This window comes from Jaculus jaculus, chromosome 2 (genome assembly GCF_020740685.1).
Source record: "Jaculus jaculus isolate mJacJac1 chromosome 2, mJacJac1.mat.Y.cur, whole genome shotgun sequence".
NCBI lineage: Eukaryota > Metazoa > Chordata > Mammalia > Rodentia > Dipodidae > Jaculus > Jaculus jaculus.
In genome coordinates, this window is record NC_059103.1 from 124,161,406 (window position 1) to 124,738,121 (window position 576,716).

General features: G+C 38.4%; 2 protein-coding genes across 2 annotated transcripts; one reads left to right on the forward strand and one right to left on the reverse strand.

Moving 5' to 3' along the window:
* The first annotated feature begins 2,254 nt into the window (after window positions 1–2,254).
* Window positions 2,255–301,027, forward strand: Rp1 (RP1 axonemal microtubule associated). Its single transcript, XM_045144358.1, has 23 exons — window positions 2,255–2,317; window positions 30,981–31,619; window positions 32,927–33,092; window positions 84,835–84,998; window positions 94,180–94,266; window positions 100,924–101,056; window positions 128,590–128,741; window positions 156,906–156,984; window positions 160,759–160,834; window positions 161,829–161,905; window positions 162,008–162,039; window positions 162,193–162,322; window positions 216,378–216,469; window positions 219,049–219,225; window positions 221,461–221,673; window positions 244,641–244,818; window positions 252,065–252,196; window positions 265,814–266,013; window positions 269,295–269,381; window positions 287,104–287,236; window positions 287,864–288,015; window positions 291,924–292,078; window positions 300,531–301,027. The coding sequence occupies exons 1-23, from the start codon at window positions 2,315–2,317 to the stop codon at window positions 300,598–300,600; spliced, it is 3,327 nt and encodes a 1,108-aa protein (XP_045000293.1). The 5' UTR covers window positions 2,255–2,314; the 3' UTR covers window positions 300,601–301,027.
* An 89,009-nt stretch (window positions 301,028–390,036) lies between these two features.
* LOC123458818 (pantothenate kinase 3-like) lies at window positions 390,037–392,144 on the reverse strand. The gene has a single exon (XM_045144359.1). It carries the CDS (start codon window positions 392,124–392,126, stop codon window positions 391,014–391,016), a length of 1,113 nt encoding a protein of 370 aa, XP_045000294.1. The 5' UTR covers window positions 392,127–392,144; the 3' UTR covers window positions 390,037–391,013.
* Between the last annotated feature and the right edge of the window lie 184,572 nt (window positions 392,145–576,716).

Sequence of the window (576,716 nt, forward strand, 5' to 3'; positions counted from 1 at the left end):
TGTACATGCGAGACAGCTACTCTACCACTGAACTACACTCCCACCCCAGAAGAGCTAATTTTGGGTCTGATACCATGTTGAAGAATCAAGTCAATTGTTTCTGGGACAATAGAGCCTTCAGGGTGTAATACATACTCTATAGTAATGGCATTGAAAGCTCCTACTAATAACAGAATCTTGACTTTGAATAGATATTTTTAGATGCCATCCCTTTCTATTGTATTGCCTGCTATAGTGCTTATTGTATAATAATGTGTTTTGGTTTTCTGCCATGAAACCATGACTCTTGATTAGGGGAATGACATAAAATAGACCAGATGTCTTAACTAGTTTGTTAAATCAGCCATCACCTTCTTTTTTCTTTTCCCCAAGAATAATGAGGCAGAGAAGTTCCATGAGGCATAGACTTTACTTTCCATTTGGTCTCTCCAAAGCAAACAGAACTGACATATGCACATCTTCTAGATGCACTGGGTCCATGGCATGGGTGGGCATTCAGCTTTCAGGATGTGGCCATCCTTGCTGTGAAAAGAAAGGGAAGTCGAACTGTCAGCATTCTGTCTTTAAAGCTGAGACCAAAAATAGCAACCTTGGGAGAAAGAGAATGGGGGAATAACTTCATTCCAGTGTTCCAGTGCTCGAGTGGAGCAGACTTGTAGTGAAGCTGAGAGACAAGCTCTCAGTGCAGCAGTTTTGCCTTCAGATGGAAGAGTGTTTACAATCTTGGATCAGCAAGAAGTCATTTTAGAATTTAATTTTAGAAATTGATACAAGTCCTACTCTGCAGTGTCATTATAAGGGAAATCATAGATTTTTATAGCAACCTAACATTAGAGTCAGACATCACAATATGTGAGAACCAGGTGCACAGAGAGGTTGTATAGTAACACCGCGTGCATGGGCTTTGTTAGCAACACCGAGTGCACAGGCTTTGTTAGCATCAGCTGGGCAAGGACTGGAGGGGCAGGAGAAGCATTGGACCTAGGAAGGGTATCAGATGAAGAAATTGTTACCTGGGGCATTTTCAGTTGTCTATGTAGTTATTTATTTATTTTAAGAATATATTTAATTTAATTTATTTATTTGAGAGAGAGAGAGAGAGAGAGAGAGAGAGAGAGAGAGAGAGAGAGAGAGAGAGAGATTGAGAATGGGCATACCAGGGCCTTCAGCCACTGCAAAGAAACTCCAGATGCATGCACCCCCTTGTTCATTTGGCTTATGTGGGCCCTGGGGAACCTGGGTCCTTTGATTTCACAGGCAAGTGCCTTTAGCCACTAAGCCATCTCTCTAGCCCAGTTGTGTATGTAGTTTTATTTGAAATTTTGAATATGTGTTCATGTTTCAGTTATCTGTTGTTCCCTAAGAAAGGACTACAGAGATGAGTTAAAAATTAGCTTAAAATGACTCCTTCCCATTTCTTACAGTTCTGAACCTGGGATGGTTCAGCCAGGAATGAGAACTTTGTCCAGGCACCCCGATCTGGTGTTGTACCCCACCACTTATTGCAGGCTCCTTTTGTGTTTGTTGTCTACTCTCCTGCCAAGAGGTTATACTATCAGCTAGCCCCATTCAAGGGCTCCCAATCAAAGGCCCTCTTTGAGAACATTTCCTATTGAATTCAAGCACAGAACTTGCAAAAGAAAAAAAAAAATACTGACTGTCTCAGAAATCAGTTGTGCCTTGGCATGAGTAACAACCTTCCCAGATCTACGATTGTTGAATGTTGATTTTGATACCATGTTGGAATTAAATAGATGACTGAAACAAAGGATGCACAATTGTGTTACTAGAAACAAAAAGGCAAATTCTTCACTCTTAAGACTCTATTACATACATGAAAGAATGGTCTCGCGATGCCTTGGATAAAAAAGGGTCCTAACTTGTTACTTAACATAACTGAGCTATTGAAATGGGGGAACCCAGTGGCGTCCCAGGGAGTACAGAGCAGTTGAATGAAGCACACAGAATGTCCATTTACGTTAGTGAGAGTTCTTCCTACCAGAGCATTAGCAGAAAGGAGAGCCCAGTGTTCTCAAGTACTCTTTGACTGCTGTTTTAGCGAAGTTCCCAGACATGTGCTATTTACATATTCTATGGAGGAAAGGAAGAAACGGATAGTCAGCCTCACACTGATTGATGCCAGTAATCAGCCCAGCAACAGCTGCCGGCTTAACAGCTTCATTAGCAGCCCTGAATAAGTCCTCCTACTTCTCTGATTTACATAAGGTCTCTTCTCATGCTTAAAGACATTCATCAAATGTGTGCTAGATACCAGAAGAATCACTGCTAGCCATGTTTAAAAAAATGATAACATATGGTAAGTCTGAAGAGAATCTAACCTATTATTTCCCATTTTAATGTAGGATCCTAGCCGGTCAAAGCCACAACAGAGAAGATGTGGAAACAAAATGCTGGGAGGTGATTTACCTTTAGGAGAAGAGTTAATCTTTTCCTGCTGTGGGTCTGGAGATGGGAAGACTCCATAGTGTACCAGTCAGTGGGGCTATGGTGGTGAGGCAGTCCTTAGTGTGGATGACGGTATCAGTAGTACATGATAGCCGGTGGTGCGTGCCTTTAGTCCCAGCACTGGAGAGGCTGAGGCAGGAGGATCGAGTTCGAGGCCAGCCTGGGGTTACAAATTGAGTTTCAGGTTAGCCTACGTTAGAGGGAGACCCAAAATAAACAAAACAGTCCATGGTCAAATGCATACATGTCTGAAAACTTGTTTTGATTAAGTTGGTTGATCAAATTATATATGTTTAGTTTCTTTGTAATGCTGGCTTTTTTATAGTTGTTTTATCTATGCTTCTAAATGTAAATATGAGATGAAAAATTATGTGTAAGAAAATTACGTGTAAGAAAATTATGCAGAATGGAAGCAACTGCCCATTTTGGTGTGAAATGTCAATCATTTATATGGGGTTTATATGTAAGGGCACAAAATGTCACTAACATTGTAGAAAGTGAAAAATGTATGTTAAAAATAATGAACTTGCCCTGAAATATATTTATGTGGTTTTCTTTATAGGAATATATTCTTTATTGTTTTTGAAGTAAAAACTATTTATTTATTATTTATTTGTGTGTTCATGTGTGCTTGCCTGTTGATGTGTGTTGAGTGAGTGTGGGGGTGCATGTGCCAAAGCATGTGGGTAGGATTGGAGGAAGCTTTCTGGTCGGTCCTCTCCTGCTCACTCATTTGAGGCAGTTTCTTGCTCTGAATTCTTGCTATGCTATTATTTCTTGCACTCACCATGAGCTTCCTGGAAATTCTCCTATGTCCATTTCCTATATCACTGTCACTGGTAGGATTACAGAAGCCTGCTATGGTTTCTGACTTTTTTTATGAGGTCTAAGGATTGAACTTGTGCATTCCAACTTGACCTCTGAATACTTTGTCTACTGAGACATCTCCAGGCCCTTGCTTTTGAATTTTTTTTTTTTTAATTTGAGAGCAACAGACAGACAGAAGGAGAAAGAGGCAGAGAGAGAGAGAGAGAGAGAGAGAGAGAGAGAGAGAGAGAGAGAGAGAGAGCACACGAGGGCTTCCAGCCACTGCAAACAAACTCCAGATGCGTGCAACACCTTGCTCATCTGGCTTATGTGGGTCCTGAGGTCCTTAGGCTTCACAGCAAGCTCTTAATTGCTAAGCCATCTCTCCAGCCCTGCTTTTGAGTTTTTTTTTTTCTTTCTTTCTTTCTTTTTTTTTTTTTTTGGTTTTTCAAGATAGAGTCTCACTCTAGTCCCGGCTGACCTGGAATTCACTATGGAGTCTCAGGGTGGCCTTGAACTCACTATCCTCGTATCTTTGCCTCCCGAGTGCTGGGATTAAAGGAGTGTACCACCACGCCCAGCCTGCTTTTGAAATTTTGAGAAGAGTGAATTATCAAATTTCTGTTTTTTTTTTTTTTTTAATGAGGTGAGCCTGACAGACTGACTTTAAAAAAAATTGTTTATTTTTATTTATTTATTTGAGAGTGACAGACAGAGAGAGTGAGGGAGAGAATGGGTGTGCCAGGGTCTCCAGCCAATGCAAACGAACTCCAGATGCATGCATCACCTTGTACACCTGGCTAACATGGATCCTGGGGAATCGAGCCTCGAACCAGGGTCCTTAGGCTTCACAGTCAAGCGCTTAACCACTAAGCCATATCTCTAGCCCCTGACTTTTTTTTTTTTAAGAAAGAACGAGAGTAAGAGTGAGAATGAGCAAGAGCGAGAGAGAGGGCCTCCACCACTGTAATTGAACTCCAGATGCATGCACAACTTTGTGCACATGTATGAACTTGCTCATGTGAAACCTTGTGTGTCTGGCTTTATGTGGGATCTGGGGAGTTGAACAAGAAATTTAACCACAAACCATCTCTCCAACCCAAGTTCCTTTTTTTTTTTTTTTAAAGCTGTTTCATATGAATCAGTCTGTTACATAGTATTATAATTGCTTATTTATAATGATGGTCAACACAATTTCATGCTAGATGCTCTGCTTTATCTCATTTCATCATCACAATAAGACTGCATAACAGGTAGTTGCATTTGGAAGAGTAAGAAGTAGAGGCTTATTGTATAATCACCTGGGTCACACATTTGATAAGTGTACAGGGGAGATTTGTTAAAGAAAAATCTGAGATGGATTAAATTTGACAAAACTTACTTGAGCAACAACAATGTTCTAGAATAGGCAGTATTCCAGTGAATTTAGAATGCCCTGACTCACCATGCCTGCAGGCTATATTTATAGTCAGAACAAAGGAAGTGGCATGCAGAAGAAAATGACTGGCTGTAATCACAACACTTGTTTTATATGGCCATAGTGTGATATGACATTTTCCTTATGTAGAAATGGTCTGACCAGGTAGTCTGTGATTGTCCAAAGCACTACTGCTATAAGTGGCTGAGACTCAGCTCATACAAGAATGGACTCAGGTTAGTTTGAAGTTTGTTTACATACTATGTTATGTTGCAGTGTATGACATACAAAGGTAGTTTTGCATTGAATTTTATTATATAAGTGTGGAAGCAGATTTAGGCCAAACTAAATATAACAGGCTCAAATCCAGACATGCCCATTTCCAAACCATGCTTTAAGAATTTTTGGTGTGTATGTGGGTGCATATGTATGTGTGTGAACATATGTGTGCTTGTGTGTGGAGGCCAGAGGACAACCTCAAGTGTCACCCTCAGCAGCGCTGTCTACCTTCTTCGAGACAGGGTATTGTCTTGTTGACCTGGAGCTTCCAATTAGGCTAGACGGGTTGGCCAATGAGCTCCAGGGCCTCCCATTTCTTCTTCTCTGGTACTAGGATTAACAGTGCAGGCCACTACTTCTGGCATTTTTAACCACATATATATACAACTTCTGTACTTAAAGACAACAAAGCAAGGTATTTACCTCCCCTTCCCTCCCCTAGGCCATAGGCCTGAATTTTCTCTGTGAGATTTGTGGCATATATAATTCCACTAACATAATTACTATTCTCCTTACATAATTACTATTAAGCCATTAAGTTTGTAATTTCTTCTTGGTGAACTTTGGCTGCTGAATCTTTCAATGACTTTGTACATTTCAGTTCATTTTTAAAAATTTTTATTTAATATTTTCTCACTATCCAATGTCTTCATCTATTTTGCTATGACAAAATGTCAGATATTAGATCATTTATAAGTGATAGATATTAGTTTCTTATTGTTATGGAGTCTGATAAATTTAAAGTCAAGGCACGGACAGCTTTAGTTGTCAGTATCCTCAGATAGAATAGGAACAGTAAGGGAAAATTTACTCACTGAAGTCCTTACAGAAGACACTAAGATACTCATGAGAGCAAAGTCCTCATGGCATGGCTGTCACCTAGAAGCCCTTCCTTTTAGGACTGTCACTTTGAGGATTAAATTTCAACATGAATTTTGGATACAGACCTACAGACCATGGCATCCAGTGAGTATCTACAGCCTCGGTGGTGATACCCTCTTTTATTCTTGGCATTGTTGATTTGTGTTCACCCTTTCCTATTTATGCATATTTTTTTTATTGATGTCTATACTTAAAGACAACAAACCACGGTATTTCCCTCCCCTCCCCCACTTTCCCCTTCATAACTCTGTTCTCTGTCATATCCCCTCCCTCTCTCCATTAGTCTCTCTTTTAAATTGAAGTCATCATCTTTTTCTCCTATTATGAGGGTCTTGTGTGGGTATTGCTAGGCACTGTGAGGTCTTAGATATTGAGGCCAAGTTCTGTCCGGACAGTTGTATGTAAGGAGTGATACCCTTCCTTTGGCTCTTACAGTCTTCTGCCACCTCTTCCACAATGGACCCTGAGCCTTGAAGGGTGTGAGATGTGTCCGTGCTGGACACTCCTCCATCCCTTCTCAAGGACTGTGTTGACTTTTGGGTCATCCCAGTGGTCATTGCTATCTGAAAAGAGAAGCTTCTCTAACCAGAAGTGAGAGTAGCATTAATATATGAGTAGGAACATTAAGTGTAGTGCCTTCAGGGCAATTTGCTGAGAGTAATATATGCATTTATCCAGACAAGAGCAGGCTTTATACCCGTAAGGCACATGACCTTCCCTGCCATAGGTTTTGATTAGGTTTTCAGTACCAGGCATGTATTCCCTCCCATAGAGTGGGCCTTCAGTTCAATAAGAGAGCAGTTGGTTTCTCCCAGAGCAGACATGCCGCTATTGCACTCGTTCAGTCATTTGGTCTGTCTGGCCAAACTTGAGGTTTCCAGTGTCCACTGATTTCATTGCTGATGACTTCTGTCACCTATAAGGCTACATACATTGTAGTATTTTCCAGCTTTCCATTGGCTGGGCTATAGAGAGAAGGATTTTTGCTCAGCACCAGCTTGATTTATCAGTGACTTTTCTGCTCAGGCATGTGAAGTCTTCAGCAATAGGGTCTTTCCATCTCTTTCTCATGGGACACCAAGGGCCTTGGCAACAGCTTATAATGTTTTGAGGCAACAGGGACCTCCTTGGCCAGCAACTCACTGGAAGGTATGTCATCTCGTCCCTGGCACAGAAAATTTTCTAGTAACAATCTGTGGCTTCTGGGTGTGCCATTCATTATTCAAGAAAGTAGATTTTCATATGTCTTATTCGGAATATCTTGAATTTTAATTGACCCTTTTCCCCACCATTCTTTTAAACAATCTCCTCCCCTGACCTCACTTAGACTTTTCCCCTCCCTGTAATCTGTTCTTCTACTTAAATATATATAATACCATACCCTTAAGACTGCTTCTCCCTCCCTTATAGCCTTTTTCTAGCTTATGGGCCTCTGCTACTGATTTTTGGTTCCAGCTCACACACAAGAGGCTGTATTTTCTCCAATGAATATTTTTGTCAAAAATAAGATGGCTGTAGCTGCCTGGATTAACATCTGGGTCCTCTATTCTGTTCCATTGATCTACATGTCTGTGTTTGTGCTAATACCATGCTGTTTTAGTTACTATGGCTTTGTAATATAGTTTAAAATCAGGTATGGTATACCACCAGCCTTATTTTTGTTGCTCAAACTCATTTTGGCTATTTGAAGTTGATTATGGCATTTTTACATGGGTTCTAGGGATGAAACTTAGGTCCTCATGTTTGTGAACAACCAACTGATCAGTTTCTCCAGACCAAACCATATTTTCAAAAAATTTTTATTTATTTATTTGAGAGCAACAGACAGAGAGAAAAAGATGCAGAGAGAGCAAGAGAGCAAGAGAGCAAGAGCGAGAGTGAGAGAGATAGAGACAGAGAGAATGGGCATGCCAGGGTCTCTAGCCACTGCAAACGAACTCCAGATGCATGCGCTCCCTTGTGCATCTGGCTACCATTGGTCCTGGAGAATCAAGTCTTGAACTAGAGTCCTTAGGCTTCACAGGCAAGCACTTAATCACTAAGCCATCTCTCCATCCCCAAACCATGTTTTTTTAAAAAAAATTTTTGTTTATTTTATTTATTTATTTGAGAGCAACAAAGAGAAAGAGGCAGAGAGAGAGAGATAAAAAGAGAGAGAATGGGCACGCCAGGGCCTCCAGCTTCTGCAAACGAACTCCAGACGCGTGTGCCCACTTGTGCATCTGGCTAAGGTGGGTCCTGGGGAATCGAGCCTCGAACTGGGGTACTTAGGCTTCACAGGCAAGTGCTTAATTGCTAAGGCATCTCTACAGCCCCCAAACCATGTTTTTGGTTAACTCACTTCAATGGCCACATAGCATGCTTAGGTAACCTCAGACTCAGCTTTTGATGATGGGAAACTTAGGTGGACATTTTAAGAAAGGAAGAAATGGATCTACTGCAAATATGCTCTAAGTATAGCATGAGATCTGGGGATCAGAAGAATCAACTAATATTTAAAAAGTATTGTTTGACAAAAATCAGTTGAAATTTTATAAATGCAGCTCTATATCTTGTGTTTCTTTTCTTTTGCCTCTGATGTTTTGAAGGTGAAATATTTTTAAAATTTTTCTAACCATGAGGCACTTTTATAATAAAGGTACCTTATGCCATGACTTCATACATTGAACTGCTATGCTATGTTGCACATTAGTCATTTATTAAGGACAAGATGCAGAGCTACTCAAGTTAGTCACTTAACCACCACAAATGCTAAAGGAGCTGAGAATTAATGTTGACTCCTTTTTTTTTTATTTCAGCTAAGAAAATGGCCTTAGGCGTGTGAAATGCCCTAACAAAAGTCATACATATTCTAAGTGATATAGTTTCTGTCCCATGAGAAGTGAAGGAGATTGAACCATTTCCTAACAAGCAAATTCTTTTCGTAAATATTCCAACATTCTTTGTTCTAATGCTTCAGTCCTAAGATTTGGTTAGTTACAGTCTGTATAAGTCTTCATTCAGACTCTGCTGCACAGTTTGAAAAGCTGCCTGGCTGTGTTGTTTCAGGAACTTCCTTTGTGTAGGAAGACTCCAGTGGCCTGAAGCGTCCAGATTTGCATGTGGCGTTATCTCAGTAGACACACAGCTGCAGAGTAGTGACAGTGAGCCTCGCGTAATGACTCTTAACATCCCTTCCCAGGAGAAATCTCAGAAGCTGCTGATGAGATGGGTCAGCACATTTCATCTAGAAGTATTCACGAACGAGGAGGGATGTAGATGACTTCTGAGAGTTTAGCAGCTTAGAGGTACTAACGACTCACCTTTCTGGGTAGGTCTATTCCTTTTGTCACTTCAGCTAAGAAAAGTTTGTTTCCTTGTGGCATTCTCACCGTGAATGGCTAGTTTGGGCATTTCAGATTATTTGCAATGGATTATTGGCATAGAAATGAGAACTAAGGCCCTCTTAGGGCCTTTGTCCTGAGACACTGTGGGCCAGGTTGCTTATAACGCCTAATCTAGTAAAACTTTTTTGCAATGAAAATTTTCCTGCTAGTTCTGTGTCTGCTGTTGTAGGCATGACAAATCCAAGGAAACTTTTGGGACACATTTGGAATTTTAAAATTTAGGCTGAAGGCCTGGACGGTTGACAACTTGCAAAAGTCCAGTAGACATCAGCATAGCTTTGTAAAAGAAGAGCCTCAAGTCAAGACTCTTGGACACGTTTGAGAGGGCTGCACTGACACGGAAGTGCATGCAGGGCTCATGAGAATGAGCTGTGCTAGTGCAGTGCACTTCAGGATTCTTTTTATAATCCCTAGGGGCTGGCTGTGGTGGTGAAGGTCTATAATCCCAGGAGGAGGCTGAGGATAGCCTGGGCTGCCTACTGAAACCCCAGTCTTAAGAAACAAAACAAAACAAAACGAAACAAAACAAAACAAAACCAGAGAATGTCTCTTCAAGGTCTGGTATAGTAAATAGTAAAAATATAACAAACAACTGCTTTGCCTGATTTTAAATCTATTAATGGCTAGAGATTCTTTATTCAAAAATATCTTCTCTCTTGTATTAGTTACAGAACAGAGCTGCTATTTTGTTCCAGTCTACAGTACACTATTAAGGACCCATTTTCATTCTGTTTCTCTCCCTATCTTTCCCCCCTTCTGTTGCATTACTTTCTGCTGCTGGAGTGTCATCCTGGAGTTCATTTACATATTCTTTTTCAAAAAGCTGTTTTGCTTGTCATTCTGCAGCAGCATATTCCAGTCTGCTAGCCTGGTATTCAACTTCTAATATTAGCTCGCCCCTTACCTCCCCCACCCTAGCAATTTAACTGGTAATCACTCACAGCCCAGCTAATCTCAGGGCCATCTGCTATGTCCAGTAAAATTCAGGGGACAAGCTCATTTGGATTAAGCCAGCAGGGGAATAAAGAAACCTGGTATTGGGGAACCTTCAACCTAGGTAACAAGAAGCCAGGCTGCTCTGGCGAAAAGGGTGAAGAAGCCAAGCACTGCTCACTGGGAACTGGTGTTGAGTATGCAGCCTTGTTGGTAGAACTCAAATTGGTAAAGGTTTTGCTTCTAAAGCAGGATTTGATTCGACAAGTTCAGTCTCGTCTACAGTGTACTCCCAACAGACTTGGCACCCCAAGGAGAAATGGGCATAAACCAGCATCAAGCACTGAGTCTTTATACAGGCTGACCTACAGAACCAAAGATGCAGGGAAAGCCAAAGGTCAGAGGACAGATGTGTTCAGCTGAGAAGGAACCAAGCTTTTTCTAAGATCCCGGAGAGTCTAGGACTGTGGACAGGCAGACTTAGCTCTTGTTTATCTGGAAGCCTGAGTCCTCACCTTGTATGAACTCATTGTTGGCAGGCGATCTGCTGCCCCAAGCAGCAAATGTGTGTCTTCCCTTGCATCCATGTCCACTTTTGCAAGTGTTCTCCTTTTTGTTAGAAATGCATGGTTCGTGTGCTGGGAGGTATATTTTGAAAAGCTATAGGGCCAATTATGATATTTATCATTTTATTTGGTGAAAAATACTTGAGACTATTTTTCTAAACTTATTTTTTAATTTTTTTAAATTAATTATTTATTTATTTGAGAGCGACAGACACAGAAAGAAAGACAGATAGAGGGAGAGAAAGAGAATGGGTGCACCAGGGCTTCCACACCTCTGCAAATGAACTCCAGACGCGTGCGCCCTCTTGTGCATCTGGCTAACATGGGACCTGGGGAACCGAGCCTCGAACCGGGGTCCTTAGGCTTCACAGGCAAGCCATCTCTCCAGCCATAAACTTATTTTTTAATTATGTATCTTGAGAGAGAGAGAGAGAGAAGCAGAGAAAGCCCTTGTGTGCTTGTGTGACATCACATGCTATGTCCCTGTACACCTGGCTACATGGGAACAGAGATTTGAACATGAATTCTTAGGCTTAGCAGGAAAGCACCTTAACCACTAAGCCATTTCTCTAGCCCAAAACTATTTTTACATCAAAACAATATAGTCACAGCTACAATTGCTATGCTGTTTTTCAAACAAGATTAAGGATTAAATTTAAAGGCTTTGATGAAAACTTGAGTAGCTGGATGTCCTTATTCTCTTCCTTCATTAGGGATACTTGGATGGAAGACAAGACAGGATGCTAAAGCAAATAGAGGCCCACCACAGACACTTTCCTTACTATCAAAGGTAGTTATTAGAGGGCTGGAGAGATGGCTTAGTGGTTAAGCGCTTGCCTGTGAAGCCTAAAGACCCCAGTTTGAGGCTCAGTTCTCCAGGACCCATGTTAGCCAGATGCACAAGAGGGCACATGCATCTCAAGTTCATTTGCAGTGGCTGGAGGCCCTGGCATGACCATTCTCTCCCTTCCTCTCTCTCTCTTTTTCTCTCTCGGTTGCTCTCAAATAAATAAGTAAAAATAAACAAAATAAAAAATAAAAACGCGGGCTGGAGAGATGGCTTAGCAGTTAAGCGCTTGCCTGTGAAGCCTAAGGACCCTGGTTCGAGGCTCGGTTCCCCAGGTCCCACGTTAGCCAGATGCACAAGGGGGCGCACGCGTCTGGAGTTCGTTTGCAGAGACTGGAAGCCCTGGCGCGCCCATTCTCTCTCTCTCCCTCTATCTGTCTTTCTCTCTGTGTCTGTCGCTCTCAAATAAATAAATGAAAAATTTTAAAAAAATAAAAATAAAAATAAAGTAGTTATTAGAGATGAACAACTCCAGTGGGATTATTGGTATGTAGGAAAGTGGGATTATTACTATGTAGAAATTTAAACCAGAATTCACAAATTTCTATTTTAACAATCTATTTAAATGCTCATGTTTGAGCCAGGTGTACTTGCACATGCCTATGATCCCAGTATTCAGGAGGCTGAGGCAGAAGGATCCCAAATTCAAGACCCACCTCTGCTACATGGTAACTTCTATGGCAGTCTGGGACACATAACAAGACTCTTACGAAACGAAAAACAACCAATGAAAAGAAAAAAATGTGTTTGAGATTTTAAAAAACTATTAACTGTGCAGGAGGGATGGCTTAGTGGTTAAGGTGTTTGACTACAAAGCCAGAGGGCCCCTCCCCAGGACCCATGTTAGCCAGATGCACAAGGGGGCGCATGCGTATGGAGTTCATTGGCAGTGGCTGGAGGCCCTGGCGCGCCTATTCTCTCTCTCTCTCTCCCCATCCCTCTTTCTCTGTCAAATAAATAAATAAATAAAAATAAAATATTAAAAAAACTATTTACTTTTGCATGAGTGCGAGCATCTTTAGGTGTGTGAAAGGTTTCTTGATGCTGCATGCAAATGTCCATCCAATTTTACATTAGCCACCGGGGAACTGAGCCCAGGCTGGCAGGCTTTGCAAAAAAAAAAAAAAAAAAAAAAAAAAAAAGCCTTCAACTGCTGAATCACCTGTCTAGGTCTGAATTTGAGGCTTTAAAAAATATCCTAGCTTGGTGAATGTAGCTCAGTAGTAGAGCATCTACTTAGTAAATGAGGAGTGAGGGTGTGGGCTCCATTTTGAGATCTGCAAAACGGTAAAAAAACAAAAAAAAAGAACACTTTCAAACCCAAAACAAGTAAACAAGTTAGTTAGTTGTAATTGGAGGCAAATTTCAGAGCAGTTAAATTCAGTTGTTCATTATTGAAGTTATATTTAAATAACAGACACAATGAAGAAAAATTCTTTAACAGGAAAGGAAAGTTCTGGATAATAAAGCATTTTATGGTAAGGATTATCATTTTTGTTTACTTTGTTTTTGTTTTTGTTTATCGACATAGAGCCTCACTCTAGCCCAGCCAAACCTGGAATTCACTATGGAGTCTCACAGTAGCCTCAAACTCATGTAGATACCCCTATCTCTGCCTCCCAAATGCTGGATTAAAGGCATGCACCACCACATCTGGCTATTATTTTATTTCTTTATTTTTGAAGTAAGCACAAGACACCTGGCTTTTTAATGAGAGAGAGAAAGAGAGAGAGAGAGAATTGGCATGCCAGGGTCTCCAGCCTCTGCAATTGAATTCTGGACGTGTGTGCCATCTTGTGCACATGTATGAATTTGTACGCTTGTGTTACCTTGTGCGTCTGGCTTACATGGGACCTGGAGATCGAACATGGGTCCTTAGGCTTTGCAGGTATGTACCTTAACCGCTAAGCCATCTTTCCTACCCAGGATTCTCTTTTAAGGTAAAAATATCAAGTCAGCCTAAAATACTCCAAGAATAAATAAAATAAAATTCCTTAAAACAATTATTAATTAAATAATAAATAAATAAATAAATAAATAAAATAATAAATTAAATATTAATTAAACAAATAATTAAAATAAAAATTCCTTAAAATAATTCCTTTCCCCCATGGGAATGGGGGCAAAGAGGAGAGAAAAGAAATGCAAGTTTCTACTGTGTTTAAAAAGTAATTCTTGGGTGGCAGAGATGGCTTAGAGGTTTCAGGTGCTTGTCTGGGAAGCTTAAGAACCTAGGTTCAATTCCCTAGTGCACAAGTAAGCCAGATGCACAAGGGGGTGCATGCATCTCGAGTTTGTTTGCAGTGCCTGGAGGCTCTGGCATGACCATTCTCATTCTCTCTGTCTTTCTTCTCTCTATGTCTCTCTACTTGTAAATAAATAAATGAATAAATTTAAAGCAATAATAATTCCTTTCCATACTACATTTTTATTCTAGAATGTCTGTTTCCTCTAAATAAAAAGGATTGACAAACATTTTAAATGAAGAATTTAATCTAATTGGATGGAATGAGACTTTTTAATGTTGTCTCTTTGTAACAAATTGAAGCCTTCTATCATCTCAATGTTCTTCTATGGTAGTGTGCTAGGAACAATACAGGAGGATTTATCTAATAATAATTTAGTTGAATTCCCAAGGATTGTTTATTAATTCACAGAAAGATGTAAACCTAGCCTCTACTTACCTGAACACTCTAGATAGAAACTGCTTTACTGTTTTGCTAAGGTATTTAGGAGCTGATTTTTGGATTGACTTGTCTCTAGTGTAGTTTGATTATATACAACAAAATAGCTATATTTTGTTTTAATTTTCATTTCCCTGATGCTTAGGAGTGTTGATCATTTTCTTTTTAAAATTTTTAAAAATTTTATGTATTTATTTATTTGAGAGAGAGAAAGAGAGAATGGGCATGCCAGGGCCTCTAGCCACTGCAAATGAACTCCAGATGCATGCACCCCCCTTGTGCATCTGGGGAATTGAATGGGGATCCTTTGGTTTTGCAGGCAAACACTTTAACAACTAAACCATCTCTTCAGCCCTTGAACAGTTTCTTCAGTGTGTGTTTGCCATTTGTATTTCTTCCTCTGAGAACTCCCTGTTTAGTTCTCTGCCCCACTTTGTGGGAGGAATTTTTTTTTTTTATTATTTAGGTTTTTGAGTTATTTGTAGATTTTAGAAATTTGGCCTCTGTCAGCTGTCTATCCAGCAAACATTTTCTACCATTCTGTGTGTAGTCTATTTGCTTTGCTTATTGTATGCTTGTCTGTCAAAAAACTTTTTAGCATCATGAGATCTCAATGGTTGAGTGGTTGTTTAAGTGACTGAGCTACTGGGGTTTTGTTAAGGAAGTCTTTCCCACTCTTATATCATGGAAAGTTCCTCCTATTTTTTTCTTCCAGTAGTAGCAGAGTTTTCAGTCTTATATTGAGGTCTTTGATCCACTTGGACTTGATTTTTGTGCATGGTAAGATGTGTGGGTCTAGTTTCATTTTTCTGCTTATGGTTATCCAGTTTGTCCAGCACCATTTGTTGAAGATGCTTTGTTTTTCCCAGTCCTTATTATTAGGGCTTTTGAGGAAGATCAAGTGGTTATAGTTACTTGACCTAAAGTCCAGATCCTCAATTTTGTTCCGTTGGTCTATAATCCTGTTTTTATGCCAGTACCATGCTACTTTTGTTACTATGGCTTTGTAATATACCTTTAAATCAGGTATGGTGATGCCTCCAGAGGTGTTTCTTTTGCTGAGAACATGCTTGGATATCTGAGGCCTGCTGCCATTCCATATTAATTTTGAGATCATTTTTTTCCAGCTCTGTGAAGAATACTGCTGTGATTTTTATTGGTATTACATGAAATCTCTATATTGGTTTTGGTAGGATTGCTATTTTCACAATGTTAATTCTGCCTATGCAGGAACATGGGAGGTTTTTCCATCTTCTCAAGTCCCTCCTCAATTTCTTCCTTGAGTGTTTTCATTGTATAAGCCTTCCACATCCTTGATTAGTGTTGTTCCAAGGTATTGTTATTATTATTATTATTTGTTATGGAAAATGATGCTAATTTCCTTTCTGTATCATTGTCCTTCTGCATATAGAATGGTTACTAATTTTTTTGCATTGATTTTGTACCTGCTACTTTGCTGAAGAAATTAATCATCTTTAAGAGTGTTGAGATGGAGACTCTCAGATCACTTATGTGTAGGATCATGTAGTTTGCAAATATGGCTAACTTAACTTCTTCCTTTCCAATATGTATCCCTTTTATTTCTTTCTCCTGCCTTATTGCTTGGGCTAGGACTTCTAGTACTATGTTGAAGAGCAGAGGTGAGAGTGGCAATCTTGATCACAACGTTCCTAACTGTATTACAGCCATATGTCTTTATTCCAGTTCATTTGTTTAATGGCACAAATGATAAAATTCACCTTTTCCTCAGTCATCTCTTAGCTACCCCTTCTTTATTTTAGAGTGACAGACACAGAGAAATGAACTCCAGATGTGTGTGCCCCCTTGTGCATCTGGCTAATGTGGGTCCTGGAGAAAAGAGCCTCGAACTGGGGTCCTTAGGCTTCACAGGCAAGAACTTAACTGCTAAGCCATCTCTCCAGCCCAGCTATCCCTACTTAATTGTCTGTCAATTATTCTCTTATTTTCATTTATCTCCCAATCTTTAGCATCATATAATAATAATTGTCTTTTGGAATCACCACCTGTATGTTTTTCTGTTAGCTTAAACTACTTTAAAATGGAATGGATTCACCCAAGTTCTGACTTACCAATTTTTTTCCTCCAGTTTTGTCTAATTTTTTCAGTTGCACCACAGTTTTGACAAATTTGTGCAAGTTGAATTATCCATTTAATCAGGACACCACAAGTACTCATTAAAAACTACCTATTGTCATGTCTGACCCTTCTGCCTCCTGCAACCATTGCTAAACTGTGCTGCATTCTGTAGTCTTACTAATTAGACTACATTATTCATTTAAAGGACTAAATAAATTGCCTATATCCTTGCTTTTTAATGACCAATCTATTGTTATGTTATTTTAGGTTATCCTTGAAAAGTTTTGTGAATAAGTTCCTTCCTTTCTTTTCTTGTTCTCATTACTCTAATGTAAGCACTGTAAACTCTTGATTTTAATTTATTTTTTGGAGCCATCTCACTGGCTGGTTTCTGCCACTGCAGCTGTCTCTTCCCTCCAAATCATATGACTTAGCAATGCTCTGTTCTGAATGTGTCATTTCCCTGAACAAAAACCCTCAGGGCATTTCCTTTCTTTTAGAGTAGGATCAAAACTCTTTAATCTGCCATTTTCCATCCACCACACTGCAGCTTGAACACATACACACTTCAACATTTGGTAGAAAATGCTACTGAAGTGTAAGTAAGGTGATTCACTATTATTAATTATTTGACTTTTGATAAGTTTCTTCCTCAAATCCAATTTTTCTACTCAGAAAACAGAGATAATAATAGTTCACACCTTCAAAAATTGTTGTGAGGATTAGAGGAAATGCTTCATTTAAAGTATTAATCTTGGTGCCTGGCACAAAACCACCATTGCTGCTGTTTCTGCTTCCTCTTCCTCCTGCTCTTTCTCTTCCTTGCCCCCTCCTCCTCCTCAAATTCTCCTTTTCCTCTTCCTTCTCCTCTTCCTTCTCTTTTTTCTCCCCTCTCCTCCTCCTGCTTAGTACAGTACTGACAGGTAAGTTAATAAATTTTGTTTCTATCAGTTCAGCTCTACACTATGTTTTAGAATTATGATCTTGAGACTTCTATATCCTCTGGCCTACTTGCTACTCAGTCTCTATGCCCCCTTTGTGGTACTAGGAATCCAACACAGGCATGCTAGGCATGGGTGCTGTAGGACTGAGCTGCTGTTTTTCTTCTTTTGGAGATAGTGTCTCATTACTTATCCCAGGCTGGTCTCAGACTTGCAATCCTCCTGCCTCAGTCTCTTGAGTGCTGGGATAAATAAGAAACAGATGTCACCAAACACAACAGCCCCATGTAATTCTCATTAGCAGTTTTTTCTAGACAAAATTTATGCTGTGTGCTTGTGCTATATAGAACATATTGAAAATTGTCATGCCTTCTTTTTTTTCCCCTTTCTTTTTTGGTTGTGAGACGTACCTTATACCATAGAACACTTTATTAAGATCTTATTGCTTATACAGTTAGAGTCACTGATTGAGCTCTCTAAGTTTTCTGTACCTGTTTTCTGGTTACTTTGAGTTGAGTTTTCCTATGCTTTGGTTAGCTGGCACACTCCTAGGCAGGGGAAAGATCCCGAACAGGAAGGGTGGAACTTCCTAAGCGCCTTAGAGATGAAAGTAGGCATTACGAGAGTCTTTGGCATGAGCAGAGGCATCAGGAGTGTCAGCTTAAGCCAGGGCCCAGGGGAAATGTTCTCTGAAATGGGTCAAACCTCATTCCTCTATGCTATGGAGTTTCCAGAATAAAGGTTAGGTGTGAGGAGCAGCATGGTGGAGGGGACATGGGATACATCCAGGCACTGCTGGAGTTGGGGAGCTTTGTAGAGCTGTCTAGTTGATGGTTGTATAGTTTCTGACAACTAGGACTTCCTCCATGACTGTGGGGACTAAGTTTCCCTTAAGTGGAAGTCATGTTGGACTGAAACAGCGAGTTCCTGGTCTAGGGTAGAGGATCAATCACAGATGCTCTACAGGGCTCTTGCTGTCTCCTGCCGTCATTATTTGCTGACTTTACCTGTCTGGCCATCTTAACCTTTGCTTTTCCTTCTTCAGCGGGTAAACCGCTGCTTGTCACCTTGCATATGGGACTCCTTCCTCCCTATCTCCATGTGATTGTCCCCAAGATTGTGGGTAACCAGCCCTTTCTTCCAGTCCTCACTGTGGCATGCAATGTAGATTGCTGCTCAATATTCTCCCTGGTGATGTACCACAACTCCTTCCTATTGCCTGGGGAAAGTTTGGTCTTTATTTGACAATTCTTTTTGCTTTTATTCTCTACCAACAGTCCATATTATTATAGTTACCTTAACACTGTTGGGAAGAAACACCCAACCAAAAGCAGCTGAGGGGAGGAAAGTTTTTATCTTGGCTTACAGTCTTGAAACAAAGCTTCATAATGGCTAGGAAAAGCATAGTATGAGCAGAAGGTGGACATCACCTCTGCCACAGCAGTTGGAAAAGAGCAGCAGGAGAGTGAAACAAGTTCTAGCAATGGAGAGCTGGTTATAACACGCGTAAGGCAACCCCTAGGAATATACCTTCTCCAGCAAGACTCCATCTTCCAAACTGTTACCAGCTGGGGGCCTAGGATTCAGAACACATTTTATGGGAACATCTGATCCAAAGCACTACTATATTCAATCTCATTTAAGTTATGTGCTAATGCTGTGAGCTCTGTAATGAAAATGTTCAGAATCATATTGCTCCTACATCAGGTAATTTTGATTTGAGTCAGTCTAACCTCTTGCTTGGATTCTTTTTTATTTTATTTTTTAAAAATTTTAAGTGAACATGATATATCCCTTTAACCAAACATTGGTAATAGCTTCCCTTACTCTACGGCTTATGACCCATATGCTTTTTACTAGATTTTCAATATAGGTATGAATTCCCTCCCGTGGAGTGGACCTCAAATTCAGTCATAGAGCAGCTGGCTTATCCCATAACAGATATACTACTATTGCACTAGTGGGCACACCTTGGTTGTTGATGACATTTGTCACTATTGCACCACAATGACAGCTAGCCAGGAGGGAGGAGGTTTCTAGTTCAGTTCTAGCTTGGTTTCTCAGTGTCCTGCAACCAAAGCATGTGGAATCTTCAGCAATAGGGTCTTACCATCTAGTTCTGGTTAGCAAACAAGCGCCTTGGTAATAGTAGCTTGTATTGTTTTGGAGGCCTCAGAGGCCTCTCTGATCAATATCCCCACCCCTAGCACTGTGATTTTTCTGTAACAACCTATGGCTTCTGTGAATAGCTTTAACACATATTTTAAAATTATTGAGCTTGGATTATAACAACACTCTGTACATATATTGTTCTAACTGGGCTTGTTATTAGCAATTTATTCTGGAACCTTTTCATCTCAAAAAACTACTTTTTAGCTTACTAGGAGAGCTAGTTGGGAATGAACTTCTTGAGATTTTGTTTATTTGGAAATGTCTTAATCTCCCTCCCCTATGTTTTTGATCAACTCTTGATCCTCTGTCTCCACCTTTCCAGTGCTGAGGTTATAGGCATGACTGTGAGTGATTATCTTACTGAGGTTAATAGAGGTGGGGCAAAATCATTCCGTGGACTGAGCTTCTGGGCTATATAAAAAAGGAGGGAACTGGCTGTGCCTCAGCATGCTTACTTATTGAGGACTTGCTTCAAGCAGTTTCAATCTCCTGTCACGATGCCTTTGCCACCCTGATAGACTGTAACCAGTGGCTGTAATCTGAAATGCAATTTTCTTCCCTTAAACTGTCAGGCATTTTGTTCCATCAACAAGAAGGTGATTAAATACAGTGGCATGCTTGAATGATATAATGTCATAATTCTAAACATTAAATTCTTTTTCTTGGCATTTGCTCTTCTCATTTTTTTTTTTTTAATTCATAGGGCATCTCTTTCCTAGATTTTAATGAAAGCTTAAAGTCTCGGGTCTTTCCTGAGCCCATGTCTTTCTGAGAGCACACAAGGTAATTTTTGGTTTCCCTTGTATATGTGGTTTCTTTTCACTATTCTAATCTTAAGTGCTTGACTCCTTAAAGGGAAAAAGTTTTAAAAAGGAAGACTCCCTCCAGGTGTTGTTTTAAAAAGTCTCCTGGAAGACTGGCTATTCCAACTATAACTGACTACCTCTGCACGCACCACTATAGTCAGAAGTAGTAACCAGAAGTTAGCACACAGAATCTCAATAGTTTGAGAAGAAGGTCTTTGTTTACCAAATAAAAATCTACTTGAGGCTACCTTCCATGGAGCAGATGGACCAGGGCTAGGTAGCCACTAGAGTGTTACTAGCTTATATCAACAGAAATTAAGTAAAATGTAAGAGGTGAGGCTGAGGCTTTACCTGGAAAGCTACAATAATTCAGGGAAACTTCAGAAGTCCAAAATAGTAATTTCAGACTCATGTTTATGTGATGGTTTTCTAGGAAGAAAGATGGATTTCTGGCACTTCCTATTCAGATGTCTTCTCTCTGGGCTCCCTGAGCTTTTAGCTTCAGGTTTTTTAAAAAATTATTTATTTATTTATTTGAGAGCAACAGACACAGAGAGAAAGACAGATAGAGGGAGAGAGAGAGAATGGGCGCGCCAGGGCTTCCAGCCTCTGCAAACGAACTCCAGATGCGTGCGTCCCCTTGTGCATCTGGCTAACGTGGGACCTGGGGAACTGAGCCTCGAACCGGGGTCCTTAGGCTTCACAGGCAAGCCCTTAACCGCTAAGCCATCTCTCCAGCCCTTTTTTTTTTTTTTAATACAACTGCAGACATTCTTTAAAATGCCAATCAGCTTATTACGTCTTTTCTTACAACTCTCTTTTGGTTTCTCATCCCACTTAAAGCCAAACATTTTAACAAGGGCTACAAGGCCCATGAAGTTTAGTGCCCTGTCACAGCACTCTTACCTGATATGTGATTTCTCAAGTATGCTCTCAGTACTCTTTATTCTGGGCCTTTGTAGTTATTACTCCTGTCAGGAACAATATTTTCTCACGTATCTATTTTCATTGTTGTTGTTGTTATAGGTTCTTGCTATGAGTCCCATGTTGGTTTCAAACTTATGATTCTCTTTTCTCAGCCTCTTCAGTGTACAGGCATGTACTAACTAACATGCTCAGCTCTTTACCATGTTCAGTCCCTTGAAAAAATATCTCACTGTCATTTTTACTAATGACTTGTAAATATAAAAACATTTTTTTTGTTTTTATTTATTTAGTTGACAGTGGCAGAGAGAGATAGACACACACAGAGATGGAGGGAGGGGAGGAGGGAGGGAAGGAGGAAGGGAAGGAGGGAGAGGGAGAGAATGGGTGTGCCAGGGCCTCCAGCCACTGCAAACGAACTCCAGATGCATGTGCCCCCTTATGTATCTGGCTAACATGGGTCCTGGGAAATTGAGCCTCAAACTGGGGCCCATAGGATTCACAGGCAAGTGTTTAACCATTAAGCTATTTCTCCAGCCCTGACTTGTAGATATATTTTTTTTGACATGTTCCTTTCTTAGTGAGGTCTTCTCTGACCTTAACCACCACCCATATTGCTTCATTTTTCTCTATAGCACTTAGAATTACTTAACATACTAAAGACCAATTTAAAAAAAAATTCATGTATTTATTTGTGTGTGTGTGTGTGAGAGAGAGAGAGGCAGAGAGGGCCTCTAGCCACTGGAAAGAATGTACTTCAGACACATGCACCACCTTGTGAATATGGCTTTACACGGGTACTGGTGAATACATGGGTATGGCTTTACATGGGTACTGGTGAATCAAATCCTGGTCGTTGGGCTTTGTAGGCAAACTCCTTAACCATGGAGTAATCTCTCCAGTCCAAGACCAATTTTAAAAATAGTTTCTCTCTGCTGGATAATGAGATTCCATAAGTGCAAGAGTTTATTATTTTTTTTGTGTGTTTGTTGTTGTATGTCTCTGATACACTTGAATGTATATTAAATAGCTGTTGAATAAATGCATGAGCAAATGAGTGAATAAGGCAGGATATATGAAAAACACAAGCTTAAAGGGGATGCTAATTTCAGAACCAAGGAAATTTGTAACATGAGGAATGAATGCTTTTTAATGTACAGTTATCCATATTCATCACTGAGCAATTTCATTTCATCAGTTTGGGCTAGCTGCAGAATACTATATGACTGAGTGGATATGACAAGGGCTATATCCCACAATAACTTCTCAAAATAAATTGGCTTCTTGGCATCATCTGATAGATATTTGCCAGAGTTTCTTTGAAACTGTCTGGGCTGCTAAGTTCAGGTAGTTAACAATGAGGCATGGCTCTTCAAGCATATTTATCTCTGCCTGAAACACAGGCACAGAGTATTTCCTTTAATAGATATGTGCTGAATATGTACAAGGCTGTGAAGTGTTTCTGAAAATTTCAGTTGATAAGTTAAACAAACCTCTGGTACTTAATGAGGCTGTAGACTGAGATGCTACTAATGATGGTGTAACATGAGAGAATGTATTTATAGTGATAAATTGGAGTGTGTGTGGGACCTATGTTATGCAGCAGAAAATACCAATGGAGTGGAAAGAGAAGTGATAAAGAAAGGATCCTGAGATGAACCGAATTCTGATGAAAGGGAAAGAAAAATGTGCATTAAATATGTTTGGTGTTTGGGTTACAAGGAGGCATGCTTAAGTAAAATAGAGTCTATATAGGGACTGGGGATGCGCTTCACTGGTAGGGTGCTTGCCTAACATTCATGAGGCTCTATTTTCAATACTTTGCACAGGAAAAAGGAAGGAAGAAGGTAGGAAGAGAGCAAGTGAGCTTACATGAAAATTTAGAGGCACACTTAAATTGCAAAGTGATTCAAACTATAGAGTAAGATATATGGACTGAGATGAAATCTGAAGAGCAAATTTGGGTCAGTTAACAATTAATATGGAATACTAGGGTGTAGAACTAGTTTATGAGGACCAGGAAATCTTATGAAAGAAGATTAATGTGACAAGAATGATAATTTTATTTATTGACCATTTATTATGGCATTGAGACATGTTGCCTTTTCTATCATAGGCTCTACTGTCCATGGATTTTATCAGATTTTCATGGCCATAGGTTCTGCATCTGCAAATTTAACCTGTCTCAAATCAAAAATATTTGAAAAATGTTGGGTCTTTACTGAACAAGTACAAGTATTTTCTCATTATCATTATTCCATAAACAATGTAACACAGCCATGCACATGACAGTGAATTGTATTAGGCATTATGGACAATTTAGAGATAATTTAAATTAGATGACAGGCTTTGTGTTGATCATATGCAACATTACATCACTTCATGTAAGAGACTTGGTATCACAGGTTTTATCTGTACAGGGGATATAAAAGGATGACTATATATATTACTTATTGCATTCTTACAACAAGCTTATAAAGTAGGTAGTTTTCCACATTTGTAGCCCGTGAAGTAGACTGAGAGGAATTAAGTGATTAGCTTGTGGTTACACAGCTAAACTGAAGAAGTGTTTGAACTGAAGTTTGGCAAGCTTCAAAGAATGGTTAGCTTCTTTCTACTCATTCCCCATGATCTGACTATTCTGTCAGCAGTGACCAGAAAGGATTTTAGAAATAAGATGTGACAAACAGGAAGTCTCATGGCTATTGAACACATTAGCAGGGAAGAATCCCAAGCCCAATATGAACTCTGCAATGGAGGCTTCTGGCATTCCCTCGACCTAGTCATCAAATTGTGGTCCAGGGCCAGCACCATCAACATAGCATCAGATGATTGGAAATTAGAAACAGTGGCTTAGAAACAGGATGGTGTCTTCCAGTGTCAAGAAGCATCACGGAGACCACACAGTGGCATGGACAGAGCACCAGGTAAATAATGGTCTCCATTCCTGACATAGTGTGAGGTACAGGGGATATTTAGAAAAAGAGAGTCCCTTTTATTTTATTTAAAAATGAAATACTATATTTTATATTTTATTTATTTAGAGAGAGGGAGAGAGGGAGGGAGAGGAAAAGAGAGAGAGAGAGAGAGAGAGAGAGAGAGAGAGAGAGAGAGAGAGAGAGAATGGGCATGCCAGGTCCTCCAGCCACTGAAAATAAACTCTAGATGCTTGCGTCCCCTTGTGAATCTGGCTTACATGGGTCCTGGAGAGTCGGACGGAGGTCCTTTGGCTTTTCAGGCAAATGCTTTAACCGCTAAGCCATCCATTTCTCCAGCCTGAGAGTTCCTTTTCTGCTATCTGATATATAAGAATTTTCTCTTTTCCTAGGTGTCTTTCAGTGGTGATGGATACCAGGTCCTATTTTTTGGGAATGCATTATAGGATTCAAGATAAAAATCAGCAGAAATACTTCATTATTAATTCTTAGCCATGTAAAAGGAATCATATTTACCCTCAAACTCCTTACATTTGTACTCCAGTTTGGAAGTGGTAATGATGCCAGTTATGCCTTTTGCTCTCAGGTCAACACAACTTTTCTGATTGATTCATAAACTATGTTTGTGTGGACCATGACACCTGGGTGCTTATAAAGTCATTAAACACTGTCTTTCATTTTGTCTATATTTCTTTCTCATATGTTCCCTCCCTCCTTATTTTTCTCTCTTTTCCTTTTTAATTAGTGGCCTATGACAAAATCTACAGTGTCACAATCTTTTAGGAGACAACAAAACACTCTGAAGCACCAACCTAAACTTGACTCTTCTTCCTAAGGACCCTGACTTTGTTTTTGTTATTCAGAGTGGAGGCCGGAAGCCTAGTGGGAAACTCAGATGAAACATTTTAAAATCAGATTAGACCACAGGCAGTCCTTAGAGGGATGCATGCTACCATGGGGGCTACAAATGTGTTAAGTTCCTGACATGTTCAAGTCTTACTGGGACTAGGCAGCGGTTCCAGGAGAGTGCTGGGGTTGCAGAAGAGAGTGACTTCATTATCGTATGTTTTGCTGAGTGGCCACATTGAGTACATGTGCAGCCATGCACATCATCAATGGTCTCAAGCAGGAGTTTCTGATGCTAAAAAGGGCCCTTGGTCCTTTGTTTTTAAATGACTAACATGAGCATCTAGTAGCTCAGAATCAACTTGTCAAAGAAAGTTAAAATGCCAGCCTGTTTCATTTTTAGCAGCTTAAGAAACTTTTCTAACATAAATAAATGGAGTTATTAAGGAGAGAAATGTCTGGGAGTTGATGGTATCTTCTCCAGAGAAGATATCAGGCAAGAAAGAAGATATAAAGGAGACACTAGAAAAATATCAGGCCACCCAGCATGCTAGCAACTTCTGTGTTTTCAGGCTGTGGTCCCTTTAAGGTGAATCCCGTCTGGTGATTAACATCACCTTGGATTAAATTAATTGGCTTGTACTTAATCTCTGGATGGACACACTAATAGTAAATGCAAAGATATGAGTTTCTTCACATGAAATGAGCAGGTTGCATATCTAGTGACATTTATATGAAGCATTCAAACTATTTCAACATCATCTTTTCTTTATAAGGGAAGGTCTGGTAAGTAAAAAACTATTTTAAAATCTTTCTTTTAAAAATAATTTGTTTTGCTGGTTTTATTTAACTTCCCCTTTCATATAAAGATTACAATATGTGTCTTTAACCATTACAAAATAATGTTCCTACTAATAAAATGCCAGCAATCTTTGTAATGTGCTGATATTGAAATAGGAGAGAACTGCAGTGTTAGGACATAGTGATTCCAGGTAAGTAAAATACAAATAAAGTTTAATCTATGATTATAAAAGTACTATGTCCTCATTATAAAAATCTGTGCATTAAGAAGAAGGGAGCTGTTTAGCTTTCAAGGGATACGATGACAACAGTAAATAATTGATGCATATTTCCCTTTTCAGCCTCCTTCACCTCAGACAGCCTAGTAGATATGAAAATTTGTGAGAGATAACCTCATTTTCCTATAATATATCACCTGGGAACTGCCATTTGTTTTCTGCTTCATCCTCTCTCATCTGGACGAATTCCTACTATGTGGTAGAAATGAAATTTAAGCTATAGTTAGCAAAATGACACATGTATCTTGTAGATCTGAGTGGAGGACACAGGTTGAGCCCGTAGAGGCAACTGCTCAGCCCAGAGGACCACAGAGTCAAGTGCACTGTTGGCTGAGACTGATGAGAGACAAGTATAAGCACAGCTAAACCTAGTGAACCAAAGGATATTACATTTTCCCCCCAATCTTACAAAGCAGTGAAAATATTTATGGTATTTATATGGTCTAACTTTTGGCAATAAAGAAATTCTGCATAGAAGGAGGGAAGAGATTGGTAGCAACTGATGACACAGATTTTAATATCAATGGGACTGGAGGGAAAATGATTTTCTTAACTAGGTTTCTTGCTATTTGAAAGAGAAGTAGGTGGGAGGAAAGTAGATTTCAAACTTCCAAGTCCCACATTACCTCTTCCTATCTGCACATCTCTTTCAGTGGAAATTTCTAGAAGAATTAAGCCATATTAGACTACTTAGTTGGCTTGTCCCCAAATATATTGCCTGTCCAACTTCAGAGGGCACAGAATATACTTTATAATTAAAAATGAATGTAAGCTGGGTATGGTGGCTCACACCTTTAATCCCAGCACTTGGGAGGCAGGGGTAGGATCACTGTGAGTTCGAGGCCATCCTGAGAATACAGAGTGAATTCTAGGTTAGCCTGGGATAGAGTGAGACCCTACCTTGAAAAAACATCAAACAAACAAAAGAATGTAAAGAAACTTACATTTCCATCTAAAGTTTGATTTTTTCTAGAGAAAAGTTGCATTTATTGAGTTCACTAAAAACATGAAGGGCAAAGGTAGTAAATGAACCACTTGTCTGCTTGACTGGCTTTATAAACTAAGAGAAGAGCACCACTATCATAGGAAAACCTTGCTCATAGCTCAGTTTCATAAAATGGCATAGTTGATGGACAAGATTTATTGACCACTCAAGCATCTCACTAGAGTGCAGTGGCTGCATTATTTTTGTATTCTTCTTGAGTGCATTTCCATTGCTCTGCATTGCAGCTTTACATGGTGTTCCCCTGGAAGTTGCTCTGTTTTCACTTCTACCTTCAGTATAGGATAGAATCCCTTTCCTTGGTCCTATGATCACCCTCACTTGTGTTCTTGAATTACTCTGATTTTCATGGGCTCAAAGAAACGTTCACAATTATATTAGGGCAAATTCTGAGCCACTGTTTTTTTTTTTTTTTTGAGGTAAGGTCTCACTCTAGCTCAGGCTGACCTGGAATTCACTATGTAGTCCTCCTATCTCTGCCTCCCGAATGCTAGGATTAAAGGCATGTGCCACCATGGCCGGCTTCTAAGCCACTTTCTTAGGTATAAATTTGATTTGAAATCTCTTTTCCAATAACTGTATTAAGCATTGAATGAAGGTAGACTATTTTCTCATAATTTTGAATCTTCTTATGTTACACACAAAACTCCCTTAATGATAAGGCTCTTTTTTTCAGTTTTAAATTTATTCTTATTTTGGTTAAGGTATGTGTATGTAATATTCGTGTATATGGGGATATGGCTGCATGTGTGTGCGTGTGTGCCTGTGTGGAGACTGGAAGACAACCTCAGGTGTTGTCCCCAGGAATGTCATTCACCTCTTTTTGAGACAGGGTCTCTCACTGTCTTGGGATTCACCAGTTAGGCTAGATTGCTCGTCAGTGAGCTTCAGAAATCCAACTGTCTCCACCTTCTCTGCACTGAGATTACAAGTGTGTGCCTTTACCATTGTGGGCTCTTAAGACCTTAATCACATGCATGCAACATCTCAGCACTCCCAACTTCCCCTAGTGACTTGGAACTTCCACTGGTGTTTGCCATTTTCCAGGGTATGGTACCTTTAACTTGTGTCTTTCAGGTACTGGGCTGGCCGCAATGAAATAGACTGCATGGAGAAGAGGAGGTCATTTCTTCCTTCTTGTTTTCCTTATCTTCCATGTTCTCTCTGAGGTTGAAGTACAAAAAGCAAACAAATACACAACTTCTCAAACACTTAGTAATGCTTATGTGTTCCCAACATGATTATCAGGCTATAGAATTCCAAATGGAGAAAGCTAGTTATATGAAAAACCTCACAATGCAGCTACATAGATGAATATAATTTTTTAAAAATAAGGTGAAAAGTATGTCTTTAATATTATTCGTGCATTTTTAGATAAACATACAAATAAACCACACTAAAAATTGACTGGAAGTACAGAACTCTGAAGTCTTATTTATTTTATTTTGTTTTATCTTTATTTATTTACTTGAGAGTGAGAGCTAGAGAGAGGGAGAGACTGAGAGAGGAAGAGAGAGAGAATGGGTGCACCAGGGCTTCTAGCCACTGCAAATGAACTCCAGACATAAGCCCCCCCGTTGTGCACCTGGCTAACGTGGGTCCTGGGAATCGAGCCTTGAACTGGGGTCATTAGGCTTCACAGGCAAGCGCTTAACCGCTAAGCCATCTCTCCAGCCCTGAAGTCTTATTTAAATAGTGGATGAACTCATCTTTTTAAAAATGTCTTTTGTAATTGACATATAGTAATTGTATATATTTATGGGTTACAGTGCAGCATATCTATCAAGTTTACAAGACATAATGATCAAGCCAGATAATTTAGGCCTATCAGTTTAGGTATTTGTCACTTTTTGTGTAGGGAAGATTTAGCCTTCTCTCTTAGCTATTTCAATTATTTGTTGTCAGCCATAGTTATTGCAGTGTACTAAGGAGTAATAAGAGTTATTCTTCCTATCCAACTGTACCTGTGTAGTGGTGAGTCAGCCTCTTACTTTCTTATAGTTAGGGAAGAAAAGGAGATTATGCAGGCCACCCCAAGGGCAGACTACTGTTAATTCAAGGAGGATGAGACGAGGTTGCAGTTTTGCTGACGCCACGACAAAGCTGGATTCTCAAGCTCCTTATGCACACACCTGCTATGGCTGCTTTTATTGTCCTAAGAACTATAATCACTTTAAACTTCTGGGGAAGGGAGGAGAGATATCTAATTTCTAGGATGACCTTAGAATGCTTTTTCTTAAGTTACATATATGTAAGACTTGCAAGTCATTTTGGTGACTTAAATAACAATTTACAAATGTTTAAGTAGGTGATTTACACCAGATTTATTGTACAAACATGCCTTCTGTTTCATTAGTAGTAGTTACATCGATTTTTTCAACTTGCATACAAAGCTGCAGAACTTTCTTATTCTGCCAAAATAACAACAATTAAATTTATTTTTAACAGCAGAAAATAGCCATATAATGTTACAAATGATAAACAAGCCAACAGCCAGATAAAGCCTGGTTTGCTTGTGATTTGCCCAAAATGGATCCTTTTCAATTCTCTCTTGGTGTTTTTGCTGTAGTGTGAGAAGTACTCTGGTTACCCAATCTCACACAATTTTAGCAACTGACACCAGTGTCATCATTCGTTCAAATATTTGTTTAGTGCAGTATCTTTACAAGCAGAGTAAGTGGTATATCAGGTGATTTGTCTATAGTTTCTCCAATTTGCATTTGAAACATCTGATCCTATCTTAATATGGCCTTTATTCAACACATTCTTTCTAGAACTTAATGTTAGAGACTTTTTCCTCCAGTAACTCTCATCTGGTTCCATCTAACAGTCGATTTGAACTTGAACACTTTTACCTGTTTCTCCTTTGACTGCTAAGACATGCAAAGGACTTATATAACAAGTTGGAAAGCTCTCTTACTTTTCTAATTGGAGATGTTCCTAAGTCTCCTTTGTGCTGTTTAAACATTCTGCAATAATACTTGTTAACTTTAAAAAGATTCACAAATGCCAGGTGTGGCGGAGCACACCTTTAAGCCCAGCAATCTGGAGGCAGAGGTAGGAGGATTGCCATGAGTTCGAGGCTACCCTGAGATGAGATTACATAGTGAATTCTAGGTCAGCCTGAGCTACAGTGAGACCCTACCTTGAAGCAAAGCAAAACAAAACAATGAAAAAAAAAAAAAGATTCACAAGCTGGTGCACGCCTTTAATCCCAGCACTCAGTTGGCAGAGGTAGGAGAATCACCAGGAGAAAATTTAAAAAAGTAAAATAAAATAAAATAAATTCACAAAGTTTAACAACATGTATTACAAAGCAGAAGGCTGAGGGAGTAACTCAGTGTACAGCACTTGCCTAGAATGGAAGAGGCTCTGGGCTAGATCACCAGCACTGGGAAACAAAAACAAAAATGAATACTGTCTACGTTTGGTAAAGCATTCTGTGATAACTACATCTGCACTGGGTGTCACATACATACATATTTCTAAACTTTTCGTATATGCATGATAAATATAATAAATATATTCACATATAAATCAATATGAGCACATGTGACTTATAAACTGTCTTTTCATTTACTTTAAGTCACTTACTTCATTTACTTTAAGTTTTTGAAAAAAAATACTTAAAGCGTGGTTGTATAGGGTACTACTGCATTAGCATATACAACTTGCTTACATTGGCCTTTATTAGTGTCACTAGCTTGTTTTTAATATTAATATTCTTATTTGTTTCACTCATTTTTAGTCCTTTAAGAGTGCCTCGCAAAACCGGCAGTAGAATGAATAAAGTGCAAGGAAAATCCCGAATGTCTACAACTGTAGTAGCATGCACTAGCAACATCATGTATTCCCTGGTGCATCTCCCGAACAACATTGTGGAGATAAGCCATTTTCTTCTCTCTTTAGGTCTCAAAGTCCGAAATGAGTGACACTCCCAGTTTCTCGGTGATTCACCCGACTTCTTCTGAAGGCCACGCTCCTTCCCCTCGTCATTCAGGTGTCGCTCGTCCCGTGGTGGCCAAGCGGATCAGTTTCTACAAGAGCGGAGACCCGCAGTTCGGCGGCGTGCGGGTGGTGCTCAATCCTCGCTCCTTCAAGACCTTCGACGCTTTGCTGGATAACTTGTCCAGGAAGGTGCCCCTGCCTTTCGGAGTGAGGAACATCAGCACCCCTCGCGGAAGACACAGCATCACCAGGCTGGAGGAGCTGGAGGACGGCGAGTCGTACCTGTGCTCCCACGGTCGGAAGATGCAGCCAGTGGACCTCGACAAGGCCCGCCGGCGCCGGAGGCCCTGGCTGAGCAGCCGGGCCGTCAGCACGCATGCGCAGCCCCGCCCCGCCGCCGCCGCCCCCCTGGCCGCTGCTCCCGGCATGCCCCGCGGCGCCGCGCGGAGGCTCGTGGTCTTCCGGAACGGGGACCCCAAGACGAAGCGCGCGGTCCTTCTTAGCAGGAGAGTCACCCAGAGCTTCGAGGGCTTTCTGCGGCACCTGGCGCAGGTCATGCAGTGCCCGGTGACCAAGCTGTACGCCACGGATGGAAGGAAGGTGAGCGTGCTGGGGCTCCCGGGCTGCTTGCTTGAATAGTAGGCGCAGACGAAGACCTTGCTTTTCTTTTCTTTCCTTTTTTTTTTCCTGGTTAGAATCTGACATGACATTAGGTATGACGGTCTCCTTTTCTTTCCTTCTTTCACTGAGAACCAACTTAAAATATTTTGCAAAACAATCTAATTTTGAGACCATTTCTTTCTTAAAAAATATTTTAAAAAATACCTTATAAGGAGAGAGAGAGAGAGAGAGAGAGAGAGAGAGAGAGAGAGAGAGATATGGATGGAGAGAGGGAGGAAGGGAGGAAGGGAAAGAGAATGAAAATATGACCACACCAGGATCTCCAGCTATTGCCAAATGAACTCCAGACACATGCCCCACTTTGTGCATCAGGCTTTACGTGGGTACTAGGGAATTGTACCCAGGTCATTAGGCTTTGCATGCAAGTGCCTTCACCTCCGAACCATCTCTCCAGCATTGTTCCCCCCCCCGCCCCCCGAGGTAGGGTCTTACTCTAGACCAGGCTGACCTGGAATTCACTCTGTAGTCTCAGGGTGGCCTTGAACTCATGGTGACCCTCCTACCTCTGCCTCTCGAGGAGTGCTGGGATTAAAGGCGTGCAGCACCACACCCGGCTCTCCACCCTATTGTTTTTTTAAATTTAAAATATTTATTAGTTATTTTGAGAAAGAGAGAGAGAGAATGGGCACATTAGGAACTCCAGCCACCAGACACATGTGCCACGTTGTGCTTCTGGCTTTACGTGGGTACTGGGGAATCGAATCTGGGTACTTACACTTCAAAGGCAAGTAAGTACCTTAACCACTAGGCCATCTATTCAGCCCACTAATATTGACATTTCTTGGGAGTGGTCACCAGTAGTTACTGTTCTCTGAGTTAGAGAGCATTTTCCTTATCCCTGCGGGCAAGACTGCAGCCCCAGTGTGTTTGCAAGAGGTCACATTGTGGATCAGCCACGTACACCAGATCTTTTTCAGTTGACTCTGTATAGGCAATCATTTGCGTACAATTACATACTTTGGTAGGGAATACTACATACCTCTTAATATTTTTTTAAGTTATGCTCTATAGCTAGTATGTAGGCTCAATAAGGTTATTGGGTCTGTATTTCCCTCCCTGCCCCCATCCCAGTTATTTTGTGTAAAAATTGGTATGGTAAAAGCTATTTGGTGATTATTTCTTTCACACCTGGGAGGCTATTGGATTGATTAACTCAGAGTTTTAAGTGTACCTTATGGAAGAACAGTACCTGCTCATGTGACGATTATGACTCTGGTTTCTTCTAGGTTCCTAGTCTCCAGGCAGCAATACTGAGCTCTGGAGCTGTGGTGGTGGCAGCAGGAAGGGAGCCATTTAAACCAGGAAACTATGAGGTTCAGAAGCACTTGCTTCCTGCTAGATTACCAGGGATCTCTCAGCGTGTGAACCGAAAGGGAAAAGAAAGCAGAAAGAGTAAGTCACTTATAAGTATTTTATTTTTAGTTCTGAATACATTTTTCCTCAAAGAGACTAATTAATGCCTAAATGACCAAATTCTTGAATCACAGAACAGAAAATATAAGAGGGTTAGCTATTAAGGAGCTTGCCTGCAAAGTCTAAGGTTGTAGATTCAATTCCCCAGAACTCATTTAAGCCAGATGCACATGGTGGTGCATGCCTTTGGAGTTCGTTTTTGGTGCTTAGAGCCCCTGGGGTGCCCATTTTCTCTCCCTCCAACTTTCCCTCCTCCTCTGTAAAAGAAGAAGACATTCTAAAATAAATTGGTCAAATTTATCATCAGAAACAACCATAGAAATGATCACATAATTTCGAAAAAGAGTTTTCCAGAAGTAACTAATGATAAATAGATATGTGTATATGCATATTTAATTATATATACATAGATACATACACATATCTATGTATGTATACACATATGATACATACATAGATACATACATACACATACACACATATATAATTTTTTTTTTTAGAGGTAGAGTCTCACTCTATCCCAGGCTGACCTAGACATCACTACGTAGTCTCAGGGTGCCTTTGAATTTATGGCGATCCTCCTACCTCTGCCTCCCAAGTGCTGGGATTAAAGGCGTGCACCACCATGCCTGGCCAACTAATATTTTTATATTTATTTATTTATTTTTTGTTTTTTCAAGGTAGCATTTCACTCTAGCTCAGGCTGACTTGGAATTCACTATGTAGTCTTGGGGTGGCTTCAAACTCATGGTGATCCTCCCATCTCTGCCTCCCACATGCTAGGATTAAAGGCCTGGCAAAAGAAACTGGAACAGGGCTATTTTTATTTTATTTTATTTTTGCTTTGTTTTATGAGGTAGGGTCTCACTTTAGCCCAGGCTGACCTGGAATTCACTGTGTAGTTTCAGGGTGGCCTTGAACTCATAGTGATTCTTCTGCCTATACCTCTGCCTCTTGAGTCGTCTCCTGAGTGCAGAGATTAAAGGTGTGCACCAGCATGCCCGGCAGTTTTTTGTTGTTTTGAGTTAAGGTCTCGCTCTAGTCCGGGTTGACCTAGAATTCACTATGTAGTCTCAGGCTGGCCTGGAACTCATGGCATTCCTCTTACCTCTGTCTTTCAAGTGCTGGGATTAAAGGCATGAGCCACCACACCTGGTCATAATGATTTACATGTTTACATTGATGAGGTATGATTTTTTTTAGTTTTTATATAACGAAATGTCATTATTTAAAAATATTTTATTTATTCATTAGAGAGAGGAAGAGAGAGAGAGAGAGAGAGAGACAGAGGACGAGACAGATAGAGAGAGAATGGGTGTGGTGTCCCAGGGCCTTCTGCCATGAAAACAAACTCCAGACTCATGCACCATCTTGTGCATCTGGCTTACGTGGGTACTGGGGAATTGAACTTGGGTCCTTAGGCTTTGCAGGCAAATGCCTTAACTGTTAAGCCACTTCCCTAGCCCATCATTTTTTTATTTCTTTTGTGTTTGTGCATGTGTGCATGGTGTGTGCACATATGTCCAGAGGACAACCTTGGGTGTCTTGCTTCAGAAACACCATCCACTTTTTTCTTAATTAAGTGAGGTTGTCTTATTGGCTACATAGTCACTTCTCTCCAGGTAGGCTATATTATCAGTGAGCCCCAAAGATCTGCCTAGCTCTCTTTCTGGGTGCTGGGATTATAATCTCACCATCATACCTGGTTATTTATTTATTTATTTTTTAACCTTGGTTCTGTGGATTAAAATGAGGTCCTCTTTCAAGCACTTTACTGCCTGAACTGTCTTCCCAGCCCCCAGAATTTCATTATTTGGAGAAGAGTGTGACATTGTTGTGGACTTTTCTCTGGTTAGAACATGCAGCATTTGTAGCTGAACTCTGTAAATTAATGACAATATATAAAAGACAAATCTACTTGTATACTTTCCCTTGTGAAGTTATTCATCTAAAAATCATAAATCTTTAGAAGTACGTTTTGACAAAAATGGTTTATACGGCTAATTCATCCTGGTAACAATAAAGTAGGTTAATTGCTTAGGATTAACTGCATAGGTGGGATTATTTTGTGACAGGGGAGCAGAGGGATCTCTTCCAGACCCAAGGGTTGTGGGATTGGCTAATCTCATTATGTATTGTGTTTAGTGTTTCCAGACAAGCATCAACTCTGTGCTAATGTGCTGGTTGTCATTTATACTTGAATTTTAATTTTCATTCTCTTTAGACATGAAGGCATTTAAGAAGTAGTAATCCGTACACTTGCTGTTATATTCCTAAAGCAATTTCTACTTGTAATTTTATTATTTCTTAGGTATTCTTAGTAATTACTTGAATTTTAATTTTCATTCTCTTTAGACAGGAAGGCATTTTAAGAAGTAGTAATCCATACACTTATTGTTATATTCCTAAAGCAATTTCTAGTTGTAATTTTATTACTTCTTAGGTATTCTTAGTAATTACTACTGCTCCTATTTTGTAAGTATTAGCTACTAAATATAATGTTATGCAAATGATAGTACTATTTTATTTTGGCCATTTTATTAAGCTGGTTTTAATATGTCTCATTAGCTATTTATTTTTGTGTTTATTTATTTGTTTATTTGCAAGGAGCAAGAGAGAGAGAGAAGGCCTCCAGCCACTGCAGATGAGCTCCAGATACATGGGGCACTTTGTGTATCTGGCTCTATGTGGGTACTGGGTTATTGAACCTGGGTTGTTAGGCTTTGCAGGCAACCACCTTAACTACTGAGCCATCTTTCCAGCCCTTCAGCTGTTTGTTTTGATTTTTGATAACTTTGTGGAATATGAGGGCTCTGCTAAATTTATTTCAAAAAATTAGCAGTGAAACATTTTCATTTACCACAGATGATAAAGAATATTTTAAAGTTCATATTCTGAAAACTTTAAAGGTGATTACCTTCAGCAAGCATGTTCAACCAAGTTGGTACCAAGTATTAACAGAAATTTTATTGAATTTCAGAAGCAGAAATGCCAAGGTTAATAAAATTATGTAGGAAAATAATATCTGGAGGGTTCAATGGATTAAAGGCCTGCCACACAAGCATGAATATCTGAGTTCAGAATCCTAGCACCCATGTAAAAAGCCAAACACTATGGCAGGCATTTGTAATACTAGCCCATGTCTACAGGCAAGATGGAGAGCAGAGACAGGAGAATTCTACCAGAAGTTAAAGCTCCTGCTATCCTAGTGAAAAGAAGCAATAAAGAGTGAGATCTAGCCTCAAAGAAGGTAGAGGATGAGGACTGAAACCTAAAAGTTGTCCTCTATCTGATACATGCATGTAGTTGCATACATACACCCACACTAACACACATGAACATACATGAAAGCATATCATAACACATACACACAGTACACATAGACAAATACACTATCTGAACACACACACACACACACATATATATTCCTCTCTTTAAAAATATTCATTGGGCTGGAGAAATTGCTCAGTGGTTAAGGTGCTTGCCTATAATGCCTAATAACCCGAATTCAGTTTCCCAATACCATACATGCATATGGAGTTTGTTTGCAGTGGCTAGAGGCCCTAGCATGCCCATTCATTCATTCACTCATTCATTCATTCTCTCCTTTCAAATAATAAAATATTTAAAAAAACCTTTTATTTATTAGCATGTTGGTATATGCGTTTGCATGCCAGGGTCTCTTGCTCCTCCAAATAAATGTCCATCCAGGTTTACATGGGTGGCTAGGCCATTGAACTCAGACCAGCAAGCTTTGCAGGCAAGTTCTCTTAACTTCTGAGCCATCTCTCTAGCCCCTAACTTGTTCTCTTATGTACATTTATTAAATTAACTGCATTTACTACCAAAGGCAATATTAACTGGTATTTGATTAATCTAATACTGAAAACTTTTTTATTTCATGAAGTTCTGTGTGTCTGTCTTATGTATATTCGCATATGAATTGCTGTTACTTGAGTTGTTTAGTTTAAGTCAGCATAAGTTTGTTAGACTCCAGTTTTAGTATTGATAATGAAAACAAAACTCACAGAAAACCTTTCTCCCAATTGATTCATTAGCAATTTCTACTTTTATCTATCTGTTACTAATATTACCTTATTAAAGTTAAGATTAAAATTTGTGAATGTCTTTATTGAAATATAACTAGTTTTTTAAAATGCTTTGAAAATATACCAGGATGTACAATAAGATTTCTCAAATAACCATTGAGTACATAGACTTTAGAAACATCACTAATATTTTATTGTGAAATACAGAAAAAAGTGGAAATTTTGTACTAACATTTTCTTTTTTTTCCCCTTTCTCTGCTGCCTCTTCCATTGGATATGTATATATAACTTCTCTGACTTCCACATTATGTATCTGTATGGACATCTTTTATTCTTAAAATCTTGAAAGTGAGCATACATATGTCTTCAGTTCCAAGATCCCAGGTCTATTTTGTTTCTTCTGACAAAACACACGATTCCTACTCAGACTGTTCTTTTGCTCCTGAGAATTATTTGGCCTTAGAAAAGCATGGTTTTCAGAATTTATCAACATATCCTTCTGAAGATGATATTGAGAAATCAGTTATTTTTAATCAAGATGGTACTATGACAGTTGAGATGAAAGTTCGATTCAAGATAAAAGAGGAAGAAACTGTGAAGTGGACAACCACTGTTGATAGAGCTGGTCTTTCAAGTCACGACGAAAAGAGTGAGTTAAGTAGTTTCCCGGGAAAAAGAGATGATGGCTCATCTAGTTTGAAGCTTGCTGCATGTTCATTATCTGCAGATGTTGCAGGTGATAATCAAGAGTATAGTTTGGCAAAGGAAGGAAACACTCAAATGACAGGTCAACGTGCTGAAACTTTCAGGACTGCTAGTTGGGAAAATGCTGCTATAGATACGGACATCATTCATGAAAGTCAGAAACAAGTGAAGCATCATTTTTATAGGCCCCCAACCCCTGGACCAAGAAGAATGAGAAAAAAGAAATCTGTGATAGGCACTGTGACCTTAGTATCTGAGACAGAAGTTCAAGAGAAACAGTTTTCCTATAGAAAAGAAAGGGAAGGCAGAGAAAAATCTGAGTATCACATGTTCACACATTCTTGCAGCAAAATGTCATCAGTATCTAATAAACTTGTTCAGTTCAATAACAATGAACAGATGGAGTCATCTTTAGAAAGAAAAGAGGAAAATGGCCTCCTCAAGTCAAGTGCAGTAAATGCTGGTGTGATAGAAATTACAAGTCAGAAAATGTTAACAATGTCTCATAGCAATGACTTACCATCAGCTATAGTAGAGAACTCTGTTATGGAGGAAGATGCAGTTGATAGTGTAATCTCACACAAATCTGGTATCAAGAACTTCATATGTGGTAGCAGATTGAGCCCTGTTTCATCAGATACATCTCCCTTTGGGCTTGACAAAGGTATTTCTGAGATTCCTTCAGTAGACTCCTCTATTGTTACTGCAAGAATGGACAGACTAGTTAATGAATTTGCTCAGTGTGGTTTAACAGAACTTCCAGAAAATGAAAAGCAGGTTTTATCCTCTTTAGTCAGCAAAAAGAACTCTCAGCAGAAAATGATACATTCCAGATATCAATATGGGGAGATAGACGGCAAAGGAATCACTAATAAGAGTAGGAAAACAAACAGAGGATATGCAGTTACACAAGAAACCACATTGCATGATTCAGACAGTCCCCTTAGAGGAGGAATATATCACAAGAAAGACCTTCATGTAAATGATAAGGTAAACGGATCAAATTATTTTCACCCCCGAGGTAACCTCAATCCCACATCTTCCAAGAAATTTCATAGAAATAAATTAAACACTATGCACAACCATAAGACTCAAAGACTTCTAGTCAAACGAAAACCCAAACCACTACAGAAGGCAAGCTTAGGAGGACCTAGAAAAATAGAAATTGGACAAGGAGATAAAGTATTTCTTCATAATGAATCTGAGTTTTACAAGAGCACTTTGGAAAATCAAAGTTTATTTCATGTGTTTAATCTTGAGCAAAAACTGAAAGCTAATGGGCCAGAGTCACAAGTAGAAATAGTATCTAGAAATTTGAAAGAAATGGCAAAAAAGGGTTTAGTTTCAAAAGTTAGTGGTCTACATGTAACTTTAAAAAGCCAGAAAAAACAAAAAGGAGACAAATTGAAGTCAGGTGCTGTTTTAAGTAAACAGCATGCTCCAATCAGGGAAGATTCTTTAGCTTCTTTGAAAAAAGCTCAATTTCTTGAGGGTCTTCCTCATCATTCGGTTCAAAATTACGTGCAGAGATGGTTGCAGAACATAAATCCATATCGGGATTTAGACCATAGAAAGTCAGCTACCCTATGCAAAAATGAAAGAAATTTGGTAAATTATGACAGTAATGAGTTTCCAGAAGATGTTCCCTACAGAAGCCCAGCAAATAGTTTTGCTATGGAAAGCAATAATCACGTAGCTAAAAATGCCAATGGGGAAGGTGACAAGCTATGTAAGGAAGTAGGTAAGTCTTTTAATACTAACGATAATACTGGACAATTTGACCCAAATCTCTGTGAGAGCCAGAGTAGATCTCCAAATGATGCTTATATGGTTTCTCTGCATGAATATTGCACCTCATCAGCTGTTAATGATCCTGATACTGAAATCCATCTGTTGGCTGAAAAGTCAATACCAGAAGTGAGTCTTGTTTACCAAGAAATAAACCTAGCTAAAAAAGGGCCAAGTGTAGAGGCTGCAATCCAGGTAGACACGATGGAAGAGAATGCTCCAAAAGACTTCTTACCAGTCCTTTTGCTTCGCCACCTAGAAGCTTTAGTTCTTAGTAGCCACAAGAATCAGAATGGAACTGCTCAAATACCAGGTTCATTTGCAGATGCTCTCTTCCCTTCTGCAATAAACAATTCATCCAGTAATCTCCTTTTAGCTTGGCTTTTGGTGCTGAATCTAAAGGGAACTATGAATAGCTTCTGTCAAGGTGATTCCCACAAGATTACCAGCAGGTCTTCAGAAACATTGGCCCTGTTGGAGGTTCTAAAGCACATTGCCATCACAGAGGAAGCTGATGACTTGAAAGCAGCTGTTGCCAAGTTAGAGGAATCAGCCATAAATTGCAATGGACCCAGTAAGAGAGAACAAGATACAATACCAGGAGGTCTTTCTGAAAACTATACCACAGCCAGCACTGAGAGACTTCCTAACTGTAATGGAGATGAAAGAACACAGGAAATCCCTGTGAATGTAGGTGACTCTGTCAGTGAGGCTTGTAGCCCTGAGGTCTGTATTTCTGAGATGATTAACAAGTCACATGACTCTCCATGTGAGTTGTTCTCTGGGAACATGAGTTATCCTCTGCAAGAGATCAGTAGCTCACTTGATGAAGTTTTCACTGCTAATTATTGTCCTGTGGATCAGGCCTCCATGGATAATGCTTGTTTTCTAGGAGAGTTGGGTTTCCTTCCTGATTCCCACAAGCCTTGTAATCATAAAGAGAGCCATATCAATGAGTCACCCAGCTGGATTGACAAGACCCACATTCCCCTCAGTGACTGTAAAACCATGGACATTTTAAATACCGAAGAAACATACAGTGATAAACTGGAACCAACCGAAGAGTTCAAAATATCTGATGAAGTTCATAAAGTTACAAATATTTTGTCAGACTCTGGATATAAAAATGACTTTAATATATCAGCATCACATGAAAATGTCAGTAACTTAATACCTGGTGGTTTTTCCCTAGGGGAAACTGATCCAGAATCTGGTGAGAGTCATAGTTCTCTAGAGGAATTTACAAATTATACACTGAAAAAATTTCAGGATAAAAGTAAATATGCATCTTTTGATAAGGAAGAATCAAGGACTTCTGAAGAGCCAGGCTCAATAACCAACAGTGTGGCATCAAGTGAAAGAAATAACATTTCAGAGTTGGAATCTTTTGAAGAATTAGAAAACCATGACACTTACATCTGTAATACAAAGGTACATGCAGGAGAGCAAACCACTGAAGAATCAATGCAAAGAGAGTTAAAGGCTAGTACAAATTTAGAATTGATAGACATACCAGGTAGTTATAACATAGAAGAAGAAAATAATGCTGTGATTTCTGAGACAACTAGTATGAAACAGGTAACACCACCATCTTTAGTTTTTTGTTATGATTCCAAGCAGAATACTGAAAAGGATAACACTTCAGGAGAAATTAATAGGACAGTTAAAATGATGGTGAAAAACCTGGAAGATAGAAATTACACAGAGTCTTCTCTTGATTTTAAGAAACACTTCAAAAGTCCTGTGACTTCTGACTTGTCTGACTATAGACCAGACAGTGAGAGTGAGAATGAGCACTCATGTAAAACCTCCAGCAGTGACCAAAGTAATAATAATGAGGCTACCCAAGAGAAGGAGTACAACAGAGGATTTGTTAAAAGAACAATAGAAAAACTTTATGGGAAAACAGAAATTATGAAGCCATCATTTTTTCATGGGTCTGTGCACAGATCTCAAGTTTGTCCTTACAATTCTGTGGAATTTCATTGTGATAGGAAAGCAAATTTTTATGGTTCTGATGGTCGGTCATTTGGTTCTTCTGAACAGGTGTCTAGCTGTTCTCCTGTGTTGGCAGATATCCAGGGGGAAGGGCTAGGCAAATGTGATGTTAATGGAAGAAAGAGTGTTTGTCATGGAGGCAACATTGTAGAACATGGTGCAAAACAAAATGATCATGATAAGTTCCTTTTGGATAAAGAGAAAGGAGAGCTAATTGACAATGGCAAGTGGCTCCTGCGAGAAAATCATTTGCTAAGGGTGTCATCTGAAAATCCTGGTGAAAATCCTGGCATGTATGGCAATGCAGACACCACATCAGTGGACACCCTACTTGATAATAACAGCAGTGAGGTCCCATATTCACATTTTGGAAATTTGGCCCCAGGCCCAACAATGGCTGAACTATCCTCTTCAGAATTAGAGGAAATGACTCAACCCCTTGAACTGAAATGTAATTATTTTAACTTGCCTCATGGTAGTGACTCTGAACCGTTTGGTGAAGATTTTCTAGAGGTTCAGAATAAGACGTGTGCCAAAGAGAGAATACCAAATCACCACACGAAGGAGCAGGGTAACAATCTGTCTGAAAGAGTGTGCACATCTGTCACTCAAGCCTTTACACCTGCTGGTAATAAAGTCCATCCTGTTCCTGATAATACTATTAAAACTCAACCTTTGCCTGCCAGTAATATGACCCATGGTGTACTTCAGGAAGGTGATTCTTTGGACAAACTGTATGCTCTTTGTGGTCAACACTGCCCAATATTAACTGTGATTATCCAGTCTGTAAATGAGGAAGACCGAGGATTTGCTTATCGCAAAAATTCTGATATAGAAAATTCTTTGGGTTCACATTTGTGGAGGCAAATATACCCATTTCTGCTACAGTCAAACAAAACCATGGCCAGGGATAAGAATAATAAACTGAGTGGGAATAAAGAAATTGTTGATAATACCATTGATGATCCATTGGATCTGCTTTGCTTCAAGAACACATTTAATTTGGTGGATAATGGAATAAAACAAAAAAGAATCTATTTCTTGGACTTACAAGAAGAAAATAACTTAAAGAAATTTCAATCAAATTTAAAGAACAGGTTTTACTTAACTTTCTTGCACACTCCATTGTTAGTTGTTGGAGATCTGAATTCAAATACACAAAATTCCAGTAATTTGACCTATCTATTTCAAATAATTGATGAGAACAATAACTTAGTAACTACCAGATTCAAGGACCCAAGAAATAATCTCAATGAAGTAGTAAGGCAATACATCAACTGCCATTTCTCTTTTGAAATACATGGTCAAGGTTATTGGTTAGATATTTGCCAACTTGAGGCTTCTAACATTAGCAACAGATATATATTAGAAATGCATTATATTTTTGAGGGTGAAATTCTTATCATTTGGGAAGAGGAAAACCAAATAAATTTAACTGATCTTGAAAGCAATAATAAACAAGATGATTCATAATTTTAGTGTCAGTACAATATTATGTATAACATAATATTACCTGTTAATACATTTTTTTCCCATGGAGAAAGTACATAGGATGGACAAGAGGTTAGAGAATCTCTAAGACTTTTTTGCTCATTTAAATGAGTATACTCTGGAAAACATACTCTTGAATAAAACTGATTTGACTTTCATCATGTTTCCTAGTAATTACAGTTTTATTTTAAATTTAGCTGTTTACTTGTGTCTATGATTTTTTTTTTGTCCAGGACATAAAAATATGCTTAGGATAAGAATTATGACTTTTTCCTTTTTATATTGTCAACTAAGTATAAAATGTGTGGTGAATATATTGGTGAATAAATGGAATAAACATAGCCTTAACTTACTTTACATATTACCTGAACTACTAATTTGATAAAGAATATCTCCACCACAATCCTCTAGTTTTGTGTGCCAGAATGTTCACTCCAGAATATTCCAACAGAGTTGCAGGCATTTCCATAGGACAAAACTCACTATTTTTATCATATAAAGACAATTCATTACTAAGTTCTTTACTCTTTCTAGAAATTACGACCTTTAAAAATTTTTAAACTGTTGGGCTGGAGAGATTTCTCACTGGTTAAGGCCCTTGCTTTTAAATAAAAGCCTGATGCCCCAGGTTTGATTCCCTAGTATCCACATAAAGCCAGATGCACAAAGTGGTGCATGCATCTGTAATTTGTTTACAGCTTTAAGAGGCCCTGGCACTCCCATTCTCTCCCCCTGCCAGCTTGTAAATAAATAAATATTAAAACATTATAAGCTGTTAAGAGATCAGAACTCAGAATAAAGGGAGATTAGAAAGCATTCTCTGAAGAAGAATTACAGGATCTAAAATGACTTAATCTGGATTAGAAAAAAAAATGGTGACATTAAAATTCTCTCCAAACTGAGGAGAATTACTGGGAAGAACTTGAAATTAATTTTGTATATTTACTGCTTTAATTAAAACACTTTATTAGATATAAATAAAAACTATATGAGCCACAGTTTAAAATTATTATTTATTTCCTATATTTCAATATTTTCATTTATTTATTTGCAAGCAGAGAGAGAAGAGGGACAGAGAATTCGTGAGTCAGGGCCTCCAGCCACTTCAAATGAACTCCAGAAGCATATGTCATTTTGTGCATCTGGTTTTAAGTGGGTACTGGGTAATTGAACCTTGGCCTTCAGTCTTTGTAAGAAGTTCCTTTAACTGTGGAGCCATCTCCTCAGCCCCTGAATTTGTTTTTTGACATTCTAAAATGTGTGTGTGTGTGTGTGTGTGTGTGTGTGTGTGTGTGTGTATGTATATATATATATATATATATATATATATATATATATATATATACACACATATTTTTTTTTTGATCACATGTACTCCCACATTACTCTCCCTTATGCCTCCCAGTATCTCTCTACTCCTTATCTCTTATTCGTGGCTATGCCATGGAAGAGGATGTCTTCCCTACCCTAGCTTAGTAGGGATAGGAGTAGTCTACCAAGACTCCTTCCTGCCCCACAACAGAATGTTGACTGGCCCCATGTACAGGTCATCTGTGGTGTGAGTTCATGAATACAGTGTCCTTGCCGTGTTGTAATGCCAGAGTTCCTGCAAAAAAGGAAAGATATAAAAAGGAGAAACAAATCTTTTCTGACCAAGGCTAAAAGTAGAACTTAGCTGTGGATATAAAGATAAATATTTAGGAGGCAGTTTGTCAACACAGCTGTTTAAAATACAGCAATAGTAAGTTCTTCCCTGAGTGCTACATTCTCCCCAGCCATGTAATTTTGACCTGGTATTCTTTTTTGTGGAGCGTGTCTCAAATCCAACCATAGAGCTGTTGGTTATCCCTGTAACCTTCATGCTACTATTATGAAGGATGACACATCCTGCTTGGAGGGTTAGTATTGTACAATGCAGGATTCAATGCTAGGTGGTAATGTTGATACTTTTCTTTCTGCAGTCTGCAGACCTTCCAGCAGTATGAAAGTTAGGCAGTAGGAAGGACACACCTACTTGACTTCTAGCATAAATTTTTTTAATGTCCTGAACCCATCAGATGTGGTTTCTTCAGCAACAGGGTCTTACCTTTCAGTCCTGGTGAACCACACTTTTTTGAGTAATTGTAATATAGTGCCTGGGTATTCAATCATATTCCTTCTCCTTGATGACTAGATGGTTGTATAAAAACGTTTTTTTAAATTTAGAAACCTGTGTCTATAACTGACCCAAAAGCAAAACATGGAGCTTTTCAACACATATGTGGCATTTAATTAAAAGTAATTACATATGATACAATTTTAGTCCTTTAGATGAGTCCTAAATCCATAAGAAATTGGGGTTGTCTCCTTTAGCCAAGGAGTATCTCTACATAGCATAGGCTTTTTCTACATTAAATCATACCCTCTTCTAATTGAAGTATGGAAGTCATGATGTATAAGCTTCTGTTACAAATAATGAAAAATTGAAGTGAAAATCTGTAGAAATATTAGTGAAGAATTAATTTTTTGCCACTTGTATACCAGGGACTGTGGTAGAACTACAAGTTTATTATCTGTAATCCTTTTTTGTAATGCCAGTTTGGCTTTATTGCTTTTTGATTTTTTAATATATTGCAACTTGGAAGCAAGGAGATAAATTAATTTCATTATTAGTATACAGCAGATATCATGACAGAATTTGAACCTAGTCTTTCATCCTTGATAATCAATGCTTTTTAAAATTATATTTTTCTTCACATGAGGAAGCAAAGGTAAAATGCTTAAAAATATTAGCCTTTAATCATGGTAGTGAATAGTAAATATATGTGAATATTGTTAATTTTGGAGAGTATGATACTTTGGTATATTAAGGAGGTAGGGAGAATAGCATATTAACCAAGATGTTTAGAAATATAAGGCACATAGTATATGTGCTTCACAGTTATACTGTATTACAATGTCCCAACTGACACTGATAGTACTGGAATATGGAAACTGAAACTATAATTTTGAATTAGTAAGGAATGGCTTATAGTGTAGTTCTAATTTAAATGAATATATTCATATGCATTGAATGATGAGATCCAGTGCCACACTGTTTTCATGCTTCTGTCATAGAACTATCTTGTTATTAGGACATAGTCAGCATCTAGAATGTGCTGCATAGAAGAGAGGTGATTTTTTTAAAGACAAGTCTTTATTTCATTGATTTATTTTGAGAGAGGGAGGGGGAGAGAGAGAGAGAAAGAGAGAGAGGGAGAGAGAGAGAGGAGGAGGAGTATGGATGCAAACGAGCTCCAGATGCATGTGCCCCCTTGTGTAGCAGGCTTACATGGTGAAGGATTCTATAAAGCAAAATTTCAATAATCTTTAGAAATACCTGCTTTAAGAGGATATTTTATTTTCACAGTACTTGGATTAAAATGCTTTTTTGGCATGTGGCGGTGTTGTGTGGTATATGCATGTACGCGTGTGTGGGAGCAAGAAGAGAATGTCCTCTCTTGTTCTTCCACATTAGGTCCTTGAGATAGAGTCTTTCACTAACCTAGAGCTGCCATTGTTGACAAACTGGTTAGACAGCGAGCTCCAGTGATTCTCCAGTCTCTGTTCCTCATAGGACTGGGGTTACAGGTGTCTGTAGCAATGCCCAGTTGGGTGCTGGGTGTTGAACTCAAAACTGTTTCAGGCTCTCATGCTTGCATGACAAGTGCTCGCTCTTTGCTGCTTAGTCATCTCCCCAGTCCCTGAATTAAAAAATATTGTGCAGTAAATTCCAGTCTAGCTTGGGCTATGGTGTGAGACCTGTCTCAAAAATGACAACAAACCCTATAACACTGAAATTTTGAAGGTTAAGTGAAATTTTAGAGGAAACTTGGGTTATACAAACCTCATTTTTCTTTAGTGATAAAGGGCCAAGTCTAGTTTCTGTACCCGGTAGACTCCACATGCTTCTCAACCCTAATAAACTAATACCTTGTAAATATGGAAGAATGTATATCTGAATTCAGGGTCTATTATTTTCTCTACATGGACTGGTAACATTGTTTTCTTCCACTAGATGGCAGCTGTGCAATGCAGTGTCAGAAGCTTGGGACCCAAAAAGGCTAGAATGGATAAGGGTGCCTTACTTATTGGGATAGTATGGGTCCTTACTTTTCCTGCTCAGAAGAAGTCTAGTAATCAAGCTGTGCAGAAGCCAAGAAGATAAAGCATTTTTTGTAACTAAAGGAAATATACTATTAGTAGAAATATACTATTAGTTCAAAAATAGAGGATTACAAAGTTAAACTCCCAACAATTATTAGAGTTAATTCCAGGAGAGTGGGAGATACTAAAAATTGACACAGGTTGAAGATAAGTGAAGGAGTCATTGAATGGATAGGGGTAACTTTTGCGTGACACTTAAGATTGTTTCAGATCAGTGCTCCATTTTCAAGCTTTATACTTAAGTATTGAGGCCACATTTCATGTTTGTGGCTACTATGTTGTGGCACTCATTGATAACATGAAGAAAGTTCTTCAAAGACCTTCTGAAGGGCTATATATTTTTTTTTTTTCGGTTATGAGAAGCTCACCAGAGAGGTGCTTATACAACTCTTAGAATAAGACCTTGGAATAATATCACATTTTAATTTTAAAAAATTTATAAGTATAAATGCTTTGTTATGCTTTTTAACATTTGTAGTTCTAGTTGAGAAGTATTAAGCTCTGCTGGGTGCTAAGATATTCAGATATTTAAAAGCAGTATGATTAACATTTATGAATATGACCTTTAATAAGGTACATTGAGCTGTGCTTAGTGTCAAATTTTTGTTCTATGTGCCTTTTATGTATATGGTTTCAGTTCATCTTTAGAATAACTCTGTCCTGTGGGTAACAGCATCCTCAGTGTAGCTTTAGAGGGATTAAAGTTACAGAGGGAGGTCAGGAGAGAAGCACTTTTACTTTCATGCCTATATTTTGTCCTCATAAATAGTCCTGAGTTTTATGGTTTGATGTTAGGTATTCTGATTTACCCTGAAAACATATGTAGTCCATGTTCATTGAGGCTGAGAGGAAAGGATTTTATTTGACTTATAAATTAATTGAGGGAGCCACTAACATATTGGCATAGGCTCAATGGAGAGTTTAAAGAATCACCAAGAATAAGCCAATAAGGCATGGATATGAGTTTGTCTAGCATAATTATTAATTATATTGTACAGGATATAACTCATTTATATTCTCTATATAAAATAATTTGCATTATATTTATTTCATAATTTAAAGGATTATAAGATAAGTTAAAGAAACTCAAAAGCAGAGTTACCAACTAAGAATGTGCTTGACAAGTCATAAATTTTGTCCATATTAAGGGACTTCAGGTTTTTTCTATAGGTTTTTAAAAAGTTATTGTTATTAATTTTTAAATTTGTTTTGAGAGAGGTAGAGAGAAAGAGGCAGAAAAAAAGAATGAGCATGCCAGGAATCAACTCCAGATGCTTGTGCCCCCTTGTGTGCATATGTGGCATTGTTCACTTGCGTCACTGTGCATCTGACTGTATGGTAACTTGGAAATTTGAACATGGGTTCTTAGGCTTCATAGGCAAGTACCTTAACTGCTAAACCGTCTCTCCAGCCCATACATTTTTATCTCTTCATAGCTTCTTTGATAATTTATTTAAAGAATATCATCAACAAAGTGTGACTGAAAATTCTTTCTCAAATTAAGTAACAAATCTTTAAATAGGGACAAGTATATGTTTAATGTTTGAAGCTGATGTATTCATACTGTTGTTCTGGTTGACAAACAATATTCACCATTGAGTTTTGATAAAATACTTAGTCATTGACTTTTTTAAATTTATTTTTGTTCAATTTTTATTTATTTATTTGAGAGCAACAGATACAGCGAGAAAGGCAGATATATATATATAGAGAGAATGGGTGCGCTAGGGCCTCCAGCCACTGCAAACTAACTCCAGATGCGTGCACCCCCTTGTGCATCTGGCCAATGTGGGTCCTTGAGAATCAAGCCTCGAACTGGGGTCCTTAGGCTTCACAGGCAAACGCTTAACCACTAAGCCATCTCTCCAGCCCGTCATTGACTTTTAGCAGTCCTTTTTCTCTGTGCATGGATATTTCCATACCTTATCAGTATTTAGTTCTTGGTTCATGCACAGGAAGCTCAAAGACAGCAGCAGCACTACAAACAGAAAAAAAGTCAATGAAGTAAAAATCATTTAACTATTATTTTTTCCTCTTGAGAATAGTTCTGTTTTGTAACACTAATGTGGATGAATGACTGGAGTCTACAGATTGCTGCCTAAGTATGACTGCTTAAAGCTCAGGTAAATCAATAAAACAATGTAAATTAAAATGGAATGTTAGGTTCATGGAAGAACATGATTTGAAGGTTACTGAAATACACTGAATCAGTACTTAAAGTAATTAGTGAGAAATGGGTGACATTAAATATTGTGTGTGTGTGTGTATCATATATATGTATACATAACATATACACATAAGGTAATAAATTTGTTTAATACCATTGCTGCCTCAGCATTCACGTTTAGTTAAGTATGTCAGGTATTTTGAGACAGAATCCTATCTGAAAGCCTTTGACCTAGTTAACATCTTACTACTTCATGTTATGTTGTGGTGTATAGCCTGCCTATGCTTCATTTCAGTAATCTAAAACCTATCTATTGCTCATGAGAAAACTGATGGTCAACATGTAAATAAATCTATCCTTCAGGACTTCAGGGAAAAGCTTGTTTCTACAAGTAAATCTTAAGTATCCAAAGAAAGGCCTAGGGGAACATCTCCTAGTTTGTATGCACTCTTAAAATGTCCCAAGAGAAAAGAAACCACACAGGAACTGTTACACATTTCTATGCTGGCAGAGATGTACAGCCTTGGTGAAGAGATTAGTGATGAATGAATGACGGTCAAAATTTATCCCCAAGGAAAACAAAAAGGTGCTCATGATTTACCCAAGGCTCAGCACCTTTCTCACCCCCCCCACCCCTCAGGAGCTGGCTAACCTTTTCCAAAAAACAATGAGCAAGCCTATTGTTTAAGCTACTTAGAACTCTGAACGGCATTATGATCCTGACCTTTTGAAAATAGCAAAAATCAAACACCTTCACAGCATTCATCACAAAAAGTCTTCCATGGAAGTCATAGGGCTCACAGTAAATTACTGTAATCAAACAAGGAACCTTCTATAAGTATATATAACTTAAAAACTGATAGATGATTTCCTTTAAAAGGGTCTTATAAAAATCATAGTCTAATTCTTTAGATACAAATACCCAGATATGGGCTGGAGAAATGGCTTAGCGGTTAAGCGCTTGCCTGTGAAGCCTAAGGACCCCTGTTCGAAGCTTGGTTCCCCAGGTCCCACGTTAGCCAGATGCACAAGGGGGCGCACGTGTCTGGAGTTCGTTTGCAGAGGCTGGAAGCCCTGGCACGCCCATTCTCTCTCTCTCCCTCTATCTGTCTTTCTCCCTGTGTCTGTCGCTCTCAAATAAATAAATTAAAAAACAAAACAAAACAAAACAAAACAAAACACAAATACCCAGATACAAAGGTTCTTTATTTTTTTCCTGGTTCCCCATCTCTCACACACATCCATTTTGTTTAGCCACGGGGACAGGAGATGGACTATTATACTATGGCCCAAAGGCCCATTTCTACTTACAGTTCTTTGATTGAGACCTTTTTTAAAATATTTTTTTTTGTTCATTTTTTATTTATTTATTTGAGAGCGACAGACCCAGGGAGAAAGACAGATAGAGGGAGAGAGATAGAATGGGCGCGCCAGGGCTTCCAGCCACTGCAAATGAACTCCAGACGCGTGCGCCCCCTTGTGCATCTGGCTAACGTGGGACCTGGGGAACTGAGCCTTGAACCGGGGTCCTTAGGCTTCACAGGCAAGCGCTTAATCGCTAAGCCATCTCTCCAGCCCTGATTGAGACCTTTTAACCACTTCTTTCCTACTTGCTATAACTACTACTATTATCACATTATTTTAATCACCATCAGCATCAGAAAGCTTCATTTCTCTTCAGTTCCTTTTCTGCTTTCTGGTCTTTGTTCTTCTCTTCCCCTTTATTTTCATATCCTTCTTTCCCCACCCCTTTTCCTAGTCTTGCCCCTCTAGTAACTCTAATCTGTTCTACTTTTCAGGTTACAATGTTTTCATTTGCAACCTCTGTTACTTACTTCTTGTCATGATGTTCAAAATATGAGACAATGGCAAAGCCTCATACAGGATGCCAAGAATCCATTCTCGCATTCTCCTGTGCTCACAAGACTGTGTGGGTTGAATATCCACCACTCTTTCAAATCTGCTGTCGTTCATTCCTGATGTTCTTTCCTCTTTCTCACTTGATAAAACTTAATCCAAGAGGATGCAAAATCCACACAGCCAAATGTAACTGTATTAAAGGATGGTATGGGTTGAATCTACCTAGTTTGTATGCACTCTTAAAGCAGAAATCCCAACTGTGTCCACAATGTGGGACCAGTTACTATGTCTGTCTACATATAGGTTGTTTGAAATGAAGTAAGATTATTGGAGCTGTATAGATCATGGAATTTAAAACTGTATAATAGGGAGTGAGTGCTGTCAAGCTCCATCTATAACCTCTCTTAAAATGACTATTTTGCATGTTCCCAAGTTCACAAGGCTTTGCCTTATGCACGTTACTCTCTCCATCTGTCATATGATGAAGTTTGACAATGTGTGTCATGAGAAATAAATAAATTCTAATAGCTACCCCCCCCCCCAAAAAAAAGAAAGGGAATGTGGTCAGAACATACTAAACTCAGTTGGGGAAAACATGGTTATCACAATAAAAACCCTGATTTAATAAGAAGATTAAATACACTGGGAAGAGCAGAGGTAGGAATGTCAACAGACACTTGCACCATTTGCACAAGCAGCAGTTCATAGCTCCCAGATAATAACACCATAACCTGCCAGAGCACATTATCAGAATGGAAGCTCACAGCATCTACCTGATGTAAGCATGGATGGTCAGGGGAGCTGCGTACTTTCTGTCAAGCTTGGCTGCAGTGTGTCATCCCAGAAGAAATCTAAACTATGTAAGAAAGAGTCATCCCAGTGAAAGCAAGGAGCAACAACAAAAATCATGAATCCAGTGGCAATCTAGAGTACACTGAGCTGTATGGACAGGCCAGGTTTGATTTCCCTTACCCATGTAAAGCCACATGTACATAGTGGAGCATGCATGTTGAGTTTGTTTGCAGTGTCAAGAGGCTCTGGTGTGCCCATTCCCTCCCTGCCCCCACTTGCAAACAAGTAAAATTTTAAAAAATAGGGCTGGAGAGATGGCTTAGTGATTAAGCGCTTGCCTGTGAAGCCTAAGGACCCCGGTTCGAGGCTCGGTTCCCCAGGTCCCACGTTAGCCAGATGCACAAGGGGGCGCACGCGTCTGGAGTTCGTTTGCAGAGGCTGGAAGCCCTGGCGCGCCCATTCTCTCTCTCTCCCTCTGTCTTTCTCTCTGTGTCTGTCGCTCTCAAATAAATAAATTAATTAATTAAAAAAATTATCATAAAAAAATTTTTAAAAAATAAATTCTACTTTAAGAAATGAATAATTAAAGCAGGGAAATAAATATACAGGGCAAGATTCCTAAGAGAGAAAGCGATCTCAGAGCAGTCCATTGAAGCTAAAGAAATAGAGATAAGGATCTATATTCGAGGACAGCATACAGGGTATTAAAGACATTCATAATTACTGGTGAATCATCTGCTAAAGTGAAAGAAAGAAGAGAAAACAGGGGCTTTGTAAAGATTGGGAACAGCTTATTACAATTTGATCTCAACTACTGGTGAATGGGAGTGAGTAGAGGTAAGTATTCACCACTACCATCAACAATACTATCATCATGCCTGGACCACAACACGCTCCGTAACCATCATGAGGGGCTGTGATTGCTCAGTGTTTAAAAGTGCTTGGTTGTAAAGCCTTCTGGCCTAGGTCCAATTCCCAATACCTATGTACAGCCAGATGCACATGTGTCTGGGGTTCATTTGCAGTGGCAAGAGGCCCTGACATGCTCATTCCCTCTCTCTGTTGCAAATAAATAAATTAATGAATAATTTTTTGTTTTTGTTTTTTGTTTAAGGAGATAAAATCTTGTTTGAGCCCAGGCTGACCTGTAATTCACTATGTAGTCCCAGGCTGGTCTTGAACTCACAGCAATCCTCCTACCTCAGCCTTCTGTTACACTACCACACTTGGCTTAAAAAAATATACAATATGTATATATAATATATATATAATATATATATATAATATATATACATATATATGTGTGTGTGTATGTATGTATATACACACACATGTACATACATACATACACATACACATACGAAACTGCCAAAAATTTTAGATAATGCTCTTGCATTTATTGGTTATACCATGCAATGAAATCAGTTGTTAGAATTATAATTTGTAGCATAGCTTATGAGTATATTTCAGTTTTTAAGAACACTGTCAAAATACTCATTATATTCTAATTATCTAAAATAAGAAACATAATTTTTTAGAAGTACTTAGAAGTTTTCTGAAGATGTTAAACCAACTAAGTGGATTCTGTAATAAATTCCCCCCAACATATATTCTATACAACACTGAGGTGGTGATACAGCCAATGAGCTCTGCCTTGACTGAGTGGTTGTTGAAGAGTCTGATCAATCTAATGGTGCTGAGGAGAGGGGTTTGTGGAGTCATCAGTCATAATGCGAGTTTTCACAGGAGGTAAAGACTATCTGAGGTCACAAAGCAAGGAAATTTCAGTTGTGGAAAGAATGAGTGTGATTAATTTCAACAAGAAGTCATTGACATTTCATGTAGTTATTGAAATGACATTGATGACAATAATGAATAAGTTTTGTGAGTTTTGGAGGAAGATTCTAGAACTTCATTTACAGACCATGAAGATGAATCTTGTGTCTCACCTGCAACCATACCATGAAAGGCCTAGGCTTCATGACTGCTTCTGGGACTTTTCTGTAATATAAAGGTGTCTTGGAATCTTTTTTTTTTTTTTGGTTTTTTGAGGAAGGGTTTCACTCTGGTCCAGGCTGATCTGGAATTAACTCTGTCATCTCAGGGTGGCTTGAACTCATGGTGATCCTCCTACCTCTGCCTCCCGAGTACTGGGATTAAAGGCATGTGCTACCACGCCCGGCTTGGAATCTTCATCTAAGATGAACTTGGAATTGTCTAGCAAAATTCGCTATTACAACAGGAGTTTCTATGGGTGCCTTAACACATCTCTTTTATTTTTTTAATAATACTTCTATTCAATTGACAAACATTCACATTTTCTATACTGTGATGCTTGTGGAAAAATTTAGGATTTTTGTAATGGTAGATCCTTCTTTTCATTTTTAAAAATATTTACATGATTTGAAAAGATGGCTCTCTCCATAATTGGTAGGTTCAGGGAAGTTGAAATTCACAATTCACATGTAATTTGCCATGGCGAGAGAGAGAGAGGGGCAGGGCGGGGTTGGTTGGGTCACTCTTGGGAAACAGGGTTACAGTGAAATGACAGAGTCCAATGATGGTGTCATTTTGGTTCTAACATTCCTAACTCTATCATTGTATAGAAAAACAGAAATGATATAGGAGCTGGTTCTGGAAACATGGTTCTGATCCTGAGGGTTGAGGTAGATGTGTGGCCTGGTGGTACTACAGCATGGATTTGGTCTCATCCCAAGAGGTGGCTCTGGAAGTAAAATTATACTGGATGGCAGTGTCAGAATCCCAAGGAGCAGTAGGTACTTCTGAAACCATATGGAACTGGAGCCGTTGAAACAACCTGTATAAATAGGCGAATAGAAGATTGACTTATGACACTGGAAAGAGAAAAATATTAAATGTTAGAGAGGCCTGGAAAAGAAGAGGATGAGTTTTACTTTGGAGGAAATTAGCAAGGTCTGTATAGGTATAGTTTAATAGGAATATGTCTATAAGAACTATGACACAAAACAACAGGTGCCTCAGTTGGTCTCACAGATGTCAAGTCATATACAGAAAAATTAACAAATTGTCTATTTTATTTATTTATTTATTTATTTATTCATTCCTTCATTTGAGGTAGGATCTCACTCTAGCCCAGGCTGTCCTGGAATTCACTATGTAGTCTCAGGGTGGCCTTGAACTCACGGTGATCCTCCTACCTCTGCCTCCCAAGTGCTGGGATTAAAGGTGTGTGCCACCATGCCCGGCACAAATTGGCTATTTTAAAAGGCTAATACATCCCTCAGATATTTTGGATCTGGACTGGTAATATTTACTTCTTCACAGTTGCTGCAGTCCATCGATAAAGTTCTAGTCACACAGGTGTGGCCTCTGGGAGCCTCAGGTTTTGGTTCTTCATTTACCAAACATCACTTTTGCCTTTGTGCACATGGCAGGCTATTATTGTTCCACATAGCTAAGTGGCTTTCTTTTAGCATCTTACAGATGATGCTGAACAGGCAGGGAAGTGGCACTTCAGGAGAGTAATATTTATCAGAGTCATTATGAAAGAAACTCCTATATCATATAAAATCTATTAGCCATTATGGTCTTATCATTATATAACTATATATGAATTTTTGTATGTGACATGATATTTACAGGTGACACATGAGAATTGTATTTGAGGTTGGAACTAGCAACATATAAAGTAGTTAAAGAGACAAGGAATGCTTTCTGTAGGATAAGGAGGAAAAGTTAATTGAAATTTCTGGAAATAACATTTGATTTAGGTAAGGTGGAGGTGAGATGCTACTTTGAAGCACTTGAAATCAAACAGTTTTAAACATAAGTATAATAGAAATTAAGAAACTGACTAATTTTGAAGTTCACTTGGTCTAGAGATCAAAAGGTCTTAGTTTTAGAAGAACTAATAAAAGTATGTTAGGCTGAAAAAGCTAAAAGTTTCATTATTCTTGATAATTTATCAGTTCATTTTAAGGCACAATGCAATTTTATATAATTAGGCCCAGTTTGTAGATATTAGAATAAGATTATGGCAAACAAATAAAAGTTTTACTCAATGGGAAACCATGTTTTCATGGTCTACAAATAACTTATTTAAATTTAACAAATGATCCAACAGTTTTCCTATGCTGAAGCCACCTTCCCCAAGCCATTTCCCACACTCTAGAAGCACACAGCTTTCACATTAAGCAATTTTTAAAAAAAGTCCTCTCTAGAAATCAGACTTTGCCCAACACCATCATAGTTTAGACTATTTACGAGCCTTCACATTTTAAGTATTTCTTTTATGGTTTGCCCCTCCTTTCTGTCCCTAGGAAGGGGCTCCAGTCCTTTCCACTGACTGATCCTGAAAGGGAGAAGACACTGGGGTAAGAGCAGTGGGTTCCTCACAGACACTGGCACCAGCCCTACAGTGGCCGCTGCTTCTTACCACTGGGTGTGGATAGCCTTTCCCCAGCAGGGAAGAGGGGACTGGGGCAAGGACAAGGGGCATTCGACATAATAGGTGGCTTGCTTGGGGCAACTCCTCATGGGAACAGGAGCCCACAGCCTGTCTGACCCTGGCCTGCACTCTCAGCTGTGGGGAGGGCAACAACTAGTTGCACTGGGGATCCGCCCAGCCCTGGGTGAAAGGAAAAACCTATGCCAGTCCCCATTCCTATTTAATAGCCAATACGTTGTCCATCCTAGAGCAGGAACATATGGCAGGTCGATGGGGAGAATCAGGCTGGCACTGTCCCCAGCCTCTGTCCCACACAGGAGGAATCGAGGTAGCTCTGACTGGGGGTTAGGGGAGTGAGGGAAAGGAAGTTCCCACTTGTATACAGCTCCCACAGCCCAGGGGCTGGAAGAGGCCAGACCTTGCTTGTAAAGTGCTGTGGCTTCTAGCTGGGCCAGGCCCTAGGCAAGCTTGGGAGAAAGCAGGCCAGGCAAGGAAATAGGAGCCAGGCATTCCTGACCAGCATGAGTCCCGCCATGATTTCTGCAGGGGTGGCTTGGAAGGGTGGCCTGGTGCTTCTGTCATTAGCCCTCACCAGCCACCCATCACCTTTTGTCCACACACAAACCAATACAGGTTAACACCTATGGGACTGTCCCGCTCACGGCTGAAGGTTCTGGGCCAACGGAGTTTTATTCAGGGTTGTGGCCCAGCCTGGATTCCTCAGTGGAAGCCACACCTTTTACCTGGGAGGGAGTTTCTTGCTGGGCAGTGGGTGCTTGTGTCTGCCAACCGTTAGGCTCACACCTCATAGGGGGTCACGGGGAGGATCCAGCTTCACGATGCCCCGAGGAATCAGATTTTTATGCACTGCCTCAGCTTGGCGCGCTTCTGCCCGCTCTTGGTGATGATTGTCTCCTCGTAGCCAGACCCGCATCTTCATCATAGAACACGGAGCCGCGGCGTGTGAATACGAAGGGAGGCTCCGCTCGGGTTCGAGGCCGCACCAGAGCGTGCTCGGTGCCCGCCGAGCTTTGGAGCCGCTGGCGCCCATGTCAGGGCCGCCGCGGAGCCAGCAACCGCCCGGCTTTCAGTGCGCTGCAGCGGCTGCCCCGCGCCCCGCTGCCTTCCGCAGGCTCGCGTAAACAGACATTTTACCAAAGGCCTCACACATGAAAAACACATAACTTAGCATTTAGATATAACTCAATAATTATCTCATTTTGCACAATATTCTTGTTTATAACCCATTTTGTGAACATCCAATAGAGTAATATCTGTGAGACCTATTGTAACAGAATCAGACACTTTGTAAATATTTTAAGAGTAGAATTGTATTTAAGAAAACTTAAATTTAAACCTTAGAACTTTAACTTTAGTAATATACCTATGTTATCTTTTGGTTTAACTTTCAAATATACTTCATTCAGAAATTTGATAACTTTTTCCCCAACCTTTTAACTTTATTAGCACACATTATATATTCTATATCCCTATTTAGGACCAGACCTCTTATCAGAAGGCAGTGGCTTTCCTCCTTTTAATATTAGTGGGGACAAAGGAAATTAGGCCTGTATTTTAATGACCTCCAAGTCTAATGTCTAACTTTTTAAAGTAGATAGAGACCCCCAAGTTCTTTTGGCAAATGAACATCAGATTCAGATCTGACTTCTTCAAGCTGAAGTGGGACAAAGAGAAATTTTTTTTGTCTCTATTTTTGTTGACTAGGTCTTGGAAAGCAATCAAAAGGGACCCAGATAGATGGAGTTAGTCTTCTATAAGACCCTCTGAGGTGGACTGATGGAACTGTAGAGGTCCAGATGGTCATTTATATCAATTTTGCACTTTTGACTTTTATATCATACTTTAGATAAAGCAGACAAAACTAGTTAAGATATATCTTAATTTTGTTAATCACTGTTTTTCCAGTAGACTAAGCTTAAGATAGTAGGAAAACTATGTATGCCTGATTTTTAATCTTGATATGAGATATGGCAATATAAATAAATTTACCAATGTTTTATAATGAGTTAAGTTTTGATTATATAAGCAACTAAGTGTGGAGAAAATACAGAGAAGCAATTTTTTATGTTAACCCATTATATCACAGGCAACTTAATCTTTTTTCAGTTTAAGTCCCATAACATTTTTTTATCAACTCCCATCTTTTCACATTTTAAGCTAAAAACACACTTTATAGTTGTGACTTTGATGGTCCCTTTTTTATTATTATCATTGTTATTATAAAGTTTAGAAATCAACCTTAAAACTCAAGAGAGTAGTGACTCTCTGAACAGCTTGGTCAGCCCACATGCTTTTAATCCCAGAACTGTAGAGACACGTAGGGTTTCAAGGACATCCTGAGACTATATAGTGAATTCCAGATCAGCCTGAACTAGAGGGCAACCCAACCTTGAAAAGACAAAAAAAAAAAAAAAAAAAAAGGGGGGGGAGGGGTTCGAGGTATGGGATTTCCAAATACTTGTACCTATTCTGGAGAAATCTTTCAAGATCACACAAGGTCATGGGATCAAGTGTCCCAAATTCTGGCCATTGGTTCTGATTTTGACTGTTTAGAATATACTGAGGCCAGATCTGAGTGGAAGGTTGTATAAAGTGGGAAGTTTTGATATCTGACTTTAAGACCGCTTTTTAATTAATTAATTTATTTTTTTAATGAGGCAGGCCAATGAATTCTCTTTTGGAATGGAATAATTATTGTCCCTTCCCCCATCAGAATTTTAGATACAGGCTTGACTCCTAGACAAAGATTGTTGGAGTTGCTTTCTGAGAGTTTTTTCAAGTGTCCTGTTAAAACAAAACAAAAAATCAAAAAAAAAAAAAAAAAAAAAAAACTGCCCACAAGATATTTCTGTTGGCTTAAAACCATTTGTAAATGTGAGTGGACTTCCTAGGGTCAGGCCCAGGAGATGTGAACCTCTTGCATTTGGGAGATTAGATGAGGACCCTTGGAGTCAGCAAACTGGAAGTTCAAGTTGCATTCTGAGAAATTGGTGCCTTTCCTAAAACTCCTTGGATTAGGGAGACAATTGAATACTCTGACGGGATTTGGGCACTGTTCCAGAAGCAGCAGGTGGCTAGTCTCTCTTATGCTGGAGATAAAAAGTAAATGTGGGGGGTGAGTTTACCTTTCAAGCCTCCTCTCTGAAGGCAGAGCAGCTCTTGGAAACATGAAAGTAGTGATGGTGGGGAGGAGAGGCCAAGGCCCAGTAGATTACCTTGGGGTAATGGCTCTAAGGTGTGGCTAATACTAGTGCAGAATTTTGGGTGCTCACCAGCGAGTCGCCCTGGCCAGAACTCGGTCTTGTCGGCAGGGCAGCCAGCCTCATACAATCTGGTGGGCCAGGTATGAAGGGAGAGAGAGAGAGGGAGAGAGAGAGAGAGAGAGAGAAGGAGAGAGAGAAGAAAGAAAAATACAGTGGATGCCAGAAACTCATCAGGATTCAGGTTTTAGCCTGGAATGAGCTGCTGCCATCCACAGATCCCTTTAACTTCTTGAGCTGTGGTGAAGGATGGACAGCTAGTATTGAATGTTATTAAGAGGAAATAGGGGGATAAGTGAATACCTGGTAGGAGAACATAGCTGACAGGAGCTATTCCTGTTTGTGAAGTTGTCAAGATATTTAAAAATTTGGAAGACGAATGTACCATTTTTCAGGCCAGCAGAAATTATTTCAGGACAGATTGTATTGCAATAAAAAATATTGAGGCGTTTGGTCTTTATGTCTAAGCTCAAGAAATGAATCAGGAAAAGAGCAATGTGGTCCTGGACTCCTCCCTGAGGAACCTGGTCCCCGACACCTGATTTATCAGAGAATGGAGCTCATACTACTTGTAAGAAAAGCTCCTGAAAAAGTCAGGGAGAGAAGGGGGAGGAGTGGAACAGTCCGTTTTGGGGCACCTCCATGCCTGATTTTACAGTGGAGGATCAAAGCAGACAACTCTTTGGATCTCAAAGTTTATTAAGATTAGCTGGGAGTCAGTCTTGCAGGGAGCCAATTTTACAGTGGAGGACCAAAACAGACAGATTTTTAGATTTCAAGAGTTTAATTTATTAAGATCAGCTAGGAGACAGTCTAGCAGGAAATTTAGGAATCTATGGAAGGTGGGAAATGCCAGGGTGTCTGTCTGAGGACAAGACAAGGGAGTAGGGTTTGTCTCCCAGTTACCTTAGGAAGAGAGATACAGGCTGACTCACCATTTCCTTGAGCTAAAGAGCGTTAGATGATCCAATTGGTAGGCAAATGGTCTATGTCAGGATCCAGGGAACAGTGTGGAAGAGAAGATTTTAGGCAGATGACTTGCCTTACTGGGCTGTTGGAGATTTGTTCCAACCAACCTAGGAGTTTTAAGAGCCCCTCAAAGGCCTCACAGTCCTGTCCAAGGGAGTTGCAATTATCACATAATTTGCCATGGTCAGATAGAGACAGAGAAAGAGACAGAGGGACAGAACAAAGTGGAGATTACAGATACTTCAAGCTCCAGGGTTAGCTCAGAACGAGCTATGCTGCCCATTGCCCATTGTTTCTTCCTGGGTTGTAAGAGCATCCTTCCTCTGAGCACCTGTCCTGAGTCTTTTTGGCACCCACCATTTGTTAGCAAACAAGGGATATGAAACTAGAAGGCTTGGCTCAACAGCAGAAGCAGGCTTTATTTGGGGAAAGCCTCAGAAGGGCCCTGACTGGACATTGTCAGAAGCCAATTTACAGATGGTGGGATACTTATGATCCCTGGGGGTCATTGTAATTCTTTGGTTGCAGGACAGTCCATCTTGCCTCTGAACTTGGGCCACATCCAATAATTGGTAATTGGTGGCTTGAACCATTCCAGGAAGGTGATAATGGAGATGGGTGATCCTGGTCATTCTACAAATGTGATAATTGGAACGTGTGGTTGGGTCACTCTTGGCAAACAGAGCTACAATGAAATCACAGTCAGAGTCCAAAGATGGAGTCATTCTGGATATACCAGGATCTAGGAGGAAGGCTAGGGTAAAGTCATAAGGATGTGGAAGATAGGAAAATGTACTCATGTGGAAAGCACAGCATAATCTGTGAGATTCATCTAAGAGAAATTGAGATTTTTTTAGGGAAAGATTGGAGTGGAGCCATAAGAAAGTAGAAGATAGAGCCTAGGGAGTGTAGGGAGATTTAGAAGGAACACCCATAGAATACACCCTGAGTTACCCCATGAAAGAAAGAGGACAAATTGTGGCAGCTTAAAGAAAAATAGTAGAGAGAAAATACCAAAGCATAGACCAAGAAATTTAGAAGAGAAATGAGTAGCAAAAAGAGTTACACTCATGGTTACCACAAGTTTCGAGAAATTACCCAAATAGTAGGCCTAGAGATAAAGCACCCACGTGGTAGGTTTGGAGTGTTAGGAAATATATGTATGTGGTAGATTCAGAGACCAGAGGAAAAGATCATACATATAATTAAACCGAGAAGTTACCTAAGCTGTCAAGCAGTGGCCAAGCAGTAAAACCACCTCGATCAAGAAGAAGCAGTATTCTGCTCTCCCCACCTAGTCAGGCTGGGTGAGTGGGGGTGGGGCGGAAGCCAGACTCACATGTATCCCTGAGACCAGACTGAGGAAAGTCAGAGAATATCAAAGAAGACCAAAAGCAGCCTTATAGTCAATTGACAAATGTATTTTTTCATCAAATTGAGGTTTGCAAAGGGGAAGACACGATTGGTTTATAGATTAGAAGGGGCAGACTTCAGGGCCAGCCCACCTGGGCAGTGAAAGCCGCCTATCTCGGTAGCGTGCCAGACATCAGGCATCAGGGGGCACTATAGCTGTTGTGGATCGTACATGAGTTCCATTCCTTCCAACAGTTCCATCCATGCCAAGGTGACATGGCATCATTGGTTTTCTCTGGGTTTCATTTCCTAACTGAAACTGCCTAAAGGAACCTAGTTTTTCCCTATTTCTCCTTCAGTGAGGCTGTGAAATGCTGTTTTTATGGATATGACACATACACTGCATAATCCACTACAGCAGACCATGTTTCCTGTACATGACTGAGCACTTTGGTTTCCTATCATAGATGAGGGTAGGGATCCATGAAACCCCATGCCTTCCAGAGTTAATAGTGGAAATGGATGATTGCTGGCAGAAAGGAAGTCATGTTTGCTAGGGTTGTAGCCACTAGAGAATTACCCATTCTTCAGTAAATCATCTCCTACTCACAATTATACAAGCAAACCTAATTTAAATCAGTAGTCAGTAATTAAAAAAAAAAAAGAATAAGAAAACATGGAAGTAGGATGAGATCTAATGGGAAGAAGAAAAGTTTTAGTGGAAGGGGAAGAGAGGGTAAATTAGGGATCAACATGCATCATATATATGAATTATCTCATCAGAAAAGTAGCTATACCATTTTTTATCTCCTTGGTAACTACAATGTCTCTCTTTGTAGTTTTGCTTGTACTTGGTTCTTTTGGACTTTCAAGTAGAATGTATACATTCATAGTAGCTCTTTGTGGTTTTAATTTTCATTTCTCTAATGAATAATGGTGTTATACTTTGTTAAATGTCTTATTTGCCATTCTTATGTTCTTTTGCAATCTTATTTTCTATTAGATATTTGAAGGTTAGAGTTGAAAGGTTCTTTATACATTCTGGGCATTGTATATTCCAATAGCTAATAGCACCATATATTCCAATATCTAATAGCTTGACTTTTCATGTTTGTTGTGATCAGCTCACATTGGTGGGATGACCTTCCAAACATATATAGTTGATGGGAGGAAGGGATTTATTTGAAGCTTACAGATCCAGTGAAAGTTCCACAATGGTGAAAGAGGCTGGCCCCCTTCCACAGATTCAAGCAGAGAGAAGAACCACCACCAGCACCACAAGCAAACTTGCACAAAACCTGCAGCAAACAGTAGGGGACCAGGCAGAACTCAGGCTACTCTGCATACCTTTAGGCTAGGTACCTGATCTGCCCCCAGTGACACATCCTCCAGTCAGGTGGCTGGAAATCCAAGTTTTTACAAAACAACTGAGTCCATTAGGGGACATACATTCAAAGAGTCACAATGTTCTTATTGTTTGGAATTTTTGTTTACTTAAAAAAATTATTTTATTTATTTGAGGTGGTGAGGTGGGAGAGAAATAAAGAGGCAGATAGAGAGAATGGGCACGCCAGGGCCTCTATCCATTGTAAATGAACTCTGCATGCATGTGTCCCCTCATGCATATGGCTTTTATGTGGGTACTGGGGAATTGAACCTAGGTCCTTAGGCTTTGCAGGCAAGTGCCTTAATCACTGAGCCATCTCTCCAGCCCCCTTGTTTTGGATTTTTAATGAGCTGTTATGCTTTCTTTTGGTAAAATATTTTCTTTGTTGTTATTCATGGCTTTCCAGTCTTATGTAAGAAATAGCTACCTATTCTATCCTGATAACAGTACATATTTTTTATTTTATTTTATTTTTATTGTTGTTTGAATACTTAAAAATATATGGTAGGAGGTAAGGGTTGAAGGTTATTTTGTTTCATATGGCCATCTAGTTATTCTAGTACTTTTTGTTCAAAGACTATCTTTTCTTCTATTGAATATTTAGAATTAAACATATTAATCTTTCAATGCAGTCAGGTTATCACTGTGATTTTGTTCCCTTGTTTTTCTGTCTGTATGTCAAAGCATGCTGTCTTGATTACTATATTTAGCTAGTAAGCCTTGAAACTAAGTAGTATGAAAATGTCCAGCTTTGCCTTTCAAAACTGTTTTGGCTATTCAAGGCTGTTTGATTTCTGTCTAATTTAAATTTTCCCCAGCATCAGCTAGAGGCCAAATCTGAGTGACTAACTTGTAATTTCCCCCCCCCACTGTGGCTGAATTTTAACCCATAGCCAGAGGAGTAGCCTTGCCTCCGCATGCCTGAAGGAAACTAGAGGCCACAGAATGATGAACGGATTAAGTTGCTCAATGCTTAGTGGGCAGAAGTGAAACAGTGAGAACTACATACAATGACCCAGACACTCAATTATAATTTTGCTGTTTTAAGAGATAATGACTAGAAATGAAGATTTTATGGCATGAAAAGAGAAATAGAATTATCTTCAATTAGTTGTATATTTTGGAAAGCTACAATGTTACTTTATGGCTACTTCTGACTCATACCTCAAAGCACAATAGCTAAGATATGTATCCTATTTATTGCTTTGCTTGAAGTTTTATTTCTAATGGATGAACCCCAAGTATTTGTGATTTATATTTGGCTGATGCTTACCAATATAATTTTTTCTTTGTAATTCTGTGGATCCATAGGATATCTTGAAGGCTGAGTCCTTACTTTTCCTATTTTTTAAAATTGTTGTGCATATGAATAGCAATCATTCAGGTATGCTGACAGGTGCATTTAACTTTCATTTTTGGGATAATTTTGTTTGACATTTAACAAGAGAGCAGCCTGTTTGTTTAGATACTAGAGATTGAACTAGGGTCTTGCACTTGCTAAGTGGACACTCTGCCACTGAGCTATATCCACAGTACTTATTTTTTATATGTAATTTTTTATATGTAATTGTAAGTGGCTTAGTTAGTTTCTCAATTTTTGTCAGTATTGGTTCTTGCTTCGGAGAGGAATGAACTGCTAAGGAATGTTATTTTTTTCAGGTAGGTTGGAGATTTAGATGACCACAAACCTTATGATTTTTTTCTTTTCCCTGCAAGAACCAATTTGGGCCTGTCCTGCTGAGATTGCATGCTCTGATACAAACTAGATAATCCTGTAACAATTATACTGATAAAATCATTCTTTTGTTAAGTGGCAATTATGTACCAGATACTATACTATGTACTTAACAAATGTTTGCTTTAGCTCTCATGAAAAACACATGAAAAATGTAAAGCCAGGTATGGTGGCGCATACCTTTAATCGCAGCTCTCGGGGGGGAGGCAGAGGTAGGAGGATCACTGTGAGTTCGAGGCTACCCTGAGACTACATAGAGAATTCCAGGTCAGTCTGAGCTAAAGTGAGACACTACTTCAGGAAAACACAAAAACAAAACAAAAAAAAAAAAAAAAAAGGAAAAACACATGAAAACATGTATGTTTTTCATTTTCCAGATAAAGAAACCAAATAAAAAAGTTTTTCTTACCTAAAATCAAGTTTCAAAGTCTAGTTCTCAACATGGTTCTGCATAGCTTGAAAATCTATTTTCTTTCTCTTTCTCTTTCTTTCTTTCATTCTTCTTTCTTTCTTTTTTTTTTTAAGAAGCAACACTCCAGGGTGGTTTTCTCTTTTCTAATTTCATTTAATTTTTTATTTATTTGAGAGAGAGAGAATGAGAATGGGTACACCAGGGACTTTAGCCATTGTAAACAAACTACAGATGCATGCACTGCATCTGGCTTATGTGGGTCCTGGGGAGTGAAACCTGGGTCCTTTGGCTTTGCAGGCAAATGCCTTAACCACTAACATCACTCCAGCCCATTCACCACTTCACAATGAAAGTTTTCAAGCGAATAGAAAAGTCAAATCATTTTGTGAGCACTGATGAACCACCATCGATTGTTTTGATGAAAGTCCTGGCACACTGATTTCTAGTAATGGTTCTGTACTTTCTGTTTGGCATTGCTAATAGGCTGTCAAAAATTCTGTTCTGGGGCTGGAGAGATGGCTTAGCGGTTAAGCGCTTGCCTGTGAAGCCTAAGGACCCTGGTTCGAGGCTCGGTTCCCCAGGTCCCACGTTAGCCAGATGCACAAGGGGGCGTATGCGTCTGGAGTTCGTTTGCAGTGGCTGGAAGCCCTGGTGCGCCCATTCTCTCTCTCTCCCTCTATTTCTCTCTGTGTCTGTCGCTCTCAAATAAATAAATAAAAAATTTAAAAAAAAATTCTGTTCTGTCAATTGTTTTACAGTGTATTTGGATGAAAGTTGACATGTGATTATGAGTAATTCTGTAAATATGGGATAATTCAAGAGGTAATTTTTATAGTCACAAGATAAAACATTCTTTTGTTTTGGAAGAATTCAGACTCAGTTTTCCCATGTTCATGTCTTCCAAAGAGCCTTATATCTATAATATGCCATTTATTACTTAAGCATATATCTATTCAAAAATTAAAAGAAATATAACATAACACATTGTAAAAATTGAAGTGTATAGGCCAGAATAAAATGAACGGTTAGCTTCCCTTTGCTCTAATTTATGAACTCTATTTAAAAAGAGGTCTTCATTGTCCCCTTAAAACTTAAAAGTATATAGCACCTGTATATATATAAATATTCTTTTTATTCATAAAGCTGGGATAATACTGTCCAGATCATGTCATATTTTTCTCTATCATTCTTTTAAAATAGTTGTATGGTATTTGATTGTCAATTTTTTCACTTATTCACAATTAAAAGATATATGACTATATCCAAATTTTTCACTTATTATAAGACTTTTGAAAAATATTCTTAGTGCATGTGGTTTGATATTTTGTGAATAAATATACAGTAAATTATAGCTGTTAAGATTATTAAACCAAAGGGTCTATGCATTATAAATTTTTGCAAATACTACCAAATTTTTATTCAAAAATCATATATGAAATGACAGTGATGTCAACAGTATGTGGGAAAGCCTAAGGTTTTCAAAATCTCAGATCACTAAATATTTTAAAAGCTAGAGATTTTGCCATTTTCTTTGACTGGGAGAATATCTTCTTTTAAATATTTGTCTTTACTTGTGTGTATTTTATTGTTTTGGTCACATTTTTCTTTTTATTTATTTATTTTAAAGAGACTCCTGTAATTCTTTTAATTTTATTTATTTATTTATTTATTTATTTGAGAGCGACAGACACAGAGAGAGAGACAGATAGAGGGAGAGAGAGAGAATGGGCGCGCCAGGGCTTCCAGCCTCTGCAAACGAACTCCAGACGCGTGCACACCCTTATGCATCTGGCTAACGTGGGACCTGGGGAACCGAGCCTCGAACCGGGGTCCTTAGGCTTCACAGGCAAGTGCTTAACCACTAAGCCATCTCTCCAGCCCTTCTTTTTATTTTAGTGAATATCCTATTCATATTCTTACCTGTTTTTCTATTGTGATATCTATAGTTAATTTTATTTTATTGATTGTACGTATTACTTGCCAATGAGGAACATCAGTTTCATTTGCATGTTGACTTAAAAAATCAAATATTTAGCTTTTGGCTTATGAATTACAAATTTAGTTTATGATATTTGGAAAACAACTTTAGTAAGGTATAATTTACATAAAATGTACAGATTAAATGTGAAGTATGAGAAGTTTTAACAGGAGTTTTCACCTGTATAATGCCATCTCAATAGAGATATAAAATAGTTCAGGTATCCTAAGTAGTTTCTTCATGAATTTTCCATATAATTTACCAGTGTTGGCCCTAGAAAAGAATGTACTTTTAGTCCCTATAAATAAGCATGCTTATATATCGATTTTTTATAAGTTCTCATGTGTAATCATTAGTACATATTTTGACTAAGGGTTAGACTATTATAACTGATACTCATCCAGTATTGCACATAGTAGTGTTTTAGGCCTTATAATTTCTGGGTAATATTCATTTATGTAACTGCTCACATTTTACCTTTACTATCACTTGTTATGTTAGTTTTCTGTAATTTCTGTTGCAAATTGTTTGTAGATGATTTAAAACAACAGAAATTTATTCTCTTACATTTATGGAGACTTGAAAGTCTGAATGTTTTCTCTATGGGCTATAAGTGAAGATTCACTGGTTATAACTGAATAGCTTCATCCAGACTTTGCCTTTGCCTTTACATGACATTTACTCCTTCTACTTGAGTCTATGTGTCTCTTCTGTTCTTATAAGACACTTTTATTTAGATTTTATTCATCTAGCAACAGCTTGTTTTCTAGCTGCTTAAATTAATATCCTCCATGAAAGTAGAATGGGGTATAGTGAGAAGGAAAGGTTGAAGCAGTGGTAGAGGTATGGGGAATGAGTGAAAGAAGGGGGTAGTAGGAGGATGAATCAGAAATAAGGACATGTGAATAAGACATATGGTAAGCCAATTAAAATATAAATACAAAAGTGTTCGAATGAAGTTTCCCTATATGTCAATAAAGCTGTTCTATGAAGCCATTAAATTTTAGAATGTAAACGCAAGGAGATAGAGAAGAGTGCTGCACAGTGTTGTCTTTTGGATATAACATGGCCACTACTCCACTCATGAGTTCACTACAGCTGTTGTTACCTGCACAAAACTGAGCTGTCAAAACATCATCTTTGATGAGGGAAGGATACAAGATCCTACACTTCCCAAAGTAGCTAATGGTTGCAGGGAAACGGAAGGGTCAGGTTCATCTGGCAACTTGCCCATTCTGTAGTACATAATTTTCTACCAATGATGTAAGCAACCTTAATTTTACTTAATCAATGGAAAAAATCATGTACTTCTGTTGCAGTCAGCTTCTTGTTGCTGACAACAACAGTTTATGGGAGCAAAGGGATTATTTCAGGCTTACAAATTCCAGAGTAACACCATCAATGGCAGAAAAATCTGGCTTATGTCCATAGATCCAAGCAGAGACACCACCAATAGCCAGCACCACAAAACCACCAGAGCTCAAACTGCTCTTTTCACACTTTAGGGCTAAATGCAACATCCACCCTGAAACATAACTCAGGGCTGGATTTCAAGAACTATCCCCAGTGACACCTCCACCAGCCAGCCTGCTGGAGACTCATGCTACAAGCTCAATTCTTTTTTTTTTTTTTTAATAGGGTAGCTTTTTTATTTTTTATTTTAGAGACCGAGCAAGAGAGACACAGAGAGAGAATTGGTGTGCAGGACCTCAGCCACTAAAATCAAACTCCAGATGCTTACACTACCTAATGGGTATGTGTGACCTTGCACTTGCTTCACCTTTATATGTTTGGCTAATGTGGGATCTGGAGAGTTGAACATGGATCTTTAGGCTTTGCAGGCCATCACCTTAACTGCTAAGCCATCTCTCCAGCCCCAAGCTCAATTCTTTTTTTTTTTCCCCTTTTGGTTTTTCGAGGTAGGGTTTCACTCTAGTCCAGGCTGATGTGGAAATCAGTATGTAATCTCAGGGTAGCCTTGAACTCTTGGCGATCCTCCTACCTCTGCCTCCTTAGTGCTGCAATTAAAGGTGTGCGCCACCATGCCCGGTTCCAAGTTAAATTCTTGATAGAAAATACCAGAATCTGGGGCTGAAGAGATGGCTTACTGTTTAAGGCACTTGCCTGCAAAGCCATAGGACCCTGGTTCGATTCTCCAGTACCTGTGTAAGCCAGGTGGAGAAGGGTGCTCAAGCATCTGGAGTTTGTTTGCAGTAACTGGAGGCCCTGCCATACCCATAATCAAAAAATACCTGAATATATAGGTCCATACATTCAACTTACCTTATTCTGCCAGAGCCCCCAGTTGACTCATGACCATCTCACAATGCAAATTGCATTTAGTCCAACTTTAACATTGTTCCAAAAGTCCCAAGTCCCACTGAGATTTTAATGTCTTTTAACTGTGAGTCCTGTAAAATAAACAGTTACAAAGTTCCAACACATACTGGCACAGAGTAAACACTTAGATTGTATAAAAGCATAACAAGGAGAAACTGGATCCATGAAAATAATAACCATCAGGTAAACATCAAAAATCTGCAGTTTAAATCCAACATTTATAACCAGTGCAAAAGTATCTGGATTTCCAAGTATATTCCTCCAGCTGGGCTGGTCACAGGCCAATCAAACATTCCACTCCAAGCCATAAGAAAGTAGCTGTTACTTTGTCCTGGCATATCCCAAACAACTTTGGGTCTCTACTGCAAACCATGACCCATATATACAGCTTTGTATAGTGTCCTTATTTGGCCTCCATATAGGGATGTCTACCCTATTTCACCTTGTCACATCTCACCAGCGGCTCCTGAAACTGGTTTTCTTCATACAGTGACCTTACTGGATCTTTACGCAGGGACCTCATCCTGCTTCACATGGCTGCTCACAAGTTCCTGAACTTCATGACACATTTCCCTGTATCTTTCTTTCTTTCTTCCTTTTGAGAGAGAGAGAGAAAGAAAAAGGCAGAGACAAATAGAGAATTGGTGTGCCAGGACCTTCAGTCTCCTAGGAATGAACTCCAGACATGTGTGACCCCTTGTGGCACATGTGTGACGTTGTGCAATTGTGTCACTGTGTGTCTGGCTATGTGGGACCTGGAGATTTGAACATGAGTTCTTAGGCTTTGCAGGCAAACCCCTTAACAAGTAAGCCATCTCTCCAGCCCTTCTTCTATTGTTCATGCTTTCAATACCATTACCAGGTAAACAGCAGCACAATAAATTTTCTAAATCTGGGTTGAGGGGACCATGACATTGATGAACAGCATATACCTTCAGCAGTCTTCTTTCAAGCTACTATCTTTCAAAAGAATTTATATTTGTACACATTGAGCCTTTTTTGGGTAGATTTCACCCTCAGACATCTTTTCCATTGTCCCAAAGCAAAACAGTTGGTCTGCCCTTAATGGTGGCAATCTACCTAACAATTGAAGCTTCAATAATCTAAAACTAGTCTTTGTGCATGTAACTTTAATGGTGCTTGACTTTTTCCTGTGATAAACCATGCATCTTTCATATCTTTCTGTTCTATACCTTCCACCAAGCATACCAGTCCATTACTTTTAAATTCAACCTTGCTTAAATTCTTAGGCATGGGCAGAATACTACCAGTCTCTCCACCAGTATCCAAGTTTCAAAAGGGCTCGCAACTTCGCCTTTGAAAGTTCGTAAGTGAAGTCTTCACACTTTACAATTCTCTCTGCACTTAGCGTTTTCAAATTATCATTAGAGTACTCTATAACTTCTCCAGTTCAAAGTTCCAAGTCCTTCCACGTTCCTGCAGCACACAAATTCCAAAAGACCAAAATCTACATAGTCAGATTCATCACAGCAATGACTCCCCTCTTTCTGCTGTAGTCAGCTTCTTGTTGCTGGGACAAACACTTAACCAGAAACAGCTTACAGGAGGAAAGGGTTTATTTCAGACTTACACATTTCAGGGATATACCATCAGTGGCAGAAGAAGTTGGCTCACTTCCACAGATCCAAGCAGAGACACTACCAACAGACAGAACCCCTTCGGGGCAGTAAATCTACCCTTTCACCACACTATGCTACTGCCTCTGTGTTCTGTAGCCCTTGGAGTCCTTCTTACTTTCATTTTCCTATTTTTATTTCAGCTTATGGAATAAAATTCTTTTTGGATCTTTTGTGTATGGTTAAGTGTATCCACATTAGATATAAGAGTTCTCTTCAGTTTTTCCTGAATAATTCCATCTCTTTTCCTGGCTTCTGTTGAGATGGTTGATTGGATCAGTAAGCCATGTTCTTAATCATTTTAGCTTGATCTTGCCCAAATCTTTGCCCTAATTCTCATGCAAGATATCTGGCAAGGTTGAGAATTTTGTAACTCAGTTGCAGCTGGTTCTGTTTTACTTGACAATCCATTTCCCAGTAAATGGACCTCTCCTTAAATTTTACTTTAAATGTTAGGTTGGGACAGGCTTCCAAAATGGAGCCACTAAGGACAGAAGGATGGCAACAGAGATAAAAGGAAGTAGATTATCCACGTTCCTCAAGAAACCACCCAGCCATTATCCCTTCATTGCCTAACAATGCTCCCAGGTCATGGTTTCCTTCCCCCTTATCTCATAAGTTGCCTGGTCACTGTTTTTGTCTCACACCTTGGCTATTTTAGATCTGTCCTAAAGAAACCTTTTTTATTCAAGTTTTCCCTTCCTCACTGTCCCCCAACTCAGTAAGCCATATAAAGCTCACTACCTGAAAACTCAGGTTGGCTGTGCTCCTTTCTTGGTAGTTAGCCCTGGCAGCTTGTGGTTTTCCTGAGTAAAAGCTTTCATCTTTGCCTCAGAGTGATTTGCATGGTCTTGGTCATTCCCAAACCTTACAATAAGAAGCAAGGATAAAAACCCAGCCCACATCTCCACATATTACTTAGGAATATTTTCTGCTAAATACTCAAATTTATTATTGACAGTCACTAGCTAAACACAGTTTAGGCATGCTTTTTTGCCACTGTAGAATAAAAATTATTTTCCACCAATTTCCACTAATGTGTTGCTCATTTCATATGTGACTTCTCTGGAAAACTCTTAAAATTCATATTTATATTTGAGACCATTTAAGCTTTTATTAGCAAATATTTCAAGGTCTTTTTCACCTCTGAATATTATGCCAAAGCCTCTTTTCCATTCTTAGGTGGCATCCTGTTTCAGTAGCATTGTACTTCTATTGCCAATTTTTCTTACTTTCTTGTGTTAACTATAATACAACATGGTCTGTTGCCTTTTAATGACATATATATATATATATATATATATATATATATATATGTATATGACATATATATATATATATATATATATATATATATATATATATATATATATATTTGTAGTAAGATGTAGCAACTTCTGGCTGTTTCCAACAGTCCTTGACATTTCTTATATACAAGTCTCTGTCTCTGTCATACCATGATAGTTTTCCTGTGTGTCTCTTTCTTCTAAATTACATTAGATTAAAACTCAGCCTTTCTATTATAATTTCATCTTTAAATATTTTAATTAATGTTTTAAGTTATCATATAAAGATGGGCTTCATTATGGCATTTCCATACATACATGTCATTATATTTTGTTATTATTTATCTTCCTCCCCTACTGCCCTCCTCTACTCCCCTGTACCCTCTGGTTGGTTGCCTTTGTTTCCTCAAATAGTCTGCTATTCTGCTTTCATATCTCAGCTATTCTATCATCCTCTTTTCTACCCTTGAGATTCTTTTCCCATGTCTAATGCTTCCCTTTCTACTTCAATGACCTATGTATTCATGTGCACTTGCACATGTGTGCACATGCAAACGTACTGACACAATTGAAATCTAGACTCTGCATGACAGAAAATAAGCATTATTATTTCTTTCTGAGTCTAACACAGGGTTCGCCCTCCCATTTACTTCAAATGTCGTGATTTCATTTTTTCTTTGTGCCTGAAAAATTTTGTTGTGCATATGTATCACATTTCTTTCTTTATCTACTGATGGACATCTAGCCTAGTCACAGTACTTAGCTCTGTGAATAGTGCAGGAATAAACATAAATGTATCATGTACCTCTGCAGTATGTTAGTTTATAGTTCTTTGAGTATATCCTCACAAGTGATATAGTTGGGTCATATGGTAGTTATATTTCTAGTTTCTTATTTATTTATTTCTTTTGATTTTACGAAGTAGGGTCTCACTCTGGTCCAGGCTGACTTGAAATTCACTATGTAGTCTCACAGTGATCCTCCTACCTCTGCCTCCCAAGTGCTGGAATTAAAGGTGTGTGCCATACCTGGCCTGTATTTCTAGTTTTTTAAAGAACTTCAGTAGTGGTTGCACAAAAATATATTCCCACCATCAGGGTACAAGGGTTCCATTTGTCCACATCCTCACCAGAATTTATTGTGGTTTGTTTTCTTGATGATGACCATTCTGACTGAATTGAGATGGAGTCTCACAGTAGTTGTAATTCCCTGATGGCTAAGAAGTTGAACATTTAAAAAATACTGGCCATTCATATTAATTTTTTGAGAGATTTTTTAGTTTAGTAGTTATTAGCTGTTTTATTATATTTGCAATATTTTATATATTCTAGATCTAGATATTAACCTCCACTCTGATATGTAGTTGGCAAATATTTTATTTGTTGGACATTCTATAAGCTATCTCTTCACTCTGGTGATTGTTATTTTTGTGTGGAGGATTTTGAATTTTAAGTAATCCTATTTCTTGATTCTTGGGATTATTTCCTGTACTATTGGAGGGCTTTGCAAAAAAGAAAAATCTTTGCCTTTGTAATTCTTTTTAGATGTTTAACCTATGTTTTTCTCTAGCACTTTCAAAGTTTTAGGTCATACATTAAGGTCTGATCCATTTTTGAATTGGCTTTTGTGCAGGGTGAAAAATATTCTTTTTCATAAACATATTCAGTTTCCTTAGCACGTTTATTCCGTATTCTTTTTTGTAGTGCATGTTTTTTGATACTATTATTGAAAATTAGACAGCTATAACTGTGTGGGTTTATTTCTGGGTCATATATTTTAGGTCATTGATCCTGTTGTCTGTTCTGCTTGTCCTTTTGTGAGCACCATATTGTTTGTTGTTATGGCTCAGTATAATTTGCAAGCACTATTTGCGGCTGAGCTATTTTCCCAGTTGCTCTAATGTAATCTTATATATGGCATTGTAATACTTCCAGCATTGTTCTTTTTACTTTGCATTGCTTTAGCTCTTCATGTAATTCTGTCAACCCATGAGATTTGTAGTGCCTTCAATTTCATTCCTCCATGTTTTAAAGTTTTGTTTACAGAGGTCTTTCACCTCCTTGGTTAGTTTTTTTTTTTTCCCACTATGAATTTCATTTTATTTTGAAGCTCTTGTGCATGAAATCTCCCCCTCTGTACTAGTTTCCTTCTCTGCAAGTTTGTCAGTGCTGTATAGAAATACTGCAGATTTTGGCATATTGACTAGTATCCTGCTACATTACTGAGAATGTATTTTAGGTCTAAGAGTCCCTCTAGTGGAATATTCGTGGTTTTTTAAAAGAAAGGATCATGGTGTCTGCAAACAGAGGTAATTTGACTTCTTCACTCTGTTCATAGCCCCTTTATTTCTTTCTGTTTTCTTACTGCTTTAGCTAAGACTTCAAGTACTATATTAAATATTAAATTCAGAGACTGGGTATTCTTGTCTCTTTCCAGATTTTAAAGGAAATGTTCTCAATTTCCCCCTGTTTAGTGTATTGTTGGCTATAGTTCTGTTATCTCTAGCCTTATTATGATGCATATTCCTTCTATTATTAGTTTTTCAGGACTTTTACTATGAAGGCAAGTTGAACTTTGTTGGAGACCCTTTCTGCATCTATTGAGATGAACATATTATTTCTGCCTTTATGTGTATTTATGTGCTATTGATTAGTAAGTGTTGAACTGCCCTTCTATCCCTACCTGATAATGGTATTTGATGTTAATATGTTCTTAATTCAGTTTGCAAGCATTTTATCTGAATGTTTGAATCTGTATTTATTAGAAACATTGGTCCATAGTTATTTTTTATGTCCTTATTCAGTTTTGGTATCATTATTCACTGTATAAGCCATGGCATGCATGTAGAGGTCAGAGGACAACTTTGGGTCAGTCCTTGCCTGTCAGCCTAATTTGAGCCAGTATTTCTCAGTCTAGATGTTCCCTTTGCTATTGTTTGCTATGCTTGCCATGAGTTTCTGTGAAATTTTCCTATCCACATCCAATCTTGCCATTGGTGTCAGTATGCTAGAATTACAGAGGCCCCCTACAGCTTCTGGTATTTTATAAATATTCTGGGAATGGAACTCAGGTTGTACAGTTTGAGTGCCAAGCTCTTTATCCACTGAACCATCTCCCTAGCCCTATTTATATATACTTGATAGGTCATACAGATCTAGGAACCATTTTTCTACCTTTTAGTTCTTGAAGTGATCATAATGATCTTCTATGCACCATTGGAATCTGGTGTATCCGTTCCCTTTCTCATCTCTTAATTTTATTTGGATCTTCTCTTTCTTTTGGTTAGATTGGCTTGCTTGTCAATCTTTTCTATCATTTCATAGTGGTTCCTTGATTCTATGTATTGCTATTTTATTTTCCATTTTATTAATTTTGTCCTGATAGTATTTCTTTCCATCTCCTGCTTTTGGACTTAATTCACCTCCCCCCCCCCCAAAAAATTGTGTGGTACATCATTAGGATATTTATTTAAGATCTTTCTGAGTTTTCACTTTTGAGGTAGAGTCTCACTCTAGCTCATGTGATCTGGTACTCTGTATTTTCAGGTTGACCTTAAACTCACAGTGATCCTTCTACTTCTGCTTTCTGAGTGCTGTGATTAAAGGTATGGGCCATTATTACTGGCAACTTTGATTTTTAAAAATCATTTATTACTATTATTATTAACAACATATTTCATATGGATACATCATGTGTTGGTACCTTCTTTTTCCTTGTCCCTGTACCCAATCCATTGGGAACCCTCCTTAGTGAGGTTTCAGGTATTCCCTATGGGATTGTGAGTTATGCATTGTGGGAGCAGCAGTCAGTAATTTTTTGGGGAAGGTAATGCCTCTGGGCATGATGTCTCAACCTGTGGCTCTTATAATCTTACGACCACCTCTTCCACAAAATTCCCTGAGCTGTGGAGGGTCAGTTTTAAGTCTGCTTCAGTGATGAGCTCTTAGAAACCTTGGGAATCTCTGCTTTGGTAGGTGTTAAGTTTCTTCAAGGTCTGTCTCCTTCACCCTGGTGCTGATTATCAGGTTTATCATGGAAGTAACACTCATGCCCTTCTCTCTGAGTCTTCTGTAGTTTCAGCTGTGGCTCAGCTGAAGTGTGAGGGGTAGTTTATCTCCTCGGGTCTCATTACCTTCTGAAAAAGAAGAATAGATTCTCCACTAGAGAGTGAAGTCAGCATAGTTTAAATGCAATAAGCATTATTACCTAACTCCTCTTTTAGCCAAAGATTAGTGAGAGCTTGACACTGGAGAGAATAATCTTTGTCTCCATAGGATTCTGATCTGGTTCCCAATTTCAGATATGGGCTCCTTTATAGTGAGTGCATTGCTTAGCCAATCAGAAAGCTATAGATTACCCACCTAAGCTGTGTGCCACTATTGTACTGCCATGTACAGCCTGGCAGGGTGTTTAATTCTGAGTAGCTTAGACCTCTGGTTGCTCAGACCATTGATGGCCATTTTCCCCCAATAGCACATGTAGCTCTTTCTAGCACCAGACAGGCTATCTGGGGACTGGCTCTCTTCTGAATTCTAGCCAAGCCTCTCCATGCTCTGTGTCAGCAGCATATGGTGTTTTCAGCAGTAGGGTCTTAGATTTTACCTCAGGCAGGTAATCAAGTGCTTTAACAGAAAGCTATCTTGATTTGGGGAACTTGGTGGTCTTTCTGATCAGTGGTTCTTTATGGATAGCAATCAATCTCTGGTATTGGGAGTTACAGGTCAGAGACAGAAAAAAATATTCTTTTAAGCTTAGGCTTCATCCCACCCTCACCAGAGTCCTAATTTTCAGGTGTTCCCCCTTACCTCTGTTGAGGGTTATGTCTTTTACTCTGTCTCCAAGGATAAAGGTTTCTATGGTACCAGTTCATTTTGGATTTTGTTTTGTGTTTTCCCCCTTCCACTGTCCCTCCCCCAAACTCTTACATCCCTATTGTCTGGGCCTTGAATTTCTTATTAGGGATGTCAGCAACTTGAGCTGGTTCAGCTTAGGCATCACAGATAAGTGAGACCATGTAATGTTTGTCTTTCAGAGATTGTGTGAGTTCACTGAGTATGATCTGTTCCAAGTCTGTCCATTTTTCTACAAATTTCATTGTATTGTTTTTCCTTACTGCTGAATAGAATTCCATTGTGTGAATGTACCACATCTTTGTCATCCATTCATCCACTGATGGGCACCATCATTGTGAGGATTCCAGTTCTTGGCTATAATGAATGAGCAACCATAGACATGGTTGAGCAAATACCTCTGTAGTAAAGCACAGACCATTTAGGGTAAGTTCCCAGTAAGGGAATAACTGTTTCTGTTGGTTGCTGCATGTTCATCCTTTTTAGGAATCTCTATATTGATTTCCATAGTGGTTGTACATTTTATATTCCCATCAACAATGGATGATGGTTCCTCTTTCTTCACATCCTTGCCACTTGCCAACACCCTGGAGATGCCTAAGCTTAAAAAGGTGTTTTTTTTTTTTTTCTTCTTTTTGTCTCTGGCCTGTAACTCTCAGTACCATAAATCAGTTGCTACCTACAGTGAACTGTTGAGCATAGAGACCTACAAGTTCTGCAAAATAAGACAGGTTTCTGTCAAAGCACTTGATTACCCACCTGAGTCAAAAATGTAAGACCCTATTGCTGAAGATACCATATGCTGTTGACATAGAGCGTGGAGAGACCTGGCTTAAATCCAGAAGAAAGCCAGTCCCCAGTCAGTTAGCCTGTCTAGTGCTAGAAAGCCCTAGATGAGCTACTGGGAGAAAGAGGCCAACAATGGCCTGAGAGAACAGAGATCTAAACTGCTTATAAGCAAACACCCTGACAGGATGCACATGCCAGTGCAATAGTGGCACATTGCTTTGGTGAATAAACTATAGCTTTCTGATTGGCTAAGAGATCTGCTCAGTGTAAAGGAACCCATGTCTGGAATTGGGAACTAGATCAGAATCATATGGAGACAAAGATTATGTTCTCCAGTGTCAAGCTCTCACTAGTCTTTGGCTAAAAGAGGGGTTACAAAAATCAAATTCTCTCTAAATTAATAATGCTTATCCATTTAAACCATGCTGACTTCACTTTCCATTGGAGAATCTGTTCTTCTTGTTCAGAAGGTAGTGAGATCCAATGAGATAAACTACCCTTTGCACTTAAGTCAAGGTCCAGGTGAAACTACAGTGGAATGGGGGAGATGAGCATGAGTGCTGCTTCCATGGTGATTCTGACAATCAACACCAGGGTGAAGGAGACAGACCCTGAGGATACTCAACACTTACCAAAGCAGAGACCCTGAGGCTTCTAAGAGCTCATCACTGAAGTAGACTTAAAACTCACCCACCATAGCTCAGGGAATTTTGTGGAAGAGGAAACAGAAAGATTGTAAGAGCCACAGGTTGAAACATCATGCCCAGAGGCATTCCCTCTCCCGCAAATAACTGATTGCTGCTGCCACAATGCATAATCCACAACCCCATGAGGAATACTTGCAACTCCATTGAGAAGGGTCCTCAGTGGCATGGGGCCAGGGACAAGGGAAAAGAGGGTACTGACACATGATGCAAAAAAGTTGTTAATAATAATAATGAAAAAATAGGAAAGAAAATAAAGAAATGGAAAGAAAAAGTGTAAAAATATTACTAAGGCTGTCCAAGAGAGATAAAAGGGGAAATGTAGATTTAAGCAATTTAAAAAAATGGCTGGAGAGATGGTTTAGCAGTTGAGGCACATGCCTGTGAAGCTTAAGGACCCAACTTTGATTCCCTACTACCTACAATAGTTTGGACTTTGTAGTGGCTAGAGGCCTTGGCATGCCCATTCTCTTTCTCTGTTTTCCTCTTTATCTTAAATAAATGAGTAAATAAAATATTAAAAAAATAAAAGGGGAAATAATGAGGTTGCCCAATTATGAAAAATGTGTATGCAAAATTATGTGAAGGTGTCAAGCAGAATGAAAAACAAAAACAAAAATATGATAAAGTAGCAACCCTGCTAAAAGTGAAATGTAGTAAATGTAGCAAAAAATGATGAGGCACAGAGAAGAAGAAAGGTGAAGAAAGTCAGAATAAAATGAAATGTTGGCCAGCTTCTTTTGGGCACTCAAAATTTGGATACTGCATGGGGTAGGCAGTAGTTGGATTTGCCTACTCTTTCATATGGTTTATGCTGGTTTTGAGCCTGTATTGGATAAATATCTGATATCTCTAGAGGTACCTTGACTTACTAGCTTGGTGTGTGTACACATGCCTGTGCATACATGCACACCATGGGTCACTGGACAGAAATCCAATTTTAGTTTCTAACCCTCTTGAGACTCCCTGGATTTTATACTCTAGGATGGCTTATATTCTACTGGGCTTGTTCTCCCAAGTGTGGTGTGGGTGTACTATTCAGGAAGTGGACTTGTCTGCATTCTTCCAAGATCTCCTAAGTCCTAATCATTCTGCTGGAGGGATGCACTTCATGATTTTCTGACTTTATAGCCATGAGTGGATCATAGGCAGCTCCAGAGGCTGATCAACTCTGTGACTTTAGGTTCAGAACTTATCAAATGCTAGGGTTATTTTTGACTGATAAAATCGGCTAACACCTCCAAAGGTTGGGGTATGCACTTCACTGCCTGAGCTGAGACTCCTATAGCCTGCATCTTGGCCACATCTAGTTCTCCTGTTCTCCACAGCTGTCTTTCACACTCTGGCTGTGGCAGATTTAAGTCACTTTCCCTGCATTGTGGTTCTTTCCTGTTCTTGGTCTCCAAGGTCCCTCAGTTTTAAACAAGTTCTCTTGCAAGATTGTGCCACTGCTCTCTGAATAAGAGGGTTAGAAAATGGGATTCCTCTCCACTACTGATCTGTGCACTGGAAGAACCACTGTCTCATTGTAGTAGTTTGAATGTAGGATGTCCCCCAGAGCCTCATGTGTATTTGGTTAAGCCTCATAAGTTAATCCCCAACTGATGGAACCTTTGGCAAATGAAGCCTTGCTGGAGGAGGTTTGTTGCTGGTGGTTGGCTTTGGGATTTATTAGTCTAGTCCTACTGGGTGTTCATAGCTCACACTTTCTGCTTCTTCCATGCTGATGTGATAAGATGTGAGGCTCAGCTTTTCTGTTCACACCTTGCCTTCCCCACCATGATGAAGTTTCCATCTAAACCATCTAAGCCAAAATAGACCCTTTGCTTCCATCAGCTGCTTCTGGTCAGCTGTTTTATCTCAGCAATGAGAAAGTAGCTGCTATACTCACCAAAACCTTCAGCTGAATTTGAGGCTTGTGAAGGCTGTGGATCTATCCTGGGGCCTTGTAATTGCCAGTCTCTTTTCATTGGGGATTCCTGCCTCACTTTTTTAACAGCCTTACCATTCCCCCACTGGCAGCCCCAAGGCTATATACCTGAGTGTGGCTTGGTAAACTTTGGAGCTTTAACAAATATATATATTTTTCAGGTCCTCTGCCATTGGGTTTGTGAATTTTTGAAACTGTTTCTCTTTTTCACAGCTTCTAGTTTGCCATCTTGCCAGGAAGTTTGAGAATGAGCTCATCTTAATTTATATTTTAATTACATTTGCAATAACCCTGTTCTAAATAAGGTTACATTTACAGGTACCAGGGCTTAATAAGTGAACATATCTTTTTTGAAGATACAATTTAATCTATAACATCTGCTGATAGGCATTTATTTTATTCTCGATTTTGGCTATTTTGAAAAAAAAAAAAACTGTTAGTAAAACTTATGGAGAAGTCTTTCACATGGACATTTGTATTGCCTTAGGTAAATTTTTAGAATAACATTGAAGAGATGTGTTGTATGCTTAACTTTACAGAAAGTACCCATCTGTGTATAAAGTATTGTACCATTTTCTTCTTTTTCCTTTTGAAAGGTCTTGTTACTGTGCCTCCTTACAAGGCTGGTATTTTCACTCTTTCCAGTTTTATGTTTTCTATGGTTTAATTTGAAGTTTTGAAATGAATAATGATGCTGAGTATAACTTCATTTGTGTTCTCATTTATTCTATTTATGTGATGCATTACAATGATGGATTTCCCAACATCAAACAGCTTTGCATTCATGGGATAAACTTAAAGGTTGGTTAGACTTTCTCATGTATTTTTTTTTTTTGAAGGATTTTCTTTTTTTCCCTCATGTTGCTCAGTCATATTTCTATATATTTTAAAATTAATTTTTGCCAGGTATGGTGGCACATGCCTTTAATCCCAGTCCTTGGGATGCAGAGGTAGGAGGATTACCATGAGTTTGAGGCCACACTGAGAATACATAGTGAATTCCAGGTTAGTTTGGGCTACAGTGAGACCTTACCTCAAAAAACCAAAAGAAAAAAAATTTTAAGTTCAAAGTAATAGCTTTCATTATGGCATTTTCATACATATGCATTTTTATACTTTAACTTTTAAAAATATATTTTTATTTTTATGTATTTATTTGAGAAAGAAAGAGGGAGGGGAGGAGGGGGAGAGAGAGGGGAGAGAGAGAGAAAACGTGTGCACCAGGGCATCTAGCCACTGCAAACAAACTCCAGATGCATGTGCCACCTTGTGCCTATGTGGGCCCTGGCGAATCAAACAGGTTCTTTGGCTTTTCAGGCAAATATCTTAATCACTAAGCCATCTCTCCAGCTCTGCCTTGACTTTTTACTAATGTCTTTCTAGCTTTAGTATCAGAGCAATGCTCCTCCCATATGGGAAGTAGGAAACTATTCTAAACTGTGTAGAATTGTTATTACTTTTTGAAATATCTGAAAGGAAACATAGCAGTGAAACCACCTGGTCCTACAGTTCTTTGTGAAAAAATTCTACTATAAATTTATGGTTTTTAAAAGAAAAATATGGCACCACTTAGGTTTTCTACTTATTTTGTATATTAAATGATAATTTTCAGATTTCACAAAGGTATTTTTCTAAACCTGAATTTTTTTCTAGTCTACTTTACCACCCTTCCAACATAATTTTTTTTTTTTTCATCTTGGGATCTGAAGGGTATATAGACATTGAGAACATTCTTAGAAGGTTTTTTTTAATCTTTCTCTCCTATTTCTGAGAAAGGTGTTCTTGTACGTCTTTGAAACATTCTGTATTACTCATCTCTTAGTTTCTACTTTGTAAAGATTATGCATAGTTTTTGTACTTTCTTTGTTTAATTTTTTGTCTGTGATCTGATCTTATGTCAACAAAGTTAACATAAGAAAGCCTTATGTTAATTGTTCTGTGTTATTTTTTCCCCTTTTTGGTTTGTTGACCTATTACTTCATAAAGACATTGATTTAAGTTTTTAGCTACTCCTCCATAGGTATTGGGCTACTAGTAATGACTCAATAATGTGTTATCTTCCTATTAAAGTATACATTGTAAACTAAAATATGAGTCATGATTTCAAAACAGTAGGTTTCACTATAGCATTTTCATACATATGTGTCTTTATACTTTTATTTTCTAATATCTTTTCTAGTTTTGGCATCTATTTTCTCTCAGAGTAATAATTTTTAGATTCTATTTATTTTTATAGAACTCCCTTGCAAGGCTAAAAATTTTAATGATGTTAATGATTTAGGGAGGTGTGAAAACCTCTTGTAAAAAGACACAATGCAATTTTTATTCTATTTCTATTCCTATAGTTCTCATCTTTTTTTTTTTTTTTTTTTACCTTATTTGTTATAAATGCAGTTTCTCTATTGATTTGGTCCTTCCATGTTTAGCAAGATTGATTCTTTGCTGATCTCTTTTTTTGTATTTCTAAGGAAGCAGAAGTTAAAGAGCTTTATTTCCTTTTATTCCAACAAGCACTAGCATACCAGATCCTGGGAAAATAGCTAGTTTTTCCCCTTTTTTGGGTTTTAATTGAAGTTTGTTTCTGCTCTTGCTAAAGATGGGATGTAATCTTATAAATATTTTAAATTTAATTTACTTACAAAAGTATTGTTATTTACCAAGATTACTTGGGAGACTAACATGGCTTTTTATCATGTGTTGGACAAGCAAAATGCAATTTTATGTTTTAAAGTAGATTTTTATAAACTTGTATTAATTTGACATATAATTGTGCCATATAAATCAGCAGTAATCTAGATTGATTATTTATTTGAGTGGTCAAAATTAAAAATATACTTTGGTTCAAATTTAGCAGACAGAAATTATAGTCTAATGAATAAAATGTCATTAAATTCCTATTTCTGAGTTTTATAGCTTCTATTTTATTTTATAGAATCTTTTTCAGTTCTCTGATTTTTCAGTACTTCATGTGTAGGCTAACTTTCTAATATTTAACTTAAAGGAACATGGCAAAATTAAGTTAACATCAGCCATCTTGGTGATGTTCACAATCAGTCTTCTGTTTGCTACCACTGCTTTAAGTTGTTGCTGGGTGATGCAAAGTTTACTTAATGTCTATGGAATTCAGTTACTTTACCTGTTAGTTTGGGATAGTTAAAATAAGGAATGAAATTGTATCAGATAATTTCTCAAATTCATTCTAACTTCTAAATAAATGTATAAATAAAATTGTAAAAAACATATTGTTGAATGTACATATTACCTGCCAGAGCTGAGTATTAAGTGAAAATGTAAATATGCTGGGAGCTTCAGGGAAGTTCTATAAGTGAATCTTCTCTGAGTCAAGGCATGACCAGCTATAAGGGGATAATGGTTTCTCTCTGGCCTTATTTTTACAGATCTAGGAACCACTCTCAATCACAATGTAGTACTTAGTGATATTCTTAAGAGTTGTAAAGATCAAACGTGAGACTCTCAGCTCTGATAATTTTCTTCCAAAGGAGGTGTACCTATCTTGAATTCTTCTGTCTTCATAATGGCCTATCACTATGAACTTTTCCTTTTAATAATTTGCCATAATGTTGTATATTATTTGTGCTTCTATAGGTGGAAATTGGAAAGTTTGCATAGTGACCAGTGACTTTCCAAATGCAGGGACCAGCTCACAAGTTTATATTATATTATATGGACAGCAAAGAAGTTCAGCTCCTATATATCTTTATGGAAGAGATGGGGCTCCATTTCAGGATGGCCATGAAGACATCTTTACTGTAAGTAATAAAATTGAAATGGCACAGCTGTGATGTACTTTGTAATGAGTGCAATTAAATTGAGCTCATCCTATTAAAGCCGTGTATCTTGTAGAAGATCAATCCATAGAAATTCATGGCTGTTATTAATCAAGCATATTTAATTCAAGTAGATTCACCATATGGGAAGAAGAAACACTAGATGCTTAACATTTATTGTTTTTAAAATATTTTTGCTTATTCATTTTAAAGAGAGAAAGAAGAAAGAGAGAGTGTTATATATGGGTTTCCTAGGACCTACAATCATTACAAATGAATGCCTAACACATGTGCCACATGGTACATCTGTCTTTACGTGGGTACTGGGGGATTAAACCCAGGCCATCAGGATTTGCAAGCTAGCACCTTTAACTGCTGAGCCATCTCTCCACCTCCACTTATTTTTTAAAAAACATTTACTTATTTTTATTAGAGAAAAAGAGAGAGAAAGAGAATATGAGAATGAGAACGTGGGTATGCCGGGATCTTCTGCCACAGCAAATGAACTCCAGTTGCATGTACCCCTTCGTTTATCTGGGTTTACATAGGTATTGGGAAATCTAACCTGGGCCATCAGACTTTGCAGGCAAGCACTTTTCACTTCTGAGTTATCTTTCTAGCCCTTATTGTTTTTATATGGATCATTGTCATTAGTCAGTGTCTATGCCATTATGAATCTATAGGTAAAGGTCAACGTTAAGCCTATAAAAGGCAAAATAGAATTAAGGAAGAAAAAAGTTATCAAATTATTATTCTTTGTTATTACCTTTCTCAAGTTATTAAACATGGATTTTCACACTGAAATCAGGATGTGGAAAGAAATTGAGAGGCAAAGATGAAGCAGGGGAGTCCATTACCATGCTTTAAAAAATATTCTATTTATTTGAGATAGAGAGGAGAGAGGATAGAGAGAGAGAGAGAGAGAGAGAGAGAGAGAGAGGGAGGGAGAAAGAAAAAGAAGGAGGAGGAGGAGGAGAAGGAGAAGGAGAAGGAGAAGAAGAAAAAGAAGAAGAAGGGAGAGCACCAGGGTGTCCAGCCACTACAAAGAAACTCCAGATGCATGCGTCACCTTGTATATCTGGCTTTATGTGGGTACCAGGATCTCAAGCCTGGGTCCTTCGGCTTTTCAGGCAAGCATGGTAACTGCTAAGCCATCTCTCCAGCCTTACTATGTGTTTAAACTAATCTACATTCATATGTGTCAGCCACTGAAGCAAGACTTGAAATGGTTTGTGGTACATTCACTACAAACTGTTCGACAATTTTAGAGGTTTAATAATTTCTGTTGAATGAATATATACATACTCAGAAAGATTGTTTTGAGCCAGGTGGAAAGAATATTATCACAGTCACAAAAGGGTATCTCTGGGTAAATATTTGCCAGCATCTATGTCAGCGTAATCCTAGGTGTTTGGTTTATTATATTGCAGAAGAGACTGAACAATTTGGAACCATCATTCTTACCAGATTAGTGTGAAATATCATTGCCATACTTTATTATTATTTTTTAAAATATTTATTATTATTATTATAAATAAGATGTTTCATATTGATACATCATGTGTTGGTACCCTCTTTTCCCTCGTCCCTGACTGCATTCTGTTGGAGACACTCCTCAGTGGGGTTGCAGATATTCTGCTTGGGGTTGTAGTTTTTCATCTTGTGGGAGCAGCAATCAGTTAATTTTGGGGGCAGGGAGTGCCTCTGGGCATGATGTCTCAACCTGTGGCTTTTATAATCTTTCTGCTCCCTCTTCCACAAAATTCCCTGGGCATGGTGTGTGAGTTTTAAGTCTACTTCAGTGACGAGTTCTTAGGAGCCTTTGGATCACTGCTTTGGTAGGTGTTGAGTATCCTCAGGGTCTGTCTCCTATACCCTGGCACTGATTATCAGGAACATCATGGAAGCAGTACTTTTGATCATCTCCAAAATTTCTCTGTGGCTTCAGCTGTGACTTGGCTGAAGAGCAAGGGGTAGTTCATCACCTCTGGCCTTGCTACCTAATGAAAAAGAACAGATTCTCCAATGGAGAGTGAAGTCAGCATAGTTTAAATGGTATAAGCATTATTAATTTAGGGAGCATGTGATGTATGTAACCCCTCTTTTAGCCAAAGACTAGTGAGAGCTTGACACTGGAGAACATGATCTTTGTCTCCATAGGACAATGATCTTGTCTCCATTTCCAGATATGGGTTCCTTTTTACTCAGCAGATCTCTTAACCAACAAGAAAGCTATTGGTACCCACTGAGGCTGTGCACCACTTTTGCACTGGTGCATCATGTCATGGTGTTTGCTTCTGAGTATTTTAGACCTCTGGTTGCTCAGACTGTTTTTGGTCCTTTTCCCCAGTAGCTCATGTACCACTTTTCAGCACCAGACAGTCTGCCTGTGGATGGCTTTCTTCTGTATTCAAGGCAGGTCTTTCTGTGTTCTGTGTCAGCAGCATATTGTATCTTTAGCAATAGGGTCTTAGCTTTTGCCTCAAGCAGGTAATCAAGTGCTTTGACTGAAAGCTGTCTTGATTTGGGGACCTCGTAGGTCTCTCCAATCAACAGCTCAGTGTGGGTAGCAACCAATCACTGGAACTGGGGGTTACAGGTCAGAAATAGAAAAAAGAAATTCTTTTAAGCTTAGGCTTCATCTCACCCTCATCAGAGTTCTACTTCTCAAGGTGCTACCCCCTTAATCCTTTTGAGAGTTATATCTTTTAGTCTATCTTGAAGATAAAGGTTTCTATGGTATCAGTTCATTTTGGATTTAAATTTTTGTTTACTTACCCTTCCTCCCATCCCCTTCCCCCAAACTTACATCCCTATTGTCTGGGCCTTGAGTTGCCTATCAGGTATGATAGCAATTCAAGCAGGTCCAGGTTAGGAACCACAGTTAGCGACAAGATGCAGTGTGTATTTTTCTGTGATTGTGTGAGTTTGCTGAGTATGATCTGTTCCAATTCTGTAAATTTTTTTTACAAATTTCATGGTAGCATTTTTTCTTACTGCTGAGTAGAATTCAATTGTGTGAATGTACCAGTACTTCATTATCCATTCATCCAATGATGGGCATCCCGGTTGATTCTAGTTCGAAGCTATAATGAATTGAGCAGCTACAAACATGGTTGAACAAACAACTCTGTATGGCGTATTTAGGATAAATGTCTAGTAAGGGAATAACTGGGTCTGTTGGTAGATCTATGTTCATCCTTTTCCGGACTCTCCAAATTGATTTCTATAGCAGTTGTACAAGTTCACATTCCCAACTCACATATAAGTTTAAACATTTGTAGGTAGGATCCACATATGAGAGAATAAGTAGTGTTTGGCTTTCTAAGCCTGGGTTACCTCACTTAGTATAATCCTTTACAGATCCATCCATTTTCCTACAAATTTCATAATTTCATTTTTCTTTACTGCTGAATAGAACTCCATTGCACAAATGTACCACATCTTCATTATCCATGCATTAGTTGTGAGACATCTAGGCTGGTTCCAATTCCTAGCTATTGTGAATAGAGTGGCAATCAACCTGGTTCAGCAAGTATCACTAAGTTAGTGAGAAGAGGCCTTAGGATATATGATACTTAGGAATGGTATAGCTGGGTCAAATGATAAATCTGTTTTTATCTGTCTCAGGAACCTCCACACTTATAGCTGTACCAGAGTACATTCTCACTAACAGTGTCGAAGGGTTCCTCTTTTTTTCCATCCTCACCAGCATTTATTGTCGTTGGTTTCTTGATGATAGTCATTCTGTCAGGAGGGAAATGGAATCTGAAAGTAGTTATAATTTGCATTTCCATGATGGGTAAGGATATAGAACATTTTTTTTCTAAGTTTATGTGCCATCTGTATTTCTTCTTTTGAGAACTCTCTATTTACTTCCATAGCCCATTTTTAATTGGGTTATTTATTATTTATTTTTCTGAGTGCTTTGTATCTCCTGGATATTAATTAATCCTATTTCAGATGAATAGCTGGCAAAGATTTTCTTCCCATCTACAGGTTGCCTCTTTGCTCTATTGACAGTGTCCTTTGCTATACACAAGCTTTCTAATTTCATGAGGTCCCAATGGTTGATTAGTGGTTTTATTTCCTGAGTCACTGGGTTATATTCAGAAAGTCTTTGCCTATGCCAATATATTTAAGTGTCTCTCCTACTTTTTCCTCTATCAGTTTCAGAATTTCAGGTCTGATATTAAGGTCTTTGATCCATTAGCCTTGATTCTTGTGTATGGAGAAAGATAAGGATCACTTTTCATCCTTCTACATATAGATAAACAGTTTCCCCAGAACCATTTGTTATAGAGTCTTTCTTTTCTCCAGTGAATATTTTTGGCATTTTTTTTTTTTTGTATTGGTACTTTTGGTATTTTTGTATTGGCTATAGCTGCCTGGATTTACATCTGGGTCCTCTCTTTTGTTCCATTGATCTATGTGTCTGTCTTTGTGCCAGTACCATGTTGTTTTTTCTTTTTAAATTTTTTTTAAATTTATTTATTTGAGAGTGACAGACACAGAGAGAAAGACAGATAGAGGGAGAGAGAGAATGGGCACGCCAGGGCTTCCAGCCTCTGCAAACGAACTCCAGACGCGTGCGCCCCCTTGTGCATCTGGCTAACGTGGGACCTGAGGAACTGAGCCTCCAACCGGGGTCCTTAGGCTTCACAGGCAAGCGCTTAACCACTAAGCCATCTCTCCAGCCCTGTTTTTTCTAATATGGATCTGTAATATAGCTTAAAATCAAGTATTGTGATATTGCCAGCCTTATTTTTGTTGCTCAAAATTGTTTCAGCTATTTAAGTTTTTTTGTGCTTCCAAATGAGTTTTATGATAGATTTTCTATTTCCATGGGGAGTGCCATTGGAATTTTAATGGGGATTGCATTAAATGTAGATTGCTTTTGGTAAGATTGACATTTTCACAATATTGGTTCGTCCTATCGAAGAACATGGGTATCTTTCCATTTCCTAGTGTTGTCTGCATTTTCACTCTTGAGTGTTTTAAAGTTTTCATTATAGAAATACTTCACTTCCTTGGTTAGGTTTATTCCAAGATACTTTATTTATTTATTTATTTATTTATTTTTGGAGGCAATTGTGAATGGGAATGATTCCCTTCTTTCATCTTCAACATGTTTGTTGTTAGTATATAGGAAAGCTACTGATTTCTTTGTTTTTATTTTTTATCCTGCTATGCTGCTAAAAGTGTTTATCAGCTCTAAGCATTTGCAGGTATAGTCTTTAGGGTCCTTTATGTATAGAATCATATATTCTGCAAATAATGATAATTTGATCTCTTTCAATTTGCATCCCTTTTTTTGTTTATTTTTATTTGTTTATTTGAGAGTGGCAGACAGAGAGATAAATAGGCACATAGAGAGAGAGAATGGCTGCGCCAGGGCCTCCAGCCACTGCAAATGATCTCCAGACACATATGCCTTCTTGTGCATCTGGCTAACATGGGTCCTAGGGAATCGAGCCTTGAACTAGGGTCCTTAGGCTGCATAGGCAAGTGCTTAACTGCTAAGCCATCTCTACAGCCCAATTTCTATCCCTTTTATGTGTGTCTCTTTATTGCTATAGCTAAGTCTTTTGGTACTGAATTAAATGACAGTGAAGATAGTGGACACCCTTGTCCTATTTCTGATTTTAATGGAAAAGTTTCAAGTTTCCCCCCATTTAATATTATGTTGGCTGTACATTTGTCATAAATAGCCTTTATTGTGTTGAGATATATTCCTTCAATTCCCAGTTTCTATGGGACTTTTACCTTGATTTTGTCAAGTGCCTTTCCTGCATCTATTGAGATTATCATGTGGTTTTTGTCCTTCAGTCCATCTATAAAGTATATTATATTTATTGATTTGTATATGTTGAACAATTCCTGCATCTCTGAGATCTTAAAGCCTACTTGGTTGGGGTGGATGATCTTTTTGATATATTCTTGTATTCTGTTTTCCAATATTTTGTTGAGAAGTTTTGTGTCTGTATTCATGAGGAGATTGGTTTATAATTTCTTTTTATTCTGTCTTTGTCTGGTTTTGGTATCAGGGTAATGCTAGACTTCGTAGAAGGAGTTTGGTAGTATTCCTTCCTTTTCTGTTTCATGCAAAGGTTTAAGAAGCATTGGTGTTAGTTCTTCCATGAAGTTCTGGTAAAATTCACCAGTGAATCCATCTGGGCTTGGACTTTTTTAGTTGGGAGATTTAAAAAAAAATGCTTGGATCTCCATACTTGTTATAGGTTAATTTAAATGGTTTGTCCAATCGTGATTTAATTTTGGTAGGTCATATAAATCTATAAAATCATCTATTCTTTCAGATTTTGAAACTTAGTGGAGTATGTGTTTGTAAAATATATCCTCATTTTCTGTATTTCTTTGGTATCCATTGTAATGCTGCCTTTTTCATCTCTTTGTCTCTTTCTTTTGGCCAGATTTCCTAAGGGTTTATCAAAATTGTTTATCCTTTCAAAGAACCAACTCTTTGTATCATTTACTCTGTATTTTTTTGTTTCTATTTCATTAGTTTCTGCCCAAATCATTATTATTTCTTCCTGTCTACTAGTTTTTAGTTTACCTTATGTTCTTTTTCCAAGGCCTTAAGGTGAAGCATTAAGCTGTTTACTTATGACCTATGTAATTTATTAATATAGGTACTTATAGGATATGTGTTACCCCAATGTCATAATCCTGTCAACTAGGAGGCTGAGATTTTTGGTGTGTAAAGGGTTCTAGGTCAGCCTGGTGCCAAGTGAGACCTTGCCTCCATGAATGACAGAAGAAGATAAAGGCACTGTAAATTAGGAAGCAACAAAGGACAACCCCAAATATAGCTTATTTAAGAATGACAAAGCCAACTGTTAATCAAATCTAACTCATAACCTGCCCTGGCATGGAAAGTGTGATTAGCCCCTCCAATGCTAGGCTTTGTGGTGGATACTGACCTGGTGTAACTAGGCCCTGTTACCTTTTGAGATGGCTTTGGACTCAGCTATGCCGAGTGCTCTCTTGGGTCCCTCTTTACTGCACTATGGGTAGGCTGGCTGGGTCAGTGGGTCCTCTATTCTGATCAACTGTGCTCCTTTTCCCAGTTCTCAAGTAGTTGCTGGTGCTTACAGCTGAGGCTGTGAATGGTGCCTGAAGTTACTGGAGCTGTGTGGCTGGACCCCTGATTATCTTCCTCACAAACTGCTCAGCTGGTCACACCTGAATTCTCCTCCTTGACTTCATGAGCAGGCTGGTGTGAGTGGAAAATTCCTTTACCTGGCTTCTCCTGCAGATTAGGCAGAGCCTGGTGGCTGCACTGACCAGCACCACTGTGGGATCCAGTTCTCCCTTGTGCTACTGTTGCTAGAAGATCTGGGTGTCTCCTTTTCTGCTGAGGTTGATAATTCCTTATACACTTTCATTTTTCAGTAGAAGAGTATATTTTGCTCTTTTTTTTGTTTTGCATATTTCCCCCCAGACTGCTTTGTTGTGGCTACTATGCTGCCATTTTACCCGTAAGTCTGTCTTTTTTATTTACATTAGTAAATTCTTGTAAATTCTGTTAAATTTTTTCTTGAACAATTATTTTGGTTTCATAGATTCCTTTGTTATTTTGTATTTTATCATCACTTTAATTTTTAATATTTCCTTCTGTTTCCTAGTTTAGGGTTTCATTTAGTCTTTTTTTTTCCTAAGTTTTTGAGTTATAATGTTAAGATATTTGGGATTTTATTCCTTTTACAATGTATAGTTCCAATTGTAAGTTTCTCTTTGAGCTTTGCTTGTACCATTTTCCATATGTTATTGTATGTTGTATTTTTGTTTTTGATATGAAAATTTCATATATCTTTTGGAATGATAGAGCTTTTCTTAGCTCTTAGTTGGGCTGTAACTCAGGGATTAGGTTGACAGAATCACAGCTACCCAAAACTTCCCCTGACTCAGTGGCCTCTTCCAGGTTCTTATGAATTTTGCTGAATGAAATCCATAGATCATAGAAATTTAAGTTCAGAAAGATTTTATTATAGAGCTTATGTGAAGGAAAGAAGGCAGAGCTCCTGCAGAGCAGAAATGGGACACCAGAAATGGTAAAGCCAGACTGGTATTTCTGATTGGGATCTTTTATGGGAATTTATGAGATGAAGACTGAGCTGGTCTGTGTAGGCCCCAAGTTAGGTGTCTAGGTACCACCAGGTTTCTAGAAAATGGAGTAATCTCATTTATTCTTAGGGAGGGAATAATCCTTCTTAGTCTTCTAGGAAAGAGAGAATATGGAGAAATCAGGTTCCCCTTTATAAACTCAGGGGCATTCCTTGTTTTTATTTTGGGGCTGTGTTACCTCTAAACTGCCTCATTTTCATTCATCTCAAGCTATTTTCTAATTACTATGTATTTTTTTGTTTGGCCAATTCATTGCTAAGAAGTATGCTATAAAATTCATACACATTTTGTTTGCATTTATAATTTTCCTTACATTATTGATTTATAGTCAGTTCCTTGTGTTTAGAAATAATAATCTGTATTATTTTATTCTTTCTGCTCCATAGCCTTTAGATATAGTCTTATAATACATCTCAGGCTGGCCTCAAATGTGCAATCTTCCTGCCTCTACCTTCTTAGTACTAGGATAACAGCTATGCATCACTATGCCTAGTCATAATCATTTAAACATTTTCAAAACTGGTTTTATTATATAAAATATGTTTCATTCCAAAGAATGTTATATATATATATATATGTATGTATATATAATTGAGAAGACTATATATTTTGTTGTTGGATGAAGTTTTGTATAGATATTAGCTCATGCTGTTAGGTAATGTCCAAGACCTCTCTTTTGTTATGGTTTTGTCTGTTTTATCCATTATTCAGAGTGATGCTTTGAAGTGTTTATTATTATGTACAGTGTGTTTCATTATTAGTTTCTATTCAATTTTATTTCATTGGTCTGGAGATGATAGTTTAGTGGTACAACATATCTTCAGCATATGTGAGGCACTGGTTTTAATCCAAGTACCATTTTTTGTTTGATGTATTTTGGTACCTGTCATTAGGTACACATATTTGAAATTCCAGTATCTTCTTGATGACCCTTTATTACTATTTAGTATCCTAGTCTTAGCTATTTTCAGTGAATATTATAAAACTACAATGAGATGTTTCCTTGAATCCTTTGTAGATCACAGTTGGAGATATTGGAATGCTGTTTAAGATTCGTATTGGCCATACCAATTCTGGACACACCCCTTCTTGGCACTGTAAGAAGGTAAGGATATAACAGCACACTTCCACTTTTAAACAATATTTTATGCAAATTCCTTCCAGGACTCAATCCTTAGAGAAGAATTTCATATCTGTCATGAACTGATGGAGTCCAACCTATAACTTTTTAGTCAGTCCACATCTGAAGTTTTTTCTCAATATTCTTATAATTAATTACTCCCTCATTGATTGAGGGAATAACCTAAACTATGCAATTGTTGCAGTTACCTTCTTGTTGCTGGGACAAAGCACCTGACCAAATGCAGCTGATGGAAAGAATGTTTATTTTTGGCTTACAGTCTGCATGGGGAGGCTCATGATGGCGGGGGAAAGATGATAGAGCACAGGCTGTACATCACCTTGCCAACATCAAGTAGGAAACAGTAGCAGGAGAGTGGGTCAGATTCTAGCAAGGCAGAGCTAGCTATAATACCAGAAAGCCTGCCCCTAACAACACAGCTCCTCCAACAAGATTCCACTTCCCAAATTACCATCAGATGGGAACCAAGCATTCAAAACATATGAGTATATGGGGGCCATCTAATTCAAAACACCTTAAAAATACTTTTGCTTTCCTATAAATAAAAACAAACAGTTTGAGTGATAGATCAACTCTTAACAGTTGCATAATAAACCTGAATGGCTGATTAAAAATGCACACTTTTACATTCAGTTCAAAGATAGTGCAAAGATATGTCATTACAGTGATGACATCTATTAGGCAGTCTATGCCAATTTTGGAATGTAGGGTATTTATGCTAAGCAAGATAATGCCACTTATGTATTTTTCAAGATGCAAAAAAGCATATATCTCTACATTATTTAGAGTGAAAATTATGCTATTTTCATGATTGCCAGTAAGGGCAAATCTGGAAACCATGCAGCATATCATTTGTTTTTGTGTATAGTGTATTTCTCCTTTTTTAAATTATTAATTTAAAAATGATCTCTAAACTCAAGTTTTCAATAGGAAATGAACATCTCATCAAATTCTTTCTCCTCTGGCAAGTTCACTTTTCTGTAGTTTTAAATATATGAGAAAACTAATGAAAAATTCATGGAAAATGAATAAATGAATAATTGCTTAAAGTACATTTTTACTGTATTAGTAAGAATGAATAATTGTTAATAATGGCATCTACTTTACATTAAAGTCAAAAAGTTCTTGAAGCAAAATGATAAAAATAAATTTTACTTTGTGAAAATATAGAATGTAGTGGTTAGATTTCAAAATTTCTGTCTATCTTCTGTATGAAATAATGTTTTATTATTATTATTATTTATAACATAAGGAAATTTTAAAATGTGTTCAAATTGATTATGTAATATTCTCTCTTTCCATTTTCTCAATAAAACAGTTTATAAAATTTTTATTAATACCTCTCCCATGTCATTTGATTTACAACAAATAAGCGATATTAGATTAATTATGAAGTTGAAATACTGAGACTTGAAAGATTATAACATGATTGTAAAGGAATGTTATAAAAAATAAGCCTAAGTTTCCTATTGTCTTTCTATGGTAAATCCTGTAAATACTGTCTTATTGAACATCAATTTCTTTCAAGCCTGAAATTTTCTGTTTTTCTCTTTGAAGAAACAGACTTTTTTTTCCTGTCTGGGGAGGGTAGGTGCTTAGGGATTGAACTGTGCAGGCTAAATGTACACTCCACCATGGAGTTGCTCATCCTTGAAGGCATATTCTTTACTCATTCTCATTATGAGCATATGAAACTCTTGTACAGTTTATTGTTTTGACCAAATTAGATGCTAGGTAATGGGTTTGGAATCTTTTGTTTAGTTGTCATATAATATGTAAATTTAATTTGAAAATATAAGCAAGGCAACTTGTACCTATGACCCGAGGGAGGGGAGGGGAGGGGAGGGAAGAGAAGGGGAGTGATCATGGGCCCAACAGGGCATCCTGCTATTGAAAATGAACTCCAAGAGCTGGGCGTGGTGGCGCAGGCCTTTAATCCCAGCACTCTGGAGGCAGATGGAGGTAGGAGGATAACCATGAATTCGAGGCCACCCTGAGACTCCATACTGAATTCCAGGTCAGCCTGGGCTAGAGTGAGACCCTACCTCGAAAAAACCAAAGGAAAAAAAAAAAAAAGAAAATGAACTCCAGATGCCTGCCCCACTTTGTGAGTGTGGCTTTACATGGGTACTGGGGAGCCAAACCCAAGTTGTCAGGTTTTGCAAGCAAGCACCTTCAACTGCTAAGCCATCTTTATAGCCCGATTCTTTTAAATTTAAATAGGAAAGATTACAACATAAAAATAAGATGTTTCCTTAGTTTTTGTTTCTTAAGAATATTTTTGGGGGTTTAATTAAAAGAAACAAAATAGTCATGATCTTGGCAGCCTTGCAAACGAGTGTGTATACACTGTTGTTTGCAGCAACCTTTTTTTAAAAGTGACACTGTATCAGAATAATTCTTGATGAACATTTATAAATATGAAATTCTGACCTGTGGAAGAACACAGATCTTAAATAGTTTGGGCACTAAAAATCTGTCTTTTCAGTGTCATTTTTTTTTTTTTAACATTTTATCTTTCTTTATTTGAGAGAGAGAAATAGGCAAGGAGAGAAAGGGAGAATGGGAACCCCAGGGCTTCCAGCTGCTTCAAAGGAATTCCAGATGCATACACTCCTTTGTGCATCTGGCTTTCATGGGTACTGAGGAAATCAAACTGGGGCCCTTTGGATTTGCAGGCAAACACCATAACCACTAAGCCATTTCTCCAGTCTCGAGTGTCTTTATTAAGCACATTAAAGTTGAAACTTTAGCAGATCTATTTCAGTGAAACTTTTAAAAGAATGACAATACCCTCATTGGGAATAACTAGATATTATAGTCTGAAAACCTAATGTCAACTATTAGGTGGGTATTTTTTGAAATTTATTGATTTTCATTCCCATTTATTAAACCATACATGTTTAATTCCAAGATAAATTTTACATAACATGTTCACAAATAAATATTGTTAGTATCTTAATCATTGCTAAGGACCCAACAAGGGTATTATGTCAGTTTAATCCTGTATTTTATAAACTATAACTTTTTAAACATTTTATAAAAAAAGTCACTTTAAGCTAAAAAGTTGATCATTCATTTAAGGAGATGAAATAGGAAAAAAGGAGATTTTAAAATGCTGTATCTCTAAACATAAATTATTAATGACAGAAAGAAATTAGGAGGAGATGGGCATGATGGCTCATGGATACATATATACAAGAGGATCAGGAATTCAAAGTGAGCCTTCTTTTAATAGCAAGTTTGAGCACAGCATGAAGTCCATGAGACCATGTTGCTGCACAAAGAACCTGAGCAAGAACAGCTTGTGAGAGGAAAGGGTTTATTTTGGCTGGCAGAGTCAAGGGGAAGCTCCATGATGGCAGGGGAAAATGATGACATGAGCAGAGGGTAGCTATCACCTCCTGGCCAACTTTAGGTGGAAAACAGCACAGGAAAATATGCCAGTTACAAGGGGACGATGGCTACACACCCATACACTAGCCCTCAACAATGCATCACTTCCAGGAGGATCCAGTTCTCAAATTTTCACCATCTGGGGATCAAGCATTCAGAACACGTAAGTTTGTGGGGGAAACCTGAATCAAACCACCACATTCTGCCCCTGGCCCCCATAAACTAATAACCATACATGATGTAAAATGCAATGCATTCATCTACCTTTAAATGTCCCCATAGTTTTTGTCAATCCCATTGATATTCAAACATTCTCATAATCCAAGATCTTTTAACTGAGCTGTAGTTCAAAAAAATAAAAATAAAAAAACATAATAACACAGAATAAATATTCACACTGCAAAAGATGGCATTGTGCATAGCAAAGCAATATTGAGCAAGACTTAAAACAAATAGTGCAAACATCAAACTCTGTAGCTCCAAATCTGACAACTCTAGCCAATAAATAATCTCCAAGTCCAATAATTCTAACCTATGACCAGACTCTGGAGCTCAAATTCTGCTCCTCCAGCCTAGGCTACTCATCGTCCTGGGAACATTCATCCAGTGCCAGCAGTTCTCCTTGGCAGCCATCCTAAAGTCCTGGCATTTCATTCAGTCTCCACTGCAACCCATGGGTCATTGACATTGCAACACCAGGCTTCCATATACATAATCCAACAAGCTTGCTTCACACTACCAATGGCCATTTCCAAATGACAAAACCATGTTGCAAATTCAATGTCCCTCTCTTCCCTGCATTTGTAATATTCCATCTTACCAGGTGGGCTTCCAGTTTATTAATCTAAGGGGAAATAAAGCAGACATTGAAGAACAGGACCCTTCTTCAGCATTCAGATCTCTATAAAAGATGCACAATTCTTCCTGTTGTCCCAGTGCAGATGAGCTGGCCCAATCTCAGTGGTTGTAATTTCTCAAATAATTGCAGCTGGGCAACAGTTTTGGCCCAAAGATTTAATTTCTTTCTGTGCCACATCCCTCTGCTCACACTAGTCATTTCTATGCAATGCAAACTTGCACAAGTTCTCAGGACTTGGGCATAACAACAAACTTCTCACACAAACTGATTCTAGCCCAGTCTGGGTAAAACTAGTTCCTTACCCTCAAAAGCCAAAACTCATAGTCCATAGTTTTACTGCATTAAGGTCTTTAAACTATGATAAGAATAGTCCATCAAGCTGTATTTAAACCACTGCAAGTAATCTCTTAGGCCAAGATCTTAAATTCATCCACTTGCAAAGCAGTTGCAAAAGTCAAAAACCACAGAATCAGATTTCTAGCAGGATTGAACCCACCTCTTGGTACCAATTATACTGTCATAGTCAGTGTTGCATTGCTGCCAGTAAACATCAAATCAAGAGCAGATTGTGGAAAGAAAGGGCTTATTGTGGCTTATATACTCAAGGGGAAGCTCCATGATGGCTGGGGGAAATGATGGCATTAGCAGAGAATGGATATCACCGCCTGGGCAATGTCAGGTGGACAATAGCATGAGAATATACCAACACTGGCAAGGGGAAGGTAGCTACAATACCCATAAACTCTTCCCCAACAATACATCACTTCCAGGAGCATCCAGTTCTCAAATTGCCACTATCTGGGAACCTAGCATTCAGAAAATATAAGTTTATGTGGGACACCTGAAACAAACCACTGCAGGACTCAGTGAGGATACTGTGTCAGTCAGTTCAATCCATTACTCTATGAACTTCATGCTAATATTTTATAAAAAAATCACCTTGGGATAACAAGCTTAATTGTTCACTTAAGGAGATGAAATGGGAAAAAATGAGATTTTTAAATACTATAATTATCTTTAAAGAGAAAATATTAATGTCAGAGATAGAAATTGGGAAGAGATGGGCATGATGGCTCATAGATGCAATTCCAGCCTTCAGGAAGTATATACAAGAGGATCAGGAATTCAAGACCAGCCTCAATTTCATAGAAAGTTTGAGGACAACATGAAGTTCATGAGACCTATCTCATGTTATTTCTCTTCAATAAAAGCCCCAAAGAAAAGCAAACAAAAAATTTGGGAGTATGCTGACATGTTTATTTAAATATTTCAAATAGGAAAATTTTGGAATAGAGGAAGGAAATGACATTGTACTTGAAATAGAAATTGGAAACAAACTCTTTTTTGGTCAAGTAAACACTTTTTCACATTAAAAAATAAAATGGGCCTGGAAGGGAACAAACCAGTAGAAGATGACAGTGAAAACGTCAGAGAACCAAGATTTATCAAAAAGACAAGAAGATATCCAACTACCTACCATGAGATGTGCTTCTATCGCATCTGCTGGGAGCAATCGCAAAGGAAGTGGTGACATGAATGCTGCTTTCTTTTTCAACTTTGAGAAAATCTTTTTTTTTAAAATTTTATTTATTTTATGAGAGAGAGAGAGAGAGAGAGAGAGAGAGAGAGAGAGAATGATGAATGGGCCCACAAGCCCCCCTGGTCACTGCAGAGGGACTCCAGACATATGTGCCACCTTGTACATCTACTAGCTGACAATTCCAGAGTGATGGTGCCAGACATGGTGATCAATGAAAACCCATCAAAACAGAAATCCAGAGGCTACAGAGAACTTAACACTAAATCAGACTGCCAACAGATCTGCCATGGATCAGGGATCATTGTGGAAGAGGGGATAGAAAGATTGTAAGAGCCACAGAATGAATATGAATATCTTGAAGCATGGTTCTTCCCATTCCCCACTACAGCACAGGGACTAATCGTGGCCTTCATGGCCCACGGTGAATACTGTGACCCCACTGAGGAGGTACCCCAGGGTAATGGGAGGAGGGACAAGGGGGTAAAAGAGTATTAATCTGTTATATATAAAATAAAATTTAAAATGATTTATTTTTTAAGTTTATTTATTTGACAGAGGAAAAGGGGGGGAGAGAGAGAGTGGGTGCGCCAGGGCCTCCAGCCACTGGAAACAAACTCCAGATGGGTGTGCTCCTTTTTGCATCTGGCTTACCTGGGTCCTGGGGAACTGAACCTGGGTCCTTTGGCTTTGCAGGCAAATGCCTTAACCACTAAGCAATCCTTCCAGCCCTAAAATGTTTTCTTATCTAAATATCAGGCTTGGACAAAACATTTATTTGATTATTTTATAAAATACTTAAGAAAACAAATATTGTTGCTATTTACAGATAGAATTGCAAAACATGAGTTCCGGAGAAAAGTTTTACATTCCTGTTCAACGATGGTTGGCACGAGATCAAGAGGATGGGGAAATATGTCGAGAATTTCCTATTTTAAATAAAGGACAACCCATTCTTCCAGGTAGGAAAGAGTCAACTCCAGGCAGCACGAACAGAACTAGTTTTCCTACGTGCTGAAGGACAAAGAAACTCAGTAAATGCATGTTGAATAAGTTGGTAAATGAATGATTAATGACTGTTTTTCCTTTTTATTGATAATTTTACACGTGAACATAATCTAATTTGATCATAATCTTTTCCCATTACATTCATTTGTCCCTTCTCACTCCTGTTCCACTGAATCTCCTCCTCTTACCAATTATTCCCCTTTGTATTTTGACATCATTATTTTGTTCTCTTTCATCATCCTTGTGAAAATAAACTATTTCTGGCAGCTACAGAAAAATGTGTTTTAGATGTTTCACCTACTAGTGTTCAGGAGTATTCTGGTATCACAAGTTAGGTCTGTTGGAAGGTCAACTGAAATGCTATCAAAATAAGTAGATAAATTTGTAGAAGTCACTGAGTAAATTGTCAATGAAATAAAGGGCTCAAAAGTACAAGTCAATAAGGATGGCCTGCACCATTATATTTCCTTGAAATATAAAATGAAATGAACATATGATTGCTCAATGATGATTTTAAACATTTAATCAAAAACATAGGAGTATTTACATGTCCTGTTAATGCTGAGAATAGACTAGTGATTCATTTGATGGAAGGTAGTCACTGTTTTGTTTTGTTTTTCCCAAGGTAGGGTTTCACTCTAGCACAGGCTGACCTGGAATTCATTATGTAATCTCAGGGTGGCCTCAAACTCACGGTGATCCTCCTACCTCTGCCCCCTAAGTGCTGGGATTAAAGGCGTACACAACCATGTCTAGCTAATCACTGTTTTGTTTTTGTTTTTGTTTTATAATCCAGGGTGGCTTAATTTTTAAGAGCTGCTTACTCCTGTGTCTTTAGACTCTGTTTAGAAAATATGTGCAAATCATGTATGAGAGTCATTAAATGGAAAATTAGTAAAAAATAGTTCTTTAAAATGTTTTAAATTTTATTTTATCTGTAAGCAGAGAGTGATACAGAGAGAATGGTCACACCAGGCCTCTAGCCATTGCAAATGAACTCCAGATGCATGTGCCACTTTGTGTCTGGCTTTATGTGGGTACTGGGGAATCAAACTCAGGTAGTTAAGGTTTGAAGGCAAATGCCTTAACTGCTTAGCTATCTCTCCAGCCCTCTTTCTTTCTAATTTAGAACATATTATACTACAGTCTGTTGTCTTAGATGTTTTTTCCTTTTATATTGGTGTGTATCCTTTGTATAACATTGGTAGATAATGACATTTTTATACATTTATATCTTATGTGCCATCAAACTTACCTCCTCTATACATTTACATAGCTTCTTTTTCATCCCTTCTTCCACTGGTCTCTTTATTCTTCCAAACAGTCCTCTTTCTACTTTCAAGTGTAATGTTTTAAAAATATAGATTCCACAAATAAAAGAAGACACATGATTCTGTCTTTCTGAGTCTGGCTTATTTTACTTAACATAGTTCTAAGTTCCATTATTTTTCTTGCAAATGACATAATTTCATGTTTATTTATGGCTGAATAAATTTATGTTGTATTTATATATTATATTTTATTCACCCACTTATCTGTCAAAAGATATTAGTATCATTCTATAACTTGGTTATCATAAATAGTGCTACAATAAACATGAATATACAGGAATCTTGATTCTCTCTAACTTATAACCCTTTGGGTATATGCCCAGGAGTGGTCTAGCTGGATATGATAGTTTTATTTTTAATTTTTGGAGACACCACCATATCAATTTTCATAGTAGCTATACTAATACATATTCACACCAAAAATGTATAAGTTTTCCTTTTCTCTGTGTCCTCACTAGCATTTGTTGTTTATTTCTTGGTGATACCCATTCTGACTTAAGGAATTCAATGTAGTTGAATTTCAATGTAGTTTTGATTTGTATTTGCCTGATAATGAAAGCTATTAAACATTTTTCTTGTATTCATTAGGCAATTGTCCTTCTACTTTTTAAAACTGGGTCATCTACATACTTGTTCACTGATACACCTACATTTGACTCTTTTGGTATTTAGCTTTTGAATTTTTTACATACTCTGATTATTAGTACTGTGTCTGATGAGTAGCTAGCAATCATTTTCTCCCGTTTTGCAGGCTGTCCCTCACTGTTTTTCTGGAGTACTATTTAGAAAGTCTTGAAATATTTTCCTAAGTTTTCATGTTTTTTTTTTTTTCTTGGTTGTTTGAGGTAGGGTCTCTTTCTAGCCCAGGCTGACCTGGAATTCACTATATAGTCTCAGGGTGGCCTTGAACTCACATGATCTTCCTACCTGTGCCTCTTGAGTGCTAGGATTAAAGACATGGACCACCATACCTGGCAAACTTTCAGGTTTTATGTTAAGGTTATTGATTCATTTTGAAATTATTTTTGTACAAGGTGAGAGGTAGCAAGCTTTAATTATTCTACATGTATATATCCAGTTTTCTTGGCAGTAGTCATGAAATAGGCTATTTTGCCCCAAACATGTGTCTTTGATATCTCTGTCACAAATCAGATGACCATAGCTAGATGGCTTTATTCCTATGCCCTCTATGTATTCCATTGGTCTACATGTCTGTACCATGCTATGCCAATACCATTCTGTTTTTGTTGTAATGGTTCTATAGTATACATTTATCCACACACACATACTCACACACATGCTCCAGGACCTCTGCTGTTGCCAACAAATGCCAGACAATGGACCACTTTTGGTGTACAGCTTTATGTGGATAGCCTGGGAATTGAACCTGGGCTCTAGACTTTGCAAGCAAGAACCTATCCACACTTATCTGCTGAAACAACTCTTCAGTTTCTATATGCTATAATACTTTTTAGGTAGGGTCTTCTGTCCAGTAGTTTAATTTGTAATTAGGTATTTATTTAGGAGAGAGAGAGGAGAGAGAGAGAGAGAATGATAATGGGCACACTAGGGTCTTTGGCCACTGAAAGCAAACTCCAGACTCTTGTGTCACCTTGTGCATCTGGCTCATGTGGGTTCTCAGGAATCAAACTTGGGTTCTTTGGCTTTGCAGGTATATGCCTTAACTATTAAGCTATCTCTCTAACCCTACTTCTTATATTTGGATGAGATTCTCTTTTGAGAGGGTGGGAAAGTTTGCTTCAATAACTTTGTTGAATAAGCTATCTATACCTTTGGTCTGAATTTCTTCCCCTCCTCGTATACCCGTGATCTGGATGTTAAGTCTTTTTAGGGTATCTCACACTTCCTCCATGTTTTATTCATAAGCTGTTTTGAACTTACCAATTTTTTCTTTTTTAAATTTTTTTTTTAATATTTGGTTTTGTATTCAGCAAATACAGTCAGTTTCGTACCATTATTAGGCTCATCTGTGACCTACCCTCTCCCCATTGGCTCCCCCCCTTGTTGAGGTATATGGGTCGTGCATTGTGGAGTTAGCCCACAGTTATGGATAAGATAAATGTCTCTGCATATCATGAGCCAACATGTGGCTCTGACATTCTTTCTGACCCCTCTTCCACAAAATTTCCCTGAGCCATGTTGGGTTCATTTTTGGTCTGCTTCAGTGATGAGGTGTTGGGGACCTCTGAGGCTCTGGCTCTCTGATTTGGTAGGAGTTGATTTTTCTCTGTGTTGGTCTCCTTCCCCCTTGTGCTGGTATCCGGTTCATCAGGAAAACAGCACCCTTGCTTGTTTCACCAATTTTTCTTAGTTTCAGCCGGGGCCCTTTTGAGGTATGATAGGGTGGCTCTCTTCTTAGGATCTACATCTATCTGAAAAAGAGAAGCAGATTCTCCAATGGCGAGTAAGTTAGCACCAGGACAAATGAGATAAACCTTACTTTTTAATAGAGAATTTAATAGGTGTGGGCCCTCTTGTAGCCCATGATTGATGGTAGCTTGATATTGGAGAGTGGGCTAATGTTTGGATATGGTTCTGACTTGTTTCCCAGCTTCAGCTATGGGTCCCATACCACTGAGGGGATTAGTTAGCCAAATCAAGAGCAGTTGGTTCCCCATCATGGCTGTGTGCCACTATTACACTTATGTGGGCATCACAACAGGTTATTTGCTGCTAAGTAGGTTAGACCATGAATTGCTTGGACAGATATTGGTCATTTTCCCCCAGTCACCCATGTGGCACCTTCTGGCACTAGACACACTGACTGTCTGGGGACTGACTCTCTTCCAGATTCCAGCCATGCCATTCCATTTTACCTGTCAACTGAATATGGTGTCTTCAGCAGTAGGGTCTTACCACTAACCTTTGGTGCGTCATCAAGTACTCTGACAGAAATCTGTCTGTCTTTTAGGAAACCTTGTAGGTCTCTCTGATCAAAAGCTCATTGTGGATGGTAGCCCCATGCTGGTACTGGGAGTTACTGGTCAGTGCCTACTAAGAAAATGAGGAAAAAAATAACTAATATACAAGAGTTAGAGAAAAGAGAGAGAGGGAGGGAGGGAAGATATAGAAGATTAAGGTTAGCCTTGATCCTACCCTCGCCAGTGTCTTGTGGTTCAGGTGTTCCCTGTAAGGGCCTGGTGAAGGTTCAGCCATTTGTTCTGCCTTTTAGGAAGTAGAATTTTATGGTACCATTGCCATTTGGGTCTAGATTTGTGTTTCCCACCCCTTCGATGCCCTCCCCTCCCTCCCCATCCATCCTAGTGTGTAGTCCACGAGATGCTTGCTGGGTATGTAAGGTATCTTGGGTAGATTCAGGTTAGGTGCTATAGATGAGTGACACTATGTGGCGATTTTTTGTTTTTTTCTGTGATTGGGTAAGTTCACCGAGAATGATCTGTTCCAGGTTCAACCATTTTTCCTCAAATTTCATTGTGTCATTTTTTCTTACTGGTGTATGGAATTCCATTATGTAGTTATACCACATCTTAGTTATCCATTCTTCTAGTGATGGACATCTGCGTTTATTCCAGTTCTTAGCTATTACAAATTGAGCCACTACAAACATGGCTGAGCAAATCTCTCTGGCCTGTGGTTTGAAGGTTTTAGGGTAGATGACCAGTAAGGGAATAACTGGGTCTGTTGGCATCTCTATAGTCAGCTTTTTCAGGAGTCTCCCATATTGCTTTCCAAAGTGGTTGTACCATCCTACATTCCCACCAACAGTAGATGAGTGTTCCTACTTCTCCACATCCTTGCCAGCTTTTATTTTCATTTGATTTTTTTCATGTTTTTTTTCCTTATTGGGGTAAGGTGGAATCTCATAGTTGTTTTAATTTGCATTTCTCTGATGATTAGGGATGATGAACATTTTCTTAAGTGTGTGTTTGACATTTGTATTTCTTCCTCTGTGAACTGCCTGTCCAGCTCTTTGCCCCATTTTGTGAGTGGTGTGTTTGACTTCTTACTGTTTAGATTTTTGAGTTCTTTGTAGATTCTAGAGATTTGGCCTCTATCAGTTGGATAACCTGCAAATATTTTCTCCCATTCTGTGAGTAATCTCTTGGCTTTGCTTATTGTATGCTTGTCTGTAAAGAAACTCTTTAGCTTCATGTGATCCCATTGGTTGAGTGACTGTTTAAGATTGTGAGCTACTCGGGTTTTGTTCAGGAAGTCTTTTTCCATTCCTATGTCATAGAAAGTACTTCCTAAATTTTCTTCCAGTAATATTCGAGTTTCTGGTCTTATGTTGAGGTCTTTGATCCATTTGGATTTGAGTGTAGTGCATGGTGAAATGTGTGGATCAAGTTTCAGTTTCCTGCATATGGTTATCCAGTTTGTCCAGCACCATTTATTGAAGATGCTGTCTGTTTTCCAGCCTATATTGTTCAGGCCTTTGTCGAATATCAAGTAGCTATAGTTGCTTGGCCCAAATTCCGGGTCCTCAAGTCTATTCCATTTGTCTATACTCCTCTTTTTATGCCAGTACCATGCTGTTTTTATTACTATGGCTTTGTAATATAGCTTTAGATCAGGTATGGTGATGCCTCCAGATGTATTTCTTTTGCTGATGATGTTGTTGGATATGTGAGGCTTTCTGCCTTTCCATATGAAATTTGAGATCATTTTTTCTATCTCTGTGAAGAACACTGTAGGGATTTTAATTGGAATTGCATTAAATCTGTATATTGCCTTTGGTAGGATTGTCATATTCACAATGTTAATTCTGCCTATCCAGGAGCATGGGAGGTCTTTCCATTTTCTCAAGTCCTCCTCAATTTCTTTTTGAATGTGTTTATGTTTTCGTTGTATAGATCTTTCACTTCCTTGGTTAATGTTATTCCAAGGTATTTTTTTGTTGTTGTTGTTGCTATTGAAAATGGGCCTATGTCCCTTATTTCTTTCTCTGTATCTTTGTCATTTGCATATAGAAAGGCACAAGCTGGTCTTGAACTCACTGTGATCCTTCTACCTCAACCTCCCTAGTGCTGGCATTAAAGGCATGCACCACCATGACTGGCATATTTGTCAGTTTTAAACTCATACTACTACCCAGGTTACATCCTCTGTTGCATTAGGCAATCCTTAATCTGTTTTCAAAGGTATGACTATGCTTAGAAAATTTATATCTTAAAGATAGGGCAACTACTAGCAGTTTGAATTCAGAAATACCTTTTTTTTCCTTTGCCTCTGGGAAGACTCCACTGAGGGTGCAATGTGGGTAGGACTGAATGCCCCAGGGGAGAGTGCACATCATGGAGTTGATGGGTGAACTATATTAACTTCAACTGGTACCGTAAGGAACTGTTCACATGACCATAGTGACTAGCAAATGTAGGCTTTGCCTAGCAGCCACAGTCATGCCCAGTTTAGTTTCAGCTTGAGTTTCATTAGGGCAGGAGATGGGGCCAGTGTCCCTCTTCCTATTGACATGACAGTCAATCAAGTCCCTAAGAAACCTGATTTCTAAAAATAGTTAACCTGATTTAAAACCTCAGCAACCTGGCATGTTGCCTTTGCTTAACTAGAAAATCACATTCAAACCCAGTGGCTATTGATTTTGTGCTGCATGCCAAAGAGGAGTTAGGATGTAGATCAGGGGGTAAGCAGGCAGGCTAAAGTAGATTTAGTAAGACAGTTAGTACTTTCAAGTGCAGGGTTGGGGGGGGGATTTAAGAGAAAGCGAGAGATTGGTATTTTGCTATTGCATTGTACTAAAAGAGTGCTGTGACAAGAGATTCATTCTGGGTATATGATAAATTCAGTCTTTCCTATCAGATAAATCTCACTGGTACTTCTCCACCCTTTATTCTCTTAACTGGTCGCCATTGTATGTAGAGTGGTTGGATGTGATCTGCCTCTTAAAATGCGTAAAAGCTGTAGAGGTTAAAACTATATGTTGTAACTTGCTAACTATTAATTAAGTAAAAGTTTCTTTTGAGGCCACCCTGAAACTCCATAGTGAATTCGAGGTCAGCCTGGGCTAGAGTGAGACACTACTTCAAAGAACAACAAACAAACAAACAAAAGTTTCTGCTTGAGGCTAGAGAGGTTTAGTTAGAGTTGCTTGTTCACAAACCTGACATTGGCCCATATTGGATTCCCCAGTACCTTCATAAAGCCAGATGCACAAAGTGGTGCATATATCTGGAGTTCTTTTGCAGTGGCTGGAGGCCCTGAAGGCCCTATTCCAGGATCTCTCTTATTCTCATTCTCTCTTACAGCCTCTCCGTCCCTCTCTTCTTACAAATAAATTAATTAAAAAATAGTTTCCACTGACCCTGCCAATTGTGAAAAGATTGTAAAGCTAAGTCTTAGCCAACGAGGCAAAGCCCAGTGTTCCTTCACTTTAGGGATAAAAGACAGGCCAACCTTCCACCCAGTGTGTTCCCTACCAGTTTTTGGTGGCTATTCACCCTTCTGCTCAGAGGTAGTTTGCTTTGTGGAAACTCTCAATTGAGTGGTAGCCTCTTGATTTACGACCTGTTATTATCTCTAATAGCCGGGGCCCATCTGGTATTTTAGTCCACCCAAGGGACACCCAGACCACCTCCTAGGAGAGATGCCTCCCATGGCCTTGGGCTGACAAACCCAGGACCGAACTTTTCTGGCAATGTGGGGAAGGGGCCCACAAAAGCTCCGCAGTGACCGGCAACTGTGCATAGATCGCGGTAAGACAAGCCGTGGGAAGACAGAGTATTCTCTTGCTGAAAACGTCACTGTGGAGGTTGGATGAGTGAATGAGATGTGTCCCAGACACCAAGGGAGCGTGGAGTCCCGACCAGAAGTTCTGCAGATATCCTGGTTCTTCACACAGCTTCCCGGCACTCCACTGATTTGTCAGGGGCTTATACTGACTTGCCTATTGCTGAGAAGCGCTGGATGGGGGATGTAACCTGGCAAGGGAATCATTTGGAAACAGATGAAGTGTTCTGATTGAGAAACCTCCATAGCTTGGGGGTGGGAGGCTGAGATTATGATGCGATACACTTTCAAGGACCAGGGGAAGAAGTAATCAAGGTGAAAAGTTCTCTAAAGGAAATAAAACAAACTAAGATTCCCCCAGATAGTCCTCTTAGACTCATGCTTAACTACTGCGCAGACAAATGCCTGCACTGAAGGCATGGAAAAGTAACAAACGATAAAGATTTCTTCTCTATTTGAACTCAAGCACTGATGCTCAAACCCTCAGTGTTTTGAGTTTGACTGAGGTGAGGACTGAGTTCCCCAGCTGTTGATGGAATGTTAACCCAGTCCTGTTTCCAGAGATCGAGTTCGCCCTCTGCTGGAATATAGGTCCCATAACATGGCTCCCATTAAAGACAAAACATCCAGCAGATCACAAGGAGGAACCAATCCAGAAATGGCACCTACACCACGCTATACCACAAATCAATCTAGAAATGGGACTTTTCACCCACATATAACCACCCTAAGCCACGATCAAGCTCCTGATGCCTAGACTAAGCGACACAACTGCCATTGGAGCTCTCCAGTTTTAGGCGGAGAAATGCTCAAACTCCATTTTGTCACCAACACATGGCCTAACATTCTAAAGTAACTCTAAAAGACTGAAAACTGGAAAGATAAGCCAATAGAATTACTTAGAAAAGCAAAGAAGGTGTATTTGAGGAGGGATGATGAGAAACAGAAGCAGAAGGCTCCTATTATGCTCTCTATCCTAGAGTAGATGCTCCAGGAACAGGGTCCTGAACTCCAGTGTGCTCAGCCTTCATAAAAAAACTAAAACAAAAACAAAAACAAAAAAAACAAAAACAGGTTTCCAACAGGGCACATACCTGACCATATGACCAGAGAAATTGAGGGTGAGGAATGTAAAAAGATTGGACACTTTAAAAGGAAATGCCCAGAATGGAAAATAAAGGAAAGACAATCTGACTCACGAGTTTTGATGAGGAATATGTCAGGGTTAAGAGCTCTATTATACCACTAGTACCTACCAGGAGCCTTTAGTAAATTTAAAGGTAGGTCCTTTAAATTTACATGAAGAAGAAATCATGTTCCTCGTGGATTTGGTCACTGTCCATCCTTTCTCTTGTATATAGCTTTCAGGACAGCATCTTTCCTTGGAGTAACTCATTCTTTCTGGGTCTAAAAAGGGAGAGGTATTTTAAGCCCTTCTCTTTGAAAAGACCCTTTTCAGGTTTTATGATAAAGAAACAAGGGCACACTTTCTTTTCATCCCTAAAGCCAAGTCTAACTTATTCATGTTATGGGTTGGACATACTGATCCCCAGACTGAAAGATAAATTAACTCCAATGGCTGGGCTTGAGAAGGGAATGGAGGTGGCTTATGGATAGCTTCTAAGCAAACTGAATTAAAGCACCTTGAAGAAACAATCAGGAAGAGACATTATCCTAACACCCTAGAAGGAAGATTAACTAGATTCCTAACAGCAAACACCTTGTGGTCCCTAATCCATATAACTTCTTAGCACAGTTCCCCATAATCATCAGTAATTTACTGTTAGAGATCTCAAGGTTGCTCTTTGGGCCTATCCTTTAGCAACAGGGGTCATTTTATATTTGAATGGGAAGACCCCATTCAAGAAGAAAACAATAACATAGATGGACCATTTTGTCATAGGCTTTACTGGTTCATCTAACCTTTGTGGTTAAGTTCTTGAAAGAATTTTAGAGAAATTCAGTCCCCCTTCTATATGTGTTTGCTCCAATATGTAGAGGATTTACTTATTCCTATCGGGTATTGACCAAACTGAAGTAACTAACATGACCATTAACTTTCTCAGTTTTCATGGAAGTCACAGATTAAGAGTCTATATCTAGTGGGAAATTATAGTTCATAGGAAAAGAAGTTAAGTACTTGGGACATCTGCTAGTTGAGACGGGAGTGGATTGGAGCTAGAGATGGTAAAAGGCATAGGTGGCCTTCCCCAGCCCTATACTGAAAAGGGACTCAGGAGGTTTCTGGGCTTATAAGAATATTGTCCATTATGGACCAGTCCTATGCACTGAAAACCATCAATTTGTACTTTAACTTATTAGAAGAGAAACTAGACCTCTTTATATGGACACCAGGAGGAATCATATAATAAAGATTAAACAAACCCTAATTAGTGCTCCAGTGTTAATCCTGCTCTCCTTGGAAAAGCCAAGATTCCTTTACTAGTAATTAGACTATGTTCAACACAGATTTTTCCAAAAGTGTGCTATACCAAAGATATATTTAGAATCAGAATAAATAGTTCCTTCTTAAGGTTTGGCTTAGAGCAAATGGTTCACAGGTCTTAGCTGACCAATTATTTGGCAATCTTCCTGATTCAATGATATCAAGGCATTCTCTGTCCACTAAAGCATACCTACCCATGATGCCTCTTGCCTTCATTATTCTAGAGGATCCCTATATAGAGAGCCAGAGCCTACTCTTAAAGGGAATTTCTTTTAAGTAAAGCCATACCTTGGTTTGATATTCTGTGACATATATAGACAACAAACAGTATTTGAGTCCTTTTAAAGTTTCTTGACCTTCAGTTAGAAATTCAGCTGGATTCAGGGACTCGTTGTTGGTAAAAGTTAAATCACCTCTCTTTAGTAGGAGGGTGTTATGTTTTAAGATCCAAGAGTCAGTGATCCATGTTCTTCCCTTTGGGGAAGGATAGCCCATATCTGAGAGGGGTTCTGTGCTGACTCAGTTTTCCCCAAATGTTAATTTTCTTGTCCCTTCTGTCAAAAAAGCAGTGTCTACCACTGACTGGACACATTCAGGCCAGCCACAGTGACTTGGTCTAACAATCTGGATAAGAATGTCACTGCTTCCATTGTCCTCCATGTCTTGGATTAGGACTCCTAATGCCATCCCTCTATTAACATTGACACATAAGTGAAATGGCTGTCTATACAGGGATCCTCTAGAATAATGAAGGCAAGAGGCATCATGGGTAGAGATGCTTTAGTAGACAGAGAATGCCTTGATATCATGGAATCAGGGAGATTGCCAAATAATTGGTCAGCTAAGACCTGTGAACCATTTGCTCTAAGTCAAACCTTAAGAAGGAACTATTTATTCTGATTCTAAATATATCTTTGGTATAGCACACTTTTGGAAAAATCTGTGTTGAACATAGTCTAATTACTATTAAAGGAATCTTGGCATGGTGGTGCATGCCTTTATTCCCAGCACTTGGGAAGCAGAGGTAGGAGGATTGCCTTGAGTTTGAGGCCACCATGAGACTACATAGTGAATTCCAGGTCAGCCTGGACTAGAATGAAATCCTACCTTGTTAAAAAAAAAAGTGAAGGAAAAAAACTTACTCCACAAAAAACTCATTATTCAGATTTCAGATTACTTAATATTGCCTGAAGAAATTGCAATACTGCAAGTCTTAGAGCAACAAAAAGGACATACTATCAAAATTAACAGTTTAGGGCTGGAGAGATGGCTTAGCGGTTAAGCGCTTGCCTGTGAAGCCTAAGAACCCTGGTTCGAGGCTCGGTTCCCCAGGTCCCACGTTAGCCAGATGCACAAGGGGGCGCACGCGTCTGGAGTTCATTTGCAGAGGCTGGAAGCCCTGGTGCGCCCATTCTCTCTCTCTCCCTCTATCTGTCTTTCTCTCTGTGTCTGTTGCTCTCAAATAAATAAATAAATGAATGAATGAATGAATAAATAAATAAATAAATAAATAAAAATTTAAAAAAAAAAACCACATACCAAAAAAAAATTTAACAGTTTATTTGATGAAGCTGCCTCCTCTTTTCTAACTCACCCTATTTTCCTTCTAATTCTAAGCTCCCATTATATACCCCACAAGAAGAAAAACAATAACCAAAGGATGCCCAAGGATGGGTATGGAAGACGAGCTTTACCTGATGGATAGGAAATGTCATCCAAACCCATTACACATGAATTATTACACTAATTACATCAAGGCAGTCATTGTGTCCTCAAGCTATGTGTGATGCTGTCCTTAGAATTTAAGGATGCATGGCCAATCCATACTTTAGCTAAACAAATTACCCAGGAATGCTCCACTTACTTTAAGATAAACAGACCCTGAGATTATGACTTCCTGAAGGGAGGAATACTGGGCTAAGATTTTTATAGAAAGTGTAGACTGACTATACAGAAATGTCAAAATTGGTCATATGAGATATCTGTTGGTAATATAGTTGATCATTTACTCACTGGGTAGAATAAATTCTTCTCTCATGAGCTATGGCTAATATAATGTAAATCAAGGTACTTATAGAAAATATACTACCTATCAACACTAGGACACCAAAAACTATAGTAAGAGAAGTAAGGCCAGAGGTCATGAGGCCCTTCCATTTATCAAGCCATTGTTCTTTTTTTGTTTGAGGTAGGGTCTCACCAGCTCAGGCTGACCTGGAATTCACTATGTATTCACAGGGTGGCCTCAAACTCACTTTGCCTCCCGAGTGCTGGGATTAAAGGCATCAACCACCATGCCTGGCCCAAACTATGATTCTATCAAATTAGAAAATATGTCACCTATGTCTGAATTTTTAGTCAAGTCATTAGCTCATATAGTTAGGTCTTGTAATGTTTTAGTTATGATTCTATCAAGACTGGTACTATTTGAGATAAAAGTATAACATTGGTTTCCTATCATGACATAAATGCTTTCTTTTTCAGCTATCAACATATCTAAGGCTAATCTGTTTTCCAATCCAGTTTGCTCATTGGTTCTAATTGTTAAAGGAATCTCTCAACAACTAGAACCAATGAGCAAACTGTGTCGATAGGATGTTGTATTATTTCCTATGGGAAGGGTTATTCCAAAAACTAATAGAAACAACTCTCACTAAAAAAACCCCTCAACCCCACATTCCAACCACTTTTTACTTCTAGATGCCCAAGAATGAGAAAGTTAATGTCTCTTAGCTGAATTTGAAGAAAACAATATATAATATAAAAGAAGAGATTTGTGATAAATTCAGTTTTTTTATATAATATAGATCTCATTGCTGCCCCTCTCCTTTATTCTTTTTTTTTAAAATTTTTTATTTATTTACTTGAGAGTGACAGACACAGAGAGAAAGACAGATAGAGGGAGAGAGAGAGAATGGGTGCACCAGGGCCTCCAGCCACTGCAAACGAACTCCAGACGCGTGCGCCCCCTTGTGCATCTGGCTAACGTGGGACCTGGGGAACTGAGCCTCGAACCGGGGTCCTTAGGCTTCACAGGCAAGCACTTAACTGCTAAGCCATCTCTCCAGCCCTCCTTTATTCTTTTATCTGGTCTCCATTGTATGGAAAGTGGTCATACTTGTTGGCATAGGCAGATGTGATATACTTTCTAAAATATTCTAAAGGTTAAAACTTTATGTTGTAACTTGCTGTTAATTCAAAAAAGTTTCCACTGACCCTGCCTTACCCCATTCTTTCTGTTCCTTGTGATATTTAGTGTAGCCATTCAGGAATAGATTGTAAGGTCAAGCCTGAGCTAATGAAGCAAATCCAGTGTTCCTTCACACTAGGAACTAAATACAGTGGACCTCCTGCCTAGTGTACTTCTTACAAGCTGTGGAGTGGATATGCAGCCTTCTTCACTGAAGTAAACTTTGCCTTGACCAAACTCATTCAATTGAGTGGTGATCTCTTGACTTGTGGCACTAACATTATCTCTAACAGTTCCTAACTCTTGAGCTTCCCAGGTAGTATAGATCCAGGAGGTCAAAGTGCTTTGTGGGGCTGGTTGCCTTGGGGCAAAGAAACTCTGAGCTGAGATCAAACATCAAATCTCAAATAGTTTTGAGGCAAGAAGGTCTAGATCTCTGCCTGATCGGGAGATGATGATGGGAAAGTCTGGGGAGAGTCTGGTAAGCTCTGGCACTGAATCAGGTATAGGTAAGTAAGAGGTGCAAGCATCTTCCTACCTCTTTAAGTCTCCACAGTGTGTGATTTAAGGTCACATGGAAAATAACCAGAGTAGAGAACAAATGTCTTTGTACCTCTATTAGGTTTGGTGCAATAGAGGGTCCTGGATGCCCTGCCAGATAGGATATCACCTGATTCAATGTTGAGGTCCCCTAAACATAAGTGTCCCAACAGCCTGAATCACCAGAGAATTGAGCTAGTGTTCAGTGCAGAAAAAGCACAAGCATGGCAAAGGCAAAGGAGGAAAGGTGAAGGAGTCCGAGAAGGGAGGCCATCTCAGTAGAACCTCTATATTCCAGCCAGAACACTATATATCCAGGTTCTCACTAGAGGTTTAAGAATTTACAGGAGAGGAAAGGAGAGAGAGGGAGAAGAAGTCAAAGAAGAAGAAGAAAGAGGAGGAGAAGAGCAGAAAAAAGAAAAGGAGGAGTAAGAGAGGATTTGAAATAGAAAGGGGATATGCACACAAGGGAGAGAGAGCAAGAGGACCCAAGAGTGTGAGAATAGAAGAAACATTCTTCCCACCCCCTCTTCCATGATATTGGACGGGTTGATATGTATGTCCTGTATAAGTATCAAAAGTCGTGTTTTGATAAAAAAAATTATCTTAAAATGCTTTTTCCTTATTTATGAGATGATTATGTGGAGTTTTTCTTCTATTAATGTGGTTTATGTTGTCACTGTTAAACTGAACATATCTAGGTGTATACCTAACTTATTCATATATTGTATATGCTAGGTTTTGGCAAGAAGGTTAGACATGTAAAATACCACAAATTTTCCTATTGGGTTCAATAAGGCTTGTGTATCTATAAACTCCTCTGGGTTCAAGAAAATTTAAGAAATCAAGGAAGGTTGGGAGAAGAAGCCCAAAGGTGAGAATGTCGGCTCATGGCTGTGGGTGATACACTGGTTAAAGGCACCATTGAGGCAGTTGCTGGGACCCAGGCCATGCCTGGGGGAGAAATGGAGAAGAGAGTGGGAAGAAAAGTGAGGGAGAGTGAGAGTGAGAGCAAGAGTGAGACACAGGATAAGAGAAGGAGAGATATAGATAAAAGGTGTTCAATGACAGCAGGGCTTTTCTTTCATGCTTTTGGGTGTGGCAAGCTGACCAGTGGGAAGGGGCTTCTAGAAGTTTGTGCTCAAGGAACCAGATTGTTTGGGTCCTTTGTGGAATAGGAGAGAACGATTCTAAGGAAAATTTGCTTCAAGCCAGTTGGGAGGGGTCAAAGAGCTCTGATACTAACATTCCAGCATCTTTGGCTATATAAAAAAGAATAGAGTGGGGCTGGAGGGATGGCTTAGCAGTTAAAGAATTTGCCTTCAAAGCTAAAGGACCCAGGTTCGATTCCCCAGGACTCATGTTAGCCAGATGCACAAGGAGGTGCCTGCATCTGGAGTTCATTTGCAGTGGCTGGAGGCCCCGGGCACACCCATTTTCTTTCTCTCTCTCCCTTTTTCTCTGTCAAATAAATGAATAAAAATTTAAAAAAAACAGAATGGAAATTTTGAAATTTGGAAAGAGCAACCAAGGATCCTTAGAGGTTTAGGTGGGTATTAGTCTTTAGTGACTTTGAGCTGAAAATGTGGTAGAGTTGTGCTGAAAAGAGCCTTTTATTTTTTGGTATCTATATTCTTGAATCAGGATGAAGTTTTCATCTGGAAGCACAGAAAGCTAGAAAGAGGCCAGTGAATATTAAGAATGATTACCAAGGAAGCAAAAACTGGGTCTGTTAAAATGTGGGCAAGTAAGAGGATGAACTGTAGGTGTGGGGAGCCCTGGCATATAAGAGATGAGTTACACCTCAGAGACATGCATAGGTCTAGTTTCAAGAAAGCACAGTTAGGAGAATTGTAATTCTGAACAAGAGGTGTGTGACACTTTGATTAAGGTGTTCCTCATAAACTTATGTGTTCTGAATGTTAGGTCCCCAGTTGGTAGCAATTTGGGGACTTGAAGCCTCCAGGAGGCAATGTATGATTGGGGGTGGGCATATGATTTCTATAACCAGCTTTCCCTTGCCAGTGTTTGGCACACTCTCCTGTTACTGTTGTCCACCTGATGTTGGCCAGGAGGTGTCTACCCTCTGGTCATGCCATCATTTTCCCCTCCCATCATGGGGCTTCCCCTTGAGTCTGTAACTCAAAATAAACCCTTTTCTCCACAAGCTACTCTTGGTTGGGTGTTTTCTGCCAGCAATGCAAAGCTGGCTGCAACAATCTAATTTGTACCAAGAATGGGGTCATACCTGCTAGAAATCTGACTATGTGACTTTTGGCCTTTTGGAGCTGATTTTTGAGGAGGAAATGTGGAACCCTGACCTAAGAGACACCTTATAGTGCTATAAGTATAGCTTGATGGACTATTTTGGTCAGAGTTGAAAGATATGATTGCAGGGAGAACTATGGACTGTGAGGTTTTACTTATAGGGGTGAGAAAAAGCTTTGCCTAGAATGGGCTAGAAGGAATTTGTGTAAGGGGCTTGCTGCTATGCCTATGTCCTGAGAACTTGTGCAGGTTGCATTGCATAGAAATGGACTGGTGTGAGCAGAGAAGTATGACACGGAAAGAAATGAAATCTTTGAGCTGAAACTACTGCCTATTCAGCTGTAATTGTTTGAGAGATTACAACCTTTGAGATTGGGCCAACTGATCTGCATTGGAACAGCAGGAAGAATGTTGGCTCTTTAGAAACAAGGGACCTGAATTCCGAAGGAGTTTGCTATTTTTCAAAGTTACCTTTATGCTCTGCTGGATTAATAAATTGATAGCCCACTTGGTACTATGGAATTTAACAAATGCAGAAAAGAGAGGGTCATTGAATTTACAACATGGTTTTGTGTTTTGGAAATGGCCATGGGCAGTGTGAAGCAGGGTTACTGGAGTACCTGCTTGGAGGCCTGATGAAGCCATGAGGATGAGATGAGGTTGTAGTGGAGACCTAATGGAGATTTTAGATATGGGATGACTGCCAAGGAGAGGTGCTGGCACCAGGTACAGTTTTCTAGGACTGTAAGTAGCCTAGATGGTGGGGCAGAATTGGAACTCTGGAGATTTGTCAGCAGCTAGAATTCTCAGACTAGGTGACTTTTCACTGGTTAGAGTTGTCACACTTGGTGCTACAGAGTTTAATAATTTCCCTGTTTGTTGATGAAATATTTCTTTGCTATTCCCAATGCTATCTTTTACAGTGTGAATATTTATTCTGTGCTTTTATTTATTTTTTATTCTTTGCTATTATGGCTCAGCTAAAAGTCCTTGGACTATAGGAATGTTTCAACAGCATTGAGATTGATAAAAATGATGGGTACTTTTAAAGTTGGACGAATTCATTGCATTTTACATCATTTATGGTTATCAGTTTATAGGGTCGGGGGTGGAATGTGGTAGTTTGAGTCAGATGTCCTCCATAAACTCATGTGTTCTAAATGCTAGGTTTCCAACTGGTGGAAACTTGGGAATTGAGGCCTCTGGGAGGCAATGTATTATTGGGGGTGGTCTTATGAGTGGTATAGCCAGTTTCCCCTTGCCAGTGTTTGGTACAGTCTCCTGTTGCTGTTGTCCACCTCATGTTGGCCAGGAGGTGATGTTCTCCCTCTGCTCATGTCATCATTTTCCCCTGCTGTCATGGAACATCCCCTGGAGTCTGCCAAAATAAACCCCTTTCTCCACAAGATGCATTTTTTGCCACAATGCAAAGCTGACTGCAACAAGGTGTCTCATCTAGTCACAGAGATGTCAAGTCACATACAGAAAAATAATAAGCTGGCTATTTTATAAAGCTAATGTAACTTTTATGTTCTGGACAAGCAGCATTTAATTTTCTACACTTGCTGTATTTGAACTTCTACTGACATAGAATTGGCCTTTAGAAACCTCAGCTCTTTGTTTCCTTTCTCCAAAATCACATTGCACTTTGTGCACATGGCTAGCTGTTGTCCCATGTCACTAGGAAATTTCTTCCTAGAGTCTGTTAGTTGGTGCTGTTGAGAGTGGTTTTTGAAGGCTAGCTATACTGAATGGAAGGGAAGATTCCTTTCCTTTAGTGTACTGGTTATTGTGCTCTTCTTTTCCCAGGATTGGGGTTCCAGACAAGAGAAAAATGGGGAGGAAAGTAATATTTATTCCTCTATATATTAGAAGTTCTCTTTCTTGCTTTTTGAATTAGAACTATAAGGTTCTTTGTGAGCACTGTATCTTGACATCCAGTGCCAGTTTTGGATTTCTTGTGCATTGAATCTTGGCTTGATTTTAGTACAAAAAGAAACATGTTTAATTGATGTTTAGTGTTACTGTGGAGGGTGGTCTTTCTTCTACAGTTCTCCTTATGCTGCTCACTTCAGAGTCTTCATTTAACTATTTAATGCATTTTGTTTTTTTTTTAAAGAAACAATTATTAGTTAAGAGCCAATTCATCAAAAAAAAATAGCAATGGTTACTTTTATAGTCAGAAAACATGTTCTGATAAATTCATTACTTTGAAATTGATTGAGGTTTATAGCCCAGTATATATTGCTTACATTGGCAAATGTTGCATTTTCACTTGAGAATGCATAATCCTCTTTCATTTAGTCTGATTATATTTCTTTCTGTAAATTTCATGTAGGTCAAGATGATGATGTTCCAACCACCTATATGTATTTATTTTATATTATTATTGTTATTTTGTTTTTTTGAGGTAGCATCTTTCATTTTTCATTGTATTATTATTAGATATGGACATATTTTGTATGTAAACATCACATGTTGGTACCATCCTTTCTCTCTTCCCTGCCCCTTTTCTGAAGAGACCTTCCATATTGGGGATGGGGATTGAGGTCAACCCCATGGGAATTGTGGGTCATGCATTATGGGGCAGCAGTCAGTTATGGAGGAGTGGCAATGTCTGTGCAAAATGTCTCAACTTGTGGCTCTAACAATCTTTCCACCCCCTCTTCCAGAAAATTCCCTGAGCCTTGCTGAATTATTTGGCCTACTTCATGCTTAGCCTTCCAGTACATGGACCAGTGCAGGCAACCTAGACTAGGGAAATGGTAGGAGCCCAGATATGGGTCCAGCCTACTCAATCCAGACCATAGCATCTGCCTACACTCTGTGACCATGCACGAAACTCAGACCTGGTCTGTGGGAGGGGAACAGAAATGGGTCCGGCCTACTCTCCAGGCCACCTTGACTGCCCACACAGTGACTGTGCAAGGAACACAGACTGGGGCTATGGGAGGGGACAAGAAATGGGTATAGCCTACTCACCCCAGACCACCATGCCTGCCCACACACTGTCCACACAAGGGACTCAGACCTGGGCTGTGGGAGAAAGGTAGCATCTTTCTGTAGCCCAGGCTGACCTGGAAATCACTATGTAGCCTCAGGCTAGACCTGAATTCACAGTGATCCTCCTACCTTAGCCTCTTTAGTGCTTGGATTAAAATCATGTACCACCATACCTGGAAATCTCTTTATTTTCTTAATAGCTTACTGCTAATTTACTACTGAGAAAAGGCTGTTAAAATCTCCAGGTATTACTGTGAACTTGCTAATGTCTAATTTTATGAAGTTCTATGTTTGCTTTATGGTTGTTGCAGCTTTGTTGTTTGTTGTCCACATTTGGATTTTTTGCATTATCTTCTTGAATTGGTTTACCATTATTAAATTCCTGCCTTAATTTCTATAGCAAACTTTTGTTTACTCTTTTGTTTTCTTTTTTAGTTATATACATACTCAGTGTGTAAACAGCACATGTTGGTAACATTGTTAGCCTCCTCTTTGTCCTCTCCCCTCTCAAGGGACCCTCCTCATTGGAGATTGTGGGTCGTGCATTGTGGGCTTAGCCATCAGTTATGGGGAAGAAGCAATGTCTCTGTGCATAATGTCCCAATGTGTGGCTATAAGAATCTTTCTGCCTTCTCATCCACGAATTTCCCTGAGTTATGTTGCATTCATTTTAGGTCTACTTCAGTGATGAAGTCTTGGGATCCTGTGTATCTCTGGATCTCTGGATTGGTAGGAGTTGAGTGTTCTCTGTGTCAATCTCCTTCACCCTTGTGCTGATTCCATGTTCACCAGGAAAGCAGCACTCTTACTCATTTCCCCAATTACTCTATGGTTTCAGCTGAGGCCCTGGTGAAATTCAATGGCTAATTATCTGCTCAGGTTCTGCATCCATCTAAAAAAGAGAAGCAGAATCTCCAATGGAGAGTGAAGTCAGCACCAGGTAACCATTATTATTTTAGAGATAATTTAATAGGTATAGGCCCTCTTGTAGCCCAAGATTTGTAGGAACTTGATATTAAAGAACAGATTCATTTTTTAAATATGATTCTGACTGGTTTTTCAGGTCCAGCTGTTGGTTCTGTTCCACTGACCGTATCTGTTAGCCAATTCAAGAGCAGTTGGTTACCCACCATTGCTGTGTGCCACTATTGCACTTGGGTGAACATCACATCAGGTTGATTGCTGCTGAGTACCTTAGACCACAAGTTGCTTCTACAGATGTTGGGCATTTTCCCCAGTCACTAATGTAGTACTTTCTGGCACTAGACAAGCTAATTGTCTGGGGACTGACTTTCTTCCACGTTCCAACCAGTCTCTCCTTGTTCTGTACCAACTGCATTTGGCATATTCATCAGTAGGGTCTTAACTGCTAACCTTCTGTGGGTAATCAAATGCTCTGACATAAGTCTGTCTTCTTTCGGAAACCTTGTAGGTCTCTCTGATCAACATCTCATTGTGAATGTCAACCACATCTTGGTACTGGAAGTTACAGGCCAGCGCCAAGGGAAAAGAAGGAAAAAAAAAGATAGGGAATATAAAAGAGAAAGAGAGAAGAGAGAGAGAGAGAAAACAGGAGAAGATTAAGATTAGTTTTCATTATACCCTCTACAGAGCCCTTTAATTCAGGTGTTCCCTCTAAGGACCTGATGAAGTTTCAACCTTTTAGTCTGTCTTTCAGGGTATAGGATTTTTTGGTGCCAGTTCCATTTGGGTCCAGTTGTGTTCCTCCTCACCTTTACCCTCCCCTCTCACCTCACACTCCCTATTTTTTGGTCCTCAAGATGTCTATTCGTTATGTCAGCAACTTGGGTAGATCCATGTTAGGAGCCACAGATGCGTGTGACCATGTGAAGATTGACTTTCTGTGATGGGTGAGTTCACTGAGAATGATTTCTTCCAAGTTTGACCACTTTTTATTTTTTTCAAATTTCATTGTGTCATTTTTCCTTACTGTTGTGTAGAATTCCATCATGCAGATATACCACATCTTGGTTATACATTTATCTAATTATGGACATCTGGTTTGATTCCAGTTCTTAGCTATTATGAATTGAGCAGCTATAAACATGCTTGAGGAAATCCCTCTGAATGAGGCATGGATCTTTTAGGGTAAATACACAATAAGGGAATAACTAGTTCTGTTGGTAACTCTATAGTGAACCTTTTTAGGAGTCTCCATATTGCTTTCCACAGTAGTTGTATCATCTTAATTTCCCACCAATAGTGAATGAGGGTTCCCATTTTTCCACATTCTCATCACCATTTGTTTTTATTTGATTTTTTTTTTTTTTTGATTTTTTGAGGTAGGGTCTCACTCTAACACAGGCTGACCTGGAATTCACTATGTAGTCTCAGGGTGGCCTCGAACTCACGGCAGTCCTCCTACCTCTGCCTCACAAGTGCTGGGATTAAAGGCGTGTGCCACCACGCCCAGCTTATTTGATTTTTTAACATTTACTATCCTTACTGGGATAAGGTGGAATTTCATAGTTGTTTTAATTTGCATTTCCCTGATGGTTAGGGATGTTGAACATTTTCATAAGTGTGTGTTTGCTATTTGTATTTCTTCCTCTAAGAACTCCCTGTTCAGTTCTCTGCCCCATTTTGTGAGTGGGCTGTTTGATTTTTTTTTTTATTGCTCATTAGTATTGATTTGTTTATTGTTTTTCAGTTCTTTGTAGATTCTAGAAATTAGGCCTCTCTCTTGTATAGCTGGCAAAAATTTTCTCCCATTCTGTGGGTAATCTGTTGGCTCTGCTTATTGTATGTTTGTATGTGAAAAAACTTTTCAGCTTCATGAGATTCCAATGGTTGAGTGATTGTTTAATTTCTTGAGTGACTGGGGTTTTGTTCAGGAAGTGTTTTTCCATTCCTGTATCATATAAAGTTCCTTCTATTTTTTTCTTCCAGTAGTATCTGAGTTTCCAGTCTTATATTGAGGTCTTTGATCCTTTGGACTTGATTTTTGTGCATGGCCAGATGTGTGTATACAGTTTTATTTTCCTGCATATGGTTATCCAGTCTGTCCAGCACTAGTTGTTGAAGATGCTATCTTTTTTTACAGTCTATGCTGCTAGGTTCTTTGTGATAGAGATGTTTCAGTGGTGAGTACTCCTCTGTCACTTGTTCTCAGCACCATAGTGCCTTTTGAGATATACCAAGGTCAATGCTATCTGAAAAGAGAATGTTCTCTAACTAAAAGTGAGAGTAGCATTAATATATGGGTATGAACATTAAGAGAAGTGCTTACTGGGCAGTTTTGTGAGTATAGTATATACATTCAGCCAGACACCAATAGATGTTACCTTTAGGGCTCATGACTACTCCTGTCATAAGTTAGCAGTATGAGGGATGTATTTTCTCCCATGGAGCAGGCCTCCTGTCCAATTAGAGGGCAGTTGGTTTCCTCCATAACAGACATGCCACTATTGCATTCATTGGCTCATTTGGCCTGGCTGGCCAAATTTAAGGCTTGCAGTGTCCAGTGTTGAGTATCTACACTGGTGATTTCTCTCTCTCCCATTAAACTACATGTAGAATGGCTTTTTCCAGCTTTCTGTGAGCTGGTCTACATGGAGAAGGTTTTCAGCTCAGCTCCAGTAGGATATCTCAGTGACCTGCAGCCCAAGTGTGTAGAGTCTTCAGCAATAGGGTCTTTCCATCTATTCCTGGTGGGAAACCAAGGGCCTTGGCAATGGCCTGTAGTGTTTTGGGGACATTTGGGGACCTCCCTGGCCAACAACTCACTTGAAGGTATCCCATCCCTGGTACTGAAAATTTCTCTATAATTCCTGAGTGTTCCATTGTCCAAAAAAGTAGTTTTACATATGACTAATTTATATCATACTCTTAGATTTTGATTAGCCCTCCCTCCACTTTTCCTTTACTCAATCTCTTCCACTGACCTCACTTTTCACCCCCATTAATCTGTTCTTCTACTTACTTATATACAACACTAAGTCCTCCCTCCCTCCCTTTCTATTCCATTTATATCTCTTTTCTAGCTTACTGGCCTCTGCTACTGAGGTTTATTCCTACTCACATAGAAGTCCAATCATTTGTAGCTAGGATGCACATATGAGAGAGAACATGTGATGTTTGGCTTTCTGGGCCTGGGTTACCTTACTAAGCATAATACTTTAAAGATCCATCCATTTTTCCTGAAAATTTCATAACTTCATCTTTCTTTAGTGCTGAGTAGAACTCCATTGTATAAATGTACCATATCTTCATTATCAACTCAGGAGTTGAGGGACATCTGAGGTGGTTCCATTTCCTACCTATTGTGAAGCAATAGATAGGAATAGGTAGAGCAGCAATAAACATAGCTGAGCAAGTATCTCTAAGGTAGTGAGACTAGTCCTGAGGATATATGCCTAGAAGGGTATAGCTGTCTATTTTTAGCTGTCTCAGGAACTTATGCACTGATTTCTATAATGGCTGGATAAGATTGCATTTCCACCAATACTGTAGAACTGTTCCTCTTTTTCTACATCCTCTCCAGCATTTATGATCATTTGTTTTCATGATGGCAGCCATTCTGACAGGAGTGAGATAGAATCTCAGTGTAGCTTTAATCTGTATTTCTCTGGTGACTAAGGATGTAGAACATTTTTTTTTAGATGTTTATATGCCATCTGTATTTCTACTTCTAAAAACTCTCTATTTAGTTCCATAGCCCATTTTTAATTTGGTTACTTTTTTGAGTTCTTTGTACATTCTATATATTAATCTTCTATCAGATGTATAGGTAGCAAAGATTTTCTCCCAGTCTGTAGGTTGCCTCTTTGATCTATTCACAGTGTTCTTTGCTGTACAAAAGCCTTGCAGTTTCATGAGGTCCGATGTGGTTGATCTGTGGTTTGTCATAAGTAGCTTTTATTATGTTGAGATATGTTCCTTCTGTTCCCAGTTTCTATAATACTTTTACCATTAAGGGATGGTAGATTTTGTTGAATGCCTTTTCTGCATCTATTGAGATGATCATGTGATTTTATCCTTCAGACCATTCATATGATGTATTACATTTATCGATTTGCGTATGTTGAACCATCCCTGCATCCCTGGGATAAAACCAACTTGGTCAGGGTGAATAATCTTTCTGATATATTCTTGTATTCTGTTTGCCAATATTTTGTTCAGAATTTTTGCATCTATGTTTATGAGGGAGACTGGGCTGTAATTTCCTTTTTTTGTTCTATCTTTGATTTCAGTATCAGGTTGATGCTGGCTTTGTAGAAGGAGTTTGATAGAATTCCTTCCTTTTCCAGTTTTTGGAAAAGTTTGAGAAGCAATGGTGTTATTTTTTTTCCATTGAGGTGTGGTAAAATTCACCAGTGAATCCATTTGAGCCTTGACTCTTTTTAGTTGGGAGGCTTTTTTTTTTTTTTTTTTTTTTTTTTTCCTGAGGTAGGGTCTCACTGTAGCTCAGGCTGACCTGGAATTCATTATGGAATCCCAGGGTGGCCTCAAACTCATGGCGATCCTCCTACCTCTGCCTTCTGAGTGCTGGGATTAAAGGCGTGCGCCACCACACCCAGCTCGGGAGACTTTTTATAACTGCTTGGATCTCCATACTTGTTATAGGTCTATTTATATTGTTTATCTCATTTTGGTTTGATTTTGGTAGGTGATATGAATCAAGGTTACTTTCAGAATATCAAACTTAGAAGCATATGTATTCTTAAAATATGTCCTTATGATTTTCTGAATTTCTTTGGTACCTGTTGTAATGGTGCTTTTTCATGTCCAATTTTATTAATTTTTGTCTCTTCTCTCTTTCTTCTGGTGAGATTTATAAGGGTTTATCAATCTTGTTTATCCTTTCAAAGAATGAACTCTTTGTTTCCTTGATTCTTTGGATTGTTCTTTTGGTTTCTATTTCATTAATTTCTGCCCTAATCTTTATTATTTCTTCCCGTCTTCTGATTTTTGCTTTGCCTTGTTCATTTTTTTCCCCAAGGCTTTAAGGTGAAGCATTACGTTGTTTATTTGTGACCTTCCTAATTTCTTAATATAGGCACTTAAACCTACAAATTTCCCTCTTAGGACTGCCTTCATTGTGTCCCAAAGGTTTTGATATGTTGTGTTCTCATTATCATTTGACTCTATGAAATTTTAGATTTCCTTCTTAATTTCTTCATTTACCCATTCATCATTTAGTAGTATATTGTTTAGTTTCCATAATTTGTGTATGCTCTATAGCTTTTCTTGCTATTTATTGGTAGTTTAATCCCATTATGATCAGATGGAGTGCAAGGAATTATTTCAGTTTTCCTGTATTTGTTAAGATTAGCTTTGTGTCCTAATATATGGTCTATTTTAGAGAATGTTCCATGTGCTGCTGAAAAGAATGTGTGTTCTGCTGTATTTGGATGAAATGTCCTGTACATGTCTTTTAATGGTGCATTTGTTCTATGACCTCATTTAATTGCGGGGCAGCAGGGTGGGACAGCACTCATGAGTGGAGGTTCCCAGAAAACCCAGGGAAGGAGGGAGTGAATACTAGCCTGATGACTGAGGCTCCAGTAGCCTGCAGGAAGTGCAGGAGGATCTTGTCTGCTTGCAGAGGGGCGGAGGGTGGGTAGGCGGTCATGCGTGGAAGTCCCTGGTGGCATGAAACCTGAAGTAGGGAGGGGGAATGCTAGCTTGCTGATTTGGGTCCAAGTAGCCTGCACTTCCTGAAGGAGTATCTGGACTGTGCATGTGATCGTGGCTGTTATGGCATAGTGCAGGAGGAACCTGTTGATGGGGCCGCTGGGACTGAGGCCGGGATGGCTGCTTGAGGAGATTGGGGGACTGGTGGGCTAGTTGAGAGCATGAGCATCAGCAGATTCCCTACTTTGCTCCTCCGCATCCTCCCACTGGAGGTCTACTAGGATCTTCAAACCCCTAAAAAGCCAAAATGATCTTGTCTTTCCTTCCCTGTGAGGTGAGGCATGGTAGGCAGATGCCATCTTGACCAGAAATCTAAAGTATTCTTAATTAATTCATCAGATTTCACATGCATTATTGTATGGGATTTAAAAGAATTTTTTTTCTAATTTGTATCATCAAAATCCTTTTGTAATAGAAAGCAGATTAAACAAAAACTTTTATCGATAACTTCCATAAGTATAGATAATAAACCTTGATAATTCCCTCCCATTGTCTCCATATTCCCCTCCCAAATCGTTCCTCCATTAAATCCCTTCTTTGTAATTAATGTCTCTTCTATTTTGATGCCATCATTGTTTTCCCTCCTATTATGAAGGTCTTGTGTAGGCTATGTGAGGCACTATGAGGTCTTGAATATTAAGGCCACTTAAATGTGTCTGGAAGATAGCATTTTAATCAATACTACCCTTTCTTTGGCTGTTAACTTCTTTCTGTCACCTCTTCTACAGTGAACCCTGAGCCTTGGAGTGTGTGATGTCTCACTTGGTAGATAGAAGTGTCCTGGATAAGACTTAAAAAAAAAAAAACAAAAAACTAAATCCACGAGCTATTTCTTTTAATTGGAGTCCATTTAAATTTAATGCAATTATTTACATGGTTGCTTTTAATTATGGAATCTTGGTCTTTATTTTTGTTTATCCTACCTGTTTTTATTCTTATGACCAAATGTTAATGTAAGTAAGTAATGTATCTTGATGTTTCCCCTCAATATCTTCTCTTGTCTCCCCTGTCCTTCCTCCTTCTCCACTTGGTTATCAGAAATTACTGGCTATTGGGGAGAGAGATTTTCTTCAGTGGTGTTGCCATGTTCTCTGATAAATGATGCCCACTCATGTTCATATAATCAAGCTTGATTACACTTAGCTAGTCATATAAACAAGGAGACTTCTTTCTACTAAATTTTTATAGCTGCATTCAGTTGGAATCATTGGCTAGCATAGATTACTACATCCTACCCAGACTAGAAATCTGGATTAGATTTAAATAGCAGTTTCAACTAGATGACTAATTCTTGGCACCTAAATCTTAATTTTCTTTTGCTGTTAGTGACAACATATGAAGTAAGTGTGGCAACGGGTGAGCTGTGGAATGCTGGAACAGCAGCCAATGTCTACATTTCTATCTATGGGTCAAAAGGAGATACAGGATGTAGACAACTAGTTCAATCAAAGAGCTCCTTTTGTTTTTTAAGAGGACAAGTAAGTAAATGGAAATTATTTTATTTGATTTTAAAAATTGTGTGTGTGTGTGTGTGTGTGTGTGTGTGTGTGTGTGTATGCTAGGATCTCTTGCCACTGCAAATAGCCTTGAGACATATGTGCCACACTCTTTGCATCTTTTCTTTCTTGCTTGCTTTTTTTTTTTTACAACTTTTTTTTAGTAGGTTACTGATGTCTAGAACCTGGCAGGCTTTGTAAGTAAATTCCTTTAACTACTGAGCCATCTCCTTAGCTACTGGTCTGATTTTTAGAAGATTTTTATTGTGTAAAATTTCCCCATTAACCTTTGTAAGAAGTACATTTATGCATAAAATTCTGAGATCTTAAGTATGCAGTTGGTATCCCACTTATGATGGTTTGACTTAAATTTTTCCAGTATTATGAGTAAGGTGTTATGAAAATGACATACACTGAGTACAAATTGGTCTTTGAATTATATATATGGGATATGTATATATATATATATATATATTTAAAAATATTTTTTATTTTTATTTATTTGAGAAAGAGAGAGAGGAGAGAATGGGTGCTTCAGGGCCTCCAGCCATTGCCAATGAACTCCAGATGCATGTGACCCCTTGTGCATATGGCTTATATGGGTCCTGGAGAATCAAATATGTATCCTTTGGCTTGGCAGGCAAACACACTAACTGCTAAGCCATCTCTCCAGCCCTAGTATTTGGATTTTTAACCTGTATCTTTTCCTGAGCTGGTGATATGCACTATAGCACTTCTTTGTAGTGCTGAGGGGCAGTGATGGACTGAAGCTCTTAGCCATGAATCATCAGAATTATTCAGTGAATTTCTCCAGTGCACTCATTGCCTTGCTAAACTTGGATGCTCAATAGGTTAGGAGTATACATCAAGAAGCATCTATAGTCCCCATTATTTTATAGCATATCGCTAGAAATTTACCTTCCCAAACTGGAATTCTACAACTATGCAATAACATCTTCCCAGTTTTGTCTCCTGCTTACACTTTACTCTTCTGTTTACATGAAGTAGATAAATAACTCATATAAGTATAGTTATATATTAGTTGGTTTTTTATGACTGAGTCTTTTTGCTTAGTGAAATGTCTTTAATATTCATGTGTATTGCAGGATGTAGTAAGACTTTTACAAATGAAATATCATTCTAATGTATGTATATAAATACTATGTTCTATTTATCAATGCATCCATTAAGAGACACATGGATTTCCTCTACTTCTTGACTATTATTAATAATACATGGGGGTGAAAATATGTCTTTGAAACGATTCTTTCACTTATTTTCTATATACACTCAGAAGTAGAATGACTGGGTCATATGGTAGATTATTTTTAATTTTTCAGAAACTGACATGTGGCTATAGCATTTTACAGTCCTACCAAGAGCACATAATGTCTTTTGATATATTTTAATATATTTATTTCAGTGAAAATTGTCTTTTTGTTATAAGTGAATTGATCATTGTAGTTTTGGTTTGTGTTTCTCTAATATTTACTGATGTTCAAAATACCTTATGTGTCTTGGCTATTTTTATGCCATATATAAAGAAAAGTAAATTCATATCCTTTGCTCATTTTGAAATTGAATCATTTCTTAGCTTTTTAAAATTTATATATTATAGTCTTAAAACCTAAATACATCCTCTTTGTTGAAATTCTCACTTTGTTTATTCATTGCTCATCTTGACCTAAAATATTTGGGACTATCATTTTAAATTCTGTATTTACTGAATTACTCGTTTCCAGTATATTGCAGTTGGTTTTTTTGTCATTTTGTTTAGAATATATTCCTTTGTTTCTTTATTTTTTCTTGAATGTCTGTGTTGCATTCTAAAATTAAATAAGAGTCAACCATCCTAGTATTTTCAGACTAATTGCATATGGGATTTAAACTCACCAACAAGCCTGACCAGTGACTTATGGTTCTAAAATCTTATTTATACTATATTTATTTGCAGTAGTTTAGATTTAATCTATGACCCCATGTCTGCTAGGCAAATTCTGTGACACTGAAATATATCCCTAACTCTTCTTGAAAACGATTTTAAGACAAGGTCTTACTCAGTTGCCCAGATTGGCCTTAAACTTACTCTATAGGTTGGAAATTTGGCCTTGAACTTCTGATCCTTCTGCCTCAGCTTCCTAAGTAACTGGAATTACAGGCTTGTACCATCAGGTACAGCTTAACATTTTTGTACTTATTCAAATACTATTTACTTTTGGTAACTCTCAGAAGATAATGATATTTCAAGTTTGTCAGTGCCCCAAACCAGGTAGGATACAGACCAGGTTGTAAGAAGAAGCTGGAAATGGTAGATTGCTAGGTGTATGATCTAGTTTCTTCTCAGGAGCTGGAGTTCATCTCCCATTTTCTATACTAAACCCAGAAGTGGATCTTTGCATATGTCTGCATTCCTGTTCACACCATGCAATTTCAACTGTTCTACAGTGTGTTCTATTGCTGCTAAGGAGTCTTCCAAATGTCTGATGCTGTCAACTCTCAGGGACAGAAAGGTTAGCTGAAGGCTTGGTTCTAGTCTTGGAGCAAGCCAGAGGGAAGAACTGTGTGAAGTACCATCTGCCAGTCCTGATTCCTGGTCTAAGCAGCTCCTAGATGCATGCTAAAGCCTGACTCATGGACAACAGCTGGGAGCTAGGACATTATATGTGCAGTCAATTTCTTTTTAGGGATGTGATTGTTCATCTTAATTGTCAACTTGATTGGATTTAGAATCACCATGGAAACACACTTCTGAGCATTTCTCTGAATGTGTTTCCAGAAAGATTTAAGGAAAAGGGAAAACATACCCTGAATGTGGGTAGAACCATCCCATAGGCTTGTGGTCTGGACTAAAGGATAAAGGAAGCTGATAACCAGCATCCATCAGTCTTTGTTTCCTGACTCTGGATGCAATATGACCAGCTACCACACCCTGCTATCCAGGATGCCTTTCCCACTATGATAAACCATCCCCTTGAACTGTAAGTGGAAATAAACTCTTACTCCTTATAGTAGGCAGCTTTAGGTTGCTGAGATGAACTTCCAGACCAGGCACAATTGTGGAAGAGGCGATATCTGTTGAAGATTACAAATTCAGGGGAAGTTCCATAATGACAGGTCCAAGCAGAGAGCGAGAAGCCCCAAGCCAAAAACCCCAAAAGCGACACCTCACAGAAGCACACTGAGGAACTCCAGGCAAAACTCAGACACTTTGCATATCTTTAGATTGGAATTCCAAATCCACCACCACACCTTAGGGCTGGACCCTAAGATCCATTCAGTGGCATCTCCTCCAGTCAGGTAGTGAAATCTAAGAAGCTTTAATAAAACTGAATCTACTGGGGGACACTTATTCAAATTAGCACATTCCTTTAAATTGCTTTTTGTCAAGTATCTCATCATAGCAATGAGACAAGTAACTAATACAAGGGAGAAATTGAGAGTTGGGCTTCTTTTTAGCCCCTTGTTCTGCACTGTACCAGGACAAAATAGAAGTGGAAGTGCTTTTGTGTCCATCCATCAACATGCCCTACCAATCATCTAGGTTGATTTCTATGTTCTCAGAATACTCCCAAGACACAGCGCATCTCCTTCCAGAGCCAGATGGTTGAGCAGCCACCTGGGATTTCTGTCCTGTGTAGGAATTTTGCAGGTGCTCATGGGAAATATAATTTGGGAGCTGTATAAATGTATGGGCAGTTTCCTTACAGGGAGAAGCTTGCTTTCATCATTGGAGTGGTCCAGGGGCTTGTAATAAATTACTGTAGAAGTTCCATCATGCCTGTATTTGCTCTGGGAGAATATCTAGTTTGTTACCTGCCCCATCACTTCCATGTTGCAGGGTAGTTAGAAGCCCACCACTCAAATAACATGCTAGAAAGTGTACAATCAAACTGGGACCTAGGTGTTGCCACTTCTGTGGAAAGTTATTGGATGAGTTCCTGTACTCATCTGAAATTGCCTCTTTGTTCTGTTCTCTGTGGTCCTTAGAGACTCCTGAATGCTGAGATCATATGTGACTAGAGCTAAGTGATTTAGGAACAAGCCCTTTTTGTCAAAGGTATTTAACCTGGAGTTCTTGATATGTAGACAATTGTTTTTCCCTAGGGAAATGCTGGAGGCCTAGTTTTATTACTTATATGAGCCAAGTGTGAAGTCATGGGAAATATCCCACATTCTTATTTAGGCTCCCAGAGAATTACCAGTTACTCACTCTATTGGCTCCTAGATATAGGCTACTTAAAAGAACAACACTCTGGCAGCTACTGTGAAAGTCAAACCTCTTCAAGGGAGAAACTAAAAATTAAACATGTTTTTACCCAATTTACTACACTGAGTCCAGGAGAAAAGCATCTCCTTATTCTCCAGTCTCAGGAACTTGTAAATGCAGAGCGCTATGGGCTTCCAGAAGTGGTGGCTTCAAGAACCAATGGCTCAGGTGACAACCATTAAAGAAAGGGTGCTGTCTTTGGTTGCCCAAAACCTTCACTCCTCAATGTAGATCAAGAGTTCTCTCCTGATTATGCAGCACTATTGCTAGGGTATAGTTTTTGCACACCCCAGCCTTTCTGTGTTGATGTTTATATTTCCTCTGTTACTAATACTGTATAGAAATATTTTAAGAATTTTCCAGACTTATCTCTAAGTATATTACTTATTGTGTTGGTTTGATTCATGTGTCTCCCATAAACTTAGGTGTTCTGAATGTTAGGTTCACAGCTGATAGAGATTTGGTAATTAGTGTCTCCTGGAGGCAGTGCATTGTTGGGGACAGGTTTATGGGTGTTATAGCCAGCTTCCCTTTGCCAGTGTTTGGCACATTCTCCTGTTGCTATTGTTCAACTTCTGTTGGCCAGGGGGTGATGTCCACCCTCTCTGCTCATGTCATCATTTTTCCTGCCATCCTGGAGCTTCCCCTTGAGTATTTAAGCCAAAATAAACCCCTTTTCCCCACAAGCTGCTCTTTGTTGGGTGATTTCTGCCAGAAATGTGAACATGCCTGCAATGCTTACCTATGTGACCAGACACCTGACATAAATAACTTAACAGTATGAGTTATTGATTTTGGTTCATAGTTGCAGAGGGTGCAGGGCATAATGGTGGTAAAACCTTGAAGAGAAGTTCAGTTCACATCATGGTTGGCCAGTAAGGAGAGAACACAGAATGCCAATACTCAGTTGGCTTTCTCCTTTTTATTCCATCTAGACCCCAAGCCTATGAGATGAAGCTACCAAATTATCATAGGCCTTCCTCTTTCAGTGACTCTTTCCTGGAAAGACACCAGATATGTACTTCACCAGTATCTTAGGTTATCCTAAATCCTGTCACATTCACTTTGAAGGTTAAACATCATACCAAAGCAAATGGTCTGTGTGTAGTTGTTATCTTGGTATGTCTGTAGTATGGAAAGTCAGGTGAGGCCTCCTGTTCTGCCATCTTGTTCACATCACTTTACCCAAAAGTTGTTTAAATAGAGGATTTCTAGTTTTTTGATTTTGTTCTCTCATTTCATTCCTCTGTGGTTGAAAAAGATTCCTTTTCTTATTGTTAAAACTTGTTTATGGTTTGACTTGTGACCAGTTCTGAAGGATGTTTTATGTATGTTTGAGAACAATGAATACTCTTTTTTTTCCTTTGTTGATTCTGTGTGTTTGTTAGTGTTGATGAAGTCCTGAATTTCCTTATTGTTAATCCATCGCTGAAAGGACAGGGGATGGTGACTGTAGTGCGTGACTGATTCTGCCTTCAAAACTGCTTATGGGCTTCTCACTGTGCTCTTTTTTTAGCCAAAGTCTAGAGTGAGGTTGTTGTTGGGAGACCATAATCTTGGTCTCCATAAGATTCTGACCTGGTTCCCAGTTCCAGCTAAGGGTTCCTTTCCATTGAGAAGACCTCTTAGCTAATCAGAAGGCTATTGGTTACCCACTTAGGCTTTGTGCCACCATTTCACTGGGTTGTGCATCTTGTCAGGCTGGTTGCTTTGACTCCTGCTTGCTCCTACCATTGTTGGCCACTTCCCCCAGTAGCTAATGTAGTGCCTTCCAGAACTAGATGGGCTAACCATCTGGGAACTTGCTCTCTTCCAGATGCCAGATGGGTATCTCTGAGTTCTCTGTTGGAAGCATATGGTATCTTTAGCAATAGGGTCTTACCTTTTACTTGAAACAGGTAATCAAGTGCTTTGGGAGAAGCCTATCTTGTTTGGGGGACCTCATAGTTCTCTCCCATCAACAGCTCAATGTGGGTAGGAACCAATTTTTGGTAATTGGAGTTATAGACCAGAAGCAAATGTTCTAAGATTAGGCTTCATTTCACCCTCTCCAGGGCCCTTCTTTCCAGATAATCCTCCAGATAATCCATCCCTCCTATATTCCTGTTGAGGGTTAATATTTTAGTCTACTTTCAAGGAGAAAGTTCATTTTGGGTTTAGTTTTGTGTTTCTTTTCCCCCATACTCCTCTTTCTCTACCTCCAAACACTTCCAATCCTTATTATCTGGGCCTGGAGTTGCCTATGAGGTATGCCTGCAACTGAAGCTATTCCAGGTTAGGATTAAGATGAATGAGAACATGCAGCATTTGTCTTTCTGTGATTATGTGTGTTCACTGAGTATGATCTGCTCCAAGTCCCATCCATTTTCCTACAAGTTTCATTGTGTCATTTTTATTTACTTCTGAGTAGAATTTCATTCTGTAAATACCCACAACTTCATGCACCTGTGTTGATTCCAGAACTTAGCTGTTATGAATTGAGCAGCTATAAACATGGCTGAACAAATATCACTGCAGTGAAGCATGGAGCATTTAGAGTAAATGCTCAGCAGAGGAATAACTTGATGTTATATGAAAACATATTGATAAATGTAGCTTCCTGGTGAGTTATTTTTGTCATTGTATAATGCCTGTATTTATCTTGTTTGTAAGATTTTTTTATTGATAACTTCCATAAGTATAAAAAATAAACCATTTTTTATACATTCTTTCTGTCACCTCTTCTGCAGTGAACCCTGAATCTTGAAGAGTGTGATAGAAATATTTCACTTAGTGATGAATACTCCACTGTCATTTCTTTTCAGCATTATAGTGAATTTTTTTAAAATTCTTTTTTGTTTTACCTTTTATTTATTTATTTGAGAGCAACAGACAGAAAGAGGCAGATAGATAGAGAATGGGCACGCCAGGGCCTCAAGCCACTACAAACACACTCCAGACGCATGTGCCCCCTTGTGCATCTGGCTAACGTGGGACCTGGGGAATCGAGCCTCAAACCAGGGTCCTTTGTCTTCACAGGCAAGTGCTTAACTGCTAATCTCTCCAGCCCACTATAGTGAATTTTGAGTCTCTCTATTGGTCACCACTATTTGACATGAGAAGCTTCTTGAACCCAAAGTGCGAGTAACTTAATATATGGACATAACGAGTTATAGAGATGGCTTAGCGGTTAAGGCGCTTGCCTGTGAAGCCTAAGGACTTATGTTTGACTCTCCAGATCCCATGTAAGCCAGATGCACAGAGGTGTGACAAGTGCAAGCTCATACATGCCCAGTAGGTGGTACAAGCATCTATAGTTCTATTTCCGTGGCTGAGGGCCTGCTATGCCAATTTTTTTCTCTCTTACTCTCTCTAAAATAAAAAAAAAAATGGACATAAGTGTTTAGCAGGTAGTTTGGTGGGCATAATGTATCCTTTTAGATAGATAACAGCAGTTGTTCTTCCCTAAGGATTTATGACCTCCCAAGCCATAGGCTTTTGACTAGGTTTTTAGTTCCAGGTTTATTTCCCTCCCATGGAGTGGGCCTCCAGTTATGGCAGAGAACATTTGCTTTCCCCTGTAAAACACATGCAACTATTGCACCAGTTAGCACATTTGGCCTTTCTGGCCAGCTGTAAGAGTTGCAGAATTCCCTGCTGATTTACATCATTGGTGACTTCTCCCAAAAGACTACATGATACATAGCCTTTTCTAGTATTCTGACAACTGGTCAACAGGGAGGAGGTTTTAATCTCAGTTTTAGCTTGATTTCTTAGTGATCTGCAGCCCAAGCATGTGGAGTCTTCAGTAATACATTCTTACCATCTAGTTCTGGTGGGCAACCAAGAACCTTGACAATGGCTTATAATTTTGGTGGGTATCAGGGACCTCCCTGGCTAACAACTCACTGGAAGGTATCCCACCCCTGGCACTGAAAGTTTTCTAATAATATTTGATCTCTGGGCATACCCTTATTCACTTCCATAGAGTACTTCTGCCCAAATTTTCTTTTCTTTTTTTTAACATATGTACTATTGGCTACCAAATAAGGCAGGTTACCATATGGCTTATTCCTAACATCTTAAATTGTGATTTACTCTCCTCTTTTCCCTCCCTTCTCCTGATCCCACTTAGACCACTACACCTCCAGTATTCTGTTCATCTGCTTACATATCTACAGTCTTCTCTCCTTAAGCCCTCCCCTTTTCCCCCTTCCCTTCCTAGCTTCATGGCCTCTACTACTGACTTTTACTCCTTTATTCTTTATCTCTTTGACAGTTTTTAATTAGCCTATAATAATTGTAGAAATAAAGTGTACCATTTATATTTCCGTATGTGTTCATAATGTACTTTGATCATATTCACCCACTTTATTGTTCTTCCTTATCATCTCTCCTTACCTCTTCCTTCCAATTTCCTTGTAGTTCCCCTTTTAGCTTCATGCCCTTTACCTTTTTATTTTCTTCTCTATGTTTTGCTTATCAAAGAAAGCATGTAATTTTATTTGAAAATGGCTTATTTCACCTAACATCTTCAATTCCATTAATTTTTCTGTAAGTGACATAATTTCATTCAAAAAAATTTTAATTTTTAAAAAATTTATTTATTTGAGAGTGAAAGACAGAGAGAGAAAGAGGCAGATAGAGAGAGATACAGAGGTTGGGCGCACCAGGGACTCTAGCAACTGCAAACAAACTCCAAACGTGTGTGCCCCTTGTGCATCTGACTAACGTGGGTCCTGGGGAATCGAGTCTCGAACCAGGGTCCTTAGGCTTCATAGGCAAGTGATTAACTGCTAAGCCATCTTTCCAGCCCCATAATTTCATTATAATATATGACTTTATTAAAATTTTACTCTGTATATATACATTTTATTTATTGGTCTATCTTATGATCGGCACCTAGGGCTGATTCTGTAATATGGATATTGAGAATAGTGCTGCAATAACCATGCACAGGCATCTCTATAGTAAACTGAGTCTTTTAAATGATATGTGTGTTAACTTTTAGGAGAACTTCCATCCTGATTCTATAATTCAGATACTGTGAATAGATGTGGGCATGAAAATTTTTCTATAAGAAGCTCATTATTTATTATTATTATTAATTTATTATTTATATTTTAAAAATATTTTATTTTTATTTATTTGAGGGGGAAAGAAGGATAAAGGGAGATAGAGAATGGGCACACCAGGGCATCTAGCCACTGCAAACGAACTCCAGACACATATGCTACCTTGTACATTTGGCTCATATGGGTCTTGGGGAATTGAACCTGGGTCCTTTGGCTTTGCAGGCTAGCTCCTTAATAACTAAGCCATATCACTAGCCTCTGATTATTTTTTAAATGAAAGTTATATACTTAATTTTATAAGGAAACTGCATAATGATATGTACAGTGCCTATAATAATTTCCATTACCACCAGCTGGGAATGACATTCTTTTTCTGGTTCCTTATCATTTGTTTGGTTTTTTTCTTTATTGTTTTTGTTTTCTTTTTTTCTCAATTTTTATTAACATTTTCCATGATTATAAAAAGTATCCCATGGTAATACCCTCCCTCCCCTCCCCCACTGTCCCTTTGAAATTCCATTCTCCATCATATCCCCTCCCCATCTCAATCAGTCTCTCTTTTATTTTGATGTCATGGTCTTTTCCTCCTCTTATGATGGTCTTGTGTAGGTAGTGTCAGGCACTATGAGGTCATGGATATCCAGGCCATTTTATGTCTTTAGGGAGCATGTTGTAAGGAGTCCTACCCTTTGGCTCTTACATTCTTTCTGCCACCTCTTCCACAGTGGACCCTGAACCTTGGAAGGTGTGATCGAGATGTTACTCAATACTCCAGTCAGTTCTTTCCAGCACTGTGATATCTTCTGAGTCATCCCAAGGTCACTGCCATCTGAAAAGAGAAGGTTCTCTACCAAAAGTGAGAGTAGTGTTAATATAAGGGTATAAAATTTAAAAGAAGTGCTTACTGGGCAGTTTGATAAGCATAGTATATACATTTATCCAGACATCAGCAGATGTTACAGCCCTAGGGCTCATAACTACTCCTGTTTTAAGTTTTCAGTATCAGGGATATATTTCCCCCCATGGAGTGGGCCTCCAGTCCAATTGGAGGGCAGTTGGTTTCCAACATGACAGACATGTCACTCTTGCACCCATTGGCTCATTTGGGCTGGCTGGCCAATTATAAGGTTTGTAGTGTCTACTGTTGAGTATCTTCACTGGTGGTATCTCTTTCTTCCATTGAACTACATGTAGAATGGTTTCTTCCAGCTTTCTGTCAGCTGGTCTACATGGAGGAGGTTATCAGCTCAGTTCCAGCAGGATTTCTCAGTGGCCTTGCAGCCCAAGTATGTGGAGTCTTCAGCAATAGGGTCTTACCATCTATTCCTGGTGGGAAATGAAGGGCCTTGGCAATGGCCTATAATGTTTGGGGGGCATCAGGGACCTCCCTGGCCAACAACTCACTGGAGATATCCCATCCCTGGCCCTGAAAATTTTCTAACAATGATCTATGGCTCCTGAGTGTTCCATTGTCTGAAACTGGAGGATTCCATATGATTTATTTGCATCCTCTTAGATTTTGATTAGCCCTCCCTCCACCTTTCCTTTACTCAATCTCTTCCCATGGCCTCACTTTGGGCCTTTTTACCCCATTAATCTATTTTTCTACTTACATATATTTTGTTTTCTTAATGCTAGATATTCTGATTGTGACATGAGGTCTTTGTGTAGTTTTGATTTGAATTTCCCTAATAGCTAATGGTGTTGAACATTTTTATGGATATTTAAAAGAAACATTTATTATTTATTTATTTGCAATGTGAGAGAGAGAGAGAAAGAGAGAGAGAGAAAGAGATAGAGAATATACTAGGATCTATAGCCACTGCAAGTAAACTCCAGATGCATGAGCCAGTTTTCATATCTGGCTTTATGTGAGTACTGGGGAATCCAATCTGGGTTGTTAGGCTTTGTAAGCAAGTGCCTTAACCACTGAACAATTTCTCTTGCCCTTTTTAATGTATTTATTGGCCGTTTGTACTTCTTTTGAAAAGAGTCTTCTCATTTTCTCTTTTCTTTTGTACTTTGTGTTTAATGGTAGATTTATATTTCACTTGGCCTCCATTTTGTTAATTCCTACCCTCATTTCTATTCTTGCCACATGCTGCCTTTAGGGGTGACATGTTCTTATTTTATTAAAACCCTTAGGTGTATTTATTATTTATCTGAGCTCTCTGATTTATTTTTATTTTTGGCTTTTTGAAGCAGGGTTTCATTCTAGCTCAGGCTGCCCCGGAACTCATACTGTATTGCAGGCTTGCCTCAGACTTGTGGTAATCCTACTTGAGCATCCCAAGTAGCTCCAACATTTTTACTGTTCAATGTAACCTCTGATAACAGGTATGAACTTGTCTCTGAGCATTTCTTTAGCTGTATCCCAGAGGTTCTGTACACTTTAATGTCATTTTCATTTGTTTCTAGGAATTTTAAGTTTCCTTCGCTGAATTTTTCAGTTACCTACTGGTAACTTGAGAATTATTATTCAGTCTTTTAGTATTTGCATAGCTTCTGTGGTTTTTCTTATTTTTTCTTATTTTTATTTTTAAAATTAGCATATCCAGTATTAGGTCTCTTTTGTCTTTTTCTTTTATGTATTAAGTTATTTTGTTTTTTTTTTGAGGTGGGGGGGGGCTCATGCTAGTTCACAGTGACCTGGAATTCACTCTGTAGTCTCAGGGTGGCCTCAAACTCACAGTGATCCTCTCACCTCTGCCTCCTGAATGCTGGGATTAATTCGTGAGCCACCACACTGGCTCAGTATTAGGTTTCTTAAGGAACCAGGAGTATTAGAAATAGCTTGTATTATTTTGTGGACCTTATAGGCCTTCTTGATCAATAACTTATTAGGAGGTTTCCACCCTTGCCACCGGATTTTCCTGTAAGAGCCTATGGCTTAACTTATATTTTAAAATATCTAATGAAGAAGTGGGTTTCCATATGGAATATTCACATCATCTTTAGTTTTGGTTACAGCCCCTTCCATTGCTTCCTCTGTTCTATCCCCCTCTATTGACTCCTCTCTTAGACCTTTCCATCACCCCTCTATTTACATATCTATTATCTTCTCTCCATCACTCCTTTCCTCTCCTCTGCCTCCATGACCCTATTGTATCTTCACCTACCATTAAAATCTAAATGTTTACTGCTAGGATCCAAATATGTGAAATGTTGTGAGCTACGAACCAAACCTTGGTCATGTTAACAGAGACTGCCATATTGCAAGTTAAGTTTCTACTTCCTCACCTAATATTCAACTACCAGAAACAATGGGATCATACACCTGGCTAAATACTCCCCTATGCTGATGAAGAAACAAAGGCATTGCAGCCCACTGCTGAATAGCGGGCCTCCTGCTCTTTTGTATAACAGAAGGGAGGAGATGTCGGGAGCCATAGAGCAAAAGCCTCTCCATTTTGCCTGGGCCTGCTCATAAGCTGACTCATTACTCAGAAAGCTGGTCCATCCAGCTTTCTGTTAGGTACTTCTGGAACATCGGTCAGCAGACTGCTTACAGAATCTTTACTTTTGCAAAAGGGCAGTTTATGGTCAGGATGTGAAGCCTGATGCAGTCAGGATGTTAAGCCATTGAGGCAAGATTAGATAAACACCTAATTACATCCCCTCTAGGTTTCCTGACAATTCCAAAGCCCTAAATCACATCAGCCAGCTTATTCCCCCACTTTTCTTCCCCTATATAACCACTGTGTAAAAAGTAAAGACTCTGAGGCCTTGACAAACATCTAGCATAGTCTCCTTCTTGTGTCTGTTTGCCTTTTTTCACCCAGGTTAGCTTCTCCTCGAGTCCTTGTTCAACTCCCTGCTGGCCGGGGCAGTGAAAGAACATGTAGCGTTTTTCTTTTTGTACCTGAGTTATCTTACTTAGTGTCATACTTTCCATCTTTGTCCATTTTCCGAAAATTTTACAATTTCATTGTTCTTTATAGATGAATAAAATTCCATTTTGTATATTTACCATGTCTTCATGATTCATTTATCAGCTGAAGGACATATAGGTTGATGCCATTTATTGGCTTCTGTGAATAAAGGAGCAACATAGCTGAGAAAGTATCTTTAAAGTAGAGTGTAGAGCTTTTAGGGTATATGCACAGCCTTTGTGTAACTGGGTCATATGGTAGTTTCATTTTAAGCTTTTTGAGGAACCTCTGTATTGATTTCTACAGTGGCTGTGCCAGTCTGCATTTCCATCAGCAGTGAAGTTTTCTCTTTTCCATACCCTTGCTATCATTTATTGTTATTTTATTGACTTATTTTATTTGAGAGAGAAAGAAGCAGAAAGAGGGAAAGAGAAGAGAGAGAGAGTGCACACACCAGGGCCTCTAGCCACTGCAAGCAAACTCCAGATTCATGTGCCACTTTGTGCATCTGTCTTACATAGGTACTGGGGATTGAACCTTAGTCTTCAGACTTTGCAGACAAACACCTTAACTGCTAAGATATTTCTCCAGCCCTGTTTTTTGACTTAAACATTTTTTTTTTGTTTATTTTTATTTATTTATTTGTCAGTGACAGACAGAGAGAGAAAGAGAGAGAGAGAGAGAGAGAGAGAGCGAGAATGGGCGCACCAGGGCCTCCAGCCACTGTGAACGATCTCCAGACGTGTACGCCCCTTGTGCATCTGGCTAACGTGGGTCCTGGGGAATTGAGCCTTGAACTGGGGTCCTTAGACTTCACAGGCAAGTGCTTAACCACTGAGCCATTTCTCCAGCCCTGTTTTTTGATTTTTTGATGACACTATTCTGACAGGTATAAGAAGAAATCTCAAAGTAATTTTAATTTGCATTTATCTGTTGGCTAAAGTTTTTAAAGACTATCTTAGACATTCATTGGCCATTTATATTTCTTTTGATACTTTTCTATTCTGTTTAGTTCTATGGTTAATTTTTTCATCATGTTATTTGTTTTTTATTGCTTAGACTTAGGGGTTCTTTATATATGTTGATATTAGTCCTCTGTTGAATATATAGTTGAAAAATATTTTCTGTAATTATCTATAGTATATTTTGATTTAGAAGACAGTTTTATTATTATTATTAGTAGTATTTAGCTATACTGTAGCTTTTTAGTTTCATAGGTACCCCCATATGGTTTGCATACCTTAGTTCTTGGGCTATTAGGTTCCGATTAAGAAAGTCCTTCCAAGCTGGGCCGGGCGTAGTGGCACACACCTTTAATCCCAGAACTCAGGAGGCAGGCATAGGAGGATTGCTGTGAGTTCAAAGCCACCCTGATAAGACAGAGTGAATTCCAGGTCAGCCTAGACTAGAGTGAAACTCTACCTTGAAAAACCGAAATAAAAAAAAAAAAAAGAAAGTCCCTCCATAAAACTATTTCTTGTGTTTTCTTTGCTTTTTCTCCTAGTTTGCTTAGATTTTCAGGCCTTACATTAATAAGGTCCTTGTTCCATTTGTGGGTGGTATTTTGTGGACGAGGTAGCAGGAGATGATTTGCCCCTATCCTCAATCTGTCTGTCACACCTTATTACAATGGTTGTTAGTATAGATTTAAGCTGTTCTGGGTGGATAACTGCATCTGCAGAGGGGAGAGGATTCATATGGGTCACAAGCTTGTCTGTTCCATATAATCACAATGGTCAGTACTGTGGGTGCAGTTCCACATTAGGTGAGGGCTGGAAGGGTGAGGATTCATTTCAGTTTCCAACCTATCTGTCTCTCCACATCGCAGTGGTGGGCGGCTTTGGTGTCCTAGAATGGAGGAATGGAGTAGAGAGAATTCTCGCCCTTCCCAGCCTGCCAGTAGCACAGTGGTGGGTGGCTAGGGCATGCACTGTGCTGAGTTTGAGGGTTTGGACTGAGAGGATTCACACCTTTCCTTCCTGTCACAATCAGATGTGATCTTTTAATGTTGTCCCAGAAGCCTATCGTTTGTGCCTCATTCATTCATTCATTCATTTTATAGTTGTCTGGTTGTTATAATTTATCTATATTGTCTTCAAGTTCTAATACTCATTCTTTCACCTGTTTCAGACTCCTGGTGAGTTTTCCACTGTTTTTATTTGATTGATGGAGGTTTTTATTTTCAAAATTTCAATTTAAATATTTTAATCTCTTTATTAATTTCCTGGTTTTATTGTGCCTTGTCTTCCTCATTTCATTTAGCTGCTCATTCATATTGCCTATTTGTCTTCTTTGATTGTATTGATTATTATTATTATCATAATTTTGATTTCTTTTTCTTTCTTTTTTTTTTTTTTTGGTTTTTCAAGGTATGGTCTCACCCTAGCCCAGGCTGACCTGGAATTCACTATGGAGTCTCAGGGTGGCCTTGAACTCATGGCAATCCTCCTACCTCTGCCTCCAAAGTGCTGGGATTAAAGGCATGCACCATCACACCCGGCATAATTTTGATTTCTTTGTAAAATTTTATTTACTTCATTGTGCTTACAGTCCATTATGATGAAGTTGTTAACTTTTAGAGGAGAAATGCTACCTTGTATTTTCATATTTCTTCTGTTTTTAGACTTGGACATCAGTAGATTTAAATCTTAATGGGTCAAAGATTATTTCAATTGAAATACAACCTTCAGGGTTAATATTTGTATTTTCCTCTCTGGACTGAGGTCTACCTCATTAGACAAACACTTAGTGTGATCAAGGCACTGGGACCAATAGCTAGTACCACTCAGAGAGATTAAAATGAACTCCAGAAGCATTAGAAATTATAGATAATCTCATTGTTGAAATGTATTCATATCTACTTTTAACAAGCATCACCACAACCACAGTGACTTCACAGGAATAAAGAAGCGAAGTCAATTCTGCACACACTAAGATGTAGTAAGGGTAGGACTTCAAAGAAAATTGGATGAATAATGCTAATGAATAGTATTATAATCATAGAAAATGTATTTTTAAATTAATTAATTAATTTATTTATTTATTTGAGAGCAGCAGACACAGAGAGAAAGACAGATAGAGGGAGAGAGAGGGAATGGGCACACCAGGGCTTCCAGCCTCTGCAAACGAACTCCAGATGCGTGCGCCCCTTTGTGCATCTGGCTAACGTGGGACCTGGGGAACCGAGCCTCGAACCGGGGTCCTTAGGCTTCACAGGCAAGCGCTTAACCGCTAAGCCATCTCTCCAGCCCACAACCAAGCACTTTTAAACACTGAGCAATCACAGCCCTAGCTTGAGCCTTTCCACAGGTTGAATTTCACCCTTAGGGAATCTTTATCATTGTCCCAATGCAAAACAGTGGTATACCTTTAATGGTTGTAATCCCCTTAACAATTTCAGCTTAAATCTAAAGTAGTCTGTGTGTCTATAACTTCAGTAGACACGTATGTCCTCTGTCCTTCACGCACTTCACTAGAGATGTATGTTCTCTGGCCTTTACACACTTCAGTGGACACGTATGTCCTCTGTACTTCACACGCTTCAGTCGACACATATGTCCTCTGGCCTTCATGCACTTCCATAGACACATATGTCCTCTGGCCTTCATGCACTTCCATAGACATGTATGTCCACAGTTATATAACACATGCGTGCCATCACACCACAACACATGGACACATATACACAAATAAAAATTAAAAAGAGGACAGTTTTCTTTTTTTTTCCAAGGGTGGCAACTGCATGAGCAGCATTACAGAATCTAAATATATGCCAACTACCTTTTATTTCTGTCTACTTTGACTGATTATACTTGGTGAGAGCAGAGCCTTTTGGTAGGTAGCCTTTTCTGAAAAGAGAAGCTGATCTATCCAAAAGTGAAAGCAGCACTAATATGTGGGCAGACACACAAATATTTAGAGGGCAATTTGGTGGGCATAATATATCCACTGACAAACAAAAATATTATCTTTCACCTAAGTTATGACCTTCCTGGCCACAGGTTATCAGTCCCAGGTATGAATTCTCTCCCATAGATCAGGCATCAAATCCAAATAGATCAGCCGTGTAACATACATGCCACCATTGCACTAGTGGAAACATTTTGCTTGGTGAGCCAGTTGTGTATCTCACAGGGTCCACTACTGTTTAAGCCCCCACATCAAGCTGCATAGCAGTTTCTAGCATTATGACAGCTAGTCAGCAGGTAAGAGAGATAGAGCTCAGTTATAACATGATTTCTCAGTATTTGGCAACCAAAACATATATTGTCTTTGGTAATAGCATATTACCATCTAGTTCTATTGGGCAACCAAGAGCCTTGGCAATAGCCTATATGATATAGTCTGCTTTGGGGACTTCTCAGACAAACAGCTCATTAGGAGGTATCCAACCCTGGCACTGGTATATTTCTGTACCAACCTATGGCTTCAGGGAGCAGAATGATCCACCCCACATGGTACCTCTGCCCAAACTCTATCTTTAAAAAAAAAAAAACTATTATATGGCAGGGAGGAAAGGAAATGCTGGTACCAGCACATGATTTGTCAATAAAATATTCTACTCAATAAAATAATATATATTTTAAAATAAGAAGTAAGTTTCAATATGGCTTATTCATAGCATCTTTAGTTTTGATTTAACCCTCCTTCTGTCCAACCTCTCCTCGATTACCTTCCCTGCATACTTAGACCTTTCTCCCCAAAGTATTCTGCCCCTATGGACTATCTATCATCTCTCTATCCATCTATCTATCTATCTATCTATCTATCTATCTATCTATCTATCTATCTGTCTGTCTGTCTGTCTGTCTGTCTGTCTGTCTGTCTATCTATCCATCCATCCATCCATCCATCCATCCATCCATCCATCCATCCATCCATCCATCCATCTATCTATCTATCTATCTATCTATCTATCTATCTATCTATCTATGTATCCATCCCTCTCCTCATAAAACCACACATCTCCTCCTTCCCTCCTAACCTATTTCTAGTATCTTTGCATCTACTACTGACTCTTACTCCAGTTTTCAGACAAATATAAAAATTCAAAGCTAGGATCTGCATATGAGAGAAACCATGTGACATTTGATTTTCTGAACCTGGATTACCTCACTTAGTATAAAAATTTTCAGATCCACTCATTTTCCTGCAAATTTCATATTTATTTACAACTGAATAAAACTACACTGTGTGTATATATCACATCTTCATTATCCATTCATCAGTTAGTGGGCATCTAAGCTGAACCAATTACTTTTTCATTCTTTGTGTCCTATGACCCTCAGTTTCTAGACAGTTTTGCTATCCAAGTGTATTTCTTGGAGTCAACAGATACTTGGAAACTTTTTAAATTGTCAGTTAACCTTACCTTTTAAATCACAAGTTGATTCTGTTTATATTTAAAATTACTATTGAAAAGGGTTTTTCTCTGATTTTGATAGGTGATGTGCTTGGCTGGGTCATTGGTATTTCTTTTCCTCTTCTGCTGTTAGTTTTGGGATTTTTATGGCTTGCTGTGATGGATATGGTTGCTTTGTATCCACATCTTTGTTCCTCTATTCCTTCCTTGGTGGATATTCTCATATGTGTTCTTGTGAGTGAGACTAGTTTTATTCTTTCTTTCTGTATTCATTTAAGAATTTTCTGTATTGTTGGTTCAGTTATCATGAATCGCCTAATTTGTGTTTCTTCTGAAATATGCTTATTTGTCTATCTATTTTGAAAGATAACCTTTCTAGCTATAGCATTCTTGATTGGCAGTTAGTTGCTTTCTGGGCTTGACATATATTGTTTCATACCTTTCCTGCTTTTAGAGTTATTTATTAAAGGTCAAAAGGTATTTTGATATTCTTGTCTTTGTATGTGAGTGGACATTTTTCTTTCAGGACTTATTTTGTTTTTATTTTATGTTTTTTAAAATATATCAATATTTCTTCTTTTTTGTTTTTGTGACGTCTTGACCATTATGTTCATGCAAAGTTTCTTTTCTGGTTGTGTGTGTTTGTGGTTCCAATTCCTCTTTTGTTTGCATGTCAACTTCTTTTACTAGGTTTGGGGAATTTCCTGTGATTATTTCATTATACAATCCATCTATTCTTTTATATATATTTTCTCAACTTCCTTTTCTACCCAGTGGATTCCAAGATTTCATAATTTCATCTCTTGAATGTATTCTGGAATTCTTAGAAGAATTGCTCATGATCCTTAATATTTTAAAATTTGTATATATCTGTGTGTATTATTGTTTTAATTTATCCTCCATACCTCACATTTTTCTCCTGCATGATCTTGTGTGTTGGTAATGCTCTCAGCTGTAATTTTTTTTGTTTTTTTTTTTTAGCTGTAATTTTTATTTAAATGATTTTTAAAAATTTTTACTTCTAGCATTTCTGCTTTGTTATTTTTCACTGCTATAGTTTTCTTGCTCAATTTATCCTATAAATTTTAGACTTTATCAACCTATTTAATAAAAATTTCATTCACTTGGTAGATTACCTTGCCAAGATCTTGAATGGATTTTTTGGGGGGGTTTGTTCATCTGCTTGTTTTAGTTTTCTATTATATTCATTGATTCTTTATACAAAGTAGAATTCCGAATTGTTTCTCTGACATTTCACTATGTGGTGGGTTTGCTTCCTATTATCAGTGAATTGGGAGGTTGAAAATGAGTTGTAATGGGTTGTCTCATATTCTTGGTTTCTTTTTTGTGTTCTGTTAGAGTAGATGTTTCTTCCAGATTTTACTTCCTTGTTTGTCCTAGCTGTAGTTGGCTGGTTGTTTCTGTGAGTCCCTCTAATGGCTACTTCTCTGGTAATGATAGTCCTAGCAGCTACTGATGTGGAGTTGCAGTGTTCCACCCTAATTATTCATCAGCATTCTTGGTTCTTCCACACTGTTGAGGTCCCTGTTGCATTGTTCTTGTGGTCCCATTATATTTCTCACACATTATTGGTTGAATGGTAGTAAAATGAGTGATTCATAAAGATTTTAAGTAGTATATGAGTAGTGAAAAGAAGAAGGAATGGGGAAAGTAAAGAATATGTGCAGTATTAGAAGGTAGGTATATAGTTGGAGATATGAAAAGAAGCAGTGAAAAATTTTGGACAAAGGGGTATAGCAGAAAAAGGCTAGGGAGACTTGATCAGGCTCTTAGGCAGCCTCAAGACAAGATAGAATTTTAGATACATGTTTCTTTCTTCTCTCTTTCTTTTTTTGTCTTGAGAAATTTCCTGTTTGGAAGGTTTTCTTCCTGACTTTCTCCCATGACTATGCTATGTCAAGGCACAGTGTGTTGTGGTTACTTTTTAATTTCTGGAACAAAACAACTGATCACAAGCAGTTGATTGGAGTAAAGTTTTAATTTTTTTTATTTTGGGTTATAGTTTGGAAGGAAAGCTTATGATATCAGAGAGCAGCATGGGAGAGCAAAAGCTGTACATAACCTCTGTTACAGCAGGTATAAAACAGTGGCATGAAATTGATCTAGTCTAATACTTGCCAGCTAGAGGCTAATAAATCTCGGGATCCATCCCCAGCAACACACCTCCTCCAGCAAAGCTTCTGCTCCCAAATTGCCACAACTACTTCAAAGTATCACACAGTGAGGCATAGCATTCCACACTCCTTCAGCTTTTCTGCTGCTTTTAGATGGAACACCTTCTTGGTTATGAAATAGCCTAAGTGCCAGAGCTCTCAAGTAGCCTCTACAGTTCTCAAAAACAGCATTCTGGCCCTAGTATTATTGTTATCAGGTTTCCATTGTCAATTGGAGACTGGATCATCCTTGCCTTCCATCTAGCTCTCCCTCCATTTGTTAGTTTTTTAAACAATTTTAAAAAATTATTTATTTGCAAGAAGAGAGAGAGAGATAGAGACAGAGAGAGAATGGGCACACCAGGGCCTCTAGCCACTGCAAAAGAACTCCAGATGTATGTGGTATGTGTCCCTTGTGCATCTGGCTTATGTGGGTTCTGGGGAAATGAACCTTGGTCCTTTGGCTTTGCAGGCAAATGCCTTAACAACTAAGCCATTTCTCTAGCCCCCATTTTTTATTCCTACCCTGGCATTACTAAATATGAATGATTATCTACAGTTTGTTTTCTTGATTGTAGAAGCTAAATACATTACATTACTTGATATTACCACTACTAGTATGCATGTGATAACTGGTCTGTCCTCATACCCATCTTCCCTTCCTGCCTCTTTCTCTCACTCTCTCCCTTCATTCCAGATTTATTTGGTGACATAGGTAGTACTTATTATGTCAGAATATTTTTTTTATTGTTTACTTACCTTTCCCTTAAAGTTCTCTACAGCTATTATTATAAATATAAATCTTAAATTTCTTGGCTAGGTTTTCCTGATAGATCATAAATCTTTTCCTTTTCTAGTGGACCTGTTTGGTGAATAAATGGATAATAATGTGATAAATGTATGAAAAAATTGAAATGTGTAAGAAACTATACAAATCCAAAGATAACTTTTTATTTCATGATTATTGCTTTGAAAAATATTTTTGAGGTAGTGTCTTTCTGTAGCCCAAGATGGCCTGGAATTCATTATGCTGTCTCAGGCTGGTTTTGGCAATCCTCCTACCTTTGCCTCCCTAGTGCTGGTATTAAAGGTGTGCACCACCATGTCCAGCTCATTACTTTTATAAATTAAATTTTATCTTTTAAAAGGTTATCTTCATATCCCCTTTCCCATGCCCCCATTCCACTTATGGCCCTCCTCCATGGGGTTATTGGTATTCACTTTGGGGTCTGCAGTAGACAGCTTCAGCTGCTGAGATGAACTTCCAGGCCAGGAACAGTTTAGGGGAAGAAGGGATTTGTTGAAGCTTACAAATAGACAGGAAGTTCCATAATGGCAGAAGAAGTTGGACCCCTTTCACAGGTCCATGCAGAGAGAGAAAAACCACCAGCAACATTCATGCAAGCACACTCAGGAACTTCAGATTAAGCTCAAGCAGTTTGCATATCTTCAGCGTGGAATTACCCAAACACACTTTAGGGCTGGACTCTAGGATCCATCCACAGTGACAGTACCTCCAGCCTGGTGGCTGGAGATTGAAGTTACAAACTTTAATAAACTCCTGAATGTATTGAGGAACATCCCTTCAAACCACGGGATTCCAAAGGCTTCCTGTGCAATGATTCCTGGGCCCCAGCAGATGTAGTAGAGAGAGAAGAAAGAAGAGCCACCTGATGGTAGGCAGGCAGTTCTCTTTCCTTGTATTGAAGTATCATGGAACTCCTCAGTAGTCTGTTACATCTGTAAGATAAACAGATTCTCCAACCAAAAGTGAAGGCAACTTGGATCAAAGAGGATAAGCATAGTTATTTGAGAGTTATTTTTGATGTGTGTGCCCATTCTTCTTAGCCAGAATGAAGGAGGCTCTCTCTGGAGTCTGAGTTGTCTATCCATGGGATTCTGACTTGTTTCCCAGTATTAGGTATGAGTTTTCTTCCACTGAGAATGTCTCATGTCCAACCTGAGAGCAGTTGATTATCCGCATAGGCTGTGTGTCACTATTGCACAGATGTGTACCTTTTGCCCTAATCAATCTTGAAAGATGCAGGATGTCTTGCTTATTCACTAAGGGTGGTGTCCCTAATTTTTTCTTGTAGTCATTTTATAGAGTTTCTGGTCTTACATTGAGGTCCTTGCTCCATTTGGGGTTGATTTTTTAAAAAAAAAATTTGTTGTTATTTTGTTTATTTTAGAGACAGACAGAGAGAGAAAGAGGCAGAGATAGAGAGAGAGAATGGTCACGCCAGGGCCTCCAGCTGCTGCAAACGAACTCCAGATGCATGCGCCCCCTTTTGCATTTGGCTAACGTGGGTCCTGGGGAATCAAGCCTTGAACTGGGATCCTTAGGCTTCACAGGCAAGCGCCTAACCATTAAGCCATCTCTCCAGTTCTGGAGTTGATTTTTGTGCAAGGTGGGAGGAGAGGGTCCAAGTTCATTCTTCTACATATGGATATACAGTTTCTTCAGCACCATTTGTTGAAGATGCTGTCTTTTCTCCACTGAATGATTTTGGCCCTTTTGTCAAAGATCAGGTAGGTGTAGTTAGTTACTAGAATTTATACCTGAATCTTCTATTCTATTCCATTTATCTATATGCCTGTTTTTGTGCCAGAACCATGTTGTGTTTCTCACTATGGCTTAATAGTGTATACCGAAATCAGGTATGATGATACTGCCAGAGGTGTTTCTTTTGCTGAGGACATTTTTGGCTATCCAAGGACATTTGTACTTTCATATGAATTTTGAGACTTTTCTTGTTGTAGCTCTAAAGAATGCTGCTGAATATTGTTTGGAATTGCATTAAATCTGTATATTGCTTTTGGAGGATGGTCATTTAAAATATATTAATTATTCTGATCCATGAGAATACAAGGTCATTCCATCTTCTTGGTTGAAGTTTATGGTTCTTTTATGTATAGAATCATATCATCTGTGAATAGGACTACTTGACTTCTTCCTTCCAATTTGTATCCCTTTTATTTCTTTCTTTATCTTACTGCTTGAGCTAGGGCTTCAAGCACTATGTTGAAAAGCAGTGGTGAGTGGATACCCCTGCCTAATTCTAGACCTTAATGGAAATGATTTAAGTTTTCCCCCAATTAGTAAAATATGGGCTTTAGTTCTGGTATAAATTGCCTTTATTATGTTGATATGTGATCCCTTCATCTCTAGGTTCTCCAGTGTTTTAATCATGATGGACTATTTTGTGTTCCACATTTCCCTCAAATTCTTGTCAGCAAATAGATGGGTTCATGATTCTGATCCAGGTTTTTAGCCTGTGGTTTTTTTTTTTTTTTTGCCTGTGTCTTTTGATTAAGGAAGTTGAGTCCATTGGTGTTTCAAATTTTAACTGTGAGGTGTGCGTTAATCCCTGTCAAGTTGAAACTGCTTTGTGCAGTTTATTATTTTCTTGATCGTTATATGTTTTCATGTCTGTTATACTATTTTTTTTTCCAAAGTAGGATCTTGCTGTAGCCCAGGCTGATCTGGAATTACTATTTTGTCTCAGGTTTATCTCAATGTCACAGTGATCCTCCTACCTCAGACTACCAAATGCTGGGATTAAAGGTGTGTCCCATCATGCCTGGCCTGTTCTACATTTGTTACATTTTCCCTCCTATAGTCTCATGAGTATGTTTGTTCATCTCCCAAGTGTGGAGTTTTCTATGCTCTAAAGGATTGGTGTAGTGCTCATATAATTGTATAGGTGGTTATTTAAAAAAAAGTTTTTCATTCACCGTTTATTTATTTATTTTATTTTATTTTATTTTTTGCTTTTCAAGGTAGGGTTTCACTCTAGCTCTGGCTGACCTGGAACTCACTATATAGTCTCAGGGTGGCCTCATGGTGATCCTCCTACCTCTGCCTCCCAAGTGGTAGGATTAAAGATGTGTGCCACCATGCCTGGCACATTCACCTTTTTTATGAAGGATAATTTTCCTGTGTATAGTTGTTTGGGTTGACAGCCATGTTCTTTTAGAATTTGAAATGCTACATTCCTAACACTTCTGGCTTTTACTCTTGACTAATCAGAGGTAATTCTGATGAGTTTGCCTTTGTATCTACTGAACTGCTTTTCTCTTGCAGCTTTTAGTATTCTTGCTTTGTTTTCAGTGTTGAGAGTTTGAACTCTAATGTGACATGGGGAATTTCTTTTCTGGTTATGTCTGTTCTGAGTGCCTCTTCTACTTTGATGGGCCATTTTTTTTTTTGGTAAGGTTAGGGAGATTTTATTCTATAATTTTGTTGAACATTTTTTCTATGCCTTTTGCCTGTATTTTTCCCCCTTTTTGTATGTTCATGACCCAAATGTTTGGTCTTTTTAAGGTATCCCAAATTTCTATGATATTCTTGCTACACTTTTTTTTTTTTAAACTTTCATTGTTTTCGGAGTACCAGTCTATTTCCTCTGTCTTGTCCTTGAGTTCTAATAGTCTGTCCTCCACATGGTCTATTCTGCTGCTGAGGCTTTCCTGGGAGCCTTTTAAAAGAGTTATTTCATTTTGTTTTCTATTGTGTTTTTTTCCGCTTCTCCATCTCTATTGAATTCTAAATTCATTTCTTGATTTGAGTTGCTTATTGTTTCTTGGAATTCATTCCTATGCTTGATTATATCCTCATTGACTACATTCCACTTCCCATTCAGTTCATTTTGCTTTTTTTTTTGTTTATTCTCCTCAATTTCCTTTATCATTCTATTAAGTTCCTTTTGATTCTCTTAGATATTATTGAGGTTTTTATCGAGTTCTTTCTGTTAAATTGCTTCCATTTCTTTCAGCCATGTTTTGAGTTCAGTTTTAAATTCTTTTTTGTTGATTATCTTTATTCAGACATGCTTTAAATTCTTTTGTGAGCAGTTTATATTGATTCTCTTCTAATTCCTCCAGCCTTTTGATCATGGTCTCATTAACTTTGTTTAATATGCCTATTGTAGTTTCATTTTGGGACTCTATGGCTGGGTTTCCTCTATGTTCACACTGGAGGGAGGTTTCATTATGGGACTAGTTGTTCTGGGTAAGGAGTTCTTGGCTTGGTGTCTTGCTTTACTTTTTTGCATTGGGATTGGTTGTTTTGTTTTGCTAAGAATGAACAAATTAGTACCTCTTGTGGAATTTGCATTGACTTCCCTGTTTAGGTTTGGTCAAGATGGATATGGGATAGCATTATAAGTTCAGGTTTTGGCTGGGCACACTTAAGTTTGAACTGTGACCTCTTTGTGTGCAGACTTTCTTGATTCCAGGCAAGACTCTGGAAGTCCTGGTCAACAAATTGACCAAGCAGTGTTCTGTTTTCCCCATGCTGCTCACTTCCTGGTCCTTGTTGGTAGAATTGGCTGTAGCTACTTGTGGCAGGCAGGAAGCCTGGGAGAGATGGCTGGGATACTGCTATCTAGGCTCTACCTCAATCACAGTGATTGTGGAGCCCACCCCACCTGTATCACACATTTGTGGGGGTGATATGGGCTGAGTTATAGCAGACAGATCCCCGCTTGTGGGTCTGCCCAAACCTGCAGACTGTGTGGATCAGGCAGACCCCCACTTTTGTATGATACCCGAATGTGCTTAGTGCTTTTGTGCGTCATGTGGAGTGTGGGGATTCATCAGTTCCCTGCTTGCCCTGCCCAACCATGCCAAGTGTGTCTACAGGCAGTTCCCTGCTTGCCTGCCCAGAACGCAGTGATTGTGAGAATCTGGTAGTTCCCTCCTTCTTGCCTGGCCCTAATACACCCAGTGTGGGGATCTGACAGTTCCCTACTTGCCCTGCCCTAACATAGTATGTTTGCAGCTCCGGAAGCTTCCTTCTTGGCCAGAGAACATACTAAGTGTGTGGATCAAACAGTTCCCTGTTGCCCTGAGCTCATACTCCAGTGTGGGGATTAGGAGTTCACCACTTGCTCAACTTAATTCTCCAGGTGTTGCGGAGAAGCAGATCTCCACTTGTGCCTGCACCTGATATCTTACCTCATTTTCCCAAGGTTTCTTTGGCATAACTCCTGTTCTTCCATCTAAACCAGAACCCTTCATGGTTATTTTTGAACTACATCATGTGTTATTTCTTACACTGAAACCTACAGTATTATCACAAAATTTTGCTAATTTTCTTTTGAGAGAAGGTCTCATTATATGGCCCACACTGGTATTGAACTCATGATCTCACTTTACCAACCCAATATTTTGTATTATAGGAATTCACACTCTTGCCTGAGTTTTATCAAAAGTATTCTGTGATCATCACTTTTATGCATATTCTGATTATATAAACCATTTGAGAATAAGAATAATTTCTTTGGTAACATGTTTTTCTCATGCATCTCCTAGCCAGACCTGACCCTGCTTAGCTTCTGAGATGAGGCAAGACTGGGCATGTTCAGGGTGGGATATTTGTAGACATGGCAACAAATTTCTAATATCATATAAATCTTAGAAGTTTCTGATATTTTGCACCAGTACCTTAGTGTTACTGTAAAAGCATTAAATTTGAAAATTAGTCATAATTATTGCTAAAATTTCCCATCCCAGTATGGATAATTGTGATTTTTTTCTTGAAATGAACACAGTCGTATAGCACTTTCTTACTCTTCCATTTTTCATGTAATTACTTAAAAATATAACTGTAGAAAGGCCACAAAAATACGCTTTCATAAGCCATTATGAAAGCCAATGGCATGTTGAGATACATATTTATAATAAAGGAATCATTATATATTTGAAAACTTACTTGTTCTGTAGGAAAAATCCCCCACAGGGGGTCCCCACGCTCTGCCCGGATAAGGCGACACCCCAAATCACTCACTCACGAGAAGCGGTCTTGATGCAAACTGCAAGAGGATTTTATTCCAAGCGCGCTGGGGCCCACAGTCGTACACCGCACAGGGGTAGAGGACTGCAGAGCCCTGAATGCAGGAACAGGACAGTTTTTATAGGGTTTCTAACAAAGCCTGTGCCTTAGACCAATCATTTTCTAATATTAGGAGCCCCGCAGGGTGTTAGCCAGTCAGTTGGTGCCACCCCATAGTTTCTAAGCCAATTAGTTTATGACCTTGGTGGTCAGCGTTTGCGCAGGTCCTTGGGTGGGAGTAGCAGAGTGTGGTATCAGTCTCCTGTGACCTTGGAGGTCAGCACTTGTGTAATTCCTTAGGTGGGGGTAACAGAGTATGGTATCAGCCTCCTATGACCTTGGTGGTCTGAGGCAGGCTGCTACAGCCTATGGTGCGAGTTACTAAGGCTTACAGTGTAGGCGTTCTATTTTTGTTTTGCTTCTATTTTCTTAATGTAGACAGATTTGTATATTTGCTTCATGAACCTACATCTTTTCGCAATCAATTTTTGCGACATCTTAATTTACATTTATATTCTTGGTAGAAGTCAGAGTAGACTATTCTGTATACTTAATTATGATGTTTTTCATTGGTTATAGACTGATACCTTCTTCCTGGAAGCTGTACACCTTGGAGAGTTGTGCAAGATTGTGATAGGCCATGATGGACTTGGCCCAGGTAAGGTCAATCAGAGAAATAATGAAGTCCAGATCCTACTCTATTATATGAAACTCTTATAAGCCTAGTATATTATCTGAATAAAACTTGTAGAAAACTGATCTTAAAGCATTGGCTATCTAATTTAAACATATTGTACATAGATATCCTTATAAATTGAGATATTTTTCATCCACATGACATAAACTTGGTTATATGGATCTGTAGGCTGAGCCTAAGGTTTTCAGAATGTGTTGTAGTCACCTTCCCATTGCTGGGACAAAACACCAAAGCAACTGATGAGAGGAAAGCTTTTATTTTGGCTTCAGTCTTGAGGAGAAGCTCCATGATGGTAGGGGACAGCATGGCATGAGCAAAGGCTAGACATCACCTCTGCCACAGCAAGTAGAAAACAGCAGCAGCAGAGTGAGCTAGACTAATATTGACAAGCTAGGCTTATAAAACTCAAGGTCCACCCCAGCAACACACTTCCTGCAGCAAGGCTCTACCTCCAAGTTGCCACTAGCTGGTTACCAAGTATTCACTACATGTGTTTTGGAGTTCATCTGATCCAAACCATCATAGAAATGTTATTAATAATAAGGTATTTAAGCTACATATTGTGGTGGCATACTAATGATAGAGGCAGCTGTGGTATCTGCTAGTGGTGAAATTCCTTGAGATGCCTCTGAGTGTCCAACAATGGCATGTTGAGATACCTGTCTTGGCAATGGGGCTCAACTTTGTTTCCTGCGACCATTTTATTCATGTGTCTTCCCAATTTTTCAGTCAACTCTGTGAGACTATCTAGATATTTCTAATGAATACATTTCCTATTACTGGGTAAATCAGGAATAAGATAAGTAAGTGCCATTTGAAACAGGCAGATTACTTAAGGGCACATACTAGAAAAGCAAAGCAAAAAAAAAAAAAGGATAAAAAGTGAAAAGCACAAAACAAAATAATAAATTTCCTTACTGACATGTCAAAGTAAAATTTTCAGGTTGGGATGAAAGCCTCATACAAACATATAGTGAGCATGTGTTTACATAATTAATGAGAAGATAGGTGATTAACAAAGTTGGTTCAGCAAAAAATCATAAAGAATTGACAAAGTAAGTGAAATGGCTATTTTTTATAACAGTAAAAGTATGCTTTGAAATCATCTCCTCTGTTGGACAACATTCATTTATATTTCAACAGACAAAAAACATTTACATATTGTGTTTTGTTAGTTGATAGCTAATTTAAGCTGTGATCTGGATTCCATATTAAATATTAATTCAAGTAATGCAACACTCCTGCAGGAGCCAGAGGACTTTAGGGTAAGCTTTTTAGATCTAGTAGTATTGAAAATAAAGGTTCCAAAAATGATATAATTTTTTTTTTAATTTTTCAAGGAAGGGTCTCACTCTAGCTCAGGCTGACCTGGAATTCACTATGTAGTCTCAGGGTGGCCTCAAACTCACAGCGATTCTTCTACCTCTGCCTCCCAAGTGCTGGGATTAAAGGCATGAACCACAACGCCCTGCAAAAATGATATAATTTTAATATGTATAAATAAAAATTCAAATGGGTTCAGTTATTATTGTATATGATAGAGCAAAATTCAAGGTTACAAGTGTTAAAAATAGAAGGTAGATTTCTTTTCATAACATTTATGATTCAATGAAATTCTCATACTAATGAGTCTTTATTTAATAAATATTATTGCAACCAAACAGATTAATTTCTCTTAGTCAAAAAAGTGAAAGGAACATTATACAGGAATTGGTCATATCTGTCAAATTTTGGAAAGCAAGCAGGCCCTCAATTACTACCTCAATTTTCTGAGCTGTGGAGACAGAGTGGCTCATTCTCTTGAAAGCTTCATGAAACATTTTTATAACATATGAAGCCCAACCCTCAAATATCTGGGTGTGATACCACAGAGAGACATGCTACTTGAATTTTTGGTTTCCAAAATTGTGAGATAAATATACTTCTATTTGTAAAATTAAAAGACAATAACTAAATCTATTTCCCCCAAAGGGCCATGTTCTTTGACCAATTTTAAAAATTACAAAATTTAATTAAAAGAAAGTAAAAACAAATAGTCACTTTGGTAATTTCAGTTCTCTCTATAGGTTTAAAAATATTTTATTTATTTGAGAGGGGAGAAAGTATCAAATAGAGAGAGAGAGAGAGAGAGAGAGAGAGAGAGAGAGAGAATGGGCACAACAGAACCTCCAGCCACTGCAGACAAACCCCATATGTATGTGCACCTGACTTATGTGGGTATTGGGGAATTGAACCTGGGTCCTTTGGCTTTGCAGGAGAGTACTTTATCCACTAAGCCATCTCTCCAGCCTTCTCTCTATAATTTTGAGGCAATGAAAATCAGAACTGTAATTTCAATCTAATATAATGTTACAGTGCTAATTTTTCTGCCTTATTTTCTGTATTGGCTTCAAAAATAATAGAAAGCAAAGTTCTCACCATCCCTTTAAGTCTGTTATAAAATTCCAGTATGGAAGTATCTCAAAAATTAGAAAGAGGATTCCCATACAATCTAGTCACATCATTCCTGGGTAACTGCTACAGAGATACTTGCACATCCATGCTTTTTTGGTGCTCTGTTTACCATATGTAACAATTGGATCCACCAAAATGCCCATTGACAGATGAGTGGATAATTAAAATATGACACATATACATACTGGAATTCTCTTCAGCAAAAAGGAAAAATTAAATTACGAAACTCACAGGCAAATGGGTGAATTTGGAAAGAATCATATTAAGTGACACAGAGTCAGGAAGACTAAACTGCATGTTCTCTCTGATATGCAGGTGTTACATGTAATATCTATAAACATGTGCATATAGGGGGGAAATGGCAATTAATCCTAAAATGATAGACCCATAACCAAAAGTGAATACAGTGTTGACTGAGAAGATGGGGGAGGGACGGGCAAAAGGATACATGTGTTACAGAAGAGAGAAGAATTGGGGAAGAGACAGAAGTGGTAAAAAGGGGTGAGGAGTCTAAAAGTTTTGTCCTAAAGATGATCAGAATTAACTTATCAAGTTAAGGATTTTTAGTTGTGGGCAGATTTATTTTGAGTTGGATCTTTGCATAGATAAAACCCCTACTACTAACTTTAACATTGTTTTGTGAATAAATCAAATGAAATTGTATTTTAACTCCCTGTTTTTATATGAATATAAATTAAATATTTAAAAGGAGAATCCAGGGTACATGGGAGGATAAACAAATGGGAACACAATCCCTCTGCAATGTTTGTATTTTAAAGTTCCTAATAAAATCTATTTTTTTTTTAAAAGAGAGTCCACCATTCACAGATTCCAGATTTTTCCTATCTGTGTGTTTGGGTAGGATTTGTAAATATATATTTCTTTTTGTCATATCCACACATGTATATTTTGTTTTGACAGACTAGTCCAATTTGGAACATCAGTAATTTTCTGAAAATAGAAAGTATTAACTCATCAGATATATATACCTTGGATGAAGTTAGGATTTTAGTCAATGAAATTAAAAGCAACTTTAATTGAATTTGAAAATCATATTGAAATAAAGTATCACAAGTATGAAATCATACAATTGTGCTATACTTTTATTTTATATATAAGAAATATGTTTAAATGCTTCTTTGAGTTTGGTTACAAGCTGTTTTTTGAAGTTTAAAGATTTATATTGTACTAAACATATTTGGAAATGAAACTTATTTATCAAATTATGAATTAGTTCCTCAACCACATATATTTACAATGTATTCTTTAATTTGTATTTAGGGAATGGCTGGTTTCTTGATGATATTGTGGTCAAGGATCCCACAACAAACCACGAGTATGCCTTCTTCTGTCATAGGTCTGTTTTACATTGATTAAGTTAAATTCATATTGGTCAGTTTCAAGTTCATGTATTTTGGAGGACTAGATATCTTATTCACATAGTCCTAGTCATTTATGCTGTATTATATAACCTATGAATATTAATCTTAGGTGCCATTTTTTCTAGAGAAAGATATTTTCAATTATGGTTGTCATCAACTATGATGATATAAATTAAACATTTGTTGTTCAATAATGATGATCTTAAAAACATGATTTTTCTCTACATATTAGTAGGGCAGTAGGGGTCTTCTAAAATGAAAACTTTTTGATGAGGTCCCAAATTAGCTTCTAAAAAGTAACTGCATTTTTACACATTTTTTTTGGTTTTTATTTATTTGAGAACGACAGGCAGAGAGAGAAAGCGGCAGATAGATAGATAGAGAATCAGCATGCCAGGGCCTCAAGCCACTGCAAAGGAACTCCAGACGCATGCGCCCCCTTGTGCATCTGGCTAATGTGGGTCCTGGAGAATCGAGCCTCGAACCAGGGTCCTTAGGCAAACGCTTAACCGCTAAGCCATCTCTCCAGCCCATTTTTACACAATTTTGATATCACTACACCATAGGCAATAGGCTCTGACTTGCTTTTTTTTTTTTTTCAGTGCTCTCTTGCCTCTTTCTTTACTTAGAGAACCAATAATTGCCATTTATAAAGTAATTTACCAGAGCCTTAACTGTATCTGGTGACCAAAGGACTAAATAAAATATTTCGTGTAGTGGATATGGAAAAAAAATCTATGACATTAGCAATTAGCAAGCTAACTCATTAACTTCCCTCAGGCAGCTCTCCCTCCTCTCTCCCACTTACATTTATTTTACGATTTCCTTTTCTACTCTGTAATACTCTATCTTCATAGATTCAGTGTCATTGGCTTTTTCCCATTCTTGCTTCTGGCTTAGGTAGGCAAGTGCCAATGGTTAGGGGAAAAATAAAACTTGAAAAGTATTGACACTTTTTTCTTTCCATAGATGGCTGGATCAAGAGGAAGATGATGGTAAAATTGTCAGAGAAATATATGCCAGGGCTAATAGTATCTTCGCTGTGAGTGAGTGTCAAATACATACATTTTTTTTAAGAAACTTATGTTTTATGAGGAAAGCAAGACCCTTCTGATAGTAATGTTCCTATCTTTCTTTTATCTTCTCAGGGAAGAAACTAGAACATAAGAAAAAAGAAATAGTAAGATTTTTGCTTTGTGCTTGCACTTAGTATAAATAATTTCAAATAGCTATTTTATGTATTAAAACAGTAATTTTTTAAAAAGGATATTTATTAGCAATTTTTTTTCTTCATGTCTTTTTTATCTGGTTTCTGTTTTGTTTACCTTTTTAGTGGGCTGCCGAGAGCTGGAAGTTCATGAAAGGAAACATGGTTCAGTTCTATAACAAGCTGACTGGAGGGTTTGTTCGTCTGCATCCAGATGGCAGAGTAGATGCTGTTGGAGAGAAGACAGATAAATATGGTAAATCAGAGGACAATGTGCTGGGTATAAGTGGAGCAAAAGGGAGACAGATCATGCACACTCAGAGCTTAATTTATAATTTGAGTTTTTCAGATCATTTTATAATAGTGATTTGAATGACTTACATAATTCATTTTCTGCATTAACACAAAGGATCACTATTGGATACATGTTACTTGTGGGAAAATTGTCATAAATAGAGAGCATTAAAATTGTATTTGGTAAAATATTAAAAAATAAAATTTAGGAAATTAAATTATATAAAAAGTAGCAGTGTGTGTCTTCAATGACATGGCCATTTGAGAATTAAGTCAGTTCTCCTAAATATTGAACACCTATTTTATTCAAAATGTCATGTGAAATAATTTGAGGAGTAAAGAGTTGGAAGACTCCATATGGCAGACTACAAACAGCCTCAATGTGCGCTGGTGAAGGAGAAAAACAAAATAAGAACTGATAAACTGTTCCAAATAGGGAAGTTGAAGAAGGACCTCAAACAATCACAACAAAGTAATGCAATAAAAAGGAACATGGATGGAGGTCAGGGTCTGTGACTTGCAACAATGCAAGGCAAAGTTAGTGTGCACCCTGCACACAACTCTGATCCTTGGGCCACAGACAAAATTCCTAAGGACTCCAGTGCTTGATCATAATGGAAATGCAAAGATGAAGTTGAAAGGTCCCAAGGAGAGCTCAGACAAGCACCAGATTATGGGGGGTGGGGCTTGAAACTAACCTCTCCCCATCTTGTAACAGACCTGAGGAGAAAGGAACTATGGAGATACCTCAGAAAAGGATCAAACTCCACAAGAGAACTCTGTAACAAGGACTCACGACTGACATATCCACACCCACAGACTTGGCTCCAGGGAAGAAGAAAATTGCAACAGAATTTGGGATTGGCCTGATCATAGGACTAAGATTCAAAATGAAGAGTGGAACTGCCCTTCCAAAGCAAGAGAGGAAGTCATGGAAAAGGAAGATACTATTCCAGAGCTAAGAAAGTCCAGATGAAAGACAAATATTAGTTAAGTCAGATTTTAAATTCTTTTTCTCTATACCTATCCTGTTTCCAATATTTATTGTCATCTTAGAAGTCCAGATGGGTCCCCACTCCACTCTTACCCTCTATTTATTTGTTCCTTTGTGTGTGTTTGTATGTTGTTTCTGGTTTGTATATCTTGTTTGTTTGGTTTTCCTTTTTCTTTTTTCTCTCTGACTTTTCTTTCACATTTTCCTCTCACAAAGAACATAGTCCGTTCTGGTTTCCTGGGACTCTGAGCCTCAGACTCTTGAGAGAAGGTACTCTTCTAGATTATCTGTTAGCAAAGTGTCACCTCTCTCTTTAGTTTACCTTTAGCCAAGATTCTCTCATTCTTCCTTGAGTTTATTTTTTTTTTCTTTTGTTGCTAAAGTTCCTCCTTCTACTCATGTTCCTTTCTTTAACTGTATCTATCATCACAACACTTATGACTTGTTCTAGAGAGATTTCTTTCATTCTTCATTATTTACTTTCATCAATAACTAGTATATTAGTGCATTCAATTCTTTCAGTGTCTCTTTACTCCATAAAATTATTAGCATTTAACAGATGATTGCTTTACAGTAATCTATCACTATTTTCATAGTGGGTCTTTCCCGAGATAGTAACTGCTGTTCAGACAGTACTCTACTCAAAGGGGAGGATTACGCATCAAGACTGGTGCCATGAAAACCAGTCACATAGAAAAATAGCACTGTGATACTAAAAAGCTAGTCATATTTAACACAGTAAATTCTACTGAAAGAATAAAGATGACCTGTTTTTTAAGTTCAACAAATGATGTGATGTGAAAATACAAGCACAATTATACAAGTAATATGAAAAATCAAAACAAAATGCCCCAGAAACCAATTCAAGAGTGAAGGTCCCTGATGACAGAGACTGAGATAAAACTTCAGACAGAATTTAAAAGAATCATTATAAATTTATACAAGGAAATGAAATAATTCCAAAAATATAAATAATCAGCTAAATTCTAATATAGTCAATATGTACCCAGTTACTGATTGGCTAAGAAAGCCACTCAATGGAAAAGAACACATAGCTGGAACTGTAAACCAAGTCAGAATCCTATGAGACCAAGATTATGGACTCTAACGAGAATCTCCCACTAGTTCTTGGCGAAAGTTTTTACCTCTCACTAGTTTTGGCCAATGACTATCCCCTTTTGCCTATGCTGACCTCATTCTCTTTTGGAGAATCTGTTTTTATTTTTCATAAATGCAACAAGAACCAAAGACAACCAAAATCTACCAACAAGATAAGAAAAGATATCATCTCATGATATATCCATATGAAATATGTTGTTAAAATAATAATAATAATACTAAAATAAAACATATACCAAAGCAGAAATCCAGAAGTTGCTGAGAGCTCAACACCAAAGTAGACTTAAAACACACCCACCTCAGCTCAAGGAATATTGTGGAAGAGGGGATGGAAAGATTGCAAGAGCTATAGGGTGAGAGGGAATATCTAGAGGATACCTTTTTTGCAATACCGCAATGACTGACTGCTGCTTTCATAACTCATACCTCACAACCCTATGGTAAATACCAGAAATGTCACTGAGGTGGTCCCTGAGTGGAATAGGACAGGCAAGAGGGAAATGATGGTGCCAGTGTATAATGTGTCCATACAAAGTTCCTACTTAATAAAAAAGAAACTGATATTAAATGAAAAGGAAGTCATTGGAAGAGATGAAAATAGAATTCAAGACATAGAACTACTGAAGAAAAAACAAACTTAAATGGAGATGAACAATACAGTAAGCAAAAAAACAAAAACAAAAAAAAAGGTTCAATGGAAAGCCTCACCAATAAAATCAGTTATGGGGAATATAGGCCCTCAGGGCTTGAAGACAAGGTAGAGAAATTTGTATGTTCAGTCAAGGAAAATGATAAATATAAAGCTGTGTATGGGGACTAGGAGAATGACTCAACATTTGAAGATTCTTGCTTGCAAAGCCTGACTGCCCAGGTTCAAGTCTTCAGCAACCACTTAAAGCTGGACAGGTATTTACAGTGGCATACATGCATGCCCATAAACACACATATGGATATAAGTAAATGAAAGTTTTTAAAAAATGAATGTGCATTCAAAATCTTTGGGACACCATGAAAAGACCACATGTATTAACTGTGGGCATGGAAGGAAAAGAATACCATGCCAAAGGAGTATAGAATATTTTCAATATCATCATAGCAGAAAAGTTCGCAAATCTAAGGAAACAGATGCTATTCTAGGTACAAAAGACATACAGAACAGAAATAGGCAGGGCCAGAAAAGAAACTCCTCATGTCCCATAGAGTTATAACACAATGTACAGACAAAAGAAAGAATATTGAGAGGTAGAAGAGAAAAACACTGAGTCACAAATAAAGATAGGCCCATCAGAATAACAGTTTACTTTTCCATCGAAACCTTAAAAGCCAGAAGGAATTTTATGGTGTATTTCAAGCCCTGGAAGACAATAATTTCCAACCAGCAAAACTATTAGTCATAATTGAAGGAGAAAGAATACTTCCCATGACAAAAGTAGGTTAAAGGAATTGATGACCACCAAGCCAGCTCTACAGAGTATATTATAAGATATACTTGAGCATGAAGAGAAGGATAAGCCTGTCCAAAAGCTACAAGAAAAATAAAAGTAATTCTAGGATAGTTAATTGGACAATTAAGGACTAAGAAAGTACCAAACACTTCAAAATGATAGGAATTAATTGACACGTGTCAGTAATAACCATGAATATTAATGATCTTGTTTCCCCAATCAAAAGACACAGACTAGCAGATTAGATTTTAAATCAATCTGTTTTATTTCTACAAGAAATGCATCTTACAATGAAAATAGACACCTTAGGTTGGACATATGGAAAAAGGTATGACCAGAAAATGGAACCACGAAATAAACAGGCACAATTATAATGTCTGACAAACTTGAAACTAAAATTAATTAGAATAGACAAATGACACATCATACCTATAAAGGAATAATGCATTAGGAAACATTATAGTTGTAAACATACATACACCAAACTCAGGTATACCTAGTTTTATAAAACAAATACTACCAGATGTAGAATAAGATTAACCTTTTAGTTATTATTTCTCATGGATATATAAGAAAACTATTTAAATTTGTACTTTAGTTTGTTTCCTTCCACTTTACTGAAGCTCTATGAGTATTTTGGTGGATATCAGGTTAACAGTTCCATTCACAATAGCCTCAGAATTAATCTTTGAGTAACCTTAAACAAAAAAGTGACAGACCTCTATGAGAACTTTGAAACACTGAAGATGGGCTGGTGGGATGGCTCAGTGGTAAAAGGTACATGCTTACAAAGCCAGACAGCCTGGGTTCAATTACATAAAGCTAGATGAACAAAGTGGCATGTGCATGTGGAGTTTGTTTGAAGTAGCAAGAGTCCCTGGTACATCCATTCATTCTTTCTATATCTCTCTCTCTCCATCCAAATAAATAAATAAAAATAATTTTAAACACCAAGGAGAGAAAGAGGAGGACACTAGAAGATGGAAGGATCTCCTGTGATCATGAACTGGAAGATTAACATTGTAAGAATGGCCATCACACCAAAAGCAATATACAAATTTAACACAATGACATTCAAAATTCCAACACTATTGTTTACATAAGTTTTAAAAATATCCAAAAATTTATATGGAAGGACAAGAGACCCTAAAACAATCCTGAGCAAAAAGAATACTACTGGAGGTATCAACATACATGATTTCAAGTTATACTACAATGCCTAGTAATAAAGACAGCATGTGTTGTCACAAAAGCAGACACACAGATCAAGATAATTGCATAGAGGACCTAGATAGCAGTTCATGCAACTATACCACCTGATTTTTGACAAAGATGCCAAAAACATACATTGTAGAAAAGGCACTTTCTTTAGCAAATGGTGTTGGGAAAACTAGATATCTACTAGCAGAAAAATGAAGCTAGATTCTTATCTATCATTCTGCACAACATTCACCTCCAAAATGATTAACTACCACTGAGATGTAAGACCCAAATTTTGAAGCCACAAAAGGAAAAGGTAAAGTGTACAATACAAGATGTAGGCACAGGAAAAGATTTTCTGAATAGAACTCCAGTTGCTCAGGAAATAAGAATAGTTGACAAAGTTGGGCTGGAGAGATGGCTTAGCAGTTAAGTGCTTGCCTGTGAAGCCTAAGGACCCCAGTTCAAGGCTCGATTCCCCAGGACCCATATTAGCCAGATGCACAAGGGGCGCATACATCTGGAGTTCAGTTGCAGTGGCTGGAGACCCTGGTGTGCCCATTCTCTCTCTCTCTCTCTCTCTCTCTCTCTCTCTCTCTCTCTCTCTCTAACTGCCTCTTTCTCTCTTTCTGTCACTCTCAAATAAATAAACGAAAAAAATGAAAAAAAAAGAATAGTTGACAAAGTTGAAAAATTAAAAAATGAAATTAAAAAGCTTTTGAAAAGCACAGGAAGCTGGGTGTGGTGGTGCATGCCTTTACACTTGATCTTAGCTAAAAGGCCAAGAAGTGATGGTGCATGACTTTAATCCCAGCACTCAGGAGGCAGAGGTAGGAGATTGCTGTAAATTTGAGGCCACCCTAAAGCTACATAATGAATAGGTCAGCCTGAACCTCGAAAAACCAAAAAAAAAAAAAAAAAAAAGCACAGGAAATGATCGAAAAGGGAAGAAGCATCCTCCAGAATGGAAGAAGAAATCTACTAGCTATATATCTGACAGATTAATACCTTGCAGATACAACAACACAAAAAATTAAACGTCAGTTAAATAACCTAATAAAAGAATCAGCTATGGAACTGAACAGAGTTCTGAAAAGAAGAAATACAAATGCCTAATAAATATTTTTAAAAGGATTTATATAATTCCATCTCCCCCTGGTCATAATGGTTACCATCAAAAATTCATATGATAATGAATTCTGTTGAGAATGTTGGGAAATTGGCACCACTGTTTACTATTGGTGGGATTACCAGATGATGTAAATCAGTGTAGATACAGCTCAAAAAGCTAAAAGTGAAACCACATTGTGACCCAGCTATACCAACCCTAAGCACGTTCTCTAAGGACCCTGCACTTTACTTCAGAGATATGTGCTTTGACATGTTTATTGTTGCTCTATTGACAATGCTAGGAAATAGAATCACCCTAGATGCTGTCATTGATAAATGGATAACGAAGCCATGGTATACAAACACAATGAAGTTTTTTGAGCTATAATGAAAAATTAAACTTTGAAATTTGTAGGAAAATAGATGAAACTTGAGAAGATCGTACTGAGTGAGGCAACCCATGCTAGAAATCCAAGCCTGAATTTTCCTGAAATACATGGATATTAACTTCAAATTTATAGATTAGTGGATAGAAATAAGTCTTAATGAATGTAACAGCCAGGAAGCTATAATGAAGTCCTTAGGGAGTAGAAGTTTTGCTGGGGGATAATAGAATATATGTGACAACAAAGGGTGAGGAAAAGGCTTCAGCAAGGTTATGAATAGGCATATGAAGGAGAGAAGGGGGTGTTGGGCAGATGAATTAATTATAATGATAGATGAAAAAGTCATATGAAAACCAACTATTGGTAAGCCATTTTTTTTTTAAAAAGAAAACAGTGTTTGAAAGACTATTCCCTACATGGGTTGTTACAGCTACTTGACCCAAAGTCTGGGTCCTTGATTCTGTTCCATTGGTCTATGATCCTGTTTTTATGCCAGTACCATGTTGTTTTTGTTACTAAGGCTTTGTAATATAGTTTTAGATCAGGTACGGTGTTTCTTTTGCTGAGCCTGTGCTTGGATATTCGAGGACTTCTACCATTTCATATGAATTTTGAGATCATTTTTTCTATCTCTGTGATGAAAAGTTATGTGATTTTTATTGGTATTGCATCAAGTCCATATATTGCTTTTAGTAAGAGTTCCATTTTCACAATGTTAATTCTGCCTATCCAGGATCCTGGGAGGTCTTTCCATTTTCTCAAGTACTCCTCAATTTCTTTCCTGAGTGTTCATTATATTTTCATTACATATGTCTTTCATATCCTTGGTTAATGTTATTACAAGGTATTTTTATTTTATTTTATTTTATTTTATTTTATTTTATTTTATTTTATTTTATTTTATTTTATTTTATTTGGTGCTATTGAAAATGGGACAGGTTGCTAATTTCTTTCTCTGTATCTTTTGTGTTTTGCATATAAAAATGTTACTGATTTTTGCGCAATGATTTTGTATCCTGCTATTTTGCTAAAGGAATTAAACACCTTTAAGTGTTTTGAAATGGAGGTTCTCAGGTCTCTCATGTATAGAATCATGTCATCTGCAAATAGGGCTAACTTAACTTCTTTCTTTCCAATTTGTTTCCCTTTTATGTCTTTCTCCTGTCGCATTGCTTGAGCTAGTACTTCAATTATTATGTTGAATAGCAGAGGTGAGAGTGGACACACCTGTCTTGTTCCTGATCTCAAGGTGAATTCTTTCAATCTGTTTCCATTAAGTATTTTTTAAACCTAAGGAGCTTTATATATAGCCTTTATTATCTCAATATATAAACCATCCATGCCTATTCTCTCTAATGTTTTGATCATGAAGTAATATTGTATTTTGCCAAAGGCCTTTTCTTCATCTGTTGAAATGATCATATTGTTTTTGTGTTGAAACTTATTTATGTGGTATATTACATTGATAGATTTCCATATGTTGAACCACGCCCCTGTGTTCCTGGGATGAAGCCTACTTGATCAATGTGGATAATGCTTTTGATGTGTTGTTGAATTTGGCTTGTGAGGATTTTGTTCAGGATCTTTGCGACTAAATCCATCAAAGAAATAAGCCAATAATTTTCTTTGCTTGTAGCATCTCTGTCTTTTGTTTTGTTATTAAGCTGCTTAAAAGGAGTTGGGGAGCTTTCCCAGTTATTTGATTATGTGGCACAGTTTGAGAAAAATTGGTTTTAGTTCTTCCATGAAGGTTTGATAGAAATCAGGGTTCTTCTTTTTGGGAAGGTTTTTGATTACCTTTCAATCTCAGTGGGTGTGATCGGTTTGTTTGGGAGATTAATGTGCTCTGAGTTTAGCTTTGGTAGGTAGTATGTCTTCAGGAATTCATCTCTTTCCTCTATATTATCCAATTTTGTGGAGTAGAGGTTTGTAAAATAAGTCCTGATGATTTTCCCAATTTCACTTGTGTCTATTGTGATCTCTCCTTTTTCATTTCTACTTTTGTTAATTTGAAGTATCTCTTCCTTTTTTTCTTGATCAAATTGGTTTATCAATCTTATTTATTTTTTCAGAGAACCAGCTCTTTGTTTCATCAATTTTCTTAATTGTCTTCTTAGTTGTCAATTGATTAACTTCTTTTTTTGTGTTTGTTTAAAAATTGTATTTATTTATTTGAGAGCAACAGAGAGAGAAAGAGAGAGAGAGAGAGAGAGAGAGAGAGAGAGAGAGAGAGAGAGAGAGGCAGATAAAGAGAGAGAATGGGTACACCAGGGCTTCCAGCTAATGCAAATGAACTCCAGATGCATGAGCCACCTTGTGTATCTGGCTTATGTGCATCCTGAGGAATTGAGCCTCAAACCTGGATCCTTTTGCTTCACAGGCAAGCATTTAACCACTAAGCCATCTCTTCAGCTCCTCACTTGATTAATTTCTACTCTGATCTTAATTATTTCTTTCCATCTGGAGCTTTTTGGGTTGGATTCTTCTTTTCTCTATGCATTTAGGTGGATGGTTACATTATTGATTTGAGATCTCTCTTTCTTTGTTATGAAGGAATTTAGTGCTATTAATTTCCCCTAAAGACTGCCTTCATTGTGTCCCTTAAGTGTTGATACAACGTGTTTTCATTGTCATTTAATGCTAGAAATTTTGCAATTTCATTTTTAATTTCTCCACTACCCGTTTATTGCTTAAATGTTTGTTGTTCAATTTCCAGGAGCTGGTGGGATTACTGGCACATCTTTTGTAGTTAATTTCTAGCATTACAGCATTGTGGTCTGATATGCAGGAAATTATGTTGCGGTTTTCCTAAAAATATGGAGGCAGGCTTTATGGCCCAGTATATGATCTATTTTAGAGAGTGTTCTATGGGCTGCTGAGAATTGATCTGAATTTCTTCCCATTCTGGTATTCCCATGATCCAAATATTGGGATGTTTAAGGGTATCCCATAGTACCCTTATCTTCTGTTCCCACAAAATTTGTACTTATTCAAATTTTTGGACTCACAAACTGTTTCTTCTCTTTTGTCTTTCAGTTATAAGTTTCTATCCTCCACATAGCTGACTCTGTTCTTGAGAGTGTCTATAAGAGATTTTACTTGCTTAATTTGGTTTGGATTTTCTACTACCTTTAAAGTATATTTTATTTTTATTTATTTACTTGACAAAGAGAAAGAGGGAGGGAGTAAGGGAGGGAGAGGAAGAAAGAGAGAGAGAGAGAGAGAGAGAGAGAGAGAGAGAGAGAGAGAGAGAGAGAATGGGTATGGCAGGGCTTCCAGCCACTGCAAGCAAACTCCAGACATGTGTGCCACCTTGCATATCTGGCTTACATGGGTCCTGGGGGATTGAACCTGGGTCTTTTGGCTTTGCAGGCAAGTGCCTTGACTGCTATGCCAGCTTTCCAGCCCTCTACTGCCTTTTCATATTTAGTAGGCATCCCTCTGTTGAGTTCCATTTTCTCGCCATTTTCTGATTTTCTTAATGGTTCTTGGAACTCATCCTTGCATTTATTTATGTATTCATTGGGCTTAGCCAGCTGATTTTTAAGGTCCTCTCTCTCTCCTCTCTCTCTCTCTCTCTCTCTTTTAACTCTCCTTCAGATCATGTAACTGTCTTTAGAACCCTTCCTGGTTCTTTTCTATTAGGTCTAATCTAGTGAGGACAGCATTCATACAATTGTTGGACCTTTGTTGATTTTCTTCAAGTTCTGCTAATTGCTTGGCCAGGGTTGCATAACTTGTATCTTCATTTTGGTGTTCTAATCCTGTTGTCTCTCCTATGTTTTGATTAGAGACTTCCATTGTGGGACTGGGTGACCTTGCTGGATTTGCTTGCATTTGATTTTTCATGTTATTCCTTTTGCACTGTGGTCTACCCATCACAGTGTAGGAAACCTGTAGTTTACCCTTGAAGTGTCTTTAGTGATTATTCCCTATTATGTTTGCCTCAATTAGGCTTCTGATGTCAATGAGGCCTGCCTGCTCAGATGGAAAGAGCCAGGCTGTGGTGTGTGTCTGAGGACCTAATGAAGAGGCTTGTTGGTCAGTGGTTGGGTTATGGGACTGTGTGGTCAGGTGGCCTGAGGGCGCAGGGATAGGAGGGGATCCGACAATGCATACGATTTTTTGACTGGGAGGATGGGATTGTGTGGTCCTGCCATGCTGAGGTGTGAGGGGATGGGACAGTGGGTTGTTGGGACCATATAGCAGGGCGTGGATAAGACTGCTGGGTCCTGTGACATGGAGCGGCAGGGACATGGGACTTCTGATGGTCAGGTGATGCAGGGGGAATGAGCTGTGGTCCTGGTGGCAGGAAGGGGGTTCAAACAAAGAAGGAAGGGAGGGAGGGAGAGAAGGTGAATGCTAGCCAGCTGTCCTGGGTCTGAGTAGCCTACAGGAAGTGAAGGAGGACGTGGTCTGCACCTGGGAGGGCAGCGGGTTGGACAGTAATGGTTCCAGGAAGGTCTCAGCGGCAGGAAAGCCCTGGAAATGAGGGGGAACCTTAGCCTGCTGACTTGGGACCAGGTAGCGTGCTGGTAGTGCATGAGGCACCTGGACCTTGCAGGTGGGGTGGTGGCTGGGATGGCACAGATCTCAATAGCAGGAAAGCCCCAGGAAGGAGGGTGAACACTAGCCTGCTTGCCTGGGACCTGCTTGCCTGCCAGTAGTGCAGGAGGGATCTGGTGACGGGGCAGCTAGGATGCCTGCTTGAGGAGTCTGGGGAACTGGGGAGCTACCCAAGAGCATGGGAATGGTCAGATTCCCTTACTATGCTTTTCTGTGCCCTCCCACTGGAGGTCTACTATGACCTACTACTCCTAAGAACTCTAAAGATCTTGCCTTTTTTTTTTTTGCCACGTGGTGAAGTATGGTTAGGCAGACACTATCTTGACCAGAAGTCTGCTTATCTCATTTAAATGAGTGGCTAAAGTCAGTAAAATTACAAAACCTGTAAACCAGTTTTTAATCATCAAATACAGGCCAAATTTTATTTTCAATACCATAAAAATCTTGCTAGCAAGTCACAACTCATAAAATCTTTTTAACATTTGGCTTCAACTTAGCACTCTTATATTCAAAAAGTAAGTGATACCACATAGTTAGCATTAAGCCTTTTAAGAACTTCCAGAAACTGGCAATGATTTAATCCCTTGGCCCTTATGAAATTCATGGTCTTGATTTGCATGACATTATTCATTTTTAACACTTTTATGCAAAAACTTTCTTGATGTATTATGCAAAGATACTTCATTAAACATAATGTTTGGGCAGTAAATACATCATCTTTTATTAATTTTATAAGTTTCCCTCTTTTGCCTACTATCACAGAGGTATCATCAGTAACTATATGACATACATTGACATTGAACAAATAAAATCACTTGAACATTTTTTTTTCCTATTTCACATAAATCTCTTGGTTTAGCCCTTGGTTAATGGCAGGTAAAAAAAATCCCTTTTTTGATGACATATTTGTCATCAATACCTTTAATAAAAAATGTCATATTGAGTGGTATTTATAGCATCAGTGCTGTCATCCATCACTATGACATAAAAATTAAAATTAGAACTGTACTCTCTAGGCTTCTTTTAATAGATTTTCAATTTCTTCAATTTGCCTGGCTATATTCTGGTAAGACAAACTGATTTTTTAGAAATATCTCTATTTTTTTTCAAGGCATATCATACCTTCTGCTTTCTCCATACATTAAGCAAACTCGCCATCAATAACTTGTTTTGATTTGTTTTTACTATTAAGTATGCTACTACAATCTAGCATTTACAATAGACTCCAAATTGTAACATTTAAAAACTGATGATAGGATAGACTTTTTTCTGTTCTAATTTTTCTCACATGATCCTAAAGATGTACCAAATTGACTAGCATATTTTTCATATAAGACATTTTCAAGTGTAGTCTTTGAAAACTTGTATATATTCCATTGAAATTAATCAGAGCACATTAAAATTTGTCCTGACTGCCCCCTCAAATAGTCATTTGCCTATTTTTTATTTTTATTTAATTTTTTTGTTTATTTTTATCTATTTATTTGAGAGCAACAGACAGAGAGAGAAAGAGGCAGAGAGAGAATGGAGGTGCCAGGGCTACCAGCTTGCAAAGGAACTCCCCCTTGTGTATCTGGCTAACTTGAGTCCTGGGGAATTGAGCCTCAAACCAGGGTCCTTAGGCTTCACATGTAAGCACTTAACCGTTAAGCCATCTCTCCAGCCCGTTTGCCTATTTTTTTTAATTGAACAATTTTCCTTCATCTGTATTTTTTCTGTGTTTGGGATTCACTTTCTTTTGTGGTATTATAGATGCCTTGATGATATAAAAATCATAGTAGATAAGGAACTATGTTTACTTTTACTATGAAAATTACTTGACAGAAAAATAGAAAGTGAATTTTCAGTCCTTCTACACCTCAGCTCCCAGTGCAGCCAGAAGTGGGGGGCTGATTGTGAAGCATTCCAGACAATGTCGAGGAACAGTAGAGGTTTGGAAGTACAATTAATAATTAAGAATACTTACCAGTCTTCTAAATATTAAACAGCTCTTGTATGCAATGGTAGGTTTAAACATTATTAATGATGGGGCTTCCAATTATGATGGTGGCATAGTTGCCACACCAAAGCAGTCTCTGGAGGGAGGAGAGAACAGGCAGGAAATCCATACAATACACTCTTCTACCAAAGAGTGAAGGTGCATATGGAATTATTAACTTCAGCAGGAAATAGGAGAGACATGGAGCTTCTAGCAACTGTACAACCAGCCAGAATCACCTCCAGCAGGAGCAGTCTTCTGGGAAGTGCTATATGCCTTAAGCCCTGTCTGAGCTGGCAGGAACAGAACTAATGTGAAGTGTTCATCCACTCACACCAGCCATGCAAAGTCACAAAACCATTAGCAACCAGCTGAGCAGCTCAAGAACAACTTCAGGCATTCTCCATATCCTTCCTTCCCCCAAGCCTCAGCACTGAGAACCACTGGAGATCTGGGGATGGCAAGGGATCAGAGGTACCCCTCAGTTATGCAGCACCCAGCACAGCTGATCAAAACAGCAGATCCACTGACCCAACCAGCCTCACAGAGCCCACAGCACAATAAAGAGGGAACCAGGCAGGCAGTTAGCATAGGTGAGACTGGAAGCCACCCCAAAGGTAACAGGGCCTACTTACAGTGGGTCAATACCTGGCCCAAAGCCAGGAAATTAGGCCTGCACTGCAAATGCTAATTCCACCTTCCGTGTCAGGGCAAGTTACTAAATAAAAATCCTAAGGAGGAAAATAATTCAAACCTAGCCCTTTTAGATAAATATGCTGACGGATTTGATTTGATTGATGTAGTTTTGATCGGCTTTGCCATTCTTAAATAAACATTATTGATAGTCACTATGTTTCATTCACCAAGTCATCATAAGCTCATGTGATGTCTTGGTGGTGCCAATTGAGCCATCTGCACTTGGAAGATAACATACTGGAAGCTGCATAGCACCATATTACTGAAGTAATTCATGTGTACAAATTGCAAGAGCATATGCACATTTATTTTATATCACATTGCATATGATGCTGTCATTTGCAAAGTCCAAGCTTGAGAAACATACAATTGAATTCCAAAAAAAAAAAAAAAGTAAGTCACTGAAGCATAAATAAGTTTATAACTCTGGGATGGAGAGATGGCTTGGCAATTAAGAGCACTTCCCAAAATGGCAAGCTCAGGGATCAGTAAGAGACTCTGTTTCAAATAAGGACAGCTAGAAGAATGATGGAGCAGGAGACCCCACTTTCTGCTCCAGGCACTGCTCCAGCCACCACAGGCAGTTTCACATTTGATACAGCACAGACACATATATGTTCATATACCACACCCACATACACATATAACACAGGCAAAAGAAAAGTTTGTGATTTTGTGTTGGAGACATTCATAGCTTATGCATATGCAGCCTGTGAATCATGTATTGTAGACCCCTTCTCTAGGATTTACTAGAGACATTCATCTATATCTTATATCCTCAAAATAGAAACTTTTCTCCTCATGTTAGCAATCACAGGAAATAACCTGAGTTTGTCCTTTACAAATGTGTGACCATCTAAGCTCCATTCTAGCAGTCAGTTCAGCAGACAGTGCTCTCTCCTGTCAGCTCTATGAGCTGTAGTTGTTCAGTGTCCTGATGCAAGAGCCTGATGGTTTCTGCACATGTGGTTGGAGATATCAGAGAGAAATCCCTCAAATCAGAAAACTCAGATTGTATTTAGAGCTGCCTTTCCTTCTTCCAGAAAATAAGATTGTTGCACAGTGAAACAAAGAGACAGAGTTGATCTATGGGCTGGAATGTAAACAACTCTCCTCCAGATAGAAGATGTCTGTATCATATTACTCTCTTGGGACATCTCAGGTGTGGGATGCCTTCTTTGCTGCCATTGCAATATCTCCTTAAAAAATAGGAGGCACTGTGCCATACAGGACATGAAGAATCCCAGGACTGGAGAAAATTGTCCTTTCCTCAGGCTAATTTATAAAGAATCTTTGCACTCCCGTGTCAAAAAGCAGACTCAACACTTGCTGAGTCAGTCATCAGGGCCTATGTTTTGACTAATAGAATGCAGTACAAGCAGCACTTGTAACTTCCAAGAGCTGTATCTTCTGCCTTGATTTCTTTTTTAATCTTCTTGGAACAAAGTCCTCATGCCTCAAGGAAGCCCAGAAAATTATTTCTCCAGGGGAGGAGTTAAGAGTTTAACAGCCCCATTGGATTTCATGCCCAGCAACTAGCATACAGGTCTCTATATAGGCCAATCTGATTGGAAGGTGATGAAAATACAGGAACATCTTACTTTCAGGTTTCTAGAATCTTAATGTGCTAGTTCTTCAGTACATAAAGCAGAATGAACAGTCTGGTACTGCTATATGGATAGGAATATAGATCAATGAAGAGAAGCAAAGTGCTAAAACATTAATTATATTATTTTGTTCAAATTTAAAAAAGCAAAACAGACCACAGTACACTGTTCAACAATAGAGGTATATTTGTACATACCATTGTCATATTTATTAACAACTTTCTAAAAATTGGTAGTGAAGTATATTGAGAAATGGACTTATATGTTCTATATATATTTATTCAGGTATATACACACTTTCTCCCCCTTCACATAGGTATCTACATTTTCTTTTATTTATTTATTTATTTATTTATTTATTTATTTATTTGAGAGCGACAGACACAGAGAGAAAGACAGAGAAAGACAGATAGAGGGAGAGAGAGAGAATGGGCGCGCCAGGGCTTCCAGCCTCTGCAAACGAACTCCAGACACGTGCGCCCCCTTGTGCATCTGGCTAACGTGGGACCTGGGGAACCGAGCCTTGAACCGGGGTCCTTAGGCTTCACAGGCAAGCGCTTAACCGCTAAGCCATCTCTCCAGCCCTCTACATTTTCTTATTAATACTGTTCCTAGGTTTTTGCTTTGTGGAAACAAAACTATTTTGTTTGAAAATAATATAATAATATAAATAATATATAATAATTATATAATAATATAAAATAATAATATAATCCTTTAATATAAATCAGGCTTATTGAAAATGTATAGAAGGACATAATTTGTATCTATTTCATTCATCCAATAATTACTTAAATGTCTATTATTGTTTGGCACTGGTCTGGATGCTACTATATCTTTAAGTTTATTACCTTATCCATCTAATTATTTTAAAGATTATTTCCAGGTTTTATAAATGTATTATATTTATTTACTACTTGCTAGTAGTTACAGTTGATGTTTTGACTTTAAGCACTTTTCCAGTGGCATGAACATCTTTCAAAACTTGAAATAATATCGGTGATATCAACATTTTTGTCTCGCAATTATCTTAATAGGATGTTTTTATTATTTATTAAAATTGATAATTTAATGAGGAGTGCATACATAGTGCTACTTTCTTCCACTCCTTGTGTATGGAATCAAAAAGTAAATGCACCCAATAAGACAACTGCAAATGAAACTCTCAACTTCATCTATCCTAAAGCCAAATAGGGATTTTTGTCTGAATTCCAAGGAATCCCTAAGAATGCTTACTCAAGCTCAGGAAGTATTGGGCAACCACATCCCAGTATAGCTGCACCTTACTAAAGATAAAATTATAGCAAGGTCTCCTGGAATGGTGTCACTCTGATAGTCAGAAAGAGCCTGAACTGGCCATCTCTACCTCCTTTCAGTCACCAGCCAGAGTATTACCTATACTGGCATGCAATGGATGAGAGTGTGAGAAGGAATGACCAGCAGGTTACTTTATATATGCTGTGCTTATTGATTTTTAACATTCTTGTTCGTTTGAGTGATAAAAATGTAAACTATTTTTAATTGTAATATGGAAAGGTTAGGGACTGATACCAATATTCTCTCCTCTACCTGGCCTGCAAACACACACACACACACACAGAGAGAGAGAGAGAGGAAGAGAGATCCTACCATTGTAATACAAACAGGTTTGGGACAAGTGCAAATCTTTTCCCCTCTACAACTCTACTTGGAGCACACCCATACCTCCCACCATTGTGATATGAACTGGTGAAAGTCCTCTTCCTTCCACCTGTCACTGTGATCACATTGAGTTGGGATCTGTCCTTAACCTCTTCCCTTCTCCCTTTGTGACCACTCACAATGTGACATTGTGATTGAGCCTAATATTCAACTTCTAGCATTCAGAATCTCCGAAACTCCTCTAGACTCTACTACATGGGTGCAGATGAACAGCCATCAGGTAGTCTAGGACTTGTGCTGGGTTTAAGCACCAAGATTCCCTTCAGAAATCATCCTTTCACAATGACAGGGAGTACAAGTTATCGCCCATTTAGTCTGGGATCCATGTAAATTTGAGCACATATGCAACTGAACCGAAACTACCTTACCTACTGTGCCTACAAAATAATACCAAACACCTCCAAACTTGAACTCTAAAGTACCATAAAACAGAGCAAAACCAAGGGAATACATAGAAACACTAAGCACCATTCCAACATGGACATGGAACTGACCAACATCCATATCAGATGGCTAAATCTAAATAAATGTAATATAAAAAAACCAGTTAGTATGTCTCTGCCAAGAAATACCACAGCAAAGCTACCTTGAGGAAACTCCAGACAAAGAGCTCAAAAGAATGATTATAAACATGTTCAAAGAACTCAAAAAGTCATGGATAGACTCATGAATAAATGAATAAAATTTTGAATGAATTCAAGAGGACAAAAACAAAAAGCCAGATGAAATGAGGAAGCCTATCCAGGATATGAAAATGAAACTCAATAGATAGAGAGAAAGCCTGAAGAAAAAGAAATGGGAATGAAGCTTGAAATTAAAAAAAAAATCACTTTAGGCCAATGACATAAAATGTTTTTCATAAAAGTATAGAAGAAACCTCAAATATAGGGAAAGTGATGTCCATCCATATACAAGAGGCATTATAGGACACCAAATAGAAAGGACCAGAAAAGAAATTCCCTACATCACCATATAGTCAAAACATTGAAAGCACAGAACAAAGAATGGGTATTGACAGCTACAAGACAGAAACATCACAACACACATAAAAACAGACTCATCAGAATAATACTTTATTTTTAATGGAAACATTAAAAGCTAAAAGGGCTTGGGATGATGTATTTAAAAGACAGAAAGACTAGAACTAACAACACAAACCAACATCCCCCTGAAAAAATAGCTCTTGGAGTTGAAGGAGAAATAAAAACATTCCATGATTAAAGAAACAACATCCTAAAGCAATTCATGAACAATAAGCCTTCCCTACAGAAGATACTGAAGGGAGTACATCAAAGCAAGGAATAAACATATTCAAGAATCTATAGGAGGACCAAAACAACAACCAAACCTAGAACACTTGCTATAGCAAAGACCAAGAAAACAACACTCTCCACAAAATCATCAACATGAAGAGGGATAACCACACACTTAAATAACTCAATATTAATAGTCTCAATTCCCCAATTAGAAGACAGACTAACATGTTGGTTCAGAAAACAGAAGCCATTCTTTTGATGCCCTCAAGGCATAGAAGACAGATACAACCTTAGGGTAAAAGGACAGAAAATCATACTCTAAGCAAATGGAACTAGGAAGCAAGCAGGTTTAGCTATTCTAATATCTGACAAAATAGATTTCAAACCAATATTTATCAAAAGAGAGAAAGATGGTCACTTCATGATTAATGGAATAATTAACCAAAAGGACTTTGCATTTCTAAACTTACATACACCAAACACAGATATATCTAATTGTATAAAAACCAAGTAGATATAAAGTCAGAAATAGTTAAACCCACAAAATTAATAGTGACTCTAATACCCCAACATCAGCAATAAACACATCACCCAGGTAGAAACAACGGAGTTAAATGACACTGTAGATAAAATGGACCAACCAGACATTTTTAGAATATTCCATCCAAACACTACATTCTTCTCAGTACCACTTGGAACTTTTAAAAAAATATGTCACATTTTAGGACAAATAGCAAGTGTTAACAGAATGGGGAAAATTGAAATTACTTATATTTTATCTGAACATAATGTAAAAAACTAGAAATCAAAAGCAAGAAAAACTACAGAAAATACACAGACTACTAGAGTTTGAAGAACACAATATTAGACAATGAATGGATCACCAAAGAAATCAAGAAAGAGGGCTAGAGAGATGGCTTAGCAGTTAAGGCATATGCCAGTGAAGCCTAAGGACTCAGGTTCAGTTTGATTCTCCAGGTCCCACATAAGTCAGATGCACATGGTGGCACATACATCTGGAGTTTTTTTGTAGTGGCTAGAGGCCCTGGCACACCCATTTCACTCTCTCCCTCTCTCCCTCTAATAAATAAAAATACATCTTACAAAAAGGAAATCAAGAAAGAAATTAAAAAATACTCCTAGAACCAAATGAACATGAAAACACAACAATCTAAACCTATAAGACACAATGTATGCAGTTGTAAGAGGAAAGAAAGTTTACTGGTTTAATTCTTACATTACAAAACCAGAGCTATCTCAAAAAGTTAAAAAGATCATAGTCAATAACATTAAATATGAAAAAGAGATGTTACAACGAATACAAATGAAATTGAGAAAATCGTGAGTATATATGTCAAAAACCTATATTCTAGGCTGAAGAGATTGCTTAATGGTTAAGGTGCTTGCCTGTGAAGCCTAAGGGCCCAGGTTTAGTTCCCCATTTCCCACGTAAACCAGATGCACCTGGTGATGCACATGTGTCTGGAGTTCATTTGCAGTGGGTTGAAGCCCTACTTCTCCCTCTCTTATGTATCTGCTTCTTTCCTTCTCCCTCAAGTAAGTGGGACCGCTTACAGTGCACTCTTCCAGACACAGAATGGTGGCCTGGATACCCATGACCCTGCCACACCTGCTACTACCGACACAAGACCCTCATAATAGGAGGAAAGGATGATGACTTCAAAATAAAAGAAAGACTAATTGAGAGGGGGAGGGGATATGATGGAGGGTGTATTTGTGAAGGAGAAAGTGGGAGAGAGAATTATCATGGTTTATTGTCTATAATTATGGAAGTTGTCACTACAAAATAAAGTAAAAATAAATAAATAAATAAATATTGAGTGAATGAATTTGTTAAAAAAAAACCCTATATTCCACTAAATAGGGAAATCTAAAAGAAAGAGATAATTCTCTCAACAAACATGACTACCAAGATTAAACAGATGAAATAAGCAAGCAGATCTATAGCAAGCAATAAGAAAAAACAAGTAAAAAAAAATCTCCCAATTAAAAAAAAAAAACAGGCTCATATGAGCTCACTATTTCATTCTATCAAACCTTTGTAGGAGAACAGAATTTAAAATTATTTCATGGGCTGGAGAGATGGTGTAGCGGTTAAGTGCTTGCCTGTGAAGCCTAAGGACCCCGGTTCGAGGCTCGGTTCCCCAGGTCCCACGTTAGCCAGATGCACAGGGGGCGCACGCGTCTGGAGTTCGTTTGCAGAGGCTGGAAGCCCTGGCGCGCCCATTCTCTCTCTCTCCCTCTGTCTTTCTCTCTGTGTCTGTCGCTCTCAAATAAATAAAAAATTTAAAAAAAAATATTTAAAATTATTTCATGAAATAGAAAAAGAGGGAATACTTCCTAACTCCCTGTATATAGCAGCATTAAACTAGTAGACAAACCAGATAGTGGCATAACCAAAACAAACAAACAAACAAACTATAGAACAATGTCTCCAATGAACATAGATATAAAAATTCACAATAACATATTTATAAACTGAATTCAATAATATACCAAAAGATCATTCACCTTTTCAAGTCAATGTTATATGAACGATTTAGAGAGAGTTAAGCACACCTAAGTCAATAGTTGGAGAAAAACTCAAAGTATTTCTCCTATATTCTACAATAAGGCAAGGGTTTACACTGTCCCCAGTGCTATTTAACATATTATTTGAAGGCTTAGAGCAATGAGGAAAAAAATGCATACAAATTGGAAAGAAGGAAGTTAAACTATTCTTATTTGCTTATGAGATGATTAAGGTTAAGGTATTAAAGAGACCCTGAAGGCTTCAACAGAAAATTCCTACAGCTGATAAACACTATAAACAAAGACAAAGTTAATATACCAATATCAGTAACCATTTTAAATAACAATGAAAAGCATACCAATAATGAAATCCAGGAAACAGCTCCATTAATGATAGCCACAAAAATTAAAAATCTCAGAATATCACTAACAAGGGAATGAAAGACCTACAATGAAAACTTTAAAACACTGAAGAATGAAACTGAGGAAGATACCAGAAGACGGGAAGATCTCCTATGCTTGTGGACTAGAATATGAAAATGGTCATCCCACTAAAAGCGGAACATAGATTCAGTGCAATCTGAATCCAAAGTTTAGTACTATTGTTCTTGCAGATATAGAAAATAAACTTAAAATCATGTGGGGGCTGGGGAGATGGCTTAGTGATGAAGGTGTTTGCCTGAGAAGTCTAAAGACCCACGTTCGATTTCCCAATACCCATATAAGCCAGATGCACATGGAGCACATGCATCTGGAGTTTGCAGTGGGTAGAGTTGATGGCATGCACATTCTCCATTCTCTCTTTCAAATAAATAACACTTTATTGATATCTCTATATATATTCATATGGAAGCCAAAAGACCCCATATCTACCAAACTACCCTCAGTCAAAACTACCCCCAGTCAAGAGTCTGCTTTCAAGTTATACTACTATGCCATAATGATAAAAACAGCATGATATAGGGGGAAAAAACCTAGACACATAGTTAAATGAAATAGAATAGGAAATCCAAGTATAAGTCTATGTAACTATAGTCCCTGAATTTTTGACAGAAAGTCAAAAAGCACGCATTGGATTTTAACAAATGGTCATGTGAAAACTGGCTATCTCTATGTAAAAAAATTAATTTAGAGTTTTATCTCTCACCATGTTCCAATATCAACCCCAAATCTATCAAGGTCTTCAATGTATGACTAGAGGCCCTGAAACAACTACAGGAAAATATAGGGAGTACACTTCAAGGTGTAGGCATATCTGAATAGGATCTTTGGAGCTCAGAAAATACAAAAAAAAAAAAAAAGTGGGACCTCAAGGAACTAAAAAAAACAACGAATGACTTTACAGCTAAAGAAGCTGTCAACTGAGTTGAAACCACCTACAGAATGGGAGAAAGTCTGCCAGTTACATATCTGAAAGATGATTGATATCTAGACTATGTAAAGGACTCACAAATCTGAGCAAGAAGAAAGCCAAACCACCCAATTAAAAACAGGCCATGGAGCTGAACAGAGTTCTGAAAAGAAGACAAATGACCTATAAATACTTTTAAGAATGTTGGGCTGGAGAGATGGTTTAGCAGTTAAGTGCTTGCCTATGAAGCCTTGGGTTCGAGGCTCGATTCCCCAGGACCCACATAAACCAGATGCACAAGGTGGCGCATGCATCTGGAGTTTCATTTGCAGTGGCTGGAGGCTGTGGCACACCCATTCTCTCTCTCTCTCTCTTTCTCTCTCTCACTCTCTCTCTCTCTCTCCTTTCTCTCTCTCTCTGTCACTTTCAAATAAATAAATAAAAATAAACAAAAAATTAAAAAAGAATATTCAACATCTTTAGCCTTTAGGGAAATGGAAATTAAAACTACTTGGATAGTATATCTCACTCAGGTCAGAACGACTATCATAAAATAATTAAATGACAACAAATGTTGGTGAGGGTGTTTGGAAAGAGGAATTATTATTCACTGCTTGTTTGAGTGCATACTGGTGCATCCACTGTGGAAGTCAGTGTGACTTTTTCACCAGAAATTAGAATAGATCTATTATATTCCTGAGCAAATACCTAAGGACTCTGTACTTTATTCTAGAGATACTACTTTATCCATGTTTATTCCTCTTCTAGTCACAGTATATAGGAAACAGGATCAGCTGAGATTACCATCATCTATTGAATTGTATAATGAAGATGTGGTACATAAAAATAATGTAATTTTATTCAGCTGTGAAGAAAAATGAAATTATTTGCAGGAAAATGGATAGACCTGGAAAATGTTATATTAAGTGAGGAAATCCAGGTACAGAAAGAAAAATTCCACATCTCATATATAGATCCCAGCATTTTAAAAATTAATGTATAACTTTGGATATGTGTCAGTAGTGGGGGCCAAAAGCTTAGAAAGGGGTCATTGGGGGAGGAGATTTCTGTGGAAGGCCTAGCAGATATGTAAATAGAATGACAGAATATTAGGGGTGGAAAGATCTTTAGGGGTGAGGAGAGGGGATATATGAGGACATGGATTGGGAGAACATTTATCCAAAAGTAAAGATGATATGTATAAGCCAAATAGAAACATAATTCTTTGTTTGACAATTTTAAAATATAACTTAAGCCATAGGTTGCTTAGGAAACACTTTCTGAGGAGCTGAAATAATATATATTCCATTTTATTGACTTATCACAAGGACATACTTACTACTTTGGTAAACGAACCTCTATGTTCTATCGTCTCTAATTTCTTAATTGCATTAAATTATTTTCCTAAAAATATTCTTTTTTAAAAAATTATTAAAAATTAGGTTAAGTACAGAGGATTTTACGTCTGGGTATATTGCTGAATCTCTTTACAAAAGCTACATCTGTAGTCACCCCTATAAGTAGTGCATGAGTATCTTAGACTTACTGCTCTCTTGCTATATGATAGAAAGAATTATAACAGTGCTTTAAGATTTTGTGTAAACTTTAAACATAAAGTGCACACTTATCATCTTATGTTTGAAATAACACTGACTCCTATTTTTTGCCAAAGCAATAACTTTAGATAAAGGCAGCTTATACCCTAGCTATCTGTTTTTAATCTGTGATTCAGTGTACCATCTGCTAGGTGTCTCCTTTTACTCTCAGTAGGCCATGCTCAGACTGTGTTGCAGTCAGGTTCACTTTGCTGTCAGAAATCACCTGACCAAGAGCAGCTTGTGGGGTAAAAAAAAAGGTTTATTCTGGCTTGCAGAGTCAAAGGGAAGCTCCATGATGGCAGGGGAAAATGATGGCATGAGCAGAAGGTGGACAGCACCTCCTGGCCAACATCAGGTAGGCAATAGCAACAGGAGAGTGTGCCAAAAACTGGCAAGGGGAGACTGGCTATAATACCCATTAGTCTGCCCCCAACAGCACTGCCTCCAAGAGACGTTATTTCCCAAATATCAGCTGGGAACCTAGCATTCAGAACACCTAAGTTTATGAGTTTATGAGGGACACCTGAATCAAACCACCACAGAATGTTACTCTGTGTGCCAATGCGCCCTTCATAAATTCTAGTTTCAGTTTCTATCACAATGATCAGAGAATTTAAAGAGAACTCTTCATGGTAGATACAGCTTCTTGAAGCGTGTAAGACTATTTTTTCTGAAAAGTTTTATTGCTCGTTTAGTAAGTAACCTATGCTGGAATTATGTTGAAAGGGGTAATTTACCCAATTCCTAGTACTGCAATTTTTAAGGTATTTTTTTAGGTTTAAAAAAATTTTTTTAACAGATTATATACCTATTTATTCCCCCTTCCCTGTTTCCATTTCCACAGGGTCCTCCTCTATGGGGTTGATATTTATTGTGGGGTCATATAAGCCTCAATCAGTCCCAATGGGGTAGTGGGGAGACTGTGCCTCTGGGTATACTCATTCAGTCTGTGACTCTTATAATCTCTCTGCCCACTCTCCCACAATGATCCCTGAGTCATGGCAGGCCTATTGGCAGTCTGATTTCATGTTGAGTTCTTTATAGCCTCTAGATTTCTGCTTTGATAGGTTATGATTGATCACTGTGTCTGGCATCATCTCCTCGAAGCTGGTTGTCAGGTTAGCATTAAGAGCAGTATTCATGGTGCTACTTAAACTTAAAATTCTCCTGGGCCCTGGAAGATGTAGAAGGAGTGGCAGGTCTCATGGTGAGCAGTTGGTTTCTTCTGGTCTTATTGCTGGATCTCAACTCTCCTCCATTTTCTCTGTCATCTGTAAAATAAAGCAGATTCTCCAAGAATGAGAGCAGTTTTTGTTAAAGGGGGTATAGCAGACAACTTCAGGTTGTCTAAGATGAACTTCCAATCTAGGCACAGTTATGGAGGAAGGAAACTTTATTGAAGCTTACAGATTCAGGGCAAGTTCCATAATGGTAGAAGGAGTTTGTCCTCTCTTAAAGGACTAGGCATAGAGAGAGAGAAAAAGCCAAAAGCCAAAAACAAAACTATATGGCACACTTCAGAAACTCCAGGTAAAACTCAGGCACTTTGCATGTCTTCGGATTGAATGTCAAATCTACCACCACACCTTAGGACTGGACCTTAATATCCACCCAGTGACACCTCCTCCAGCCAAGTGGCTGGAAATCCAAGAAATTTTAAGAAACTCCTAAATTGGGGTATATATATTCAAACTACCACAGGAAGTATGCAAAGTTCTTTGACAGACTTTTAGTGTTCAAGCCCACTCTTCTACAGAGAGCTTCAAATTGAAGGAAATTTCTTCAACTGGCTATTTTCTGATACTATTGATTAAAAACTATAGCTGGTCTCATTGTTGGTTTACCTTGCTGTCCTTGATAGGATAGAATTCTTCCCTTTCATCACTTCTAATGGCTGATTTGTAGTAATTTTCAGTTCCGTTTCTTGTGAGTATCTGGTGATGATTAACTATAATTTTCTTTGTATGGTTCTCTGGTACTTAGTTCTAATAATGGACCTTTTAAAAGCCCATTATTTTGTGGGTAGTACTAAGTACATACTGGCTATTTTGTCCTTTGCTCAATACTTAATACATTTCACCTACCCCTTTCTGAAACCATGGAGCTATTACTTTTACCCTTCTATCTCTTAAAAGGACTTTCAAAGACTTCCTTTGGTTTAGTGTGGAGATAAATGTGCTCTTCTTTGATTTTGTCCTATGCATTCCCCTTCATCAGGAAAGTTAGTATATACAGAAAGAAATTTCAGGGAAGGAGATGTGAGGACAGAGGATTCTGGGTATCTCAGAAATACATCTACATAGCAGGGATATGGCTGCTCCCATTTCTCTACAAAGTACATGAGCTTTGTGCCTTAAAGTATGTAGTAGAGGACAAAGATCCTTTCAATCTGCAGTAAATAGGACCTGCTTTACATTGTTAATTGCTGAATCTCTTAATGTAAAATCTCACAAAAGATCCTATATAGTTTCATGTGATTTGTGCAGCATGAACATGCAACAGGACATATTGAATATCATGTTTTATTCAAGAATCTGTAGAATAAGGTTTAAACACTGTCACTAAAACCGTATCATCCCATGTTAAAGCAATCTACTATCATCCTAAACTATCTATTGTAGTTAACAATTTAAACCGTAACTTTTCTTTTTCATTTTTAATGTTCTAATAATTTAAGTTTAAACTGTTAAGCATTCCTATTTGCCCTTATGAAAGGTTCCATGAAAGACAACATCCTTTGTGAAGATAGCTGTGTTTGGCTTTGAAATGAATAGAAACAGTTTGGTAAATAAATGGAGGACTGATTCAAGACATTTGAAAGATTAGAGAAAGACCTTTTTGACTTTTCAATAAAGGTAGATAAGGTTTATTAAGAACATGAGAAGGCACTTAAGAATTTTTATAGAGGAGACTCCTAACAGCTGTATCTTAGGAGTGTCTCCTTACACTGAGAGGATGCTTTACCTAAAGCTGCTGATTGTTCAGGTGAACTTTAGTCTTTTATTCCTATAATAGGCCTTTTCACCTTTCCTTGTTTTTCTCCAAAATGTGCTCCATCGACCTTCAGAGGCTCATGCAAGTATTTTAGAATTCTTCAAAAGTCGTGTACTTTTCATCCATTTAAAAGGACTTTTGCTTTCTGAAAAATCTAATTTATGATAATTATGACAATGGCATAATTATATTATTTTACTGGAAAAGATCTGTTCCCTATTCCTAATAGAGAGTTAACTTACTCAACAAATATTTTAAAACAGTAACTGTGACATTATAGTCCTAGGCATGAGACTAATAGCACTTAACAAATACATAAATAAACATCCTGTCACAGAACCTATATTTGATGTTTTATATACATTATAAAGTAATTAAACTTGTCATGATGCCACAGACCTGCATTCCTAGCATTCATAAAATTGAGGCAGGAGGATTGTGATTTTTAGACTAGCCTGAGTTTCATAAGTGAGAACCTGTCTCAATTTAAAAGGAAGAAGTTTTTAAAATGAAAACTATAATAAATATCAACTATCAAGTTCTTAGAATAAAAACTGACAATTATGCATGTGAAAAAATAATCATATCACAATCATAAGCCATAGATTTATACAAGCAAATTAATAATTAAATTTAGAACACTACATTATTGGCAGTACATATCTTGTTCCAATCTTTGATGTGAGAAGTAAAAATCAAAATGTTCAACAGTAACTGTAGATTCAATACACTATTAAGAAAAATATAGTATGAAAAGATGCAAATTAGAACAATAAAAATGCAAAGTTTAGAAGCAAAGGTAAAGTTTAGAATATTTGTTACCATAGTTCAGTTGTTATCATCTTAAAATTTTCTGTTATAACTATAACATTTTTTATATAATCACTTGATAACCACAGTGAAAAAAAAGTGCAGCAGAAACACAAAAGAGAAAAACAATGAATCTAAGCACTGCTGAAAACCATCAAATCACAAAGGTAAATAGCAAGAGAAAGGAACAAAGAATCTACAAAACAATCTAAATCAAAGTAGCAGGAGTAAGTTTACTACCCACTAGTATGAATTTTGAATGGTAATTAGAATAAATTATCCAATTAAAAGAGAGTGGCTAAATGGAGAAAACAAACAACACACAACTTCATGTTGCCTACAGGAGACTCACATCATTTGGAGGGACACAGAGATGGAAAAGGTAAGAAAGATGCCCCATGCAAAGGGAACCTGAAAGTGCACACGGTACCTATGCTTACAGAAAAAGACTTTAAGGTAAAAACTGTAAAGAGTTAGGGTCATCCAATGATGATATAAAAACAGATAGAGCAAGTGAAATATGTGTTTGTGGTGATGCCAGTATAAATAAGTCCACTGCACTGCCAACTACATACAGGTATATCTTGTCCAAACATGTGTGGTAAAAAATACTTTTAGTATTGTGTTTATTGTTTCTATGCTATAGAATTTTCAAAAGTTTTCTTTTAATTTTCAATTTTTAAATTATTTTTAGTTATGTACACAGTGTGTATCCAGCCATGTGGGTACCATCGTTAGCCTCCTCCCTGTCCTCTATCCCTCCACAGGAAACTTCCTTGTAGGGGAATGTAGGTCATGCGTTGTGGGGTTAGCCATCAGTTATGGGTAAGAGGCAGTATCTCTGTGCATAAGGTCCCAACATGTAGCTCTAACAATCCTTCCATTCCTTCTTCCATGTATTTCCCTGAACCGTGTTTGGTTCATTTTAGGTCTACTCCAGTGATGAGGTCATGGGAACCTCTGTGTCTCTGGATCTCTGGTTTGGTAGGAGTTGAGTGTTCTCTGTGTCTATCTCCTTCACCCTTGTGCTGGTACCAGGTTCACCAAGAAAGCAGCACTCTTGCTCATTTCCCCAATTACTCTATGGTTTCGGCTGGGGCCCTGGTGAGGTGCGATGGGCTGATTCTCTCCTCAGGATCTGTGTCCATCTGAAAAAGAGAAGCAAGTTCTCCAAATGAGAGTGAAGTCAGCACCAGATAAATGGGATATCCATTCTTATTTTAGAGAGAAGGTAGCCCACGATTAGTGGGAGCTTGATAATGGATACTGGGCTCAGTTTTTGGATATGGTTCTGACTTGTTTTCCACATCCAGTTATAGGTTCCATTCCACTGAGCAGATATGTTAACCAAATCAAAAGTAGTGGGCTGGAGAGATGGCTTAGCAGTTAAGCACTTGCCTAAGAAGCCTAAGGATCCCAGTTCAAGGCTCGATTCCCCAGGACCCACGTTAGCCAGATGCACAAGGGGATGCACGCCTCTGGAGTTTGTTTGCAGTAGCTTGAAGCCCTGGTGCACCCATTCTCTCTCTCCCTCCCTCTGTCTCTTTCTCTTTCTCCCTGTCACTCTCAAATATATAAATAAATAATTTTTTTAAAGTAGTTTGTTACCTGCAATGGCTGCATGCCACTATTGCACTTGTGTGAGAATCACAGCAAGTTGTTTGCTGCTAAGTAGTTTAGACCATGAGTTGCTTGGACAGCTGTTAGTCATTTTCCCCCAGTTGCTCATGTAGCACCTTCTGGCACTAGATGAGCTAAATGTCTGTTGACTTACTGTCTTCCAGATTCCAGCCAGATCCCTCCATATTCTGTACCAACAGCATGTGGTGACTTTAGCAATAAGGTCTTACCACTAACCGCTGGTGGATCATCAAATACTCTGACAGAAATCTGTCTTTTGGGAAACCTTGTAGGTCTGTCTGATCATTGTGGATGTTAACCACATGCTGGCACTAAGAGTTACAGGCCAGCACCAAGGGATAAGAAGGAAGAAAAAGATAGATAATATAAAAGAGAAAGAGAGAAGAGATAGAAGAAGGAGAGAGAAAGAGAAAGAGAGATGGTGTGTGTTGGGGGGGAAGATTAAGGTTAGTCTTCATCATGCCCTCTTCAGGGCCCTATGGTTTAGGGGTTTCCCCTAAGGACCTGATGAAGGTTCAACCATTTAGTCTTGTCTTTTAGGATATAGAATTTTAAGGTACCATTGCCATATGGGTCCAGATTTGTGTCCCCCCTCTCCAGCCTTACCCTCCCCTTCCACCCCACCCTCCCTATTGTTCTGTCCTTAAGATGCTTATTAGGTATGTTAACATACCAGGCAGATTTAGGTTAGGAACCACAAATGAGTGAAACCATGTGACTCTTATCTTTCTGTGATTGGGTGAGTTCACTGAGAATGATCTGTTCCATGTTCAACAATTTTTCTTCAAATTCCATTGTGTCATTTTTCCTCACTGCTGTGTAGAATTCCATCATGTAGATATACCATATCTTGCTTATCCATTCATCTAATGATGGACATCTGGATTGATTCCAGCTCTTAGCTATTATGAATTGAGCAGCTATAAACATGCTTGAGCATATCTCTCTGAACTGAGGCATGGAGCTTTTAGGATAAATGCCCAGTAAGGGAATAACTGGGTCTGTTGGTAACTCTATAGTGAACCTTTTTAGGAGTCACCATATTGCTTTCCACAGTAGTTGTACCATAATACATTCCCACCAACAGTGAACGAGGGTTCCTATTTCTCCACATCATTGACAGCATTTGTTTTCACTTGAGTTTTTTTTTTTTTTTTTTTTTTTTTTTTTTTTACTATCCTTACTGGGGTGTAAGGTGGAATCTGTTGTTTTTCACTGGTTATTTAGGAATGATGAACGTTTTAAATGTGTGTTTGCATTTATGTATTTCTTCCTTTGAGAATTCCTGTCCACTTCTTTGCCCCATTTTCTGAGTGGATTGTTTAATTTTTTTATTGTTTAGGATTTTGAGTTCTTTGTAGATTCTAGAAATTAGGTCTCTGTCACTTGTATAGCCAGCAAAAATTTTCTCCCATTCTGTTGGTGCTGTTCATTTTATGTTTGTCTGTGAAGAAACTTTTCCACTTCATGAGATTCCAATGGTTGAGTGATGAAGTTCCTGAGCTATTGGGGCTTTGTTCAGGAATTCTTCTCCCCTTCCTATATCATGGAAAGTTCATCCTAGTTTTTCTTCCAGTAGTAGCAGTAGCAGAGTGTCTGGTCTTATATTGAGGTCTTTTATCCATTTGTACTTGATTTATGTGCATGGTGAGTTGTGTGGACTGAGTTTCATTTTCATGCATATGATTATCAAGCACCATTTGTTGAAGATGCTATCTTTTTTTCCAGCCTACAATATTAGGGCCTTTGTCAAGTATCAAGTAGCTGTAGTTACTTGACCCAAAGTCCTGGTCCTCAATTCTGCACCATTGGTCTATGATCCTGTTTTTATGCCAGTACCATCTTGTTTTTATTACTAAGGCTTTGTAATACAGCTTTAGATCAGGTATGGTGATGCCTCCAGAGGTGTTTCTTTTGCTGAGGATATGTTCGGATATCTGAAGCCTTTTGCCATGCCATATGAATTTTGAAATCATTTTTTTTTCTATCTCTGTGAAGAAAAATGTTGGGATTTTTATTGGTATTGCATCAAATCTGTATATTGCTTTTGGAAAGATTGTCATTTTCACAATGTCATTTCTGCCAACTCAGGAGCATGGGAGGTCTTTCCATTTTCTCAAGTCCTCCTGAATTTCTTTCTTGAGTGTTTTTAATGTTTTCATTGTATAAATCTTTCACATCCTTGGTTAATGTTATTCCAAGGTATTTTTTTTTGTTCCTGTTGAAAATGGGGCAGTATTGCTTATTTCTTTCCCTGTATCTTTTTCTTTTGCATATAGAAAGGCTACTGGTTTTTGTGCATTGATTTTGTATCCTTTTACTTTGCTGAAAGTGTTAATCACCTTTAAGAGTTTTGAGATGGAGGTTTTCGTGTCTCTTGTGCATAGCAGCATGTCGTCTATGAATAGGGCTAACTTAATTTCTTCTTTTCCAATTTGTATCCCTTTTACTGCTTTCTACTGTCTTATTGCTTGAGCTAGTACTTCTATTAGTAAGTTGAATAGCAGAGGTGAGAGTGGATGCCCCTGTCTTCTTCCTGATCTCAATGTGAATTCTTTCAGTCTGTCTACATTAAGTATTATTTGGGCATTAGGAGCTTTACATATAGATTATATTATGTTGAGATATAAACCATCCAAGCCTATTGTCTCCACTATTTTGATCATGAAGTGATGTTGTATTTTGTCAAAGGCCTTTTCTGCATCTATTGAAATGATCATGTGGTTTTTGTGTTTAAGCTTATTTATGCAGTATATTGCATTGACAGCTTTCTGTATGTTGAATCACCCCTGCATTCTTGGGATGCAGCCTACTTGATAAAGGTGGTAATGCTTTTGATGTGTTGTTGAATTCGGTTTGCAAGGATTGTATTCAGGATCTTTGCATCTAAGTTCATCAGAGAACTAGGCCTATAGCTTTCTTTTGTTGTGGCATCTCTGCCTGGTTTTGGTATTAGGATGACAATAGATTCATAAAAGGAGTTGGGGAGCTTTCCCTGATCTCCCAATTATGTGGCGCAGGTTGAGAAAAATTGGCTTGATAGAATTCAGCTGAGAAGCCATCTGGTCCTGGACTCTTCTTTTGGGGGAGGTTTTTGATTACCTTTTCAATCTTGATGGGTTTGATGGGTTTGTTTAGGAGATTAATCTGCTCTGAGTTCAACTTTGGTAGGTGATATTTATCAGGGATTCATCCATTTTCTCCATATTATCCAGTTTGATGGAGTAGAGATTTCTGAAATAAGTCCTTATGATTCTCTCAATTTCACTTATGTCTGTGGTGAACTCTCTGTTTTCATTTCTAGTTTTGTAAATTTGATGTGTCTCTTTTTTTCCCTTGATCAAATTGGCCAGGGGTCTATCAGTTTCGTTTATTTTTCAAAGAACCAGCTCTTTGTTTTCTCAATGTTCTTAATTGTTTTCTTAGTTTCTAATTTATTACTTTCTCCTCTGATCTTAATTATTTCTTTCCATCTGGAACTTTTTTGGGTTGGATTCTTCTTGTTTTTCCTGTGCCTTTAGGTGTATGGTTAGGTTATTAATTTGGGATCTCTGTCTTTGTTATTAAGGCATTTATTGCTATGAATTTCCCCCTGAGAACTGTCTTTATTGTGTCCCATATTTTTTTTTCTGGGGGGTTAGGAATGGGACAGTGGGCCCCAAGGGACCATGTACCAGGGGGTGAATAGGGCTGCTGGGTCCCGTGACAAGGCAGGGTGTGGAAATGGTGATATCACTGGTGTGGAGGTCCCCTGGGGAAATGCTGGCCTGCTAGCCTAGGTCTGCACATGGGGGTGGGGGCCAGCAGTGAGAGGGAGGACGTTTTTGCGTGGAGGTCTCCTGGGAGAAACACTAGACTGCTGGCCTTGGTCTGTGCATGGGGCGGGGGCAGTGGCAAGTGGGACTGCATTCATATATGGAGCTTTGTGGTGGCCAGACCAACTAGGGTTGGGGGGAGGGGTATGCTGGCCTGGGTCCATGCACTGGGGCGAGGTGGGGGTCAAGTGGGATGGTATTTGTATGCGGAGCTATGTTAGCCTACTCATCTGGGTCCACTTAGACTGTGGTCATGCAGAAGGAACCTGGGCCTGGAACTGCCTCTAGGGTGGCTGCTTGAAGGGAGTGGGGAATGGGTGGGCTACCCTAGAGTGTGGGAATCAGTGGATTTCCTTTATTGATCCTCTGTGCCCTTCTACTGGAGGTCTACTAGAAACTGCAACCCCCTAAAAAACCCTATGAACCCTAAAGGTCTTGCCTTTCCTTCCATGCGAGGTGAAGCGTGGTTAGGTGGATGCCATCTTTCCCAGAAGTCTTTTTAAAAGTTTTAAAGTATATTTTATTTATTTATTTATTTATTTGAGAGAAAGAGAGAGAAAGAGACAGAGAGAGAGAAAGAGAGAGAATGGGCAAGCCAGGGCTTCTAGCCACTGCAAGTGAACTCCAGGTACATGTACCACCTTGTACATCTAGAGTTATGTGGGTACTGGGAAATCAAAATTGGGTCCTTGGGCTTTGCAGGCAAGCACCTTCACAACTGAGCAATCTCTACATCCCTAATTTTTGTTTTGTTTTTTAATGTATTTTATTTTTTATTTGAGAGAGGCAGATATAAAGAGAGAGTTTTTTTTTAATTAATTAATTAATTATTTATTTGAGAGCGAGAGACACAGAGAGAAAGACAGAGGGAGAGAGAGAGAGAATGGGCGCGCCAGGGCTTCCGGCCTCTGCAAACGAACTCCAGACGCATGCACCCCCTTGTGCATCTGGCTAACGTGGGACCTGGGGAACCGAGCCTCGAACCGGGGTCCTTAGGCTTCACAGGCAAGCGCTTAACCACTAAGCCATCTCTCCAGCCCAAGAGAGAATTTTTAAAAAAATTTTTTAAATAGTTTTATTTGAGAGAGAGAGAGGTATATTATATTTTTATTATCTTAGACGGGTACCCTTCTGTGTATAAAAGACAGTTTACTATAAAACAAAAGACTGTATTGTTGCATATGCATTGGAACCAAATACTGTATTGTTGCATACGCATTGTCATATATTTTGTGTTAAAATTTCTCTTGACTTCATCAAGTTATTTTGTGTTAACATTTCTTTTGTCTATGTAGAATCATGTTGAACAGCTGACCTAGAAAAAATTTTAAATTCTTTTCAACTTCTGATCCATTTATACCTGAAAAATTTTCATATGACACTGAGTATATAGTTATATAAAACAGGAATACAAATCAAACATATACTGATAATAATTCATAAAGAAATTGATCTTAAAGCAATTCTTTGGTATGCACACACACACACACACACAATTTTACCATTTATTAAGATGAAACAATCTTTACTTACCAATGAGATGGTTTTACTTATTTTTACCATAAAGAATTATCTTTGCTGAAGAACTCATACTGTATTGTGCAAAGAATCTTCAGTGTTTTTCATAGTTAGTTGGCATTTTGATTTTGTAATGGGCAGTTGAAGAACGTTGTTTAACATAAATACATAGTACACAATGTCAGAATTGTTGGAAATTCTGTCCTAATCCAATGACAAAATTCATTCAGCAATGTCTTTTGGAACCTAAGTCAGCAACTCAAACAGCAATTTTAAAAATCAAACATCCTAACATAATATAATTTAAAGGTATACTATTGGTACTTACATGCTTCAAAATATTATGAAGAAAATATTGTCTTTGTTTTCAGTAAACTATTATGTTTCTATAATAGAAAGTTTTCCATATACAGTAAAAATACTAAAATTTATAACATACAATAGCCTTGAATTTGAGCTGAGATGTTTCACACAGCATTAATTGGTTTTGTGTGGCATGAGGTCATTTGCAGTAAAAGAGCTCATGCATGTTCAGAACCAAGTATGCAGTAAAGGCATGTGATGCAACATAGATGAGTACTGTTGGAAACATCTCAGACTACCATGTACCTGATTTTGAATTGATGCTTGGTTCTTGTACATTCAGAGGCCTTTTGCTGTTACCAGGTTTTTCAGACTCCCACATTAAGTAACAGATCCCATATGGAGTCAAGGATGCCCTGTCTAAGAAACTGGTAACTACATTGTATAAATTTGTATAATTATACAAATGGTATCATCACCTAATCACATACACACAACATATATACATGCACACACATAGACACATGCACACATATACACAGATATCAAATAGTTCTAAAGGGGGCTAGAAGGATGGCTTAGCAGTTTAGGATTTGTCTGCAAATCCAAAGGATCCAGGTTTGATTTCCTAGGACCCAGGTAAGCCAGATGCACAAGGGGGCACATGCGTCTGGAGTTTGCAGTGGCTGGAGCCCTGGCTTGCCCATTCTCCCTCTCTCTCTCTCTCTCTCTCTCTCTCTCTCTCTATTTCTATCAAATAAGTAAATAAAGGTAAAATATTTTAAAAAGTAATTCATAAGTAGATGCTAAGGAGAGAGCCACCCCATCATACCTCAAAAAGGCCCCAGCTGAAACTCAGGAAAACTGGCGAAACAAGCAAGGGTGCTGTTTTCCTGATGAGCCAAATGCCAGCACAAGGCGGAAGGAGACCAACACAGAGAAAAATCAACTCCTACCAAATCAGAGAGCCAGAACCCAACATGGCTCATGGATATTTTGCGGAAGAGGGGGCGGAAAGAATGTCAGAGCCATATGTTGGGTTATGATATGCAGAGACATATATCGTACAAATAACTGTGGGCTAACCCCACAATGCACGACCCATATACCTCAACAAGGAGAGGCCAATGGGGAGGGGTAGGCCACGGATGAGCCTAATAATGGTACCAAACTGCCTGTATTTGCTGAATACAAAACTAATTAAAAAAAGAAGTCATTCATAGAAAAGGAAAAAGTAGTTCTAAAGGGAGAGATGAAGTACAATGTGGTGCCAGTAGACCCCACTTTCAGTACTTTTTAGATAATCCAGACAGAAAATCAATAGAGAAACATCAGATTTAAACTACATTTTTAGGCCAAACAGATACTTACAAAGCATTCTACCTACAGTTAGGGAATACACAAGTTTGATTGCCTATTCTTTGGTAAACTGCACATTGTTAAAGTTAAAAACAAACAAACAAACAAACAAGCAACTCTTAAGTAACTTACAAAGATAACAATAACATCATGCATCTGGCCACAGTGGTATAAAGCTAGACCCCAAAGAAATGAGTGTTAGTAACTTCATAAAATCATGAATTTAACCAACATGCTCCTGAAAAGCTACATGACATTAATCTGAGTGATGATCTTTTGGATGTGACCTTGTCAAAAGCAAATCCAGCAAAAACAGACAAGTGGGATTACATCAAATGATAAATCTCTTGCATAGCAAAAGAAACATTCAAAAAAGAGACAACTTTTAAAACAGAGGCTTAGAAAATTATTTGTCTGGGGTTAGAGAGATTGCTTAGTGGTTAAGGTGTTTGCCTGCAATGCCAAAAGACCTTGGTTCTATTCCCCAGGGCCTAATTAAGCCAGATGCACAAGGTGGCACATGCATTTGCAGTTAGTTTACAGTGACTATAGGCCCTGGCACACCCATTCTCTCTATCTCAAATAAAGAAAGAAAGAAAGTTATGTGTCTCAAAGGGAATTTGTGCCCCAAATATACAAGGACTTCAAGCAACTAAATATTAAGAAAAGATAAACCTATGACTAAATGTACAACAGACTTGAATAGACATCTTGATAATGAAGATAAGCAAGTGGTTAACAGACATATATAAAAATGTTTAATGTCAATTATTGTCTGAAATATACAAATCAAAACCACAGTCAGATAACTCACATCTACTTTGGCTATCATCAAAAAGACCAATAGCAAATGTTAGTGAAAATGTGCATAAATGGAACTTTGATGGTGAGGATGTAAATTAGTGCAACCTTCATGAAAATAGTATGTTAGTTCCTCAAAATATTAAAAATAGGGCCCTGATAGCATTATCCTAAGTGAAATGAGTTTGGGCAGAAAGACTCACATAGAATCTAAAAATGCTGATTCCACAGAAAGAGCAGAATTGGGTTACCAGAGGCTTGGGGAAGGGGTGGCTAGAGGGAAATATATGATAGGGGTAGCAATCAGAGGACATAAAAGTTGAATAGAGGAATAAAAATGTTCATAACAGGCAAACTTATAATTGTCTTGTGCAAGGGATTAGTATAGGAAGGAAGAAGGGATGAGAAATTGGAATGACTACTAATGAGTAAAGAGCTTTCTTGGGTGATAAGGAAGTTCTAACGTTGACTATAATAATGGCTATACAACGTTGAGTCCATACTGTAAAAGCTGTCAGATTATATACTTTAAATGACATGTGAATTGTATTGTAATGTAATTTTAGAATGCAAAGGGGAATAGTTACACTGATTAAAACAGAGATAAATAGCCAATCTGAGTTGTTTATGCAGACAGTGTGTGGGTGGGCACAGTGGTCTGGAGTGAGTAAGCCAGAGCCCTGTTTCCAGGCTCCTTGTACCTCCCTGGTTTGGGTTGCTTGCACAGAGAGTGTGGGCATGCTGTGGTCTTGAGAGCATAGGCCAGATCACTGTTTACTGGCTCCTCCCACCTTCCCAGTCTGGGTTCCCTGCACCAGTCTGTGTGAAGACTAGGTGGTAGGCTGGAGTGAGTAGGACCGACTCCTGTTTCTGGGCTCTTCCCACCTCCCTGGACTGGGTTCCTTGGGCTGGTCTGTGTGCTGGAGGGCACAACATGAAGTAGGCCAGGTCCCTGTTCCCTTACACCATCCAATCCCCTGGTCCTGGTAGGACCCATTGTGCATTGCTTGGGGAGGCCTGGTCCATGTGTAAGCTGTGGAATCAGGCATTTTTTTTCTGGTGTTCTGACTGCCCACTGGGTATCAACATCCCCGTTCACCTGAGTCAGAGGGTGTACTAGCCAAAAGTACAAAAACTTACTTCCTCCTCAACAAAGTAAAGAGCCTTCTTAAAATGGGTAAGCAACAATGCAAAACAGCCTACAAAAATCAGAAAACTGAGAGATCTCCACCAAGGATGCCTAGACCTACAATGGAAGCCTCCAATGAAACCATAGAGAAATCAATAGAAATTCATTCTCAAAATGAAAACACAACAACCAATGAGACCCTTACCAAAACATTCGATGAAGTAGAAACAATCTTTCAAAGAACCAACAATCATATCAATGAAATTGAACAGAATCTTCTCTTAGAGCATTCAGCTTTTGACAGTAGGCTTAACTTGGTAGAAAAAAATGTAGAACCCTCCAAAGAGATATGAATGAATTGAAGGTGAGTCAAGAAATGGAAGATTTCATTGGGCGTGGTGGTGCGCACCTTTCATCCCAGTGCTCGAGAGGCAGAGGTAGGAGATTGCTGTGAGTTTGAGGCCACCCTGAGACTCCATAGTGAATTCTAGGTCAGCTTGAGCTAGAGTGAAATCCTACCTTGTAAAACCAAAAAAGAAGGAAAGAAAAAAAAAATGGAAGATTTCAACAACTGGTTGATTAAGCTTAAAGAAGCCTTGATCAAACATGAGAATGAACTCCAGAAAGCATCAAGACAATCAGAACTCAAATTGAAACCATATCTCAGAAAAGAGATGGACACAATGCAAAATAACACAACAGAAAATAAAAGTCAGATGGAAATTATAAAAGCCTATCTAGAATCCCTCACAAGCAGAGTTACTCATGTGGAAGACAGAACCTCTAACTTGGAAGACAAGAAAGAAGAAATTTATCTGGAGGCCAAAAACTTTGCTAAGTTCAAAAAGTAAAGTGAACAGAATACAAGGGTACTGTGGGACACCCTAAAATGACAAAACATCTGGATCATGGGTATACCAGAATGAGAGGAAATCTAGACCAGAGGCATAGAGAACATCCTCAACAAAATTACTGAAGAAAATTTTCTGAATCTCTCAAAAGAGGCACCTATCCAGATACAAGAAGCCCACAGAATACCAAACAGACAGGACCTAAGAAGATACTGTACAAGACTCATCATAGTTAAAACGCTGAACAATGAAAACAAAGAGAGAATGTTAAAAGCAGCAAGAGAGAAACAATTCACAACATACAAAGGCAATTCCATTAGAATAACATCAGATTTCTCAGTATAAACCCTGAAAGCCAGAAGAGCCTGGAATGGAACACTTCAAGGTCTGAAAAACTATGGCTTCCAACCCAAGCTACTCTGCCCAGCAAATGTATCCCTCATAATAGATGGGGAAAGAAAAGCTTTCCATAAAAAAGTCAACTCTATGATGATATGAACACAAAGCCAAACTTATAGAGAATACATGAAGGAATACTGTACACAGAATAGTCAGACAACCAATCTCAAGAGCCAACAAGAAAATCACATTAACCAAAAGAGACCAGGCTCAAAATAGTATAAAACATAGAAAAGCACCAAACCCCATAAAACACCACATAATGCCAGGGATTAATACAAACCTCAGAGTAATAACCTTACATATAGATGGTCTTAACTTGCCCATCAAAAGACATGGGTTATCAGGATGGATAAAAAAACTGGACCTTGGGCTGGAGAGATGGCTTAGCGGTTAGGCGCTTGCCTGTGAAGCCTAAGGACTCCGGTTCGAGGCTTGGTTCCCCAGGTCCCACGTTAGCCAGATGCACAAGGGGGCGCACGCGTCTGGAGTTCGTTTGCAGAGGCTGGAAGCCCTGGTGCGCCCATTCTCTCTCTCTCCTCTGTCTTTCTCTGTCTGTTGCTCTCAAATAAATAAATAATTTAAAAAAAAAACCGGACCTTTCTATCTATTGTTTTCAAGAAACCCACCTGACCACTAAATGCAAACACCTCCTCAGAGTGAAAGGTTGAAAATGATACTCACAAAAAATGGAAACAAAAACAAAACAACAACAACAAAAAGCAGGTGTTGCTATATTAATATCTGACAAAATAGACCTCTAACCAAAAGTAGTCAAAAAGGACAAAGAAGGCCACTTCTTACTCATCAAGGGAAAGATCCAATATGAGCACATCATAATCAAAAATATATATGCACCAAACACAGGTGCACCACAGTTTATAAAACAAAATCAACTTGACAATAAAACATAAACAAATACCACACCATCATAGGTGGAGACTTCAATACTCCACTATCATCAATAGACAGATCATCTAAGCAGAAAATCAACAGGGAAATAACAGCTCAACAACATCATAGATCAACTAGACCTAACAGATATCTACAGAACTGTTCACCCCAACTCTACAGAATATGCATTCTTCTCAGCAGCCCACAGAAACTAATCAAAAATTGACCATATATTAGGTATTAAATTATGCTTTTATAAAGTCAGGAAAATTGAAGTAACTTCCTGCATCATGTCATATCACAATGCTTTAAAGCTATAAATTCACAACAAGAGACACATGAAGAGCTCCACAAGTTCCTATAGACTAAGCAACACACTTTTAAACAATGAATGGGTCGTGGAAGAAATAAAAAAAGAAATTGTATTCTTAGAATTGAATGTTAATGAAAACAAAAGCTACCTCATAAGGGGAAAATTCATAGTATTAAATGCCTTCATTACAAAGACAGAGAGATCCCAACTCAATAACCTGACTGTCCACCTAAAGGTGCTATAAAAACAAGACTCCAACCCAAGGAACTCCAGATAGAAAGAATCAAGATTAGAGCAGAAATTAATGAATTGTAAACTAAAACAATTTTAAAAATCAGTAAAAAATCAGTGAAATGAAGAGCTAGTTCTTTGAGGAATAAAAAAGATTGACAAACCCCTGGTCAAACTGATCAAGTAAAAAAAAGAGAAGTCTCAAATTAACAAAATCAGAAATGAAAAAGTAGAGGTCACAACAGACATCAATGAAATTGGAAGAATCATCAGGGCATACTTCTAAAACCTCTACTCCACAAAATTAAATAATATAGAATAAATGTAGAAATTAGTAGACACATACCACCTACAAAACTAAACTCAGAGCAGATTAATCTAAATAAAGAGTTTGAAAAGGTAATCAAAAACCTCCACCCAAAGAAAAGTTCAGGACCAGCTGGCTTCTCAGCTGAATTATATCAAATCTTCATTGAAGAACTGAAACCAATTTTTCTCAAATTGTTCCACATAATCAGAGACCAGAGAATCCTCCCCAACTTGTTTTATAAAGCCAGCATCACCCTAATACCAAAACCAGACAAAGGTGAAACAAGGAATGAAAATTATAGACCTATATCCCTGATGAGTTTAGATGCACAGATCCTGAACAATATCCTTGCAAACCAAATTCAACAACACATCAAAATCATTATCTGCCTAGATCAATTAGGTTCATCTCAGGGATACAAGGATGGTTTAACATATGGAAATCAGTCAGCATAATATACCACATAAGTAAACTGAACCATAAAAACCACATAATCATTTCAATTGATGCAGAGAAGGCCTTTGACAAAATGCAACACTATTTCATGATCAAAACATTGGGAAGTATAGGTACAATAAAAGCTATTCATAAAGATCCTAAAGCCCAAATAATACTTAATGGTGAAAAACTCGAGGAGTTCCCACTGAACTCAGGAACAAGACAGGGATACCCACTCTCACCACTGCTCTTCAACATAGTACTAGAATACTAGCCAAAGCAGTAAGACAGGAAAGAAGACAGAAAGAAATAAAAGGAAGAGGTCAAGTTAACCTTAATTTCAGGTGACATGATCCTATATGTAAGTGACCCCAAAGTCTCCATCTCAAAACTTCTAAAGGTGATAAATTCCTTCAGCTAAGTGACAGTATACAAAATCAATGCACAAAATTCAGTAGCCTTCCTATATACAAAGGACAAATATACAGAGAAAGAAATCAGTGAGACTGTTCCATTTTCAATAGCAAAAAAAATAAATTAATTAAAAAAAATTAAATACCTTGGAATAACACTAACCAAGGATGTGAAAGACCTATACAATGAAAACACAAAGACACTAAAGGATGAAATAGAGAAGGACTTGAGAAGATGGAAAGGCTTTCCATACACCTGGATAGGTAGAATTAATATTGTGAAAACGACAATGCTACCAAAACCAATATATAGATTTTTTTGTAGTAGTGGATACATTCAAGTTGGTACCATTGTTAGCCACCTCCCTGTCCTCTCCCCTCTACCAGGACTCACCTTGTTGGGGTATATGAGTCGTGCATTGTGGGGTTAGCCTTTAATTGCAGGTAGGAGGAAACATCACTGTGTGTCATGACCCAATGTGTGGCTCTGACATTCTTTCTGCCCCCCTGTTCCACAAATTTCCCTGAGCCACATTGGGTTCAAATTAGGTTGTCTTTCATTTTGAGATCTTGGGTGCCTCTGTGTCTCTGGATATTTGGTTTGGTAGGGGTTGATTGTTCTCTGTGTCTATCTCCTTCACCATTGTGCTGTTTCCCAGTTTGCCAAGAAAACAGCATTCTTGCATGTTTCCCTAATTATTCTTAGTTTCATCTGGGGCCCTTTTGAGGTATGATGGGTGGTTCACTACTTAGGATCTGTGTCTATCTGAAAAAGAGAAGCAGATTCTTCAACAGAGAGTAAAGTTAGCACCAAATAGCTGTGTTATTGTTTTTTAGAGATAGTTTAGTGGAGAGTGGGTTCATTTTTAGATATGATTCTGACTTGTTTTCCAGCTCCAGCTATGGGTTCTGATCCACTGAGCAGATCAGTTAGCCAGATTGAGAGCAGTTTCTTTCACACCATGGATATGCACTTCTATTGCATTTCTATGAGCATCACATCAGGTTGTTTGCTGCTAATATGTAGTTTGGACAGATACTGGTCTTTATCCCCCAGTCACTCATGTAGTACCTTCTGGTACTAGATGCTCTGTCTGAGGACTGACTCTCTTCCAGCTTTTATCCATGTTTCTCCATGCCACATACCAACAGTGTATGGTGTCTTCAGCAGTAGGGTCTGACCACTAACCTATGGTGGATCTTCAAGCGCTCTGACATAAATTTATCTTCTTTTGGGAAACCTTGTAGGTCTCTGTGATCAAAAGCTCATTGTGGATAATTACCACCTTCTGGTACTGGGAGTTACCGGTCAGCAGCCAAGAAGAGAAGGAAGAACCAGATAAGTGATATAAAAGAGATAAACAGATAGAGAGAAGAGAGAGGGAGAGAGAGGAGAGAGAAACAGAAATATGAGGAGATACTGAACAGTTTTTGTCATACCCTCTCCAGGACCTTGTGAATCTAGTGTTCCCTCTAAGGGCCTGATGGAGATTCATCCATTTGGTCTGTCTTTTAGGATGTAGAGTTTTATGGTACCATTGCCTTTTAGGTCCAGTGTACTCCCCTCCCTTCCTTACCCTCCCTCCCTTCCCCACCCTCCCAATTGTCCAGTCTTTGAGATGTTTGTTAGGTATGTCAGCAACTTGGGTAGATTCTGGTTAGGAGCTGTAGATGAGTGAAACTATGTGGCAATTATCTTTCTGTGATTGGGTGAGTTTACTGAGAATAAGCTGTTCCAGGCTCAACTATTTTTCTTCAAATTTCATTGTGTCATTTTTCCTTACTGCTTTGTAGAATTCCATTATGTAGATATACCAGATCTTAATTATCCATTTGTCTAGTGATGGACATGTGGGTTGATTCCAGCTCTTGGCTGTTATGAATTGATCAGCTATAATCATGGTTGAGCAAATCTCTCTGTGCTGAGGCATGGAGCTTTTAGGGTATATGCCCAGTAAGGGAATAACTGTTATTTTTTTGGTATCTCTATAGTCAGTTTTTTTTTTTAGGAGCCTCATAATGCTTTCCAAAGTGGTTGTACCATCTTACATTCATACCAACAGTGGACAAGGGTTCCTATTTCTCCACATCCTCACCAACATTTGTTTTCATTTCTTTCTTTTTTTTTTTTTTTTGATGTTTGCTATCCTTACTGTCATAAGGTGGAATCTCCTAGTAGTTTTAATTTGTATTTCCCTGATGATTAGAGATGATGAACATTTCCTTAGGTGTGTGTTTGCCATTTATATTTCTTCCTTTGTGAACTGCCTGTCAAGTTCCTTGCCCAGTTTTGTGAGTGGGTTGTTTGGCTTTTTATTGTTTAGGTTTTTGAGTTATCTGTATATTCTAGAAATTAGGCCTCTGTCAGTTGGATATTCAGCAAATATTTTCTTTTATTCTGTGGGTAATCTGTTGGCTCTGATTATTGTATGTTTGTCTGTGAAGAAACTTTTCAGCTTCATAAGATCCATTAGTTCAGTGATTGTTTAATATCCTGTGCTACTGGGGATTTGTTCAGTAAGTCTTTTCCCATTCCTAGATCATGGAATGTTCCTTCTAACTTCCCTTCCAGTAGTAGCTGAGTTTCCGGTGTTATGTTAAAGTCTTTGATCCATTTGGACTTGATTGTTGTTCATGGAAAGATGTGTGGATCAAGTTTCAATTTCTTGCATATGATTATCCAGGTTTTCCAGCACCATTTGTTGAAGATGATTTTTGCCAGCCTTTATTATTAGGATATTTGTCAAATATCAAGTAGCTATAGTTACTTGACCCAAAGTCTGTATCCTCAATTATATTCCATTGGTCGAAACTCCTGTTTTTATGCTAGTACCATGCTGGTTTTATTACTATGGCTTTGTAATATAGCTTTATACCAGGTATGGAGGTATGGTGATGCCTCCAGAGGTGTTTCTTTTGCTGAGGATATGCTTGGATATCCATGGCCTTCTGCCATTCCATATGAATTTTGAGATCAATTTTTCTATCTCTGTGAAGAATGATGTTGAGATTTTGATGGCAGTTGCATTAAATCTGTAGATTCCTTTTGGAAGGATTATTGTTTTTACAATATTAATTCTGCCTGTCCAGGAGCATAAGTCTTTTCATTTTCTTAAGTCCATCTCAATTTCTTTTTTGAGTATTTTTATTTTTTCATTGTATAGATCTTTTACATCCTTGGTTAATGTTATTCCAAGGTACTTTATTTCTTGTTGTTGCTACTAAAAATGGGATAATGTAACTTATTTCTTTCTCTAATATTTGTCATTTGCATACAGAAAGCTACTGATTTTTGTGCATTGATTTTGTATCCTGCTACTTTGCTGAAGGAGTTTACCACCTTTGAGAGTTTTGGAATGGAGATTCTTGGATCTCTGACATATAGAATCATGTCGTCTGTAAATAGCACTAACTTGACTTCTTCCTTTCCAAATTGTATCCACTTTATTTCCTTCTCCTGTCTTATTGCTTGAGCTAGGACTTCCAGTACTATGTTACAGAACAGAGGTGAGAGGGGACACTCCTGTCTTGTTCCTGATCTCAATGGGAATTCCTCCAGTCTCTCTTCATTAAGTATTATTTGGGCTTTAGGAGCTTTGTATATAGCCTTTATTGTATTAAGATATAAACCAACCATGCCGACCCTCTCCAATGTTTCGATCATGAAGTGATGTTGTATTTTGTCAAAGGCCTTTTCCACTTCTATAGAAATGATCATGTGGTTTTTGTGTTTAGCCTTGTTTATGTGGTGTATTACATTGACAGATTTTCGTATGTTGAACCACCCCTGCATTCCTGGGATGAACCCCACTAGATAAAGGTGGATAATGGATTTCATGTGTTGTTGAATTCGGTTTGTGAGGATTTTGTTTAGGATCTTTGCATCTAAGTTCATCAGGGAAACAGGTCTGTAGTTTTCTTTTCTTGTGGCATCTCTGTCTGGTTTTCATATTAGGGTGATATTAGCTTCATCGAGGAGTTGGGGAGCTTTCCCTGTTCTCCAATTGTGTGGCATAGTTTGACAAAGGCTGGTTTCAGTTCTTCCATGAAGGTTTGATAGAATTCAGCTGAGAAGTCATCTGGTCCTGAACTCTTCTTTTTGGGGAGTTTTTTTTTTAACCACCATTTCAATTTTGAAGGGTGTGATAGGCTTGTTTATGAGATTAATCTGCTCTGAGTTTAGCTTTGGTAGATGATATGTGTCTAGGAATTTATCTATTTCCTCTATACTTTCCAATTTTGTAGAGTAGAGGTTTTTGAAGTAAGACCTGATAATTCTCTCAATTTCATTTATGTCTGTTGTGATCTCTCCTTTTTCATTTGTAATTTTATTAATTTGAAGTGCCTCTTTTTTTTTTTTTTTACAATTGTTCAAATTGGCCAGGGGTTTGTCAATCTTGTTTATTTTTTCATAGAACCAACTTTTTGTTTCATCAATTTTCTTAATTGTTTTCTTAGTTTCCAATTCATTAATTTCTGCTCTGATCTTACTTCTTTCCATCTGGAGCATTTTGGGTTGGATTCTTCTTGCTTTTCTAGTGCCTTTAGGTGGATGGTTAGGTTATTGATTTGGGATCTCTCTGTCTTTGTTATGAAGGCATTTAGTGCTATGAATTTTCCCGTGAGGACTGCCTACATTGTGTCCCATAAGTTTTGGTACAATGTGTTCTCATTGTCATTCATTTCTTGAAATTTTGCAATTGCATTTTTTATTCTGTCCACTACATATTTATTGTTTAAAAGTGTGTTGTTCAGTTTCCAGGAGCCAATGGGATTCTTGGTGGGTCTTTTGTTGTTAATTTCTAGAAATGTAGCATTGTTATCTGATAGCATACATATATTCCTAAATATATGGAGACAGGCTTTGTGACCCAGTATATGATCTGTTTTAGAGAAGATTCTGTGCTGCTGAGAAGAATGTGTAGTCCATTAGGTCTAAATGTTCTATGGTTTTGTTGAGCTTTCTTACTTCCTTGTTGATTTTCTGGTTGGATAATCTGTCTGTTGCTGTTAATGATGTATTGTAGTCCCCAACTATGATGGTGTTGGTGGTTACTTCTGTTTCACTATTGAGTAGGTTTTGTTTTATGAATTGTGGTGCACCTGTGTTTGTTGCATAAAGACTGATGATCATGATATCCTCTTGCTGGATTGCTCCCTTGAAGTGACCTTCTTTGTCTTTTTTGATTATTTTGGTTTGAAGTCTATTTTATCTAATATTAATATGGCTATGCCTGCTTATTTCTTATTCCCATTTGTTTGCAATATCCTTTTCCACCCTTTCTCCCTGAGAGAGGTGTCTGTCTTTAGTGGTGAGGTGGGTTTCTTGAAGACAGCAGATTGAGGGTTCTAATTTTCTGATCTACCCTATTAGCTTGTGTCTCTTGATGGGTGAATTTAGGCCATTGATATTTTGGGTAATGACTGTGAGGTTTGATTTGATCCCTGACATATTATGTTGGCTTATGTGGTTTGGTATTTTCATGGACTTTGAAGTTTTTTGTGCCCTCTCTGAGTTAGATTATTGTGATCTGCCTCTTGTAGGTAATTGAGGTTGATTATTTGATTCTTTTGTGTGGAGAAGTTCCTGAAATACTCTCTGTAGGTTTGGTTTTGTGTTCATATAGTCGTAAAGTTGAGTTTTATCATGGAAGGTTTATCTTTCACCATCTATTATGAAGGATACTTTTGATGGGTAGAGTAGTTTGGGATGGAAGCCATAGCGTTTACAGTGTTCCATTCCAGGCCCTTCTGGGTTTCAGGGTTTCCATTGAGAAGTCTGGAGTGATTCTGATGGGGTTACCTTTAAATGTGATGTGTTGCTTTTCCCTAGCTGCTTTTAGGCCTTTCTCTTTGATGTCAATGTTTAGAGTCTCAATGACAATATGTCTTGTAGAGTTTCTCCTTTGGTCCAATCTGCTTGGAGTTCTGTTAGCTTCTTGTATCTTGATTGGCCTTTTTTTGTGAGAAAGTGGGAAAGTTTTCTTTGGTTATTTTGTTGAATAAGTTCTCCATTCCTTTGGTCTGAATTTCTTCCCCTTCTTGTATTCTCATGATCCAAGTGTTGGGACATTTGAGGGTTTCCCATATTTCCCTCATGTTCTCTTCACAGAAATTTTTGAACTTATTGAAAGTTTTGCACTCTCAGACTGTTTCTTCTGTTTTCTCTCCCATATCTGAGTTTCTATCTTCCACGTGGCTGACTCTATTTTTGAAAGCCTCTAAGGAGTTCTGGGATTGTTCAATTAGGTTTGCATTTTCTACTAATTTTCGATGTATGGTTTCCATCCCTCTTTCAGGTTCCCTTTTCAAATAATTTTCTGATTTTCTTGATGCTTCTTGCAATTCTTCCTTGCCTTTCTTTATGTCTTCATTTAGCATAGCCAGCTGGTTTTATAGGTACTCTTTTTTTTTTGCTTTCTGTTATATCCTTTAACTGTGTTTGGAACCCTTCTGTTTTCTTATCTATTAGGTCTAGTCTAGTGATGGCAATGTCCACAGAATTATCAGTCCTTTGCTGCTTGTGGGCAAGTTCTACCAATATCATGGCCATGGTTGCATTGCTCATAACTTCATAATGGGTTTCTGATCCTATTGTCACTTTTATGTTTTGATTAGAGACTTCCATGGTAGCACTGGGAGATCTTATTAGATTTACTTGCATTTGATTTTTATGTTATTTCTTTGGTGTTGTGGTCTGCCCATCACAGTGTGGGAGCAGGGAGAATGACACTGTGGTCAACATAGGTGGGGGACTTGGTGCAATTCATGGGGGAGGGGAGGGGAGAGATGGGCGTGAGGGTGGGGGTGGAGCTTGGAGGTGGGTCATGCTGTGTCTGTACAGAGAGTTGAGGGTCAAGACTCACTTGGTGATGGGACAGCGTGGAGCCAAGTTGGTCTGATTTTGCAGGGGGTGGGTACTGGACCCAGCAGAGCAGAGCAGGTCTGAAATCCAGGGTGTTGGGGGTGGAGCAGAGTGGAGGGGTCAGAATTTGTTTGAGGGCAGGGCTGAGTGGGGGTGGGGGCAGGTTTGGGGCCAAGCAGAGAGGATGAAAGGAAGAAGTGGGGTGGGGTAGGTTGGGTTTGCTGAAAGTCTAGAGGGTGATGGGGGCAGGGTGGATTGAGCTGTCCTGGTGGTGGGAATGGAGCCTGGGGGCATGCCACTTTGTGACAGAGTAGGGAGGGTTAATACTTGTCTGGAGGCAGAGTGGGGTGGATAAGACCAGGTCTGAATTCACAAGGGGTAGGTGGAGGTCCAAGCAGGGTGGAGCAAAGAAGGACTGAAGTCCAATGGGTGTGGAGCAGAGTGAAGAGGGTCAGAATGCATGTGGGGGCAGGATCAAGTGGTTGGATCTGACTTATGGAGGCAGGGCAGGGCCAAGCACAGCAGGTGGATGGAAGATGAGGGCATGGTGGGTGGCTGGGTAGGTGTCTAGGGGGTGATAGGGCAGGGTGGAGCGAGCTGCTGTGGCTGACAAGGGTGGAAGCATGGGTGTGTCATGTCAGGACAGTATGGGGAGGATCAAGACTCACCAGGGTGTGGAGTGGGGAGGAGCAGAGCATTTCTAAATTTGTAGGGGGTGGAGGCAGGCGGGGATGGGGCCCAAGCAGAGCTGAGTAGAGCAGGTCTGAAGTTGCATGCTGGAAAAGATACATGCTGGGAGGGGGCAGAGCAGAGTGAAGGGATTCAGAATGTGTGTGGAGGCAGGGCCCAGCAGGTAGATCGGAGGTCTCAGGTCAGGGGCGGGCCAAGCAGAGTGGATGGAATTTGAGGGGTGGGCAGGGCAGAGTGTAGCAATTCCGAAGTCGGGATGGGTGGGGTGGGGTGGAGAGGGATGGATGTGGTGGGTTGGGGGGGGGTCTGAAGATACAGGGGTGTGGCAGGGGAATCTGTGACTTCACGGTGGGGGGGGGGAGAGGGGGTGTGGATCCTGGCAATCGCCTGTGCCTGGGAGCACAGGTGAACTACTGGCCTGGGTCTCCTTGCCTGCAGTTACTGCAAGAGTAGCCTGAGGCTGGGACTCTGGTTAGGATGGTCACTTGGGGTGATTTGGGGACAGGTGGGTACCCAAGAACCTGAGAATCAGCTCCCATTGGTGATCTATTAGAGATTGCTCTCCCCTAAATGTCCCAGTGATCCCTTGATTCCTTGCCTCTTCTTCCCGGGAGTTGTGGCACAGCTAGTTGGGCACCGTCTTGACTGGAAGTGCAATATATAGATTTAACACAATACCAATAAAAATACCAGCATCATACTTCACAGACTTTGAAAAAATGATTTCAAAATTCATATTCATATTCAGCTATCCAAACATATCCTCAGGAAAAATACCTGTTCTAAAGCTATATTACAAAGCCATAGTGACAAAAACAGGCTAGTACTGGAATAAAAACAGTAACATAGGTCCATGGAACAGGATTGAATACCCAGCCCTTAGGTCAAGTAACTACAGCTGCTTGATCTTTGACAAAAATGCCAATAATGTAGGCTGGAGAAAAGGTAGCATCTTCAACAAATGGTGGTGGACAAATTTGATGACCATATGCAGAAAAATAAAATTAGACCCACTCATTTTTCCATGCACAGAAATCAAGTCCAAATTGATTAAAGACCTTGATATGAGACCCAAAACTCTTCAACTCCTGTAAGAACAAAAAAGGAAGCACTCTCCACAATATAGGACTGGGAAAAGGCTTCCTGAACAAAATCCTAGTATCCCAGGAAATTAAACAAACTTTCAACCAATGGGATCTCATGAAGCTAAAAAAACAACTCACTACAACTCACTGTTGTAGGGAATGTAAGCTGGTACAACCACTATGGAAATCAATATGGAGACTCCTGAAAAGAATGAATATAGAGTTACCAACAGACCCTGTTATTTCCTTACTGGGCATTTACCCTATAAGCTCCACATAAGTTCAGAGATAGTTGCTCAAACATGTTTATATGTGCTCAATTCATAATAGCTAAAAACTGGAATAAATCCAGGTGCCCATCACCGGAAGAATAGATAGCAAAGATCTTGTATATTTACATGATGGGATTCTACTCAGCAGTAAGAAAAAAAGTGACACATTGAAATTTGTAGAAAAATTGTCGAACTTGGAGCAGATCATTCTAAGTGAACTCACAATCACAGAAAGACAATAGTTGCATGACCTCCCTCATCTGCAGTTCCTAACCTGGATCAGCCCAAGTTTATGACATAACTGAATAGCATCTTGTGGTTTGGAAAATAGGGAGAGTAGGGCTTAGGAGAAAGGAAAACATGGGGAGTGGGGACACACACAAAACTGAACCCAAATTGAACTGGTCCTATAGAACTTAGGAGGAGCACCTGAATTGTAGGGTCCTAGAGAGGGTGAGACAAAACCTAACCTCAACTTTCTCCTGTTTCTCTTCCTTCTCTGTCTTTTTCTTTTCTCTTTGTGCTGGCTTGTAATTCCCTGTACCAGAACATGAGCATCCACAATGAGCTGTTGATCAGAGAGACCTACTAGGTCTCCCAAAACAAACAAGACAGACTTCTGTCATAGCGTTTGATTACCCAACAGAGGTTAGTGGTAAGACCCTACTGCTGAATACACCATATGCTGTTGGCACAGACCATGGAGAGACATGGTTGGAATCCAGAGGAGAGCCAGTTCCCAGACAATTAGCCCATATAGTGCTGGAAGGTGCTACATGAGCTACCAGGGGAAATCAGCTAACATCTGTCTAAGCAACTCAAAATCTAAGCGACTCAGAAGTTAACACCCTGATGTGATGCTCACACAAGTGTAATAGTAGTACACAGACATGGTGGGTAACCAACTGCTCTTGGATTGGCTCAACAGATCTGCTCAGTGGAAAAGACACTATATATAGAACTGGGAAACAAGTCATTATCACATCCAGATAATGACTTCACTTTTCATTGTTAAGCTCCCTCTAATATTGTAATATAAGAGGGTATACACTCTTTTAATTCTCTCTAAATTAATAATTGTTATCCCATTTTACTGGTGCTGACTTCATTCTCTGTTGGAGAATCTTCTTTCTCTTTTTTCGTTTTAATTTTTTTTTGTTTTTATATTTATTTATTTATTTGAGAGCAACAGACAGAGAAAGAGGCAGATATAGAGAGAGAATGGTGCACCAGGGCCTCCAGCCACTGCAAACAAACTCCGGATGCATGTGTCCCCTTGTGCATCTGGCTAACAGGGGACCTAGGGAATGGAGCCTTGAACCAGGATCCTTAGGCTTCACAGGCAAGCGCCTAACTGCTAAGCCATCTCTCCAGCCTTGCTTCTCTTTTTTTGAGATTAGAGCTGAACCTGGGGATATAAATGACCCAGTTCCCTCCACCCTGGCCCCACCTTAAACCACAAAGGAATTGGAGAAATGAACAAGAGTGCTGCTTCCTTAGTGAATCTGATATTAGCACAAGGGTGATGGAGATAGACACTGAGGACACTTAACACTTACCAAACTAGAGATCCAGAGGCTTCTAAGTGCCCATCACTGGAGGAGACTTAAAATGCTTCCAGCATTGCTCAGGGAATTTTGCAGAAATGAGGACAGAAAGGTTGTTAGAGCCACAAGTTGGGACATTTTACACAGAGACACTGCCTCTCCCCCCTGCCCCCCGCTTCCATAATGCATGACCCACAATTCCCATGGATTTGACCTGCATCTCCAATGAGGAAAGCCTCTGGAGAAAAGGGGCAGGGAGGAGGGAAAGGATGGTACTAATATGTGTTGTTTACATACTAAATATATCCATATCATCTAATTAAAAAACATAAAATAATCACAGCAAGGAGTGTCCCTTTGGAGGGGGACAGTCAGGGAAGAGGCTAACAATGGTACCAACTTGACTATGTTCATTGAGTATAAAACTAATAAAAAAATTCATAAACAAAAAATCACATTTTTATGGATTTAGATTAAGGTATCTCTGAAATTGGTAGACCAAATGGGAAATTGAATGAAACCATGAAAAATTATTGCTTACATATTCATAGTAATCATTCCTTCATTCCACATGCTTTGATCATTACCTCATACAGTCCCTCATTCAATTAGTGAGTCATTCAAAGAATGTTCCTTTGGGAATTGTTGCTGTGATTTTTTTTGTTTTTTGATGAGGAAGTTGAGATAGTTGTAAAGTGATTTGTCCAAGTTTATCTAACCAATTAGTCTGTTTGACTCAATGTCAGAATTCCTGTCTCTTAGTTCTTCCCTTGTTTTGGTGACACATGAATTCCTGGAATTAACTATAATTCCTCACTACATTGGTTTAATTTCCAGATGGTCCTTGATTCTTAACCAATAAGTGCATATTCAACAATAAAATAATGTTAATTAGACAAAAATCTTTCATTTTGGGGTACTCTACTGAAATAATCTTCAAACTATATGATTTTTAAAATATGAAATGAGATCACAGAAGCATATGAGAAAATTCTTTTAAAATTTGGAACTTTGTCATTCTCCTCTGCATCATACTTGGCTCTTAGTTAAAATTATTTACCCTTATAATTAATGAGAATTGAAATCTAGATATAGAATTTATGAATTCTATTTCTTAATGTTAGATGACTATATACTTATAATAAGATGGGTAATTCCATGTTAGAATGGAATTTGAGGAATTTAAATTATTGATTAGATAACATAATCTTCATTTGATATATATTGACTAAGCTCAAAGGTTTTTTTTTTAATCTGCATGTATATGTGGTATTTGTGTGTTTGTATGTGTATGTGTAGGTCAGAGGTCAATGTTAGATGTCATCATCAATTTCTGTCAACTTCATTTTTTTAAAAAATTGTTTTTATTTAATTATTTTTTATTAGAGAGAGAGAGGGAGATAATTGGTGCAGTAGGGCCTCTAGCCACTGCAAAAAAAAAAAAAAAAAAACCACCAGATGCATGTGCCACTTTGTACATCTGGCTTATGTGGGTACAGGGGAATTGAACTTGGGTCGTCCTTAGGCTTCACAGGCAAGTACCTTAACCTGTAAGCCATCTCTCCAGCCCCAAACCATTGATTTTTTTAAAGCATTTTGTTCAACTGTACCTATGCAGAAAAAAATTCCTATCTTATTTTGATCTTCAGATGCTATGAGAGACATTTAATCTTTTTACTAATTATACATACCAAATTACAAGACTTAGATTTTCTTCTAAGATTTCAGTATATAAGTAATTGAAGAAGCAAAAAGCTTTAAAACATGTGATACTTACTAATATTTAAACATGTTTTTTAGGTCTTTTTGATATTATTTTCAACAAAGGAAATATATGCATTTTTCAGAGTCATGAGTTGAGACATCTTTCTCTTGCTCTTGACAACGGTGTTGTTACTGGAATGGTAAGTAGTGATTTTACTCGGAGAGACAGGGTCATACTTTTGTACTTAGGCTGGCTTGGAACATGCCATTCTCTTGCTGTACTTTCACAAGTGCTAATATTACAGGTGTGTGCTATCATGCCCATGAGTAAAATTTCTATCTGGCATCTATCAACATTATTGTATCTGTATAAGGTATGTCTTCATGTAAATTAGCTGATAAGTTTATAAAATTACGTTTTCCCTTTGATTTCTCTTTTGTGATTTTTTTAAAAATTGCACTTTTCCAATTTTTGAGATCTTTATACCCTAGATTTCAGTAACTGAAATTTAGACTAGAAAAAGGTAAACTTATTCTCTGATACCAGTAAACATTTTAATGAGATTATCTGATTTCTCTGTGATCATATTGTTAGGAAAAAACCCCAATAATATTGTCTAATTCTGCTTTATGTTATGTAGTCTAGGTTTGAAAAGTAGCCTTTAATATGTATACTGTCTCTAAAATGCATGTATGGTATTTATTTTTAAAATGAGACCACATAGAATAATTGATATACACAGTAGTAAATCTTAACATGCATTATGATATTTTATCTTAAAACTACCTTACAAGAGATTCCATTACACAGTTTTTAAAGTATAGAAAGATTGAGTTTCCCAGGGTCATAAGGTGTTCAATGGAGTCAGAAACATTCACAGACACTCTAACTCATGTTATAGCTTACTCATATAATGTTACCAATACCAATACCAAGAAGGAGTTTAATTCTCACTTAACTTAAGGAAAATGATTGAATAAACAGCTCATGTCATTTGTGAAACTAAAATTCAAATTGAAGGATGAATAAATTAAATCTTCTCCATGGAGGCATTTCTCTTTTGCTCTGAACTAAGCAAGACACCCCTTTCTGTGTTCCATAGAATATTAAAAGGACTACAATAAATGCTTAACAAATATGAACATAGTGAATATGGAATCTTCTTAATTCATTAATCAAACAGGGTTGGGGATGTACTGTGTCTAGCATGTCCAATACCTTGGGTTTGATTCTGAGCACTATATACATACATACATACATACATGCACATGTGTGCACATACACACACACACACACACACACACACAAGTTGACAAAATATTCCATTTTATTTTTCTAAAAGTAAATGAAGTCTAAGATCCTTTTCCCCTATGTTGCACTCAGCAGGTGGGGAAGTCCCATCTTACTACAGAATTCATCTTGTTTTACACATATCTTACCTGGAAGAAGGCATCAGAATACCTGGTGGCAGACTTTATAGTGTTAATACACTCTAGTCACTGTGAAAGATTCACTGGATCTCAGATGATTTCTTAAAAGCAAATAGATTGATGTTTCTCCCTGGCATACTTGAGCAATTAAACTTTTTCCAGCCACTCAACAGCCCACTACTGATCCCTGATGCTTACCTGGGGAACAAACAGGAAAATGGGGTTGGTCCTCAAAATGCCCTAAACTGGGTGGGAATAGCTCCTCATGCCATAATATTCTCAATTTGTTTGGTATTTTTAAAATTTTATTTTATTCATTTTTATTTATTTATTTGAGAGTGACAGACAGAGAAGGAAAGAGGGAGGGAGGGAGGGAGGGAGGGGAGAGAGAGAGAGAGAGAGAGAGAGAGAGAGAGAGAGAGAGAGAGGGAGGGAGGGAGGGAGGGAGGGAGGGAGGGAGGGAGGGAGAGAGGGAGGGAGAGAGGGAGGGAGGGAGGGAGAGAGGGAGAGAGGGAGAGAGAGGAGAGTGGGCACGCCAGGGCATCCAGCCACTGCAAACAACTTCAGGTGCATGTGCTCCCTTGTGCATCTGGCTACCGTGAGTTCTGGGGAATGGAGCCTCGAAGTGGGGTCCTTAGGCTTCACAGGCAGGTGCTTAACTGCTAAGCCATCTCTCCAGCCCATGTTTGGTATCTTTTAAACTAACCTCTAGAAATTATTAAAACATTAATTTTAATTTTTACTCCTAAATTTTACTCCTAAGTGTTAGGAGAACTCAAATGAAAATGAAAAAATAAGCATGAAGAAAATGCACAGTAGCATCTTATTAAATCTTCCCACCACTGGTGGTAGACAAAACTGCCCTAAGATTCTGAGAAAACAGGAAAAATGGGTCCTTAAAGCAGGGCAATGAGGCTGCAGAATGAAAGCACTTGAGTGACAAAGGTATGAATGATATAAGGTGCAGAGGATTGTACAGTATACACCCACGAGTGTCAAAGCTATGGATGGTATAAGGAGTGTGAGATTCTACAGTATACCCCTGAGAGTCACAACGGAATGGATGATATGAGGAGTACGAGGACTGTACAATATGCATCTATGAGTAACAACGACATGGATGACCTAAGAGCGGGGGACTGCATAGTGTACACACCAGCGTGACAAAGGCATGGATGTGATATACGGAGTGTGAGATGTAGTATACACGCACGAGTGACAAATGCATGGAGTATAGGAGTAGGATATTGGATAGTATGTACACTGATGTCAGTGTATTTAAATTTAATTATACTTCTTACGAATCAGAGTTGTTTCTTGCCTGATTTTCTTTCAGGCTGGTGGAGGAGCCCCCACGGAGCTGCGGGTGCTTTACCAACCCAGCGGCTGTGCTCTTCTTGAGTCAGCGCTGGTTCCTGGCCACACAGTGATCTTTGATCACAGTGGGAAAAGGATTAATGAGTCATCAGCAGGTTATGCAGAACTTTCAAAAGAATTTGTGATTTTTGTCAAGGTAAACCGGAGAAAAGTCATAAAGTTACATGTTAAGTGCCTCCTTTCTTTTGTCTGGTGGAGGAAAACTTTTACTCATATTGCAGTTATCCTATCTCTTTCCACTAGGTGGCACCCATGCCCATTACCATTCTGTTTACAGCTACTTTGTTAAGCAGTGGGGCTAGCGAGAGCATTGAAACTGATAGGAGTGACATGCTGTACTAATGGAAGTTGGTGCTTACAACTATGCATGGAGACTCCTAATAAAAAGCTAGAGAATCATTCATTAATCTATTCTAACCATTGCATTTTATACTTTCTTACATGTGTGTGATCTTTTCCTAATGCTTGATTCTCTTTATAGTATGTGTTTATGAATTTATCTTCAAATATTATCATGTTAATGTAATAACAATTTATAAGATTGATTATTTGTTCTACTTTACTAAGATGTAAGTATAGCTATCTATATTTTAAAGGTGAAGAGAAAATCTTCAGGAACTTTGCAAACTTTGGCTTATACAGCATAGTTGGTTTATAATCATGATGGATCATGATTTCAGCCAAATCTATTTGTCTTCAAAGTATTTCATGCTTACCATATATAAGCATTTTTTGGATGATTTTTTTTTTCAAAATAACATTAACTCATTATATATTCAATAATATTAATAGTAAGGATTTTATAAATTACATATTTCTTCAAATTCTTAATTATTTGATATTTTTATTTTACTCTTTGTGCCTATATACTTTAACATATACCTTTACCCTAGCCTTTATTAGTACCTCATTATTTTTTACCTTAGAAAATAAAAAATTGAACTTACAAGTATATAAAATATTTAAAGCTCTAGGAATATATTGTTACTTTTTCCATAAATGTATTGTTTTACTTCTGTGAAAGCTATGCTAATTTTGTTGTTACAAAGAACAATCTTTACAACCACTTCATCTGTAGCGCCAACCACAGCATTTGAGCTCCAGAGGACCCACTAACAATACCTCCTATAATTATAGGACTCTATAATCATTGAAAGCTATTTTGAAGACTGGCAGCTTACTGAGTGAAGATATAGATTAAACTGAATAGGTAGGAGACACATAGGTCTTGAGCCTAGGAAACAGCAGGAAACATGGAACTTCCTATTATTCTCTCCTCATGGACAGAGAAGAGTTACTTTCTCAGTATCCATGTGTGACAGTGCTTTTGGAATAATGTCAACCATGTATGTATGTTAGTCTGAGCTTCAGTGACCAGAGTCCACAATGCAGGGACTACATGTGTCTGATCTCAGTTTTCTTGCTCTCAGATAAAGTAACACATTGTGACAGACAGGCCTCCACCCTAAGTCATATTGTTACTATCCAGACCTATACTCACATATCAGGATCTGAGGACTTGGTACTTAGCTGAGAAGCTTGGGTAAAAGCTAGATTCTTTTGAGTTAGGTTGAGTTCTTTATAAGCCAATTCCATTCAACATTAGTATATACTCATCTCATTGACTTAGTGGTGAGTATTTTCCTGGAATAGATTTCTGAGAATTTTCTTGAAGAATAAACATCTAATTTTAACTTATTTTTTATTATTAGCAAAAGTTACTTTTTCTTGTTTTTACTTACAATATTCATGTCTTGTGCCTTATATGTCTTACAGTTTTTGCTGATGTTCCACAATTTAGAGTTTACATGGCTGACCTTGTGTGGTCATAATTTATCCATTTCCTTACAATATTAGTGCGTTTCTGGTAAAATTTCAAGAGCTTTTGTATATTCCTCATAAACAGATGATTGCCTAAGATTATCTAAGTATTCCTTAGTCCTACTTATTGTCTCTTGTCATTCATTCCTATATGCATGCATCTAATGAATATCTCTGTAGTACTTCCATAATTCAGGTACTTAGCATATTCTTTATAGTCTGCTTTGTATTCATATTAAAATTCTTTGCTTATCATGATTATAAATTCCTTAAGAGAAATATTTATGTTTTTATCTTATCTTTCAAAATCTATAGCATCTGATACTAATCATTATTCTCTTAATAATAATCACTGATATAAATGCATCATTTGGTTTTGATTAATGATGTATTACCATTAACTAACTTATTTACTTTGTTCATTTTCAGTTTTAAGCTCCTGTTAATTTCCTGGTCACTGAACCTCTGTAGGAGATTTGACTATATAGCCATCTCTTCCCAGCAGAACATGAGCCTGTTATTTACTGCCTTTCTTTTTGTTGCTCTGAAGGGAGTATTCCTCAACAGTGCTGTGATTATACTTGCTACAAGCCTGTGTCAGGCCTTGTGTCTACAGCCCGATGGGACCTGTACTGGAGCTGGAAGCCAGTCTGAAAAATCCTATTGGAGAGTGCATAAAATCAGTTTTGGGATTTGCATGTTTGAAAGTGTGAAAAACACACAGATGTATCTGAGGATTAAGGATGGTCATTGTGATGGAACAGTAAGCAGCTGCTCTTATTTCTCTCAGGAAATGTTTAAGAAATTTGCCAGCAATAGACAGGAGAATAGCATTATCTGAGTCATTTGACTTTAAGTTTTACCTGCAAATATTTTGGAAATTATGTATGTGGTGGTCTTCCTTGACTGATGTTTTTGATAAGTGGGAAGGGAAACTGCCTGTCTAATATGAGTATTAAAGGATCTTTAGACAGTGCTTTTGAAATACAATGCACATGTATGTCACCAGAAATCCTGAAGATTCTAGTAGGAAATGAATGACTACATTTCTTCCCATCCACTCTAGCTCTTCCTCACTTAGACTGGTCTGCTTCCTGAATGCTAGGATAATAGACATGTGCCACCACTACCCCTGACTATCTACATTTCTAAAAAACTCTCAGTTCTGCTGCTCATGATAGTCTGCAAACCTACCTCACAAAGCAAGGTTCTGGAAAGTCCCAGCTCAACTCTTTCCTTGTTGCTGTTTGTGGTGTTTTGACTTTCACCATTAGAAACCTCAATACTTTGTTGGGAAGTAATTTTAAATACTTAACATTAGGGTGTCTTTAGATTGTAACATCTTGAGTCTCCTAGGAGGGATGTGGAAGGCAACTAGATAACGACCTTTAGTAATTAATTATTCTCTTCTTAGAACTTCCATATTAATGCTGTATCCATCTATTCTTGTTTGTAACAGTTTAGTGTCTAATACCAGCAAAGCAAAAATATACTCACAAATACATGTTTAATTGATATCCTTCACCAGTTCACAAGAGCATACTAAATTCATTTAGATCCACATCTCACAGCTTAAGAGATGAAGTATCATGCTTGTGGTGTTTCAATGTATATGTAGACCAATTGGGAAAAAAAATAAGTAACATTACTATGAAAGCCAGAACAGTTAAAAGTATGATTTGATATAATGTGCAGTCACCCTCCAGGAGGAGTATCAGGGAATAGCTTTCCTTTCATATAATCAACATATATGAAGTATACAATCCTTTCTGTTCCTTGAGGTAGTTTATTACTACTGATGAACATGCTGTGTTGTATGTTACAAGTCCCTAGGCAGTGTTTCTGGGGTGGCTGTAAGAGTGATGGATCTATGTGTGGCTCTAATGTGGTGATAGATTAACAATGAGAATTTCTATCTATCCTTGATGACCAAAAAAGGGATAGTTTAGTGTTCATTTATCTTATGTCTACCTATGTTATGCTTAAGTTAGATTGTATATTAGTCATGTTTTCTAAGGAAACAGCAGCAAGTCTATTCAGTGATGAGATTTGTTAGATTTAATCACACCAGAGACTAAGTTGTCACTCCATGCTGTCTGTAGGCTGGAGATACAGGGAAACTTCCAGTTGTTCATCTCAAGGAAATGCAAGACTCAGAATGATAAAGACCCATGGTGCAGTCCTTGTTTGAGGCTAAAGTTCTTAACACCCCCCAGAAACTGCTGCTACTAGAGTCTATTGTCCAAATATGACAACAGCGGAAATCTGCTTCTGTTCATTATTGCTTTCTTGTTTAACTTCCTTTGGCTTAAATATTTACAGTGACAAAATATAGTTAATGGAGCTTTAGGGTAAAATCAGTATATCTGAGTTCCTAACCCAATATGCCAGTTAAAGAGATGATTAATGGTGAATGGCAGAGAAAGTAGAGTAATCATGGTCCCACTTAAGAGAAGAAAATACAAAGGGTTCAGTGACCCAAAGTCCATCTTCAGGGTGGTGATATGATCTTTAAAAAGAGGAAGAATTTAGGTAGGGCTAGAAGCCTTGCTCAAGGTGAGATTTAATTGATTATTATCTCTGTTCTAGTCATGAGAGATGATCTAAGGGAGTTATTACCAGTGTCATTTCTTGGGGAGAGCAGTCTGCTTGTCATAAAATGATTATTTTTACCCCAGGATGTAGCTTCAGCATGATAGATAATTGCTCTCATTTGAGGAGGAATCTTCCCATGAGGCTATATTGCTTGGGGAGGTTTAGCCCTGCTCAGAGGAGTTTATCATTTTGGGCTGTTGTTCCTTCAATCCAAGGTAACTAGAGTTTTAGGACAATTCTAGAGATTGTCAGGTACATTTGGGGGTCTGAAATAGAAAACTGGAAAGACTGATAGTAAGATGTCTTAATTAATTTTGCATTTGTCTTTCAATATTGAAGGAGAATGAGAGAGGTTAGGTAGCATTGGATACTGGAATTCAAAGACACTGAGTGACCAACATGTCTATGTTCAGTTAAGTAGGTGACTATTCCAGAGTAAAAGTCACAGAAAATGAAGGCAAAGACATTTTTAACAAAAACAATTTCTAAATGCTTATTCTGCTTCCAGGACCATGTTTTCTCTATCCCATATAACCAAACATGGTACAGATCAGTTTCAGATTAGCTGTTCATTGGGTTTGCCCCTTGGCCCTGGTCTTTCACAAATAATGTTACTGGACATTGGGTTAGCAAGTCTCCTGGCCTCTATATAGAAGTTATTTTGAGCCTACCAGACCTGAGTAATTAACAGGGGGCTGACGGAACACTCTGACACTAAAACAGCACTTTTCTTTTGTCTGGTACTACCCTCTTGGTTAACATACAAATAAATGGATTTCTTCTCTGTCTGTTATTAGAGGAGGATCTCTTATAATGCAATATCCAGGTTCTTTGTGTCTTAAAGAATTGAAAAGGAATAGCATAGATTTGTTGGCAGTGAAGATGAAGGTGAGATCATTATACTGTGTAGCAGTGGGCTCAAGCCAACACATGACTCAAGATTCCCATTTTCTAGGCCAAAGGGCTTTTAATTACAAAAGAGAAAATAAGAGATCTTTAAAGGGGAGAACCTTTTCTTGAGTGACATAGATGCTTGTCATCTCACATCCTGTTATGTTTACTATGCATGCACCATCCAATGATTCTTTCTATTATAATTATATGCATGAGATACCATCCACATCAGTCTTGTATATCTGATTCTACCATGCTGCCTCACATTCACTGCCTTTAATGTCACCCTTCTCTTCCTTATTTCCTTCCTTTCCCCAAATAGTTCTGACTTCTGCATTTGTAATATTTATATTTTCATTGCCCTCTTTTATTGCCTGTTTTCCTCCTGCTTTAGACTTCTACCTTCTGTCTCATAGTTTCTTTTTCTATTTTCATATACTAAATACATGCACATGTTTAAATTTAAATCTTAATTGCAAATATGAGAGAAAACAAAATATTTATCCTTTTTATTTGGGCTTATTTCATCTATAATGATCTCAAATTCCATTTCAATATGAATGTCATAATTTCATTTTTCTTTATAGCTGAATAACATTCAATTGTGTATATGTGCCACATTTTATTTATACATTCACCTGTTGGACATGTAGGGTGGTTCCATGTCATGGCTGATTTGAATACAGCAGCAATAAATTCATGCAAGTATTGATATGTTGTGCTAAAGTTGCTCTTTTGCCTTTATAGAGAAGATCCTCCACAAAATTTTATTTGTTCTATTTTTTAAATTTTTATTTGTGTTTGTGTGTGTGTGCGTGTGTGTGTGTGTGTGTGTGTGTGTGTGTGTGTGTGCACCAGGATCTCTTGCTGCTGTAAACAAATACCTTTCCAATTTATGTGAGTGTCTGGCTAATTAAACTTAAGCCAGCACGTTTTGCAATCAAATACCTTCAATTGCTGAGCCATCTCCCCATTTCCCAGTTTATTTTAATTTGGCTACTTTCCTTGGACACTTTCTTATTTATTTATTTATTTATGAGAAAGAGACAGGGGGTGCGGGAGGAAGAGAATGGGCACATCAGGGCCTCCAGCCACTGCAAACAGACTCCAGATACATGTGCCCTCTTGTGTATCTATCTTACGTGGGTCCTGGAGAATTGAACCGGGATCCTTTGGCTTTGCAGGCAAATGCCTTAACTGCAAAGCCATCTCTCCAGCCCACTTTCACATTTTTATAATGTGATTAATAACTTAATTTGGTTGTCTGATTGTAAAATTCCTTATGTAAATGTTTGATAGCCTTTTCAGCCAAAAAGAAGGCACTTCTTTGTTCATGTAATATAATATTAATGCATAAAACTGAAGGGCATTGTTTGCATTACCTCTAACTGCTGGGACAAAACACTCAACCAAAAACAGCAAATGGGATCAAAGGGTTTATTTCAGCTTAAAGTTTCAAAGAGATGCTTCACTGTGGCAAGGGAAGGATAGTAGAGCAATGTGGGTCTCACATCTTGCCATAGCATCTATGAGATAGCAGCAAGAGTGAGCTGAGCAAGGAGAACTGGGCTGTAACACCCATAAGCCAGTCCCCAGCAATATACATCCTCATGCAAGGTTCTGCCTCAACCTCCAACAGCTGGGAAAAATATTCAAAAAACATGAGGCTATGAGAGACATTTTACATTCAAATCACCACATTTGATCTCTGGCCCACATTAGACTCATGACCATATCATAATAGAAAATGTACTTAGTCCAACTTTAAAAGACCTTACAGTTTTTAGCAATTAAAATATTGTTCAACCAGTCCAAAGTCTAAAGTACCACCAGAGCCAGTCTCTTCACTGTGAACATGTGAAAACAAAACACAAGTTAAATACTTCCTGCACATAAGAGACACAAAATATATATTCCCACTGCAAAAAGAAGGCATAGCAAGGAGAGACTGTACCAATGCAAGACAGAAAACAAGCAGGGAAAATATCAGATCCCAAAGCTCTATATTTGGCATCTGGGAGCTGGGATGAAATTACTGGGCTCTAAATTCCATCATCCTTCCAACATTAACTGCCTGCTTTGCAGGCATTCCTACCAGAGACATACTGAGCAGTTTTCCTTGGCAGTTGTACCATAGTCCTAGCATCTCCAAAATCTTGGGGTTTCTGATTAACCTCATGGTTCATCCTCATGGCTCCTTCCATGGTCCCTAACGGCATCTCTTCAGGGACTATAACCATGCTCCATAGTGCCTAGATGCAATCTCAAACAAGACCAATGCATTATAAATACTATGGTCATCTCTTTCCTACATTTGTCATACTTCCAAAATCAGTACCAGGTGGGCTGCCATATTTGTTACTCCAGAAAGCAATAAAGCCAACATTGAAGAGAGGAAATTACCTTCATTGTAGTCCTTATAAAAGGCACTTCATGCACCCTCCTTTCAAAAGACTCAACATTCCTTTGACTGTCCTGAAATGGAATGTTATGGGTTCAGGAAACCCTAAGTTCATGTTTACTTCTAACCAAAGAATTGGATGAAATAACACTGAGAAGGATAATTATTAAATTATTATATTTATTGAGGGAAGTACAGAACCAAGTGAAGAAAAATGAATACAGTCATCTGATCTGAGAACCCATGTGGTAGACCTGGAAGAAACATAAAAAGAGAGTTAGAGAGGAAAGAAAAGAAAGTACAAAGAGCTCCTGCCATGTGGAGGGCAAAAAGAGCCCATGTTGGAAGTAGGGGTCAGGGGGTTCTCCCCTTGTCTCAGCCCATCTGAGAAGACTCACCAGAACCTGGAGGTTCATTGCTGATGAATAAGCCATGAAGAGAGGTTGCCCTCCCTTGGTAAATGTATTTATAACCTTCTGATGGTGGGCCCTGCCTTCCAGCTCAGGTGATCCAGAATCAGCTCATCTGGGCTGTCTCACGAAGAGGCTAGTCATGATGCCAAGTTTGGGGGGCTGAACTTGACCAGCCATAATGTTAGCATAAAATCCTTGAAAAGAAGACCTCTCTTCCAGGAGGGGCCCAAGTTGTTTGTGGAAAAACAGATCAAGGAAAGAGATAAGAACTCAAAGCATACTTTGTTCTTTATCAAAGTGGAGACTGCAAGGATACTTTGGGGAACCCAGTCATCCTAACTCCTAGTGAAAGGCCCAAGAACTCAGAAGCTTAGAAATACTATCACGCTCCAAAGGGAGCTTAAGCGGGCCCCCCTGCATATCTCAAACTCCAGGCTTTACTCTCTGTTAGAAGCAAGTAAAGAATCCCTCTTCTCATTATATCAGAGCCCACTCCTAATATAAAACTAGGTAAAAAGGGCATGAGATAGCCCTCAAGGATGGGAAATAAGTAATAAAGTAAACCACTTATTTAGTTTCTGTAAATAACCTGCACCATAAGCCTTAATAGCCCACACTGTAAGCCTTAGTAACTTGCACCATAAGCTGTAGCAGCCTGCCTCAGACCACCAAGGCCATAGGAGGCTGATACCATACTCTGTTACCCCCACCTAAGGAATTGCACAAGTGCTGACCCCCAAGGTCACAGGAGACTGGTACCACACTCTGCTACTCCCACCTAAGGACCTGCGCAAACGCTGACCACCAAGGTCATAAGAGAGTGATTGGTCCATGAGGGGCTTGAGCAAAGTAAACTAATTGGCTTAGAAACTGTGGGGTGGCACAAACTGACTGGCTAACACCCTGCAGGGGCTCCTGATATTAAATAATGATTGGTCTAATACACAGGCTTTGTTAGAAACCCTATAAAAACTGCCCTGTTCCTGCATTCGGGGCTCTGCAGTCCTCTATCCTTGTGAGGTGTGTGACTGTGGGCCCCAGCGCGCTTGGAATAAAATCCTCTTGCAGTTTGCATCAAGACCGCTTCTCGTGAGTGATTTGGGGGTGTCGCCTTATCTGGGCAGAGCGTGGGGGACCCCCTGCGGGGGTTTTTTTCCTACATTGGGGGCTCGTCCGGGATTTGAAGGCCCCCCCATACCCACCCGAGAACCGACTTGGAGGTAAGCGGGCCCCTTTGGAATGAATGTTTGCCGGCCGGTGTTTATGTTCTGAGTATCTGGTTTCTGGGATGCGCGCTTTTGGCTCGGTTTGATTTGCAGCCGTCCTCTAGGGCCTTAAAGGGCCAGGGGACCGTGATCAGCAGACGTGCTAGGAGGATCACAGGCTGCCGCCCTGGGGGACGCCCTGGGAGGTGAGGAGACCCAGGGACGCCTGGCAGTCTCTTATACCCAGTCAGAAGACCGGGTGCTGTTATTAGAGCGGAGGCTTCCTCCTCCGCGGCCGTCCGATTCTTTTGCCTGCTTGTGGAAGACACGGACGGGTCGCTGGTGTCTGGATTTGTTGGTCTCAGTTGTGTGTGTTGTTGTTGTTGTTCTTTGTGTCTTTGTCTATAGTTCTAAGATGGGACAGACGGTGACGACGCCCCTTAGCTTGACTCTTGACCACTGGACTGAAGTTAAATCTAGGGCCCATAATTTGTCAGTTGAGGTTAAAAGGAGACCCTGGCAAACGTTTTGTGCCTCTGAGTGGCCAACTTACGAGGTCGGATGGCCATCAGAAGGAACCTTTAATTCTGAGACTATTCTGGCCGTTAAAGATATTATTTTTCAGAATGGACCAGGCTCCCGTCCCAACCAAGAGGCTTATATCCTCACCTGGAAGGATTTGGTGGACAACCCCCCGCCGTGGGTCAGGCCGTGGCTGAATAAACCCAGGAACTCAAGCTCCAGAGTCCTGACTCTTGAAAATGAAAAAAAACCCTCTCCTCCCCCTCGCATCTACCCTGAGATCGAGGAACCTCCGGCTTGGCCGGAGACTCAGCCTGCCCCTCCCCCCCCTTACCTAGTCCCAGGAGCTGAGGGAGGGCCTCTCGCTCCTCCCGAAGTTCCGCCCTCCACCCTTCCCACACCTCCGCCTCTCGCCCCTCCCATTCCTCCGCCCCTTGCCCCTCCCGAAGCTCCGAGCTCCGGTGTGACTGCTCCGCCCCTAGCCCCTCCCGAAGTTCCGCCCTCCACCTTTCCCATGCCTCCGCCTCTTGCCCCTCCCATGCCTCCGCCCCTTGCCCCTCCCGAAGCTCCGCGCTCCGGCGTGACTGCTTCACCCCTCGCCCCTCCCGAAACTCCACCCTCCACCCTTCCCAAGCCTCCGCCCCCCTTTCTCCCAGAGCCTCCGCCCCAAGGCTTGCCCAGGCTTCCTTCCTCTGCCCCTCCCGAGCTCCTGGAAATGGGAGGGCCGGCTGCAAGGACGCGGAGCCGGAGAGATGCTACCCCGGAGGGAGCAAATGGAATTGTAACACTGCCGCTACGCGAGGCAGGTCCTCCCATGCTGGGGGGCCAACTACAACCCCTGCAATATTGGCCTTTTTCCTCTGCAGATCTTTATAACTGGAAAGCTAACCATCCCCCTTTTTCAGAGGAACCCCAACGCCTCACGAGGCTGATGGAATCTCTTATGTTTTCTCATCAGCCCACCTGGGATGATTGCCAACAGTTGTTGCAGACACTCTTCACAACCGAGGAACGAGAGAGAATTTTAATAGAGGCCAGAAAAAATGTCCCTGGGGCCGACGGGCGGCCCACGCAGCTGCAGCATGAGATAGACATGGGGTTCCCTCTGACTCGCCCTGTTTGGGACCACAATACGGCTGAAGGTAGGGAGAGCTTAAAAATCTATCGCCAGGCTCTGGTGGCGGGTCTCCGAGGTGCCTCCAGAAGGCCCACCAATTTGGCCAAGGTAAGAGAGGTGATGCAGGGGCCAACGGAGTCTCCCTCAGTGTTTCTTGAGAGGCTCATGGAAGCATTTAGGAGGTTCACACCCTTTGATCCTACCTCTGAGATTCAAAAAGGCTCAGTAACATTAGCTTTCATAGGACAGTCAGCCCCTGACATCAGAAGGAAACTTCAGAGATTGGAGGGATTACAGGAAGCTGACTTGCGTGATTTAGTAAAAGAGGCAGAAAAGGTATATTACAAAAGGGAGACAGAAGAGGAAAAGGAGCAAAGGAAAGAAAGAGAGAGAGAAGAACGTGAGGAGAGACGTGAGAAAGAGAGAGAAGAAAGGGAGGATAGGCGCAATAGACGACAAGAGAAAAATCTGACCAGGATCCTGGCCACAATGGTAGAAAAAAAAGGAGAAAGGGAGAAAAATTTTCAAAAGTTTAGGACAGGCCCTAGGCAGATAGGGAACCTGGGCAACAGGACCCAACTTGATAGAGATCAATGTGCCTATTGCAAGGAGAAAGGGCACTGGGCAAGAGACTGCCCTAAGAAGAACAGCAAAAGACCTAGGGTCCTAACCCTTGGAGAAGATGAAGTCTAGGGAGGACGGGGCTCGGAGCCCCTCCCCGAGCCCAGGGTAACTCTGAAGGTGGAGGGGAAGCCAGTCAAATTTCTCGTGGACACTGGCGCTGAACATTCAGTGCTTTTGGAACCAATGGGAGGGCTAAAAGATAAGAAATCCTGGGTTCTGGGTGCTACTGGACAACGGCAATATTCATGGACTACCCGAAGAACCGTTGACCTGGGAGTGGGACGGGTAACCCACTCATTCTTAGTCATTCCTGAATGTCCAGCACCCCTCCTTGGAAGGGACCTATTAACCAAGATGGGTGTTCAAATTTCCTTCAAATCAGAAAAACCAGAAGTGTCTGTTGGAGGTCGACCCATCACCGTGTTGACCCTCCAGCTAGATGATGAGTATCGATTATACTCTTCCCCGGTAGAGCCTGATCAAGACCTAAAGCCCTGGTTAGAACAATTTCCCCAAGCCTGGGCAGAAACTGCGGGCATGGGCTTGGCGAAACGAGTACCCCCACAGGTCATTCAACTAAAAGCCAGTGCTACACCAGTATCAGTCAAACAATATCCCATGAGCCGAGAGGCCCGAGAAGGAATTCGGCCCCATATCCTAAGACTGATTCAACAAGGTATTCTGGTATCGGTTCAGTCCCCCTGGAACACTCCCTTACTGCCAGTTAGAAAACCTGGAACCAATGATTATCGCCCAGTACAGGATTTGAGAGAAGTCAATAAGAGAGTACAGGACATACATCCAACTGTCCCAAACCCTTACAACCTTCTTAGTGCCCTCCCACCAGAGCGGATTTGGTATACAGTGTTGGATCTAAAAGATGCTTTCTTCTGCCTAAGATTACATTTGGACAGCCAACCTCTTTTTGCCTTTGAATGGAGAGACCCAGATACAGGAAGGACTGGGCAGCTCACCTGGACCCGGTTGCCCCAGGGATTCAAGAACTCCCCAACAATCTTTGATGAAGCCCTACACAGGGACCTAGCCAATTTTAGAGTTCAACACCCACAGGTAACCCTCCTTCAATATGTTGATGACTTACTCCTGGCAGGAGCTACCCAACAGGACTGTTTAAAAGGTACAAAAGCATTACTGCTGGAGCTGACTGACCTTGGTTACCGAGCCTCGGCTAAGAAGGCCCAAATATGCAAAAGAGAGGTAACATATTTGGGGTACTCCTTGCGGGATGGACAAAGATGGCTGACAGAGGCACGAAAGAGGACCGTAGTACAAATACCGGTCCCAAATACGGCCAGACAAGTTAGAGAGTTTCTGGGGACAGCTGGGTTCTGCAGACTATGGATCCCAGGGTTTGCAACCCTGGCTGCCCCTCTCTATCCACTAACTAAAGAGAAAGAAAAATTCATTTGGACCGCTGAACACCAGGGGGCGTTTGATGCCATCAAAAAGGCACTATTGAGTGCGCCTGCCCTAGCCCTCCCTGATGTGACCAAACCATTTACCCTTTACGTAGATGAGCGTAAGGGGATAGCCCGGGGAGTCCTAACCCAATCCTTAGGGCCATGGAGAAGACCCGTTGCCTACCTATCAAAGAAACTTGACCCTGTGGCTAGTGGATGGCCTATATGTCTAAAAGCCATAGCAGCGGTGTCCACACTGATTAAGGATGCTGATAAGCTAACTCTAGGGCAGAAGATAACTGTCATTGCCCCCCATGCCCTGGAGAGCATTATCCGGCAGCCCCCAGACCGATGGATGACTAACGCCCGTATGACTCACTACCAGAGCCTGCTCCTCACCGACAGGATAACGTTTGCCCCTCCTGCCATCCTCAACCCCGCTACTCTTCTGCCTGAAGAAACTGATGAGACAGTGACTCATGACTGTCATCAACTGCTGGTTGAGGACACTGGGATACGAAAGGATCTCACAGATGTCCCACTGACTGGAGGAACATTAACCTGGTTCACGGATGGAAGCAGTTACATTGTAGAAGGTAAGAGGATGGCTGGGGCGGCAATAGTAGACGGGACACGAACAGTCTGGGCCAGCAGCCTGCCAGAAGGGACTTCAGCACAAAAAGCTGAGCTCATAGCCCTCACACAGGCCTTACGACTGGCTGAAGGAAAGTCTGTGAACATCTACACGGACAGCAGGTACGCTTTTGCCACTGCACACGTACACGGGGCCATCTACAAACAGAGAGGGCTACTTACTTCAGCAGGGAAAGAAATTAAAAACAAAGAAGAAATTCTAAGTTTGCTAGAAGCCCTACATCTACCCAAAAGACTGGCCATTATACATTGCCCTGGCCACCAAAAAGCCAAAGATTTTATCTCCAAAGGAAACCAGATGGCTGACCAAGTGGCCAAGCAGGCTGCCCAGGGGGTCAACCTTCTGCCCATAATTGAGAAGTCAAAAAATCAAAAAAGTGAGCAACGATATACCCCAAGTGACTGGCAAGAAGTCAGAAAGTTGGGCCAGTTCTCTGAAACTCCAGAGGGGACCTGTTTTACCTCAGAGGGAAAAGAGATTCTACCTCAAGCAAAGGGACTAGAGTACGTTCAACAAATACACCGCCTAACCCATCTGGGAGCCAAACACCTACAAAAACTGCTGCAGACGTCTCCTTACCATATTCTGAGGTTGCCAGAGATAGCTGGCTTAGTAGTCAAGCATTGTGTACCTTGCCAGATGGTCAATGCTAATCCCTCAAGAATGCCTCCTGGGAAGAGGCTAAGGGGAGACAGCCCAGGTGCTCACTGGGAAGTGGACTTCACTGAGGTAAAACCGGCTAAGTATGGTAATAAGTATTTACTAGTTTTTGTAGACACTTTTTCAGGATGGGTAGAGGCTTATCCTACCAAGAAAGAAACCTCAACCGTGGTGGCTAAGAAAATACTGGAAGAAATTTTCCCAAGATTTGGGATACCTAAGGTAATAGGATCAGACAATGGTCCAGCCTTTGTTGCCCAGGTAAGTCAGGGACTGGCCAAAGTATTGGGGATTGATTGGAAATTACATTGTGCATACAGACCCCAAAGCTCAGGACAGGTAGAAAGGATGAATAGAACCATTAAAGAGACCCTCACCAAATTGACCGCAGAGACTGGCACTAATGATTGGATAGCTCTCCTACCCTTTGTGCTCTTTAGGGTTAGAAACACACCCGGACAATTTGGACTGACCCCCTATGAATTGCTATATGGGGGGCCTCCTCCACTGATAGAAATAACCTCTGTACATTGTACTGATGTGCCGCTTTCCCAGCCTCTGTTCTCTAGGCTCAAGGCGCTCGAGTGGGTGAGACAACGAGCGTGGAAGCGACTCCGGGAGGCTTACTCAGGAGAAGGAGACTTACAGGTCCCACATCGCTTCCAGGTGGGAGACTCGGTCTATGTCAGACGTCACCGCGCAGGAAACCTTGAGACTCGGTGGAAGGGCCCCTACCTCGTCCTACTGACCACTCCAACGGCCGTGAAAGTTGAAGGAATACCCGCCTGGATCCATGCATCTCACGTCAAGCCTGCTCCGCCACCGGGCCCCGAATGGCAAGCCGAGAGGACAGACAATCCCCTTAAACTCAGGCTTCGCCGTGTGGCTTCTCCTTCTCCAGCTAGGTGATGCCTCCAATCCTCATGCCCCTCAAAAATTGACTTGGCAAGTGCTCTCTCAAACGGGGGATATAATATGGACTGCAACTAGGGAAGCGCCTCCCTGGACTTGGTGGCCTGTCCTGACTCCAGACATTTGTGCCCTAGTAGCCGGGATAGAATTTTGGGATATCCCAGAGCTCACCCCAGAGGAGGTCTCTAGAGAAGTCCACTCTCATGTGGCAAAGCGGGCCCTCACACAAGGGGTCATCTCCCAAGGCCAATACATGGCAGACAACCCAGGGTGCAGCTCTGGGCCAGCCCAACGTAAGATGCAGCATACCCCATTTTATGTCTGCCCCCGAACTTCTAAACGAAGTTGTGGAGGGACAAAAGAGTTCTACTGTAAACACTGGGGTTGTGAAACTACAGGCAATACCTACTGGCACCCAGCTTCCTCCTGGGACCTGATTACTGTGCAGGAAGGATTAGATGGGAAACAAGCAGTTCCTCTCAGCATCTCTTTCACCCCCCAAGGTCGAGAGTCCCGAGACTGGATAAAAGGAAAAACTTGGGGACTCAGGTTTTATATGACAGGATGGGATAAGGGCCTAACCTTTACTATACGACTTAAGATAGAGCCTCCCACCCCTAGACCAGTAGGACCTAATAAAGTTCTAGTAGAACAGGGACCCCCTAAAGTAGCATTACCCAAGCTCCCACCCACAATGGCAGCCAAGGCCCATCACATAACGACTACTAGAACGCCCTTGACTAGCCCACTCTCGGAAGCCCCACACGGGACAAGACAGAGGCTTTTTAGCCTAATCCAAGGGGCCTTCCTCGCCATAAATGCCACCAACCCCAACATTACCTCTGCCTGCTGGCTTTGTTTATCCTCAGGACCACCCTACTATGAGGGGATGGCGACTATGGGAGAGTTTAATATAACTAAAGAACATAATAGCCGATGTTCATGGGGGACCAAAAACAAGTTGACTCTCCCCGAGGTCTCAGGAAGGGGGGCATGTATAGGGAAGGCCCCCCCATCCCACCAACATCTTTGTAATGTTACTCTGACCTATAGTCAGCCTTCAGACAACCAATATCTCGTGCCAGGGTATAACAGGTGGTGGGCATGTGATACTGGGCTGACTCCCTGTGTTTCTACTTCAGTTTTTAACCCATCCAAAAATTTCTGTATAATGGTCCAGCTTGTCCCCCGGGTTTACTACCATCCTGAGGAAGTAGTCATCGACGAATATGACTACCATCCCACCCGATCCAAAAGGGAGCCTGTAACCCTTACCCTAGCAGTCATACTTGGCTTAGGGATAGCCGCTGGTGTGGGGACAGGGACCACAGCCCTGGTCACGGGACCGCAACAATTAGAAAGAGGGCTTGGTGAACTACATGCTGTCATAAATGAGGATCTCCAAGCTTTGGAGAAATCTGTTAGTAATCTAGAGGAGTCCCTGACCTCCTTATCTGAAGTGGTCTTACAAAACCGGAGGGGATTAGACTTACTATTCCTAAAAGAAGGTGGATTATGTGCAGCCTTAAAGGAAGAATGTTGCTTTTATGTAGATCACTCAGGAGCTATCAGAGACTCCATGAGCAAGCTCAGAGAAAGACTAGAAAAGCGTCAAAGGGAGAGGGAAACTGACCAAGGATGGTTTGAAGGATGGTTTAACAAGTCCTCCTGGATGACTACTCTGCTTTCCACCCTGATGGGACCCCTAATGGTTTTGCTCCTGATGCTTTCAGTTGGGCCTTGCATACTTAATAAGATTTTTACTTTTGTTAGAGAACGAGTGAGTGCGGTCCAGATCATGGTACTTAGACAACAATATAAGGGCCTTCAGAGCAGAGAGGAAGATTATGTCTAGTCTTTCCAAGTTCTAGGATTAGAACTATTGACAAGAGAAGAAGTGGGAAATGAAAGGCCCAAGAACTCAGAAGCTTAGAAATACTATCACGCTCCAAAGGGAGCTTAAGCGGGCCCCCCTGCATATCTCAAACTCCAGGCTTTACTCTCTGTTAGAAGCAAGTAAAGAATCCCTCTTCTCATTATATCAGAGCCCACTCCTAATATAAAACTAGGTAAAAAGGGCATGAGATAGCCCTCAAGGATGGGAAATAAGTAATAAAGTAAACCACTTATTTAGTTTCTGTAAATAACCTGCACCATAAGCCTTAATAGCCCACACTGTAAGCCTTAGTAACTTGCACCATAAGCTGTAGCAGCCTGCCTCAGACCACCAAGGCCATAGGAGGCTGATACCATACTCTGTTACCCCCACCTAAGGAATTGCACAAGTGCTGACCCCCAAGGTCACAGGAGACTGGTACCACACTCTGCTACTCCCACCTAAGGACCTGCGCAAACGCTGACCACCAAGGTCATAAGAGAGTGATTGGTCCATGAGGGGCTTGAGCAAAGTAAACTAATTGGCTTAGAAACTGTGGGGTGGCACAAACTGACTGGCTAACACCCTGCAGGGGCTCCTGATATTAAATAATGATTGGTCTAATACTCAGGCTTTGTTAGAAACCCTATAAAAACTGCCCTGTTCCTGCATTCGGGGCTCTGCAGTCCTCTATCCTTGTGAGGTGTGTGACTGTGGGCCCCAGCGCGCTTGGAATAAAATCCTCTTGCAGTTTGCATCAAGACCGCTTCTCGTGAGTGATTTGGGGGTGTCGCCTTATCTGGGCAGAGCGTGGGGGACCCCCTGCGGGGGTTTTTTTCCTACACTAGCACAGCTACCTGACTCCACCTCAATTCCAATGCAGAAGAACTGGCACAAACTTAATGATGGCAATCTCTGAAACAATTGCAGCTGAATTGCGATACAGTCTGTAGCACTAAGTTTTCACTTTGTTTATGCCAATTTCTATCTTTCATATCCTTCTGCTTCTCTCCCCATTAAACATGCCAGTTTATTATCAACTCAACTTTGCTCAAGTTCATGGGTCATGAGCAAAATGCAACCAGCCTCTCACACAACTGCTTCTAGCTCAGACCTAACAGTTCTTTGTTTGCCACTCATAAGCTAAGCCTCCAGTTTACACTTCTTTCCACGTTTCCACATCAGAATGTTCCATCAAGCTCTGCTTAGATCACTGCAAGGTGTTTGTTAGTCAAAGGTCCAAATCCTTTCAATATTTGTCCCACAAGTCAGTTCTAAAAGATCAGAAGCCACATGATGAGCCATATAATAAGGTTTTTACCAGTTACAACCCCAATTCTTTGTAACTTTTTTTTTTTTTTTGGTCATTATCCCTAATTAATGGGACAAAATATCCAATCAAAAGCAGTCTATGGAAGAAGAGGGTTCGTTTAAGCTTCTAGTCTCAAGAGAAAGCTTCATAGTAGCAGGAAAAAGATGGTAGGCTAGAAGCTTGGCATCATTTCTTAACATTGCAGCTCAGAGATGGCAACAAGGGTGAACTGAGTTACTACTGGCAAGAAAAACTGGGCTATGACACCCTTAAGTCAGTTCCTAGCAACACATCTTATCCAACAAGGTTTCACCTCCACATTTGCCCCAATCTAGGGAATAAATATTCAGAGCACACGAGGCCATGGGCGTCTTTTTACATTTAAGCAACCACAGATACCAGTTTTCACTTTTACTGTATCTGTCAGAGATTGTTAGATTTTGAAATGACCTTGCTATTGAAAACAGAATGAGTATAGTCCTCTTAATTACCCTAGTTTGTATATATTTAGAAGCTGCTATAAAGCATGTCTACAATCTCCAATGGGATTTAAAATGCACTTAAACATAAATGATGATACATGCTCATATCACTATACCATAAAAGCTTAGCAATACCTCAGTCCTGATTGTTACTCAACACATACTTATTGTAATAAATTGAATCAAACAGAAGCATTATGGGCTCCAGTGTGTTTGGCACTATACATTCGAAAACGTTTCTTACAGGCAAACACATGTTTAAATCAAATTATGCTGATCCTATAACAAATAGAAGTAAATTGCTTTAATAGGTTTTGATATAGTAGGGATTCAAGTTAACAACAAATAGCATGCAGTTCACTAGCGACCTTAGTGAGGTCATACTTAAAGAAGAAAAACCATCCACACAACAACATGGATGTAACTCAGTAGCATGAGCACAAAGGAAAAAGAAAGAAGTAGGTGTTGTACAGCAAACAAGATCAGTGTGCTAAAATGATCACTGGGCCAAAGAGACATATATGGACAGATACCTCACAGAGGAGGATACTTGTTTATGGGCAAGAATTTAGTTTCTAGAACCAAGGATATTCTCTTATGGTAGATTTATCTAATTATTCCTATTCACTGAAGGCATTTTTGCAAATTAAAAATAGAGGTAGTCTTGTTTGTAATAACTTGAAATATCTAAACATATATATGAACTTGTTGAAATTTCTGTTTTCTGTGATAAATGGGTTAATAAAAATTATAAAATTTAGGGTTGAGAGATGGCTTACTGGTCAAGGCACTTGCCTGAAAAGCCAAAGGATCCAGGATGGATTCCCCAGGACCTATGTAAGCCAGGTGCACAAGGTAGCCCATGCATCTGGAGGTCGCTTGCAGTGGCTAGAGGCCCTGGCATGCCCATTATCTCTCACTATGTGCCTCTTTCTTTCTTTCTATCTCTCTCAAACAAATAAATATTTTAAAAAATAGTTGGAATTTTACTCAGTTTTCTAGTAATTACAAATCATGTTTATCTAATCAAACTTTTTAAAAAAGAAGCTAACTTTAATAAAATTGAATAAGTAAATATAATCACATAACACAAACAAGACTAGTCATTTTGTTTGCCATTTCAGAAAATGGTCCCACATTCCATATTACCATAGTCCACAGTCTACACCTTTGTCTTACTCCTTAAATCATGAAGGTTTGTAAACAATATAGAGGGCATGGAAGATAGGAAAAAAGATTTTCTCCTGTCAGAAGCTAATGTAAGCTTTGCTAAAAGAATGAACTGTCAAGTGATTCATCTCGAAAGAGAAGGCTGATATACTGAATGAGAGAGATTTATTTGCTTTCTTTATTTGAATATTACAAATTCTACAGACCTGACACTTGGTAGGTACTCAGAGAATACTGAATGAAAGAGAAGTTACAAATGTCACTTTGGGTGATGATCACTATAAGTTGTCCTTCTGTAAGGACTGTATAGATTGGGATAGCAAATGATGTAAGCATGAGCCAGGAGCCTTTAAGTGGCTTTCTTCATTTTGTTTTTGTTGATAATCTTTAAAGGGCATAAAGAGGACCTTTTTGTATTCAGAACCCATTTACAATGTTTGATATTTATATTCTTAATCATTTTATACTTATATTAGAAAAAACAGATTTTTAAAAAAAATTAATTTATTAGTTTTCTTTTCAGCAAATACAGGCAGTTTGGTACCATTGTTTAGGCTCATCTATGATATACCCCCTCCTATTGGACCCTCCTTGTTGATGTAAATGGGTCGTGCATTGTAGAGTTAGCCCACAGTTATTGGTATGATAAATGTCTCTGCAAATCATGACCCAACATGTGACTTTGACATTCTTTCCGCCCCCTCTTCCGCAAAATTTCCCTGAGCCATGTTGGGTTCATTTTTGGTCTGCATCAGTGCTGAGGTGTTGGGGGCCTCTGAGGCTCTGGCTCTCTGATTTGGTAGGAGCTGATTTTTCTGTGTTGGTCTCCTTCCCCTTTGTGCTGGTATCCAATTCACAGGAAAACATCACCCTTGCTTGTTTCGCCAATTGTCCTTAGTTTCAGTTGGGCCCCTTTTGAGGTATGTTGGGGCAGCTCTCTCCTTAGGATCTGCATCTATCTGAAAAAGAGAAGCAGATTCTCCAACGGAGAGTAAGTTAGCACCTGGAAAATTGAGATAACACTTTTTTGATAGAGAGTTTGATAGGTGTAGGCTCTCTTGTACCCCATGATTGATGGTAGCTTGATATTGGAGAGTGGACTTGTGTTTGGGTATGGTTCTGACTTGGAAAAAACAGATTTTTTAATGAAAGGAAAAATAAAGGAAACTTTAAAGGTCTACTATTTTAACATTATTTACTGTTTTCAAAAGGTTTATTTATGTATTTGAGATATAGGCAGAGATAAAGAGGCTGATAGAGAGAAAATGAGCATAGGACCTTCTAGCCACTGCACATAAACTCCAGATGCATATTATGCATCTGGCTTACATGGGTTCTGGAGAATAGAACCTGGGTCCTTAGGCTTTTCAGGCTAGTGCCTTAACCTCTAAGCCATCTCTCCAGCCCCATTACTTATTTTAATTATTATTATTCATTGTACTTAGTAGAAGTTTAGAAGTATCCTTCTTCAAGGTGCTTCTGAGAAAATATGCACACAACTATAGTCTAAAGAAAGTAGTAAATTAGAAATCTCATTCAAGTTATGGTTCAACTGTTTGTCTGAAGGCTTAGAAAGGGCATTGCTTTGAACAGAAAAAAGTGAGTTGGGACAAGTTTCTGAGAATGATGAATTTTAAAGAGCATAACCCCAGTCTTCATCAGCAAAGAAGAACAAAAGATATTACTTTGATGAATTATGAGTTTACACATTAGCAAAACAGAGATTATTGTTAAAGCTAATAGATTTTGAGTTTCTGTTGGGATGCAGAAACTGTTACTAGAGCTTTTGCAATGATAGTGAGACATGCCCACTTCCCTTAGGGAACATCAAATTAAAAGGAGAAATAAGGAGTTGAGGAGATGGCTCTGTGGATGAAATGTTTGCCATACCTTGAGTACCTAAGTTTGGATCCCCAGAACTCATGTAAAAGCTGGAAGTCTTGGTAGGCTTCTATAATCCCTGTGCACCCACTACAAGATGGAAAGTAAAGACGCAATTTCCCAGAAGCTTGAAGGCCATTTAGCTTGGCATATCATTATGGTGAACAGCAAATGTGAAACCCTGCCTTCAAGGAAGTAGAAAATAAAGGCCCACCCAGAAAGCTGTCCACTGACCTCCACATAGGTCCAGGAAACTGTACTCACACACACACGAACGTATACACTGGGCAAGAATAAAAGGAGCAATGGAATGTAAACTGACAATTATAGTATGAAAAGAGCAATAACACAGGTAGGTATCAACTTTAATTTTTTTAAGGGAAGTGTCTCAGAGAGGATTTTTCAGTTGTATGAGTAAAGGGCTATTGCTTGAGCTCTTTAGTGTAAAATTGACATCAATTTGCAATAGAATTATCTGTGTTATGTTTGAGAACATAGTTCAAATATCTGGTCTATGTAGGAGAGGACTTATTTATGGTGAACCTATAGTTTGCAAGAATAACTAGAGTACTATACCAAAACAGAATTTGTTTAAAAATCCAGTCTACCAAAGTACACAAGGTATTCTAGCATCTTCTTGTATTCTTAGTTCAGTGCTTTATTTTTCAGCCAAAATCATGCATGAACATCCACATTCCTATCCAGTTCAGAGATTAGACCATTATAGATTGATAATAATTCAGATCCTTCCTCCCTTCCTTCTTCCCTTCCTCCCTTCCTTCCTTCCTTCCTTCCTTCCTTCCTTCCTTCCTTCCTTCCTTCCTTCCTTCCTTCCTTCCTTCCTTTCTTCCTCTTTTCCTCCCTTCTTTTACTGTTGGAGTGAAATCATATAGATCATCAATGAAAAAACAACAGACTGTCCTATATGGTAATCTATTAGAGATATCAGTATGAGCTTATGTTTAGCTTAACATATACCTGAAATCTTTCATGTAGAATTATATGCATAGGGTTTATTATAGCTCACAATTTTTTTCCACAAGATTAGTTGACCTAAGAGCAATAATAATCACCCCAATAACAAGGAACAAATTCAGTCCCCAGACAGTGGTCTTTAATGCTATTAGAAGTAGTCAAGACTTCTTGGAAAAATGGTTGATTCTGAAGCATCTTGAAATGACAGAAACTAAGAAGGAAAAATAAAACCAAAATCATTACTTAACAGAAAGGTATCGAATGTACATAGAAGCCAACTGGAACTCCCATTGGCCAAAGCTTGAACAATTTGTACCACAAACAATGATGTATAATATTATAACTCAAAGTCTGAAATACATATTTATGAATCCATACTGTTATAAATAAGCGAGAGGAGTGAAGTCTTGTATAGATGAATTTCAAATAAATTATGTAACATATATGACTTCAAAGATATAGAGTATAATTCCTCAGGTGTGGGCTGAGCATAATAACAAAAGAGAATGCTTCTAGTGCAGAAATCTGATAAGTGCCATGTCTGTGGACTTCCACATCCCACCACCCCAGTCTAGTCATGAAGAAAACATAAATTTAAACCTTAAATAATCTTTTTTTTCTCAAATTTTTATTAACATTTTCCATGATTATAAAAAGTATCCCATGGTAATAACCTCCCACCCCCCAACTTTCCCCTTTGAAATTCCTTTTCCATCATATCCCCTCCCCATCTCAATAATTCTACTTACATATATACAATACCAACCTATTAAATACCCTCCTCCCTTCCTCTCTCTTCCCTTTATATCGCCTTTTTAACTTACTGGCCTCTGCTACTGAGTATTTTCCTTCTCATGCAGAAGCCCAATCATCTGCAGCTAGGATCCACATATGAGGGAGAACATGTGGTACTTGGCTTTCTGGGCCTGGGTTACCTCACTTAGTATAATCCTTTCCCGATCCATCCATTTTTCTGCAAATTTCACAACTTCATTATTCTTTTCTTACAAAATGCCACTACTCCTGAAAACTTTCATACTTGTTCTCTACTTACCTTGGTGTAATTTAACATCTCACATTTTTCAGGAAGCCTTACCCCATTATCCCAAATTTGATGCCTTATTTTCCTATATTTTTCAAGCCCTAAGAGTCTATCTATATCCATTGCACTTATACTATTATTAAATGTATATGTGTTTTTATTCCTGTGCTTGGCCATGAACAAATCAAGGTCATTTTTTTTTGTTGTATCCATAGCAAAAACAAAAGGTAGAAGTTTCTTAATTCTTATTCATAAGATGAGATACAGACAGAAGGTGGTTCTTACTGATTACAACCTAACTTTCCAGCTGAGCTCAGAATATAATTTTACATTATAAATAAAATAATAATTTCTCTTGGAAACTTTAATTTTATTCTCACACAAGTCACCTTTTAGAACTCTTAAAGAAATGGATGATAGCATATTTTCTAATGTTATAAATATCTTTAAATGGCAAAGGTTATTACAGTAATCTGAAGGGTATATAGACTCCATTTGGGCTGATAGTTTGTGAATATTTTACTACACAGTCTTTGAGTAATTTATATGTATTTATTTTTGAAAATTTAGTCTGGAAAATGCATTATAACAGAGAAAATTGGTTTACATTCAATTATGAATAGGCATGTGGTAAAAGCTGCACCTTTTTCTGTAATTTTAGAATATAGTAATATGCTACATGTTTTAGTTAGTGGAAAAAGACATGCATGCTGGTGGTATCATAATATCATAATAGAACTGAAAAATTCCTCTCACCTAGTGACATAGTTGAAATATCATAATGTATGTTATTCATGTTTATGGTGATACTACTGCAAACAAACCTTCATTGCCAGTTATGTGAAAGCATAAGGGCATATACTTATAAACAGTTTATAGTGTATGATGAAAACTATGTTGCTAGCTTATGTATTTAGTGAGAAATCACCAGATTTTAGACTATTATCCTACTTCTGTAAGAAAAACTTACTATAAAATAGTATGATTATAGCATTGTCTCTAGCCCTTTCCATGGTCTAAGAAACAATAGCTATTACATGCCCTCTCCTTTCACATACATATATATTTCCAGGCTATGTCAAGGAGGTGTGTATAAATGCATCTGTGATATCTACACAATGACAAATGAAATAGTAACCCGTTTGTCAGAACACACCCCAGTCATTATGCTATGAGTGCCTCTGTGTTCTAAAAGGAGCATTTCATATGTTAACTACAGAAATAAGTAATTGTGAGGTAAAATATAGCACACACCACACTCTTTAGACAAAGCTCTATGTGTCCTTGCCTCAGCTCATCACAGTATCTCTGTTTCTGGACCTTGTAGAACATGGTGTATTTATGCACAGAGGTTCGAGATTTTTTTCCATAGCTGCTACATTATTTTATTTTTTTATGTTATTTTTTTATTAATTACTTTTGTACTCAGCAAATATAGTCAAACCAAGGTCTCTGGTTTGAGATTTTTATGATGATCAGAAAAGGAAGAAAAACTATGTTCTTGTGCACGAGTTATTTTAAGTTCTGTCCTGTGTATGCTCACATTTATGATGTCATGTTATATTTATCACAGGGAAATGGAGATATGTACTGTCATTTTAAAATTAAGAAGAACTTGGAAAATGCATCCATAAGTCTAGAGTCTACAAATAGCCCAGGGTTGTTTGTTGGATTACAACCAGATGGACAGACAAAACCAGTCATTTATACCAAAGATGAAAATGTTTGCTTCTATCCACGAGTCATCCAATGTATGTTTCCTGAGAAACTTCAAATTTGGTTGGTTTTATCATGGTTTATATAGAGTGTCTGATAAAATTTCATTATACTTTTATTAAGAAAATTTATATTCTTAGACTTTTTGTTTTGTAATAATTCTAGAACTAGCAGAAGAAAAACATAACATAAGGTGGTCAGTTTTGCTACTTTATACTGCTTTATAACCTTAAATTGCATGTAAGCATGCACATGAAAGTGAAGATTTGCATATTTTGTTTCTAAGGGATGTTTCTGTATTTGCTGAGAATGGATGAAGCTTTTGTAAGTTCGTAGCATCATTACTAATGATTTTTTTATGTTCCCAGTTTTTAAAAAGTGTGTGGGGGAGCACATTGGCAAAAAGATCAAAATAAATGAGATTTGGGTTAAAGATAAAATTTGGGAAAAAAAAAAGCCTAAGGATGGAATAAAAATGTGAATATTTTTGAAACTTGTTCCTTTCATACATAAGTTCAGGTTCTTTATCAAACTGAAAATTTGAAGACTTTATTTAAATAATTTAAGCTTAAAATATACTCATTAAAACAAAGGACAATGCAGTGACAATATTATGTTTAAAATTACTTCAAAATTTAGTTAACTATCTAAATTTTTCCTGACAGTGTTCCATGAGTTGTGTGTATATGTGTGTGTGTGTGTGTGTGTGTGTGTGTGTGTGTCTGTGTGTATGTATGTATGTGTATGTGTTTACAGAAGACAGTCTAAAGCAAGCATATCATAAGCTTGATTTGACATGACAACAAATGTGTACTGGCTCTTTGCCCTTCTCTGCATCAGTTCCATTTCAGCCATTAGTTACCATATTTAAAATGTTGTAAATTGCTGGGCTAGTGAATCCTCCAGTCTTCCTTCCCCCTGTTTCCCACAGGCTGGCACAGAGTGACACTCCCACTCAGTAAAATGGGTATGCCATCTGCCTCTGGCACTGTGAAGGGAAGCAGATGACTTGAATGCACACAGACGGATGCAGGATGGAGTAGAAGGACAGTGAGAAACAGCTAGCAGGGACCACAGGCATGCTGGAAAAGCACAAAGAGAAAGAATAAGGAAGGGGTACAAAAGAACAGATGAGAATGAAAGGATAGCAAGAACTAGAAAAGACACTAACAAGAAGAAATAATCTAGAGCTGTGAGTAGTAACAAACTTGTATTCCTAGCATGTGAGAGGCTGAGGTGGGAGAATTACTGCAAGGAAAACCTACTGCAAGGAAAGCCTGGTTTACATAGTGAGCTGCAGGCCAGCCTGGGCTACATAGTGAGACCCTATTTCAAAAAAAAAAAAATAAAATCTGTTGTAAGATACAATCATGAGACAATAAAGGCCACACTTGTCAGCCTGCTAACAAGGGAAAAAAGTTCTCTGAACTCAACAATTTAGTTCTGTTTAGTTTAGTTCTGAAACATGTTTTCTGTATTAATAAAGAATGTCCTCCTATTTAAGCAGGAAAAAATATTAAGAGATATTACCTTAGACTTTTTTTGCAGCACTTTGAACCTTAAGAATTTTGAGAAAGAGTGAGAAAGCATCAACATTTCTTCAAAAGTACGGTTTCTAGTACTATTTCTTCTCTTGCACAATGCGTGTGGTGTGTTTACATGCACATTTGCAGGGGTATGAGTGCACTTGGAGGTGAGTGTGTATGCGTGTGCCTGTTCAGGCCAAAGGTTGACATCAGGTATCTTTCTTGATTGCTCTCCATCTTATCTGCTTTAGCCATTCAAGGTAGCCATCTTGCCCTGAGGATTCCCTGCCTCCACCACCTTCCCATCTAGCATTTACATGAGTCAAAATTCAGGTTCATGCTTGTATGGAAAGCACTCTCCTCTTGAGCTCTTTCCTCAGCTTCTATGTTCCCGTTTTCATGAAAAGAAAACCCCAGTGTAAAAGAATTCCATACATGAACTCAAGCCCTTTAACTTCTACAGCAAATTTGTATTTTTCTCACCTGGGCTCATAACAAAAAGTTTCTCTAGAGTAAGTGACCATACTAGCTCTACAAGATTGATTTTTTGTTGTTTTTTCGAGGTAGGATTTCACTGTAGCTCAGGCTGACCTGGAATTCACTATGTAGTCTCAGGGTGGCCTCGAACTCATGGCAATCCTCCTACCTCTGCCTCCCGAGTGCTGTGATTAAAGGTGTGCGCCACCACACCTGGCCAAGATTGAATTTTGACTTCAACAGGTGATTAGACTCAACACTTGAGCAAAAGATGTATGAAAGGTCATTCTTGTTAAAGGCTTTTCTTGGCTATATTGGAATGCACCATTGGAAATCCTTTGCCTTTCTAGGAAATACTAAAGTAGGTGTCAGATTAGTAAAACAAAAGAAGAGATACTTCTAGAATTCATTTTGTTTTCCTTTTGTTCTCCTGATCTCGTATTAGCTATGGCTACTGTGAATACTGAATATTGAACAGCAACATTTTTTCTTCTCCATGTTCTTCTCTAAACACAGCATATAGTGCTTGGCTCATAGTGAGTTTGGGATAGTGAATGAATTAATGAATGAATGAACAAATGATAAAACATAAAATGAGTGATATTTTGTGAGAGTTTTATTTTTATATGTTAATAGTATAACCCTAATTTAACATCTCAAATTCATTTTGCTTATTTTTTTGTAATTTTATAATCTTTTGAATCTTTTAGCATATGTACCATGTATGCATGGTTGGTAGATTGAATATTTTTTATACAAAAAGAAATTTAAAAGATTTTTTAAAAAATGAAAAAGAAAGCTGGGCGTGGTGATGCACGCCTTTAATCCCAGCACTTGGGAGGTAGATTTAGGAGGATCGCCATGAGTTCGAGGCCACCCTGAGACTACATAGTGAATTCCAGGTCAGCCTGGATGGGAGTGAGACCCTACCTCAAAAAACAAAAACAAAAAAAAAAAAAAAAAGAAAAAAGAAAAAAGAAAAAAAATATTTTTGAGAGGGGGGGGGGATTGACATGCTAGGATTTCAGTCATTGCAATTGAACTCCAGATGCTTGTGCCACGTAGAGGGTATGTGAAACCTTGGCCTTGCCTTACCTGTGCATGGCTGGCTTACTTGGAATCTGGAGAGCTGAGCATGGGTCTTTGGCTTCACAGGCAAGCGTACCTCCCAACATCTTGAAAATACTATGTTTTCAATTGTTCATATTTTGACACAGAGATAGACCTATCCACATCTAAAGCTTGTTTTTATAGCATAAGATTTTTCTCATAGTTTTCTCAAAAGCACAGTGGAAGTTGTGAGCAATAAGGTAACTTGGATATGGAAAGAGATAGTGGGAGGAAGAGAACAGTGAAATTACATGGTGAGATTTCACTGGAGACCTTCCTATGGAGAAGGTACTGATTATTCCCAAACACTCATATTGAGTATATGCCCCAGCCACCTTGGAAGCACCTGAATCTCACACCTGGTCAGGCCTGGTTCCTGATATCATTAAGGGAACTGATATGTGTTCCATAGGTCAAATGCACCCTAACAGACCCTTCAAGCAGCAACAGCAAGAGGCTTGGAAATGTAGAAGGCTTTAGAGTGGGGTGATGTCTCAGCACCCAGGACCTGAGAACCAGGCTATAGAAGTCTGGCCCAGGGCCTAGTTTGGCCCCTTGTCAGCTGTGTACTCTCACAGCTCCTGGACTACATGTCTGTCATCTGTAAATGAGGATCAAGAATGCCTTAAATCAGTGCTGCTTTTAAGAATTACATGAATTAACATGTGAGAGTGCTTAGTACTTACTAAGTGCTATACAAGTATTTTCTGCTATATAGTTATTAAGGAAAAAAAGAATATTTCATAGTATATCTTTTACAATTTAAACAGAGTTGATACATTCCTGGAAGGCAAGAAATGTCATGTCATCATCTCCTTTTATTGCTTTGTATAGATTATGTAATTTCTCTGTAACTTTTCTTAATATATAACTACTAAAATTGATTTAATTTTTGTAGATAGAAAATTTAAAATAAAATCATTTATGCCACAATAATTTAGCTATGGTAGCAAGCTTGTACAGCAAAACCACCTTGTTTTTATTCATGATTTATATTCACAAACACATGAACCTTAAATATAGAAGAATCTTGATATGAAGAGTTATGCTGAACCCAGGGAGGATAGTCTCCAGTGATTATTGGGATATGTGCATTTTGAAAATTTTATTCATTTCCATTATTCTGAATAGTAAGTGAGCATTTATAATTCCAAATAGTATAACTTTATTCTTGAGTGTTAAGAGAATTTTGGATCAAGACATTAACTTTTCATTAACTTATATAGAACACAGAGGTTAGAGTGAACACTGTCAAGATTTTAGGACATAAGCCAAATTTATGCAGAAAATTTGCTTCCTCTTGGTCTAGTTTCAGTCCAGTTCTATGGTATGGCCATCCTCTTTATACATAACCATGAGACATTAACTTTTAGTAGGCTGAAAGATATGCAGGACTAAAGATAAGGGTTAATTGTTGCATTTTGATTAAAATCAAGTTTCTTTCAGGTTTAAGTCTCATGGAAGTTTTTGTTAAAACATGTTTAGAAAGTTCATTTTGCTAAATTTTAGCAAAATCTTAATATAAGATCATTAAGATATAAAACTTCAATGCAGTACTCTCTATATCCTATTTGTCAGATCCTGATAATGTTCAATAATCCGATTTAGAAAATATGACAAAATTTGCTATTATTGTATACATTTCACTTGTTTTATTTCTTAAGTAACTTGTATTCAATAAAATGAAGGAGCTTTTACTAGTTGACTTTGTAGAGTTATAGCCCTTTGAATTTGTTGGATAGTGACATCATATTACTTACATATTGAATATGGGACACTATTAGAAGTGAATAATTAGTTGTATAAATTGTTATGTTACATATAAAACTGCTTATATATAACATTTCTATATGGGTAGACAACTCTAGTTCTTTTATATTCATTGTGTGCCATTTTATATTACTAGTAATAAACTCATACTTTATTATTTACACATGTAATACATATACATATATTATTTATTTATTTAAACACATGGGTAGCCTTGTACTCACTATGTAGCTGCCTAGCTCTACATCTAAAGTGTTAGTAGTGTGGCCCAAAATGCCCAGTTGAATGCAGTGCTTACGAGTGAAGCCCTTGGCAAATATTCCATCCACTGAACTATATCCTTAACCTCTCACATTTCCTTTTGAATTGTGAATGTTTGATTTATTTCTCAGGCTATGACAATAACTGGAATATTAAATTATATTACCTTGTAATCCTAGTACCCTATATTGTTTGGACATGGGCATAAAGGCCCTTAGTTCTTTTTAGAATCCTTTTTTTTTTTGTGCTCATTAACTCCTAGTTAACACATAGAATTCTAATAATTTCTGTTTTCCCTTTTCATATTTAAAATTCCTTTATTGCCTTCCATCTCCAGAATATAAACACTATATTATAAATAAAGCAAATGGAAAAACCCTTAAGGTTTGGTGATGAAAAGCTTATTTTTCTGAATTTAGACCTTCTAATTTTTACAGGATAAAAAACCACAGTGCAGTTGTAGGCAGTTTTTCTGACACCAGTGTTCTACTGTCTGTAAATCCTTCACATTATGTGACTTCCACTCCATACTTGCCTAAGTTTTCGTATCTTTCAAATCCATGAGTCATCTCAATCATTGAGTATATTTGTGGTATTAAGAAGTCATGCTAATGGGACTGGGAATGGCTCAGCAGTTAAAGTTGCTGGCACTGTAAGCCTGCTGACTGGAGTTAGAACCCACAGCATCCACATAAAGCTGGACACACAGTGGCTCAAGTGTCTGATCCCAACAGATTCATAGCGATGGATGCCAATTTAGAAGGACTGCAGGCCAACCAGTGTTTTGTTCTTGGCAGACAAAATGAGAGATCCTCTCTCAAACAAGGTGGAAAGTGAGGACTAACACCTCAACCTCCTCCCATGGGCTGTAGCATGTGAGTGCCCCCCACCCCACAGAAACACACACAGTTAAGTGTGCTTCCTGCACAAGAATGAGTGCAAGAGTTTGAATCTGCAGGTCACATGTAAACAGCTGGGCATGGCCATATGTTCCTCTAACTTTAGTCCCACAAATGTGAGCTGAGAACAGTCTAGTGAAACCAGCCAGCTCCAGTGTCAATAAGAGACTTCAGCTCAAAATTTAAAAAGGGCAGAAAAGCAGTGGAGGGGGATACCTAATGTTCTGCTCTAGCCAATGCAGGTGAGCTCCCCAGCAACTCCCCGTCTCTGGCTGCAGGAAACCTCATGTAGCATGTACACATGCACCGTCCCATCCCCCCCACATGCAACACTAACAGAAAACAAGAATTAGAGTTATTACTCACATTATATGGGTACAGATATCCATAATTATTTTGTTAATGTTGATGTCTCTAAAACTTGACATTATATAAATGATTACCATTTAATAAACAAGTGTCCATCCTAAGCTGTATCCTAAAGGATTAACACAACTTAAACTTTGAAATCACAAATATAAAAAGCACTGGATGGCTGGAGAGATGGCTCAGCGGTTAAGGCACCTGCCTGCAAAGTCTTAAGGACCTGGGTGCTATTCCCCATTACACATGTAAAACCAAATCTTGAGTTCATTTGCAGTGGATAGAGGCTCTGACACACCCATTTTCTCTCTCTTTCTTTTAGATAAATAAATAAAATATATATATTTAAAACAGCACCTTAATATATACTGTAATATTTTGGCTGGGTCCTTTTTTAAGTAGGCTGGAGATGTCTGTGTGTTCTTGAACAAGCCTCTCAAACTGCTTGCTTCTTTGTAAGACAGAAAAATAGCTGATGCTTTTCTTCACTTACAAATATGTGAATATTTCTAATTCTCATATTCTATTTGAATGATTATTTAGTTTCATCTTTTGAGGAAGTCCAAGTACCAGATGATAAGAAAAAAACATCTTAAATAAGTCATTTTATTCATACTATAATGGTAAACTGTTGCTTGGATTTAAGGACTATTCAGAGCAGTAAATATGTTGTATAGGAATAGTGTCCCAGCAAAATCTGCTATAAGAATAGAGTCATTTTCTGGGAACTGTGTAATGAGGGTGAACCAATTTGACTTACCACTGAGAAGAAAACAATAGGAAAACTTCAAGTTGCATAACAACACATATGGTGAGCATTCTAAGAGGAAACAAGTGATTTTGAAAGGATTGTGTCTTAAATTTTTTTCTTTCAGTTGGCAGAGAAAACCCAATGGGAATGTCTGCAACACCCAGCCAAGGGGAAGAGATGACCCATGAGTCAAACAACCAGAAAGCAATAGCAGCAGAGTCTGAGACCAGGAGGCCTTTACCATTTTCAGTGTCAAGTAAGAAATAGTGTCCTCCTCTCTAACTGTATTTTTTTGCCCATGGTGCTTCTCCTTGTAGCTTAGGAATAACATTATTATGTTTTACAATATTATGCTCTACCCAGTGAACTGAAAGCAAGGCTATTATTTTACTTTTTGTGCCTTAGTTTTATATTATAAAAGGTTTCTTTGTCTTTAATTTATATTCACCCTAGAACAATGATTTCAAAAGAAGGTAATATTAAATTATGACATCATGTTGGACTATCCACCTGTTAAATATTTCATGATTAGATTTTATGACTAAATTACTAATTCTTGTTAGAGAGCAAACAACAATAAAAATAATCTTAAGGGCTGGGCAGATGGTTCAACAGTTAAAGGGATTTGCTTGCAAAATCTGCTGGCCTGAGTTCCAACTTAAGGCCAGATGCACCAAGTGGCACAGCAATTAGAGTTGTTTTGCAGCTGCAAGCAGTATTGGAATACACATTCTTTCTTTCTTTCTCAAATAAATAAAAATTTTTATTAGTTATGTACACAGTGCATATACAGTCATGTTGTGCCATCGTTAGCCTCCTCCCTGTCCTTTCCCCTCCACAGGACCCTCCTCACTGGGGAATATGAGTTGTGCATTGTGAGGTTAGTCATCAGTTAGAATGTATCTGTGCATAATGAACCAACTTGTAGCTCTAATGATCATTCTGCCCCCTCTTCCACTAATTTCCCTGAGCCACACTGGTTTGAATCTCTCTGACATACAGTTGAGATATTTAGAAGTCCTAAAAATTTGGGTTTATGATTTCTCTTTGTTTCATTGTTTTCCTTGATCTTAAAGGTATTAAATAATGGTGACTAGGAAGCATTATGTATGGTATCTGTCAAATTCTGTGTATTGAAATCTGATCAACCTTGGGTAAAAGAAAACAGTGGAATATTGACATGCTGTCTGAACTACTCTTTAAGACTCAATTTCAATAGGCAACCCAGTCTAGCCCATAAGTTCTAATTCTCCTGTTTCAGATGTTTTCCAGAGCCTGGGGATAGAGTACAGTTACACAGAACCACACCAGACTTTGAAAACTACTTTCTTGTGTTTTAATGAAGATGTGTAATTGATAAGCCTATAGTATTATCATACCAACTATAGGGAAATTATCATTTTGATCTTAGCATGCTGTTTTGGACTAGTCTCATCTCTAAAATTTCCATATTACATCATAAATCCTTGGAGCTATGTAAAGACTTATTCTGCATTAGAAACATGTGCTTAATAAAAGTTTCTTACAGAAGGATTCAGTTTTCTGTCAGGAAGCAAGAACATATGAATTAAAGATAGCCACCTCAAGTAAAATTTAATATGGTTCAAAATAGTTTGCTAGCTAGAATCTTTAATCATCAACTTTTTATGGGTGGAAAAATGCTTAGAGAAAATGTCCTATGTGTCTTGTGAAAATTTGCTCTTGCAAAAACATTTTAAAATATTGCCGTTGTTAAAATTTCAAGAAGTAGAAACTATATGAATTTTTAATGAAGCAAGTATATGTTAGCTGTGCATTGCTATAACAAAATATCAGAGGCAATTAATTTATAAAGAGAAAATTTATTTAGCTTAAAGTTTTGGAGGTTTAAAGTCTCTACAGTTAGCACCAAACACATGGGATAACCCTTATTATTATTATTTTTTTTTAGAGAGAATTGAATAGGTATAGGGCCTCTGATAGCCTATGATTGGCAAAGCTCAGGCTTGGCAATGAATGATGTTTGCCATGGCATTACCTCATGGAGCTGATGGCAAAAATGGGAGTGTATGTTAGATATTAGCAAGTGATAACATCTCAAGTTATATCAGAGATAGAGAAAGGGAGGGAGAGGAGAGAGAATGGGAGAGAAAGGAGAGATAGAGAGAGAAAGGGAGAAGGAAGAAAAATAGGGATAGAAGAAGGAGAAGGAGACAGATGAAAGAGAAGGAAAGGGAGAATGAGAGAGAGATGGAGAAGACCTCATGATAAAGGCAGGCCTCTTCATATCATTTTTCAGGTAGCCAGTCATCAGAAATTCACTGTGTGTCTAACTGGATGTTAGAGGTAAGGAAATACAGTATTGAGCAAAACAAACTTGTTCTCAGCTTTCTTGGAGTTTACCAGTTAATGGGCAGTTCAGATTAAATGCTAACCATACAAATATAAAAGCTAAAGAGAACAATTGACATGAAATAAATATCCAGGACATCCTTGACACAAAATAAACATTGAGCTATTTTCAGTGTAAAGTTTTTTAAGTTTGACTCTGCCATCCTCATTGACCTGTCCCTGGGTCCCCAACACCCAGATCCCCTGCTCTGGAGGGTATACTCACTAGTGAATAGGCCAGAGCTCCCAGATCCTTCCCCACCTCTCAGTTCCCTCGTCCTTATACTCCTGGTGCTGGCTTGGGGCAAACTGGTTGTGAGTGTGTGCTGCAGAAGTAGGCCTTTTTCTCTGGCTTCCTGAAAGAATGGGCCCTGGGTCCCCAAATCCATGTTCCCCTCAGTGAGAGGGTGCATGGACCACTGTAGGAGCTGGACCCTTGACCTTGGCTTCTAAGATTCTTGGCTACGAGTTCCCCAACTCCTGGTTCCCTTGGGCTGAAGAGTGTGAGAAAGTGGAGTAAGTAGGCCAGAGCTCCAAGCTTCCCACCTCCTAGTTCTGCAGGTGCATGTAATGTACTTGTGTCTCCACAATCTGTGCATCTGTGGTTATAACCCCATCCTACACCAATCTGGTTCACATTTAAAACAGAACGAAAAGATCCTATAAGGACAAATGCTTGCTTCCTCCTCAATAAAATAATACTTTTTCCCAAATTGGGTAGACCACAATGGGGAAAAAACAGCAAAAATCAGAAAACTGAGTGATCTCCATCAAGAATTTCTAGTCTCACAACAGCAGCCTCAAATGAAATAATATAGAAAACAATAGAGATTGAATCTTAAAATACAAACACAATAAACTATGTGACCATGATCACAAATTTGCTGAATTGGAAGCAAAGGATAAAAAACCCAACAATCACATAATTGAAATTGAGCAGAATCATCTCTTAGAACACTCAGCTTTTGTCACTAGGCTTAACTTAATTGAAGCAAACAAGAGAAGGCTCAGAAGAGATATAAATTAACTGAAGTTGAGTCAACAAATAGAGGATGGACACAATGCAAAAATAACACAACAGAAAGCAAAAATAAGATACAGCTTTTTAAAACCTCTCTAGAACCTCTCACTAACAGAGTCAATCACGAGGAAGACAGAACCTCTGAGCTGGAAGACAATATGGAATGAAATTGATTGGGAGACTGAAAACTTTGCTACATTCAAAAAATCATGCAACAGAATATGAGGGAACCGTGGGATACTCTAAAACAACCAAACATCCTGATCATGGGTATGCCAGAAGGAGAGGAAATCCAGGGTAGAGACATAGAGAACATATTCAACAAATTTATTGAAGAAAATGTTCCCAATTTAGTAAAAAAGAAGTCCATCTAGATACAAGAAGCTCACAGAACACTACACAGACAAGACCAAGGAATAAATTCTCCAAGACACAGTATACTTAAAACTCTTAACAATAAAAACAAAGAGAAGGTTCTAAAAGCAACAACAGAGAAACAAATCACTATATACAAAGGCAGTCCCATCAGAATTACTGCAAAATTTCACTGTGGAAACCCTGACAGCCAGAAGCCTGGAAGGGAACAATTCATTCTACAAAACATGTCTTCCAACCCAAACTACTGTACTCAGTGAGAGTATCTGTAATAATAGATGATAAAAGGAAAACTTTCCATGAAGACAGTCAGCTCTATGGTTATATGAACCCCAAACAAAACCTGCAGAGAATACTTTAGGGAATACTCCATACAGAAGAGTGAAACAACCAAACTCAAGAGCCTACAAGTAGAAGATCACAATAACAAGAATTAGAGCAGGCTCAAAAAAGCACAAAGCACAAGAAAGCACCCAAACCCACAAAGTACCCAATCATGGCAGGGTTGAAATCAAACCTCACAGTTATAACCTTAAACATTAGTGGTCTTAACTCACCCATCAAAAGACACAAGTTAACAGGGTAGAACAGAACAATGAAGTCTTATATCTGCTGTCTTCAAGAAAGCCACCTCACCACTAAAGACAGACACCACCTCAGGGTGAAAGGATGGAAAAAAATATTTCACGCAAATGATGATTAAAAACAACCAGGTGTTACTATATAATATCTGATAAAATATACTTTAAACCAATAGTAATCAAAAAGACAAAGAAGGCCACTTCTTACTCATCAAGGGAACAATCCAACATGAAGCCATCACAATCATAAATCTATATGTAACAAATATAGGTGCACAGCAATTTATTTAAAAAAATCTATTTGGCAACAAAAGAGAAACAAACACCAATGCCATCATAGTTGGGGACTTCAATACTCCACTGTAATAAATTGTCAGATCATCCAAGCAGAAAATCAACAGGGAAATAATAGAGCTCAACAATACCATAGGTCAACTATACTAAACAGACATCTACAAAACATTCCACCCAAATTCTACTGAATGCACATTCTTCTCAGCAGCTCATGTAACCTTCTCCAAAATAGCTCACATATTAGACCATAAAATATGCCTCCATAAATTCAGGAAAGTTGACATAACTTCCTGCACTATATCATATCACAATGCCTTAAAGTTAGAAAATAACAACAAACAACACATTAGGAATTCCACCAGATCCTGAAGACTGAACAGCATTCTTTTAAACATTGAATGGGTTGTGGAAGAAATTAAAAAAATGAGTTGTAAAATTTCTGGGATTGAATGATAATGAAAACACAACCTACCAAAACTTATGGGACACAATGAAGGCAGTACAGAGGGGAAAATTCATAGCACTAAATGACATTACAACTATGATGAAGTCCCAAATTAATAATGTAACAATCCACCTAAGGGAATTGGAAAAACAAGAAGAATACATCCCTTTGAGCTGCACATAGAAAGAAATAATAAAGATCAGAGAAAAAATTAAAGAATTGGAAACTAAGAGAACAAAAATACATGAAATGAAGAGCTGGCTCTTTGGGAAAAAAAGTAAACAAGACTGATAAAATCTTGGCAAATTAAATAAAACCAAGAAAGGAGATGTCTCAAGTTAACAAAATGAGAAATGAAAAGTGAGAGGTTACAACAGACAATGAAATGGGAAGAATCATCAATACAAACTTCTAAAACTTCTTCAAGAAATTGGATAATTTGGGAGAAATGGATGAATTCCTGGATACACACCCTACCAAAACTAAGCTGAGAGCATATTTATCTCCTAAAAATACCTATCATAGTCATTGATATTGAACAGTTAAACAAAAATCTCTCCCAAAATAAAAGTCCAGTACCAGATGGCTTCTCAGCCAAATTCTATCAAGCCTTTATTGAAATCAATACTTCTCAAAGTGTTTCACTTACACAGAGAACAGGGAATCCTCCTCAACTCCTTGTATGAAATTTACATCATACTAGTACCAAAACAAGATAGAGATACATGGTGAAAAGAAAACTATGTGCTTATATCCCTGAAGAACTTAGATGTAAAGATCCTAAACAAAATCCTCACAAACCAAATTCAACAGCATTTCAAAAGCATTATCCACCTGATCAAGCAGGATTCATCCAAGAGATGCCAGGATGGTTCAATATACAGAAATTGGTCATCATATTATACTACATAAATGATCTTAATTACAAGAACCACATGATCATTTCAATAGATGAAGAGAAATCCTTTGACAAAATCCAACACCAGTATATGATCAAAATGCTGGAGAGAATGATTTGATGTTCTGATCTGAAACTATCCTAATGATCTTCACTGTAACCTCTTATTCAAAGTGAGTAATAATGAAGTACTATAAGCAGGCAAACATGATAGAAGTTTCCCCTCCAGTCACCTGTGTGTGCTCATAGGTGCCTGAGCAGGCAGTGACCTGGTTGTGTTGTCCTTGTCTGTGGTGGCTTCTCAGCAATGCTGATAGGCAGGATCTGGCCTGTAAAAGTTTCAGCCTTTGCCTGCTCTAACACTTTAAAACACAGAGACATGTGGACAAACCTATGGTATTAATTATCTAATTGAAGTCTGTCTCAAAAATCATTTATAATCCCTGGCTGCACGTTTGGTTCTTAGTGAAGTTAGCGGCGGCGGCTTCGCTCCTGCGACGTCCCTGTGCTGGAGCTCCACGGGGACACACGACAGCCTGTACAGCCATGTGTACCACAAAGTTCTCTTGCAGGATTTAAATGGATACTAGGAAGATAACATGATCAGTTATTGTGATCTGTGAACTCTAAGCAGGCTTCATGGACACATGCATGATTGATGTGGACAGTGCTCCACTCATACCCTGAGTTTCTGTCATTGCCTTGCTGATGCTGCCTTCCTTTTCCTCCTCCTCAGTGCTGGTGGGGTTGAGTGATCAGATACCAGTGACGGTTGGCCTACTGTACAATGGAGGGATTGGTGTCATTTGAGGATGTGTCTGTGGACTTCTCCTGGGAGGAGTGGCAGGACCTTAGTGAGTCACAGAAGAAGCTCTTCAGGGACGTGATGCTGGAGACCTACAGCAGCCTGATGTCCATGGGTCAGTGCAATACCAAACCTAAGCTGATCATGAAGTTGGAGCAAGGAGCTGGACCATGGACGGAAGATGCCCCAGTCCAAGGCCTTTCAGATCTACAGAACGTGAAGAACCTGAATGACACCATCCAAGATATTCAGAAGAGATATTTGTATGATCTAGTAATTACGAACAGCAGGACATCAACTGAGAAGAGGTTTAAATTGGGAGAAATATTCAATATGTCAAGAACCCAGGACAAGAAAGGCAAGCAGGTTCTGCTTATCTGACAACAAAAATTTCCATCATTGTCAGGGGTGTCTGAGTCTATTGGAACATGTGATTCAAATCTCACCTTCACTGACAGAAGTTCTCACAACTAAATTTAACTGAAAAGTCCATTTCCCACAAACAAAATAAACACAAACCCTCCTTTTCAAGTATGTCTTGAAGTTCATTTGAGGAGTCTTAATCTAGTTGGAAGACACCACATAGGGGATAAAGCACCACTATGGCAGGATTATCACAGATGAAAAACCATTGCCTGCTGCTGAGAATAGGCAGTTATTATCCAGAATGCCTGAAGATTTGTGGACTTGGAGAAAAATTAATTCTGAACACATGCTTTTCATACTTCTGAAAGAATATTTTGTGTTTTGTATCACTCAGTCTGTGGTACTTCAGTCTAGCTTTCCTGGGTAAAGAAAACAGATATTTATGGCACATTGCCTTCAATTCTAGAAACAAACTTAAGATTGGCAGACAACCTAAACTTTATTTTCACCATATGAGGAAAGAATGGATTCTGGAAAACATCATTGCTATAATTAGGGATCCCTGATGTTCCATATTCACTTTTCTGGTGTCAAAAGGGTTGTAAAAACCATTAGATTGTTAGAAGAAGCACAAATGTATCTGGCATTGATTATTTTCATGGAAATGCAAATATGTAGAGTTTCATAGCACAAGATCTTACATGTTTAGTATGATCTGGTTTATCTGTTGACTCACTGGTGAGAGGAGGTTGAAATTACAAAATTCAGGAGAAACTGAATTTTTCTGAACACTATTTGGTGTCTAATTCATCTTAATACAAGTGCCAAGTGAGAAAATAATTCTTATTGGTAAGTTCCAAAATATAGATCCTATGTGAGTTATTTGTAGGTAAGTGTTGGAGGGTGGACACTCATTGTCCAGGTATGGAATTCTGACAAATATTATGGCAACACAGAGCAACACATTGGTTATGAGAGGTGGCAGGTTCTGCAAATAGAGAAGGCCCACATATTGAATTACCTTGATCTTATGTCATAATTAAAACTATATTACACCTAATGTCATAGTGCACACCCATAATCCCAGCAGCCAGAAAGTTTGGCCTGGTTGGTTCAACTGTTAAACTAAACTAGGCTACATATTGAGGCACTGTGTCAAAATGAAAAAATAATAAAGATAGAATAGTGATATGAAAGAAATAGAGCCTTTCTTTAACTCCAGAATTTGCGATAGAATTTCCCAAATTTAGTGGAGGCAGACAATACTAGATAGGAAGAAATAATTGTGGGAAGATCCTTGCTACAGTAAATAAAAATGCAAGTCTAGTGGGAGGGGATATGATGGAGAAAGCAGTTTCAAAGGGGAAAGTGGGGGAAGGGAGGGCATTACCATGGGATATTGTTTATAGTCATGGAAGTTGTTAATAAAAATTTGAAAAACAAAAAAAATCATTTATAAATTAAGTTTAACTGAAAAAAAGAATACATAATGCTTAAAGAAAAATATTTAAATCACAACATCTTATATTCACGAAAGCACTTTGATATTTATATATATTGTGTGATATATGTGTAGATACAAAGTACTCCATTCCACCAAATGGTTCTTAATTCTTTCCACACCCTTGTCCACAATGTTCCCTAAGTCTTGGAAGGCATGGTAGAGATGTCTTATTTAGCACTGAGCTCTCAAAGGCCTCTTATTTTTAGCATTTACATGTGTTTTGAGTCTCTTCAGTATTGACTGCCATCACCATATAGAAGCTTCTCTGGACAGCAGTGAAAACAGCATAATATTCTTTCTTCCAATTCCTCCAGTGTTTCCTGAGCCTTGGCGGGTGTGATGATCTCTCTTCCAGTGCTAAGTACTGTACTATCTATTCTTATCACTTTGGTGGGTTTTAGGTCTCCCTGGTCTTCACTATCATCTACAAGAAGAAGCTCCCTTAAAGAAAAGTGAGAAGAGTTCTAATCTATGAGCATAATTTAGAGTGTAATTTGATTAGGATAACACATCCATTTCGACAAGATGAGTGTGTTTATCTTGTGCTCATTCAGATGTAAAAGGACTAGAACACCCCACCACATATGTCATCAGCAAGTTATGTCATAGATTCACCCCTGTACCCAGCCCAGAGCCATGTGTAGACCAAACCTGCACATGCCCACATGGTGCAAGGCTGCTTAGGCCACTCACCTCAGGTCCCAGGTAAGTGTTTTTCAAGTACCAAAAGCAGTCACACATGTAGACAACCTGCCCGATACTGGCCTGAGCAAAGAGGACTAAGCTATCCCATACAGGTTGCCAATGAGTAGTGCCATGATTTTACCCCCTGTACCCAGTCTAGAGCTATGTGTAGACTTCCTGCCAATGCCTGTAAGAGCAAAGCAGGTCAGGCCACTCAACACATGTCCCAGTAGAGCCCTTGTTGCTACAGTCTTGGCAAGGAAGAGCGATCATTTCCACATGGGTAAATCTCAATGTGAAACAAATAACCCAAGAAACCAAGGTGAGATATCCCCACAAAGAATGCCTAACCCCACAGTTGAAGCTTCCAATGAGAACTGTTTAGCAGAAACTCGAGACAAAGAATTCCACAACACAATTATGCTGAGCATATCCAACAAACTTAAGCAGAACATGAACAATTGGCCAAATACAATGCAAAAAAAAAAATCAACTAAAAGAGCTCGATAGACACCCAAATGAATTCAAATGCATCAGAAAGAGACATCTGAAAGAATTCCAAGAGAGCACAGGGAATGTCAAATGCAATGAGAAAGTCAAACCAAGAAAAAAAAATGGAACACAATAAAGAGATAGATGATAAAGAAAACAATAATGAGAATAAAAGGTGAAAGGAAGGGAGGGGGGACCTAATAGGATGGTATTATATATATATATGTAAGTAGAATAGATTAATGGGGGTGAAAAGGCCTAAGTGGGGTCATGGGAAGAGATTGAGTAAAGGAAAGGTGGAGGGAGGGCTAATCAAAATTTAAGAGGATATAAATAAATCATATGGAAACCTACTTTTTTTGGACAGTGGAACACTCAGGAGCTGCAGATTGTTACTAGAAAATTTTCAGTGCCAGGGGTGGGATACCTTCCAGTGAGTTGTTGGCTAGGGAGGTCGCTGATGCCCCCCTAAACATTACAGGCCATTGCTGAGGCCCTTGGTTTCCCACCAGGAATAGATTGTAAGACCCTATTGCTGAAGACTCCACATACAAGGTCACTGAGAAATCCTGCTGGAACTAAGCTGAAAACCTCCTCCATGTAGACCAGCTGACAGAAAGCTAGAAGAAACCATTCTATATTCAGTTCAATGGGAAAGAGAGAAATCACCAGTGAAGATACTCAACAGTGGACACTGCAAGCCTTAGATATGGCCTGCCAGGCCAAATGAGCCAATGGGGGCAATAGTGGAACATCTGTCATGGTGGAAACCAACTGCACTCAAGAAAGCCATACCAACAGAATAGTTCATGTAGAGGACAAAATATCAGGGTTTTTGGACAAGGTAGAGGAAAGAGATCAGAAGAACAAAATCAATGACAAGTTAAAAAAAAAGTTTAACTAGAACATGAGAGAAATGTGGGACACCATCATAAGACAAAATGTTGTAATTATGTGCTTTCAAGGAGGTGAAGGTTTACAGGCCAAGAGCACATAAAATACCTTCAATAAAATTATAGAAGAAAAAATTTCAAACCTTACAAAAGACCCATCTCGGTACAAGACGCATATAGAACACCAAATAGACGGGGCCAGAAAAGAAATTCCTCATGCTGCATTATAATTAAAACTAAACAAAGAAAGAGTACTAAAAGCTGTTACAAAGAAGTATCTCATTACCTACAAAGGTAAGTGACAAACAGAGAAATAACAATGGCTAGCACTGGATGATAGATATTACCACAACCACCAGTGCCCAAGAAACAGAGGAAGTGGTGCATTAAATTAAATTAAATTAAATTAAGCTGCTTTCACTGCTAGCCAGAGAACCTTCTCCATGGAGATTGCAGTAGAGGTAGGCACTGAGGAGACTCAAAACTCAGCAAAGCAGAAAGTAAGAGGCTATTGAGATCTCAACACTAAAAGAGACTTATGACACTCCCACCAAGGCTCAGAGGACATTATGGAAGAGGGGAGAGTAATTATGTAAGATACACAGGATGGGAAGGTGTACTGTGAGGCATTGACCTCCTCACAATAACTGACTAATACATTCATGACCCCACAGTGATTATGAATATCTCCATTGAGGAGGGCTCTAGTGGATTGGGAGCATGGGAGAGGGGGCAAAAAATAACTCAATGGAAATATGACCAATTTGCAATATGTTCATATATTAAAATTCCCAATAAAATTATATTTATATATACATATATATATACACATACATATATGCACACATATATATATGTATGTATATGTATGTATATATACATATATATATGTATATATATATGTGTATGTATGTATGTATGTAGTTGTGTGTGTGTGTGTGTATATATATATATATATATATATATACATATACATATATATATATATATATATATATATATATATATATATATACACACACTGTAAGATGTTGCTCAGCTCACTTGTATGGGTTTGTGAAATCATTATCTGGCTATCTTCTTGGGCCCTGCTGTGTTTCTGCCCAGGCCCATTCTCACTTCTCTCATTCATTTCTTGGCAGCAGAGAACACTGAGCTGATTTGTTTTGAGTTCACCTAACTACTTTCCTAGTTCCTCAAAGATTTGACCAAATTTAAATCAGAAAAACTATATTTATATAAAATAAAGTGCAACACTCCTCATCATTCAGAATGAAGTTCAAGTTCATGTTTTATGCTCCTATCATTATAGTTAGTAATAATGTGAAAGTTATGTAAGGTTTCCTTTATAGTGTAATTGAAGAGATCCTTGATATGATAAAAACAATGGAGAAAGTCACATGAATAATACACAAATGACCCATTCATTTAAAATAATCCTAATATTTTTAAAACTTTTTAATTGACAACTTCCATAAATATAAACAATATACCATGATCATAATCCCCTTTTATCACCCTCTCTTACTTCCCCCCAAACCTCACCACTAAATACCTTCTTCTTTCTAGCTAGTCTCTCTTCTATTTTGATTTCATCATCTATTTTTCCTCCTATTATGCAAAGTGACCTTTATATTCATTACCACACAGTGGCTGAAGCTATCTACACAAAACTTGCATAACAAGAGGAAAAAACTAAATTTTATTTGTTAACTTTTAACTTTTTATTGATAATTTTCATACATAATGTACTTTTATTGGAGTTCCCTCCAATTGCCTTCTTTTTCCTTTTCCCCATCCTCTCTCCATTGAACCACTTTTCATTTACAAATCTCTCTTCTATTTTGATGTCATTTTCTCCTCCTCCTCCATCATCCAAGACAACATGTCGATGGGTCCAATATTATGTAGGTCTTGTTCAGGTAATGACAGCCACTGTGAGGTCATGAATGCAATGATCACTTTGTGTCTGGAATACAGTGTTCCAAAACAAAACAATTCTTTCCATCTTTTTTTTTTTTTTTTGCTTTTACATTCTTTCCACTGTTTTTTCTGCAATGGTCTGTGAGCCTCGTGGGTATGAGACAGATGTCTCACTTAGTGCTGAACATTCAACTATCACTTCTTTTCTACATTTGAATGAGTTTTGAAGCTCCCCAGAAGTCTCTACAATCTGAAAATAAATACTTATCTACCCAAAAGTGAGGGCAGTACTAATTTTTTGTTTGTTTGTTTTTTGTTTTTCAGGGTAGGGTCTCACTGTAGCTCAGGCTGACCTGGAATTCACTATGTAGTCTCAGGGTGGCCTCGAACTCTTGGTGATCCTCCTACTTCTGCCTCCCGAGTGCTGTGATTAAAGGTGTGCACCACCATGCCCAGCAGTACTAATATTTTTGTGTGGGGAAATAACAGTTATGAATTAATGTGCAGTTGGGCCAATTTCTGACAACCCAAACAGAGTGGCCTGGAAGGCGCTTTTAGCACTGTATGCTTCAGTATTTCATAGATAAGGCAAAAGGATGTAAAGTGTGAAAAGGCAACCATTCCACCTTGAGAATTCCCATTGGTTTGGGAAACATTAGGAACTTGATGCCCCTGTTCTCATAAGACAACTCCTCTGAACACCTCAGGAACTATCATATATGTGAAAATCTATCTTCAGGTACAAAAATTTTTTATTGCCCTTTCCAGTCATGTAGGCTTTCAGAAATATTTCATAAAACTTTACTTTATTTTTGATTAGCTATATTTATATATCATTTAAAATTAATCTTAATTTTCTTTTGTTACTTTATATTGTATTAGTCATATAAAAAATCTACAATGCTGGTAGGCAACTTTGTGGAAAATCTTTGGGCATAGATCTGCAAATCTTGTGTTATAGCATTAAGAATCAATTAGAGATCCCCAGCCCTTATGGAAGCTTATTATTCTAATTCGGTTTTATTCAGTATTTGAGTATCAGTTGACTGGAACCTTGTTGTGAGGAGAGCAGCACATGTCAACTCCCTGAAATCTTTACTTTTCAGTGTCCCTCTCACCCCACCCAACTCAGTTTTAATGTACTTGGGCTCCAGTGTGAAAAGGGACTCTGTTAGCTTCATACTGCATCTGATCTGTCAATGTCCTTTCCCTCCCTACACAGCAGAAATCAAACATTCCCAGATTAGCAAGACTCTTCTGTCAGAAGAGAATTGGAAGGTGTTAGTGCTGACTGGAGATACAGGGACTCAGGCCAATGTCACACTGTGGGTGTATGGAGATGAAGGAGTCACTGGACCAATTCGTCTTAAAAAGGATGGTCCAGAGCTGCTCTTTCTTCCAAGACAGAAGGACGAGTTTCAGGTAAAACAAAATCAGCAGTAAAATTATTCTTTGATTGTTACAAAGCATTCCTATAATACAAAAGAATGTGATTGTATTTATCTATAGGTACTGTATGAAACTTCTTTTCTTACAATCCCTATAAATTTATTAACTTTATGCCTAGTGTAATAATCAAAGGGAACATTTTTTGCTCAAATGTCTTATTCAAGCAAGCAAAGAAAGTTATAGGAAGAAATTGCTTTCCTTACAGTTTATTTAAGATCAGTGGTTTGAAACTGACCTCATAAACCATCAGCTTCAACTCAAATTACAACTAGATTATAAGCTATCTAGAGGTATGTTTGGAAATGGAAACTCTTCAACTGTACTTACATCCACTGTAAGATGTTGCTCAGCTCACTTGTATGGGTTTGTGAAATCATTATCTGGCTATCTTCTTGGGCCCTGCTGTGTTTCTGCCCAGGCCCATTCTCACTTCTCTCATTCATTTCTTGGCAGCAGAGAGCACTGAGCTGATTTGTTTTGAGTTCACCTAACTACTTTCCTAGTTCCTCAAAGATTTGACCAAATTTAAATCAGAACAACTATATTCTACTTTACTAATTCTCATCTGCGAAGTGAAAGATGCATGATTCTATGGTGTACTACTAAATAGCAATCATTTTCCCTTAAGTGTGTCCTTTGCTGGCTAAAGAATAAGAATGACTGAGGCCACTTTGAGTCACCAGGAAGCCAAGGCTGTTTTGGACAACAGTGACTGGTCTTCACTCATACCCAAATGGTTTTTAGATCTTTAGCCCTGAGCATGTCATCTACTTTTGTAGTCAGTCACTGGGGCTCTAGTGATAAAAAGCAGTTGTCTTCAATGATGGGGGAGCAGTTTGGGGGCAGTTCACAGTAGTTATTTCTCATGTATACATGTGTTTTAGAAGGTTATTTGAAGGTGATTGTTTAGAACTAAGAATGCATCATGTGAGTAGATCTCTATGTCTCCTCAAAAAGCATATTTCCCATAGGATTCAGTGTGACATATGCATTCATGTATTGATAATTCCTAGTTAAAAAATTACCAGGATTACATATCAAGAAGGATGGTATAACCTTATGATTGCACATTGGAATCACCTGGGGAACTTTAAAAACTAATAGTTACTACTTCTACCATAGAGATCCTAGTTTGTCTGTGATGCAGCCCAGGCATTGGGTTTTTTTGTTGTGTTTTGTTTTTTGAGGTAGGGCCTCTGTCTGGCTCAGGCTGACCTGGAATTAACTATGTAGTCTCAGGGTGGCCTCGAACACACAGCAATCCTCCTACCTCTGCCTCCCGAGTGCTGGGATTAAAGGCATGCACCACAACGCCCGGCTGGGCATTGAGATTTTTAAAGGACCCCTAATAGTTCTAAAGTGCAGGCAAAAATGCAATTCCTAATTCTACAACCACATTGTATATCAGATGGGCTTAATTGGAGCCCTGGCTCCCTGTGTATTATCTGTGTGGCCTTGAACATGTCACTTCATATTTCCAGGCCAGCATTGCCTTCATTGTGGATTAGAGTCATTAATACCTATTCTTTATAAACCTTTGTATGGTCTATGACAGAAAGAGAAAATGTATAAACTTTAAAAATGAATCCTCTTTTTTTATATAGGAATTACAGTAAATTGGTAAAGAACAGAGGTTCCTGTGTCATAGATACTAAATTCAAATAAAGTAAATCTCCCACTTATTTTTCTCACTCTGAATTGATTGCCCATCCATTTTATAGGGATGAAGGGGAGGGCTCGGTAAGAAAGCCCCAGAATACTGCAGTCTTCATGATTCCAGGATAGCAGCATGGGCAACCTTCCAGTGAGACCTGAAAAATGTTAGGCCCCACTCCATACCTATAGTTCACAGTATGCAATTTAATAATACCTCCAGCTAACTTTATATAGATACCAATGCTTGAGAAGTCCTGGACTAGAGGTTATAAAGGCATGGCGACTGGGCCTTTTGTTACCCAAGACTCCAAATGAGAATTAATTAACTCATTCTGCTCTCTCATCTGGCACATTGATCTCCTTGCTCCTTTTCATTGGTGTCCTTCACCACTTCATACTTCTTCCCTTCCCTCCCTCCCTGCCGCCCTTTCTCTCTCTCTCTTTCTTTTTTTTTTCTTTCTTTCTTTTGTTTCTTTTCAGTGTATAAGTGCATATACAGCTGAGGACAGTGTGAAATATATTCAGCTGTGAATCCATGAACAACTTACTTCACCTCTTTGAGCTTCTTTGTCCTCTAAAGTACCTTACTTTTTATGGTTTACTGTGTTATTGGAAGAAACCAATAATGTCACCTTGTTTGCACCCTAGCAGGCACAGAACCTTCTCCTGAGGTGACAGGCAGGCAGGGATGAAGGTGCATATTCTGGGTAATTTAAAAGCTCTGCTGTCCATTTACTCAGAATGTGGAGAAAGGAGACATTTATACTCAAGTGCTTAAACCATTAATTAATTAGGTGATATAATTCATTTTAAAAGTTTTCACAGTCAGTACCCTGAACCTATTTTACTATCATATAAATATCTGGTGACAAATTGACCTTTCTCTAGTTATATATTTCTGCTACTTCGGGCATGCAATATCTGTTTCATTTTTATATACCTGCATCTATATTATAGACACAATGTTTATAACATTGTTTTAACAAACATTTATTAATTTTGTGAAAAAGTATTATGTTCATTTAATATATAAAGAAATTGAGGACAATAAATGCAAAATACTGTATTTCACTGTTTATAACAGCAAATATTTCTGTTGAGCTCAAAGTAATTCTAGAGCCAGTTCTCCACAATGCTTCCTGTATTAACAGTGTAGAAGGAAGTTCTAACTCAGAGGTACTTACCATAAATGTAAATATATTTATTGATATATTTAGCTTTTCTTTGGTGAAGATCTTTTTCCTTCTTAAGAGAAGAGCTCATCTTTTGTCCTTGGACTCAGAAAGTGTTGCTTCCAGTGAGAGATGTGTGGAGGTTGGCAAGCAGAGCATAAGCATGTTCTTTATCCCATTCTTCCATCTGACTCCTTTCTGTGTATTTTTAGTCAAGTTGCAGGGTATTTCTGTATCATACTCTGTTCTTTGAGATCCATGGACAGCTTTTTGAGAGGATTTCATCCCCAGATTGTAAAAGGGCTTTTGAGAACTTTTCAGTCATTAGCAATAACAATAAAATGTATTTAGTTTGAAGAAGAGAAAGACATGTTTAAATGCTTAATTTAAAATATCCTGCAAATTTTCCCTTTGCATATCATTCAGATTGAAATAAGAAGCATTGGAGAGATATACAAGATAAGGATAGGACATGACGGAACTAGTGGACAACCAGAGTGGAGCTTGCAGAAGGTAACGACTTTCATTTTTCTGCTTTGTAAGTCACTATGGTAAAAACAAAACAAAACGAAACAAAAACCCAAAACACTGAGGCCAATGAGAAAGATAAAATATTTTGGTAATTGCGCTAAAACAAACAAAAATGCCATGCACACAACAATCTACAATGACTCATTATAATAAAAACAACTACTATGTAGCATCTGATAGTGATATTATTAAAGACAAATTTTATTTATGACATAGAATATGAAGACTCTTGTGGCATCTAATTATAAAAGCGCATTATTTTTCAGTGATTTTACATGACCACCTGGGAAGTTGATGTTTTTTCATACCGCTTTATGAATATATCCCATTTGCACTTGTGCCTTCGTTCACTGTCTCTCTAAATATGTATATACCTCTACATGTATAAAACTATATATGTGTAAAATTTGAATGCATTTGTGTATTAATATAATTATATTTAACTATGCATATAATTATATTATATAAATTTGAATACATATGTGTATTAGTATAATTATATTTAATTAATTATATAATTATGTTTATTATATATAAATGTACATATTTTTCTGTTATGAAATTGAATCATGTTATATATATGTTTTGGTATCCTTTTCTGTTCATTTTTTAACTAAGAACATACTTTGTATGGATACATCATGTGTTGTTACTATCTTTTCCCTTCTGTCTGACACCATTTGCCAGGGGGCGCTACTCATTGGGGTTGCTGGTATTCATCATGGGTTTGTAGGTCATGGTTTGTGGGAACAACACTCACTTATTGTGGGAAGGCATGATGTTCCAATCTTTGGCTCTTACAATCTTTCTGTTCCCTCTTTTGCAAAATTTCCTGAGCCTTGGTGGGTATGTTTTAAGTCTACTTCAGTGATAAGCTCTTAGGAGGCTCTGTATTTCTGATTTGGTATGAGTTGATTATCCTCAGTGTTTGTCTCCTTCAACTTGGCACTGATTGTCATGCTCACTATGGAAGTTCCACTCCTGCTCATCTCCCCAATTCCTCTGCAATATTACTTGGGACTTGACTAAGATGTAAGGGGTGGTTTATGTCCTTGGGTCTCAATACCTTCTAAAAAGAAAAAAAAAATTCTCCATTATTTTTTTAAATGAAGTCAGCATAGGTTAAATTGGATGAGTGTTACTAATTAAATGAGATTTTGAAGTATGTAGCCCTCTTTTGGCAAAAGATTAGTGGAAGCTTGATATTGGAGAGCATAGTCTTTGTTTCCATAGGATTCAGACCATGTTCCCAGTTCTGGATGTGGTTTCCTTCTGGTTCTGGTTCCTTCCCAGTTAGTGGATCTGTTAGCCAACCAGAAGGTCATTGGTTACCCAGCAAGGCTGTGTTCCACCATCGCACTGCTGTGTATTTATTGTCAGGTTGGTTGCTTCTGTGTAGCTTAGACCCCTGCTTGCTCACATCTTCTTTGGCCACCATCCCTACAGCTCTGGATTGAATTGTACTTGATCAAATTCAATAATACTTTTTTTTTTCTCAATTTTTATTAACATTTTCCATGATTGTAAAAAAAATCCCATGGTAATACCCTCCCTCCCCCCACTTTCCCCTTTGAAATTCCATTCTCCATTATATCCCCTCCCCATCTAAATCAGTCTCTCTTTTATTTTGATGTCATGATCTTTTCCTCCTCTTATGATGGTCTTGTGTAGGTAGTGTCAGGCATTATGAGATCATGGATATTCAGGCCATTTTATGTCTTGAGGGAGCACATTGTAAGGAGTCCTACCCTTCCTTTGGCTCTTACATTCTTTCCGCCACTTCTTCTACATTAGACCCTGAGCCTTGGAAGGTGTGATAGAGATATGTTACTCAGTACTCCAGTCACTTCTTTCCAGCACTATGATACCTTCTGAGTTATCCCAAGGTCACTGCCATCTGAAAAGAGAAGATTCTCTACCCAAAGTGAGAGTAGCATTAATATAAGGGTATGAATATTAAGAGGAATGCTTACTGGGCAGTTTGATAAGCATAGTATATACACTTATCCAGACATCAGCAGATGTTACACCCCGAGGGCTCATGACTAACCCTGTTTTACGTTTTCAGTATCAGGGATGTATTACTTCCCAAGAAGTGGGCCTCCAGTCCAATTCGAGGGCAGTTGGTTTCCACCATGATAGAGATGCCACCATTACACCCACTGGCTCATTTGACCTGGCTGGCCAATTATAAGGCTTGCAGTGTTCACTGCTGAGTATCTTCACTGGTGGTATCTCTTTCTCCCATTGAACTACATGTAGAATGGCTTCTTCCAGCTTTCTGTCAGCTAGTCTACATGGAGGAGGTTATCAGCTCAGTTCCAGCAGGATTTCTCAGTGGCTTTGCAGCTTGAGTATGTGGAGTCTTCAACAATAGGGTCTTACCATCTATTCCTGTTGGAAAACCAAGGGCCTCGGCAATGGCCTATAATGCTTTGGGGGCATCAGGGACCTCCCTGGCCAACAACTCACTGGAGGTATCCCATCCCTGGAACTGAAAATTTTCTAGCAACGATCTGCAGCTCCTGAGTGTTCCATTGTCCAAAACTGGAGGATTCCATATAATTTATTTATATCCTCTTAGATTTTGATTATCCCTCTCTCCACCTTTGCTTTACTCAATCTCTTCCCCTGACCTCACTTTGGGCCTTTTCAACACCGTTAATCTATTCTTCTACTTACATATATACAGTACCAACCTATTAAGTACCCTCCTCCCTTCCTTTCTCTTCCCTGAATATCCCATTTTTAGCATACTGGCCTCTGCTACTGAGTTTTTTCCTTCTCATACAGAAGTCCAATCATCTGTAGCTAGGATCCACATATGAGAAAGAACATGCAGCACTTGGCTTTCTGGGCCTGGGTTATCTCACTTAGTATAATCCCTTCCAGATCCATCCATTTTCCTGCAAATTTCATAACTTCATTTTTTTTTGCCACTGAGTAGAACTCCATTGTATAAATGTGCCATATCTTCATTATCCACTCATAAGTTGAGGGACATCTAGGCTGGTTCCATTTCCCAGCTATTATGAATTGAGTGGCAATAAACATGGTTGAGCATGTACTTCTATGGAAATGAGATGAGTCCTTAGGATATATGCCTAGGAGTGCTATAGCTGGGTCATATGGTAGATCAATTTTTAGCTGTCTTAGGAACCTCCACAATGGCTGGACCAGATTGCATTCCCACCAACAGTGTAGAAGGGTTCCTGTTTTTCCACATCCCTGCCAGCATTTATGATCATTTCTTTTCATGATGGTAGCCAATCTGACAGGAGTGAGATGGAATCTCAAAGTAGTTTTAATCTGCATTTCCCTGATGACTAAGGATGTAAGGTTCAATAATATTTTTGATATGTTGTTGAGTTTGGTTTGTGAGGATTTTGTTCAGGATCTTTGCATCTAAGTTTAACAGGGATGTAGGCCTATAGTTTTCTTTTCATATTGTATCTCTATCTGGTGTTGGGATTAGAGTGATGCTAGCTTTATAAAAGGAGTTTGGGAGGATTCCCTGTTCTCTGGGTATGTGAAACAGTTTGAGAAACATTGGTTTCTCTTCATCAATGAATGATAGAATTCAGCCAGGAAGCCACTCATTCCCGGACTCTTTTTTTGTGGAGGGTTTTGATTACCTTTTCAATCTTGATGAATGGATAGGTTTATTTAGGAGGTTAATCTCCTCTGAGTTTAGTTGTGGTAAGTGGTGTGTGTCTAGGAATTCATCCATTTCTTTCAGATTATCCAATTTTGTGGAGTAGAGTTTTGGAAGTATGTATTAATGATTCTTCCAGTTTCATTGATGACTGTTGTGATCTCTACCTTTTCATTTCTGATTTTATTAATTTGAGGCTTCTCTCTGTGTCTCTTTTTTATTTACTTATTTATTTTTGGTTGTTCAAATTGGCCAATATTTTATCAATCTTGTTTATTTTTTCAAATAACCAACACTTTGTTTCATTGATTTCCTTATTTGATTTATTAGTTTCTAATTCATTAATTTCTGCTGTCATCTTGATTATTTCTTTCCATCTGGAGCTCTTAATGTTGTATTTTTCTTGTTTCTGTAACCCCTTTAGTTGTAGGTTATTTATCTCAGATCTTTCTGTCTTTGTTATGAAGGCATATAGTGCTATGAATTTTCCCTCAGGATTGCCTTCATTGAGCCCTATGAGTTTTAGTAAGTTGTGTTTTCATTATCATTCAATTCTAGAAAATTTATAATTTCTTTTTGATATCTACCACCATCCCTTCATTATTTTTTTAAAAGTTTTTTATTTATTTATTTGAGAGCGACAGACACAGAGAGAAAGACAGATAGAGGGAGAAAGAGAGAATGGGCGCACCAGGGCTTCCAGCCTCTGCAAACGAACTCCAGATGCATGCGCCCTCTTGTGCATCTGGCTAACGTGGGACCTGGGGAACTGAGCCTCGAACTGGGGTCCTTAGGCTTCGCAGGCAAATGCTTAACTGCTAAGCCATCTCTCCAGCCCCATCCTTTCATTATTAAAAACTGTGTTGTTCAGTCTCCAAGATCAGGTAAACTTCCTGGTGTGTCTCTTGTTGGTAATTTCTAGCTTTAATGTATTGTGATCTGATGTAATGCAGGAAGTTATGTCAATTTTCCTGAATTTATGGAGGCATGCTTTATAGCCTAATATATGATATATTTTGTACAATGTTCCATGGCCTGCTGAGAATAATGTGTATTCTATAGAATTGGAGTGGAAAGTTCTGCAGGTGTCTTTTAGGTATAGTTGATCTATGGTGTTATTGAGCTCTATTTTTTTCCCTGTTGACTCTGCTTGGATGAACTGTATATTGATGGTAGTGAAGTATTGAAATCCCCAAATATAATGATGTTGGTGTTTACTTCTGTTTTGTTGCCAAGTAGGTTTTATTTTATACCCTATGGTGCATCAATGTTCAGTACATACAGATTTATAATTGTGATGTCCTTATGATGGATAATTCCCTTGATGAGTAAGAAGTGGCCTTCTTTGTCCTTTTTGATTACATTTGGTTGAATTCTATTTTATCAGATATTAATATAGCAATACCTACTTGTTTCTTATTTCCTTGCTTGGAATCTCATTTTCTATCCTTTCACCATAAGAAGGTGTCTGTTGTTAGTTGTGAGGTGGGTTTCATTATGACAGCAGATAAAAGAGTCCATTTTTCTGCCCCACCCTGTTAACTTGTGATTTTTGATGGGTGAGTTAAGACCATTAATATTTAAGTTTATAACTCTGATTTTATCCTTGCCATAACGGGGTGCTTTATGGGGTTTGGTGCTTTCTTTGGCTTTGTACTTTCTTGAACCTACTCTGTTTTTGTTTATTGTGATCTTCTTGTAGGCTCTTGAGTTTGGTTGTCTGATTCTTCTGTGTGAAGTAGTCTCTAGTATTGGTTTTGTGTTCCTATAATTCTAGAGCTGACTTTTTTTCATGGAAAGATTTTTTTTTCACCATCTATTATGAGGGATACTTTTGCTGGTTACAGAACTTTAGGTAGGAAACCATACTTTTTTAGAATTTGCAGTGTTCCATTCTAGGCTTTTTTGGCTTTCAATGTTTCCATTGAGAAATCTGAGGTTATTCTGATGACATTGCCTTTGTTTAGAGTGTGTTGCTTTTCTCTCACACACTTAGCACTCTCTCTTGGTTTTTATTATTAAGAGTTTTCTCTATGATATGTCTTGGAGAGTTTCTTATTTGTTCCTGTCTGTTTGGTGTTTTGTGAGCTTTTTGTATCTGGATGGGCCTCTTTTTATGTGAGACTGGCAATTTTTTTTTTTCAATAAGTTTGTTGGGTATTTTCTCTATATCTCTGGCCTGGATTTCTTCCCTTTCTGCTATACCCCTGATCCAGATGTTTGTTTATTTTATAGAATCCCACATTTTCCTCATATTCTGTTTGCAGGATTTATTGAACTTAGTAAAGTTTTTGGATTCCTGATCAATTTCTTGTTTTGTCTTCCAACTCAGAGGTTCTGTCCTCTACATAAGTAACTGTATTAGTGAGGGGTTTTAGAAGCTTTTAAAAGGTTATTTGATTATTTGTATATTTGTTTTTGTTTTATATTTTTTTGCATTGTGTCCATCTCTTTTCTGAAGTACTATTTTACTCCAAGGTCTGATTTTCTTGATGGATTTTGTACACATTCTTGCATGTGGTCATGTCTTCATTATACTTAATCAGCTGGTTATTGAGATCATATACTTGTTGATTCACCTTCAGTTCATATATCTCTCTTTTAGGCATCTCTGGTTTTTTTCAACTAAGTTAAGCATAGTAACAAAAGCTGAGTGCTCCAAGAGATGATTCTACTCAATATCATTTATGCAACATTTTGTTGTTGCTGTTGATGATGATGATTTGCTTCCATTTCAGCAATTCTCAGGGTTACATAGCTTGTTGCATTTTCATTTTGAGATTCAATTTCTGTTGTTTTTCCTAGTATTAATTGGAGGCATCCATTGTGGAACTAGGCATCCTTGGTGGAGATCTCTCAGTTTTCTAACTTTTGTTAGTTTTTATTGCAATGTGGTCTACTCATCTCAGGGTAAAAGTGTTATTTTATCGAGAAGGAAACAAGTATTTGTCCACGTAGGACCTTCAGGGAGTGTTCTGTTCTAAATGTGAACCAGATTGCAGTAGGTGGGGTTATAACCATAGATGAGCAAATTGTGGAGGTTACAAGTGCATTAAAGGTACCTAGAGAACTGGGATGTGGGAAATTGGAGACCCAGGCCAACTTACTCCACTTGGCACACTCTTCAGCACAGGGAAACTAGGAGTTGGGGAACTTGGAGCTGGGAAGGTGGGAGTCAGGAGCAAGGAGCTAGCTCCCACAGTGGCCCCTACACCCTCTGGCTCAGGGGAACAGGGAATTGGGGACTCAGCGGCTGGTCAATCAGGAAGCTAGAGCAAAAGGCCTTCTTCCTTAGCACACACAGAGTCCATGCTTCCCCAAGCCAGCAGCAGGGGCAACCAGACCAGGCAAGTGGGAAGTAAGGAAAGAAGTAGGAGCTAATGTCTAATCACTCTATGTGCACACCATCCAGGGAGCAGGGGATCCTGGAGTTGGTGACATAACTGACTTTCAGTTAGGAATGTGGAGCAAAAGACCCACTTCATTAGCACATAAGCAGTGTCTAGACTACCCCAAGCCAGCAGCAAGGGTACAGGGACCAGGGAAATTGGAGGTGGGGTGGAACCAGGAGCTCTGGCTTACTCACTCTGTGCATGTACCCTCTGGAGCAGGGAATCCTGCAGTTGGGACCCAGGGGCAGGTTAACCAGAAAGGCAGAGCAAATGTCTTGCTTCCACAGAACATAGGCAGGGCCCAGGCCACTCCAAGTTAGAAGCAGTACTGGGACCATGGAACAGGGAGGTAGGGAGCAAACAAGAAGCTCTAATCTACTTACTCCATATACACCGTTTGAAGCAGGGATCCTGGAGTTGGGGATCCTGGGCCACATTAATCAGGAAGGTTGAGCCTTATTCACATTTTTATTTAATCATTGCAATAAAGTTTGTTGACTGCTTGCCATATTCCAACTTTCTGCTAATACTATTAATTTTTCCTAAAAACAAAAATAAAACCAAATCCTCTTTGATTTAGGTTCCTGTGGTAGTTTTTTTTTTAATTTTTTATTTTTATTTATTTATTTGAGAGTGACAGACACAGAGAGAAAGACAGATAGAGGGAGAGAGAGAGAGAGACAGAGAGAGAATGGGCGCGCCAGGGCTTCCAGCCTCTGCAAACGAACTCCAGACGTGTGCGCCCCCTTGTGCATCTGGCTAACGTGGGACCTGGGGAACCGAGCCTCGAACCGGGGTCCTTAGGCTTCACAGGCAAGCGCTTAACCGCTAAGCCATCTCTCCAGCCCTCCTGTGGTAGTTTGAATGTAAAGTGTCAATTTAGCTTCATACTTGATCCTCATCTGGTAGCAATTTGGGAGGTAGCATTTTGCAAGAGGAGGTACGTCTTAGGAGTGAACCATGAAGTTTGTTAGCCCAGCTTCAAGCCCAGTACAGAGACTACTTCCACTCAGATATGTAAAAACTTCCTATTTGTGTTAAGCTTCCTCTGCCACAATGAAGCTTCCCCCACCTTAAAACCATAACCTGAAATAAATCATTACTTCCCATAAGCTGCCTCTGGTCTAGTGTTTTGTTCCAGCAATGAGACGGCAACTGCAACGTTACTCATGATGTTTCTGTTTTAGGGATTGAAATAACTGAGGCTCAACAAAGTTAAGTAATTATGCAGAGATCACTTTGTAAATCATTTTATTGTATGTTGGATTCCTGAGATTTAGATCTTGAAGTTCTGTCATTGGGCTTTTTTTTTTTTTTTAAACCACTCATTTTTTTGTTTGTTTTTTGTTTTTCTTTAAGAGGAAGGATCTCACTCTAGCCAAGACTGACCTGGCACTCACTCTGTAGTCCCAGGCCGGCCTCAAACTTACAATGATCCTTCTATCTCTGCCTGCTGAATTCTACGATTAAAGGCATACACTTGGTCTTTGTTTAAATAAATAGTAATTAAACCCTTATAGATCTTTAGATTATGAAACAGAAGCAATAGATTCTAGTGCAGTAAGATTGCATAGTTGAATCATAGACTGTCTTTGATTTCTAGCTTTAAATTCTGTGTCTGTTATTGATTGCAATTTATGGTATTTTTTTTTAATTGATGTTTTGCACTGAAGAGATGGCTCAGCAGTTAAAGGTGCTTGGTTGCAAAACCTTTCAACTCTGGGTTCAATCCCCCAGTACCTATGTCAAGTCAGATGCACAAAGTGGCACATGTGTCTAGACCTTCTCTTTATTTCTGCTTGCAAATAAATAAGAATATTTTTTAAAATATTTAAAAGTTGAGGTTTAAAATTTTGATGTCATGGATAAATTTGACACAATATATGTACATATTTTTGTAATTTTATCTTTGACTTTTATTATTATATTTTTGCTTATATAAAGAAAGTCATTGAGGAAAGCTTAATTTTGCTATTTTGTTTACTCATTTTTAGCATATACATAATATAAAGAAGTGTATTTTTATAGCATCAGAAAAAAATAAATATTCTGCCATCAGTCAAGAAGCATTTCTAAGCAACTGACCTATCCCCTGCGTTGTGGTAGATGCTGTGGAGACTGGGAGAAAATCATAGCATTGAAAAATACCAAGAGAGCTTTAAAGAATATGTAAAACCCTGGGGCAGTCTGAATTTTAGTGAAATTACAAACTCCTTCCTTGTATTTGAATAGACAGAGGAGACATTTGAGTTAGGCTCAGTTTATAGTCATTCATATGGATTGTACTTTCTCTTCAGCCTTTGAGGAAGAATCCTTAGGGGCATTTTAGACACTTTTTGTTGCTATAATAAAATGTAGAGTTGGTAATTTTTACAGAAAATAAGTTTTCTTAGTTCATGATTCTTGATATGGAAGCCTATGATTGTGCAGGTGCATTTGTCGAGAGCCTCATGCTATGTTATAGCATAGTGGAAAAACAGAATGGTAAAGACATATCTATAAGAGAGACAAAACCAGGGACATCCTTGATATATAGTATGCTCTGGTAGTACCTTATCTGGTCCCATGAGAAGTACATTAATCTCTCTTACTGAAATAACTGATTACCTCTTAAAGGCCCTATCTCTCAACACTGCCACATGGTAATCAAATTTCAACATGAATTTTTGAGGGGACAAACTATTCAAATCATGGTGTGTTCACTTGAATCAGATGTACCTCATAAATTAATGTGTTCTGAATGCTTGGTTCCAAGCTGGTGGCAATTTTGGTAGTGGAACCTTGCTGGAAGAGGTGTGTCACTGCAGGTGGATCTTGAGTAAGGTGTGTGCTGACCCAGTTTGAGCTCTGACTGTTCTCTTTCCCTGTCTGCTATGGATGTATACCGAAGTGAACCAGCTTCCTCTGCCAGGATGAAATTTCCTCTTGGAATCTTCAAGCCTTAAATAAGTCTTTTATTCTCATTAGGTGCTTCTGGTCAAATGTTTGTTCCAGAGGCACATGGCAAGGATTATAGCAGCATCCCTGTGCACTGGCATTCCAGGCAGCTGAGAAGCCATCTTGAGCAGAAGCTATTGAAAAAGGACTGGAGAGCTGTCTCAGTGTTAAAGGCACTTGCTTACTAAGCCTAATGGCCTGGGTTCAGTTAACCAATACCCACATAAAGTCAGATGCACAAAGTGGTGCATGTGTCTGGAGTATGTTTGCAGTGGCAAGAGGCCGTGGTACACATGTTCTTCCTCCCCCACCTTCTCTTTCTTTCTCCATCTATCTCAAATATCTATTAAAAACAGAAGCTGTAGAAGAGGTAGCACTGAGTTCTGGAACCAAAACAGAAGCCATTCATCTCTTTCTCCCACCATCCTCAATGGTAGGCCTCTGTGAATAGGTAAGTTGATAGGACAGACATTAAATAACTGATTCAACAGAGAAGCTGAGCAACTGAAACTGTAATCAAACATTGTAGTGGTGTGCATGATGGAGAAATCTTCTACAGTTTATTTTTTTCAAATTATTTCATTATAAAGATATTCAAATGGTACAAAAACCTGACTTTGTCCAGAATCCCTAGTTTTTAACTATATACCCATTTGTTTCACTATTCTCTATTAAAATATATGTATGTGTAATGTATATTTTAATCACTTAAGACATGCTTACTGAAATAAAATCCAGTGACATTTAGCCATATAAAGATCTTACTAATCATAAAATTTTTGCAAGGTAAGTTTGGCATCCATTGATAATTATAGCTTGAATCAGTTATTATTAGAATAGTTGTCATATAGTGATTTTCCTAATCATGGAGATTTCCAATTATTGCCATTCACTAAAAATAGCACTTTTAAAAAATATAGATCTATTTATATAGTTAGCCTTCCATTTCTGTGGTTTCTACCTCTGTAGTGTCAGCCAACTCTAGTAATAAAATATTTTTAAAATATTTTCTGTACTGAAAAAGAATTTTTTTCATTTAATTATTCCCTAAGCTCTAGAAAAACTATATAGCATTTACATTGTATTTATTATACAGATTCTGGAAATGATGTAAACTATTGTGAGGAAATACATAGATTCTATGCAAATACAATGCTGTTTTTTTTTTTTTTTGTAAAAACATGGGCGTCCATTCATATTAGTATTCATGAGAGGATCTTACAATCCATTCTTTGTTTATCAAAGTATGCCTCTACCGTCATGTACTTATTGACTCATTTCATTTGATAAACTTAATCTGCTTTGGTAATAATTTATTTTGATGGTCAATTTTAGATTTGACCCTTTAAGCTTCTATATATTTTTATAAGTAGCTCATTTTTATTTATAACAAAGCTTATAGTATATATTTAAGATAACAAGACAATGTTTTTGAAATCCTTTTAACACATAGTTAATTCTGAAGTACTTACATATACAGTGGTTTTCAGAATGAAGTATGAAGTAGTATAGTCATGAAAAATGAATCTAGTCTTCTTTAAATAGTATGAAGTTACATTTTTACAAACATATAGTATTTATAATAATAACAATATTCACTGAATGCTACTTTGCCAAAAAATGTGCAGTCTTCTTGCAAGTATTAGTTTCCATTTGAAGAGAGTTTATGTTCTCACATAAAAAGATCTTCCAGGCTCATTTAGTAATTTCTTTTCCTAGCAGTGGAATCAGTTATTTTTCAGGATGCTCTAGAAGAGAAGAGTATAAGAAAAGCATATTTATATGAAGCACACAGACAAGCTATTTTCCACTCATTAATGCCCATCTACCTCAGCCCAAAGGCCAGTTTCCCAGTGGGATAACCTGGCCTGCTTTCACCAGATGCTTCCTAGCAAATGTTTCCATGGTGCAATTGTGTTTGTGCAATGCTGGGCTTTTCATTTTTCTCTGGGGCAGTGTTGAGAATCAGGCATCATAAATATAGTATAGACTTTGAGATGTCCAATGGTAAAGAAATCTGTTAACCAGCATTTCTTCTTTTTTTCTTTTAGTTTTCAAAAATCTATCAGTTCTCTAACTTCAATAATAACAATGATAGGAATTTATCATTGACATGATTTAGGAAATGTCTAGCTGATATGCTAGCACATTCTTTTGAGCTCTTCAGAACTATGGCAAGCTCTGGGAGGGACAAACATGAGATCTCAAGGAAACATTTTTGATCTAGAAACAACTAGGTGAATGAAATATTGGGTTATTATTTAAGAGAAAGTGGTATATTTACCACAGGTCTGGCCTTAGCTACAATAATGATGTAAAATTATAATGAATATTGTTTTCATAATAAATTTGAGAAAGAGCAAACATGTAGAAAGCTCTAATAGCTGTAGATTTCTAGTAAAACTGATAAATGTCTTCCTCTTCCTCAAAAAAACTAGAAGGCCTTGTGAACAGAAGGCTTTGAAAAATAAAGAAGTATGAGTGAGGTCCAAGCTAGGAGAGATGGGAGTGAAATATTATTTGGAGATTTTTTTTTTTTAGTGATCAGTGATGCACATAGTTTGTCAAAAAATTGCTGGGTGTGGTGGCGCACGCCTTTAATCCCAGCACTCGGGAGGCAGAGGTAGGAGGATTGCCATGAGTTCAAGGCCACCCTGAGATGACAGAGTTAATTCCAGGTCAGCCTGGACCAGAGTGAGCCCCTACCTCGAAAAACCAAAAAAAAAAAAAAAAAATTACTTACCCACATACATAAAGTCATTTATTTGATATTAAGAGAAGTGTTTTTCTTCCAAAATGAAAGTTTCTTTGTTTGAAAGGTCTGTAAATAGAATGTAATTTGTTACATACATGTCATTTGGCTCCATCTAGGTAGAATCAGTTGATAAATACATAAATCTTTCCTCATCATCATAACATCCATTTTTGATCATGTGGAGAAGTATTTCAGTATAAAATACTTCCACAAGCTTTTTTGACAAACTCTAGCTCTTATCCCTCTGCTCAGTCTTTCACAATATATTGTATGTTTATCACTATGTAAACCTGTTTTCATCCACATGCATTTGCTCAGTGGGACAGTTTGATAATTTTTGTGTCTTCTGTATAGATTTTCTTAATATTTTCCTTTCTATATTGCATTGACCATTAGTTTAATACTTTAGAACAGAGGGCAATGAGAAGTTTTCTTTTAAATACATCTGTGTAGAAGAAAGAAACAAAATGTATTTCTTTGGCATTTGATGCTGAAATATATAAAAGTAGAGCTGCACAGCACTATATACAATTGCACTCACATTCAACTAATGTACCTATTATGAAGAATATTTTGGTTTGTTGTTTGAACATGTTAACATGTCACAGATACAGGGTTCATTCAAATGTTAACATGATTCTAAGCCACATTAGTCTTTGGGTATCCTTAAAGACATAATGTTAATTCTTCAAAGCCAATAAAATTTAAATTTACTTATTTATTTATTAATTCTCCCTCCCTCTCTTGCCTCCTTCCTGTCTCATTCTCCTTCCTCCCTTAAAACTTTCTGGAAGAACTAAACTGATTTCTCTCTTTCATGTTGTGAGCAGAAACAAAGTTTGGATGACACTACTAAGGTTTTATAACCTCAGTGTTAAACTCTAATATGTTAAGTCAGACTTCAAAAGCATTACCATATGTCTGTTCCAATCAGCTATTTTTAAGTGATGTATTTAGGTACTGATTGAAATTTCTTAAAGTAATCCAAGAATTTAAGTTTCTAAGAAACCAAGAATTATTTTTCATGATGGGAATATTCTCTTGTGAAGCAGCTAGTATTTGCTGTTGTAAATCAGCAGGGGAACTCAGCAAATGAACTCCAATTTCTTTTGAAGCCTTTCCTAAAATTGTTTCTATCTTTGGAAAATTAAAGCAAATACTGAATATTTATGTGGGAATGACACTCATATGTCCTAACATCATTTTGTTTAAAAAGAAAAATGAGTAGTTTATATTTCAGTGAAAAATAGTTTGGAATATTCACTCTTGATTTCCCTTCTTAAATCCCAACTTTAGTTTTGGCCTATTTTTTTTTCCTCAAGTCATGTTGACTTTTCCATAGTACTCACCTTTAGCAGGTCAATACTAGAACAGAACCAAGATCAAGGCTTTTGTTCTTTTGAATATAGATAGAATGAGATGATTCTTAATTCTGAAAACAAATAGAAATGCCATTCATGAACAAAGAACCAACTTTAGTTTCTAGAATAATCCATGGGTGCCTTTCATGGACTGGTAGGATCTGAGTTTTAGTTGAAAATTTTCCCAGGATTCCAAGTTAAATTGGATAGAGACTCCTACTTTATTTCATAACACTTAAAATTTTTTGGAATATTTTATTTTCATTTATTTATTTGAGAGAGAGAGAGAAAGAGAGAGAGGCACAGAAGAGGAAGAGACAGAGCAATACCCACAAAGACAGACACAGAGAGAGAAAGAATAGGTGCACCAGGGCCTCCAGCTATGGCAAATGAATTCCAGACTTATATGCTACCTTGTGCATCTAGCTTATGTGGGTCCTGGAGAACCTGGGTCATTAGGCTTTGCAGGATAGCACCTTAACCACTAAGCTATCTCTACAGCCAATAACACTTCAATTTCAACCAGATTGGCAGTTTATGGTTGTTGCTCTACTACTGTTCTGTTTTTCTTTTTCCTTGACATTATATTCTAGGGACCTGTCTGTAATTCTGGATTGCTATCTTAGCTCTACTAACACACATTGACCAACTGTCCTTTCAAATGTCCACAATTCTATAATAAAATATTAAACTAAGTCATTGAGTTGGCCTCAGATCAATTTCTGAGTACATGGATCCAAAATAAAGTGACTATAACTTAACATAGTAAGATAATAGTTAACTTTGAATGTAGAGAAAAGGAATGCTACTAATGCATTTTAGTAAGTGGGATCAAGTAAAAGTAATAAATACTTGAATTTCTAGTTTACTATATTTTCTTCCTTGATATGTACTTTATTTCAAATCAAAGTATAAGCTTAACACTGAAGTTAAAGATTGAAAGATATTTGTGTGGGTTCCTGGGTCCTTGGGTTGCCACAGTCCACCAAGGAGTCCCAGCAAACCATGGTGGTGAGCGCAGGAGAATCACTCTTAGGAGACAGTTCAGGTGAACAGCTGTTTCAGGGAAATTGTTTATAATCAGTGGGGGTCCTAAGGGAATTGGATGTGCAGGTTGCTTGCTGATGCCTAATTAGCAGTTGCAGGGGGTGGGGCTGTGCAAAGGTCCTGGCTGATACCATGAAAGGAGTTTCCTAGGCCACAGGGTTATGGGCAAAGCCTAAGTCTTATCTGAATGTCCAGGTTTCAGGTGCTTGAACAGGGGGTGGCCTTACTTCCTGCCTATCTTGGGGTTTGAGATTTTAACTGGGGGTCCAGGCTCACTGTGACCCCCCCAAGAATGGGGGGAGGATCCTGGCTCACTGCAACTCCCTAGAGTGTGGGGGGGAGCTCCCCTGCCAGTCTGGTCCAACAGATATGACCAGCATTCAGGCTGCTGCAACCACTGCATAGCCTGTGGCCTTCTTGTCAGACAGCTTAGGTTTGCTTTGACCCAGGGCCCTGACTATGTTCAACAAAGTTGTCTCATAACTCTAGAGCTTCCCTATTATAAGATAGGGTTCAACTATAATTTGGCTGCCTATCTCACAAGTTGTACACATCAAGTGGGAAAATGAAATAAAACTCTTTCAGAAGTCTTGATTCTATAGCAGTTACTTCTCGACGTTGTCACTGCCCACCTTGTTTTCCAATTAAAAACTCCACACATTTCCATTTATTATTTCTCTTCTCTCCCAAATCCAATCACTTAGGAATCTTCTTGATGCTACTGTTGAAGTGTATCTACATTTTTATATGTTTATGTTTGTAGTATTCTGATTTGTGTGCTTTGAACACATATATGTGCAGATATGCATGCAGTATGCCCACACATGAGGAAGAGAACATAGGATGTCCACCTCTATTGCTCTTTCTGCATTTTTTCTTGAGACAGTGTCTCACTGAACCTAAAGCTGCTATTTCTGGTCAGACTGGCATACCAGCAAGCCCAAAGGATTTCACTGTCTCTCCTCCCACACACTGGAGTTACAGGCGTATATACCAACACTCAGTTTTTTACATGGAGTGCTAGGAAGTAAACACAGCTAGTATAAGGTCCTCTTAGGTCTCCATACTTGAGAAATCAGCAATTTCTCTGCTGATCCATCTCCCATAAGTTTTAAGGCATCTCAAATATTTCTAGTACCTTTTCACTTTTCAGTTACTTCTTTTCAGTGTTCTAAAAAGACACACTGAGGGAAAAGATGCTCTGAAAGGCAGTAAGAAAATTTGTTTTTGAGGATTTTCTTGTTCAATGAGCATCAAGAAGCACCATCTCCTTCCCACAAAATCGTTGTTGAATCTTTAATCCCCAAATATTCTACCAGTTTATAGAAACATCTTCAATGTCCTGTCAACTTATTTAAACCCAGGATAAATTCATGCATTTTATAGACCTGGTGTCAGTTGTAAATACCATAGTTGATTCCCCTTGTCCAACCTTTGTAACTAATGGGTGTTAGCAAGAGGTACAGGGGAAAATTCCAGAGATTTAGAATGAAGTGTGTTGACACTGCATCTAATTTTCACAGGCATTTAAAAGGTTCTTTCAGAGTACACTGAAATCTTATCACATTTTCATATTTCTAACTCTAGAAAGAATATGTTAATAACTGACCTTGGCACTGGCTCTACCAAACCTAGCACCAAATCTTGTAGCATACTGTAAACAATTTATTGTCCATCAAATGTATTAGTAAACAGTTGGCTTATTTCTTTAGACAAAAAGCATTGTAAAATTTAAATATATAATGAGAATAGAAGTAGTATAGATAGTTTTGTTTTATAGAGCAAAGATTTGTGATACTTCACAGAAGGATTTCAAAAACAATTTTCCTTAACTTTCTCATTTAAAAATAGCCTATACAAATATATCCTTTATCTTATATCCTGAGTCCAGCAGAGAACTGGCCATATGTGTAGCTGTTAGCACATCTCTTGGACTTTGGTTTTATATTATTCATCCCCTAAGAAAAGACAGAGTGAAATTCAGAGTTAAATAAAGCATGTGAAGATAGTTTTTACAACAAAGTAAAATACAGATATAGATGGTAATGAATGCTAGTTATTAATTAACCTGTCATCAGCACTGACAAACAAGAAGGACACAGCATCAGATCAGGTCAGCTGCTTGGTCCAGCCTCAAAAAGCCAGGCTCTGGCCACAGAAACAGCACCTTCTTGAACTCAATCCATATGTCCTGTCTGATCCCGTCTTTATTCCATAGGTTATCTTGGCTGTCATTTAGGATGGACAGAAAGGCTTAGGGAACAAGGATGGAGTAGAATGAGGGTGGTGTTAGTGTTAGCCCAAACCAAAGAAACCAAATGCCACATGGAAAACTACTTCTTTGCTAGTTAATTAAAAAATATAGTTGAGGAGTGGGGGGTTGGCTTAGCAGTTAAGGCATTTGCCTTCAAAGCCAAAAGACCCAGGTTCGATTTCCCAGGACCCATGTAAGCCAGATGCAAAAGGGGCGCATGCATTTTGAGTTTGTTTTCAGTGGCTACAGGCCCTGGCACACCCGTTCTCTCTCTCTCTCTCTTTGCCTCTTTCTCCATCTCAGGTAACTTTGCAACATATGAAGAGCAATAAGATACTAGATTTTGAAGCAAATGTGTGGCTCTCTCGGATGCAAGTAGATGGGGACATTGTCTGTGAGCTTCCTGTAGTGAAAGGAGGCCAACCTGTTTTTCCAGGTATATTATTAATTTTCAGTAGCATATGTTGCATTTGTATATTGCTTTTAGATGCTTTGTTTGCCTTCTGAGTTTATAGAACATGTTTCCTACTTCTCAGAGAGTTGTCTTACCCATTGAAAAATGACTTTCTTAATGTCAAAGCTATAATCACTGGTGGTGATTAAACATGTCTCAAAATGGTTCTGATAGTCTAGTGAGTCCAAAGGCTAAGGATGCAAATATCAGAAATATAACTGAGTCTCATCTTACTTTACTCTGGCCTGGATGACCATCTCACCTATCAACTTACTTTTGTTTCCTCATTTAAACTTTAGACAACATATACAAAACAATGTTTATCCTTACTCTAAGATTATAAGGATAATATATGTTCTATGTACTTAAAGAATATATTCTTTAAAAAATTATTTCCTCTGAAACAATCCCACATGATATAAAAATGACCATTTATAACTAAAATTAAAATCTAAAAGTGAAAAATCTCTCAATAGACACAAAAGTCCATATTAGAGATTATCACATAACTTTTCTAATTTGCCTGAGAACACATAGAGGTAGGTTCTGTTGGTGTAAATTCTGAGGTAACAGATTTCCTTTTGTTTTCTCTCCCTGTTGCTTTGCCAGTAGTGAGATACTGTGTTGATGTGTATACTGGGCAGTTAAAACAAGCAGATACAGAGTGTGAGGTTTCCCTGTGTCTCTATGGGGAGAGGGGAGACTCTGGACTTCGACTGCTATGCAAATCCAACATGCCAGTAAGATTCCAAAAAGGACAGGTAAGTCTGTATAAAAGATTCTCTCAAACTCTTAATAACCTCCCTGATGATCATCATGTGTGGTTTAATACATAAAAGATGTTTTACACCCTTCAAGTTTGAGTTGTGAGACAGATTTAACACAAATTTCCTGATCTGATTTCTGTTTTTGTTTCAGAAGTTATTCTTGAAAGAAAAATGGAACACACTAAATATTTAATGAATAATAGGAGTAAGAAAGACATTAAAATTAGTGATAATGTAAGAAAAAGAGTAAAATGAGTTGGACAGATAAGAAGAGAACTCTCCATGGGTATGCTCTGTCAGGACAGGAAGTAGATCGCACTGCTCCACATGGTCAGACAGTAGAAGGGCTGGCATATCTACGTATGCATGACCTCAATATTATATTTACATCTGAATCCTGCATTATTCTTTCTCATCCTTTTTTCCCCAATCAAAATTCTTTCTAGAATTGGTATTTGGAAACTGACAACCTGATGTCTGTCAAACCCCTCAGTTGTTAATACATTTTTAAATTTATTTATTTATCTATTTATTTATTTTTATTTGAGAGTGTCAGACAGAGAAAGAGGGAGAGGGAGAGAGAGAGAGAGAGAGAAAGAGAGAGAGAGAGAGAGAATGGGCACACCAGGGCTTCCAGCCACTGTAAACAAACTCCAGACACGTGCATCCCCTTGTGCATCTGGCTAACATGGGTCCTGGGGAATCAAGCCATGAACCAGGGTCCTTAAGCTTCACAGGCAAGTGCTTAGCCACTAAACCATCTCTAGTCCATGTTAATACATTTTTGGTGTATTTGGAAAGAAGACACTGCTTAGAGATATGAAATTGAAAGTAGTTACCTAAAGCATATATCTAAAGCTGTGTATTTAAGAAAAAGAAACACCTGAAGCCAATTTGATGGCTGTTTCTCAGACTTATAGTTTGTGAAACTTTATGAAACAGCAGAGTAAAATTCATGTATGTCTTTGACTTGTTGATGTAGATGACACAAAAACTTCTATTGAAATGAATAGGAAAACAAATTCTGCTTTAGATGAGACCAAAATGAAATCATGCATCATTTTACTATCACAAGTGAACTAACTTATAACAGAAACAAAATTTTAGATATGCTATGATTATTATTGCTCTAAGTGACCAATGGCATTAACCTTGGAAGAACATTGTTGGGTTTGTGTCAGTCCCAGACTCTCATGCTCTCACACTTTATCATGACTGTTGAGCTCACCTTTGCACCTGGCCAGCCAACAGCAGCATTCATTAGGAGCACACATCACGTGACCTAATTAAGAAGACAGAGTTTGCAAGTCATCTTCGGTTCATTATTGTGCCGACAGCATGAATGTTGTGAGGATGCCGTATTAAATTTAGGAAGGAGCTTTAGTTGCACTCAAGGAAAATGTGTGGGCTTAATGGTGTCAGTGTTGAAGTTCAGAGTCAGAGAAATGGAAGCATTTTCCTTCTCTGGCTCATTTTAGAGTTTACCCTTTTTGATTATTTTCCTTAGTGCATGAAATATAAAAGAATTTCCAAATAGTTTTAAGAGTATTCAGACAAAAAAACCCTATTTTGTTCTTTTTATTTATTTAAGAGAGAGAAAAAAAAAGTATGGATATGCCAAGGCCTCTAGCCACTGCAAATGAACTCCAGAAGCATGTGCCACCATGTGCATCTGGCTTATGTGAGTACTGGGGAATCAAACCCCACTCCATAGGCTTTGTAGGCAAGCGCCTTAATCACTGAGCCATCCCTCCAGGTCTGATTTTGTACTTTTATTTATAGAATTATTCCATACCAGTCATAATTTTTTTAAATATTTTTGTTCATATTTATTTATTTATTTATTTGAGAGCAACAGACAGAGAGAAAAAGAGGCAGAGAGATAGAGAGAGAGAGGATGGGCATGCCAGGGCCTCCAACCACTGCAAATGAACTCCAGACGCATGTGCCCCCTTGTGCATCTGGCCAATGTGGGTCCCGGGGAACTGAGCCTCGAACTGGGGTCCTTAGGCTTCACAGGCAAACGCTTAAGCACTAAGCCATCTCTCCAGCCCCCAGTCATAATTTTTAAAATTTATTTTATTTATTTTTATTTGCGAGTGGGAGAGAGAGGGAGAGAAAGAAGCAGGTAGAAGAGAGAGAGAGAGAGGGAGGGAGAGAGAGAGAGAAAGAGAGAATGGGTGTGCCAGGACCTTTCGCTACTTCAAATGAACTCCAGATGTATGTGCCACTTTGTGCATCTGGCTTACATGGGTATTGGAAAATGAACCCGGGTCCTTAGGCTTTGAGGCAAGCACCCTAACCAGTAAGCAGTTTCTCCTGTCCCAGTCACAACTTTTGTTATCACATCATAAGCTATAGATTAGGCTGTTAGTTAGCATTTTTCTCTGCACAGAATACAATGAATAATCAAAAGCCACAACCTGCAAAGATTCTATTTAATTCTGTCTTCAAGCTGAAAGTTAGTTTAACAAAGAAGGAAGGTATTATAACTTGGCTTCACTCCAACGTAGACCAGGGACAAAGACTTGGGTGCTAGAGATGATCTTTTTAAATCCTTTGAGAAGTGGAGTGGGGGCAATAGGGCAGGAAAAGGTGAAAAACCAATATAGGGACACGGGCAGGCTCTTAACTGCTAGGATCCTTCTTACTAGAGGCCTTCAGAGAGACCTTGTTGAACATCTCTCAGAATTATCCCACTAAGTGGAGCCCACAGGCTATAAAAGAAGGAAGCCCAGAAGGTTGATCTAGAAAGTGGCCACCATGCCCAAACTGTCTACCAAAGCATCAAATGAACACACTAATGACACCAGAGGTTATGGGAGGGCTATCCACGACACCAGATACAGGGGTGATGATTTGACATCATGAAATGTTCCTATGAGAGGCACTTAGCAATGCAAGGCAGTAAAGATGACATCATAGCACATTCCAGAGTAGTCACAAAAAGCCTTCACCTAGCTCACAGAAAAATCCTCATTGGATTGATTTTTGTGGTAGTCTGGCTGAAACAAGAGAAGATTTTCACCAATAACACTTGAGACACCGGGAGTATATTTTTGATTCCTGAACTGAAACTTAACATAGTAATATTGCAGGGCAGAGTTATGAAAACTCATCCCTTATGGCATCATAAGCAATTCTAGTTTACATTTACCATGAGATAGAATTACAGTAGCTAACAAGCAGCTGTGATTTCTGGACACTTCTCATATTTAATTACATTTGTAATCATTTCCTCAGGTAATGATAGGAAATTTATTATTAAAGGCAGTAGTCCATGAGGAAGTAGTGTGTGAAGGAGTTCATTTCATTCCAACCAGCATAGTATTTCCTTCAGATCTGCATCTCTCTGGAAATGTCAGTGCATTTTTAGTATGAAAACTTATTCTGTTGAGGAATAAAGATTTCAGGATTCACTTTCACAACAAACCTGAGGACATGCTCTATTTTCATTTTGAGAAATACACAAGATGAATTTATTGAAGAAAAGATAATAGTGAACATTATCCCTTAAAGCACATTAGCATTGAGGGAAAAAATATCCTCCACATTAGGCCAAATGCCAGCTGTTTTCTAATCAGCTGTTACTCGGGGATGAGGTCCAAGTGAGAGGAAACCCATGGGCTAGAATTTGTTGGTTTTAGACTGTGTGATATTACAATGGAGGAAATAGACTGCACAAGAAAAAAATATATAGGCAGAACTATATTTTTAATAGGTAAAAGTAATTTGCTTATTTTTCTTCCTTTTTTGCTCCTTTGATTCTAACTGTAGTGGCATTGTCTCTTTTAAAGAATTGTGTTGTTTCTTGCAGTCTTGGATTCTTATTATTGCCAGCATTTGTCATTTGCTGGACTCCAGTTATTTCTGTGAGATATTTTTTTTGTCTTCTGAACCAGATTGATACATTTCAAATAGAAGCAGTGTCCCTTGGAAAACTGCAGAAGGTGCTATTGCACTGTGAAGCCAGTGACAAGTCCCAGTACTGGTACTGTGAAAAAGTCATAGTCAGAGAGCCTGGTAGAACATCTGAATCGATCTTCATCTGTGAAAGGTAACTAGTCTTCATGTTTTAGAAGGTATTATCATTGTAGCTGAGGCTGTGCATGTCATTCTTAGTCATGGATCTGTGTCATTTACTCAGAATTGCACATCATGCTGCATTGACTGCTTAAGTAAATAATGTTTTACAAAGAATTATAAGGAAGTTTATCTGTGTGTGTTATATGTACATGTATATGCAGATGCACATGCCCCATGCCCACATGTGCAGAAGCTAGAGGAGAATGCCACATGTTCTCCTCTATTGCTCATCTGAGTGTTTCCTTGAGACACTGAACCTCAAACTTTTGTTTTGGGTCAGATTGGGTGACCAGTGAGCCCTAGAAGTTCTATCCCCATTCCCTACAGAACTGAGATTACAGTCATGCATTACTATGCCCAGCTGTTTAAGTGTGTGCTCAATGAATTAGGTTCTCTCAGACCCTAGTGCTTTTGTGGCAAGCACACTTCCACACTGAGCCCTCTGACTCCAACCCTTATCTTGTAATTTGTTAGAGCCAAAATATTTGTGTGTCACAAAAATGTCCACCTGGAAACTATTATATAAATAATGAGGAGGGATGTTGTTTTTATTTTACATTACTAAAATCGTAGTGTTACAACAATCATAAGGAAATGAAGGCTACATAAACTCAGAAAGAATGTGTTTAATAAATTGAACTAAGGTCATGAGTTAACCAAGATACCATAATCTCTAAGGGAAATCTTAGTGAATCACTTATTTGAAATTAGAGCATTGAGTTTAAAAGATTTAACTGTGTTAATCTCACTGAGACTCAAATGAAGAGTATTTAATTCCTATTTCAAAGGGTGAATAGTATCAAAACAATTCTCAGAATTAGCATGAGAGGTGAAAAAACCACAAAAAAATAACATCCCATATATATTTTAAGCAAAACAGTTTAGTTGTATCAGGATAGCTCAGTCCTGAAAATGTGAAGTTATCAGTTGCCCACATCTCAACATGACTGCTTGGCAGGAAGGAAACTTTGCACTGCTACATTACTAGATCTCCAAGTTCTAGCAGGAACGCATCCTAATACAAACAATTCTAGAACTTCTGAAGGGCTAGTAGATACCCCTACACCATCCCCTACTTATGATTCACAAGGTATTTTCCTTGCTCAATCATTGCCTTGTGCCAACTTGGGTGGTATTTCAGGAAAATCACACATGAAGTCCATGCTGTTAGGAGTTTATAATCAAATATATGCCAAAAGGACAAGCATAGAACATACTGGATCCTCAGGAAGTATGTGCAAAATTAGTGTTTGTGAATAAATCATAAAAAATATGTCCTGTGCAGTGCAGCAATGTCTGTATCATAGGTGGTGCAGGAAGAATGGGACACGGAGCAGCAGTGTTGAAATGGCACCATTGTTTTTCATAAATCCAGCTGTCAAGGGAATTTTATACGTAGGCCAGCTTTGTGTGCAGGTGTTAATTTGTGGTAACAAGTTTAATATGAATCAGCCCCACCTCCTTGCCCATTAACCTTTCTAATCTTCTCTTCCAATTCTCAAAAAAGTATAGTTTGCTCCCTTCATGAAACATTCTCTAGGGATACTGGTCCTCTCTTATCTCACATCTTTTAACTTATTTTCTCTTCTGTTTATTGAAATCTCCAACTTAGAATGCACAAGGAAAACTGCTATTTCTTCAAGCTTTCTCTGGATTCTCATGTTTATCCTCTTAAAATTCTGTAAGGCTTGACTTAGATATCCATGAAGTACTTACCACACAATGCCATCATTATCATTGTGAATGCATTCACCTTGGGTACAAGAAGATAAGCTTCTTAAGAAGAGGGCCTCATACATTTTATTGTCCAGTATGGTTTTTGTACAAAATAGAGACTTGCCCAATATTTGTAGAAAAATGGGGAAAGGAAGGAAGAAAAAAGAAAGGGATGGAGGGTGGGATGGAAGAAGGAAAGAAGAACATAATGGAATTATTAGTCTGAAAACCTTAGATGTCACCTAGCCTTTATTCTAATTCCATGTCTAGAGGAAAATCTTCATATATACCATAACAAATTATTTATTTATTTGATCTTAAAAATAGCCTTTGAACAAATGCTTTTATTTTCCCTTTCCTGGAATTAAAATGAAATGATAAGCCATATAGTTAAATAGATGTAGAATTTTGATAAAGTACAGATATATAAATCCTATCTTTTAGGGAGAGAAAGAATAATAAGAATTATCACGAGACAGTGAGCAATTATTTAACTTCACTGAGCTTTTCCTGAAAGAGGCCACTGTTAATCACATCTAACTATTCTGAGCATGTTTTGTGCTGCTGCAGAGCTCTTGCTCCTCTTTGTCAGGTTGAGCCATTCCTGGGTGGGAAAAGTGACAAGTGGTGATGTGGGAAAACTGACAGAATGAGGCTCAGGGATGAGTCTTACTCATTTTTCAGGACGGGGTGGGGGGTTGGTTGGAACAGAAAACCTTGAAGTATTTCTTATGCTATTTTCAATGTGAATGAGTGGTTGCCTTTTCTAAACTATATCTTGGAAAAAAAAAATCTAATCTTTTCTCTCCTTACCTTTAGTTTCCCTTTCCCAGAAAAAAATAGCCTACATGTCTTAGGGTAGCAATTCTGAAACCCATTCCTACTCTTATAATAAAAACTTAGCAATTTTTCCCTGTCTTTGGATTTCCTAGCTAGGCCAATGAAAGGGAGCTCCATCGTAATCTGTGTGTGCTTAACATTCTCTTACTGTTCTCTATCTACTGTGCTTGGGGTCTTGGGACAGCAAGCGTGTGGAGCTTGTTTTTATTGTTCTCCCTTTACACCACGCCCTCTAATCATAGTTACATTTGAGGGGTATGAGTTAATCTCTATCAAGGACTTTGTGGAGTTTGGTGTTTTCTTGCCCTTCCTTCACTTTCTCTAATTTTCTTGTTTTATTTTTTTTTTCTCTTCTGTAGCCTCTTGAGTATGTTTATTCTTCCCTTCAGTGTGAAGTATTCTTTCCAGTATTTTCTAAAGGGCTGGCTTTAAACATGGCCCCCAAAATATTAGTATTTTATTACAGTTTGTAATTTAGATCTACAGCTACCCGGCTGGATGCATTGTGACTGGGTGGATCTTAGGGTCCATCCCTAAGGTGTGGTGGTGAGTTTGAGATTCCAATCTAAATATATGCAAACTGTGCCTAGCTGGAGTTCCTGAAGTGTGCTATAGCTTTCAGCTTTTTGATTTTTGGCTTGGGACTTTTCTCTCTCTCTGCTTGGACCTATGAAGGCAGGCCAGCTTCTTCTGCCATTGTGGAACTTCCCTGCAAATGTAAGCTTCAATAAATACCCCTTCCTCCATAACTTGCCTGGTCTGGAAGTTCATCTCCGCGAACCTGAAGCTGTCTGCTACAGGGGGTATGAGTTAATCCTTGTCAAGGGCTTTGTGGAGTTTGGTGTTTTCTTGCCTTTTATTCACTTTCACTAATTTTTTTGTTTTGATTATATTTTGCTTTTCTCTTCTGTAGCCTCTCGAGTATGTTTATCCTCTTCAGTGTGAAGTATTCTATCTAGTATTTTCTGAAGGGCTGGCTTAGTGCTCATGTGTTTATAAAGTACAGTTTTATTATAGGAACTTTTTCTTTCACCTTCTATTATGAAGGGTAATTTTGCTGGGTATAGTAGTTTTGGTTGGCAGCTCAGGTCTTTCAAGATGTGAAATACTGTATGCCAAGCTATTATGACTTTTAGAGTTTCTGATGGGCTTACCTTTGTAAGGGACAAGTTATTTTTCTCTTGGAGCATTTAGCACTCTCTCTTTGTTTTCTTTGTTTAGTGTTTGAACTATACTGTGAGGTAGGGAACTTCTTGTCTGGTCCTCTGTATTTGGTGTTCTGCGTGGCTCCTGTACCTAAATTCTTTCTTTTGTAAGATTTAGAAATTTTTCTTCTATAACTTTATTGAAGATGTTCTGTATGTCATTGGCCTGTAGTTCTCACACTTCTTGTAAATCCATGATTTGAATGTTTAGTCTTTTTAAGGTGTCTCACATTTCATTCATTTTCTGTTCATGTTTTTTTTTTAACTTGTCATTAATTGTGGCCTCCTGATACGTCTTGTTTTCAAGCCCCGTTCTTTCCTCCACATGGTGGTGAGGATTTTTGGGGAGCTTTTGAAATGGGTTATTTAATATTTGATTTCCATTAGGTTTTTCTGCAGTATCTCCATCTGTTATTGAATTTCATTTTCATTTCTTTATACTGCATTCAATTACCTAGGCCCTCTTGCAATGGATTCATGCATTTATTATGTCTTCTTTAAGTTCATTCTGCTTCTATTTAGTTCTTCTCTTGTTTCTCTGTCATTTCATCCAGCTGCTTATTCATGGCCTCATTAAGTTTGTAGACTATATGCATCATAATTGTATTTTGGAATTCTTGTCTGAAGTTTCCTCTCAGTAGTTTTCATTGAAGGCATCGCTTATGAGTCTAGGCATTCTTGGTGAGGATATCTTTTCTTTCCTGTGCTTGTTTTGGGTTGGGTCTTCCCATCTGGAGATAGCCCTTTTGTCTTGCAGGGGATGCAGCACCAGCAGCTCTAGTGGGGCCTGTGTATAGTGGCCTGGTCAGCCTTGGTCTGGGTAGTCACGCACTGTCAGTCTATCTGTACATCTGTGCTGGGCATTCTTGAAGCTGAGCAGCTTACTTTGTGGTGCAGTCTCCATGTGGGTCTGGGGTGGGGACTATAAACAGCTGGCATGAACCTGCAGAGGGTAGCACAGTGCTATCTGGCTTGGGAGTAAGATCAATACCAAACAGATCTGATCTCCAACATGAGTATGAATAAGCTGAGGTTGTACCCAGGGGACTTGATTGATCACCAATAGATGGGAGGTAGCTAACCCATATCTTGGTCTACTCAGTAATGGGCCTGGGTAGCATAACCAGATCTGGCATCCCTGTATAGGGTAGAGCAGATGGTAGGATGGGAAATGAGGTCATAACCAAATGGTCCTAAATCTCAAACCCAGTGTGTGTGGGCTGAGAATATTTTTAGTAGTGCCCAAACATTGTGTAGCTTTCAGATTCATAGGACTTACTTTATTCACCAATTTCTGAAAAAAAAGTCATAAAAATATGTAAGAGACAAGACCACAGTGCACATTTTTAAAAATCTGGTCACTAAACCTTGTTTGGTTGCAAGAATGAGAAATTCAGTAAAGTTAGTTTAGAAGGGCAACCTTGAAGATGGTTCTCATGTAACCCAGCTATAAGGAACAAATTTTAATGCTGAGAAGATGTTTCAGTTCATAAAGTGCTTTTCATGTAAGTATGAGATCTTAAGCTTGGATCCCTAGCCCCATGTAAAAACCATAGAACCTCATACTTCTAGTTCTGGTGAGGCAGGTAGAAGGATCCTTGGGGCTTGTTGGCTACATAGTCTAGTTGAGTAAGAAAGCTCCAGGTTCAATGAGGAACCCTGTCTCAAAAATAGATGGACAGTGATTAAGGAAGAGATTCAAATTGGAGGTTGACTTCTTACCTTGAAAAACACCTACACAGAAGTGCATACATATATATGACACATAAATATAACCCACATACACAGGAAGAAAGAAATGATTACGTCTTTTATATTGCAGATCAACTTCTTCTGGAAGGTTATTGTCTCCCATATCTTTGGCTCATGACTGATTTCCTCTTATAGTGCCAACTGACCTCAATAATACTATGCAGCTTCTATGTATAGTTCCATCTGGTCAGATACCTGTTCTGTATCTCAGGCCAAAATCTTAAGAAAGAACATCTGGTGATTAAGCCAGGCCTCTCCTCTTGCTGCAGCCAGCTATAATGAGCAGGTCTTCTCAGCAAACATTAAAATCCAAAGTGACCTCTTTACAGAACCTTTGAAAAATAAGGGATGACTGTTAGTTGTTAGCAGTTACACAAAATATATTTGCTATAATATGAACAAAGTGCTGTTTGGCAATGAGAATATGAGTAGTAACTGGCATTTATTAATCATCATATGTCAGAATTTATGATACAATTATATGCTTAATCCTGTTTTTCCCATTGTGTGGGTGTTATTATTTTTCATAATTTACAAATGATATTAAGGCTTAGGGAGATAAAAATGTGGGTTAGTATTGAACAGCAAATAGGTTTTGAATAAAGAAGTCTGACTCCAGATCAAATTCTTTTTAAAATTTTTATTATTTATTAGAGAGAGAAAGATGCAGAGAGAGAGACAGAGGGGGAGAGAGAATAGGCATGCCAGAAGATATAGCCACTGCAAATGAACTGTAGAGGCATGTGCTACCTTGTGCGTCTGACTTACGTGGGCGCTGGGGAATCGAACCTGAGATCCTTTGGCTTTACAGGCAAGTGCCTTAACCTCTAATCCATCTCTCCAGCCCCAGATCAAATTATTAAACAAATGCCTTTATTGGGTTTTTAAAGTTTTGAAACAGGGTATCACTATGAAGCCCAAACCTCAAACTCACAATCCACTGCCTTCTCCCTCCATTGTGTTAGCCTTATCCAGAGACTCACTATAATACCTAGTGATTAAAATAAACTAATCTTGCTGGAAAGATGGGATGTACTCATTACGCTAGTAAAAGGTACCAAATAAAGTACATATGTTCTTAGAATGAGAGGAAGGAGGGACTGCTCACTGTTGCAGGAGAAAGACTGTAGTACAGTTTGAAAGAACAAACGTGGACAGAAATCACAGTGGCAAAGGCTTTATTCAGAGCCGGAGAGATGCATCTTGGCTTCTATAGTCTCTTTGACCCTGGGAATAAGGGAATGCACTGTGTAGTGGTAGGCTGGGGATTTTTAAGGCTTTTAGGGTGGGGTATGAATGTAGTAGGTGGCAGAATAAGGAAGGGGAAAGTGAGGAAGTGGGCGAAGCACTTGCTCCTCATTGCTCAAAGTTGTGGGACTGGTTGTAATATGCAGGAAGACTTTCCAGTGTTCAGGATCTGTTGTTCTCCTTAGGGCAAGATTTCTGACTCCTTCAGTGAGCTCCACTGGTCAGAGGGAAATGATATCTTTTGTAGCTTTTATAACTAGAGAGACCTGTGATCCTGATGAGCAGGATGAGATGTCAAATGCTCACAACTCACCATTACACCCCACAGTTAACCATCATGTGATGAATTCAAGTTTACTGTGGTGAATTAGTCTTCTAGCTAGGCATCTCAATTTCTTCATGTTCTCCAGTCCTATGATCTCCTTCTCCCACTGAGCCCTGCTCATGCAGCAGCCTCCCATGCTTCCATTGCTTGGATCTCACCATGGCTAGGTACCATTGTCTGTTCTTTTATTCTTTCTTCTCCTTCTCTCCTTTCTCTTCTGCCTTCCTAATGGCTTATGTACCTATAAAACTGCTACTTAGTATCCAGCCTTCAGCTCAAACACTGCCTTTTTGTTGAAATATTTTTGTTCAGGCTTTTCTGAAGTACTTAATATTTCTGTACTACTTAAAAGCTTATAAAATGCTTTTACATGTCTTTTTCATTTGGTTTGACAGTGTTTCTATTTCTCCATTCCTACCATTCAGAGGTGGTCTGTTTTTTTTTTCTTTCATTCTTTCTGCAAGGAGAATGAAACTGTAGTTCTACCTATAGTTCTTACATCATTTACCATGCCTTTTCATGTTTGTTTCTTTGTATATCCTTTCCTTGACACTGGGAGCTCCAGGTCAGATTCTCTGTGTCTATTGTCCTTATAATGCCAGTACATATCAAAACTCTTGGCACACAGAATGCACTTTCAATGTATTTATTCAGTGGATAGACAGGAATAATGAAAGTATATTTGAATATGGGTTCACATTAACTGTGGTTTTGTGGTATAATAATGACATTTCTGTACTACTTAATAGCTTATAAAATGCTTTTACATGTCTTTTTCATTTTGTTTGACAGTGTTTCTGTGAATAAAGCAAATAATTTACTCAACAAAATAAAGTACAAGCCCAGTAAATGGAAAAGTTCACTTTCTGAGTCCAGTACTGATATATATATATATTTTTTTTTTTGCAAAAGAGTACTTTGAATAGAGAAGATTGGTTTATTTAGCAGGAGTCAATGTGGACACATTTTTCTAGATTAGTTATGAATGAGGATGGGCAAGCCAGGGCCTCCTGCCACTGCACATGAACTCCAGATGCATGTACTACTTAGTGCATCTGGATTTGTATGGGTACTGGGGAATCAAATCAAGCTTTGGAAGCAAGCACATTTGACCACTAATCCATCTCTCTAGCCCACATTTTATTATTTAAGCTATGGCTATGATATAATTCATTACTTCATAAGTAATAGGTTTAATTTTATTCAGCTATAAAAGAGCACTAGTTACCTTTCAATGTACAAAAGTAATCCTATGTCAAACTTATTGTTAAAATCTAGAAAATAAAAAAAACAAAACTTTCTTCCTTACCTTTGCTTCTGTTTTTCCTTTTCTTCAGATGGATTCCCTTCATGTCTCAGGGCATCATTTATTCAGAAATTGAACTTTATCTTCAAGGTGAGGATTAATGAAAATGGCACTTGAAGAATGGGCAAGATGATTTTGTTTCACCGGGACCACATGGAAGATGATTTCCCAAATTGTTAGTACATCCCCTCTGCTAGTGTTACATTAACAGTTACTCTTACAATGAAGATATAAATCCATGGACATATGTGTGTTGGGATTGTTATATGCCTATGTGTTAAAAATCAACCTAAGCACTTGTAACTCAAGATTACACTTCTTCCCCTCCACTTATAAATTCATCACGCAGATCTATTATTAACTACACTTCACTTTTATTTTTGCAGAAATGCAAATAAGTCATCAACCCAAAATACAAGAGGAAGCAAATGGTAAATGTTGTCACTTTTCATCTTTTTATAAAAAATTATTTATTTATTTGTTTGAGAGAGTGAGTGACAGGAAAAAAGATAAGAGGGAGAGAGAGAGAGAGAGAGAGAGAGAGAGAGAGAGAGAGAGAGAGAGAGGAGAATGGATATGCCAGTGTCTCTAGCCACTGCAAACAAAGTGCAGATGCATGCGTAACCTTGTGCATCTGGCTTACATGGGTCATAGAGAATCAAACTGAGGTTCTTTGGCTTTGCAGGCAAATGCCTTAACCACTAATCCATCATCTTTTTTTTTTTTTTATTAATGTGAGAGAGTAAGCAAGAGAGAGAGAACTGGCGTACCAGAGCCTCCAGGCACTGCAATAAAATTCCAAAACTGCTCCACCTTGTGCACATGTGTGACCTTATGCACTTGCTTCACCTTGTGTGTCTGGCTTATGTGAGACCTGGACATTTGAACACGAGTCCTTCATCTTTGCAGCAAGCACCTTAACTGCTAAGCCATCTCTCCAGTGCCATTTTTCATCTTTTGATCATTTGAAGTAAAATATTGCTACTTATAGATTATCTGTCCTATATATTTTAATCACATATTGCTATTATGTTGAAATTATTGATTAAAATGCCTTGAATTAATTCAGGGGAAGACACAAAATTATATATCTTAACATGAACTAATTTATATCCTGATCTTTTTTTCTTAATGCTTTCCATCAAAAAATTAGCTTTAAGAGAGAAACAATCATTTTACAAACATCTTTTATGTTTTTTTATTTGAAATATTAGTATGTATCATTTGTATAAAATAAATGGTTTCATCATAATACTTCTTTGTTTTGTTTTGCTTTTTTTGAGGTAGGGTCTCACTATAGCTCAGACTGACCTGGAATTCACTATGTAGTTTTCATGGTGGCCTCCAACTCTTGGTGATACTCTTACCTCTGCCTCCCATGTGCTGGAATTAGAGGTGTGTGCCACTATGTCCAGTTCCATCATAACACTTTTAATCATTCATCCCCCTCACTTTACATTGTCCCCCTTCACCTTTTTATGGCCTGTATCCCTCCAGATAGATAGCAGTACTGCTTCTGTTTCCATATTGTTTGTTTTCTTTAATGTAAATTATGCATGTGAAGAAAAAACATACAGAATTTATCTCTCTGAATCTGACTTTTTTCACTTAACATGATGCCCTCCAATTCAATCCAGTTTTCTCAAAATGATATAATTTCATTCTTCTTTATAATTTAATAACACTATATTAAGTGTCTATGTCACATTTTCTATATTTATAAGTTATTTGTTGATAATAGTGCCACAATACAATTTGAAGTGCAGATATCTCTATTTTAGGATGACTTTGTTTCTTTGGGATATATACTCAAGAATGACATAGTAGGATACTATTCTAATTCTATTTTTAAGTTTTAGAGGAGTCTCCATATTTATTTCCATAGTAGTTTAACTTGCATTCACATCAATGGTATATAAGGGTTCCTTTTCTAACACATTCTTTTCAAAATTTGATTTTGATTTTCTTAATGATAGACAATCTAGATGGGGCAGGATAGAATCTCAGTTTTCATTTGATTTACATGAATTTTTCAGTAAAAGATGTTCATCATTTTCATCTTATTGGCCACTTGTACTTCACCTTTTGAGAACTGTCTAGTTCACTTGCTCATTTATTAAGGGGATTATTTTTTCTTCTGATGTGCTTGTATTTAGTTCTATTTATCTATGTATCTATCTATTATCTATATCATTAGATATATACAGAAATATTCTGAATATTATTGCCTTGTCACATGAATTACTGAAAAATATTTTCTCAAGCCTATCAGTTTCACTCTGCAAATTGTTTCATTTTCTGTTCAGAAGCATTTCAATTTTATGCAGTCCTATTTGTCAAATTGATATATTTTTGAACTAATGAAGTCCTTTTAAGAAAGTCTTTTCTTATGCCTATCACTAGAATTGTTTCTCTATATTTCCCTTTAGTAATTTCAAAGCTTTAGGTTTTATAACAAGGTCCATTTCAAATTGCTTCTATACAAGGTGAGAGATAGTGATCTTGTTTCATTTTTCTAAATGTAGATATCCGGTTTCCCCAGCACTTTCTGTAGAAGAGGCTGTCTTTTCTGCAACATATGTTTTGGTACCTGTGGTAGTTTGAATGTATATCCTCCAATAGATTCAGGAGTTTTATTCAAGCTTGTAACTTGGCAGGAGGAGGTATCATTGTGGGCAGATCCTAGGAGCCAGTCCTAAAGTGTGTTTGGGGGAAGATCTGGAAGCTCAGCCTCAGGTATGTAGAGAGAAGTCTGAGTCCTGCCTGGGTTCCCTGATGTGTTTTGCTTGTGCTTTTGGTGGTGTGATGATGGTTTCTTCTCTCTGTGTGTGGATCTGTGATGGGGGCCAGCTTCTTCTATCATTATGGAGCTTCCCTAGATCTGTAAGCTTCAGTTAAATCCTTCCTCCCATAAACTGTGTCTGGTTTGGAGGTTCATCCCAACAATGTTGACTGTGACAGAATTGGTATGAGAGAGTGGGTTGTTGGTGAATGATGAATATGACCATGTGGATTTTTGTCTTTTGGAATTTTTGTTTTGGCGAAATATGTATGGGCTTGGCACTTGCAATTGAAGATGCCTTCCAGAGTGGTAAGCCAAGTTTTATGGACTATTTTACTGAGAATTTATAGAGAATTGTATTTGGAAACTTTGCTTATGAACTTTCTAAGGGGAAGGCAAGACTGTAGAGAACTCTGTCAGAACTGGCCTACTGATATAAGGCTGGCTGCATTCTACTGCCCATGCCCAGACAGCATGATCAAGGTTAAATTTGTAATGGATTGATATGCTTAGCTAAAGATATAGAACTAACAAATACAAGATTTAAAATTGGAAATCTTCAAAGAAGTTTAAATTTTACATGTGCAGAGACTACTTTTAGGTCACTTAAGCTACTATTGTCAAACACATTAACAATCTTAAGGAAGATGAACCAACTACTTTACATTAAAATAATGATAAGACTACCTAAGGTGATTCCACCCCAGAAAGACTGAATGGTAGAAATGCCTACTCTTTAGAAAGGAAGGATCCTGCTCTTCCAGGTTATGATTAATTTCATCCATGAATTAAGAATGTGGCTCTGTCCTGCACACCTGGTATTGGTTTTGGAAGCATGAAATATGTGTGCAGTGGATCATGAAGTGCATATGGTTCCAGAAGCCACTATTAAGATGCAGCATAAGTCAGGGAATGATGACCCTGATGAAGAGGCTGGTGGTTTTTGGAAGCTAGACGATAGTTTTTATAGCGACCTGAAGATTTTTTGGGTATATCAGGACTGTGCAAGAGCTACCATGGAACACTGTTTGCTTGGAGTGGAAGTTTCCCCTGGATATTCAGCCCAGCTAAGAGGGGGGGTGGAACTGAAAATCCAGAGACTTGTCACTGGTTACTGATTATGATATTAGACTTGAACTGTAGGTGTTTGTTGCTTGTTTGATGGTTACGGAGTTTGCATTATTCCAGTCTCTCCTTGCTATGCTTTGTAGCAGTTGAAAATGTTTACTCTGTGCCTTTATATGTTGAAAATATATAACTCATTTTGATTTTACAGGACTCACAGCTAGGGGTCAGTCTTATATATAAGATAAGACTTGGGACTTTGGAACTATCTTAAGTTGGTAAGGACTACGGGGACCTTTGAAGTTTGATTCTAACATAAAATGTGAGAAGGTTATTAATCTATTGGGGAAAGGGGTAAACGATGGTAGTTTGATTGGATGTCTTCCAACAGATCCAGGAGTTTTATTCAAGCTCATAACTTGGCAGGAGGTGTCACTGTGGTTAGATCCTTGGAGCCAGCCCTAAGGTATGCTTAGGGGAGGATCTGGAATTCCAGCCTAAGGTATGCAGAGAGCAGTCTGAGTTCTGCCTGGGTTCCCTGTTATTTGGCTGCTGATTTTTGCTTGTGATTTTGGTGGTGTGATGATGCTTTCTTCTGTGTGGATTGTTGGAAGGGGTCCAGTTTCTTTCACTATTATGAAACTTCCCCTAGATCTGTGAGCCCCAAATAAACCCTTCCTCCCATAAACTGTCTGGTTTGGAAGTTCATCCCAACAATATGAATCTGACTGTGATAGTACATTTATTAAAAATCATGTGACTGTAGGTATGTGGCTGGATTTCTGGCTGCTCTATACAAGTCTGCTTTGCGCATGTGTTGGTGTTTTAAAAAAATTCTTAGTGTGCAAAAATTTGGTTTGTTTATGGTTCAAACAATTATTTTGCCTGTCACCCTTCCCTATTATGCTCCTCCTCCACCAACATAGATTTCTTTATGCTTTTACACTACATGTTTCCTTTTGTCCTTTCCCTTTATTCTCATCACATCCTGGTCTCCTGTCATGATCTCCTATCTTAAATAATGTCCCATACTCAGTCTGACATCCCATTCATTACATATATAAAACATTAAAAGTTAAGATCCATATATGAGAGAGAACATGTGATTTTATTTTTTTATTCTGGACTTGGGTTACCTCAGCATTTTTTCTAATTTCAATAATTTTTCTATAAATTTTATAACTTCGTATTTTTACTTATGACTAAAACATCATTGAATATATGTACCACATTTTCATTATTAATTCACATATTCATTATTCATTGTTGGACATTTTGGTTGATTATATTTTCTAGATAATGTTAATAGAGCTCCAATGAACATGGATGTGCACATATCTCTGTGGTATAATATAATATTTGTGCATTTGTCCAGTAGCAGTCGAGCTGGGCCATCTGACAGTTCAATGTTTAAGTATTTGAGAAATCTGTGCATGGATTTCCATAGTGGCTATGCCAATTTACATTCCCACCAACAGTGCATAAGAGTTTCCCTTACTCTATATCCTTGTTAGCACTTGATATTAGTTGTCTTAATGATAGCTAGTCTGATGGGAGTGAGATTAAATATCAAAGTAGTTTTAATTTGTGATTTTCCTGATGACTAAGGATGTTGAACATTTTTCAAAATGTTTTTTAGTCATTTGCATCTCTTCTTTCAAAACCAGTCTGTTTATTTCATTGGCCCATCTTTTGGTTGAAAATGGGTTTTAAAAAAATATTTATTTATTTATTTGAGAGAGAAAGGGAGAGAGAGAGATGAAGAGGTAGATAGAGAGACAGAGAGAATGGGAGCATCAGTGTCTCCAGTCATTGCAAATGAACTCCAGATACATGTGCCACTTTGTGCATCTGGTGTATGTAGGTATTGGAGAACCAAAACTCGGTCCTTAGGCTTCATAGCAAGCACCTTAACCACTAAGCAATCTCTCCAGCCAAAACATGTGTTTTTTATGTGTAGTTTTTGCAGTTCTTTATGTATTCTAGATATCAGCTCACTGTCAAGGGAACAAGGGGCAAAGATCTCCCAATCTGCAGGCTTCCCATTCACTCTGTTGATAGTTACCTTTGCTGTAAAGAAATCTTTTAATTTAATGTAGTCCCATTTGTAGCTCAAGATTATTTCCTGTGCTATTGGATTCCTGCTCAGAAAGTTCTTATACATATCTGTAACTTTCAGTGTATTGTGTATATTTCCTCTAACATTTTTAATTTTCCTGGATTTATATAAAGATATTTGATATGATGTTTGTACAGGCTGGGAAATGTGGGACTAATTTTATTCTTTTGCAAGTGGATATCCAGTTTTTGCTATCACCATTTGTTGAATGGGCTTTTTATCCCCCAGTATGTGCTTTTGATTCCTTTGTTGAAAATTAGGTGCCCATAGCTGTTTGGGCTTATTTCTGTGTCCTCTATTCTATTTGTCTATTCTGTTTGTACAAACAGAATTAAAGAACACATTAAGATATATATCATGACCAAGTTAGATTCATACTAGGGATGAAAGATTGGTTCAACATACACAAGTCATATTAAGTAACAAAGACAGAAAACATATGATCATCTCAATAGACAAGGAAAATATATTTTACAAAGTTCAACGTCCCTTAATTATGAATTGTATGGAAAAGTTTGGAACAGCTGGGCATGGTGGCATACACCTTTAATCCAAGTACTCAGGAAGCAGTGGTAGGAGGACTGCTGTGAGCTTGAGGCCACCCTGAGACTAGTGAATTTCAGGTCAGTCTGGGCTTGAATCCCCACCTTGAGAAACAAACAAATAAACAAAAAACCAGAGGAATAGACAACATACCTCAAAGTAATAAAGGCTATATATCACACACCTATAACCAACATTATGCTGAATTATGAAAAACTGAAAAAAAATTTCCTCTAAAATGTGGAACAAGAAAATGCTGGTCACGTTCTCTACTCTCATTCAACATGGTTCTCAAATATGTAGCTAAAGCAATAAATTAAGAGGGTAAAAAAAAGGATTGAAAACATGATTCTATATTTAAGTGATCCTATAGGCTTTACCAGAAAACTCTGACATCCAATAAACAGTTTCATAATCCAAAGTCAACAAATAAAAATCAGTAGCTTTCATATATTCTAACAATGAACTTACTGAGGAAACATTAGGACAAATATCTCATTCAAAATACCCCCTGCAAATAAAGAGTATAGGAATAAGCCTCACCAATTATGTGAAGTACTGCTACAAAAACACCTTTGGAGACACTGAAAACAAGAAAAAAGAGACTAGAATTTTAAAAGATTTCCATGATCCTGGGTTGGCAGAATCAATGTGAAAATGGCTATATTACCAGAAGTAGTCTGAAGATTCAATGCAATTTTTTGTTATTATTATTTTGTACTATAATTTGCAATCAGGTACTGTGATACCTCCAAGACTGCTTTTTGCTCAGGATTGATGTGGCTACTTGGATACATTTATGCTTATTATAAATTTTAAAGTTACTTTTTTTATTTCACTGATAAATGCCATTGGCATTTTGTTGGGGATTGAATTTAATTTTTGACTACTCTCAAGAATGTAGCTGTTTTACAACATTAATACTGTGTATCTATTATATATGGGATATCTTTCTATCTTCTGTGGTGATCTTTAATTTCTTTCTTGGGTACTTTAAAGTTTTTACTATAGAAGACTTAGCCAGGCATATCCCCAGGTGGGGTTTGTTCCAGGCTACTGTGAATGGAATTGCTGTCCTAATATCTTTCTCTGCATGTTAATTATTGTTATATGGAAAGGCTACTTATTGTTGTATGCAAATTTTATATCCTGCTAATTTCCTAAAAGTGTTTACCAGATTGAAGAGTTTTCTGTAAGTCTTTAGAGTTTTTTAAGTGCAGGATCATATTCAGTACAAACTAGGATATTTGACATTTTCCTATTTTTAAAATCATTTTTTCTTATTAAATTTTCTTATAAATCTGGATGAGAATTCACAAATAATGAATAAGAAAAATGAGAATGAGAACTCTTATCTGGTGCCTGATTTTAGAGGAAATGTATTTCCCCATTTAGTATAGTGTGTTAGCTTTAAACTTGTCACATATAGTCTTTATTATGCCAAATTATGTTCTTCCTATTGCTATTTTCTTTGGGGATTTTATAATGAAGAGGTATTGGACTTTGTCAAAGACCTTTGCTACATATTTTGAGATTATCATGCATTGCTGTCCCTTATTACACTTATTGTTACACTTATTGACTAGTGTATGTTGAATCATCCTTGCATTCTGTAATGAAACAAACTTGATCATGCTATATGACATATTTACTGTGTTGTTAGATCTGGATTTTTACAGGCAGGCTAACTTGTACAGGTAGATCCACAGGTGCATAATGCCCTGTTGTCCAAAGCCAGGTGCTTCATGGAAGAGTGATGAAATACTATATATTGAGTACTATCTTGGCTTCTTAAAAACTTTATTAAAATTTACATAATTTCTAAATTTATTTTTGAGAATTTATCTGCCTGTATTCATCAGGCAAATTTTTCTACAGTTTTCTTTCTTTGCTGTGCCCATTTTGGGTCTTGGGGTAAGAGTAATACTGGCATTGTTGAATTAGTTTGGTAGCACTCTTTCCATTCATGTTTCATAGAATAGTTTGAAAAAAATTAATATTACTTATTAGAGATTGAGGTGACTTAAAATACATAAAAGCAGAAAGTAAGAGGCTGTTGAGAGCTCCACATTAAAGGACTTCTAAGACACCTTCCAAGGCTCAGGGATCAATGTGAAAGAGAGGATGGAAAGAATGTAAGAACCACTGTGTGTGAAGGCATACTGTGGGACACTGTCCTCCAGAGATAAACTAACTGGTGCATTCATAAACATTTTGACATAGAGTACTGTGGAGAATGAAATGAATGAGACCACAAAACAGAGAAAGGACTACTTGAAAGAGGAGGGCCCTCAGTGGAATGTGGGCAGGAGAAAGGGAATAAAAGTAGATGATATGATAGAAACTTGATCAAATTAATATATTCACAAGGACTATATTGTGAATAGGATTAGAGAGCATTCATATTACATTATAGCAAATGATCTGGCTATGTTCTGCCCACATCCTGGAAACATGAGAGAGGTTAAACTCAGAAACTGTGGGCTAATCTAGCTAGTGGATGGTATTTCAAGATAGATTAATATTCAAACTCTGGAATGATTATTACTCAGTGCATTTAGCCAGGCTGATAATGAGAATTAACACCAAAAATTGGAGCAGAAAGTTGAAAAACAGTTTGGTGAGAAAAAGTTCTTGACTATGTTTAAAATTGCAGACAAGGTGTAAAGAAGGTGAGTTAAGACAAAGTGGCAATAACTGGTAAAGATAAACCTCAAACTTTCCCTGGAAAAATAGGACAGATGGGTTGAGGGCACAAGCCTCACCAGTGAAGTCTCCAGGGTGTACAAATGCAAATTCATTTGAAGTGAATTTTCTGAAAAGATAGTACATGAGTAGATCCTCCATGGCACCGGTAGAATAGGACCACCTAAAGAAATGTTTTCCCTAGTTCACATTAAGCTGTGATGTGTAGGCAGTGAGAGTCCAATAAAGCTAAGGGCTCAAACTGGCAGAAGACTTGGCATTATTTATGAAATCTTGATGCTGAAGGTATGTAGGAAGCTCCAGTTCTGGAGTTATAGAGACATACACCAAGGACCCTGCAAAAGTCAGTGTCAACAGGCAATCTGTGGAAGGGTTGAATCCCCTACATGAAGCTCCTCAGTGGTTTGTATCTGAAATTGTGACCTTGATGCCTAAGTTTCAGTGGAGACTTGAAGATGTTGGAGATTATAAGAAAGAGTGTCTGCCAAGCAAAAGTGTAAACACTTAGTGGACCTAGTCAAATAGAGAAGCCACATGTCCTACATATAGCAGGGTTCTTAGGGGCAGGAATACTCAAACCTACTGCAGCCTAGATGATGTTGTCATGGTCCCTGAAGTTTGGATAAAGTGCTATAGCTATGTTGTTTGTCCTTGTTGAATTTCAGCCTTGTTTGACCATCTTTTCTTATTATTGTCCCTTCCCTCTCTTCTGACACATACTGATCCTTGGGGTTCTCTGGCCAGCCAGTATAGCCCAATTGGTGAGCTCTATGCTGGTGAGAAACCCTAAAATAGTAGATGGTGCCTGATGGGAAAGATGCCTAAGGTTTTCCTCTGGCCTCCACACCTATGTGCACACACAAATGCACGCACATACAAACATGCACCCACACACATGAACATGCTCACATACATGAGCGTACAGCTATATACTGCAAAAACTACTTATAAATAATAATTGTGTCTTCTGAGCTAAAATTTATGATCAATCTAACTTTATGCTATAAAATATAGACAGTTTACTGGGGCCATAAGACAATTTTAAGAAAACATGTAAAATCAGTTATTTTGACTAGTTTATTTTCATCAAAATTAAACTTGATGAAATATATCTAACCAACTCATAGGCAAGCACTTCTCCAGTATAATGCAATTTTATTATGTTCAGGATCACAGAGCAGATTACATACCTTACATAATGATATTAGCTACTTTTCCCATCATTGTAACAAAGTGTTTGGTAGAAACAACCTAAGAGAGAAAGGATTACTTTGGGATTGGAATGGTACAGTCTGTGATAGAAAGGAAGGAATAGCAGCATTTTATGGTAGTGAAAGCATGTAGTGGGGACTCCTCATATCTCAGTGAACCAGGAAGTGGAAAGCGAGGGCCAGAAACTTAACACCCAAGGCCTACCCACTTTCAGGGACCCACCTCCTCCAGGTGAGTCCCCATTACCTTAAAACTTCACAACCTCCCAAAGCATTTTATATTAACATTGGATAGTGCTTAGGTATTCGATTATGCTGCAATGATTCTAGGACATTACTCATACCTTTCTCTGTTTCATAGTATTTATAATTCAGCATAGCATTTGAATGTATTTGACACTGAGACAGTACTAGTAAACTACCAGCATCAGCAAGAACTGTTACAAAACAAAGTCCTCAACTAATTTGTACTTATAGATGCTTCATAGAAAGCATGAGATGGTTTGGAGTAAAACTGAATTACTTGATCAGAATGAGTCAGAGGCAAGGAACCAAGGAAGTAAAAGATATATACAACAAAAATATAAAAACTCTCAAAAAAGAAATTGAGGAGGACTTGAAAAGATGGAAAGACCTCCCATGCTCCTGGATAGGCAGAATTAACATTGTGAAGATGACAGTCCTACCAAAGGCAATATATAGATTTAACGCAATTCCAATTAAAATCCCTACAGTGTTCTTCACAGAGATAGAAAAAATGATCTCAAATTTCATATGGAAAGGCAGAAGGCCTCGCATATCCAAACATATCCTCAGCAAAAGAAATACCTCTGGTGGCATCACCATACCTGATCTAAAGCTATATTACAAAGCCATAGTAATAAAAACAGCATGGTATTGGCATAAAAACAGGAGTATAGACCAATGGAATAGACTTGAGGACCCAGATTTTGGGTCAAGCAACTATAGCTACTTGATATTCGACAAAGGCCCAAACAATATAGACTGGAAAAAAGATAGCATCTTCAACAAATGGTGCTGGACAAACTGGATAACCACATGCAGGAAACTAAAACTTGATCCACACATTTCACCATGCACTACACTCAAATCCAAATGGGTTTCTCAACCTTGGGATTATTGATGTTTGAGCTTGGATAATTCTTTCATTGTGGAGAACTGTTATAAATCTCATGAATAGAATGCTTAGTGCCATACATGTCTTATAGCTATTAGATGCCAAGTACACACACACACATGCGTGCAAACATATATGCACAAAAAAATTGTGACCACAAAAACAATGTCTCCATACATCATCAAATGTTTTCAAAGGACAACATTCCTCATTGCTAACCATTGACCTAGAGAATGATGATGGTTCTGTTTGAAAAGGGTGTTGATCACCATTGAGACTGGAAGGTACTTGTATCAGACTGTTAAAAATGTCTGTAACTGAAGAAATACTTTGTCCCATGTGTCCTTTATGCTAATTTCCTATGAAGAGATAGACTCAACCAGGGCAGGCCTTTGAACCTGTTGACTAGAACAAAAAGGATGCTATGCAACATTTCTGCTGTGTAGTATTGGCTCATGGAGGATAAGATCACCCTGGCCTCTCTGCATATGTTAGATCTGGCAATCCAGCAGCACACTGAGGAATCCCAGATCATACAGGGAGGTTTGCATGGAGAGGCATGGAGACCATTCCCATGAGTCCTGGCAGAACTTTTAGTCAGCAGCTAGCAACATGGTCAGATATGGCAGTGAGCCATCTTGGAAGCATCCTGACTGTAGCTATATGCCTCCACATAACACTGTGGAGCCAAGAACATCTTTTTCCACACTCCTGGCCCAAAATGAAGAGTAAGCTTTAAGTTATTGAGTTCAGGATGTTTTGTTATGTAACAACATATAGAATCTAGTGGCAGAACTGGGTGTCTCATATAGACTTGAATACACAGGTCAAGTCTTGGATCCCAAATATGTTGATGATAATGGGTTTATCCTATTGGCCAATTGATAGGGCCTAAAGTACTTTAATATAATTATCAAATATTAATGGAAAGATAAGTCCAGATTTCCATGTAAGCCAAGGAAAGATGAGTGATCAAAGAAAAGTAATCTATGGTAGGCTCAGTATCATATATTCAGGATAAAGTTTCTGGATATTTGGAATAAAGACAAGGAAGGTATTTCATTGCTGAGAATTCAGGTTGGAGATAATCACTGGGTACCTGGGAAATCAACAGGAATTAACTTCAGAACTGTCAACCCTGTCAAGGATCATGATGTGTAGTGGCACTGAGTACACTAGAGAAAGAAGCGTGGTCATCCTGTGTCAATATTAATATACAACAAACTCTAACGTGCAAGGAAGCTGTTGGATGTCCTGTTAACAGGACAGGTTCTAGATCCTGACTACACCACTTACTTTATGAACGGCTTGGTGAAATCACACTTTTCCCCTGTGCTTCAGATTACTTCCTATTTTATGCATGTGCCACTAGAAACTCTCTCTTACAGATGCTATGAAGATAATATAAAATGGCTTGAACAAAACCTGATACATCTTGGGTGCCCAGTAAATGATTTTTTTAAGTACTGTTATTTATTTGCAAGAGAGGGAGTGAGAGAGGGAATGGGGATGCTAGGGCATCTTGCCATTGCTAACAAACTTCAGACACATGTGCCACTTTGTGCATCTGGCTTTACATGTGTAATGGGATTTGAACCCAGGCCATCAGACTTGGTAAGCAAGTGCTTTTAACTGCTGGGCCATATTTCCAGCCCCAACATGTTGGTTTTTGAATTTTAATTTTCACCGTGACAGAATGTGCCCTGGTCCTATGCAATCTGGCTGCAGTCCCACTGCACATGCACTGCAGCTGCAATCCCTCATGCATGCACATGGGCTGCAGTGCACACATGTGCACTGAGGTCGCAGTAGGCACCTGACCCACCTGTGCTGCACTTAGCACCCTTTGTGTACTTTGTTGGCCCCATAGAGCAGGGTGCCCTGACCTTCATATACCCAATAAATTAAAAAAAAAACTCAATCAAAGGAATGATGAGATTTACCTTAAACCAGTATAAAGGTAAGTATTTTCTGATTATATAATATGGTTGCTTTTTGAACTTAAAATGGGGAAAATTGAATTTTGTTTGAAGCCATTCTATTCTATGATGCATAAACAGTTTTAATTCTATGTCAAATTTATCTCTACTCCAGGGTTAGCACATCATTTCTCTATTGCTTTACATGTATAATAGGATTAATGATATTTAATCCTATTTTGAAAGAATGAAAAAACATTTGTAAAGCACTTCGGATAAAAAATTTCACGAGCCTCTTATAAGGTCATATTTTGAAGGACTTGTCAGTTTAAATACATAGAATTATTTGGAGGTAAAATTATCAAAAATTAAAATAAACTGTCTTGTTTATGGTATCTGCTAAATCTCACTAAAATATATTTACAAACCCTTCATGTGGGTGATACAAGGTCAATATTTTTTCTACTGTCTTTGTGCTAGTAGTCGGACCAATTATAAAGCACTCAGCAGTGTACTTGTTCTTTGTACACAAATGAAACCAATGACTCATCATCTGAAGGATGTGTTATTAATTGAGAGATAGTTACATATCTTATTGAAAATATTAATTCTACCTTGAATATCTTTCCATACACATTCATCCTTTGTTTTCTAAAACACTTCTGAAGGGATCTCAGAACATTTTATACATCACTGACTCATTCGTTTTTGAGAGGCCTTTATGTATTTATTTTCAGTAGGCACCAGAGACACAGAGACAGGACCTGGACTTGCATTTTAAGGGATTTAGAGTCAGGGTAGGAGGTACTTAGTGGCATGGGGTGTAAAGGCAGAACTGTGAAGGCTGACAAGAATAGCTGTTCCTTCTACTTACAAGGAAGCATGTTTGCTTTTTAGACTGTGACCTTTGATCTGAGCCTGAGGAAGGGAGGTGTTCTCAGATGAATGGAGGAGGAGGGGAGGCAAGAGAGGACAATGACTAAAGGCTGGTTGTCACAAGCCAGGCCACTGTGTAAGAAGGAACTTGCAGAGGGACCAGAGGCTGCATTGTGGTGGATATTTAAGTGTCATGAAAAGAGCTAAAAGCCAGGCATGATGATGGATACCTGTAATCCAAGCACTCAGCAGACTGAGGAGAAAGATCATGAGTTTGCAAGTTTGCAGCCAGCCTTAATATAATGAAAGTATCTCAAAAATAAAGTAAAAGCAAGCAAAGAAAAAAAATAAAGAGCTAGGATAAACATTTGACAAGCATGATAATCTGAGCCATGTTAAAATACCACCACAGGTATAACAAAGGAGAAAGTTTTATTTACCCTGACCTTTCATGGAGTAGAGTGTGGTGAGTTTACCGCCAAGAATCTGGAAGCCTTGAAGGGCTTTTGTGGAGATGCATCTATCTGACTTTAAAGCTTTCTCTGCCAAGTTCCTTGAAGTTCTCCATCTTTTACCAGCACAATACTCAAATTCAGTTTTTGAGCTCAAGCAAACTATTCATGCAGAGAAATAGTGGTGTTCTCAGACTATGTCAGCCCACCCCTGATTGTAATCGAGTCAGAACTTGCAGTGTGTGGAAGACCATTGGGTTTTCTCACACTCTTTTCAGCTTCCTGGGCTCTGCTCTGTTAGGGCACCACAGAACCGTGTTTGTGTGCAGCACTGTGAGGCAAAGTATGGCTGCTCATGTTCTCCCTCAGCTATGAGGAGGTCTTCCTCAGAGATGCTACCCTAACTGTTAACATATGGCAAGAGCTGCATTTGCCTGCATCCTCTCTGCACTTCTTTGTGCATTCAGTGGATAGTTGCTAAGTAACTGAACATGTGTCTAGATACAGATGTTTCTATATGCATGTTAGTTCTGTGCTAAAAAGTCAAATGCTTATAACCCTTGTTTCAGAAAGCACAGAGTAAAGACAAAAATCTCAAGATCTAGGAAAGAGCTGTGAAACTTCACAATCTGTAGGGACTTGTGCACCAAAATAACTAACACCTTAGTGAGAATCAGCTTCCAACTGATTAAAAAAAAAAAAAAAAAAAAAAGCACTGTGAAGGAAATGGTTAGTGACACACCTGTAATCTATTTGTCTGCCCATGGGAAAGAGGTCCTTCAGTCAGATCCCCTTGCATATATGCCAAGCACATTAGTGGTAGTTGGATCAAAACTGTTGTTAATAATAATAATGAAGATAAAAAAGATAACAGAATCTGAGCTTGATGGTCCAGGCCTACAATTCTTGGTACTTGGTAGGCTGAAGGAGGCTTTCAAGTTAAAGGTTTTCCTGAAATACTTAGCAAGTTCAAGTCTAGCCTAAGCAACTTAGTGAGATACTCTCAAAAGATTAAAAGAATATTGGGTATACAGCTTGGTAGTGTAGTGCTTAAATGGTATTTTTTTAAGGCTCCAGATTCAATCCCATGTGCCACAGGGAAATAAAGCATGATGTTAGAGAGAGGTTTTATGTGGGAATTGCTTTCAGCAGCTGTTCTAGTTATTTGTTGCTGAGGGGGAATCACTCCAAAGTGTAGTGACTTCGGATATCTTCCACCTTGCAATGGGCAATGCAGTTCATGTAGGCAAATCTGTTTTTGATATTTATGCATGTGAGCATGTGGATGTTCCTGTAGAGTGTGTGAGTACATATGTACTTGTGTATAAGTATGTGCATGCAGAGGCCACAGAACAACCTTGAGTGTCATCCTCAGAAGTGCTGTTCCTACTTCGGAGACAGGGTCTCTCATTGTTCCGGACCTCACCAATTAAAGACTGGCTGGCCAGTGAGCTTCAGAGATTCTCCTGTTTCTTCCTTTTAGTGTATGTCATATGTCAACATGCCTGCATTTTTACAAAAGCAAATTGAACTCACATCTTCCTGCTTATAAGGCAAGCACTTTACAAACTGAGTGGTCTCCCAGGCTGACTAGGTAATTCTTGTTTGAAACCTCTAATGCACTTTTAGTGACATAATGCTGAAGTTGCAAACAGCTGTGCATATGGCGGAGCTGAGGAGATCCCCTGCCCTGCTCTCTTTGATGAGGCTGGGAGCTCAGCTTGAAGTGCTAGCTTCTATGAGATTTGTCTCTGTGTTGCAAGTTTTTATATCTTAGATGCTGGGTTATAAGAGAATGAATTTCCACAGTAAACCTTCTCACAGGGGCTGGGAAGGTAGCTCAGTGGATAAAACACGTGCTGTGCAAGCATGAGCTTGGATCCTCAGACTGCACATAAAAGTCAGAAACTGTGGTGAGTGTTTGTAATCCAATAATAGGCAAGATGGGAGGTGGAGACTGAGAAAGTTCCCAGAATATTACAGGCTGGCCACCCTCATGAACACAGCAGTGAGCAATGGGATACCCTGCCTCAAGTGAAGTGGAAGTTGAGGAAGGCTTCTCCACCCCCAAGTTTGTCCTCTTATCTTAATATTTACATTGAGGCATGTGTGTATTCACATTTATACATAAACACACACATACACAACACACACACTCACACATACATACACATTCACCCTCCCCCCACATAAAAAGACTTTTCATAGACCAATGCAAACTTAGCCTCCAAGAATGTAAGCTCTGCTGCACAATGTTGCCCAAGGACAGCCAGTGGAATGGATTCTACTTCTTAACATACCAAATTAAGTGTCTTGCAAAAGTGTGAGTGGGTTGGGACTGCAGAAGTCACTGAATGTGGTTTGTCCTGGTTGTCCATTGTAAGTAAATGCGGTATGATGGATTCATGGGGACATGACTAGAGACTGGTACTGATGTGGGAAATCAATAACATTTACCCCTATGCATCCATTATTTATCCTACACATTTAGTCTGAATAAGCCCACACTCTAACCGCTTGATGTGCAATGATCCAGGGCTGTATCCAGCAACCTTTAATCATAAAGGGACAGATAATATATGCATTTTGCGTTTTGTGAGCCATGTGGCTTTGGTTGTAACTCTTTACCCCTGTTTTGAGAAGACCTATGGATAACAGAAAAAGAAGTGAGTGTGACTTTGTTTCAATGAAACTTTAATAACAAAAACAGGTGACAGGGCTGGGAAGTTTGCTCAGTGGATAAGGTGTTTGCTAGCAAAGACTGCTGGCCTCGGCTTAATTCCCCAGTACCACATAAAGCCAGATGCGCAAAGTGGTACATGTGTCTGCAGCTTGCAGAGACTGGATGCCCTAGATGCATATTTCCTTTCTTTCCCTCTCTCTATCAAATGAGTAAAAAGAATAACAAAAAAAATTTAAAAAGTGGAAAAACAGATATGACTCAAGGGCCTACCCATGCTCTGTGGTCTCTCCAAAAGAAGAATGTGCCATCAGATTTGATAATGTGGCATATATGGTAATGCAGAATCTCTAATACTCAGTACAATAATACGAACACACTGATTTTCAATCAGCTGGTCCACAAATATTAAGTAAATTCCACTTGGTATATATGGAGATTTTCTTATTCAGTTATACCTGAGCTGGCTGCACATAGCTCCATGGCAGTGGAAACATCTATGCACATGCTTTTCACTGTAAAGTGGACATTTCTATCAAGTCTCACTTCATTATTGAGAAGAACCCATCAAGAAATACAAGCTAACAGGGTGGATCAGAAAATTAGACTTATAAATCTGTGATCTTCAAGAAACCCACCTCACCACTAAAGACAGACACTTCCTCAGAGTGAAAGGGTAGAAAACAATATTCTAAGCAAATGGGAATAAGAAACAAGCAGGAATAGCTATACTAATATCGGCTAAAATAGACTTGAAACCAGAAATAATCAAAAAAGACAAAGAAGGCCACTTCCTACTTATCAAGGGAATGATCCCTCAAGAGGATAACCCAATCATAAATATTTATGCACCAAACACGGGGCACCACAATTCATCAAACAAAATCTACTTGACAATAAAATAGAAATAACCACCAACACCATCATAGTTGGGGACTTCAACACACTATTATCAGTAATAGATGGATCATCCAAACAGAAACTCAACAGGGAAGTAAGAGAGTGCAACAAAACCACAGAACATTTAGACCTAATGAACATTTATAGAACATTCTACCCCAAATCTACAGACTACACATTCTTCTTAGCATTCCATAGAATCATCTCTAAAATAGATCATATACTGAGTCACAAAGCCTGTTAGTTAGTTAGGAAGATTGACATAATTAGTTAGTTAGGAAGATTGACATAATTCCCTGCATGATATCAGATTACAATACTATATTGCTAGAAATTAAAAACAAAAGACCCACCAAGAATCCCATCAGTTCCTGGAAACTGAACAGCACACTTTTAAACAATAAATGAGTAGTGGAAAAAATTAAAAATGAAATTGTGAAATTTCTAGAAATGAATGACGATGAGAACACATCATACCAGAATTTATGGGACACCATGAAGGTGGTCCTCAGGGGAAAATTCATAGCACTAAATGCCTGCATAACAAAGAGAGATCCCAAATCAATAACCTAACCATCCACCTAAAGGCACTGGAAAAGCAAGAAGAATCCAACCACAAAAGCTCCGATGGAAAGAAATAATTAAGATCAGAGCAGAAACTAATGAATTGGAAAATAAAACAATTAAGAAAACTGATGAAAGAAAGAGGTAGTTCTTTGAAAAACTAAACAAGATTGACAAACCCCTAGAAATTTTATCAAGCAAAGAAAAGAGATGCTTCAGAAATGAAAAAGGAGAGATCACAACAGACATAAGTGAAATCGGGAGAATCATCAGGACTTATTTCAAAAACCTCTACTCCACAAAACTGGATAATGTGGAGGAGATGGATAAATTCCCGGACACATACCATCTACCAAAGCTAAACTCAGAGCAGATTAATCTCCTAAACAAACCTATCACATCCATCAAGATTGAGAAGGTAACTAAAAACCTCCCCCAAAAGAAGAGTCCAGGACCAGAGATAGCTTCCCAGCTGAATTCTATCAAACCTTCATGGAACAACTCAACCAATCTTTCTCCAACTGTGCCACACAATTGGAGAAGAAATCCAATTTAACTATGGGATATTTGGAAACCAGAGGATATCTACACTACCTTTAAAGTGTTTTAATCATAAAAGAAAAATAAGATTCCTAGAGTAGAGTGTTCATATAATTTCACTTTTTCTGCAGAAAGATTTATTTAAATGGAGGCCACTGCTGTGGTGTCACATAAAGCTTGAAAACCAATGAGAAGAGAATGATTTGGGACAGTAGGTTATTGGGAATGGCTCACTGCATAACCAGAAACAGTTTAAACAAACTTTTCAGAACCCTGTTATAAATAAATTGTTTCATGGAATAGACCAGTATGTTCTCTGTTATTTCCTAAAAAATTTTCTTTTATTGTTGCTTGATGTAGAGTATCTCCATGTAGCTCAGCTGGGACTGTACACATGTACTACCACCCCAGAATATTTTAAAAATATTCAAAAATATTTTATATTTTACAGTGTATTTAATTTATGGCTCAAGAGAATTCTTCTTTATCCAGTGTAGTCCAGAGATGCCAAAAGACTAGATACCTTATAGAGTAAGACATTCTTAGAGAAATTAAGTATTCATATTTTTAAAGTACATTATATACATAAATTATGAGAAAATAGTTCTCCAGGTTCAGGAAAAAAAATGTACGTAGGAAAACTTGAAAAATGTTGAAAGAAAATAGCTAAAGAATATGTTTCAGTGGTTCCTGCATTAAGGCTTATGTTGTAGTGACATACTCATTCTAGGAGGGAGGAATACAGTATTATATAAGTCAGTTGCTCCTGGCTGTCCAACTCTATTTTAATGAACAAATCATCCAAGCTCATACCCACCCTTGTCCTCCCCAAGACAGCAAGAGATGAAAATCTCAGGGCTATCACAGATGGCATGGGAGGAAGATAAGGACAGAGAAGGAAAGAAGACCTATAAAAAGGAAAGTGATTCTTTAACTTCTTGAATTATGCATTAAATCGCAGGTGTGAGATTTTCTTTAAGAATTAGCATAATTATAGGATTTTTTCAATAGGATCACAATTTGAAATTTTCATGATTCATTTTCCTATACAGTTCTTCAAATCAAAGTATAGGGTGAACAAATGGAGCTTGCCCTTTTGGGTTCTGCTATCCCTGTGACATTTGAGACTGGTATATTCCATCTTTATTACCAAAGGTAACATCATGCAAAATTTTTACTTGAATGATGCCAGTTTTATTCAACCGGCTATCACCTTTCAAATGATGTTTGTAGATATATGGTTGGGAGACAGGAGCAGAAGCAACTATTAAAAGGAAAGATAATGTCTTCATGGAAGAAGTATGGGGAACATTTTGGAAGTGGATAAACTATGTACAAGACAGTATGCATTTATGGAGCAGCTGAAATAACAAGAAAGATGTCTTCAAATGGCTCGTCCTTCCTAAGGTGCAAGCTTACAATGAGCAGAGATGCACGTCCTGCACAGAGTGCGGGGGCAGTGCTACGCCCTTGAAGTATCTGAGTGCTTGGTGCAGTCCTGGTGATAGAGGGTTGGGCGATTCACTGCTGTGAGGTCAATGGTGCAGTTTCCTAAGTCCACAAAATGCTCACAGGAATACTATCTCAGTTTGCCTTTCCATCTGTGCTCAAGTTGTCTTCTCTCATGCTCTACTTGTCTCAACCTTCTGTGCTCCAACTTCATTGTCTTCATGCTCACATGCCTCATTGTCTTTCCATTGTCCCTCCCCTAAACCCAAGACCTTCTGCTGGGCCTGATTAATAAAATACAGTGTTTCCCCTAACTAATTACCAAGTTTTAACTTAAAGGAGACTCCTGCAATTTTTCACACAAAAAATTTTACCTTTTCTTTGTTTCCTTTTAGGTATTTTGTATCCTTACTGTTCTTCTGCTAGCATCACAAAACTGTCACTGACCCCAGCTTGACAGGGGCTATATCCTGGCAGAGCTAATTCATGGCTGATGGACAAGTCTGTTGTTTGGCCCTACACATACATATTGATAGTGGAACTAATTCCTAAATTCAGCCTAATGCATAGTATTAAATGCCTACAACTTGGCTGTTTTGTTCTTAATATCTGTTGTTCTCTTGACATCTGTTATCACTTTTGCTAATTACAGTGCTAGAATATTTTCAAAACATTTTCATATGCTTGTCTCCAAAGAGGAGCTCATAATAAGCAGTTACCTTACTACTTTTAAATTTCACAAAATACTCATTTTTTAACTAATCAGACTAAGTAGAGTTTCCATATTTGTAATATTGACAGGAGTTTTTTCTTTTCTTTTTTACAGATGGAGACTGGAAGGTGACCGTTATTACTGGTGATCTTGAAAATGCTGGTACCACAGCAACAGTATTCCTTTCTGTCTATGGAGAAGCAAAATGTTCAGGACCTATTATTTTGGGGTCTGGGAAGCACCAGCTGTTTAGACCCAACAGTGCAGATATATTCAAGGTAAAATTGACTTGGCCACATCTTGTGCACTCAGGGCATACTTTCACAAGGCTGAAATTGAAAATGATATTTTGTTGTTTAGATACTGCATTTGCATTGAATTATCTTTATGAACATGGAATATTTTATCATAAAGCAATTGGAAAAGAGTAGCAGTAGTAGGAATATGAAATATTTGTTTATTCCCCATTTTTATTTGTATAAAGACAAAATAATATGAATTTTTAAATGATCAAAAACTAGAACTGAAGTATTTACTACTAATACTGCTAGCAAGTTGAATAGTTTTCATTTTTGAATATTTGCATATTTTATACAAGCCCCTAGATTGATGGAAGATCAAATTTTAGTAGAAAGAGTGCATATCATGGCAAAGGCTGTGAAATGACCTAAATTCAAAGGCTAGCTTTGAATTTGTAAGCTTGGCAGTCTGGATATGGTACTGGTAGTTACCTTCTCATTGCTGGAACAAAAGCACTTGGCCAAAAGCAGCTGATGGGAGAACAAGATTTATTTCAGCTTATGGTTTTGAGGGGGAAAGGATGGCGCATGAGAGGCTGGACATCGCATTCTACCACAGCAGCTGGCAGAGAGCACCAAGAGTGACCTGAGGTTGGGCAGGTAAGCTGGCTACAACATGCCTAAGCCTGCCTTCAGAAACATAATTCCTCTAGCAAGTCTCCACCTCCCAAATTTCTTCTAGCTGGGGACCAAACATTCAAAACACATGAGTGTATAGGAAATACATGATTTAAACCAGCACAGTATTTAATCTATATGTAACTTACCTCCACAACTTCTTCAAAGGGTTACTTTGTAGATTCCATGAACTAATCCTTATTGTACTATCTGAAATGCTTAATAAAAGTTTATTACTATGTTATAGTGCATATGAAATTTTGTAGCACCTCTTTTTATATAAGCTATAATTTATACAGGAAGCTATAGAATTTTCTTTCAAATTTATTGTTAGTTGGTATACAGAACTTTGGGTACCATTCATTCTGGCATTTTTAAATACAATTTGTTTTGTTGGTTCTCATAGCTCTCTTCCCATCCCCCTCTCCCTCTTCAACTCCTCCCCTTAACATCACATGTGTCTTTTTGTCCTTCCTTCAGTTCAACTCTTTATATTCATCTCCTTATATACGAATTAAAATTCTATCTTTATATGTTTAGTTCACATTTATGCCCCCATAGGTACATACTTAGAGAATTATAAGCCAAGACCTTACATATCAGAGAGAACATGCAGTTGGCAAAAATCTTGTTAAGACTTTGTATACCTATATGTATCAGGGAAAATGAGGTGCAGTTTTCCTTTAGGATTGTATCTTTATCCAGTTTATGGATCAGATAATGGTGGCTTCATATAATAAATTTAGGAATGTTCCTTCACTTTATATATTGTGGAATTCATTGAGAAGAGTTGGCATTATAATGTCCTTGAAACCCTGATAGAATTCCCTAGCGAATTCATTCATCACCATGGGTTTCTCTTTGTTGGAGGGTTTTAATTGCAGTTTCAGTTTCATTATTTGTGAATGGTATGTTTAATAAAGTATTGATGTCATCCATTTTTAACTTTTGGGGGTTATATATATTTAGAAATTTGTCAATTCTAGGTTTTCCAGCTTTTTAGCATGTGAAGTTTTCAAAGTAAGTATTCTCTAATAATGTGTTGAATCTTACTGGGGTCTGTTGTAATAGCTCCCTTTTGTCTCTAATATTGTTAATTCAAGTCTTCTCTCACCTTTGTGTTAGTTTGTCTAAGGGTTTATCACTTCTACTTATTGCTATGATTTTTATTGTTTCTTGCTGTTTTCTTGGTTTGTGGTTAACTTGTTGTTATTTTTCAAGAGCTTTAAGGAGAATTGTTAGGTTCTTTATTTAAGATCTCCCTAACTTCTTGAGAAGCACATTTAGCTACAGACTTTCCTCTTAGGACTGCCTTTGGCTATGTCTCAAAGAGTCTGGTAAGTTGTTTTATCCCTTTCATTTGTTTCAAAGAATTTTTGAATTTTCTCATTGATTTCTTCAGTTGTTCACTTACAAGTGTGTTGCTCAGTCCTCAAGAATTTGTAAAATTTCTGTAATCTTTGTTGATTTCTACTTTTATAACATTGTGATCTAGTAGGATATAAAATATCACCTCAATTTTTTGTATTTGTTGAGGTTTGTTTTTTGGCCAACTTTGTTATCAACTTCGGAGAAGGTTTCATAAGCTACTGAGAAGAATGTGCATTTTCTGTCTGGTTGGTGTGATACTCTATACATGTCTGTAAGGTCTAACTAATCAATGCTAGGGTTTTTTTTAAATTAATTTTTTATTAACAACTTCCATGAGTATAAACAGCATCCAATGGTAGTAATGCCCTCCCTATCCCCACTTTCCCCTTTGAAACTCCAAAAATGATGCTATTGAGTTCAAGGCTGGCCTGGGTTATAGAGTGAGTTCCAGATGAGCCCTAGTTAGCAAGTGATACCCTGCTTCACAAGAAAAGTACAGAAAGAAATTAAAATAAGTAAAGTGGACAAAAAGCAACAATAACAAAAACTAACCTACCTTTTTTTGGGGGGGGGTCAGTTCTCAGAGATGGCCTCCTTTATTCCCTTGGCCAGAAGGAGTCTGTCCCATGTGTTACTGACAGTAGATTTACCACAAGCAGGGATTTTTGTGGGCTGGTAGAATACAGTTTTGCCAGCTGGAACATCCCACTGTGGTAGCTTGGGGAGTGGAGAGGGGAGGATAAGCACTCTAGCAATACAGCCACTTGGCTTTTCCAATTTCCTAAAGGTGTGTTTGCTTACCAGGACGTAATCTTGAATTTCTGAGGTCTCTCATGGCTGTAGCGATTATAATGCCAGGATGCGAGTGATAGTCCAGAGATAGCTAAGGGATTACTCTCTGGAACCTCAAAATTTGTGGAGGATGGTCTTTCTAGCAGTTTCTAGGGCTGATGCTCATGCATCCTCTGGTTAGATTTTTGTTCTTCATCTTCTCTGGACACAGAAATGTTGGTTCTTCCTCCTTTCAGGGAGCCATGACCTCTCACAGCTGTCATTGGTGAGAGGTTTTCAGTCCTAATTCCTAATTCCTTGAATGTCGAAGTTTACTGCCTGCAAGAGTGGGTCCTGGCTGGGCTGAAGGCTGCCAGATCTCTGGCTGTTCACAGTGTTAGGGGCAGAAGTTTCCTTCCCCATATATAGTGTTTGCTCTTTCTATCTTGGAGTTGGCCCTTGTACTTTGGCTGTGTAGGTCCCTCCCCCCTCCTGGAAGCTTAGTTTTTGTGACTTTGTGTTTCCATGCAAGTGCGACTTGTATCCTGCCACCTTACCAGGAACTCCTCCAGTGTTTTCTTAACCACATCCTTCACTGATTAAAGATTGAAGATGCTATGGATAAATGAAATGAAATAGCTTGGCATTGTTAAACATTTAAATGATTTCTGCATTTTTCTTATTATAAATAATACTGTAATAAATATACTTTAAAAACCTTATCTTCCTTTGTTTTTAACCAAGTTGGGCTGGAGAGATAACCAAAGCTATTTTATTTTCTTATGACAAGTTATGAGAAATGGCATTACTTTGTTCAATTTTTGAAAAATTACTTTCTTAAAACATCTGCTTTATGAAGTACAGTGCCTCATGGGACATAGTAAGCAGCTGATAATTTATGTTGTTATTAATCATTGCTACACATCAAATTGTAGTCTCTTTATACATAATATTTTATAAATTCTAATTAAATTTTTTTGTTGCCTTCCAAATTACAGTATATGTTGTGATTCTGTTAAAGTTATCTTAACTCTTGTATTTTTGTTTTAGAGTCTTTATTAAGATATTCGGATATCACAACATTTACACAATGAAACTACAGTTCATTGTGTTCCACATATATACAGATTTGTACATCAATACCACACTCTAATTTTAGGATATTGTTCACCCTAGAAAGGAAGTTAGATTTCTCAGCAGGAACTCCCTACCTCTTATCGCCCAGCCTTAGGAAACTATTGTGCCACTTTATAAACTGTCTGTTCCAGGTATTGCATCTAAGTATACAGTTGCAACGCCGGGTGTTGTACTTCTTTTCCTTGCTGTAACGCCTTGTAGCATGTGTCAGTACTTTATGCTTTTATGGCCAATTGATATTCTACTAGGTAGACACATCACACTCTGTTTCTTAATTAATACACATTTCTGTTGTTTCTACCCTCAGCTCTAGGGAATAAAGCTGCTGTGGGTATCCTTGTACAAGGTTTTGGGTAGACACGCTAGCATTTCACTTGGGTGTATAGCTAGGAGTATAGTTATTGGATCCTGTGGTTACTAAATGTTCACAATTTTGAGAAACTATCAAACTGTTCTCCAAAGTGGCTGCACTGTTTTCACATGCCCACTAGTACTGTACAGATTTCCACTGTTTCCATTTCCTTGCCAACATTCTTTCTTGTCTGTCTTTTGTTTAAAAAGCCATCCCATTGTGCTTTTGACACATTTCTGTAAGAAGAATGGTGTTGAACATCTTTTCATATGCCTGTAGAGTATTTGCATATCTGTGTTTGAAAAAAATGTATATTAATATCCTTTGTTCAATATTAACTGCATTATTTTTCTTTATTAATCATATTGCAGATGAGTCATTATATTTTATTTGCACGTGTGTGTGTATGGGCATGCCACACATACACACGTGCAAATGCAGCTACAAATGCCAGTCAGGCATTATGTGAGTGGCTGGAGAATTGAACCCATGCCAGCAGGCTTTGAATGCAGGTGCCCTTAACTGATGAGGCATCTACCCAGCAGTCTTTCATTAATGATATATATGTGAATTACCTCCTAGTGTCCTATCCAGTCAACTTAAAGGATTCCTTTCAATATTTCTAATTCTCTGTTGTGTTTTTTTATCTGGTAATATCTCCATTTGCATGAACGATTCTTGGTTGGCATTTTTTCTCTTGTCTCTTTGAGGAAGTGCTACTGTTCTGTCAACGGTACATACTTCACAGTGTCACCTATGCATCTCACCAAGAATCCCTTGTGTGTGAGGAACTATTTATCTTTTTCTCCTTACAGCATTCTCTCCTTCTGTGGCTTTCAACAGTGTGATATACTATATATAATTATGCAAGTTTCACCTTACTTTACAGCTTCTGTAATTGCAGAGATATAGGTCTTCAAGGGTACTATAGAGTTTTGAATGAGGTAGAAACTAGATCAAGGTACAATGTGAAGAGTTCTCTGTTCTTACCAATCTGTGGTTTTCATTGAATAACCGCTTGTCAGATGGCTTTAAGATTTTGGTAAATTCCCAGAGCTCTAAAAGTTTGACTTCAATATTTCTCATTGCTTTTGTGGAGGAGTAGATTTATGGTGGGACTAAATTTGCTGTTTCAGAAGTTCTCAACTCTTTCCTTTCTGGATCACATTTTGTTCCATTCCCCCATTAAATCATCAATTTGTGTTTATGATTTATTCTTTCCAGTTCTTCTGCATGTATGTGTATATGTGACGTGTGTGTGTGTATGGGGGTGTATGGGTATTTGTGTGTATGTGTATGCTTGTTTGTGCACATGTATGGAGGCCAGAGGCCAATGGTATGTGTCTGTCAGTTGCTCTCCACCTTCTTTTTAGAAACAGTCTCTCCCTGATAATAGAGCTCACCTATTTGACTAGACTAGGTAGCGATTGAGCCCCAAGGATTCTTTGTCTCTGCCTCCCCAATGCTGAGACTACAGTCACCCTCTATGGAGCCCAGATTTTTTGTTATTATAATTTTATGCTCCTGAGATTAATAAGAACTGGCTCCATGGAAATTTGATTTTGTGCGTATAGTATGCCATATGATTGTATCTTTAAACTGCTGTCACTTGGCAAGTTGTTGTTGACCCATTGACTACTTCAGTATTGTTAGAATAGTGAAAAGTTAACTCTCATGCATCTGTTTTTTCTTTTTTTTAAGTTTTATTCATTTATTTGAGAGCGACAGAGAGAGAAAGAGGCAGATAGAGAGAGAGAATGGGCACACCAGGGCCTCCAGCCACTGCAAACAAACTCCAGACGCATGCGCCCCCTTGTGCATCTGGCTAATGTGGGTCCTGGGGAATCGAGCCTCCAACCGGGGTCCTTAGGCTTCACAGGCAAGCGCTTAACCACTAAGCCATTTCTCCAGCCCTCATGCATCTGTTTTAATATGGTATTTGACAATATTTGCCAAGTGTAATGTTCTTATAAAATAATGTGTCTTGGGGCTGGAGTGATGGTTTAGTGGTTAAGCGCTTGCCTGTGAAGCCTAAGGACCCCGGTTCGAGGCTTGGTTCCCCAGGTCCCACGTTAGCCAGATGCACAAGGGGGCGCATGTGTCTGGAGTTCGTTTGCAGAGGCTGGAAGCCCTGGCATGCCCATTCTCTCTCTCCCTCTATCTGTCTTTCTCTCTGTGTCTGTCGCTCTCAAATAAATAAATAAATAATTTTAAAAAATGTGTCTTGAAGAAAAAGTTGTTTTGGGGACTTGGTAGAACATAAACACATATTTGAGCTTCAAAAAGTATTTGCCAGCTGAAAAGAGGGCTCAGTGGTTAATTCACTTGCCTGCAAAACTTAACAATCCTGGTTTTGGTTCCCCAGTACCTACGTAAAGCCAGATGCACAAAATGGCACATGGATCTGGGGTTCATTTGCAGTGGCTGGAGGCCCTAGTGTGCTTATTCTCTGTCTTTCTCTCTCTTTTTCTCTTTGTATCTCCTTCTCTGCTTGTAATAAATAAATACTTCTAAAAAAGGATTTGTGCAAGGTATCAATGGTTTTGTAGTAACTTTTCCATATGCACACTATGGCAGTTGGTGTCAGTTCTCACTGTTTCTAGGATGCCATTGAGATGCAGGCTTAAGGAAATGAGACACCTAAGGAAGACAAGACAAATACAAGACCAACAAGTCTATTATGCAAGAAGGTTAGAGGAAGCAGGCAGAGAGGAGGTTTTAGAGCTCAGGTACTAAACCTTGTTCACTCATTAACTCAAATCTTAACCACTGTGTGACATACACTATTCACTCATAAATAGCTCTTCAAAGAATAAAAAATTTCTTAAAAACAGTTTAACTAATTTTAACATTTGATGTTTTATCTTGGGCATTCATTGTTGAATTTCCTTGTGATCTCTTTTACCTTGAGGAAATGCTAGAAATACCCATTTATATTATATGGTTATTTACTTATCAACTTACCCAGTAATTGAGCTAAGGTTTTTTTATTGCATTCTTAAAAATTGCTGATTTGGAAAAGTTAGAGCCTATGCTATTTGCTCCTAAAAGTTAGTTTACTGCTTTTGGTTTAATATTCCATAAAATCAATTCATTTTATAGATTATTAAGTTTAATATCTATTATAAGCTCATAGGACACATGTGCAGTCATTTCAATATCTTTTTATATTCCTTTAGATAGACTATGTAATATATTTTGTCTTTTTAAAGCAACTTATATCAACAGCAATTAGAAGACCTAGAATTGAGTTCCTATTCTGTCTCTGACTATGTAAGGAACATGACCAAACAACACAGCCTTTCTAAGAGTCAATTTCCTCTTTTGTAAAATGGATGCAATAATACCTTCTAGAATTATTGTGTGTGTTGAAAGGGTTAAAATTAAAAAAAAAAAACTTTATGTCTATAGCTTTCTCTATATAATATAAAACCTCCTCATTATCCTGTTGGGCCTCACTTACAATCCTGCCCACAAGTTGGGGTAGACTGCCTGATGAGGTGGGATTTTAGACAGTTTTTCAGATGAATGAAGGCAGGAAGGCAGCTTTGGCAGATGGTTAGTAGGTGGCTATTGCTGGCATGGGGTCTATGTAGAAGCATCTGGTGGTTGGAGTAGGAGGAAGAAACAGAGGGAGCCAAGAGTAGGTGGGCTAGACTAGAGCAAGTCATTGAGTATACAAGTAATAGCAAGAACATTTATCTTGGGCCTTTTCAGTGTTTAAAGGCTAGATGTCTGTGTATACTTGCAAATTATTAGCCATTAGTTAAATGGATATCAGCCCATCACTTTTATTTTGGTACAACTCTAGGCTTTTGTAAAACTATAGCTTTTCATCTTTCCCCTCTTTATTTTCTTCTACTTTTTCTTTATTTCTAGTAGACTTTAAACTATGAGTTTGGAAATATGTCACATCAGCTGCAGAATGGAGTTGATCCTAGGTACAATTTACCTTGAAATCCAATGACCAATTTAACTTGAACTTTTCCCCCTCAGTCACAGAAATTAAAATATTTTTAAATGACATCTTCTGACTTTGAGACACTAAAGTTTCACTTGTAAATTTTTCTCAAGAAAAGTCAATGGAGCTGCTGCTTTCTAATACTGAATGAACTTATAAATGGAAACTAATGGCTTTGAGCTGATGTGCAAGACATGATATCCAATCCGTGTTCTACCATGCCATGATGAAACTTCCCCTCGAGACTGAAATAAACCCTTTGTTCCCATAAGCACCTTCTCTTCAGGTGTTTTTACCCAGCCACAAGATGGTAACTGCAACAGGCTCCCAGTGACTGGCATACAGATTTTGGCCGAAACAAGTCTTTGATGAAATTGTTATCACCCAACCTGAGTATTTAAGCAGTAGAACAATTTACCCAGTGAGTTGAACTATGTGGCTAGATAACACCGTACATAACACTACCCTCTTGGGTCCCAGTAACTGGTGTGGACTGGTGATGTAGCCCACCTATATCCATGCCTGAGTAGGGAACCAATCCATGATCTTCCTCAGTGGGGGAGCATAGTCTGCAAGCCTGCCTGCCTGAAACCCACAGACAAGGATCCTGCCCAGCCCTAGACCCAAACCTATAGCTCTGCCAGGGGAGGAAGATAAGCTAGCAATGTTGTACAAAAGTGGGTACACTTTGTGTGCTTGCCTGCATAAAGGGAGCTAGGCCAGCAACTCTGCCTGGGTTTGACAACTAGCCTATGACACCATCTAACAACCAAACCCAATTCATGCCTTGTCTAATTATATATTACAACTCATAACCTCAGTGGGCAGACTCCAGCCAATGACCATACCCAAAGGTAGATTACTGCCTTGAAGACCTGCCTCACTGCTGGGCATAATCTGAAGATATGTTTAATGAAGACTATGACTGGTGATGGCATAAGTTACAAGTCCACTAAATCACAGAGTGCAGCCTGGAGTGACACCCAACTGCAAACCCAGCCCGTTCCTCCATGTAAATATGGAAATTGGCCAAAGGCACTCACTGGTCCAGGAAGCACAGCAGAGATTGCCACATAGCCAATGACAATTGCCAAGCCCAGCCTGAATTCCCACCAACTCATGTATCCAAGCATCTTTATTATTTGATCAAAATGTAGCTCATAGGGCTAAAGAGATGGCTTAGTGGTTAAGGCACTTGCCTGAGAAACTAAGAACCTGTGTTCTATTCCCCACTACCCATGTAAGTCAGACGAACAAGGTGGCACATTTGTCTCAGTTCATTTGCAGTGGCTAGAGGCCCTGGTGAGTCTTTCTCTCCCTTTCTCTCTCCATTTTTCTCTCACTCACTCTGTCAAATAAATAAAAATATATGTTAAAAAATACAGATCCTGCTACTTTGATCATAAAAAAAAGCAAGTCAGGAGCATAGTCAGTGGTCTTGCCTCACCACAGAGCATAGCTAGTATATTTTCCTACCTAACGATCATGTACAACAGCCTCATCTGACTGAAGAATCAGAAGAGAATATTTACTAAGTATCAGCCCTACTCAGTCTGTAGCACAAAGGAAAGCCTCACCGAAACAGTCCCACATGCCGGAAGATGGTTACTGTTGTCTCATCTAGGCTGATTGTTGAAGGCTTTGTTTTTCCTGTCAAAGTCAACCTTCAAAGTCTAGAAGTGACTGCTTCCTTCAATGTGTGACACTAATGCAAGACCACATGAATCATAAATAATACCGAGTCATTTCACCATCAGAGGAAATGGCTAAAGCTCCAAGCCACTGACCCTCAAGAAATGGAGATGATATAAGATAGAAATGACACATGAAAGTTTAGAATAATACTCTGAAAGAAGTGTGAAGTTCAGGAAAACAGACAACTGGTTGAGTTTAGAAAAACAACTTAAGAACAACAACAACAACAAAAAAAAAATAGAAGCCATTTAATAAAGAGCAGAGGACTAGATATATGGATTTGCCTTTAAAGCCAAAGGACCTTGATTTGATTCCCCATGACCCACATAAGCCAGATGCACAAGTTGGTGCATGTGTCTGGAGTTCATTTGCATTAGCTGGAGGCTCTGGCATTCTCTCTACCTCTTTCTTTCTCTCAAATACATAAATAAATATAACTTTTTTAAAGAACAGAAATCCTAGAAGGAAAGAATATAATGACTAAGCTTGTAAAGAAAAAAAAAAATAGAACGTCAAAGCAGATCAATCAAACAGAAAAAAGAATCAATGGACCAACAAGACATTTGAAAGCAGAAAGACAGTCTAACATAGTTATGGAATACCACCAGATGAAATAGGTTGTGGATTTGTAGAAGTTTAGAAGGAGAAGAAAAAAAATGTGATAGCATATTTAAAGGCATAATGGCTAAAATGTTCTCAAAGTCAAGTAGAACAAAGACGAATCAATGTGGTCCAAATGTAACTTCAAAAGTCATATGCTAAGCCAGGCATGGTGGTGCAGGCCTTTTATCCCAGCACTCAAAAGGCAGAGGTAGGAGGATCACTTGTGAAGTTGAGGTTAGCCTGAAACTACATAGTGAATTTCAGGTCAGCCTGGACTAGAGTGAGACCCTACCTCGAAAAACAAACAAACAAAAAACAAACAAACAAACAAAAAAAAGGTATGCTAAGACATACTATGAATTACCAAATTCAAAGATGGAGAATTTTGAATGCAGCAAGAAAAAAAAAGATTCATTATATACAAGTATCTCCTATATGGCAATTGGCAAATTTCTAGGCACTAGTGACAATGGTATAATATATTCAAAATATTGAAAGAAAAAATACCAATAAGGAATATTATGCCTAGATATCCTTCAGAAGTAAATGTGAGATTAACAATTCACTTAACAATCAAAAGCTGGTATTCATCTCTGCTAGAAATGCCCAAGATGAAATGCTAAAGAAAATCTTCTGTCAACCAAGATTACTTTATCCTGCAAAGCTATTTATCAAAATTGATGGAGAAATAAGGACATTCTACAATAAAAACAGGCTAAAGAAATTTATGACAACTAAGCCAGCTCTACAGAAAATACTTGAAGGAATCCTTCATGCTGAAGAGAAAGCTAAACATACACATGAGGAAATAGGAAGAAATAAACCATACTCAAATAACAGGTAAAACAAGAGAGTAAAAAGAAAACAGGAAGCTCTACAAACCAAGAAGAATGGAGAGAATAAATACATACATATCTTTCAATAATAACTCTTACTATCAATGGCCTCAATGCCCCAACCAAAAGGCACAGGCTTGCATACTGAGTTAATAGTCAGGATCCTGCTATTTGTTGCCTCCACAAAACTCATCTCGCAATAAAAGATAGACACTGTCTTAGGGTGAAAGGATGGAAAATGGTATTTCAAGCAAATGGGCATGGGAAACAAGCAGGGTTTGCTCTCCTAATATCAGACAGGATAGACTTCAAACCAACATTAGTGAGGAAAGATAAAGAAGGTCACTTTATACTGATTAAAGCAACACTCCAACAGAAGAACATTACAATCCTAAACATAAATTCACCTAACATGGGGGTTCCCAATTTCATCAAACAAACACTATTAGACTTAAGGTCACAGATAACACCAAATTCAATTGTAGTGGGTGACTTCAATACCCCACTCTCATCAATGGACAGGTCATCCTGGCAAAAAATAAACAGAGAGACATCTGGATTAAAGAGAATCTTAACAAATACAGGAAAACTGAAATAATCCCTTGTACTCTATCTGACTACAATGGGATTAAACTACAAATAAGCAATAAGAAAAACTACAGAACATACAGAAATTCATGAAGGCTAAACATTACACTACTGAATGATGAATGGGTCATTGAAGAAATTAAAAAGGAAATCAGTAAATTCATAGAATAAAATGATGATGAGAATACAACATACCAAAACCTTTGGGACACAATGAAGGCATTCCTAAGAGGGAAATTTATAGCTCTAAGTGCCTATATTAAGAAATTAGAAGCCAGCGTGGTGGCGCATGCCTTTAATCCCAGCACTTGGGAGGCAGAAGTAGGAGGATCGCAGTGAGTTCAAGGCCACCCTGAGACACCATAGTGAATTCCAGGTCAGCCTGAGCTACAAGTGAAACCCTACCTCGAAAAAACAAAAACAAAAACAAAAAGAAGCAAACAAACAAAAAAAGAAATTAGATAGTTCACAAGTAAGCAATTTAATGCTTCACCGTAAGGCCTTTGAAAAAGAACAAAATAAACCAAAAATCAGTAGACTTGGAGAAATAATAAAGATTAGAGCAGAAATTAATGAAATAGAAATGAAAAAATGCCAAATAATCAATGAAGCAAAGAGTTGGTTCTTTGATAGGATAAATAAGATTGATAATCCCTTAGCAAGAACAAAGGGAGAAGAGACAAAAATGAATAAAATTAGACATGAAAAAGGCAGCATTACAACAGATACCAAAGAAATTTAGAAAAATCTAAAAGGACATACTTAAACAATATATATCTCTAAATTTGTAAATCTGAAAGAAATGGATGATTTCCTTGATTCATATGACCTACAAAAATTAAATCAAGATGAAATAAACCAATTACAAGCAGTTATAAAAAGTCTCCCAAATAAAAAATGTCCAGGCCCAGCTTGCTTCACTGGTGAATTTTATAAGGCCTTCATGGAATAATTAACACCTCTGCTTCCCAACTTTTCCATAGAATGAAAATGAAGGAATTCGACCAAACTCCTATGAAACCAGCATCACCCAGGTGCCCAAACCAGATAAAGACAGAACAAAAACAATTCCATAAAAATTTCCTTCCTGAACATAGATGCGAAAATTCTGAACAAAATATTGGTGCTGAACACTCAACTGTCACTTCTTAGCAATTTGATGAATTTTGAGACAACACCATCTGTAAATAGAAGCTTCTCTAAGCAAAAGTAAGAGTAACACTGATGTACTGGTATATGCATTAATGTTTAGAGGGTAATTTGGTAGGCAAAATATATCTATTTAGCCAAACAACAACAAACAAACAACAGTAGTAGCTTCACCAAGGGCTGATGGTTTTGTCAGGTATTTGCTTTTGACTGGAATTTCATGATTCTCCTTCCATAGAGTAGGCCTCAAATCTAAACAGAAAGTTGGTTCCCCTCTAATAGACATGCCACTATTGAACTAGTGGGCAGATCTTGGCTGTCTAGCCAGTTGTATTAGCTTTTGGAATTCATTGATGGTTAAAACTGTTGATGACTTTTCTCCCTTAGCAGCCTACATAGCACTTTCTAGTACCATGACAGCTAGTTAGCAGGGAGGAGGCTTCCAGCTCAGCTCTATATTAATTTCTCAGTGTCATAACCATAGCACATAGCATGTGGTGTCTTAAGTAATAGAGTCTTGACATCTAGTTCTGGTGGGCAACCAAGATCCTTGACAATAAAACCAATTTCACTTTTTGATAAAAGTCCTGCAGAAACTAGGCATAGAAGAAATACATGTGAACGTAGTAAAGGGTGTATGACTAACTTAGGCAACATTATATTAAATGGGAATAAATTCAAAGCATTTCCACCAAACTCAAATAAAGTATCTTTAAAGTGATTTTAATCTATGGTGCCCTAAGCACAGACAACTTTTGTGAAATTACATCCAATTAAACAGCTTTTGCCTTGCTAAAAATCTTCAAGCAAAATGAAGGGCAGCTTATGGAATAGAGGAAAATATTTGTTGATATCCAGCTAAGGGTTGATATCTAACAGAACTCCTTAGCAAGATGTCCATATAAGCCAAATATAAATGAGAAAAGGATATCAACAGACATTTTCCAAAGAAGACAAAAGATGTTTAACATCCATGACAAGATATTTAACTTCACCAATGACAAGGGAAATACAAATCATAACTACCACCCACCTGCTAAGATAAATATCACTAAAAAGCAAGAGCTAAAAAGTGATGGTGATGATGTAGAAAAGGGGAACCCCAGCATGTTTTTAGTGGATTGTAAATTGTTATAGCCATTACGGAAGCAGTATGGATGTTTCATAAAGATGGGATATGAAACAAAAAGTGACCTGATTGATTCTAATGCTTGCTTTGTCTTCAAGACAGAACTATCATCTCATTTATCAGCTCTCTCCCATCTTTTCTATCTTTGAGATTTGTGTGTGGTTAGTCATCTTTATTCATTCTTATTTCTTCAGGATGGTTCTACTTATGCCTTCCCTTCACTTTACCCACACACTTATATCTTTAGTATTCCTAAAACTACCCCTAATATGATCAAATTGCTGACTTTTATTTTTTTCTCCTTTGCAAACTGTTGATATACTAACCACACAGATTGCTTCTGATTCTCTTAATTTTCTCCTGTCTTGCTATGTGGTGCTTTCTCCTGTGAATATTCAAACTAGAATTTAAAGGATGAGCTATGAAGTCCAATTGTCCCATCCATTACTGTCCTGGGTTGGGCTAAAGTTGTACTGGGCAGACAAAGGATCAAGTGGTAGCTGTAAATGCATTGCATGGTTCAGACATCCTTTTCACCATGGGTTATTTAGCCCTCCATGCTATTATGGCGTCAGTGTGAAATGTCCCTCACTGGCTCATGTGTTTGAGCACTTAATGAGATAGTGGCTTTCTTTTCAGAAACCATGAAACATTTTGGACATGAGCCTAGGTTGTAGAAATTTGTCCTTAAGAGTAGGACTTATATATCCCACCTCTGAATATACCTCTCTCTCTGCTTCCCGAATACCACTGTGATATAATCAGTGAATACATCACACTTTTTTTTCCTGCCACAGCTGCAAGCTGCCCCTCACCTATGTCTTACCCACCATGGATTGCATTCCTGTATTCCTGAGCTATGAGTCAGAATAAAGATTTTCTCCCTTCAGTTATTTCTGTCAGGTATTCTGTCATAGCAATGAAGCAATAATTAATAACCATATTCTATTAAATAGTGAAAATAATTGTACCTATTTAAGAGTTGCTATGATTACGTGGAATATATAAAATCAATATAAAATATTTGTATCTTGTACTTTGGGATCTTTCAGTGTGTGTGTGGGGTGGTGGGGGGGAAGCAAAGGAACAATACCTTCATGAAAGTATCATGCTTAAAAGGCAAGTACTTTACTCGCTGAACTATCTCCACCACTCAGGGAAATAGGCCCTTTACAGATGTAATTGAGATGTAAACTAGTAAGAAATCATCCTGGAACACAGGCACTTATTCCAACATGGCTGAATGGTGCCTTATATAAAAAAAATATGAAAAGCACATAGGGAGAGCACTACATGGCTACAAATGCAGAGATCAAAATGATGTGGATCCAGGCATGGACAGCCACTACCAGAGGCAATTAAAAGTCAGAGCAACAGAGGGAGTCTGGTCTCACTGATCTCTTATTACAGATTTCCTGCCTCCAGAGCTCTAAGAGAATAAACTATTGTCTTAAGCCATCAAATTGGCAGCACTTTGTTAGGAAATCCCTTGGAATTTACTATTGTGATCAAGATTTAGATCCTTACTAACTATGGAACTGACAGAAGGAAAGAAGATGAATGAATTTTCCAGCAAGGGTTTAGAGGCTTACAGAAGAGCCATGTCATTGACATTGCTGAGTGATTATAGGTATTAAAATGTCTATGATGGCCCATAAGGAAATGACAGCTTTAAATATGGAACCACTGGGAACTTAAGTCTAGCATAGACAGAAACCAGTATATATAGAGAGGGCACAGCATGTACAAAGTAGGACTCTTTTCAAGAATAGAAATGTGTCCATCTGTGACTAGAATGCCAAGGCAAGTAGAAGACATGTATGGGAGATTGTTAGAAATGGTCTGAGCATTAGAGTTAAATTTCTCAAAAACAAAACAGATCTATGCTTCTAACCACTATCAAGGATATGGAATCATTTTTCTAAGAAGGAGGGCCAATCTTCATCATCTCTGAGACTGAATTAGGATAAGCCATAGGTGTAACATTAGATGTAAGGTACATATTAAAGTTGTAGACAACTTCATGTTTCTGGGATGAACCTCCAAACCAGACACAGTTTGTGGGAAGAACAAGAGTTATTTGAAACTTATAGATCCAGGGGAGTTCCATAATGGCAGAAGAGGCTGGCCCCCTTCACATATCCAAGCAAAGAGACACAGCCAAAAAGCCAGCAGCAGGGACCCAGGCAGAGCTCAGAATACTCTACATACCTATAGTGGGAAATCAGATCTACACCAAAATATAATTTAAGGCTGGATCCTAAGATCTACTTCTGATGACATCTCTTCCAGCCAGATGGCTAGAAATCTGTTACAAGCTTTAATAAAACACTTGAGTCTAATGGGGGGGGGCATATATTCAAACTACCACAAAATTACAGTTTGGCTGTAAAACTTATATTGAAAAAAATATAAATATGAATATAATATAATAAAATATAATAAAAATATAAGTAAATGATACAAAATAATTAATAAAACAATGAACTGGTTCTTCAGAAACTGAAATTGATAAACCCTAAGCCAAATTAGCCAAAGAAAGAAAAGATCCTAATGAACAATATCAATGATGGTAAATGAGATAGTCCAAGGTACCAGTGCACTTGCCCACTAATCTGGAAAGTCTGAAAAAGTGGACAAATTTATTTACACATATGATCTATAAATATTAAAGCCAAATGTGATAAGAATATTAAATAGAGCTATACAAAGTAACAAGATTGAAGCAGTAATTAAAAATCTCCCAACCAAAAACAATGCAGGCCCAGCTGACTTCTGTAGTTATTTCATAAAATTGAAAAGGAATGAGTGCTCCCTAGCTTCTTCTATGCAGCCAGCAGTGTGCTAGTACCCAAATCAACAAAAGCATAGCAAAGGAAGTTATAGACCAATCTCTCTGACTAATTTAGATGCAAAACCTCTCAATTAAATTCTTGCAAGTTGAATTTAGTACATCATAGACCAAAACATCATAGACCTCAACCAAGTAGGCATCATCCTATCACATAGGTGATTCAACATGTGGAAATCAATAAACATAATACACTATATAAATAGAGATAGAAATGGAAATAACATCATCTCAATAGATGGAGAAGAGGCCTTTGACAAAATGAAACATCTCTTCATGACAAAAACATTGAAGATATGAAGGATAGAGGGATCTTATCTTGGCATAACAAAGGCTATAGACAAAATCCCTAAAGCCAATATTATACTAAATGGGGAAAATCTTGAAGCATTCCCACTGCTTTAGAACAAGTCAAAGGGTGCCCACTCTCCCCAATGCTATTTAGCATCATATTTGAGGCTGGGAGTGGTGGCACATACCTTTAATCCCAGCACATGTGAGGCAGAGGTAGGAGGATGGCTGTGAGTTCAAGGCCAAGCTGAGACTACATAATGAATTCCAGATCAGCCTGGACTAAAGCAAGACCCTATCTCGAAAAACAAAAATGAGTAGCTGGCTGTGGTGGCACACACCTTTAATCCCAGCACATGTGAGGCAGAGGTAGGAGGATCACCGTGAGTTTGAGGCTTCCCTGAAACTAGATAGTTAATTCCAGGCCAGCCTGGGCCAGAGTGAAAAACCAAAACCTCGAAAAACCAAAAAGAAAAGAAAAGAAACAAACAAAAAAAACAAAAAAATGAAAACAGAGTACTTGAAGGCTTAGAGAAATAAAAAAAATAGTAATAAATAAAAAGGATACAAATTAAAAATAAAGAGGTAAAAGTAGCCATATTTTGCAGATGATATGACTGTATTACCCTAAAGCCTCCATAAAAAAAAACCTCCTAGAGCTGATAACCACTTTCAGCAAAGTGACAAAATATAAAATCAGCTCACAAATATAAGTAGTCCTCAAATATATATGGTGCCCATAATGAGAAAGAAATCAGGGAGACAGTCTCATTTAAATTAGCCACAAAAATTTAAATATCTTGGACTGGGGAGATGGCTTAGTGGTTACCACATTTGCCTGCCAAAGCCTAAGAACCTTGGTTCGATCTCCCAGGACCCAAATAAGCCAGATGCACAAGAGGGCGCAAGTGTCTAGAGTTCGTTTGCAGTGGTCCTGGCATACCCATTCTCTTCCTTTTGCCTCTTCCTCTGTCTGTCTCTCAAATAAATAAAAAATATAGTTTTTAAAAAGTAAAGATCTTGGCCGGGCGTGGTGGCACACGCCTTTAATCCCAGCACTTGGGAGGCAGAGGTAGGAGGATCGCTGTGAGTTCGAGGCTACCCTGAGACACCATAGTGAATTCCAGGTCAGCCTGGGCTAGAGTGAGACCCTACCTTGAAAAAGAAAAAACAAAAGTAAAGATCTTGGAATACCTCTAAACAAGGAAGTGAAAGATATCTATAGCAAAAGCTTTAAAGCATTGAAGAAAGAAACTGATGAAGGCATCAGAAGATGGAAAAGATCTCACATGCTCATTTGGAAGAATTAATATCATGAAAGTGGCCATCCTATCAAAAGCAATATACAAATTCAATATAATTCGTAATTCCAATTAAAATTCCAACATCATTTTCACATAAATAGGAAAAATAACCTTAAAATTCATATAGAAAAACAAATGATCTTAGATAGGCAAAAATGTCCTCATCAAAAAGTATATTACTGGTGGTATCATCATTCTTTTGTTCAAGATATTTTGCAAAGTCATCAGAATAAAACAGTGTTGGGACCGACACAAAAACAGACACATAGATCAACGGAATAAAATAAAAGAGATCCAGCCATAAGTTCAGTCACCTGATCGTTGTCAAAAAGGCCAAAAACACACACTGGAGAAGATATTACATGTTCAACAATGGTGCTGAAAAACTGGAAAATTACCAGGAGAAGAGTGGTTCTAGATCTTCTTCTCTTACCCTGCATGAAAATTGACTCCACATGAATCAAAGACATCCATAAGAGAACTGAAACTGTGAGATGGCCTGAAGGAAAGTTGAGGAAGTATTTTATGATCTAGGAGTAAGGAGAGCCTTTCTGAGTTAGATGAGTAAATGCTTCAGTCTGGACTCTCCCTTCAGATAGCTGTCTCTCTAAGGATTTTGGGATAGTTTTGGGAAAGCCATTGTTGTAATTTGGATATATTGTGTCTCTCTAAAATTCTCATGTATTAAAGGCTTGACACCCAACTGGTGGTGCTATTTTGGGAGTTTCAGAACTTTAGTTGGTGAGGCCTAGCTAGAGAATGTAGATTACGGGGGGGGGGGGTGTTCTTGGGGGCTGTATCTTGTCCCATGAATCCCTCTCCTTTTCTCACTTTACTCTTGAAAAGCTGATGTGTTGGTCAAATTGTACTATTGATTAGCAACTGTAGTATGTTCAGCTTTACTTCCTTATAAATGTTTGTGATATTTTATCAGACTCTTCATGTCTGAATTCAAATTATGAATATTTACAGATGTAAATAAATTTATTCACTTCCATTATATTAGATTTTTCAGAAATGTAGTCACTAAAGAGTTGCAGATAAATGTGTAAATTTTAATAATGTATACAGTTAAATAAGATATTACCCAGAAAGTAAACCTGTTCACCCTCATATTCTTTTAGAAGAGTATAAATGACAAATTATAGCAAGAAAAATTAACATAATTTTCAACAAAGATCATTTAAATAACAAAAGCAAAATAACCTTGAAATAATATTTATTAAATCGTCTTTTCTTCTGGCCATTAAGCAATAATTGGAAAACTTTCAGTATATCCTGTCTCAATGGAAACCAACCTACATATAAGATAATGGGTCTATGAAAATTATAAATTTGGTGTTCAGAAGAGGGTATTAAGACTTGAGAATATAGATTGCTTTTTAAATCTTTATAATTTATTTAGTTAGTTTCTTCAAAATAGGGTCTTACTCTAGCCCATACTGACCTGGAATTCACTATGTAGTCTCAGGGTGGCCTCAAACTTCATAGCAATCCTATTACCTCTGCCCCCCAAGTGCTGGGATTAAAGGCATGTGCCACCATACCCAGTTAAATTTTATCTATTTATCAGAGAGAGAGAGAGAGAATATGGGTGTGCAAGGAACTTCAGTTACCTCAACTGAACTTCAGGCACATGTACCATCATCTGCTTTACATAGATACTGGGAATTGAACCTGTGCCAGGCAAGCTCCTTAACCACTAATCCATCTCTTCAGCCCTCTTCTTTTAATGAGGAAAGTTACATTACAAAACAAGTGTTCAAATGTCAGATTAGGGTTAGGCAGCCCAGAAAACTGCTATCAAAATTCTTAGGAAAAATAAATTTTTTAAATTTATTTTTATTAGTTTTGTACTCAGTGTATACAGTTAAGTTGGTACCATTGTTAGCCTCCTCCCTATCCTCCCTCCTCAACAGGGATCTTCTTTGGGGTATATGGGTCATGATTTGTGGGGTTAGCCATCAGTTATGGGTAGGAGGAAATGTCTCTGTGTATCATGACCCAACGTGTGGCTCTGACATTCTTTCCGCCCCTCTTCTGCAAATTTCCCTCAGCCATGTTGGGTTCATTTTAGGTCTGCTTCAGTGATGAGGTATTGGGGGCCTCTGGGTCTCTGGCTCTCTGGTTTGGTAGGAGTTGTGTCTATCTCCACCCTTGTGCTAGTACCAGGTTCACTAAGAAAACAGCACTCTTGCTTTTTTTCTCTAATTATTCTTAGTTTTAGCTGCGGCACTTTTGAGGTATGACAGGGTAGTTCTTTCCTTGGGATCTGTGTGTATCTGAAAAAGAGAAGCAGATTATCCAAGAGAGAGTAGCGTTAGCACAAGATAAATGGGATAACCATTGTTTTTTTTTTTAGAGAGCATTTAAATTAGCCCATGATTAGTGGGAGCTTGATAATGGTGAGTGGGCTCATTTTTGGATATAGTTCTGACTTGTTTCCCAGTTCTAGCTATGAGTTCCATTCCACTGAACAGATCAGTTAGCCAAATCAAGAGCAATTGGTTTGTCACCATGGCTGTGCACCACTATTGCACTTGTGTGAGCATCACATCAAGTTGTTTGCTGCTAAATAGATTAGATCATGAGTTATTTAGAAAGATATTGGTCATTTTTCCCCAGTTGCTCATGTAGCACCTTCTGGCACTAGCCGTGCTGTCTGGGGACTGACTCTCTTCCAGCTTCCAGGCATGTCTCCATGTTATGTGCCAACACCATATGGTGTCATCAGTAGTAGGGTCTTACCACAAACCTTTTGTTGGTCATCAAGTACTCTGACATAAATCTGTTTTCTTTTGGGAAACATTGTAGGTCTCTCTGATCAAAAGAAATAATAAGAAAAGCAAGGGTTACAATTCTGAAAACAAAGGCCATTAAAGCATTGAGATAAAGGATACTTTGTCCTTTTAAAAGCTTCATTTGATGCTCTCTACTTACCTTAGCAGTATATGATTCCAGGATGTGAAAACTGTGTGTTATTCTGATCTTCCTCAACATTCTGCCTTCGCGTTTCTGATCTTCCCAGAGAAAAGCTGTCATAAGCTAGATATTGTTTCAATGACTTATATATATATACTACACACACACACACACACACACACATATATACATATACATATATCTATATATACTGTATATTATGTATTAGTTATACCTAGATTGTTATTTATTTCTAAGGCATTTTTTGGTGAAGCATCTGTCTTTTAGAAGGATTTTTGACATTCTTTACAATGTTTGCATATGGGGATCTAACAAGATAGTAAATAAGATTTATTCTCTTAATTTTTCCACACAAGTGGAGATATAAAATACAGCAAAGCAGTACAAAGAAACAGTACCTTTCACATCCATGACTTGTATCTCATGCTTCCAACTCTTCTGTGTATTACGTACTATAGAACTGTGCCAAGTCAAACAGATTGCCCTTAAAATTATGATGGAGTTTATACAAGTAGAAAATACAAGTAGCCCGATAAACCCCGAGTGTTTTGTCAGGACACTGGTAATAGCATGCTGCCAATGACACCAGCTGCATGCTAGCAGAGTGGACATGTTTTCTTTTTCAGTTCTGTGATTTTTTTTTTTTTCTGCCTGTAGATGCCACAAAAGGGAAATGAGTGTTGGCAGTGATTTCCAGGTTGTCAGAGAAGAGGGCACCTAAAATTTTATGAATGATTTCCCTTCGTGTAGTGCACTGCGTGTGTGCTTCCCAAAAGCATGCAGGACTGGACTGGGGCTGACAGACACGCGCTAATTGTGTGGGTGGAGCTCACCTTCTCGAAGAATGCTTATGTCTAATACAAAAGTGGGAAGGTAATGAATGTCTCATCTGTTTTGAGCTTTTTAAAAAATATTTTTATTCATTTGCAAGGGGAGAAAAAGAGAAAATGAATGGGCACATCAGGGCCTCTGGCTCCTGCAAAAGAACAGGTACATGTACCACTTTGTGCATCTGGCTTTACATGGGTACTGTGGAATTAAACTTTGGTCATTAGGCTTTGCAGGCAAGTGCCTTAACCACTGAGCAATTTCTCCAGCCCTGTTTTGGGCCTTTACATGTAAAATATAGCATCAGTTGGACAGCATAAAGATGGATGCCCTTCCAATGTATAATCATGGACATTTATCTTAGGCACATTTAATTTTAACAACACAACCAGAAGACATCTTAACAAGGTTTCCTTGACTACATCTTAGTGAAGCACTATCAGGTAAGTAGTATGATATGGCCTTTAAGTTTGAAAGGGCTCAGAGTTGTCATTATTTTTTATTTCTACCTTTGTTTCATGAACACAGTTCTGTATGTTATATACCCTGTTATATAAACACATAGCCCATTTTCTGTAACTATAACAAAATACTTGAGATAAACAACTTATAAAAAGAAAAGGTTTATTTTGGTTTCATTTTGAAGGTTCCATTTCATAATTCATTAGCTACATTGCTCTGAGCTTCTGGTGAGAAAGCACATCTTAGCAGGAGTATGTGGCAGGCCCAAATCTGTATACCTCCCAAGACCTAAACACTTTCTGCTAGGCCTCACCATTTAAAGTTTCTACCATCTAAGCCAAGACTAAGCCTTCAACACAATGGGCCTCTGGGAGAGACATTCTGGATCCAAACTGTGGCAAGTTGTAAGTTGTTGATATCCCAAGGTAGAATGTTAACCATCCTAAAACCATATTTCTGTCCATTTTCTTCCTTGCAATTTTATTATAAAGTCTTTCTTTGTTTAAAATAAATCATTGCAAATGATTGGAATGGGGGGACATTTAGGCCCTCAGGAGGTGGATAATTTTCTTTACTCTGCAACAATCCTGTTGTTAAGGTAACAGAATACTGACTGCATTGTGCCCCAAATCAGCTGAAAATGCATAGGTTTAACTTGCCTTTGTCTTTGAAGGTCTACCAGGAAACAGTGACACAGGCAGTGATGTCTCATTCTAGTGTTCATGATAAAGTGTGAAAATAATGTTTACTGAACACTTTCAAATACCATGTCTGTTTGAAGTTATGTGCATTTTAATCATCTTTCTTCCATCTGCTAAGGGGTAGACTGCAATAGGACAATTACCACACTAAGAGCAATGGCATACTTAGCAGCTCTAGGTCTGTCAAAGGCCATCAGTTAGGTTGAGGGAAAGCAGGAAAATATCATTCACCCTTCAGAGAACAAACTTGTCTGAACTATAAGTGATGCTTCGCTGTCTTAAAGTCTTATCTTGATAAAATGTCTCACTGTATCTACTCACTGCTTCAACTGCATGAGTAAAGCAACTGTTTGATGTGCTGGATGTGCACCTTTCATGCTTGTTGATTCATTTACTTCACTTTGAGCTTATCTATTAGAGACATGACTGAACATAAGGTCCTCTATTAATGATGATTCGCCAAACAACAAAAGTAGCAGTATATGTTTGTAAAGAGAATCATTAGTGTGTTTATACATATATGTAGATTTTCTTTAATGAATTGGTTCACAGTTCCTTAAACTTTAAATTGTAATTATAGAAGTACAAGTCTAGCTTTCTGCTGATGAGATGGGCTATCCTCATTATGTAAGTAATATGCATTACCCAAAGTTCATTGATTTAAATCAAAGCTGACCTAAAAGACACTTGATGAAAACATCCAGAACAATATCTGACACATCTCAGAGCCCCATGGACCAACCAAGCTAACACATGAAATTAAGCATCACAGCCTGAAGTGTCTTTTCAATAACCAGATGTCAATGGGTTTACAAAATGTAGAGAGCATGCTAAGGTACCATAAAGTCTCTTTTTCCTAAAATCTGCTGGGATGGGAAATAGGGAGCTAATGAAAAATCATTATCTTCATCCCCAACTAGACATATTGCCCTACAACTCTCCAGAGGGTTCATTACAATGCCTGGGGTAAAAGGAAGAGAATGGTTTTAATCTTCCAATCCTTGTCCAGCATCCATCAGCTGCAAGTGTGAGGATGACTAATTTTGCATCTTCTCACATCCTCCACAGACTTTCTGTTAGCTGAGCAGTGAGTTGCCATGGCATAATGCTGAGATTGCTGACCTGTAGGGAAGGGGAAGTGAGCATTATAATCCTGATCTTCTAAGAATTCTTGCCTGTGACTTTTGGAGCAGGATGCCTACCTGGCTGTTACAGATCTCAATTCAGTCATTATAATTTCTAGTCAGTTGAGAAAATATGAGCATAGCTCTCCCTTTTAGACTTCATCTTTCACTCGACTATGGTGTGTTTCTTTTTTTATATTTTATTTACTTATGAGCAAGCGAGTGAGAGATAATATGAATGGGGATGCTAAGACCTCTAGCTAGTGCAAACGAACTCTAGATGCAATTGCCATTATGTGGGTTCTGGGGAATCAAACCTGGGTCCTTAGGTGTTGTAGGCAAGCACCTTAACTGCTAAGCTATCTCTATAGCCCAGTTTGTTTCTTTTTGAAATATGTTACTCCTACATCAATATGTCCCCCATAGAACTGTGGTGTGGAGTTGCTTTTCTCTTTGTTCCTTTCTGCCAGGAAATGAAGCCAGTTCTACCACTCACAGAGCCCTCTACAGTTTGTATGTTCTTTCTATCAGCCAATACCATAAATGATTAATCTAATTTCATAAGAATACCCATGGAATTAAAATTACTAGTTCTAGAAAATACTTTAATAATTTCAGGATTAATATAAATGATTTCACTTATTCCTTCAAACTTCTTTACTTAAGAGTTTACCTATATTTTCCTGTTCTCATTTAAAAAATATTTTTATTTTTATTCATTTATAAATGAGAGAGAGAGAGAAAGAGAGAGGGAGAAAATGAATAGGCATGTCAGGACCTCTAGCCACTGCAAATTCCAAATGCATGCTCCACAATGTGCATCTGGCTTACGTGGGTTCTGGAGAATCAAACCTGGGTCCTTAGGTTTCACAAGTAAGTGCTTTAACTTGAGATCACTTTTAAAGAAGCTATCTCTATAGCCCATGTTTTTATTTTTAAAATCTGTGCAATATCATTTTATTCTTTTATTGCTTTCATCTAGAAAGTGATATGGGTTTAATGTAAGAATAGCTTAGCTTTGCTAACTTGTAGATCTTGATTCTAAAGCTTAGGTTTGCATATACCTTGCTAATGCCTTCACAAGTAAATAAGCCATAGTCTTGCTTACATATTTCTTTTCTTCATTCTTCAATGCAGAATGTAGACCACTGTCAGTGGGAGATATGCTTCCCTAATTATCACAGAATATTAGAATAGCCTGGTGAGATATTATCAGCAAGGGGAGTTCAATAAAAGAGATAGTGTGTACTTCTAGTATCTGAATAATGAAGAAAAATGATGCAATATATATGTATTTGGGGACTGCATTTTCCACAAAATCCTTAAATTTCAAATGTATTCTCTTTGTGGGTCTTAGTCTTATTCTAAAACAACAAGCTGTATGTAAAGATGGCTGTTTCAGTCATACTAATTAAAAACAAATAAATGTCCATTTTGTTTGGTGGCTTTTCTAGGATCAAATAGCATCCTCTCTGAGAGCAATGCATATAACATTCTTGACACCAAGGACTGCATGCATACCATTTGCAAAGGCTAGGTTGATGCTGAAAATTCAGTAGCAACTTCAGCTATATTTCTTAAGGTGGGAATATAAAGGTCATTTGTGATGCAGTGTGATAGTGAGAGCACTTTCTTCTGAATTGCAAGTGTAAAAACACTTGATAGTATTCTACTTGGCAAGTAGTAACATTTTAATGAGTCAACACTACTGAGAATTTAAGGCAAAAGTTCATCTGAAACAGAAATAGATTAATGACAGTTCAGGCAAGTGAACATTTTCACTGCTCTATACCAAGTATGCACATGTGAAAACCCCATCAGGGTGCACACCTGACCATATATCCTAATGAGTGCTATTAAAATAATTGCTGTGGCTGGGCATGGTGGCACACCCCTTTAATCCTAGCACTTGGGAGGCAGAGATAGGAGGACCACCATGAGTTCGAGGCAACCCAGACACTAGGTAGTGAATTCCAGGTCAGACTGAACTAGAGTGAGACCCTACCTCAAAAAAAAAAAAAAAAAAATTGGTGTGGCATTCAGAAAAAAACAACACAAGATATATTTGGTGCAAGTATAAATTTGTAATTATTTTGAGAGAAGATGATACTAAACAATATTTTTAAATGACTTTTATGCTGGAAGAGCCTGCTTCTCATAAGGCAATCCATGAAAGAAGAGAGGGCACAGCTAACTGTGCTGGTCCCAGTACAAAGGCTTTAAAAGGAGCTTTTCTGAATATTCATGACATTAGTCTTATGCTTTGTACCATTATTCACTTACATGTAGTAGATGAATAAATAGAAATTTAAAAGCTCACCATTCTATGTTCTGCTTTTTTCATTATTATTATTTCTACTACAATTAATTATTGATTTTGATTGTAAGGTGTTGTCCCCAGAGATCAAATTTCATTCATAGGCATGAATTCTTATGAACTCACCACATATTAAATTATTTTATTCCCTCTATTGGGAGTTTGATAAATCGATTGCTAACCAATGTTCCAAGTAAGTTCCATGGAGATCCATGGGCCCCTTTCTCAGGAAGCTTAGTTCCACATTCTGACAATATATCCAACAGTGATACATGCAAGGTTAATGTGGAAGCCCTCCCCTAGCATTTTGTCCTTGTTCTGCAGTTGCTCTGGAGCTAAGCAAATTATCTCTCTACCATAACAAGAAATTTCATGAGGAGATTGATCACAGAAAGGGTGTGAAAGGCAGCTCCATGGCATAGCCTGGCTTTTGTAAGTGCTTCTTAGCAGACTGAATTTCCATCTGCTGCTGCCATCCCAATTGGACAGAGTTCAAATCTGTGACAACATGACAAAAGGATGAAGCACACACACAAAAGGCCAATCCCAAAGTGGTGATCTTTAAGGACCATGTAGTTCCACAGAGAAAAATAAAGAGACAGCATAGGAACACCTGTTGAATTGTGTTGAGGCCTCCCTCTGCTCTGAAAGGTACTCCTCTGCATATGTTCGTTTTTAAAAAATTATTTTATCAGTTTTGAGAGAGTAAAGTGTGCGGGCATGTGTGTGTGTGTGTGTGTGTGTGTGTGTGTGTGTGTGTGAGAGAGAGAGAGAGAGAGAGAGAGAGAGAGAGAGAGAGAGAGAGAGAGGGAGAATGGACACACCAGGGCATCCAACCACTGCAAACAAACTCCAGACACATGTGCCCCCTCATGCATCTGGTTTATGTGGGTACTGAGGAACCCAACCTAGGTCTTTAGGCTTCGCTAAGCCATCTCTCCAGCCCTCCCTGGCTTATTTTTAAAAAGCTAAGTTGAAGCCTAGCATTCCAACCTTGGTGAGCATGCACAAATATCTACTGGTTTACTTAGTGTGACATGCAGCAAAACTTTCCTACAACTGTTCTGGCCACCAGCTCAAGCCACGCTTGTGCTTCAGCAGCTGACCCTATAGCCAGGCTTTTTCTGTAATCCCGCCTTCAGAATATTGGCTGAGTACCAACAGTCTTTCCCTGACCCCTTCCTTAGTGTTTAGCATCAGAGACACGTTCTCACATATCTGCAAGAGGCGTAAACCTAAGGGGTATGCTGACTTTGGTTACATATTTCAAAGCTTACTTTTCATAGCTGTCTTTATTTATTGGTAGATTCCAGGGAAGTGGAATGCTAATAAGTGTGGAAAGCATTTGTTAAAGTTTCCAGGTTTTTGTTGAACTCAAGTTTATACTGGGCCATCATATTTTTACTTTTTCATACAGTTCAGGGTTGTGCATATAAACTCAAACTGAAAGCTCACTTACAACTTAAGTTTCTTTTGTTTCAAGATTTCACAATGCTCAACTTCTTATTGTTTCTCACCAAAGACCTGACCTATATTCTTTTTGAACAAGCTAAGTGTGAGTTAAATAAAAACGTTTTCTAAATGGGCAAGGTATGTGCATTTACTTTTAAGGACGGTCTGCATCTCCTCCACAGAAGTTAATAGGGGCACAATCATGCCATGTCAGCACTGAGGAAAATGGGAGGGGGGCTGTTGACACTTACATTTGCAGAGTTTTGTTTTCAAATTGTGTATGATTTGTCTGCTCTATTGGTTGCAAGCATATGATAATATTCACATGCAAATATCTTAACTATAGGTAGGTTTTGTAATAATTAAGTGTAGGTAGCTCTGAAAGGTTAAATTTTGTGTTCATTCTCAATTCTATTTTTCTTTGTTTTACAGACACATATTAATTTCATCTTCCTAAAATTTCACTAGCATATAAATAGAAGTCTCAAGCATAAAGTGAGGTTCTCATTTACATAATTCTAGTGTCTCTCTTTTTATCTCTTTTATCTATATATTATCTATGTATCAATTCATCCTCTGTCATCTACCTTTCATCACCTCTCTTCTGTTTACTATCTATATGTCATCTATCTACTATCATCCATCTATCTTCTAATGAATTATTGGTAAGGAAGTAGGAATGTTGTTCTCAATAATTCTCCAAATCCTTCTACAGCTCCTTCTTGGTTATGTCAGCTTCTTATGTGCCTGTGGTAACCCATTCTCACGAATCCATCTGGCCTACAGATTTTATTGGTATTAACACTTCTGTGCCACAAGTTAAAATTTAGTTTTTTCTCTCACTTTCTATGAAAATCTTGTTATGGATAATGGTGAGGAGGTGTGTTCAGAGGAAACACAGTCCAACTTTTGTGGCTTCCAGGCCAGGCAGATGAGTTATGGTCCAAGGATAAAAGCGTAGCTTCAGGCATTGCATTCTAAGTACACTTAAATTATCTCAAGAAGTTTCCTAGGTCTAGTAGCAGTAGGTGATCAAATCAATATCCACAGAATTGCTGTGTAATATTTTCAAGTCTCTGTTAGCTAGATTGAGAGACTGTAATTGACAGCAATCAAGCATGGTAGCAAAGCCATCCTTGGTGCTTGCTATCTCTCATATGGTGTTGAGGTTCTGTGTCCTGTGATCAGCCTACTCAGACGCCAAGAAGCATCAGCTCAGAGCCTTGCTATACCTTCTGCTCTGTGAACTTCGGCTGCCCTCCTTCCTTGGCCAGCTGGGGCTCCATCTCTAGTTGGTTTTGCCTTTATTCCCTCTTTAATTTGCACACCAGCAAGTCTGTGCTTTGAAGAGTGCTGGGGAGTACTGTCAGCATTCATGGAAGTAGTGCTCCTTTGTCCCTGATGCAGATAGAATGTAGGACCATGGTAAGACTGGGCCACTGTGGGGGGCCTCTACATACACAGTGTCTGTCTATGCAGAGAAAAATGTCCAAACCTTCCCACTAGGTGAATATAAGAGACATTTTAATTTAATCTGTTTTTAACATTGCTTCACAATTTGCTCTTGAAAACAAAATATGACCTAATTCCCTGGAAAACACAAGAATATCTGCAAGCTGGTCCTCACAGGTACAGTGACACATATATACTCCTGCGCACAATATTCCCACGCAGTCTTTTGAGAAGCACAGGCTGTGTCGACACAGTGGGTGACTGAGTAGGAGGTGCAGGGCTGGAAGGATGAATTGAGGAACTATTTGATGTACACATATGACACAACACTGAAGTTTGCTGTTTCTAGTTTGTTTGTTTTCCTAGGTGGGCCAAGTTCAGGTTGTGGGTTGGAGTTTTCCCCATTTTCATGTGCTGTTGCATGGAAAGAGCGCACACATAAGCTCCAGTTTTGAGTTCAAGTGCAAACACAGTGCTGGGGGTCGTAGCTAAGTTGGTGGAGCACTCTTCTGGCATGCATGAAGCTCCAGATTTGACTACTTATGTTCTTGCTCTGAAAATGATGGACTATGAGATTTGAGCAAATTAAAAAAATTGAAGTCTTTTGTCCGATCAGAATGTTGAATATCCCACACGTGTAAAGATTAAGAATAACCTATATGAAGTGTACAGTGGAGAATCTCCTTTCCACAAACTAGCCCCATTTCTCATGCCCTTGCTACTGTATAAAATCAGAAGATGTTAATATAAGACCACTAAATATTAAGTACTAGATAACCAAGCACCTTCACATAAAGTGCTTTATTTTGGATCTGGTTTGTGTTGTAAGATTAGGTTAGTTTGAAATGAAAGCCCAAATTTCTTAGGTGTGGTATGTACATATATGTCATTTTTTGATATAATTCTGAAAATGAATGGATCCATGGAAGTGTCAAAGTTATTTGTAGAATGCTAAGAATGATCCCTAGAGTGAAACAATACAGAATGGAACCTGTGAGAGGGGTAGCCTAGAGGAAGGTCAGGTCCTCAGGTCATTAGAAGCATCCTAGGCAGGGATTTGGGGACCCCAGCCCCTTCCTCTTCTTAGCTTTTGCTTCCTAACCATAAGGTACCAGGTTTGTTGCTACACACTCCTGATACAATGTATTACCACAAGCCCAATGGGATACAGCCAACCTGTCATGGCCTGGAACTTCCAAACTGTGAACCAAAGTAATTAAGTATCAAGTTTATTGTTTCATACATTTTGTTATAGAGACAGGAAGATAACTAGCACAGGTACCATATGACATGAGATGGATGGCGGTCTTCCATGATGGAAAATTACTAGACTGTGTAAGATCTACTATGTTTTCTTAGAGGAAACCCTGCAGCAAATTAGCTGTGTAACAGAAGTGTGTGCAGATGGAGTTACTGAACGTAGAATGTAGTTTCATGATTTGTCTGTGAAGGTAGGGCCTGGTGACTGTAGTTTTGAGTTCTTGCTCAGGTGAGCTTGTTACTTAACTTTTTTTCTTGGCAGACTTAAAAAAAAATAGTTTTATTTTTATTTATTTATTTATGAGAGAAAGAGATAGAGAATAGGCATGTCAGGGGTTCCAGCCACTGTAAATGAACTCCAGCTGCATGCACTACCATGTATTTATGTGGGTTCTGGGGAATTGAAACATGTGTCCTTAGGCTTAGGCAAGCACCTTAACTACTAAGCCATCTCTCCAGCCCTGCTTGGTATATTATTAACTTTGTTAATCTGATATTTGATATTGCCCAAATTGTAAAGGCTCTCTTATCTGTGTTTTGAACAGTGTGCTAGTGATGACAGTGTACATGGTCCATTGGAAAAAGTGGAAGTTTTGTGTAAGAAAGAGCCTTCACATGGTTCTTTTCTACATTAAGTCATTTAATACTCATTCTTTTGTAGATTAAGTAATTTAGTACTCATTCCATGCTCTTCCCAGTCTAACTCCACCACCATGTCTACTGCCACCAAAACCCATTAGTTCTGATTGGGTTGCTAGGTGTCAAGTGGTTTATTAAAGAACTATTTTCAAAATATTTTTGCAATATGACTATTTGACAGACTCTTTATCTTAGGAAAACTAGTCTTATTTTCAAGTGAGAATCTCTACTTTATGTAATATGGAAATGTTTCTTTGATGTAGCAGTGGTAGATTTACAGGTATAAGTCTATATTATAAAATTGTATATATTAAATATATAGTTATTGTTTTGTTTTTCTCTTTTGGTTTTTCAAGGTAGGGTCTTACTCTAGCTCAGCCTGACCTGGAATTCACCATGTAGTCTTAGGGTGGCCTCGAACTCACAGCCATCCTCCTACCTCTGCCTCCCGAATGCTGGTATTAAAGGCATGCAGCACCATGCCTGGCAAATGTATAGTTTTTGTACATCAATTAAACTTCAATAAATTGGTTAAGATAAAAAAGTATTTCTTCTACACAGCCATTGAGTAACATGCAGAAATAACCTACTAACCTTTATACTTTCCATATGTAGCCTCTAAATAAGACCAATGATGGTTTATTACACTGAAGACAATGTAAGCAGTATTCTTGTCTATGGGAAGTGTAGGTTTTCCTTCATGGACTGGGATGCCCAGCTTTAGTGCTTGTAATGGCAAACAGATGGTTTGGGTAGCATTATGATCTCCCTTAAGTCCTTAAATTTTTGAAGAACTTTTATAAAACCAAAAATATAAATGTGTGACAGACATCTACATAAAGAGAATAAAGTATAAGAATCATAGTCTTAATATGTTAGATTCTTAAATGATGCCTGCCTTAAAATTATATTTGCTAAACTTAATATTTTCAAGAAAGAGGGTTTGATATTTGGCCTAGTTGTAGTTATTTATTGTTATGGGGATTGACTTATGTCTAGACAAGCATTCTGACTTTGCTTCTCAGAGCTACATTACTTTGGAAATTTTACTACAACATGAGTATGAACCTGAAATGTACCAATTCATCCCCAGTTGACTATCATGTCACCTGAATGCTATGCGTCTGTCATCTGGGAGCATCATGATGGCAGCTGAGTCTTGTCTCTGTTCTCTCACAGGTGTGAGCAGGAGACTTTGGGGGATTTGGCTGGTGAGGAAAGTATCTTCTTAAAAATAAAATACTAACTCTCCACTCACAAACAACCCAGTGAGAGGAAGGGGAGTGTTTAGCAAAGTACGAGTACCTGGCACTTTCTTGGATGAACTAACATTTTGAAAGCTGAATTCTAAAAAGCATAAAGAGGCAAAATTAAAAATACATAAGAATCATATGGGCTTTCAAAAAAGGTCTCCATATGGCTGGAGCTTTAAACAGTAAGCAACATGTGAAGAATGTTAGCAGCCACTGAAAGCCAACAGGAAGCACAGGGTCAAGAGACAGTTTCTGCATGGATCAAATGGCTAATGTCAGCAAAAACCAGGAAGAGAAAGAACTACCTGTTATGGTACAAATCTGACATGTGTGCCCACAGGCCTTCAATGCTTGTTCCCTAGTTACAGTGCTATTTTGTGGGCTGTGGAATCTTGGTCAATAGGGTTTAGATGGAAAAAGTAAGCCTGGCCCCAGGATCCAGTCTGCCTGTGCCTCTGTTCTTACCTTCCCTTCTCTGCTGTGATAGGCTAAAGCATTTTGATCCCATGAACCAAAATAAACTTTTTCTCACTTTAAGGAGCTTCTGTGAAGTATTTGGGACACAGCAACATGAAACTAACTTGTAAACTGCTGAAATTTGATGACTAAATCTTCTTTGAGTAATCTGTAGTCCCAAAATAGGAAGGCAAGGGATGAAATTTCAGTCTGAAGCACTGAGCAGAGAGATCGAATCTGTGGCATGGCATGTACACCAGTTATATTTGGAACCCTTCTTTTTTCCTCCATTACCCAGTTCAATACCCCAGTCAGCACCATCATTCTCTCCCACTTAGATTAACTCACCAGTTCCTTACACAGATTTTTTTTCTATATTTTATTTATTTATTTGCATGCAGAAAGAGAGAGAGAAGGGGGGAGAGAATGAGAATATAGGCATGCCAGTGCCTCCAGCCACTGTAAACAATCTTTAGATGCATGTGCTAGTTTCTGCATCTGAGGAATTGAACCCAAGTCCTTAGACTTCGAAGACAAGTACCTTAACCACTGAGCAATCTTTCCAGCCCCCTTACATAGTTTTTATTCTTATACTTTTACTTCCCTGGAATCCTCCTTCTGCATAATGTTGGGGGTTTTGCAAACAAAAATAAACAAGATCCTGCTATCTCCTAACTTAAATTCCCCCCCTGACCTGCTCTTGCCAGATGTGACCTCTCTACATCTTTAGCTTTCACCACATCTGTGCTTTTCTTGAGAACAGCCCACAGAAGTTCAGTGTGATGCAAGCCTGAACACTCCAAAACCATCCTGACGTGGGGCCTTTGAAAGGCAAAAGTACCTGGTGCCTCTGTTTGCAGTGTTCCTCCTCTATTAACTTGTTCCAGTGTGATTTAGCAACAAATTCCTATGATAGTGATGTGATCATTTAGAAAATAGTTGAGAGGATTGTAACATAATTTTCTCTGTACTGCACATAATCATATTCAGATATTAGCCAGAGCCTCCTTTTCTCAGAAAAGTACTTTCAGCCGTCTGTTGGGAAGGAGCACTCATTCACTCTTGGTAGATGAAGTAGCAGGACAGTGCTTTTCCTCACACTTGTTTACTGTTTTTCAGAGCATGTTAGAAACTCTGCACCCTCAGGCAGGTAACTTGTCTGTTTTCATTACTTCCTTTTCTCAGTGCCTTGAACAATAACTGGAGTACAGCAGGCTCTCAAATTTTGGATGAGTGGATGACTGAATGATTGAGTGATAACTAGGGTAAATTTGCCTTTGGAGCCTGGCTCAATGGTACAACACTTTTCTAACATATGTTTGGTCCCATGCAGTCTCTAGCCTCAAAATCAAGAAACAACTGCAAATAACTAAGAGTGCTACAAGGTAAAGGAAATCTATACAGGTTAGGGATGGTATTTTGTGTTTAGTTTTCAAGGTAGTATATTCAAGCTAAAATTTTGCCTAGGGGTTGGCTTGGTAGAGGACAGAACTGGTACATACCATAAGACAGAAGACTGGGAAAAGGGAAGATGCTGGTAGAAAAAACCCCAGCAAAAGTCTTTACAGCTATGATTAGAGGTCTAAACCATCCACGTTAGTTGGAACTTAGATTGAATTGTGTGGGATCATAGAAATGGAGAGAAGTGCTTGAAATATAACCAGGAAAGCTTAGTACTTCTATGGAAAATAGAATATACGTGTGTGTGTGTGTGTGTGTGTGTGTGTGTGTGTGTGTGTGTGTGATGTGTGTACATGTATGGGTGCATGTTCACGAGTGTTAGAGTTTACCCAGATATGTGGAAGTTAGAGGACAACTTTGAGCTATGGTCCTCACCCTCTACCTTCCTTGAGGTAGGATCTCTTGTTAGGTTATTCGCTGCTGCAGTCACAAGGTTAAGGTGACCCACAAACTTCCAAGAAATTCTGTTTCTTCTTTTTTTTTTTTAAATCTTTTCATTTAATTTTATTTATGAGAGAGAGAAAGAAAGAGGAAGGCAGATAGAGAGAGAATGGATGTGTCAGGGCCTTCAGCTATTGAAAGCAAACTCCAGATGCATGTTCCACCTTGTACATCTGGCTTATGTGGGTCCCAAGGAACGGAACCTGGGTCCTGTGGCTTTTCAGGTAAGCACCTTAACAGCTAAGCCATCTCTCCAGCCCAGATTCTCCTGCTCTGTCTCCCCTCTTGACCTAGGCACTCTGGGGTTAATTGATGCTAATTCTATAGAAGATAGCTTTTCATTGGTTCTGAAAAATTGAACTCATGTACTTGAACTTATGTGGCAAGCACTTTATCTACTGAGCCATCTCCCCTTGACTGGAAAGTCCATTTTTTTTGTGAAATACAAAATACATTTAATAAAGAGAAAATTATGTTACAATTGACTAACAATTATTTTTTGAAACAATCTCATAAAAAATGTAGGATGTTTTTATTGTTAAGTCACAATAGAACAACTCTTTATTTCAATTAATTTTACTAATATTCATACATGTATAAAGTATATAATGTAATTTTTTCCTCTAAAAATAACATGCACTCTTCATTTTACCTCATTATACCCAGGATGCAGTATTACAAAACTCTGTTGCTAGAGAAAGTAATAACTAATATTCAGCTTTCTTCATCTTAGTTTCACAAAGGAACCTCAAAAACCACTTTTAATTGGGATTGTGATAGTCTCTCATAGAACTTGGAGGTCTAGTCATGAAGATTAACTTAAACTACATACCCTCAGAATTTTTCTATAAAATTCTTTTAAAAGTCCAATAGTCTTCAATCACTTTTAACAGTGCAAAAATGCCATAGGTTAATAGTAACTGCTTAGGACATTTTTACGCCAAGGTCATCTTCAGCTGTCTTGATTAAGAATGAGTTTGACTGACAGTTTTGAACTAAATGTTCACTAGAGGCCAGCGTTTTTCATTTACATGCTTCCTCTGCAACCTAGGACCATCTACTTTAGCCCAATTTCTTCAAGTGTGAAATGGATTCGATAAATAGTGTCTTTGCAAAACTGCAAACTATAGCTGAAATAAGCCTTATGCTAATGACGACCTATTCTGACAAGCCAAGGAGATTTCCTATCTTACTTCCATCAACCCTAAAAGTTTCTATTTTATAAAAATCCATCATATTTATGTAGGTTGAAGCTTAGCCTCCATCTCACACAGAACATAAAAAGATTCAAAAATGATGAAAAAGTTTCCACACAGAAACCCTACAACAGACCACTTGATGCAGAAAGACTTCTAAGCAGGGCTGATAGTTCTAATTACTGTCAGTGAGTGTCTGGAAGGAAAGGTAGGAAGAAGGGATGTTGCAGAATCCCTATGCTCCTCAGAACTTGAGTCTCAGGGTCTGTGTTCATTGGGAAAGGACAGCTTCCATCATGAAACTACTTTGTGAAGCAAAATACTATATCATTTTCCAAGCAAGAATCTCAAAGCAAGGCAGAAACTGCAAATACCAGTAACCAGAGACTAAAGACTAGGAAGAAACTAGCAGTGATGAGGCAGCATCTTCAAGAAGGAAGGAGGAAGTCCTAAAATAATTGTCACTGCATGAGTTCATACAGGGCAGGGTGGTCACTGGCAGGGCCAGGTGAGAACATGCTTGGGAGGTCATTCACTGTCCTGAGAAGCACAGAAGAAGACGTTGCCTCAGTAAATCACAGGCTGATCTGGAAGGACAGCACACTGAGAGGAAGTAGCGTCAGGAGTTATGAAGATGTACATGGCTTAGAAAAAAGTCAGGAAGCAGAAAGAATATTCAATTTTCCCTCAGACCAGTGCAATGCAGCACAGCACTATTAAGGATGCTGGCTTCCTTGCAAGGGACCTGGCTTCCAAAGATGAAGTCTGGAACATAAATGTGCTGGGAGTAATCTTCCAAAATGAAAAAGGAGAGAAAATAGAGAATAAAAGCAAATGTAAAGGATCACAACAAATAGTAAACCAAGGTGTTTGGGGAAGAATCTAGGGGAGACATTGTAATTATCATCAAGGGTATAATGGAACCAACTCTCTGTAGTTATGCAAGGAATGTCACATACACATGAAAAGGCTTATAAAGTTCTTCACAAACCAGAGGTAAGAGATCCATACATCCAGATATACCTCAGTATAATTTTGGATAACCCTACAGGTGTCTATCCAGAAATATAGGTCTGCCAAACCATACAAATAATTTATATGAACACATTCATCCCAATTTCAATAAGTTTTATTATCTGAAATACATTCTAAGAAATATGTTCTGTGTTCTGGTGCCCTGTTTAATGGAGGTCAGGAGGAGACTTTTCAGACCTCAGGACTTTGATCTATACAACAGGGCTACAAATTTTTATCTCTTATCCTGGCTGTGTGAACAAAACTATTGATAGATAGTCTCTGTGGTTGAAAAAAATCTCATACTCTGAGGAAAACAGGGAGAACAACTTGATCTATTAAATCAAAAAATATATATAGATATACAACCTTAAAGAACTGCATACTCATAATCTGTCACCATTAATGGTCTTCATGACAGCTTCTCTTTCACTTACGCACTTATGAGCAACTCGCATGTTTCCTAAAGTAACTGTTTTATCCCTAATAATTCATAGCCCTTAATGAACCAGGGTATCTGTGATGAAAGCTAATCCCATGTCTTCTAGCAGAAACTAATATCCTTTTGTCACATGAAATGGATGATAGCTTCATAAATGTGAAGGCCAGGGCCAGGGATATAGCTCAAAGGTCGAGTGCTTGCCTTGGATGTGCAAGGCACTGGTTTGTTCATCTACACTGTCATAAAAAAAATTGCAGGGCAGTTTTAAAGCACAGAAGAGCAATGTAAAGGGCCTACATTGGCTAAGCAGCAAGTGCTATCAGTTTATTGTAGTGATAATCATCGCAGTAGTTAATTGAAATAACTTGGGACTGAAAAGCTATGAGTTAGTAATTATATTCAAAGGAGAAAAGTGAATGTAAAATGTATAAAATATAGTATTATAAAGAATGGCATATATAATAACAGAACATGTTTAATTATTTATTGATTTTAATAACTAAAGCAGAGTTAATAAATGGGATTTCTATAAGGCTCTGTGCCATTTAGAACTTTAATAAATTCACTTCCATAAAAGATGTAAGCAATTTACAAATTTCTACAAAGAAAATTTACACAGATAGTTGAATGTTTCATTGTGGAAATCATCTCTCAAGTTACCCACCATGATTTTGGATAATAATACTGTGGTCATTCTGTATAGTATGGTATTTATTACCTGGGGTATAAAAGAAATAAATTTAGAAAAGATAAATCATTAACAGTTTAGTTTACATAATGAGTAAATTTCAACTATTCCACATTTTTCAAATTGTTAACACCATTTATTGATATAAATGGATTACAATTCAAGTTACGTGTTTTATGAATATCTTGAATACATCAGCATTTTGTTTCTCATTTTAATTATGTATCTGTTTATAAGTACAAAAATGTGCTTGTTTTATGTGTGTGGGAAGGGAGGGGAAACCACAGAACTGAGAAATCCAAATAGTCCTTGGAAAAAATAAGAATTACACTAAGATATAGAGACTGACTGCCCTATCCCCATGGACATTCCAATGGCCAATTTAAGTGTGTGTGTGTGGGGTGGGGGGCTTTGCTCTGTGTGCTCTCTGTTTTAGCCAAATTACTACACAAGAGGTAGATACATACTCCATCTCTCATCTCCTGGAATGTGACATCTAAATAGTATTCCTAATTATAAAAAAAAAAAATGCTAAGAAACTTCTCTTTTAATTTTAATTTATTTTATACTTTTTATGAACCTTCTTTTTTGTTTAAACTAATGTTGGAAATTTATATATTTATTTGAATATGTGCTCGTGTGTGTGTGTGTGTGTATGAATGTGCTAGGTTCTCTTGCCAAGACAAATGAATAACAGATGTTTTTGCTACTTTTTGTATTGTTTATGTGGGTGAGTTGGGAATTGAATCTTGAACTTCCAGGCTTTATAAGCAAGTACCTTTAACCACTGAGCTATATGCTTAATCTTGAAACTAAATTTATTTTTAATGGAAACATAAAATCAAAAACTATACATGTTAATATAGTATGGTGCTATAATCCGATAGCTTCAGATTTGCTGAGATGAACTTCCAGACCAGGCACAGTTATGGAGGAAGGGATATTTACTGAAACTTACAGATCCAGGGGATGTTCCATAAGGGCAGAAGAAGCTGGCCTGCCTTCACAGGACCAAGCAGAGAGAGAGGAGCACAAGCCAAAAGCCAACAGCACACTTCAGGAACTTCAGGGGGAACTAGGCCCTTTGCATATGTTTAGATTGGAATTTCAAACCAACCACCACACCTTAAGATCAGCTCAGTGACACTTCCTCTAGCCAGGTGGCTGCAGATCCAAACTACAAACTAATAAAACACTGAATATATTGAGGGCCATCTACTCCAATTACCACAGGTATGGTCTTTTGATATATTGTATAATATTTGATTAAGTCAAATATATCTATCTTCTTAAACACTTGCCATTTCTTTGTGTAATCATTTTAAAATTCTTTCTTCTTACTTTAAAATATGTATTTTCTTCTATGCATAGCCCAACATAGCTTTGTACTCCTGTCTACATATAACTTAGTACCAAGGATCAGCCTTTCTGCAGCATCATCCCCCTAACTATTATTTAGTCTTAACTTATTTTGAAATATATTAATTATGACAATTTCAAATAGGTTGATATGCATTTTGATCATATTGAAACCAATTGTTCTTCCTTGACTCCTTCTCACTCCTGCTGATCCTGCTCCTATTTTTAACTAACCCCTTCCTACTTTAATGTCTTTTACAAAAGTATTTTTGACTCGGTGAGTTTAATTAGGGTTTCTTATATGAACATGGGTAAGGGGTTGTTTATCAAAGCATGGGCAGCCAACCAGTGGTTACATCACTAAAGAAAATGTCTCCTCCAATTCCAGCCACCACTAATTACCAAAAGATCCTAAGGGAGGGATTGGGATTCATGAGTGCCTCTACAATCCATGACAGACTATTGATGGGTCCAATCTTGTGCAAATCATATTCAGGTAACCACAGGTTCTGGAACTTCATGAGTCCTATGGGGCTGTGGTTACATCATGTCTGAAAGACAGTATTCCACAATCTTTTGTTACCATTAGTGATGTTCTCTGTGCTTTTGAGTGGGTAATATAGATGTCTCATTTAGGATTGAAGACTCAATAGTTGCTTATTCTCAGTTGACTTTTTCTTTGTTAGTTATGTACACAGTGTGTATACAGCCATCTTGGTACCATCATTAGCCTCCTCCCTATCCTCCCCTCCTCTGCAGGAACCTTCCTCATTGGGGAATATGGGTCGTGCATTGTGGGGTTATCCATCAGTTATGGGAAAGAGGCAATGTCTCTGTGCATAATGTACCAACATATGGCTCTAACAATCTTTCCACCCCCTCTTCCAGAAATTTCCCTGAGCCACATTGGGTTCGTTTTAAGTCTACTTCAATGATGAGGTCTTGGGAGCCTCTGTCTCTGGATGTCTGGTTTGGTAGGAGTTGAGTGTTCTCTGTGTCTATCTTTTTCAACTTTGGGCTAGTACCAGTTTCACCAAGAAAGCAGCACTCTTGCTCATTTCCCCAATTACTTTTGGCTTCACTTGGGGCCCTAATGAGGTGCTATGGGCCAATTCTCTCCTCAGGATCTGCGTCTATCTGAAAAAGAGAAGCAAGTTCTCCAATGGAGAGTGAAATTAGCACCAGATAAATGGGATAACCATTATTATTTTAGAAAGAATTTGATAGGTGTAGGCCCTCTTGTAGCCCACGATTGGTGTGAGTTTGATAATGTAGGGCGGGCTTGATTTTGGATATGGTTCTGCCTTGTTTCCCAGTTACAGCTATGGCTTCTGTTCCACTGAGCAGATCAGTTAGCCAAATCAAGAGCAATTGGTTAGCCACCATGGCTGTGTGTCACTATTGCACTTGTGCGAGCATCATGACAGGTTGTTTGCTGCTGAGTAGCTTAGATCACAAGTTGTTTGGACAAATGTTGGTCATTGTTCCCCAGTCACTCATGTAGCACTTTCTGGCACTAGATGATTTAACTGTCTGGGGATTGAATCTCTTCCAGGTTCCAGCCAGGTCAGTCCATGTTCTGTACCAACATCATATGGTGTCTTTGGCAGTAGGGTCTTACCACTAACCTTTGGTGCATCATCAAGTATTCTGATAGAAATCTGTCTTCTTTTGGGAAAACTTGCAGCTCTCTATGATTAACAGCTCATTGTGGATGTTAACCACATGCTGGTACTGGGAGTTATAGGCCAGTGCTAAGAGAAAAGAAGGTAGAAAAAGATAGGCAATATAAAAGAGAAAGAGAAGAGGGAGGGAGGGAGGGAGAGAGAGAGAGAGAGAGAGAGAGAAAGAGAGAGAGAGAGAGAGAGAGAGAGGGAGAAGATTAAGGTTAAGTATTCATCATACCCTCTTCACAGCCCTGTGATTCAGGTGTTCCCTCTAAGGACCTGAGGAAATCTGTCTTTAAGGTTGTAAAATTTTACAGTACCATTGCCTTTTTTCCCCAGTTTTGTGCCCCCACCCCCACCCTTCTGTGATTGGGTGAGTCTCAGTTGACTTTTAACTTCTGTGTGATCAATGCTTTCAGATTCGACATGACTGAAATCATGTAACATTTATCTGTTTGTGTCTGGTTTATTTCACTTAATGTAATGATCTTTAACTCACTTTTATATAAGTATGTATTCATAATTGCAAACCTAATACAGAGGACTCTCATGTATTGTTTGCCAGTGTGCCCCTCCATAATTTCCCATTATCAATTAATTTAAAGTTAAGTATGCAAAACAATACTCCTTTTTACAGGATTCCTTTTTAGTTTCAGAAGGAAGCCTGGATATTCGAGGAATTAATGCCCTTGCACACTTGTATATATGAAAATATTAAATTCATCTAAGTATCATCTACACATTAAACAATAAAAGATTCCACTTCAAGCCCTTTTTCAAGGAATAAAATTCTAGTTTCTAGTGCTTAGAAAGAACTTGTAGAAAAGTTCTTGTAAAAGGAAAGCCAGAAGAAATGGGGTATCCTCACTTCTCTCAGAAGGAAGCTCTGAAACTGAGTAATGTCAAAAGAAATTTTACTTAGAAGAAGATGTAGGAGAAAAGGCTTCTATGTCCATCATGCGTCACATAAACAATTGCCCATGCTTGGCAAGTTTTGATGTTGGTATTGCATTTTATTTTTGTGGTGTCTCATGTTTTCCCTTAAAATTCACCTGAACAATTGTCAGTGTTTCTACCATACTAGAGTTCCTAATGATTAGTCTACATACAAATGTTCCGGTTCTAAGATGTAGCTATCATATTTTCTGGAAAGACACTAAATATATAAAATGAGCTTTGCCCTCCGAATTGAGATATTGATTTAAATTTTAGCAACTCAGATGAAGGTTTTTCAGCATGTGAGTGCTTCTAGAAAGATACTATAGACCTTGTATAACATGAAATTTCCTCTTAGAGTTGAATTTTGAGTTTTTAAAATAATTTATGTACTACCTATTGAGAAAACACAATAGTTTTATGAAAAGATTTAGTATATCCACATTAGAAAAACCCACCTAGTTACATTTAAAAGTCAGTACCTGAACAGAGAATGTTCTTTCCAATAAACTGAATAGTCACATATCTAGTTCCTTTCCTATCTGTATTAGTCAGGGTTCTCTAGAAGAACAGAACCAATAGAATGAATTGTATTAAAGGGGGATTTATTGAATTGGCTTACAGCACTCCCACAATAAACAATTTGCAGGCCTGAGAGTAAGGGAACCAGGTAGCTGCTCAGTCCATGAAGCTGGATGCCTCCCTCAACAGTCCCAACCTAGCACTGAAGGCCCAAAGGCTTCCTGTGGACTCACTGGTCTTTAGTCCATGCTGGAAGGCAGCAAGCAACAGGCAGCCAAGTGGGATGAAGGGATTCTTTTCTCCCAGAGCTTCCTTAGATAAAGCCCCTCACTGAGAGGGACCACCCACTCTGGGGGAGGGGCTCATTATGGGGGAAGGACTTTCCCCTTCAGTTAATACTTCCTGGGAGTAACCTCAGAGGCCCACCCAAGAGTCTGTGGATTCCTAAACAGATCAAGCTAACAACGAAACTTAACCATTGCACTGTCTTTTGATCTTTCCATCTGACCATTTTCTAGTTAGAGATTATAGTGCAGAAAAGCCTGTATACATTGTACTATGGAATTTGACAAAGGAACATTTCAGTGAGGTATGTTTTCAACTTTAAGAGACTTTTTGCTCCTTTTTGCATTTTTTCCATTTTCATTAACAAATGAAAATGCCATATCTTGTGGTACTCTTCCAATTCTCTCTTGAGTATTCCCCAAGTTAGTATGTGATTTTCCCAACTTTGTTGTTCAAGTGAGCATCAAGAAAAGCATCTTGGAGGTCTGAACAGAAGTCTTCTGGCTGCTCTGTAGAATCCTCTGAGCCCTGTTTTAACAAGCAGCGCTTTGAGACTCAGGGAAATGAAATGAGGCGAGAGAACAAGTTATAGAACCAGCCTAGAGGCCCATCTATGGATGACTGGATAAAGAAAATGTGCTATACAAATACAATGGAGTGTTATTCACCCTTAAAAAGAATGAATTATGTTATTTTTAGGAAAATGTATAGAACTGGAGAACATCATGTTAAGAAAAATAAACCACACTCAGAGAGAGTACTATTACAAGTTTTCCCTCATACATGGTATCCAGAATATATACGTGTGTGTGTGTGTGTGTGTGTGTGTGTGTGTGTGTGAAGGAAAAAGGGGCCAGCAGTGAGGCAAAAATGTAAAAGAGAAGGTAATGGGGAATGAGTAGCAACATCATACACAAGATACATGTATGACACAACCATAATGAAACTCATCATTCTATAAAATGAATAAATCACTAACAATAAAATTAAAAATGAAATGAGGTGAGTGTAGCAGATCTAAATCTAGATATTTCAGAGACAAGCAAATGTCATGCTTTTCCTCATGTGCCCTGACACCCGGTACATTCTTACTCTGTTAGGCCTACCATGTCATAGATAGAGCCCATGTTAAAAATACCAACTCAAGTCCTGCCAGGCTTCCAGGCAGGCAGGATCTACATGGACAGGTTGTTTTCCCTCAGAGTTCTATGCCCCTATGTGAATAACACCACAGTATATACAGCAGTCAGAGGCATTGAAGTGCAAAGTGCCTATAGTACTAAAGAAAACCACCTTTTCAAACCTAAAGCCAGTATGAAACTAAATGGAGGAAAATTTGACTCATTTCTACTAATATCTGGAACTTGATAGGAACATTCACTCTCCTCACTTCTATCTAACCTAGTACTTGAAATCTTCAGTGGAGTGATAAGAGAAAGAAATTAAGAGAAGCAAATTAGGAAAAAAATCAAACTAACCTAATTTGCAGATGATATTTATGATTCTATGTTTAAGACACTTTAAAAACTGTACCAGAAAACTAAAGCTAATGGCCACTTTCAGCCAAGTGACAGGATACAAAATTAGCATGCAAAAGTCACTAGCCCTCTTATATACCAATGACAATTATAAAGAGAAATAAATTAGGGAAATAGTCCATTTACAATAGCCACAAAAAATTAAATATCTTGGAAGATATCTAAGGAAATGAAAGACATTTATGATGAAAACATTAAAACCCCAAAGAAAGAAATTGAGGAAGACAGCAGAAGATGAAAACATCTCCCATGCTCATGGATTAGAATATGAAATTAGAATATGAAAATGGTCATCCTATGAGTTCCAATCAAAATTCCAGCACCATTTTCACATAAATATAAAAGAAAATCTTAAAATTAATATTGAAAACACAAAAGGCCTCAGATAGGCAAAAATGTCTCAGAAAATAGAACAATGTTGTAGTTATCTCCATACCTGATTTTAAAGATATGCTACAAAGCCATAGTAATAAAAACAGCATGGTTCACACACACACACACACACACACACACACACATTCATCAATGGAATAGAACAGAAGATCGAGGTATAAATTCAAGTAATTACAACTACCTGAACTTTGACAAAGTGGCCAAAACACACACTAGAGAAAAACATTTTCAACAAATGGTGCTGGGGAAAATGGTTAACTGCATATAGAAGAATGAATTTATTCTCTTATCTTTCACTCAGCCTAAAATTCAACTCAACATGGCTCCAAGATCTTAATATAAAACCTGAAACCCTGAAACAACTACAGGAAAGGGTAGGGAGAACACATCAAGATAAAGGCACAGAAAAAGACTCAGAATAGGAAGCCAGTAGCCCAGGGAATAAGATAATCAACAGAGGGACATCATGAAACTGAGAAGCTGTTGCCCAGTTAAGGAAACCATCAACCAAGTCAAAAGACAGCTTACAAAACGGGAGACAATCATCTCCAGGTCTAAATAGCATGTTGGGCAAATGGCTAAAAATGATGCAGAAGCTTAGCACTTTAGGGACAATTTGGTCAGTTTCAAAAGTATTTTCCTTTGTCTTTTTTTTTTTTTTTTTTTTTTTGTTTGTTGGTGATAAAACCCAGGACATAACACATGTCAGGCAAGTGCTCTGCCCCAGCCACATCCCCAGACCTCTGAAATTACTGTCTTGCCTGTGCTATGTTCAGCCTTCCCTTCTGCTACATGGGAATGTTGCTAATTCTTTAAAGTTAATGTGTCTCACTACTTGGGCCTGAGTATTGAATGGGTTCATCAGAAGGTTTTTTTTTTTTTTTTTTTTCTTGAAATTCTGTTTTCTTTATTTCTCTCTATAAGTTCATGAAATGAGTTGTATACATTTCTGTCCTCATATAGAGATTGTGAACTCTGTTTCTCCACATCCATGTGTTTTTTTTTAAAGCAGTCTTCATTGCAACAAGAACTTGTAACATCTCAAATAGATTATCTACTTACCTTAAATTTCTAGTTTCCTGCCATATTATTTGTAAAAAGCAAAATTATTTTGGAGCATGATAAAGTGCTTTATTTACTACTTAACTTCAATATACATAACTTATTTTATTAGAATTTCAACTATCCAATTTAGACATTTTTCAATAACAAATTTTGTCATCATGTTCGGGTTATGTAGAGGGAGCTTATTGATTCTATTTTAGTTTTCAATATGTGACATTAGAACAGTAGGTATATTTATTTCCAGAATTTTTGCTTCTCTCTGACCCTGTGTCTCTCAATCCATATGTGCCTTTGGTCTTTGGTTTGAAAATAATTTTATTTTAATCTATATCTGTGCCCTACTTTGAGCATAAGTCTTTTTTGTGGAGAATAGCTGAGCCATGGTGTGGAACATTTTTATGATGAAAGTTATCCTACATTTTGGAATCTCTGTCCTTGTTATTTTTGAAAGTAGGAAGTTAAATGTAGATATGAAGTACAGTTATATACAAGAAAAACTTCTTGACATTACATTTTCATGTGAAGCTGAGGTGACCCAGGTTTACTGTATAAACTAAAACTTGACATTTCAAACCAATTTAGCTAACATGCAAGAAGGATTTAGGGAGCATTTTCTTACATTAGCCTAACGTATGATCATTTTAGTTCTGGTTTTAATTGGCTGACCCAGGCATAGCTACATGAGTGATTGAGTCCTTATACCATGACATCATTCAATTGTCATTTATAACTACTTTTTTTTTTAACAGTAATTCTAACAGAATTTATAATTTCAGTTTCACTTATGATGAGCAAAAATAAGTTTTTTTTAATATATTTTTTGAGTGCTGGTACTGTTTTCTGTCCTGTCATTAGATTAAGTTAGATTTAGACATTTTTTCTTTGTTATCAGCACAAAATTATGATTGACAAAATAGTTACTTTTTTTTACTATCATAGTAATTTATTTTGTTTTTTATATTTTTGTTGTTTATTTTTATTTATTTATTTGTGAGTGACAGACAGAAAGGGAAAGAGGCAGATAGAGAGAGAGAGAGAGGATGGGAGTGCCAGGTCCTCCAGCCACTGCAAATGAACTCCAGATGCATGCACCACCTTGTGCATCTGGTTTACCTGGGTCCTTGAGAATTGAGCCTCGAATTGGGGTCCTTGGGTTTCACAGGCAAGTGCTAAACCATTAAGCCATTTCTCCAGCCCTATTATAGTAATTTTTAATATTGTTATTATGATAACAATATTATAATACTTGGGATCAGAAATATTTCAGATTTTGGAGTGGTTGTATATATGTAATGATGTATCTTGATAATGGGGTCTAAGTGTAAACATGAAATTAATTTCCCATGTAATTATGTATTCTGCTTGTTTTTAAAAACAACTGTGTGCATGCAACAGAGTTTTCATGAAATTGGATTTTTCCATTTATGGTGCCCTGTAAGCACTGAATACATTTTGGGTTTGGAACACTCCAGATTTTGAGTTGATGCATTTAGGGAGTCTCAGTATGACTTACAGAGCCCAGACAGGGTCAATGATGCTTAGAAAAGCTGAGAAACTTAGAGTTTTCACAACTGACAAAGGCAGAAGGAACTTTCAAAACTAGATGTGCTTGATAACAAAATACTGGTTTTAGTCACCATGCCATTTTTCATTACTGTGCATTTGGGGCACGGTTTTAGCTTTCTCTCCTATTTCCTAATATACATAAATTGTGGGTAGGGGCCTGGGAGGCATTTTAGGAGTGTATTTACTATGTTAACATATTTCTAAATGATAAAAATTTTGTATCTACATTGTTTGGGAAATAATAGGAGGGGCCCAGTTGGTTATAGAACATAAAGTACTGAGAGCATTTGTCACTCATAGAGTGACCAAAGGTTATACTGCTGATAAGAATGTCTGAGTAGAAAAGGGTGGCAACAGCGCATAAGCTCTGGAGTGCCAAGATGAAGGCTTATAGTAACGTCAAACAGGAGAGAAGATGTAGGCAGTTGTGATGTGGGGGAAAGATAAAATATTAGAAGGGTGATCAAGTTGCTTTTAAAAATTAAAGTATGTGGCAGTAAGAACTGTGTCAATTTCATAATCTTTGGTCCCAGTGTTATTTCAATGAAACTCCAAGGCAAAGGAGTTTACAGATATAATCAGGGGTGCTAATCAGCTGTCCTTGAAATATTAACCTGGCTTATCCAAGTGTGCCTACTATTACTCACATGGACCTCTAGAATGTAGTTTTCTTCCTGCCTGGAGTAGTGGGGACACCATGTATGCCCAGCATGAAAAAGTATGATGTGGCTTTGTTGACTTGGAGGTAAAGATGGTCATGGGAAACAGGGACTTCAACCTGATGGCCATAAGAAGCTGGATTCTGCCAACAACCTGAATAAACTTTGAAACTGAATCTTTCCCAAAGCCCCTTGAAGTTAGCTCAACCTAGTCAAAGTTTTGGCATTGGCTTGTGAGGCCTTATGGAAGACTGAGCTACATTATCTGGAATTCAGTCTCATGGAGTTAAGAGGCAATAAATGGGCCTGCTTTTAAGTCATTAAGTGTGTGCTTATTTGTTATGGCAGAAATAAGGAAAGTAGTAAAATATATAACTGATAATTTTTATATTATTCCTATAATAATTTTCAAATGGAAAATATGTTTTTTTCTGGGCAGTAAATAATATAGTTGGATATTTGTTGTAACTACTTATTAGGTGCTTAGGAAGGTGATACATAGGAATTTAATCATATTACCAAAGCTGTTGCAAAACCATAATACTTCCAGAGAAGATTTCATCTGCTATAGGATTATCTGGTTAACTCTAGTTTAAACTTAGGAAACCACATAATCTTTTCTTCAGGATCTCACTTTAGTAGCAAAACAAACCCATTACAAACACAAGAGAATTAAATTATCTTATTCTTTAAGTATAACTACTGAATAAGTGACAAGTAGCAATAATACTAGTAAAATATTATCTTGCAAAACTGAGATGGGAGTATCACTAACAAAAAGACATAGTAAGGATAATGACAATTAGTCATATTCTATTGATTTGTCCAATGTCACTGTGTTGCCTGCAATGAGTTCTAAGGGAAATTAGTGAGGGATATTCATGGTTTATAAAAAAAGGTAAGCATTGAAGTCAATATTGATCATACATTTTTTCATTTAAAAATCGAGTCGAGGAGGCAGCAATTTTTATTTTCCTTTTGTGTTGCAGATTAATCTGAAAGATATTGGTGAAATCTATAAAATACGCATTGGTCATGATAACACTGGCAGGGACCCTGGGTGGTATCTGGAAGAAGTTAGACTTGAAAATATGGCCACAGATGAGCTGTTTTGTTTGTCTGTTGATTCCTGGATGGCTGAGAATGAAAACGATGGAGATGTATGGAAAGAGATGCCCATTGTGAGAACTAACAAAGCACCCTTGCCAGGTACATAATTTCATTTCCTTTATGATTTTTTTCAAAACTAAAATCACGAAGATTATTGAGAATAGGGGTTGGTACCATTTTCCACGAAGAGTAAGACAACACATATCTTATACTTTATGGGTCATAAAGCCTCTGTGAAAGCTGCTCCAGTCTGTGGCTGCAGTGAGGCAGCAGCTATAGATAATGTCTAAACAAACAGCATGGCTATGTGCCAATGAAACTATATTTTGTGAATATTTAAATTAGATTTTCATATAATTTTCATTTTTCAGTACATCCTATTCTGTTTAAAAAGATTTAAAGCCATTAAAAATATTCTTTGTGGGCTGGAGAGATGGCTGAATGGTTAAGGCACATGCCTGTGAAGCCTAAAGACCCAGGTTTGATTCTCCAGGTCCCACGTAAGCCAGATAGATGCACATGGTAGTGCATGTGTCTAGAGTTTGTTTTCAGTGGCTAGAGGTCCTAGCATGCCCATTCTCTATCTGTCTCTCCCTCTCTCTGTCTCTAATAAATAAATAAATAAACAAAAATAAATCTTTTAAAAATATTCTTTGCTGCTGGACTGTACAAAACAGGTAGTTTGCAGATGTGGTACACAGGTTGTGTGGAGTTTGACTTAGAACATTCATTGGCTGTGTATCTATGCAAGGTGAAAAAGTTTATACATGCAGTGGGCACATTCAACTGTTTCTTTCCTTTTAGCTGTACAATGGTAATAAATGTCAGCCATCATGAATTTGGAAGTACCTGAATTTCCATATAGACTGCTAGTTGTTACTTAAAAGTGAATTTATTTATTGTCTTAATTTTTCTATATCTATACTGTGCTTTTGAGTTTATTTGCATATAATGGTAGTTTTCATGGTGACATTTTTAACTCATGCTCATAATGCATTTCTAGCATGTCATCTACCCCTCATGTTCTCTTGACCCTCACCTACTCCTGCTATTTTCTTTCCTCTTTCCAACTTATTACTCCCTATCTACTTTCATGTCTTTCTAATTGTTTTGTGACTCAATGGGTTTCATTAGGGTTGCTTAAAAGAACATGAGTGAGAGATCATTTATAAGACCATAGGCACCTTACCAGTGATACCACCACTGAAAACAGTATCTCTATCTTCCTTATCAACCTATAACTATGTATAAATCCTCAGGGGAGGTGGGACCCCATGAGCTCTTTCCCTTCCATGGTAAGTTATTTACAGGTCCAAGCTTGTGCAGTAACCATGGCTGCTGTGAGTTTATGAGGGCAACAGTCATGTCATGAATGTAAGTCAGTATTCTGCACTGTTCCTTTTCTTCCTCTAGCTTTTACATTCTTTCTCCCTTCTTCTATGATATCATCTGACCTTTGGAACGGCTGATGTTGGTGTCCCATTTAGGGCTGAGCATTCAACAGTCACTTATTCTCAGCATTTAATTTTTTTTTAATTTATTTATTTGAGAGCGACAGAGAGGCAGATAGAGATAGAGAGAGCGAGAATGGAGGTGCCAGGGCCTCCAGCCACTGCAAACGAATTCCAGACACTTGTGCCCCCTTGTACATCTGGCTAACGTGGGTCCTGGGGAATCAAGCCTCAAACCCGGGTCATTAGGCTTCACAGGCAAGCGCTTAACTGCTAAGCCATCTCTCCAGCCCATTCTCAGCATTTTTTTTAAAAATTTGATTTATTAGTTTTCTTTTCATCAAATACAGGCAGTTTGGTACCATTGTTTAGGCTCATCTATGATCTACCCCCTCCCATTAGACCCTCCTTGTTGATGTAAATGGGTCGTGCATTGTGGAGTTAGTCCCCAGTTATTGGTATGCTAAATGTCTCTGCAAATCATGACCCAACATGTGACTCTGACATTCTTTCCGCCCCCTCTTCCTCAAAATTTCCCTGAGCCATGTTAGGTTCATTTTTGGTCTGCTTCAGTGCTGAGGTGTTGGGGGCATCTGAGGCTCTGGCTCTCTGATTTGGTAGGAGTTGATTTTTCTCTGTGTTGGTCTCCTTCCCCTTTGTGCTGGTATCCGGTTCACAGGAAAGCATCACCCTTGCTTGTTTCACCAATTGTCCTTAGTGCCAGAAGGTGCTACATGGGCGACTGGAGGAAACGACCAATATCTGTCCAAGCAACTCATTGTCTAATCTAATTAGCAACAAATAACTTGACGTGATGCTCACACAAGTGCAATAGTGGTACACAGCCGTGGTGGGGAACCAACTACTCTTGATTTGGCTAACTGATCCACTCAGTGGTACTAGATCCATAGCTGGAGCTGGGAAACAAGTCAGAACCATACCCAAACAGAAGCCCACTCTACAATATCAAGCTATCATCAATCATGGGGAACAAGAGGGCCTACACCTATCAATCTGTCTATCAAAAAAGTAAGTGTTATTTCAATTTTCTGGGTGCTAACTTACTCTCCATTGGAGAATCTGCTTCTCTTTTTCAGATAGATGCAGATCCTATGGAGAGAGCTGCCCCAACATACCTCAAAAGGGGCCCAACTGAAACTAAGGACAATTGGTGAAACATTCTCAGCATTTTGATGAATGTGAATCTCTGCAGTAACCACTGACCACCACCAAAAGAAGCTTCTATGACCAAAACTGACAGCAGCACTAACTTATAGGCATAAAGATATTTACAAGGGGGCTGGAGAGATGGCTTAGTGGTTAAGCACTTGCCTTTGAAGCCTAAGGACCCCGGTTGGAGGCTCCATTACCCAGGACCCGCTATCCCCATGCACAAGGTGGTGCACATGTCTGGAGTTCATTTGCAGGGGCTTGCCCATTCTCTCTTTCTCTTGGCCTCTTTTTCTCTCTGTCGTTCTCAAATAAATAAATAAAAAATAAACAAAAATGTCTCTTTAAAAGAAAATATATTTAGAAGGCAATTTGAGGGCACAATCTGTCTAGCAAAACAACAGCAAGGACTGCCTCAATAGGGCCTATGATCTCCCCAGTCATGGCTTTTAAGTGGGTTTAAAGTACAATAAATCAATTCCATACTCTGGAATGGGCATCAAATCTAACCCCTGTAACAGATCTGTCCCTATTGCACCAGGGAATACTCTTTGCTTGGCTGGATTTTATTATTGCACATAGGAGCCATAGATAGGTATGACTATCGATGTCAACCTGGATAGCACCCTCCAGCACTATGAGTGCTAGCCAGCAAGAAGGACGCTTCAAGTCCAACTCCACCTTGATTTCTTGGTCTTACAACCAAGGTATATAGCAAGAGGGTCTTTTATCTAGCCTTGCAACATGGTAGTGGCAATTGCTTGTATAATTTTGGGAGCCGCAGAGACTTATGTAATCAACAACTCTCATTCCCTGTATTTCTATTTTTCTTTTGTATTCATATACTTATGTGATGTGCATGCATGTGTGTATACATGTTATTCATGTTCATATGTGTATGGGAGCACATGTGTGTGGGTTCATGTGTGTGCAAGCCAGAGGTAGATGTTGGGTGTATTCTTTAGTAGCTCTCTGCTTTCTTTATGAGGCAGAGTATTTCACTGGATCTCACAGCATGATGATTTGGCTAGTCTAGCTAGCCAGTTTTCTATGTCTCTGCCTCCTGACCACTGGTGTTATAGGCAGGATACCACATTACAACATTTATGTGGGTGCTAGGGATTAGAACTCCAGTCCTCATGCTTTCATGGCAAGCAGTTTATCCACTGAGCCATCTTGCCAGCTCATTTATTCCCTGTATTCCTTTCTTTTACTGCTATACTCTATTGAAAATGTCTCTCTGAATGGACACTGATGGTTTCTTTTATGAAATTTTATGACCACATGCATGTGAGAGAGAGCATGTATGTATGTGTACATGTGTGTGTTTGTGTACATATGTATGCACATATATGTGTGTATGTGTATAAATGTGTACACATGTGTTAACCAATTTATGTATTTGTGTATGTAAGAGAATGTGTACAGGTATATATTGAATGTGCCAGATCTCTCTCCTATACTTAACTCTCTTGTTATTTCAATTTGAAGAGGCAGAAGTTGTAGAGGCTGTGGAACTAGACCCATGGGGTTCTGTCGTTGAGGTGGTTGTATGTTCAGCTGTGGTGCCTTGGGTAAGCTAGTCATCCTCTCTTAACCAGTAAATGCTCATGTGCAAAATGAGGATAAAAATAGTACCTATGTTGTAGGATTGTTTTCAGAAAATGGAACAATGCACTCATAACACATAAGAATACATTTAGCAGTAGGCCTGAACACATTGATCAGAAAAACATTATACATCACCCTCAACCTTGCTATTGACTATCTCTCCAAACTTGAACTTCATCACATGAAATCAACCTAGTTCTTTGACTATTTTACCCAACCTTTTGCATTTCCACTGGATAATTTTCTCTTAAACATCAGGCTTGAATGTGTGATTTACCCCTGCCCTTTGAGCCTCTATCTAATTTCTTTCTACTCTACACAAAAGAATAACACCTTTCTATTTTTAGCCTTGTCCTCTTGTCTAGAGTCCCAGTATCCCATTAGGTGGCTTACCAGCATATCACTTTTAGTACTGACTGACTTAGCCTATGACTATGACTATGGCGAGGATAAACAGCAGTATACACAGTTTCAGGTACATTATGTGGGCCAGGAATGGGGGCACTAGAGGAAGTACTGAAGGTTCCAATGGGATTCTTATTCTCTAGGACTTGTTCTATTACTTGCCTCTAGATATGTTTGTTGACTCCTTTCTTTTGGTCTTCCAAACACTTTCTTCTTTCCAATTTCCCCAGAAGTCTTTGCTCTGTAGTTCTTTGATTCTTTGAGCACACCCCATCCCAAACCATAGCCATGTCCTCTGCCACTCCTCTTTAAATTGGTTTCCCCTAGACTTACATGGACACTCTACTTTTCTCTCCATCTTTTTGTTCACTACCCAGTACTGTCTGTTAATTTTTTATAGTGACGTATACATGGATTAAGTGGTTGCTGTATGCTACAAAACATGTGCTAATTAAGTCAGACATGGAAAGAATGACAGGAGATGGCTATAATAACACTAATTCAATATATTTCCATAATTTTATTACTTAAAAAATCTTGTAAAAGTTTTTCATATATTGTTTTATTTAGTAACAAGGCTCTAGATCCTACTCTGGTTGGTTCTACAAGTGTCATCAGGGTTACTATAGCAACCAAAGATGATCAGAAAATGCTAGAATAAATGAGCTCAAAAAGTTCTAAGAAATTTTGAATCTTGATTTGTACTCTCTACATTACAGACTTACATATTCTATCCACCTAGTTAATAATACTTTCTCATAATCTACTTTTATTAAGAAAACACACAAAAAAGATGTTTAGAAGAATTTTTAAACCCATAGCTCCAATAAAAAACAGAAAAAAATTTTACTGGCATCTAGATTGTTATTTCTCAACATACAGCATTTTTAAAAGGCTGTACTATTTTAAAATGAACTTTACTTAAACTCTGCTAGACTGTTTTGTATGTCTTCCAATTGCCTCTTATTTGGCATAGTCATAATGTGTTACATGAAAAAAATGTGCAAACTATTTGTATAAGTATAACAAAAATCTAAGATTCAAGGTAAACTGCACTGTGCTACTGATTTGGGCTCATTTAAATGGGCAGCAATAAAAGCTCAGTATGCCTCCCTGCAACTTTCCCTATGTCCTTCTCTCAGGCTGGCTCATGAGATTTCATTCATTAGCATCGGCTGCTTCAAGAGTAGTTTCTTATTGGAAACACAACAATTATTTATATATTTAAATATTTTTTGTTCATATGTACCTCACATTGCCTTCCCTTATTCCCCCAGTTCCATTGCACCCTTTCTTTTTCCCACCATTTACCTGTGGCTATACCGTAGAAGCTAACAACTTCCCCAGAAACCACGAACTATCATTAGCTCCTCAGGGAAGGGCATGGCCTTAGAAACACCTCTCAATCCATAACAGAATGTTGATTATCTCCATCATGTGCAAGCAACCACAACCACAGTTGCTGTGAGTTCATGTATGCAATGGCATGGTCATGCCTAGATAATGTTGTTTCATATTGCTTCTTTTCATCCTCTATTCTATGATGTTCTCTGAGCCCTGGATGGAATATCTGTTTGTCCTGCGTAGCAGTCATAATTTATAAATTACATATTGTCAGCACTTTATCCAGCTATGAGTCTCTGAATTAACCTCCTTTCACTGTTGGAAAACAGAAATAGAAGAGGAAGGAAAGAAAAGAAAGAATGATTAAAAAGAAAAAAGAAAGAAAAGCTCTTTAGGCCAAGGTTTGGAGCTGACCTGATCTGTGGGTATAACATAAATGTTTAGAATTCAGCTTGACAGCATATCCACTTAGCATAACAACAACAGGAGCTTCTCCCCCTGGGCTTATGATTTCCCCAGCCATAGGCTTTTGAACTGGTTTTCTGTTCCTGGTATGAATTCTCTCTTGTCAACATGGTCCTCAAATCAAATTTGCATTTGACTACCCTCATGGCAGTCATACCATTATTGCCTGAGAGGGTTTGTCTTGTCTGGTAGGTCAGTATCATAGAATGTAGGATCTACAGATGAGTAATTTGTTTTTCCCAACAAAATAACATAATGAGGGTACTTAGATCTAAGCTGATACAATCTTCTCAGTTTTCTCAAATCAACCCAGCAGCCTCTTTCCTAAATTGAAGATCTACTAATTTTGAGTAAAATGATAAATTGAAAAAAATAATGACATCTCAGTATGCAAGAATTATTAACTAGAGACCAAAGCTTACCCATCAGCATTTATGGAGTATCACTTGTTGGAAGTATCATTCTTGGTGCCATCTAGTGCTTTATTTACCATCCCTGTAATGTCAATGAACCCAAGTGTGAGTCAAGTGAATCAAGTAGATTCAAAGTATTGAATAGAAGCTATTCTGCTCTGGGCTCAAAAGGTAGAGGTCAGAGGCCGTGATCTTTAATATTTGGGATTGCCATTTTATTTTTAAGTTTTAAAAATATTTTTATTTTTTTATTCATTTGAGAAAGGCAGAGAGAGAGAGAGAGAGAGAGAGAGAGAGAGAGAGAGAGAGGGAGAGAGAGTAAGAGAGAGAATTGGGCTACCAGGGCCTTTAGCTGCTGCAAACAAACTCCAGATGCATATGCCACCTTGTGCATCTGGCTTATGTGGGTCTTGGGAAATTGAACCTGGGTCTATTGGCTTTGCAGGCAAACATCTTAAGTGCTAAGCCATCTCTCCAGTCTGGGGTTGTCCATTTTAAAAAGCATTCCAAAGCTGGATTAAAGTAGGAATGCTGAGGGGAGGAACTATGTTTTTAATCATATATGTATTATAATAGGTTATTCTCTTTTATCTCCTTGCCCTGACTCCTGTTACCTGGGGTCTCTTCCTCAATTGGGGTTGTGGTATTCATTGTGGGGGGGTCATGAAGGCCTCAGTCATTCTTTATGAGGTAGTTGGTGGGACCATGCCTCAGGGTATGATCTTGGTTTTTGACCAAAAATATCTTCCTACTCACTCTGGTTCTTACAGTCTTTCTGCCCCCTCCTCCACAATGTTGCTGAGCCATGGCAGGCCTGTTGGCAGTCTGATTTAGTGTTGGGTTCTTTGTAACCTCTTGATTACTGTTTTGATAGGTTTTGATTAATCAGCAGGTCTGTCACCATTGCCCTGGAGCTGGTTATCTAGCTATCAGTAAGACCGCATTTATAACATCTTTTCCTCTGCAATTTCTCCATGGCCCTGATTGATGTGATTGAGGTGACAAGTCTCATGGTAGGTAGTCAGCTTTCTTTTTGCCTTATAAATTGATCTTAGATCTCTTCCATTTTCACTGCCATCTGTAAAATAAAGCAGAGTCTCTAACCAAGTGTGAGAGCAGCTTGGATTAAAGGGGTATGCAAAGTTGTTTGAAAGATTTTTGGTGTGCAAGTCCATTCTTCTCTAGAGAACAGTGGAGGTTTGCATAGTCTTCAGTGTCCCCTACTTATCCATGCTATCCATGACTGTTTTCATATGGTAGCTCTAATAGGGCTCTCCAACACTGGGAATGCTATCCAGGAGAGAGCCAGTTGCCCTTTTGGGAACTATCTTTTAACTTAATCTATTAACACTAATCATAGAATATCTAGGCTGGATGGAATCCCGGGACCCACTGGAGGGTGTTTCTCTTTTTAATTTAGTGGCACGCAATGAGTGTTTTCCATGCATGTTGTGCTTTCATCATGAGGTGATTAGTTTTGTGACTTTGACTTTCCTTTCAAAAGGTTACTAGAATACATTCAAAAGAAAAGGATGTTTAGAACCACTGATCTAGGTATCTTTTCTTTGGAGGTTGAGCTAGATTGCAGCTGGGGTCAGAGCATCTCCTTCTGAGATTGGCATTGCCAAGGTAAGCTGGTTCCACACCTTCTTCTGATTTACTCACTGTCTGTCATGTTGGCAAGAAACTAAGCTGTGCCAAGAAACAGCTTAGTGTCCTTGGTTTGTTGACCAAAAAGTCTTTAGTTAATAGCCTGGAAGAGGTGCCTAGGCCTAATAAAAGCACTAACTCAATTCACGTGACCACTGTACAAGGTTCAGCTACATTCAGACTCTCCTTGAGACAGATGGATGAGCATGAGTGAAAAACTATTTGATGCTAGACTTTGGCAAAGGGGCTTAGGGAGCTCAGTGTAAGCAATAACTCCCCAAGAGTATGTTGAAAGTACTATCACCAAATTGGATCTGCTTTAAAACATTTCCATTTTCATACTTTAAGCAGTAACAGCTAAAAGTTACTGAAAATCTCCAAATTTTACATAACAAGTAGGTTAAGTATAAACATAATTTGTGCTTTTTAAAAAATATTATTTATTTATTTATTTATGTGAGAGAAAGAAAGAGAGAGAATCAGCACACCAACCATTGCAAACGAACTCCAAATGCATGCACCACCTTGTGCGTCTGGCTTATGTGGGTCCTGGAGAGTTGAACCAGGATTGTTTGGCTCTGCAGGCAGATGCCTTAACTTCTAAGCCATCTATCATAACACCATATTCAAAGGCAAGTGTGGGCTTCACAGTGAGACAAACCATTTCATTCATGAGATCGTTGTAGCTCAGACACAGCATGTGACTTCGGTTCCTAGTCTATATACCTGGCTTTGTGACATGAGACAAGTGCTGTAGGTTTTCTGAGTCTCAGAGACTTTATCTGTGAGAAAGGATATCTAATACTAGAGTGATTACCACGTAAGTCACGTAAGTCACCATACAAGCCATGCCACTTTTGCGAGAAGAGAACTCTATAAATATTTAGGACAATAGTGCTCTTTGGACCAATTTCACATGAATCTTGAACTAGGACCTTCATGGATTTTCTACAGGAACATGAGAATAGTCAAGAAGGTTTGTGACATGTGGCAAGATCCAGTTCACACAACTGATTTCTTAGCCCTGTCCTCCACGTGCCTTTCTCCTCTCCCTTCCTTCAGAACATTTCACTGTCATCACGAGAGCAAAGAACGCTTTGGGATTGGTACAGCCTACTCCCAAGCTCATGGTTGAATATCTAGCTTAAAATGTCAGGTTGTAACATCCCTTCAATTATAGCCCTCCATAGTTTTCCTAAGTGATAGCAGAAAAATTGTGGTGTGCATTATGTCCTTCAGGGCCCTCCTTGTGCTCGCATGCCTTCTAAACTCCAGCTTTAGTCCTCCATAATGGTCCTCACATAGTAGGCCTGAAATCCCAGGGCCTCTGCTGCAAGCCTCTGGGAATGGCTGGGTGGCTAGCTGATCACCTTTGGTCTCTTAGCCAAGGGACCTTTCTAGTGAAACCTTCTTCACAACCTTTAAAAAATAGCACAGGATCCCACTTTCTAGCCCAGGACTACTTCTTTTCCAGCAATAAGAGAAATACTTCAACCAAAAGACACATATAGATTTATCCTCAAACTTCCTGCATGTACAGTTTTGGGCCACAAACTTCAGTGCAGGCAGGAACTGAACTGTCTGCACTACTTTCACACTGACTCTCATTTACCATCTGTTCTCAGCAAGAATCTCTTTGGGCCATTTGTATCAACAGGATTGCACCACAGTGAGTGCTGAGACAGCGTAATTCTTGGAGACCTGAGAGAAAGTACTAAAACAGTACATTCATTAAATTAAATGAAGGATGCACACAGGTTCACAGCCCACCCAGGTTCCTGTATATTCTGCTGTCCCAGGCAACCTGAGTGCAACACTGCCGCACATGTGCAGAGAGGGCCAGCTCCCTGCTGGATGTCTGTCTACAGCACCTCCTTCCTGCAGGGCACTCATTGAACTTTGCCCAGGTATAGTTGAGCATTGGGCAATTGAGTGCCATCACTACAAACAAGGGACATCCCCCACAGGCAAATAATTGCATTTCTTTTTTCTTCCTTTTTTTTTTTTTTTTCCTGTTTAGGAATGTCACAAAAACAATCAAACCAAACAAGCCTGCACTCACCAAAAATACTGTATTTTCTGTGACAAGGATGAGGATATAAATGAAAGTTTATGACCTTTTAGCATTTCCTTAGACTCTTTCATTGATTTGTTATACCATCCAAGGTTTCCAGGACTGGAAATATTCCCAGAACTTGTCTTTCAGAATGGAAGAAAGGGCACAGAAAATTCATGGCCTAGGACCCTAGGTTGATTTGCCCTCTGGAGAACACTGGCAAGCAGGTTCATCCAGCCTTCAACAGCACCACTTATAAATCGTACAGCCAAATAGTTGAAAAGACCTGAGTAGAGAATCCTCCATTTAGGCACCTCTTTAAGATCTCAGTCCCAAAAGTTTCACTGGGTAGCAATTGTGTTTGTGCCCCGCATAAGGTCTCAAGGCATGGAATCCCTGTGTGTGTCCCATATTTACACAGGAATATAGACTCAAGGGTCTTTTCCTAGTAGAATTTGAACTATGTATCTTGTCTTAAAAATAAAAGTCTGAAACATTAGAGATACAATTGGAAGTTGTTTTTGTTTGTTTGTTTGTTTGTTTTTGTTTTGTGTTCTGTGCAGGGATTGAACTCTTGCCCATGGTAGGTAAGGTAGGCTCTCTTTCTAAGGTCTATAACTTTACGTATTGGCTGTAACACCAGTCCTAGAATGATAGTTTTATATAAACCTAGTGTTTTTTTGATCAGTGGAGAAAAATTTGGAGCAGATTGAGATATCCTGGATGGTTTGGCAGAAAGGGAGGGAATGATACGAGTAATACTTCTTCTGAAAAGATGAGCTTTGTCTTAGGAGGACCTTCCAGAGCAGTACCTGGTATGAAGACCAAAGGATGCTACCTCCCAGGACCTTGCCCAGTTTCCTTCAGTCTTCATACTGGCTGGGAGATGGATGTCCTTAGAGCCTGTATGGCCACCACACACCAGCACATGACCTAAGGAAGGGAGATCAAGCTCAAAGGTGGGTTCTGAAGTGAACTAGGAAACAAGGGCAAGGTTAGGAAAGAAGAACCAAGTTCCAATTGTTCTGATAATGAACACACTGGTGTTTTATTGTGCTTGAGAGCAAGGTATGCTTAAACTGACAGTTCTAGGAGAGCTTCCTGAGCACTTTTGAGACAATTCACACTTAAGCTGTTTGTCAGAGAGCAGTACACAACACTTGGTGAGGGGTGCTGAATAACATCTGTTTCCATGTGCTTGGAACTAGGAGTTCAAAATTTAAACTGATGGGAGCCCTGCATTTTTGAAACATGGAGCTGGGGAGGCACATAGTAAGATGCCCCACTTCTGGACAAGCACATTACAGAAAAAACATACTCTGTCATCTCTGCATTGGCAGCTTAGGCTACGGCTGCTGACAGCCCTGTGGAAACAACCCTATTTTGATAGGTCAGTAATTTGAGGTGACTTTCAATAACAGACCTGTCCTTTGCCTGCTTTATTCAACGGCATGCTAAATGCAAGAAATTGCTTCCTGTGGCATTTCTCTAACAACAGTCTTCTACATCTAGAAGAAAATTCCATACATTCTCTATTTATTATTCTGTCCAGATACTGACAGTACTGTTCTATGGATCATGCATCAGCCATGTCTCTGCCTTTTTACTTCTGAGGCTGATATTATTTTGTCTCAGTACCTCCTTTACTTATGTTCCATATTGACATTTTGGATTGGGTTATTAGTGACCCTTTTCTTTTGAAACATATACTGATCCTTAATGCTCTGTGGATGCTGTGATACACATAGAAGTCTTATGAAGACTAAATTCAATCCTAAAAATAAACTTGTTTTGTCTGAAAATGTAAAATAGTCCACCCTATCTTGCTTTGTGTGTGATGGTCTGCATTATCACTTGTGTGCAGCCTTCACTTTATATCAGGTAATCAAGTAATGGGCTACTGAAAAGATTCCTAGTTTAATAGGGTGACAGGAGTTGGTCTTTCAATTGGAATTCAAGTTAAAATGACAGATATATTTTGGCTATACTTTTAAACAAGTAATTGGCATCAATTCCTTCATGCATTTGTCAGACAAATATCATATATGAGACATGGTCCAGGATTCTCCTATGCTGGCATTGCATTGGCCATCCTGTAGTGAGCCAAGTGTTTGCAAATGTGACTCTGAGAATAGCAAAAATCAGACCATTTTCTGTCAGGTGTTTTTTTTCTTTCCTTTGTGGTGCGGGGTGGAGGGTGGATGTCTGAGAAGAAGGATCTGGAACAGAACATGAATTTTATAAATTAAAAGTGGCCTGTGGGAGAGGGTGGTGGAGGTGTGAGCTCAAAGAGCCAGGTTGTCTGGATCTCCATGAGGCACAGGGAGAAGGAACTTCTGGAATACATATTTCAGTTTGGATTCCATAGGGAGGGGGAGTTCTGAGACTGTCATTCTCATTCTCCATTATGAACTGATATCCACAGTCCTTGGGAAGGAACACTTTTCAGCAGTAGAAGGATTCTCTACCGTGCTGTTGATGAGCGTTCTGCAACTATAAATCTTCACCTAAACTCTTCAAGCTGTGCAGCTTTAAAGAGTAAATTTTACCGCATGCAAATTATATATCAACAAATAGCTTAAAAATAATTCAATGGTCTATTTCTTCTCTTGTTAAATATCTTAATCAGTTAAAGTTGGAGTAAGAGCTGTCTCTTCCAACACAAAACAGACCTTCCTTTGGTCTAAAACTGGTTAATTCAGGATTCACCTGCTGTACTTTTACTGCTGCATGTGGACATCTCAGCTCCTCACCATCCCCTTTCATTCACTTTGGTCTTTATATCTATTTTTGAGGGTGTTATGTACTTCTCACTATGTGCGGGAAAGATCTTTAGCCACATTGACATCCTTGGGTATGCCAAAGATGCCCACAAAGTAGATGGAGGTAGGGAAATAGCAGCATATGGGATTCTGCAAGGTGTATGTGGCTCACTTCCTATGCTTTGTGTTAGGAAAAGTGGGAAAGAGAAAGAGGGAAGACTCAACTCAGTAGAAGAGACAGTCTTTATTTGGGAAAACCCTGAGAAGGGTTCTAACCAGGGAAGGTCAAATGCAACTTCCCTAAAAGGATAGAGTATACTTATGGGGTGGTGGAGGTCATTGTATATTTTGGTTGCACAGCAGTCCACCTTGCCTCAGAGCTTGGGCCAGTTCAGGAAAATGATAATCTGACAGGTGGCTTGGGATATTCTAGGAAGGAGATAATGGGGATGGTGGTCTGGGTCATCACAAGAATGTGATAATTGGCAGGTGTGGTTGGGTCAATCTTGGGAAACTGGGGATTACAATGAAATGGCAATCAGAGTCCAAAGATGAAGTCATTTGGAACACTTTGTTTATGCTTTTTGTTGTTTGTGCTGGTTTAAAAAAAACAACCAGAAATTTACTCCTTTATTTATTAATTGTAGTTAAACTTAACTGGAAGAAAAATGTTAAGTCATCTATGGGCAAATGCTTTATGCATATCTTTCCTAAAACTTCCAGCAAAAAAAAAATCATGTCAAGAGAATGTAGTTCAACCTACTTCCTGACAGCCGTGGGGCACATGAACATATTCTTGTGATGAAAGAATTATGTGTCTCTATGAAGGGTAAATACAAAAGATTTTTTTTTCCCAAAAACTCTGCCTGTGCTACAGTTAGCAAGACTGGAGCTTCTGAATCAAGCATGATGTTTATGGTAATGCTCATGCTTTGAGTCAGCGCTGATGCATTGACATTAACAAATACTTGACAAAGATTCTGGCCTACAATGGTATTTGAAAACAAGCCTGAAAGTGAAGGTTTGAAAAAAAATCTTTCATGCATTAATAGGGTTATGCTAAATCTTCTATCAGCCATACACTTACAAGTCTAAAGTGTCAAGTTAAAAAAAATACCGACATCAAAAACTGCTGGACACTAAAACGTATGCCTTGCGTTCTTTGAGAGGTGAATAAGTTGTTGGGATGATAATTAATGGTATTTATAATAGTGTAAATGTAAAGATGAGAGTGTTAAAATGATGATGTTGAAAACAAGTAAAAAAAAAACTGGTGGAAATTGATAGTCTAGCTATCAGTTGAGTGACAACTTTGACGAATAAGAAGACAAGTGTTCTGCTCTGCAGGGCGTCATAGGAAGGAGTTCATAGGCAGCTGACAGTATTGTGTAAGTGTCAGAAAGAAAAGTAGCATTAACGATAGTAAAAAGGATGTTAACTTAATTTTTGCAGAAACATCTAACATATACAGATAATCTAAATAAGTCAACTCTTGTTGGTACTTGTAGCTAAATGATGGTAATACTTTAAAATACACTTCTTGGAGTTGGGGAGATTGCTCAGTTGGTAAAGTACTTGTCTCACAGATGAGAATGTGGATATAGATCCCCAGCACCCACATTAAAGCCTGGAATCATGGCACAGGGCTATAATCCTAGTACTGGGGAGACAAAGATAGGAGGCTCTGTGGCTTGCTGGCTAGCTAGTCAAGCTAAATTGTGAGCTTCAGGTTCTATAAGAGACCATACCCTCAAAAATAAGATTAGAGTGATTGATGAAGACAACCAACACCAACCTTTGTCCTCCCCACATACATGCCCACATGCAGCCCACACACATGCACCCCCCCACATTACTCATGCATACCACACATCACACACACGCACGCGCACGCACACACACACACACACACACACACTGCATCTTAAAACTGTTTCTGTGTTTTGTGTATGTGTGTGTCCATGTGTGTGGGTACACATGTATGGGTGTACATGTGTATATAGAGCCCTGAGATTAAAGTTGTGTGGATTCCTTTATCATTATTATTATTACTAAGAACATACCTAGCACAGATACATCATATGTTGCTACCATCTTTTGCCTCCTCCTGACACACATTTGGCAGGATGCCCTCCTCAGTGAGGTTGTAGATATTCCCCATAGGGTTGTGGGTTATGCATTGTGGGAGCAGCAGTTATTGGGGTTGAGGGGGAGACAGTGCCTCTGGACATGACATCCCAACCTGTGACTCTTAAAATCTCTTCACTCCTCTTCTGCAAAATTCCTTGAGCATTGGTGGGTGTGTTTTAAGTACTCTTCAGTGAAAAGCCCTTCAGAGCCTCTGAATTTCTACTTTGATAAGTGTTGGGTATCCTCAGCTTCTATCTCCTTCATCCTGGTGCTGCTTGTAAGGCTCACCATGGAAGCAGCACTCTTGCTTATCTTCACACTTCTTTTGTAATTTCAACTGGGTCTTGACAAAGCTGCAAGGGGTATTTTATCTGATCAGGTCCCCCTAACTTTTGAAAAAGAAAAAGAAACATTCCCCAAAGCAGAGTAACATCAGCATAGGTTAAATTGGATAAGCATTATTAAATTGGGGGAAGTTTTATGGATGTATCTCTTCTTTTAGCAAAAGATTAGTGGGAACTTGACACAGAAGACCATAATCTTCATTTCCACAGAATTGAGACCTGGTTCCCACTTCCAGATATGGGTTCCTCTCCACTGAGTGGATCCCTTAGCCAATCAGAGAGACACTGGTTACTCACCAGGCTGTGTGCCACCATTGCACTGGTGTGTACTTCTTGTCAGGCTGATTGCTTCTGAGTAGCTTATACCACTGCTTGCTCAACACTTTTGTTGGACATTTTCCCCCAATAGCTCATGTTGCACTTTCCAGCACTAGACATGCTATCTATCTGGGGACTGGGTCTATTCTGGACACCAGCCAGTTCTCTGTGTTCTGTGTCAGCAGCATGTGGTGTCTTCAGCAATAAGGTCTTACCCTTTACCTAAGGTGGGTAATCAAGTGTCTTGTCAGAAGCCTATCATATTTTAGAAACCTAGTAGGTCTCTCTGATGAACAGCTCAATGTGGGTAGCACCTTCTTCTTGTATTGCATGTTATAGGTTAGTGCTAAAGTTTTTTAAGGTTAAGCTTCATTCCACCCTCTCCAAAGCCCTTCTTTTTAGGTGGTTCCCTGTATTCCTGTCGGGCATTATATATCTTATTCTACCTTCAAGGAGAAAGATTTCTATGGTACCAGTTCATTTTGGGTTTAGTTTTGCGCTCACTCCCCTCAGCCCCTCCACTCCCCTCCCAATAACCTGTTCCATCCCTATTGTCTGGGCCTCAAGTTGTCTGTCCTATGTGCCAGCAACTCAAGGTGATGGAGATTAGGAACCATAAATGCATGAGAACATGCAGCATTTGTCTTTTTCCTTTGTGTGTGTTCGCTGAGTATAATTTGTTATAAGTCCATCAATTTTCCTAAAAAGTTTGTGGTATCATGTTTTGTTATTGCTGAGTAAGAATTACATTGTGTATATGTACCACAACCTCATTAGCAATTTATTCCATGATGGGCACCTGGTTTCACTCCAGTACTTAGCTAATGTGAATTGAGTAACTGTGAACACAGTTATGCAATTATTCCTGTAGTGAATCATGGAGCACTTAAGGTAAATGCCCTGTAAGGTAATAACTAGGTCAGTTGATAGTTCTACATTCTTCTTTTTCTAGAATCTCCATGTTGATTCCCATAGTGATTGTGCCAGTTTGAACTCTCACCAGCAGTGAAAGAGGGTTCCTCTTTCCCCACATCCTCACCAACCTTTGTTGTCATTTGATTTTTTTAATGACTGCCATCCTCAATGGAGTAAGGTGGAATCTCATAGTTGTTTTAATTTGCATATCCCTGATGGTTAAGGATGTTGAAAATTTTCTTAAAGTGTATTTTAGCCAGTTGTATTTCTTTCTCTGAAGACTCCCTATTCAGTTCTCTACCCCATTTTCAGTGTTTTTTAAAAATTGTTTACTTTTTACTTATTTGTAGAATATAGATATTAGTCCTTTGTCAGTGGTATATAACTGGCAAAAATTTTCTCCCATGATGTGGGTAATCTATTGGCTCTGCTTATGGTATGTTTGTGCAAAAACTTTTTAGCTTCTTGAGATACCATTGGTTGAGAGATTATTTAGTTTCCTGGGGTGTTTGGGTAATGTTAGGGAAATCCTACTTTTTCTTCCAGTAGTTGAAGAGTTTCAGGACTTATATTGAGGTCTTTAATCCATTTGGAATTTATTTTTGTTTATGGTGAGATGAGTGGGTCTAGTTTCACTTTTCTTTTTCTTTTTTTTGGAACCATAATGCTTTTTATTACCAGAATGTATAAAACACTGACCTTTTTGTAGTTCTGCAACACTGCCTAACATGCCCTAAGTTTTAAAAACATTCCTAGAATAAATGTGAGCCTGTTATTAGCTTTCACGGTTCAGATTTAATACGTGTATCATGTTTGGGTTTGAGATATATAGGATAAAGAATACAGATCTATCCATTCACTCTAACCATACCCCAATGACTTAGGTAAGACTCAAAAGCATGCAATCATACCTCCAATTTTAAAGTAGTAAACATTTTAACATATATGATGATTATGTAATAAAATAGAGAAAATGTTATGTTAAATATGTTAATTTTCCAAGATCATTTTGAAATTAAGGCTGTTTAACCTAAGTATTTCAATTACATCATATGGCACTTGAGAAAAAAGTCACATACATATGCTTTTTTAAGGAGAATGTTACAAAAACTATCATGATTAATTAACATCTAACATTGCCTCTAAAAATTGCATTAAATGATCATCTTTGATTGCCATTACAACAAATTGTGATTCAGGGCATGTTACTTTCTGCTCACTAGTGACCAAACACATACAAAACAGACACATAGCAAGTATCCAGAATCAATGATTTTCATAAGCAAAACTTTTCTGAGACCTTAAGATTTGCATCTGAGCATATGGTACTACAATGTTAGCTACATAAAACAGAATCTTTTTGAGAGGAAGCTCAGTAATGAAAGGCTGTATTGCATTTAAAGATTGAATATTCACTATATACACAAGGGAAAGGATCTCAATAAGAAATATTTCACATTGCAGAGTGCTCTCTGTTAATATGGCAACACTCATGAGCATACCATTGTGACATTTCAAGTCAACAAGAATAGTGTTACTCTTTATCCTTTGGTTCCCGGTGACAATGAATTCAGTGGTAATGTCTCTGGTTTCAGTTTCAGTGTCTCTTGGATTACATATCAACAGAGATTTCTGATGTTTCAGCTGAAATTTGGCAGTCCAAGAAGTGCACCAACAGCTCCAAAATATCCCTCATGTTCTAGAAACAATGCTTTTAACTGACCCTTTGACCAATAATCCAGTGCATATGCCAGAAGTTTCATTGAGAGAGTATTGACACGTAAAAAGTTCCCAACAAAGACAACTCTATTTATTTTCTCATTCACAGCACACATGCGTGCCACAGACCCAATATTGTTGGTGATTGTAACTAAGGTGGCTCTTGCCAGGTCTTCTTTACTAACACTTTCTCGCTTCTCCTTATAAATCATATTCCCAAAACTAGATGCTACAGCCCAGCCTGGTAGACCAAATCTTTCATAATCTCCTCCATAAATATCGCGGACCAGCTTGTCAGCTTGAGTGCTGTCACCTTTGGATGTCATTTCAAGAGCCTCTTCAAAACTTCCACAGCCAGTCAATAAACTGCATAAACCAAGAAAGGTACCACCTCCAAGGCTTGTTCCAGTCACTCTCTTATAGTTGTCTTTGGAATGGACTGCTAAAATACTGACTCCTGAGCCGATATTCACGACCAAGAGCGGGTAGGGATCATCCAGGTTGAAAGGCATCTTTTGGCATTGCTCAGGTTCTGAGGCATTAGCAAAATAATAGCATTCTGCTTGTCCATTGAAACTGACAGAATCTATATACAGCAAGCCCTTTACAAGGCAGTCAAGTTCATCCAGTTTGTGCAGGTGGAGGTTTCCAATTGTGCGAAAATCTTTTTCAAACTTGTAAGCACCACCTCCTGTAGCACACAGCACCGTCTGTAATGTGGAGAAGTTTTTATCTCTTCCCATTTGGATAAAGGTAGGCAGGTCCTGGGTTGGAAACCTGATAAAGTGCAAATTCCCTCTTCGACCAAAGAGTGTCAAATCCTTCAGTTCAAGGTGTACATCCCGAATGCCAGTGGAGCCATATGCCACGTTAGAAGTCAAGTATTTCCGAATACTTTTTAAGCTCTCAACTTCTTCTTGTTCCTCCTCTGCTGTGATATCAATAGGTTCAAAATATGACAGCTTTACTAGAGTTCCCCCAATGTCCATGCCGAACCATGGGAAAGAGGGTTTCTTGGCATCCTTGATCTTCATGGCGCCGGCCTAAGGAGCGCAGGGCAGCCTCACGTGCACAGCTCCGGGGAAGACTCGACGACGACCCTAGTTTCACTTTTCTACATATGATGATCCAATTGATCCAGCACAATTTGTTAAAGATGCTGTCTTTTCTCCAATCTACTTTAAGGTCACCTTTGTCAAAGATCAAGTAGCTGTAGTTATTTGACCTAAGGTCTGGGTCTTCAATTCTATTCCATTGGTCTATGTTACTGTTTTTATGTCAGTACCATGCTGTTTTTGTTACTATGATCTTGTCATAGAGCATTAGATCAGGGATGGTGAAACCTCCAGAGGTATTTCTTTTGATGAGGATATGTTTGGATATCTGAGGTCTGCTGCTATTCCATATGAATTTTGAGGTCAAATTTTCTATCTCTGAGAATGATTGTGGAATTTTTATTGCTATTGCATTAAATCTGTATACTGCTTTGGTAGAAATGTCATTTTCACAATATTAGTTCTACCTATCCAGGAGCATAGGAGATCTTCCATCTTCTCAAGTCCTCCTCAAATTCTGTCTTGAGTGTTTTTATATTTTCATTATATAGATCTTTCACTTTCTTGGTTAGTGTTTTGCAAAGGTATTTTTTTTTTTTTTTGGTGGCTATTTAAAAAGGAACAGTCAATGATTTCTTTCTCTCTATTTTTGTCCTTTGCATATAGAAAAACTACTCATTTTTGTGTGTTGCTATTATATCCTGCTACTTTACTAAAGAAATTATTCACCACTAGAAGTTTTGAGATGGAGACTTTCTGGTCAATTATGTATAGGAACATGTCATCTGCAAATAGGGTCCATTTGACTTATTCCCTTCCAATTTATACCCATGTTATTTCTTTCTCCTGTCATATTGCTTGAGCTAGTACTTCTAGTACTATGTTGAAGAGCAGTGGTGAGAGTGGGCACCCCTGTCTTGTTCCTGATTGCAGTGGGAACTTAAGCATTTTGCCATTAAGTATTATTTGGGCTTTAGATGCTTTACATATAGCGTCTATTGTGCTGAGCTATAAACTGTCCATGCCCATTTACTTTGGTGGTTTGATCATGAAGTGATGTGTCATTTTGTCAAAGACCTTTTCTGCAACTATTGAAATGATCTTGTTGTTTTTCTGATTAAGTTTATTTATGTGGTGTATTATGTTAATCCAATTCTATAAGTTGAATCAACCCTGCAACACTGGGATGAATCCTGCTTTATCAAGGGGGATAATGCTTTTGATGTATTGTTGAATTTGTTTTGTAAGTATTTTGTTCAGGATCTTTGCATCTAAGCTCATCAGTTATATGGGCCTGTAGTGTTGGGGAGGATTCCCTGTTCTCTGGTTATGTGAAACAGTTTGAGAAAGATTTGTTTTAGTTTTTCAGTGAAATTTTGATAGAATTTGGCTAAGAAGCCATCTGGCTCTGGACTTATTTTAGGGAAGGTTTTTAATTACCTTTTCAATTTTGATGAGTGGATAGGTTTGTTTAGGAGATTTACTTGCTCTGAGTTTAGTTTTGGTAGGTGGTATGTGGCTGGGAATTCATATATTTCTTTCAGATTATCCAAATTTTTGGAGTAAAGGTTTTGGAAGTATGTTCTGATAATTGTTCCAATATCATTGATGTTTTTCCTTTTGATTACTTTTGGTTTGAAGTCTATTTTATCAGATAATATAGCAACACCTGCTTGTTTCTTGTTTCCATTTGCTTGGAATGTCATTTTCTATCCTTTCACCCTGAGGAGGTGTCTGTCTTTAGTAGTGGTTATTGTGATCTTTTTCTTGTAGGCTATTCACATTGGTTGGTTGGCTGTTCTGTGCAGAGTATTTCCTCATGTATTCTCTGTAGGTTTGGCTTTGTGTTCAAATATTATAGAGCTGATGTTTTTCTTAGAATGTTTTGCTTCTCCATCTATTATGATGGATACTTTTGCTGGGTATGGTAGTTTGGGTTGGAAGCCATAGACTTTTAGACTTTGAAGTATTCCATTCTAGGGCCCACTGACTTTCAGAGTTTCTCTTCAGAAATCTGATGTAATTCTGATGGATTTCCCTTTGTATGTAGTGACTTGTTTCTTGCTGCTTTTATCACTTTGCATTTATTTTCTTTTTCTTTTCTTTCCTTTTTTTTTTTTTTTTTACTAAGCATGTACTTAATTTATTTGAGATGGGGAGAGAAAGGTAGAAAGAGAGAAAGAGAGAGAAAATGGATGCACCAGGGCCTCCAGCATTGCAAAGGAACTCCAGATGCATGTCCCACCTTGTGTATCTGGCTCACATGGGTACTGGGGAATCAAGCCTGGGTCCTTGGGCTTTGCAGGCAAGTGCCTTTGCCACTAAGCCATCTCTCCAGCCCCTCTTTGTTTTAGTTGTTAAGCATTTTTAACTATGATATGCCTTAGAGAGTTTCTTCTTTGTTCCTGTCTGTTTGGAGTTCTGTGAGCTTTTTATATCTGGATGGGCCTCACTTTTGTGAGAATGGGAAATTTTTTCTTCAATAGTTTTATTGAATATGTTCTACATACCTCTGGCCTGGGTTTCTTTTCCTTCCGGTACAACCATGATCTGAATATTTGGTTGTTTGTGAGAATCCCAGTAATCCCTCATATTCTCTTCACATGATTTCTTAAACTTGGGAAACTTGTTGGACTCTTGATCAATTTTCATTGTCTTGTCTTCCAGTTCAGAGGTTCTGATTTTTTTTTCCACCCTCAGGGTCAAAGCTATGGCTTGTGTTTTCATTTTGAGAATCAATTTCTGTTATTTTCTCTGTGATTTCATTGGTGGCTTCCATTGTAGCACTAGGACATTTCTTAGTTTTCTTACTTTCAGTGTTTTATTTTTGTGCATTGTGATTAAGAAGGGTCTTATTTTATTCAGGAGATAACAAGTATGTGTTCTTGTAGCATCTTCAGTGACTGTTCTGTTTTAAATATAAACTGGATTGGTATAAGACGGGGCTATGCCTGCAGATGCACAAATTGTGGAGAATGCAAGTACATCAAAGGTACCTGGAGAACTGGGAGGTAGGAAACTGGGAGCTCTGGCCTTCTCATTCTACTTGTGTACACTCTTCAGCACAAGGGATTCAGGGGTTGGGGAACCAGGAGCCCGGAAGCTGGGGAGGCATGGGCAAGAGGTCAGCTCCCACAGTGGCCTGTGCTCTCTCTGAATCAGGGTAACAGGGATTTTGAGACCCAGGGGCCACCCAATCAAGAAGCCATAGCAAAAGGCCTGCTTCTGAAGCATACACGTAGGGACCAGGCCAGCAGCAGGGGTACCAGGACCAAGGATCTGGGAGTGGGGGGAAATAACTGGGAGCTCTGGCCTACTCATGCTGAATGTGTGTGTGCACCTTCTGGAGAAGGGTGTCTGGGAATTGGGGACCCAGGGACAGGCCAATAAGGGAGGCTGAAAAACAGGCCTGCTTCAGCAGCATGCCCTCAGTTCCCAAGCAGCCCAAAGCCAGCAGCAGGGATAACTGGGACCAAAGAATTGGAAGGTGGGGAAGGAACCATGAGCTCTGGCCTTGATTTCTTTCTTTCTTTTTTTTTTTTACTAAGGCAGGATCTCACTTTGTAGCCCTTGAACTCATGAGAATCTTGATATCTCTGCCCCTTAGTGTGGGGATTAAAGGTGTAACTCACTACACCAGGATAAGGGTGAGTTCTTCAATAACTCCCCACTTTATTTACTGAGACAGGATCTCTCACTTGAACCCAGGGCTGACTAATTTGGCTAGACTATCTAGCCAATTTGTCAACCCTATCTCTGCCTCTTGAGCACTGGGATTACAGGTGGGCTGTCTTGCTCTTCTGACCTTTATGAGGGTGTTGAAGATCTGAACTCTAGTCCTCATGCCTGTGTGGCAAATATTTTATCCACCAAACCTTCCTGGTCCCTAACTGTTTCTTTAATAAAAATCCTTTGTACTTAAGAATACTGATTAGCAATACTTACCTTTGATGAATGTTAAGATCTTTAATTTCTTCCTACTTTTGTGTTTGTTGCTATAACCTAAAGCTAGGGCTTCTTACATGTGATGCAAGTGCTCTTCCACTGAGCTATATTCCCAGCTTCTTTTGTTTCTTAAGTACTTGGGCTTATTTTAAACTTTCCTCTTATATTTTTAAATTTAGCACTGAGCTCTACCAGGAGTTCACCTCTTTATGTTTAGGCTTTCTCTCTCTTGGAGGAAAGATAATTTGTTAGTCTTATACATTCTTTCAGCATAATGAATTAACTAGGACATATGGCCCTACCTGTAGACCAAACTTGAGCCTGGTTGTTTCATGGCCAAGGAGAAGGTCTGAACAAAAGGCTTGCCACAATTTTCCTTTGTAAGTAGGTCTCATTTAAATGTAATATTTTTAGGGTGCAATGAAGTGGTATGTTAACTAAGCATTCTTTAAATTTTCCTTTGGGATTAGGTTAGATGAGGAGGAATATTATATTGCCTTAAGCATCATGGAAATTTTGGAGAAATAACTTATAGTTATAAATTTAGAACTAAAAAATATTTATGCAGGCTGGAGAGGTGGCTTAATAGTTAAGTCATTTGCCTGCAAAGCTTAAGGACCCAGGTTTGATTCCCCAGTGCTCACATAAGCCAGCTGCACAAGTGGGCACATGCTTCTGGAGTTCTTTTTCAGGGGATGGAGGCCCTGGTGCAACCATTCTCTCTCTCTCTGTCTCTCTGTCTGTCTGTCTGTCTGTCTGTCTATCTATCTATCTATCTATCTATCTATCTATCTATCTATCTACCTCTTTCTCCAAATAAATAAAGAAATTTTAAATACATATCCGTGTGTGTGTGTGTGTGTGTGTTTCTGTTGAAGAAATATAGCAAATGCTGAGTGAATTAAAATAGAATCAATATTACAGACACCAGCAGAATGTTTGATTCTGTGGTGGGATTATGTTTCTCTTTTACCCTCCAGTGTAAAGTACTTAAGGTATTCAACTCTTTGATGTTATTTAAGAGTAAAATTTGACATTCAATTATGACAGCCACCTGATTTCAGATCTTTGGTATACTTACTTTTTTTTTTTTAAATTTATTTATTTGAGAGTGGCAGAGACAGAAAGAGGCAGAGAGAGAGAGAGAAAGAATGGGTGCACCAGGGCTTCCAGCCACTGCAAACGAACTCCAGACACATGCGCCCCCTTGTGTATCTGGCTAATGTGGGTCCTGGAGAATCGAACCTTGAACCAGGGTCCTTAGGCTTCACAGGCATGCACTTAACTGCTAAGCCATCTCTCCAGCCCTGGTATACTTACTTCTTATCTGAAGTTTATGTAACCAATAAGTTTGTTTTCCTTTCCTTTCCTTTTCTTTCTCTGCTTTTGGTGCATGTGTATTTAACCTAATGAACTTATGTAGCAGCTTTCAGGACACTCTGAAGTCATGTGTAAAATAGCAGGCAAGTTGTGTAATTGCATTATGGGATATGTACAATGATTGGGGCAGGTTTGCTTTTGTTTGTTAATACCATAAATATGTGATTGTGCCCTAAATAATTTTTGATATGTACTTTTAAAACTTGGAACTATTGATTTAGTTGTGAGACTTCATATGTTTCAAATTTTCCTTTAAAAAATGGTAAACTACCTCATCTTTGCCTGGAAAAGAAAAAGAAAAATCTCACCAAATGAAAGTCTGGTTTCTCTCCAAAGATATCACCATTCTTTTTCTTGTATTTGTTCTCCTAAGGAAGTCTAGGATAAGTTTTGATTTAATTCTGTTCTGGCAGTTTCAGAGGTTGTCATGCCACCTCTTCTTTCTATGTACTTTGAACGATGGCTTTGGTTGTCTGAAATTCATGAAAAATGTTCTAATTCTCTGCTTAAACTCTGCTGGTTTCACCTTGGGGTGTTTTAGAGTATGTAAGACTGGAGCTGGAGAGATTGCTTAGTGGTTAAGCACTTGCCTGTGAAGCCTAAGCACCCTGCTTTGAGGCTGCATTCCCCAGGACCCACGTTAGCCAGATGCACAAGGGGGCACACACGTCTGGAGTTCATTTGCCATGGCTGGAGGCCCTGGCGCATCCATTCTCTCTCTCTCTCTCTCTCTGCCTCTTTCTCTCTGTCACTCTCAAATAAATAAATAAAAATAAACAACAACAAAAATATAGTATGTAAGACTGCACAAAGAAACTTCTATTGAGAGTCATACCTTTACTCACTCTCTCTCTTGGCCTTTGTCTTTCTCATGCATATGTATGTGTATGTATGTATACATACATATATAGATAGATAGATAGATAGATAGATAAACCAATGTCTCAATTATAATTTGACAAGAATCCCCTATTGCTTAGACTGGCTCTCAGGACATGATATCTCTTGCCCTTGGGTTCAGACTCTTCCTTGTCAAAATTGCCCTCATTTAGAGGGATGATCTTCTATAACTTATTATCCCCACAATCCAAAAATTGAGTTAATAAGTTATCTCTGCTTTCAGGTTTCCTTGAGCAATTAAGATGCTTACCTTCAGAAATATACACATTAATCAACAATGTTTTGAAACAAAGAAGCCAAGACTTTCTTGCTTTTATTGCTTTATGTAAGCAAAAGTAATTTCTAGATACGTATTGACTATTGAATTTGTTAAGTTAAATGTATTAATAACAATACTTCCAAAACTGTTACTCTGCCAATAATTGGTAAACTATATTATACATAATTTCTTTAAGTTTTAATTTAAAATGCATTTGTGATTATAACTTTATGGATTTTAATTTTAAAAGATATATATTACTAATTAAAGGTTATGGTAAAGGTTATTAAATTTCTAATTAAGCTATATTTAAGAGTTAAACAAAACTATATGTCATGATTATATTATTAAAGGTTATTAAATTTCTAATATCAAATTTTCTTAAATAGTGTTCTACTTTACTAGTGCTTAGAAAAATTGCTTACAAACAGGAATCTTGTTTTATTTTTTACTAAGTGACACACTTAAAGTATATGATTAAGTTACATCTTACACATGCTAAAGTTTATGTTTTTCCTCTGCTTCTTTGTCTACAAGAGTCTTTAAATATTGTTCAGCTCATAATATTTACAAGAATGGTTTACAAAGATTATCTTTTATACCCTCTTAGTAAGATAAAACCTGTGATTATATTATGTGTTTGTATAATTATATTAACATAATAATATTTTCACATTAACAATTCCAAAGAACTCCATCATGAAAATCCAACATGTAAAAAATAACGTAAGTGAGAAAATATAGGAATATATTTTCCCACTGGGTAAATTTATTACTTGTTTGATATAACATTTGGTCTTCTACTTATAAGGTATTCTTAAATGTTGCTTTGCTCTTATATGTTTTTCTATTGGCTAGAACATTTGTTTGATAAAAAAGTTTTCTAAAAGATAAAAAAATTTAGCCAAATTATACAAGATTTTATTGTTCCTATGGTTAAACAACTGAAAATAATAAATTGTTAAGATTAATCAAAGCTTTTAGCTTCTACTACCTGACACACTTCCATTCATTTTTCTAAACCCAAGAACTTTAATCTCTATATCAAGAAAATAAAAATGTTGGGCCTTCTCTGTTATAGACCATTATTTTAAAAAGTCTTTTAAACTTGATAATTAAAAATCTCAAAATTAGTTAATTTCTTGATTCTTTCATGTTCAAATATGATTTCAAATTGTTCAAGATATATCAAATATTACTTGAGTATTAGTTTCTTATACATTCTACCTTACGTAAGCCATGTCTTTGTAGTCACAAAAATTTTGATTAATTATTAACTAAAAATGCCTTCTTTTCTTCCACAGATAATAATCCTTATTCTTCATCTACAGCTTGTGTTGGTTTCTGTTTCAACTTTAAAGATAATACTCTTATTATATCATGTACATGTTATGTTTCATACAAGACATATGTGTGTGTGTGTGTGTGTGTGTGTGTGTGTGTGTGTGTTTAATAGATTTAAAATGCTCCAAGAATTTCTTTACTAGTGTATATGTTAATTGTTTCTCTCCTGAAGAGCTGACTTCCTGTGTATTCAGCCTCATCTATAACATGATCCTAGAAGGAAGCCACCTAGTGTCATGGGATAGCACCTTGCCATTGTGAACAAATTCAATATGATTGGCAAAAGGGAACCAAATTTGGTGTTCATCTCTTCTCACCTGAATACAGGGTCCCAGTACCTGATAGATTTTGGCAGCCTAGTTGCTATAATTGGGGAGATATTATTTTTCTTTACCCTCTTAATACTTCTTAGCTTTTTACAGCTCTGGCCCTTTTGGATTATTTGGAAAGTCCACCCTCTACCCTTTATAACAGGTTGCTAGGGGCTCAGGAAAGTTCTTGAACCCTAATCCCTAGACACATGTGTAATTTCAATCAAGGAATTGAGTAAAACAAGACTGAGAAGGATAATTATTAAATTATTACATTTATTTAGGGAAGTGTAGAGCCAAGGAAAAGTACCCATTTGGCTTGAGAACCCATATATAGAGTAAGGGCCAGGGGGTACTCTGCTGGGTTTGGGCCCAACCAAGGGGAAATTCACCAACAGCTAGAAGTTCCCAAGTGGTCAGGCAGCACAAGGACATTGTTCTCCTCCGCCCTCCCCACCTTCACATGTGCCCTCAACAATGTATTTATTTTTAACCTTCTGTTGGTGGCCTTTACCTTCTGGCTCAGCTTACTGAGGGACAGCTAATTAGTTTGGGCTAGGGTCTGTCCCAATAAAGGCCTAGCCATGAAACCAAGTTCTGGGGGCTGAACTTTAACCAACCAAGATGTTAGGGCTACATTTAAATCCTAGGAGAGACCTCCCTCCCAGGAGGGGCCCAGGTTGTTTGTGGAAAAACAGATCCAGGTAGGAGATAAGAAGTCAGATCCTGCTTTGATCTCCCACAAAGTGAGGACCACAAAGATAGGCCCAAAGACATTCCTGACTTTTTTACTGTCAGGGGCCCAGTCACCCTAACCATCTAAAAGAGCGACCTAACCCCCTCTCTCGGATAGGAGGATTCTGGTTGCCCTCTTCTGTACCCAGACCTCCTATCCCTTGACCAGACCACCAAGGTGCCACTGACCTCTTGAAGGCTTCATACTATATCTGATTGATACCGGCTTTCACACCCACCACAAGTCTGCCTCACACTTCTTCTCTTCTCTGTCTCTTCCCTCCTTCTTAGTAAGTCTCCTTCTTGGATTGTCCTGCTCTCCAGTATATCCCTCCTCATGGAAGCCATGCCACACTCCAGGCAACACCCCTCAGCCACTTTTGGGCCCCAAACCCCAAGTTTTGAGGAAGATGCACTCTTGACACCTCAGGTCTCTTGCTTTCCCATTTACCGTACCCTAAAGGGTGCCTTATGGTTCAGTTGCACTATCTTGGGACACTTACCCCACCCCCCCGGAAGTCTCATCTTTCACTGGCAGCCACTTACCCCATCAGGAGTACAGGTGCCCACCTTGCCCATTAACAGGATAAATAGCTGGCAGTTGTGACCAGTACATCCTATGCCTATGTGGGAGGTACAGGCCCTGTTCACCCTAATGAGCCAAGGGGTCATATTGGTATTCTGTGTCAACCCAGATTAAGCTCTGGTTTCTTTCTTCCACCCTTGTTTTGCTCTTTCTCTGTCTCCTTAAGAAATTAAAGCCTGTACAACTCTTGGACAACATCAAACCACGTCATCTGATCTTTCTTTGCAACTCTTCCTGGCCACAGTATAAGCTGGACAATGGGTCCAAATGGCCTGAACATGGTACATTTGAATTCCAAATTCTCACTGTTTTAGAAAACTTTTGCCAGCATACATGCACATGATCTGAAATACCCTATATTAAAGCATTTTTCACTTTATGTGCATGGCCTTCTCCCTGCTCTACCTGCTCTTCTCACCAGGTCCTTCTAGCCAAGGTCTCAGGAATGTGTTCTAATTCAACACTTCCCCATAGTAGTTCTCACCTTCTGCTTTTGACCCAGACACCATAGGTGATCTGGCACCAGCAGTTCCTCCAGCTCCCTCAGCCTCTCCTGACCTATGGCCTGATGCCCACACCCCTCCTCTCTCTCTTCATCTGCCTCCTGTTTCATTTCCATACCCTCCCCCACCATCTCCCATCTCCTCTCTTCCTCTTTCTGCTCCTCCCCACCATACTTGTTCTCAGAGGAACAGAATCTCCTTTATCTGAGGTTGCAGGTATTAAAGGAATCATTCATGTTCATGTTCCTTTATCCATGTCTACTTTATTCCAGATTGAGAAACATCTAGGGTCTTTCTCCACTGATCCAACGTGCTATACCAAAAAATTTTACTATGTCACCTAGGCCTATGACCTAACTTGGCATGATCTCTTTGTAGTTCTTTCCTCCACTCTCACTCCTGCTGAACCAGAACATGTCTATGTGGCCACTCAGGCCCATGCTAATCAGACTCACTTAGCTGATAACACTTTCTCATTAGGGACACTTGCTGTCCCCAGGGAGAACCCTGGCTGAGACTACCAAGCTCCCCCTAACTCCCCAAAATGGGTGGCCTGTAATAGGATGGTTCTTTGCCTCCTGGCTGGCCTCCAAAAGACATCCCATAAGTTTGTCAATTTTAACAAACTCTGGGTGCATACCCAGAGGCCTAATAAAAAGCCAGCTGAGTTTATGGGACACCTAACTGAGGTACTCACCCCATACACTTGCCTCAACCCTGCTTCCCAAGAGGGCATGATAGTTCTCAATAACAATTTCCTGTCCCAATCTGCCCCTGACATCAGAAAAAACAAAAAAAAACAAAAAAACTTAAACCCTTTGAAAAGGGCCCTCACACCCCTCAGGGTGATCTGCTTGACCTGGCATTTAAAGTTTTTAATAACAGAGAGGACCGAGAGAGTGGCCAGAGACAGACAACAGTTCCAGTTCCTGGTTGCAGCCCTGATGCCTCCTCCAAAGAAGATGATAGGGCCACAACACTCACCATCAACACCCTGTTTCAAGTGTGGCCACACTGGCCACTGGGAAAAACCCTACCACAACCCATCCCTGCTGCCAGTACCCTGTCCTCACTACAGACTTGCTGGACACTGGAAGATTGACTGTCCTTCTGTGCTTTGACATGGTAGGCTAGCCCCTTCCCCTCATCCCCCATGACAGCCAGTCACTGATCTTCTGGGCCTGGAAGGTGAAGATTGATGATGCCCTGGGGCCTCGGACCCCACCAACACTCTCCATATCACAATGGAGTAGCGCAAGGTCACAGTCTATCTGGCAGGAAGGACTGTCTCATTTGTTATAGATATGGAAGGCCAGTTGGTCAGTCCTGCCATCCTACTCTGGCAAAACTTTTCCCTACAGATCTCTGTGTCGGGTACTGACAGCCTATCTCATTCCCCATGCATCACCAACACCCCCCCCCCATACCCTGTGTAGTCTGGGGCACTCACCTCTCCAATTCATTTCTCATAATACCCTCTTGTCCTGTTCCCCTCCTGGGTTGAGATCTTATGCAAAACTCTCTCTCTCTGACTTAACTCTCACACCATCTTCCTCCTCATGCCAGCCCTCTCCCTTACAAAGGATCCAAGTTTCCCCCTCCTTGTCTCTGAGATTGATCACAGAGTGTGGTACACTTCCTTGCTGACACTAGTCTTTCACTACGTGCCTGTCCTCATCAGTCTCAAAGAGCCCAAGTCCTTTCCCTGCCATCCTCAATACCCAATCTCACTTAAACATCACCAAGAACTCAAATTTATTATTTCTCACTTCCTACAAGCTGGCCTCCTTTGCCCCACTCATTTCTCTTGCAATACTTCAATCTTGACTATTATCAAACCTGACAGGACCTACCGCTTAGTCTGAGACTTGCACCTCATCAATGCTGTTGTTGTGCCCATTAATCCAGTAGTCCCCAACCCCTATACTCTCCTCTCTCTCATCCCTTCCTCCACTACTCATTTTTTAGTTCATGACCTCAAAGATGCCTTCTTCTCCATCCCTCTCCACCCCGATTCCTACAGTCTCTTTGCTTTCACCTGGGAGGACCCAAGTACTCATACTACTTCTCAACTCACCTGGACTGTCCTTCCCCAGGGTTTTAGAGACAGCCCCCACCTATTTGGTCAAGCTCTTTCCACTGTCCTTTTGTCCCTGAATCTGTCGCCCAGCATACTTTTAAAATATGTAGATGATCTTTTTCTCTGTTCATCCTCTCTTTCTCTATCTAAACTACATACCAAGAAACTTAAGTTTCTCAGACATAAGATATATCAAGTTCCCCACCCCCGAAAAGAAAGCTCAGCTTTCTTTAATCCAAGTCAGGTACCTGGACTTTCTCCTCACCTCCAGCTCACAACAACTCACCCTGGACTACAAACATCATCTCAGCCCCCTCTCCCTGCCTACCTGTAAGGAAGGAATCCTCTGGTTTCATAGCTTTGCTGGGGTCCTTAAAATGCATATTCCAAATGTTGTCCTCCTGACAAAGCTCATTTATGACAAAGCTAAGGAAAACCATCATGAACCCCTACACCCTAAGTCATACATAGATGCTGCCTTTTCCTGCCTGAAGTATGTCCTTTTGGAGCACCAGCCCTTGTACTTCCAGATCTTTAGCAGCCATTTCTTCTTTATTCCACAGAAGAAGGGGTTATGACATTGGGAGTTATGGGCCATATGAAGGGTCCATCCTTTGCCCCTTGTAGCTTATCTTTCTAAACAACTAGAAACCTCTGTGTGGGGCTGGCAACCATGCCTATGTGTTCTTGCTGCAGCTGCTCTTTTGGCCAAGAGGCACAAAAATTCACTTTTGGGCAACAACTCACTATCCTCTCCCGCCACAGGCTTAAAGAACAAATTCTATTCTCAAAACTCACCTGTCTATACTGACTTCTGAACTGGCCCTAGCTCCTCCCACTTGCCTTAGCCCAAATCAGAGCTACTCCTCGGGCTTCCTACTTTCTTAGCCCTTTTTAACTCATGTATGGGTGCGCCTTCCTGTTAAACAACCTCCCCCACTACCAGAAACTCCTCTTCATAGGTACTTATCAACTTTTACTGACCTGTCCCTCCTCTATCTCCTACTAGTGTCTAGCCACCAAGGAACCATCTCTTCATCACCTTCCCTGGGAGACCCAATGACCACATTATCCAGACTCTCCCAGAAGAACTCATTGCCATTACGGTCACCATGAACACACTACAGAAAAGAATTTACCTTCATCTCTTATCATTAACAAAAGGCTGGGATGTTGGGTCGGGAAGGGATGTCAAGATGGAGTCACCATGAATGATGACAGAAGCATAAGGAAATGAACTATCCACATTCCTCAAGAAACTACCCATCCATTATCCCTTTCTTGCCTAACAATACCCCCTAGGTCATGGTTTCCTGCCCCCTTATCGTATAAGTCACCTGGTCACTGTTCTGGTGTCACACCCCAGCCATTTTAGATGGCTAATGTAATCATCTCCCCTAAAGGAACTTTTCTATTCAACTTAACAAAGGAGTTTTTTTTCCTTCCTTACCTTCCCCCAACTGAAAAAGCCTTATAAATCCAACTACCTGAAAACTCATGTTGGGTGTGCTCCTCTCTTATGAGTCAACCCTAGCAACTCATGCTTTTCCTCAATAAAAGCTTTCATTTTTCCTCAGAGTGGTCTGTGTGGTTTTGGTCACTCCCAAACCTTACACTGTGCTCCCAATCCCTGTATCCACATGGACACATATACAAGTCTAGGCTTTTTCTATGGACTCCTCTAAATAAATATCACTTATAATCTATCCTTAGTTTGTTTATTCCAATTCTTTGTTAAAAACAGATAAGAACCAAAAAGTTAGGGCTCATAAACTCCATCTGAACTCCAATCTCCAGTTTCATAATATCTCATGATAACTGTAGTGGGTAATGAAAGCCCATAATGACTAATAATTATTTTGAAATAGTAGTTCTGGGAATAACCTTATTGTCTAAATAAGGTAAAATTGGCAGCTGGAGGTATGTCCAAATGAAATTATGTGCAAGAAAAAAAGATGGAGTGGATTATGATGGAGAAACTCACCAGAGTATGTAACATTCATATTTCCTCACAAGTACTTTCAAAGACATAAATAAAAATCAGAAAGTTGAGCTGGGATTGGTGGCACATGCCTTTAATCCCAGAACTGGGGAGGCAGAAATAGGAAGAGCGCCATGAGTTTGAGGCCATCCAGAGACTACATAGTGAACTGCAGGTCAGCTTGAGTTAGTGAAACCCTACCTCAAAAAAAAGTAATATCAGATTTCTGACATTTCAGTGGTGGTCTATGAAATTTACATATACCGTGGCACAAAGCCAGGGGCAGAAACAGAATCTAATGTATTTATCAACCTCATTGGCACCAAAGGAGACTCAGGGAAACGAAGACTTCATAGATCCAGAAGCAACCAAACCAGTTTTCAACGTGGACAGGTAATGGAAAACTCTTTACCAATTTGTCTGTACCATCCTTCCTCTAATTTCTTTCTGCAAAGACACACAAACAAAACATTCCTGAGATGCTCATTTGACATGAACCAGAGAGCACAGAGCCGATGGTCATTTTTCTGTGGGTAAGTTATTGTTCTGGAGTTTGCGCAGACGTGGAGTTAACCAAGAGTGATGCAACAATGAATGAGTTCTGGCTGGTTCTCCTGAACAACAGTGTAAACAATGAATTCTCCATATAAAGTAACAAAGTAAGCATCCTGCTGAGAGTGACTAGAAACATTTGATTAAACATCTTTGACACTGGGTTTAAAGGCTAAGCAGGAGTGTTGAGGAGAAAAGGGGACTTGAATGCCCTGGGGTCCTGGAGAGTTAGCTCAGTGAGGAGGAGAAGCTGACAGTAGCAGAGGTTTCTGCCAGTTCTGCGCAGAAATTTGTGTGCAAGAAGCGGGTCAGCAAGTGGCTGTTGGGTTTGAGAGGCTGTTCACAGATTGAAGACACCTACAGCCAGGATTTCACTTAAGTGGGAATTAGAGATCCTCATAAACTCACCTGGGCAGGGTGTGGTGGCTCAAGCCTTTAATCCTAGCACTTGGAAGGCTGAGGTAGGAGGATCACTATAAGTTCCATGCCACTCTGAGACTATATAGTAAATTCCAGGTCAGCCTGGGCTACAGCGAGACTACCTCGAAAAAAAAAAAAAAAAAAAAAACAACGAAAAAAAGAAGTGGGAACTTGCCTGTGAGACCCAGAGATCAGTGTGTGTGTGTGTGTGTGTGTGTGTGTGTGTGTGTGTGTGTGTGTGTTTTAGGGGTAAGGCATCACCAGAAATCAGTGTTAGAAAAATAAGGGAGTGAGGGAAGGAAACAGGAATATCTAATGGTATGCATTCTAGAGTCTGTAGCTGTTGGTGGCAAGGGCTGGATCCCTCCAGAACCCCAGTGCATACTCTGTATACACTCCACATCAGGGGTAGCTGGGCCAGGGGAGGAGTCATAGTCCTGGGGCTGTGTTCAGATAGCTGCCTCCCTGCTGTCAAGGCTCCACCATCCACTAGCATCATTGAATAACAAATATATTGTGGTCAAGGCAAGATTCTACAAAGAAAATTATGAAATATTGAAAATAATTAAAGGTACATAGTGAACCTCCTATTGAGTTGTAAAACTCAACATTAGGAAATATAAGCTTTTGTGTATATGAGCTACAATTTTATTGCAAAACCAGTCAAATTCCTAAGATGATTTAAAAAAATGTCTAATTTTAAAATGCACATGGAAGTGCAAAGAATTAACACAACTTCTGTTCTGGTACAAAGTCAGACAGAGCAAAGAAACAGCCAAGTCCAGAATCTGATTTGCACATCTTGATGTGGAGATAAAGGAAAGGAGTGTCCTTTCAATAAATTTTATAGTACCTTAGATATCATATAGAGAAAAAGAAAGAAACCATGGCCCATATTTTATACTAGACCTCAAAATCAGTTCAATGTAAATTTAGGTCTAAATGTGAAAAGTAAAATAATAGAAATATCAAGATGTTAATAGAGAAAAGTTGGTGCTGAGGGTAAACTAGACTGATTTTTTTTAATGATGGTAAAATGCATGTAACATAAAACTTACCATCTTAAATTTTTTAAAAAATGGCAGATACTATTGTATGTTTGACTTTTTATACACAATGTATTGAGATCCACACACATTACAAGTGTACAATTTGATGGTGCTAACTATACCTACATTTCAGTGTGGCCAGCAGCACCATCCTTTCCCACAACACTTCGCATCTTGCAAAACTGGCATTCTGTACCCATTAAGCAACAGATCCTCCAGGTGCTCCTCCCCAGACACTGGCAATATCTATTCTACCTTCTCCCTATGAATTTGACCAAATATCTAATTAAAGTGAAATCATATATTTGCCTTTTTAATGAACCTGACTAATTTCATTTAGTATGAGCCCTCAAATTTTAAGCACATAGAGAAGGATATCCTTTATTAAAGATAAGTAAGTAATATTTCATTACATGAACATACATCTTTTTTACCCATTCCCTTACTCATTAGTGAACACTTGGGTTTGTGTTACCTTTTGGATATTGTGAATAACATTGCCATGGATATGGGTGCACAACTATGGCCAAAGATTTAATAGAAAAAACAACAACAAAGGAGAAAATATTACATATGAAGGAAGATAAAGATAAGATTCCACTACTGTAATATTAAAGACTTCAATTCTGAAGACATCATTCACAGAGTAGAAAGGCTAGTCACATGGTACAAGAAGATACTGGTACTGTTGACAGACTATATACAGAACACTTATAGATCAATACAAAAAAGACAGGCAGCCCAATTTAAAATATGGGAATGACTGTACTTCACAATGGAGGATATACACATAATCAATACACATGAACAGTTAATGCCCAACCTAACACAGTGACCACCATCATGAAATGTTCCCGAACACAGAGATCCACACGTAAGCTATAAAACAATAACAAGCACTGATGATCCCACAAAGTGCTTTGAATTCACCTAGGTGCACAGAGGGTATACACTGTTATCAGCACTTTAGGAACTGATGATCTATGAAAGCTGAGCATGTGATCCCTGTAACCCAGCTGTTCCCCTCCACAGATAAATCCAAAGATCATGAAAAGACATACTCAAGAACAGTCTCTACAAGGCAGTATATTAAGAACACTATTGCCCATAGATAGTAGAATAGACACATAATTTGAAATTGTATTTAATAATGAAATTAATAAATATGAAAACTGGTAAAATGCTCTTTAAAATAGGATGGGCAAATTTCATGCATGCTGAGTGAAACAAGTCAGGCCAGGCAAATGTGATAAGAAGTATTGTAAGATAAGATCATAATACCATTTTGGAAAATGCTGAGTGGGAACTCCATGGGGACAGTTCTCATTGTGTGGCACATGTGGTCCCTTGACTTACCCACCATAAGGGCAAGGTTGATAGGTTAACAAACTAAAAGCATAATATATTCATTTAGTCAAGGTTGGTATGTGGCATGAAATATTCAGAAGTGATGACCTAAAGACCTAGGGGAAACTGTATGCATCTTTTTATTTTTATAGTCAGTTAAGATTGGACAGCCATATTGAAATAAGATTGTATAAAAAGGGTGTGATCTATGGTAACAGACTGAGAGGAAACACAGCACGTTCTGTCTGTTTGGATTCTTCTGGGCCACTGAATTGTATTGCTACCTTTCTAGTATGGCCCAGGACTCCACAGGAATGAGGGTCTTAGGACCTATTCTCATCAAGGCAGGTCAGAGAGCTACCTTATGGCCAGCTCCTACAGAAAATGATAGGTAAAGGTTAGAATGATGTTTCTATGTTTACAGCTTGTTCTGGGGGTAAGGAAGAAGTTCTGATTTCCATGGCCTGCTTTGTGGAAAGGAATGCTGGTTTCTATGACTGCTTTGAAAAAGACAAAAGGGCAGGAGAAAGGAGAGCAGGGGGAGACTAGGGAGAACTCTGCTGCTTATGAGGGGCACCAAATGTCCATTAGGTCAGTGTTTGACATGCCAAAGTACTATATAAAGGGTTCTGAGCCCTGGCAGGTTTAGGGCAGGGATTGTGTGCATTGAGAGGATATTTGTAACTCAGACATTGTATCTGTTTCATAGTTTAAAACTTCATACATGTGTGTATACACACACACATATAGATATGTGTGTGTGTGTGTGTGTGTGTGTGTGTGTGTATAATTTATATTAAAACAAAAGATCCTGAGAAACAGAACAGTACTGAAAAACATTTATTCTGGAGGCAGCCTCTCTAGAGTTCTGGCTCTGTCACTCGCTATAGATGTTCATGTGAGGCAAGTCACCTAATGGTGTGCCTTGATTTTTTTTTTACTGCAAAATGAGGATGTGAGTTCTATTAATTTTATGGGTGGTTCTGAGGATAAGATAGGTCAATATACGAAAAATATTTAGAGGATTATATCACACAGTGGGCCAGATAAGTTGCTATTATCATTAATAGTAGTAGCTTTTACATAAATGTCCTGATTGAATCACTGAAATATTTTCACTAGAGTTTGTGTGTCTACCTCCAAATCTAGGGTAGAACTTTGCAATAAAATATCAATATTAGTCTACATGTGATACATATCAATATGATATTATATTAAGAATATATTCATAGTAATATTATTGTCTTCTAGAGAAAGGAGATATCTCAGTAGTCACTGAGTTGTTTTTTTTTTTTTTTGTACAGGTTGATATATTCTCTATTAAAGCTGTGTCTCTTGGAAAATTGGAAAAAGTTCTGATTAATCATGATGGGAAAGGTCCAGGTAAGATTTGTTTTTTTGGTAAGAATTTGTTTTGAAAATTTTAAAAATAGTATGAAAGGCATGTGAAGGAAAAGATAGATATATGGATTATGTAAAATTTTGATGAGAGAATAATTATTTTAGAAAATATACCTAAGTGAAGATTTTTTTCTCAGTCAGCTTAGTTGTTAATTCCTTTATAGAAAAGTTATGCAGATAGCAGTATTACCATATATACCACCTGGCATGATGCAATTATCAAAACTAATGAGCAATATTGTTGCATTATTATTAGCTGAACCTAATTCATATTCTCTTAGCTGTGCTAAGTGAGGCTTTGTAGGGTTATGCTAATAAGGTAACTTAGAAAAGCAGATTACCATGTTGTCAGGAAGGAAATTTCCATTTTTTAAAAAAAGTGTTTGTGTGTGCACTTGTGGTTTCTAGACCAGTCATTTCTAGACCAGTGGGGCTTTATTCATAGACATAACTCTCCTGTGCTTCTAATTCCCTCCACTAAGCAAGCCAGAACCTTGGGGATTCTCCATCGTCCCTTCCCCTTCCTGTCACTTGCTGCTTGCCATGAATGTCCTGCCAATGCAGCTGCATTAGTAACTACCATCTTCACAGAGCCATTAAACTCAAACTGACACTACAGAGATGTTTCACGAAGCAGGGCTGTCATGATAGAGGGATAGTGACATAGGGATATTTGAGTAAAGTTTGTGTCACTATAGGGAGATGCCCCTATAGTAGGATGTCACTAAAGTAGATACCACTCTATATGGTGTCAGTATAGAGATGTGTCACTACAGAGGGAGGTCACAATATAGGGATATCATTGTAAATGGGTGTCACTATAGAGTACGCCACTACAGCATCACTGTAGAAGGATGTCACTATACAAAAATGTCACTACAGAGAACATCACTATAAAGGGACATCATTTTCAGAAGTCTCACTAAAGAATGTGTCACTATATAGAGAGTCCTTATAATTTGATGCCAATATAGAAGGATGTCCTTCTATAGGGTATCACTAAAAAAAGGTGTCAGTATAGAGGGATGCCATTATGGAGGAATGTCAGTAGAATGGTATGACACAATAGATGTATGTCACTTTAGAGGTGTGTCAGTGCAGATGGTGTCACCGTTGAGATAGATAAGTATACACTGATGTCACAAGGGAGGTGATATCACCATATAGGAATATAACCATAGTGGTATGTTACTATAGAGAAGTATTACTGTAGCATGTCACAATAGAGAAGTGTCACATTTGAGAGATGGTAACATAAAGGAAACATAACACTAAGAAGGGCTATTACTATAGAGGCATGCTACTATAGACATGTATCACTATAAAGGGAGTGTCACTGCAGAGGCTGTCACTACATTACAGAATCACTATAGGAAGAGGTCACTACAGACAGATGTCACAATACAAGGTTGTCACTGAGGAATGTCATCATCAAGAGGTGTTATGATGTAGGGTATTAGAGGGGGACTTTACTGTAGAGGAATGTCATGGCAGAAGGTGTCATTATAGAGGAATATCAGTATAGAGGGATAAGTCTGTGTTGGTGTCATTATAAAAAGGATGCCACCATATAGAGATGTCTCCATAAAGTGATGCCAGTATAAAGGGATGTCATTAGAGGGGTCACTTCAGAAAACAGTATACTGAAATGTCACTATATAGGGGTGTCAGTGCAGGGGGATACCACTGCAGAGAAATGTTACTATAAATAGATGTAACTGTATAGTGCTGTCACATCAGAAGGGAGTCACTGTAGAGGAGTTGCACATAAGGAAGTGAACATACAGGGGTGTAACTAGAGACTGGTGTCACTATGTTGAAGTTCATAGAATGGTAACACTGTGGAGGTGTGTCACTACGGAGGAATGCCCTTATCAAAAGTGTTGTTATAGAGGAATACCATGCCTCAGGAATGTCCCTAAATAGTATTACTACACATTGTGTCACAGCAGAGTAAGGTCACTAAACAGTGTAGTCAATAAAAAGAATGCATCTATAGATAATTGTCACTGTGGAGAGATCACTGTTGAGGTGTGCCACTGCAGAGGGTGTTTCTGTGGGCGAAAGTCACCTTAGAGTGGTGTCACTATAGAGGATTGTTACTTCAGAAGGTATTTCACCCTACTGGTTTATGATCATAGAGTGCTGTCACTAGAGTGATGTCCCTATAGAGAAATGTCACTACAGAGTGCTATTATAGAAAAGTGCCATTCTGGAGAGATGTTACTATATGAGGTGTCATTGTACATGGATGCATGAAAGGATTTACTAGGGAAATGTTAAAATAGGGTGATGTTATTGTGGAGAAATATCACTGTTGAAGATCTCACTGTAGAGGTATGTCATTTTTTGGCATGTCAACATGTAGAGATGTGACTATAGACAAATGTCATTACAGAGATATGTCACTGTGCAGTGATATAGCTATAGAGTTTTGACACTATGTAGGTACGTATGACACTATCAAAAGGCACCACTAAAAATGTCATTATAGGAAGATAGTGCCAATGAGAGCAATGTCACTATATAGTAATATTATAATACGTGATGTTCATATGGGGGATGTCCTTATAATGGGGTATCAATGCATAGCGATGTCACTATGAATTGGTATCACAAAACAGGAGTGTGACTGTGTAGGGGTTTCACTATGAAGTGGTGCAAATATAAGGATATTATTATAGACAGGTACCATAAAAGAGGATTGTTAAAGGGGAAGTCACTATAGACAGATGTCACTAATGAGGTATGTTGATACAGATGATTGTACTATATGGAGAGGGATTTCACTTAAAAATCATCCCTTTAGAGGAATATCACCAAAGAGGGATTTAAGTACAGACATTTTTTTTTTTTTTTACTACCGAGAGATGTGAGTATAAGAATATCACTACAGAGGGTATCCCAACAGGGTGATGTCACTGTAGAGCTGTGTCAATATAAAGTGGCATTTCTGTAGAAAAATGTCACAATAGAGGGTGTCTTAGCAAGGGATAACAGTATAAGGGTTATCACTATTGAGGAGTAGAACCATAGGGGGTTTCACTATAGAGTAGTGTTACTCCAAAGATGACCATATAGAGGGGTCTTTAAGGAAAAATGGCTCTGCTGGAGGATGTCACTACAGAGGGCTGTCACTATGGTAGGTGTCACTAGAGAGTGATGTCATTGTAAAGGGTTGCTCATGTTAAAGGGTGTCACTTTACAGTGATTTCATCATAAGATAATATCTATATAGAATTTTGGCACTGTACAAGGATATCACTGTTGAAAAATAGAACAAAGGAATGCCATCATAGATGTGTGTCATTATAGAGTTTCAATCTAGAAGAGTGTCAGATTTGAGGATGCTACTATAGAGATATATCACTTAGTTGGTATATCACTATACAAGGTGTCAGTATAAAGATATATATATGAAATGCCACTATAGAGGATTTATAGAGGAGTGTCATGCTAGAAAATGTCACTATTGAGATATCACTGCAGAAGATATCACTATAGATATGTTATTAAAGAACGGTGTCAACACAGAGTGATGTTATGATGTTTGCAAGGTTATCACTTCAAAGGGATTTTTATAATGGAGGACTGTTGCTATAGAGGAAGATGAATGTAGTGGGGTGTTACTACAGAGGGGCGTTATGACTGGTTGATGATTTCCCCATACAGAGTTGTCACTGCTGACGTTACTTACAGTGGTGTCATAGTAGAGAGGTGTGACAGCAAAGGATGCAACTCTAGAGGAATGTTAACACAGAGGGATGTCTCCAAAGAGTGTTGTCATTATGGAGTAATATCACTTAAAGGAATGTCAAAATAAAGAGATAGCTGTATACCGGGGAGCCACTAAAAAGAAACATCACTCTAGAGGGGTGCCAACAAGAACGGCACCTTAGAGTATTTTCACTATAGAGTGCATCATTATGGAGGACACGCTCCCCAGGAATGTCGCTATAGGGAGATCACCACAGAAAAATATGGCTATTGAGGGGACTCACTACAGAGGGATGACACTAGAAGAAGAGGTCACTGGAAAAATGCCACAACAGAGGAATATAATTATAGAGTTGTGTTCCTTCAGAAAGCTTCAGTATAGGGATATGTCACTATAGATGGTTGCCAATATAGTTACTTCACATGAGGTAGTTTGAATGTATGTCCCCCATTGGCTGGAGTGTTAAAATTCAACTTTTAATTTGCATCTCCAGCTGCCAGGCTGGAGGGGCGTCACTGGGGGCAGATCTGAATTCAAGCACAAAGGTGTAAGAGAGCAGTCTGCATTCTGGTAGGTTGTGTGCGCTTGTGTTGGTGTTTTGCTTGCTGTGGTTGTTTCTCTCTGCTTAGATTTGTAGAAGTAAGCAACTTCTGTCATTGAGGGAACTTTTCCTGGAGCTGTAAGCCTAAAATAAATCCTTTCCTCCTGTAAACTGTTTCTGATTTGGATGTTCATCCCAGCCATGTGGAACTTACTATGACATCAGTATAGAAGAATGTCACAATGGAAGGTGTATTAGTCAACTTCTGGTTGCTGGGGGCAAAATACCTACAAAAATCAGTACAAGGGAGGAAGAGTTTATTTCAACTTACATTTCCAGGTTACATCCATCATGGAAGAGAAGATGTAGTAGCAGGATCTTGAGGCATCTGGTGTTATTCAGAACAGTGAGAAGTAAAGAGAAATGACTATTTGGGCTCAACCAGCTCTCTCCTTTGATACAGTCCTGGGGTCTTCCATCTGAATTAACTTAATCAAGACAAGACATGTATAGAAACTAATGCAATCTAAATAATTCTCCACAGGTGATTCTAGTCCTGCCAAATTGACGATCAATATACATCATCACAGAGGGTTATCACTAGAGTGTGATGTCACTACACATGGATGGCACTATGGAGAGACATCACCATAAAGAGACGTTGCTACAAGATGATGTTACTTTAGAGCTTAATTGTAGAAAATTGTCAAGTTTAAGGAATGAAAATATAAACACATTTCATTAAGGTGGTACGTCACTATAGGGGAATGACACAAAAGTGGGTGTTAGTAGAGAGGGAATTCAATATAGAAGGATATCACTACAGACAGATGTCATAATAGTGGTTTTGCCATGAAGATATGCCACATTAGAAAAGTGTCTCTATAGAAATTGTCACTATACTGGGGTGTCATTAAAGAAGGATGTCAACATAAAGGTGTGTCTTTATGGACAGTGTAGTTATTGATGGATTTCATGATGGATTGATGTAATCCTAGAGGAATTTCAGTATAAAAGGTGACACTATAGAGGGATTATACTATACATAGATGGCAATATAGACAAATGCCTCTATAGAGAGCTATCAACATATATAAGGAAATCACTATGGGCTGTCACTCTATGGAGATATCACTATACAAGGGTGTCAGTGCTCTGGGATGTCACTATAGAGGGATATGTCACTCTTCACAGGTGTCATTGCATATCACTACAACGAATGTCACTGTAGTGAGATGCCACTATAAGGGGATATCACTAAAGATGAATGTCAATATAGAGGTAAGCCGCTATAAAGTAGTGACCTTGCAAAAGGATATCAGCATACATAAGTGTCACTATTGAGGGTTTTTACTGAGGAGAAATGTCACCAAAAAGGGATGCCACAAACAGGCATGTCAATACATACAGATACCACTATAATAGGGCAGTTTTATAGAATGTTTCATTTCAAAGAGTGTCCCTTTACAGAGATGTCCCTTAGATGAATATCGCTATAGATAGGTGACAATATAAAAAAAGTGATATTACCAAGGTTGTATATGAGGGATGCCACTGAATAGTGCTTTGAATATAGCCTCATGAACAATATTGTCACAATAGAAGATGTCAGTCGGGGGCAATATCATTATATAGGGCTGTCACTACAGACAAATTCCACTATAGAGGGATGTCAACACTTAGAGATGCAACTATGGAGTGTTGTCACTATAAATGAGTATTACTTTCAAGGTGTGAAATTATAGGAATGTTTTGCTTAGGCAGAATATAAATATAGAGGAATGTCACCATAGAAGATATCACTATAGCCAATATCATTATAGAAGGATGTCACAGAGGGGTGTAAACATAGAGGGATGTCACTACAAAGGGTCATCATTATGCAGAGTTGCCTTTATAGAGGGATGTTACAATATAGGTTTGTCATTACTGAGGTGTTGTAGTAACAGAAAATGTACCTTGGAGATATGCCATTATAGAAGCATGTCAGGGCAGGGTTGTCACTATAGAATGGTGTCACTACAGTGGATATCACTATATACAGATGTTCTATTGAGGGATGTCACCAAGATGGATGCAACTATAATGATGTATGCTTGCAGAGGGAGTCAATAAAAAGGGGTGCTACTATGGAGGAATTTCATTATAGAGGGGTGTCACTAAAAGGGTGTATCACTATAGAAGGTTCCACTATATAGGAATGTCATTATAAAAAAATACCAGTATAGAGAGTGTCGCAAGAGAGGAAATTATTATAGATTAATGTCAAAAGAGTGTGTATCATTGCAGAGGAATGTCACAATAGAGGGATGCTACTATAGAAACATGACACTATAGAAGGAAAACATCATAGAGCATCAGCCCTAGAGAGATATGACTACAGACATGTGCCACTAGAGAGTAATATCATTCTAGAGAGGATTACCTATAAAGAGCATCATTATGTACTGCTGTAGCCACCAGTGGATGTCATTATAAAGGAGTGTTAAAAATAGGAATGCCACTCTAAAAGGGTGTCAAAATAGAGGGGTGTCACTATACAGGATATAAAAATAAAGAGATGTCATTTTAGAGGAGTGTTATTGCAGAGGGTGTCACTTTAGCAAGGGTCAATATACACAGATGTGACCATAGGAAGCTGTCATTATGGTAGAGTGTCATTATCAAGGAGAGTGTCTGTTAGCCTTTTATAGGCTGACACTACCAAGGTGCCACAAAGAAGGCATATCACTATAGAGGAATGTCATAATAGAGTGATGTCCATATATATGATGTCAGTTTAGAGGAATGTCACTTCAAGAGATCTCACTACAGATAGGTGTCTCAAAAAGAGATATTACTGCAAAGGATGCCATGGCAGAGGGATATTAATGGATGTCATTGAAGAATAAACTCATTATAGAGGATTGTGACTGTAGAAGGATTTTATTAGAGATGTGCCCCTATATAGGGCATCACTATAGAGGCAGGTCACTGTAGAGTGATATCAATTAAATGTAGTGTCAGTATAAAAGAAGGTCTATCTAGGGATGTCTGCAGCAATAACCTTCTTCAGTAGCATCCCTGCACAATGATATGTTTCTGTAGCAACATCCCTCCGCAGTGACATTTATCACTCTGACATTCCTCTATAATGACCTCCTCTGTATTTATACCATCTATAGGAACAGTTCTCTTTAAAATTTTGTGTAGAAACATCCTTATATAGTGACAGTTCTGAAGTGACATCCCTAGGAAGGGACATCCCTCTATTGCAATATGTCTCTATGACAGCATCCTCTGTAGTGATATCTCTCTATATTTACCATCTCTTTATATAGTGATGTGCATAGTACTATCCACAATAGTTACTTCCTCTCTATAGTAACATCCCTTTATAGTGACATTCCTCTATGTAGATTCTCCTGTATTGTGAAACCCTCCATAGTAACATCCTTGAGTTAAGTCCCTTTATTGGGATGTTGTCTATAGTAACAACCTATACAATGACACCTAGTATAAAGATTGCTTCTATAGTCACATACCTCTATAGTGACATTACTCTCTATTGGTATACCTTTATATCTTTTCATAGTGATAACCTATTCTATGATGACATATGTTTCTAGTGTTATCCTTATAGTGGTATCCTCCACACAGACATGTCTCTACAATGACACCATCTACAGTAAAACCCTTCTATAAAAATAGCATAGAATACATAGAATAAAATAGAACAGAACAGAAGAGAACAGAACAACAACAGAACAGAACAGAACAGAACAGAACAGAACAGAACAGAATAAAATAATAGAAGATCCACATATAAGTTCAAGTAACTACAGTCACCTTATCTTTTAAAAAGAGGCCAAAAGCACAGGAGAAAAGACATTTTCTACAAATGATGCTGGAGAAACTGGATAAGTACATGTGGAAGACTGAGTATAAACTCTTTTCTCTGTATAAAACTTAACTCCAAATGGATCATAGGCCTAAAATAAGACCTAAATGTAACCAGTCAAAAAATAGGCTATCAAACTGAAAAGAAGAAATATAAATGGACAATAAGCATCTAAATACATATCCTACATCCTTAGCCAAAAGTAAATGCAAATTGAAACTCCTTTGATATTCCATCCCAGTTCTGTCAGAATGGCTATCATCAAGAAATCAAATAATAAATATTGGTGAGAGTGTAGGAAAATGGGAACCTTACATCACTGTTGATGGGAATGTAACCGGGTACAAAACATTGTGGAAATCAGTGTGAAGGTTCCTGAACAGCTAAAAATAGATTTTCATATGACCCAGTTATAACCATTTCTTGGCATATACCCTAAAAATTCTACACATTACTATAGAGATACTTGGTCATCTATATTTATTGCTGCTTTATTCATAATAGCTAGGAAATGTAACTAGCCCAGATGCCCATCAACTGATCAATATATATTGAAAAGGCGCTACATTTATACAATGAAGTTTTATTCAGCATAGAGAAAAATGAAATTAGGAAATTTGCAGAGAAGTGGATGAATATGAAAAAACTTATACCAGGTGAGGTAACCCATACTCAGAAAGCCAACTACTACGTGTTCTCTCTCATATGTGGATCCTAGCTTCAAATGTTTATATTTGTATGTAAGTTAGAATAAAAGTCAGTACTAGAGGCCAGGAAGCTAGAAAGGGGCCATGAGGGAGGGAGGAGAGTGGAGGACCTAAGGGAAAGGTGCAGTATGTGTAAGTGGAAGAGGATGAAATGGCCTAAATAGTGTCAGGGAGAGGATGAAGGAAAAGATGGATAGGAGGAGGTTTAATCAAAATTAAAAATGTTGGTTTGGAGAAATCACTAACTGGTTAAAGGTGCTTGCTTGCATAGCCTTATGGCCCACTATCAACTTCTCAGTGCCCATACCAGATGTACAAATTGTACATGTATCTCCATTTAGTTTGTAGTGACAAGAGGGTCTTGTATGGCAGACTCATATCTTCAGTTTCTATCTCTCTCCCTGTCTCTCTAAAATAAATAAATACAAATAAAATCATTAAAGATTTTATGGATAAGCCATGTGGAAATCCAATTCTTTTGGTAGCTAAATAATACACATGTTAGAAAGAGAAAGAGTTTGGGCAGAGATACTCTGTGGGGGTGGATAGTGTTGTGCCACAAAGCCATAGAATGCTAAAAGAAAATTTCACTGCCAGGGGTAAGGTACTTTTCAGCAAGTTGTTGGTAATCTCTGATGCAGAACATTTCATGCTATTGCCAAGTTTCTTGATTGCCCATCAGAACTAGATGGCTATGCCCTCTTCCTAAAGACACCACACACTTGGTGTGCAGGTCCCTAAGAAATGAAGCTGATGCTGAGCTGGAAGCCTTCTCCCTGTTAACTAACATCAGAATGCTGGAAAGCTTTGCACCCTGCTAAGAGAGAAAAGTCACCAAGGGTCTTAACAAGCAATGGACCCTGTAAGCTTTATGGATATATATCTAGGTCATATGAACAAACACGTGCAATGGTAGAATGTTGGTTGTAGGAGAAACCAACTGGTGCTGATAGAACTTGATGCCTGATCCATGGGAGAAAATTCCTTCCTGATATCAAAAATCTAAACAAAAGTCTATGGCTAGGGAGATCATAAACCCTTGGCAGGGGAAACTACCACTGTTATCTAGCTAAATGGAAATGTTATGTCCATCTTATTGCCCTCTAAATGCATGTTTATACCCATATATTATTGCTACTTTCACTTTTGGATAGAGAAGCTACTCTTTTCAGATGGTGGTAAACACTGAAGAGGCTGAAACTTGTCAAAGTGCTGAGAAAAAGTAAGAGCGGTGTGTTCATCATCTAGTGAGCATCTCTATCACATCCTCCAAGGCTCAGAGACCATTGTGGAAAAGAGGAAGAAAAGAATGTAAAAACCACAATAAGGAGAGGAGTGCTTTCAGTTCTGTCTTCAAAGTGGCTAAAGCGTGGCTGTGGTGTTCATGACCTGATAGTTGTTGATGCTACCTACACAAAACCTGTCGTAATAGGAGGAAAAATGACATTAAAATAAGAGACTTGTTGGAGAGAAAGGATTCAGTGGAGGGGCATTCCGGTAGGGTTAAAGAGCAAATAGTGACAGGGGAGTCTGATCATGATATATTGTCTCTCTGTAGGGAGGTTGTCAATAAAAAGTTACAAGAAATGGCTGGAGAGATGGCTTAGCAGTTAAAGTGCTTGACTGTGAAACTTAAGGACCCAGAATCAGTTCCCCAGAACCCACATAATCCAGATACACATTGTGCCACATACATCTGTAGTTTGTTTGCGCTGACTAGAGGACCTGGCGTGCTCATTCTTATTCTCTCTGTCATGTATATGTGTGTGTGTGTGTGTGTGTGTGTGTGTGTGTGTGTACTATTTTTTAAAGTTCAAAAAGACCTGAAATTGTGAAATAACTACAGCGAAGTAGGGAAAACACTCCAAGATGTAAGTGTAGGGACAGACTTTCTGAATAAGACCCTGGTAGCCCAGTGAGTAAAACGAACATCCAACCAGTGGGACCTCATGAAACTAAGAAGCTATTGTACAGATAAGCAAACATTAATCAAGGAGAGGAAGAGCAGGGATGAGGGAAGTGGAGCAAGAGGACGATGATAACATTCACAACCTGATAACAGTAACGGCCTATCAGGAGAGAGACACGCTTCCTATCTATGCCAGGGCTTTCCATACCTGTGGACAACTGTCTAAGGGAAGGAAGGAAGAAGCCAGTCAAAATTGAAGTTCTAGAATATATTCCAATAAAAGACAAGCTCTAGGGAAGAAGAAAGTTAAGTGTAAGATATAATATACTGCAGTCACTTGGAAAGGAGACAGTTATAAAAAGGAAGAAAAAAGGGGAAAAAAGCAGAGCAGCAGAGAAGGAGTCCAACACAGGCTAGGAGGGCATGCTGACAAAAGAAAACAGCACAGATGAGGCCTAAACAGACCAGGTGAGGTAAGGGGCCTTGAAAAAGTTGGTTTGGGAGTTGGGCAAGACAGAAGCTTCCAAACCCAAGATGTATATGGGAATCTAGTTTAGCCAGTCGGATGCTGTAGGTTTTCAAAATGAAGAGCAAAATGTGAAACCTGAAAAATTTCAAACTTTTGTGTGGCTTTAGGTATCTGTTTCTGTCCTTCAGCCCTCATGCTCAGCATGCCTAGGAGGCCCATCATAGCTCTCAGCAGGGCTTTCATCATGGCTACTGGCTGGCCATGAGCCGGAAGTACAGCCGTGAGTTTTAGGGGTGGGGGCCTGGTCTTGGCTTCTCCTCTGCCACAGACAAAATCTGTGTTGACAGGTTGGAAGATTAAACCCAATAGCCCAAATTTTGTTTCTTGTTCAGTTTTGTAGATGAAAGCTATAGTGGGTCATTCTAGGGAACAGAACCAATAGAATGAATTGAATTTAAGAGAGAATTTATTGGGTTAGCTTGCAGCAGTACAATAGTAGCAGGCTATAGGCCTGAGAATCAAGGAACCCGGTGGCTGCCCAGTCCAAGTGGCTGGATGCCTCAGCAGTCCCAATCCAGCACTGACAACCTGATGGCTTTCTGAAGAATGCCTAATTTACAATCTACATTGGAAGGCTGAGGACAATTGGTTCCAGTGCCAACTAAGGATAGCCAGACAGGATAGGTAAATGTACAAGTGAAGGCATTCATCAGCAAGCAGCACGAGCAGCCAGGCAGGAGAAAGGGGCTCTTTTCTACCAGAGCTTCCTTACATAAAGCCAACCAACAAGAGGACATCCCAATCTAGAGGAAGGGCTCACTCTAGAGGAAGGACCTGTTCCTTCAATCCTACCTGGAAGCAACCACAAAGACCTGCCCAAGAGGAATGTCTGTGGATCAGATCAAGTGGACAACAGAACTTAAACAAACAAAAGCTATGTAGCAAGTTGTCTCAAATCAAACACATCTGATTATAGACAACTCACAATGGATTTGGGACAAACAGGTAGCACAGAATGTGTCAGGAGCCAGAATATGTGAGTGACTAAAACCTATTTTCTGTGTTAAAACTTTCATCTTTGTTTGGTAACATTAGTGTGTAAATAATGGTAGCTTATATTTGTTGAGGTTTTGGCATGTTTAGGGCACATACTGAAGTGTTTCCTTGCAAAAATGTATTCATTCCTGATTATGAAATGATTACTATTCTTACCCTCATTTGTGGAAGCATGTGACAGCTAAAGTTGAGGAATAAAGTAATTAAGTTTTCCAGAGTCAACTGAGAAAAGAATGCTATCACTATAGACAGGTACTTCTAGAATGGAGTGTCACTACAGAGGATGTTACCACATAGAAGGATATAATTAGAGATGATATTGCTATAGAAAATTGTAACAATAGAATTTACCAACATAAAAGGAGTGTCATTTATGAGTCATGATATTATAGAGGGGTATCACTAGAGAGGAAAACCACCATAGGGGAATGTCACTGTAGAGGATTTCATGCTACAGGTGTGCCACAATAGTGTTATGTTACTATAGTGTCACTCTACAGGTATGTCACTGTAAAGGGATGTCAATACTGAGGAGTGTCATGATAAAAAGTATTTCAGTGCAGAGGGTGTCACTAAAAAGATCACTGTTGAGATATTTCACGATGGAGGTGTGACACTGAATAGGGTGTTCTTATACAGGGATGTATTCATGTAAGGGTGTTACTGAAGAGGGCTGACATTATAGAGAAGTCAATACAAAGGGTGTGAGTAAAGAGCGCTGCCACTCTACAGGATCATCACTATAGAGGTATCTCACTATAGAAGTGAGTCCTTGCACAGGGTGCCATTATGAAAGATTGTCACTATAAAAAGATGCCACTGCAGAAAAATCAGGATTGAATGATGTCATGAGAAGCATGTCACCATAGGCAGATGTCACTATATGGTTAATTTTCTTCTTGCTATACCAAATATCTTAAAGAAGCAACCTTTAAGGAAATAAGGATTTATTTTGACTCATAGGTCAAGGATTTAGTCTGATGTGGCATAAAGTTTGTCTTTGGGTTAGCAAAGCCCCCAATTTCCACCTACTCTAAAGTTTCAGAATATCTAGAAATGATCTTTCTGTCTCTCTGTCTGTCTCTGTCTGTCTGTCTGTCTCTCTCTCTGTCTCTCTCTGTCTGTCTGTCTCTCTCTCTGTCTCTCTCTCTCTCTCTCTGTGTGTGTGTGTATGTATATCCCAGTCCAAGAAAACTATCAGGTCCCCAGTGTCAATAGGCTTGACAGGAAAACCACAGAAGTCAGTTGCTAGGCCAGATGATCTGTTCATGGCCATCTTCATAAGTTTCTTTTGTTGCTCTTCCCTGCACTACATCAGAATTTCTACTCTGTAATATTACCATCAACACTCCATATACTTAATTTTCAACTGTATTTAGTGGATATAAAACACAGTCCATTATGTCTTTTTAAATTTCTATTCTGTTAATTTCTAAGAAGTATGATTGTTCTTTCATCTTGCTATTGTCTATAGAATTTCCTTTTGTATAAAAATATGTTCTCTTGTCTGTAATGCTTAAGGTAAAGATAAAGGTGCTCTAACAAAAGTAATAAAATGTGTTTTAAAAGAGAAGCGTATTTCTTAGATGATAGCTTCAAGGTGCTCAACGGTTGTGAATCTGCTTAGCCAGCCATCAAGGACTCAGGACCCTTTCATCTTGTTATTGTCCCATCACCTTAATTTCATGTACCTCTGTGTGGCAAGAGCTGGTCACAGCATACAAAAAAAAAAAAAAAAAAATCCAAGAAAATACCTGGAAATATGTTCTTTTAATCAAATGTAATGGCTCCTACACACACAAATTCTGGCCACATTTCATTACTGAATATTTACTTTCCTGGTAAATATACACCTATAGAATACCTGGTGATACCAAGATGCAAAAAAGCAGAAAGCCATTTTACCACAATAGCTCTCATCTGTGTGAAACTCCAGGGTTGAAATGCTTGATTTTAATGCAGCTTAATAAACAGCATGTTATTTTACTCATTTGTGTTTTTTTTTAATTTAATTTTTATTAGATATGGACATGTTAAGTATGTGAACAACACATGTTGGTGTAATCCTTTCCCTCCTCCCTGCCCCTCTTCTGAAGAGGCCCTCCTCATTGGAGATGCAGATCAATCCCATGGGGATTATGGTTCATGTGTAATGGGGCAGCAGTCAGTTAAGGGGGAGAGGCAATGTCTCTTTGCAAAATGTCCTAACTTGTGGCCCTAACAATCTTTCTGCCTCCTCTTCCACAAAATTCCCTGAGCCACATTTCAGTGATGGGCACTTAGGAGCCACCAGATCTCTGGTTTGGTAGGTGTTGAGTGTCCTCAGTGTCTATCTCCTTTACCCTTGTGCTTATATCAGATTCACTTAGAAAGTCTCTTTCTTACTTCCCCAATTCCTCTGTGGTTTCAACTTGGGCCAGGGTGGATTGTGTTGGGTTGTTTATTTCCTCAGGTGTAGCTCCTGTCTGGAAAAAGAGAAGCAGATTCTCTGACAGAGAATGAAGTTAGCACCAGTTCAATGGGATAACCATTATTAATTTATAGAGAATTTAAAGGGTGCAGACCCTCTTATAGCCCAAGATTAGATTTTCACCTGTATTTAGTGGACATAAACACAGTCCATTATGTCTTGTCAGTGGTAAGCAGTAGCATTATCTGGATATGATTCTGACTTGTTTCTCAAGTCCAAGAGCAGTTTCATTTCCACTGAACAGATCTGTTAGCCAATCCAAGAGCAGCTGGTTACCCATCATGGACGTGTGTCACTATTGCACTTGTGTGAGCATCACATCAGGTTGTTTACTTCTTCTTATTATTTTTGAATTTATTTATATTTTATTAATTACATTTGTACTCAGTGACTACAGTCAAGTTGGTACCATTGTTAGGCTCATCCATGTCCTAGCCCCTGTGGAGTTAGCCCACAGTTATGGGTAGAAGAAATGTCTCTGCATGTCATAACCCAATGTGTGGCTCTGACATTCTTTCTGTCCCCTCTTCCGCAAAATTCCCCTGAACCATGTTGGGTTCAATTTTGGTCTGCTTCAGTGATGAGGTGTTGGGGGCCTCTGGGTCTCTGGCTCTCTGATTTGGTAGGAGTTGATTGTTTTCTGTGTCGATCTCCTTCACCTTTGTGTTGGTGCCCAGTTCACCAAGAAAACAGCACCCTTGTTTGTTTTGTCAATTATTCTTAGTTTCAGCTGGGGCCCTTTTGAGGTATGATGGGGTGGTTCTTTCCTTAGGATTTGCATCTATCTGAAAAAAAGAAGGAGATTCTTCAACTGAGAGTAAAGTTAGCACCAGACAAATGGGATAACCCTTATTTTTTTTATAGAGAATTTAATAGGTTTAGGCCTTCTTGTAGCCTATGATTGGTGATAGTTTGATATTGGAGAGTGGGCTTATGTTTGGATATGGCTCTGACTTGTTTCCCAGCTCCAGCTATGGGTCCTGTTCCATTGAGGTGATCATTTAGCCAAATCAAGAGCAGTTGGTTTCCCACCATGGCTGTGTGCTACTACTGCACTTGTGTGAGCATCACGACAGGTTATTTGCTGCTAATTATGTTAGACCATGAGTCGCTTGCACAGATATTGGTCATCTTCCCCCAGTCGCCCATGTAGGACCTTCTGGCACTAGACACACTGACTTTCTGGGGACTAACTCTCTTCTAGCTTCCAACTATGTCATCCATTTTAAGTGTCAACTGCATATGGTGTCTTCAGCATTAGGGTCTTATCACTAACTTTGGTGGGTCATCAAATACTCTGACATAAATCTGTCTTTCTTTTAGGAAACCTGTAGGTCTCTCTGATCAAAAACTCATTGTGGATGATAGCCACATGCTGGTACTCGGAATTACAGGTCATCATGCCTAATCATCAGGGAAATGCAAATTAAAACAAGTTGTTTACTTCTAAGTTACTTAGACTTTGAGTTTCTTGGACAGATGTTAGCCACTTTTCCCTGGCAGCTCATGTAGATCCTTCCAGCATGAGATGGGCTAATTGTCAGGGGATTGGCTCTATTCTGTGTTCCAACTAGGTCTCTCCATAGTCTATGCCAACAGTGTAATGTGTCTTCAGCAGTAAGGTCTTACCATTAACCACTAATGGGTAATCAAGTGCTCTGACAGAAGACTGTTTGTTTTCAGAGATCTAGTAGGTCTCTCTGATCAACAGCTCATTATAGATGTAAACTACATCTTGGTACAGGGAGTTACAGGCCAGAGCTAAGGGAAAAAAAGACAAAGTCAGAGAGGAAAGATAAACAGGACACATTTAAGGTTAGGCTTCGTCTCAACCTCTCCAGGGCTTTTTGATTCAGGTTCTTCCCCTGAGGTCCTTTTGGGGGTTCCAGCTTTTATTCTAACATCTAGGATATCGATGTATCTATGGTACCAGTTCCATTTGGATGCAGTTTTGTGTCCCCTCCCATGTCCTTCCTCTTTCCCCAACTCCTATCCTCCTTATTGTCTAAGCCTTGAGATGCCATTCAGGTATGTCAGCAACTCAGGCTGATCCAGGTTAGGAACTGCACTTGAGTGAGACCATGTGATAATTGTCTTCCTGTGATTGTGTGAGTTCACTTGATTTATTCCAAGTTCAACAGTTCCTCTACAAACTTCATTGTGTCATTTTTTTCTTAATGCTGAATAGAATTCTATTGTGTACATATACCACATCTTGGTTATCCATTCATGAAATGATGGGTGCCAGGGTTGATTCCAGTTCTTAGCTGTTATGAATTGAACAGGTATAAACATGGTGGAACAAATATCTCTGAACTGAGGTGTAGAGCTTTTAGGGTAAGTGCCAAGTAAGGGAATAACCAGGTCTGTTAGTAACTCTATATTCATTCTTTTCAAGAGTCTCCATATTGACTTCCATAGTGGTTGAACCATCTTACATTCCCACCAACAGTGAATGAGTGTTCCTATTTCTCCACATCCTCACCAACATTGGTTTTCACGTGACTTTTTTATTGTTTGCTATGTCTACTGGGATAAGGTAGAATCTCTTAGTTATTTTAATTTACATTCCCATAATGGTTAGGTATTTTGAATATTTTCTTAAGTGTGTGTTAGCCATTTGTAATCCTAAGAACTCTCTATTCAGTTCTCTGCCCCACTTTTGGAGTGTGTTGTTTGATTTTTTTTTTTTATTGTTTAGTTTTTTGAGTTCTTTGTAGATTCTAGATATTAACTTCTGTCAGTGGTATAGCTGGTGGAGATTTTCTCCCATTATATGGGTAATCTATTGGCTCTGCTTATGGTATGTTTGTCTGTGCAAAAGCTTTTATGCTCCATGAAATTCCATTAGTTAAGTGCTTGTTTAATTTCTTGGGCTACTGGGGTTTTGTTCAGGAAGTCTTTTCCCAGTCCTATATCATGGAGTGTGACTCCAATTTTTTTCCCCAGTAATTGAAGCATTTTAGGTCTTATGTTGAAGTCTTTAACCCATTTGGACTTGATTTTAGTGTATGACACAATGAGTGGATCTAATTTCACTTTTATATATAGGTCATCAAATTTGTCCAACATGATTTGTTGAGGATGCTGTCTTTTCTCCAGCCCACATTATTAGCACCTTTGTCAAAGATCAAGTAGATGTAGTTACTTGACCTAGGATCTGGGTCTTCAATTTGATTCCATTGGTCTATGTATCTGTTTTTATTCCAGTACCAGGCTGTTTTTGTCACTATAGCTTTGTAATATAGCTTTGGATTGGGTATGGTGATAGTTAGAGAGGTGTTTTTTATTCTGAGGGTATTTGGATATCCGAGGCCTTCTGTCATTCCATATGAATTTTGAGATCATTATTCCAGTCTCTGTGAAGAATGATACTTCTATTTTTATTGGTATTGCATTAAATCTGTATATTGCTTTTGATAGAATTGCCATTTTCACAATATTAATTCCATCTATTCAAGAGCATGGGAGGTCTTTCCAAATTCTCAAGTCCTCCTCAATTTCTTGCTTGAGTGTTTTTATGTTTTCATTATATAGGACTTTCATCTCTTTGCTTAGTATTATTCCTAGGTATATAGTTTTTTGTTGCAATTGAAAATGGAACAGCCTCACTGATTTCCTTCTCTGTATATTTGTCCTTTGCAAATACAAAGCTATTGCTTTTTGTGCATTGATTTTATATCCTGACACTTTCCTGAAGGAATTTATCACCTTTAGAAGTTTTGAGATGGAGACTTTCAGATCACTTATGTCTAGGGTCATGACATCTGAAAATAGGGCTAACTTGACTCCTCCCTTTCCAATTTTAATCCCTTTTATTTCTTTCTCCTGTCTTATTGCTTGGGCAAGTACTTCTAGTACTATGTTGAAGAGCAGTGGTGAGAGGGAGCACCCCTGTCTGGGTTCCTATGTCAATGGAAACTCCTTAGGTTTTTCCCCATTAAGCATTATTTGGACTTTAGGAGCTTTATATATAGCCTTTATTGTGTTAAGATATAAACCCTCCATGCCTATTCTTTATAGTTTTTTGATCATGAAGTAATGTCGTATTTTATCAAAAGCCTTCTTTGTATCAAATGAGATGATCATGTCATTCTTATGATTAAGTTTATTTGTGTGGTGTATTAATATAGCAACACCTGCTTGCTTTTTATTTCCATTTGTTTGGAATAACATTACCCAACCTTTCACCCTGAGGAGGTGTCTGTCATTAGTGGTGAGGTGGGTTTTTTGATGATAGCAGATAGAAGGGTCTAGTTTTTTGGACAATCCTGATAATCTGTGTCTTTTGATGGGTGAGTGAAGACTATTAATACTTAAGGTTATTAGTGTGAGGTTTGTATTAATCCCTGCCATAATGAAGTGTTTTATGGGGTTTGGTGCTTTCTTGTGTTTTATACTATTTTAAACCTATATTTTGGTTATTGTGATCTTTTTATTGGCTCTAGAGATTGCTTGGTTGTCCTGTGTGTAGTATTTCCTCAAGTATTCTCTGTAGGTTTGGCTTTGTGTTCATATAATCATAGAATTGACTTTCTTCATGGAAAGTTTTTCTTTCACCATCTACTATGAGGGATATTTCTGCTAGGTAGAGTAGCTTGGGTTGAAATCCATAGCTTTTAAACTTTAAAGTGTTCCATTCTAGGTCCTTCTGGTTTTCAGGGTTTCCATTGAGAAATATGACATAATTCTGATAGGCTTGCCTTTGTATGTTGTGAGTTGTTTCTCTCTTGCTGCTTTTAACACTCTCTTTGTTTTCATTGTTGAGAGTTTAACTATTATGTGTTTTGGAGAGTTTTCTTTGGTCCTGTCTGTTTGGTGTTCTGTGGGCTTCTTTTTTCTGGATGGGTCTCTCTTTGAGTGATTCAAAATTTTTTCTTCAATAATTTTGTTGAATATGTTTTCTATGCCTCTGGCATGGATTTCCCCTTCTTTTGGTATACCCATGATCTCAATTTTTGGTTGTCTTGGGTATCCCACAGTTCTCTCATATTCTGTTCTCTTCATTTTTTGAACTTAGCAAAGTTTTGTCCTCCCAATCAATTTCTTCTTCCATTCAGGTCAGAGGTTCTGTCTTCTACATGAGTAACTCTTGAGTGATTCTAGAGAGGTTTTTATAATTCCTACTTGATTTTTGTTTTCTGTTGTGTTATTTTGTATCATGTCCATTTCTTTATTGAGGTATGATTTCAATTTGAGTTTTGATTTTCTTGATGCTTCCTATAATTCATTCTTGCATTTGATCAAGTCTTCATTAAGCTTAATGAACCAATTGTTGAGGTCTTCCATTTCTTGACTCACCTTCAGTTTATTCATATCTCTTTGGAAGGTTCTTACATTTTCTTCCATCAAGTTAAGCCTACTGTCAAAAGCTGAATGCTCTAGGAGATGATTCTGTTCAATTTCATTGATATGGTTGTTGGTTCTTTGATGGTTTGCTTCCACTTCAGTATTTTTTTCTTTAAAACAGGGTCTATTGATTCTTTGTTTTCATTTTTGGAGTGAATTTCTGTTGATTTCTCTATGATTTCATTGGAGGCTTCCACTGTAGGACTAGGCATCTTTGATGAAGATCCCTCAGTTTTCTGACTTTTTTTTTTTTTTTTGCATTGTTGTCTACCCATTTTAGGAAGACTCTTTATTTCATTGAGGACAAAGCAAGTTTTTGTTCTTTGGCCTATGCACCCTCTTGCTCAGGTGATCAATAATGTTGGTTCCCAGTGGCCAGTCAGGATACCAGAACAAAAGGCCTGATTCCACAACTCACCCAGGGAGCAGGCCTCCTCACGCAAGGCACAGTGGGTCCCACCAGGACCAGGAAACTGGAAAGGAGCTGGGAGACACCAGGAGACAGGTATCTGACCTACTCACTCTGTACTGCTGTGCCCATCCACACACTGTCCATGCAGAGAACCCAGACTGGGGTGCTGGGGAGAGCTGGGAAACAGGGGTCTGGCCTACTCACTCCACACTGCTGCACCTGTCTTCACACTGTCCATGCAGCCACACGATGGTATTTTAGATGGTCATAATTAATAAATTCTTCTGTATATCTAGGGCATTTAAGTTAAGAGATTGACCTATATATATGTATATTCAAACATACACAAGCATATAATTTATCTTGTCCTTAAGATTTAAATAGTTACTTTATCTGTAACTGACCATTTTGTACAACATAAAAATGAAACTTATTTTGCTTTTTCCACATGGATAATGAAAGGTACCAGCACTATCAATCAACTCCTGTCTTTATCTGCTTGCCCCACATCACCTTAAGGGTAGTTGTTATTCCTTGCTTTTTATGGTTTCTGAATGCATAAACTTTAGTTATGATGATATGGTTGACTGAAACAATTTGGTTGACAGCACAATATATGTTTCACTTACTGCAGCTAATGTAAAATGCATTAGAGTTAATGTATAAAGTAAAGTTTGGTGGCCAGTTTTGTAGTTTATCATTGACTAAACAATAGATGTACAGTCTGACTGGTTACTAAGCATGTTACTTCTTTCAAAGTCTGTCTTTGGTAGTGGGTCTGTTGTGAGCATCTGTTGTCAAGTTCAGGAACTGATAGCAAAACTTATAGTTGTATTCCTCCATATTCTCCCATGCTTAAGCCATGGAACAATTTACAACATTGTACAATTGAAAGATGGAAGTTCATCAAAAATAAAAAGTGATAATAATGGTTAAGTTCAAGTGTAACATAAATCAAGCTATAGAAGAAATGTATGACCATGGAAATGTTAAGATCACCACAATTAGACAGAGAAAGGACTCTAGTGAAGGAACCAAACAACATGAATGAGGAAAGAGGTTATAACAAAAGCTTGAAAGTATTGTTAAAAACTTCACACTGAAGGAGGAATAGCAGAATTCCATGACATTTGTTGCAGTCACCTTTTGTTGCCGGTGCATAGCACCTGACCAAAAGCAGCTTATATGAGCAAAGGATATATTTTGGCTTACAGACTTGAAGGGAAGCTCTTTGATTGCAGGAAAGGATGGTAGAGAAGAGGCTGGATATAACCTCCTTGCCCTGGCAAGTTAACAGTATCAGCAGGAAGGTGAGCCAACTCTAGCCAGTAGGAACTGGCTATAACACACCTAAACCTGCTCCCAATAGCACACCTCCTCTAGCAAGGTTTCATCTCCCAAACTGTCATCAGCTTGACATAGCATTCAGAATACATGAGTTTACTGGGGACCCCTGAATCAAAACATCACATTCCTTCTGTGCCCCCCCAACTTGATAACCATCTATTCTGTAAAATGCAATGCATTCAGTCCAACTTTAAAAGTCCCCATATTTTTTTTTCAGTCCCAACATTGTTTAAACATCTCCATAGTCCAAATTCTCTACTTTGAGCTATAAAACTAAAAGAACATAATGACACAGGATAAACTTTTACACTGCCAAATGTGGCATTGGGCATAGCAGAGAAGGATTGAACCAATAACAGATCAAAACAAACAGGGAAAACATCAACTCCTGTAACTCCAAGCCCAGCATCTCTAACCTCTGATGAAGTCCCTGTGGTTTCAATTCTGTTCCTCCAGCTGGGCTGTTCACAGCCCAGGACAACATTCCATCCTGGGCCAGCAGCTCCTCTTGGCATCCATCCCATAGGCCTAGCTGGATATTCCACCACAATGTATGGTTTGTCTTCATGGTTCTGTTGGTCTTTCATTCAGGTAATTCAACAAATCTGCCTCAAATCGCCCAGTGGCCATTTCAAAAACTAAAACTAAAACTAAAACTAAAACAAAAACAAAAAACACTTTCAAATCCAATGACCCTCTCTTTACTGCATTTGTTATAGAACATAGTACTAGGTAGGCTCCCAAATTTGTTAAGCTGGGTGGGGGAGGGAATAAAGCCAACTTTGAGAAAAGGACACTCATTCAGCATTCAGGTTCCCTTCATTCATATCAGTAAGCCTTCCTTCTGCTGTCCCAATGCGGAACAGCCAGCCCAATTTTAATGGCTATAATCTCTCAAACAATTGTATCTGAATGGAAGCTGTCTCAAGTTTGTAACTATAATTTCTTTCTGTACCATATCCATGGGTTCATACCAGTCCATTTCTATAAAACACAACCCTGTATAAGTTCTCATGACACTGGCAGAACACAACAAGCCTTTCACACAAACCGCTTCTAGCTTAGTCTGCACAAAGCTCTTTCTTCCCCTCTTAGCCAAGCCAACACAGTACATAGTTCTTTCTACATATTTTTAATTCATACAACCCTGACCAGAACAGTCCCTTAAACTCTGCTTATGGTACTTCAAGCTATATCTTAGGCCATATTTCTCCATCAAAACAGTTTCAAAAACCCAAAAGCTATAGTCAGGTTTATAACATTAGTGACCTCACTTCTTGGTACCAATATTCTGTTTTAGTTAGCTTATTATTACTGGGACAAAACACCTAACCAAAAGCAGCTTTGGGGAGGAAAAGATTTATTTTGGCTTATAGGCTCAAGGGGAAGCTCCATGATGGAAGTGGGAAGGATTTCACATCAGGTGGAACAGCATAGCAAGAGAATGAACCAAATTTAACACTGGTAAGCTGACACCTCCAGAAAGGCTTCATCTCACAAATTTCTATCAGCTGGGGAACCAAGCATTCGTAACACGTGAGTTTATGGAGAACATCTAATTCAAAGCACCACAACACTGATAGCACAAAAGACAAGATGTTAGAATTTGATGTAAACTGAGAAATAAGTTTGACAATTTGCTAAGACACAAAAAATATACACATTATATTGTCAAATAACAAGGAAGATGAACACTATTGAAATTACTCCTTAGTGTTTTTTTAAATCAAAGAAAATATTTTAATATTTTCAGTTTGTAATATTTTAAATTATCATGCACTAACTCTGAGTACTTCTACAATTTTTATTTTCTTACACATTTTTAACTAACAGTAAGAGAGTTTTCACCAAAATGTTCAAAGATCATCAAACAATCATATTTCCCCATTATTACTCCAATAGCTTGGCATGGTTTCCACCTGAAGTTCTCTGAATTTGTCTTTGTATGCAACCAAAGAATTGGGCAAACCAAACTGAGTAGGATAATTATTAAATTATTATATTTATTTAAGGGAGTACAAACCCAAGGGAGGAAAATGGATACACCCAAGTGGTCTGAAATCCCATGTGGTGGGCCTGGAAGAAAAGTGAAAAAAGATTTAGAGAGGAAAGAAAATAAAGTGTGGAGAGCTCCTGCTATGTGGAGGACAAGAGCGGATAGAGAGGGGTTAAGGGGGGAATCTCTACTCATCAAAGCTTTCCCAGTCAGGACAAGGAAGACTTTTCAGTACCTGGAGGTTCAAGAGTGATGAACAAGAAGAGAGCCTTGATCCTGGTAAGGGTCTCTTTATAACCTTATTGTGGTGGGCTTTACCTTCAGGCTCAGGTGAGCCAGACTGAGGGCTTATTGTTCTTGGTTAGGGGTTGGCCCAAGAAGAGGCCAACCATGATGTAACCAAACCCAAAGTCAGGATCAGATTTAAATTTTAGGAATGGGGAACTCCCACCCAAGGAGAGGTTCAGGTTGTTCATGGAAAAGCACAGGTCTAGGGAGCTCCTTTAGGCAAGAGGTAAGAAGTAAGACCATTATTTGATCTCTAGCTAAGTGAAGATGGCAAGGACAATATTCTTTCCTTTACTTTTGGGGCCCAGTTATCCTAAACTACCTACCAAAGCTACCTGACACCCTCTTAGTGCTGCACTGCTACACATAGCAGGGTCTTCCCTTATAATGTTTCTATAAATGAGATATGTCAATTCCTAATCTTACTTTCTTCTCTATAGTCAACTGCATATCTATGCCTATGCCAATTCAGCATTGCCTTTATTAGTATAAACTTATCATAAATTTTGATAAAAGGTAAGGTAAACTATACCTTACTCTAATTCAGAAATGTCCAGATGTTCTTGGATCTTTGTCAGTCCACAAAAATACTGTCAACAAGTTGTGAATTGTCTTATAAAACACTGTGATACAGAATGGCCTGGATATCCATGACCTCACAGTGCCTGACACTACCTGTACAGGACCATTGTAAGAGGAGGAAAAGATCATGATATCAAAAGTAAAGGAGAGACTTACTGAGATAGGGAAAGGGTATGATGGAGACTGGAATTTCAAAGGAGTAAGTGGGGGGAGGAAGGGTATTATCATGGGGTATTTTTTATAATCATGGAACTTGTTAATAATAAAAAAATTAAAAAAATTAAAAAGCACTGTGATAGACTATAATTGCATTCAAATTTGAAATTGGTTTATAGGAAACTGATATCCTTCAAATATCTGTCTAGTTATAAGTATGAAATTTTTAGATTTATACTTATGCTCCATCTGGCTTTATGTTAGCTATCATATTATTAACATTTTAAAACAGTTTAACATTGTAACTTTCATTGAATTATGTTTGTTTATTGTCAACATAATTTCTTATCAATATAAATGCATAGAAATATTGTTGACTTATTATTTTCTCAACTTGTTAATCTTGCTAGCTTCGGTAATTTTGGGAGTTTTTAATATAGCAAGTAATATATGTAATGATAATGTTATCTTGCAGTGTATCATTTTCCTTTCTCCTTTCCTTCATACTTTCTCTTCTTCACTCCATTCCTGCTTTCCTTTCATGTTTTCTTACTGTATTTTTTTGTTTTAAATCATATTAACAAGAGTATTAATCTATGATAATTTCTAAATTTTCATATCAAGAATGATGATGAGTTATAATTTATCATTGTTGTTTAAACATATATAACTATACCTAAATAAAGTAGGTTAATATAAATTTGCCTTTCTATTTTATTCTTGTGTTATATCCATTTAAATAATTTTTCTGAATATTAATTGAGTTTTGTGTTTCTGTTATAAAATCTCTGTATCTCTACTTTTACTTCTTTGAGTAATTATGTTTCATTTCTTCACTGGCATAATTTAGGTATGAATGTTATTGAGCCCAACTTGTATGACAAATACAGTCTCAAGGACATTTGGAGAGTCCATGAATAACATCACAACACTAGTATATTTTATACAAAAGCATCAAAGTAACCCTTATTGATTTATTCAGGAAATGGATGGTTTCTTGAGAGCATTGTCATTAAATATGAAGAGGAAGAGAGTAGTCAAGAGGTACTGTTTCCATGCAACAGGTATGTTATCATGCATGTGCAAAGTTGTGTGTCCCTCTGTTCAGTTCACTGAAGCTGTGTCGTGCAGAGGCCTCTTTCTATCAGACCACATCACTTCCTTCAAACTAGAACTAATTAATGGTCTGCTCTCCTCAGGAAACTGTTCCTTATCAGCCCTTCAGAAAGTTAATAATGAGATAATTCTCTTTGAACAAAAGTTTTGATACTTCTCTGATCTTTTATTTGTTTGTCATCAATATGTGTTCACATAAAATTCATGTGCATCTTAGAAGTTATCATAATTGACAAAATTCAAGCTCTGGGAAGAGATTATTTTTGTTTTTCTAAGAAAACATTTTATTAATTTCTAAGGAGCTAAAAGAGAAGGATTGACATTCATCAGACAACATTTGAAATATAACTCCTATTAACTGCTGAAAAACTCCAGTTTATGGCTATGGAAAATGGCAATGATGACTGTTTGAGGATTTTATTTTATTATTTTTTTTTCAAAATTTTATTTATTTATTTGAGAGCGACAGACACAGAGAGAAAGACAGATAGAGAGAGAGAATGGGTGCGCCAGGGCTTCCAGCCTCTGCAAACGAACTCCAGACACGTGCGCCCCCTTGTGCATCTGGCTAACGTGGGACCTGGGGAACCGAGCCTCGAACCAAGGTCCTTAGGCTTCACAGGCAAGCACTTAACCGCTAAACCATCTCTCCAGCCCTTTAGACCACAAGACCATGGAAACAAATAATGGAAGAAATCTTACTTTATTTCTAGATTTTTTTTTAGAAAATCTGGTGTCTGTGAAATCTAATATGGTAGCCATTAACCACATATGGCTAATTAAATTTGTCAAGTGAAATTGAATCAAATTTTAAAATAAGTTACTTAGTTGTACTAGTTACATTTTAAATGTTCAGTAGATACAGATGGTTAGCGATGGCTCTGTTGGCCAGCATACATACAACATTTGGTTCTATATCACATCCAGATATTTAGTATCATAGGAAGCTATGTTTAATATTATGCAATACAGTTTTGTTACTTTGAATGTGATGGTGACTTTGGAAAGAATAAATAAATAAATGATTATTGGTCTATTACTCTAAATTTGTTACATTTATCAAAATCTAGACAGTCATACACTAGTCAGACTTTTTGGAACAAAATTTAATTTTATTTGTCAAGGCAAAGGACTGAGGATAGAGGTGACTTATTCCTACATCTCAGAATAATTGCAAACTTTGAAAATTAAATTTATAAGAACAAGATGAAGGAGACAAAATACTTAAGATGCCTTATTGTATTGCATCATATTAAGTTCTACACACAAGCCCATCATTGTCATACTAAACTATGACAATATTCATTTTCCTTGCTAATTCTCTCTGAGGGCCAAGTATGAAAGAGAAAAGCTTCCTTACCATTTAAACAAGGGTAGTATAATAGACAGCTTCAGGTTCACTGAGATGAACTTTCAGACCAGATACAGTTATGGAGGAAGGAATATTTATTGAAGCCTACAGATCCACAGGAAGTAAATAAATGGCAGAAGAAGCTGGCTTGCCTTCACAGGACCAAGCAGAGAGAGCGAGAGAGAGAGGTACAAGCCTAAAGGTCAAAAACCACAGCACACTTCAGGAACTCCAGCTAGGCACACTTTGTTTATCTTTACATTGGAATCTGAAACCCACCATCACACCTTAAGATCACCCAGTGACATTGCTTCCATCCAGGTTGCTACAGATGTAAACTACAAACAAATAAACAATTGAATATATTGGGGGCCATCTATTCTATTCAAACCACCACATTCCGCCCCTGGCCCCCAATAGATTTATAACCATTACACATTGTAAATTTTACTCAGTTCCATTTTAAAGGTCCCCACAGTCTTGACCAATTTAAGATGTTAAGATCTGTAAAATCAAACAAGTTAAGCACTTCTAACATATGGACAGAGTAAACATTTTCAACTGGTATAATGCATAGGAAGGAGAGAGTAAAGCAATGTAAACTCAACTACCATCAAACAGACATCAAACTCTGAAGTTTAAGTTCAATATAACCGGAGACTAACAATCTCCAGACTTTCCAATTCTCTCCTTCCAGCTGGGCAGAGTAGCCAGGGAACACTTCCATCCCAGGCCAGTAGTGTGCTCTATGGTAGCCCTTGCATGGTCCTGGTATATACAAAATATCTTGAGGTCTTCATGCAAACCACGATCCATATTCCAAAGACTCTTTTAGCCTACCAGGGAATCATGCCCTGCCTCATGCTGCATCTCAGCAGCAGCTCCTGGAACCATGGGCAATTTGTGACCACTCCTTACATTTTCCAAAGGCTCTTTCAGCCTATCAGGGCATCAGGCCCTACCTCATGCCACATCTTAGCGGCAACTCCTGGAAGCATGTGTAATTCATGATCACTCCTCGCATTTTTTATTCTTTTGAAACCAATACTAGGTGTGTAGGACACAGCCATATTTTTAGTTCACAGACAAAATAAATCATAACCTTGAAAAGTAGGTTCCTTTTCCAATCAACTCTTTCCAAAAGTGTTTGCATTTCTAAGATAGTCTTTCCTCAGGCATCCTTTTTATGGTAAAGCAATTGGACCATCTTCCTTTAAGATTGCTCATGTGTTTGACAACAGCAGATTAAGTAACCTAAAACCAGTCTCAGTGCCTGTAATATTAACTTGCTTGAGGTTTTCCAGCTTAAAATCTTAAATCTCTTAGTCCAATATCTCTAGCCAAGCACATCAATCCATTACAAATTTAACCTTGATCAAATTCTCTGGGCCTGGGCAGCAGGATGCAGCCAGCCCTTATGCCAGTAGCCCAGTTCCAACAAAGTCCTCTGTAGGCTTTCCTTCCCCTTAGAAAGCTTATGAGCCAAGCCTCAAAGTTCAATGCTTTCTGCACTTAGCATTCTCAGACTCATCAGAATAGTCCATAAAACTTGGCTTACCACTCCAGAAGACATCTTTAGTTGCAAGCACCAAGTCCATGCCTATTCCTCCAAAACAAAGGTTCTAAAAGATCAACATCCACATAGTCAGGTTCATCTCAGCCCACTCCTCATACCAAGTTCTGTAGCAGACAGCTTCAGGTTCACTGAGATGAACTTCCAGACCAGACACAGTTATGGAGGAAGGGATATTTATTAAAGCCTACAGATCCAGGGGTGCCCCGGACAGCGGGGACTTGAACAAGGACTTGAGGAGAAGCTAACCGGGTGGGAAAAGGCAAACAGACACAAGAAGGAGACCATGCTAGGTGTTTGTCAAGGCCTCAAGATTTTATTTTTTCCACGTAGGTTTATGTAGGGTTGTAGGGGGAAAGGGATATAGTCAGGGCAAGGAGTTGTAGGGGGAAGGGGACATAGTTAGGGCAAAGATCACAGAGTTACTGGTTAAACCACAATGCCTTTGTTTCTTCATCAGCTACCAGCAGGATGGGGGAGTGTTCAGCCAGGTGTACGATCCCATTGTTTCTGATAGTTGAATATTAGGTGAGGAAGTAGAAACTTAACTTGCGATATGGCGGTTTCTGTTAACATGGCCGAGGTTTGGTTCATAGCTCCCCACACAGGGGAAGTTCCATAAATGGCAAAAGAAGCTGGCTTGCCTTCACAGGACCAAGCAGAGAGAGAGAAGTACAAGCATAAAGGTCAAAAACCACAACACACTTCAGGAACTCCAGCTAGGCACACTTTGCTTATCTTTAGATTAAAATCTGAAACCCACCACCACACCTTAAGATCACCCAGTGACATTGCCTCCAGCCAGGTGGCTATAGATGTAAACTATAAACAAAGAAACAACTAAATATATTGGGGGCCATCCATCTATTCAAACCCCCACAGGTAGAAATCAGTGAAAATATTTAGTCTCATGCTTTGCCTGACAAAGAACTGATTCTGAAGAGATGAATGTTGGGCTCATAGACAAGCCAGCCACAAAGCAGCATCTCTAAATCCCTTGCCATCTTAGAAGTTTTAAATGAATGTCAATTTATCTTTTGTTTCCATCATACCAATATGATCTTGGTAATGATTCCCTTAAAAAGAGGTTCCTGCACAAAGTGTTGAGTTTGTTCCAATGTTATTTTGTATGAAAGGCTTGTTAGTTTAGAAGACATGGTATTGTTATCCAAGCATAGTTTACCAACTATTTAAAGTCAAATCCTCTTCTAACTTTCACAAAAGGAAAGGTCTCTAAGAAAGAAGCCATTCATAACTTTTCTTCAAAGTTAAAAAAAAACCAAAAAGACACAGAGGGTCCATTCTGTTGCGGGCCTCTAAGATCTGCCTGGCCTTCTGTTCAGGTAGAGGGAACCAGAGAAGTCACAGAAGCAGGCCAGAACTCTGACTTGAAGAAGGCTTCATGGGGAAGCCAGAAGTTCATGCATGTTGAAGCAGGATAGAAAATCAGGGAAAGTTAAAAGGACATGGGAAGGGAAAAACACCCCTCATCCTGGGATCTAGGTCTATTTTGTTGAGAGTCAAGAATCTTTAACACAACTGATAAGCCCAAAATTGCTTAATAGAGGTCATGTGTGTTTTCCTAAAGACACCTCAAAGATGTTAAAACCACCAGTGAACTAAGCTTACTTACGGCCAGAGTGTGTATAACCTTGAGTTTTATAGCAGTCATAATTCCTTTCTCATCTCCAAATCTAAGCAATATACCTCACCAAACCACCCTAGAACTCTACAACTTCATTTACTAACGGAAACTTAAAATAAGAGAAGTAAATAAACTGGCTTAATAATTTTTACTTAACTTAATTTCTTTTTCTTTTCTTTTCTTTTTTCTTTTTTTTTTTTTTTTTTTTTTTTGGTTTTTCAAGGTAGGGTCTCACTCTGGATCAGGCTGACCTGGAATTAACTATGTAGTCTCAGGGTGGCTGTGAACTCATGGCGATCCTCCTACCTCTGCCTCCCTAGTGCTGAGATTAAAGGTGTGTGCCACCCCGCCCGACAATTTTTATTTAATTTCTAATCTTCACATAAAATTTAAACTCTGCTTAAACTTTAAATCTTATTGTAAATTATATCTATTATATCCCTTGAGACTTGTGAAAGCGAAAGCTACATGCTTACACATAGGCATTGTGAAGTGTGTGTGCCTTTCTCTCAAGAAGCCCACACACCCGTCTTTGGATTTTGTACTGCCAGCTTTGCATATGCATATCTGTTTAAATACGTAATATATTCACATGCTCTGAGTCCCATAAACTCATTCTGAAATGTTTCCTTCCGGCTACATGGTCAAGTCTCCTTAGTCAAGTGGCTTAACCTGACTGGAGGTCCCGAAGCAGGGAGGAAACTTCTCAGATTGCTGGCTTGGGTCCAAGGCTGTCAATGCTGACATTGTGGTCCTTTCAGCAAACCTACTTAGTATCTGTGAGACTTCTGTTTCACAGACAAGGTAGCTGAGACAGAAAATCATATCTACAATTAATCATGTTTAGCAGCCAGTTAACATTTAGATCAAAGCATCTCCAAACTCTAGAACCACCCCAATCCATCCAAAAGCCATCTGTATCCACTAAAATGAACTGGGACTACTCTAATTGAGATGCTTTGTGAGTATAAGGTTCATGTCAGATTTAAAAGATGCAATATAGAATATAAGAGTTGATATTGATTATAGGGTTAAATGATCTTTGGAATTTATGAAAAATTTTAAAAAGTAACATTAATTCTAGCTTTTATTTTTTTAGGTTTTTGAGGTAGGGTCTTACTGTAGCCCAGGCTAACTGAGAATTCATTATAGTCTCAAGCTGTTTTTCTTACTTTTCAACTGGGTGGCTCATATCCCATTTTTATTGTAGAATGTTGTTATAAAATCTAAGGGTTGGCCACTATATATACTCACTAGTCACATGACAGGACATAAAGTCTACCAGAAAGAACACACCAAATGAAAAATAGTGACTGATTTTAAGATACACTAAAACATTTGTAATGGTAAATAATGGTAAATAAGAATTTTGCAGTAAGCCAGTATAACCCAGCAACTTGATTATAGGACAAAGATTTACTGTATTTCACTAAAGACAGTCGGTATTGCCAGAAAATCACATTTAAAAAAAAATCTGAGTTTCTCTGTAAGACTTATTTATTTATTTATTTATTTTTTTTAATAAATTTTTTTAAAATTTTTTATTTATTTATTTGAGAGCGACAGACACAGAGAGAAAGACAGATAGAGGGAGAGAGAGAATGGGCGCGCCAGGGCTTCCAGCCTCTGCAAACGAACTCCAGACGCGTGCGCCCCCTTGTGCATCTGGCTAACATGGGACCTGGGGAACCGAGCCTCGAACCGGGGTTCTTAGGCTTCACAGGCAAGCGCTTAACCGCTAAGCCATCTCTCCAGCCCCCTGTAAGACTTTTTTAATCCTTTCATACCATAATTTCCTCTTGAATAAATATGCCATCTTTTAGTATCCTCACATATTAATTGTCTTCTCTTTCCACTGCAGATGGCTAGATGAATACCAAGATGATGGAAAAACTGAGAGGGAGCTGCTTCCAGAAAGCAATTATGGTGTTGGTGGAGGAAGCAAACTGACTACCTTCTGAGAGAGCCCACAACAGGCTGTCACTCCTCTGTGATTCCAAGGGCTATGGATCTGAGTGGCCCTGTGTGTGTTCTTTACTAAGAATGAAATAAACATGCAGGGAGAGTCATTTCAGGCTGGGTATATTCATTGCTTTTGAGATCTTTTCAACAGGGGAGAATGCTTTGACACCCCCAACCAGAGGTCATGTGTAGCCTATGACTCTTTTTTTTTTTCCTTTTTTTGGTTTTTTGAGGTAGGGTCTCACTCTAACCCAGGCTGACCTGGAATTCACTATGGATTCTCAAGGTGGCCTCGAACTCATGGCAATCCTTCTACCTCTACCTCCCAAGTGCTGGGATTAAAGGCATGTACCACCACGCCAGGCATGATTCTTGATATAAATATATTGCTATTGCTGTCTTCCTCCTTTACTCTTCCCATTGCCTTCTCTTCTTCTTTCTGAATATGAGACAACTGCTAAGCATACTGAAACTTTTAGCTGGTTGTCATTTATGGAAAGTAACAGAAGGAGTACCTAATAAAAGTTTGATTAATGTAAAATCCTCATTGCAATATATTTTAATGTCAAAGTGGTCATGTTAGACTTAAGCCATGGTATGCTTCCCTTAGCATTAGTGGTAATGACACTTAAGTAAATAAAAAATGAAACAAAATGGTTAGATTATCTTGTATTTCCATTGCCCTTCACATTGTTTTACCAGTAGCTGGTAACTGGAAGCATCAGAGCATCATGACAGGAGATCAGTGTGATAGTAAGCATCTAACCTCCATTATGCATGTTTTCCCAAGAAGACTCAAATAGTTCTCATTATGGGGCCACATGCAGCCTTTTAAATCTTTCACGTTGACACATAAAAAAGCTCCCATCTGAAACCCAGAAGAAGTCTCTCCATACGGCTTTTGCTGTCTGTGATGGTTTGAATTAAATGTCCCTTATAGGCTCATGTATCTTGAATACTTGATAACTTGCAGTTTGGGAAAGTTTTGGGGTCTTTGTGAGGTGGGTTCTTGCTGGAATATGTATATTTATGTGGTTGGGTTTTGTGGCAACAAAGCTCAGCTCCATTCCCAGTACTTAGACTACTTACTTCCTGTTGCGGTGAGTATCTGATGTCCACCTGGCTGTTTGCTCCTGTCAGTGTTTCCCTGCCATGATGAAGGTTCCCGTCAAAACTGGAAGCTGAAATAAACTCTTTCCTTCCATAAGCTGCTTCTGGCCAGGTGTTATGTCCCAGCAATGAAAGGAGCTGCTATAGTTTATTATCAGATGTGTTTTACTCACTCTTTTGACAAGGTTATATCTTACCATTAATTAGAAAAGTAAACTATAGAAACATATACAATAAATCAGTTAAAAATGGTATCTATGGGGCTGGGGAGATGGCTTAGCGGTTAAGCGCTTGCCTGTGAAGCCTAAGGACCCCGGTTCGAGGCTCAGTTCCCCAGGTCCCACGTTATCCAGATGCACAAGGGGGCGCACGCGTCTGGAGTTCGTTTGCAAAGGCTGGAAGCCCTGGCGCGCCCATTCTCTCTCTCTCCCTCTATCTGTCTTTCTCTCTGTGTCTGTCGCTCTCAAATAAATAAATAATTTTAAAAAAAATGGTATCTATGGTAGAGGAGATATAAGATAAAGGAATATAGAAGATAAGCATAGTAATAAATCTTTTCATACTCTGTGATTATTATGACTCACTAGGTTTATCACCTGTTTAAAAATAAAGAATGAGCAAATTAGTAAAGGGAGACATCAAATGAATCATCACCATTGTTATTACCAACACATGCAATACATAGGCTTTGAGGGGGCGTCACCCTTCTTCTGAACAGTCTTTGGAAAAGAGCTGGCCCAGCCTGGGTTTCTGTATACAAGAAAAGAAGGAAGAAGGAAGAGTGAAAGGAGAATCCAGGAATTAAAATCTCAGTAATGTTGGTGTTTTCTTGGTGGGTTTCTCCTACTTGACAATGAACTCCTTAGAAGCAAAAATTTCATCTTGGGCTGGGGAAATGGCTTAGCAGTTAAGGCATTTGCCTATGAAGCCTAAGGACCCCAGTTTGAGTCCGCAGGACCCACGTAAGCCAGATGCACAAGGGGGCACATGTGCTAGGAGTTCATTTGCAGTGGCTGGAGGCCCTGGCATGCCATTCTCTCTTTCACTCAGCCTCTTCCTCTATCTCTCTCTAATAAATAAATAAAAGAAAATATTAAAAATAATTAATCTCATTTATCTTTTTCTTTCTCAGTCTGCTCTTGTCAGGATAAGAATATAGATTTTTATGTTTTGCTAATAGCAATTGGGAATATTTATGAGTAATGGAGATGAATAGCAAAGCTGAGAAAATGGAAATATTATAGGAAGCTTATTTGAGATAGTATAATATGGCTTTCATTTAATTCCAATAGTTCTTTTTGTTTTTTAATTGCTCAGAGAGGTATTTTTAGGAAAAGGAACTTGAAAAATCTCATTTGGCCCAGTGTCTACCAGTTAATAGGAAGGAACAGGCTCCTCAGAAAGACATAGGAGGTTAAAATGTGTATTCCCAGCAGTGGTGGGCCAGAAGGCATTGAATGCGTCTGAAACTGAAATGGCTTGATATACTATCTTTTCTGAGGCACTTTACAAATATCTATAAACTGAAAGCTGGTTCTATGAAATTATGCACCTATTAGTAACAACATCAACTGCCACCCTCCTAACACCTTACTGGCTCAGGTTGGGTTATACAGTGGCCATTTCTAGAAACTTTCTGTCTATGATTCTTTATTATCACAAATTGTGACTTTACAATGTTACTGCTCATCTCCTTATAGGGATTATCATTAATGTCATTTTTAATTTCAGCAATTAAATTGGGGATTGTTAGAAGAAAGTCAAATGTGCACAAAACATTCATATCCATTTAAAATTTCAGTAGATTAGATACGATTTAAACTCCTCTTACTTTATTTTCAGTGGTACTTATAGATGATGATATGCTATAGAATTCTAAGGGTTTTTTTGTAGGCACAGGATTTCAGCTGTCTACCATTGTTTCCCCTTGTAAGAATCCTGTCTTCCTTTAGAGGAACCAGTTTCTTTAATTGCCATGGACTACTGGTTGCCCCAAATCCCAGCTTGCTTTTGGCTGGGGCAATACTTAGGACTGCAACAAAGCTAATACTTTGGATTTTGAATGGCAAAGATATCTAAAAACGTTATCATTATAACATGTGTAACATGCTTGGTTTAGACAGATGATAGGTAGACAGTAAGATAATACGAAGATAGATGATAAATTAGATAGATGATAGATAATATACATAGAAATAATATGAAATTTTCCATACTGTACTAGTTCCAAACTCCAGGAACCACAAACCTAAGTATAAAAAAGAGAAGACTGATGTGACAGGGTCAGTCTCACCAATGTGAAGCAGTAAAATTCCTAATTCAAAGGCTTCTGAGGGAATCAGGGCCTCTCAATCTGTTGCCTTCAAGAAACCCACCTCACCACTAAAGACAGACACCTCCTCAGGGTGAAAGGGTGGAAAACAATATTCCAAGCAAATGGGAATAAGAAACAAGCAGGTGTAGCTACATTAATATCGGATGAAATAGACTTCAAACCAAAAATAATCAAAAAAGACAAAGAATGCTACTTCCTACTTATAAAGGGAATGATCCATCAAGAGGATATCACAAGCATAAATCTGTATGTACCAAACACAGGGGCACCACAGTTCATAAAACAAAACCTACTTGACAACAAAACAGAAATAACCAACAACACTATCATAGCTGAGGACTTCAATACACCATTATCAGTAATAGACAGATCATCCAAACAAAAACTCAACAAAGAAGTAAGAAAGCTCAATAAAACCATAGATCACTTAGACCTAATGGACATCTACAGAACATTCCATCCCAAATCCAAAGACTACACATTCTTCTCAGCAGCCCATGGAACATTCTCTAAAATAGACCATATTCTGGGTCACAAAGACTGCCTCAACATATTAAGGAAGACTGACATAATTCCATATACGATATCAGATCATAATGCTATATTGCTAGAAATCAACAACAAAAGACCCATCAAGAGTCCGAACGGCACCTGGAAACTGAACAGCACACTTTTAATCAATAAATGGATAGTGGATGAAATAAAAAATGAAATTGCAAAATTTCTGGAATTAAATGACAATGAGAACACATCGTACCAAAACTTATGGGACACAATGAAGGTGGTTCTCAGGGGAAAATTCATAGTACTCAATGTCTTCATAAAAGAGACAGAAAGATCCCAAATCAATAACCTAACCATCCACCTAAAGGCACTGGATAAAACAAGAAAAATCCAACTCAAAGAGCTCCAGAAGGAAAGAAAGAATTAAAATCAGAGCAGAAATTAATGAATTGGAAACCAAGGAAACAATTGAGACAATTGACAAAACAAAGAGCTGGTTCTTTGAAAAAATAAACAAGATTGACAAACCCATGGCCAATTTGATAAAGCAAAAAAAAGGAAAAGCTTCAAATTAACAAAATTAAAAATGAAAAAGGAGAGATCACAACAGACATAAGTGAAATTGGGAGAATCATCAGGACTTATATCAAAAACCTCTACTCCACAAAACTGGATAATGTGGAGGAGATGGATAAATTCCTGAATGCATACCATCTATCAAAGCTAAATCAGAGCAGATTAATCACCTCAATGAACCCATCACACTCATGGAGATTGAAAATGTATAAAAAAAACCTCCTCAAAAAGAAGAGTCCAGGACCAGATGGCTTCTCAGCTGAATTCTATCAAACTTTCATGGAAGAACTCAAACCAATCCTCCTCAAATTGTGCCACACAATTGGAGGACAGGGAAAGCTATCTACCTCCTTCTATGAAACTAGTATCACCCTAATTCCAAAACCAGGCAGAGATGCCACAAGAAAAGAAAACTACCAGCCTATTTCCCTGATGAACTTAGATGCAAAGATCCTGGACAAATTCCTCACAAGCAGAATCTAACAACACATCAAAAGCATTATCCACCTTTACCAAGTGGGATTCATCCCAGGAACACAAGGGTGGTTCAACATACGGAAATCTTTCAATGTAATACACCACATACACACAGTTAAACATAAATACCACATGATCATTTCGATAGATGCAGCAAAGGCCTTTGACAAGATACAACATCACTTCATGATCAAAACATTGGAGAGAATTGGCATGGTTGGTTCATATTTTAACATAATAAAGGCAATATACAAAGCTCAGAAGGCCCAAATAATACTTAATGCAGAGAAACTGGAGGAATTCCCATTAAGATCAGGAACAAGACAGGATTGTCCTCTCTCACCTCTGCTTTTCCATATAGTACTGGAATTCCTAGCTCAAGCAATAAGACAGGAGAAGGAAATAAAAGGGATACAATTTGGAAAGGAAGAAATTAAGTTAGCTCTATTCACTAATGACAATATTGTATATGTAAGAGACCTAAGAGACTCCATCCCAAAAAACTCCAGAAGGTGATTAACTCCTATAGCAAAGAAGCAGGATACAAAATCAATGCACAAAAATCAGTAGCCTTTCTATATGCAAATGACAAAGATACAGAGAAAGAAATAAGAGACATAGTCCCATTTTCAATAGCAACAACAACAAAAAAATACCTTGGACTAATGTTAACCAAAGAAATGAAAGATTTATACAAAGAAAACATTAAAACGCTCAAAAAAGAAATTATGGAGGACTTGAGAAAATGGAAAGACCTCCCATGCTTCTGGAGAGGCAGAATTAACATTGTGAAGATGACAATCCTACCAAATGCAATATACAGATTTAATGCAACTCCAATTAAAATCCTTACAGTGTTCTTCACAGAGATAGAAAAAATGATCTCAAATTTCATATGGAAAGGCAGAAGGCCTCACATATCCAAACTAATCCTAAACAACAACAACAACAAAATAGCTCTGGAGGCATCACCATACCTGATCTAAAGCTATATTACAAAGACATAGTAATAAAAACAGCATGCTACTGGCATAAAAAGAGGAGTATAGAGCAAAGGAATACACTTGAGGACCTGGACTTTGGGCCAAGCAAGTATAGCTACTTGATATTCAGCAAAGGCCCAAACAATATAGGCTGCAAAAAAGACAGCATCTTTAACAAATAGTGCTGGACAAACTGGATAACCATATGCAGGAAACTAAAACTTTATCCACACATTTCACCAAACACTACACTCAAATCCAAATGGATCAAGGACCTCAACATAAGAACAAAAACTCGAATACTACTGGAAGAAAATTTAGGAAGTACTTTCCATGATATAGGAATGGAAAAAGACTTCCTGAACAAAACCCCAGTAGTTCAAGATCTTGAACAGTCACTCAACCAATGGGATCACATGAAGCTGAAGAGTTTCTTTACAGACAAGCATACAATAATCAAAGCCAATAGATTACCCACAGAATGGGAGAAAATATTTGCAGGTTATCCAACTGAGAGAGGCCTAATCTCTAGAATCTACAAAGAACTCAAAAATCTAAACAGTGGCTTCCGGTCAAGATGGCGACCGCCTAGCTGCACTACAAACAACAAGGGAAAAAAAAGATAGATGCAGATCCTAAGAAGAGAGCTGCCCCAACATACCTCAAAAGGGGCCCAACTGAAACTAAGGACAACTGGCGAAATAAGCAAGGGTGATGTTTTCCTGTGAACCGGATACCAGCACAAAGGGGAAGGAGATCAACGCAGAGAAAAATCAACTCCTACCAAATCAGAGAGCCAAAGCCTCAGAGGCCCCCAACACCTCAGCACTGAAGCAGGCCAAAAATGAACCCAACATGGCTCAGGGAAATCTTGCGGAAGAGGGGGTGGAAAGAATGTCAGAGCCACATGTTGGGTCACGATATACAGAGACATTTATCATACTAATAACTGGGGGCTAACTCCACAATGCATGACCCATTTTCATTAACAAGGAGGGTCTAATGGGAGGGGTAGATCACAGATGAGCCTAAATAATGGTACCAAACTGCCTGTATTCGCTGAAAAGAAAACTAATAAATTAAATTAAAAAAAAAATCTAAACAGTAAGAAGTCAAACACCCCACTCACAAAATGGGGCAAAGAGCTGAACAGGCAGTTCACAGAGAAAGAAATACAAATGGCAAACACACAGTTAAGAAAATGTTCATCATCCCTAATCATCAGAGAAATGCAAATTAAAACAACTATGAGATTCCACCTTACACCAATAAGGAGAGCAAACATCAAAAAGTCAAATGAAAATAAATGCTGACGAGGATGTGGAGAAGTAGGAACACTCATTCACTGTTTGTGGGAATCTAGGATGGTACAACCACTTTGGAAAGCAATATGGAGACTCCTGAAAAAGCTGACTATAGAGATACCAACAGACCCAGTTATTCCCTTACTGGGCATCTGCCCCAAAACCTTCAAAGCACAGGCCAGAGAGATTTTCTCAACCATGTTTGTAGCAGCTCAATTCATAATAGCTAAGAGCTGGAATCAACCCAGATGTCCATCACCAGAAGAATGGATAACTAAGATGTGGTAAATCTACACAATGAAATTCTATACAGCAGTAAGAAAAATGACACAATGAAATTTGAGGAAAAATGGTTGAACCTGGAACAGATCATCTCAGTGAACTTACCCAATCACAGAAAAAAAATTGCCACATAGTCTCACTCATCTACAGTACCTAACCTGAATCTACCTAAGATACGTTGCATATCCAGCAAACATCTTGTAGACTAGACACTAGGATGGATGGGGAGGGAGGGGGGGCATCGAAGGGGTAAAAAACAGATATCTAGACCCAAACGGCAATGGTACCTAAAAGGCAGACCAAATGGCTGAACCTTTATCAGGCCCTTACAGGGAACACCTGAACCACAAGACACTGGAGAGGGTAGGATCAAGGCTAACCTTAATCTTCTTCATCTTCCCTCCCTCCCTCTCCCTCCTCCTACAGAATCAGATATCCAGAGACCCAGAGGCCCCCAACACCTCATCACTGAAGCAGACCAAAAATGAAGCCAATATGGCTCAGGGAAATTTTGCAAAAGAGGGGGCAGAAAGAATGTCAGAGCCACATGCTGGGTCATGATATGCAGAGATATTTATCCTACCCATAACTGAGGGCTAACTCCACAACGCATGACCCATATACCTCAACAAGGAGAGGCCAAGGGGAGGCGGTAGGTCATGGATGAGCCTAATAATGGTATCAAACGACTGTATTTGCTGAATACAAAACTAAGTAATAAAAAAGTAAATAATTTTTTTTTTAAAAAAACGCTCTGACAAAGCCAGTTTGTTAAATATTAAGGGGTTTATAAGATTTGACTTTCTTGCCCATACAAACCATTGGAAGCTTTTAAACCTTAAATTGCTGGAAAGAGACTAATAGCTGTAGTTCATGTCTTCAGTCTCTAGCTGGATGACTATTGGGCAGCATAGCACCATAGATTGCTTTTGTATCCTCTTACAGGAATTCCTGATGCATCATGGACTTTGAAAAATTCTCAGGCCATTAGCAGAGATGATGTCATCATTTTCAGGAAGATTCAGAGATTGTGAGTGGTTCCATTGTTACTGTAGCTTCTGAATCACAAGACTCCAGATATTTCCAAACTGGTATTATTTGCCTACCCTGTGACTCAATGTTGGTAAATCTTCTAAGAAGATAATGGTCCCAGGAGAAGAAAGAAACCATTAATTGTAGATATCTTACAAAGATCTGGCAATGTGGCTCATTAACTCACAATTTTAGTAACAGCTATCTCTAGTGTATTGCTGCTTCATTAATAAAACTTAGTTGACACATATTTGGAATCACAATAAATTATATTCTGCCACTCCTGCCCCCCAACACTTGCAAAGCCAATATTAGAAATGCTAGCCTTTGTCACTAAAGTTTCAGTCACTCTTTCTAGGGTTATACTGTTCCCTCTTATGAAAAAAAAAAGTTACTAAATAGTTTCAAGTATGTTTATTATTTTTTTCAATTTTGTTAATAATTCATACATTGAATAGTTAATAGGCTACTGTTAATCAAACATTATGACAAGTTAAATATTTTTGTGCCTCATATAAATTTAAATTTTTCATTGATAGAAAGAAAGTTTGGGTAGCTCTAGGATACAGAGAGGTCTATCTTCCTGCCTCTTCCCCATGGTTACCTGAGACCAGTTATGAACTAACAGGGTATTAGTCATTCAGATGTTTGTTCTTGGAATTTACACCTCCCCCAGTAAGTCATTTACATCCAGCCTGTACAATATGTCCTCCAGGCCTTCTCTTTAGTGTTGAAAAAGGTACAACTGAAGCCAAATAAATGTTAACAGACTGCACATAGGGGGAAACAGTTATTGGAACCCAGAATGTCAGTCAGCACTTCAACTAGCTATGCCAAGGGCAGAGGGCTGTTCTCACCTTGAAATCAGGATTCTTTTTTTTAAGCTGGATGTACAAGGTGGTACAATGTGTCTGGAGTTCATTTTCACAGAGAAAGAGAAAGGGGAAGAGACAAGAGAAAGGGAGGAATAGAATGGGTGCACAAGGGCCTTCGGCAGCTGTAAACGAACTCCAGATGCATGCACCACCTTGTGCATCTGGCTTACATGGGTCCTGGGGAATTGAACCTGGATCCTTTGACCTTGCAGGCAAATACCTTAACTGCTAAGCCATCTCTCCAGCCAAGATCAGGAATTTTTAAGTGAGCAGTATTGTGCTTCCTATCATTATTGTTATTAAGCATTTACATATGCATGAGCAATTCTATGCTCCAGCACATTTCATCTTTTCTAGAAGTCCAGAGACATGGTTCACAGTATTCACAACACAGGTCCTGGAAAGGTACAATTATTTGCCCCAAGGCAGCTTGGTCACCATGTTATGGAGCTGAGAACAGATCATCAGTCTTCTTCCCACCATGTTGGCCAGTTTTAGGAAGAGCCAAGGGAGCATGAGTTGCAACACAGTCCCTTAGGTATCTTCTGCCTTGTTGAGTTGTTTAGGAGGCTATAACTAGTACACATCTACATGATTTGTGGAACTCAGTCAATATAAGGAAAATTGTAACTAAGAGGAATTGTTTTTCTCTTTTTGGAGATGATATTCTTTGTTAATAGTTTTATTGAGGGAAAGAAATGGTTAATGAAGGTAGTCAGAGAGAACAGGAAAGTCAAAAGTTCAAGAGTTCAGATAAGGAGATTAAAGGAAAGCTCCCCTACTCCTGGAAACTATATGATTAACTAAGGATAATAGTCCAGGGCTTCTGGAATACAAAACTCTAGCCATAAGCAAACTGGGCAGCCAGCAATAAACATTAATGATAAGCATAAGTTTTCTCTGGTTGCCCTGAGGGCAACTGACCAAGTCAGTAAGACTCTTAGTAAATTCTTAAACTTTCTTTTTTATTATTTTAGCTTTTATTAAAATTTATTTTTAAGCTGGGCGTGGTGGCACACGCCTTTAATCCCAGCACTCGGGAGGCAGAGGTAGGAGGATCACCGTGAGTTCAAGGCCACCCTGAGACTACAGAGTTAATTCCAGGTCAGCCTGGACCAGAGTGAGACCCTACCTCGAAAAACCAAAAAAAAAAAAAAAAAAAAAAAAAAATTATTTTTTATTGACAACTTCTATAATTATAGACAATAACCCATGGTAATTCCCTCCTTACCTCACTTTCCCCTTTGCAACTCCACTCTCCATCCTACCCTTTCCCTCTCTCAATCAGTCTCTCTTTTATTTTGATGTCATCATTTTTTCTACCTATTATTATGGTCATGTGTAGGTAATGTCAGGAACTGTAAGGTCAAGGATATCCAGGCCATTTTGTGTCTGGAGGAGAGCACTTTAAGGAGTTCTACCCTTCTTTTGGCTCTTACATTCTTTCTGACATCTCTTCTGCAATGAGCCCTGAGGCTTGAAAAGTGTGGAAAAGATGTTTCAGTGCTGAGCACTCCTCTGTCACTTCTCAGCACTATGGTGCCTTCTGAGTCATCTTAAAGTCACTGCCATCTGAAAAGATAAGCTTCTTTAATGAAAAGTGAGAGTAATATTGATACATGGGTATGAACATTAAGAGAAGTGCTTACTGGGCAGTTTGGTGAGCATAGTATATACATTTAGCCAGATACCAGCAGACATTCCACCTTTAGGGCTCATGCCTACCCCATCGTAGATTTTCAGTAGGCATGTATTCCCTCCCATGGAGTGCATCTCAAGTCCAATTAGAGAGCAGTTGGTTTCCCCTATAACAGATATGCCACTATTGCACCTGTTGGCTCATTTGGCTTGGCTGGCCAAACTTAAGGCTTGTGGTGTCCACTGTTGACTATCTGCACTGATATATCTCTCTCTCCCATTGAATTGCATGCAGCATAGCTTTTTCCAGCTTTATGTCAGCTGGTCTACATGGAGGAGGTTTTCAGCTCAGCTCCAGCAAGAGTTCTCAGTGACCTTGTAGTCCAAGTATGTGAAGTCTTCAGCAATAGGATATTACCAACTAATCCTGGTGAGAAACCAAGAGCCTTGCCAATATCCTGTGATGTTTTGGGGGCATCAGGGAACTCCCTGGCCAACAACTCACTTGAAGTTTTGCCATCCCAGGCACTGAAAAATTTCAAATAACAACCTATGGCTTCTGGTTGTTCCATTGTCCAAAAAAGTAGGTCTCCATATGACTTATTCATACCCTTTTATATTTTGATTAGCCCTCCCCCACCTTTTCTTTATTCAATCTCTTCTCCTAACCTCACTTAGGTCTTTCCACCCCCACTAATCTGTTCTTCTACTTACATATATACAATACTATTCTATTAAGTGCCCCTCCCTCCCTCTCTATTTCTTTTATATCCCCTTTCTAGTTTACTGGGTTTTATTCCAACTCACATAGAAGTCCAGTCATTTGTAGCTGGGATTCATGTATGAGAGAGAACGTGTAACATTCAGCTTTCTTGGACTGGGTTACCTCACTAAGTATAATCCTTTCCAGATCCAACAATTTTCCTGCAAATTAAAATGAAATTCCTAAACTTTCAATAGATAATCCATCAGCCTATGACACATTCAATTACAAGAGAGCTCTAGTATACTTTTAATCCCAGAATTTAGCTCCAGCTCTGGAGCATTCACCCACTCTCAAGAGTTTTGCTTATAATAAAAACATCTGTTTTTTTCCCCATGCTTGATACCTGTTGATTTCCCATACAATAAAGGCTGAGGTCTCTCTCTCTCTCTCTCTCTCTTTCTCTCTCTCTCTCTCTCTCTCTCTCTCTCTCTCTCTCACTGGCCCTGTGGATTGCTGAAAGAACTTAGAGCTGAAGAGAGTTAAAACTATTAAGTTCCTGGGCTGGAGAGATGGCTTAGCGGTTAAGCGCTTGCCTGTGAAGCCTAAGGACCCCGGTTCGAGGCTCGGTTCCCCAGGTCCCACGTTAGCCAGATGCACAAGGGGGCGCATGCATCTGGAGTTCGTTTGCAGAGGCTGGAAGCCCTGGCATGCCCATTCTCTCTCTCTCCCTCTATCTGTCTTTCTCTCTGTGTCTGTCGCTCTCAAATAAATAAATAAAAAATTTAAAAAAAACAAAAAACTATTAAGTTCCTTTAGCACTGAGCTCTGGTGAGTTTGAGCTTCTATAGGCTGTTTGTGGGCAGTCTGACATCATCCTAAGTCTTTAATTTTATTGGTGGCCTACAAATTTCCAAGGCTAAATGATTCAGGGGCATAAGCACAAAATTCCTCAGTGAGAAGGACGTACAAAAAGCAGAGCAGAAAGCTGCTTGCTCAGGGGAGTTTTGGCCCATGGTCTGCTTTTTGTAAGATAACTTGACTGCAGAATAGGAACTTGGCTACTGGATAGGATGCAGCTTTGCCAAAGCATAAGAGCAGAGCCTCACATTCCTTTTACCTTAGACTCTGAGGCTTTTGCAAAGCATCACTTCTTATAGAACAGGATTTGGGGGAGAAGGACTTCAGAACAGCATTGTCTCTTCATAAAATCTGCACCACAATAGACCATGTGGCTGCTCTGCATTTCCTCCCATGGAGGAGGTACTCACAGTTCTGCAGTTAATTAACAAGCTTTCATCAAAACACTTAAACCACATATCTTGTTTTGCATTGGGCCCATTGTGATCTCAATGATCACATTGTGTTTTTTTATTTTTATTTTTCCTTGCTTTAGGAAGATGAACCTTACAAGTTAGCCCACTGATGATGGGAAATATCTTGCAACCTATCATACTAGTTCTTCCTAATTAAAGACATTTTGAGCATTCATTTTGAGAGGGAGTCAGGTAGCTTTGTTAGGCAGTTAGGGTGACTGGGGCCCTGAAATTAAGAAGCAGGAATGTCTTTGTGCATATCCACACAGTCTCAACTTTGCTAGAGATCAAAGTAGGATCTGACTTTTTATCTCTTCCTTATATCTGTTTTTCCATAAACAACCTGAGCTCCTCCTGGGAGGGAGGTGTGTTTTAGGATTTAAATCTAATCCTAACTTTGTAATTTGTCAAATTTAGACCTCATAACTTGGCATCATGGCTGGCCTCTTTCTAAGACAGCTCTTAGCTGATCATCTGTCCCTCTGGTTTACCTGAGGCAGAAGGTAGGGCCCAGTACCTAAAGGTTATAAATACGTTTGTGGGGAGAGGGCAAGCTCTCTCTGGGATGCCTAACCACTCCAGCTTCTGGTGAGTTTCTCCTTGTCTTCACCCAGCTGGGCCAAGGAAAGGGAAGAACCCCAAAACACCTACTTTCCACATGGGCTCTTTACCCCTCCTGCTCTCCACATGACAGGAGATCTTTGAACTTTCTTTTCTATCTTCTCCAAGGTTTTACCAGGCCATCCACATGGAATCTCTAGCCATATAGGTGTCTTTCCTTGGTTCTGTACTTCCCTAAATAAACATAATAATAATTACCCTTCTCAGTCTTATTTTATTCAATTCTTTGATTAAATTAGATATGAACCCAGGATTTGGGGTTCTAGGACTTTGGTGAATGCCTAGCTCCCAATACAGTTTCTTCATGGGTATGTTTTTCCTCTTTCACAAAAGGAAAATGCCACATACAATACAACTACAGACAATGTGAATACCTAGAACTCGTTCAAACAATGTTTTGATGAACTCAGTGACTTGGATTGCTGCCAGTTTGGCTTTTTTCTTTTGTATATATTTAATAAAGCATCCCAAAATCATGTTTGTTTATTTGTTTTTTCCACTTGATGATTTCCCACATTATACACACAGCAGAGATACATTTGTAACCTAGCAATCCTCCCATTTACTCATTTTAACATGTTCCTGAGAGGGGGTAGAGTTAGGGTGACTGGACCCCTGAAGGTGAACAATGCAAGAAAGTTTGTAGTTACTAGAAAGCAAAGATGATCTGACTTTTTATCCTAATGCCCTAGACCTATTTTTCCACAAATAATCAGGACCCCTCCTAGAAGGGAGGTCTTTCCTAAGAGTTAAACATTGTGGTTGGTCATAGCGCCTGGAACTTGGTGCCAGAGTTACCCTTTTCCTGAGATAGCCCCTAGCCTTAACCAACCAGCTGCCATCTGGTTCACCTGAGCTAGAAGACAGCCCACCACCCTAAGGTTATAAATACCTTTGCAAGGGGAGTGCTGTCTCTCTGATCACTGGAGAACTTCCAGCTGTGGGTGCGTTTTCCGCACCGCTGGTCCTAGGCTGGCTCCACCCAGGCCCAGCCAGAAGGGGCTCTGCCTAGGCCCTAGTAGAGGCCCAGCGGGAAAGGGCTCCTAGCTCTGACTCTCCACATGGGTTCTTTATCCCGTCCAGTTCCCCATATGGCAGGAGCTCCTTGAACTTTCTTTTCTTTCATGCTTTTTTCCACAGGCCCTCCATGTGGGATCTCTAGGCACATGGGTGCCTTTCCGTGGCTCCACTTCCTTCAATAAATATAATAAACTAACACTTATCCTTCTCAGTTTTCCTTTTTATTCAATTCTTTGACTAAAACTAGAAACGAACCCTCTCCCCTTCAATCTTCTTTATTCACTTACCTTTGTCTTTCTCTTCCTCTTTTTTCCCACCTTTCTCCTCTTTTTCCATCTATATTTCCTGTTTTTCTTTCTCATCAGTTATTCTTTTTCTATATTTATCTGAAATGGGGAGAGAGAGAGAATGAGAATGGGTGTACCTTCTGCAAATGAACTCCACATACGTGCCACTTTGTTGGAAAATCAAACCCAGGCTAGGCGGTTTTGCAGTGAAGCATCTTCTACTGTTGAGCCATCTCCCAGCCCTCATCAGTTGTAAACTCAAAAAGTCAAAATTTAAAATGTGTGTCTCTACCTTGTCCCCAAATTTTAACAGATGGCCCCCAACGTGGGAACTGAAGAGTCACTGCCAGCACAAACTGCCCTCCTGCCCTGCTCCTTTTCTTTGCCTTCTGCCTTGGCCACTGCTTTGGCCCCTTTCCCTGTCCCACACCGGGTAATAAATTTATCCAGTCTTGGAGTATTTGCTGCATTAGGAAAAACTTAGGCCTGAGTCATATGACATATCCCATAATTGGCACAGGGTCCCGGAGCCTTCATTGCCCATAGAGGTACAAAGACATTTGTGCTCTCTGTATATTTTTTCCATGCCAACTGAAGGGCATGCCCCATTGTCACAACTCACACAAGTCAACTGAAAATGATAATCTCTCATTTCTTCTCCCTACCTCCTACATTTCCTGCTTCAGAATACTAATTATTTCTCTCTTATTATGTTTCTTCTGCTGTAAACGAGATCCTAGCATTTTTCTCTCAACCCCTCTGCTAAAAGCTCAGCTTCCAACGTTTCAAGTTTGCTACTGGATTCCCCTCGACAGAAGGAGACTGTGGCTGCCTGGAGCAGATTCATCCTACACATTCAAATAAAATTTCCAGCTGCTGCTGAGCACAAAAATGAACAGAACTGCTTTGCCAACAGTTTACCCTTAGACATGATTTCCACAGGTCATAGGGTTGCTTTCTCCCACATTTATAATCCATAATGTCATGAACTGTAGGGATTGATCTGTCAGGCACACACATTTCAGGGAAGGAGAGGAGGCATAGCAACAGCTCCATTGATCTACTCCTGATGACTCCTCCCACATTATCACTGCCGCAGCTAAGAAAACTCATATCTTTAAAAATACAAATTTTAAAGATTAGTGATAAAAAATAAATAACCAAGGTACCAGTTTAAAATAAATGATAAATCTAAAATCTGCAAAGTCATTGGCTCTTAGTCTTTATAGCTAAGCATGTATGCATTGTATACATGGTTATGATAAGGTTGGCTTATATGTGAGTACTCATAAAATTTAAAAGTTATTAAATTAGAGACTTCCGGTTAAGATGGCAGCTTAGGTACCACACCAAAGCAGCCTAGGGGGGAAAAAGACCAAAAAAAATCTCAGCAAAATACACACTTTTACTAAAAAGCGAGGTGTACAGGAAATTGAAATGGCAGCGGAAAAGTAGAAAAGATCCAGAGCATCCAGAGCCCGCACAGGCTGGCAAAAGGGGCCCCAGAGGTCCTCTGACCATGGCGGTGGTGGCGCACCAGAAAGCCGCCAGGCTCATCCTGAGCCGCAGGAAAAACCAGGTGAGCAGAGCTTCCACTCACACCGGAGCGCTCTTCAAACTCTAAAAATGTGAAGGGAGAGCGGCAGTGAACAATGGAGGAGCAGATCACAAGGTAGGAGAACCCGTGGAACAGTGAGAGAACTAGAGCAGCTGCGGCTCCCTCCCCTCCCCCACCACCTGTGCCCATCTCCAGCAAACAGAGCAGTGGTCCGGGACTGGCCACGCCAACTTGAGCCGACAGTGGGACCCAAACAGGAGCAGAGACCGGCAGCAACATCAGTGGCTCCAGCACCGGCAACAGCAGCCCCAGCAGCAGCAGATCCAACAGTGGCAGCTTCAGCGGTAGCAGCAGCGGTTCCAGCAGAGGTAGCTTCAGAGGCAGCAGTGGTGGATCCAGCAGTGGCAGCTACAACAACAGCAGTAGCGGCAAAGGATCCAGCAGCAGCAGTTTCAGCAGCAGCAGTAGCGGTTCCAGCAGCAGGGGTGCTGATCTGCAGGCCCACAGTTGCCAAGCTTGGATTGCCCCCCAGGAAAAGCCAGAGCCCAGCTCCAGAAATCAGAACAGTGGCCCAACAACCCAGCCAGCAACTTGATTGAGACCAAAATGATCCAAAAAGGTAACTGGGATAGCATCAGGGAAGGGTCTCACTTGGTCACAAGCTAACTTGGATCCCTCAACAGACCAGAAATCTTAACCTCTTTGTTGATAGAGGATATGGTTGTTATAATACCTACTGTTACATAAATACTTGATTGAATGTGTACAGTGTTTAGTTAAATTTTAAAATATAACTATATTTTATTCCACTTAGCCAACCTGAATACTCCCATAGCAGGTAAACTCAACTCCTAGGAACACCTTTGTAGATACTTTGAGAGTCTTAAGAGCCACACCTAACAACTTAAGCTCCTACCCTTAAGATATATAACATCAGATCAATTGATACAGCTAAGAATACCCAGCTAGCTAGAAAATCCAAGCATTAACTTAATTCAAGATACAAAAATATATACATTATAACACAAGAAACACTAAAAAAGCAAGACAATATAAATTCAACTAAAAGTACTAATGCATCAGAAGTGACCTCCAGTGAGAACGAGTTAGAGGAAATACCTGAGAAAGATTTCAAAAGAATGATTGTAATTGTGTTCAAAGAAGTCAAAGAACAAATCAAAGGAGTCAAAGAGGAACTCAAAGAGGAAATCAAAGGAATCAAAGAAGATGCAGGACACCAATTTTATGAAATAAAGAAGGCAATACAAGACATAAATAAGGAACTAGAAATAATAAAGAAAAACCAGTCAGAATTACTAGCAATGAGGGACACAGTTAATGAAATAAAAAACTGTGTAGAAAATCACACCAGTAGAATGGATGAAGCAAAGGACAGAATATCTAAGCTAGAAGACCAGGTGGCAGATCTAATACAGTCCAAAAAAGAGAAGAACAAACTTATAGAAAAGTATGAGTGGGAATTTCAAAATATTCAGGACACTATGAAAAGTTCAAATATAAGAATTCAGGGCATAGTAGAAGGAGAAGAATTCCACTGCAAAGGCATAGTAGGCGTCTTCAACAAAATCATAGAAGAAAACTTCCCCCAAATTGGGAAAGAGGTGCCAATGCAGATACAGGAAGCCTTTAGAACCCCAGCCAGACAAAACCTAGAAAGAACCTCTCCTTGCCATATTATAATCAAACTACCAAACACATAAACCAAAGAAAAAAATATTGAAAGCAGTTAGAGAGAAAAATCAAGTTACCTACAAAGGCACGCCATGAGGATCATGGCAGATTATTCAACACAAACTTTAAGAGCCAGAAGGGCTTGGAGTGATGTATTCCAAGTTCTGAAAGATAATAACTGTCAAACAAGGTTACTTTATCCTGCAAATGTATCCATTCAAATAGATGGAGAAATAAGGACATTCCATGACAAAAGCAGGTTAAAGGAGTATTTGAAGACAAACCAGCTCTACAGAAAATACTTGAAAGAATCCTCCATGCTGAAGAAAAGGAAAAGCACACATATAAGGAACCTGGAAAAAATAAGCAATACTCAAATACTAGTTAACACAAGAGAGCAAAGGTAGAATAGGAACTACACACACAAAAAAATGGCAAACATAAATACACACCTTTCAATAATATCTCTTAATATCAATGGCCTCAATGCCCCAACCAAAAGACATAGGTTTGCAGACTGGGTTATAAAGAAGGATCCTACAATTTGTTGTCTCTAAGAAACTCATCTTTCTACAAAGGATAGACATTATCTTAGGGTAAAAGGTTGAAAAATGGTGTTTCAAGCAAATGGGCCTAGAAAACAAGCAGGGGTTGCTATCCTAATATCTGACAAGGTAGACTTCAGTCCAACTTTAGTCAAGAAAGATAAGGAAGGTCACTTTATATTGATTAAGGGCACACTCCAACAGGAGGACATTACAATCCTAAACATATATGCACCTAACATGGGGGCTCCCAAATTCATCAAACAAACACTATTAGAACTAAGGTCACAGATAACACCAAACACAGTGGTGGTGGGTGACTTTAAAACCCCACTCTCATCAATTGAGAGGTCATCCTGTGAAAAAATAAACAGAAAGCTATCTGGACTAAATGAGGTCATAGAAGGAATGGACCTAACAGATATATACAGGACATTTCTTCCAAAGGCTGCAGAATATACATTCTTTTCAGTAGCACATGGAACATTTTCTAAAGTAGACCATATATTAGGACACGAAGCAAATCTTAACAAATTCAGGAAAATTGAAATAATTCCTTGCATTCTATTTGACCACAATGGAATTAAACTATAAATCAGTAGCAAGAAAGGCTATAGAGCATACACAAAATCATGGAAATTAAACAATACCCTACTAAGTAATGAATGAGTCAATGAAGGAATCAAGAAGGAAATTAAAAAATCCATTGAGTCTAATGATAATGAGAACACAACATATCAAAACCTCTGAGACACAATGAAGGCAGCCCTAAGAGGCAAATTTATAGCTTTAAGTGCCTATATTAAGAAATTAGAAAGGTTGCAAGTAAATGACCTAATGCTTCACCTTATAGCCTTGGAAAAAGAAGAACAAGGCAAACCAAAAATCAGTAGACAGGAAGAAATAATAAAGATTAGGGCAGAAATTAATGAAATAGAAACAAAAAAAGAAATCCAAAAAATTAATGAAACAAAGAGTTGGTTCTTTGAAAGGATAAACAAGATTGATAAACCCTTAGCAATTCTGACCAAGAGAAAGAGAGAAGAGACACAAATTAATAAAATTAGAGATGAAAAAGGTAACATCACAACAGATTTCAGAGAAATTCAAAAAATCATAGGGACATACTATAAAAGCATATACTCCACAAGGTATGAAAATCTGAAGGAAATGGATGATTTCCTTGATTTATATGACCTAACCTAAATTAAATCAAGATGAGATTAATCAATTAAATAGACCTATAACAAGTATGGAGATCCAAACAGTTATCAATAATCTCCCAACTAAATAAAGCCCAGGCCTAGATGGATTCACTGCTAAATTTTACTAGACCGTCAAACAAGAGCTAACACTGTTGCTTCTTTAGCTTTTCCAGGAAATAGAAAAAGAACAATTCTACCAAATTCCTTCTATGAAGCCAACATCACCTTGATACCAAAATCATGCAAAGATAGTACAAAAAAATAAAAAGAAAATTAAAAGTTATTAAATTAGCACATCCTTTCAGTTTATAGCATAACTAGAATTTTGAAAGAGGATGCCTTTTCCTTTTAAAAAATATTTTATTTGTACATCTGAGAGAGAGAGAATGGGCTTGGCTTGGCAGGGTTAGGCTGCTGTAATGGAACTACAGATGCATACACCACCTTGTGCATCTGGATTATGTGACTACTGGGGGATTAAACCTAGATCTTTAGACTTTGTAAGCAAGCACTTTAACCATCTCTCCAGTCCCACCTTTTCTTTTTCTTTTTCTTTTCTTTCTTTTTTTTTTTTTTTAAGATTTGTTTATTTCTGACAGAGAGGGAGGAAGGGAGAGAAGGAATGATTGAGCATGCCAGGGCCTCCAGCCACTGCAAAGGAACTGTAGATGCATGTATCAACTGTGCATCTGGCTTACATGGGACCTGGAGAATCAAACCTGGATCCTTAGGCTTTGTAGGCATTTCCTTTAACCACTAAGCCATCTCTCCAGCCCCCACCTTTTCATACTACATGTTCTTTATCATATGTCTAAGGCTGACCAGCCCCTGAGATGTGTTTATGTTCATTTCATCATTTCATGAACTCTGTCTTTATGTGCTTATGTCTAAAAACTTATAACTAAATCTATGTCCATAATGTCCAGATTTTAAAATATGCACATATGTATTTTAAACTGCAAACATAGTCTGAAATGTAATTAAACTATTTCATCTCTGTGCTCTTAGCTTTAAAAGAAAAATGTTTCTTTGTGCCAATTTTTGCAGTAAGCTTCTTGTTCCTGGGCAAACATCCAACTAGGAACAGCTTATGGAAAAACAGGGCTCATTTCAGGCTTACAATGGTGAACGAAGTGGGTCCCCTTCCCTAGGTCATAGCAGAGACACTGCAGCAAATAGCAAGCACCAATAGTCAGCAAAATACCAACAGTTAGAGCTCCAAACTGCTATCTTCACACCTTAGGGTGGGACTCAAGATCCACCCCTACGCAAACTGTAGACTAGACTCCAAGACCCACCCCCAGAGACCTTCCCGCTGTTTCAGAAATCTGCCTTCCAAAGGCTCAAGTTACAAGTGCAATTTTAATAAAACACCCAAGTCTATGGGGCCAAACATTCAAACTATCACATTCAAACTTCCATACCCATTACAATGATAGAAATTTTAAGAGTGAACAAAAAAACTTTAATCTAGATTTTTAAAAATTGATTTACAGATCCAATTAAAAGGTCAATATAGGACTGATGAGATGGCTCAGCAGTTAAGACACATGCCTGCAAAGCCTAACAATCTGGGTTCAATTCCCCAGTACCCATGTAGAGCCAGATGTACGCAGTGGTGCATGCATCTGGCATTCATTTGTAGATCTGTCTGTAGATCTGTAGGCCCAAGCAGTTTCACCCTCTCTCTCTCTCTCTCTCACACACACACACACACACACACTCACTCACATACAAACACACACACATTTGAATACTTAACAACTGTTTGTGTTTATTAATAAGACACAGAATTTTTAATATGTTTTGTGTATCTATAACTGTTAGGATCTAAATGCCTTCTGTTTTTCCTAATTTTCATTGGAAAAAGTATTTCTGATTACAGCTTCTTTTATTTACAAAAAGAGATATAAAAGATATAATGTTTATTTCTGAATTAAAAGTTAAACAAAAAATTATACTAAAAGTTATTAAATTTCTGATGAAGTCATATTTGAAAATTAAGCCACATTGTGACATGATTTTATTTTAAATGTTATTAAACTTCAAAGTCAAAATCTCAGTACTCTAAAGGTAGCACCTGATTATCTGTTATTACAAAACTAATGTTTTCTTAAATATTGTTCCATGTGTTTTATCCCTTCACTAAATGAGACATTTAAAATCTATGATCCAGTTATATCAAAATGCTAAATTTGTATGTTTTCCAATTGGGTAGAACCTGAATGTTTTCATATAACACCTTATTCTCTGCAAACAACAATATGGCTTACTTAAATACTGTTATTCTCTTACTAGTGCTTAAAAATAGATTTAAAAACAATGATCTTTTTACTACAGAGACATTAAAATCTATTGTTAAAATATATCCGAATGCTAAATTTGTATGTTTTCCTACTTGGTTAGGCTATTATTGGCTAGAAAATTTATTCCACTAAATAAAAATCACCATTGTTGTTATTATACAGAATTTCATTTTGCCTATGATCTTTAATCCTGCAAAACAATAAACAATTGACATAAATGATTATTGAGATTAATCAAAGTTTGTAGTTTTTCCAGTCTAACACACTTGTGCTAATTCTTCTAAATCTAAGACCTCATTTGATCTCTGTACCAAGTAAGTAAAAACTTTGAACCATCTCCAGTAAAGACTGCTGTAAAAACTTTTAACCTTAATAACTAAAAACTTCAAGTTGCTTTAATTTTCTTAAAATTTTTCTAAGGCATTAGAAATTTTGCTTTATTGCTTGACATATATGTATATTTCTAAATGATACGTCACATATGTCTTCACATATACACACCATCACCATCACCATCACCAGCAGCAGCAAGATAATGAACCAAAATCTGGCAAGGAGGAGCTGAATATAAGCCCACACCTACAAAACACACATCCTCCAAGAGGCTCCAATTCCAAAAATTTCCATTAGCCAGGTATATAGCATTCAGAACACACGAGTTTATGTGAGAGACCTAATTGAAACTACCATATTCCATCCCTAGCCCTATAAACTCACAACTATCCATGTTGTCAAATACAATGCATTTAGTCCAAGTTTAAAAGTCCCCATCACTTTTTTTAATGAATCCCAATGCTTTTAAACATTCCCATAGTCCAAGGTCTATTAATAGTTAGCTATAAAGCAAGCAAACAAACAAATATAATGGCACAGAGTAAACATTCACACTACCAAAGATGGCATAGGGAATGTCAGGGTAAGATTGAATCAATACAAGATATAAAAGAAACAGCACAAACAACTAAGTTCCGTAGCTCCAAATACAACATCTTTAACCAGTGACAAAGTCTGGAGTTCCAATTCCACCCCTCCATCTGGGCTGTTCACAGATGGGGATATAGCCCAAGCCAGCTACTCTCCTTAACAGCTATCCCAGAGTCCTGGAATCTCCACTGGGTTTCCGCTTCAACCCATAGTTCATCCTCCTGGATCCACTGTGTCTCCAAACAGCTAACTCAACAACCCTGCTTGACACTGCCCATGGCCATTTTCAAAAAACAAAACTGAGCTGCAAATCTAATCACCATCTCTTTACTGCATTTGTTATACTCCATAGTACCAGGTGGGTTACCAAATTGTTAATCTGGTGGGGAATAGAGCTGACCTTGAAGAGTAGAACTCTCTGTCAGCATTCAGGCCCCTTACTTTCAAAAGAGTAGACATTCTTTCACTGTCTCAGTGTAGAATAGCTGGCCTAATCTCAGTAGTTATAATCTCTCAAACAATTGAAGCTGAACAGAGATGTTACCTTTAGCCTAAAACTTTCACTCTTTTCTATGCCATATCCATCTGCTTACATGAGTCCATTTCTACACAATGCAATCTGGCACATAGTCTCAGGACACAGGCAGGAAGAATGCAGCAAGCCCCTCCCACAAACTGCTTCTAGCTAAGTCCCTACAAAATTCTTTCTTCCACTCATAAGCCAAACCTCACTGTCCATAGTTCTTACTGCATTCAGGTTTTTATACTCTGACCAGAATGGCCCATCAAACTCGGTCTTCAATATTGCAAGGCATCACTTATACCAAGGTTTCAGATTATTCCATAATCTTCCCACAAATCAGTTCCTAAGACAAAAAATCTACACAGTCAAGTTTCTAGCAAGAGCAATCCCACTCCTCTAGTACTAGTACCAGTTTTTATGTTGCAGTCAGCTCCTCATTGCTGGGATAAACATCTGACCAGATGTTTTCTGGAGGGAAAGGGTTTATTTCTAGCTTACAAATTCCAATGGAACACCATCAGTGGTGGAAGATGCTGGCTCATTTCCACAAATCCAAGCAGAGAGATACCACAAAACAGCCAGAGTTCAAATTTGCTCTTCTCACACCATAGGACTAGACTTTACATTCATTCCCAAACACACCTTAGGGTGGACTCCCAAATCCACTCCTAGTCATATGCCTCTTGTAGCAGGGAATTTTCTGCTCGGGGTTCAATTGCAAACTCAAGTTTAATCAAACTCCTGAGTCTATGGGGCCATACATTGAAGCTCCCCCACATTCTCCTGGCTTAACACCCTTTCTGGCCTCTCTCATTCTCTTGGGCCTTCTGGCTCTTTCTCTGCCATATATCCTTTTCCTCTTTCTCTTTCCCTTACTTCTCTTCTCTTTCTCCCCTTCTTTCTTCACCTCTCTGTCTACTCTTTCCTTCCCTAACTCTCTACCTTCCATTACAATAAAATCTTAAACTGAAATAAACACATCTTGATCCCCACAAATCTAATATTTTTCTGTAAGCCATCTCCTCAATTACTATTGCACCTTGCTGCTTTGATTATAAAGTATTTTTAATTTATTTTTATTTGAGAAAGAGAAAGATTCAGAGAGAGAGGCATGCCAGGGCCTTCAGCCACTGCAAACAAACTCCAAATGTATCTGCCACCTTATGTATCTGGCTTACATGGGTCCTAGGGAATTGAACCTGGTTCCTTTGGCTTCACAGGCAAGTGCCTTAACCCCTAAGCAATCTTTTCAGACTAATTATATAATATTTTTAAATTAATAACAGCATGATTCATTCATAGGGAAAAACTTCAATCAAAATATATTTTTATTTTGAGGCTAGTATGTTCTAGCAATGTTATGCACAAGCAAAAGATGAAATCTATATTTTTTTATTTACAGATATTGACCAATAAGGAGTGTTTTATACTTCTGAGTGGCCACAGGTTATATGTCTAAGCACAAATGTGCAATACTAAACAGCTAAAAGTAAAGCCAGTGTTAATATTTTCCTGATATATCTCCCCTGATGATGAGTCCGGGATGCTGGAGAGATGTAATCATGTTTTCTATCTGTTTTATTTTATGAAATTCTCAGCCCACATATTTCATATGACAATCAACTCAAAACCATTCATAAGAGATTTAGCACTCTGGGTACCAGAGGGGATTGGGTATCCTATCTTTAGGTGTCCCATAGATCTGAATAGAAACAGAGTCACATATGATTACAGACAATTTTTCAACAACAGCTAGATACAGAAAAGGCTTTCCTTGCTACATAAGTCTAAGCCAAGGTAATCTCATGAAAAAAAATAAAAACCTTCATGGTCACCCCAGGGGAAGAGAACATTTTCTAGTTATAACAGAAAAGTCTGATTTTGACATTCAGCTAAGTTTCTAAATCTTATACTTGGTTCTGCTATTTCAGCAAGACTGATGACCAGAAGAGACAGCCACAGGCTGGCATAGGTTTAGGGATGAGGAGCCTATACACCTGCTACTTTAGAAGACTTTTATCTAATCTATAAGGCTCAATTTAAAGACACTCAATTTATCAAACTTTTAGGATACTATTAGTTTCTATGAAGGATACATTTTGAAGTGTCATAAATTAATCACTAAAAAGCAGAAAAGATGAACAAAATTTATTTGTACTAAAAGGTAGAATAAAAGAAATAAATGTAACAAAGAAAAGATTCCTTGAGGGAATTTTATAGTTTAAATATTTCCTCTATTTCCCACATATATACATTTTAATTTTGCATGATCATAAATGCAAACTTGGTCTGTGGTCAGCACTTAGCATACATTTCCAGTGTGCAGTGAGGAAACAGAATGTAACATTCAACATATGTGTTGAGCTCATGAGGATCCAGTTATAACCACTCCAATGGGCCCAAATACATTGATAGACCTTATACTTGGTGAGAATGAATGGAAAACATGTCTTAGTATTAATGCCGTTGTGAGGTATAAACCCTTTTAGTAGCTGGGGTAATCTATGACTGCCACTCTGCTTACTGACTCATGGCAACAGAAAATGCTAGATGTGGACCAGAAAGGGAGGCCTATTCACTTGGAAGCCAGAATTGCCTCACAAGGAGCAAGAAGGCCATCCTCTTTCCATATTACTCACCAATTGATAGAGTTGGCCCCTTTGCCATGGGAAAGATTAAGCAGGAACAATGGAGAAAAAGTGGTTTCATGGAACACATTGTGAATGGGGACATTATTCCTTATATTTCTAACTGCATTCCTTAGGGTCGGTCCCCTTTTCTTGTTTCTTGATTTAATAAGGGACAAAGCTAGGAGGAAAGAATTCTCACAAGGAGAAAATTCACATTCTACTTGTTCTACATTTACAGAACAAGAAAATGTATAAAACAAAAAGAAATAAATTTGAGAAAATAAACAGAAAAAGTGTTTCCCCATTTAAACCTTCTTGCTATTCAGTCAACTTTTACTTAATTACTTATAATTAAATATGTTTAATAAAAGAACCTTGAAAACTTTACATAATTTGGTATATTTAAAAAAAAAGAAGGCTATAATTTGTCTTCCGGCCTACCTTGCAGGTGATTTCTAAGAAACATTTCTTTATTCTCATAAATCAGAGAAATTACTCACTGATTGGGATAATGCTCACAAATGGGACAGAATGAAATTACTGATAGTTCATTTTCACTGTGCTGTTTTCAAATGACTATAGCAAGTGAATTGTTAACTGTTTCAAGAAAACTGAAGCAAAGTACATTAAATATATCTCAGAGAACTTAAAAGAGTTAAAAAAAATGCATGCTCCTTCACTGAAAATCAAATATTTTGTACATGTTGTAAAGGGGGAATGTTATTCAGATTTTCTTAGGTGTTCAAATATGACCTGCCATGTCTAATCACCTGTGCTAGTTCATAGGGACCAGAGTGGCCAAGTCCCCAGCTGCTTCCTGTTTCTTAAATTATAGTCATGCTCTAACCATGGAGACAAGCTCTAAGAAATCACGATTCAGAATTGCTGCTGTGGCCCTATCATCTAACCTACTATACTGAGTGATGTTGTGTTATGTGTTTATATTTTACATAATATAATGTTTATATTTTATTATGTCTATTTATGTATACATGTGTGTTTGTGTGTGTGTGGTATAAAGATTGTATATAATATAGCTTATTACTGCTAAGGTCATAATGAGAAAACAACACAAAATTAATGCAGACACAAGAAAAAGAATGATATATTGATATAAACTTGAAGTGGATCAGGCTAATTTTGTCTAGGTGGAACACAATGTTTTCCAGTGTACATATTTTATAAAGAGAAGTTGCACTATTTAAAATAGGGATTAAGGGGCTGGGTTGGGGAAACAGCTTAGCAGCTAAGAAGTTTGCCTGCAAAGCCTAGGGATGCTTGTTTGATTCCCCACATAAACCATGTAATATGCACGTGGTAGCACATTCATCTGGAGTTTGTTTGCAACAAACTGGAGGCACTGGTGTGCCCATTCTCTCTTTCTCTCTGCCTCTTCTTCTGTTTCTCCCTCTCTCAAATAAATAAATAAATAAAATTAAAATAAGGATTAAAAGATCATTATATAGAGAAACTAGTAACAATTATTTATCGTCAAGTACCATGACCTAATGTAATTGTGTGTGCTATATTTTTATACGACTGGTTTCACAGTAGGCTTGTTTAAACCAAATATACAATGTTTATATACTGTGAGATGACATTACCATGGCTACAATGTCACTAAGCCAAAGCAATTTTTCACCTGTCTTATATACTATTGTCTTATCATCATCTGTAGGGAATCATTGACCATAATCTCATTACATACTATGTGACTTACTATTTTTAAAATGCACTAAAAGAAACTAGCATCCTGATTTAGAGACATTAAATCCAAACTTGTCAAGTCTTTTTTTCTGTACAGGGATATAAAGTAAGTATTTTAGATTGTGCAGATCACATATGGTCTCTGTCATATATGCTTCATTTTTGTCTGCTTGCTTGTTTTGTCACCCTTTACAATGTCAGTCACTTTTCTTACTCTGGGGTCACACAAATTATACTACAGGGTAGCCCTGGCTCCCAGGTTACCATAGGCAACAATGTCTTAAATCACAGTTCCTTTTATAACAATGTAACACAGAGCCCTTCACATAGTGCCTTTTGTGGAGGCATTACACTTTCTTGGTGAGTGATGCAGGGGTGCAGGGTTAGGGCCCTTTGATTTTACAGTGGCTGTGTCCATAGGACCTCACTGTCCATGCGGAAGAGCACACTCTTGTAAGCACCCATAACTCATGATAAGGAGAAAGTGAGATGACTAAAAGCATCATGCTCCAAAGAACAGATCCAGATTGCTGCCTAGACCCTTATTTGACTCTATACAGTGTGTAGAATCTATTTCTCTGTAAATAAAGCTACCGGAGGACTCTGGGAACATTATGCAAACATGGAGAGTGGGCATGTCAAGGTTTCTGTTTATGACACTGCAGAGCCTGGATCCAGACAGAAGTCTGTGGACATTTCATCTAGCTGCTACAGGGGTCCGTGATTGATATGAACAAGGAAACAAACATACATAATAATTGCAACTTGCTGTACTTTGATTTGGAATAATCCAACCTCTTGGTGCAATTAGGAGATGGTGGAACCTTTAAAAGGTAGAGTTACATGGGGGTGCACCATAAAAGGGGATATTGGAACCCTGACACTTTTCTTTTCTTTGTTTCTCTTGATGCTATGAGGTAAGCACCTGTCTCAACCCCATGCTTCTGTCTCAACATAACTTTACTAAAAGCAATGGAACCCACCAACCATAGACCTAAACCTCCAAAATTGTGAGCCAAATTAGACTTCTTCATTTTGAAAGTTCTTTATCTCAGATATTTTGTTATAGTAATCAAAAGCTGTGTAATATACCATGTTAAGGAACAAAATAATATAGCATGTCAAGAAATAAAGACACTAGGTGGGAATCTCATTGTGTTCTTGCAAAAAAAAAAAGAAAATATTTTATCTCATTGCAAAGCAAAACTCTGATTGGTTAAGAATACTATAAAGGGCTGGAGAGATGGCTTAGCGGTTAAGGTGCATGCCTGCGAAGCCTAGACCCTGGTTCGATTCTCCAGGTCCCATGTATGCCAGATGCACATGTGTCTGCAGTTCATTTGCTGTGGCTAGAGGCCCTGGTGCACCCATTCTCACTCTCTCTCTCCCCCTCTATCTCTGTCTCTAATAAATAAATAAATAAAATATTTTTTAAAAAAAGAATACTACAAAATTGCATATATTCAGATAATTTTGCTCTACCAATTATCTAAGTTATTGCAGCAGAAACAAAATCCTCTCAGGACAAAGACCTAATGCATATTATATAATCAATAGTTACTTTTGATTGAGGGATGGAAACAGGGCAGCCATTGGTCTAAATGTCATGTGGGACTAATATCTCCCTTTTGTAGATGAGGGGCAAAAGCCACAGGAGACAGAAGGGAGGAGAGTGAGGAGCAGAGGCCAAAGGTGGAATTAAGAAAACAAAGGCTCAGAAAATATAACAAAAAATGGACTCATAACTTAGCAGATGTACAGTCTAAGCAGCCAGGAATCATGGTGCACCCATAATATTTTGTTGATAGAAATTTTTGAAACATCCTAGAAACTTGGAATTAGTTGTGGTTTAACTCTCCTAGGAGAGCAGACCTGGACCAGGCCAGAGCTCCACTCCTACTGGGGTTCACCAGCCTGGAGTGAGTGGTATCAGAGGTTCTTTAAAGAAAACTCATAAGGAAAATTTAGCCAAAAGAAAGAAGGAAAGAAAGAAAGGAACGAAGGAAGAAGAAGAAAAGAAAAGAAAAGAAAAGAAAAAGAAAAAGACCTATGGTGCAGAAGTGAGTGAATTACTGTCTGACACAAAGTGGAATTTTTTTCAGTTCAAGTTGCACTATCACACTTTAAAAAGTTATTTTTAGTCCTAAGGTTAAACTGATAGAGTGGCTCATTTCATTAAATTAAATTGTGAGTTGACAGATACATTTGTGTGTGGGTACTCTACAACACTACACTTTCTTGAACTGAAACAGTGTTCTTCACACTTGTTCTGGGCTCTGGAAATTTAAAGTGTTTAAGGAAAAAAGTGTTATAATCTGACCTACTTGCTTTGTTTTATCCTGTCTCTATTTCCAGGTATAGGTTTTTTTTTTTTAAATTTGTTTTTATTAATTAGTTTTGTATTCAGCAAATACAGTCAGTTTGGTGCTGCTATTAGGCTCATCTGTGACCTACCTGCTCCCTATTGGCCCCTCCTTGTTGAGGTATATGGGTCGTGCATTGTGGAGTTATCCCACAGTTATGGGCAAGATAAATGTCTCTGTATATCGTGACCCAACATGTGGCTCTGACATTCTTTCCGCCCCTTCTTCCACAAAATTTCCCTGAGCCATGTTGGGTTCATTTTTGGCCTGCTTTAGTGATGAGGTATTGGGGGCCTCTGAGGCTCTGGCTCTCTGATTTGGTAGGAGTTGATTTTTCTCTGTGTTGGTCTCCTTCCCCCTTGTGCTGGTATCCGGTCCATCAGGAAAACAGCATCCTTGCTTGTTTCACCAATTTTTCTTAGTTTTAGCCAGGGCCCTTTTGAGGCATGATGGGGTGGCTCTCTCCTTAGGATTTACATCTATCTGAAAAAGAGAAGCAGATTCTCCAATGGAGAGTAAGTTAGGACCAGGACATATATTTTTTCTTACTGCTATATAGAATTCCATTGTGTAGATTTACCACATCTTAGTTATCCATTCTTCTAGTGATAGACATCTGGGTTGATTCCAGCTCTTAGCTATTATGAATTGAGCTGCTACAAACATGGTTGAGAAAATCTCTCTGGCCTGTGCTTTGAAGGTTTTAGGGTAGATGCCCAGTAAAGGAATAACTGGGTCTGTTCGTATCTCTATAGTCAGCTTTTTCAGGAGTCTCCATATTGCTTTCCAAAGTGGTTGTACCATCCCAGATTCCCACCAACAGTGGATGAGTGTTCCTACTTCTCCACATCCTCGCCAGCATTTAATTTCAATGGATTTTTTGATGTTTTCTCTCCTTATTGGTGTAAGGTGGAATCTCATAGTTGTTTTAATTTGCATTTCTCTGATGATTAGGGATGATGAACATTTTCTTAAGTGTGTGTTTGCCATTTGTATTTCTTCCTCTGTGAACTGCCTGTTCATCTCTTTGCCCCATTTTGTGAGTGGGGTGTTTGACTTCTTACTGTTTAGATTTTTGAGTTCTTTGTAGATTCTAGAGATTAGGCCTCTCTCAGTTGGGTAACCTGCAAATATTTTCTTCCATTCTGTGGGTAATCTATTGGCTTTGCTTATTGTATGCTTGTCTGTAAAGAAACTCTTCAGCTTCATGTGATCCTATAAGTTGAGTGACTGTTCAAGATCTTGAGCTACTGGGGTTTTGTTCTGGAAGTCTTTTTCCATTCCTATATCATGGAAAGTACTTCCTAAATTTTCTTCCCGTAGCATTCGAGTTTCTGGTCTTATGTTGAGGTCTTTGATCCATTTGGATTTGAATGTAGTGCTTGGTGAAATGTGTGGATAAAGTTTTAGTTTCCTTCATGTGGTTATCCAGTTTGTCCAGCACCATTTGTTGAATATGCTGTCTTTTTTGCAGCCTATATTGTTTGGGCCTTTGTTGAATATCAAGTAGCTATAGTTGCTTGGCCCAAATTCCTGGTCCTCAAGTGTATTCCATTTGTCTATACTCCAGTTTTTAATGCAAGTACCATGCTGTTTTTATTACTATGACTTTGTAATATAGCTTTTAGATCAGGTATGGTGATGTTTCCAGAGGTATTTCTTTTGCTGAGGATATGCTTGGATATGCGAGGCCTTCTGTCTGTCTATATGAAATTTGAGATCATTTTTCTTCTCTGTGAAGAACACTGTAGAAGTATTAATTGGAATTGCATTAAATCTACAAATTGCCTTTGGTAGGATTGCCTACTTCACAATGTTATTTCTGCCTATCCAGGAGCATGGGAGGTGTGATAATTAAGGTGTTGTCAACTTGATCTGTTTAGTAATCCACAGGTAACTTCTAGGAAGGATCAACTATAGGAGGAAGTCTTTCCCCAGGGTGAGCCCTTCCCCCAGAGTGGGTGGACCTGCTCAGAGAGGGACTTGATATAAGGAAGCTCTGGGTAAAATAATTCCCTTTCCCTCCTTCCTCCCTTCCACTTGGCTGCTGGAGCTGCTCACTACTTTCCAGCGTGGATTGAAGACCAGTGCGGACTAAAGACCAGCATCAACTGAAGACCCGCATGGATCAAAACCCAGCAGCTCCTCAGGAAGCCTCCAGGCTTTCCGGCACCAACTGCAGTGCTGGGTTGGGTCTGCTGAGGCATCTGGCCATGTGGACTGAGCAGCTACCAATTTCGGTGATATTCGGGCCTGCAACTGCTATTGGACTACTGTAAGCTGATGCAATAAATCCCATTTTTAAAATAATCCATTTTAGCAGTTGTGTTCCTCTAGAGAACTCTGACTAATACAGGAGGTCTTTCCATTTTCTCAAGTCCTCTGCAATTTCTTTTTTGAGTGTTTTCAGGTTTTTCTTGTATAGATATTTCACTTTCTTGGTTAATGTTATTTCAAGGTATTTTATTTATTTTTTGTTGCTATTGAAAATGGGACTAAGTCCCTTATTTCTTTTTCTGAATATTTGTCATTTGCATATAGAAAGGCTACTGATTTTTGTGCATTGATTTTATATCTTGCTTCTTTGCTATAGGAGTTAATCACCTTCAGGAGTTTTGGGATGGAGTCTCTTGGGTCTCTTACATATATAATTATGTCATCAGCAAATAGAGCTAACTTAACTTCTTCCTTTCCAAATTGTATCCCTTTTATTTTCTTCTCCTGTCTTATTGCTTGAGCTAGGACTTCCAGTATTATATTGAAAAGCAGAGGTGAGAGTGGACAACCCTGTCTTGTTCCTGATCTTAATGGGAATTCTTCCAGTGTCTCCATTGTATTATTTGGGCCTTTGGAGCTTTGTATATTGCCTTTATTATGTTAAGATATGAACCAACCATGCCAATTCTCTCCAATGTTTTGATCATGAAGTGATGTTGTATCTTGTCAAAGGCCTTTGCTGCATCTATCAAAATGATCATGTGGTTTTTATGTTTAACCCTGTTTATGTGGTGTATTACACTGACAGATTTCTGTATGTTGACCCACCCCTGTGTTCCTGGGATGAATCCCACTTGGTCAAGGTGGATAATGCTTTTGATCTGTTGTTAGATTCGGTTTGCAAAGATTTTGTCCAGGATCTTTGTATCTAAGTTCATCAGGGAAATAGGCTGATAGTTTTCTTTTCTTGTGGCATCTCTGCCTGGTTTTGGAACTGGGTGATACTAGCTTCATAGAAGGAGTTGGATAGCTTTTCCTGTCCTCCAATTGTGTGGCACAATTTGAGGAGGATTGGTTTGAGTTCTTCCATGAAAGTTTGATAGAATTCAGCTGAGAAGCCATCTGGTCCTGGACTCTTCTTTTTGAGGAGGTTTCTTATTACTTTTCAATCTCCATGAGTGTGATGGGTTCATTGAGGTGATTAATCTGCTCTGATTTAGCTTTGATAGATGGTATGCATTCAGGAATTTATCCATCTCCTCCACATTATCCAGTTTTGTGGAGTAGAGGTTTTTGATATAAGTCCTGATGATTCTCCCAATTTCACTTATGTCTGTTGTGATCTCTCCTTTTTCATTTTGAATTTTGTTAATTTGAAGCTTTTCCTTTTTTTGCTTTATCAAATTGGCCATGGGTTTGTCAATCTTGTTTATTTTTTCAAAGAACCAGCTCTTTGTTTTGTCAATTGTCTCAATTGTTTCCTTGGTTTCCAATTCATTAATTTCTGCTCTGATTTTAATTATTCTTTCCTTCTGGAGCTCTTTGAGTTGGATTTTTCTTGTTTTTTTCCAGTGCCTTTAGGTGGATGGTTAGGTTACTGATTTAGGATCTTTCTGTCTTTTTTTTAAAAAATTATTTATTTATTTATTTGAGAGTGACAGACACAGAGAGAAAGACAGATAGAGGGAGAGAGAGAATGGGTGCGCCAGGGCTTCCAGCCTCTGAAAACGAACTCCAGACACGTGCACCCCCTTGTTCATCTGGCTAAAGTGGGACCTGGAGAACCGAGCCTCGAACCGGGGTCCTTAGGCTTCACAGGCAAGCACTTAACTGCTAAGCCATCTCTCCAGCCCGATCTTTCTGTCTTTTTTATAAAGGCATTGAGTGGTATCAATTTTCCCCTGAGGACTGCCTTCATTGTGTCCCATATGTTTTGGTACAATGTGTTCTCATTGTCATTTAATTCCAGAAATTTTGCAATTTCATTTTTTATTTCATCCACTATCCATTTATTGTTTAAGAGTGTGCTGTTCAGTTTCCAGGTGCTGTTGGGACTCTTGGTGGGTCTTTTGTTGTTGATTTCTAGCAATATAGCATTGTGATCTGATATCATACAGGGAATTTTGTCAATCTTTCTAAATATGTGGAGGCAGTCTTTGTGACCCAGAAGATGGTCTATTTTAGACACTGTTCCATGGGCTGCTGAGAAGAATGTGTAGTCTATGGATTTGGAATGGAAAGTTCTGTAGATGTCCATTAGGTCTAAGTGATCTATGCTTTTATTGAGCTCTCTTACTTCCCTGTTGAGTTTCTGTTTGAATGATCTGTCTATTACTGATAATGGTGTATTGAAGCCCCCAGCTATGATAGTGTTGTTGGTTATTTCTGTTTTGTTGTCAAGTAGGTTTTGTTTTATGAACTGTGGTGCCCCTGTTTTTGGTGCATAGAGATTTATGATTGTAATATCCCCTTGATGTATCATTTCTTTGATAAGTAGAAAGTGGCCTTCTTTGTCTTTTTTGATTATTTTTTGTTTGAAGTCTATTTTATCTGATATCAATACAGCTATTCCTGCTTGTTTCTTGTTCCAATTTGCTTGGAATATTGTTTTCCACCCTTTCACCCTGAGGAGGTGTCTGTCTTTAGTGGTGCGGTGGGTTTCTTAAAGACAACAAATTGAGGAGTCTAATTTTTTGATCCACCCTGTTAGCTTGTGTCTCGTGATGGGTGAATTAAGGCCATTAATAATTAGGGTAATGACAGTGAGAATTGATTTGATTCCTGCCATATTGTGATGGTATATGTTGGTTACTGTTTTCATGTACTTTGAAGTTTTTTGTGTCTACTCTGAGTTTGGTTATTATGATCTGCTTCTTGTAGGCATTTGAAGTTGATTATTTGTTTCTTTGCTGTGGAGAATTTCCCAAAATATTCTCTGTAGTTTTAGTTTTGTGTTCATATAATTGTAAAGCTGAGTTTTGTCATGGAAAGTTTTTCTTTCACCATCTATTATGATGGATACTTTTGCTGGGTAGAGTAATTTGGGTTGGAAGCCATAAGTTCTTAAACTTTTCAGTGCTTCATTTCATGCCCTTCTAGCTTTCAGGGTTTCCATTGAGAAGTCTGGAGTAATTCTGATCAGGTTACCTTTGAAGGTTGTGTGCTGGTTTTCCCTAGCTGCTTTTAGGATTTTCTCTTTGGTGTCAATGTTTAGAGTCTTAAAGACAATATGTCTTGGAGAGTTTCTCCTTTGGTCCAGTCTGTTTGGCATTCTCTTGGCTTCTTGTATCTTGATGGACCTTTGTTTTAAGAGACTCGTAACTTTTCTTCAATTATTTTGTTAAATAAGTTATCCATACCTTTGGTCTAAATTTCTTCTCCTTCTGGTATTCCAATGACCCTGATATTAGGACATTTAAGTGTATCCCGCAATTCCCTCATGTTCTGTTCACAGAAACTTACTGAAATTTTTGAACTCTTGAACTGTTTCTTCCATCTTGTCTTGCAGATCTGAGTTTCTCTCCTCCATATGGCTGACTATATTCTTGAGAGCTTCTAGAGAGTTTTGGAATTATTCAATTAGGATTGCATTTACTACTTTTCTATTTATAATTTCCATCCCTCTGTCAAGCTCCCCTTACACATAATTTTCTGAGTTTTGTGATGATTTTTGGAATTCATCCTTGATATCTTTATGTCTTCATTTAGCATGGCCAGCTGATTTTTGAGATCTTCATTTTTTTTCACTCTCCCTCAAATCTCTTAACTGTCTTTGAACTCCTTCCATTTTCTTATCTATTATGTCTAGTTTAGTGATGGCAGCATCCATATGATTATTGGTCCCTTGTTGCTTTTCTGCAAGTTCTACTAGTAGCTTGGTCAAGGTTGCATTGCTCATAGCTTCATTTTGGTGTTCTGATCCTAATGACTCTCTATGTTTTGATTAGAGATGTTCATTGTAGGACTGGGTGATCTAACTGGATTTTCTTGCATTTGATTTTTCATGTTATTTCTTTTGTTCTGTTGTCTGCCTGTTACAGTATATGGGCACGTAGGTGGGTGGGCCAGCCTGGACTCAAGCACAGTGGGAATCTGAGGCAGCCTGAGGTAGTTGCCAAGCTTGGGCTTTGGCTTTCACTTGTCAAAGCCATACTGAAGCAGCCCAAACTCTGGCATGGGAACACTGGGACCTGAAAGCAGTCTGTGCTCCCTCTCCACAGGCCAGAGACAGATTGCCCACACAGCAGACAGGTAGAGGATGGCACCTGAGCTGGCCAAAGTGGCAGACACAGTCTGAGCTTGCCTGGCAGTTGCTGTGGACCTGGGTGTGCTGAATATGCAGCAGCAGGAGCAGTAAGTGAGCCAGTGGGTGGAGCAGTCTAAGCTTCCATATGTAGGGATTGATTGGCACTGTGGATAAGGTGGCTACTTGGCGGGAGAGGTGGGCTACCCACTCGTGACAGAATCAGCGATTTCCTGTTTTTGCCTGGACTCGCTGAACCTGTGGCAGCTGGAGCAGTAAGTGGGCTAGTGGGCAGAGCAGTCTAAGCTTCCACAGACAGGGATTGATCAGCACATGGCAGAGCTGTGTATACGGTGGCTACTTGTGGGGAGGGGTGGGTTACCTGCCCACAAGGGAATCAGTGATTCCCTGTTCCCCCCCCCCTCTGTGCTCTCCCACTGCAATCTATTGGAGATTGCTCTCCCCTAAAAGACCCAGTGAACCCTTAATTTCTTGCCTTTCTTACCCCATGATCTGGAGTCAGCTAAGTGGTCACCATCTTGGCCGGAAGTCTTGTTTATTTATTGTTGTCACAGCTTTTAATTGAAAAGAAAAAGTTCTTAATTGGATAAAATATTTTGGTTCATCTCTCTAACAAATTTCTACAATCTATCTATGCACAACAATCAGAACCACAGAGAAGAACTTGCCCCCTGTTTAGGTTCTTTTAGGTATCATATGAGCAACAGTGGTTAATAGCATCAGCACAGAGACAAGCACCAAACTGGGCCCTTTGGTTGGCTTGCATTGTGCAGAGGGCAAGATCCCCAGGAGTCTCAGTGGATGTCTTCATGGCAGTTACTTACAGTGGTCTTTGACTTGAATGACTCCTGATTTTTTCCCTTTTCTCTTTCATTGCTGGTGGTGTCCGGGGCACAAAAAGAGTGATTAGAGCCATGCTATTAACCAGCACCGTTACTAGGGAACTTGGGTTCCCTTTTGTGGGTTCTTAGTTTCATTAATAAAATAATTTAGAAACGGACTGAAAAGAAAGCTTGAGTGCTGGGCTGGGAGATTGATCAGCACTTAAAGGTACTTGCAAAGTCTGTTGGCCCAGGTTCAGTTCCCCAGTACCTAATAAGGTCCCCCACACACAGTGACACATGTGTCTGAAGTTTATGGTTCACCCTCTCTTTCAAATAAATGAACAAAAATGTTTCATTAAAAAGTCTCGATTATACTTCTACTAGTGTTTGAGAAAAAAGTCAAGAGAGTGAGCAAAGCTGTAAGTCTAAGCAGCTGCAAGGTCAAGGGAGATGTATAATAAAAAGAGCGACAGTCATGTGTTTTCCAGAAAGAAGGGAAGTTCAGCAGTGGAGGTTGTCAAGCAGTTGTGGGGTGGGTGGGAATCTCACAGTAACTATGAGAAAACGCAGGCTAAGCAGGCAGGCTTAACATTTTGGCCAGGATCCAAAGTGATGGAAGAGAGAAGTGGAAAAGTTATCTTTTTGAGTTAGAATTCGGAAAAATGAAGGATTAGCAGTGAAGATCTGTGAGCAACTGCATTGAGGGAGGGCCTTCTGAGGATTTAAGCACAATATCCCAGTAAGGAGACAACAATTCCACTCACCTCCTTAGCCTGTCTCTAGGTGAGGGGTAGTCTCTTGGATGGGTGATTAAATCGTAAGAGGGGAATCACCAAAATGTTATATTTCAGATAACTAAGAGTGCTAAAAGTATCATATCCCCTCCAAGGACCACAGGTAAAATTCAAATTCTACTCCTTTGACCAGAGGAAGTAGCTTTTCCTCAGCAAGACTCATGCTTTCACCTTCTTTCAAAGCCAGATTAGGGATGACAGAACCCCCATAGAAGTAAATTTGAGGAATATCCTTGAGTCTATAAGGTAAATAAGGGTTTTCCTTATCTCTGTTCCCTTAAAACCTCAACAGGGGATATAAATAAGGGTCTAATCATATACCATGGGGCCTGGTCTTATCCAAGGATTATAAAGGAATCAATCACTTTACTGACAACCTGAAGTCACCTACACACCTGGTATTGGTGCTGGACTAACCAGTTCAGCCCACCTATAGTGAACTCTCATAAAAACAAAAACTAGGGCTGGAGAGATGGCATAGCAGTTGAGCGCTTGCCTGTGAAGCCTAAGGACCCTGGTTCAAGGCTTGATTCTCAAGGACCCACGTAAGCCAGATGCACAAGGGGGTGCACGTGTCTGGAGTTCATTTACAGTGGCTTGGAGCCCTGGCATGCCCATTCTCTCTCTCTCTCTCTCTCTCTCTCTCTCTCTCTCTCTGTGCCTCTTTCTCTCTCTGTATGTTGCTCATAAATAAATAAATAAATAAATAAATAAATAAAAAGAAAACAAAAACTAACCCTCAAAGAACCCCTTCCTGCCTCTTAGTTACAAAATCTGTCTTCTTCCCTACTCTTAAATTCTGTAAGTGCTATCTTTTTAAGCTCTAATTTCTGAGTTACTGCCCAGACAGGATTTGATAAAGGATACAATTCTCAAATATATCCCAAATTCCCATACAATTCTCCTTTTCAAGAAAGGTTCAAATCTCATTGTGATAGAGGTATCCATCCTTCATGGCCTCCAATCTTGTCTAACTACCTCTAATGCCTGTGTACTTAGCTAACAACATCAGTCTCCTAGTTTAACAACTAGTGAAGTCCATTATCTGTAAGTAGTTTATATCACTAATCATTTTTTCCACAAATATTTCATGACTCACCTAACTTCCAATTACTTAACTTCAAAAGACTCTACCCACCAAAATGCATGTTATACTACAAATATTCTGTGCTATTTTGTTTTGCTAATATATGCTTCTTAAAAAATATTTTTTTATTTATTTGAGAGGGAGAAAGAAGCAGAGAGAGACAGAGAGAGAGAGAGAGAGAGAGAGAGAGAGAGAGGCACACTAATGCATGCCAGGGCTTCCAGCCACTGTAAACAAACTCCAGATGCATGCGCCACCTTGTGCATCTGGCTAACATGGATCCTAGAGAGGCGAACTGGAATCCTCTGGCTTTGCAGGCAAGGGCCTTAACCACTAATCCATCTCTCCAGCCCCCAATATATGCTTTTCAAATGAGAGATAACCATAGAGTAGATAAAGAAATTAATTATATTCACTAAATAATTCTGATTAGGTACAATCCAGAGCTAATATGAATTATAACTTTGTATAGACTGTAATACATACAGAGATGACTGGGTAGTTAATTTGGTGTCATAAGGACCAAAATATCAATATTAATTCTACTTAAGACTGAATCCCCATTTATTCATTTGTATAGTGGACTTAATAGGGTCTACATTGCAAGACTGCTGTGGGGATCAGGTGAGAATGACTTTCAACAATCTGTCATAGCACAGTACTCGCCAAGTACAGAATATCTGTAACAGCTGTTAATATAGCCCCATCAGGATGTTCACTTTCTTCCTGACTATTCCAGATTATAGCATGGATGTGGGAGACATGTACAAAGTTTGGGTCACTGTGAGACTTTTGAGGGGTGGCATTTGAAGTTTTTTCAAATTAAAAAAAAAAGCATAGAAAACATGAGGTGAACTTTGACTGTAGCTGCTGTCTGTCTCTCTTAACACAGAAAAGAGAACCAGTTGAGCATTTTGTGCACCTAGAAAGGAACCAGACCATTTTATCAGGTAAAAATAGCAGTGAAGATAGAAGCACTGTTAGGTGGGCTCTGAAATAAATCACTGAAGTATATCATGTTATCATTTTCCCTTCTCTTGATATTTGTTTATGGTTATGTGCTTTCATAATTACTGTAAGTATGGAACTTTTTTTGATAATAGAAACAAGTTCATTTTTTCCATAAAGACATTATGTTAGGTGAAAGGAGCCAGACCCAGAAAGACAGAAAAAAAATCTCATGTTCTCATTCATAGGTGGAAACTAAAAATGATGGCTTAGTGGATGCATAGTGTAGGATAAGGATGGGGTAGTAAACATAAAGATATCTTGCCCAACATATTACAAAATACAGACTGATGGGAGAATTTAATTTTAATATCCCATGGCATCATAGCATAAGTAGTTTTTATAAAATTTCATGGCATATTCTATAAAATAATAGAATAGAATTCTTCAAAGCTTCTTAGTAGAAAGAAAGCATTAATATAGAAGAATGAAGGACTAATTATTATGACAATATAGTTACACCATGCATAGTATATGTATGAAGTTATCATGCTGTACCTTATTTTTGTAAGATTACTGTGTTAGTTAAAACAATAATGGGACATAACAACCAAAATAGAAGAGTAGTTATTGCTATTAGTGTCATTACCAATATAATGATCATTACAAATATTACTGGAAATGCATATAAGAAATTAATCTCTGACTTTTAAAGAATTGAAACTGTTACAGTTAAAAATAAGCCAAAGAAAATGGAAAGTATAATTTTAAATATAGTTTATGTTATCCAAAGTATGATCCTTTGTTGTCAAATTTGTGTATTTAATAATAAATATACTAAATTTAGATGTGTAGCAAACATTTAATATAAACCAGTGATGTGTTATTTTATTACAGGGTTGTTTGATCCTTCTTATTGTTTGACTGTGAAATGTTCTCTACAGGCTCATGTGTTTGGATCTTGGTTCCCAGAAGGCAGCAGTGTTTTGGAACCTGTAACACCTTTGGAACATAGGGCATAGCTGGCAGATATATCCCTTGAGGGTTAGACTTCAAGGGTTAGAGCCTGGCCCTGTTTCCTGTGCTGTTCTCTCTGCTTCCTGATCTATCAACACGTGAGTCATGGCTGCCTGCTTCTGCCACCCTTGAGTTGCCTCTTTCAGGTATTTGGCCAACATACCAAGAAAAGTAATTAAAATCCTTTACAGTTTCTCATTTCTAAAAATACATTGGAAGATGTGTTGAATTAGAATATCTGCCACATATAAAGGAAAAATATATAGAACAGAATTAAAAGAAACAACTCATCAGGAAGTTATGGGTCCCCCATGTCCTCTTCCATCATAGATGCTGAAATGTGGATGGGTCTAATACTGTTCACACCTAGTGTGGGTAACAATAGTTGACAATTGCTGTGAGGTTTTGAAAGCAACAGCAAATACATGTCTGGGAGACAGCATTCAAAGTTACTCTGCCCAATCCTCTGGCTCTTAAGTTCTTTTCGTTTCTTCTTCTATAGTGCTTCCTGAGCCTGGGAATGAGAGATACAAAGGTCTCATTTAGCACTGAGCATACCAGAGTCACTCCAAGTACTTTTATGAGTATTAAGTGTCCTCAGAAATCACTGCCCACTGCAAGAAGATCATCCTTTAAGTAAAGGTGAGAGCAGCACTAATCTGTGTGCATCAACATAAATATTTATAGAGAAATTTGCTAGGCAAAACATAACAATCTAGCCAAACCACAGTAGTAGCTTTCCTCTTATGGCCTATGACTTGCCAAGCCGTTGGCTTTTGACTATGTTTACATTGCCAGGCATGAATTCCTTCCTGTGTAGTGGGCCTCAAATCTAACAGTCATGTTACTATTGCAACATGGGCATCTCTTGGTTGGTTGGCCGGTTGGTTGTGTAGTATGAAGGATCTACCACTGGATAAGATTGTTGATGACTTTTCTCTGCCAACAGCAAGCATTATGCTTTCCAACACTATAAAAGCTAGTCAGCTGGGGAAAGGTTACCAATTAATCTCCAGCCTGCTTTCTCAGTGTCCTCTGACAGAAAATGTGTTGTCTTCAGTAATTGGGTCTCACATATAATTCTGGTGAGTAACCAAGAGCAATGAATATCCTTTACTCTTCTGGGGGCCTTAGAGACTTCCTTGAGTAATAAATCATAGGGAGGTAGGCCACACTTGGTATTGGGGGGTTCCTGTAATAACCTATGGCTTCTGGGAGCAGCATTATCCACTCATGCAGAGCACTCTTGTTCACTATTATTTTTAAAAATGTATTTATTTGAGAGAAAGAGAGAGAAATAGAGAAAGAGGGAAAGAATGGAGGAACCAGGGCCTCTAGTCACTGCAAACAAACTCTAGACACATGTGCGACTTTGTGCATCGGGCTTACATGGGTCCTGGAGAATAGAAACTGGGTTCTTTGGCTTTTCAGGCAAGTGCCTTAACAGATAAGCCATCTTGTCAACCCTATATTTTTTATAAAGTAAAAAATTTGTATGGACACATATGTTGGTGTGATCATTTTCTTCTTTTGTGCCCCCACTCCACTGAGGACCATCCTTAGTGAGATTGCTGGTATTCACCATGTAGTTATAGGTTATGAGTTGTGAAAACAACAGTCTGTCATTGTGGGAGGGCTATGTCTCTGGATATTCCCTCCTGCCCTGTGGCTCTTACATTCTTTCTACCTACTCTTCTGCAAACTTCCCCTAGTATTGTTAGGTGTGCTTTCATTCTACTTTAGTGTTTAAATTCTCAACAGCTTATGGATTTCTACTTTTGTGTGTTGTGGGCATCACCTTGGCCCAGGTTATCAGGATGTCCATGGAAGCAGCACTCTTTTTAAAAATATTTTATTTTATTTATTTTTTTTTGACATAGAAAGCAGCAGGGGGGGCGGCAGAGAAGGGGAGGGAGAGAGATTGAGAATGGGCATACCAGGGCCTCCAGCCACTGCAAACAAACTCCAGATGCATGTACCTCCTTTTACATCAGGCTAACATGGGTTGTGGGGAATCGAACTGGAGTCCCTTGGATTTGCAGGCAAATGCTTTAATGGCTAAGCCATCCCTCCAGCCTAGAAGCAGTACTCTTGTTCAGTATGCCAGTTCCTCTATGGCTTCACCTGGACCCTGGCTGCTGTGTGGGGGGTGGTTCATCTCCTGTCAGGGAGTCAGCTATCTTTTCTTGTCTTGCTGGTAGATTATGGTTGTCCTCAGTTCTGGCTGTTTTCTGAAAAATAGCAGATTCTTCAGTGAAAAGTGAGATCAGGATAGGTTAAAGTAGATAAGCATTTCTAATTTAGAGAGAACTTGATGAGTGTAGCCTCACTTTTGGATGAAAGATAGAGGGAGCTTCTCATTGTAGTCCATAATCTTTGCCTCTGTAGGGTTCTGACTTGGTTCCTAGTTCTAGTTATGGGTTCCTTTCCACTGATCAGATCTCCTAACAATCAAAAAGCCATTGATTACACACCTAGGTTGTGTTCGACTATTGTGCATGTGTGTACATCTTGTTAGGTTGGTTGTTTTCATATAGTAGTGTCCCCAGCTTGCTCATGACATTGTTGCCTTTTTTCCTCCAGAAGCTCACAAAGCACTTTTCAGTACTATACAGACTAACCATCTAGGAAGTAGCTTCCTTTCAGATTTAGCTGTATCTCTCAATGTTCTGCATTGACAGAATGCAGTGTCTTCAGTGATAGTCTCACTTTTCACCTCAGGTGGGTAATCAAGTGCTATCACAGAAGCCTGTCTTGTTTGGGGGACCTCGTAGGGCTCTCTGATCAATAGCTCAATGTGAATTGAACCAATTTCTGGGACTGTGAGCTGAAAGCAAGAGCAAAATGTTTTAGGGTTATACTTCATCCTACCCTCTGCCAGGCCCTTCTTTCCAGATGATCCCTTAATGCTTCTATTGAGGGTTATATCTTTTAGTCCACTATCCAAGGGGAAGGTTTCTGTGTACCAATTCATTTTGGACTTGGTTTTATGTATATTCCCCCCTCCCTCCCACCTCCCACCCTCCAAGTCTTCCATCCTTCTTGTCTGTGCCTAGAGTTGTCTTCAGGTATGTCTGCAACTCAAGCTGTTCCCTTTTAGGAATCACAGAGGAGGGAGTACATAAATTACATTTTATGTTTTTTAATTAACTAACAAAGAAGTATATTCACATGTGACCTGAAAACAGAAAGGAGTGTGTGCTAAGGGTGAAAGGAGAACATACTGGGGGAGGACCAGCTGAAACATATTTAATTTGAAATGCCATAATGATAACTAATACTTTGTATGCCAATTTAAAATTACATCAAAATAAATGCAAAATGTAATACTGCTTATAGAATAAATTAAAGCAGGGGAGAGCAGATGACAGTGGAAGGCAAATGTTGAAGCAGTAAATGTTTGAAAAGATGAGATTAGAAAGGAGATTTAAAGGTAGTTCCAGGTAGTGGGATAGTCAGGCAAAGAGCCACAGGCCATAAAGCTACGGTGTGTTGAGAGTATTTCAAGAACATGAGGAAGATGTATGTGGTTGGCAAAGAATGATATAGATAGAGAGATATAGGTTAAAGGCCAGGGAAGTAATGGGGACCTGCTAATGTAAGGCTTTATAGATCATAAAAGACTTGCTTTTATACAAGTATGATGGTAAATATTTCTCAATTAAAAAAAATTTTGTTATTTATTTAATTTATTTATTTGAGAGTGACAGACAGAGAGAAAAAGAGGGAGAGAGAGAGAGAGAAAGAGAGAGAGAGAATAGGCGAGCCAGGGCTTCCAGCCACTGCAAACATATTCCAGACATGTGAGACCCCTTGTACATCTGGCTAACGTGGGTCCTGTGGAATTGAACCTCAATCTGGGGTCCTTAGGCTTCACAGGCAAGCGCTTAACCACTAAACCATCTCTCCAGCCCACATTTCTCAATTTTTTATCAGAAAATTGGTACTTTATATTATTAAGGGCCATTCTGATTCCTCTATGGAGAAAAGATTATATAAGAAAGGTGGAAAGAATAGAACCATGGTAACATGTTGTGATTTGTAAAGCAAAATACAGTCACAGCTTGGACCAATAAGTAGCAGGAGATATACTAAGAAATTTGAGAGTAGAATCATTGAATCTAGTTAATTATACATAATGTGTGGTAGATAGCAGAAGAGGGCCAACAATGCTGCCAAGATTTATCTACATAGCTGGCCACAAAACATAAGTCTCAATCTGAGATAAGAAAGATGAGCTAATCTGGATATCTCTTTTAGGCATAGAAATGGGAGCACTGAATGAATAGTCTAATATACAAGTGAGAAGGTCAAGGGAAAAGTCTAGTTTGGAGGGGTAAATTTGGAGTTACCAATATATGAGTGGTATATGAGAGACTGGTAGGGAACTCTAAAAAAGTATAGATGGAGAAAAGAAATTGACAAAATACACCTAGAAATCATCAGTTAAAAAATTGGCCAGAAGGAAAGACTCCATCAAAGTGATTGAGCAGGAACTAGAATGGTCACTTTCCTCACACTTCTACATTAACTCTTTTCAGACAGGATTTATACCACATCATGTGTAAAACAAACCTGTTCCCAATGGGAACCAATATTACCCCTTCTGATGTTTCTAGGTAGGATCTCTAGTAACATGCTCTGAAGTAGCCTGAAAATGCTTCCTTCACACTGTACCATGGGGAAACCTCATTGTCCACTGAGACCCATGACTAGACAGTTTGTTTGGAAAATTAGCACTGGAAGTTTGTTTTTATAAATAACTCCTTTTAGGATATAAAAATGCTTAGAATCACAACATATTGAATCTTTTAAGATCTTTATTAAACACATTCAGTATTTTTAATTTTATTGAACATTCTATAATTTGCCAACTGTGAATTCATGTAACAATTAAGAAATTACTATATTGCTCTTTCTTATGGTGAACTTAGAAATGGGATGAACCACTAAGGCATAAAATTTGGAATATGGTGAAATGAACTAGAGGAACAAGACTTGGTCACAGTCCTCTAGGCACACCTGTTGTTTGTAAGGCTCTGCCTGGATGATGCTCAGAAGTGAAGGATGGTGGTTAAGACTTGGATTTTGGAACCTGAGTTGTCTGGGATTCAATCGCCTACCTGTTCACTATGTACCTTCAAGATTTCCTATATCTCCTCTCCCTGAGTCCTTCTACTATAACCACACTGGACATGTTCTCAGTTCAGGATCATTGCAAAGCATGCTCCTGCATAGTATCTTTGAACACTCTGTTCCCCCTGTTGAAAATGCAGTTCCACAGATATCCGCAAATCTTATTCCTTCAACTGTTCAGAGGTCTTTTCTTTTAAAAAATGCTAAGGCTACCACTGCTTTTAGATCCTTTTTCTGACCACAGTATGTTTTCAAAAAAATCTTTAATAGAAGTTAAGGCACTTGCCTGCAAAGCCAAAGGAACCAGCTTTGATTCCCCAGGGCACCCATAAGCCAGATACACAAGGTGGCACATGCATCTGGAATTCGTTTGCAGTGGCTGGAAGCCATGGTGCATCCATTCTCATTCATTCTCTCTCTCTCTCTCTCTCTCTCTCTCTCTCTCTCTCTCTCTCTGTAGCTTTCTCTCTTTTTCTCTATCCCTCCCTCTCTCAAATAAATAAACAAAAATTTAAAAATATTTTTTAAGTCTTTAATCTGGCTTGGCATTGCAGTAAACACCTTTAATCCCAGCACTCAGGTGGCAAAGTTAAGAGGATCTCTGTGAGTTCAAGGCCACCCTGAGACTACACAGAGAATGAATTCCAGGTCATCCTGGGCTAGAGAAAGATCCTATCTCAAAAAAAAATTTTTTTTTTGCAATATCCCTTCTTATATTATTGCTTGTGATGAAGGCTGGAAAGGAAAAGAGAAGGAGAACGATGGTGATGGCATGAGGGAGAGAGAAGACAGAGACCTTTAGTCAGTGTTTCCAATTTATCACCATCAAATGAAGAATTCAAAGATAAGACAAAAGAAGTAAAGAAGGTAGGAAGTTTTATGAGAGCAATAGTCCACACTAAAGATAAAGACTTCTCAAAGAGTCACACGTTTTAGAGATTTTTTGTGGACTTTTGACTAAATCTGGGAGATGCTGACATAACCATTTTGGGGTTTCAATGCACCAATATGAAGGTTTCTCACTAAAGCATCAACATATGCCAATATGCTGATATGGATGTTTTTGTTTGTTTGTTTGGAGGCAGGGTCTCACTCTAGTGTAGACTGACCTAGAACTCACTATGTAGCCAAGGCTGGCTTCAGTCTTATGGTGAACCTCCTACCTCAGTCTCTCAAGTGCTGGAATTATATGCACATGAACAACCATACCCAACTTTGTGGTTTTTTAAAATTAGTTATGTACACAATGTGTATACAGCCATGTTGGTACCATAGTTAGCCTCCTCCCTGTCCTCCACCCTCGGCATGGGGAATGTGGGTCATGGGGAATGTGGGTCACGGGGAATGTGGGTTGCGCATTGTGGGGTTAACTATCAGTCTTGGGTAAGAGGCAATGTCTCTAGCATAATGTCCCAACATGTGTCTTGAACAATCTTTCCGCCTCCTTTTCCACAAATTTCCCTGAGCCATGATGGGTTCGTATTAGGACTACTTCAGAAATGAGGTCTTGGGAGCCTCTGTGTCTCCAGATATCTCATTTGGTAGGAGTTAAGTGTTCTCTGTGTCTATCTCCTTCACCCTTGTGCTGGTACCAGGTTCACCAATAAAGCAGCACTCTTGCTTATTCCCCCAATTACTCTTGATTTCATTTGGGGCCCTGGTGAGGTATGATGGGCTGATTCTCTCCTAAGGATCCACATCCATCTGAAAAAGAGAATCAAATTATCCAATGGAGAGTGAAGTCAGCACCAGATAAATTGGATAACCATTATTATTTTAGAGAGAAATTAATAGGTGTAGGCCCTCTGGTTGCCCACAATTAGGGGGAGCTTGATAATGGAGAGTGGGCTTGTTTTTTGGATATGGTTCTGACTTGTTTCCCAGCTTCAGTTTTGGATTCCATTCTACTAAGTGGATCAGTTAGCCAAATGAAGAGCAGTTGGTTACCCACCATGGCTGTGTGCCACTATTGTAATTGTGTAAGCATCACATCAGGTTGTTTGCTGCTGAGTAGCTTAGACCATGAGTTGCTTGGACAGATATTGGTCATTTTTCCCCAGTCACTCATGTAGCATCTTCTGACATTAGACAAGCTAACTGTCTTAGACTGACTCTCTTCCAGATTCCAGCCACGTTCCATACCAGCACTCCATTTTAGTTCATTTTCAGAGCACTATTAAGTTTAATCATTTCTGAAATTCCATCAGAGACTCCATGGTCTGTACCAAGAACATATGGTGTCTTCAGCAGTAGGGCCTTACCACTAATCTTTGGTGATCCTCAAGTACTCTGACAGAAATCTGTCTTCTTTTGGGAAACCTTGTAGGTCTCTCTGATCAACAGTTCATTGTTGATGCTAATCACATGCTGGTACTAAGAGTTATAGGCCAGCACCAAAGAAAAGAAGGAAGAGAAAGATAGGTAATATGAGAGAGAGAGAGAGAGAGGGAGGAGAAAAGAGAGAGAGAGAGACACAGAAGAAGATTAAGGTTAGTTTTCATCATACCCTCTCCAGGTCCCTGTGATTCAGGTGTTCCCTCTAAGGACCTGATAAAGTTTCAACTATTTAGTCTATCTTTTAAGATGTAGAATTGTGTGGTACTTTATCATTTGGGTCCAGTTTTGTCTTCCCCACCACCACCCTTACCCTCACTATTGTCCAGTCCTTGAGATGCTTATTAGGTCTATCAGCACCTTGGGCATTATAGTGTTATAAATCTCTCTCTATTTTCTTTCATTCCTTCCTTTATCCCTCTTTTCTCCCTTGTCCCTTCTTTCCCATTTCCCCTTAAAAAAATGGGAATTATTTGCCTTAAAAAAATCAAAGCTTTCTGTCAGTGGTGTATAAAGAAATATATCTGGAAAGACGTGGTATGTTCAATACAGTAACCACTGCTTACATGTAATTATTTATGTGAAATTAATTAATAGAAAGTTAAACTTAGAGTTCTTAGTGGTATTGACCATAGTTCTAGTACACAGTGGGCAATATAAAACAGATTGAGAGCATTCTTATCAGTATTGAAAGCTTAATTGGGTTAATGTAAACTCAGTTTTGGTTCTCTGTCTCACTAAATGACCCAATATTTGGCTGTGGTCTTCTGTTTTGTGTGAGTTAACTTATAAGAGCCTACTGGAAAATATTTTGTAATTTACAATCTGGTGGATACACTATTGGTAGTTTGAAATTAGCCATGGTAGAAATATTTGCACTCTGGAGAATGTCCCAATCAAGCATGTGTTAATCAGCTTTCCACTGTAATGACAAATATCTCAGATAAACAACTTTAAAAAAGAAAAGGTTTATTTTGGTACAGAATTTTATATGCTGCAGTTCATTAGTAATTACTCTTGTTGCTTTGGAGCTGTGGTGAGACAGAAGATCATGTAGTGGGTAGGGGTGATGAAATGGAACAAAGCTGGTGACCTTAGGGTGAAAAAGTGGGAAAAGGAGACAAAATGAAACAATATTTGCACCACCTTTTCTGAGGGCATGCCATACAATGCAAATTTCCCCCGTTCCCACTTCCTAAACTTTGTACAGGCTCATGCATTTCTGTGATCAGATACCTGCAAGGATGACTTAGAGGGGACAAGAATAAATTTGGCTCATGGTTTCAGAAGTGTCAGTCTATCATGATTGGGAAGTGGAGCGGGACAAGGTGGTACAGAGCAGTTCACATCACAGTGGGACAAGAAGCATAAAAATGAATACAGAAGAAACCAAGACAGGATACAGCCTCATGGACATATGCTTAGTGGCCTATGTCATTTGTCCTAGCCCTACCTTTTACCTTTTGCCACCTCCCCAAAATGCTATTGTATTTTGAATCCATCAAGGGATTAATTCATTTTAGTTCAGAGCCCTTTTAAGTCTAATCATCTCTGAAATTCCATCAGTGACACACTTAGAAGGATGCTTCACTAATATGCTAAGCATTTCTCAATCCAGTCATGTTCATAATCAAAATTAAACATTATAATCTCCCAGTAGTAACAAGCCTAGGGCTAAATCTTCAACAAAGAGGTCTTTGGGGCCCACTTTATTTACAAATGATACCAAGGCAATTTTGTTTTTGATGTGGGTGGAGATGAAGAGTTAATTCAGACTGCAACATCACTAAGTGGCCTCAGAAAACCATGGTGGCTTCACTGCTATATATAAAAAAAAAGACAAGGGCATTATAGAACACTGAATTAATTACCTAATCTAATGTGGAAATACTTTTAAAAAAAACTGTTGTCATGAAGGAGTGAGAGGCGTTTGACATATTTACAACATTTGGAGTTTGTTCTGACATGGAGGATGTAGGGTACTGTATTAACTATCATATGTGGGGTGTGTGGAATGTTCGCGGCAGACTATACCATAGAAAGCTGCAAAAGGGAAGCTTTGTTTCCTATCTTTTGTTAGATTGTTGATGACCCTGTGCAGTTGTCTTTAGGTGTGTGTCTTCTAAGAGCTGTGTAAACAAAACGATTTAGCAGGAACGAGTGCAGGAATTTGGGAACTGAGCTGAGCAAGTGTTGAAGAAGGAGACGTGTTTGAAGGAAACAGGAGAAAGAAAAGGAAGTAAAAAATACGTAATTTCAAGGACGAGGGAGAGAAGAAAAATGGGGGTTATGGGGAGAAAAAAAGAGTCAGATCACGAGGATTATGGATGAACGTAACAAACAGGTGACTTTCACACCGAGGATTTCTGGGCTGACGAAGGCCTACGAGCTGAGCGTGCTGTGCGGCTGCGAGATCGCATTCATCGACTGCAACAGCACGAACAAGCTGGTCCAGTCCGCCAGCACCGACATGGACAAGGTGCTGCTCAAGTACACCGAGCGCAAGAGCCGCTCAGACGTCGTGGAGGTGAGAGCGAGCTGGGTGAGCCCCAGCCCTCCGCAGGCCTCCAAGTGTGTGCCCCTGCCCGCCATAGGTGGGTACGCGTGTTCTCTGAGATGCTCCTAGCCCGACAGATACACCCAAGGTTGTCAGCCCTCTGACCCCTTTCAAATGAAAGTTGAAGTGATAAAATGATGGGGATCCAAAGACCAAGTCCATGGTCAAATCAGTTTCCATACTGCTTGTAATTGATTATTGCCTTGCCCTGTGTGTCAGGACATCTGAGTTGGGAACTGTGGCCAGAGATGTGTCATCCACATTGTTAATGGTTATATACTTAAATTTCATTGTAGGTGCACGATAGGAAAATAGTTTCAGTGAATTCACCCCAACCTTAGAAGTTTTTCCCTTTATAGCTCTTCTTTTAAATGCTCTCTTGCCGGGAAAATAAGGACAATTATTCTCCTAAAATTTTTTTCCCAGAGTTGTATTATTTTATGCAACATTGAAAATCGTTAATATACATGAGATCAGAAATCAGCTGAAAATATAGTTCTAGATTGTAACTCAGTAGTGCACCCAAGTCAAATGTAAACTATTGTTTGAGTACAACAAAAATTTTTTAAGCACTGTGAAAAAACTCAAATGTTTTTAAGTGGGTCAGCCTGTTCATGCCATACAATCTTGATGGAAACTTTTTACATACTTTCAACATGCATCTTAGTTAAATATCACTGCATTGCAGTGCCCTTCATAAGTAATGCCTACTAATCTGAAAAAGAAAGAACAAGACGAGAATTGCTCCTGTTTGCCTGTTTTCCTCACCTGTGCGTATTTTCTTCAATTTGTGTCTGTTTCTCAAGAAATGAGATACATGCTTCAGAAGCAGTTACTGAGCAGCCGGTATGCTGTCATTCCTGCTGTGGCTCAGACTACATCCATATGACACAAAAAGTCCAGTATGAATTCTGATCAAATGACTATGCCTCCCGCATCCATCTCAATTTTTTTTCTTTTTTTGAGGCAAGCCCGACAGGTTGCCTCTTTATAAGTCAAGACAGAGAGAAAGAATTGGAGCACGAGGGCCTCCAGCCACTGCAATAGAACTCCAGATGCATAAGACCCCTTGTGCACATGTGTGACCTTGTGTGCTTGTGTCACTGTGTGTCTGGCTTACATGGGACTTGGAGAGTCAAACATGAGTCCTTAGGCTTTGCAGGCAAGCACCTTAACTGCTAAGCCATCTCTCCTGCCCCATCTGAATTTTTAAATAACTATTTGTTATAATTTCCTAGAACTAATTGTAACTGTTTTGCTTTTACTTGAAAGGGTTTTCTGAAAACATACAACTGACTGCTTTTAATTTTTTTTTGTTTGCTAATAAGGCCATGTCAAAAAATAGTATAAAGTAGTCATACTATGTGTGAGAAAATAAACAAAATTAGTTGGTTGTCAAGCAAAAAAAAAAAAAAAGAGTTAATTCATTAGTACATCTCTGTTGAGCAGTGTTTTCTTCAAGTACATATGAGGTAGGCAAACATAGGGAAATAGTGTAGCACCTGGGTCACTGCTAGGCTTGAGCAGTAAATGCATTCTTCTATACAGTAGACCTGGCAACCTGCTGGGAACCTGAGAAATCCACATGCGCTGAGCTGCGTGTACATACCACTCCAAAGAGTTAAATAGCTTTCCCCCCTCTCTTTAGTGACCATGCTTTTGATCGGTTTCTATTCAAATATGTTCTTAGACTGGAACAACAGGGAGCCAGCAAGGCTGGACTGGTTTTGGGTGCATGCTTAAGGCAAACTGTGTCCTCTAAGTGAACTCTTAGGGGGAAACCTATTTATCTCCTTATGACTACATATCATTATGCATATTTATGATTCAAATGCATCATGGGAGGGAGAGAAAATGTAATATAACCCAAACCTGTCAATAAATACCATTCAAACTGTGACTTTAGCAATTGTTCTATCCTTTCTTAGAAAAAAAAAAAAGAGCCCTCAGGGAAAACCAGGACCTCCGAGTACAAGTACTTTCCTCTCAAATGGTCGGCTGTCCCTTTGGCAGTGTATTTCATACCTTGATATCCCTTTGCTTTTAGTAAAGTTTCTTGCTGATTCACCACTTGTGTGTGTTGTCCTTCAATTCTTCAAGTAAGATACCAGGAACCTGGAAATACCCAGAGACCACCAAGAACATTAACTTGGAACAAAAGACCCAAGTGATTGTTACCCTTACCATGAGGCTATGTAAGTGACACCCTTATCTATCTTCATCCTAGTGGACATGATAAGCTAGAGAATTTAGGTTACAGGACAGCAAGATGTCTCCATGCTCAAGAAGAGATAGTATTTCAAGAGTTCCAGTTCATAAGTAGTTCGAATAGTTGTATCTTATATGTCAGTTACATTATACTATTTTTGTTACAATAATGTTCTCAAAGAGCACCATCCTTTAAAACACAACAGAAATAAAAATATAATTTATAATAACATAAGTGCAATTTAAAATTATGCACTAAAATATATGAAATTGACTTAACATTATTTTTATTTTTTAAAGGTTTTTTTTGTTTATTTTTATTTATTTATTTGAAAGTGACAGACAGAGAGAGGAAGAGACAGAGAGAGAGAGAATGGGCACGCCAGGGCTTCCAGCCACTGCAAATGAACTCCAGATGCGTGCGCCCCCTTGTGCATCTGGCTAACGTGGGTCCTGGAGAATTGAGCCTCGAACCGGGGTCCTTAGGCTTCACAGGCAAGCGTTTAACCACTAAGCCATCTCTCCAGCCCATTATTTTTATTTAACTAAATGCATTATATTGTTTCAGTATTTATTTGATACTAAATAGCATTGATTAAATATTTTATTTTTTTATCTTTCAACAGAAGTCTAATGGTGCTAATAGTACAATTCAGACTAACCACATTTCAAGCGTTCATCAACAGTGTGGTTAGTACTCAGTAGCACAGCTTGAAAGAAAAGTGATAAAACAATTTAATAACTGACAAAGTAGTGTTTGTAGATCTCAGAGAATGATTGGATATAGGAGAGAATAAAGAAGTCAAAGAGTAAGGATTAGGAAAGCTATTATTTCATAGCAACCTCATGCATTCCATGAGTTAAGTTCTGTCCTTGTAGGGAACCCACCCACTTTTAAGGTGTGACAACCCAGCAACCTGTATTCAATAAGTCTTATGTGTGAACCAAAATGGCACAATTGCTATTACTCACCATTTCTCTGAAATCTTGCCATTTACTGTGGTCATTTCCCTTCTATAATTCCTTTAAAAACCTTATGGTATCTTGATATTAAACCTCTATCCCTACTTCCCCAAATTTCCCTAGCATTTAACCAGCTTCTACATTCACACTACTTCATCAAATCCTGTCCTTTCTATAATCCACACTGAAACAACATTCCCTTGTTAAGTGTCATCACTTGCCATGCAGCAAAATATTAGGTAGATAATAAGATCAAATTCATATCAGATTTAAGACTTTTCCTTCATCTCATCTTCTAGAACTTTCTCCTATGGCTTGAATGTGATCCTTCAAATCCATGGTTCATAAACGGAATCCCCAGATTTATATATTAATGTTTTTTGAAGGTAGAATCTTTGGAAGAAGATTATGTTTAGATGAGGTTAGGAGGTTGAGGTTCCCATGATGATCATAGCAATATAAGAAGAGGAAGAGGGGGCTGAAGAGATGGCTCAGTGGCTAAGGTGTTTACTTGCAAAGCCTGAGGACATGAGTTTGTTTCCCAATGCCCACATAAAGCTAGATGCACAGAGAGATACATGCATCTGAAATTAGTTTGCAGTGGCTAGAGGCCCTGGCATACCCATTCTCTCTTTTATTCTATCTGCCTCTTCATTTCACTCTCTGTCTCTCAAAGAAAGAAAGAAAGAAAGAAAATATTTTTTGAAAAAAAGAAGAGGAAGAGGTAGCTGAACTAGCAGGTTACTATGCCTTTCTACATGATGCCCTCTATGGTGGTATGATGCTACAGGAAGCCCCACACCAGATGCTAAGTAGATGCCAGTACCATGCTTCTGGGCTTTCAAGCCTCCAGAACCAGAAATCAACATCATCTTCTTTTCTTTATCAATTGCCTGCTCTCAGTTTTGTTATAGCAACAGAAACAAACATTGACAACTACGTTTATTCTCCTCCCTGCTGGTACCAGCATGCTAAACCTTATCATTCAGATTTTATTCAGTGGACTTACATTCTTCTTTTTGCCTTTCAATCTCCCCAGGGCTACTTCTCAGCGCAGGCTCTTCTGCTATGGAGAGCCGCCACTAGCCTCCACTTGGATTCCATGTGGGCCACATCTCCCTGCAGACATGTGCACTGTTACCCTCACCACATGGGTTTGCTATTGCTATTGTGGATAGGAAGGCTACTGATTTCATGTGTTGATTTTGTATTCTGCCACTTTGAAGAATGAAGTTATCACATTTAGAAATTTTATGGTAGTCTTTTGGGTCACTTATGAATAGGATCATGTCCTCTACAAATAAGGCTAGTTTGAATTCTTCCTTTCCACTTTGTATCCCTTTTATATCTTTCTACTATCTTATTTCTTGGGCTGTGACTTCTATGTTGAAGAGCAGTAATAGGAGTGGGAACCCCATCTTGTTCCCAGTCTGAATGGGAACAAGTCTTTCCCCATTAAGTGTGACTTGGGCTTTAGGTGACTTGTGTATAGGCTTTATTATGTTGAGAAACAAACACTGCATGTCTAGTCTCTCCAGCATTTCTATCATGAAATGATATTGTATTTTGTAAAAAGCCTTCTCTACATCTATTAAAATTATCATCTGTTTCTTGTATTTAAGCTTTTCTGTGGTGTATTATGTGAATTGATTTCCATATGTTGAGCCATCCCTGATCCCTGGGATGAAGTCTATTTGGTTGAGCTGGATAATGCCTTTGATGTGTTGTTGAGTTCACTTTGCAAGGATTTTGTTCAGGACTTTTGCACCTAACTTCACCTAGGATATAGATCGATAGCTCTCCTGTATCTTTGTATGATTTTGGTATTAGGATGATGCTAGCTTCATAGAAGGGGTTGAGGACAAATTTTTTGTTCTGTGATTATGTGAAATAGCTTAAAAACAAGTGGTTTCAGTTCTTTAGTGAAGTTTGGTAGATTTTGGCTGAAAGTATACCAGGTCCTGGACTTTTCCTTTGGTGGAGTTTTTTTTTTTTTTTTTAATAACATTTCAATTTCAAGATGTAATGTGTTTGTTTAGGAGAGTTATCTGCCCTGAACTTAGTTTTTGTAGGTGGTATGTGTCTAAAGGTCCACTTCCCCCAGGTTAATCAATTTTGTGGAGTAGAGGCTTTGGAAATATGTTCTGATGATTCTTCCAATTTCATTAATGTCTTTTGTAACTTCCCCTCTTCAATTATAATTTTGTTAATTTAAGACTTCTCTTCTTTGTTTGATAAAGTTGGGCAGTTGTTTATCAATCTTGTTTATTTTTTCAAAGAGCCACCTCTTTGTTTTGTCAATTTTCTTAATTATTTTCTTAGTTTCCAATTCATTAATGTCTGGCATTTCATATTGAACTTTTAGAGTTGGATTGTGTTTGTTTTTCCAATGCCTTTAGGTAGATGGATAGGTTATTTATTTGAGATTTTTCTCTTTTTGTTATGAAGACATTTAATGCTATAAATTTCCCCTTAGGACTTTGCTCATTGTGTCCCATAAGTTTTGGTATGTTATATTTTCATAATCACTTAGTTCAAGAAATTTTACAATTTCCTTTCTGATTTCTTCCATGATTCATTCATTGTTTAATAGTGTGTTGTTCAGTCTCTAGGGGGGTGGTAAAATTTCTGTTTTTCTTATTAACTTCTAGCTTTGACACATTGTGGTCTGATATGCTGCAGGAATTTATGTCAGCTTTCCTGAATTTATAGATGCAAGCTTTATACCCTAACATATGAACTATTTTGGAGAAGGTACTGTGGGCTGCTGAGAAGAATGTGTATTCTATAGGATTAGGGTAGAATGTTCTGTAGATGTCTCTTAGATCTAATTAATATCTGGTGTTGTTAAGATCTATTATTTACTTGTTGATTTTCTGCTTAGATGATCTGTCTAATGATGCTAGTGGTGTATTGAGGTCCCCTATTTTGATGGTATTGGATTTCTGGTTTGTTGTTGAGTAGGTTTTGCCTTATAAAATGTGGTGCATCTGTGTGTAGTGCATATAGATTTGTGACTGTGATTGTGATTTCCTCTGGTTGGATCGTTCCCTTGATGAGTAAGAAGAGGCCTTTTTTATCCCTTTAATTACTTTTAGTTTGAAGACTGTTTTGTCAGATCTTAATATAGCCATACCCACTTGTTTCCTATGTCTATTTGCTTGGAAAATCATTTTTCATCCTTTCACCCTGAGGAGGTGTCTATCATTAATGGTGAGGTGGGTTTCTTGAAGGCAGCAGATTTAGATTCCATTTTTATGAACCACCCTTGTTGCAGTCAGGTGCACATTGCTGGTAGAAATCACCCAACTAAGAGCAGCTTGTGGATGAAAAGGATTTATTTTGGCTTACAGACTCAAGGGGAAGCTTCACAATAGCAGGGAAAATGATAGCATGAGCAGAGGGTGGATATCACCCCCTAGTCCACATAAGGTAGAAAATAGGAACAGGAGAGTGTGCAAAACACTGGCAAGGGGAAACTGTCTATAATACCCATAATCCCGCCCCCAACAATACACTCCCTCTAGGAAGCATTAATTCCCAAACCCCCATCAGCTAGGAACCTAGCATACAGAACACCTAAGTTTATGGGGGACACATGAATCAAACCACCACACAACCCTGTTAACTTGTGTCTTTTTCTGGGTGAGGTAAATCTATTAATATTTAAAATTATAAATATGATGTTTTATTTAATCCCTGTCATGCTAGAGAACTCATGACCTTTGGTGTTTGAACTTTTGCATGCCTGCTCTAATTCTGGTTATTGTGTTCATCCTCTTGTAGGCTTTCTATGCCTTTGGTCTTGATTTCTTTCCCTTCTGGTATATCTATAGCATGGGTGTTTGGCCTTTTAAAATTATTACACAGTTCCCTCATATTCTGTTTGCATGATTTTTTGAACTTCTCAAAGTTATGGACTCCTGATCAATTTCTTCTGTCTTGTCTTTCAGCTCAGAGGCTCTGTCCTCCACCTGATTGACTGTTAGTGAGGGCTTCTAGAGGAGCTTTTAAAAGATCTATTTTATTTATTTGTTGTTGCTGTGTTTTCTGCATTGGGTCTGTGTCTTTTTGAGGTCCAATTTCAGGTAAAGGTTTGATTTTCTTGATGCTTTCTGGAATTCATTCTTGCTTTAGATCAGGTCTTCATTAAGTTTAATCCGCTTGTTGTGACCCACTGTTTGTTGATTCACATTCAGTTCATTTATCTGTATGTTGAGGTCTCTCTAGTTTTCTTCAATTAAGGTAAACTAGTGATGAAGACTGTGAATTTTATTTATGCAACTGTTGATTTTTTTTTTTTTTTTGATGATTTGCTTCAAGCTCAGCAATTTTCTCAGTCAAGGTCACATAGCTTATTGTGCTTTCATTTTGAGATTCAACTTCTGTTGTTTCTTCTGTGATTTCACTGAAGGCTTTCATTGTGGGACTAGGCATCATTAGGGGAGATCTCTCAGTCTGTTGATTTTCATTTTGTGTGTGTGTGTGTGTGTGTGTGTGTGTGTGTCTGTGTGTTTAGATCTACCCATCTCAGGGTAAAAGTCTTATTTTATTAAAAGGAGGCAAGTAATTGCCCTTAGGATCTTCATTGAATGTTATGTTTTGGTTTTAAATTGATTTGGAGTGGGATGGTGTTATAACCACAGATGCCCAGGTTGTGGAGGTCGCAAGTGCACCAGTAGCTCTGGGCTGGTGGTTGATGAGATAGCTGGTTTAGAGATCCAGAATCTCTCCAGCCCACAGTTACGGCCATGCCTTGCCTGTGGGGCTTAGTAGCTGTAGCCTTTTCCCTACTCTCACACTGTACTCCAACTAAGCAGATGGTAAAAGTGCACAAATTTCCCCTGTCCTTGCCAGGTGTTCCTGTGATCTATGTCTGGGGCAGAAGCAAAGTGCCAAGGAAGCAGTAGAGGCACCTATTGGTAGGTGGTGGGCAAAGGGAGTTGAATGGTGAATCTGAGTCCATGGAGCAAGCAAGTACTCCCAGAGGTGGCAGGTTTGGGGGAGTCTATCTGTGGAGGTGATAGGGCAGGAATGCAGTAATTTGGGGCAGCTGTAGGCATGGTTCTGTCCCAAGCAAAGAAGGTGACAAAGGCTGGATGTGGGTTCACCTGTGTATATCTGGCCCTAGCAGCAGGCTTTCCCCTGTGGTTCCCTATCCCCAGGGTGCATTTCCCCTACAGCTACCTGTTCCCAGTCAGTAGAGTTTCTCCATCTATCAATTCTTTCTTACAAGTAGAGCAGAGCAAAAGACTTGGGATTCATAAATCCTAAGGGACCCCCTCATGAGCCCCTAATCATCCATCAACACATGGGGATCTGGTGGTTCCCTACCTGCCCCACAGGGAATAGGAACTCCAGGGCCTACTCTCATTGCAGGTGCATAGAGCCCCAGCCACCCCATACCAGGAGCAGACAAACTGGAAGCCAGGGAACCAGGAACCCAGGCCTACTTCGACCACCCACACACAGGGTTCCAAGCAGCCTCACATCAGAAGCACAGGCACTGGGACCTGGGGAATCTTTTTAACCTTTATGACCCACAGGTTTAAGGCAGTGTAATTATGAGGAGTACAACTTTAGCCCTCCAGTCAGAAAATCTGTTTAAAGATCTCTAATTATTAAGTACAGCCCTAAAGTCTATGGGTTGATGGTTTTCATGTTATGTTTAGACTGTTGACCAGTAGCATAGTGAAAGAAGGTTTGTACATACTCTCATACAGAAGAAAACAAAGTGAGGTTTGCTAGTTACAATGAAAATATGTCTTCCCATGGCTGAGTTTTTTCACTACATTAGTTAAAGGAAATCAGAACATTGCTCTGCATGTAGCAGTGCATCACTGAAGGCATGACACATCTTCACTGGGTGCATAGCTCTAGATCCAACTCTCCTTCCTTGGACAATTCTCTTTTTATTCTCATTGTCTTAGGACTCCAAAAGCTTGCTTCTTTTCTCATTAGCATTATGCTCCTTTTGGCATTTTAGAAGTATTTTAGATAATGACTGTATAAAATGTCAAAATATTAGGAATTCAGCTCTTTCATTACCTCATTCAATATGAAAAGCTTATGAGAAAACACTGAAAGAAGACATTTAAAAATAAATACAGTGGGGATTTTTTCTATCACCTGTGCACCAAAATAATTAACAGCATCTTATTTACCCTTAGTTCCAACCCTCAACAATGTATTTTAACTCCCCCAAATAATTATCATTCCCTCACGAGTGCTGCACATATCCAGTTTTCAACTTGCTTTGTTCTAAACTGTACTTTGACTAAGTGATTGAAACCCAGTTTGATTTATACTTGCAAGTAACAAGGTAGAGTGTTGCAGATTATATACAAGGTCATTTTCTTGAATATACCAGAGCTTTCACTTGGCTGCTAGCAAAAGAATGAACACCTGCATAGCCTCGAGAATTTCCACTGTTTTCTTTGTCTTTGTAGAATTGTACCCAGACAAGAAGATGACTATATGTACCATTTCAGAACAATAGGAACACTTGAGAGTAGAGAAAATAACAGTAACTTTCTTTACTGACACCCCATACTCTCTTAGTTTTTTTCTACTTGTGAAGGTTGTAGCCCCTTTATAAGTAATCAATTATTCTAAGTAATACCATAGTTTTAGCTACTAATCATTGCATCCAATATTTATTAATTACATGTTTATTAAGATGCTACTTAAATATGTAAAAACATAAATCCTGGCTCTTGTCTTCTATGTGGGCTCAAAGTTTTAGGGAGAAAAGATATGAACCCCCTTCTAATACAATATTGGCATAAAATGTGGTCATGATATCATAAATATCTCCTAAAGTTTATATTTATATTTTCTTCTTATTAATGGGGTCAAGCATCTTTTCACAGTCACTTCCAATTTTTAAAACATGTATCATGACCCAACGTGTGGCTCTGACATTCTTTCTGCCCCCACTTCTGCAAAATTTCCCTGAGCCATGTTGGTTTTATTTTGGTCTGCCTCAGTGATGAGGTGTTGGGGGCCTCTGTGTCTCTGGATATCTGATTTGGTAGGAGTTGATTGTTCTCTGTGTTGATCTCCTTCACCCTTGTGCTGGTACCCAGTTCACCAAGAAAACAGCACCATTGCTTGTTTTGCCAATTATTCTTAGTTTCAGCCGGGGCCCTTTTAAAGTATTATGGGGTGGTTCTCTCCTTAGAATCTGCGTCTATCTGAAAAAGAGAAGCAGATTCTCCAATGCAGAGTAAAGTTAGCACTGGACAAATGGAATAACCCTCCCCTTTTTTTAATAGAGAATTTAATAGGTGTAGGCCCTCTTGCAGCCCACAATTGGTGGTAGCTTGATAATGGAGAGCAGGCTCATGTTTGGATATGGCTCTGACTTGTTTCCCAGCTCCACCTATGGATCCAGTTCCACTGAGGGGATCAGTTAGCCAAATCAAGAGCAGTTGGTTTTCCACCATGGCTGTGTGTCACTGTTGCACTTGTGTGAGCATCACGGCAGGGTATTTGGTGCTAAGGAGGTTAGATCATGAGTTGCTTGGACAGATATTGGTCATTTTCCCCCCAGTCACCCATGTTGCACCTTCTGTCACTAGGCACGCTGACTGTCTGGGGACTGACTCTCTTCCTGCTTCCAGCCATGTCATTCTGTTTAAGGTGTCAACCACATATGCTATCTTCAGCAGTAGGGTTTTACCACTAACCTTTGGTGGGTCATCAGGTACTCTGACAGAAATCTGTCATTCTTTTAGGAAACCCTGTAGATCTCTCTGATAAAAAGCTCATTGTGGATGATAGCCACATGCTGGTACAGGGAGTTACAGGTCAGAAACTGCAGTTGTTTTCACCCCACTTGCTACAACATTGTTGTCTTTTTTTTTTTTCTTCTTATTCTTTAAAACAGGCTGACATTTTCTATAAGACAGGTTACAAGTACTTCCCCAGTTTCCATTTTTAGTTTTCAAGTTATTTTGTTGTATTTGTTTAGTTTTCAAGTTATTTTGTTGTATTTGTTGTTCCTGGTATGCTTGGTTATACTGAAAGCTAGGAGGCAGCACTGATGACCCCAACCTGAAGAGACAGGTTATTCTGAGACTTAAGATTTACTGTGAATGCCAGAGAGCCTGTGAAATCACTGTGAACAGAGGCTTTGGAGTACAGGGAAGGCTGAGAGGAATTGTATGGGAAGGCAGTTGGGAACCTGAGCCCAGATGGCAAAGAAAGCAGTGTTCCCAGAGAGCTGAGTGCTTATCTGGTAAGTAGCCATCACAGAGGACCAGTGCCTCCCTGGAACAAAAGTAGCTTAATGCTTGCTCAGTGTTGCCTAATCTGGAGAAATGAAGCTATGTAGCAGGTTGGGTCAGCTATATGTATGAGCAAATACTGAAAAGTAAATTGTCCATATAATCAGTGTCTGGGTTAAAGCTCTGTGTCTGAGAATAGCTGTGCTGCCTCAGGAAGCCACCTCACATTCTTGGCCAGGTCATTTGTCAGGACACAGCATGTAATGTGACCTTAGTGTTCACTATGATGCTTGTTGAATAATATTTTAATGTTGATTTTTTTTTTTTTTTTTTTTTTGAGGAAGGATCTCACTTCGACTCAGGGAGACCTGGAAATCACTCTGTAGCTCCTGACTGGCTTTGAAATCATGGTGATCCACCTTGCTCAGCCTCCCTAGTACTGGGATTAAATGTGTGCACCTCCACACTCAGCATTTTCATGTTAATTTTAGTCATAAAATTAATTAATTCATTCATTTTTTCTATTTTTATTTATTTATTTCTTTATTGGTTTTTCTAGGTAGGGTCTCACTCTAACCCAGGCTGACCTGGAATTCACTATAGAGTCTCAGGGTAGCCTTGAACTCATGGCAATCCTCCTACCTCTGCCTCCCAAGTGCTGGGATTAAAGGTATGCGCCACCACGCCCGGCTATTTATTTTTACTTATTTGCAGGTAAGAGAGAGAGAGAGAGACAGAGTGAATGAATGGGAGACCCAGGGTGTCCAGCCATTGCGAATGAACTTCAGATGCATGTGTCATTTTGTGCATCTGGCTTTACATGGGTATTGGGGAATAGAACTCAGGTCATTAGGCTTTGCAGGCAAATTCCTTAATTACTGAGCCATCTCTCCAGCCCACTATCATACTATTCTTGATCATTCAGGTAGCTAGCTTGGTATAGGATGCACACCATGGATATTTATATTTAAATTTGGTTAACATCAGTAAAATAACTGTATTAAGTCTTGCTAGGAAGCAAATTTCAGAAATGTAGATGATATAATTGGCTCAACCAAAAACTAGTTGGCTCTTTTCTTTCCTTTTTTTAAATTTTTTTTCTTTTTTATTTATTTGAGAGAGAGAAAGAGAGAGGTAGATAGAGAGAGAAAGAAAATGGGTGCACCAGGGCCTCTAGCCACTGCAAACAAACCCCAGATTGCATGCGCCACTTTATGCATCTGGCTTACCTGGGTACTGGGGGGTCAAGGCTCAAACTGGGGTCCTTAGGCTTCACAGGCAAGTACTCAACTGCTAAGCCATCTCTCTAGCACTAGTTGATTCTTTTCTTTTCTGCTACATGAAAGTTTTGCAATAGATTGACTAGAGAATTTTTGAGGGAGAAATGAATTTTCATCTGATACTAGGTGCTCTGGTCTAAATGTGTGCCTCACCCCTGTATTCATATGTTGCATACCTAATTGATGGTATTAAGGAAATGCATGTCTTTGGAGAGATTATTGGATCATAGGGATAGAATCTTCATGAGTGCTTTCCTGTCCTCAAGAAAGCAACCTGAGGAAGCTCATTTCTGCCTTCTACCCTGTGGGAGGACACAGAGCCATTTATGAACTATAATACTGGCCTCACCAGAAACTGAGTGCACTGGCACATTAATCTTGGACTTTTAACCTCCAGAAGTATAAGAAATTAATTTTTATTCTTGATTAGATGACCAACATTAATTACATTTTTATAGCAGCTTAAAAGGAGAACATAGACATATCAAGCTGAAACAAATCTGAACTCCTACTTCAGGAGCTGGAATCTTGAAAAACGCAACTTATAATCAGGAAACAGCATTATCAATTCTACTAAATTCACATTGGAATTATTTTCATTTTTTGAACTTTCATTGTTGCTTTTATTTAACCTGTAATTTTGTTTTTGGTTTAAAATATTATCAGAGTTAGAAACATGAGAAATACATAGTTCATACTTGATATGTGCATGTTCAAGGAACATTATAAAGAAGATAATTTACACTAACACCTAGGGGCCTATAAGGGCTTGGTTTTGTTACTGTTTTGTTTTGAATAATCTTTTTTTTTTAAATTTGTGTGTGTGTGTGTGTGTGTGTGTGTGTGTGTGTGTGTGTGTGTGTATGGGTGCATGAGTGTACCAGGGTCTCTTGCAACTGCAATCAAATGCTTGTCTGGCTTTATGTGGGTGGCTGGGAGTTGAACCTAGTCTGGCAAACTTTGTAAGTATGCTTCTTAAACTGTAAAACCATCTCCTTGTTCCCAGTTTTGACATTTGTAAAGAAGAAAACATAACTGAAATTAAAGTGGCATACTTTGTGATATTACATGGTGAGTTAATTTTTTTCTACCTTATAATGCAAATAATGTGTGTCACTTATATTTGTACCACAATCTTTATAGAAAATAAAGATTGGAAGGGAAATAACTTTGGGTCTCAGATCATATGTACTACTGATAAACTCTACACCTAGATTTCTGTCTCCTTAGCGTGTAAGGGAAACCACCATCTCCTGCTGCTGCATTATTTCCAAATAAATAAATGCCCAAAACATTTGTAAACTATAATATATCATGGAAATATTTCAGGCTTCTTTATTATTATGACATTTCAGAAACATAATAAATTATTTTTAGGCTTTTAACTTCATTTTAATCCCTATATAATATTTAATCCTTCACATTAATTAATCTTTTACACTATACTTTTGAAACAGTGTCTTAACTCATGTTCTCTTAGAGATGAAACATTTCTCATGGAGTTTTGATCCAGAACAACAGACACTGGATATTCAATGTAAACAGAACCACATTTTATGCAAAGTAATAAAGAAAAGGAAGTGAAAGGAAGAGAACTTAAAAAACAACCATAAAAAACATTTAAAGATAAAAAGAAAGAGATCCAGGAAGAATTAATACCAATTAGGGAAGGTAGAAAATATTGAATGGATAAAAGGTAATATCACAAATTTATACAGGTCATGGCAGACAATGTTCAACAGATAGCTGTCTCCAGTCTAACTCCCCAAGACATCTAAACTCATAATTACTAATGATGCCATTTTTTATCATAAATTTTCATAACAGTGCTCAAACTCTTAAAAACAGCCATACTTTTCTGTGGTATTGTCATGAATTTTTCTGCCATTGTTGACATATAAAAATCTTAAGCAATTGTTAGTAATAGTTTTTGTGAAACTGAATTTCAAGATTCTAATGTCAAAGTTTTGTTTTATTGATTACATTTACATTTAACATCTAGAATAATTAAAATTATTTTGATTTTATCATAGCACTTATAAGTTTTTATAAGACAACTAAGACACTTAGTTCTAACATGTGTCATGCAATGCATTATCTACTAGAAATGAACTGATAAATGATGCAGTAAGAGGAAAGAAGATTCTAGGAAGGAGTAAGATCAGTAATCTAGGAATATATCCAGGATTATGTTTGTTAAACTCACTCCTAAACAAGTCATTTACATAGAACATTAGAGAAGAGAGATTGATTTTATTTGATGCAGGAACAGACAAGAAGTATCAGTCTAGACTTCCGGTTAAGATGACGGCTTAGGTACCACGCAAAAGCAGCCTGGGGAGAAAAAAGACCAAAAAAACTCAGCAAAATACACACTTTTACTAAAAAGTGAGGTGTATAGCAAATTGGAGCAGCAGCGGAGAAGTAGGAGAGATCCAGAGCATCCAGAGCCTGCATAGGCCGGCAAAAGCGGCCCGGCAGCTCCGCCAACTGCTGTGGCAGCGGGGCGCATCAGAAGGCCACCAGACTTGGCTCCACCCACAGGAAAAGCCAGGTGCAGGAGCTTCCCCTCACACTGGCTCTCCGCAACTCAGGAAATGTGAAGGGAGAGCGGCAGTGAGAAACGGAGGACCAGACCACAAGGTAGAAGAACACGTGGAACAGCGAGAGATCCAGAGCAGCTGCAGCTCCCTCCCCTCCCCCACCGCTTGAGACCAGCTCCAGTGAACAGAGCAGCGGTCCGGTACCCGACCACACCAACTTGAGCCAACAGCGGGACACAAGCAGGAACAGAGTCCAGGAGCAACATCAGCGGCTCCAGCACTGGTAACAGTGGCCCCAGCAGCAGCAGACCCAGGAGCGGCAACAAAAGCAGACCCAGCAGTAGCAGCAGAGGCAACAGCAGCAGTGGGCCCAACAGCTGCAGCTTCAGCAGCAGCGGCTACAGACCCAGCAGAAGCAGCTTTCACAGCAGCAGTTCCAGCAGCGGGGGTGCTGATCTGCAGGGCCACAGTTTCCAGGCTTGGTTTGCCCCACAGGAAAAGCCAGTGCCAAGCTCCAGAAATCAGAACAGCAGCCCAATGACCCAGGCAGCAACTTGAATGAGACCAAACTCATCTAAGGTAACTGGGTTTGCACCAGGGAAGGGTCTCACTTGGTCACAAGCTGACTTGGACCCCTCAACAGATCAGAAATCTTAACCTCTATGTTGATAGAGGATCTGGTTGTTATAATAACTACTCTGGCATACATACTTGGGGCTGTTTTTGACTGAATGGGTACAGTGTTTAGTTAACTTTTAGAATCTACCTGTATTTTGTTCCACTCAGCCTACTTGAATACCCCCATAGCAGGAAAACTCAACCCTTAGGAGCACTTTGTAGATACTCTCAGAGTCTTAAGAGCCACATCTAACACCTTAAGCTCCAACCCTGAAAATATATAACATCAAATCAATTGATACAGCTAAGAATACACAGCTAGCTAGAAAATCCAAGTATTAACGTAAACCAAGATGCAAAAATATATACATTATAACACAAGAAACACTAAAAAGCAAGATGATATAAATCCACCTAAAAGTATTAATGCATCAGAAATGATCTTCAGTGAGAACGAGTTAGAGGAAATGCTTGAGAAAGATTTCAAAAGGATGATTGTAAATATGTTCAAAGAAGTCAGAGAACAAATCAAAGGAATCAAAGAGGAACTTAAAGAGGAAATCAAAGGAATCAAAGAAGATGCAGGGCACCAACTTCATGAAATAAACAAGGCAATACAAGACATAAATAAGGAAACAGAAATAGTAAAGAAAAACTAGTCAGAATTACTAGCAATGAAGAACACAGTTAATGAAATAAAAAACTCTGTAGAAAATCTCACCAGTAGAATGGATGAAGGAGAGGACAGAATATCTAAGCTAGAAGACCAGGTGGCAGATCTAATACAGGCCAATAAAGAGAAAAACAAACTTATAGAAAAGTATGAGTGGGAATTTCAAGATATTCGGGACACTATGAAAAGATCAAATATTAGAATTCAGGGCATAGTAGAAGGAGAAGAATTCTACTCCAAAGGCATAGTAGGCGTCTTCAACAAAATCATAGAAGAAAAATTCCCCCAAATTGGGAAAGAGGTGCCAATACAGATACAGGAAGCCTTTAGAACCCCAGCGAGACAAAAGCTGGAAAGCACCTCTCCTCGCCATATTATAATCAAACTTCCAAACATACACACCAAAGAAAAAATATTGAAAGCAGTTAGAGAGAAAAATCAAGTTACCTACAAAAGTAAGCCCATCAGGATTACAGCAGATTATTCAACACAAACTTTTAAAGCCAGAAGGGCTTGGAGTGATATATTCCAAGTTCTGAAGGATAAAAACTGTCAGACAAGGTTACTTTATCCTGCAAAGTTATCCATTCAAATAGATGGAGAAATAAAGACATTCCATGAGAAAAGTAGGTTAAAGGAGTATTTGAAGACAAAACCAGCTCTACAGAAAATACTTGATAGAATCCTCCATGCTGAACAAAAGGAAAATCACATATATAAGAAACCTAGAAAAAACAAGCAATACTCAAATACTAGTTAAGAGAGCACAGGTAGAACCGGAACCACACACACACACACAATGGCAAACATAAATACACACCTTTCAATAATATCTCTTAATATCAATGGCCTCAATGCCCCAACCAAAAGACATAGGTTTGCAGACTGGGTTAAAAAGCAGGATCCTACAATTTGTTGTCTCCAAGAAACTCACCTTTTTACAAAGGATAGACATTATCTTAGGGTGAAAGGTTGGAACACGGTGTTTCAAGCAAATGGGCCTAGAAAACAAGCAGGGGTTGCTATCCTAATATCTGACAAGGTAGACTTTAGTCCAACGTTAGTCAAGAAAGATAAGGAAGGTCACTTTATATTGATTAAGGGCACACTCCAACAGGAGGACATTACAATCCTAAACATATATGCACCTAACATGGGGGCTCCCAAATTCATCAAACAAACTCTATTAGAACTAAGGTCACAGATAACACCAAACACAGTGGTGGTGGGTGACTTTAACACCCCACTCTCATCAATTGACAGGTCATCCCGGGAAAAAATAAACAGAGAGGCATCTGGACTAATTGAGGTCATAGAAGAAATGGACCTAACAGATATATACAGCACATTTCATCCAAAGGCTGCAGAATATACATTCTTTTCAGCAGCACATGGAACATTCTCTAAAATAGACCATATATTAGGACACAAAGCAAATCTTAACAAATTCAAGAAAATTGAAATAATTCCTTGCATTTTATCTGACCACAATGGAATTAAACTACAAATCAGTAGCAAGAAAGGCTATAGAGCATACACAAAATCATGGAAACTAAACAATACACTACTAAATGATGAATGGGTCAATGAAAAAATCAAGAAGGAAATCAAAAAATTCATAGAGTCAAATGACAATGAGAACACAACATATCATAATCTCTGGGACACAATGAAGGCAGTTCTAAGAGGTAAATTTATAGCCTTAAGTTCCTATATTAAGAAATTAGAAAGGTCACAAGGAAACGACCTAATGCTTTACCTTAAAGCCTTGGAAAAAGAAGAACAAGGCAAACCAAAAATCAGTAGGCGGGAAGAAATAATAAAGATTAGGGCAGAAATTAATTAAATAGAAACAACAACAAAAAAAAATCCAAAGAATTAATGAAAGAAAAAGTTGGTTCTTGGAAAAGATAAATATGATTGATAAACCCTTAGCAAATCTGACCAAAAGAAAGAGAGAAGAGACACAATTAATAAAATCAGAGATGAACAAGGTAACATTACAACAGATTCCAGAGAAATTCAAAAAATCATAGGGACATACTATAAAAGCATATACTCCACAAAGTATGAAAATCTGAAAGAAATGGATGATTTCCATGATTTATATGACCTACCATAATTAAATCAAAATCAGATTAATTGCTTCAATAGACCTATAACAAACATGGAGATCCGAAGAGTTATCAATAATCTCCCAAGTAAAAAAAGCCCAGGCCCAGATGGATTCACTGCTAAATTTTACCAGACCTTTAAGGAAGAGCTAACACCATTGCTTCTTAAGCTTTCCCAAGAAATAGAAAAAGAAGGAATTCTACCAAACTCCTTCTATGAGGCCAGCATCACCCTGATACCAAAACCAAGCAAAGATAGACCAAAAAAAGAAAATTACAGTCCAATCTCCCTCATGAACATAGGTGCAAAAATTCTCAACAAAATATTGGCAAACAGAATACAAGAGTATATCAAAAAGATCATTTACCCTGACCAAGTAGGCTTTATCCCAGAGATGCAGGGATGGTTCAATATATGCAAATCTATAAATGTAATACATTATATAAATGGGTGGAAGGACAAAAATCACATGATCATCTCATTGGACGCAAGAAAACATTTGGCAAAATCCAACATCCCTTCATGATAAAAGTCCTACAGAGACTGGGAATAGAAGGAACATATCTCAATATAATAAAAGCTATTCATGACAAGCCTACAGCCACCATATTACTAAATGGGGAAAAACTGGAAGCTTTTCCATTAAAATCAGGAAGGCAAGGGTGTCCACTGTCCCCACTTTTATTTAATATAGTTCTGGAAGTCTTAGCCATAGAAATAAGGCAAGAGACACACATAAAAGGGATACAAATTGGAAAGGAAGAGATCAAGTTATCATTATTTACAGATGACATGATTCTATACATAAAGGACCCTAAAAACTCTACTAGCAAACTGTTAGAGCTGATCAAAACCTACAGCCATGTAGGAGGATACAAAATAAATACACAGAAATCAGTAGCCTTCATATATGCTAACAACAAACACACAGAGGATGAAATCAGAGAATCACTCCCATTCACAATTGCATCAAAAAAAATAAAGTACCTTGGAATAAACCTAACTGTGGTGGTTTGATTCAGGTGTCCCCCATAAACTTACGTGTTCTGAATGCTAGGTTCCCAGCTGATGGATGGATATTTGGGAATTAATGCCTTCTGGAGGGAGTGTATTGTTGAGGGCAGGCTTATAGGCTTTATAGCCAGTTTCCCCATGCCAGTGTTTGGCACACCCTTCTGTTGCTGTGGTCCATCTTATGTTGGCCAGGGGGTGATGTCCACCCTCTGCTCATGCCATTGTTTTCCCCTGCCATTGTGGAGCTTCCCCTCGAGCCTGTAAGCCAAAATAAATCTCTTTTTCCCAGAAGCTTCTTTTGGTTGCATGATTTCTAACAGCAATGTGAACCGGACTGCAACACTAACCAAGGAAGTAAAGAATCTATACAATGAGAACTTTAAAACACTCAAGCGAGAAATTGCAGAAGACACTAGAAAGTGGAAAAACATCCCCTGTTCCTGGATTGGAAGAATCAATATTGTGAAAACGGCAATCTTACCAAAAGCAATCCACACATTTAATGCAATCCCTATCAAAATTCCAAAAGCATTCTTCATGGAAATAGAAAAAACAATCCAAAAATTCATTTGGAATCACAAAAAACATCGAATATCAAAAATAATACTGAGCAACAAAAATAAGGCTGGTGGTATCACCATACCTGATTTTTACCTATACTACAGAGCCATAGTAACAAAAACAGCATGGTACTGGCACAAAAACAGACATGTAGATCAGTGGAACAGGATAGAGGACCCAGATGTAAGCCCAAGTAGCTATAGCCACCTGATATTTGATAAAAATGCCCAAAATACTCATTGGAGAAAAGACAGCCTCTTCAGCAAATGGTGTTGGGAAAACTGGATATATATCTGTAGAAGGATTACAATAGATTCTTCTCTCTCTCCATGCACAAGAATTAAGTCCAAATGGATTAAAGACCTTAACATCACACCTGAAACTCTGAAACTGCTAGAGGAAAAAGTAGGGGAAACCCTTCAACATGTTGGTCTTGGCAAAGACTTTCTGAATACAACCCCAATTGCTCAGGCAATAAAACCACAGATTAATCACTGGGACCTCATGAAATTACAAAGATTTTGCACTGCAAAGGACACAGTGGAAAAAGCAAAGAGGCAACCTACAGAATGGGAAAAAATCTTCGCCAGCTATATATCCGATAGAGGATTAATATCTAGGATATACAAAGAACTCAAAAAGTTAAATAATAAGGAATCAAGCCAATCAAAAAATGGGCTATGGAGCTAAATAGAGCATTCTCAAAGGAAGAAATACCAATGGCATATAAGCATCTAAAAAAAATGTTCCACGTCACTAGCCATCAGGGAAATGCAGATTAAAACTACAGTGAGATTCCATCTCACTCCTGTCAGATTGGCCACCATCATGAAAACAAATGATCATAAATGTTGGCAGGGATGTGGAAAAAGAGGAACCCTTCTACATTGCTGGTGGGAATGCAATCTGATCCAGCCATTGTGGAAATCAGTGTGGAGGTTCCTAAAACAGCTAAAGATTGATCTACCATATGACCCAGCTATAGCACTCCTAGGCATATATCCAAAGGACTCATCTCATTTCCTTAGAAGTACGTGCTCAACCATGTTTATTGCTGCTCAATTTATAATAGCTGGGAAATGGAACCAGCCTAAATGTCCCTCAACTGATGAGTGGATAATGAAGATGTGGCACATAAATGAAGTTATGAAATTTGTAGAAAAATGGATGGACCTGGAAAGGATTATACTAAGTGAGGTAACCCAGGCCCAGAAAGCCAAGCGCCACATGTTCTCTCTTATATGTGGATACTAGCTACAGATGTTTGGGCTTCTGAGTGAGAATGAAAATACTTAGTAGCAGAGGCCAGTAAGTTAAAAAGGAGACATAAAAGGAAGAGAAAGGAAGGAAGGAGGGTACTTAATAGGTTGATATTGTATATATGTAAGTACAATGATTGAGATGGGGAGGTAATATGATGGAGAATGGAATTTCAAAGGGGGAAAGTGTGGGGGGTGGGTAGAGAGGGAATTACCATGGGATTTTTTTTTATAATCATGGAAAATGCTAATAAAAATTTAAAAAATTTAAAAAAGAAGTGTCAGTCTAGCAACAAAAACAAAATATGAAATAGACAAGAGGCATGAAGTTACATTGCCCTTTCGTTAGCCTTCTGGTGCTCACAGGAAAAAGACTACGATACATAAGAGAATAGCAGCAGAGGGTTGCCCAAGGGAGCCTTTGCAGTTCTAAAGAGAATGCACTTCAGCCTTAACTGATCATGAGTCACTGCACCCAGGAAACCCTGGAATGGAATTTAAGAGGTCTTTTCTAATGTTGCAAGTGCTACGTGGGTTCTGCTTTCAGAGAAAAGTAGCAAAAGGAAGCTTGTTTGCAAGGTGGCCTATAGCAAAGGAAATCAAATCTTTATACATAATCAGGCCTCCTTATCTTCAGCTTTCAAATGCACAGATCCACACAACTTGTTACAAAAATAATTTTTAAAAGAGAAATAACTGTACCGGTACTGAACATGTACAGAATATTTTGACACTATTCCTTTAATAGTACTGTATGTCAACGATTTGTAGAGCATTTACATACTATTAGGTATTCTCAGTGATCTATAGATAATTAAAGTATGCATGAAGATCAGGGTAAGTTATGTGCAACACCATAACATTGTCTATAACGGACTTATTTCTCTCTCTCTTTCTTTCTTTCTTTCTTTCTTTCTTTCTTTCTTTCTTTCTTTCTTTCTTTCTTTCTTTCTCTTTCTTTCTTTCTTTCTTTGTTTATTTGTTTCTTTCTTTATTTCTTTCTTTATTTCTTTCTTTCTTTCTCTCTTTCTTACGTTTTGTTTTGTTTTAGAGCGGCAGAAACTTGAGCATTGGGAAGGAATCTGAAGGGAGCAATTGAGGAACCTGTCATTAAAGCATTGAATCAGATGAGTCATCATCCCCATGCCTCAGGTACACAAATGGCTTCTGAGTGTACACCTTGTGATGCGGGACACACCAGGCACAGGGAAATGCCATGAGTGCATGCACAGAGATGCCATGTTGGGACAGAAGATGGACATGAAGTTGTGGAGGATAGTGACCAGTGATACCTAGAGTAGGAGAGATGCCCCTCAGCCTCATTTTGCCCTGGAAGTCTGCTAAGCTGAAGCCTCTCAGGGGGACACAAATTATAAAGTGCATCTGCCTAAGTATTTCTTGCCATTTCTCTATCTTTCTTTTTCTCTATCCAAAACAACTTCCTAGTTCATGTCAGAAAGCAGCCAACGCTCAGGTGCTCAGGGGACAGGTGTGTGACATGTGGCAGGTAGGACTTCTCAGAAACCAGTATGAAAGGTTCAGAGTGTGAACTAGCATCTGTAGCAGTCAGGATGGGACCCTACGGCTGAGGCACGGAAGGGGGCACCCGGGCTTTTGGGCCAATGCCCTCTTGCTCTTGTTTGTCGCCAACGCCCTCCACCCAGGAGGCGCAGGTGCAATGGGGGCTAATGAAGACCAGTAGGTGAGACCCCTGGGCTGAAGACCCCTTTCCCCTCGCCGGTCAAGAGATGGAACTAGAAGTTTTACATTCTGTTTACAAAGATGATGAAACTGTTGGGAATGAAGTCAGCTCCATTTCATTATTGGACAGATGAAAAGGGTGATCCCAAAGCCTTCTTGGTAGACGTTTACTGGACAGAAACATGTCACCAAACGCCTCCAATTATATCTATGAATGATTTTTTAAAAATATTTTTGTTGGGCTGGAGAGATGGCTTAGCGGTTAAGCGCTTGCCTGTGAAGCCTAAGGACCCCGGTTAGAGGCTCGGTTCCCCAGGTCCCACGTTAGCCAGATGCACAAGGGGGCGCACGCGTCTGGAGTTCGTTTGCAGAGGCTGGAAGCCCTGGCACGCCCATTCTCTCTCTCTCCCTCTGTCTGTCTTTCTCTCTGTGTCTGTCGCTCTCAAATAAATAAATAAATAAATAAATAAAAATTAAAAAAAAATATTTTTGTTTACTTTTTTTTTTAGAGCGACAGAGAGAGAGAAAGAGAAAGAGAGAGAGAGAGAGAGAGAGAGAGAGAGAGAGAGAGAGAGATAAAGAATGGGCATGCCAAGGCCTCCAGCCATTACAAATGAATTCCAGATGCATGCGCCTCCTTGTACATCTGGCTAACGTGGGTCCTGGGGAATCAAGCCTCCAACTGGGGTCCTTAGGTTTCACGGGCAAGCGCTTAACCGCTAAGCCATCTCTCCAGCCCATATGAATATATATATATATTTATATATTTTTTTAATAGCACCATTCCTCAGCTGTAAAGCACAGTATGTTAGCCAAATCACAGGAAGCAGTGGAAGTCAATCTGGAACCGCTATGACCTATGTTTGAATACGCCAAGGACAATAATGAGCAGTTCATGGAGAATCCCCATCCCACGACATCCATAACCAATATCATCTCATTAGTCACTCCTAATATAGCCCCATCATGTAAGAGAAAAGACACAAAAGAACGGCTTTCTAAAGCACAGAAACTTAAGCTGGCAGATAAAACAGCATTTAGGCAAAACTGGCTTCTAAAGTAGATGAATAGTACTTAGAAACTGAGAAAAAGCAAAAACACCCTTTAAAAGTCAATTGGGTTCATTTCAGCATCCTTTATTATTTGGAGGAATGTAAAAGTGGATTTTTATAAGATACAGTTCTTTTGTATGTTTCTTAAAAATTAAAGTGGAAAATCATGAAGAGATGTGGTTGCATTTTTTTTTCCACAAACTTTCCTTAATAAAAAGTGTAAGTGTAACTTTAGGATTCTTTATGAAGCCTGTTGAGCATTGTTAAATGGATGACTGTGGGGAACAATAACCCGTGTTAATGTATATGATCTTATCGAGGGGATGCAGTATATATTAAAGGAGAACAAACCCTTTTCATACTGCATCCCAGTAGAGCCAAATACTTAGTCTACAATTGTTCCGTGGCAAGAGCATATATCCACAAGCTTCTCATCTGAAAGTCTTCATCTCTTTTCTGCTTAATGACTAAGGCATAAATTTCTTTGGAAAAAATTAATATTTGTATTTGAACTTTACATGATTCTCTTTGTAGTTCATCTTAATTTTTAAACAGTGAACTGCTTCCCTTTACTAAATTTATGTATTTGTACTTTTTTCTTGATTTGAGTCAAAATCTTTGATCAGGAAAGTTTTGCTGATATGTGTAATAAGAGAAGTTGACAACAAATTTGTCAAATACTTTAGGAAACATTTGAATAAGTGATAGCTCATATTTATAATATTTCTCTTTGCTGCATATACCAGGATGGTAGTACAAGATGCCTTAATATTTAATTTTTGTATTGTTGGAGACACATTACCATAAAGAGTCAAAATGGCAGATAGCACAAATCAGAAACACCAGGACTAATCATTCTAGAATGACCACTCTCACCTCATAAAATAATTATTCTTGAAATGATTATAAAATAATGCCAGAATGAATACATCAAACAGTGTTTTAGAATTAGTAAAATTTGAAGCAAGATCAAACATAATTATAAGAAATTACAATATGCTTACTGAAATGTAGACAATGTTTCTGGAGGTAGAACTGAAAAAATTGTGAGAATACTACGAAATGCTAAAAACACTGTTGTTAGTATATAATAAATTAGTAATCTAGAGCAATAAGGAATAGGTCTTAGATAAATGTAAGTATATTTTAAAGCAAGAATAAATTTTTGAATCCAAAATACAGTGGAAATTATAAAGCACAAAAAACTAATCTACAAAATGTATTACAAGTCTTAGATAAATGTAAGTATATTTTAAAGCAAGAATAAATTTTTGAATCCAAAATACAGTGGAAAGTATAAAGCACAAAAAACTAAACTACAAAATGTATTACAAATGTGAACTCTTTCTAGATGCAACAAAGTATTTTGAAGGAAATAAATCGTCCCAGTTATTGTTGTTGTTATTGCTATTTTTTAAATTATTTATTTATTTATTTATTTATTTGAGAGAGACAGACACAGAGAGAAAGACAGATAGAGGGAGAGAGAGAGAATGGGCGCGCCAGGGCTTCCAGCCTCTGCAAACGAACTCCAGACGCGTGCCCCCCCTTGTGCATCTGGCTAACGTGGGACCTGGGGAACCGAGCCTCGAACCGGGGTCCTTAGGCTTCACAGGCAAGTGCTTAACCGCTACGCCATCTCTCCAGCCCGTTATTGCTATTTTGAAGTAGGGTTTTGCTCTAGCTCAGGCTGGCCTGGAATTCACTATGTAGACTTCAAATATAAGGGAACATCCTTAATTTGTTTTTTTTTAAAAAGTATCTTCCAGAAATTTGCAGAAAACACTAAGAAAAATCTTAAGAGTATGCATAAGAATTCAAGAATTAAGTACTCAGTGGATAAAATGTATAAGCACAGTGATCAAAGTGCAGATCATTAGCAGCCTCATAAATGTTGGGTGAGTGTGGCAGCCCACTAATAATCCCAGAGCTGGGGGAGGGGTGGTGGAACAGTCTGGACATCTAGACTAGCTGAATCAGGGAGTTCTTGGTTCAAGTGAGAAACCCTGTCCCAGTAAATCAAGTGAAAAGTCATCTAGGAGGGCAGCTGATGTTAACCTCTGGTGCCTACAAACACATATATACATACTGCACAACACACACACACACACACACACACACACACACACACACACACACACACATGCATGTGTAGCCACACACATGTGTTCTCATTAGCCACAGATACTATTTATAGAGAATGTCTAAGAAACAAAAACGTAAGGACAAAAGTTTAGAATTATACTGAGTTTAAGGTTTCTGTATGAAAATCAACTACAGTAGAGAATACAATAACTAAAAGAAAATAATAATAGAAAAATAATAGAAAATAATAAATACAGTTAAAAGAGTTAATAAAAAATAAAAATATTTTGAAACTCAAAATTAATAAGTATATAGAAAGTAATGTCTTATTTAAATATATGGAAAGTAATGTCTTGTTCATGAATGTGGCAATGGTTTTATTTAGTGAAATAATAAAACCTCATAAAATATACATCTCTTTCACTCTTACTCCTTAATATTTTTCCTTTTCTCCCCCTTCCTTTTCTTTCTCCTATCTTTTTTCATTCCTTTTGGTGAAGTTTGGCATACAAGTTTATATGGGAATTTATGAAACATATGTGAAGACCAAGAACAGCCAAGATGATTTTAAAGACAATTTGGGAACATCCATCTTTAGATATCAACATGCATTTCAAAGCTAAGCAATGAAGACCACATTGTATGGTGTCGGGTTTAACCAAACAGAAAAGGGTCCAACGAACTCAAGGATGTCACGGAAGTAGTACCACAACCCTATTGAAGATAAACTCTAAACAAATGGGCTGTTGATTATTAACAATAAGGAAGATAAAAGCTTTTTTATATAAACTGAATAAATAGGAGGCTAATAGTATGAGCTCCTACATAATCAACTGCAATTCTATTTAGTACATGAATCCAACACTATTGTCAGAATATAATTTCTAGGTAGATGTCTTCATGTGCACTCCCATCACCACACTGTCTGAGACAGACCAGCCCACTGACCCTGTGTTCCAAGGTGTCTCAGCTCTGCAGACAGCAGCATCCCACTGACATGCTCAGCGAGCTGCATCTGCCGGGTCCTGCAGCCTTAGGCAGGCGGGAGCCTGTGGGGCCTGAGGAGTAGTTGCGAGGCCTCATGGCCATGGGTATTGGGGTAGGCCCCATGGAGGCAGGGGTACACGGAGACCGGATGGTGGCCCCTGGAAGCAGAGGTGGCCAGGTTGCTGGAAGAGCCCCTGAAGGAAGAAGGGCCAGAATGGGCAATGCCAGGGCCTGGATGATCTCTCAGCATCCTGGTTGACCATTACCTGCAAAACATCCACCATTACTTCCAGCATTAATCCATGATCCAGGGTAGGGTCCAAGCCTGGAGAGCCCACCTGGCCCCACACTGTGCCCTGTTCCAGCTCTACCCACAGCAGGTACCTCTTGACAATTTAACCTCCACCACTGCAATGATTGCATTGGAAGTCATCAAGCCTCTCATAGGAGACCACTGTTATGATAGGTTCACCAATAGGTAATAGTTGGGTGCAACCTACAAGTTCAAGTCCACCCAGTCCTGCAACTTGAAGTTTTCAAAAAGAGAAAGAAGTTTGAGAAAAAAAAAATTAAGTTGAGAAAAAGGAAAAAGCATCTGAAATGGGAGGGAATTAATCTCCACAGCATTAGTTATTGGACTCTGATTCTTTTCCCCTATGTTAAGAAAAGTGTGTGTCCACATGGCTTGGTTTACTGAGGACAATTCTATAAACTGAAATGTGAAGAAAAATTGCCATAAAGGTTGAAGAAAGAAATGATCAGATAGTGATGAGACCAAGAATTAAATCTGCATTTAGGCCTGAAAGCCTTTGGAAAGAATTTGTCAGACTATGTCCTCTGTTCGTGTCAGTATCTGTGGAAGTTTGTAGTGTATGACTTAGTTTCTGTTTTCTGATGGGCTTCCAATGTCAAGCAAAGTATATATTGTATAGGTTGTGTGATAAGTAGATTTGTTTCAAAAATTAAAATTTCTGGAATTTTTCTCATTCAGAAAAAGAATATAATTTCTATAATAAAGGGACAATTTTAGCCAATTGTAAATAAATGTGTTTTGACAAATTACAAGCAGTTAATTCATCATACCATAACCAAATAAGACAAATGTTTAGCTATATTCTAGTTATATAGTCTCTCTGTTTTGTTTCCTGGCTGATCCAGGATGCTAACTAGTTAAGCTCTCTAAACCTTTTTCTGTTCCTGAATATGAATAGTTTCATGACTTGTAAATTCTGTTAAATTTAATTTAAAATTAAGCTGAAACAAATTGTCTATTGAAGGTATAGTTCAATGGTACAGTAGTTTCCCAGTATGCATAAGGACTCAGGTTGTAAGCAAGAAAACAAACAAAATATGCACTGTACACAAAAATATGTTTTCCTTTTTAAAATGTTTTTTGAAGTTAACCATTTTACTTTGCTGCATGAATACTTACAATTCAGAACGCAGAGCACTTCCATCACTATGAAAACTTCCCTGCTGCTCCATAGCACACTTATTCCCCATTCCTTTTTTTATAATTTCTTTTTTTATTAGTTATGTACACAGTATGTGTACAACCATGCAAAGATTTTAAAATAAATAATATAATATGAAAATAGTGCAGGAGCTTGCTGGAAGGAGGACAGTGTACAGTGCAATAGGTGTGGCAGAGTTGGGGCAAGTGGTAGGGATGGGAGGGCACTACTGTATACATTATTTATTTGCAAGGAGAGGGAGAATGAATGAATGAATGAATAAGGAGAATGAGAATTGACATGCCAGGGTCTCTAGACACTGCAAATGAATTCCAAATACATGGGCCACTTTGTGCATCTTTTTTTTTTTTTTTGTGGGCAATGGGGAATTGAACCTAAGTCATTAAGTTTTGTAGGCAAACACCTTAATTGCTGAGCCATCTTTCCAGTCCAATCTTTATATATTTTATCTTTACACTACATAATCTGCTTCATTATTAACTGATCATTGACCACTTTAAATACTGCTCCTTCTAAAGAAAAATACCTCCATGAAAGTTGGCACTTTTCTTTTGTCTCTTCTGTGAGAACCTCTTCAATATTTGATGAAGCAATTGCCCAAGTTCTGGTTTCCTTCTGTGCCCTCCACAGGCTTGTTCTCAGTTAATGAGTCTTAAAATCAATTCTCAACCATTCTCCATGGCCCATTGGCTCATGCATCCCATTGCTGTTTGTAAGCTGCAATAACTGATGGAGATTCTAGTTCTCCTGTTAGACTCATGCTTATCTTTTCTCACATGCTAGCATGTATCCTCTTATTTAATTATGAGTGCCTCAACAGTTCATAGACCATGATACTTTTAGTGGGACTTTAAACAGAGTATGGATGCTTTTGAAATACTGTATTGTTGACAGAGGTGGCACATAAAATTCCCAAGTACTTGTCATGGCAGTGAAGTTGAAAGCATACAGCTGAGACTCAAGGCCATGGGTTCCCATCCTGACTGCTTTTCTATCCATTTTGTATCCAAGACTGACTCATTCGGGCTTGCTGTACTTCTGATATAAAAGGTTTCCCTTTTATCAAGGTTCCTAATGATATCAAATGTAACAGGATTCTGTAAATTATCTTCTGTTGTATTTTTAAGAAGTTAATGGAAATCAATTCAAGTTCAATCCATGTAAAAATATTCACAAGATGCCAAAGAAAAGGGAGAATGAAAGACATATTCTAAATCAATTGTGCACTAAATGTTACATTGTTCATCCCATGCTCCCAATTTGCTTGCTATATAATTATCGGTGGATGCTGTTAGAGAGAGAGCCATCCCTCCTGGCGGTGGTAGTAGGTCATGTGCAATCCTAGAATTTTAAAAGGTACAGTTTTGAAATGTAAAATAATTGCCTGTAGACTGGCTTCACCACTTTGTGAAATGATAAATATAGTCATACACCTCAAGAAGGTATTTTAGTAAATGGTGTTCCTTCAGTAACAGAATGCATACACAGTATTAAGCCCATGAGATTACATCACCTCATGATGTCATACTGATCTTAGTTTATGTAAAAGCTTTGCTATGATATTGATATAATTCTTAGAAATCTTGATGTTAAAACAGTCATTGGGAACATTTAATAAACTAAGTTCCTACAAAATTTTAGATTAATTATATGTCATTCTTATTATAGTTAGGATCCTGAATGCTCCTCATATATGCTGTATGATTGTTCTGCAGCCTGTGGCACTAAGAGAGACGGTGGGATCTTTAGGTATAGTATCTAATAGAAAGATCTTAGATCATCAGAGTATGCCCTTGATGAATATAATTGTAACTTAGCCCTTCTTGTCTCTCCCTTTGCTTGCTATGTATCCTGAAGCTTCCTCTGCCATGTGTTTTGACCATGGTGAGCTGTGCTGCTGTAGGAAAAGCAACTTTGTCCAGAGACAGAGGACTGAAACCACTGAACCTGTGAGTCAATATAAAATTTTCATCTTACGAGCTGATTGATCTCAGGTTCTTGTTATAGTAAAAGAAACTGTATCTTCTATAAAATAATAAACTTAAGGTGATGTATTCAGATAGAACTGCATTTATTTTATCAACTATTTGGTCTTACATATAATAATAATAATTTATTTTTATTATTTCAAGAAATCCCAGCCCACTTTCTGTTTGATAAAGTGTCAAAATATAAGGCATACTTGTGGTTAGGCACCCCTGTTTCTTAAAGGACATTGTCAGGGATGGCTAATTCCCAAAGTATTGCATAGCTCTCAGGGATTTTATAAGTTATGGGGTTTGGGGTTATAGGCTTAGCCCCTGATGTTAGATTCCTAGACATGGAAATTCCAGAGTATCAGTGTTCACATTCCTTGGGAAGAAATGGCTGAAATGTTCAGGTTGCAGACAATACTTCCCTCAATCTTTAACTTGAGCCTACCCACATTTTAAAATTGAGATGTGAAATAATGAAGCTCCAAACAAAACATTATTTTAATTTATGTATTTATGTGTGTGAGAGAGAAAGAAAGAGAGAGAGAGCAAGTGTGTGTGTATGTGTGTGTGTGGTGTATGTATGTGCATATGTGTATGTGAGTTTGTATCTGTGTGGGAACACACAAGGTTATAGGTGAAAGTGCACATGTGTATGAGTACATGTGGAGGCCAGAATTCAATGTCAAATGTCTTCCTCAATTGCTGTCCACCTTATTTAATGAGACAAGGTTTCTCATTAAACTCAGACCTCACTGATTAAGCTAGTCTAGCCAGCCAACTTGTCCTGGGTATCTGCTAGTCTCTGCCTCTCTAGTGTTAGGATCACAGGTAAACACCAGTATGTCCAGAACTTACATAGGTTCCAGCACTCCAAATTTGAGTCCTTGTACCTGCACAGCAAGTGCCTTACTGGTGGAGTCATCTCTTTAGTCCTGTGAATTAGCTTTTATTTCAATTTAAAAACAACTTGGGTCACTAGGACTGCAGTCTATGTGGACACTGGTTTATCAACAAGGGTCCCTACTTGAAGACATTGATAATATGTAACATGAGGAATCATATAACATCTCAACTTATCTGTAAACATACTTGATAAATCAAAACATAAGACTCAGTAGAAGCCAGGTAGATAGAAAGAAGCCTTGATGGGATGAAGGCTTAAGCAGAGGAGATCGTAAGTCAAGGGTCAGAATACTGGGAGTAGGAAGGATTAATTGGGGTCAGGGAAGGAGATAAAGATGTTATGCAAATGTTGTTATTACATCCTTTGTAACCTGACTAAAAATATAGTTAAGATAGAAAAGGAGAGAATTTGGGTAGAAACGTGTTGTGAAGGTAGATAATGCTGCTCTCAGAAATGGTAGGTTTTCTCAGGAAAATCCCAGGCCAGGGGTAGCACACCTTTCAGTGAGTGGTTAGCAAGGAGTCATTTAAGCTCCCCCAAACATTACAGGATATTTTCAAAGCTCTAAGTTGCCCAACAGGACTAGATGGTGAAACCCTATTGCTAAAGGTACCATATGAATCAGTCACAGGATATGGAAAAGTCGAGCTGGAACTGAACTGGAAGCCTCCTCCCAGATGCCTAGCTGTCATAGTGATAGAAAGTACTATGAAGGCTGCTAGAGGTGAAAAGTTATTAAAAGCCTTACCAAGGGTGCATCCACTTTCATGCGACACAACTGAGAAATGGGTAAGATATGCTTACGGGTATAAAAGTGGCATGGCTGCTGTGGAGGTAACCAGCTACTCTCTGGTTGGATCAGAAGCCTGTTTCAAGGAAGAAAAAAATACATGCCTGGTACTGAAAGATGTTACAAAAACAAAACTGACTTCCAGGTAAGTCGGTGGCATGGGAGCCACACCAGACCACCCTAGGGAGGGATTTAAGCAAAACCACAGAAAAGTACACTCTTTTTCTGAAAAGTGAAGGAGCATAGGTTATTCTTAGACACATCCGAGAAGAAGGAGAAACCAAGATCCACCAGAAAGGAGGAAAATGTCCAGAATGCCACTGAGGTGCTTGTGGCCAGCCGATCGGTGATCCCTGCAGCCAACCAGCACCACCCGCCAGGCATGCCAAGTGGCAGCAGCAGCAGAGACCAAACAAGGGGATTTTCCAACCTCATCAGACTCCTTGCAAAGTCAAGAAATCTGAAGGAAAGACAGCTGATTTCCCCCAATAATGACAGAAGCAAAGACAAAGGCAATGAGGAGCTACCAAAAGGGATACAGGGAGGACTATGTGAGGGACTACTTGAGCAACTCCAGTTTTCTGCATTTTTCCATCCCCCAGTTATCAGAACCTTGAACCTCCTTCATTCAGCTGCTGGTGGCAGTGCATCCAGCATAGCTGATCAGAACTCCAGCTCCACAGAACAACACTGAGGGACCTAGGTGGGCACTCCACATTGGTGAGATTGGAAGCCATACCAAAAGGTAACAAGGCTGACTGATTAAAAAAAAAAAAAGGTACATAGGGCTGAATTGGAAGTGCTAATCTCTCTTCCCATGCCAGGGCAGATTATGGGTTACATATTCTTGGCTGGCTTTACAATTTTTAAATAAGATGTATTTGGGGGTTGAACATTGTTGCCTTTGATGCCTGCAGATTTATAGGGCCTTTGTCTTTGCTTCTGTCATTATTGGGGGAAGGGTCTGATTCAGATCCAGGCTTACCTGGAACCCAAATCAGAACAGAATTTTCTGCCTCCTAGATAACAGGATAAGGGTGTATTGCAACACACACTGTTAAGGATTTGGGTTTTATAAGACTTTCTGTTTGTCTTAATCCCCACAATTGCATACTCTGTGCTGGTTTTTATTGAAAGTGTATATTGCTCAGTTGAAGTTAAGAATTTCCAGTAAATTGCTCCACCCAGTCTACTAGAATACTTTCTTAACAGCAAAATCAGCACCTAGGATTACTTCTATGGTTGGTTTGGGGTACAAGAGCTACATGTGGCACTTTAAACTCATATCCTAAAAGTATATAAGGGTAGATTGCCACATCTAAGAACACTGCAGATAAGTAGAAAACCAAAGCATCAAATCAATTCAGGATGTAAAGTTACTACATTATAATACAAGAAACACAAAGAATCAAGACAATATAATCTCACCAAAAATCAGAAATCATCAGCAATGAGACTGTTTTAAATGAAATGCCTGGCAAAGATTTGCGGCGAACCCCCTGACCAGCAGGAGAAGAACGACCAGCAAACGAAGATCCTTCTTGATCACACTTTATTGGAGAGCCTCTTGGTTAACAGGAAAGCTGATGGCGAGGGGTGAGGAGGGTAGGATTACAGCTGCTTTTATAGGGCCGAGCACTACGGGGCATCTACTGATTGGCTGCCAAAGCTCACCCGCCACCAGGAGCCACGGGATAGGCTTAAGACAAGGTGCGTCAAGCGCATGTGCAACCTCAAGCGAGGTTGGTGCCAAGGCGCTGCCTAAATAAGGAATTGTTTACCTCAAGACTGGCAGGAAGCCAGTGCCATCTTGTAATGGCGTCTGCATTGGCTCCCTACAGTTCCCCCTTTTTTATTAACTTATGGCATAGCTCAGGAAAAATAGCCACCTTCCCGATCAGGTCCGCACCTCATGATGTGTTGACTGATCAAGGGAAGAAGTTCAACCTCCCCTTCCTCAGTGCAATGGGACAGATCCCCTGAGAGTGCAAAGGCGGCGGTCAAACGAAAGCTACCAGATCCCTGCCCATCCTCGTGCAATGGGTACTCTGAGACCCTGAGGGTGCAAGGGCCAGGGGAGCTATTTGCCTTTTAAAGCTGACAGCCAAATTTGGGGGGAGGAACCACTTTCCAAGGCAGCGAGCACTTGAGAAATGATCACCTTGTCCCTCCTGGTCTGGGCTCACAAGCGGCAAACCAACCAGAGGCAAAGTACGCATCCTCCCAGGCAGCACACCAGGAACATTCCCACTCCTACCCATTCCTTAAAATAAGAGAACACTCTTTAGATGGGAATTTAGGGCTATCTGAGTCTCCAGGGCCATGGTAGTGGAGGAGGCCAAACTATTCAAAGTTTCAGCAGTCTGTACCGAAGTGGCCATGGCCACACCGGCTGCTGTGGCAGCAGCTGCTATTGCAGCCACAGTCGCTATCACCGCTGCCGTGATTCCAAAATCTCTTTTTTGTCTGAATAGTGATAGCGTGCTGGGGGCCTCTACAGGCACAGGGACCCACCGGGGCACCCTAAGGACCATAGCATTCTTGAATACCTTGGCATTCCAGCATTGAGAGAGTAACAGGAAGCATTGGTACAATTACTGAAAGAGAAGTTACTAAGAACGAACAGAAACGGTGGATGAACACACGCCAGTGCAGGGGCAAAGGAAGTATTCCTCCCACAGCCATGTCCAATGTCATTAACACCCCCGGATGTTGAGGCGCTTTCAAAATGCCCCTTTATCTTGTGTCTCTTTCTCTTTTACTTGATTCTCCATATGGAGGGTCCCGGGCATATTATTGCAAGCTACAAGTCCTCCTTGTAACAGTACAAAGGGTGTAAAGTTCGTGCAGCTGCCATTTGTCCCACATAAAATCCACTTTGAAAATGGAGTTGTAAAGAAGCGAGGGAAGACCGTGGCAGAATGGAGCACTGGCATAGGTTTGGGAAAGGTTGACAGAATACCCCAACATGGCTCTCCTTTAATGGATTCCAGGCACAGGAAGAAGATTATCCACAAGACCTTTATCATCTCTGCACTGATGGACCTTACTGTCTTCTGGACCCTCCTCCGGAGATCGCTTGACTGTCCTTACCAGCCAGGCTGGAACCCAATGAGGAGAATCCTGTTCCTGTGGAAAAACACAAACAGCTCCCCTGGATCTTATATAACAAGATCCGGTCCTTTCCATTTATTATCTAAGACATCCTTCCACATCACCATCTCACTGGATGATTGAATCACATGTTGACTGTGCCTGTCAGCTGCAGATTTATTATTATTATCCAAGATTAAAAAATTAAGGGTAAAGAGAGCTAAAGACACTCTTTCCTTGGGAGTTTCATTTTCCGCTTTACCCCCTTTTTGTTTAAATAAAAGAGCTTTTAGACTTTTATTGGCTCTTTCTACTATACCTTGACCTTGTGGGTTGTAAGGAAGGCCAGTGGTATGAGCAACCTGCATTTGGGCACAGAAGGCTCGAAAGCCACCAGATGAGCACGCTGGGCCATTATCAGTTTTTAGGTGGTGTGGCTTTTCCCAAGCAGCCCAGGCCTCTAGGCAGTGAGTTTTGACATGAGAGACCTTCTCACCTGCCAATGGTGAGGCAAAAATAATACCTGAGCACGTGTCCACTGAGACATGTAGGTATTTTACTTTCCCAAACTCTGGAAGATGTGTTACATCCATTTGCCAAAGGTCTCCAGGACGGAGGCCCCAGGGGTTAATGCCCACATGTGGTGAGGGTAAAAAGGTGACACAAGACTGACAAGATTTTACAATGTCTTGTGCCTCATCTCTGGAAATGGAGAATTTTTTTCTCAAGGTGTTTGCAGGAACATGATATAATCTATGGAATTCAGTAGCTGAAGCTTTTGTATCTTCCAGAGAAATCATGGCGAGCCTAGTGGCCCGGTCCACGAGGTCATTAGCCTGTGATAAGGGGCAAGGCAGTAGTGAATGTGCCCGAATATGAGTTACATAGAAAGGGCAAGTTCACTGCAAAATTAAAGACTGAAGTTGTAAAAGAATATTAGACACTAGACTAGTAGAGCGAACCGAAGCGGCAATCTCTAGGCCAGCAACCGCATTAGCTACATATAGGGAATCCGTGAACAAGTTAAAAGAAGTAGAGAATGTCTGAAAGACCTCCAAAACAATTAGGCATTCAACAATTTGAGGGGAATCAGGTCTAAACATTCTTGGAATAATCTGCACCTGGTCCAAAATCCTTGACAGCCTGAACCAAATCCTTTAGTTGTTTATAGGGAACTGGTTCATGTCTCCTTTGTTGAGTTACTGGGTCCACAAAAACGGGAAAAGCGGAGGCCCAGCCGCGACCAGTGTCCCCAGGGGAGTTATAGGGTGGGGGTGCGGAAGGCTCTATCGACTGTAAAGGACCACACCCTTGGCCTTGAGGCCCCTTTGTTAGCAGAGGGCGCCTAGGCGGGGACCTATATTGTTCCCTTTTATAATAGGCGGTGGCCTCCTTTTGTCTTTCCTCTTCCCCTTTAAATAATTTTTTTTTCTTCCTCCTCTGCAGAATTGGAGCTAGCCTCCTCATCTGTGTCAAGTACATTTAAATGTGCAAGCTCCTCAATGGGAGGGTAGAGCCTGTCAAAGGCTCCTTTTTTCCCCTGGGGGGGGGCAATTATAGATTTCACCTGTTTCTCTGAACTCATCTTGTAAAGTTTTTTCTATATCTTGTCTTTGTTTTTCCCTTTTTATTTTTCCTTTTTTTCTAGGCCTATTGTGTGAATCCCCATTTGTATCTGACTCAGAAAGGCTATCCTGATGCCTTGCGAGAACTTCCCGTCCCCTTCTAATAAGTTCCATGTGGTTTTCTTTACTTAAGCAAGAGTGAATCAGCCGCCAAAACGGCAATGTACCCTTACCAATTCTGTCCTCTGAGTTGCCCATGTTGCGCTCACAGCAACAACAAGGACAATAAACCACACAGGAATGAAAATAACAAGGATCAGGTAGGGATCTAAGTGAAAAAACATTATGACTGGGGATGACTTACCGACGTCTTCCTCTCCGTGTGTCAAGTTCTGGATCCTCTTCGGCCCCTTGCCCGGTGACCACAAAGCACCCGGCGTCCCGGGATTTCGGCACCACTTTGGGGCGAACCCCCTGACCAGCAGGAGAAGAACGACTAGCAAACGAAGATCCTTCTTGATCACACTTTATTGGAGAGCCTCTTGGTTAACAGGAAAGCTGATGGCAAGGGGAGAGGAGGGTAGGATTACAGCTGCTTTTATAGGGCCGAGCACTACGGGGCGTCTACTGATTGGCTGCCAAAGCTCACCCACCACCAGGAGCCACGGGATAGGCTTAAGACAAGGTGCGTCAAGCGCATGCGCAACCTCAAGCGAGGTTGGCGCCAAGGCGCTGCCTAAATAAGGAATTGTTTACCTCAAGACTGGCAGAAAGCCAGTGCCATCTTGTAATGGCATCTGCATTGGCTCCCTACAAAGATTTTTTTAAAAAAATATATTGTATCTATACTCAAAGAAATCAAAGAAGGAATCAAAGAAGAAAATGAAGGAGTTAAAGAAGAAAACAAACTCCTGAAAAAGAACACAGGAAACCAGCTTAATGAAAGAAGGTGATCATTACAAGACATGAGTAAGGAAATAGAAATACTGAAGAAAAACCAGGCAGAAATTCTAGCTCTGAAGAACACAGACAGCGAAATAAAAAACTCCATGGAAAGTCTCACCAGTAGAATGAATGAAGGAAAGAACAGAATATCTAAACTAGAAGACCAGGTGGCTGACCTAATACAGTCCAACAAAGAGAAAGACAAGTGAATCAGAATGTATGAATGGGAATTTCAAGATATCAAGAACACTATGAAAAGATCAAACATAAGAATTCAGGATATAGTAGAAGGAGAAGAATTTCAATCCAAGGCTTCCTAGGCATTTTCAACAAAATCATAGAAGAAAACTTTCCCCAAATTGGGAAAGAAATGCCAGTGCAGATACAGGAAGGTTTCAGAACACCAAACAGACAAAACCTGGAAAGAACCTCCCCTTTCCATGTTATAGTTAAAGTACTAAACATGCAAACCAAAGAAATTATATTGAAAGCTGTTCGAGAGAAAAAGCAAGTCACCTCAAAGCAAGTCCATCAAAATAGCAGATTAGTCAACACAAACTTTAAAAGCCAGAAGGGTTTGCAATGTTGTATTCTAAGTTCTCAAAGATAAAAACTATCAACCAAGATTACTTTATCCTGCAAAGCTATATATCCAAATTGATGGATAAATAAGGACATTCCACAACAAAAACAAGATAATGGAATTTATGACAAGTAAACAATACTTGAAAATACTTGAAAATACTTGAAGGAATCCTTCACACTAAAGAGAAAGCAAAACACACAAAGTAGGAAATAGGAAAAAATAAACTACACTCAAATAACTGTTAAAACAAGTGAGTAACGGGAAAACAGGAAACACTACAAAATAAGGAGAAAAATTGTGAGAATAAATACATACCTTTCAATCATAACTCTTAATATCAATGGCCTCAATGACCCAACCAAAAGGCACAGGTTGCATACTGGATTAAATGGCAGGATCCTTCCATTTGTTTACTACAGGAAACTCATCTCTCAATAAAAGATAGACACTGCCTTAGGGTGAAAGGATGGAAAGCGGTATTTCAAGCAAATGGGCCTAGGAAACAAGCAGGGTTGCGACGCTAATATCCGATAGGGTAGACTTCAAACCAACATTAGTGAAGAAAGATAAAGAAGGTCATTTAATACTGATTAAAGAAACACTCCTGCAGGAGGACGTTACAATCCAAAACATATATGCAACTAAAATGGGGCCTCCAAATTTCATCAAACAAACAGTATTAGACTTACATTCACAGATAATGCCCAACATAATTGTGATGGGTGACTTCAATATCCCACTCTCATCAACTGACAGGTCATCCTGGCAAAAAATAAACAGAGAGACATCTTGATTAAATGATGTCATGGAACAAATGGACCTAACAGATATCTACAAAACATGCCATCTAAATGCTGCACAATATACATTTTTCTTGGAAGCACATGGAACAGTTGCTAAAAGATACCATATATAAGGACACAGAGCAAATCTCTACAAATAAAGGAAAATTGAAATAAACCCTATACTCTATCTGACCACAATAGGATTAAATAACAAATCAACAACAATAAAAACTACAGAGCATACATAAATTCATGGATACTAAATAGTACTATATTGAATGATGAATGGGACATTCAACAAATCAAAAAGGAAATCAATAAATTCATAGAATCAATGATGATGAGAATACAACATACCAAAACCTTTGGGGCACAATGAAGGCAGTCCTAAGAGAGAAATTTATAGCTCTAAGTGCCTTTATTAAGAAATTATAGAGTTCACAAGTAAATAATTTAATGCTTCACCTTAAGGCCTTGGAAAAAGAAGAACAAGACAAGTCAAAATTCAGTAGATGGGAAGAAATAATAAAGATTAGAGCACAAATTAATGAAATAGAACCCCCCTAAAAAATCCAAGAATCAATGAAATGAAGAGTTGGTTCTTTGAAAGGATAAACAAGATTGATAAACCCTTAGCAATTCTAACCAGAAGAGAGAAGAGACAAAAAATTAATAAAATTAGAGATCAAAAAGATAGCATTACAACAGATACCAAAGAAATTCATAAGGACATATCTTAAGAATATACATGCCTCTAAGTTTGAAAGCCTGAAAGAAATGGATGATTTCCTTGATTCATATTACCTAGGTTTTTGAATAGTGGCACATCCAGAAGCCATATAGTGTTAACTAGAAAATTTTCAGTGCCAGGAATGGGATATGTTCCATATCCATATGTTTTGTTGGCCAGAGAGTTCCATATTGCCTCTAAAACATTATAGGCTATTGCCAAGGCCTTTGGTTTCCCTTGAGAAACAGATGGTAAGACCCTATTGCTGAAGACTTCACATGCCTGAGCAGCAATGTCACTGAGAAATCAAGCTGGTGCTGAGCAGAAAACTTTCTCCCTGTAGGCCAGCAACTGATAGTTGGAAAAAGCTGCACTGTATGCAGCCCTATGGGGGATTGAAGTATACCACTCTAACAGTCTGCAGATCTCTCATCACACAGCCAGGCTAGGAAGCCATTGCAGTTCTAGCAGCAGTTGAGTACCCCTTTGGCTTTATCACCCCGCAGATCTAGACTGATGTTTGTTCACTGACTCACAGGGCTCACGCCTTAGAGATGGGGAATAGCTGCTTATGGAACAGCCATTTACCTTCTCTGAGGAAAAGAGGATGAAACCATTCAAAGAGGGAATAGGGAAGTCCAAAATGAAAGTCAGTTCTGAACCTAGTTGCCATCTCAAGTTCTTTAACAATGTCCCTCTTTTGCCCCTCATCTGTGGTATTAAATTTACATGAAACCTCTGAACCCCACAAGGTGAAGACTTAAAAAGGATAGCAAAAAGCCATTGTAAGCATTATTACTTTTACTCTAGTAAATTTTTATTAATATGCCCAAACATGTATTCAGAAAACCATACACCTTATCATAAAACATAAATTAAAATACCTGCTGTTGGACATACTTGGTATGTTTGTGAAGTGTACAAATTATCTGTAAGCAAAAACCCAAAAATGATGGAAATGTATCACATCACATTACAAGTAAGACATACCTTGAGTTCCTGGGTGTCTTATTTCTACCCAGGACCTAAACAACATTTCTTCTGTGCATGGATCTTCATTTGTTATTTCATTGTATATGTTGATCTTTATCCAAAAGTGAAAACTTATGGGAAATAGAATCTCAATTTCCCTAAGAATTAGCTTTCAATTACTATGAAAGCCAAAGAAAACTCTAACTTAGAGGTTTTGTGAAAATGACATGTGAGGTTCTTCCTCCTCATCCCTAATTATACCCTTCATTATAACCTCCGATTTGCTTTAGGTTGGCATTTTGGATATCAGTCTCAGAAAGAGTTTCCATGAAAAATTGATTTAGTAGTCAAAAACCTTGATATGTCACTATATTAATGCCCAGGCCCTGGAACATGGCAGAAGGAAATGTGTAGCAGATATCAATAGGCATTGCTTTTCACTGTCATCTAAGTATACTGTTCTAACTCATCATTCACATTGGAACAGTTCTGTCAGTCTCTGTCTCATGGGAGTGTATTTTCTTGACAAATAAACAATAAGAGGTAACCCTGTTTGTATACTTTGTTTACCTAGGGAAGACAGAAATCCCATGAGAGCAAACTGTATTACTGTTGATCCAGGCTGAAAGAGAAAGATGAGCATGCTCCCCGTCCGCCCCCTGCCTGCCATGCCCAGTATCTAGGTTGAGTCATCAAGCACTCTGTGTGGTTCTTGGCTTTAATCAAGTAGCCATGCTCCCAGGATCACAGACAGTCAGGGTAAGTAAAAACAAGGAATGCAATTAATTTCAAAATGTGTGCTTTTATTTTTCTTTTTGCTTATAATATTTTTGACTCATCTAGTTTTTGGCATCTATCTCCTTTATTTTGGCAGATAAACCCATTTTCTACTCAAAGAAATGATAGTTCATTTTTCTGGCCATGTACTTAAAAAATCCAAAGCCTCATACTTGCTTATAATATAAGGAATAGTTATCTCTCTTAGGATTTGCTATAAACAGGATCAGAGATAATAGCCATTGACTGCCACCTGACCTTATGATAACCACATAATACTGTAAACAAAGATCCAGAAAAACCTGGTTTATTATATGGTTTTACTTTTATAAATTGTGTGGGGTTTGCATAGCTTCTTTGGGTACATATGTGTACATATATCTATGTGTGTGTGTGCATGTATGTATGCGTTTGTTCTTAAGTGTGGTGATGCATATGTGTGCAAATCCATGTGGAGGCCAGAGGACAAGCTCAGTGTTATTCTCTGGAACACCATTGACCTTCTTGAGACAGAACCTCTCTTTAGCCTGAAATTTGGCAAGTAAGCTAGATTGGCTGGCCAGAGAGCCACAGAGATCTGCCTGTCCCCATCTCCCCAGTGTTTGGATTTCAAGCATGTTCCACCATGTCTGGCATTTTTATGTGGATTCTGGGGACAAAACTCAAGTCCTCATGCTTGTATGGCAAGTACTTATTAATGAATGCATTTAAAAGTTATCACAGTGTACATATTCATGGTGTAGGACTATTTTTTTTAATTTGTAGTATTCCAAGTGAAATACATAATTTTCAAATAATTAAATATTACTGTCGGTGAAATAATTACATATAATTGTGTATGCCTGACATCTCTGGACATGTTCTATAGCCCTGTTAACTCTAAAGGCCATGCTTTGAGATTGCTGGCACAACTCAGTTTGCTTTGACTTTTCTAGTCTGTATGTGTTACACTACCAGTTAACTTTTTTCTGTGAGAAATTTAAATTTTTAAATATAATTCTAAAATTATATTTAAAGTGTATATTACATACCTTTGAAGTCATGAAATAGCTATGGGCCTTTTTTTTAAATTTTTTTAAAAATTTATTTGAGAGTGACAGACACAGAGAGAAAGACAGATAGAGGGAGAGAAAAAGAGAATGGGCGCGACAGGGCTTCCAGCCTCTGCAAACGAACTCCAGACGCGTGCGCCCCCTTGTGCATCTGGCTAACGTGGACCCGGGGAACTGAGCCTCGAACTGGGGTCCTTAGGCTTCACAGGCAAGCGCTTAACCGCTAAGCCATCTCTCCAGCCCAGTGTAGGACTATTTGATATTGAAATGGAAAGACTTTAAAGTCATGTTATCAGTTTATAATTTTCTTACTTTAAGTTGTTTTTTATGTCTATTGTTATTTATTTATTTATTTATTTATTTATTTATTTATTTATTTATTTATTTCAAGGTAGGGTCTTGCTCTATCTCAGGCTGACCTTGAATTCACTATATGGTCTTAGGGTGGTCTTGAACTCTTGGTGATCCTCCTACCTCTGCCTCCCAAGACGTGTACCACCAAATGTAACAATGAATCCAGTGTTGCTGTTTAGAATTGAGTTTGGCTTAACCAAAGTGAGAGGGTGTTCCTCTTACAAAGTATGTACACATACCTTCATCTGGGATAATCTCCAAGTTGCAAGGAATCCAGGGAACATTTAGCTGGGCATATCAACACCCCCAAGCAAAACTGGGAAATATAGGAAAATTATGTTAGGCAGACAACCAGCAGTCTTTGAGACATGCAGAATCACTAAATAAATTTAGAATTAACATTCAACAGAGAATAGCAGTGGATGTATCTGCAAGTATTTTTTTTTCTCTTGGAATCACGAGGATCTGAGCAAATAAAGAGTGATTATAAATATCATATAGTCTCATAACTTTCCCCTATAGATAAGTATCAAATGGTGAAACAATACAACTATATGCAATAACATATCCTATCCTGACTCTTGGTCACATTTCCATCAGTAGTGTTGATACACACCTTTGCTATGTGCATATGATGTCAAGGCAACTTATTTAAATGTGACACTGCATATTGCAGATTATTTAGACTAAAATCAATGATAATTTCACCAAATCAAGAATACTTAGGCTTACAGCAGACTTTGTTTCATGTATTTTGATTCTCTTTGTAAGTTATTTGACATATTAATTATAGTAGAATGATAAAGGTGTATTTTTTGATAATGTCTCTTGGAAGTAAACATGTCCTCTTTCTAAAAAATTTCAGCTGGATGATTAGTTCTGGGGAGACTTTTTCAAAGGAAGAACAAACTATACTTCCTCTCACTGAAAGTAATAAGAACTTTGTTGTCTGGGTTTCAGTATTTCATTGTCTTGTAGGCAAATGACAGCATCCCTTATAGAAGCTGACCTCCAGCTGGAGCTGAGACAGAGCTGCTTGTCCCTGACAGCAATCACAACTTCACCCCATGAATAACACTTCCACACCACCCTTTATCACCTTGGTATGCCCCTTACTCACCAAAGTTATTTCAAACATAATTCATCAAATTCTGTTATGACATACAATATTTAACATGTATGTTTCGTCTTATATAAAATGCTTATTTTCTGCTGACTGGTGAATGTGGCCTACTTACATTGAAAATGATAAAAAATCTACATTGATCTAACAACTGTGAAATAAAACATTTTCAGAATCTATGCAAATGGAGAGTAAAGCTGAACTAGGGCATTCTAAGTAAGTTGATCACTCTCTGCCTCAGTTTTCCTATCTGTTATGTTTCTCTCATAGATGGGATGAGGAAAACCTGAGATTTAGCACATCAAGCAGACAGACTGAGATTAGAAGGTTCTCTGTGGTCCCCAGCTCCCTTTCTTCCCTAATCCCATCCTTCCCAGCCTTTATGCCTTGCTAGTGCTGTGAATTCACCCATATTCTTTCCCATACAATTGGCACCAACCCACACAGCTAGCTTCATGATGCCATCTTGGTATATGCTGTGCTCCTTACCACTGATGCTTCCTGTTGTTTCAAGGCACATCTGTGTTTGTAGAATATTCATCAATCCAAGCATCTGAAAAGCCCACTCCTTCTCAACCCCCTCCCATTGCCATCACATTGCTCACTGCATTCTTCCTGAGCTCTCTAAGTACAGTCTTTCCCATGCATTTTGGACTCTTGGTGTTTGTGTCTTGTATTATGCCTTGAGCTCAGCAAATACATAATATGCTGTGGATAGGAGTAGAATCTATTCTGTTTTGCCTGCTATAAATGACATACACATATTTGAAGTTTTTTATCTCACAGTTAAAACTAAACATGCAACTTGCTGTGATAAATAAGGAAGAAAGTGGCATATCTGCATCCCTATGTCAAGTAGTGGTCCCCACATTTTATGACTGGTTAGAATGAGAAGATGATCCATAGAAAAAGATTTGAAAAATGGCCCACATTTATTGGGTTTACTTTAAAAATATCAACTTAAGTCACATTTTACTCTGAAGTGAATTTGAGGGTCCATTGAAACAGAAGTTAGCACAATGTTATATCTCTTCAAGACACTGATTTTTGCCCTAGCTTAGGAAGATAAAAAGTAACATAATTAAGAGATATAGAAGGAAACCTGTGGTTAGAAACACTTGGAATTGCTTCTCAGACATTTGGGTTTGTAGCAAAACCAGAATTGTCTAAGCAAACTTATTTTGTAACATTCTGCCAAATCTCAAATGCCAGTGAATCTTGGCAGAATCTTCGATAATTCAGTCTAGCTTCTGGAAATAATTTTCCAGAATCTGAGTTTGTAATGCTACATGCAAGAGTATTGACAGGAAGCAAAACTGCTCAGCTACCATCCTTTTAAAGGAAAATTTCAAACAACCAAATATGCTTGCAATTTGACTGCAAGAAGATTCTTATTCATTTGCCTTTCAGTTTTCTCTCTCTCTTTTGTTGTCATTATAAAGTTCCTTGTTAGTACTATGGTGTGGTGGTTTTAATGCAAATAGCCCCATAGACTCAGTTATTTTTGACTAAAATTAAGCTTCCTGCTTAAATCTCTAGTGGGCAAAGCTCTTCTAGGAGTGTGCCATTGGGTGTGTATCTTGTGTTTAACCTTACTAGGTGTGTAGAGAGCTAGTTGAGTACTAGCCATTTGTGCTTGTAGGTGATGGCAATGGTCTCTCTGCTGTGGATGCTGAAGTGACCCAGCTACTTTTCACTATGATGAAACTTCCCCTGCAATATTATGCATGAAATAAACCTTTTCCTCATATAAGTTGCTAATACAAAGGTGTTTGCCCCAGAAATACAAAGGTAACTATAACATATCATGATATAAAGTTCTATTTCCTGGCCTATGTTTGAAGAGAGAAATCAAATTTCTCAACATACTGTTCAGGATTACACATGAGTGAGTATAACATGCCATTGACAGATCAAAGCCTTTGATGAAATTTGTATGTCACATTCTTATGATATTTTTGTTGACAATAAAATGAAAGCTATTTTTGTAAATGTAACCAGGTTTCCATGTAGCTAAAACAGAACTAAAAGGTTAGGAGTTTAAGTGCTAAATTGTATAGAAAATTATAATTTTAATGTGGAACAGAATTAATTAACCAATTAGTTGTCTCTTTTGCCCCATTTCATCCCATGGTAGTGTGCTTTCCTCTACTCTGAAATAGACTACCTGTCTTCTATACTACTGTCCATGCATCTTGTTTGGAGTCTTCACATTGAGATTTCAAGGACTGGGGAGCTGAGGAGAGGCCACAGCTAGATCTTAATGATGATGTTTGATATTTCCACCCAGTTGTAGTTGGGCTTTCTTCATAATTGTAAGATGTGGAATTCTCTTCCTCCTTTCTGCAGGTCTGCACTGAGCTACCAGATGCCCTATTTCCATTTCCCAGGACTGCATGCCTCCAGGCACTTGTATCTGTCTCCTTCTACACACAGCTAACCCAACTCAGGTACCATTTTCAAAAGTGGACAACTATACTTATGTAGTATTTTCTGGGTGTCCATAATGTGATGTGATAAGGTGACTGAATTTCCTACATTCCTACATTTCTTACATAGAGAGATGGCATAGTAGGTTGCCTGTGAAGCCTAAAGACCCAGGTTCAATGCCCCAGATCCCACATAAGCCAAATACAAAGTGGGCATATGTTTCTGGAGTTTGTTTGCAGTGGCTGGAGGCCCTGGCAACCCATTCTCTTCTCTCTCTCTCTCTCTCAAAAATAAGTAAATAAAAATAAAATATTAAAAAAGTAATACCAGACATAAAATGGGGTATCCTTCTGTATTTAAGGCACTTATATAACAAACTAACCAGATCCAAAAGGAAACTTAGAAACTCTCCTGTAGCCATTAGCCTCTAATACATTGTGGCCAGGATAAATAATTCTTTATTTTTAAAAATTTTATAATACTGGGTTATATCAGGCCATTTTCATGTAGTAATATAATGTGATTCAAGCATATTTCTCCACTCCATCCCACATATGACAAAAGAGAAAGCTGGCTTTTTCTTTTTGGGCTTCTTGTGATGTCTCCAAATCCTTATATTAGAGGCAAATTTACCTTTCCTAGGCACTAAATAAGAGAAGGATGATAAAACCTAGCACTCACTATCCAAGACAACCCCAGAATCTGCTAAGCTTTGCATCATCTGATTTACGAATTATACTTATGGAACTTGTTTCTCACTAGTTAGGGAAAATATTATTCCTGAGCTCCCAAGTGAAAGGTTGACACCCTGGTTATTCACTGTTGTTTCTGATAAGGCTCAAACATATTCTTTCTCTTCTATTGGGTAACTCTACTCATTACTAGTGATTCACTCCTGGTATATATGGTTTGTCATAGGGACAAACTTGAAAATGAATAAAGGTAGCTGGGTTAATAAATAGACAAATGTCATAAAGTAAAAGACTCAGTGTAATCAGGTGATTTATGTTGGGTCTTAGAGAGGTATGACCATTTTCAGGCAGTTTCACCTTTAATACCATTCTTCAGCTAGATCTATTATATAAAAAATGTGCCCTTGGTTCAAATTTTTATGGTGTTAAGAGAAAAAGTCCAAATTACATTTTTAATGTTATAAACAAATGTAAAATAGAAAGCAAGCCTCAACTGTGAAATAGAGGTAGAGATAGCGATAGGTACAGAAATAAGTTTCTTATAAAAGGAAAGTGTTCTTGTATGAGAAAGAATTTAGTGGTAAAATATAGGGAGGTTGTTTTGTTTCTTAAATGCAATTTTGTTTCATACATAAAAGATTGCTCTAAAAGTAACAAAGAAGAGACAAAGGCACAACCTGAAAGCTAAACATGATGCAAGACTTGTGGAAGTTAAAGCTTAAAGAAGATGACATAGGCATGTCTAAGTTGGCTATTAAAAATTCCTGGGGTCAAAATTCAACATACTGATAAAATTCAAAGCCTGTTTAAATTTTAAATTATTACAAACGCTGCTACAATAATCAGGTTTTCTTAAAATGCCCATCTGCATTTAGTAACCTTTATAGAAAACTGGCTTCCAGAACAAAGATTTTATCATTGATCAAGACAACTGTTTATATCATCTGCTGAATTTTTCAGGCTTTTAGCTATTTATGAAACTGGGTTTTAACAGAGTCAATATTTATTTAAAAGTCTCTCCTAGCAAATCTTTAATTATTATATAACTGTTAAATTTAATCCGCATGCATTCTTTGGTGTAACTGACTTTCGGGGTCTTCAAAAACCATATTTGAAGGCCAATGTGAATAAATGGTGCCATGAAAACAGCCAACTAATTGGATCCTTCCCCAGGTCATCTAGGTCCCAGGTCAACAATACATCTCTAAAAGGACTTTATAGCCTAAGTAAGTCACTTGTTCCCTTGATAGGTGGAAACCTTAGATGTTGGTCCTAGCCAAAGTACATTCTGGAAAGACACTGATCACTGTAGTTGTAAATGCCCCTAAAGCTCTCTAATAAAGCCACATGGTCAGAAAGATTCTAACCCATCCCAGCAGATGACCCAACTAGAAGAGCAAAACTGACATAGCCAAGGAGCTTTTTCCTAAAACCCTAAAAGTCAACTCTAAGGAGTCACACTGTCCTTAAAAATAATACTCAAGGAGCCACAAGTTAGCTTAAAAGAAAAATGGAAGAAGATTTTAGGCTATGTATATGGTCTTAAACCCTCAGTAAGAAAGAACAGAGGAATGGATAAAGAGTAGAGTAGAGAGTAATTGATAGTAGAATAAATGATGATAATACAAAACAAAAAGAGCTAGACTATTTTTAAATATTTTTATTTATTTATTTGAGATAGAAATGGAGAAAGAGGCAGATAGAGAGAGGCAAAGAATGGGTATTCTAGGACCTCCAGCCAATGCAAACAAACTCCAGATATATGCTACTTGGTGCATCTTGCTTACCTAGGTACTGGAGGGTCAAATCTGGGTTCTTTGGCTTTACAGGCAAGTGCCTTAACTGCTAAGCCATCTTTATAGCACTATACTATTTTTAAAATGGAATAATAGCTCAGGCCTTACAAGTCACCACATTGATACCAAGTAAGAGCTATTGACATGTCAATAGAGTAATCACAATTACCATAGCAACCAAAGATTGAAAGACTCTCATAATTTTCATAACTATAAGCAGTATTAGCCATGTTCTCTAGCCAAAGTGTAAGTTCAACCCATAATCAGTAAATTCCTTCATTATGGTTTTCAACTCCCTGCCAGGCTCCCTAGTTTAGTCATGAAAAAGTTGAACAGAGACTACCAGAGTTTCCAAGATGTTCATATTATAAATGTTATAAATGAAGCCATTATTTCATGTATGCAGTGGTCCTTAAAGTCTATACTTTATCAATTTGAATTTGTTTATATACTCAGTGGTTCATAGTCATAGATCCCATTAAAGATACTTTCCTTTGTAACCCCATACTGTCTGAGTCTCAAGTTTTTTTGCATTTAAATGTACTATAAACAAGATTGAAATGTACAATTCACCTTGATTGTTTTTCCCAGAGACAGACTCCATGTGTTTGGAAAGCCCCAATTAGGGCTTAAGTGAGTTAACTACAGATAACAGAATGGTCTTGCAATATACAGATGACCTCCTTCTTTAAAGCAGTTCCAACCAAAACCTTTAAATTCTCTATAAAATACCAAGTTCCTAAATCTGCAGCACAGTTTTTATTCCAAAAGTTATTGTAGCTAGGATATATTTTTTTAACACCAGGATATAGAGCTCCTCCATCTGATAATTTCCTACCACCCAGACCCTTCCAGTTCACAAGCGAGGAAACAACTTGAAGCCTTTTGGGGACTATTGGGACACTGTAAATATTGCATTCGTAGGTATGAACTTATAGTTAAGCTGTTCTGTAAATGCCTAAAAGGAAGTGATAACCAAATTGCCTTTTCTTGGGGACAATAACAGTAGAAGACTTTGGATATACAAAAAAAAAAAAAAAAAAAAAAAAAAAAAAAAAGGTTCAAGTGTCTTGACTTAGGGCTACTATAACATTACAAGCCTTTAAAACTGGTTGTTACTGAACGTCAGTGGATAGCCCTGAGAAATCTTACCTAGGCCTCAGGTCAAATCCATTATCTCATGGGATGGTTATCAGGACAGCTTGAGTAGCAAAAGAGTGGCTAGAATACATAAAATAGATAACCTCCCAGCCACAAAAATCAGCACTGTGCAATTACCAAGGATGAATGTTGTGTGTTTACTCATACTAATTCTGCTAATTTCTCACCTGTTTTACCAGACCACAAAGTAAGATGACAACCATGTCAGATACTACTATAATCTCTTTTGGAATTGGATCTTCAGGCTTTCATGATAGAAATGTCTATTATAATCTTAGTAGTGATCTTATTAATCGTTAGACCTGATGTGATGGTTTGCATGTAAATGGCCCCATAGCCTCATGTATTTTTCATTAAGCTCCCTACTTATGACTCTAGCTGGAGGAGGTATGTCATCAGGGGCAGCCTTTGAAGTAAGTCCAGCCCTAAGATGTGTCTGAGCCATCCTGAACCTTAGCAGGTCTCTATATCTCTCAGCTGTGGACGTATGATGAAGGCTGTTTTTCCATGATGAAGCTTCCCCTGGAATGTATAAAGCCATAGCTTTCCTCCCATAAGCTGTTTCTGGTTGGGTGTTTTTCTCTGATATGAGAACGTAACTGCAACACCATGTGTTTAAGTAATGGCTTAATTTATCTTCTCTCATTTATAGTTAATCTACCCTCAGATGGGCCTGTAAACTGTCTAACTCCATATATCTAGGCCTCCTTGATCATCCTCTAAGTCCTGAGAGTCAGAAAGAGGAGGCACCAATTCTTCTACATTCCAGTAAGTTTCCTTGATCGTTCTCCAAGGCCTCCAAGTACATTATTTTGTAGGGAGGTTGCATTTACAAGAAACCAGAAAGCCTTTTTAGTAATTTTAAATTTTCATAAAAAAACATTAAAAGGTAAAGAATTCTTAATGCAGTTAATCTAAGCAAATAAAATGCAAAACAAAAGTGGTTCACAAATAAGGTTATTTCTAGGACTAGAACAGGTTTGAATAATTCAAACAGTGAGATCTGACAACATTTACAGAGTACAGAAGTAAGGTAGTGACAAGTTCATTGTTTATAGCTTAATTGGTTATAGAATCTCCTGTAATTAACACTCAACCACTGTACTTAAACTTGGTTTTAGGCTTTGCATAATGATGTATATCTGTAATCTCAGAACACAGAGGGATGAGGCAAGAATATTCATGTGTGAAGTCAGCCTGGGCTACATAGTAAGATCTTGTATCAGAACACAAAGGGCAGAAAAAATATATTTGTTTTAGTGGTACACTGGATGCCTAGTCCCTGGGGTCAATCCCAAGCACCACAAACCACTCAAAACTAAAGCTTTATTTGGTATATGGGGTTCAATGCAGGAGACTTGTCTACATCAAAGGTTTCTGAAAGATTTTATCCTTTCCAGATCCATCAATTTTCTTTATTGCTGAGTACAACTGGAAAGGATTATACTAAGTGAGGTAAGCCAGGCCCAGAAACTCAAATGTCACAAGTTCTTGCTCATATGTGGATCCTAGGTACAGATGATTGGACTTCTGTGTGAGTGGGAAGAAAAGTCAGTGGCAAAGGCCAGTAAGCTAGGAAAGAGATATAAAGGAAGTAGAAAGGAAGGGAGGGGGTAATTAATAGGATGGTATTGTATATATGTAAGTAGAAGAATAGATTAATGGGGGTGAAAAGGCCTAAGTGAGGTCAGGGGAAGAGACTGAGTAAAGGAAAGGTGAAGGGAGGGCTAATCAAAATCTAAGAGGATGCAAATAAATCATATGGAAACTTACTTTTTTGGACAATGGAACACTCATGAGCTGTAGATTGCTATTATAAAATTTTCAGTGCCAGGGATGGGATACCTTCCAATGAGTTATTGGCCAGGGAGGTACCTGATGCCCTCAAAACATTACAGGCCATTGCCAAGGCCCTTGGTTTCCCACCAAGAATAGATGGTAAGACCTTATTGTTGAAAACTCCACATACTTGGGCTGCAAGGTCACTGAGAAATCCTGCTGAAACTGAGCTGAAAAACTCCTCCATGTATACCAGCTGACAGAAAGCCATTCTGCATGCAGTTCAATGGGAGAGAGAGAAATTACCAGTGAAGATACTCAACAGTGAACACTGCAAGCCTCATATTTTGCCAGCCAGGCAAATGAGCCAATGGGTGCAAAAATAGTGGCATATCTGTCATGGTAGAAACCACTGCCCTCTAATTGGACTGGAGGCTTGCTGCATGGGAGGGGATACATCTCTGATACTGAAAACCTACAACAGGGGTAGTCATGAGCCCTAGGGGTATAACATCTGCTGATGTCTGACTAAATGCATATTCTATGCTCATCAAACTGCCCAGTAAGCACTTCTCTTAATGTTCATGCCCATATATTAATTCTCACTTTTGATAGAGAACCTTCTCTTTTCAGATGGCAGTGACCTTGGGATGATTCAGAAGGCATCATGGTGCTGGAAAGAAGTGACAGAGGAGTGTTCAGCACTGAAATATCTCTATCACACCTTCCAAGGCTCAGGGTCCATTGTGGAAGAAGTGGTGGAAAGAATGTGAGAGCCAAAGGAAGGGTAGGACTCCTTACAACATGCTCCCCCTGACACAAAAATGGCCTGGATATCCATGACCTCATAGTGCCTGACACTATCTATGCAAGACCATCATAATAGGAGGAAAAGATGATGACATCAAAATAAAAGAGAGACTGATTGAGAGGGGAAAGGGATATGATGGAAAATGGAGTTTCAAAGGGGAAAGTGGGGGGAGGGAGGGCATTACCATGGGATATTGCTTATATTCATGGAAGTTGTTAATAAAAAATAAATTAATTAAGAAATGATAATAAAAGAATGGGAGGCTTGTAAAAATGAATTTTTTTAAAAAAGATTTTATCCTACTCAGACAACAGTGTGAGCAAAAAGCAGAGTTTTAATGCCATCTTCAGATACCATGATCCTAGATTTCTAGTCTTACCTTCCCCTTTCATAGATTACATTATCCTCATGGTCATATTTAAGTCCTTATTATACCCCAAAAGAGACCATTAGCATTCTTCAGATGACTATATACTGAATGGAGAATTTTCAAGTGAATATAGTGAATTAGAGAGACTACTGCTATACTTATTACGATAGTGCCAAGAGCATGGAGAATGCTTCTTCCTTAGAATTTTCATGAACAAAGTCAACCAATATCAAATGATGAAAGAATGAAAAAGACAAGGTATCTATACATTTAAACCAAATAACCTGTGTATTAATTTTCTTGTAACCAAGTCTTTATAATATCCAAAGCATTTAATTATAAGCAACAAAAATATTAGCAACTTTACCGATTCTTCACTCTTGGCTAGTATGCCATCTCCGTCCCATAATGAGGTTAAATTAGAGAGTGAGAACATCTGTGTCCATAAACTTGGTTGACAAATTATCCTATTAGGTTAAAGAAATGAATACAGTAAGAGTTTTCTGACAATGGAGAGCCTTGTTTCAATATATTGTTGGCAGAGCTGTCTCCATCTAAGATGCCATTGATCTCTAGGGAAGATTTCTATGACCAACTTCTCCTTAAGTTCTCCAAAAGGAGGACAAGTCCAGAAGTTATAAGTCACTCCTCTGAGATGGGGCTGTGGAGTCCAGATTTGAGGCATCAAAACTTTACTGAAGCATGGGTAGTGAGAAGGTAAGAATCTGTGATTCAAGAGTAGTCTTGGATTCATTCTACATTCTAGAATGCTTAGATCATGAAAGGTGTGATTTTCCTCAGTTGTTTAGTCACAAAGATTTTCCTTTATTTGCCTGCCAAAATGAATTAAAGCCCTGCAGTATTTACTGATAGTAGAATTTAGGAGGATAGAGGTTATATATGTTTCTTTTATTAGGCCATAGGACTTATTTTGTCCATTAAAAGACGTGATAACACCTTTGGTGAAGACAGCCAGATAACTTTTACATAATTCAATTAATATGTCCGTGTATTCTTTAAACATATCCAGAAGTCTGGGGATGATACAGAACAGTGATAATGCATGAGCAATATGCTTTGTTTAATAATTTATACAATAAAACAGGTTTCTTTATTATTTTTCTCTAAAGTATGTTCCATATATGAGACACATTTTTCCACTAACCTTTTTAGTGCTATTATAGCATTGGTCTTCTTGTTTGGCAAGCTTTACATAATCAGAGAACATAAAGTAGTTCAAAAACACATGTATACTCACTGAAGGTGGCAACTAAGAGAATATTTGTAGTCTTCAAATGGTCCATTAGACAGCAGAAATGTGTCACTTGAAGGTGGTCTTCACAGGGATACTGAAAACTGGTTTTAAGGTATTTTTGCAATTTTACAATGCATAATATTTTCCATAACTTGTATCATTTTGTCTACTCTATAAGAAGCTATGGAATTTAATAATGGAAACTTTATAGACCCTGGAAAGGCCAAACAACTATTTAGTTCCTTGGTGAGGCAATGCTTTAAAAATCTCTTTACTTCCTTTCAAATACTAGTTTTGTTTCTCTAACCCAATTGCAGAGCACCATCTATCAAACAGGCTACTATAAGCAATTTGACCTGGTTAACTCCCATGGTATTCATTCATATAGCACATTTCAACAATTTCAGCTTTTGCTAGTTTTCATGGCAATGCCAAAACATTTCTCTCATATTACGTCAATTCTCATCCTGTCTGATATTATATGAGCCAATTGCTTTCTTCCCAGAAGTGCTGGCAATTCTTATCTGGTCCAATGGCAGGATTCCAAAGTTATTAGAAACCAGTACTCATCAGAGGCATTTCCATGTGTTTCTTTGAAAACTAAATAGTGTTAAACAATAGATAGTTATTATATGATGGTTACATACAACATCCAATGATACCTACAATGATGATTGATACCATCATGTCAGGAATACTACAATCCCAGAATATCATATAATTTTGAAAGTATATATTAATAGATTCATATAAATTCAACTCAAAAATTTAGCATCATTTCTGTTTGACAATGCTTTCCCTACAGCTCTACATACCAAATAAGCCTCATTAATTTTTGTCCGTATCATATACTCCAGAAGTTCTTCTTGGATGTTCTATGATCAGGTCAAAGACAAAATAACAAATCAAGAACTTGATATTGGAAATACTGTCAAAAAATATCAAAGACTCAAAACTCTTGAGCAAAAATCTTTATTCAAATAATAATGAAATGCTGTCCAAGGCAAAATCCGAAGCCATACAGATTTCAACAGATACTCAGTTTTCCTAAGAAAGCAAAAGATCTAAGAAAAATCCATTTCCTGTCAAGAACAGGTCAATTTTCATGAAAACCACTCTTGAAATATGTAGCGAAATTCTAATTAGACAGGGTGGTATGTTTAATATTTTTTTTTAATATTTAGGATGACATATAAATAATTCCCTTTTTGTTTGAACCAGTTTGGTCATATATAAAATTGATTTCACAGAATTCATTTTATACAAACCATATGCAACCATCTATCTATTTAGTCTTTTATCCTATATTACCCCTTTTTTCTTTTTGGAACAACTATTGATTCTATTTTCATGCAAAATTATTATTTTTGTCCCTAAAATATATCTGTGGAGCCTAAGGAGAAAACTCAGTGAGTAAAGCACTTGCCTTATAAGCATGAGGACCTGAATTTTATTACCAGAACTCACATAAATGCCTGCCATTTTAATGGGTACCTGCAATCCCAGTGCTAGAGAATAGAGACAAGAAGTCATGGGGCTTGCTGGCTAGCTAGTCTAGCCTAAATGGTGAGGTCCAGGCCAATGAGTGATCCTGTCTCAGAGGAGGTTATGGTGATCTTGAGAATGACACCTGAGGTTGTCTTGTGACTTCCATACATTCAACTGTACACACATGCATAGAAATGGAATCAATGAAAATGGTTTTCATATCCTATAGATTTACCCACAAAACATGTCTTATTTTCACTGCATAAGACATAAATATTATTTATATTTTAAATTCCATATATTAGAATTATTTAAAATTGGTGGTAACCTGCCACGGACTGACTCTTGGGGAGATCAGGACCGAGGGAGAACAAGGGCGAAGGCTCAAGGAGAACTCGGGATTCGGCGAGGAAATGACAGACAGACACGCTCTAAGTTGAATATGCTGCTGCGATTTACTGAAGTTTTCATCAAGGTTTTATACAGATTGAACAAGTGATCTCAAGAATTATTAATCTAAACAATCTTAAGTATTGTTCTACTCTAAGCATACATGCAGTGTTTATCAGGCAGGAAATGTACCCATTTTCTGAGAAGCACGTCTCACACCATTGACCACAACATTATATGAACAGAAACTAGGGTAAAAGGTGTAAGGTGAATAACAGGTTACTTATTTCTTATACCCCAAAGACTGTCATGCCCCAAGGACTGTCATGCCCCAAGGACTGTCCCAAATCATCTTTTTTCCACTTATTAAATCATTTATATAATCCTCCTATTCATTATAAAAGTGTTTCCATCCAAAAGACCACCAATATTTTAAGGCTGGTGTAATACTTTCCAGAAATTCCCTTCTTACTTGTTTATTGTATAAACACCAAGGCTTAATGCTTCCTTGCTAAGCATTCCATAAATGGAAGAGAATGCCATAGCCTCCTTTTTCCTTCATAATTCACCCATCTATTACCGAATTCATCATATCCTCCCTCATAGGGGAGTGGATCTAAGTAGTTTCCAGCTCTAGGAGTCCACTTCGGTGGTGTCCACCATCTGCCCTTGATCAAGTATTGAACATATCCCCCAGGAAGTTTCCTGGTGGAAATGCCTAAGTTTTGCAACTCCTTTTCTGCAGAACTGTCATGCTTCTTATGAACATTACCGATCAACATTTCTACTTTCATATTCTCAGGCTCAGTATCGTTCTTAAACATCATAAGCTGTTTTTGCTCTACACCATCAAAAAATTGTCCTAAAGTTAATTTTTTATTCTTAGTAGAGTTATACATTCCCTCCATTGCCCTAATTATAGGAGGGGCACATTCAATGCTCAGATTGTTCCTTGTACTCTGATTGCGTGCATGATTACTAGTAAGCGTTGAATTAGCTGTTCTTAGACAAACAACTAGAAGGAAGCAGGAAAGAAACAGAGTGCAGAAAACAGCCCATTGCCGCCAGCAATCGGGTCTTTGTGACTTCTTATGGGCAGCAGGAACCATTACAGTAACCGACTGCCAAGGGGTCACCGGGGGGCATCCCTCCGAGGAGTGCTGGCCCTCTGTCCTCAGCTCTCTTCCAGTGTAGAGGCATCTTTGCTACACAGGCGAGGTCACCGTAGCAGTAACCTAAAAGGCAAACAGTTTTGAATTATTTTATGTAAATATTTTATAATGACCCATTTCATGGTTTTCAGAAACATGTTTCTTTATAACACAATGCTTTTTATATCTACTTACTATACTGCATAAAAAACAAGCATTACCACAGTGCTATGTATTTAATTATTAAACATTAAACTCAGAGACAAACTTTATGTATGGCTATAAACAACTGGCAACAAAAATAGCCACCATGACTTTAATTCAGCCATATGTCTCTTTGCATATATGAACAAGTAACAGTAAAGAAGTCCTTTTATTTTGATATTTTTCCAAAGAAATTCATGGATTTACTGATGTTCTGTTTTCTTACTTGTTCTTTGCATGGAAATATACCTATATCTTGTATAATATTCTGTGAGGAAAATAACTACATTTAATCTTTTCTTCCATTATATCTTTGGACCCAGGAGAATGTGTTTCAAATAAATGGTCCAACATCTGTTACATGAACATATTTTATTACATGTTGTTTCTTATTAGTCATGAAAAAGTATATGTTTCCTCAATGAAAGGGTAAAGCAACTGTTTTCTCTTCAAAAGAGTTTGTAGTTGCTTACCACTCATTAAGGTAATCAATAGTCTCTCATATTCAGAATCATATAAATCCTTTCTTTATCAGATTATCCTACCACACACAAAAGTATTAGATTAGTTAAGGAACCTTTGGACACATTTCAATTTTTTTACTTAAACACGACAGACCTCTCATAAATACCTGTTACTAAATATTATCAAGTTACTAAATCTACCAACATATTTAAAAGTTATGGAAAAAAAGCCTTGAAGCTGACAATTTCATTCACAAGCTTTCATTCTGTTTACAGCTTCCTAACAACCTTTTTTTAATTAATTATGTCTGAATTACTCATTAGGCAAAGCTAGTTACTGGGGCTACTCTAAAAGTTCCCCTCCAAGTTATATTGCTTTTGTATATTGATTTAAATAAAAGTCCTTTGAAAAACATCAACATGCAAGATTTCCAAACTTACCCTACTATATTCATTTGAAAAAATTCCTCAACAGGGCCTCAACTATTATCAGTTCTCTAAAGATAAAAACACAAGAGAAGAAGATATCAACATACAGAAATAGGCCTTTTACAAACAGGCCTCATGCATTCACCCACAGGTTTGTTCAAACGTTTCCTAACCATCCACTCTGATCATTTTGCTCATTGTAGCAATGGAGTTGAGTCAAAGATTCATGTTCTTTTCCTAACTGACATACTTGCTTTTGTTACCAAGGTTGCAAATAGTAATCAGATTGTAGACTTACATGTGATTATCTTCACAGGAATAAAAGCATTTGCAGAAATCCCAGCTAACACTTAGACAAAGATGAGGCTTGTTACAACATACTCAATTTGCTGCCTTCTCTACTGTGAATGTCTAGTCACTCAGTCTTTTCTTGCTTTAGAGCACTGAGATAAATCTCTTCTCTGTTGTGGTCTAAGTGACTGAGTTCAGGGCAGGACTATCACTGGACAAAACCTCTCCCATACTAGGATTCTGTTGCAGTTATCCTTTCATTGCTGTCACAAAGCACTTGACCAGAAGTAGTATATGGAAGAAAAAGGTTTATTTCCAGCTTATAGTTTTGAAAGGAAGTTTAATGGTGGTGAGGAATGCATAGCAAAAGCAAACTTTCATTGAAGAACTGAAACCATTTTTCCTCCCTTTTTATTTCTAATTTTGTTAATTTGAAACTTTTCTCTTCTTCTTCTTCTTTTCTTTTTTTATTTTTTATTTTTTATTTATTTATTTTTTTTTTAAATTTTTTTGTTCATTTTTTATTTATTTATTGGAGAGCGACAGACATAGAGAGAAAGACAGATGGAGAGAGAGAGAGAGAATGGGCGCGCCAGGGCTTCCAGCCTCTGCAAAGGAACTCCAGACGCGTGTGCCCCCTTGTGCATCTGGCTAACGTGGGACCTGGGGAACCGAGCCTCGAACCAGGGTCCTTAGGCTTCACAGGCAAGCGCTTAACCACTAAGCCATCTCTCCAGCCCTTTTTTATTTTTTTAGTGTGATCAAATTGCCTAGGGGTTTTATCAATCCTGTTTATTTTTTCAAAGAATGAGGTAGGGTCCTGACACTCACTCTGTAGTTCCATTTTGGCCTCAAACTCATAGTGATCTTCCTCACAGTGAACCCTCACAGTGATGGGATTAAAGGCTCTCACCACCACACCCAACTCTCACTTCTGTTTTCTACAAATACTGTCATTTGTGTTACTGGGGAAAGTCCTCTGAACCTATTAGGATCTGAGAGCTTCATTTGTTCTATTTATCCTTTGCCCAGAGAAATACTACCATTAATTGGTTTAATGGTTTAAGGATTTCTTTCTTTCTTTCTTTTCTTTTTTTTTTTTTTTTTTTCAAGGTAAGGCCTTACTCTAGCCCAGGCTGATCTGGAATTCACTATGTAATCTCAGAGTGGCCTCCTAAAACTCATAGTGATCCTGCTACCTGTGCCTTCCAAGAGCTGGGATTAAGGATTTGTTTTAACAGGTTTGGACTTGGAAAGAACTTTAAATGAGCACATGTAAGTGGGTTCCCATTAAACCCATCCTGATCATGTTTCCCTGAGGGCCAAGAGTAAATACTGTCACCCAAGCTCCATTTATTTGTCCTACGAGAAATCTGAAATGTTTCAGTCTTCTTTCTTGTTTGTAGTGTGGTGTGTGAGGTGTATGTGCCCTTGTGGTGCCCTATATACATGCCAGTAGGGTGCTGCCTTCACCTACAGTGACCCAATCAAAATGTCATGTGTTTGTTCTTCTGCCCTGTCTTGTTTGGAGCCCAAGTCTCTTTACTGATTCACGGGCTTGCGGAGCTTTGGATTCTTAGGTCTCTGATGCTCTGCGAGACTCCCACTTCAGATGCACATGGCCATGCCCACTTGTTTATGTGGAATGTGGAGATTCTACTTCTGTGGTTGCAGGCCCCCTTGGGCTCTCATGCTTGCCCAGGAAGCACGCTTAGCTGCTGAGACTTCTCTCTAACCTGTTTCAGCATTTTTTTGTTGATACAGGTTTTGGAAGCTAGGAAATAAGCAGAACTAGATCCTACTAGAAAGCCTCAGGTGTCTCGTCAGAGAAAAAGAAACAGCATTGAAGTCAGTAGTTTGGAAAGTTTACTAACAGACAGGAACTCATGGTTTCATTTGGATCCATGGAATCTTGAGCTCCACCTTTTCAAAATATCCAGAGGTTATAAGACCCAGTTCCATCTGCTTGACTGATACTTGAAAGCCAGTAATTGGTTCCATCTGCCTGCTGCACAAAACCCAATCCTCAAAAGAGGAAAGTTTGTAGAAAAGAAATTAGGTTTATTCAAGGGACAACATCCTGAGAAATGAAAGAGCTACTATTTCCTTAAAAAGACCATCCTAGAAAATTCACTATATGGACAGCTCTTTATAGAAACTAAATTATGGTGCAAAGCGATACAGGCAGAAGCTTGGGCAAGGTCTTCTTGTGTCTTTGACCTTTAGCTGAAACATCACAATTGACCTTGACCTCCTACAGCTAGTTTCTGCAGTTCCTTAGTCAGGCACATTACTTTATGTTAGTTTAATCTCACAGTACATGCTTTGGTCACTTGATGCACAACGCTAAAAAATACAGAGGGATATAACATATGCTAATACTACCTGAAGGTCACCAAGTGCTCTGGGCTGTACAAATTTAAATAAAGACTATTTGGAAACTAACATCTTAATCATTTTGGAGTAGTTATTCTTTAAATTTAGAACGATGTGCAAAGGGATAGTGAAGTCTGCAATGGGTCACACTTCCACAGGAATGTCCACTGCTACAGAGTTAATGCCATCTCAGAGCATGTAACCTTGGGGTTGGCACCAAGATGTTGTTTGCTGTGCATGGGCAGATGGCTTTTGAGAAGTTTGTGGTAATGGACATAGAGAATACTTTTGAACTTAGGTCCCAGTGACCTAAGTACCTTTCACTCCCAATGTTACCTTCCTGAGGTAGAAGTACAACACAGGATCATCTAAGATGAAAACCATAACAAAAATTAGAAATATGAAACTAAAATATTCTCAGCAAAGGAAACATCTCTAGAGGTATCATCATACCTTATTTAAAGCTATACTACAAAGCCATAGTAAAAAATAAAAAGCATGGTAATGGCACTAAAAACAGATATATGGATCAATGGAACAAAACTGAAGATAGCTACTTGGTCAAAGTGACAAAGGAGCCAACAATGTACACCGGAAAAATGAAAGCATCTTCAATAAATGGTGCTGATAAAATTGGATAATCACCTGTACAAAAATGAAACTATGCTCACTCCTTTCACTGTGCACAGAAGTCAACCCCATATTGATCAAAAACCTCAATATAAGACCTGAATCTCTTAAACTACTGAATCAAAAGGTAGGGGAAATTCTCCACAATGTAGCAGTGGGTAAAGACTTCCTGAACATTACTCCAGTAGCCCAGGAAATTAAACAAGCACTAAACAAGTGGGATCTCATGAAGCTAAAAAACTTTTACAAAGGCAAACATCATAAACAAAGCCAACAAATTATCATGAAATGGAAGAAAATCTTCACCAGCTATATCCCAGACACTGGCCTAATGTCTAGAATCTACAAGAAAACCCTCAAAAAAGAAAACATAAAAAAATCAAAACAAACCACTCAAAAATAGGACAAAGAAATGAATAGGAAATTCTTTAAGGAAGAAATACAAATGATTAATATTCACTTAGGAAAATGTTCAACATCCTTAACCATCAGGGAAATGCAAATTAAAACAGCAATGAGATTCCACCTTACTCCAGTAAAGATGGCAATCATTAAAAAGAAAAAAAATGACAGGGATATGGAGAGATGGCTTAGTGATTAAGGCGTTTGCCTGCAAAGCCAAAGGATCCTGGTTTGACTCTCTGGGCCCCATGTAAGGCAGATGCACAAGAGGCATATGCATCAGGGGTTCATTTGCACTGGCTGGAGACCCTGGAGTGCCCATTCTCTCTCTCTCTTTCTCTCTTTCTCCCCCCTGCCTCTTTCTCTCTCACAGATAAATAAAATATATTATAAAAAATCAAATGACAATAAATGCTGGTGAGAATGTGGGGATTCAAACTTGTATAATCACTATGGAAATCATTATTGAGACTCCTAAGAGAGAAGAAAAGGAACCAGCTGGACAAAATGTACACACTTGTACAATGGTGGCACCCAGCCTAGATGCGTAATCAATGGCTCTCTGACTGGCAAAGTGTTTCACTCAGTGGAAAGGAACCCGTAGCTGCAATTTGGAAACAATTTTGCATCCTATAAAGACAAAGGTTATGGACTCCAACAAAAAGCTCCAACTAGTCTGGCCCCAAATGAGGCTACAACCATTAAAATCTTCCTAAATTAAAAATGTGTATCCCCTTTAACTTATGCTGATGTCACTATTCATTGGAGAATCTGTTCTTCTTCTTCTTCAGAGGGCAGCAAGAACTGAGGATAACCACAATTGATCTACAAGACAAGAAAATATAGCTAACTACCCGTCAAGAGCTGACCAACAACTCACAACAACAAATCAGCTAGGGCTCAAGGTGAAACCATGAAGAACTGGAGATATGAGCAAGAGTTCTGTTTCCATGGAAATCCTAACAACTCTGCCAGGGTGATGCAGACAGACCCTGAGCATACTCAAAGCATACTAAAGCAGAAATCCAGAAGCTGCTGAGATCTCAAGACTGACATAGAGTTAAAAGTCACCCACCAAGACTTATGGAATTTTGTAGAAGAGGAGACAGACAGACTGTAAGGGCCACAGGGTGGGAGGGAATAATCCAGAGGCATTGCCCTCATAAAATGACTGACTGCTGCTCTCACATCTCATAACCTATACCCCATGGCGAATACCAGCAATCCCACTGAAGAGGATCCAGGGAGGAGGGAAATCATGGTACCAGTACATGATGTGTCCATATAAAGTTTCTAATTTATTAAATAAAGATGATGAAATTGAGGTACAGACTCCTTAAAAGGCTACAGAGCTTCCTGAACTTAACTAATACCCACATGTTGTCATTAAACTCAACAGGATTATCAAATATCTGTTTGGCCCAGTATAGGAACCTCATCCAAGTCAATAGCTATGTAAAGAGTTTCATTTGGCAAAGGTAACATTCAAGATTTACTTAGAAAATGCCAGTATATCTTGAAGGTCAGAGGGCAAAGAACTTACACATGTGTGTTGACTTGTAAGACTGCGAACAATCTAGCAGTGCACTGGATGTGATCGTAGCCCTAGGACGGTGTGGGAATAAACATAATAGCAGATGACTGGGGACAGGTATTAGCAGATGCCTTCTAGGCAGGCCAGCATCTTTGCCAGTGTTAACTTCACTCCTCTCTATGTCTGTAGTATAAGGCCTTTCTGAGTTTTGAAGACATAAATTGTATAGCTGCTGCTCTCTTGCAGGAGAGAGAAGTATATTTGTTACCTTTCTTGTCACTGTGACAAAAGCAACATAAGGAAGGAAATGTTATTTTGGCTTACAACTTGATGACACAGTCCTTTGTAGCAGATAAGCATGGTGGCAGGGATGTGATGAAGTTGGTCACATTGCATCTGCAGTCGGAAACACAGAGAAAGAAATGCTAGTGCTCAACTCATTTTCTCATTTTATTCAGTCTGGGACCAGAGTTCATGAAATGGTCCCACCCACTTCCAGGGTGTGTCTTCCATCCGCAGTTAAACCTTCCAAGAAACATCCTCACAGACACTCCAGAAGTGTGTTTCCATGGTGATATGAAATATATTCAGGAGACAAGGAATATTGACCATTGAAAAATCTATTTTGCAAATTATATGAATAGACAAAGCAGCATGCCTTGTGCTACCAACAGTCACCTGCACAACTAGCTCATGCCAGTTCCAGAAACCATGGTTTGACCTTAATTCTATGACCTGCTGTGCACACCATTCCCCAGCATCTGTAGGCAGGGGCATAATGTCTTGGAGACTAACAACTATTGGTGAAATGGTTGTGCTTACTCATTTTACATGATAAAGTTCAAGATGAAGGAAACAAAGAGGGAACACTTTTAGGAGTACCTGACAATCTAGAAGCCATGGATACTGAGTCAGAGCAGAAGTAAATTCCTACCACAGTATGAAGGGATGATCCTGAAAGCCCTGCTCAGGAGACCAGAATCAGAATTTTCACCCATGTTTCTGCTTTACACTTTTCCCTTTAGTCTTAGATTCTTATTAAGGTCTTTTCTTCTCTCTCCAGTTACCGTGTTTGTTTTCTTCTTGCTCATATATCTTTCTTATTGAATATACAGGAACAGTGTAATATAAAACTATTACCAGGAAGCATTGCCGTGCATTTATTGAGTACCAGTATGTGGCAGGAGATACAAAGCTGCACTTTATTGTGTACATTGTCATGTTTCATTCACGTGACTGCCCAAGACAAGTATAATTCTCATTTTTCAGATTAGAATATTAAGGGTAGGAGACTTTGAATAAATTGTGCAACTTCTAAAGATTCTCCAGAGACCACATGGATTATCAACAACAGTCTTACTCCATAATCCTTTGCTGTTAGATCATATAGTCAACATGAGAAATCTTGGTATACAGAACCCAGTAGCAAGTTTTCTTTCAAGTTTAAGTCAAAGCTAGTTTTTCTTTTCCTTTTATAACCTGCAATTGTAATGGGATGGAACAGTAAAAGAATCAGAGAATATCACACATCATAATATCTCATTAACTTTTAGTTCAGGGCTGGAATGATGGCTCAGCAGTTAAGAGGCTTACTTTAGCAGTGTAGGTAAAGGACCCCAATTTGATTCCCCAGTCCTCATGTAAGCCAAATGCACAAGGTGGCACTTGCATCTGGAGTTCAGTTGCAGTGATGAAAGGCCCTAGCACACCCATTCTCTCCCTCCCTATCCCTCTCTCTTTATCTCTCTATCCTATCTATCTGACTCATCTATGGGTTTTATATGGTTTGAGTGTCTCCTAAACCTTCATATATTGAAATTGAAGACTCATTAGGAGTTACTAGGAAGATAGGAATTTAATCTGACTCTAGTATCATGGACCGTCGGAAAGGGCATAGAATTAGACAAGATCAGCAAGGGAGATCCCCACTACTGAATGCAGTGGCTTTATAAGAAGAGGGAAACCAGAAGATGTAGATGTATACACATAGGCTCCATGTCTCTTGCCATGAGATGGCCAATAACACACTGGGATTGTGTCAGTACAATGACAATTACAACATATTGGCTCTTGAACCTCCAGACCAAATAAGAAACTCTTTGTAAAGCCTCAAGCATTTTGTTAGAACAATGCAAAATGAACTAATACAAAGTATTTGTATTGAAACAGTAATAAAATTGATTCTCATTGTCATAATAAAAATGTTGGCATGTATTCATTATTGTATTTTTCAGAAATGGTATCATTTGCAAAGAAGCATATGCAAAATCAATGGTTTTGAGAACAATCGACTAGAATTTTTATTTCTCCATTTGTTACAATGCAGGAACTGGAAAAATAAATAAGCCATATGGGCCGGAGAGATGGCTTAACACTTAAGGCATTTGCCTGCAAAGCTGAAGGACCTTGGTTCGATTCCCCAAGACCCACGTAAGCCAGATGCACAAGGTGGCACATATGTCTGGAATTCGTTTGCAGTGGCTAGAGGCCCTGGTGTGCCCTTTTTTTTTCTGTCTCTCTCTCTTTCTCTCCCTCTGTCTGTCTCTTCCCCTCTCTTGCTCTCTCAAATTAATTAATTAATTAAATTTTTAAAAATAAGATTGTAAGCATCTGAGGATGGACACTATCACTTTCTCTACCTGTTTGAACCCATTTTCATGAAATATGCAGAGCTAAGGACAAACTGGTACTTTATTAACTAATTTCAACTAAATGAATGGTCACAAAGTGAACAGGTTCCATAAAGTAAGCTTGCAAAGAAACCATGACTATAGGTACACAATAATGCTGACATTGTTAAAAGCCTAGCATCATTAACACTCTATTTTAGCCAATACTAGTAGATGAAGCCAAGTAGAAATTTGACATGAAAACATGCCAGATGCAAAGCAAAGCAAAACAAAAGCCTAGATGATAAGCACTGTTCTGAAAAAATTATGCCAATATCCTAAATAATAAAACTTAAAATAGACACAATTTCTGACAGTAACAAGTGCTATGAAATGATGTGATTAAAATGTGCAAGGGATTTAAAGATGAGAATGTAGATTATGGAAACAAGTATCTAAATTATCTAAATATCTTACCAAGTTTAAAGCATACAATATACCATTTAGAGTAGTTCATCAAATCTATGATAAAGATGTAAAGTTTATTTTGATATTTTTAAACCATTAGAATTATGCCACAAAGAAAAACAAAGTATGTTATTTTGTGAACAAAAATGTAAACATATAGCTTAAGATGAAAAATATATACATATCAAAAACTTATTTTGTAATTTTAGACACATGTTAATTGTATGCTTAGATAGCATTTAACATGTTATAACTATGGATTTTAGAGGCCAGGGTATAAATGACAAATGGTAAAAAGTAAACTACATTATTTTTTTGTGGACAATCAGTACTTTTCAATTAAAAAATGATGTCTTCCAGAAAACGTAGATAAGTGTGATCATTAATGTAGCAGTTGCTTTGACCTGAAATTAAGAAACCAAAAAGAAACAGAATAAAGTCATGGAACCAAAAGCTCTCATAGTATTGACTCACTAAATTATTCATAGGTGCACTCCTATAGCCAAGAAGCTGTATTAGGAGTATAGATAGTTCTTCAGGGCATCTCCTCCTACATACTTGCAATTCTAAATATGAACTTTGAAAACACAGTGGGAGATTTATAATATTTTGTAATGAAATGGGAGGTAACATGAAAATAAGCTTAACTGGAATAGAGAGATTTCTCAGTGGTCAGTGTTTTTGAATAAGCACGAGGGCCTGAGGGGCCAAGACAGCCAGAATTCAAATCTCTTGTTACAACTAAATAGTGGATGTGGCCACTTGCATCTGGTAAGCCAACTTCTGCTGGGGTGCAAAGACCCAAGAACTGCTGCAGCCCCACAAGCTCTGAAATCCATAGAATCTCTGGCATAAAATAAGGTCAGTCGGAAGAGTGATTGAGCCGGAATCCCTATGTTCCACTCTGACCATGGCAGGTGAACACTGCTTCCCTTCCCCACACTGAAGGTGAGCTTCACACCAAACCACATACACATACCACAACACACACACACACACACACACACTCACATGTGCACATGCCCCAATATAATAAGTTTAGCCTCGGACTCATTTATTTTATGGCACTACTAAGAGTTATTAAATTTAAGCCTGGGAAGATGACTCCATGGTTAAAGGTGCTTGCTTGCAAAGCCTGATGGCTCAGGGTTCAATTCCCTTGAACCCACATAAAACTAAATGCACAAAGCAGTGCATGAATCAGGAGGTTGTTTGCAGTGGCAGGAGGCCCTGATGCTCTCTCTCTTTCTCTTTCTCTCTCTCTACTTCTGCCTCTCAAATAAATTTTAAAAGTTATTTAAATTTAAAGTTTCTATTTGTTTTCATTTATCAATAAAAGAACACAGCATTCCAAAGTTGCAGATATTTTCTATTAGTGACAGTATTGTGCTAGAAAGCACAAGTTTTTGAAAAGTTTAATATATTTAATCACTTTATCAATATTAAATTGCTTTGTAAGAAGTATAAGATTTTACTGCTTTTCAAAAGACATCCATGCCATGCACAGAGAATCCTGCAAATAGATCTCTGTAAACATTTCCTCTTTATGATTTAATTATTGGAAACAATATAGATATTGCATATAAAATATGTGAACATAGACTTTAAACCTTAGAAATGAATTAGAAAATTCTACACAAGATTTCCAAATGACACTTTCATGAATATTAATTCTTGTTCACAATAAAATTTAACACATTCCATGTTAGTTTTTAACAATTACCATTTGACATAACTACTAATTGAATTTCAGCGTCAACAACCAAAACCTTTGCAGTGGATGGAAAATCAATATGAAAATCCTATTGGCACGATAATGCACTTCTTCTCCTTCAGTGTACATACAATTGATAGAGTATCTTGTGTCAACTATGATTCTCAATAAACACCATGCAAATGCAAGTTAAAACCAATATTTCAAATTGCTATAACAAAAACATGTTGAAAAGTATTAGGCTAATACTGAAAATAATGCAAATTGAATCTTTCTGTAGAAAAAAAAAAAAACAAAACATTAGGATTTATTTCTATTGTGTTGTCTCCAAATCGGTGTTCTGGGTGAACAGCTAACCTTACTCCATGCTCTGATCAAAGATGCCTAGTTGTAGTAAGTGATTTTCTGTCACTACAACAAACTAGATGAGACTGGGGAATGCATAATGAAAAGAGGCTTATTTAACTCACAACTCTGAAGGTATATAAGCTGGGAAGTGACTTCTGCTTAGCCTTCATGAAGCCTCATGATAAATGGCATCACAATGGTCAGACCTGGAAAAGAGCACATGCAAAGACAGTGAGCCAGAGAGTAGAGAGGAAGCCAGCTTCGTCTTTATAAACACTTTCTTGAGATGATTCCCTCTGTAATACTCTTCAATGATTTAACAATTTGGCTTTAAGCCCCATTTCTTAAAAATTCTATCACCTCTTGTTTGCATCACCACACTGGGGTCCAAATTTCTAGAACATGGACTTTTGGGAAGTACCTATACCAAAACCAGAGCACCATCGTTCTTCTGTGTGACGGCTGCACCTTCCCCCATGCTTTGCTGTTATATGTATCCAGCCAAACAGAGAACAAAAAATCATGCTAGCTTTATAATGAAAGAAAATGGTAGAGAGGATCACTTCAGATGAAAATAGATTTCAGCAACATGCTAAACACATGCAGCTCATGGTCCTTGCTTTTTCACTGCATATGTAAAAACTAAGACTATAAGGGAACTTTGGAATAATTGTGCAGATTTACATACATTCTATAAAATTATTTTGCTTTCAAATGTCTTAACTGTGAAGAGAAGATAGAAATGTACTACAAAGCAAATATTTCAAAATGTTACAATTGGGGAAGTGTAGAAATGATGTGAACTAGTATTCAGTAATAGGCTGAATTTTCTATAGATTTGAGATTTTCAAAATAATATATAAAATGCAAGTACCTTCATATTTCACCATTACTGTATATTTGTACTTGGATGATACATTTACATATTGGTCAATTTCATTATTAACATTTGGGTGGGTAAAATGCAAAGCCATACTTGCTTTTGGCTAATTCTCTGTTTATATCTATGAATTAAGTTAGAAGCCCTTAGGCAAGGAGCTGTTATATTAAGGAAGAGGAGAAGAAAAGATAAATTTTAGTTAAACTAGTATCTTCCACATACATACAAAATCTTTCAGAGGGAGGAAAATATAACTAGCATGAAACATCATTTTTATAGTGTTTCAAATCCTGACATGCCACAGGCTGGGTGTGATTTAAAAATGACTGCATTTTTTGACTAAGGACTAGGGTAAGCTGTATGAATGTAAGCAGCATCTACACAGACAGTTCATAGATAGTGGAATGAATGCTCTATTATCATCAAAGACAATAGCAAATGAGTCTTCCAGGACAGGTTTTATCTCATCAAAGAAGAGTTAGTGTATAGGCCAAGATGGTTTCCTTTTTCTCATCTCTTTGGTTCACAGGCATGGAGTTTAAGGGGGAGATGGCCTTTCCAGCTGTAGACTTGGTATGGTGGTGACCAGAGGACACACCCCAAGGAAGATTATGTCTCTAAGGCTACACGAAACCTCCAAGACACTCTTCTTTTCTTCTTAAATTCAACTTTTTATTTACTTATTCACTTTTTAAAATTTATTCATTAATTCCTGCATATTGAAAACACTTTGGGGGTATAGTATATTTTCCATCCAATTAATCAAGTCAAGGTACTTAGTATTTCTTAATATTTATCATTTTTGGGCTGGAAAGCTTTATTGCAAATATATAATAAATTATTCTGAAATAAAGACCTCCTACAATGCCATAAACTACATCTCATTTGTTATGCCTTATCCAAAGTTTGTATCTGCAATGACTGTAACATTTTCTTTCAAACTTTTTTCCCACTGGGTTCTTCTCAAACAGATGTGTTTTATGTGGCTATTGTCCATGCAGGGCTACATGCAGTCTATATTCTGGAACAGGAAAGAAATAGTCATCACTTATTTAAAAAAAATTATTCTTATAAAATAAAAATCAAATTTTCCATGATAAAAGCAAGTTTTGGAAAAGAAATTAGTAGAGCCATGAGAAGACAGTTTTTTCAAGTATTAGTTATAATTCAATCAAGTTAACATTTGTTTCTCAAAGAAAAGTAGTTAAAATAATACAGTTAGAATTACACTTTAATATATTCAGAAATTATACTGTAAATAGAATCTGTTTTAAACTATTTTGCTAATATTTATATGACAATTTTAGAATTTGGTCATATTTCCCCTTGCTTTTTGATGGTTCATAGAGCTTGACATTTGCCACTGGTATTGTAATAAAGCACTGATGGGCTTGTTGTTTAATTTAAGTATTACATTGTGAAAAACTTCAAGGCCTCTGATGTTTCTCTTTGAATTATTAAACCAATGGCTTATCATAGCATTGATGGCATATTCACAATGTAGTGTACAATCTTCAATGGCCAAAACTCAAAACATTTTCTGATAGTAAAGTCAAACAAGACGTTATTTTAAAATAATTACTAATAAAATTTGAAACCTTAATAAAATCTGATTTGACAAAGACCTGATAGAATTATGAAGAAAATTACTATAATGTTTATCTTCCCCTTTTAAGAGTAACCTATTCCCAGACTAATAAAACCAACTCAGCTTTTCTTTTTTCTTTTCTTTTGTTTTACAGTCTCACTTATTTAATCATAAATGTCTATATTTCAGTTCAGATTTCTCATAAGAAAAAAAGCTTGAGATGAAGGGTGGGGAGAAAGTCAGGAAAGCACATGCTGCGTGAACATGAAGACCAGAGCTCAAGTCTGCAGAACCCATGCAAGTGCTGGGCCTTTTGGCCCTCACATGTAACCCCAGTGCTCCAGAGGTAGAGACATGTAAATTTTCTCTGCTGACTGGCTAAACAAGCCAAATTTGTGGGCTCTGAGTTGAGTGAGAGATCCTGTCAACAAATAAAGTGGAGAGAAATTGAGAAAAACTGCTATCATTGACGTTTGGTTTTCATGGACATTTATGTACATGCATAAGCGCCCACATACACACACACACACACACACACACACACACACACACACACTCACTCACTCACTCACATGGTGGAATCACTGTCTATGTGCATTATTGGTTATAATGAGGCAAGGGAGTACAGAGACCCAAAAGTGCATCATACCACACCCATATATATTTGCCCTACCCCTACGTATAAAAGTATTACATCTTTATGGAGGTCAAGTTAATAATACTGACATAAAGAGTCCAAAATTACATGGTTATAAGCATGGCTTACAATTCCACAGGACTATTCATGTGTCCTCTGGAAACAGTGTGACTCCTCTGAGGACCAGATCCTCCAGTGTAGACATGTGGAAATGAGAAACAAAAAGCTCCCAGGTGGGTCATTGAGAGTAATAATGAATATATCTATTCTTCTGTTGGGAAGAAAATATATAGATTTCTAATTTAATACATATACCACATTGTAAGGATGTCCCCCACCTTCTTTCAAAGATGTCATTAATCTAATAATTCAGCTATGTTTAGGAAACTGTAGCAATGCTCTTTGATATTGGCATTTCCAGATGTTGTTATATGTGATATGACTACATGCCTAAGAATATCACTGATTAAAAACAAACATCAAATCTAAGCAATGAAATAATCAAAATGCAATAATATGTGAAAGGCAAATATGTCAAGACAGCATAACTCCCTCCAAAATTATGAACTTCATAGTAATAGCCTCCAACAAGAATTATTAGACAAAATGCCAAATGGAGAACTCAATGGAATAACTATGAGTACATTCAAAGAAACCAAAGAAATCAAAGAAAAAAACCAAACTACTGAAAAAGAATACAAAAGAACATAAAAATAGAGATGAAAGAAGTAAGTTATGAGTTAGGAGATCAAAAAGCTGAGGATAACAAATATGAAATATTGGAGATGAAAGCCTTAATAATATAATGGATCAAGGAGAGGACAGAATATCTGAGCAGAAAGATAGAGTGGAGGAATTGAAACACTCTAACAAGGAGAAGGATACATTAATAGGAAATTATGAGTGAGATGTTCAAGACATTCAAGACACTATGAAGAGATTGAATCTAAGAATTATGAGCAGAGAAGAAAGGGAAGATTTTCAGTCTAAAGGCATAGTAAGCATAACAACAATATCATAGACAAAAATTGCCCTAAATTAGGGAAAGAGATGCCAATGCAGACACAGGAGGCATTTAGAACACCATTCAGACAATACCTAAAAGAATCAAGAATCCCCCCTCAATATATATAATTAAACTACCAAATAAATATATTGAAAACAGCAAGAGAAAAACACCATCAACTAAAAAGGAAGGTCCAACAGAATAACTAAAGACTTTACAACAGAAAAATTTAAAATCCAGGAGAGCTTAGAATGGTGTATTTTAAGTTCTGAAAGACAACTGCCAACCAAGACTATTACAGCTCTTCTACTCTTAAAGTTGTCTGTAATGATTGAAAAAGACAGATGATAAAAACAAGCTAAAGTATTCATAAACACTAAGCCAGCTCTACAAAAAATACTTGAATAAATTGTTTAAGCTGAAGAAAAGGAAAAGGACATACATGAGACCACAGTTGTAGTAGACAGCTTTAGGTTTGTTGAGATGAACTTCTAGGCCAGGCACAGTCATGGAGGAAGGGATATTTACTGAACCTCACAGATCCAGGGTAAGTTCCCTAATGGCAAAAGTAGCTGGCCTGCTTTCACAGGTCCAGACACAGAGAGACAAGCCACAAGCCCAAAAACCACATAGCACACTTCAGGAATTCCAGATGAACTAGGCACTTTTTACACCTTTAGAGATCAATAATTCAATAAAACAAGAATCATAAAAAAATTAACAAAATGATAGGAGTTAACACAAAACTTTCAACAATAATTCTGAATACAAATGGTCTTGATTCCCTAGTGAAAAGACATCTTTCAGAATGGACTAAAAGGCAAGATCCTTCTGTTTGTTGCCTCCAAGAAACATATCTAGCTATAAAAGACAGATGCTATGTCAGGAAGAAAGGATATAAAGTCGTATTTCAAGCAAATGAAACTCGGAAACCAACATGTTTCTGTTCTACTATTTAACAAGATAGAATTCAAGCTAGCGTTATTAAAACCAATTGTAGGAAAGATCCAACAAAGGGATAGTACAATTATAAAAATGCATGCACTGAACATAAGTGCACCTAATTTCATTGAACAAGTACTACTACATATAAAGTCACAACTTAACCCCAACACAATATCAGTGAGTGACTTTAATGCCACACTCTTTCCCATTGACAGGACATCCCAACAAAACAGTAAGGAAACATCTGGATAAAATGACACCATAGAACAAATAGATATAACAAACAACTACAAAGCATTTTATACAGACACTGAAGAATATACTTTTTTAAGCAGATTGTGAAATTTTCTCTAAAATATATCAGATATTAGGACACAAGACAAATTGTACTCTATCTGAACACAATAGAAATGAAAATACTAATCAAGGGGCTGGAGAAGATGGCTTAGCAGTTAAGGTGCTTGTCTGCAAAGCCAAAGGACCCCAGTTAAATTCCCTAGAACTCACATGAGCCAGATGCAAAAGGTGGCACATGCATCTGGAGTTCATTTGCAATGGTTGGAGGCCCTGGTGTGTCTATTCTTTCTTTCTATCTTTCTTTCTCTCTCTCCCTCTTTCTCTCTCTCAAATAAACAATAAATAAATAAAAATAAAATACTAATCAATAGACAGGGGGACTATAGAACATATACAAATTTATGGAAAGTAAATAATATGCTATTGAATGATTAATTGGTAATTGACCTTTGTCAATGGAAGGTAGAACCAGGAAAATCCAAAAGCTCATGGGGCAGCTAGACTGGTCCGTGTGTATCAGCAAAAGGAATAAGAGAGTCTGTCTCAAAAAGAAGGTGAGTGGAAAGGTCAAGCACTCCAAGGGTTACCTCTGCCCTTGACATGTGGACCACACATGTGTCCATATAGACATACATATACACACATTATAAAAAAGAAGAAAAATTGACTATCTTACCCAAAGCAATATATAGGTCACCAAAACTGATTTAAAGATGCATTACAGAGTGATGGTAACCAAAACAGCATGGTACTGTCACAAAAAAGACATGTGGATCAATAGAATAGATGGTAAAATTTGGATATACACCCATGCAGATACAGCCACATAATTTTTGACAAAAATGCAAAATATACACCCTGGAGAAGACAGCCTCATGACCAAATGGTGCTGGAAAACTTGGATATATCTATATATGGAAGAATGAATATAGATCCTTTTCTGTCTCCATGCACAAAAATCAACTCAAAATGGAGCAGAGTCCTTAACATGACATTTCTGGAGGAAAAAAATTAGAGAAAACTCTTCGATATGTTGGTAAGGATTTTCTGAATAAGGCTCAAGTTGCTCAAGAAATAAGGCCAATAATCAACAAAAAAGACCTTATGACATTTAAAAAAGAGTTGTCAGTACAACAAAGACAACACTATAATTGAGTTAAGAGGCAGCCTAAAAAGTGGGAGAAAATCTTCAGCAGCTATGCATATGACACAGGATTAATATCTACAATATTGAAAGAGCTTATAAACACATCAAGAAGAAATCAAACAACCTAAGCAAAAATGTTCTGTGAAACTGAAAATAGTTCTCAGAAGAAGAAATATAAACTTCCAATAAGTATTTTAAAAAATGTTCAACATCCTTAGCCATCAGGAACATACACATTAAAACCACTTTGAAATTCTATCTCACTCCAGTCAGAATGGCTATCATCAAGAAATCAAATGGCAACAAATGCAGGCAAATATATGTGGGTAAAGAAGCCCCCTTAGTCCCTGTTGGTGAGAGTGTAAACTGGTGCTGCCAATATGGAAATCAGTGTGGAAGTTTCTAAAATGCTAAAAATAGAACAATGACATAACTCAGCCATGCTACTCTTGGGTATATACTCTATGAACTGTTACCCTTTAATTTGTAAAGATACTTCCCATCCATGTTTATTGTTGCTTTTCATAATAATGAGGGAATAGAATTAGCCTAAGTTCCCAACAACTGAAGAATGTATAATGAAGACATAGTACCTTTATAAAATGCAGCTGAATTGAAAAAAGAATTATCAAATATTCAGGTAAACGGATGGACCTGGAAATATTATGGTAACTGAAGTAACCCAGGCTCTGAAAGAAAGATGTACACTATATGTTGTCTTTCATTTGCAGATTCTAGCATTGAATTTTTACAATTTTTATGTAAGCCAGAGCAAGAGTCCATAGATGCCTGGGCCAGGATATTTTGAAAGAAGTGGAAATGGGGATGTGGGGAAGAGGAATAAGGGAAGATGATAGTAGACTGGGAGTGAAATGTTTCAAGTGGCTTAAAGGTGGAAGGTTGAGACCAAATTTCTGGAAGTAAATGAGAAGAGTGAAAATGTCTGAAGTTAGGAAACAGAGAGCAATGAACGCTGCTACCAAGCTGTTTCTCCTTTTGATTAAGTCTGGGACCCCAGTTAATGGAGTAATGCTACCCACAGTTAGTCTGTGTTTTCTCCCTCAATCTAATAATGAAACTCTCTGACAGACATTTGTTTCAAGGTGATTCTAGAGTGTATCATTTATCATCTATATTAATCATTGTATCAGGTAAAGGTGATCAATATCTGATCTTATTTACCAACTTGGGTGGAAAAAAATGTATATCAGGAGCTAGGAAGAGAGTTCAGTTGATAAAGTAAATGCTGCACACCATGAAGACCTGAATTCAAACCCCTAGTAGTGAAATAAAAATGCTAGGCACAGGGTCTTATACCTGTAATTCTAGAACTGGGGAAGCAGTCAGGAGTATTTGTGGGAATGGCAGGTCAGCTAGTCTAACACAATTGGTAAATTTAAAATCGTTGAGACACACTGTCTCAGAGGATATGAATAGTGTTCCTGACAATGGTACTTGAGGTTGTCCTCTTCTCTCCCTATTAACATAAATGCAAATGTATTTACCTGCATACACATGAAGATGCATACCCATACATGCATACATACAAAAGTGCTTCTGTCAGACCAAGAATGGCAAAGCATTTACCTGAGCTATTGTTCGCTTGATCAGTAATGACGTGATCATCCAGCACAGCAACTGTAATCAGGGCTGCTACTTGGATGAGCTTATGATATTCAAAATTCATTCTCTGAGAGTCATCAGATTTCTTCAGGGTCCAGACTGGCAACTCTGATGAAAATGTGAGAAGCTCCTTATGGCAAGCTGCTATACCAAATTACACACACTTGATGGCTTAACACAACATGAGTTGATTATCTCACAAATCCAGATGCAAGGAATTCAAAATCAATGTGCCATATTCCCACTGGAGGCTGTAGTGGATAACCTTGTTTTGCATTTTCTGGCTGCTGGATGTAGCTGGCTTCTGTTGAAGATGTGTTGTCCCATGTCTTTGCTCCATTTCCAACCAAGTTTTCCTTTATCTAGTCATTTCTTTTTCTATCTTCTGAAGGATATTTGCCCCCAACTTAAGAGAACTGATAGGTAATTCACTGTGAATCATATGTCAAAATCCTCCATTCTATTTGCAAAGAACCCTGCTTCAAAAATAAGGTTAGGGCTGGAGAGATGGCTTAGCGGTTAATTGCTTGCCTATGAAGCCTAAGGACCCCGGTTCGAGGCTCAACTCCCCAGGACCCATATTAGCCAGACGCACAAGGGGGCGCACACATATGGAGTTCGTTTGCAGTGGCTGGAAGCCCTGGCGTGCCCATTCTTTCTCTCTCTCTCTCTCTCTTCTCCCCCCCACCCTTTCTCTCTCTATCTGTCACTCTCAAATAAATAAAAAAAAAATTAAAAAAAAATAAGGTTATATTTACAGAGTCTGGGGATTTTTATGTAGTTATATCTTTGGAGTACTATCATTTAACCTAAGTGATCACCATCCTGCTATCTTGAGACCCTGAAGACACTAATTCCCACCATTCTTTCCAGGGCACATTATAGTCTATGACTTGCTGTTTTGGACAAGGTCTGCAAGGGAACAAAATCTGAGCTTGCTATTTGGCCTTTGTCCCTGTCATATCTCATACTACACTTGCCAAGGACCAAATGTGAGGATTACTCTCACTGACAATCATATTAGTTCTAATTATACATTTGGAAACTAGAGAAATGACCACTGGATCATATGTGACTTAGACTTTATTAAGGAATTCAATCACAATATTACTTTTCTATTTTTATTTTTTATTGACAACATCTATACTTGCAGACAATAAACCATGATATTTCCCTCCCCTCTCCCACTTTCCCCTTCACAACTCTGCTCTCCATCATATCTCCTCCCTCTCTCCATCACCTCTCTTTTAATTTGATGTCATTATCTTTTTCTCTTATTATGAGGGTCTTATGTAGGTATTTCTAGGCACTGCAAGGTCATGGATATCAAGGCCAATTTCTGTATGGACAGTTGCATTGTAAAGAGTGGTGCCCTTTCTTTGGCTCTTACATTCTTTGTGCCACCTCTTCCACAATGAACCCTGAGCCTTGGAGGGTGTGATAGAGATGTTTCAGTGTGGGACACTCTTCCGTCCCTTCTTTGCAGCACTATGTTAACTTTTGGGTCATCCCAGTGGTCATCACCATCTGAAAAGAGAAACTTCTCAAATCAGAAGGGAGAGTAGCATTAATATATGAATATGAACATTAATTGGAGTGCTTTCAGGGCAGTTTGGTGAGAATAATATATACATTTATCCGTATAAGAGCAGGCTTTATACCCAGAGGTTCATGACTTCCCCTGTCATAGCATTTTGATTAGGTTTTCAGTACCAGACATTATTCCCTCCCACAGAGTAGGCCTTCAATCCAATTAGAAAGCAGTTGGTTTTCCCCAGAGCAGACATGCCACTTTTGCATTCATTTGGTCATCTGTCCTGTCTGGTTAAACTTGAGGCTTCCAGTGTCCACTTTTGTCACTGTTAGTGACTTCTTTCTTTCTGCATTCAGTGCAGCATTTTCCAGATTTCAGTTGGCTGGTCTACAGGGATAAGGTCTTCTGCTCAGCATCAGCTTGATTTCTCAGTGACTTTGCCACTCAGGCATGTGAAGTTTTCAGCAAAAGGGTCTTACCGTCTGTTTCTCAAGGAAATCCAAGGGCCTTGGCAATAGTCTGTACTGTTTTGGAGGCAACAGGGGCCTCCCTGGCCAACAACTCACTGGAACTGAAAATTTTCTAGTAACAATCTATGACTTCTGGATGTCCATTATTGAAAAAAGTAGGTTTTCATATTATTTCAGTAAGAATTCAGAATATCTTAAGTTTTGATTAACCCTCCCTCCACCCTTCTTTTACTCAATCTCTTCCCCTGGCCTCCCTTAGTACTTTTCTCTCCTGTAATCTGTCCTTCTACTTACACATATACAATATCATACCTTAAGTCCTTCCCTCTTTTCCCTCCTTATAGCCTTTATCTAGTTTACTGGCCTCTGTTAACTATTTTTGGTTCCAGCTGTCATGCAAGTCTATACATTTGTAGTTAGGATCCACATATGAGAGAGAATGTGGGACATTTGGTTTTCTGGGCTTGGGTTACCTCACTTACTATAATCCTTCCAGATCTATCCATTTCCCTGCAAGTTTCATAATTTCAGTTTTCTTTATCATTGAATAGAACTCCATTGTGTAGATGTTCCACATCTTTATTATCTGTTCATCTATGGAGGGACATCTAGGCTGGTTCCATTTCCTAACTACTGTGAATAGATCAGCAATAAGCATGGTTCTGCAATGTCTCTAAGGTAGTGAGAATAGTCATTAGGATATATGCCTAGGAGTTCAATAGCTGGATCATATGATAAATCTATTTTTAGCTGTCTCAAGAACCTCCACACTGATTTCCACAATGGCTGTACCAGATTACATTCCACCAACAGTAGAAGTGTTCCCCTTTTACCACATCCTCACCAACATCTATTGTCATTTGTTTCCTTAATGGTAGCCATTCTGACAGGAGTGAGATGGAATCTCAAACTGGTTTTAATTTGCATTTCCCTGATGGCTTAGGATATAGAACTCTTTTTTAGATGTTTACATGCCATCTGTATTTCTTCTGATGAGAATTCTCCATTTAGTTCCATAGTCCATTTTTAAATGGGTTGTTTGATTTCTTATTGGCTGTTTTTTGAGTTCTTTGTATATTCTGGATATTAATCCTATGTCAGATGTATAGCTGGCAAAGATTTTCTCCCATTCTGTAGGTTGTCTTTTGCTCTACTTACAGTGTTCTTTTCTGTACAAAAGCTTTGTAATTTCTTGAGATCCCAGTGGTTAATTACTGGTTTTATTTCCTGAGCAATTGAGATTATATTCAAAAAGTCATTGCCTATGCCAATATGTTGAAGGGTATCCCCTATATTTTTGTCTAGTAATTTCAGAGTTTCAGTTCTGATATTAAGATCCCTGATCAATTTGGGCTTGATTCTTATGCATGGAAAAAGATAAGGATCCATTTTCATCCTTCTATATATAGATATCCAGTTTTCCCAGCACTACTTGTTGAAGAAGCTATAATTTCTCCAATGAATATTTTTGGCATTTATGTCAAAATTCAGATGGCTATGGCTACCTGGATTCACAAATGGATCCTCTATTTTGTTCCACTGATCTACATGTCTGTCTTTGTGCCAATACTATGCACTATGCTACATTTTTTTTTTTTACTATGGCTTTGTAATATAGTTTAAAATCAGGTATGGTGATACCACCAGCCTTATTTTTGTGGCTCAAAATTGTTTTGGCATTTTGAGTTTTTTGTGCTTCCAAATGAATTTTGGCCTTTTTTTTCCTCTATTTCTGTGAAGAATGACATTGGAATTTTAATGGGGATTGCACTACATATGTAGATTGCTTTTGGTAAAATTGACATTTTCACAATATTGATTCTTTCAATCCAAAACATGGGATGTCTTTCCATTTCCTTGTGTCTTCTGCAAATATTTTTCTTTTTTAAAAACAAATATATTTATATATATATTTACTTATTTGTTAGAGAGAAGGAGAAAGAGACAGAGTGAAAGTTGGCATGCCAGGGCCTCTAGCCACTGCAAATGAACTCCAAGATACAGGTGCCACCATGTGCATCTGGCTTACATGGGATATATAGAATCAAACCTGGGTCCTTAAGCTTCATAGGCATATCCCTTAAGTGCTGAGCCATCTCTACAGCCTGTCTTCTGCAATTTCTTGCATGAATGTTTTAAAGTTCTTATTGTAGATATCCTTTACTTTTTTGGTTAAGTTTATTCCAAGGTACTTTATTTATTTTTTTCATGTGTGAGGC

Coding starts and splice junctions, on each gene's coding strand:
- LOC123458818 (XM_045144359.1), bottom strand. CDS start 392,126: ATGAAGATCAAGGATGCCAAGAAACCCTCTTTCCCATGGTTCGGCATG.
- Rp1 (XM_045144358.1), top strand. Junction 94,267..100,923: donor CTTCTTGGCACTGTAAGAAG/GTAAGGATATAA, acceptor TGCTATTTACAG/ATAGAATTGCAAAACATGAG. Junction 292,079..300,530: donor TCGATCTTCATCTGTGAAAG/GTAACTAGTCTT, acceptor CCTTTTCTTCAG/ATGGATTCCCTTCATGTCTC.